Source organism: Lepisma saccharinum, chromosome 11, assembly GCF_977018435.1.
Source record: "Lepisma saccharinum chromosome 11, izLepSacc3.1, whole genome shotgun sequence".
In the NCBI taxonomy this organism is placed as follows: domain Eukaryota; kingdom Metazoa; phylum Arthropoda; class Insecta; order Zygentoma; family Lepismatidae; genus Lepisma; species Lepisma saccharinum.
The window spans coordinates 78,493,118-79,069,833 of record NC_139239.1 but is presented as its reverse complement, the minus strand read 5'-3'; the positions used below and the strand labels follow the sequence as shown (position 1 = coordinate 79,069,833).

At 39.3% G+C, this 576,716-nt stretch overlaps 1 protein-coding gene and 1 non-coding gene across 2 annotated transcripts; one reads left to right on the top strand and one right to left on the bottom strand.

Moving 5' to 3' along the window:
• Positions 1-121,793: 121,793 nt before the first annotated feature.
• LOC145995094 (RYamide receptor-like) lies at positions 121,794-442,053 on the top strand. Its single transcript, XM_083131628.1, has 8 exons — positions 121,794-121,803; positions 122,212-122,413; positions 241,926-242,015; positions 284,094-284,207; positions 303,619-303,765; positions 341,881-342,085; positions 435,607-435,828; positions 441,811-442,053. The coding sequence occupies exons 1-8, from the start codon at positions 121,794-121,796 to the stop codon at positions 442,051-442,053; spliced, it is 1,233 nt and encodes a 410-aa protein (XP_082987754.1).
• Positions 283,554-283,628, bottom strand: TRNAT-UGU (transfer RNA threonine (anticodon UGU)). Its single transcript has one exon. It is a non-coding gene; the product is annotated as a tRNA-Thr (tRNA).
• Positions 442,054-576,716: the final 134,663 nt, after the last annotated feature.

The following is a 576,716-nucleotide window of genomic DNA, read 5'->3' as shown; positions in this document are numbered from 1 at the left end:
TTATCATTAAACTGTAAATAAACATGGAGGTTTATATTTTGCAAACTGTCATTAAAACATTGCCAAAATTCAGCTACAAAGACTATAAAAATATTTCAAGTTACAATTATAGAGTGCATGCAGAATGTTTTACTTCAACTGGAAGAAAAGTTACTGAAATTATTACAGTTTCATGAACACACTCAACCATCATTTCCATACTAGTTTCGTATAAACAGTATCAGAAACAGAAAAATTTATTCTTTTCTTGTCTTTAATAAACTTTTCAAATATTTTACAGTGCCGTTTGCTAGAAAAAACCTGCTACACACACACACACACACACACACACACACATTTATATATATATATATAAATAACTCTCTAGCCTTCATAAACCCGAAGGTTCATGGCTGCAGCAACACAGGCCTTCCATCTGTCCCTATCTTGAGCAAGATCTGTATACTCTTTTCCATCCCTACCGATTTCCTTTAGGTCCATCTCAACGTTGTCCCTCCATCTTCGTCTTGGCCTTCATACAGGCCTCTTACCATCAGGTTTCTCAGCAAGAATCCTGTAAACTCCTCTTTCCTCTCCCATTCGTGCCACATGGCCTGCCCACCTAAGTCCTCTTGATTTAATTATAATAATAATATTTGGACACGAATACAAATTATGTAGTTCTAAATTATGTAACCTTCTCCCCTCACATGTCTCCTCAACCCTTTTAGGTCCAAATATTTTCCTAAGGATCTTATATTCAAATACTCTCAATTTATGTTCTTCTTTCAATGTAAGGGACCAAGTTTCTGTAAGATCCGCCCTGGATCGTTACTTGGTTGATGTGTCTATTGAGCCTCGGTTTCACGCTCAGTAACTCTTCGGGGCTTGAGTCTCCTCTGCTCAAGGTTCGGATTAATCCGGCTGCTTCAGTTCTCGATGAAAGGTCCGTCGTAATGACGGGTCAAAGGTTCTCAATCTGCTTATAGATCTTGAGCAAGATCATACAAGCAGTCGACAATACTTCTTCCCACTAGGTTCTGTCGATAACCAGTTAAGTACCCAACTTCCTATTCTCTCCCCAGCCTCTGATCAGAGAACCGAAGATTCTTCCGTGACCACAGAATAAGAAAAGGTGCACCCTGACCAGGGTTACAAACGTTGACTACCAACAGTCTATCGACCGATCCAGAATTCCGGCATATCTGAAGACAATTACAACTCTCTCAATTGTATCTCCTGACCAGGAGCATAGAACAGAGAGAATATACGCCTTCTGACCAGAAGAGCTAAGTAACTGTCCTAAGGAATCCCAGAATGAACTAATTCCTAAGATCGAAGTGGATGTAAAGGCAGAAGTTCGTGCGTTGAAAGAAAAGACGGTTATACGAGTTCCGCATTTATCAGATGTTCGAACACAAAAGTTGCTCCGCTGCTTATATAGGATTTCTCGGTGCCGTGATGGATTTACAAACTTTTATCTTAACACCAATATTGCATCACAATAAAATACAAATTAATTAAGTATCAATGAGAAACATAATTAGTTACATGTAAAAATTATTATTACAGCCCAATCTTTTGTCTTTTCCCTGTGACAACATTTTCATAAGATAGAGTCTGCCTGGCTTTTACACAATAGCTTTAGCTTTCCTGCATTATCACCGATAATAAACTTCCAGTTCAGTTTGCTGGCAGAAAGAAATAAACTCTTGGAACTTCTAACTAACACCAGGATCTAAATTTATATAAGAGGTATGTTCAACATTCCTAGGTAATTAACCATTAACATATAGAATTATAGTTAAAAAAATATTAAGTTTATATATTTTTGTAACGTGGACACTGCTACACGTTACATTTCACACCCATATAATACTACAGGAAAAATTACTGTTTTGTATATTTTAACTTTTAGTTTCTTAGATATTAAACGAGAAGACAAAAGTTTATGAATAGAGAAGTAACATGCATTTCCTGAATTAAGCCTACTTTTTATTTCCTCTTTAATATAATTTTCATTTGTTAATATTACTCCTAAGTATTTGAATTTGGAAACTGGTTCAAATGAGTTGTTATCAATAATTAGATATTGATTATTAACTAAGACTTGGTTTCGGCCTGTATGCATATATTTAGTTTTCTCTTTGCTAATTTCCAAACCTATCTGTTTAGCAGTTTTGAAATTTTTTTTAGCATTGTTCTTAATTGTATTTTTATCATCCCCTAATAAGTCTACATCATCTGCTTATGCTAACAACTGAGTCACACCGTTTAGTTTTAGTCCTTCGTTAGTTTATTTTATCTTCCTAGCAGCATATTCTAAGATAAAATTAAAGATAATGGAGAAAATGCATCTCCTTGTTTTAACCCATCATGAATTTTAAATTTGTCAGACACACTAATACCCACACGAATTTTACTTTCTGTTTCACAGGTGCATACTTTTATCATATTAACAAGCTTCTTAGGTATTCCAAACAACTCGACTAATTTATTATAAAATTTATCTCTTTTGAACGAATCATATGCTTTTTTTGAAATTAATGAATAGCTGATGGACATTTTGAATATATTCCCACTTTTTTTCAAGTGTCTGTCTGATGTGAAAAATTTGATCTGTAGTTGATCTGTTACGTTTAAATCCACATTGATAATCACCTATAATTTCATTAGCATATATGGGGTTAGTCTTGTTAAAAGAATGTTAGATAATATTTTATATGTTGTTGAGAGTAGAGAAATTCCACGGTAATTATTGCAGTTCATTTTATCACCTTTTTTAAACACAGGAACAATTATGGATTCTGTCCACTGTTGAGGGATTTCTTCTTTATTCCATATTAAACAAATTAATTTATGAATTTGACATATAAGAATTTCCAGCATATTTAATTAACTCAGCTGGTATTATATCAATGCCAGGTGCTTTGTTATTCTTTACCCATTTAATAACATCTTTACCTTCAGTCAAGTTAGATTCTGGAATTAAGGTTCTGTTGTGTGTACTTCATTTACTTCTGATTTATCTCCTACATGAACATTTAAAAGGTCATTAAAGTAGCTCTTCCATCTATTTAAAATATCACTTGGGTCAGCCAAAAAATCACCGTCTTTATCTTTTTCAAGTTTACTTTAGGTTGTCACCCCTTTCTATATTAATTTACACCTTTATCTCTGATATTTTTGTTTTTGCTGTTTGTTTCAATTTCGTTAATTTTGTAATTTCAAGTAATCTCTCTTTTTACTTCTAAACGTGCGGATAACTCCTCGCTTTATTCTATGATAATTGCTTAGATTTATATAATCAGAGTTATTTAAAGCCTAAGTCTCGCCTGATTTCTTATTTGTATTAAATTATGACATTCATTATCAAACCATGGCATACTTTTTCTTGGTTTATGGTATCCTATATATACTTTCTTCAGCTTCTGATTCTATTGCATTACGTACGTGCACCCAATTCTTATTTACGTCTGTTTTATACTATACAGTACATATATATATATGATGCAATGCTAAAACCATACAAGCAATTTTAATTGTGATTTTTTAAAGATGAAGAAATCCGACTTAAAATGTAAATAAAAAAAGATTATCAAAAATGATTTTTTAAATAAGAATCATGATTTGTATCCACCCTGTCTTCAGGTAAACAGTTTATTTTTGCTGGTGGTGAGGATTGAACCTACAAAGGACCTATAATTTTCTCCAAGTTCGGTGCCGTCGTAGTTTCCCGATACTGCGACTTCCGTAAGAAACAATGCTATTGTATGCATGTATTTTTTTCTGTTCATGCAGAGCCCATGTGTGCCTTGCAGTTTCTGATGTTTACTTTTGTATGCTGTCCCCTCCTTTGATTTTCTTATGATGAAATTATCTTAGCAAACCCAGCAGAAACGGACGTAAAATAGTCGCAGTCAGCTTGCAAATTAAGTTTTGCTTTGGGGGATGCGCACTCAGTGCCGCATTTCTGATTTCACTTCGGGGGGTGTAGGTTTTCCTAGGTATGCAAATTTTTGTATGTTACCAGTTAGTAAACTCTACTGTTGCCTTCTAGGTATAAGTATCTAGAACATTAAACCTTATGATAACATTTAGACGTAACTTAGAAACAGTATATTTACATTCTAATAAAACCCGTACACAAGAAGATCTATTGAACTATTAACACCAAGAATTGACCAAATGTCTATTGCGCAAGTGTTCTCGGATAACCTGGCTGGTTACCAGAGAACACGTGTTCGAATCATGTCGCCAGGAAGGCTACATCTATTGCATGTTCAACTCAATTACGGGTGCGACGAGAAATGTGATCTACGTACCTCCAACGAATAAAGCTCACGAAATCGGCTCTTCTGCCACGGTGGTAGTCTATGGTAATTTATTTGACAATGGAGAGAATAACGGCGTTATACAGAAAGCTTATTGTAAAACCGATGCACCCGAAGACAATAAATAAATAAATAATGAGCTATTTAAAAATAGAACTTCAGTTGCGAAGTAGGATGCTATTGTTTTAAGGGTAAATTGTTTTCCCGAATGATTTTTCAGTTAACAGTTAACAAATGGTACATTACGAGGGTGAATCAAATATAAACGGGAATTTCTTTCGTACGGCCAGTGAGAGTGTGGTACAGCCCTGTGGCCTTGAGGTGATGATGGTGGGGGTAGAGTCTGTTCTCTCCCTGTAGTCTTTGCCAACTCTCCACATCAGTTAGTAGCACAGTAGCACAATGAGTGAGCAAGAGGTACACCCGCCCGTTGCACAACGCATAATTATCAAATTTCTTACAAAAGAAGGAGTAAAATCAGCTGAAATTTTGACAAGACTTCGAGCTTAGTTTGGGGAGTCCACCCTTTCAAAGACTCGTGTTTATGAATGGTACAACATTTTTTGTTGGAAGGACTAGAAACTGTGGAAAGTGAAAGACGTCAATTGCGGCCAAGGACAAACGTCACTCAGGAAAACATTCAGACTGTTCAGTACGTTATGTAAGATGACCATCGTTTTATAGAGAGTGACATTTCTTCTGTAGTGGACATACGCTATAGTAGTGCTCAAGCGATCATTCATGATAACTTGGGATACCGAAAAATCGACTCCTGGAAAGTGCAACGGCTGCTTATCGGACCAATCGACGTGGCACACACACGAGAAATGTCCTGCTCCTTCATGACAACGCCAGACCTCACACAGCTGCTTCAACACGTGACAAACTGGAGGAAATTCTGGACACCACTTGAAGATCTTCCATACTGTCCACGCGTATCCCTTTGGGCCAGTGAAAGAACCACTGGCAGGTAAGCGTTTTGAGGATGATGCAGGAGTGGAGGAGCTCGTATGCAACTGGCTGCGCACATGCCTATCCGCTGCCAAAAGTGCATGGAACTATTTAGAAAAGTAATGCATTTGTTTTGTTTGTGTACTTTGTTTCAATAAATTATGAAAATAAATTCCCTTCATATTTGATTCACTCTCGTATATGACTTGTGCGACATGTACGTACATTTTGCGTGCAAGTGTCACAAGTAAAAAATGATTTTAGATTTGTGGCTAAAATGGACACATTTCAACAAACGCGATAGAACTGAAGTTGAACTTCAAGTTACTAAAAACTTAAGTAATGAAAAAGGTCTGACAATTCATACGTGGCACAAATAAAAAAAGGAGCGCAATTTGTAGTGATAAAAGAGAGAGAATGAGAATAGATGTATTCTTTAAGAAATCACACACAAAAAAAGGATTGTATCAAGAGACAGGTCTGTGCATGCGAGCATACCGGCAGTAATTTATTTCCAATTCTGGGGGATAATATTTTTGTGGGGGGGAAATTCCACCATCTCACACTGCTCGTAGTAACCACACAGGAGTTAAAACATTCACAAAATAATTATGTTGCCACTTAAGCGTGTAATGCTGATAGAAAAACAATTTCAACGGGGATTTGAAGATTTAACAATATTCTTCCTGTGCTCCAAATTATGGTATTTTGTTAGTAAAATATGAAGTCAGCAATATAGATGTTTAGTTATGCAATAAGGTACGATATATCATCGCATATTTGTCGAAGATTTTGTGCCACTTTTTAAAAATAATGTGATGTGCGACCATTATGCAAGGCTTAAAAAAAACATGTGCCGATTACTTAAAAATCATTCATTACTAGGTAAATTGTATTTTCTGGAAAGGATGCTCGTGAATATACATTAGAAATTGAATAGTCCAAAATCGACACACATCATTTCTTCTTGACAGTTTATCGAACATTTTTCCGGAATGGAAAAGTTATCAACTTAGTTGTTATTGTTTTGTGGATCATTGTCGAAATATTACACTTGACAAAATTTACTACATTGTTGCGAAGTACGTACTTACAAGATTTAATCTTCTGTGCCGAAGATTTTGCGCTACCTTAATTTGATTCATTATTGGAAGCGCCGATGCGACGGTTACGCGACGAAAGGTTGTAAAGCAATTTTTGGAGTGAACAGACAGGGTGCAACGATCATGCTGTGAAATACGATATTTGCAGATTTCGGTAAAAAAAAAAATTAGTAAGTAGACCTTAAGCTATAGAGGCATTTTTTTAAAAAAAAAATGATGCTCTGTGGTGCATTTCCCTCATGGAGATGTCACATAGAATCTGCAAGAGGCAGGTGCGTTTCATCTACGTCACAAACTGTTGCATTGTGGCTTCTAGCAGTCACGATTGAGGCCAGTTCTTGTAAGCATACAGAATTGAAGCGGGCGGGCAGAAGATACTAACACAGGATATTTTTGTGATTTAAAAAAACGTGCAGTTGGTGCAGGTGTAACGAACGCTATGTGATGGATATTTCCTTTAAAAAAAATGTCCGTCAAACATGACGGCTGTGAGCATCCTGACGTCACGTGAAACCCACCTATATCGCCCGAGAACGAATCCGTGAATGGAAACGTTTCACACTGCTGCGACTTCACACGCCGTATAAACCTGCAAGTGAAATCTCTCTTGCTTTACAGAAACTTCACTATATGCACATCAGAATAGACACTTTCCCCTCGTCTGTAGACGAGGTGTATGCGCGACCAACAGACATAGGCGACACAATGAACGCTTTAGGAAAAAAACGTCCCTGTTCGAGCTACTCGCAAGCGAAATGAAAACTTGAATTCATTTCTGAAGATTAGTTTCCAAGAGAAGCTTGTTCCTTGTAGCTTTTCGCATCGGTCTAAAAGGTTCCTTAGAAAGATAGTCTTCGAAAGTCTCTCTTCTTTGCCCAAATGTTTCCTTTAGGTGAAAGCTTCTCCATCGGGAAGAAGGGTCCTACAAAACTGACATCACATTTCCACAAGAATAATACATGTTCAACAGCGAAATATGGGTTCTAGTATTTTCTCTCCTCCAAACGCTTTCCCTGGATTATTTCCAAGCCAGAGAAAACGACATTGTCAGCTCATCTTTCTTCCTCAGAGAAAACGGTTCGATTCAGGTGACAGCCTCTTATTTAACGAATAGCAAATACGGCTTGAAGTTTTCAGTCAGTCTGTTCTGTTATGCGGGGATCTTATCACTTCGTTCAAAGGACCGTTGCGAGGGGTAGCAGCCTAAGGGGGCTGAAGACTAGGACGCTATGCACAGAGGGCGCCATTCAAAGTTGTTTTTATCTTTTTTAAAAAAAGAACATCAAATTCGCAATATGCGACGGAGAAATTTTCATTTGGCAGAAGTAAGGGGAGAAGGAAAGCATACAAGATCTTACCCGACCCTTGACCATTGTTGGCGATTTTGCTTCATTGGAAGCAAGAAAATATAATTTCTAATTATTTTCTTGCTAAGATATCGGTAGGGCTTCATAAATATTTTCTAAATTTTACTTAGAATATTGTGTAATGCATAGTTTATACTTAACGATGTTTATTTTTTTGAGTAGAGTTAAATAATTTTAATCTACATTTTTCTACTGAGAACATACTGTACCTTGTATTATATATCTTAGTTATTATTCTGCTCCTTTCTTCTTTTACTTGTAGGCTTATTGCCTGGTAAAACACTGCTGTTTTCTGTTTCCAAAAGTATTGGTAATAGTACGTTTTTAAAGATGTTTATCCAACATTAAGACATATCTAAAAAAAATCCTAAATATGGAAAGTTATTTTTAGTCAGAAATGCAAACTATGAATCTTTAAATATAACTTATATAATTTCAATGATTTTTTCTATGTTTCCTCATTTCAAAATTTATGGGATGTAAATATCACAAATCATGACATAAATAGAAAATATCTAAGGACACACATAAAATGTCGGTGCTTTGTATTGCGTGTGGGGGAATTTCGGCGCCATCGAGATTTTTGGGCGATTTTTTCTCTTCAAATAATATAAAACTCAACATTTATACGTATATATATTCAAAATATATGTAAAAATTATACACCTGAAATGCACCATATTTAATTCATTAGATGAAGAAAAGAAAGTGTTTAAGGGTATTATCAAAAGAAGGGTTGGGGGGAGAGAAATATACAACTATTAAATATTAGGCCTTAATTAACACGTGGGTTCTGGGTGGGATTCTGAATTAAACGTTGGGGGGGGGGGGGGCTGTATCACACACAAGGTTTTTTTCAGAGAGGGAGAGACGGGGAAGGGAGTAGATTATGGAGGGTATTTTAGTTATAGGGGAATTGAGCATTAAATTAAGGGAGGTATCCAATTCTTGTGTATTACTATTGTCTTAGACTGTTGCGGAAATTTTGGTGTGGAGACTGAGAATTACTTTTTTGGAGGAGGCAATATCCACTCTTCAATGTCAACAGTAAGTCTAAACTTGGCATGGAAATTTTGGTGGTAGGATTGAATATTACATTTAAGGGGGTATGTAGGAAGCTCTTGATAAAGTGTTAAATCTTAGATTGTCAATGGATTTCTGTAGTGGAGAGAGAGTTAGAACATTAAATTTTGGAGACTATATTTAGCGATATGGTATCTACACGTTTTCGACCCCGAACGTGCCCAAAAAAGGTGGAAAATACTAAGAAATGGATGCAAAAATCGTCTTGCTCGCTTCGCTCGCATTAATGTGTTGAGAGAATTCGTGTTTGGCTTTACTTATGTGAATGTCAAGTTTTCTACTACGTTGTACAGCTGCATTACAAGACATAAAGCTATATTGTCGATATTCATTAATAACATCGCTTCTTAGAGATATAATGGTTAGTGTTGATATACTGCTTAATTTAGAACAGGTGTAAATTTGGAACAAAAATATATCGAATCCGCATATTTAACTACTTGTCACAGGAAAATTTTACTGTAACAAGTTAAATTTGCACTGAAGATAAAATCCAAGTATAGATCCACCAAGCTTTCTGAAACCTCGGAAAATATGCGAACTAACCGGCCTCCCCCACCCCCTTCTTTCACCCCCGGTGTTTGCTCTGGCGCTGGTCGGGCAAGGACCTTCCCACTTCCGCTGACACAGTGTTGCTAATTTTACTCTCTTCAAGAGTGTTGTTGATGTGCGTAGACGTGTTTTTGAGTAAGTGTAAAATGTCGAAAGTTGTGCACAGCAGTGAGCGAAATTTGCTGCTATGAATCATCGAGAAGTGTGAAGAAGAGAAAAGAGACGGGTGGAATTATCCTCGCGATCAACCCCTAAAGAGAGCAGTATATCTAACGGGACGATCGGAGTCATTTCTTAAAAAACTGAAAAGAGAGGAAAAAGATTTACAAACCCCTGACCAGAAATTGTCAACTCCTGGTAAACGGAGACGTGCTTGACAGAACAAGATTGTCATTGACGACATGGATAAGTGTATATTGCGAAGAAAAATCTATGAAATGTACGTAGTGAAAAGAGAAGTTCCTACAATATTGAAACTTTTAGCTATTGCTAAGGAAGAAATTAATTATCAGGGGGGGCGAGAAACATTACGGAAAATTATGAAACAAATAGGCTTTAAATTTAAAAAATGTAGAAACTCTCGCTTAGCTCTGGTTGAACTAAGCAACATTGTGGTTTGGAGAGCAAGATATCTTCGTGCGATCAACAGATTCCGCAACGAAGGGAGGCCTGTTGTTTACATTGATGAAACTTGGATTCGTCCTAATTACAAAGTAAAAAAATGTTGGCGGAGTGAAGATCTGTCAGGTGTCTGCACAAACGACAGTTCGGGGCAGAGACTTATCATAAGTCACGCCGGGGTTCCATGGGGTTTGTTCCAAACGCACTTAATGTATTTCAGGCCAAAACAACTTCTGGCGATTACCATAACGAAATGAATTCCGAGAACTTCGAGAAGTGGTTGGAACAGAAACTTATTCCGAATCTCCCACCTAGATCTGTCATTGTTATGGATAATGCCTCCTACCACTCAATTCAAACCAATAAAGCCCCGAACACAAAAAGTAAGAAACTAGAGATTCAAGAATATCTATTAAAAAATAACATCACTTTCGATATCGAACAAACAAAGCCCGAATTGTTGCTGAAAGTAAAAAATAATCTTCCCGATCCGGTATATCGAGCTGACACAATTTTGAAAACCACGGCCACCACGTCCTTCGACTTCCACCATATCACTGCGACTTGAACCCGATCGAGTACATATGGAGCACCATAAAGCGTAGAGTTGCCTCACGAAACGTAAGTTCAAATTTGAGAGAAATAACGGCACTTACCGAAATTGCAATTGACAGTGTCAAAGTGCAGGAATGGGAATGTATGTGCCAACATGCCATCCGTTTGGAAAAAGAATACCAGAAGAATGATGGAATTCTCGAAGATGAAGTTCAAACTTTGATTATAAACCTGGAATCGGGTTCCGAAAGTAGCGATGTAAATAGCGACAGTGACAGCGAAAGTTCGAATTCGGACCTCTCCAGCATAGACACCTTATAATCTGCCTCCAGGCCAACCGGAGGCAAGAACCCAAAAGTAAGTTGCTTCTTTTTTTACATATTTTTTTTTTATAATTTACATAATTTAGAATATTAATTTTATGTGTTTAAATTGTTGATATCCTTCTGCGAGACAGCTGGAGTTTTTAACTTTAGCTTAAACGCCCCCCTCCCTCCTCTCTCTTATGATATGTTATTTGAATTACCACATCTAGAAACGAGACTTAACATTCGACCTGCATATTTGTTTACTTGCAAACCTTTCACGGCACACGCCCACTTCTAGATTTGGCAACACAGGGGGAAAACACGTGTTTCTACCATCCCTTCCCTTGCCAGAGTTCCCGAGCTCCTCTCCTAAACATTCGACACTAGCGCCACTTGTTTCTGGCCAGGGTTTCAAATAAGTTGGTGGATCTATAATTATTGTTATGTGTTACTAAAATAATTATATTTACCACAAGAAAACGGGGTGGGGGGGTGGGGGAGGAGTTTCTTGACTGAGGAAGCGCCCTGAGCTTAAGAATTTCTAGCTAGGATTCTATAACGTCTCGTGAAACAATAATTGAATCGGTCATACGGCTGGAGCATGGTATTTGGTTTGCAAAGATTGAATTTTCTATCTTTATCTTAAGTTGTGTAACAATTTGTGTTAAATAATACTAAATACTAAAATTGTGAGTTTTATAAACTCACTCACAAACACTATTTATATGGATCTTTACATAATTTAATTTACTACATTTAACCAATCAATGTGCTAGCTTTATGTTTTTTTTCGAAAATCAAACAATTAAAACATATATGGACAGTTTAACATGATATTTCATTCAAATAGACATAAATTATTATGTATTCATCCAAACTATTTTGGGGGGATTGTGATGAATGATTTTAGGGGCGGTCTTGAGTGATGGTACCCCTGTTTAGGGAGGAGGGGCATATCAAGTAGTCTTCAGTTAAGGTAAGTAAAAAGTTATTTTCGGTAGTAATCTTGTCGTAATTAAATACTTCTTGGGGATTACGATATGGTTTGAGGGTGCGAATGATATGATTTGGGGGGACGCATCATATGATTGGGGGGACGCATGGCATGATTCTGGAGGGGATGCGCCATTGACCTTGGGGGGAATGGGCACTCCTCGTAAGGAGTGACCTTTTGTGAAGGGACTCAAAAGATATAACTTCTTCAACGTGGGATAGCACCCTGGAAACTTCATATCCACCAGCTAACAAGGCTCTGCCGCCTGGACTCAGTACGTGAGGATTATGTTCGTGATCCATTTCATTTGATCATCTTTCATCCTCATATTCGCAATTAGCAAAAAAGAGGCAGGAAAATTACATAAAACGAAACAAATACAAATGCACGAAAGAAACTATGTGTTTCTGATAAGCAGTCATCAGTTTGTTCACAAGTTAAGTTCTATATAAGTCTAGACATCAGTTACTGTAATGGTAACGTGTTACGTTTAAAACAAAAAAAACGCTCTTACTTGAAAGTTATTTCACTCCCTTCACTTCTTGCTAATTTCATAACGGGCTAAATTTCTCAACGATAAAATCGAATTTCCTAGAAATGACGAGAAACCATTAGCATCGCGACTGACAATGATGTGAACATACGTCAAATGATTTGAATTATTTTACTTCGCTTTTCTGCCACTTTTGGCTAATCGCGAAAATAAGGATGAGTGATGATATGATAAAATTGATGAAGGGACAAAGAACACACATACCCAAGCCGAGATTCGAACCTGGGACCTTTTGGCGAAGAAAGGTGTTGTGCGATACACACTTGTGTGTGTTGGGGTGTAGTGTACATATGGTTCAGTTGAAATTCTGTCAAAATAACGCACTACTTTATGTGGAAAATAACGACGACAGGAAGTTACTTCTTAAAGAGAAGTTGGATGAAGTTCAACTTGCAATGCCTGAATTTTTCTGTAACTTCGAAATTTTGTCAATCACTGCCCGGTATTTTCGTTGATGAATAAACAGTAAAAAGAGTAAAATAAAGTGATCCCCTGTGCTTTGCACCACGCCATGAAGGCGTATAAGGGGGGTGGGGTTAGGGCCCCACACTTTCTTGATCTCGGCCGAGCTGAGGTTGATGTGATCAGCACCACGCCCCTGGCCGACTTTCTCAGGACATACAAACACCATGCCTTATCCGGGACTCGAACCCGGAACCCCTGGCGTTGTATAACGACTGAGCTACCGCGACTCTACCTTTTGGTTGATGAATGTAATATTTAATTTAGAAATTATAAATAGCGCTTCTCCAATAACAAACCAGCCTACACTCCATTATATACCACCGGGTACGTAAAAAAATATATACGAGTACACACTTTGAACTGTCATAGAAAATTTGTTTTTCAACCTACAATGTTTAATTTCTGGGAAATGAAAGGCTACAGTCCAGTTTGAAAAATAAGTGTACTTTCTGGTCAAACAGAATGTTCCAAATGGTGGTTAAAGTAAATGTTCAAAATGTTGGACTTCAGCTTCGATACATTTCTGAGTACGAGTCACGACTGATTCCGTACTTCACACCAAAGTGTCCAATGGGATTTCTGCTCACACCGCTTGAATCTCAACTCAAAGTGTGTCCAGGTTACGTAGTTTACGACGGTACACCTCATCTTTTACTGTACCCCATAAGAAAAAAATCGAGCGGCGTAAGGTCTGGAGAGCGTACAGGAAACTCGATTGGTCCCCTGCGTCCTATACACTGCGCTGGTACATTTTGATCCAGGTATGCTCGCACATCCCTATGATAGTGCGGCGGGGCGCCATCTTGTTGGTAATACAACCTGTCATTATCGCACATTGCACGAATGGCAGGGAAAATGGAATCAGCAAGAATTGTTAGGTACTTTTCTCCAGTTACAGTACCTTCAAAACAACACCACACATTTACACCATGCAAATTTACAGCCTTTTCAACAGTAATGTGGGAATTATCTTCAGCCAAGTACATACAATTATGCCTATTGACAGTTCCATTAAGTTTGAATTGTGCTTCATCCGACCAAACAATGCTACCCATAAATCCCGGTTCACTTGAAACCATCTCCTGAACCCATTCACAAAATTGTACCCTGCGATCTGGGTCGTCACTTAGCTGTTGCACCAGTCTTGGAATTTACACACGCAACTCACCTTTCTTCAGAATGCGTAGCACACTACTAACACTTATACCATTCTCACGTGACCCTTGCCTTGAAGATTTTTGTGGTGAACGTTGAAACAGTTCCTGCACCCTGATCGGCCTTTCTGCACATCACACACCGTTCCATGAACCTCGAATTTGTCTCGTAGACGTGCAATTGTTAACCTTGAAGGTGGATCAGTCCCACACTCACTCCTCCACTGTCTCTGAACCGCAGCAACATTCTCAAACTTCCAGTACCACTTAATAACCTGCTTTCCGCTCTTCAAAGCTCAAACGTACGTCCGCCATGTTGATGTTACTCTCTTGCCACTAACTGGGTTGCGCAGCTAGATCGACGATTCTGCTGCCACCTGTTGAAGAAACATAGAATTACTTTTCCCAGAAATTCAACCTTGTGGGTAGGAAAATATATTTTCTATGACAGTTCAAAGTGTGTATACATTTGTTGACGCACCCGGTATATTGAATAATATCATTATGCAATGTAACAACAGCTTTTGACATTCTAATCAAATTTCGTAGTCATTTATTTTTTTCAACTTTTATAGTATCCATTAAATGTTATAATGTTACGCTATGCTCTGTTCCGGCTATCTCTGGAGTAAGGTCGCGAATAGCGGCTGAGATATTGAGGAGGGAATCGAGTGCGCTAAGCGAAGCAGTACACGCTGCTGCGAAGGCTGGTAACGCCAGTCGCTCTTTCCACCTCCACGCAATCCCATTCCCTCTCACGTGTTCATTGGTGGAGCCGTCTCGCGCCACTACTTGTGATGAGACTTGTTTTCGTTCGCTTGCTCCAGAGATATAGGGGACAGAGTATATGTAAATACAGATAGAACAAAACAAGGAAGGTAAATGGCATAATAATTTCATTTATTTACTATTTAAATTGATGAAGGAGCGAGAAAAGTAGAGATTAGCTTAGTTTATTAAACTATCCAAGCTAGCAATTGCCTATTTTGGGGGTAGCAGGAAAAGTATATCTCCTTTTCTCATCCTCAACAAACGGATTGCCAGGTTCCTTGACCTATCTAGCGTTGATGGTTTCCCGGAGAATTCTGTTCGAAAGTATAAAATTGGAGTATTTATATGTGCATATATATATATATATGTGTGTGTGTGTCCGTAAAGTCATGGTGCACTTTTGACCGGTCACAGGAAAGCAACAAAACAAGGTAGAAATCTTCACCAAATAAAAGAAAACTCTCAAAGTTTCTTACCTATTCAGTGCAGTTCGATGTGGCCTTCATTTGTTGCCCGACCCACATCTAAACGATACTCAAGTTCTTCCCACACTGTTAAGGACGTCTGGTGTAACAGAGTGAATAACGTCTGTGATTCTCTGTTTTAAATTATTAATGTCGTTGATATGTTCACTGTACACATGTTGCTTCACGTAACCCCAGAAGTAAAAGTCTAAGGGCGTCAGATCTGCGGATCGTGGTGGCCATGGCTGGACAGAACCGCTGCCTATCCACAGCTGGGGGAATGTTGTATCCAGAAACTCACGAACAATGTTGGCGAAGTGTATAGGCACGCCGTCATGTTGAAAGATGACACCTTCTGGAAATTGTGGCACTGCATACATTTCCAACATGTCAAGGTAGTTGTTTGCCGTCACAGTCTGCCCCGCAAAGAAAAATGGGCCTATCACTTTATCATGCATCAGACCACACCATACGTTCACTTTAGGAGTGTTACGTTCGTACTCAACGTAGGCACGAGGATTTTCAGCAGCCCATATTCGGACGTCATGGCGATGAACATGTCCACATACATGGAATGTCGCCTCATTTCTAAACACAATCTTCTGCAGAAATCGTTCATCATTGTCGATCTTATGAAGCATATCTGTAGCAAACGCGAATCGTGTGGGTCTATCTGCGGTTTGATAGCGTGCAACAGCTGGAATTTGTAACCCGAAAAACGCAGACGTTTCTTTAACACCTTATGAACTGTAGTCTTGCTTAGGTGTAATTGTCGAGCACACGAACGCAAAGATTTTTTAGGGCTCCTTAGGTAGCTCTCCCGTATAGCCTCTACAGACTCGTCACTTACCGATGGCCTACCAGAACGGGGTTTGTCCAACAAACTGCCGGTATCCTTCAACTGCTTATCCCACCGATTAATGTTATTCCTATGTGGTGGCGCTTTGTTGTACACACGACGATAGTCACGTTGCACTTTGCTCACGGATTCGAACTTCGCAAGCCACAGAACACAGTGGACTTTCCTCTGTACTGTCCACATCTCGACTTCGTGGGCGAGGGCTGATCCGCTGCTGCGCAGTTCGTGGTGTTGCGTCATCACCTGTGTGCGCATACGCTTGCACATCATAGTACGGAAACTTGGAGAGTTTTCCTTTTATTTGGTGAAGATTTCACATTTCTATCTTGTTTTGTTGCTTTCCTGTGACCGGTCAAAAGTGCACCATGACTTTACGGACACACTGTGTATATATATTGATGCGTTCACTGGTATCAATTACTTAAACTACGGGGATCGTGACTGAACGTTTAAGGGGTCAGATGGAGAGCAAGGTTACGAGTAGTACAGGTGCACGGGTTCACAAACCGAAAATGGGGCTCGGTGGGGCTCGCCTTAATGGTTTGCTCTTGTAAGGCATGAGCCCCATTTTCTCGCAGTGTTGCCAACTCCTCACTCGAAAAAAAATCACCAAGGTTTTTTTTGGTCTAACCTAACCTAAAGCAAGGAGCTGGCAACCTTGCTTGAGGCTCCTTAATGGTTTGCTCTTGTAAGGCATAAGCCTCATTTTCTCGCAGTGTTGCCAACACCTTACTCGAAAAAAATCACCAAGGTTTTTTTTTCTTGGTCTAACCTAACCTAAAGCAAGGAGCTGGCAACCTTGCTTGAGGCTTGCCTTACAGTGCATAAAGCAAGGTTGCCAACCTACTGGTGCTTTTGCCATAGCTTTTTACAAAAAAGAGAGAGGAGAGAGAGAGAGGGAAGAGTTAAACAACAACCGACAGCCTACCTACAGCCTTTTTTTTCTTGGTCTAACCTAACCTAAAGCAAGGAGCTGGCAACTTTGCTTGAGGCTTGCCTTACAGTGCATAAAGCAATTTTTGCCAACCTACACACACTGGGCAAGGAGAGCCGGCAACAAACACGCACTGCCGTAAAAGAGAGAGAGATGGGTGGATGGCAACACTGCACGGGTTCAACGTCATCAAGTGAAGATTGCCTTAATGGTTTTCTCTTGTAAGGCATGAGATTTATTTTCTCGCAGTGTTGCCAACTCCTACCTACACTCTTTTTTTTACTTGGCAAGGGGCTAGAGAGAGAGAGAGACCTACGGCTGGCAACAGTGGTGAGCGAATGCGCCATATCGTAATTTTCCAACTCCGGCAATGTTTGTATATCGTGACCTTTGTAAACCTCTCTCGGGAACGATGTGCCACACACACACACACACAAACGCGCGCGCGCGCGCGCCTGTATTGTGACGCAAGCAAATAAACAAAATATTACGCTTTTGCCTGTGGATATCTAGAAAAACGACAATTTCGTTCCCTCTCTCTGCGTGTGCTATCAACGTTGACACAATGACACAAATTCAACAAATAGGTAGGCCACGATCTTCCTCCTAAATCGCATTATATACATGTGGAAAAAAAAACTTTGCCTGTTATTATAAAAAAAACTTTGACCGTATTCTTAAATAACTAACAAGGACAATGAATCTTTTTGGCTTCCGCAAACAGATCAACATGGAGACTGCACCGCCAAATTTCAATAACCTCTTACCTTCCGTGTTATCTAAACTCAATGGTTTACTGATTGTTCACCTCAACAGCATTTGGACGAAACTGAATGACGATGTGGGCAAGATGTTTTATGTTTTTAATAACAATTTACATTTCTACGAAATTCCGATCGACGGGAAACTTCAAATCACCGTGAATCCGGTGAACGCAGGCGAAATCAAAATTTCTACCGGCAAGAACATTTTTCGAATCAAGCACAAGATGCTTTCTAACATTACGTACGATGTTTCCGCTGGAGATTACCTGTACGTGGAACTCCTCGGAGATTACGACAAACTCATTCCTCTCTTCGTAGAATTACGAATCGTCTATCCTATTATAAATAACCATTAACCAAAAATGCCTAACGACATTTTCGGCAACACCAAGCGTGTAGACCATGCAGAAGAGATTCTCATGTTGGACGTTCGAGTTAAGAAGTTGAGGACCGATTTGATCGCTTTGCAGGAGACCTTAAACAAAAGTTTAGAGTCGGAAATCGCCACGCTCCAAACGCAATGTCTCGACCCCATTCTGAAAATCGATTCCGAACTGAAGACGCTGATAAAAAATTATGTCGACGTACCTTCTTACGACAGCGTTCAAAATATACAGTTGAGCGTGGATTCGCTTCAAAATGATTTGGCCAAATTACAGCAATTTCAATCGAAAAATGAAGATTTGGAAAAATTGAAACTCGAAATCGAAGAACGAACTTCCGCAATAGAAAAGAATTTCAGTAGTGCAAGTGTGCCGGTACCGCGCCCGAAAATGAGGCTCGGTGAGGCTCGCCTTAATGGATTTTTCTCGTAAGGCATGAGCCTCATTTTCTGGCAGTGTTGCCAGCTGCTTACTCGAAAAATCACCAAGGTTTTTTTTGGGGGTAAACCTAGCCTCAAGCAAGGAGCTGGCAATCTTGCTTGAGGCTCGCTTTAATGGTTTGTTTTTGTAAGGCATAAGTTTTATTTTCTCGCAGTGTTGCCAATATTTTACTCGAAAAAATCACCAAGGTTTTTTTTCGGTCTAACGTAGCCTAAAGCAAGGAGCTGGCAATTTTGCTTGAGGCTTGTGTTACAGGGCATAAAGCAAGGTTGCCAACCTGGTGGTTTTGCCATAGCTTTTTACAAAAAAAGAGAGAGGAGATAGAGAGAGGGAAGAGTTAAACAACCGACAGTTTACCTACAACTTTTTTTGGTGTAACCTAACCTCAAGCAAGGAGCTGGCTTATTGTCCTCTGTTTACATCTGGCAACACTACCGTAGATTGACAGTGTTGTTAACCTACTGGGTTTTTCACTGTAAATTTTCATCAAAGGACCTGAGGGACCTATGTATTTTTTATGTTTGGCAACACTGTTGGGGGCCTAGTGTTGGCGACACTGTGGGTTTTTACTGTAGCCTTTTATGAGGGGGGTCTATTCCCCTCTGTTTACATCTGGCAACACTACCACTATTCATACTTTTTCTCACATATAGGTGTACGTGATGAATCACCAAACAGATTTTTCCTAAGTCATGAATTGGAGGGTTCTATGACAACCTATATTAATTCTCGTAAGAGAACAGAAAACACACACACACAAAAAAAACAATACTGTGGTCACTACAACAAATAGTCTTCTTCAACCCCAATCCAACAACCCAAAAATCATCCTAACTAGAACCATGTAACTATCTGCCATCTGTTAGAGGTTTTGTGAACTTTGTGGTGTTTTGTTTGTGTGTAAAAAAAAAATGCAATGCTTTTTGCACTTGGTTATCATCACCTAACATGTTATTAATTGTTTTTTAAAATTAATTACAACTGAAAACTAATAATTAATATTATCTAAAGTTACTAATTAATATTATACAAATAATTGATATATTTTTTTTTGTTCTTGTTGCTAGTGTTGGGTAATTACAGTTGTTGCAAAATATTAGCTCTCGCGTATGGCAGTTTCTGAGTTTTGTTGGGTATATATAGACGAATCGAAATTTTACTTGTTATGTTAAATTGTATGTTAGGGTACATGGTAGGAGAAATCATTGTATATTAGAGCGCTCTTTTAATGATTTGCCTATAACTGCATACAGGCAGCCGTAAATTTAGCATAAAATATCCTGATCCTGTTTCTTCTAGCATGTGCGACGTTTGTTGTGGTGGGCTTCTTGGGGGAAATGTGATTCTCCCATGATGTCATCTGACTTACTAGTATATGCGATACGAAGAACAGGTGTGTATGTGGCTTACTAGGATTAGGCTCATGGTAATGAGGTCCTAGTAGCTGAAACGTTGTCGGGGTATTTTGCAAAAATTTTCCTTAAACAGTTAACAAATATAATATATATTTTTTTTAAATTCAGACATTAGATGGATTTTACAAATATATTTTTAAAAAAATAGGTTAGGTAATTGTGGCTTCTACAGCTCGCCAAGCAGGGTGCTCTTGCATAAGCTCTTATCAGTCTGTAAGTCAGCAACAAGCAACCTGCGCTAGAGGTAGATGCTCTTGACATCATGAAAAATGATAGCTTTTTCAATGTAAATTTTCATAAAAGGACCTGAGGGGTCCATGTATTTTTATGTCTGGCAATACTGTTGGGGGCCTAGTGTGGGCGACACTGTGGGGGCACTGTAGCTTTTTATGAGGGGGGGGTTTATTGCCCCCTTTTTATATTTGGCAATTTTATTGGATGTTCCTTTTTTTGAGGCTCGAAATTATTATTTGAGGCTTGAAATCATTATTTGATGCTCGTCGGTGTTGCCAACCCACTCTACAAAAATTCTACTATATGATCTTTCACTGGCTAACCTAACCTAACCTAACCTAACCTAACCTAACCTAACCTAACCTACTCTAACCTAACCTAACCTAACCTAACCTAACCTAACCTACTCTAACCTAACCTAACCTAACCTACTCTAACCTAACCTAACCTAACCTAACCTAACCTAACCTAACCTAACCTAACCTAACCTACTCTAACCTAACCTAACCTAACCTAACCTAACCTAACCTAACCTACTCAAACCTAACCTAACCTAACCTAACCTAACCTAACCTAACCTAACCTAACCCACCCTAACCTAACCTAGCCTCAAGCAAGGAGCTGGCAACCTTGCTTGAGGCTTGCCTTACAGTGCATAAAGCAAGGTTGCTAACCTACTGGTATTTTTGCCATAACTTTTTACAAAAAAGAGAGAGGAGAGAGAGAGATGGAAGAGTTAAACAACCGACAGCCCACCTACAGCTTTTTTTTGTCTAACCTAACCTAAAGCAAGGTTGCCAACCTACTGGTACTTTTGCCATGGCTTTTTACAAAAAAAGAGAGAGGAGAGAGAGAGGGAAGAGTTAAACAACCGACAGCCTACCTACAGCTTTTTACAAAAAAAAAGAGAGAGGAGAGAAAGAGAGGGAAGAGTTAAGCGTATTATCTGCTTTCATGTCAGATTTTACCAACCTGTGAGCTGTAGTGTTTAGGTGACAAGCGACCTGCTCAAATATGATACTGTTGACAATATTGTACGCCCGTGAAAATTATATATAAATAAGGCATAAGCGTATTATCTGCTTTCATGTTACATTTTACCAACCTGTGAGCTGTAGTGTTTAGGTGACAAGCGACCTGCTCAAATATAATACTGTTGACAATATTGTACGCCCCGTGAAAATTATATATAAATAAGGCATAAGCGTATTATCTGCTTTCATGTCAGATTTTCCCAACCTGTGAGCTGTAGTGTTTAGGTGACAAGCGACCTGCTCAAATATAATACTGTTGACAATATTGAACGCCCCGTGAAAATTATATATAAATAAGACTTAAGCGTATTATCTGCTTTCATGTCAGATTTTGCCAACCTGTGAGCTGTAGTGTTTAGGTGACAAACGACCTGCTCAAATATGATACTGTTGACAATATTGTACGTCCGTGAAAATTATATATAAATAAGACATAAGCGTATTATCTGCTTTCATGTCAGATTTTGCCAACCTGTGAGCTGTAGTGTTTAGGTGACAAGCGACCTGCTCAAATATGATACTGTTGACAATATTGTACGTATATTGTATTGTATAGGAGACTAAAAGCATATAATTTGGCGAAAAAAACAAAAAAACCCAAGTAAGGTCATAGAGAATAGTTAAAAAAAAAGTGAACAATTATATTTTGCATTGCACAGCATTGGATATTAAATAACATACCCCCAAAAAATCTCTGCATTATACGTTCTGTAAAAATTGCCTTACGTACCAAACTGCTGTGTCAAGTAAACATTTTCAAAGGCACTGTCGTACTTGTGTGCCGGGAAAGCGAATATGTGCGACCAAACTGTGCTCTAAGTGTGGGAAAAATATTTCTATTGCCAACTTCAAGCGACACCAGCTTACTTGCCACTTACACTTACTTGTAGCAAAAATAAGCACCACCCATATATAAATAAACCCCCCAAACTAACGCTAATTAGAATTAGCTTACAAAATTTTTCTCGTAAGGCATTTTGTAAACACTCTACCACCAACAGATCACATATAAATAAACATACCCCCAAAAAAATGCGCTCCATGAAAAATTGCCCTGTGTGCAAAATAAGCATATCAAGCAGAAATTTTGCAAGACATTGTCGTACCTGCGTGCCAGGCAAGCATTTGGCTGCCACCGAACTGTGTTCCGGATGCAATAAACGCTTCACAATTGCATATGCCAAGAAGCATAAGCTTACTTGTCCAAGCAAAAATACATCTGGGGCCCAGCCTTCGACCTCCACCAAGAGGAAGGCAGAAGCAGCCTCCATCAATACACCATCCGCCAAACGTGTCAAGCCTGTGGCGAAAGCTAACCAGTCTGCTTTCGAGCGTTTGTTAGAAGATTTTGTCATCACTTCGGAGGGCTTATGCGACGTTCGTAGCTTTTTAGAGGAGAAGCGAGCAGAGATAATTTCCATCCTCGGTGATGCGCTTGGAACGCACTCCACCAAATTCTACGCATCGCTACGTTGCCAGTACAAGAAGCCGTCCGATGAAATTTACAGCTTCTGCCACAACACCAAGGCGAAGACGCTGCATCTGGCGGATGTCGACAACCTCGAGGTCATCTACAACCAGTTTGCCGAGGAGCTGGCGGTTAAACAAGAAGAACATGAAGCTGAGGGCTCGGGGGGTTCGCTGTGTGGCGGGCCTCACGAACTGCGCGTCAAACTTTGCAAGTTTACGCCTCTCTCCGCCTCCAGCTACGTCCCCTTACCATCTTCCATCGTGGCAAAGAAGGCCGTCCTGAACATTCAAAACGGTGACGCCAAGTGCTTCGTATGGTGTGTGCTGGCAGCGTTGCACCCAGTTGAGCCAAAAAATAATCCAAAACGCGTTAACCACTACCTACCCTACGAGTCGGAACTGGAAGATGCTATGGCTGGGATCGACTACCCGGTGGCGCTTTCGGACATTCGCAAGTTCGAGGCCCGTACACACAACCCTCGGTTGGCTATCAACGTTTACGGCCTCACCGACAAAAATGTGGTGTACCCTATCCGGGTGAGCGATGTAGACGACGATGGTGCGCAGGAAATCCATCTCCTACTTATCAAGGACGAGACCCATCACCACTACACTCTTATTCGCTCGCTCTCTAGACTTGTTTCGAGCCAGCGGAGCAGTGATAGTCACCACGTCGAGGTGTGTCGCAGGTGCTTGTCAATGTTCGACGGACGGGATCAACACAATTACCAACATGTTCGAGGCTCCAACATCGCTGCAGAGAAGCTCGCTCGCCACAAATTTTATTGCAATGCCAACGAGCCGGGTGTGGCAGTCTTGCCCAAACCTGGCACCGTGGAGCGTTTCCACATGCACGGTGCCATGGTGGAGCACCCCGCTATCATCATCGCGGATTTCGAGGCCTTCCTCAAACCCCTGTCCACTTGCGATCCCGATCCCGAAGTTTCCTCCACCACCCCTTACCAACTCCACGAGGCATCCAGCTTCGCATACGTTGTGGTGCGACGTGACCAGCACATCGCCCCCGAGCCCTACGTGTATCGCGGTCCCGACGCAGTTAAACACTTCCTCGAGAGGATGGTTGTGGAAGCCAGCGAGATAGGGAAGGTACTGTTGACCCGCAAGCCTATGCTCCCACTGTCCCCCGACGATCAACGTAGACACGACGAGACCATCGCTTGCCCTGTCTGCGTCGAGGAGTACACTGCCAACAACCGTAAAGTCCAACACCACGATCACTTTAACGGTAGGTATGTTGGTCCTTGGTGCAACGGATGCAACCTAATGGCCCGGGACCCGCGCTTCATCCCTGTGTTTTTTCACAATGGCTCGGGATACGACTTCCACCATCTGGTGCTTCACTTGGGGTACGACGACATGCGAATCAACGTCCTGGCGCAGAACGAGGAGCGTTACATTAGCTTGAGCAAGTGGGTTCGAATCCCGGAATCACGCTCTACCGTCGAGCTTCGCTTCCTCGACTCCCTGAGGTTCCTCCCGGCCAGCCTCGATGCTCTCGCGGGGAAGCTCAGCGACGAGCAAACACTCATCACCTCTGCGAATTTTCCGAACTTGGACGCCGGTCTCTTCAGGCGTAAGGGGGTCTACCCCTACGAATACGTCACGGACCCTACCAAGTTCGCGGAGACGACGCTACCTCCTCGAGCAAACTTCTATAGCAAGCTGCGAGGCTCGGACATATCTGAGGATGACTATAACCATGCTCAGTCCATGTGGCGCGAGCTGGATTGCCAAAATCTCGGGGACTACCACGATGCGTACCTCAAACTTGATGTGACGCTCCTCGCCGACGTGTTCCAGGCGTTTCGTGCAACTGCGAAGACCATCTACAAGCTGGACCCTGCATACTTCTACAGTCTTCCCGGACTGGCTTGGTCGGCCATGCTTCTTCTTACGAAAATCAGGCTTGAGCTTCTTTCGGACGTGGACATGATGCTGTTCGTGGAACGTGCCGTGCGGGGTGGAATGGTCCAGGTGCCGCTGCGATACGCACGCGCCAACAATCACCACATGGCCACCGGTTACGACCCTTCGCAACCGTCCAGCTACATCATGCACACGGACGTCAACAACCTCTACGGATACTGCATGATGAAGCCACTCCCCTTTGGAGGCTTCGAGTGGGCCGATCCCTCCAACTTCGACGTTGAAGGTTTCCACGATTCGGAACGCGGATTTTTTGCCGAGGTGGACATCGAGTTCTCCGAGAAGGTGCAGGATTTGTTCTGCGATCTTCCGCCAGTCCCGGAATTCAAATGCCCACCCGGCTCGAACCAAGCAAAGCTCATCATGGACTTTGTGCCCAAAGAGCGTTATGTCCTGCACTACCAAAACCTCCGGTGGTTGATGAAGCGAGGGGTTACCGTCCGCACGGTACATCGAGTTTTGATGTTCGAGCATTCTCCATGGATGAGGCCATACATCGAGCTCAACACCAAACATCGCACAGTCGCCACTTCTGATTTCGATCGAGATTTCTTCAAGTTAATGAACAATGCGGTGTTCGGGAAAACTATGGAGAATGTGCGAAATCGTGTAGATGTGAGGTTAATATCAAACAAAGCACAATGTTGCAGGCTCGTAGCAAACCCGTTATTCAAATCAGGGACCATTTACAATGAGCAGCTGGCTCTGATTCACATGAATCGAGGTGAGGTGAGGCTCAACAAACCAATCTACGTTGGAGTCGCGGTTCTGGATCTGAGCAAGCTACACATGTTCGAGACGTACTACGACATATTACGTGCACACTACGGCCACAACATCTCGCTTCTCTACATAGACACGGACAGTTTAATATATCAGGTTCACACAGCCGACGCGTACAAGGATATGGCCACGGTTCCATCTTTGGTTGACCTCTTCGACAACTGCCTGGCGCCTGGCAAACTCAAAGACGAGAAGAAAGGTGATCTGGCGCTCGAGGATGCCGGTCTTCGCTCCAAAACCTATGCTATTCGGGCAGAAGGATCCATCACGAAAAAGGCTAAGGGTGTGGACAGGCGGGTCGTCCGAGAGTTACTCAAGTTCGCGGATTACGTCAAAGCCCTTATAAATAGGACGTCAATTGCAGGAGTGGAGCAGCGCATCCAGAGCGTCGACCATGTGTTGACAACCAACCAGGTGAGAAAGGTTGCCCTGGACGCACGCGACGACAAGATTTGCGTTCTGAAATGTGGGATTCACACGCTCCCATGGGGCCACTATCATCTAAAAATTAGCTTAGAATGTGGTAAATGGCATGTATGTATGTATGTATGAAAAAACAATTTATGTAACAGAAGTTCTAATTTAATATAGCCAAAATTTAAACAATATTTTGTTTATCTTCAAATGCGAAAAAAAAAACAGGTGGAGGTTTGGAATTTTTAGCGGGACTAACTCCCTGCCGCGCCCTACGGGGTGAATATGGGGCACACGCAGGGCCAAAGGGGAAGTTCCTTTGTGCGTTCAAGTGTGATTTATTATAAATGCATTAAAATTAATTTGTTTTTTTTTTATTATTTTTTATTCCAGATTATTCTCACAAATGTAAGAAGGTGTTCCTCGCAGTACATCCTAAACATTGCGTTGCAGGTTAATCTAATATTTGAACCTGCGGTCAGTATAATTTTTGAGAATTATGTGATTTTTTTTTACTTAAAACTGTTCGGTCACTCTTTCATTTTTGACATCATACACAAAAAACTTCTCTGCAATCAGGATGACGCTGCACAGAGTATCGGCAGGCAGCGCGTCGTGGAACTCGCACACGATCTTGATGTTGGTTCGATCGTTGACAACCACCTGCTTTCTCTTAGATGTGTTGATGACGAACATCGGCCTGCGTGTTTTGAATTCGCTGGGCGCGTAGTACACGTCCACGCTTCCCTCGGTCACGCGTTTGTAAGCCGTGTAAGCTTCGTAAAGTTTGAGGTAATCGTTTTTGGTCATGTCGAGGTTGTAATTCTCGCGCGGGAACACTTCGTTGCGTCCATTTTTGAGATAAACGTTCTTGATCTTGCAGTCGTCGAACTTGCTGGAATCTTTCTCCTGGTTGATATTGCGCCCGGTCTGAAAAAGCACTACGACGAAATCTGGCATGTCGAACTGTATGTTGTTGAACTCCGTCGTCACGTCGAATTCCATGTGACTTCCCGAGCCCATCTTCTGCACGCACTGGTAACCGTGAAAGTGAATCGGCACCTGCGGACTTTTCAAGATCTCCGCTTTGTACTTGAGGGCGTAGTTCGTTTCGTATTCCACCACCGGCATTCTCAATTCCATGCTCCGGATGACGCATTTCGCTGCTTCGGGTAAAGTGTTGGCTATCGGCGTGGTGCCGTCCGGACCCAAAGTAGCGTATCGCATCAGTGCGTCGTTGTCGTTGGCCGCTCTTCGAAACGTAACCCTCAGTCCTCCCTTCCACATGATCTCCTTGTAGTCCGAGAAGAAACCAGGCAGCAGACGCATGGGAAAGAGCACCGTGTGACTCCTCGTCGATATTTTGGTCCCGGCTTCGAATCCTCCGGCCTGATAGTACGCTGCGTCCGTTTTGGATAATTTCAAAGTTCCCACTGCCGTCGACGTGATGCCTGGATAATCTATTCTGTCGATGACGGTGTTGTGTTTCCTCACCTCCACCTGCGAGAACAGGTGAGGCACGAAGTTGTCCACGAGTATCAAGTTTGCTGCTGCGGGAAACGCGTCTCCGCTTTCTTTCTTCACCACGTCGAATTGAAGATAGAGGTCCGCTCTGTGAGGATGAACGAACCCATCCCCTACGTCCAGGTCGTATTCGATCTCCCTGTTCGCTTCGTTCAGATTGGCGAACGTGCGACGGTTGGGAGGGAAAGATTGCAATTCGTAACTTTCGATTTGCTCCATTTCACTATGTGTGTTATTTATTATACGTTGATCTCCACGATGGCCGTCGTAGTGGCACCTGCGAAATCCACCACGTCTCCTTTCTCGTTCGTCACCACCAACTCTATGTCGTCTATGCGGTTGCGACATACTGGAAAATAGATCGGCGAAGAGGGCGTGTAGATGATCGGTTCCATGAACTCGGAACTTGGTTTGAAAGTGGCTATGATTCCCGTCTGCTTGTGACTTCCTAACAATCCGTCCGAAGATTTTGTGATCATACCTTCGGCTACGTTACAGTGTACGTTCAGAGTCTCTATGGCCAAGAATTTAGGAATGTTGGTTGCCGTGTGCTTGATGCCAGCTTCGAGTTTGGTGTCGTTCTCGAAACCTAAAAGTTCTCCCATGGTGCCTAGGTCCACGGTCTCCGTCGCGGATAGGATTTCCACTCTGTGCGTGACCGAATTTTGAGAAAGGTATGTGCCTTTGGGTAATTGAGCTTGCAAAGTGGAAAGATTGTATTGGCCTGGCGTGACGACGATGTGTTCGCTTCCGACGCTAATTTTGTTGTTGTGCTGCGTGACGTTAGGTATGAGGTACATGCTGTAGAATGCACGCAGAGCCACGGATTTAGGATAGACGATGTCGTCGTGCAGCGTGAATTTCAAGATCGAAGATTCGCTCGTGAGATGGAACACGCCCATCCTAGTGATGCTGTTTGAGGTTCCACAATACTTTCTGGAAATCCTCGATCGTAGGGTTATTTATTTTAGAGAGAAACGCGAGCACGGAGAGGCAGAGATGGCCGCAGTTCACGTCTTCGAAATTTTGAATGCGTTCGTCGTTGTAGTATATAGAGGTTTTGTTCGTCTTCAGATAATAAATTAAATTTGTAGGTGGAACACCTCCGAAAGAATCGAAAACGAATGCTTTATTATTGTCGTTTTTGTGGTAACATATCCAATGCGTGCCTGGATTTTCTTGACCGTCCAAGTTGACTACTCCGCATTCTCTTCTTTTAACGCTTGAAGGTAACGAGTCGGACATGAAAACTCCTCTGAAGTGTTTGATTTGTAACGGTTCGATCAGAGATTCAATGTCTCGGTTGGTGAGTGCTTCTGTTTCTTTTTTTTAAACTTCTTCATCACGCCCTTCCCCTTCTTCTCCATGGCCAGGTTGTGACGTTTCTGTTCTTCCAATTCCGCCTTGTTCTTCTTCGAGTCGATGACGGTTTTCGCGATGGCGGCGCTACCGCCGGCTAAACTTCCAACGGCCCCCAATGCTGCCAGGATGGCCGGGATGCTGAATATGAAACCTCCGACCTTTTGCTGTTTCCGCGAACGCTGCAAGCGTCTCAATTGAGGTGTGCTGAGAAGTAATTTCATTCCGTGTCCTTTGCTCAAGCAAGAACGTTTCTTCTCGCGTTGTTTCTTGGTGAGTAACCCATCGAGGGCACCTAGATTTTTAAGATTGGAGTATGGTATCTGGTACACGACACCCTTGGGCTTCATGTTGATGCTCTATGTGTTATTTTTACGGTATGTTATTTATATATATATTCTGAAATTTTTCTTGTGTAGTTTTTTTACGGTATGTTATTTATATATAAATGTTCCGAGATATTTTTTTTACGGCCTCGCAGTCGTTACACAAATTCTATTACGTGCTTCGTTTTCTTGCCAAGAAGTTCCTTTGTCCCCTTGTACACGATTCGAGTTTTGTTCTCGATTAAAATAGATAGCTTCTCGTCGGATAACATGTTAGCGTATCGATCTGGTAAAAATAGACTGTATTGTGCGTTGAGCAACAGGCGTACCTTGGGACCATACTGGGTAGAAACGATTGAACCGGAAGTTATCGTGTAAGGTTTGTCGACTTCCAATTCCTGAATTTTTACATACTCGACTGACAAATTTAGCATTTGTTTTAATGCTTGGAGATCGCTCATTTTTTCAGTCGTCATATCAAAAAAATTTCAGAGTGTTAGAGAGAAATTTAATTGTTTTTCACTATGTGTGTTATTTAAATATACCAAAAATTATTTTTTTATGATGTGTGTTATTTATATATCAAGTTTTTTTTTACTGGATGTTATTTATATACCCCACCCCAATTTTTGTTTCGTGTTCATGGCGATGGTGGTACCCAGTGCGGCGACCCGTTCACCCAACGATGCGTCTCTGCTCACGAACCTTTCGAAAGCTGCATGCTCCAATTTTCTGTCTGCTTCGTGACGTGCGTCCAGATCCGTCTGCGTGGTGTTGTAGGCGATGTCGTGATCTTTGCATGCGGCGTCCAACGGATTCACACCCTTGTCTCCTCTCTCCAATCTTTTCTCGAGTTTGGTACCCGGTCCGCAGTACTGGTAGCCAGGTAGATGCATCTCGAAAGGTAACTTGTTGATGATGTCGTTCACGAGTCCCTTTCCTTCGGCCACGTTCCAAAATTTCGGAGGCAGCGTGTTGATGATTTTGATCAGGTAACCTATGCCCTTGTCGTCGTTCACGATGAAGTTGGAAAGTTTCGTGCTGATCATGTCCACGATGCCAACCTTCTCGTTGTAGAAATTACGGTTGCCTGCATTCTCTTCGCCGGCTATCACCAACAATCGGTCCACGAGTTTCCTAACGTCGTCCTCCCAAACGAATTCTTTGGGTAACGTGTTGTAGCGTTTGACGCCGCTGCCTGTTTTGACCTGGTTCCAAATCGGTTTGATGAGATTCCTGTACTTCTCGCCGCTGCTTGATTTCACCCTATTCTGCGAGGCGTCGTTGTTCTGGTACAAGGCATCCGTCATGATCAGAATTTCCTTGTAACTCTGGTAATCTTCGTCGGTGTAATCTTTCGGCTGCTTTTTGGCGACGAGTTCCCACAGTCCCACCGTACCCGGATACCTGTTCCAACTATCCTTGTCGCCTAAATTGACTTTAATGTCGTTGCCTTCGAAGGTCACCTTCGATTTCCCAATCTTCCACACCACACCGCCGCCTTCGCTGGTTTCCATGCTGGGATACAATCCGAACACTTCATCCTTGTCGAATTTCCCCGTACTCAGGTAGTCTCGTGCCAAAGGTCCCAACTCGATTTTATCCGAAGACGACGACGTGCTACCTATGGCTCGACGTCGTGCCGGTGCATCCTTCAGTTCGAACGGTGTCGAAGGAATGCTCGAAATGGGCGTGGGTACGGCGTAACTTTTAGCTGCGAGCGGTACGAGTTCGTTGATCAAATTTTTATTTTGTTCCGTGACACTTTTAATTTCTTTACCTAGACTGCTGATGGCATCGATCACGGGTTGATCCTGACGTTTCTTCTCTTCGTAGAATCCGCGATTCTCGGATTTCCAACCTTTGAAGCGTTTCGCGAGGTATTTTCGCAACTTGAGATTTTCGTCTTCGATTTTTCGTTTCGTCATGACGTTATTTATATACGTCGTTTCTCACAACGTTGCAACGTTTAGAAAGTCGTTGATTTTGTTTCTGTATTTTCCGTCGTTGGGTTTCCTCGTCATGTCGATCGTAGCGAATCCGAAATCGTCACCGTTCCAGCAAGTAGAGCAGCAGCGTTCCGAAAATTGATTGTAGTTCATGTCTCCGCCTACGTAGTCATCGTACGCGTGCTTGAGGTTGGTGTGATCTTGACGAAACAAACATATGAAATTAGCGTTGTCGCGTACTAACTGTTTTGGAATTTTGGAAAACGTTTGAGCTAGGTAAAAACAATCCATTCCTTTGTGACGACCTTGCGTGAAAAAGTTGCGAATTTCATTTTGATTTTCCAGGATGGCGTCGTCGAACACAACAACTGAATTTTCACGACAATCGTCGAGTGGTTTTATTTCCGAGGCGAACGTTGCGATGTCCAGACCATCGTACAGTTTCATCAGTTGCTGGTATTTGGATTGCTCCAAACTTTTCGAGAACACGTACAGGTGCCTGTTCTTCCAATCTAACCAATTCGGTGCGAGGAGAAAATTGTCCACGAGCAGTGTCGTTTTCCCACACCCCGAAGGACCTACGATCAGACAGCGGATGCTGTCGGGAAGCAACTCGCCGTTCTTTTTCTTCGTTTGACTTTCCGGATCCGGTAGACGCTTCACCACGTTCCACGTACTCACAAGATCACTTCGTCCGCGTCGATCCAACTCTTTTCCGGAAGTCCCAGCCATTTGACAAACAGTTTGTCACCTTTCCTACGCAATACTTTCTCGATGAGGTACGTGTCGGGGTGTTTTGTTTTAGAGAGTTCCTCTTCGTAAAATCTTCCTTTCAAAATCTCGCCGCTACTATCTTTTATTATATACGTGTGTCGGTTTCCGGGTAGAACTCGAACCACCGTAAAAAGTTCCGTGCTCCAATTTTTTGTGAATCCCTTCTCGAAGGTGCGTTTGAATTTGCTGATCCTCACCTGGTCTCCAATTTTGCATTTAGCTTTTTTTGTCGTGGGTGTGTACTTTGGACAGTAAACTGTGGAAATTAAATGCTGCTCGTCAGATTTCGTAACGCCAGCTGGCTTCATGCCTATCGTTCTGTGTACCGTATCATTATAGGTGTCGACGAGTTCCGGCAGGATGTCGACCCATTTGTAATTTCCCCGAAGCGTGAATCGTTTCCACATGTGTGTTTTCAAGGTTCGATTGAATCTTTCCACGATGCTGGCTTTGATGTGACTGAAGGTCGAATAATGTCGAATGCCATGTTTTTGAATAAACTTTTGGAATACGGCGTTGTAAAATTCTTTACCGTTATCCGTTTGCAGAAACCGAGGTCGTCTGCCGCCGCTTTCACGAAAAATTAATTTGAATGCTTCCGCGACGCACGATCCCGTTTTCGCCTTCAAAGGTAGAGCCCATGCGAATTTCGAAAACGTGTCTATGACGGTGAGAAGGTACTTGTTGCCCTTGTTCCATTTATGTACGTTTTTCAAATTGCCGCTACTCATCTCCACGAGGTCACTTTGCCAGAGGTCGTCGATGCCCTTGGTTACCACAGCCAAACGTTCGTAGTTACGGCGTGCAGGTTTATGCAATTCTTCAACGATGGCCTGCCTAGACATTTTTTGTTTAGAGATTACGTTTCAAGAGAAGCACCAGCGTGATGGGATTCAAAGATGGTGGCACTTCGCTCGTGTTTTGAATGATCAGCTTATCGCCAGCACTCTCGTCGAAAACGGTGAGATCTTCGTCTTCGTGTATTTCATATATGTTGCGCGTTTCGTTCCAACGTGCCAGAGGAATGTTTCCCGCTTTCTGGACACCACGATTCGATATCAAAGTCATGGTGGGAACGCTAGCTTTTCTACCGTGAGACCAGTACGAAAATTCGTTTATCTGGATTGTTCCATCGAGGAGAAACTTGTAGTACGGATGATAAGGATGTAACATGTACAGTTTGTTACCTTCGACGAACGTGGAGATTCTCTGTTGATTGGGTACGCTGTTGATTTCGATGGCTTGCAAGGTGAACAATTTGGCGAATTTAGTGTCGAAGGTGACGAGATTACTGTGAACTTGTCCGAGTTTATTTTCGATGGGCAGCAAATGCTCGATTATGGTATCCGTTACGGTAGAAAACGACGGTTTGATTTTCACTTCCACGTTCAACTGCTTGTAGTTTTCGTTGAGTTCTTGCAACTTGGCACCGAAAGAGGCCAGCGTCGATTCCTGCGTGGATTCCAGCACTCCAACTTGATCTCTGACGTTGACGACAATGTTCTGAAGGTTCTCGACTTGATTCAATTTCGAGCTCTTCTCGGTAAGATCGTTCACGATGCTTCGCATCTCGGTAAACTGCGCGTGGAGGTCGGCGACGCTCTGCGAAGTGGGCAGCGTCGACACCAGCGAACTAATTTCGTCTCGAATCTGTTCCACGTTCGTCGTTTCCGTTTCCAATCGTTTCAGCATTCGAGATATGTTCCTTTTCAAAGCGTGTAATTCTTTGGAGGTGGGGAGATTGGCCACCCTACTCTCGAGTTCGCTCAACGAACTTTTGACGTCGCTCGAATCGGATAGTGCCGTCACCGCCGTTTTCAATTTTTCCAAATCTTCGCTCGAAGGCACGCTCGTCCGTAACGATTCCAAGTCACCCTGTATGTTGTCGAGTACGTGATGAAAATGAGCGAGATTCGTTTCGACGTTCAAATTTTCTAAATATTCGATCTTCTGCTGAACCGTGCTCAACGTGTCTTGAATGCTCGTCAACGCGCTCGCTTCAGCGTGAATATTTTTAATTTCTTCGTTGATCAATTCCAGAGACGCCTGAAGCGTAGCGATGGTGGTTTGAATGTGTTCGAAATCTCGATACGCCTCCAATTGAATTTTTATGTTCGCGACGCTTTTACCGATGACCTGCAGTTCGTCCGACGATGGTAGGTTCGTCATGGTATCTTCCAAAGTCTGCAACTTGGATTTAATTTCTTCCAACGTGCCGGTGAATTCTTCTTGTAATTTGGAAACGACGACGTGCAAGCGTTCTGCGTCTATATCGTTCACGACGGTTTGAAGTTCAGAGAAATTCTTTTCTATTGCGGAAGTTCGTTCTTCGATTTCGAGTTTCAATTTTTCCAAATCTTCATTTTTCGATTGAAATTGCTGTAATTTGGCCAAATCATTTTGAAGCGAATCCACGCTCAATTGTATATTTTGAACGCTGTCGTAAGAAGGTACGTCGATATAATTTTTTATCAGCGTCTTCAGTTCGGAATCGATTTTCAGAATGGGGTCGAGACATTGCGTTTGGAGCGTAGCGATTTCCGACTCTAAACTTTTGTTTAAGGTTTCCTGCAAAGCGATCAAATCGGTCCTCAACTTCTTAACTCGAATGTCCAACATGAGAATCTCTTCTGCATGGTCTACACGCTTGGTGTTGCCGAAAATGTCGTTAGGCATTTTTGGTTAACGGTTATTTATAATAGGATAAACAATTCGTAATTCTACGAAGAGAGGAATAAGTTTGTCGTAATCTCCGAGGAGTTCCACGTACAGGTAATCTCCTGCGGAAACATCGTACGTAATGTTAGAAAGCATCTTGTCGTGCTTGATTCGAAAAATGTTCTTGCCGGTAGAAATTTTGATTTCGCCTGCGTTCACCGGATTCACGGTGATTTGAAGTTTCCCGTCGATCGGAATTTCGTAGAAATGTAAATTGTTATTAAAAACATAAAACATCTTGCCCACATCGTCATTCAGTTTCGTCCAAATGCTGTTGAGATGAACAATCAGTAAACCATTTAGTTTAGATAACACGGAAGGTAAGAGGTTATTGAAATTTGGCGGTGCAGTCTCCATGTTGATCTGTTTGCGGAAGCCAAAAAGATTCATTGTTCTTGTTAGTTATTTAAGAATACGGCGCGCGCGCGCGCGTGCGTGTGGCACATCGTTTCCCCGAGAGAGGTTTACAAAAGTCACGATATACGGAGTTGGAAAATTACGATATGGCGCATTCGCTTATTACTGTTGCCGGCCGTAAATCTTTCTCTCTCTTCATCTTACAGCAACGTTGGCATCTCTATTTTTTTAGTTGGAAGTAAATTGCCAACACACTCTAGTTAATAATGCTACATATTATACACACACACGCACACACGCACGCGCGCGCGCGTGTATTGTGTTGCCATCCACCCACCCACCTCTCTCTTTTACGGCAGTACCAACTCTCCTTGTTTAGTATATGTAGGTTGGCAAAAATTGCTTTATGCACTGTAAACCAACCCTCAAGCAAGTTGCCAGCTCCTTGCTTTAGGCTAGGTTAGGTTAGGTTAGGTTAGCTTAGAGTAGGTTGGGTTAGAGTAGGTTAGGTTAGAGTAGGTTAGGTTAGAGTAGGTTAGGTTAGAGTAGGTTAGGTTAGAGTAGGTTAGGTTAGGTTAGGTTAGAGTAGGTTAGGTTAGAGTAGGTTAGGTTAGGTTACGTTAGGTTAGAGTAGGTTAGGTTAGGTTAGGTTAGGTTAGGTTAGAATAGGTTAGGGTGGGTGTTGGCAGCTGTCGGTTGTTTAACTCTTCCCTCTCTCTCTCTCCTCTCTCTTTTTTTTGTAAAAAAGCTATGGTAAAACCACCAGGTTGGCAACCTTGTTTTATGTTCTGTAAACCAAGCCTCAAGCAAAATTGCCAGCTCCTTGCTTTAGGCTACGTTAGACCAAAAAAAAACCTTGGTGATTTTTTTCGAGTAAAATATTAGCAACACTGCAAGAAAATAAGGCTTATGCCTTACAAGAGAAATCCATTAAGGCGAGCCTCAAGCAAGATTGCCAGCTCCTTGTTTTAGGCTAGATTAGACCCCAAAAAAAACCTTGGTGATTTTTTCGAGTAAGCAGCTGGCAACACTGCGAGAAAATGAGGCTCATGCCTTACGAGACAAGTCCATTAAGGCGAGCCTCACCGAGCCTCATTTTCGGGCGCGGTACCGGCACACTTGCACTACTAATTTCTCTGAACTTCAAACCGTCGTGAACGATATAGACGCAGAACGCTTGCACGTCGTCGTTTCCAAATTACAAGAAGAATTCACCAGCACGTTGGAAGAAATTAAATCCAAGTTGCAGACTTTGGAAGATACAATGACGAACCTACCATCGTCGGACGAACTGCAGGTCATCGGTAAAAGCGTCGCGAACATAAAAATTCAATTGGAGGCGTATCGAAATTTCGAACACATTCAAACCACCATCGCTACGCTTCAGGCGTCCTTGGAATTGATCAACGAAGAAATTAAAAATATTCACGCTGAAGCAATAGCGTTGACGAGCTTTCAAGACACGTTAAGCACGGTTCAGCAGAAGATCGAATATTTAGAAAATTTGAACGTCGAAACGAATCTCGCTCATTTTCATCACGTACTGGACAACATAGAGGGTGACTTGGAATCGTTACGGACGAGCGTGCCTTCGAGCGAAGATTTGGAAAAATTGAAAACGGCGGTGACGGCACTATCCGATTCGAGCGACATCAAAAGTTCATTGAGCGATCTCGAGAGTAGGGTGGCCAATCTCCCTACCTCCAAAGAATTGCACGCTTTGAAAAGAAACATATCTCGAATGCTGAAACGACTGGAAACGGAAACGGCGAACGTGGAACAGATTCGAGACGAAATTAGTTCGCTGGTGTCGACGCTGCCCACTTCGCAGAGCGTCGCCGACCTTCACATGCAGTTTACAGAGATGCGAAGCATCGTGAACGATCTTACCGAGAAGAGCTCGAAATTGAATCAAGTCGAGAACCTTCAGAACATTGTCGTCAACGTCAGAGATCAAGTTGGAGTGCTGGAATCCACGCAGGAATCGACGCTGGCTTCTTTCGGCGCCAAGTTGCAAGAACTCAACGAAAACTACAAGCAGTTGAACGTGGAAGTGAAAATCAAACCGTCGTTTTCTACCGTAACGGATACCATAATCGAGCATTTGCTGCCTATCGAAAATAAACTCGGACACGTTCACAGTAATCTGCTCGGCGTCGACACTAAATTTGCCAAATTGTTCACCTTGCAAGCCATCGAAATCAACAGCGTACCCAATCAACAGAGAATCTCCACGTTCGTCGAAGGTAACAAACTGTACATGTTGCATCCTTATCATCCGTACTACAAGTTTCTCCTCGATGGCACGATTCAGATAAACGAATTTTCGTACTGGTCTCACGGCAGAAAAGCTAGCGTTCCCACCATGACCTTAATATCGAATCGTGGTGTCCAGAAAGCGGGAAACATTCCTCTGGCGCGTTGGAACGAAACGCGCAACATATATGAAATACACGAAGACGAAGATCTTACCGTTTTCGACGTGAGTGCCGGCGATAAGCTGATCATTCAAAACACGAGCGAGGTGCCGCCCTCTTTGAATCCCATCACGCTGGTGCTTCTTTTGAAACGTAATCTCTAAAAAAAATGTCTAGGCAAGCCATCGTCGAAGAATTGCATAAACCTGCACGCCGTAACTACGAACGTTTGGCTGTGGTAACCAAGGGCATCGACGACCTCTGGCAAAGTGACCTCGTGGAGATGAGCAGCGGCAATTTGAAAAATGTACATAAATTGAACAAGGGCAACAAGTACCTCCTCACCGTCATAGACACGTTTTCGAAATTCGCATGGGCTCTACCTTTGAAGGCGAAAACGGGAACATGCGTCACGGAAGCATTCAAGACAATTTTTCGCGAAAGCGGCGGCAGACGACCACGGTTTCTGCAAACGGACAACGGTAAAGAATTTTACAACGCTGTATTCCAAAAGTTTATTCAAAAACATGACATTCGACATTATTCGACCTTCAGTCACATCAAAGCCAGCATCGTGGAAAGATTCAATCGAACCTTGAAAACACACATGTGGAAACGATTCACGCTTCGGGGAAATTACAAATGGGTCGACATCCTGCCGGAACTCGTCGACACCTATAATGATATGGTACACAGAACGATAGGCATGAAGCCAGCTGACGTTACGAAATCTGACGAGCAGCGTTTAATTTCTACCGTTTACTGTCCAAAGTACACACCCGCGACAAAAAAAGCTAAATACAAAATTGGAGACCGAGTGAGGATCAGCAAATTCAAACGCACCTTCGAGAAGGGATTCACAAAAAATTGGAGCACGGAACTTTTTACCGTGGTTCGAGTTCTACCCGGAAACCGACACACGTATATAATAAAAGATAGTAGCAGCGAGATTTTGAAAGGAAGATTTTACGAAGAGGAACTCTCTAAAACGAAACACCCCGACACGTACCTCATCGAGAAAATATTGCGTAGGAAAGGTGACAAACTGTTTGTCAAATGGCTGGGACTTCCGGAAAAGAGTTGGATCGACGCGAACGAAGTGATCTTGTGAGTACGTGGAACGTGGTGAAGCGTCTACCGGATCCGGAAAGTCAAACGAGAAAAAAAAAGAACGGCGAGTTGCTTCCCGACAGCATCCGCTGTCTGATCGTAGGTCCTTCGGGGTGTGGGAAAACGACACTGCTCGTGGACAATTTTCTCCTCGCACCGAATTGGTTAGATTGGAAGAACAGGCACCTGTACGTGTTCTCGAAAAGTTTGGAGCAATCCAAATACCAGCAACTGATGAAACTGTACGATGGTCTGGACATTGCAACGTTCGCCTCGGAAATAAAACCACTCGACGATTGTCGTGAAAATTCAGTCGTTGTGTTCGTCGACGCCATCCTGGAAAATCAAAATGAAATTCGCAACTTTTTCACGCAAGGTCGTCACAAAGGAATGGATTGTTTTTACCTAGCTCAAACGTTTTCCAAAATTCCAAAACAGTTAGTACGCGACAACGCTAATTTCATATGTTTGTTTCGTCAAGATCACACCAACCTCAAGCACGCGTACGATGACTACGTAGGCGGAGACATGAAATACAATCAATTTTCGGAACGCTGCTGCTCTACTTGCTGGAACGGTGACGATTTCGGATTCGCGACGATCGACATGACGAGGAAACCCAACGACGGAAAATACAGAAACAAAATCAACGACTTTCTAAACGTTGCAACGTTGTGAGAAACGACGTATATAAATAAACGTCATGACGAAACGAAAAATCGAGGACGAAAATCTCAAGTTGCGAAAATACCTCGCGAAACGCTTCAAAGGTTGGAAATCCGAGAATCGCGGATTCTACGAAGAGAAGAAACGTCAGGATCAACCCGTGATCGATGCCATCAGCGGTCTAGGTAAAGAAATTAAAAGTGTCACGGAACAAAATAAAAATTTGATCAACGAACTCGTACCGCTCGCAGCTAAAAGTTACGCCGTACCCACGCCCATTTCGAGCATTCCTTCGACGCCGTTCGAACTGAAGGATGCACCGGCACGACGTCGAGCTATTGGTAGCACGTCGTCGTCTTCGGATAAAATCGAGTTGGGACCTTTGGCGCGAGACTACCTGAGTACGGGAAAATTCGACAAGGATGAAGTGTTCGGATTGTACCCCAGCATGGAAACCAACGAAGGCGGCGGTGTGGTGTGGAAGATTGGGAAATCGAAGGTGACCTTCGAAGGCAACGACATTAAAGTCAATTTAGGCGACAAGGATAGTTGGAACAGGTATCCGGGTACGGTGGGACTGTGGGAACTCGTCGCCAAAAAGCAGCCGAAAGATTACACCGACGAAGATTACCAGAGTTACAAGGAAATTCTGATCATGACGGATGCCTTGTACCAGAACAACGACGCCTCGCAGAATAGGGTGAAATCGAGCAGCGGCGAGAAGTACAGGAATCTCATCAAACCGATTTGGAACCAGGTCAAAACAGGCAGCGGCGTCAAACGCTACAACACGTTACCCAAAGAATTCGTTTGGGTGGATGATGTGAGGAAACTCGTGGACCGATTGTTGGTGATAGCCGGCGAAGAGAATGCAGGCAACCGTAATTTCTACAACGAGAAGGTTGGCATCGTGGACATGATCAGCACGAAACTTTCCAACTTCATCGTGAACGACGACAAGGGCATAGGTTACCTGATCAAAATCATCAACACGCTGCCTCCGAAATTTTGGAACGTGGCCGAAGGAAAGGGACTCGTGAACGACATCATCAACAAGTTACCTTTCGAGATGCATTTACCTGGCTACCAGTACTGCGGACCAGGTACCAAACTCGAGAAAAGATTGGAGAGAGGAGACAAGGGTGTGAATCCGTTGGACGCGGCATGCAAAGATCACGACATTGCTTACGACACCACGCAGACGGATCTGGATGCGCGTCACGAAGCAGACAGAAAGTTAGAGCACGCAGCTTTCGAAAGATTCGTCAGCAGAGACGCATCGCTGGGTGAACGGGTCGCCGCACTGGGTACCACCATCGCCATGAACACGAAACAAAAATTGGGGTGGGGTATATAAATAACATAGAGTAAAAAATAATAATAATAACAACATGTCTCGTATAACCGATTTGCCGCCCGAGCTACTATGTAAAATATTCAAACACGCAGTAAACGGAGATTGTGAGGATGTAGGGAAACTTGTAATCATAGCAAGAACGACGCCGGAATTTCGCATCCCTTGTGAAATGGTTCTCAAGGACCATCTTTGGGAGATCAGCGGTCTGAGGTGCGGTGATCTCAACATTCTGCTTTCGGCTGCAGGGGAAAAATTAAACGATAGGTTAGATGAATTGCACGAGGCAAGGCAGGGAAGAAGACGGTACACAGTAGATTGGCGCAAGTCTAAGCAGGAGACGGAAGATATCATTACGCACATCATCGCGTTTTCCGAAGCACGGACTTTCTTCCTCTGTTAAAAAATAATAATATATATACGCATAAAAAAAAACTTGATATATAAATAACACACATCATAAAAAAATAATCTTCGGTATATATAGTGAAAAACAATTAAATTTCTCTCTAACACTCTGAAATTTTTTTGATATGACGACTGAAAAAATGAGTGATCTCCAAGCATTAAAACAAATGCTAAATTTGTCAGTCGAGTATGTAAAAATTCAGGAATTGGAAGTCGACAAACCTTACACGATAACTTCCGGTTCAATCGTTTCTACCCAGTATGGTCCCAAGGTACGCCTGTTGCTCAACGCACAATACAGTTTATTTTTACCAGATCGATACGCTAACATGTTATCCGACGAGAAGCTATCTATTTTAATCGAGAACAAAACTCGAATCGTGTACAAGGGGACAAAGGAACTTCTTGGCAAGAAAACGAAGCACGTAATAGAATTTGTGTAACGACTGCGAGGCCTTGAAAATATATAAATAACATACCGTAAAAAAAACTACACAAGAAAAAATCTCACAATATATATATAAATAACATACCGTGAAAATAACACATAGAGCATCAACATGAAGCCCAAGGGTGTCGTGTACCAGATACCATACTCCAATCTTAAAAATCTAGGTGCCCTCGATGGGTTACTCACCAAGAAACAACGCGAGAAGAAACGTTCTTGCTTGACGAAAGGACACGGAATGAAATTACTTCTGAGCACACCTCAATTGAGACGCTTGCAGCGTTCGCGGAAACAGCAAAAGATCGGGGGTTTCATATTCAGCATCCAGGCCATCCTGGCAGCATTGGGGGCCGTTGGAAGTTTGGCCGGTGGAAGCGCCGCCATCGCAAAAACCGTCATCGACTCGAAGAAGAACAAGGCGGAATTGGAAGAACAGAAACGTCACAACCTGGCCATGGAGAAGAAAGGGGGCAAGGGGGTGGGCGTGATGAAAAAGTTTAAAAAAAAGAAACGGCACTCACCAACCGAGATATTGAATCTCTGATCGAACCGCTACAAATCAAACACTTCAGAGGAGTTTTCATGTCCGACTCGTTACCTTCAACCGTTAAAAAAAGAGAATGTGGCGTAGTCAACTTGGACAGTCAAGAAAATCCCGGCACGCATTGGATATGTTACCACAAAAACGATGACAATAACAAAGCATTCGTTTTCGATTCTTTCGGAGGCGTTCCACCTACAAATTTAGTCCATTATCTGAAAACGAACAAAACTTCTATATACTACAACGACGAACGCATTCAAAATTTCGGAGATGAGAACTGCGGTCATCTCTGTCTCTCCATGCTCGCGTTTCTCTCTAAAATAAATAAGCCTACGATCGAAGATTTCCAGAAAGCATTGTGGAATCTGAAACACGATGGGCGTGTTCCATCTCACGAGCGAATCTTCGATCTTGAAACTCACGTTGCACGACGACATCGTCTATCCTAAATCCGTAGCTCTGCGTGCATTCTACAGCATGTACCTCATACCTAACGTCACGCAGCACAACAACAAAATTAGCGTCGGAAGCGAACACATCGTCGTCACGCCAGGCCAATACAATCTTTCCACTTTGCAAGCTCAATTACCCAAAGGCACGTACCTTTCTCAAAATTCGGTCACGCATAGAGTGGAAATCCTATCGGCGACGGAGACCGTGGACCTGGGCACCATGGGAGAACTTTTAGGTTTCAAGAACAACACCAAACTCGAGGCTGGCATCAAGCACACGGCAGTCAATATTCCTAAATTTCTAGCCATCGAAACTCTGAACGTTCACTGCAACGTGGCGGAAGGCATGATCACGAAATCCTCGGACGGGGGGTTGGGAAGTCACAAGCAGACGGGAATCATCGCCACGTTCAAACCAAGTTCCGAGTTCATGGAACCGATCATCTACACGCCCTCTTCGCCGATCTATTTTCCAGTATGTCGCAACCGCATAGACGAAATAGAGTTGGTGGTGACGAACGAGAAAGGAGACGTGGTGGATTTCGCAGGTGCCACTACGACAGCCATCGTGGAGATCAACGTATAATAAATAACACACATAGTGAAAAAAAAATGGAGCAAATCGAAAGTTACGAATTGCAATCTTTCCCTCCCAACCGTCGCACGTTCGCCAATCTGAACGAAGCGAACAGGGAGATTGAATACGACGTGGACGTAGGCGACGGGTTCATTCATCCTCACAGAGCGGACCTCTACCTTCAATTCGACGTGGTGAAGAAGGAAAGCGGAGACGCGTTTCCTGCAGCAGCAAACTTGATACTCGTGGACAACTTCGTGCCTCACCTGTTCTCGCAGGTGGAGGTGAGGAAACACAACACTGTCATCGACAGAATAGATTATCCAGGCATCACGTCGACGGCAGTGGGAACATTGAAATTATCCAAAACGGACGCAGCGTACTACCAGGCCGGGGGATTCGAAGCGGGGGCCAAAATATCGACGAGAAGTCACACGGTGCTTTTTCCCATGCGTCTGCTGCCCGGTTTCTTCTCGGACTACAAGGAGATCATGTGGAAGGGAGGACTGCGCGTCACCTTTCGAAGAGCGGCCAACGACAACGACGCACTGATGCGATACGCTACTTTGGGTCCGGACGGCACCACGCCGCTGCCCAACACTTTACCCGAAGCGGCCAAGTGCGTCATCCGGAGCATGGAATTGAGAATGCCGATCGTGGAATACGAGACGAACTACGCCGTCAAGTACAAAGCGGAGATCTTGAAGAATCCGCAGGTGCCGATTCACTTTCACGGTTACCAGTGCGTGCAGAAAGTGGCGGCGGGAAGTCACATGGAATTCGACGTGACGACGCAGTTCAACAACATACAGTTCGACATGCCAGATTTCGTCGTGGTGCTCTTTCAGACCGGACGCGATAACGATCAGGAAAAAGATTCCAGCAAGTTCGACGACTGCAAGATCAAGAACGTTTATCTCAAGAACGGTAGGAACGAAGTGTTCCCGCGCGAGAATTACAACCTCGACGTGACAAAAAACGATTACCTCAAACTTTACGAAGCGTTCTCGGCTTACAAACGCGTGACCGAGGGAAGCGTGGACATGTACTACACCCCCAGCGAATTCAAAGCACAGAGACCCATGACTGTCATTAACACATCTAAGAGAAAGCAGGTTGTGGTCAACGATCGCACCAACATCAAGATCGTCTGCGAGTTCCACGATGCCTTGCCCGAGGACACCGTGTGTAGCGTCATCCTGATTGCAGAGAAGTCTTTCGCGTACGACGTGAAGAACGAGAGGGTCACAGAGCAGTTTTAAATATCCCCTTCGTCGAGCAAGAATGGCTTTTCTACAATCCCAATTACAAAATTTTTAATCTAAAAACGTCCAAAGCACTCCAATAGGATGCAGGAACAAAACTAGAATTTCGTAAAAAAAAAAAAAAAAAAAAAACTTGAGGGGGTACTTGCTTGTAGTTGAGTAGTTATCATCAAAACCTATCCAACAAACCCACAATCATCATCCTAGCTCAATTAGGAGCCGTGAAAATCCAGGACGAGACCGAAATAAAGAAGGCAAAGGGGGTGGGGCGTTCGAGCACAAACAAACTAACCGTAGAAGATTACAAGTCGTGCTTGTTCGACAAAAAAATCAAACGCATGACCGAACATCGGATCACGAGCACCATCGACCAATTGCGTACATCCACGATCAACAAAGTGGCGCTTGATCCCCACGACACCAAATTGAGGCTACTGGACTGCAACATCCACACCCGAGAATGGGGATACCATGACGAGGAAGAAACCTGCTCGCACCATTAGACTTCCGCATCAAAAAAGTACGTATTATTTCTTGAACCATTTTTTTTTAAAAAAAACAATCATTCAGACTAATTTTTGCATTCACATTTTTTTTATATTTTTGCATTCACACTTTTTTTATATTTTTCTATCGTTTTTTTTAAAAAAAAAACAATCATTCACACTAATTTTTGCATTCACACTTTTTTTTATATTTTTCTATCATATTATGTACACTATTTTGAGGATATTTTTTTTCTTTCAGATGCTGCACCCTACGGAAACTTTTTTAGTTTTTACACATTCCATTCTTAACCAAAAATTTTTCTTCTCTTCAATCATAAAACACACACATTACACACGGAGGTTCTCTGTAGGGAGTCATGGGGGGGGGTTAAAAAAAAGAACCCGTGAAACTCTACAGAGGCATGACTTTGTTAGCCGTGGCCATTAGAACTGTGTCGGGCACCACGCACCCTCGCGAGGTTATAGGGGCCAGGTATCCTAAAAAAACAACAATTATTATTTTGTTTGTTTGCTTGCGTCACAATACAGGCGCGCGCGCGCGTGTGTGTGGCACATCGTTCCCCCGAGAGAGGTTTACAAAGGTCACGATATACGGAGTTGGAAAATTACGATATGGCGCATTCGCTCACCACTGTTGCCAGCCATGGGTCTCTCTCTCTCTCTCTTCATCTTACACCAACGTTGGCATCTCTATTTTTTTTTAGTTGTAAGTGGGTCTCCAACACACTCTAGTTAATAATGCTACATATTATACACACACACGCACACACATACTGCGTTGCCATCCACCCATCTCTCTCTCTTTTACAGCAGTGCCGGCTCTCCTTGCCCAGTGTGTGCAGGTTGGCAAAAATTGCTTTATGCGCTGTAAGGCAAGCCTCAAGCAAAGTTGCCAGCTCCTTGCTTTAGGTTAGGTTAGACCAAAAAAAATCTTGGTGATTTTTTTTCGAGTGAGGAGTTGGCAACGCTGATCTCCACTTGAGGGCGGTCAACCGGGTTGATTGCACAAGCAAAATTGCCAGCTCCTTGCTTTAGGTTAGGTTAGACCAAAAAAAATCATGGTGATTTTTTTTCGAGTGAGGAGTTGGCAACGCTGATCTCCACTTGAGGGCGGTCAACCGGGTTGATTGCACAAGCAAAATTGCCAGCTCCTTGCTTTAGGTTAGGTTAGAGCAAAAAAGGCTGTGGGTAAGCTGTCGGTTGTTTAACTCTTCCCTTTCTCTTTTTTTTTTCTTGTAAAAGGCTATGGCAAAAGTACCAGTGGGTTGGCAACCTTGCTTTATGCACTGTAAGGCAAGCCTCAAGCAAGGTTGCCAGCTCCTTGCTTTAGGTTAGGTTAGACCCAAAAAAAACCTTGGTGATTTTTTCGAGTGAGGAGTTGGCAACACTGCGAGAAAATACCTCAAGCAAGGTTGCCAGCTCCTTGCTTTAGGTTAGGTTAGACCCAAAAACAAAAACCTTGGTGATTTTTTCGAGTGAGGAGCTGGCAACACTGCACGCGAAAAGTAGGTCAAAACACAGGTCTAGAATCGCCCATTCCACCTACTGTTACGTTTTATGGTCCCCATACAATCTCGCTGCACAGAGAACTCGAAATGCATCAAATCGAATTTGATGCACTTTTAGTGCATCAAATGACACACCTAAACGTGTAATCTTGAATTATTAGAAATTGTCTCGGGGTTTGATGCACTTTCACTGTATCAAATGGGATTTCGACTGTGGAGTGTGTCTTTTGATGCATCCTAGTGTGTCAATTACCCGTCCGATGGGATGTTATGCATCTAAATGCATATCTTTCAATTTACACACTTATATGCATAATTCTTTCTAAGCAACTGTTTGATGATTTTACTTACCTTATATGGAAAATAAATTTTGAAATCTTACGATAATATGAAAGGAATTTTGAATACAAATTGATTGTTTGATTGAATTGGTGTTTTAAGCCCACTTTATGCACAGTAAGGCTAATCGGGACTGGACCTAGAGTTTAAAATGGGATCCGAACCACTATGTGCCTCAACCGGGTATCGAACTCGGGACCCCTGGATTACAAGTCGACAACGCAGCTCACAAATAAACCGAAGTAAGAAAAATGTAAAGAATCAACAGACAAAGTAAATATATTTGCAGTAACTAAATTATTTTTTCTAATTAAAATGTCACATTACAATTGGTGCCACACATGCATGTACGTACAAGCCACTAATATTGTATTTTTGGTACATTGTTTGTACACTGTAAAAATAATACCCGTTTTGCACATTTTTGGTGAACTCTCTTCGATAAAAATGTTAGCGAACGTTAAGTGTAGCAGAGATGTACGACCCGATTTTTAAATTATTATATTAAGCACAGGATTTTAAGAGTAAGATTTAACCTATTGCCCTTCAGCCATAGAAAGTTAAAATTTCCGTGTTATTACTGTTGTTATCAATGTTCTATTATTGGGAAGAAAGGTTTCGGTACACTTCAAATCTGTTTGTTCTTGTTTTCATCGTAAGAACTATTCAAAATATTGCGGCATGTTTATAAATTTTAAAATATACCAGAAAAAGAGCGCTGGTTATTATTATTACCTTACAAACAATAAAATTGACATTGAATTGAATATACTTTGGAGTTGTTAACAAGTATAGACTTCCGTACGTTCATTAGATAGAAACTGGATTCGCCTCGCTTCTTTTATAGGTATATTATTGGCCCGAATATAAACCGCACATTTTATCCAAATTTCAATTTTGTTCCTAATAGTTATTTGTCTTTTTATTCTTTTTAACCATGTACAGATATGAAAGACCACAACGAGCTACGGTGGTACCACAATGTGGCCGCGGTGGCTCAGTCGGTAACGCGTCTGACTACCATGCTCAAGGTCCCGGGTTCGATCCCCGGCCGGTTCAAATCCGGGAAATTTTCTAACGGTGGAAGCGGCCCCGGCGCCCACCCAGCGTCGAATAACATGGGTACCTGGGGGAAACCCTGGGGGGTAAAGGCGGTCAGGGGCGTGATGCTGATCCCATCACCCCCACTCACGACCGGATCAAGAAAGTGTGCGGCGTTACCCCCACACCCCCTATACGCCTTCATGGCGTGGTGCTATGCACAGGGGAACACTTTACTTTTACTTTACCTTTACAACGAGCTACGACTAAAGTGGTCCCGAGATTGAATCCCGGACAGGAGATGGGTGCGTGTCTCTTCATCAATTTCATCACTCATCCTCATCGTCGCGATTAGCCAAAAGTGGAAGTGATACGAAGCTAAATAACAAAAATCAAATCAAAACAGGAAAGACTTTTGGTGCAGCCACACCCACAGAATAACCTACCTTCCTTAACATGATGTTAGCACAGATAAGTTACTGTCATGTTAGTAACATCCTCCTGAAATATTTCCCAGAGTCCCAACTTATGGTTATTTTGGTTCTAAGTTTAATCTTACTCTTCCACCTGCTCGCTACAGAAAAATTCTGGACAAACAACCTCTGATGACTCATCACCGTAACGGTACATCTTGAGAGGCGTGAGGGGTTGACGACAACTTTCGCAATCGCCGGAAGCATTTCGCTTGGTTGGCGTCTTCTCGCGACACGTGTTTCAGTAGTGCTTCGTTTCGCATTGTGTACTGTGTAGCAAAGAGAATAAGATTTGCTGTGTAGTGTAGTTCTGTGCAGATTCAGAAGAGAACGAACTACCCCCACAGATTTTCGGAGTAAGAAAAGTAAGTATTTATGCATGTTTTCTACAATTTCATTTTATATGTTTCTTTGTTCGCTGAAATTTTGATTTAACTGCCTAATTATAAACGCTCGAATAAAGGAAAGAACCTGGTCAGACCCAACGATTACACCAAAATGGCAGATTAGCTTCAGGGCTCATTATTTACCATACCATAATAGTTTCACATTAAGCTTCGTTGTTATCTAAATAGTTGCAAGAACTAAGTTATGTGTTAGGTGAGAGTTCAATGCTTCCTTGTTTTTGTTCTCTGCCTATTTAATTTATTTTTGTCATTGCGGACAATCCCACTGCCGTGAAGCAAATATACAGGCATATAAAATTTCAAAATGGCAGAAAGCACACTTTTCCTCTCTCGCGGTCACTTGACCCCTCATTTTCTTTTTGGAATAAAAAAACTGCCTTCTCATTCCTCTCTCCCTTTTGTTTGTAACGTTTTTGTCTATTTCTTTTCCGTTAAAGCTTCCCATCTTCATTTCTCATTTTAGTATCTCTTCCTTCCTGTTTATTTCCTCTGTTTTCGAGCATTTATTTCCCTATGTTCACCCTCACATTTTCGGCCTGTTTCTTCTTTATTCTCTCTCTCTCTCTCTGTTATTATTCCTCTGTCTTTTCTATTTCTGTTTGTTCTTTTCTACTTGCTCCTCTTTCTCTCTCTCTTTACTATCTCCACACACACACACACACACACACACACACAGATATATATATATATATATTGATGCGTTCACTGGTTTCAATTACTTAAACTACGGGGATTGTTACTGTGAACGCTTTAGGGGTCAGATGGTAGAGCTAGGTTACGTATATGGTCCACATACAATCTCACTGACATGCTTCTGGCAGGGAGTGGAATGATGTCAAGGGATGTAGACGACGTACATCTTACCTCTCGGCCAAGCGGTTGAGTGTGGACGTCAGGCGACAGAGCACGGAGTCCTGAGTTCGACGGCCCACGGTCTTCCTGCCCGTGGCTGGCGACGAAGCACACGCTGGTCTTGGAGTATCGGCCCTAGAAAAGGCGCCGGGACGATGGTCTGACCGACGGCTACAAGTTGCGGGCCGTGGTGCCGAAGATAGTCATCTCGCGAATGTACTGCGGTTGCCTTAGGTGAAAGCTTCGTCTCGGTTTCCTGAGCCGGGCTGAGACCTGGAAGGTGTCGAGGTCTTCGCCTGGGTTTCTTCTGGAGGTCCTTGAATTCTGAGACTTGACTGAGCCTTCACTAAGACGACTGAGACGACTGAGCCCACTGAGAGTCCAATTCTGGTGCTTAGGTCTTTTAAGCTGCTGGCAAATACTTCCTAGCTGCTTGGACAGCACTTCCGTATTTGCCAGCCGATGGCGCGCTTGAACCCGGTAGTATCGAAGAATGCCGTGTCTCCTGACGTCATGTGTTTCCGCTATTTATGGAATGTTACCTTGTGTTTGTAAATTGTCGCTTGACCGAGCACTGATGTCTGGCGAGAGATTTTACCTTTTTACATAGTCTCCCTTGAATCGTTCCACAATATATATATATATAAAATTCTCTCCAATTCTTGCTTCTCTATTTCGCTCGTTTTTCTATTGCTTTATCTCTCTTGTGTTTCTCTATTTCTCTCTCTTGGCCGTCTGTCTCTGACTCGGCCTCTTTCCTCTCTTGTCCTCGGTCTCCCTCCCGATGGCTGATTACGTCATTGGCTTGTAATCAAAGGATCTTGGGTTCGATACCTGCTGCAGACCAATTGCACAGTGGTTGGGATCACGCTTTAAACTATAGGTCCGTTCCGACCAACCTATTTGTACATAAAGTGGAGTTAAAACCAGGAGTTCTCCTCCTCCTGGTTGGGCTGGTTGAAATGTTTGCAGCGTATGCGGTTTAGAACCTTGTGGTTTCTTTGAGATCTGACAAGGGATGCAATGTCGAACGTTATCGTACACAAATTTCTTCATATTAGGGAAAAAGTAACGCATAAGCATTAAATTATATGTCTTTTGAGCACCTTTGTGACTTCCATTCAATTTGTGTGCATGAATAAGATCGAAAACTTGATTTCTTAATGCATGGGGGATACAAAGTCTATCCCGATGACCAGTTTTGATTTTATTAGTCCTGTATAAGACTCCATTTTTGAGTACATAAGAATACGAAAGTTTCTCTAGCTTTGGATTACTAGGTTTGTCTTTGTTTTCTAATACGTCAATAATGTCTCTAAAATAGGGGTCTTTACGTTGTTCTGAACTAATATCAAAATCTGCTGCTTGTGCATGAAATACTTGATGAAAGAATAAGTCATCATCATCTTTCTTGTCATGATTAGTCTTGTCAAGCGGTAAACTTGCACGGGAGAGTGCATCCGCAAGTTCATTTTTACTAGCGCTGACATGCCTTATTTCGAAATCAAAATTCTGAAAATAAAGGGCTCTTCTTCCTAAAATAGAACTATGGTGTTTAGTTGAACGAAGATAGGATAAGGCTTTGTTGTCTGTGAGAACCACAAAATGTTGATTCATAAGAAAAAATTTTAAAGTTTTCAAAACATAATATGCACCTGCAATTTAGAGTGAAAATGTGTCAGCTCTTTTCTCTGTGTCTGTTAAGGCTCGTGAACAATAGGCACATGGATGTAAATTTCCTTCTTCATCAGGCTGTAACAATGCTCCTCCAATGCCAATTCCGCTCGCATCAATGTATACATATGAGGGGCGTTTAGGGTCATAAGGGCGGAGGATAGGGGCGGAAGTGATCATTTCTTTCAGTGTTTCGAAGCTTTTCTGGTGTTCATCAGTCCATTGAAACTTAACATTCTTTTTAAGAAGCTTGAATAAACATTCTGTGGGTCCTGCAAATCCTTGCACAAATCGTCGAATGAAATTTACAAGTCCTAGAAAACTACGAAGCTTGCGTTTGGTGGTAGGGGTGGGATATTCCAAAATAGCTTTAAGAATATGTTCTGAAATCTTAACTCCCTTTTGAGATACCAAGTTACCGAGGACTTTTACTTCGGTAAAAGCTAGCCTACACTTAGAGGGTGATAATTTAAGGGATGCTTGTCTTAACTTTTGAAACACTCTGTCCAGAATGTTGATCATGTGTGGGAGATTTGAACTGTAAATAATAATGTCATCAGTGTAAACAGAAAGTTCTGAACTGTCTATTCCGCTAAGGGCAAGTTCGCTTACTCGGTTCATTACACCGGGGGATGTTTTCAATCCCTGGCATAATCTAGCATATCTAAAACTGCCAAGATCGTTAATAGAAAAGGCGGTAATGTCCTTAGAACGCTCTGTTAATGAAACCTGAAAGAATGCACTGGACATGTCTAAAATTGAGTAATATTTCTTTCCAGCCATCTCTGTCATGATGGTTTTTATGTCTGGGGATTGTAAGGAAATCGGAGCTATTACTTCATTAAGCGCTCTCATGTCGGAAATAAAACGATAAGTCCCATTGGGTTTCTTAACTAATAGGACTGGGTGTCGATAGGGACTCCCTTCACAGCGTTCTATAACATCTTGGTCTAGTAATTTCTGAACTTCCTGTTTCATGGGTTCTCGGTAATGAAAGGGGATAGGGTAGGTCTTGGCATACACTGGGGTGTCATCTGTCAGTTTGATGTCATATTCCAAAACATTGGTTTTAGTCAATTTATCCCCTGGCCAGAGAAAAAAATCTGCATACGTGTATGCGAGCTTTAGGATTTTTTCTCTTTCTTCTCGGGGAATATCAGGGTTAACTGTGAGGAGGGAGCGGTCAAATTTATTTTGACTTTCACTGATTTGTTGCTTTACTGTACTATTTTCATTACAAGAGTATGAAAATACGACATCTTCGCTTTTATGTTCCCAAACGGAAGTAACGTCACTTAAAATTTCACAGGTCGATATTTCACCTAATACTGTGTCACTTTCCAAAGTGATTATGGTTTCCGTAGGGTTGTGTATGTGAATGACAGGTGACTACGGGTTTACTGCAGCATTGGGAAGGACTACTGGATGCTGGCTCATAAGGGAAGCAGATGGTGTAAAAAGTACAGGCTTAGGGGTATTAGGTGTCGAAGTGGTGATGTTCAAATTGATATAAGTCTTGGATCGTGGACTTAACTGAACTGTGTTTAAAAGGGTAGCTTTTCCCTCATACACATTTACATTTTCGATCTGGCTAAATATGTCATGGGACACCTTGTGAGTCTTGTACTTTGATCTCACAATACTATAATTTGGAGTACGTCCTAAATGATAAAGAGTTATTGTGTTGTCTTTTAACGATATTTCGCACCTCTGCGTTCGTAAAAAGTCATTTCCTAAAAGGGGAGGGACGTTAGTTGAATCTACTATTCTAAACGGGTGCGAATATTTACGCTTTCCAATTATGATAGGAAGAACTACAATTTCAGACACACTCAGTTTCGATCCGGACACACCTTGGATTGTGGACTTTACCTTGTATGTTTTTCTTTCAGTAGGAAGGAGGTGGGAGGGATAAATTGAGATTTGGGAACCCACGTCAATAAGTAAATCTACTTGTTTCCCTTGTATGTTACTATTGATAAATTATAGGCCATTTCTCTCAATGATAGGAACTTTGTCTAATCTGGTATTATCTTCGATTTCGTTCCTGCAAGTCGAAGATGATTTTAGTTTAAACTACTCTCTCGTTGTGGCTTGTAAAAGCAGTTATCGCTCTCGTGATTATAACGACCACAGAACTTACAGGCTGTTGTATTTGCATCGTCGCGATTACCCTGATCTCGACGTTGAAACCTCTTGTTACTATTACCTCTGAATTGGCCTCGTGAGTTCGACCTAAAGTTACCTCTGTGATTAGCTCTATTATTATTATTATTCCTGTAGGAAGAGGAGTTATTATTCCTTTATCTCTCTCTCCCTCTCTGTGTCTCTCTCTGGATTTGTCATTTTTCTTCTCTCCAACACACACACATATGTATGAGAGTGTGTGTCTCATTTAGAGAGAGAGAAATATGTGTGTGTGTGTCATCTTCCCTTTCTCTCTTTCTCCTCTCCCTTTTTCTCTCACTGCATTTCTTCCATTTTTCTTCTCTCCTAGAGGGAGACAGACAGAGAAATATGTGTGTGAGACAGTCATCCTTTCTCTGAAGGAACAGAAGAAGTAAGAAAAGAGTAAAAATAGGATAGGAGAGTGATAGAGTGAGCCCTCCGTCTGCCTTTCTCTCTCCCTCTCAAATTTTCTATACTTTTGTGAGGGAAAGAGAGGTGGTGGGATGGAAAGGAGAAAAGAGTGAGAGGGGGAGGGAAGAGAAGAAAAGAGAGATAAGTCATGAAGGGTTTCCAATTGTAATTCATATACAAATTACATAATTCAAAACCATGCATTCTCTTCATCTGTTTTAGTCTCACATAAGTCCCTAATTATTATATTTTCAAAGCTCCAAGCAATGTTCCTCTGCGATAAAGTGTTGACTGTTTCGCATTCATATTATATGATATAAACAGGAAAAATTAGTCTTGTATTTTTTAAATCATTGATTGATTGATTTAGTTTATTTTACTTCGCGTTTTGTGCCTCTTGGCTAATTTGCGAAGATGGGGATGAATGATGAAATGATGAAATTGATGAATGGACATTCACAAACAACCAAGCCCGACCGGGATTCGAACCCGGGACCCTTGGCGTCGTAGCACGATGTGCTAACCACTCGGCCACAGGGTCGGGCCGTATTTTTAAATCAATTTTTTATGTATAGGATAAACGTTTATGTACAGAAAAGTAATATAAATGAACTAAATTGAGTATGCTATTTCTTTAATCACTTTGTTTTGGCTTATAAGTATATTTCAGAATCTGTCTCCTCTATAGTTTTACAAAGAATATTATTGCTATTATATTTACACCACCTGGGTATGGTAATATTATCCCAGTGCTAATTTAAATAAACCTTGAATGTTCTCTGTTTCATACCAGTAAATATGGTATTTGTTTTGTTTTACAGTAACTTCACATCAATATTTTCTTGGCCCTGTGCAAAGACATGCAACATAAAGGAGAAAGTGCTCTTGTGATGAGTTCCGGGTTCAAGTCTGGCCTGTATAGGAGTGTTTTTGTGTACCCGTCTTCATGCATCAAAGAATACAAAGCGCATACAAACTTTAATTGCTTTAGTTGAGGGGAGGAACAGTAAAAGTAATATACTAAAGGGGTAGAAGTTGACTTGTTGGATTCTAAATATTTTGTAGTCATTAGTAAAATAGAAGAGCTGAATTCTTGGTTACTGTTGTTATCTTTAATATGAGTGGTTCTTGGTTTGAACTCTTTGGAGTTCCAAAGTTCTGTATTAACCCAACATCATAACAGTTGGGGAGCTGCATGCAATAAATAAAATACTGTGAGCTTGAACACCAGTAAGAGTGCTGATGGTACACAATGCGTTAAGCACATATTATCCAATGAAAAGCTGTCTGTCTGGCAGGCCTTGACCCCTCAAAGGGATGTGGAGTCATGGAATTTAGTGTAGGTAAAAGGGAAGCAAATTGGTACAGGGATCTGCTTGAATGTCAAAGCATGGTGATGATTTGTGTTCTTTGGTCATGGCAGATATTAAATAAGTCAAATTTAATGTCAGTGTACAACAGTCATTTGAGGGCATTGTTCTACCATGTATTTTTTTCTTTTTTTGTGGGTTGATGCATAGTCAGGACATTAAGTCTCATTGCGAGAGAGAGATTGTTTTAATTGGATAATACTTGATCCGGAATAAATGTGATGTTTTGTAATTAAATTCAAGAAAAAAAATGATATTTATGCATGCTTCATTTATTTTCAGGAAGTATCACCATTTGGTAACAAAAGATTTTGAGAAAGAAGCACCATATCTGGCACTATTAGTGGAAGGAATGTTGTCCCGGTAGCTGCAGATGCTAGAAAGTCAGTGCGCCACTTTACGAACATTTATCTATGCACTTGTTGACATACAGGGTGATTCTAAAGGTATCGTACAAACGAAAACCACAGATACATCCCATGAAATAGAGACGAAAGTTCCCCTTCCACTTTGCCGAGAGATGCCTCCGTGAGGAGCTAGACTACGCCGAAAACGTGTGAAAATGAACTTCACACCTCTGTACAGCCAGTACCAGTGAAGATAGAAAGGCGGAACAAACGAAGTCAAAAGGAACACCAAAGTCGCCCATCCGAAAAACACTAGGCGGCAGCTGCGCAACGCATGCGCATGGGGTTCCACAAAGGAAATAGGAGTGTCCCGCAAGACAAGTGAAGGGAAAGGGTAGCGATCGACAACGCTAGGGAGAAAAGAAGCAATGAAGCATGAAGTAACAATTGCACAGCGGGAAACAAACACATGCAGCGCGTGGGGAGTCCCCAAACACAGTGGGGAGACACCGCAGCAAGAACAAAGCACGGTTCAACAAAAGAGAAAGAGGATCGGACGGGGAATGGTACCTGTCAAGGAGACAACAAATGCGGGACGAGGTATTCCCCGTAGCAGCACCGAGGGGATGTCACACAGAGGTCGTGCGCCAGCAGGACAAACACAGCAACTACGGGCACAGGAGGTTTATTGCCACGCAAAGGTGCACTTACAGATAGGAATAGTACGTAGTACATAGTCGTACCCCGGACTGACGTTGTTACAAAAGTTGCTCAAATTGACGACCACCACATTCAATGCAGGCATTGCAGCGTCGCAGGAAATTCTGGCGAACCCTATCAAAAATCCCTGGCATGATACACACCTCGGCCGATGCTGCAAGTATCCGCGCTACCAATGTTTCCTTGTCAGGCACCGGGGTCTCGTAGACGAGTGTTTTCACATGGCCCCACAAGAAGAAATCCATTGGTGGTAGGTCAGGCGAACGGGCGGGCCAGGGGACGGGGCCCTCTCTGCCGATCCAGCGCTGTGGGTAGGTATGGTGCAAAAGGGTTCGCACTGTGCCATCAAAATGTGCAGGCGCTCCATCCAATTGAAACCAAATACGATGTCGCACGTTGAGGGGTACATCTTCTAGCAGCTCTGGAAGGACTGATGCAAGAAAGGTGCGATAGAGGCGGCCATTTAAACGTGGTGGCAGCAGGTATGGACCGATAATCTGTTCATCGATGATACCTGCCCACATATTCACTGCAAACTGGGTCTGATGGTGGACCTCGACTGCTGCATGTGGATTTTCATAATCCCACACATGGCTGTTTCGGCAATTGAAGATTCCCTCACGGGTGAATGTTGCCTCGGTCGTGAAAAGCACATGGCGCAAAAAACGGGGATCGTCGGTACAAAACTGCAACAGTCGTTGACAGAATTCCACACATCGTGGGTAATCCCCAACCTGCAACGCGTGGACTCGCTGTGGATGATAGGGATACAGAAGATCATCATGAAGGACACGCCACACTGTCGACTGTGATACTCCCACTGCACGTGCAATGCTACGGGTGCTAGTGGACGGTGTGTCGTCCACGCGAGCAAGTACGTCCTCCTCGACCGCCGCGGTGCGCACATGTCTTGGGTGACCGACATGATGGCCTGCACGTAACACACCCGATTCACCAAGGGTACGGTGCACGTTCGAAAACAACCTGCTGTCGGGTTGTCGCCTCTCCGGATACCGTCCGCGATAAAGGCGTGCAGCTGCTCGGCCATTTGCTATCTACAAGGCCGTAGAAAAAATGCATGTCCCTCAGTTCTACAAATGTGTAGCGTTCCATGGTACGGTGAGGATAGTGCCAATTATGGAATACTGTACTGCAGTGCACAGGTGGCACACACACACACACACACTGGTCACAACGGCTTCGAAACGACGTACTCAATTGTCGTACGTCAAGCACACCACCACCGCACAGGCTCTTTCACTGACACGCTCCCTGACGCTGCACTTCCAATCAGCCCACACGTCCGCACGGCGCTGTGGTACAATCAGCTGACGTTCCTGAGCCACCCGTGCCTGTGCTCTTCACTACCTGACCACTGCCGTCAGGTGGGGCCATGTACTCTGGGGCCTTGTCATCGTGGAACACATGTAGCGTCCTTCATTCTTGCCCCATTCACCCACAATACGTACTTCGTCCGTCTTGCTCGAGCCGACGGGGAGCACTACGTACGATCGTGTGGTGTCTGTGTACACGAATGTGGGGTAACCCAGCAGTTGAACAGACGTGCATACCCCCACGTAGCTTCATTACACGATTGTCCCACGCAGTTTATCTGTCCAGCCTTGCTCGGCCCGGTCTCACACCCACGCGGCAGTGTGAGGCTGCGGTGGTGTGAGGCCACGCTTGGTTTCGGAGCGGAAGGCTGCGGCCGAGGAGGGACTCGAGTTGTTCGGCTGGGGTTGCGCTCGGAAGCAAGCAGGCGCGTCAGGTCTGGGAACGGTGGACCTGGTGATCGGGATGGAAACATTCCGACCTCGTCCCTTAGTGTTGTCCACCGTACGGAGTGGTGGGGTCCGTACGACACTCCAGCAGCCTTTCGCCCGCTCCCACCCAGCGATGTTCCTCCGGCTTCATTTCTAAGAGGCTGATTGGGGCCCATCACGACGTTTGTTACAACGTCAGTACGGGGTACGTGGTCCTATCTGTACGCGCACCTTTCATTAGCAATAACCTCCTGTGCCCGTAGTTGCTGTGTTTGTTCTGCTGGCGCACGGCCTCTGTGTGACATCCCCTCGGTGCTGCTACGGGGAATCGCTCATCCCGCATTTGCTGTCTCCTTGGCAGGTACCATTCCCCGTCCGGTCCTCTTTCTCTTTTGTTGCACCGTGCTTTGTTCTTGCTGCGGTGTCTCCCCACTGTGTTTTGGGGACTCCCCTTGCGCTGCACTGCCAGCGCCGTCATTTCTGCCCCGAACGGTGTACGCGTCTGTTGCCTGTCGAGTGTCACGGACCACTTTGCTTGCATTCTCGGTGTGTTTTTACATCCTACGTCGTCCTCCCGTGGTTCTGCAACCCCGCACTACTTTTCTCGACTGCACAGCTTCAGTCATGATGTTTGTTTCCCGTTGTGCAATTGTTACTTCATGCTTCATAGCTTCTTTTCTCCCTACCGTTGTCGATCGCTACCCTTTCCCTTCACTTGTCTTGCGGGACACTCCTATTTCCTTTGTGGAACCCCATGCGCATGCGTTGCGCAGCTGCCGCCTAGTGTTTTTCGGATGGGCGACTTTGGTGTTCCTTTTGACTTCGTTTGTTCCGCCATTCTATATTCACTGGTACTGGCTATACAGAGGTGTGAAGTTCATTTTCACACGTTTTCGGCGTTGTCTAGCTCCTCACGGAGGCATCTCTCGGCAAAGTGGAAGGTGAACTTTCGTATCTATTTCATGGGAGGTATCTGTGGTTTTCGTTTGTACTATACCTTTAGAATCACCCTGTATACTATAGTTTTGAATTAGACTACCCAAAAAGTTGTGCTACATGTATGGTATTAGTCCAGTATATGTATACTATTAGGCCATAAAGACAGACTGTCACCTCAAATCATCTAACTTATGTGAGAAGTTCAAGGATTGAAAGCAGACTATGCATTAAGCACCAGTGTATCTGTGACAAACAATAAATGTTCTGTATCAGGATCTTCTGTATCATTTGTTACTATGAATTGCACCTAAGTTTCTCTTATTGTTCATTAGCAACAATGGTGTGGTGATTGAAAATGGTATTCATAGTGTTTCTGAGTTTTATATTCATTTTAGGTTACAGGTTGTAGATTTTTTTCTGTTTAATGACAATGCTTCTTTACTCCTGCATCATTTATTTTTTGTTCATAATTGAATTTTTTTCCTATTTGGTTTACTCTGTGATTGTTAATCTGCATGTATACACGATAAGGCATAAACATGTAGATTAAATGAGAATGAAAATTTATTTACTTTCTTTTTTCAGCTATGATCTCTCATTTTGTGCAAAAGTTATTTTCAATATCTCCTGAAAGTGTCATTTCAGTTTCAATATTCAATTCAAAATGTGCACATATAACCAACCATGAACTCACAAGGCCATGCCACTTTGAAACAGAAAGGTGTGTTTATATATGTACAAATGTGAACAAGAAAAGCCCAATTTTTAAATTAAATGTAGCTTAGCACCCCCATTACCCTGCACTAGAGAAATTTACACTAAGCTCCCAGTAGTGTATATTGGTCGTTTCAACGCAGTACTTAGTAGGTATGCCTTTTTTTTATCAATCGAATATCATTTTTTGACATACTTTGACAATTTTTTGTCGATGTTTTAGCGTTTAGCGATGTTTTAGTACAAATTTTCACCATACTCATTTTTTTTCCACTCGTACTTGGTAGGTATATTATGATCTTACGTGATACAACTTAACCTATCCTTTTTTTACGATTATTTAATTTTTTTACGATCCTAAGTGATATAACTTAACCTATCATTTTTTTTATTTATGCACTGTTTGAACGTTATTATTTGAGGATCATATTTTGTAGGTATTTTTTTTTTTATCAATCGAATATAAGTTTTTGACATATTTTGACAATTTTTTGTCGATGTTTTAGCGTTTAGCGATGTTTTAGTACAAATTTTCACTGCACTCATTTTTTCCATTTATACTTGGTAGGTATATCACGATCTTACGTGATACAACTTAACCTATCTTTTTTTTACGATCCTAAGTGATATAACTTAACCTATCATTTTTTTATTTACGCACCGAACTAACCTACAAGGGGGACTCTGTTTGTTTTAATATTTCAGTATTATAAGGTTTTCACAAATTTTATATAACCTAAAATGTGTTGGATGTTGATTTTTAGTATGTGGCAATTTTTTATGAATTTTAAAACTGTTCCGTCACCCTCTCGTTCTTCACGTCGTGGACGAAGGACTTCTCTGCAATCAGGATGACGCTGCATAGAGTATCGGCAGGCAGCGCGTCGTGGAACTCGCAGACGACCTTGATGTTGGTGCGATCGTTGACCACCACTTGCTTCCTCTTAGATGTGTTGATGACGGTCATGGGTCTCCGTGCTTTGAATTCGCTGGGCGTGTAATACATGTCCACGCTTCCCTCGGTCACGCGTTTGTAAGCCGTGTAAGCTTCGTAAAGTTTGAGGTAATCGTTTTTGGTCACGTCGAGGTTGTAATTCTCGCGCGGGAACACTTCGTTCCTACCGTTCTTCAGATAAACGTTCTTGATCTTGCAGTCGTCGAACTTGCTGGAATCTTTTTCCTGATTCTTGTCCCTCCCGGTCTGAAAAAGCACCACGACGAAATCTGGCATGTCGAACTGTATGTTGTTGAACTGCGTCGTCACGTCGAATTCCATGTGACTTCCCGACGCCATCTTCTGCACGCACTGGTAACCGTGAAAGTGAATCGACACCTGCGGACTTTTCAAGATCTCCGCTTTGTACTTGAGGGCGTAGTTCGTTTCGTATTCCACCACCGGCATTCTCAATTCCATGCTTCGGATGACGCATTTCGCTGCTTCGGGTAAAGTGTTGGCTATCGGCGTGGTGCCGTCCGGACCCAAAGTAGCGTATCGCATCAGTGCGTCGTTGTCGTTGGCCGCTCTTCGAAACGTGATCCTCAGTCCTCCCTTCCACATGATCTCCTTGTAATCCGAGAAGAAACCAGGCAGCAGACGCATGGGAAAGAGCACCGTGTGACTTTTCGTCGATATTTTGGTTCCGGCTTCGAATCCCCCGGCCTGGTAGTACGCTGCGTCCGTTTTGGATAATTTCAACGTTCCCACTGCCGTCGACGTGATGCCTGGATAATCTATTCTGTCGATGACAGTGTTGTGTTTCCTCACCTCCACCTGCGAGAACAGGTGAGGCACGAAGTTGTCCACGAGTATCAAGTTTGCTGCTGCGGGAAACGCGTCTTCGCTTTCTTTCTTCACCACGTCGAATTGAAGGTAGAGGTCCGCTCTGTGAGGATGAATAAACCCGTCGCCTACGTCCACGTCGTATTCGATCTCCCTGTTTGCCTCGTTGAGATTGGCGAACGTGCGACGGTTGGGAGGGAAAGATTGCAATTCGTAACTTTCGATTTGCTCCATTTTTTTTTCACTATGTGTGTTATTTATTATATGTTGATCTCCACGATGGCCGTCGTAGTGGCACCTGCGAAATCCACCACGTCTTCTTTCTCGTTCGTCACCACCAACTCTATGTCGTCTATGCGGTTGCGACATACTGGAAAATAGATCGGCGAAGAGGGCGTGTAGATGATCGGTTCCATGAACTCGGAACTTGGTTTGAAAGTGGCTATGATTCCCGTCTGCTTGTGACTTCCTAACAATCCGTCCGAAGATTTCGTGATCATGCCTTCCGCCACGTTGCAGTGTACGTTCAGAGTCTCTATGGCCAAGAATTTAGGAATGTTGGTTGCTACGTGCTTGATGCCAGCTTCGAGTTTGGTGTTGTTCTCGAAACCTAAAAGTTCTCCCATGGTGCCCAGGTCCACGGTCTCCGTCGCGGATAGGATTTCCACTCTGTGCGTGACCGAATTTTGAGAAAGGTACGTGCCTTTGGGTAATTGAGCTTGCAAAGTGGAAAGATTGTATTGGCCTGGCGTGACGACGATGTGTTCGCTTCCGACGCTAATTTTGTTGTTGTGCTGCGTAACATTGGGTATGAGGTACATGCTGTAGAATGCACGCAGAGCCACGGATTTAGGATAGACGATGTCGTCGTGCAGCGTGAGTTTCAAGATTGAAGATTCGCTCGTGAGATGGAACACGCCCATCCTAGTGATGCTGTTTGAGGTTCCACAATGCTTTCTGGAAATCCTCGATCGTAGGGTTATTTATTTTAGAGAGAAACGCGAGCACGGAGAGGCAGAGATGACCGCAGTTCACGTCTCCGAAATTTTGAATGCGTTCGTCGTTGTAGTATATAGAGGTTTTGTTCGTTTTCAGATAATGAATTAAATTTGTAGGTGGAACACCTCCGAAAGAATCGAAAACGAATGCTTTATCATCGTCGTTTTTGTGGTAACATATCCAATGCGTGCCTGGATTTTCTTGACCGTCCAAGTTGACTACTCCGCATTCTTTTTTTTTCACGGTTGAAGGTAACGAGTCGGACATGAAAACTCCTCTGAAGTGTTTGATTTGTAACGGTTCGATCAGAGATTCAATGTCTCGGTTGGTGAGTGCTTCTGTTTCTTTTTTTTAAACTTTCTCATCACGCCCTTCCCTTTCTTCTCCATGGCCAGGTTGTGACGTTTCTGTTCTTCCAATTCCGCTTTGTTCTTCTTCGAGTCGATGACGGTTTTCGCGATGGCGGCGCTACCGCCGGCCAAACTTCCAACGGCCCCCAATGCTGCCAGGATGGCCGGGATGCTGAATATGAAACCTCCGACCTTTTGCTGTTTCCGCGAACGCTGCAATCTTTTCAATTGAGGTGTGCTGAGCAGCAATTTCATTCCGTGTCCTTTCGACAAGCAAGAACGTTTCTTCTCGCGTTGTTTCTTGGTGAGTAACCCATCGAGGGCACCTAGATTTTTCAGATTGGAGTATGGTATCTGGTACACGACACCCTTGGGCTTCATGTTGATGCTCTATGTGTTATTTTCACGGTATGTTATTTATATATATATTCTGAGATTTTTTCTTGTGTAGTTTTTTTACGGTATGTTATTTATATATTTTCAAGGCCTCGCAGTCGTTACACAAATTCTATTACGTGCTTCGTTTTCTTGCCAAGAAGTTCCTTTGTCCCCTTGTACACGATTCGAGTTTTGTTCTCGATTAAAATAGAGAGCTTCTCGTCGGATAACATGTTAGCGTATCGATCTGGTAAAAATAGACTGTATTGTGCGTTGAGCAACAGGCGTACCTTGGGACCATACTGGGTAGAAACGATTGAACCGGAAGTTATTGTGTAAGGTTTGTCGACTTCCAATTCCTGAATTTTTACATACTCGACTGACAAATTTAGCATTTGTTTTAATGCTTGGAGATCGCTCATTTTTTCAGTTGTCATATCAAAGAAAAATTTCAAAGTGTTAGAGAGAAATTTAATTGCTTTTTTTCACGATGTGTGTTATTTATATATACCGAAGATTATTTTTTTACGATGTGTGTTATTTATATATCAAGTTTTTTTTTACGGTATGTTATTTATATACCCCACCCCAATTTTTGTTTCGTGTTCATGGCGATGGTGGTACCCAGTGCGGCGACCCGTTCACCCAGCGATGCGTCTCTGCTCACGAACCTTTCGAAAGCTGCATGTTCCAATTTTTTGTCTGCTTCGTGACGTGCGTCCAGATCCGTCTGCGTGGTGTTGTAGGCGATGTCGTGATCTTTGCATGCCGCGTCCAACGGATTCACACCCTTGTCTCCTCTCTCCAATCTTTTATCGAGTTTGGTACCCGGTCCGCAGTACTGGTAGCCAGGTAGATGCATCTCGAAAGGTAACTTGTTGATGATGTCGTTCACGAGTCCCTTTCCTTCGGCCACGTTCCAGAATTTCGGAGGCAGCGTGTTGATGATTTTGATCAGGTAACCTATGCCCTTGTCGTCGTTCACGATGAAGTTGGAAAGTTTCGTGCTGATCATGTCCACGATGCCAACCTTCTGGTTGTAGAAATTACGGTTGCCTGCATTCTCTTCGCCGGCTATCACCAACAATCGGTCCACGAGTTTCCTAACGTCGTCCACCCAAACGAATTCTTTGGGTAACGTGTTGTAGCGTTTGACGCCGCTGCCTGTTTTGACCTGGTTCCAAATCGGTTTGATGAGATTCCTGTACTTCTCGCCGCTGCTCGATTTCACCCTATTCTGCGAGGCATCGTTGTTCTGGTACAAGGCATCCGTCATGATCAGAATTTCCTTGTAACTTTGGTAATCTTCGTCGGTGTAATCTTTCGGCTGCTTTTTGGCGACGAGTTCCCACAGTCCCACCGTACCCGGATACCTGTTCCAACTATCCTTGTCGCCTAAATTGACTTTAATGTCGTTGCCTTCGAAGGTCACCTTCGATTTCCCAATCTTCCACACCACACCGCCGCCTTCGCTGGTTTCCATGCTGGGATACAATCCGAACACTTCATCCTTGTCGAATTTCCCCGTGCTCAGGTAGTCTCGTGCCAAAGGTCCCAACTCGATTTTATCCGAAGACGTGCTGCCTATGGCTCGACGTCGTGCCGGTGCATCCTTCAGTTCGAACGGCGTCGAAGGAATGCTCGAAATAGGCGTGGGTACGGCGTAACTTTTAGCTGCGAGCGGTACGAGTTCGTTGATCAAATTTTTATTTTGTTCCGTGACACTTTTAATTTCTTTACCTAGACTGCTGATGGCATCGATCACGGGTTGATCCTGACGTTTCTTCTCTTCGTAGAATCCGCGATTCTCGGATTTCCAACCTTTGAAGCGTTTCGCGAGGTAATCGCGAAGCTTGAGATTTTCGTCTTCGATTTTTCGTTTCGTCATGACGTTATTTATACACGTCGTTTCTCACAACGTTGCAACGTTTAGAAAGTCGTTGATTTTGTTTCTGTATTTTCCGTCGTTGGGTTTCCTCGTCATGTCGATCGTCGCGAATCCGAAATCGTCACCGTTCCAGCAAGTTGAGCAGCAGCGTTCCGAAAATTGATTGTAGTTCATGTCTCCGCCTACGTAGTCATCGTACGCGTGCTTGAGGTTGGTGTGATCTTGACGAAACAAACATATGAAATTAGCGTTGTCGCGTACTAACTGTTTTGGAATTTTGGAAAACGTTTGAGCTAGGTAGAAGCAATCCATTCCTTTGTGACGACCTTGCGTGAAAAAGTTGCGAATTTCATTTTGATTTTCCAGGATGGCGTCGTCGAACACAACGACTGAATTTTCACGACAATCGTCGAGTGGTTTTATTTCCGAGGCAAACGTTGCAATGTCCAGACCATCGTACAGTTTCATCAGTTGCTGGTATTTGGATTGCTCCAAACTTTTCGAGAACACGTACAGGTGCCTGTTCTTCCAATCTAACCAATTCGGTGCGAGGAGAAAATTGTTCACGAGCAGTGTCGTTTTCCCACACCCCGAAGGACCTACGATCAGACAGCGGATGCTGTCGGGAAGCAACTCGCCGTTCTTTTTTTTTCTCGTTTGACTTTCCGGATCCGGTAGACGCTTCACCACGTTCCACGTACTCACAAGATCACTTCGTCCGCGTCGATCCAACTCTTTTCCGGAAGTCCCAGCCATTTGACAAAAAGTTTGTCACCTTTCCTACGCAATACTTTCTCGATGAGGTACGTGTCGGGGTGTTTTGTTTTAGAGAGTTCCTCTTCGTAAAATCTTCCTTTCAAAATCTCGCCGTTACTATCTTTTATTATATACGTGTGTCGGTTTCCAGGTAGAACTCGAACCACCGTAAAGAGTTCCGTGCTCCAATTTTTTGTGAATCCCTTCTCGAAGGTGCGTTTGAATTTGCTGATCCTCACCTGGTCTCCAATTTTGTATTTAGCTTTTTTTGTCGTGGGTGTGTACTTTGGACAGTAAACTGTAGAAATTAAACGCTGCTCGTCGGACTTGGTAACGTCGGCTGGCTTCATGCCTATCGTTCTGTGTACCGTATCATTATAGGTGTCGACGAGTTCCGGCAGGATGTCGACCCACTTGTAATTTCCCCGAAGCGTGAATCGTTTCCACATGTGTGTTTTCAACGTTCGATTGAATCTTTCCACGATGCTGGCTTTGATGTGACTGAAGCTCGAATAATGTCGAATCTTGTGTTTTTGAATAAATTTTTGGAATACGGCGTTGTAAAATTCTTTACCGTTGTCCGTTTGCAGAAACCGTGGTCGTCTGCCGCCGCTTTCGCGAAAAATTAATTTGAATGCTTCCGTGACGCACGTTCCCGTTTTCGCCTTCAAAGGTAGAGCCCATGCGAATTTCGAAAATGTGTCTATGACGGTGAGGAGGTACTTGTTGCCCTTGTTCAATTTATGTACGTTTTTCAAATTGCCGCTGCTCATCTCCACGAGGTCACTTTGCCAGAGGTCGTCGATGCCCTTGGTTACCACAGCCAAGCGTTCGTAGTTGCGGCGTGCAGGTTTATGCAATTCTTCGACGATGGCTTGCCTAGACATTTTTTTAGAGATTACGTTTCAAGAGAAGCACCAGCGTGATGGGATTCAAAGACGGCGGCACTTCGCTCGTGTTTTGAATGATCAGCTTATCGCCGGCACTCACGTCGAAAACGGTGAGATCTTCGTCTTCGTGTATTTCATATATGTTGCGCGTTTCGTTCCAACGTGCCAGAGGAATGTTTCCTGCTTTCTGGACACCACGATTCGATATCAAAGTCATGGTGGGAACGCTAGCTTTTCTACCGTGAGACCAGTACGAAAATTCGTTTATCTGAATCGTGCCATCGAGGAGAAACTTGTAGTACGGATGATAAGGATGCAACATGTACAGTTTGTTACCTTCGACGAACGTGGAGATTCTCTGTTGATTGGGTACGCTGTTGATTTCGATGGCTTGCAGAGAATGCAGTTTAGCGAATTTAGTGTCGACACCGAGCAGATTACTGTGAACTTGTCCGAGTTTATTTTCGATGGGCAGCAAATGCTCGACTATGGTATCCGTTACGGCAGAAAACGACGGTTTGATTTTCACTTCCACGTTCAACTGCTTGTAGTTTTCGTTGAGTTCTTGCAACTTGGCACCGAAAGAAGCCAGCGTCGATTCCTGCGTGGATTCCAGCACTCCAACTTGATCTCTGATGTTGACGACAATGTTCTGAAGGTTCTCGACTTGATTCAATTTCGAGCTCTTCTCGGTAAGATCGTTCACGATGCTTCGCATCTCTGTAAACTGCGTGTGAAGGTCGGCGACGCTCTGGGAAGTGGGCAGCGTCGACACCAGCGAACTAATTTCGTCTCGAATCTGTTCCACGTTCGCCGTTTCCGTTTCTAGTCGTTTCAGCATACGTGATATGTTTCTTTTCAAAGCGTGCAATTCTTTGGAGGTGGGGAGATTGGCCACTTTACTCTCGAGATCGCTTAATGAACTTTTGATGTCGTTCGAATCGGATAGTGCCGTCACCGCCGTTTTCAATTTTTCCAAATCTTCGCTCGAAGGCACGCTCGTCCGTAACGATTCCAAATCACCCTGTATGTTGTCGAGTACGTGATGAAAATGAGCGAGATTCGTTTCGACGTTCAAATTTTCTAAATATTCGATCTTCTGCTGAACCGTGCTTAACGTGTCTTGAATGCTCGTCAACGCTCTCGCTTCAGCGTGAATATTTTTAATTTCTTCGTTGATCAATTCCAAGGACGCCTGAAGCGTGGCGATGGTGGTTTGAATGTGTTCGAAATCTTGATAGGCCTCCAATTGAATTTTTATGTTCGCGACGCTTTTACCGATGACCTGCAGTTCGTCCGACGATGGTAGGTTCGTCATTGTATCTTCCAAAGTCTGCAACTTGGATTTAATTTCTTCCAACGTGCTGGTGAATTCTTCTTGTAATTTGGAAACGACGACATGCAAGCGTTCTGCATCTATATCGTTCACGACGGTTTGAAGTTCAGAGAAATTCTTTTCTATTGCGGAAGTTCGTTCTTCGATTTCGAGTTTCAGTTTTTCCAAATCTTCATTTTTCGATTGAAATTGCTGTAATTTGGCCAAATCATTTTGAAGCGAATCCACGCTCAACTGTATATTTTGAACGCTGTCGTAAGAAGGTACGTCGACATAATTTTTTATGAGCGTTTTCAGTTCGGAATCGATTTTCAGAATGGGGTCGAGACATTGCGTTTGGAGCGTAGCGATTTCCGACTCTAAACTTTTGTTTAAGGTCTCCTGCAAAGCGATCAAATCGGTCCTCAACTTCTTAACTCGAATGTCCAACATGAGAATCTCTTCTGCGTGGTCTACACGCTTGGTGTTGCCGAAAATGTCGTTAGGCATTTTTGGTTAACGGTTATTTATAATAGGATAGACGATTCGTAATTCTACAAAAAGAGGAATGAGTTTGTCGTAATCTCCGAGGAGTTCCACGTACAGGTAATCTCCTGCAGACACATCGTACGTAATGTTAGAAAGCATCTTGTCGTGCTTGATTCGAAAAATGTTCTTGCCGGTAGAAATTTTGATTTCGCCTGCGTTTTCCGGATTCACGGTGATTTGAAGTTTCCCGTCGATCGGAATTTCGTAGAAATGTAAATTGTTATTAAAAACATAAAACATCTTGCCCACATCGTCATTCAGTTTCGTCCAAATGCTGTTGAGGTGAATGATCAACAGACCGTTGAGTTTAGGTAACACGGAAGGTAAGACTTCATGATCTGGTATGGACGGTGCAGTTTCCATGAAGATCTGTTTTTTGAAACCGAACAAGTTCATAGGCATGCTGGTTATTTAAGGATACGGTCAAAGTTTTATTTTGTAATGACAGTCAAAGTGTTTTTGTTTTTTTTACTGAGTAACAAAATGTTTTTTTTTTTGAGTTAGTGAAAATTGTTGTGTGTGGTGGTGAGTGCTAATTATTTGCACTGTGTGCAATTCTTATTTATTTCTAAACGACGATGTCCCCAAGGCAATGTGTGAATACCACACTCGAGGACGCACCTCTTATCGTCATCGGGATCCAGCGCAATTTTTCTAACTTTGTTTGTGGTGATGATATGGTCGACGCTCTGGATTCTTTGTTCTATACTTAGTATCGTCGATTGTGAGTAAAGGCAATCGATGTAATCGTGGAAGGTGAGTTTGTTCTCCACCGTATTTTTGCCCACACCTTTTGCTTTCTTCGTGACGCTACTCTCTGTTCTCATGGCATACATCTTCGAACGCAAACCCGCGAATTCGACAATAATATCACCGTTACATTCATCTTTCAGTTTACCTAGGACTTTTTTGTTGAGGGATGGAAATCCAAATCTGTTGGGTGGAGGGTACGCAGAAGTATCGAAATACTCAAGCATGGAAGGATTTTTTATGTCTTCGTATAGGTTAGGTGTTTGTATGCTGTAAATGAAGCTGTCGGTGTCCGTGTACAAAAGTGATATTTTATCATTGTAGAAGGGTTTCATCACGTCATAATGAAATTCGAACATGTAAAGTTTCGACAAGTCGAGAACCGTTGCGCCAACGTAAATTGGTTTTCTGAATTTCATCAATTTTATATGTAGATTGAAAAGTGCTAAATTCTCGTTGTAAATTTTTCTCGACTTGAATCTAGGATCAACTATCCACTTCCGACATTTATTCTTATCGGAAATTAATTTTACGTCTACGTGCTTTCTAACATTCTCCATGGTCTTTCCGTACACCGCATTGTTCATTAATTTAAAAAAATCCTTGTCTAAATCGGAAGTGGCAGCTGTTCTATGTTGTGTGTTAGTTTCTATGTAAGGTCTTAACCACGTCGAATGTTTAAACTTTAGTATTCTTCTAACATTTACTATCTGAACACCCTTCCCAATCAAAAACCGGAGATTCTTGTAGTGGACGACGTATCTCTGTTTAGGGTCCAATGTTAACAAAAGCTTGTCTTGAACCGAGTCGGGTGGACATTTGATTTCGGGAGTCGGAGGCAAATGCGAAAACGTGTCGTGCAGGTGGTCGGAGAATTGGAGATCTACCTCTGCGAAGAAACCACACTCGCTATCGTCGAAATGAATAATGTCTATCGAAGTGGGATCTAACCATTCGAATCCCCCGTAAGGAAGTTTCTGAACCATGGCATGTCCGTAGAGATTATTAACGTCGGCGTAGAAGATGTAATTCGATGCTCGATTTGAATCGTAATCTTCTTTCATGTGTACGTTATTAGCTTTTGCATGTCTCTGTACGCATTGCACCATTCCACCTCGTATCCCTCTTTCGATAAATAGCAACATGTCAACGTCCGATATCAGTTCCAGCTTGACCTTTGTCTGGAATAACATTGCCGACCACGCTAATCCCGGTAGACTGTAGAAATACGCTGGATCTAATTTATAAATATTCGTTGCCGTTTTCCTGAACGCTTGAAAAACATCCGCGAGTATCGTCACGTCTAATTTTAAGTAGGCATCGTGGTAGTCTCCGAGTGTCCTACAATCTAATTTCTCCCACATGAGTTGCGCGTGTTGGTATTCTTCGTCCGTGATTCCTTTCTCTCTGAGTCTGCTGTAAAATTCTCTTGGAAGTGGAAGAGCGTCGTCGTTAAATTTAGAACCATCACTGACATATTCGTAAGGATAAACCCCTTTACGTCTAACGAGTTCTACGTCTACGTTGGGAAAACTAGCTCTAGTTATTTTAAATTGATCGTCGGTGAGTTTGTTCGCTAAAGCATCCAGACTTGCAGAGAGAAATCTATACGAATCCAGGAAGCGCATCTCGATTGTATTTTTCGTTCCCGGAATCGACACTTGCTTGCTGAGACTAATGTAGCGTTCTTCATTCTCGGCCAAGACACCTATACGTTTCGGATCGTAGCCAAGATGTCTCACTAGGTGGTGAAAATCATATCCGCTTCCGTTGTGAAAGAATATGGGGATGAATTTAGGTTTCTGGATTTTAAGATTGCACGTGTTGCAAATTCCACCTATGTAGTTTCCGCTGAAATGATCGTGGTGGAATATTTTTTTGTTCTCATCAGTGAAACTTTGATCACATACCGGACACACCTCAGTGGAATTGTAATTTTGAAGTTCATTTTCAGTTAAAGGTGCCATCGGTTTTGATGTAAGCAGTACGCTACCAATTACCTCAACCTCCTCCACCATTTTTTCCAGGAAGTGTTCGATTACATTTGGCCCGCGATATATATATGCTTCATTTATTTTATCACGTCGCACAACAACATAGCCGAAACTATTAGGTTGATGAAGCTGGTACGGCGTTGTGGAGGAAATTTCAGGATCCGGTTCGCAGTAGGAGAGTGGTTTCAGGAAAGACTCGAAATCTGCGACGATGATTGCGGGATGTTCCAACAATGCCTTGTGCATTTTGAATTCTTCGACTTCGTTCGTTTCGGGCATCAACATTCTAGCCGGTCTGTTGTCGCCGCAATAAATTTTATGTTCGGCAAGTTTCTCGATAGCAATTTGACGTCCGGTGTAATTTCGATAATCGAGTTGTTTTCGATCGTCGAACGTGGTTAGGCATCTCGGGCAAACTTCGATGCAATGTTCATGCTTGGTTGTTTGGCTTCTGACCAAACGTGATAGTGAACGAATTAGCGTGTAGTGATGAACATCCTCGTTTGAAATTAGAAGGAGATTTATTACACAGGCATCGTCATCGTCGATATCGCTTATCCTGACGGGATGCACGAGATATTTATCTGACGTGAAGGAATATACATTAATAGCGATGCGTTTTCCTGCACGATTTTCGAACTTTGTTATATCCGACAATGTCACCGGGTATTCAATGTCAGACATTACACTTTGAAAGTCGGTCTCGTATTGTTTGTAATTAGAAACCTGTTCTGGATGATTTGACCAATGAACAGGATGCAGTGCAGCCAATATACACCAAAGGAAACACTTTTTATCGCTGTTCTGTATATTTAACACAGCCCTCTTGTGTTGAATGTTCGGTGGAAGAGGAACGTAGCTGGAAGCGCGAAGAGGCGAGAATTGGTTCACGTAAACAGTTAACGTGTGAGGACTTCCACATAGAGACCATCCCGACCCTTTAGCCTCGAAATCGTCATGTTTCTTAACCAGCTCGTTGGAAACTTTATAATAGAAGTTGTCCAAATTTTCGACGTCCGCCAAATAAAGAGTCTGGTTTTTTGTACGATGATAAAAAATACTCGTTGTGCCATCAACTTTCTCGTATTCAGAAAACAGAACAACGTATACTTTTATAGAGTTGTTTTCAAGTTTATCTTTTAAAATATTTAGTACAGATGTTTTCGTTTCATCCAAGAAACTAAGGATGTCACGACCTGGTTCTGACTTAATTGAAAAATCCTGGAGTTGGTCGTTAAATGCAGATCTAATTGGTTTGCGTTCATTAGATAATTTAATTTGCTTGGAAGTGGAAGCTTCCGTTTCTGAATTATCGATTTTCCTTTTCGATGTTCCTTGTTCGGTCGATGGTTTGCAAATTTTGAAGTGTTTACTTAAATTTGTAATGCTGATCATCTTTCCGCATCGAGCACAGGGCTTAGAAGGTAACGAACGATTAATTCTCGAACCTGTTTCGCTACATCTTGCCCTGTGTACCGATAAATTGTTCCTTGAGATTAGCTTCCCACAAGTAACACATTCAATTTTATCATTTTTACGATTGAAACTGGTGGTGGATGCCATTGCTTTCTCCAAAATCACAGAAATCAAAAAGTCTAGTATATAGCGACACAATTTTCAGGTATGTTATTTTATATAGAATTTCTTGGAGTGATTACAAAACTCAAAAATTCAATCTACTGTAAATAGAATTTCAGGTATGTTATTTATATAGAATTTCTTGTGTGCGAATACAAAAACTCAAGAATTCAATCTACTGTAAATACAATTTTCAGGTATGTTATTTTATATAGAATTTCTTGGGGTAATTACAAAACTCAAAAAATGAATCTACTGTGAATATAATTTTTAGGTATGTTATTTTATATGGAATTTTCTCGGGGGCGAATACAAAACTCAAAATCCGAGACAGTCCAGTTTAACGTGTTCATATTTGAAAAAAAATTGCAAAATACCCCGACAACGTTTCAGCTACTAGGACCTCATTACCATGAGCCTAATCCTAGTAAGCCACATACACACCTGTTCTTCGTATCGCATATGCTAGTAAGTCAGATGACATATTGGGAGAATCACATTTCCCCCAATGATCCCACCACAACAAACGTCGCACATGCTAGAAGCGTCACATCAAGCTTCAGGTATGCATCGTGGTAATCACCGAAAATTCGGCAACCCAACTCGACCCACATAGACTGAGCATGCTTGTACTCCTCGTCGGTAATACCTGAACCTCTCAACTGGCTGTAGAACTTATCCTGGGGAGGCAGCAACTCTTCTTCGAACTTGGAAGGGTCTGTGACGTATTCGTAGGGGTAGACCCCTTTACGTCTGATGAGTGCGACATCTAAGTTCGGGAAACTTGATGTAGTAATGGCTAGTTGGTCGTCTCTGAGCTTCCCAGCAAGAGCATCGATGCTTGCCTGGAGGAACCTCAGAGAGTCGAGGAACCGAAGCTCGATGCTGTTGCTTGAGTTGGGGATCGGCACCCACTTGCTGATGCTAATATAACGCTCCTCGTTCTGCGCCAGGACATTGATTCTCGAATTGTCGTACCCTAGATGTGTAACCAAGTGATGGAAATCATATCCCGAGCCATTGTGAAAAAAGACCGGTATTTCATCAGACGGTTTCTTATACTTGCAGCATAGCACGGCATAGAATTTAGTGGAGTATGTAGCCAATGCATCGTTGAGGATGGATATTATCTTAGCTCGCTCGCTCTCCAGAAAACTACGCACATCGCAGAAGCTGTCTGATGTTATGTTAAAGTCTTCTAATAAATGCTCAAACGCAATTCGGTCTGCTTTCTTCGTCAGCTTGACGCATTTGGTAGGTGGCGATGCATCGAGGGAGGTTACTTCTACCTTTCGCTTGGAAGGTTGCGGTAGAGATGTTCCAGTGCTCTTGCAAGTAAGCTGGTGTCGCTTGAAGTAGTCAATAGAAAAATTGTTTCCACACTTAGAGCACAGTTTGGTCGCACATATTCGCTTTCCCGGCACACAAGTACGACAGTGCCTTTGAAAATTTTTACTTGACACAGTAATTTGGCACGTAGGGCAATTTTTTTCAGAACGCATAATGCAGAGATTTTTTGGGGGTATGTTATTTAATACCAAATGCTGTGCAATGCAAAATATAATTGCTCACTTTTTTTTTAACTATTTTCTATGACCTTACTTTGGGTTTTTTTTTTCGCCAAATTATATGCTTCTAGTCTCCTATACAATACAATATACGTACAATATATTGTCAACAGTATTATATTTGAGCGGGCCGCTTGTCGCCTAAACACTACAGCTCACAGGTCGGGAAAATCTGACATGAAAGCAGATAATACGCTTATGCCTTATTTATATGTAATTTTCACGGGGCGTTCAATATTGTCAACGGTATTATATTTGAGCGGGCCGCTTGTCGCCTAAACACTACAGCTCACAGGTCGGCAAAATCTGACATAAAAGCAGATAATACGCTTATGCCTTATTTATATATAATTTTCACGGGGCGTTCAATATTGTCAACGGTATTATATTTGAGTTCGTCGCTTGTCGCCTAAACACTACAGCTCACAGGTCGGCAAAATCTGACATGAAAGCAGATAATACGCTTATGCCTTATTTATATATAATTTTCACGGGGCGTTCAATATTGTCAACGGTATTATATTTGAGTGCGTCGCTTGTCGCCTAAACACTACAGCTCACAGGTCGGCAAAATCTGACATGAAAGCAGATAATACGCTTATGCCTTATTTATATATAATTTTCACGGGGCGTACAATATTGTCAACGGTATTATATTTGAGCGGGCCGCTTGTCACCTAAACACTACAGCTCACAGGTCGGGAAAATCTGACATGAAAGCAGATAATACGCTTATGCCTTATTTATATATAATTTTCACGGGGCGTTCAATATTGTCAACGGTATTATATTTGAGTGGGCCGCTTGTCACCTAAACACTACAACTCACCGGTCGGGAAAATCTGACATGAAAGCAGATAATACGTTTATGCCTTATTTATATATAATTTTCACGGGGCGTTCAATATTGTCAACGGTATTATATTTGAGTGGGCCGCTTGTCACCTAAACACTACAACTCACCGGTCGGCAAAATCTGACATGAAAGCAGATAATACGTTTATGCCTTATTTATATATAATTTTCACGGGGCGTACAATATTGTCGACAGTATCATATTTAAGCGCGTCGCTTGTCCCCTAAACACTACAGCTCACAGGTTGGGAAAATCTGACATGAAAGCAGATAATACGCTTATGCCTTATTTATATATAATTTTCACGGGGCGTACAATATTGTCGACAGTATTATATTTGAGCAGGTCGCTTGTCACCTAAACACTACAGCTCACAGGTCGGGAAAATCTGACATGAAAGCAGATAATACGCTTATGCCTTATTTATATGTAATTTTCACGGGGCGTTCAATATTGTTAAGAGCGTTAGTTTCCGTAGAGCTCTCTTTTTCCATCTTTCCTCTAAACAGTGAAGCTGTAGAAGACACAATTAGCTAACCTAGCATACGACATACCTTCCTAATTAATATGGATATTGTCACACATTCCTCTTATTTTATACTGTTGTAAATGGAAAAGATTATGTACGGTAAATATTTTGTACATTATAGGAAAAAAATGCAAAATATCCCCCAACTTTAATTCGAATCGAGTCGAATTTTTACATATTTCACGCCGGCACATATTGTCCTATTTGCTTCTTTTACTTGCCTTGCTTAATTAACTCTCGCTAATTAGCATTTTTTTGGAAGAAGTCAACTAGAACAACATATGGCGGTATGAGAAATATGCAAATCAAAGAACATTTTAGCAATATATGGGCCCTAGCAATTAGCTTTGTCGACTAAGAGTACTCTTTTAAACGTCTTTTGCTGATCGTATTACTAAGCGAGGACGTTTAAAATTTTTGGGTGTTGAAAAAGTTTGACCCTACTTTTTATTTCTATTGTTTGCTAATAGATGGCGCTAATAGTACCCCCTCCCCTCCCCTCTCCCCTCTTCTCCTCTGCTGTATGACAAATAGCACAAACATAAAAATCAAGATTTTGGAGAGCAAAACATAAAATTTGCATGCATCTGATGTCGAACCAGGAACTTTTATCTTTCGGGGCGTCAACATTATTTTTTACTCAGCCGTCATATAACATGAACACACGCAAATATTCACATGTGCTTTTATTATTTTGTGTTCGGTAAGTACAAGTATATTCTTACATAAATTATTGTTTAATTTAATAAATTGTAAAACTCGGAGCCTGCTATACTAAAACTCCTTCTGTCTATTGAAAGCGAATGTTGCGTGCATGCGGAAATAACACAGAAAAAAAAAGCGGATGGAAGCAATTTAAAATCAGTAGAGCAAGGTCAGTATTACGAGAGCGTAAAAACACGTGTTTTCATTCAACTTCGAAAAATAAGAATAAATGTGTGCATACAGAACACATATGCTTTCTTTTCACAGTTGTAAAAACATATAAATTGTACATGAGGTAAGTTACAGGAAGGCTCTCTCTTTTATGTCTGTGTATATGTTGTACAATTAGGTACAAGTTGTTGTACAATTAGGTACAAATTGTTGTACAATTATTTCCCCCAGTTGCCCAGTTGGAGTTGGGAGCATAACACTGGTACTATTTGTAATCACAGTGCTTACTCATGTATTTTGTTTAATATTTTATTTCAAATTCACTGTCAGAAACTAGTGTTGCCAGTTCCTGGATGTAGGTTTACCTACTCTGTTGGTTGTCACTGTCAAGTTTTTAGTATTCGTACAGCATAAAAAGCTATAACCCCCCTCTCAAAATATATACATTGTATACGCCAAGATGTCCAATAGCCTGGCAACACATCATGAAAAAACATGCCAAGAAGACCCAGTGGGTTTATAAGTCAGTGCTGCCAATTCCTATTTGTAGGTTAGCTTAGCCAGTGAAAGATCATATAGTAGAATTTTTGTAGAGTGGGTGTTTGCGAGTTCCACGATAGGTTAAGTTATATCACTTAGGATCGTAAAAAAAATTAAAAAATCGTAAAAAAAAAGATAGGTTAAGTTGTATCACGTAAGATCGTGATATACCTACCAAGTATAAATGGAAAAAATGAGTGCAGTGAAAATTTGTACTAAAACATCGCTAAACGCTAAAACATCGACAAAAAATTGTCAAAATATGTCAAAAACTTATATTCGATTGATAAAAAAAAAATACCTACAAAATATGATCCTCAAATAATAACGTTCAAACAGTGCATAAATAAAAAAAATGATAGGTTAAGTTATATCACTTAGGATCGTAAAAAAATTAAATAATCGTAAAAAAAGGATAGGTTAAGTTGTATCACGTAAGATCATAATATACCTACCAAGTACGAGTGGAAAAAAAATGAGTATGGTGAAAATTTGTACTAAAACATCGCTAAACGGTAAAACATCGACAAAAAATTGTCAAAATATGTCAAAAAATGATATTCGATTGATAAAAAAAAGGCATACCTACTAAGTACTGCGTTGAAACGACCAATATACACTACTGCTCCCTCCACCTAAAATATTACAGTACTGATAAATTATTTCGTTGTGTACGAAGAAGTGTTTTCAGCATGTTCTAAATGTGGGAAGTGTACTATAAATGATAAAATTATTTATAGAATGCACTTAACACACTTGCAGAATATATAATATTGACAATATTCCTTACCATCACTTTTTCAGCATATACAACGCTACTGAAGCACATTAAATGTGAAGTGCTTCAAAAGAGTGTTTGAAAAGTGAAATATTTTTTACAGTGGAGAAATGTATTTGAACTTTTCCCTTGCAGGTATGCAACCCGCATGAGCTAGAAAAAGAAAAAAATTGATGTATTTCAATGTGTCACTCTACACACTAAAGATGCATCAAATTTTTTGACTCCAACGACACGTTTAGGTGCATCAAACGAAATATCCAATTTAATGTGTAATTTGACACATTTATTTTGATGCATTTAGGTGCATCTTTCAGTTTGATGCATTTTAGTGAATCATTCGACACATTTATTTTGATGCATTTAGGTGCATCTTTCAGTTTGATGCATTTTTAATGTGTCATTGGAGTAAAAAAAATTACGCACTTTTGTGTGTCAATTGACACACTTTGAGTTTTGTGTGTGGCAGGCTTCTGGCAGAGAGAGGAAGGATTTCAAAGGATACCGACGATGTACGTACATCTTAATTCTCGACCAAGCGGTTGAGTGTAGACGTCAGGTGACAGAGCACGGAGTCCTGAGTTCGACGGCCCACGGTCTTCTTGCCCGTGGCTGGCGACGAAGCACATGCTGGTCTTGAAGAAGTAGTCCTTGAGAAGGCAATTCGAATAACGTTCTGACATACGGCTGCGACTTACAAGCCGTGGTACCGAAGATGGCCAACTCGCATGTGGGTTAGCGGTTGCCTTGGCTAGTATCGATCGGTTTCCCGATCCTGGCTTGAGACCTGATAGAGTGAATAGGTATACGCCTGGCAGCTGGTAGTTTACGTGAGGTGCTCCGGAATTCTCTAATTTGACTGTAACCAAGACTTCAAGTGCCTACCTCTTTTAAGCTGCTGGCAAATACTTCCTACCTGCCTACTCAGCTCTTCCGTATTTGCCAGCCGATGACGGGCTTGAACCCTGTAGTATCAAAGAATGCCGAGTCTCCTGACGTCATGTGTTTCCCCTATGTGTGGAATGTTACCTTGTGTTGTAAATTGTCGCTTGACCGAGCACTGATGTCTGACGATTGATTTTACGTTTTTACAGAGTCTCCCTTGAATCGTTCCACATTCCCCTGCTCGTTCCGAGTATCCACATTGTCATATGGTTACCCAGAGTCTTGAGAAAGATTATATGAGTTTTTTTTTCTTTGACCCAATTAAAAAAAATGTTACATAGAAGTATGAAGTAAGGTACCTGTTGACTGATGGATTACCTTCACCTGTTGAGAAAAAAATATATAGCTTAAGTATACCAAAGAAATTATTGCTTATGTTGCAGTGTTCATGCAATCATAATGCATTTCTTTGGTAGATAAGAAAGATACACCAAAGAAATTACTGTGGTTCTCTCTTGTTTTGTTTCTGTTTTTTCTGTGTGTTTTTGGCAGTGTCCATTCACTAGTAGTGTTCTTGACCTTGTGGCGCTGATTAAATTTGTGTTTTTGTTTTGTTGCATTTAGCTTATTATTAATAAATACCCGATTCCAATTGTTCACATCAGTTTTCCAGTATTATTTGTTTAAGATACTGTCAATTGTTCGAACTGCTTGATGCGAACTGAAAGTCGTTAAGCTTATAAATAATTTTTATATATATATAATACACACACACTGACTTCACTGTTTTACTCACATCGTTTGTACCTATCACACTGACTTCATTGTTTTACTCACATCGTTTGTACCTATCATAATAAAGTATGGTGAAGACGCTAGCTGTGCTAGCAATCTTTAAATACAACACCATATTTGATCTTCCCAGGCGCTTTCCTAAAAGCATCAATCTGCACAGAACTCGTTTAAATCGTACTTTATGCTTTGAAGCTTTACTCTAATAATAACAGTGAATATGCATTCTAAAAATGCACAAAATGTAATTTACAACTTTCATAATTCATTTATATTATACATTAGTACTATTATTTTCAATAATCGATTTCCATTAAAGATACTTTCTGTTCAGTATGATCAGTAACTAACATAAAGGATTAAATAACAGAGAATGTTAACAAAATTTTCATGATGTATCTACATGGTGGGTTACAAGTAACTAGGCATTTAAAATGTGCTGTAGCTTTTGTAAGATTTAAGCAATCGCAATGTTTTTTTAGGCTACATATACGTATATTATGGAATAGGTTTAGCTACATATGTAAATACGAATTTCACAGTATGATAACCGATAGGGTCGTAGGTCCATATTTTCTGCATGACACCATGAATGGCGAATAGTGTTGCCCACGAGACGAGACTTTGGCCTGTCTCGTCTCGTGGAAATGCTGTGAAATGCTATCTCGTCTCGAAAATATTCGTTTGTCTCAGGACACATGATCAATCTCGTCTCGTCTCGAATTTTTAAAAGCCTGTCCCGTCTCGTCCCGTGGGCAACACTGAATTGGCAAACGCTACCTGAAAATGTTGCAAGGGTACGTTTGGATCTGGTTGGACCACAATTTTCCGTTGGGACGTTGGCTTCGACAGAGAAGAACTCATGAATGACCTGCAAGAAGTCCAGACATCACGCCCTGTGACTTTTCCTGTGGGGCTGAGCAAAGGAGGAAGTGTACAAAACAAGACCCTATACTGTGAAACAATTGGAGGCACAAATTCGGGATGTTATTACAAATGTTCCGATGGAAAAAAAAAATATATATATATATACAGAAAATTTAATTGAGATTGCTTAAATATTACAAAAACTACAGCAAATTTTCAATACCTAATTACTTCTCACTAAACCTGAATATATCATATAATCAATCATGCTTGTGTATGTGTTTACTGATATGAAAAGTGGTGGTACTCATGCATAAATAAGTATGTATTTTGTGATGACAGATAAATATAAGAGAAATAGTTTGAAAAGCATCATGATTTCAACAAAAGAAATTTATAACATGTTAACATTTCTGAGTACTATATAATTACCTGGAATTGAATACCAAATTTAGTACATAAGTTTTGCAAATCGACTTAGTTACAGAAAACACATTTTATTTTCAACAGTGAATATGTGCTATATTTATTCTAAATGGCGTCAATCTAATGTTACATTAAACAGTCTATCAAGTTTACTAAATTATTTCTAAACAATTAGAATTCTATAATGACTAGTGGCCGCGGTGGCTCAGTCGGTAACGCGTCTGACTACCATGCTAAAGGTCCCGGGTTCGATCCCCGGCCGGTTCAAATCCGGGAAGTTTTCTAACGGTGGAAGCGGCCCCGGCGCCTACCCAGCGTCGAATAACATGGGTACCTGGGGGAAACCCTGGGGGGTAAAGGCGGTCAGGGGCGTGATGCTGATCACATCACCCCCACTCACGACCGGATCAAGAAAGTGTGGGGCGTTACCCCCACACCCCCTATACGCCTTCATGGCGTGGTGCTATGCACAGGGGAACACTTTACTTCTTTTCTTTTTCTAGTGGTTTAGCATATGTATGAACAAAATTAGTTGAATATAAATATTTAGGTACCTATCCATTTATTATCCATTTAAAGAAAAATTTGTTTACGGCTTGGTGTTTTTGGGGTTAAAACATATTTATAAATTTCCCATTCGTTGTTGCCCAACTTCTACAAGAATTCAATATGTATAAAGTTCTGGCAGAAGGAATACACAACAATTGGTTTCGCTGAAGTATTCCAAAGTTTGGAACTTTAAAAGAGGAAGAAAACCTAGACCAAGTAGCATCTAGAAAAATGCTAATTAGAAAGGGCATTTAATTAAACATTCCTGAATTAAATAAAGTGGTATTTTTTGAATCAACCTCAAATATAAAGATCTCTTCCCAAAGGAATACCGAAATGAATTGGTTCCTCTAATTAAATTCCCACTCGAATCGTTTCCTTTTGAAAACAAAGATGCTTAAGAAGGGCGGGTTTCTATTCCGAGGATAGCAATCTTTGGTGTCTCTAGAGTTTTCTGAACTGTTTGTATGTGTTTCCTTCCATACAACGGAAAAATTCGTTGTATTTATAATACAAGATCATTTCCATTTAATTTCACTTACATCACATATGAAGGGCCAGGGGGAAAAACGATGAATGTTCATTCGAGACAATTTGCCAGGAAATGAAAAACAAAGTATTTCTTTCCATAAGAACGTTAATATATGCCAAAATAATAATGCGTTTTTCAGGCACTTCTCATCGTTTCCCAACCAAGGCCGTTCTCATTCTTATAGTACAGCTTCTGAACTATCAGATGGCGTTGCGATCTCAAAATGGGCGAAAAATCGACATTCATCGTTTTTCCCCCTGGCCCTTCATATGGTCTCATGTTCTGCCTTAATTTAATTTCATTTAATTTAAATTACGAGCATAAGTGGGATGGGGTTTACATGAAGAGCAATTGCGAAATATTTAATTGAATGAGGGAAATTTACCACAATTGCCCTTCTTTTTCGAATTGCCAAGCATAGGAACAGATTGAAGACTGTGTTGCTGTAGCCATAAATCATCGGGTTTAAGAATGACACAGAGAGAGTTAGTTAAATTGAATGAGACATAGACAAATACCGTTATGGTCAGGCAATCCAACGTACACAGTAAATTGGTACATTGCAAAAAATTCAGATATACATAGTACGAGAGAGAACAGGGACACAGTTCTGTAGTCAGAGTCATAGATAGATGCTTAGCACCATGGGAGAGATTAGATTTTGCGCCCCACCGCCTGCTTGCGGTAAATACAAGGCTATTATGGTCCAGATTTAAACTATTTATGTAACATTATGTATCATATGGTATGCACATGTGCAAAAATAAGATGCAAGACGAAGTTTAAATTAATATCAATTTTATAATTGAAGGGTTCGGGTGTAAAACATTGCAACTGACATTTTGGATATTTCTGAGTTCATTAAGAAAAAAGTTATTAGAAGCTACACTGCAGATGAAATGTTTTCGTGTTGTATTTACCAATTTCAGAAGGCCTCACTGAGTCCAATGCAAATTGTATGACATGGCAATCTCACTCGAAAATTCAAGAATGGCACATTCAACTTTGTAACTCAATAATGACCAAAATGTCACCATGTTTTACACCGAGCCCTGCAATTGATATTAATCAGCATTAAGAACATGTTTTATGTCTGGAAATGAAAAATCATCTCTTGATATTCTGATTGAAAACGCCAGGCACGTATTTCTCCATTTCCATAACCTAGGGGCGGTTACTTTGACTAGGACAAGGGGCATGAGTACAAATTCAATGGGCAAGATATAGTGCGTAATGTCCGAAACAATGTCAGGTACACCATCTAAAAATCACATTTGTTCAAAAAAGAAAAGCCAAATACAGAAATAGAAAGAATGGATCTGAAAAATGTGAAACAGGCATTAGTCTGAGTTTTGAGTTAAGGTCTCTTCTACTTCCACAGCTACAGCTAAATCAATTAGCACTTAGACCCTTACTTCTGACTCTCTAGGGTATGGAGAATCGATTGATGAAGACCTTCTATGAGGTCTGTTATAGTTATTAGGTGACTGACCCATTTAATTGAGATAATTGCTAAGCGCGTACTCTTTGACTACATCAGTAGTACTCTTGCCCGAGAGTAAGCAAATGTCCCTTCTCCAAATTTTCATTTTTTATGACCTATTATATTATTTTGTTTAAATGTTTTCAGTTACAATCATTTCAAGGACAATATAACGAACACATTCCTGTGCTGTATATAAAAGCGTTATTAACTATGAGTACTGATTCTCGTTCTCCATTGTTACCATTTAAATTTGTATTTTTTGAAATTAACAATGAAATATTAGGGGCATCCAGAAAGTAAGTTTCCCTGGGGTTGAGCACAAAAAGGAAACATTATTTCGTACAATGATTTATTTCCACAGATACAACACTTGTCCAGTTACTTGTCAACATAATTCCCGCCGGAATTCAGGCACTTGTCATAGCGTGGGACCAACTTCTGTATAGCTGCGTCGTAGAAGTCCGCCACCTGGGCGCCGAGCCACTGTGTAACAGCCGTCTGAACCTCTTCGTCGCTATGAAAATGTTTACTTTTTCAGGAACTTTTTCAGGTGCAAGAACAGGTGGTAATCACTGGGAGCGAGATCCAGGCTGTATGATGGATGATCGAACAAATCCCAACCAAACCTGTCCAGAGAGGCTGCAGTGCGCTAGCCATGTACGGCTTCGCATTGTCGTGCATCATGTAACGACCCTGTGTGGTCGCCACATTAAACGACCCTCCGTGGTCGCCATATTATATTTTGTTAACAAGGTTTGGTTATAGAATGCATGCTAAATGTCCCTGCGAGGCAAACGCTTTGTTTAAATCCAACTTGTTCTTAAAAACGTTAATAATTGTCTTTTACATTGTTAAACACATTGTTAGTAATGCAGAGTTCTGCGCGACTCGTTATTAATTGTATTGTCTAAATGCACGCAGTTTTAGTTAACACGTGCATCTAGTGATATTTCCACTAGTGATTTCTCAATGTCAAACCATGATAATTTTCAGTACGGAGTTTGCAATATGTAATCAAAAAGTGAGTTGGTAAAGCGTATTAGTTAGGATTTTTTCCGCCCATACGCCACCGCGAGTATAAAGCCAGCGCAGCGAGGCCCGGAGCTCACACACGTCGTTCCAATGTCGGGGAGGAAACACCTCGTCCCTAGCTCTCTGCAGAGGTAGAAGAAAGAACGAAATTGTATTCGACTTTTTATGCCCAAGCGATGGAACAGGGAAAAAGAGGCCTAAAACTTCGACAAATTAGCGAAGAAGATGTTTCTACCAATAGCGAGTTCGACAACGCTGATTCTTCAGCGTCACGCCGAAATGGTACGACCCAAGGTGTTCAACCTGAAGAGACTCCAACTGAGAAGACATACAGACCACCCTGTATTTCCGTATTTGGTACGACAAGCTCTTTGATAGCTACTCAACTAGATGATATCCTCAAGGGCAGAGCTACTTTTACCTACAACAGAGGATGTTGCAGAGTTCACACGTGCGACCAGAGGGATTTCATGATTGTTCGTGAATACCTTCACAACAAGAAGCTACAATATGCTTAAGGCTCGTCCGCTGCAGCGAAGCTGAAAGTTATCATTCGTCAGATTCCGGTGGATGTTTCCACCGATGCCGTGTACAAAGTTTTGACAGCCCGCTATCGCTACCAAATCCATAGTGTGAGTCACCTTACTGTCCAAATTCGACAGCAGCAGCAACCGAACAATACGAACCAAGCTTCCTGGGGTACCACTTCGACCAGACGACTATTACCTCTATTGTTGGTCGTTCTGCCTAATTTACCGAAATCTCAACGCATTTACAGGCTTGATCATATCGGCATGTATTCGATTCGAGTTGAAAAGTATCGCTCGTCCCAAATCTTGCAATGCCATGCGTCAGTAGATCGGGCATGGACAAGACTACTGCTTCGCCCAGCCCAGGTTCGTCAAATGTGCAAGGGCCCATTTATTTTCTGACTGCCCAAAGAAGGACCAAGCTGTACCACCGACGTGTACTAATTGCACGCAACATCACTACGCCAGCTACAGAGGTTGCCCTCTATTCAAGAAGGTTAAAGAATAGCGACGTTTCCAACAGATCTATAAACGACGTGAACCTACACGGCCCATTCCACAGGATATTGCCATGACGTCATCCGTCAAGGAACCTCGAGCATCAGCTCAGATTAGACGGCTCAATCAGAAGCCAGCTCTTCGCCGGACAGATCTTCCACGACCTCCAGCAACACGTCAAGTCTCTCGCCCAGCGGCAGTTCCGACTACTCAACAAGCGTCATTGCTAGACATTCTTCAACAACTTTCCCAGCCAGACGTTCTCCCAGGGCTCATCACGCTTCTAAAGGGATTACAGCAGATCCGAGAGGCATCGGACTCCACACATAGGCAACAGGTGATTTTACACCTGGCTGACGCCTTGAAACCTTAATGTTTGTTGTGTTATTGTATTGTGAACTTTTTTACGTGAACACTAGCTATTTCCCTATTTGCGACAGTTGTAACAGGTCAATTATATCGCCTTGAGAGGTAGGGTAGGGAAAGCCTACTACCCAAATTCTCATATTATATTCTTTTGTTATGTTATGTAATAAACCATTATCGATGCAAGGCTGTAACTAAATGTTGATACTTCTTCAAAGCCGAGGTGGGTGAGTGAGTGAAAAAAAAGCCCGAAGCTCAGTTCAACAGAGGGATCAGTGATCGGTTAGTTCGTATGAACTTTCCAGCCTGATCATTACCAGTGCGTAGTTAGAGATCGGTTAGTTCATTGAACTCTCCAGTCTAATTATTGCTTATTTTTTTGGGAGCAGGAAAAGGTTTATTATCCATTTTGCCTTGACTCATCTCACTCAACAGGTCGCTAGGTGTCGTGGCTTGCCTCGAGTTGATAGCTTCCTGGAGACTAGGCCTTGCTCAAAGAAAAGGTTGCTCAGTTGGCTCCCTGATGTCAACGGGCAAACATGGGGCAAACATCCAGGTTAAACCGGCCTCCCAGCCTGAAGCCTAGCACCCATTCCAGAAGGAAGGAGGGAGAAGAAAGAAGAAGAAGAGCCGAGCAGCAACCTACCTACCTGGTCCAATCGCTTCGGCTGATAGGTGCTCAGGTTCTACCTGCCCAGATTGACTGGGAGTACCAAGACCCTTCCTTCCTAACCTGCCGTCTCTGCATAGAAAACACTGGTTGGTTTGGCAATTCCCAGCTAACGCTGGGGGTGTCGCGGCATCCTTTGATCCTACCACCCAAGCGTCCTGCTCGTCGGGGTTACGGCCAGTTACCGGCTGTGGTTGGGGTATCGCGTGCCTCCTACTTTCTCTTACAGGGGAGCCCGTGACGTCGGCAGCGATCAAAGCCCTAAATACAATTAGGTCCCTATACTCCCCCTGGCGCCTCACTGCGAGGAATAAATTGGATGTTCCCTGCCACCCTTATCTTTTCGAGACCAAAGGCGGTAGAGGTAAATGAACAGGCGTGGTGCAGGTAAAAGCACGTGTGTGGTACAAGTAAATGCACATAGGCGTTACAGGTATATATACGAGGGCTATCCAGAAAGTCACTCACGTTTCGGCGGGGTGCCACTAGGAGCGAAGCGAGCGTCGCATTTTGTGCAGGGACTTCAGCCTGTTCAATGCGCATCCAGATGTGGACGTGTGAAGTTCGTGTCGCTTCTGCTCTGTTCATAATACATTGTTAACATGAGTGATCCGATTGAAAATCCCGCTAGTTGTGAAGTGAGGTCGGTCATACGATTTTTGTTGGCGAAAGACACTAAACCGATTGACATTCATTGACAACTGTGTGAAGTTTGCGGTAAAGATGTGATGAGTGAAAGTGGAGTGAGGCGTTGGTGCTCATGTTTAAAGATGGCCGCACAATCTTTCACGATGAAGACCGAAGTGGGCGACCGAGAATTGTGACAGATGAACTGGTCGCAAAAATCAATGACAAGATTCGTGAAAATCGAACTCGGCGAACCTGACGCAGGAACTTTTTCAGGTCTTTCATTGGGAGGTTTTCGACCATCCGCCATATAGACAGGATCTCGCAACAAGTGACTACCATTTGTTTTCACACATGAAGACCTGGCTAGCAACGCAGCGCTTGGATGACGACCCAGACCTTCAGGCTGGTGTGCAGAAATTGGATTGATTTGGTGATTTAAGTCCACTTTATGCACAGTAAGGCTAATCGGGACTGGACCTACAGTTTAAAGTGGGATCCGAACCACTATGTACCTCCACCGGGTATCGAACCCGGGACCCCTTGATTACAAGGCTAGGACGCTACCACTGCGCCATCGGGGAGGCCATGTGTGTGCAGAAATGTTTGAAGTCTCAGGCGCCAACTTTTTAAGACAATGGACTTTGTAAGCTTGTTCATTGCTATGATAAGTGCCTAAACTTGTACGGCGACTATGTCGAAAAGTAGTGTAAGAGTGTCGCTTCAAAATGTATATAATAAAAAATGTCTATATTCACTTGTCTTCTTTTTATTCCAAAACGTGAGTGACTTTCTGGATAGCCCTCGTATATATAAAGCTGGTGTAACATTTCATTATCCCAGTTAGCCCTGAGATATTTGAGTCTATGTTCAACGACTGGAAAGAAGTTAGCACTTATGTGTTGACATTTGCCGTCCTCCTAATTGAAGTGTTTAGAGTGTGGTAATTGTGTGTAGGGGGTTCGGACGTTGCAAGCAAGATCACCCCGGCACTGAGCTTACCACGTCGCTTATTCTGAATGGCTCCTCGCAATGTCCCCAGTGTTTCACAGTAACGGTTAGAGTTCACAGTCTCAACTCTGGACACACAATCGATAAGCAGAATGCCTTGTCTGTCCCAGAACACCGTGGACATCACTTCTCGTGCCGACACAATCGGTTTGAACTTCGTCCTTCATGGAGATCTGCTGTGAAGCCAATGCATGGACTGCTGCTTGCTTTCTGGGGTGCTGTATGCAACCCACGTCTCATTCCCTGTGATGATCCGGTTGAGAAAATCATCATCATCATGGTAACTTACAGTGCCCACTTGCCCAGGCCGGGATTCGAACCCGAAACGATGCTGTGAGAGAAGCGCGTTTATTTCCAAAATGCGTACAAATGTAACCTCAACCAAAGACGTTCAGTAAAACCACTAACGACGTTATAGAATTGGCGAAATTTTTGTCTTCTAAGTAGCGTTGTCGAACGATCAAAAATCTTAATCGGTCAACCGGATGCATTTAATCAATTTATCAAACTTTAATGGCTTTTAAACCGAATTTATAACTTGGAATTGAAACCAACTAATGTAATTTTAAATTTTATTTTTTATACGTAATACAATGTATCCAGGAATTGCGACTGAAATTCATTTCAGTTCGAGTTCTGGTTCGGATCAGCCTGAATCACTTCTCACTTTATCAGTTCTGGTTCGGCGCTGCAGACCGAAATCGGATAGGTAATTCGGACTCGAACTGTAATTGAGGCTGGAAATTTCTATTCCGGCTAAGATGAACCGAAACACGAATCTCCTCGTGCTAAAGCATTCTGGTTCGCACCTCTTGAGAAACCAGTATCGGGAGAAAGAGTTCGACATATTGGTTAGAGATAACAGTCAACGCCACAGCGGAGGTGAGTTTTGGTGCGGAATAATGGTTCGAGCTCTACTGCAGAGAATTGGTTCGACCTTCGGAATGCCAGAAAGCTGTAAGGCGCGCAGAGGAAGAGTGATTCAATGTGTACAGAGGACAATAGACAAAGCAGTTTCATTCGAAAGACTTGCTGGTGCGATGATTGCCATTTTTTTTTTGCAAGTTAGAAACTTCAAAATCAATATGCTGGTTATATGAGCTACTTTGAATATACGTAGTTAAAGGGGAGAGTTTAAAGTAATTGGAAATGCAGGGTGCCAATTTTAACCTTTTGAAGACAGAAATTTTAAAATCGGAATACTACTTATTTATACTACCGTGAATACAGACAAGTAGGAAAGTTTATAATAATTGGAAATGCTGGGTTGTCATATCTAACCTTATTATTGAAACAAGTAAGAGTCATTCCATGCCAAATCAACACAGATATGTGCAATTTTTAACCTGACCATCTCCGATTTTCATGAAATTCGGGGAGTTGAAACTATGCATAGAACTTAGTAACTATGAAAATATTTAGTCTCGTGCGTCTTGTAATTGTTAAATTATTCAAGGTCAAAGTTTGCAGAAATTGCCCTTTTTGAGCCCGCTTAGCTATACTAAATCTGCTGTAACTCCGCCCCTATTTCGCCTAGGAAGCTCAAATAAAGCTTATTGTACACGGAACTGAATAAGCTTTCCAGTGATATATAAGAAGCCTACTTTTGGATAAAAATATAATTTTGTCACGTGACCTTGACTTTTGACCTTGAATATCTCAAAACATGTCATCACCAAAAATCGTGAAAAAAATATATTTGGTCCCTCATACCATACTCTAAAACATACCAAAAAATCATTCTGGGACTGCAATGGGATCAGAAGATACAAAATAATATGTGTAACTATGTGACTGATAAAAACCCCATTACATGAACTATGAAGAGTCAAATGTCCCTTAACAGCCCCTACAAAATGTGAAGGAGTTATCCTGGGTATAATTGGTCATGAAAGAAATAGGTTAGGCACAGGAAGATCCCTAGCCATGTGTGTCAAGCGCAGATCCGGCATATTGTTGACCGCCATATTCAATTCAACGCAAACATTTCAAATGAAAGGGGGTGATGTGATATATCAAATGAGGCTAGAATTTCACGAGAAATGAAGTGACGAAGGATTTTCCAACATATGTTTAACCAGCAAAAAATTATTACTGCATGCTTGTAACCATTTTCTCCTTTTCGAGGTGTTAAAAACAAAGCATTGGAATGCTCCTAACGTGTTAGGAACTCATCGAGATCACGCTGACATCTTGGGAGAAAAAGAAGTATACGCACCATTGCATATGATTTTAATCAGCTACCTTCACCAAATAGTTGAATAGTGAAGAATATTGGGAAAAGTATCTCAAACAATTACGTGACACTTCCTTTGGGATGAAAAATTCTTCAGTGATGAGACAAATTTTTATGTTCACGGTGAAGTTAATAAAAATAATATGCAATACCTATGATTTGCTCAGTCGAATGGTTGTTGCTGGTAAGCTAATTATGTGGTATAATGTATGGCGAACGGAAATGGTTGGTCCATATTCAACAACGGAACCTCAAATGGTGAGGGCTTCTTGGATTTGTTAAGTGAACAGGTTTTTCACCCTTGCTTACGGGATATGGCACTTTTCGAGAGTTTTGAAACAGGACAGAGTGTGACAACACTATGTAGACATTTTCGCAATTTCTTCATGGTAATTTTCTAGGTAGATTGATGGGCACACGGGGATCTATTAAAAGGCCAGCACATTCCCCAGATCTAACATCTTAGGAGGACTTTTACCTTCAGAAACATTTGAAGAGAATGGTGCATGCACTAAAAGTCCCTGATATTGACCATCTGAGAGAAGGCATAGTTGCTGCTTGCGATGTTGTTGCACATGCTACATTACCAAATGTTCTATGCGAGTGTGAGACACGTCAACGAGTGTGCTCACAGGAACATTGACAACATTATAATGTGCATATATCGTAAGTGAAAGATATGTGTGTAACTTTTTGCTGGCGTAAGATACGTTGTAAAATCCTTCGTCACTTAATTTCTCGTGAAATTCTAGCCTCATTTGATATATCACATCACCCCCTTTCATTTGAAATGTTTGCGTTGAATTGAATATGGCGGTCAACAATATGCCGGATCTGCGCTTGACACACACAGCTAGAGATCTTCCTGTGCCTAACCTATTTCTTTCATGACCAATTATACCCAGGATAACTCCTTCACATTTTGTAGGGGCTGTTAAGGGACATTTGACTCTTCATAGTTCATGTAATGGGGCTTTTATCAGTCACATAGTTACACATATTATTTTGTATCTTCTGATCCCATTGCAGTCCCAGAATGATTTTTTGGTATGTTTTAGAGTATGGTATGAGGGACCAAATATATTTTTTTCACGATTTTTGGTGATGACATGTTTTGAGATATTCAAGGTCAAAAGTCAAGGTCACGTGACAAAATTATATTTTTATCCAAAAGTAGGCTTCTTATATATCACTGGAAAGCTTATTCAGTTCCGTGTACAATAAGCTTTATTTGAGCTTCCTAGGCGAAATAGGGGCGGAGTTACAGCAGATTTAGTATAGCTAATCGGGCTCAAAAAGGGCAATTTCTGCAAACTTTGACCTTGAATAATTTAACAATTACAAGACGCACGAAACTAAAAATTTTCATAGTTACTAAGTTCCATGCATAGTTTCAATTCCCCAAATTTCATGAAAATCGGAGATGGTCAGGTCAAAGGCTGTGTTGATTTCGCATGGAATGACTCGTAAGTTGAAAATCTGTATGCTGGATATTAATGCTACCATAAATGCAGGGTTGTCAAATTTTGTTTTAATTTTTGATGGTATAAATTTGAAAAGCGGTGTGCTGGTTATAGGCCTATGTCCTGCTTTGAATACAGCTTATTTTGAAAAACGAAGCCGGGGAAACGATATGTCCGTTCTGCGAGGGGGAGGAGACGGATAAGCATATCCTACTGAACTGCCCTTCTACACGTGACCTAAGGGACAAATGGATGAAAAACTTAACAGGGAGGGAGGTGATAGAAGTGGTAGACCACAGAATAAAGATTAAAGGAAGCGGAGCAGCAAGTGGGGAAATACCTGGGAGAAGTAAGAGATCGGCGGGGGAAAGCTATTAGGGAAGGCAGCGAAATGAGTGATCATGCTGCAGACGAGCCATCTGTATAGTGTAAGTGTGTGTAAAGTAAAATGTATGCGTTTTTTGGTGAGAGTGCAGGAAAAGAGAAGTGGGGAGAGGAGGAAGGAAGAAAGACTGAAAGAAGAACTGTCGAGGGAGGGGAAGAATGTGTATATAGGGGACAAAGTAAGAGACAGCTTAAAAGAAAACTAAATGTAACAAAATAGTGTAGAAAAATCAAAAATATGTAGTGCGTACAGCCTATGGCTCGCACAAAAAGAAAATAAATCTATCTATCTATCAAAAAAAAAAATTAAATGATATATCATGTTATTTTTTATATATAAAAAAAAGGTAAAGTGTTCCCCTGTGCATAGCACCACGCCATGAAGGCGTATGGGGGGTGTGGGGGTAACGCCCCACACTTTCTTGATCCGGTCGTGAGTGGGGGTGATGTGATCAGCATCACGCCCCTGACCGCCTTTACCCCCCAGGGTTTCCCCCAGGTACCCATTTTTATTCGACGATTTTTTATATTTTTGAAGCTATGCAGCAAAATGAGTATTCAATGGTTATTTATGCTATTGCGGGAACGATTTATTTATTTGATTCATTGAATGTTATTATTTTACGTCGCTTTTCTGCTACTTGTGGCTAATCGCAACGATCAGGATGCGTAATTATATGTTGAAGGAACAATTACAAATAATATCCATGCCAGGCTAGGATTCGAACCCGGGACCCCTAATGTCGTAGCACACTGTGATATCCACTCCGCAACGGAGACCAATGTTACGAAATAGGGAAGCTAAAAATACAGAAATGTCGAGTTTCCATATTTAACATTTTAATTTTTGAAGCAGAAGCCTGGAAGTCTTTATGCTGCTTATTTATGGTAATGTGGTTTTAAGAAAATTGGGACAATTTGGGAAAGACAAATACAATGTTTAACTTTCTGAATCCAGGGAACTGGAAACGGTGTACTGCTTAGCTATAAGAAACCTAACCAAATTGTGAAATGTTAAAAGTGAAAATGGTATGATGGTTATGACTATCTTACTTGAAAAGTAGAAATCCGAATTATGCGTGCTGCGAGAAAATGGCGATAACGAAGTGGTAAGGTAATCAAAGGGTCACGGATTTGATACCCAGTCGAGGCACAGTGGATTGGATTCCACTTAAAACTGTAGGTCCAGTAATGATTAGCCTAGCTGTGCATAAAGTACACTTTTAACAAAAACTCAAACATGAACAGGAAAAGTGAAATGAAATGTATACTTATATGAACGGACAATTGATCAATGTTAATTACAATTACACGAAGAAATGAAATACTTGATTTTGTTTTACATATATTATTTGCAATTATTTTTTCTGTACTTCATTCTCTTCTTGATGAGGTTTAAATGTAAATGATTTCCTTCGTTTCATTATTTCTATTACAAGCCTTCCATGATTTCCAACGTTTTTGATACATGGAACTAACGATAAGGAGTTTATATACAAGTACTTGTATTTTTTGAAATAATACTAAACAGCTTGTATTTAAGATTAAGCGAGAGTGGTTCGAAATGATATCTCCATTCGTTTTCTTTTTTTCAAATCTTTGAATTCTCATATGTCACAGCTCACAAGCACGCACAATACGGATATACGGATGTATCTGTGTAAGAGAACACATATTTTAAAATGCTTCTTGTTATGAACGGAACAGCACGCATAAGTTTTAAAATGAACACCCTAGCCAGAGTTGGCTTACCATAATTTGAATGCAATTGGTAACACTGGATCTGATTGAAAATGCGACAATTTGCCTGTGCGGATGAGAGATCATGACGGGGTGTAATACACATTGCCACGCAGCTAACCTTGCTTGCGATTGCTGCGGTTTCCTCCACCTTCCCTCTTGCAAGCAGCACAACACCACTCTGGTATCCGATAGCACTGACTTCAATAACCTACAAGCAACAGATCACGAAACAAAACAGCGATCGTGTGGGGGTGGTGCACATTCTATTCCACACCGATCAAACACGAACTAAATGTGCTGTGTTTAATTACACGAAGACTGAAACTATAACATGAACCTAAACATTTCGGGACTCCCGAACTGAATCTTCTCAAAAATGTCATTTTAGTGAACTGTTAATGTGCCTCGCAGTAACCAGTACCCGTAGAAGCCAATTCCAGTTCGAACCGAAATTGAACCAAAATTCCGCCCTCACTTTCGCGAGACAGAAACTTGCCTCTGCCGTTTTAGTTCAGGTTCAGGAAAACTGAAAGTACGTCGGAATCAGTTATTATATTTCGGTTCGATTTCAGTGATGATCCCTGAATGTAACATGTTCCTCTATTATCTCCATAAACAATGAAGAGCAAAGAATACACACGGTCATTTATTTAAAATCCGAAACTTTCCTTAAGTTCTCCACGCAACGTTTCGTAAGTAATATTGGCAACTCTACAGTTCACGGATCTACAACTCTCAGATATCTGAACAGACAACTAATCACGCTCCAACAATCACTAAACTTGGCACTGGAAGCTGAGCTCTGACAGCTCCATTTTATGCCAAACAACTTATGCGTAGTCTGGTTCTTGGAGACTAAATATAACGTCTTCAATTCCAGGAAATACTTAACTATCAGTGACAGAAAGGTAATCCTTCTTGAAAGGTGAGAAGCGATTCAATCAAAGCATCCTGAATATTTAGTTCCCTTGGGAGCAGTGGAGTTATGGAAGAAGGCAAGAAGCACTACATCACGCTAATGGCCTGTCAATCATAGTTGAAGAGTCTACATCACAAAATGGAATACAGATTTTGCCCTATACAAGATTCAAAGAGCAATATTATTCCCTCCACCTCATTTTACATTTTAGTCACATCGATTAATCGATCAAGCACATCTTATCGGTTAATAGGTTTGATTAACCGATTAAATTAACAGTCCTACTTTTATAAAACGGTAGACTCTCGCTCATCCGATCAATTCTTGAACACAGGTGGACAGATACAGATTAGCGAGAGTACCACATTACTGAGTGTGCAAGAGACCTTAGATTAGTTCTTTATAATAGTTCATGTCACATGTCGCTGTAGACTCCCCGATGGCATGATGGTAACGTCGTCGCTTTGTAATCAAAGGGTCCCGGGTTCGATACTCGATGGAGACACATAGTGGTTGGGGTTTCACTTTAAACTGCAGGTCCAGTCATAATTAGGTTATATTATCTGTACATAAAAGTGGACTTGCAACTCAATCAACAGCATGTCACTTTAGTATCTAATGTATTTTTAATTGATCCGATTAGTACGTACAGTCACGGACACTGCTGGATTGTAACAAACCCATTGACTTCCAATGGTATAATTACAACCAGAAGTTTTCGTGACCGTACAATCTGATTTACTCATCTCAGTGGGGAATGTGACGTTTTCGAACCTGAAATCAATCTTGGTAATCACCCCTTCATTGACCATTGCCTGTTTAGCAATTTCACCACCTACCCTAACCAGTTTAAAAATAATAATTAATTTCACAAAAGCCTACATAAGAGTTATGTACAATAGATTATTATCTATATGTATCTCAAATTTAAGTAATAAACTGCAAAGCCGAAACATGTACTCCTCACACATCAGCCGACTTTGGATCGCATAAGGAGAATAACAAGTATGAGTTACATTATATGCACATATTCTCGGTTTGGTGATTCACAGGGTCTTCGACTACGGTTAGTTTAATAAAAAAAATATTTTCAAATGTTTAGTTTGTCACAGAATTTCTTTTCACTAAACGATTTTACCATCAGCAAGTATGTAACCACATAACTACAGTCATATCAGTTCATAATGACATGCATACATGGCCGAAAATATTGAATACAACACTGAAAGATTGCAGAAAAATCATTCTTCCACTTGCTTACACGGCAGGTTACAGTCACTTATTTCGTCGTGGCGCTGGCTAGCAGAGAGCAATCACCGATATCGTATCTGGCCGGAGCGGCAAGTGGTTTGCTTACGTGTCTTACCACGGCATCTGTTGGTATTATTGATTACTAAGCCCACAACAGTCCTCCTCCGAGAGCATGCGGTTTGAGGCGCTGTGCTTTGGGCCGATGGCAACCCATTATTGTGAGGAAATTGGGGAGCTACGAGTGAGTAGTGTAACCCAGTTACAGATATCTCCTATAATGAATGGAGGTTCGACGTGCTGACACACGTCACCCCATTACTGGTTGAAGATCTCCACACCTCTAGCTATGATTGTGGGAGGGAGACTGGCAGTCGGGAGATAGGCCAAGACCCTAACGGGCTGTAGAGTCACGGTTTATTCTTATTATAAGCCCACAACAAGCTAACCACGGCGATTAGCATTTTAATATGTTAAATGTTGCCCTGTGGGATAAATATAGCCTACCTGTGGGTATAATAGTATTTTTTATTTTTGTAAATATTGATTAAATTATTAAAGGCAAATCACACCCATGCGAAAAATGCATGGTATAAAATGTTTCACACACAGCCAGTGTACTGATACAGCAAAAACTTGTCTGAAAATATCCCTTCGCCCCCGCTTCTTGATGCTTTTTCGCTTGTGACGTCACTCCATTGTTTTTGCTTAGGAGGAAAACGAGGAGGCTTTACAAGGGAAACCTTATCCCGCCGCAGTGCGAGATAATTGAGATGGCCGTATTTAATGGGGGTTTCGGGAAAACACTCAACCCCTCCCCTCCTCCTGATATTTTAACGTATAATTAATGCAAGTTCAGAAACAAAATCGACAACTTATCTTCAATATTTATTAATGCTTTAAAAATATATATATAACAGAGAAACAATCGAGCAAAAATTTTCTATGGCCTCCCCGATGGCATGGACGACTTGTAATCAATGGGTCCCGGGTCCGATACCCGGTGGAGGCACACACCCGTTCGGATCCCACTCTAAACTGTAGGTTCAATCCCAATTAGCTTTTCTGTCCATAGTGCACTTTAAACAAAACTCAACCCAAAATATTCAAAGGTTTGGAATTCTTGTGCAAAACCGATTTTATTCTGGCGATCACAAATAACCTTGCATCCTTTTTCATTCACGTCTGGCCGTTCTGTTCCAGTTCTGTTCCTGGTTCAGACTGAAAGTTCAATTATGATTGCTTCAACTTTCCTATTTCCACCATTAAATTATTTGTGTTGTTGGATAAGGTATGTCAAATCCCTTCACAAGAGTTCGATCGTGGGACCTGTGGCTTTCTATAGTTCGTTACACTTAACCTCGCTTCCGTCGCGTTTGGCGTAATGTATAGATTTCTATCTGCCAAGTCGTAATATTCTAAGGAGAGCTAATTAAAGATTTGACTATGTGCACAGGGAAAACTAATTATTCGAACAAGTTGTGCCTCTGGCATTTGTATAGTGATCCCTCCCTCTCTAATATATACAGGAAAATTAATTAAAAAATATTACTAATGTTCAGGTATTGCAACGACGAATTTACCTTTTTACTCCAAAAGTAACTTTTCAGATGAGAGTAAAAAGGTTATTCCTAAATATTCAAACGTTTTTCAAAAACATAATGGTGAGAAATTAGTTATATTCTAGTTATTTCATATTCTGCATGAACTATGTTCATGTTAAAGTAAATAAGATGTAAAAGGTGCTCCAGAGTACAAAATAATACACATTGTTTCATCCATTACTATAAACCAATTATGTAAGAGTGTGAAGATTGGATCTTGAAATAATCTTTATTAGAAAATATTGACATGTGAGTCAGTTGAAAAAAGTAACCATGTTGTAGATAGTGTTGCAATATATAATCCCAGTCTAAACACAAAACGTTCATTTTAACATAACATACTACTAAATAACATACTACTGAATAATGAAAAGTATTTGTACTCATTGAGAGTAGATATCGCTTATTGACAACATGACTGTAAACAAATGGAAAAAAAGTATCTTATAATGAGAAACAATGTGAATAAAGTGGAAATTGACATGTGTGAAAGCGTACGAATGTGTGAATGACGGAGGATACTGCCGAATAGGGGTATTCCTTAATAAAAAAATAAGTGATTAGCACATCGCGCTGCGATGACAAGGGTCCCGGGTTCAAATCCAGCTCGGACTTGGTTGTTTGTGAATGTCCATTAATCAATTTCATCATTTCATCACTCATCCCCATCTTCGCAAATTAGTCAAGAGGCACAAAACGCGAAATAAAATAAACTAAATCAATCAATCAATCAAATCTTAATTTAATTGCTTCCTCTCTACATTGAAGCTTCCAATAGATGGAGACAGGAGATGAACGTTGTGCCATTTGTCTGGCAGTCACAAAGAATGGAAACAAAGCCGATAGAACTTCTTTACCCCAACTGAAAACCTCATTTGCAGACAGTACTTTTTACACGGTTGATTTCTACGAAACTAATATACTTCGAAGCATCATCTTTACGGAGTACAAAGAATGTAAACCAATGGTCTGCTTAAGGTCAGAAACTCATTTTCGCACAAAAGTGCAGATTGAACCTTTATACTTTAAAGTCACGATTTAACTTTTATTCGGTTTCATAAAAAGAATGTTTGTATAGTGTATACTGACTGTCTAATACCGTTAAGATTGGATTTATTTTGGATGAACCCTCCTCCCCTGAAAGTTTTATCTTCATTCTAAAAAAACATCGAACTGAGTTGCCACCAAAAGAGGTGTAACACCCAAATTGGTATAACACAACATCTAATCAAGTTTTAAAGACCTCCAAATTTGATGTGGTTGGACAGCAAATGATGTACTAGACACCCAAGTGGTGAAAAAGGAGTGTTCTGTTGTAATAGCCACTTAATTGCATATATGTTTAGTGTTTCTATGGCTATAGTCTTTGTAGTTTTAAATAGTAGAAAACAATAGGTTTCCAACGAACTCTGAGAAATTTTGCAATCTTAAGGGACAAATACATGCACCATGGCATCAGTGGAGTATTAAAAATGTTCTCTCGTGGGTGGCGGATCCCTTTGGGACACACTCTTCACTTTTGGCGCCCAGCACACAACCGCTCCCAAACTACGGCCCTGTAATACATGTCATAAAATCACTGCAGTAACTAAACCAGTAATCATCCTTTCTCAACCTATGGTGCGCGACCCACTAGTGGGTCCCAAGGGGGCCTTTGGTTGGTCCTGAAGTCGGGTTCGAAAATGTATTTATTCTGTCTTAAAAACCTATTACATTTATATTACTAAGATATATTGTTTTAACAATTCAAATTCAACCGTGTTGAACGTAGTCTAAACTCTACATTTATTCGAGCATTTCTCAAAGATCAGCATGTGTGTTTAGGTACATGTTAGACTAGATTAGTGCTTTAAATTACATATTTACTTTTCTAGAATGAAGTATGTGTAATTTGTTTAAACAAATGCAAAAGAGGGCATCTTAACAGGAGTGCCCATCCCCCTCCAGGGCCCATGACGCGCTCGCCCCCAAAAGGTAGAACATTTGTCCGCCCCCCCCCTCCCCGGTTATGCCGAAATAATTACTCAAATTATTTTGTCAGACAAAATTTACGGAAAATATAATACCAGAAGTGCAACCATGAATTTTTGTGTGGGGGTGGGGTGGGGGGGGAGAGTACCAGGATAAACGTACCAATAATAATAATAATAATAATAATAATAATAATAATAATAATGACATTATTATTACTAGTAGTAATAGTTATTATCCTCATAAATTACGATTAAAGGGGGTAGAAGTCTGTACTAAAGCATTTTTTTTAACAAACGATTTGAAATATTTTTTCAACACCGCTAATAATTTTTCACATTAGCTAATAATGGAAATCAAGCACACAAACTGTATTTTTGAATGGCAGAAAATGAATGATAAATGCATTCCGAAGATATATGTCTAACTTTCATGTACAACATATGTTTTACACATATGCAACATGGAGCAACATAAAATAAGAAAATACATATGCAACAAGCTAACACTAAATTGTATTCAAACGTAAAAGTATTCAAAGCTTATTCAATACAAATATACAACACATATTATTTAAATACATTACCATAGGCGTATCTACGGGGTGTGCCGGTTGTGCCTAGGCACACCCTAATGGGCTGCTTTATCAAAGAGAATTAAAGACAGATATTTCAATAAGAGAGAAAATAAGCGGCAGTTTGTAAGAAGTTGAAAATGTCATTACTTGGTACAAACGTGTGCATTATCGCTGATGAAACTAGTGTCTATAGTTCTTTTTTATTTTTTGATGTCTTTGGAGAAAGAAGATATTTACTGCATTCTACTCTGTACTGCAGCGCTTTTCTTCTATACCTGTCACAAGCTGCACGTGTGAGAGAGCTTTCTCCAAGCTTACCCAAGTTAAAACTAAATTAAGAGCAACTCAGAAGCAGGATAGATTCGAAGCCCTGCTCTTGCTATTTGTGGAACAGGAAAAAAACTTACTCTATTGATGTAAATGAAGTTATTGATGAGTTTAAGAACATTGCACCTTTCGACAGACGTCTCTTGTTATAGATGACGTGTATTTTGATGTATTTGTTTGTAACATTTATGAACATTTTGTGTGTGTGTAATTTCTATGCAATTTGATTTTTTCCTACTACATATATTCAGAAATTTCCAACACTGTCATTTAGTGAATTTATATTCCTTTACAAACATCAGTGCAGTTAAAGAGCAAAGGGATTGTGTTGCAAAATATGCTATTAAAAAGGTACAAGACTTCATTTTTTTTCTTTGTGCACACCCAAATATAAAGTTCTAGCTACACCTATGTACATTACATTACAGAAAACAAGTAGATTGGGATCGAAGCGAGGAAGAAAATTTTTAGATCCAATTTTTGCAATTGAAAACAATATCGATTTAATGGGGAGCAAATAATTTCACTTGATGCCATGGCATTCTCTCTTTTACAACTTACGACTCCCGCCGCCACTAGCTACAGCTCTGAACTTGACGAAAACAGGAAAGCAGATAATGCGAGCGAAGCAAGCAAGAAGATTTTACAAAATGTATTTTTATTTGCACTGCACGTGCCCTTGGCCATCAATGTTTGTCTCCCCCCTTGCCCCCCTAGAATTGACTTCCGTCAAAGTGTGTGGGGGGGTAATGACGCGCTTGTGGTTGCGTCACTCTATAATTCAGACATATTTAAGCAATATATATTTACTTTAGATACTTTAGGCGCACTTTAGTCAACCATATTAGTAAACCTCGGATTTTAGGTTTTTAACCTATTTTTTCTTTTGCAGGTAAATAAGAAATAACAAGTTATATCAGCGTTTCATTAAAAAACAAAGAACTGACGAAGTTTTATAGTGCCTAAAATAACCTATTTTAGGTTTATGTGCCTAAATTAAACCTTTTTTTAGGTTTTTATAATTTTTTTTAGGTTTTACTGGATTTTTATATCTCTCAGAGGTATTTTCTAGGTTTGGTGGAAATATAATTCAATGACTGGCGTGTTTGAAACATGTTTTTTGTCGATTTCCTTCCCTCCAAGTATATGATGTTTATCAAAGCTTTAAACAAAACAAAAATATCTGACGTCACTGTTACCTGCCGACAGAGGCGGCGAAAGGGGACAGTTCCCTCCTACTTTTTACCCCTGCACTATCTTTGCCTACTAAGATCAGGTAAACTGTCCTTGCCCTCCACCTCCCTATTCTCAGTTTTGGCACCCAATCGTCTCTACTGCCTGCACAGTCCCAAGTGCAAACTTCTGATCTGTGTTGCCTTGCTCACTTTTGCGTCAGTTTGGTCCTGTTTGGCATTCACGCCTTGCGAAGTAATATTTCAGCATTCAAATGAGCACTATTGACTATGTTTCTGTTGAAAGATAATTTTCAGCACATGAAATGATCCTCACAGACAAAAGGTGGAGTTTGAGTGTGGATAAAGCAAAAAGATTCATGGTGGTCACTAGGACCATGATAAAATTGAAGTATAATTGCTGGTTTTCAAGGTGAACTTTCCAAAATTCAAGGATTACAAGCAGATGTTTTCGCTATTCCAACCTTCGTATTAACGACTCTCACCCTCTTTTTCACACATAAAAATATTAACAATATAAAGGGTTCTTATGATTCCAATGTAACAGAAAATTTACCTAATCAACTTCAAGATATATTATTTTGTAATAATCTTCCGTTTGTCAAATACAGTAGATTCTTCTGTAAAAGACACTAACAAAGTAAAGGGATTGAGAAAATTTTATTTTATTTTCTGTGTAGCTTTCTTTTTCATGCTCAAAAAATGAATAAAATAAAAACTAAAATGAGAGAAACTTGCTTCAGGGCATTTATAAACATGTATTAATTTAACGGGATATGGATTAATAAGAGTTGCAATTTTTCACGTCTACGGATAAAAAAATGTAATAGAGAAAACATCCGCTTGTACGTTATTTCATGTCTTGCAAAAATTCATGAATAATTTCCAGAGCCAATAATTCATGAATAATTTCCAGAGCCAATAATTCAAGCATTATTTCCAGTGCCAATAATTCACGTGTAATTCCCGGAATTCCAAGTGAGTAGCCGCCCTGATATTTTGCAGCAAATTATACATACGTAATTAATTTTTCATATCAACAAGTACATTTTTCTAACAGCACAAGTACAGCATTATAATAATTTGTAGATAATTTTGAAAAGAAATGAAAGTTTGTTTAGAAAAATAATATTTGGTTATTACGGTTCTTGTGAAATTTGTTTTTAACGATTGTATCTAATCAGCATTTTTCAGGAATTTTGTACCGAAGTAAGTCTTTTTGCAACCTTTTTCAGGATTTTTTCGAGCCTAATTTAAGGTTTTTGAACCTAATTTCAGGTTTTTAGAACCTTTTTTAGGATTTTTAGAACCTGTTTTAGGATTTTTAGAGCCTATTTTAGGATCCTAAAAGCACACTTTTTAGAACCTAAAAATCCGATGTCTACACAGTTTGTCTGCTCGACTAACCTTGTATTAATGCGAAAACCAGTCCCCCCTCCATCCAAACCGATTCTAAAGGTATAAGAGGTGGTGTTTCATTTCAACCCTATCGCAGCGATCACCCACAGGTAGGTAGAAAAACTATACATAATAACCAAAATTAAAAATCAATACATAATAACCAAAATTAAAAATCAATAACAAGTCAATCAAACGATACGATCCCCCCATTTCTGTGTGAAGATATATAGAATTGGTATAAAATTCTGTCCCCCCAAAAAATACCCATGACACAGGGAACGTCATGAACCCCCCCCCCCCTCCTGTGTGCACCCCTGCTTCTTAAAGTACTCGATGCTTGAAAAAATATGATTATATGTCGGTACACACTCCTACAAGTAATTCTGACGGTACCCATGCCATGAAGTGTAATATCCTTCAAGGTGGGTCCCGGACTGAAAGAGGTTGAGAACCACTGCATTAGAGGCTTGAGTGCGCTTCATGATTTTGGATTTCAACTGGATATACAATCATATAGTAGTGTAATTGATGATATAACCAGGACCACTTACAAGTGTACAAATGATGAGCTCATTTGATTAAACAGCCTGATTTGCCTATACTTAAAATTATGCCAAGATGCCCTTATTCCCCAATTCTTCAAGTGTGATATGCTCTTAATTCTAAGAATTTTGAATCCTAGTGTACAAATGATGAGCCCCCTCAGATTGATTTGCCTACACTTATAAAAGGCACTTCTGTGAGATTGTTGTCCATAAATTTGTTAAAAATATGCCCCTCTTGATATTTTTTTTGCCCACACCTAAAACTAGGCCAAACGTATTAACACACACCCACACCCACCCACCCACATACACCCACACCCACACACACACACAAACACATAGACACACACACACACACACACACACACACACACACCTATACCCATACATACCCCCTCTCACACACACACACATGTAATGCAAGAGCTATTGCATCATGCTGTGCAACAAATTATTATCCAATATTATGCAACAAATTATGATGCAAGAGCTATTACATCATGCTGTGCAACAAATTATTATCCAATATTAAGCAATAAATTATTAGGCACGTATTGTTTTCTAATTGGTTAATTATGACATAATGTGATGATGTGTTATATTCTGATTGCTTTATTGTTTCAGATGTTTTAATCTGTGCTTAGGGTATATAAAGAGATTTTGCATTACTCCTCAGCCAGTATTGTGAGAGTGGCTGAGGAGTACAGATGTGTTGTTACAGTGCTTCTTATACTTACAGGCCTGTTTGGTTTAATTTTTATTATTCATATTAAATATATTTCTGGTATATTGAACAAAAGGGCTTATATTTTGTATAAAAATCTGATATTTGTTGCATCCAGCTTGTTTGTTGTAATCCACTCTTATTTAGAGTCAGGCTTATATCTGTCCCAGCCTGTTACACAAAAATCAATACATAACACTCAGCGCTAGGTCATTGCCTTTCTAGGACATGCATGTCTGTGCAGGCATTTGCGGAAGGTCAGTGTAGATCAATATTTATTCTCTTTTTCCACTTGTAGGCTATTAGCTTTACAACCTGTCATAATAAGCATAGAGTTTTGGTTTAAAACCCAAAAAATTTTATATAATAAACTGAGAATAAAAATTAATAATATTAACATATTAAATATACACAAGAAATAAACAAAGCACACAGCTGAACAAAATATATATATATATTAAGTACAAAATTTTGAATTGAACCCCAGGAAATCTTATATAATAAACCAACAACAAAAATGCCAAATCAAAAATATTGCAATCAGTGTAATAAGAATATATCCAGCCCCAATTGGGCCAGACACCAAAAGAATTGTAACCCAGGCAAATGCAGAACTCCCACTAAAATATGTCCTAAATGCAATAAAATATTTAGCAAGGCATATTTCAATAGACATGTGGGTTCTTGTTCTGCACAGTCATCAACATTGCCCCCACAACCATCTACATCTGGTCTGAAAAGGAAGCATGAAACACCTGTTAATGCTGGACCGGCAAAGCAGCCACGCTATGAACCCATCCATAGCAGTTTTAATGGCCAATTAAGGGATCACCGTTTTGTACCAGAGCCAAGATGTGACATTAAGAATTTTTTGAATAGTATAAATCCAGATGTGCAGGCAATTTTAAATGCACAAAATGGCTCTTATAAGCTGTCTCTCAAATTGTTTACACAATATAAGAAGCAAAATGGCACAAAATTTACACAGCCCCACATAACAGAAACTGTACCGGTATATTCAAATGCAAATTTAGACAAAATAATAAGCAGTTTGATAGATCAATTGAATATTAAACACTCTGAATTTGCTGGAAAAGAGTCAGGATGGAGCCTATGCGGATCTCCACACAAGTTATATGTTAATATTTCTGAATTCAGCCCATTACAAGGATCTACATATTTGCCATTACCCGCCAATATTAAAAACAAAAGAGGCGTGGTCAATATTGAAAATAATGATGAGAAATGCTTTTTGTGGTGTATTTTAGCTGCTTTTTTCCAGTTTTAAGGAATCCTCAGAGAATAACTTATTATAAACAATATGAACACATTTTTAATGAAGCAATGGAGGGCATAGAATATCCAATATCTGTTCAGAATATTGATAAATTTGAAAAAAAGCCAGGGATATCAATGGCAAACAATTATCTATTAATGTTTTTATTTGTTCTACTGGCCGTGGCAATTGCTTGATAGAACCTCTCAGAATCAGTACACTTGATGATGAATCTGCTATTCCGATTGATTTGCTCTTAATTGAAGGGGATGGCACATATCATTACACTCTGATACACAGTCTTGAAGCTTTAGTCAGAAAACAACAAGGCAAATCCAATAGAATATTCAAGTTGTGCAGAAGATGTTTGACTGTATTTGATGGTCAAAAAATAATAAATGGGGTTCGGGAAGTGAATGCAGAAATTGCTAAAAACAAGTTAATTGAGCATCTGAAATACTGTGGCAACCATAAACCTGTTCATATGGTGATGCCAATGCCAAGTGAAAATGCAAAATTCAAAAAGTTTGAAGCCTTGTTGGAACACCCAGCATATATAGTCTGTGATTTTGAATCAAACCTCAAACCTCTTGCATTCTGTAGCCCAGATCCTGATGAATCTTCAAGTACATCATACCAGTTACATGAACCTTCTAGTTTTTATTATGTGGTTGTACAGGATGGGGTTGTTAGTAAAGAAGATTTATACATGGGAGTAGATGCCATCAAAGAATTTGCACAAAGAATAGAAAATGAGTGCCATAACATAGCATCTAATGTCTTATTCAAATCAAAACCCATGATGCCTTTAACAGAGAAACAGATTGAAGATTTCAACAAAGCAGGAAAATGCCCGGTATGTGATTCTGAATTTTCAGATGCAAATATCAAGGTTCATCACCATTCTCATACAGATGGTAAATTCTTAATGGCCCTGTGTAATAGCTGTAATATTAAGATCCAGAGACCAAAATTTGTCCCCATATTTTGCCACGGTGCATCCAATTATGATTTTCATCATTTGATCAGGTACGAGGGGTTTGACAAGCAGAATTTAAATATTTTAGCTGAAAATGATGAAAAATATATTGCCATTAGCAAAATAATTAAAGTTAATGGTGTTCCTATTCATTTAAGATTTCTTGATTCATACAGAATTTTATCGGCTAGCCTGGCTACACTGGCCACTCAATTATCTGATGATCAATTCAAAATCACACGTGCTTTGTTTCCAAATCAGGACCTGAAATTAATTAGACGGAAGGGTGTATATCCATATGATTATGTTACAGATTTTTCTAAATTTGATGAGTGTTCTCTGCCACCACAACAAGAGTTTTACAGCAAAATCAGAGGATCTGGAATCACTGATGAAGATTATCACCATGCCCAATTGATGTGGAACAATTTAAAGTGCCAGACATTTGGTGATTATCACAAGGCTTAATTAAAACTTGATGTGACCCTCTTAGCTGATATACTGCAGGCATTCAGAAAATCTTCCATGCAAAATTATAAGCTGGATCCAATGTATTTTTACAGTGCTCCTGGCCTAGCATGGTCTTCAATGTTTTTGAACACTAAAATGCAATTGGATCTGATCCAAGATCAAGATATGTACTTGTTTAAGGAGCAATGTAAAGAGGAGGCATGGTGCAATGTTCTCAGAGATATGCCAGAGCAAATAACAAATATATTCCTGATTATGATCCAGTATTGCCATCAAATTATATACTGTATGTAGATGCAAACAGCCTCTATAGTTATGCTATGATGGATAAATTGCCATATGCAGGGCTTGAGTGGGTTGAAAATTTCAATATTGAAGATCTTAAAGATTTTGATGACAGTGACTATGGCCTCTTCTTAGAGGTTGATCTGACAATTCCAGATAATTTACACAACACATTTTCTGATCTGCCCCCAATTCCTGAGGTTGAGTGTTCACCTGGCTCTAAACAGAAGAAATTGATGATGACTCTAGAGCCGAAACAGGGCTATGTCATATATTACAAAAACCTCCAGTTCCTGATGCATCATGGTGTTCAGATGACCAAAGTTGGAAAAGTTTTGAGGTTCAGGCACTCAAGATGGTTGAAGCCATATATTGATACAAACACAGAGCTTCGAACATCTGCAATGAGCCAATTTGATAAGACCTTGTTTAAATTGATGGTCAATTCTGTGTATGGCAAAACAATAGAAAATGTCAGAAAACATATTGATGTTAAAATAATTACTGACCCCAGCCGGAGCAAACAATTGATAGCAAAGCCCAACTTCAATTACAGAAGAATTTATGATGAGAATATGGCACTTTTCAACATGAAAAAAACAAAGATTAAGTATGATAAGCCTATTTATGTAGGGGCTGTGATATTGGAATTGGCCAAATTACACATGTTAAAATTGTATTATAATGTGTTGAAACCTTTTTATGGTGATTGTGTAAAATTGATGTACATGGACACAGATAGTTTTGTTCTTGATATTCAAACAGAAGATGTTTATAAAGATATGTCACAGCCTGCATTGCTTGAATATTTTGATACCAGTGAACATACAGGGATTCAACCCCACAACAAAAAGGTGCCTGGCAAGTTAAAAGATGAGACACTTGGTGATGTTATTGTGGCATTTGCTGGGTTAAGGGCCAAGATGTACAGTTTTGAAACATGTAGTGGTGCTGTTGCCAAAAAGGCCAAGGGCATTGGCAGAGTGACTGTAGACAAAGAGCTTGAATTTGAAGATTACAAAAATTGCCTCAAATCATGTAGCACAATCAGAACATCAGAAAATAGAATTCAGAGTGTGGATCACTTATTGACTAGCAATATTGTAAGAAAAGTGGCTCTGGACCCACATGATGATAAGAGATGTATTTTATCATGTGGCATACATACTCTACCATGGGGTCATTGTGATTTGAAAAGTGGCAAACAATGCCCAATTACAGAGCATGATTTGAAATAAATAAACATGCCTATGAACTTATTTGGGTTCAAAAAACAGGCTATTATGGAGCTGCCAACACCATAACCCTCTTCTGATATAATATCTAAACTAAGTGCTTTGTTAATTATTCATCTGAACAGCATACTTACAGATGTTGATGATGAAACAGGTAAAACATTGTACATATTTAACAATAATTTAAATCATTACCAATTACCCTCAGGGGTTGTAATAAATTGCAATTTACCACCTACAGGCATTTAAAATTGTTCCACATCAACTGGGCATGGTGATAATCATCATCAGTGATTCCAGATCCTCTGATTTTGCTGTAAAACTCTTGTTGTGGTGGCAGAGAACACTCATCAAATTTAGAAAAATCTGTAACATAATCATATGGATATACACCCTTTCGCCTAATTAATTTCAGGTCCTGATTTGGAAACAAAGCACATGTGATTTTGAATTGTTCATCAGATAATTGAGTGGCCAGTGTAGCCAGGCTAGCCGATAAAATTCTGTATGAATCAAGAAATCTTAAGTGAATAGGAACACCATTAACTTTAATTATTTTGCTAATGGCAATATATTTCTCATCATTTTCTGCTAAAATATTTAAATTCTGCTTGTCAAACCCCTCGTACCTGATCAAATGATGAAAATCATAATTGGATGCACCGTGGCAAAATATAGGGACAAATTTTGGTCTCTGGATCTTAATATTACAGCTATTACACAGGGCCATTAAGAATTTACCATCTGTATGAGAATGGTGATGAACCTTGATATTTGCATCTGAAAATTCAGAATCACATACCGGGCATTTTCCTGCTTTGTTGAAATCTTCAATCTGTTTCTCTGTTAAAGGCATCATGGGTTTTGATTTGAATAAGACATTAGATGCTATGTTATGGCACTCATTTTCTATTCTTTGTGCAAATTCTTTGATGGCATCTGCTCCCATGTATAAATCTTCTTTACTAACAACCCCATCCTGTACAACCACATAATAAAAACTAGAAGGTTCATGTAACTGGTATGATGTACTTGAAGATTCATCAGGATCTGGGCTACAGAATGCAAGAGGTTTGAGATTTGATTCAAAATCACAGACTATATATGCTGGGTGTTCCAACAAGGCTTCAAACTTTTTGAATTTTGCATTTTCACTTGGCATTGGCATCACCATATGAACAGGTTTATGGTTACCACAGTATTTCAGATGCTCAATTAACTTGTTTTTAGCAATTTCTGCATTCTCTTCCCGAACCCCTTTCACCATTTTTTGACCATCAAATACAGACAAACATCTTCTGCACAACTTGAATATTCTATTGGATTTGTCTAGTTGTGTTCTGACTAAAGCTTCAAGATTATGTATCAGAGTGTAATGATTTGTGCCATCCTCTTCAATTAAGAGCAGATCAATCGGAATAGCAGATTCATCATCAAGTGTACTGATTCTGAGAGGATTTATCAAGCAATTGCCACGGCCAATAGAACAAGTAAATACATTAATAGATAATTGTTTGCCATTGATGTGCCTGGCCTTTTTTTTCAAATTTATCAATATTCTGAACAGACATTGGATATTCTAAACCCTCCATTGCTTCATTAAAAATATGTTCATGCTGTTTACAATAACTTATTCGCTCAGGATGATCTAAAACTGGAAACAAAGCAGCTAAAATACACCACAAAAAGCATTTCTGGTCATTATTTTTTATATTAACCACGGCTGTTTTGTTTTTAATATTGGCGGGTAATGGCACATAAGTGGAACCTTGTAATGGGTTGAATTCAGAAATATTAACATATAACTTGTGTGGAGATCCGCATAGGCTCCATCCAGACTCTTTTCCAGCAAATTCAGAGTGTTTAATATTCAATTGATCTATCAAACTGCTTATTATTTTGTCTGAATTTGCATTTGAATATACCGGTACAGTTTCTGTTATGTGGGGCTGAGTAAATATTGTGCCATTTGGCTTCTTATATTGTGTAAACAATTTGAGAGACAGCTTATAAGAGCCATTTTGTGCATTTAGAATTGCCTGTACATCTGGATTTATACTATTCAAAAAATTCTTAATGTCACATCTTGGCTCTGGTACAAAACGGTGATCCCTTAATAGGCCATTAAAACTGCTATGGATGGGTTCATAGCGTGGCTGCTTTGCCGGTCCAGCATTAACAGGTGTTTCATGCTTCCTTTTCAGACCAGATGTAGATGGTTGTGGGGGCAATGTTGATGACTGTGCAGAACAAGAACCCACATGTCTATTGAAATATGCCTTGCTAAATATTTTATTGCATTTAGGACATATTTTAGTGGGAGTTCTGCATTTGCCTGGGTTACAATTCTTTTGGTGTCTGGCCCAATTGGGGCTGGATATATTCTTATTACACTGATTGCAATATTTTTGATTTGGCATTTTTGTTGTTGGTTTATTATATAAGATTTCCTGGGGTTCAATTCAAAATTTTGTACTTAATATATATATATATTTTGTTCAGCTGTGTGCTTTGTTTATTTCTTGTGTATATTTAATATGTTAATATTATTAATTTTTATTCTCAGTTTATTATATAAAATTTTTTGGGTTTTAAACCAAAACTCTATGCTTATTATGACAGGTTGTAAAGCTAATAGCCTACAAGTGGAAAAAGAGAATAAATATTGATCTACACTGACCTTCCGCAAATGCCTGCACAGACATGCATGTCCTAGAAAGGCAATGACCTAGCGCTGAGTGTTATGTATTGATTTTTGTGTAACAGGCTGGGACAGATATAAGCCTGACTCTAAATAAGAGTGGATTACAACAAACAAGCTGGATGCAACAAATATCAGATTTTTTATACAAAATATAAGCCCTTTTGTTCAATATACCAGAAATATATTTAATATGAATAATAAAAATTAAACCAAACAGGCCTGTAAGTATAAGAAGCACTGTAACAACACATCTGTACTCCTCAGCCACTCTCACAATACTGGCTGAGGAGTAATGCAAAATCTCTTTATATACCCTAAGCACAGATTAAAACATCTGAAACAATAAAGCAATCAGAATATAACACATCATCACATTATGTCATAATTAACCAATTAGAAAACAATACGTGCCTAATAATTTATTGCTTAATATTGGATAATAATTTGTTGCACAGCATGATGTAATAGCTCTTGCATCATAATTTGTTGCATAATATTGGATAATAATTTGTTGCACAGCATGATGCAATAGCTCTTGCATTACATGTGTGTGTGTATGTGTGTGTGTGTGAGAGAGGGGGTATGTATGGGTATAGGTGTGTGTGTGTGTGTGTGTGTGTGTGTGTCTGTGTGTGTGTGTGTGTGTGTGGGTGTGGGTGTATGTGGGTGGGTGGGTGTGGGTGTGTGTTAATACGTTTGGCCTAGTTTTAGGTGTGGGCAAAAAAAATATCAAGAGGGGCATATTTTTAACAAATTTATGGACAACAATCTCACAGAAGTGCCTTTTATAAGTGTAGGCAAATCAATCTGAGGGGGCTCATCATTTGTACACTAGGATTCAAAATTCTTAGAATTAAGAGCATATCACACTTGAAGAATTGGGGAATAAGGGCATCTTGGCATAATTTTAAGTATAGGCAAATCAGGCTGTTTAATCAAATGAGCTCATCATTTGTACACTTGTAAGTGGTCCTGGTTATATCATCAATTACACTACTTCATATCATCCTAAATAAAATGAAAATTACTGGACAATATAAAACACGATAGCAGATTTTTTTCTTTGTTTAAATCTTCTTGCGTTCCAAAAAGGCATTCTTGTATTCATCCAGGCGGAAATTCCCAGACCATTTTACGCCAAACATTAGCAATAAATATTCAATTATCCAGAAATAAGTGTGTTACCGTTTCTTTTTACAGACGTCCAAAACTAGCTAGATTCATACAAAATGTGAACTAAACAAATTGTTTATGAGTATCTGAAAATAAGGCCTTCGGAGGAGGACAATCTCACCGTGCGCTCCCCACAAGGTCCACGAGGGAGGTCTGCCCACCCTACTCCGCAAGAATTTAATCCACCCTTGAAGCTACTTAATATAGGTTCTCTCCGACCGCGTAGAAAATATGCAAAGGAACATTTTAAAAAATCGCTCTTTCAAAAGCAAAAAGAGACATTGTCCTGTCCCTTGCATCCTCTCTTACGGGCTTACCAAGGGTGTCACAAGATGCCACAAAGTTTGACGTATTTCAACTATGGAATTTTAGCATTAACTTTAAAGAAAGGCCATGGAAAATATGATAGCCTCCAGCGCCATCACAAGATTCTCAGAAAAGAATGGTCGTCCCAGCAAGGCTTTAATCCGCTCTTGTAGAGAACCTCAATTTGTTTTATTGCATCTTTCGCATTCCGGGGCACATGCCACCTGCTCCCTTCCTAGCTACGGCCTTTCCAAAGTGACTGGGTATGAAAATATTGAGTGAGGAAGCAGAGGTGATGGGAATATTTTCTCGGATGACAGACCCATGTAATATAGTCCTAAGCAGGAAACAAAAATGCTTGTTTGAGGTGAAAGAGAACTTATTTTATGGTGTTCTCCCCACCCCCCTCAACCAATGTCATCACTGCTTTGCCACATGTGTTGGAAAATTTCCCCATATTTGTTTTATTTTTTTTCCAAACAGTGTAAATTATTTATCACTACCTGAAATGAGGCACTGGACGGTCGTCCCTCTCCCTGACACTCTCAAGGCCCACTGCGAAGGGTTGCTGCCTCTTGATTACTTTCATCCACCTGTGACCATATTGTCACATATTTCAAAATATAAAATGTAAAGGTGCATTTACCACCATTTTCTATTAATAATTAAGCATGATTTAATGCATAAGTATTTGGTTTAATAATTCGGAAAATTAAGTACCTAACTTATTTATTTTAATTTACATGCAGATCTTAGAAAGTGTAATGTAACCGAAATTAATTTAGCTAGTATGGCAAATTTAACTTACGAGCAGATTTTCTGTAATTTGATTCATGTTTATGTAAAATTAGACATTTGTATAAAATGTTGAATATTTCCGATTAATAACTCCACTTTTGGACAAGTAATACGGTTTGTCTGTGACATTGCCAGTATTGCTCATGTTGCAAACTGTCCATCGTCAAAGGTTCAGGTAATGGTCATGCAATATTGTACAAATTTTGTAAACAATAATTTAAAATATGTAAACTCAATTTTTATTATTCTTTGTTACAATACAAATCATTTACACACTTACATACATGTAAAACAAGAATATTGTCAGTGCATAAGTGTCTGGTCAATAACCATTGTATTCATCTAAAATAGGATCTGGCACCATTGCAGGGGAGAATGTAAACATGGCGGAAAACGGCAATAGGTGAAGCAATTTGATTGCTAGTTTTCAATGGCAGCCATATAAAATTTAACACATGCTTCATTATGAAATAGCATGTAAAAGCAGTAGAAGTGCATAATGGACATTTCTCAGTTGTTATTTAGTGCAATAATGTAGCTACCAACAGAACCGGTAAGAGTGTTTTTGTAAGCAACGGGTGAGTCGATTGATGATGGCGGTGTTCTCAATGGATGATGACATCGCAAATGTATCTTAAAATATCGACGAGGGTATGCTACTAAAGTCATATAATTGACTGAAACATTGTTTTTAAGAGCACAAACACACATATTTGTGACAATTTACTTGCAATAGTTGCTTTCTTATGCATGTATTTTACTTTGAAAAATTTGTGCATGTTTTTGGACATAAAACTGGAGCATGGTCTAGTTTTCTTCATACGTTTGATGGCTAATAACATTAAGAAGATGGATGTCATACAATTTCATCACAAGAGGAAGTGAATTTTAAGACTTTACATATAAGAATAATTTCATGCTAACATGGTATATACACTATGTGGAAGAAAGTCATTGGACACCCCGGTTTCAACTCTGAAACGAACTCCTCATGGAAAAGAGTGTATAGACGGGTATATATATATGGCAGCAGGAAGCTTCTCAGATCACTCACTGATAAAATGACGGACAGGAAAGAGCTCAGCATGTTTGAAAGAGGGATCATAATAGGCTGCTCTATAGGAGGCATGAGTATTCGTAGCATAACTGATGCCCGACAGGTCCCTAAATCAACTGTAGCCTTTGTCATGAAGAAGTGGAAGGAAAAGGGACGCTGCAGCAATACACCACGAAGTGGAAGACCCACGAAATTGGACATGAGAGTGCTGAGGAGGGAGATTCGGAAAAACAGGACCTGTCCGATGCATTCGATTGCAGAAGAGTTTCAAAGTGCGACCAATTTGACTGTTTCGACCAAGACACTTCGCAAGGAGGCCCATGCGCTCGGTTATCATGGTCGAGCCGCTGCCCACAAATCCCTGATAACAAAAAACAATAAAAAGCAGAGACTACCCTGGTGTAAAGAGCGGAGAAACTGGACCGTGGAGCAATGGCGGAACGTCCTATGGAGCGATGAATTAAACTTCACACTGTTTCGATCAGATGAGAGAGTGTGGGTATGGCGATTACCTGGAGAACGTCTGTTACCCGAGTGTGTAGTGCCCACAGTGAAATATGGTGGCGGCGGCATCATGTTCTGGGGTTTGTTTCAGCTGGCATGGTGTGCGTCCACTGGTACCGGTGTATGGCCACATTACGTCTGCGTCCTACCGAGTTATTCTCGACAAATCAATGCTCCACACGTTGTGGCGTTTCTATGGAAACCAAGGATCTGTGCTGCAGGACGATAATGTGACTTGTCATGTTTCCAGGGGTACCATGGAGTGGTATGCAAAAAATAATGTGACCCGACTGGATTGGCCTGCTCAGAGCCCTGACCTCAACCCTATTGATTGCAAGAAAACTGATGGTATCCGCTGACATGTGGTGTCCAAGGACTTTCTTCCACATAGTGTATTAATTGTATCGATGGGTTGTAAACATACTTCATTGTCAATTTACGAGAGATTGTTATTTTTACTGCTATAATAAATTATCTAGTTTTGTTAAATTTTACAGCATTTGTTTTTAGACTGAAATATCTGTATCAGCATACCTGAATTGACTACAATTTAACCTAAATTACATTTTCACTATATATGGTTGCTACTCGAAAGTCGTTCTTATTGCGTTAAAAAATTATATTTATCATGCGAGGCAACATAGACGTGTATATTAATACACACACAGACGGAGACTGTTATACACCCCAGCAATGATATACCTATTATTAACTTAAAGTTCACTTCACTCTTATCTTTCGTCCCCCTGAACTTTGGTCACTCTTATCTTTCGTCTGCCTGTATTTCTCGTCACCTCGTAACTTTCCTTACCTCCTACATTTCAAAGCCCCCTATCATAGTCCCTCACTTTTCTTTCCTTCTATTTTTGTTTGCCTCCCATCTTTTGTGCCCCCTTCCATATCATTCGTTGCCCCATTATCTTAGGTTCCCCTTATCATTCGTTGCTCTGTTCACTTCCGTCTCCTCCTATCTTTTCTTGTCCACTTGTCTTTCTACGCTTTCTATCTTTAATTGACCATTCATCTTTTATCGCCTTCTATCATTCGTGTCCCTTTATCTTTCGTCGTCTCCTAGTTTTGTCACACGTTAGCATTCGTCGCCCCCTTATCATTCGTCGTTACTTTTTTCGTCGCCTTCTATCATCAGCCCGAAATTTTTGACACACCATCGTGTCTCCCTAATCTTTCGTTGCTTCCTATGTTTCATTACCCAGTATTCTTGTCACTCTTTATCTTTCGTTGCCTCACCTTTCAACTTCCGTAGTAATGTCCTTTTCTCCCCTCCTACCTCCCCCGGAGCTACAGCTCTCTCGTGTGTTTCGTAAAATGTCACAGTATTTGTTGCTCTATTTCATTTCAGTCCTGCAAATTATTGAAGAAATCAATTAATGCCCTCGAGGGTCTGTTGGCCCCAGTACACACAGGACTTTTGGATTGGACAGCGTCTTCCGTCCCTCTTTAGCCAGCTCATGTATGTTCCTTTAAATATCACTCCCGTGTGGGTTATATTTCATTCCAACTGTATAAAATATTTATCAAGATACGTAAAAATAAAATAGGTTCTTGGCGGAAGTTCCCACTACGGACCGTCAGGGTCTCGCGGGAAATATCTCGCCCCTTTTAATCCCCCACTTGCAAGACATTAGACCACTTTGATAATTTGGGAAACGCTGTGAAGTTGAGAATACAGTGAGAGAAACTTTCAATTTTTTCAGGTTATCTTTCAATAAAACTTATTCATTAGCAAGCTGGAGGAAAAATGAAGAAGAAACGCATCATGTAATTTTAAATTCTCATTCTACGGGAAAGTTTATTTGTTTTTTAGCAAATTATTGACATATTTTTTATTTATTTAGAGACCTTCAACGTGTTGTAAGGGGTGACCCATTCAAAAAACAGCCAATAGTCAACCTCCTGTCAACGTAGTACACCATGGACTGAAGTTTGCAGACTAACCCGCTCTGTCGCGTGGACTCATGGCCAGTATAATCCTCGGTGTGACTCGTATTGTGTCATCCCTATGTCTCTGTGATCGACCTTTCATCCATTTAGCCAAAAGTGGCAGAAAAACGAATTAAAATAAAAACTAAATCAATCAGTCAAATATACATCTCCATTCGCGTCTTTCATGTTGAGAGAAAGCTGAATAGGTTAAAATTAACTCTAAGATTTTTTACAAGATGAAGATTTTAATAGATTGATCCTCAATATCTGAGTCGATGCTGCTCTTCTCATTTACTCTGAAATATGTATCACATTTCTTCAGGAAACTATAACTTGATCTGTTCGATTTGTTTTATTTTACTTCACTTTTCTGCCGCTTCTGAATAATAGCGAAGATAAGGATGAGTGATGATTAGATGCACCCTTAAAATGATTTAGTCAGACTGACTAAAATTAGTCACTTTTGAAAAAATCAAGTAGTCAGAAAAGAGTTACCATTTAGTCATTGAGTTCATTAGGAGAATTGTTCGTATTCATCCGCTACCACTACTAACGTATTATTGCTCGGTAAAAAAAATATTCCCGTTATTTCAACATTCGTTGCATGAACAACTGCCATTTTTATCAGTGGCGAATTGAGGAGAGGGCAATTACAAACGCACATGAACAGAATGGAACGCAAGCCCTGCAAATGATTATAGCTTACTGGTTGTCAGTCCAGGCTCTCGACTCACAGACTGGAAGAATGTTGTTCAGGGTGTACATTTGGATGCCTTAACAGGTCATCCCTCACACCGCTAATGAATAACATTACCGTTTGTGTTTGGAGGAGGTTCAATATAACCACAGACTAATAACTGAACAGCATGTGTCTGATAGCATATATCTAACTAATATGGTCGTCATTGTGATGCTATGTGGTGCTGCACTAATCATATCACCATGGTGAAATACACGAGTAGAATGGACTGAACGCGGGATAGATGCGAAACACAGGGAATTGAAATTAGTTAGATTTACATTATAACCTGTTTCTGGGAATAGGAAACCGGACATTTTGGTGCGTACATTTTGTTGCCAGGTCATGTTGGTGCTAGAACAGTTTGATGCCTTTCTCTTTATAGCCTTTCACCTCTGTCATTCACTTTCACTTTTCAGTGACTATAAATACTGAATGTTAGTTACTTCCTCATCACTTGAAAAATGTGTTCTGTAGTGAATAGTTCTCATGGTGTAAAGAAACTAATCCATGATGGATTTTCGTATTTAAAAGAAAAGGCGAGAAATGATAAAGTGTACTGGCAGTGCTCTCTGAAAAGGCTCGTAACGTTTCCATGTAAAATTGCTTGTATGAAGGGACACAATAAAGAGAGGTCTATTCGAAAGAAAAATTATTTTCTTTCTGTTGCACCAAAATGTCCTGGTACCAAAATCTTGTTAGTGTTAGTATTTTACCCAAGGTTTATTGTGAGAGTGAATTGAAGGGTTCGGGTGTAAAACATGATAAGTGACATTTTGGTCATTTTTGAGTTACAAAGTAAAATGTGCCATCCTTCAATTTTCAAGTGAAATTGTCATGTCATACAATTTACATTGGACTCAGTGAAGCCTTCTGAAATTGGTAAATACAACACGAATCTGCAGTGTAGCTTCTAATAACCATTTTTCTTAAAGAACTCTGAAATGACCAAAATGTCACTTGCCATGTTTTACATCCGAGCCCTTCAATTATGATTAAACGAAGTAGATGGAAGAATAAGGATAATGACGTAATTTAAGGGAAGGTATCGGCTGTGAGTTCTACCGCTAAAATAGTGCCGGACTCGAGCTGGAAGTCTTCAACGGCAAATAGAATACATTTGAGATTGCAGTATTTATACTAAGGTGCCTACAAGCGTCAGTCTAGATCTTTCCCGAAAGTTGTGTGCTATCCTTTATCCATTTGTGTACATACTTCCCGGGCTTAGTTTTATCAACGAAGTTATAATTTCGCTTTTCCCATGAATTAGATCATCACCCTAATGATTGATCCATAATTTGCTGATGTGCGGCAGCCGACCTTTGTGGCGCGCTACACCGCCAGAATTTCCGGGTTCGAATGGGCATGGGCGGTCTTTGTGTGTCCCTTCATTCATTTCATTATCATTCATCTTCATGTTCTCAATTAGCTAAAGTGGCAGAAATGCGAAGTAAAATAAACCAAATCAATCTATCAACCAACCAATCAATGTACAGTCACCAGCAATTAAAATGAGACACTTAGATCCTTAAAGACTGGCTACTCAGCAATGTGTTTGTTATGTGTGTTGCCTAAATCCTTGGCGATGGAGTTAGGCAACACATTTCATTGAGGTCAGTATTTCAGGATCTAGTAGTCCAATTTTTATTGTCGCTGAATGTACATTAATTGTCGTTTTGCTAAGTATTTCTGTCCCCGTATTAAGAGATGAGGATATGTATTGCCGCAGTTCTGACACATTCATTATGAAAAAAGAGCATTACAGGTTTCATAAGCTAACACCGTTTGGTGTTTCCACGTAACTGAAACCACATTATGTATGGTTTGCGATTAGTGTAAATGTGTGTAAATTTAGTAAGAAAGAAGAATGTCTTTACTAAAATCTAATGTTGTTTCCTCTGTAAAATTAAATCTCTTGGTGTGCTAAGTTAGGGAAGATAATTAATTTCCTTTGATAATTATCTTCCCTAACTTAGGAGAGTAAAGTGATTTAATTTTACAAAGGAAGCAACGTAATATCTTAGTAAAGACAATCTTTTTAATTATAATTTCATAGTATTCCAATTCGTCTCAGTAAATAAGATTAGCAAGTGTTCCAGACAAGTCTCTAGTTTCTGAAGTTTAAACTGAAACAGTTATTATCTCGCCTGAAGTTCTCTCGGAAAGAATTTTCAGCTGAAAACTTTAAATTTGTTGCCGCCTTGGAATTAACAATTACTGGCTTTGATTTGTGAAACTACAAATTTCGCTGGAAATTGAACAATGCCTTCGTCGCATTGTTAGCATAGCTTCCAGAGTTAAGAAACTAATGGAGACGTTACCCATTCGACGGAAAGTTTAACTTTCTGAACGGGATTATTTGAATGGTTGTATAACGAACGCTTCATACTAACAAGAATCAAAATACGACTAGGAACCAAATAGTACTGTTCGATTCTAGGGAGGGAATTCTGCGGCTGTAAACTTTGTTTCATATGTCCTTATACATAACACGGGCGACAGTGTAAGAAATGAACTTTCTGCTCTTGTGGGAAGAGAGCATACTTTGCTGGTTCAAGTGCATATAGGAAATTCATATATTTTAAATGGAACTATCTCTCCTCCTTTATGGAAAATAAATTTACATTTTATTACTATTATTATTAATAATAATAAATATGGCACAAAACACTAAAATAATAAAACACGACATTTTCTCACACAAATAAGTATATTTCCCAATAGTTCACTATATCACTGTTGTTCTAAATTGAATTTTTTGTAAAGAATTCTAATTGCATTTTAAAATTAGATATTGAATTTTGCAGCTAGTTCAGCCCTTATTATAGTACCAATATTTAAATTAATACTTGTTCAATCTTTGTAAATACCAACTTCTGAGGACAAAGTCCAGAGACGTAGCTAGGCTTATCTATTTTGGGCAGGGGGGAGGGCAAAACATAAGGATGACTTCTTTGAAACCCTTAAAAAGTAATAACATATTAATATACCTACATTATTTGTCTACATGTGTGTTTGTATACGTGTGTGTCTATGTGCACAGTGATCGAATTGTCCCGGTATGAGCCTGTATGGCATACCGGCTGTAAATATTTAAAATTGGCCATACATTGTGAGATAATATTAAAATATTAATCAATACTGAAAATATATACTTTTAGTCATCACTCGGAACCTTGCATCATATCATGAACAGACACCATACAATATGTTCGTCTAATAATAATAAGCTTTACAGCAAGACTAAGGTCGCGAACGAAGCAAGCGGGAAAATTTTTACATCTACAAGCATTTTTTTTCAAACTAACAATACTACTAATTTAAAAGGCACTAACAGTTTCACAGAGGTAAACATTTTGTCTGGATGATTTGCAGGACGCTATTAAAAAATATGACATATTTCGTTTCTTGGAGTAGCATCGCAGACCGCAGGACATAACCCTAAAAAAACAAAAAAAAACAAAGGACTGTCCTGTGTAGGAAATGTCATGCCCACATCTAATTTCATAAAATCAATCTTATTTTCATTTGCAAAACTGAATATATGATGGCACTGGATGTATAAAGATTCCCAATCATTACGCTCTCGCCTTTGTTACGAGAGGTTTCAGGTTCGATCCCTGGTGCTCCAACAAGTGGAGAGCTACTTGAAAGCAATACGGAAGTAAATTGCGCTCTCGAAACCAGATGGGACGTGATGACTTCGCCGCACCGAATGTAATAAAACTTCGCAGGCCAAGTCTCTCAAAGATCTGTTTCGCCTTGGAGATTTAATTGAATTTTATTATTTTTAATAGAGAACCGAAACACGGTTTTTTATGCACCGTACGATGTTGTTTCCTACTTAACAGATTTTCTTTCAAAGCATTCCATTCCCGCCGTGTGATTATGACCAGCTACAAAATCAGAAGACCTAGTTTCGGACCATGGTCAGGGGTATGTGTATCATGTATACGCCATTGCTATCTCTTCGAGTCATCATTGATCTTCATTGTTACATCATAGGCGTGCACACGGGGAGTAAGGGCGACAGTTTTCCCTAATATTTTTGCTTAGAAATTTAATGTAGAGATATGTATGTCGAAGCATACAACAAATGTACCTCAACCAATCAAATATCACCATTAAGAACAATATTATACTCTTAAAGAATTAATTATTTTATAGCCAATAAAAGTTCCAAAATAGTGCAGGGAACGGGGTGCATTATATCCTACGTAGTTGGACTATCTCAATTCGCTCTCTAGAAAATATATTGATATCAACACTCCCACACACTTTATTTGTTTGTTCCGTTTTAATGCTGGTTTATATAATGTTAAATTCTGTTTTTTTTTCTTTCAGATGTAATGATGGAGACAGTGAATTCATCATTTCCGTCGGGAGTGAATTTGAAGGGAAACGGAAGCCTTGCTTTGGATTACCCTTCATTGGAGGTCGTTGATCCACCGGTCCAGAACTTTCTCATTTTCATCTACACACTCGCTGCTTTTCTCAGCATTACAGGAAACTTCACCGTCATTGTTGTTCTCGCATTAGGAAAGAGGTAAGTTTGTGCTAATTTGCGCGTGCCATTGCATGTAATCTCATACGTAGATTTAATTGTGTTTGCATACAAGATACTTGAATTTTTATGTTCGTATTTCCATATGCGTTATTTTGCGTAGATCTCTTTCGACTTTTGAGATTAATAGCTATGATTAAATTGATGAAGAGCTACTCGCGAAGAACACCCAAGCCTAGGCAGAAACTCGAACCCGGGGACTTCGCTGTCGAGATAGTACATAACGCGCTCGGTTACCAACTTGGCTTGAATTTTTATGGAAAATCAACACAACTTTACAGGTATGCCATACAACGTCGACAAATTTTCACAGTGTACGAGGGTCATTCGGAAAGTAACTTCCGTTTGGGTATAAAAGAAACACCAGGACATTGTGATACTTTTTATTATATACAACTGAAAGAAACAACTCTAAGCTTTCTTGTACATAAGCACCGTTTTTGTTGAAACACTTACCATATCGGCGAGCAAGATTTACAATATCCATGTCAAAGAAATCTACCGCCTGTGCATTCAGCCATGCAGTAACACTGTCCTTGAGCTCATTGTTGAAGCGCTGTGCCCCTAGCCACTTCTTCATTTGTGGAAAGAGGTGATAATCGCTAGGGGCCACATCTGGGATGTAAGGAGGGTGGTCAAACAATTTATTCCCAATGAAAATGTTGGAAAACGTCGTTTGTTCGAGCAGCAGTATGCGGGCAAGCGTTATCATGCAAGAGAACAATGCCAGAACTCAACATGCCACGTCGACTGTTTTGAATTGCTCGTCGCAATTTCGTCAAGTTTTCGCAATACACTTGGGCGTTGATTCTTGTGCCTCGTTCCAGGAACTCTACCAACAGTATATAAAATGAACATCATGACGGGCAACTTTTCCAATTATATACGTTGTGCTTGTTGATTGATTGATTTGATTGATTTAGTTTATTTTACTTCTCGATTTGTGCCTCTTGGCTAATTTGCGAAGATGGGGATGAGTGATGAAATGATGAAATTGGTGAATGGACATTCACAAACAATCAAGCCCGAGCGGGATTCGAACCCGGGACCCTTGGCGTCGCAGCACGATGTGCTAACCACTCGACCACAGGGTCCGGCACGTTGTGCTTGTTGAGTATGTAGATAAGTGTACATATGTTCCCAGTGCTACATGTGTTATAATGTGTTGTGTGTGTGTGAGTACATTTCCATGTTATATATACTGTATTTTCTAAACGCAGTCTACACCTTCTGTAATTGGATGTTTAATCCTCTGTAGAAGTTCAAAGAATTAAAAGAGCAAATAAACAAGTAAACAAGTTCTCCTTTGGACTCTAAAAGACCTCGGAAAACGACACTTTCTACCTTGTACATATATAGCGATACACTACAGATTGTCGAATATTTTTAGTATGTACGTTGTTTCTATAAACAAGTAATGATATGTGTATGTTAGGTTGATGTAAAACAATTGCTGTTCATAACTCAGTTTAGAATAATCGAAATGAGAACCATTAAAATCTAGGCATTTTTGACAGCAAGAAATAAATATCTTTATTCCGGCGGCATGATTCTGGAGTACAGTGAGAACTGCTGCTTGGGTTGCAAAAACATTTTATTTCATGAAATTGTTGAAATGCTTGAAAAAGTGGAAGTCAGTGCCAGATATGTGTGCTCAGTAAGCTGGACGAGGTAGACCTTTGGATTGTGAATCACTATTCAGCATACCTCTCTGCTGCGTTTGGATTGTAATTAATCAGGATTCAAGTATTTGTAGTAGATGATTTCCATCACATAAAAAGGCAACTTTTTTATTTTTTATTTCATTTGGGGAAGTGTTTTTTTGCTTCACTTCTGTCTAGCCTTTGCACAGAACACCGCCAAATGTCATGTAGATGCAATTTGCATCACGCGATGAAGAAAAGTATCGTTTTTTGTTGCGCAAAAGAGATGCAGATCAGGCTTTATAAATTCACATGCCTCGTTCAGTTTGTGTGGCAATCTTTTTCAACCTTTTTTGATCTACAGTGCAAACGCCAAACAAGTATTGAAAAGTCAACGTTTAGTTCTCCTCCGTCCTCTAGAGTTGTTTGTGCCGGAGTGCTTCAATAATGAATGGCTCTGAATTGGTGTCGTCAATCGCAGAAGGGTATAAGCCATTGACAATTTTTCAAACATTCAACGTGGGTAGTTTCATGGTCTCCTGGCCAAATGATTCTTTGGTGTTCCGAGCATTTTCAGCTACATTACGTACGATTTTGAATTTGTACAATAAAATCGCTGGAATTTGCGTTATTTTCATCTTTCGTTTCAGAAACAACAAGAAAGAAGGATAAACTGTGAAACGAAAACCTTTAACATAAATAACTAACACTTCCAAATAGTAATTACAAGAAGATATTTAAGTAAATGTACAGTCTGATCCAAGTTTAAAATAATAAAAAAAAACATCAAATCCAAGTTGTAATATGTGTGAGAATACCCATCTAAAACTAAGGAAAATAAGCATCAAACGTCCCAGTACATGACATAGTACAGACCAAAACTATCTCAGTTGTGTTGCGAACTTGGTGGCCATCTTGAAATCCACTGACGATTTCAGGATTCGTAAACAAGGGGTACGATAAGCAAAACAGCCCCCCCCCCCCGTACTTATACAGAATGAAAATCGATTACACAGTTCACACCGTCTTTTATATATTGCAATACCTTTACCAATTGACGTGACTAATGTACAATTTACTGCAAAAGTGAAGTAAGTGCAAAAGCAAACGTATTTTTGCGTAACCTATTTTTGTTAACATTGAATTTCGATAAATTTTTTCAAGTTTCTTGCTTTTCCGTTGATCCATTGATGGTTTTGTACAATAAAATTTGCTTGTGGATTTATCTTCTAGTAGAATGTATTATACTATATTTTTTCTAGCATTTTATATGTAGTATCTGTATGACGATATTCTTATAAGTTTAATAATACAGTATAATTAACGTAAGAACTTTTTGGAATATACAGCATTAGTGAAAATGATCCCATATTATACAGCCATATTACTATATGCTTCTAACGAAACTATTAACATTTAATTATTAATAGTTAATAATTAAATAATATAATTAATGCTTCAATATTGTTAATTTTTTTGAATTGGTTATAATAAAACCTAGTACATGATACGAGGATTTTATCAATGTGTGTTCCGAAAGACGAAAGTATAAAGTTAACTTTTGATGGATAATTGATGTCTGTCCTCCTTTCCAAAATATTACCATCCACCTTACACTCTAGGCAGACGAAATCTACCTTTCTCTTGTGGCGCCGGTGCCGTAAGGTTTATTTAATTTTCTTCTATTTGTACTGAAATGTTTGTGCATGTTAAAAATACCAAGGTTAGTTAAGTTTACGAAAGAAGCCTACGAGGGCCGTACGATCTGAATCTATCAATGCAATGTGAAATATTAACACTTCTGCACATTTATTAAACCTTAAGTTATTGAGAGACAATCAAAACACATAACCTGTTGCCCCTGAGAAGAGAAGTTAAAGAAATGCATTAAAATTTTTGCAAACTTCTTACCCATTAGCTACAGTGTGAACCCTGAAAATTAAGATTTTTGGTCTAAGTATACATACCAACATTAAAGAAAACTAGAAGCCACAAAGAAGAAATCGGGAGCTTCAGAGTTCCGAACAGTATAATTACATGTCTAATCCAAATATTTGGTTTTGTTGGGGAGGACGATAAAAGAGAATTTGTTTCTTGATTTTAGATTCATCAAGACGACCGGAAGTATGAGAAATGGGTTAAATTATAGAATTAGGCACGACCACTTCACTCAAATACCGGCCAAAACGTATGATTCAGTTAACTTTTTTCTCAGGGGCGAAATGTTACGTGTTCTCATTGTCTCTCAATAACTAAACTTCATGGACGAAAGGTTGGTTAAATAACTTACGTTTCGTTTTGTTGTTGTTAGCCGCACCCAATACTATACGTAGTTTTACCAAGAAATGTCCAATTTTTGCAGCAATATTTTATTGTGATTTTAAAAGAAAAAGCCAGGAGAGAAGCAAAGGCAAAAACAACACTAAATTTGACATAACTAATGTTATCCAAAATTCAAGTCTCAATATCTCTAGTTTAGAAACTCGAATCGCAAAGAATATTTTCACTATGATACTGTTCGGGAAAAGTGTACAAAAATGATTCGCTAGAAGTAGACCGTTTTTCAATGATTTCAAACTCACCTGATTTCGAACGTTTCAGAAAATTTTTCATGAAAGTAGACTGACACAAGGTAGCCTTTTCCCGTTCTCTCTGCCTTTTCCTATTTTCTTCCCCTGACAGTTCTTTCTTTGCTGTACTAATTTTCATTCGATGAGAAAACGGAAAACGAGAAACAAAAATTCAGAAAAAATACGTTATTTTCCCCATCTTGTTTTGCAAGCGTGGAACTCACGGAAGAACCTTTTGCGTGATGTTTTGCAGTATATCACTTCTATAAAAATAAATATATCTTCTATAGAACTGGACTCGTTACATTTTTTTTAAAAAAAAAATTCATTTATGGTTCAATTGCTTTTATCATTGCATGCAGTTCTTTATATGAAATGGTATAGTGTCACCTGTGTGCAGGAGATATGTTTGGTCTGATCTCCAAAGAACATGTTGACTTTGTCCAATAGAGTTATTTAAGAATAAAACGCTAATCTAATCAAGGGGACTAGGTGGAGGCACATTATACGGTGGTTTTGGAGTCCATTTTAAACTGTAGGTCCAGTCTCGGTTAGCCTATTCATGTATAGTAGACTAAAACAAACAATTCAAACCACAATAACACGATCGGAAACGTTTTGGTCTCTGACCTAGTCAGATATGACGACTGAGCCGTGGTGCGCTCCATGAAGAGTTGTGGGGGATGGCAGAGAAGTGGATTTTTGGCATACCTAATCAAGGGATAAGCAAGGGCTTTCAGTTCTTGTGCCAGTGATTCTCATCTCACCTACCATACCCTGATTTTGATTCTAAAAAGTTAACAATTACAGGGAACAAGAGAACCAATCCTTCCGCTGCTCATGATGTTGGAATGTCTTCAATGCTGAGTATTTGGCAAATGTCAAGTTTGAACGAAATAAAAGACATAATCACTGGATCAGTCACTTCTGAAGTGAAAATCAGAGATGTATTGTATCCAGCTCATCCAGAATTTTTATTTAAAATAATATTTTACTTAAAAATCACATGACTTATTCATAGTTCAAATTTGTTCCGTACCCGTCTTAGCTGATAAGTTAGGGAGAATTCACACCATAGAAACACGCGACACGCAACACGAAACACGCAACACTTAGTAATCAATGCAACCTTTCGAACCGAAGAGACAGGGCAAGATGCACGTGTCGCGTGTTGCTTACGTGCCTCTCGGACTGTGCCGTTTTTTCAATACCCTGCATCGAGTTGCTTCAGTTTGTTGTTCGCGCATGCGCAGCGAATGCTTCATTCCAACGAGCTGTATTTAGACTCTAGAAGAGAGCCCAACCTGCATTATGTTTGATCCTCTAATTTGTTGATATAATAAAGTATCGATATGTACAATGTTTTAACAATGTTTTAAGATTTAAGCACAACGTTCATTTTCGCTTTATCAAGTTTTTTGATGCAGTTATCTATCGGCTGTAATTTGCCTTCAACATCGTGAAAAGAGGCCATGTTTTGGCCATTTACCTGACTGCTTTTATTTGAAAAAGTCAGCTTATTGAGGCACTTTAGTCCAAACTATATTAGTCAACATGGTAAAGTACTCTAGTGCATTGTTTATCAACCACCGGGCCGCGACCCGATACCGTGCCCTCGTATCAACTATACTGAGCTGTGAAATGTTCTGCTGAAACTGGTTGACAACTATCATAATCCCAATATTATATTTGAGTTGTGAGTTTTCGTTTTTTAAGTCCATTTTATGCACAAATAGACTAATCAGAACTGGATCTGTCCGGTGCCTCCCCGATTATCGAACCCGGGATCACTTAATTACAAGGAGACGACATTACCACTTTGTCTTCCATATTGTTATATTTGTCAACAATCCTACACACGTAATCAAACTATTATTACTCTTATGATTATGCTAGAATTTATTTATCAATATTTAATTTCATAGGTACATGTTAATTCATGCATGAAATCTTCAATACTGTAAAGATTTACGAGGAAAATTCTTCGGCTAAGGGCTTTGACTTAAAAAGAATACCGTGACATGGTTTCACGAAGGTTGAGAAGCAATTCTCTAGTGTTTAGGTAGAATTATTATCGGTCCTGAATTATGATACTCTAACGATAATTCTGTCCTGCTTTAAAGACATTGTTAAATATTAATGAAATAACTCTTTATATTTGTGGCAATTCAGGATATACTAATTTTACCCCTTTTCCCACTCGAGATCAATGCAAGGATACCTACGCAAATATCGAATGAAAAGTTTTCAACACGTGTAATTCTCCGTTAAATGTTTTCGCCGATTCGTTCTACCTTAGTTGTCTTTGTTACAAACACGTATTCCTTGCACATTACATGTAGGAGGATAGTTGCATCTACATTTCACATTGGTCAGCTCCTTCTACCTGTTATCGGTAGCGAAAACTTTTGGGTAGTGGTTATCGTTAAGGATTGGCAACCTGATGGTCGTAGGTACAAACTCCTCCGCTGGCAGAAAATTTTCGTAAGTTTTAGACATATCTTATTGCGTTCATTGTCCACCCTGTGTGAAACGGAATAATTCAGTTTGGAATTAACGATGGGGGGAGGGAAAATATTAAATTACAACATCCTCATTTCAATGAAACGAGAAATCGAGAAAAATTGGATAATTCTTATAAATATTAAAATTACATTCATGTTTTTAGTGGTATAATCGCAGGAAAAATCAATGATCTTACGTGAAAGATTTCATCTTGCTCTGAACTCAGCCAAAAGGCATATGGCACCGATCTAATACATTCTCCAATATATTTCAAACCGTTATCATATCGATAATTTGATCAATGCATCACTTCTTGACGCCGAGACGATATTTTCTCCAACTACCTCTTCTCTCCTTTCGTTTCCATTCTCTTCTATTTTCTCTTCTCCTTCTTATTCTTCTCTCCCCTCCTTCTCCTCTGCTTTTATCTCATATCACCTTCTCTATTTTTCTCGCATCTTGTATCATCCCACTCTTCTCCACTCCTCTTATCTCCTTTCCTGTCTAGATTTCCGACTCCACTTCACTCTTCTCCTCTTCTTTTCATTCTTCCCTTTTACTCTTTTTTACTCTACTCTCGTCTCCTCTCCTCCTATCCTTTCCTCTCGGTTTCCTCCTCTTTTCTTTGCTCCATTTTCCTCATCTCTCCTCGATTTTTCCTTTCTTCTCACTACTTCTACTCTCATCGTCTATTCTCTCTTTTTCTCTCCTCTACTTTTCCTCTTCTCCTTTCGCATGCTCTTTCTCCTCTCCTTTGTCGCCTTTCGTCTCCTCTAACCTGTTATCCTTTCCTTAGGCTCATCAGCGATGAAAAACTAGAAAACCTAGTTTTTTTCTCTTAGTAAGAATTTCGTCATTTGCGATATAATATTGATATTTTTAATAATTTTATACAATAATACTTATTTTCATTTCTTTCGCGTATTTCACAAATATCTATTGTGCATGTGGCAACCCTGAAATTCAGCCTAACTCTACACGCAACCCACCAACGCCTTGTGTAAATTGGGGTGCCTAGTTTAAAATGTCGTTGTCCTAAAACTTTTAAGAGACACTGTACATTTGAGTGGGGATCACAAATCGCACCCTGGGTAGTGTAACAAAGTACATTTTCTTATGCTGTGCTACCATCTTTTTTGTGACGGGTAAAAAAGTAAAGTAAAGTGTTCCCCTGTGCTTAGCACCACGCAATGAAGGCGTATAGGGGGTGCGGGGTGAACGCCCCACTTTTGTGACGGGTATGTTTATTTTATACTACGTCACTATCTTTTGTAATGGGAAGCGCGCTGTTGAATTTACTATCAAACTAATATAGTGCACTGGACGTGTCATTAAAGTCACGGGGTTCGAATCCGCTTTCTTTAGCCTTATATATAAGTATCAATGACCCAGATCCAAGTATGGTAATTCTGGAAGCTGCAAATAAAAGTCGAGTATTACATTGATATCAGCGTAACGTAGAAAAGTCAGTGCTCAATAAAAAGAAAGGTTCGAGGATACCTATATTTGTTTTAAAACGTGGTCCAGAAGAGAGTTCCTATGGTGGCTGATTCGGTTTATTTTTCTTCGCTTTTCTGGTAATTTTGTCTAATCATGACGATGAGAATGAGTAATAATGATGAAATCGATGAAGAGACCACGACTCAACCTGTGACACTTACCGACCTAAAATAAACAAAGCGGAGTTACCGACATCCCTGTGCTCAAGAAAACATATTTATTCATGTTTATTAACGTTTATACAATTTGCTAGAGAAAATCATTGTTCTCAAACTTTTAATTGTTGATATGCATTGTATAAAGTAACAACAAATAGTCGACCTTCGTGGAGGAGTGGGTAGGACAGCCGCTACGACGCCAGGGGTCACGGGTTCGAATTCAGGCCGGAGTGTGTGTCTCCGTCTGCCATTTCTTTTATCCCTGTTCCAAAGTTGACCCATATTTAACGGTTCTGTAATTCCCTTTTTTAAATAAAAGCTAAAAGCAATTTTACAAAATATCTATTTGATACACGTTGTTAATTAGGTTATAGGAGTTATTTCTTTTAATTTCAAAAATTTATTTCTCATTGCAGGTTTCTAAATTGTCCTACAAGCTTAACTATGGTAACCTTTGGTTCACCTTACTACAAATATACCTGTGATGTTACCGACCGTTCGACGCTAAATTGCAAAGATTTTGAAATCGTTTTAGGAAAATTCATGTAGAGTACTGTATTTAATATTCAAAGACGGAATTAATCTCAAGTACTGGCCATAGTAAAAATTAGTACATGAATAAAATCACACTCAGCAGATACAATACAGGTATTTATTATTAGTTGAAGTGCTACGTGGGTTATTTGATAATAATGACGAAAGCAACTACCGGTTGCAAAGAAGATAAAATTTGCTAACGTGGATGATAATATTTAAAAAAATATGTATTTTCTGAGCTTTTGTTCATGCAAATAGAGCTTTATTGTGTTAGATTTTAGATGTTCGCAGTAACATGTTGCAGGTGAACCATTCCTGCCTACGCAAGTAACACACAGAACTTTTGTTCGATTGTATTAAATAACTTCAGTTTCGATAAAAGTGAGTGTGTCTCCCCGAACGGAAAAAAAACATATTGCAACGACGATGGTGTTTGTCTCCTCGGATGTAAATAATGCACAAACTATTGTTAACCCAATAATAACTGTAGACTGGTATCAAGAAGAGAGTCAGTTCATAGCACAGCACAATTGACATTTTCTGTTCAATTCAAGGGACAAAATTGAATTCCAATTTTATTAGGGCTGCAAAGTATGTTTTGTCTTTTACAGTAAAACGTAATGGTAATACTTTTTATACTCTCTCTCTACTTTCAAATCCAAGCGAAAGCTACAGGCCATAATCTACACAAGGATTTCAAACCGAAGTGATGACACGGCCCCCTTTAGTCACTGTACAGTCATGGAAAAAAGTTCTTCCCCATAAGGCTTTAATAGGAGCAAGTAATGCAGGAGGGTAGGCAACACATATTGCACCCTTCGATGATCGGGTGATTTTGCCTGTCTTAACACCGAGAAATGTGTTCCACGCGAAGGTCAACATGACAGGAAAGCAAAGAGGGTCACGTGACTATTGGTTACGTGGAGTGTTGTGTTTCTCCACGTCCCCAGTTCTTGATCCACATTGCAGAAAAAGTAGAGCTGCATGCAATATATGAAAATAGGTTGTTTTCAACTACACGCTTAATTATGATTTTCCCAATTGTAAATCTATCAGACGTGTCTCCCGATTTAGTCGGGACAGTCTTTTACTTTGAATTCCTGTTTGTCATAGGCGTAACTTGACGGGAGCAGAAAGGGCATTTGTAACCCCCCCCCCCAAATCAGGTTTCTTAAAGCTGCTAAAACAGGAATTAAATACTATCATTTGACGCGTCCAAAAAAAGTATTATATTGAAAGATTGTTCCCAAATACGTAGATAGCAATTTAATACTTTGAAAGTGTCTCAGATTTGTTTATTATGTCACATCTTAGTGTGGCACAGGTCTACTACAAAAGTGGAATTTCGTAACAGAAATATGAACCCACTCCTTTTATTTCGTAGCCGATTTCATCTTGAAACTGAAATTAAGAATATTAGTTAACAATGTCATTGGTAAACAATAAAAAAATGTGTTAGACCCAATTCTTTAATACCTTATCATAATCTTTATCGTAAGTTTAAATTTTGTTGTAAGTCCACTTTATGCAAAAAATAAAAGGTAAAGTTCTCACCTGTGCTTAGCGCTATGCCATGAAGGCGTATAAAGGGGTGTGGGGGTAACGCCCCACACTTTCTTGATTCGTTCGTGAGTGGGGGTGATGTGATCAGCATCACGCCCCTGACCGCCTTTACCCCCAGGGTTTCCCCCAGGTACCCATGTCATTCGACGCTTGGTGGGTGCCGGGGCCGCTTCCAACGTTAGAAAAGTTCCCGGGCTTGAACCGGCCGGGGATCGAACCCGGGGCCTATAGCATCGTAGTCAGACGCATTACCGACTGAGTCACCGGCACAGATAGACTAATCTGAACTGCATACAGTTTAAAGTGGGATCCGAACCACTATGTGCGATCACCTGGTATCGTACCCGAGACCCCTTGATTATAAGGCCTTACACTACGCCATCAGTGAGGAGCACACAATCTTTGTATTTTGACCTTTTGAAACCTATATGTATCATATAAGAGGTTGTTTAACGTTGCTATGCCTCTATGGATTATATTTAGCCAGTATTCGAGCACATAGCGTCAGGTTTCGTAGAATATAAGCTTCTCTTCCATGTTTATGGTTTTCTGTCTGCAGTAGAAAAACTGGCAGGTTCCCATAGCTTTTCTTTCAATAGTCTTCCAATGGTTGCATATCATATCACTCAAATTTGATTCATTCGTTTTGAACACAATCCCCGATGGCGCAGTGGGATTGTGGGCGCCTTGTAATTAAGGGATCCCGGGTTCGATACTCGGTGGAGGAACATAGTGGTTCGGATCCCCCTTTAAACTGTAGGTCCATTCACGATTACCCTAACAGGACATAAAGTGGACTTAAGACACCAAATCAAGCAACCAACACAATCCCGTTATTGTCCAGATTATCGAATCCAGAACCTTCGTCGCGAATAACATAAGCAGGAAGACAACGTGAAATAACCGAACACAAACAGAACCTAAAACCTACATCGGATAGATTGGATTAAGTCGACGATACAGCACGGGTTCTGAAATGAAAAAGAATACGAAAGTTGAAGGACCTCTATACGCACCCACTTTTCCTCCACTCAATGGGGAAGATATCCTTCTAGCTGAGAAACCTTTACGTAGGAGTGCCCCGAGGGAACTTCAAGGCCACGACGATAAAGTGTTCTACCTGCAATGACGGGACCAAAATATACGTCAGATAGCTGTGTTCCTCCTTATTTCGTACGCCATTGATAACTGGAACACGTGACCTCGTCTTTAATGGAGCAGACACCTGCTTGCTTGCCACCATCCTTTACTTCAGTGACCTTCACCCGTAGTCAGCAAGAGTGAATGACTCACCAGATACTTGTTGTCTGTGAGGCTACACAAGAATAGATATTTCGTTAGTGGCTGTAAGTATTGTTTCATCTGCAGTTATATCAGTTACCATTTCAATAGTTTCCTTCCTAATGGTTACGTTAGTGATAAACATGTAAATTAGTTCTCGAGAGTGAACGTTTTATCTATTTGAACGGGGGATTTTTATACAGCCTGCATGTATTATTTTTTCCTGAAACAAGAAGAAATTCGTTCACGCAAAAAGAGTCGTATAAGAGTAGTTAACAAAAGGAAAAAAGAAGAAGAAAACGAAAATGTAAATGCTGAAATAAATTATGGTAGAGATCGAGTGCATAACATTTTGTCACGGAGCCTCCTCAATGGCGTAGTGATAACGTCGTCGCCTTGTAATCAGTGGATCCCGGGTTTGATACACGGTGGATGCACATAGTGGTTAGTATCCCACTTTAAACTGAAGGTCCAGTCCAGATTAGCTTATCTGTGCACCAAACCAAAACTAAGAAAGAAATTGTCACAGTGTAAGAAAATTTAATGTTCAACCAGATACGAAACAAAAGGGAATAATATATTGCAGTTTGGAGTTCACATCTGTAGCATCTAACCAGCACAATTATGAATCGCAACATATCGTATCATATCCATTTTTATTATACATGTATGATAATATAAGAGAAGTAGAGGAAAGAGAAAACCAAGCGAAACACGGACGCCTTCTCCAGAATTTCAAATCTCGTTACATAAGGTTCTGGGTTGGAGTCCCGAACAGGCATGACTTTCTTGTTCTTGCCCTTTTATCTGCTTCATTTCATCATAATTCATCGTTATGTTTTACCTGCAGGGGAAGAATAATGACAATAATTGCCAATACAAAGCTAATGACAAACAGAACAACTCGATTACGGAGGTGCCAAGAAGAAACGAGACTTGACAGTGTCTCCGTCTCTCGGTTTGTCCAATTGAAAATTGCTCTCCCGTTCTCGGTCTCGATTAGTTAAATATAGAAATCGAAAATGTATGTGAATGAATATACATGTATTTTATATATTCCGGTTTTGTAGGAGATTTCGTGAGAGATGAAATAAGTACTCTTCCATCGTATTTATTTTTATAATTTTTATTCCCTGTTCGATGATCGCGACGATAAGGACGAGTGACCAGTACATGAAATTGATGACGAAATAGTCAAACACCCCCGACAAGGACGGTACTCAAACCCGGGATCTTTGGCGACGATATCGAATGTCAATCACTTAATGAACTTGACCATCGAGCCTGCTTAATGTTGTTTCTGTCAGGTAATTCGTAATAACTATAATTTGCTTCATAATTTATCTTATTGTTGTGATTAACCTGAATTCAAGGAATTAGTTGAAAGGCAAAAATGCAAGATTGAATGTCTCTGATGTTACTTCGTGCCGAATAATATGACGTGGTATTATGATATGAATTTATTAATCATATAATATGCCTATTCATTCGATTGATTGATCCCAATTGAGCACACAAAATATGCTATAATGTCCACTCCATGGAGGAGTGGTTAGCACAGCGCGCTACGATGCCATGGGTCCTTGGTTAGAATCTCGACTTGGGCGTGGGTGTCCTTGGTAAGTGTCCCTTCATCAATTTCATCGTAGCATCACTCATCTTCATCGTCGCTATTTGCCAAAAGTGAAAGAATAGCAAATCTAAATAACAAACATCCAATCAAATCGAACATCTCCACCGATTTAATTCTATACGGTACCGAATTCCCACTTTATTACTGCATAAGTCATTTTACAGCATCTCAATTGTTTTCCGATTCGAAAACATTTGGAATGTTGTTTTGTGCAGTTGATTGTGCATTGTTTCGTTGTTTGGATTGTTTAATTAACGTCGCATTAATTAGTTTTAGACCATTTCGTGACGGGGCAAGCAAGAGCACAAAGAAAGCGAAAAAGACAAGGAAGAGACCACGGCTTTCTTTAAAGATGGCATCGCGTGAATACAACTCAAGTGACTGCAGAATATTATGAATAAAATTTATTTCGCTTTTTCCTTTTATTTCTGTTTCAGTTATTTTACTTCGCTTTTCTTCTACCAATCGCGTTACTCGTGTCGGTGAGGAAGAATTATATACTCGTGAAATGGACGATGGTACAAAAAAATATATGCCTCTCCCACGGTTCGAAACTGTCAGTACAAAATATTGTCTTATTTTTAAAATTTACGGGCAAATATGGTTTGTCACGTAGCAATTTTCGCTTATCTCTTTCTCAAGGGGTTCCATTGCCTCTCTGATGTCGTAGTGGTAACGTCTTCGCCATGGTATGAAAGGCTTCCGAATTCAATACCAAATAGAGTGGCATTTGGTTCGGATCCCGTTTTAATCTGTAGGTCCAGTGCATGAACTGGACTTAAACAACTAACGTGTGGCATGTGGTCTGTGATGAGAACCATCATTTCAGCGAACCTTCTTGACAATGACTCTAATATCACTTGAAAGAATAGTATTTCCTTAGGAGTAGCTCTTGTCAAGAAACCAGTTCCTGGAATTTTCTTCTGGAGGCATCGTAGCACCCAGCTGTTTGTTGTGGCTGGGGCACGAGTCATGTGACTCATGCTATCAAAGCTCAATCCTTCCCGAGAACTCAGAATCACCAGGCAAACTTAAGCGAATATTTTGTTATTTGGGTTGCATAAACAACAGGCTTTAAGACGTTACGAAATTCTACGTCCCGTGGCCCAGGTATTTTTTTCTAAGACTGTACACTGAGACACTGTACAACTTGAAATGATCTCGCAGGATAGTTGCATGCCACGCAGCCCCATCTAGTGAGTCAGGTGCATGGTTCTCAGTACCTTCCTATCTCCTCTCCCTCCAAGTGTTAAAGGCTCTGTGCTGTTATGGTCTGGGATACATCTGTAGCCCGAGCACCTATTCGTGTCATGGAGGGAGAAGCATACGAACCATCACTTCCAGGGATAAACAATGTATTCTGCAATGACTTGACGACAGTTCGGAAAGTGAAGACGTTATCGAAGATGATAGTAATAATGGAGAAGAAGTTGACGTAATTGAGGAGGTTCACCACTCGGACATAGAACATATTTTGGAGGTTAATGGAGTAGATATGGATAAAAGCAATCAGATGCTATCCACTGATAAAAATGTAGCCGACTTGGGTAGATAATTTCTTTTCAAAGACAACTTTAAATGAAAAGAAGACATCCCTGGAAACTCCAACGTCGTCCGTACACAATCACACAGCCCCTTGCCTGGGCCAAAATGGGAACCATGAAAAACCCTCTCAAAACTGGAGTGTTTTCAACATTTCCTCGACAGTAACACTTTTAAAATTATCACCGCTTGTATTAATATTTACATTGATCTAGTGAAAGAAAGGTTTTCTCATAGTAGGTGAAACCCAACGTTCTAGGCACGTCCTTTGACCTACTTTTCTCACCTTAATGGATTTCTCTCGTAAGGCATGAGCAGTGTTGCCAACTCCTCACTCGAAAAATCACCAAGGTTTTTGTTTTTGGCTATAACCTAACCTACAATGAGAGAAAAAATGGATAGAAAAAGCTCTGGCATCACTTTTTAAGCTATTTTTTATGCTAAACTCGTTTTTTGACTTACATTTGAAATGACTTACGATATTTTCCTATAAGGCCGCTTTTTTTACTGTAAGGCCCCCCCCCTCTTTTTTTCTTCTCTCAGTGTAATCTACTACGACCTGCTAATAGGCTTCTACTCTTAGCGTAATCCGTTTTACGGGGTAAACTAACCTACAATAAAAGAAAATTAGGCAGAAGAAAAGCTCTGGCATCAGTTTTTAAACTATTTTTTTTATCTTCTCCAAATTTTGCTCTTATGCTACCTCGCCTTTTGACCTACATTTGAAATAACTTACGACATTTTCCTATAAGGCCGCCTCTTTTTTACTGTAAGACCCCCCCCTCTCAGTGTAATCTACTACAACCTGCTAATAGGCTTTTTGCTCTCGGCGTAATCCGTTTTACAGGGTAAACTAACCTACAATAAAAGAAAATTAGGCAGAAGAAAAGCTCCGCCATCACTTTTTTAAGCTATTTTTTTACCTTCTGCAAATTTTGCTAACATCGTTCTTTGACCTATATTTGAAATGACTTACGATATTTTCCTATAAGGCTGTCTCCTCTTACTGTAAGGTCTCTCAGTGTAATCTACCACGACCTTGCACTCTCAGCGTAATCTGCCACAATGTTTTGTTATTAAAACTCTCAGGTGTGATCTTCTACAATGTGTGTGTGTGTGAGATAATCAAAATTTTATTTTTTTGTTAAGGAAATCCCTACTACAACCTAACAAACTACAACCTAACAAAACTTCTCCTATAATATTTTAAGCCCCTGTTATGATATTTTTCTCCTCATGATGTAAAAATTGGTATTGTAGCGATATTTGAAATCGAGTGTGCTGCGTGAAGGGGGAAGGATGAATATATTTTATTGCAATTTTCCAAGTCCCGGTCAAGTCTGTCAAATGACGGACGGATGTTGAACAAAAGAGTGTTCACTCAAATATGGAGTAGGTTATGAGAATGAGCAGGAAATTGCATTGTGTTGGTTTCGAAATAGCATCCTCTTATCTCTAATGAAATTCTAAAGCCTTTTTATTACATTGAAATATCTGTAATGCGAAAGGAATTTCCCCGTGCTATAAACATTGACGCAATAACGCAAATTCAACAATATGTAGACCTTGGGATGACGGAAGTGTATATAGTGACGTCAGTTAGCAGCATAGATACCAGTGATGCAAGTCCTCTTATCTCTAATGAAATTTTAAAGCTTATTTATTACATTGAAATACCTGTAATGCGAAAGGGGATTTCGCGTGCTATCAACATTGACGCAATAACACAAAATTCAACAATATGTAGGCCTTGGGATGACGGAAGTATATATAGTGACGTCAGTTAGCAGCATAGATACCAGTAATGCAATGCGATGTATTATTCAAAATGATGTGGCTGAAATGTAGGGGAAGAATCTTCTAGAGGGGATTGTCTCGGATTTCTATTGGTCCACGTTGCGTTGGCTAACATTTCACTTTTGACCTTATTAGAAAACCGTATAAAACTTAAAGCACTGGTGTAGAAAGTTCTGTTTTTATTTTAAACGATAGTGAAGAGCATTTCTGCAGTATTTTCCAAAAGTAAGTAACTTTGTTTCTTAGCTTGCATGAGTTGGCTTTGATTTATAAGTATAATTTTGCTTTTGTGAGTTGATTTTTGAAAGTGGACCTACAGTTTCAAGAACCACTTGTACCTCCACCGGGTATCGAACTCTTGATTACAAGACAACGACGTTATCGCTGCGCCATCGCAGAGGCTAGTGGAAGTACTGATTGATTTGATGTTTTAAGTCCATTTTATGCACAGTAAGACGAATCGGGGGTGGACCTACAGTTTTAAGAACTACTTGTGGGGGTATCGAAGCCTTGATTACAAGGCAACGACGCTACCGCTGCGCCATCGCAAAGTCTAGTGAAAGTCCATAGTTATTCGAATCTTATTTATTTAAAATATTTAGTTTTTATGCACGCTTATTGATATTAAACCTCAAATTAAATAAAATCTGACAACTATATCCAATTATACTTATGGCTACAGAACGAGCATTCGCAAAAAAGTGGCTTGAGATTTTTTTTACCACGTAAAGAAAATGGCCGACATGCCAAATATGAACAGGCTATATAGATTTGAGAGAGAGAGAGATGGATAGGAAAAAAATTAATTAAAATTTAATTTCATGATTGCAACACACGGAACTTAATGATTGATTTATTGATTTAGTTTATTTTACTTTGCGTTTTGTATTTTTTGGCTAATTTGCGAAGATTGGGGATGAGTGATGAAATGGATGAATAGACATTCACAAACAACCAAGCCCGACCGGGATTTGAACCCGGGGGACTCTTGGCGTTGCAGTGCGATGTGCTAACCAGTCGGCCACAGGGTCGGGGCAAACACGGACATACATAAAAATTAAATGTTTGGTGCTGATCACATCACACATTACCAACTATGTATTGGACTTCCCATATGCACAGATATGAATTTATTTTTGCTTGTTGTAGTGCAAATATGCCGTCTGGGGGGGCCTTCTCCATGGCGCAGTGGTAGGTAGGTTTGTATTCAAGGGTTCGATACTCGCTGGAGGCACAAGTGGTTCGGATAACACTTTAAAACTCTGTAGGTCTAGTCGCGATTAGCTTTATTGCACATAAAGTGGACTTAAAAAAAAATACCAACTCAAATGTTGTCCGGTTCGGGTGACCTAGACCTACAGTCCAAAATATTATTTTTCTCCTCCTCTCTCTCTGGCCAAGATTGCAAATAATTGCAGGAATAATATTTTGTTTCAATATCGAGCTTATATTTAAATTTATACATGTGCGCATGCGCGCAGGGGGTAAATTTTATTTTTTGATCGGGTGGGTTGTAAGGTGAGTGAACATGTAGGAAAAGTAGTGGTATATTAATTGATTTATTGATTTAGTTTATTTTACTTCGCGTTTTGTATTTTTTGGCTAATTTGCGAAGATTGGGGATGAGTGATGAAATGGATGAATAGATATTCACAAACAACCATGCTCGACCGGGATTCGAACCCGGGGGACTCTTGGCGTCGCAGCGCGATGTGCTAACCACTCGGCCACAGGGTTGGGCAAGTACTGGTATATACATAGATCAAAGTTACATGGTTCTAGGCCCCATAGGAGCCGAGAAAATCAACGTCTTGGAAAACGTCTTAAGACAAATATCTTAATCTTTAAGAAAGTTGACTTCCGGTCTGTCAAGATGTTACTTCCGGTCTGTCAAGAAAATTTTCTTAAGACAATTATCTTAAGACGTTTTCTAAGATATTGATTTTCTCGGCTCCTAATTGAGCTAGGATGATGATTGTGGGTTTGTTGGATAGGTTTTGATGATAACTACTCAACTACAAGCAAGCCCCCCCTCAATTTGTTTAAGAAATTTGATTTGATCCTAAAAAACACTCTGCATCCTATTGGAGTGCTTTTGGATGTGTTTTTAGATTAAAAAATTTTGTAATTGGGAATGTAGAAAAGCGATTCTTGCTTGTTGGCGATATTTTTTAAAACTGCTCTGTGACCCTCTCGTTTTTCACGTCATACGCGAAGGACTTCTCTGCAATCAGGATGACGCTGCACAGAGTATCGGCAGGCAGCGCGTCGTGGAACTCGCAGACTATCTTGATGTTGGTTTGATCGTTGACCACCACCTGTTTTCTTTTTGTGGTGTTGATGACGAACATCGGCCTGCGGATTTTGAATTCGCTGGGGGTGTAGTACATGTCCACACTTCCCTCGGTCACGCGTTTGTAAGCTGTGTAAGCTTCGTAAAGTTTGAGGTAATCATCTTTGGTTATGTCCAGGTTGTAATTCTCGCGCGGGAACACTTCGTTGCGTCCATTCTTGAGATAAATGTTTTTGATCTTGCAGTCGTCGAATTTACTGGAATCTTTTTCCTGATCGTTATCGCGCCCGGTCTGAAAGAGCACCACGACGAAATCTGGCATGTCGAACTGTATGTTGTTGAACTGCGTCGTCACGTCGAATTCCATGTGACTTCCCGCCGCCATCTTCTGCACGCACTGGTAACCGTGAAAGTGAATCGGCACCTGCGGACTTTTCAAGATCTCCGCTTTGTACTTGAGGGCGTAGTTTGTCTCGTATTCCACCACCGGCATTCTCAATTCCATGCTCCGGATGACGAATTTCGCTGCTTCGGGTAATGTGTTGGCTATCGGCATGCCGTCGGCGTTCAAGTTGGTGTATCGCATCAGTGCGTTGTTGTCGTTGGCCGCTCTTCGAAACGTGACTCTCAGTCCCCCCTTCCACATGATCTCCTTGTAGTCCGAGAAGAAACCGGGCAGCAGACGCATGGGAAAGAGCACCGTGTGACTTCTCGTCGATATTTTGGTCCCCGCTTCGAATCCCCCGGCCTGGTAGTATGCCGCGTCTGTTTTGGATAATTTCAACGTTCCCACTGCCGTCGACGTGATGCCTGGATAATCTATTCTGTCGATGACGGTGTTGTGTTTCCTCACCTCCACCTGCGAGAACAGGTGAGGCACGAAGTTGTCCACGAGTATCAAGTTTGCTGCTGCGGGAAACGCGTCTCCGCTTTCCTTCTTCACCACGTCGAATTGAAGGTAGAGGTCCGCTCTGTGAGGATGAATGAACCCGTCGCCTACGTCCACGTCGTATTCGATCTCCCTGTTGGCCTCGTTGAGATTGGCGAACGTGCGACGGTTGGGGGGGAAAGATTGCAATTCGTAACTTTCGATTTGCTCCATTTTTTTTTCACTATGTGTGTTATTTATTATACGTTGATCTCCACGATGGCCGTCGTAGTGGCACCTGCGAAATCCACCACGTCTCCTTTCTCGTTCGTCACCACCAACTCTATGTCGTCTATGCGGTTGCGACATACTGGAAAATAGATCGGCGAAGAGGGCGTGTAGATGATCGGTTCCATGAACTCGGAACTTGGTTTGAAAGTGGCTATGATTCCCGTCTGCTTGTGACTTCCTAACAATCCGTCCGAGGATTTCGTGATCATGCCTTCCGCCACGTTGCAGTGTACGTTCAGAGTTTCTATGGCCAAGAATTTAGGAATGTTGGTTGCTACGTGCTTGATGCCGGCTTCGAGTTTGGTGTCGTTCTCGAAACCTAAAAGTTCTCCCATGGTGCCCAGGTCCACGGTCTCCGTCGCCGATAGGATTTCCACTCTATGCGTGACCGAATTTTGAGAAAGGTACGTGCCTTTGGGTAACTGAGCTTGCAAAGTGGAAAGATTGTATTGTCCTGGCGTGACGACGATGTGTTCGCTTCCGACGCTAATTTTGTTGTTGTGCTGCGTAACATTGGGTATGAGGTACATGCTGTAGAATGCACTCAGAGCCACGGATTTAGGATAGACGATGTCGTCGTGCAGCGCGAGTTTCAAGATTGAAGATTCGCTCGTGAGATGGAACACACCCATCCTAGTGATGCTGTTTGAGGTTCCACAATGCTTTCTGGAAATCCTCAATCGTAGGGTTATTTATTTTAGAGAGAAACGCGAGCATGGAGAGACAGAGATGACCGCAGTTCACGTCTCCGAAATTTTGAATGCGTTCGTCGTTGTAGTATATAGAAGTTTTGTTCGTTTTCAGATAATGAATTAAATTTGTAGGTGGAACACCTCCGAAAGAATCGAAAACGAATGCTTTATCATTGTCGTTTTTGTGGTAACATATCCAATGCGTGCCCGGATTTTCTTGACCGTCCAAGTTGACTACTCCGCATTCTCTTCTTTTAACGCTTGAAGGTAGCGAGTCGGACATGAAAACTCCTCTGAAGTATTTGATTTGTAACGGTTCGATCAGAGATTCAATGTCTCGGTTGGTGAGTGCTTCTGTTTCTTTTTTTTAAACTTTCTCATCACGCCTTTTCCTTTTTTCTTCTCCATGGCCAGGTTGTGACGTTTCTGTTCTTCCAAATCGGCTTTGTTCTTCTTCGAGTCGATGACGGTTTTCGCGATGGCGGCACTTCCGCCAGCCAAACTTCCAACAGCCCCCAATGCTGCCAGGATGGCCGGGATGCTGAATATGAAACCTCCGACCTTTTGCTGTTTCCGCGAACGCTGCAATCTTTTCAATTGAGGTGTGCTGAGAAGTAATTTCATTCCGTGTCCTTTCGACAAGCAAGAACGTTTCTTCTCGCGTTGTTTCTTGGTGAGTAACCCATCGAGGGCACCTAGATTTTTAAGATTGGAGTATGGTATCTGGTACACAACACCCTTGGGCTTCATGTTGATGCTCTATGTGTTATTTTCACGGTATGTTATTTATATATATATTCTGAGATTTTTTCTCGTGTAGTTTTTTTACGGTATGTTATTTATATATAAATATTCTGAGATTTTTTTTTCACGGCCCCACAGTCGCTACACAAATTCTATTACGTGCTTTGTTTTCTTGCCAAGAAGTTCTTTTGCCCCCTTGTACACGATTCGAGTTTTGTTCTCGATTAAAATAGATAGCTTCTCGTCCGATAACATGTTAGCGTATCGATCTGGTAAAAATAGACTGTATTGTGCGTTGAGCAACAGGCGTACCTTGGGACCATACTGGGTAGAAACGATTGAACCGGAAGTTATCGTGTAAGATTTGTCGACTTCCAATTCCCGAATTTTTACATACTCGAATGACAAATTTAGCATTTGTTTTAATGCTTGGAGCTCACTCATTTTTTCAGTTGTCATATCGAAGAGAAATTTTCAGTGTGTGTGTTAGAGAAATTTAATTTTTTTTCACGATGTGTGTTATTTATATATACCGAAGATTATTTTTTTTCACGATGTGTGTTATTTATATATTTTTTTTCATGATTTGTATCGAAGATTTTTTTAACAGAGGAAGAAAGTTCGTGCTTCGGAGAACGCGATGATTTGCGTGATGATTTCTTCAGTTTCCTGTTTGGACTTACGCCAATCATCAGTATATCGTCTTCTTCCCTGCCTCGCCTCGTGCAGTTCGTCCAACCTTTCGTTCAATTTCTCCCCCGCGGCCGACAGAAGAGTGTCGAGATCACCGCACCTCATTCCACTGATCTCCCGAAGATGGTCCTTGAGAAGTATTTCACATCCCATGCGAAATGCCGGCGTCGTTCTAGCTATGATCACAAGTTTATTAACATCTCCGTTAACTACCTTTTTGAATATTTTAGATAGTAGTTCGTGCGGCAAATCAGTTATGCAAGCCATGTTGTTTTTTTTTTTTACTGTATGTTATTTATATACCCCACCCCAATTTTTGTTTCGTGTTCATGGCGATGGTGGTACCCAGTGCGGCGACCCGTTCACCCAACGATGCGTCTCTGCTCACGAACCTTTCGAAAGCTACATGTTCCAACTTTCTGTCTGCTTTGTGCCGTGCGTCCAGATCCGTCTGCGTGGTGTTGTAAGCGATGTCGTGATCTTTGCATGCCGCGTCCAACGGATTCACACCCTTGTCTCCTCTCTCCAATCTTTTCTCGAGTTTGGTACCCGGTCCGCAGTACTGGTAGCCAGGTAGATGCATCTCGAAAGGTAACTTGTTGATGATGTCGTTCACGAGTCCCTTTCCTTCGGCCACGTTCCAGAATTTCGGAGGCAGCGTGTTGATGATTTTGATCAGGTAACCTATGCCCTTGTCGTCGTTCACGATGAAGTTGGAAAGTTTCGTGCTGATCATGTCCACGATGCCAACCTTCTCGTTGTAGAAATTACGGTTGCCTGCATTCTCTTCGCCGGCTATCACCAACAATCGGTCCACGAGCTTCCTAACGTCGTCCACCCAAACGAATTCTTTGGGTAACGTGTTGTAGCGTTTGACGCCGCTGCCTGTTTTGACCTGGTTCCAAATCGGTTTGATGAGATTCCTGTACTTCTCGCCGCTGCTCGATTTCACCCTATTCTGCGAGGCGTCGTTGTTCTGGTACAAGGCATCCGTCATGATCAGAATTTCCTTGTAACTTTGGTAATCTTCGTCGGTGTAATCTTTCGGCTGCTTTTTGGCGACGAGTTCCCACAGTCCCACCGTACCCGGATACCTGTTCCAACTATCCTTGTCGCCTAAATTGACTTTAATGTCGTTGCCTTCGAAGGTCACCTTCGATTTCCCAATCTTCCACACCACACCGCCGCCTTCGCTGGTTTCCATGCTGGGATACAATCCGAACACTTCATCCTTGTCGAATTTCCCCGTGCTCAGGTAGTCTCGTGCCAAAGGTCCCAACTCGATCTTATCCGAAGAGGACGTGCTGCCTATGGCTCGACGTCGTGCAGGTGCATCCTTCAGTTCGAACGGTGTCGAAGGAATGCTTGAAATGGGCGTGGGTACGGCGTAACTTTTAGCTGCGAGCGGTACGAGTTCATTAATCAAATTTTTATTTTGTTCCGTGACACTTTTAATTTCTTTACCTAGACTGCTGATGGCATCGATCACGGGTTGATCCTGACGTTTCTTCTCTTCGTAGAATCCGCGATTCTCGGATTTCCAACCTTTGAAGCGTTTCGCGAGGTAATCGCGAAGCTTGAGATTTTCGTCTTCGATTTTTCGTTTCGTCATGACGTTATTTATACACGTCGTTTCTCACGACGTTGCAACGTTTAGAAAGTCGTTGATTTTGTTTCTGTATTTTCCGTCGTTGGGTTTCCTCGTCATGTCGATCGTCGCGAATCCGAAATCGTCACCGTTCCAGCAAGTAGAGCAGCAGCCTTCCGAAAATTGATTGTAGTTCATGTCTCCGCCTACGTAGTCATCGTACGCGTGCTTGAGGTTGGTGTGATCTTGACGAAACAAACATATGAAATTAGCGTTGTCGCGCACTAACTGTTTTGGAATTTTGGAAAACGTTTGAGCTAGGTAAAAGCAATCCATTCCTTTGTGACGACCTTGCGTGAAAAAGTTGCGAATTTCATTTTGATTTTCCAGGATGGCGTCGTCGAACACAACGACTGAATTTTCACGACAATCGTCGAGTGGTTTTATTTCCGAGGCGAACGTTGCAATATCCAGACCATCGTACAGTTTCATCAGTTGCTGGTATTTGGATTGCTCCAAACTTTTCGAGAACACGTACAGGTGCCTGTTCTTCCAATCTAACCAATTCGGTGCGAGGAGAAAATTGTCCACGAGCAGTGTCGTTTTCCCACACCCCGAAGGACCTACGATCAGACAGCGGATGCTGTCGGGGAGCAACTTGCCGTTCTTTTTTTTTCTCGTTTGACTTTCCGGATCCGGTAGACGCTTCACCACGTTCCACGTACTCACAAGATCACTTCGTCCGCGTCGATCCAACTCTTTTCCGGAAGTCCCAGCCATTTGACAAACAGTTTGTCACCTTTCCTACGCAATATTTTCTCGATGAGGTACGTGTCGGGGTGTTTCGTTTTAGAGAGTTCCTCTTCGTAAAATCTTCCTTTCAAAATCTCGCCGCCACTATCTTTTATTATATACGTGTGTCGGTTTCCGGGTAGAACTCGAACCACCGTAAAGAGTTCCGTGCTCCAATTTTTTGTGAATCCCTTCTCGAAGGTGCGTTTGAATTTGCTGATCCTCACCTGGTCTCCAATTTTGTATTTAGCTTTTTTTGTCGTGGGTGTGTACTTTGGACAGTAAACTGTAGAAATTAAACGCTGCTCGTCGGACTTGGTAACGTCGGCTGGCTTCATGCCTATCGTTCTGTGTACCGTATCATTATAGGTGTCGACGAGTTCCGGCAGGATGTCGACCCATTTGTAATTTCCCCGAAGCGTGAATCGTTTCCACATGTGAGTTTTCAAGGTTCGATTGAATCTTTCCACGATGCTGGCTTTGATGTGACTGAAGGTCGAATAATGTCGAATGCCATGTTTTTGAATAAATTTTTGGAATACGGCGTTGTAAAATTCCTTCCCCTTGTCTGTTTGCAGAAACCGTGGTCGTCTGCCACCGCTTTCGCGAAAAATTGTCTTGAATGCTTCCGTGACGCATGTTCCCGTTTTCGCCTTCAAAGGTAGAGCCCATGCGAATTTCGAAAACGTGTCTATGACGGTGAGAAGATACTTGTTGCCCTTGTTCCATTTATGTACGTTTTTCAAATTGCCGCTACTCATCTCCACGAGATCGCTTTGCCAGAGGTCATCGATGCCCTTGGTTACCACAGCCAAACGTTCGTAGTTACGGCGTGCAGGTTTATGCAATTCTTCGACGATGGCCTGCCTAGACATTTTTTTTGTTTAGAGATTACGTTTCAAGAGAAGCACCAGCGTGATGGGATTCAAAGAGGGTGGCACTTCGCTCGTGTTTTGAATGATCAGCTTATCGCCGGCACTCACGTCGAAAACGGTAAGATCTTCGTCTTCGTGTATTTCATATATGTTGCGCGTTTCGTTCCAACGTGCCAGAGGAATGTTTCCCGCTTTCTGGACACCACGATTCGATATTAAGGTCATGGTGGGAACGCTAGCTTTTCTACCGTGAGACCAGTACGAAAATTCGTTTATCTGAATCGTGCCATCGAGGAGAAACTTGTAGTACGGATGATAAGGATGCAACATGTACAGTTTGTTACCTTCGACGAACGTGGAGATTCTCTGTTGATTGGGTACGCTGTTGATTTCGATGGCTTGCAGAGAATGCAGTTTAGCGAATTTAGTGTCGACGCCGAGCAGATTACTGTGAACTTGTCCGAGTTTATTTTCGATGGGCAGCAAATGCTCGACTATGGTATCCGTTACGGCAGAAAACGATGGTTTGATTTTCACTTCCACGTTCAACTGCTTGTAGTTTTCGTTGAGTTCTTGCAACTTGGCACCGAAAGAGGTCAGCGTCGATTCCTGCGTGGATTCCAGCACTCCAACTTGATCTCTGATGTTGACGACGATGTTCTGAAGGTTCTCGACTTGATTCAATTTCGAGCTCTTCTCGGTAAGATCGTTCACGATGCTTCGCATCTCTGTAAACTGCGTGTGAAGGTCGGCGACGCTCTGCGAAGTGGGCAGCGTCGACACCAGCGAACTAATTTCGTCTCGAATCTGTTCCACGTTCGCCGTTTCCGTTTCCAGTCGTTTCAGCATTCGAGATATGTTTCTTTTCAAAGCGTGCAATTCTTTGGAGGTGGGGAGATTGGCCACCCTACTCTCGAGATCGCTCAACGAACTTTTGATGTCGCTCGAATCGGATAGTGCCGTCACCGCCGTTTTCAATTTTTCCAAATCTTCGCTCGAAGGCACGCTCGTCCGTAACGATACCAAGTCACCCTGTATGTTGTCGAGTACGTGATGAAAATGAGCGAGATTCGTTTCGACGTTCAAATTTTCTAAATATTCGATCTTCTGCTGAACCGTGCTCAGCGTGTCTTGAATGCTCGTCAACGCTCTCGCTTCAGCGTGAATATTTTTAATTTCTTCGTTGATCAATTCCAGAGACGCCTGAAGCGTAGCGATGGTGGTTTGAATGTGTTCGAAATCTCGATACGCCTCCAATTGAATTTTTATGTTCGCGACGCTTTTACCGATGACCTGCAGTTCGTCCGACGATGGTAGGTTCGTCATGGTATCTTCCAAAGTCTGCAACTTGGATTTAATTTCTTCCAACGTGCTGGTGAATTCTTCTTGTAATTTGGAAACAACAACGTGCAAGCGTTCTACATCAATATCGTTCACGACGGTTTGAAGTTCGGAGAAATTCTTTTCGATTGCGGAAGTTCGTTCTTCGATTTCGAGTTTCAATTTTTCCAAATCTTCATTTTTCGATTGAAATTGCTGTAATTTGGCCAAATCATTTTGAAGCGAATCCACGCTCAACTGTATATTTTGAACGTTGTCGTAAGAAGGTACGTCGACATAATTTTTTATCAGCGCCTTCAGTTCGGAATCGATTTTCAGAATGGGGTCGAGACATTGCGTTTGGAGCGTAGCGATTTCCGACTCTAAACTTTTGTTTAAGGTCTCCTGCAAAGCAATCAAATCGGTCCTCAACTTCTTAACTCGAATGTCCAACATGAGAATCTCTTCTGCATGGTCTACACGCTTGGTGTTACCGAAAATGTTGTTAGGCATTTTTGGTTAATAGTTATTTATAATAGGATAGACGATTCGTAATTCTACAAAAAGAGGAATGAGTTTGTCGTAATCTCCGAGGAGTTCCACGTACAGGTAATCTCCGGCAGACACATCGTACGTAATGTTAGAAAGCATCTTGTCGTGCTTGATTCGAAAAATGTTCTTGCCGGTAGAAATTTTGATTTCGCCTGCGTTTTCCGGATTTACGGTGATTTAAAGTTTCCCGTCGATCGGAATTTCGTAGAAATGTAAATTGTTATTAAAAACATAAAACATCTTGCCCACGTCCTCATCCAATTTCGTCCAAATGCTGTTGAGGTGAATAATCAACAGACCGTTGAGTTTAGTTAACGCGGAAGGTAGAAATTCATGATCTGTCGTCGTGCGGTGTACAGTCTCCATTGTTTGCTTTCGGAAACCAAAAAGATTCATGTTGGTTATTTAAGAAAAAATTGAGGTCGTATGTAATATAAATAACACCACAAAAAAATGTGCAATTTTTAGTAACTTCATCTTTTTTTCTTAGCACAAAAAATGGAGAAGAAGGAAGCGAAACGTGCATGCGACCAATGTGGGAAATATATATCCATTTCTAACTTGAGTAGACATCGGAAGGATATGCATGGCGAAGGATCAAGTAAGAGAGAGCTCGATGTTGACGATCAAGCGCCACGAAAGAAGCAGAAAAGTGCCGGCGAAAATATTAAAAATATTTTAACCGAGGAGACTTTCCGATCTGAAGAAACATCTGATCTAAACAACTTTTTTCGCTCGGTCAAAAGCAAGTTAATTTCGTCTATCACCGAAGTTTTGTTGCAATGCTCGTTGAAAATCCACCTCATCGTTTCCGTCATTTACGAAAACATGAAAAAAGAGCGAGAAACTTTCCATCATTACACTGGTGTAAAGAGCCTCCACGCCGCCGACGTCGATGAGGTGGATGCCATTTGCAACCAGATGTTTGACGCTTTGTTGAACAAGCACGAGACTTTCCAAAAACGTGGATCGGGTTGGACACTTTGCGGTTCGCCTCACACTTTAACTTTGAAGGTGGCACGATACAACCCGATGGGAGCATCCAGCTACATCAATTTGCCTCGGGAAATAGCCGCTAAGAAAGCCATAATCAACATACAAAATGAGGATAACAGATGCTTTTTGTGGTGCATCATTGCCGATCATCACCCAGTCAATGATCACAAACATCGTTTATACCACTACAACAAGCCAGAATATCTCTCAGAATTTGAAAAACCTATGGCTGGCATTAATTACCCTGTAAATCTACGAGACATTAGTAAATTTGAGGCACAGTACAAGACAGATAAAAACGAAAGTATAGCAGTACACATCTTCGGATTAGACAAAATCAACACCATCTACGTTCTCAGACACAGCAACATTAAAAGTAATCGTGTCATCAGATTACTCCTCATCGAAGATGATGATAATTATCATTACTGTCTAATTCAGAATCTTCCAAAATTAATAAGAAGTCAAATTACCACAGATCACCATAAAATTCGAGTATGCGACAGATGCCTGAGTATATTCTACGGTCAAGGAAAAAAGAAGGCTGATGAAGAACTCCGAGATCATCATGAAATGTGTAGTAAACATCCGGCCGCGGCTATCAAAATGCCTTCTCAAGACATGACATTTTCCAACTACAAGGCATTACTCTGGCATCCCGTGGTGATATGCGCCGACTTTGAAAGTTTCCAAATTCCACTCGCCACATGCGAACCAAATCCCAGCGTATCGAGCACCACCGAAATTCTACATCACGAAGCCTGCGCTTTTGGATTGATGGTCAACAACACAGGCAATGTTATTTTACATCGTGGCAATGATGCTCCACAAAAATTCGTTCAAACCTTGAAACAGATGGCCATACAATTCGCTCCTCTACTAAGAGAAGACAAAGCAATGGAGCCTCTCACCCAGGAAGAGAAGGAAGCATACGACCATGCCTCTCAGTGTGGTGTGTGCGAAAGTAACTTCACCCTCGAAAATGTCAAAGTTCGCCACCACAATCATCACACGGGAAAATATGTGGCCGCCGTGTGTAACAACTGTAATCTTCAAATCAAAAAAACAAATTTTATTCCTGTATTCATTCACAATTTGGAGGGCTACGACGCCAAAATCTTCATAAAGGAGATGGGATGCGACGCTCAACCCATTAGCGTCATAGCTCGCACCAACGAGAAATTCATTTCATTCACCAAGAGGGTGGACGTTGGAAATCGCAATCACGTAGAAATTCGCTTCTTGGATTCCTACAACTTTCTGTCTTCGAGTTTGGCGACACTCGCGTCTCAACTCACCGACGATGATTTGGTCGCCACCAGGAAATGTTTCGGCGACCAACATTTAGCACTGTTGAGACGCAAGGGTGTTTACCCGTACGAATACATGACGGATGCTTCCAAATTCTCAGAAACATCGTTACCACCGAGAGAAGCATTCTACAGTCGCCTTAGCGACACCTGTTGCACCGAAGAGGACTACCATCATGCTCAGCTCGTCTGGTCTACATTCTCTTGTCAAACCATGGGCGACTATCACGATCTGTATCTGAAACTGGATGTTACGCTATTGAGCGACCGTTTTCATCTCCATCGCTCGAGAGGAATGGCAGCATATGGTTTGGACCCCGCTTTCAGCTACACCACACCGGGTTATTCTTGGCAGGCGATGTTAAAATCCACGAAGGTGGAGATAGAACTCATCAAGGACGTCAATCAACTTTTGTTTGTCGAAGAGGCAAAACGTGGTGGAATCGTCCAGTGTCCCCTTCGATACGTCAAGGCCAACAATCCATATGTTGCTGATTTTGATGCAAAAAAACCGACAAACTTCTTGGCATACTGGGACATGAACAACCTGTATGGTTATGCCATGTCCGAGCCTCTGCCCATCGGAGAATACGAATGGATGAGCGAGCAGGAACTTCAAGATTGTTTGGAATGGAGCGAAGATCATGAAAATGGTTGTTTTCTGAAAGTAGATTTGGAATATCCTGCATCGCTTCATCGAAAACACCATGGATTTGCGATGGCACCTGTGATGGAATCGGCTCCGGAGAAGAAGCTGATGCTCACCTTCAAGAGCAAAGAGAATTACGTGGTGCATTATCGTCTCCTACAATTCTACCTCCGGCATGGATTGGTTTTGAAGCGCGTGCACTCGGGATTGAAGTTTAGACAGACCAGGTGGCTAGCACCCTATATCGACGGCAACACTCAACGTCGAGCATCAGCTTCTTCTTCCGCAGACAAAGACCTATACAAATTGATGAACAACAGCATCTACGGCAAGAGCATGGAAGATGTGAGGAAAAAAATAAATATCAACTTGGTCTCCGACCCGAAGAAAATAAACAAGCGCGTCGCTCAGCCCACGTACAAAAACTTCACGATACTGAGCGACACGTTGGTATTGATCGAACGTGCTCCCCACCTCATAACATTCAACAAACCAATCGCAGCGGGAGTCGCGATCCTCGAGTTGTCGAAGCTGGCCATGTACAAGTTTCACTACGACATCATGAAACCACGCTATGGAGAGGCGATCGAGGTGGCGTACACCGACACGGACAGCTTCGTGTACAACATCCACACCGATGATCTATACGAAGATCTGAAAAACATGAGCCAGCATTTCGACTTCTCAAACTATCCAAAAGATCACGCTCTCTTCGACGACTGCCAGAAAATGACGATCGGGAAGATGAAGGATGAAGTCAACGGCCGCATCATCACAGAGTTTGCTGGTCTTCGAGCGAAAATGTATGCCATCAAAATTCAGGATGAGACCGAAATAAAAAATGCAAAAGGGGTGGGGCGTTCGAGCACAAACAAACTAACCGTAGAAGATTACAAGTCGTGCTTGTTCGACAAAAAAATCAAACGCATGACCGAACATCGGATCACGAGCACCATCGACCAATTGCGTACATCCACAATCAACAAAGTGGCGCTTGATCCCCACGACACCAAATTGAGGCTACTGGACTGCAACATCCACACCCGAGAATGGGGATACCATGACGAGGAAGAAATCTGCTCGCACCATTAGACTTCCGCATCAAAAAAGTACGTATTATTTCTTGCACCACTTTTTTTTTTTAAAAAAAAAAAACAATTATTCACACTTATTTTTGCATTCACATTTTTTTTTATATTTTTCTATTATTTTTTTAAAAAAAAAACAATTATTCACACTAATTTTTGCATTCACACTTTTTTTTTATATTTTTCTATCATATTATGTACACTATTTTTGAGGATATTTTTTTATTTCTTTCAGATGCTGCACCCCCTACGGAAACTTTTTTAGTTCTTACACATTCCATTCTTAACCAAAAAATTTTTCTTCTCTTCAATCATAAAACACACACATTACACACGGAGGTCCTCTGTAGGGGGTCATGGGGGGGTTTAAAAAAAAAAAACCCATGAAACTCTACAAAGGCATGGCTTTGTTAGCCGTGGCCATTAGAACTGTGTTGGGCACCACGCACCCCTGGCGGGATATTTTCTTTTTTGGGGGCCAGGGATTTCCTTAACAAAAAAATAAAATTTTGATTATCTCACACACACACATTGTAGAAGATCACACCTGAGAGTTTTAATAACAAAACATTGTGGCAGATTACGCTGAGAGTGCAAGGTCGTGGTAGATTACACTGAGAGACCTTACAGTAAGAGGAGACAGCCTTATAGGAAAATATCGTAAGTCATTTCAAATATAGGTCAAAGAACGATGTTAGCAAAATTTGCAGAAGGTAAAAAAATAGCTTAAAAAAGTGATGCCGGAGCTTTTCTTCTGCCTAATTTTCTTTTATTGTAGGTTAGTTTACCCTGTAAAACGGATTACGCCGAGAGCAAAAAGCCTATTAGCAGGTTGTAGTAGATTACACTGAGAGGGGGGGGGTCTTACAGTAAAAAAGAGGCGGCCTTATAGGAAAATGTCGTAAGTTATTTCAAATGTAGGTCAAAAGGCGAGGTAGCATAAGAGCAAAATTTGGAGAAGATAAAAAAAATAGTTTAAAAACTGATGCCAGAGCTTTTCTTCTGCCTAATTTTCTTTTATTGTAGGTTAGTTTACCCCGTAAAACGGATTACGCTAAGAGTAGAAGCCTATTAGCAGGTCGTAGTAGATTACACTGAGAGAAGAAAAAAAGAGGGGGGGGCCTTACAGTAAAAAAAGCGGCCTTATAGGAAAATATCGTAAGTCATTTCAAATGTAGGTCAAAAAACGAGTTTAGCATAAAAAATAGCTTAAAAAGTGATGCCAGAGCTTTTTCTATCCATTTTTTCTCTCATTGTAGGTTAGGTTATAGCCAAAAACAAAAACCTTGGTGATTTTTCGAGTGAGGAGTTGGCAACACTGCTCATGCCTTACGAGAGAAATCCATTAAGGTGAGAAAAGTAGGTCAAAGGACGTGCCTAGAACGTTGGGTTTCACCTACTTCTCATCATAGAGTTTCTGGCACGATTTTGTCACCTGTGTAATCGTGCTGGACATCAGTCCTACAGTCCCACAAGAAATTAAGACTTGACTTTGGACTGGTATACTGTTCTATATATGCAAATTTTATATTTCAAATTCCTTTATAAATTGTTATTTTGTTTGTTTTTGTATTTTCTTACAGAGCTTGAACTAAAATGTGATACATTTTACTACAAAAATGTCATTTTTAAACAATGGTTTTACATTAATTCCAATATCCAACTCGCTTAATATATCACATTACAATCTTTACATAATACTTGTGCTTTTATTATACATGTTTGTTCACAATTGTCTTTACTAAATATGATGCTAACAAAGTTCTGTAATAAATATGTGAAAACCGTAAAATATCTTTTAAAATATTTGATTGGATCCAAACTCTTTTTTAAAACAAAAAAGCAATTGACATCACCATAGGACCCTTTCAAAATAACCAAAAATTGTAAAGAAACTGTTTTTACTTTAAATTTGAAATTAGATATTTATTTTAAAAAAAAGTAAAATAATGGGCTGCATGTGTAGCCCACGCGACTAATAGTGTAACAAATACAAGGACACTGTTCTTGGGTTAAAGGGATTTCGACTTCATTTATTACACCACCCCCACCCTAGTCGATCTTCCTGGAAGATACTCATTTCACGTATAATGAGAAATTCGAAAGTACTGTTGTGCATACTTTTGGCTTTACTAGGAATATTTCTGCATTTTATTTACGTATTTTTCAATTTTAATTCAATATTTCTCAATTTTTAAGTCATAATTACTCGTACATAGACATTTTACAGTTTTATATACAATGTTCCGGAGCCCTAGTTATCATTACACAACATGATAGAAATGTGATCTTAGGGCCTCCCAGATGGCGCAGTGGTAGCATCGTTGCCTTGTAATCAAAAGGTCACGGATCCCATTATAACCTGTAAGTACAGTCCCAATTAGCCTTTCTGTGCATAAAGTGGACTTACAACACCAAATCAACAATTACCTGTTTTATGCACGATAAAGTATTCAAATTTAATTTTTTTAAAAAAGATTGCATTCGTTTTTGTAAATTAACAGCCAGACTGTTCAATTCTAATGGTAGAATATTTTAAACTTTACGGTAACTCCTAGGAATGCAACCAGGTCGGTCGAGTTATTTACGTTGGTAATGTCAACTAACATGTGCCAAATGGGCAGTTGCAAACTTCATGCAATATAGTTTTGGTAAATGCGAGGGTAACCCTAAACTGCTTTGAAGCATCTGCAAATTATATTTTTTTTATGGATACAGAGTGAAACCTACTCCAGGTGAAAACCAATATTTCGTTAAACCGCCCATTAGCAAGCGAGATCAGTTACCACATAATCTGCCGACGGTTTATGGCTGCAGCAAATACGAATCATGGTTCTGTGCAGTTGATGAAAGATAGGTCGTTAGGTCTTCTTCTGGCAGGAGCTCTTTCAACGGGATGTAATTATCTAAAGGTCTCAGAGGGCCTCCCCGATGGCGCAGTGGTGTCGACCTCCGTGGTGAAGTGGTTAACAGAGCGCGCTATAACGCCAGGGGTTCCGGGTACGAGTCCCGGTTAAGGCATGGGTATTTGTGTTTGTCCAAATGAGTCAAAATGAAAATTGAGAAAAACCGAGAAATGAAAAATTGAGAATAGAGTGAAAAACGGGGAATACTACCGCTTAAAAAAATTGGTAACGTCGTTGCCCTGTAATCAAGGGTTCCCGGGTTCGATACCCGGTGAAGACACATAGTGGTTCGAATTTAACTTTAAACTGTAGGTTCAGTCCCGATTAGCCTTACTGTGCATAAAGTGGACTTAAAACACCAAATCAATACAATCAATCCAATCTAAAGGACTCAGAAGAATGTGTTCACACGCAGCACCTAGAATCAAGCAGTTTCAATTTGTCTGCAAATATGTACACATTGCCCACAAATTAGCGTTCTACAAAGCATTTATTAGGCCGTTACTTGAATACTGTTCCTCTGTACTTTATGGGATTAATAGAAATAACACCACGAAACTAGAGAAAATGCAAATTTGGGCTATTCGTAGCATAAGAAATACAGCGCACACGACCTCACGTGCAAGCAGAGAAGAACTCCAATTACCCACGCTGGAATCCAGACGAAAATATGCATTTCTACTAAAAATTCACCAGGCAATTAACAAGCACCACCACTTCTTAAAGGACAAAGTAATGATATCTAGTAATATACATTATCCCAATCTGCGTTCCAACAACACCAACAGTATCCGAGTACCAAAATGTAACAAAGCAAGATACGGATCAAAATCCCTGTCATCACTGGCAAGTAAAGCGTGGAATCAACTACCTGTAAATTGCAGAAAAGAGAGAAATTTGGCCAAATTTAAACAACAGATTAGATCATTAATCTATGAATACTGACACTGTGCCTATTCCACCTCATTGCCTCCTTCATAAAACGTAGCTGCAAAAAATGTTTATTTTAGTCTATTTCTTATGTTTTTCAATTATATAAATTTATAATATTCCATTTTATGTATACTTATAAACAAATACCATAACTGTATATTAATTCATGTAGGGCAAAAAGTTGTTTTTGTAGTTCGGAATCAATGTAAAAAAAATGTAAGCTTAATTGTAACCCTACTTTAATAATAATAAATAATAATAAATAATAATAATAATAATAATAATAGATCAGACTTCATCCCACACTGGCAATCTTAAGGGTTATCCAAGAGTTAACAGGAGTCCGTGAACATTTGGTGAAAAATCGTTTGCTGAGCACAGTAAGATTTTACGTCATATTTGTTCATTGCTACCATTATGATGTTTTTTCCAATTGTTGGAAATAGATGGAAATTGTCATGACATGAACTATATGTATAAGCCATTTGTGCAAGTATCCTCAATACGTCGATCAATATATCTACAGGGTGTTCGAAAAGTCACCGTACCCCTACATTATATTACATAGTACGTATAGATATATATGATGCAATAAGTTATTATAATATGAATCTATTTATTTACGTTTTAACATACTTGCGAATTTTACATTACGTTACAGTAGGCGAGACCTGGGCCAATTGTAACATTTTTGCAAAATGGTGCTCTCTTTCACAAACTATTGACATTTGGAGCTTAACAATTAGCATGCAAACACTTCAATATGTTGTTATTTATATTATGAAGTTAGGATCACACTTACTTTATTGTGCTAAACATTATTAATATTGTAAATATATGTGAAAATGTTACAATTGACCCTTTCTCGGTGGCGAATGTAACACACTACATGGGCAAGTTGTAAAACGTGAAGTGTATCTAATTTTTACAGAAATACAACATATTTTTGTAACTATCGGCTACGCATGTCTTTACCTGTTGGTGCAAAATGAGAATTAATTCTTTCAACTTGTTTTCTTCCCTTTGTTGCGACTATCTTGTCAGGCTAAGTGCATGTTGATATCTCCGTTTCATCGATATTGTATATATATATATGTCTTGAGGTTCGATCTAGTTGCTCCAAAACCTTTTCAAAAACTGGTCATGGATATTCTTGAGTGTCCATTCATAAATTTCTTCATATAATCACTCATTCCCATCTTCGCGATTAGCTAAAACTGTCAGCTGTAAACAATGGCAACAGAATTTGACGATTTTCCAAGAACTCAGGAAACTTACAGTGATTTGGTTTTGCACATTGGTAAGCTATCTGACTTCTATTGGAGTAAGCCCATAAAATATCCAGAAAGTAAGTTTCCCTATTTTTTAAAAAAAACAACAACACAGTTTCAGGAAACCATTTATTGGCAACAGGTACAGCAAAGGTTCAGCTATTTTTCAACATAGCAACCACCAGAATTGAGACACTTGTCGTATCGTGGTATCAACTTTTGGATCCCACTGTCGTAGAACTCTGCCGCCTGTGAATGGAACCAGCGTGTGACAGACGTCTTCAGCTCTTCGTCGTTGCCAAAACGCTCACCGGAGGACAGGAATTTCTTGAGGTGCAAGAAAACGTGAAAATCGCTGGGAGCCAGATCAGGACTGTAAGGTGGATGATCAAACAACTCCCAGCCAAATTCCGTCAAAACAGCTGCTGTGCGCCGAGCCGTATGTGGACGAGCATTGTCATGGAGGAGCACAACACCTGCAGTAAGCATGCCACGCCTCTTGTTTTGAATGGCACGTCGCAATTTCCTTAGTGTTTCACAGTAATGGTCAGAGTTCACCGTTTCACCTCTGGGGAGGAAGTCAATGAGCAAAATGCCCTTCCTGTCCCAAAACACGGTGCACATCACTTTCTGTACCGACAGCGTCTGTTTGAATTTCTTCTTGACCGGAGATCCACTATGCCGCCAATGCATTGACTGCTGCTTGGTTTCCGGTGAACATAATGACATCAAATAACAGTAATCTCTTATCTTAATTTCCTATATGATTTTTCAATATGCTTATTGAGTTATTCAGCAGTAACTTCAATTAATTCTTGACAGCAATAAATCCAACTCTATATATACAGTGCGATCGAAAAGTCCCCGCACTCACTTTTTAAGAATTTATTGCGTAGAAAGTAATACACATGGGAACGAAAGGAATACATATATAAATGCTTTAGTCCTTGTACTACACAGAAAAATAAATGTAAACCAAAAGTGAGGTATACTGTAATGGCAACGGTCGGTAAAACACAAACAAGATGACATATAACTTTAAGCGCATGAGGAAAAAGTTTCCAAAACACAAACATAACGCAACACAAACAGAACATAATCACATAAACACACAATGGAGGTTATGTGCACTCTCCATGGACATTGCAAAGTAGTGTTTGGTTTCCAGTTCATAGGAAGTGTTGAAAATGGCCGCCATGTTCCTGTAAACATATGTCTACACGCTTACACATGTTCCGCGACACCTTCCTCAATGTTTCGGCTGGAATTGCAGCAATAGTGTCAGAAATTGCTTGTCGGAGTTCATCCAATGTGCGAGGGTTGTGTGTATATACTCTTTCTTTCAGGAACCCACAAAGAAAGAAATCGGGGGACGTGGGATCGGGGGAACGAGGGGGCCACAAACTTTTGGAGATGATGCGGTTCCCGAAAAACTCGCGCAACATAGCCATTGTGTCGTAGCAGTATGGCACGTTGCCCCATCTTGTTGGAACCAACGTTCACGCTCATCCTCTTCCAACATAGCCACGAATTGTTGCACCAAATCCCTGTACACACCGCCATCCACTGTGTCCTCAAAGAACAGGGGTCCAACAATCCTTCGTCGCGAAATGGCACACCAGACACCGACGTTTGCAGAATGTAGCGGTACTTCATGCAGGGCATGTGGGTTTACAGTTGCCCACATTCGGGTGTTTTGTGAGTTGATGTATCAACTGAGATGAAACCATGCTTCGTCGGTAAAAAAAAGTGTTATCGAGAATCGCCACATTGTTGAGTGTGAAAACACGGAACCACCTGCAGTACTTGATACGCTTATCTTTATCTAACGCTTTTTCAGCTCCTGGACGACTTTCACACGATATGGGTGAAACTTGGCTACTTTCAGTGCCTTCTGTGTGGATCCATATGATACTCCAACTTCTTATGACAAACGTCGTATAGATTTTCTTGGAGATTGCACCATTCGCTGACTCACGTTCTCTAGGAATTCGTGTGTGACGACCTTGGGTCTTCCATTTCGGTGTCGATCATGCACTCGCTTAAAAGGCATTGTCGACCGACTGCACAATAATGACTCACACCACTGACTATAAGAGCAGTGCAGCTCTCCCGGGACGTTATCGCATTCTTCAAGGTCATACCAGTCACTACTAACAACGTTGCCAACTCATGTTGCCTACTGACCTCGTAGCATATTTTTTCAAAGTATGAGTGCGGGGACTTTTCGATCGCACTGTATATATAACTAGCCACGCACCCGGTGGAGACACATAGTGGTTTGGATTCCACTTTAAACTGTAGGTCGTCTCTATTTGCTTTTCTGTGCATAAAGTTGACCTAAAAAGTAAACTGAAACAAATAAATAGCCACGATTTGGATTTGGCTCTAATCAAGGAAAATACCCCTGTTTGGTCCGAACTTGGGTTGCCAATACATTTATCATTATTATGTACGCAAAGACGGTTGCGAATATATGAGAAGGGTATAGCACTTCTTATGGACGCAAGGCTGAAGCGCACACCCATAGAGCCAGACCACCAGCCGCAACTGCAAGATATATGGTTTGGATATAAAATTAGATTGCAGTGGAATTCATCTCCCCTGGGTACTAATTTTCTCGTCAGAATAGTCCAATTGAATGGGCAATGTTTCCAATTTAACCAATTGTTCATTGGATGTTTTCCCACAATACAATTAGCATCCAGTTGAGTTGAATCTCCCTGCAGTCTCATTTTAATCCTTTTCAGGTGCGATTTACAAAATTTGAGCTCCTAGGCTATCATTTGTTTTCGGTCATTCTGACATCATAATAATAATTTTCATTATTATTAATATTAACAGTTTGGTTATCATGGTACTTCAATTCCACTGATTGTATATTATGTATTGTAACACTTGTGTAAACTTTCAAAATGTATACACATCTGATTAAACATTTTTCAATAAACTTCGATAAAACAATGCACTTATTTAACAATTAACTCACCTAATAATGTTTCCTAATAACGCACACGCACCAAAGGTAAAGAAATCGATACTAACAATACGGTTGCCGCGATCAGAAAAACAAAGATGTTGATTTCAAACGTCAATATCAATCCACTCGACTTGGCATCATAATGTTTTACATTCGTTTCTTCGCATTTCTTCGTGGCGGAGTGGTCAGTCTCTATTTGCCTGCAAATCGTGCAGGAAGCAGTTCGTAGCGAGCTCCGCTCTTCGCGTGAGAAGGCTTAGTGAGCGAACTGTCCGAGTTAGCTAGGGCCATAAACGGTTTGCTAGTGTTGTGTTAATTTTTTTTTTTTTTTTGCCCTTGGAGTGCAAGCGAGGTTTTGGCTACAATTACCGTGAGCCAGTGAGGATACGATGAAATAGTTCACGATGAATACACAAAGAGACAACACCTTGAAATTTGTTTTCATTGATGTCAAAACGCGACCTACGTCATTGGATTTTCATCGATGGTTTCATGATGTCTACCAAGTGCCTACGAACCAAGTGCTCAGTTTTGAAATAGATTACTTTCGTAAGTGTTTGTACGTGAAATTTGCGTCAAAACTGGTAGGAGAACGGTTACTAAATGATTTTGGTGCTGAGGTAATTTATAGTGACGTAGATGGTGACCATAAGGTTGAAGTAGAATGGGCCCACCAGCGACATGTAATTGTTAGAATCCATGTAGTCCCAACTGAATTAAGTGCAGAAGTGATAAGTCGTGTCATGAGGTCTTATGGGGAAGTGTTGAAAATCGAAGACGAGACATACTCTGCAGATCACATTTACCCCACTCGAACTGGACGAGTCTTGATCAAAATGGTACTACGTAAACCCATACCCTCATATGTAAACATGAATGGAGACTCCTATTGGGTAACATACCCTGGGCAGGTTCGTACCTGCATAGCGTGCTCCGAAGAGGGTCACGTAGTCGCACAGTGTCCTAAGCGTCGTTCTTCTGGAAACCAGCCCCGCAGGGGGTCGGTTAATATACCCGCTGACAATGTCCCAATGGTATATGAACCAAAAGGTGCTACCCGTACGGAATAAACCAAGAGATTCAGCTCCACCAGTTGCAGACGTCCCTGCGTCAGGAGATAACAATGGAGGGAACACGGATAGCCCCAGAATCACCGACGAGGAGACAGGTACCAGACAGGAAGTTAGTGTGAAGAATGCACCAACAGGAAGGGAAGAGATGGAGCAGCCAACATTGACCACTTCGGAGGAGATGCATCACATACCCCCGCCCCCACCCCCAAGTGCTTTGTTCGCGGAGGCAGAATTCCCCGTAGTTACCTCTCCTAGGAAATAACGGTCAAGATCTGTATCAAGGTTACGGTCAGTGGCGGAAGAGTCCATGGTGCTACGTAGAAACAAGAAGAAAAATAATGAATGCGTAAGTTCCACAATAGTTCATAACGAATTTAGAGTAGAACCTGGTACCCCAAAACAAGATGTTTCAAAGGTTAGTTTAACAAGTAATTCAGCAAATGTAACTAAAGAGAAACCTTCGACGAGTAACAAACTTACCCCAGATTTATTTAGTGGAAAACATAGTTAATGCATTCTAGGCAGAAATTAGAGTTTAGTAATGTTGAAGAAAGTAAGTAAGTTTAGTTTTCTTTTGTGGACAGTTATAATCATGCAAACATTTACCTTGGCATCTATAAATTTGAATCAAATGCGAAGTAAGACCAAACTAATTGCTCTCAATGACTTTCTCATTAAATCGTCTATTGATGTGGCCCTCTTACAAGAGGTAGCCATAGACGATTTTTCTGTACTGAGCATGTTTAAAGTATACAACAATTTTACTCCTTTTGCACAAGGGACTGCCATAGCATGTAGGCGACACTTGGATTTACGTAATGTAGTGCCCCATCCCACGGGCAGACAAATAAGTGCCAAATTAGCCTCAGTGTTTCTCTGTAATGTGTATGCTCCGTCAGGAAGCCAAAACAGACGGGAAAGAGAAGATTTTTTTTCAACAGTTGTAGGGCCCGAGTTGACATCCCACACACTAGACACTATTCTAGTGGGAAATTTTAACTGCGTAATTCGTTCACAAGATCAAAATCCAGGATACAACTTCTCACGTGCGCTCTATGAATTAACGCAGGGGTTACAACTGCGTGACGCTTGGGTACACACCAATGGCGAAAGTCAAGGTTACACACATATCACCTCCAATAGTGCGTCAAGGATTGATAGGTTTTATGTCGCACCCAGATTTCAGGAATATATAATTAGTGTTCAGAATTTTCCAGTATGCTTTAGTGACCATAGTGTTCCAATTCTCTAAATAAATTTAGATTTGATCAAACCCCGACAAGGTAGCGGATACTGGCTTTTAAATAGCACATTATTACGCAATGGCAGCTATGTCCAGCTAATCAGGGAAACGTGGAACGAACTCAAGGCCTCTCGGCCAGTGCAAGAGACCCTAATCGAGTGGTGGGAAACTCGAGTTAAGCCTAAATTTCGTCAGGTCAGTAAATTCTTCAGTGCAGAGGTTAGTAGAGATCAAAGAAACAAATATATTTTTTTGTATGCAGTCTTGAATGATCTCCATCGTTTAGCACTGCAAGGTAATTTCGATCGTCCCTGTGCAAATGAAATAAAAGCGCAATTACTTGCTATGCATAGGAAACGAACATCTGCAGCAATAATAAAGAGCAAGATTCTTCCTATAGACCCAGACGAGCAAGCCACACTAAGTCACATTCTTCAAGAACATAAACACGCCAGGAGTCATGTTATTCAAAAATTTACTTTAGATTCCGGTGAAGTTGTCACCAGCCCTCATAGTATACACGACAGGTTTTTTCAAGACTATAAAAATCTTCTTGGTCAAGCCTTTAATCCAACAGAAACGCAATGCAATTTTTTGAACTACCTCCCTGCGCCACTTACAGAAAACGAAATAACTGAGCTCACACAACCGTTTAGTAAAAAGGAGGTTCATAATGCAGTATTCAAAGCTCCGAGGAATAAAACTACAGCCGAAGATGGATTACCATCAGAATTCTATCAATGTTTCTGGTATCTAATAGGAGACGAATTAACGGAATGGGTCAACGAAGTGTTGACAACAGGAACAATAGGGAAGACCAGTAGCACGGGAGTTATAGTGTTAGTTCCCAAAAAGTCAAATCCAAATTTCGTCACAGATTTTAGGCCAATTTCCATATTGAGTAGTGACATCAAACTTATAAGTAGGTGCATAAATCAGCGTTTAAGAAAATATATGGTTAAACTTATTGGCAATTTACAGTTCGCTTGTAATACGTCTCAAAGTATACATTACTTGCTACAAACGATAAGAGACGTAATTATTACCAAACAAAATAAGAATGCATCAGAGGCAATTCTATCTTTAGACTTTTCACTAGCATATGACAGAGTGAGCCACGAATATCTGTACAATGTCTTAGAAGCATATGGCTTCGGAGACACTTTTCTTAATTGGATAAAAACATTATATAATCATATGCTGCTAAAACTCAAAATAAATGGTTTCTTGACAACAAGTTTTAAAATGCGACGGGGTGTACTGCAAGGTAGTCCCTTGAGTAGCACATTGTACGTTCTCACAATAGCCCCCTTTTTGTTTAGTGTCCAGCATCATTTACAGGGCATTTCTATGGCTTCCACCAAAATACAAGTTGGCAGTTTCATGGACGACGTCACGATTTTTCTCAAGGATGAAAGAGATCTGTACAGTGTTAAAAGCCAAATACATACAGATGGGGGACAAAATAATACGAACACCTGTGAATGTAGAGAAAATCTTTATTAATAGGGGGTTGGACCACCCTGTGACTGAAGTACACTTTGTATGCGACGTGGGATGGACGCATAGAGGTCATGCACAATGTTTAAGGGAATATGGAGCCATTCTTCCTCCAGAGCAGTCTCCAATTCCGAAAGTGTGGCTGGAGGCGGACTTCGAGCACGAAGTTTGGACTCCAAATATCCCCACAAATGTTCTATAATCTTCAGGTCAGGAGACTGTGGGGGCCATTCAAGATATCCTACTTCATCGTCCTGTTCTTCATACCATGTTTGGACAGACCCAGCAGTGTGGATAGGAGCGTTGTCGTCTTGAAAAAGCTGTCGGTCCCCAGGAAATAAAGTCTGGACAAAAGAATGGAGATGATCCCCCAGAATGCTGCGATAGTGACTGGCATTGATCTTCCCATGCAGAAAAACAAGTGGTCCCACACCATGCCAAGATATCGCGCCCCATACCATAATGGACCCACCTCCATGCTTCACAGTCGGCAAGAGGCAGTCAGGATGAAATGCATCTCGAGGCGTTCTCCACACATAAACGCGCCACGTGGTCTGAAATAACGTGAATGTTGATTCATCAGACCAGATGACTTGTTGCCACTGTTGTGGGGACCAACTTGGGTGAGCTCTGCACCATTGGCGTCGCTTGACAGCATTACGTGATGTCACCAATGGCTTACGAATTGCCACTCGGCCATGGATGTTTGCAGCATGGAGTTCCCTTTTGACAGTTTTGGTTGCCTGGAGATGCCTGTTAATTTCAGATGTTATCTCGGATAACGATTGCTTGTGCTTTAGGGCCACTATGCGCTTCAACACCCTCCTATCCCGAGCAGGAAGCTTTGTCTTTCGTCCACTGTTGTGCTTTGAAGACGCCATCTTACCTTGTGTTGTGTACGCTGTCATAACGGCTGATACTGTGTTCCTTGCACACCCAACAAGCTTTGAGGTTTCAGTCACCGTGGCTCCAGCTGAACGTGCTCCAACAATCATGCCTCTTTGGAACTCTGTCAGGTCTGACATTGCAGTGTATTGCATTGAGAGTGTATGATAGACGAATGCACCACCAATGACTGCTGTTGGCAAACTAATACCTTCCCCTTCACAGCCACTAGGTGGCAGACTTCAGTGCCAGGTGGTGCTGCTGTACTGCCGGTGTGAAATGTGGCATACTTTGTCACAGGTGTTCGTATTATTTTGTCCCCCATCTGTACTTTTGAGCTCACATCAGGAGCAAAACTAAACAATCGAAAGTCATTCCTGATGCCCCTTGGCAAGGAGAATCCTTTCACAAACAATACGGCGATCCCTGTAGACAAGAAAATAAAAGTTTTAGGTATAAACTTCTATGCAAATATCGATGAAACGATCGAAGCCAATAGTAAGCTTACGTGCGAGAGGGCAATCTACGTCCTCAGAGTGAACAAAATGCGCTCTCTGAGTTTAAAAGCACGAGTAAGATTTATCAACGTTTTTGCTCTCTCTAAACTTTGGTATGTAGCAAAATCCTGCCCTTCAAAACACAGCACTTAGCCAAGGTCAACAAAGCTGTTGGCTGCTTTTTGTGGCACGATACAATTTTCCGGGTGGCAATAAATGAGGTCACGATATCAGAGAAGACAGGTGGGTTGGCACTAATACACGTAAACACACAGGCAAGAGCATTGTTTGTACAGACTGGCCTTCAAACAGCGTTCTCACTGCACGAGTCAACGACCCAAGCATGTATACAGACGATAATACAAAACATTCCATTAGAAGCTCCCATCGATATCCAAAGTATCCCCAAAAGGTTTTTGTTTTATAAGGACATCGCTTTACAGGTATGCTACCAGTTATTACGACATGAGACAATTACACCATCTGTTAAAAAGTTACATAGTGAAATCAATAGTTTCAAGCACACAGTACCACGAATAGTCAAGAGTAGTGTAATTGGATTGTTTCAACGTAATACTTAGTAGGTATGCATTTGTAGCCTCTTTTTTTATCAATTGAATATCACTTTTTGACATATTTTGACAATTTTTTGTCGATGTTTTAGCGTTTAGCGATGTTTTAGTAAAATTTCCCTTTTTTCCCACTCATACTTGGTAGGTATGCATTTGTAGCCTCTTTTTTTATCAATTGAATATCAGTTTTTGACATATTTTGACAATTTTTTGTCGATGTTTTAGCGTTTAGCGATGTTTTAGTAAAATTTCCCTTTTTTTCCCACCTCACACTTGTAGGTATATCACGATCTTACGTGATATAACTTAAGATATCCTTCTTTTTTATTACGTGCTAAACTACACGAGAGCCTCTACATGCTTTGACCTACTTTAGAGTAGACCCAAATGGACAGTTCACAAACCGAAAATGGGGCTCGGTGGGGCTCGCCAAAACCTCAAAAACTCACTTTCTCTCCACGTTCTGCGCCTCATTTATTGCGCTGACGATGTTTCACAGCGAAGAAAACAGCACCAAAACCTCAAAAACTCAACCTCAAAAACTCACTTTCTCTCCACGTTCCGCGCCTCATTTATTGCGCTGACAATGTTTCACAGCTAAGAAAACAGCACCTGAGGCTCGAAGTGAGACTCGGTGAGGCTCGCCTTAATGGTTTTCTCTTGTAAGGCATAAGCCTCATTTTCTCGCAGTGTTGCCAACACCTCACTCGATCACGATCTTACGTGACATAACTTAACCTATCTTACGATTTTTTTTTACGATCTTCAGTGACCTATCATTTATTTTTTATTTGCACACCGAACTGTAGTAGACCCAAATGGAGAGAGACTTCATCAACCGAAAGTGGGGCTCGACTTAATGGTTTGCTCTTGTAAGACACAAGCCTTATTTTCTCGCAATGTTGCCAACATCTTACTCGATCACGATCTTACGTGATATAACTTAACCTATCTTACGATTATTTTTTTTTACGATCTTCAGTGACCTATCATTTTCTTTTATTTTGCACACCGAACTAACTTACATTATATTTTATATAACCGTGTTGATTTTTTTTAGTATGTGGCAATTTTTTTTAGGATTTTTTTTTTAAAACTGCTCCGTGACCCTCTCGTTCTTCACGTCGTAGGCGAAAGACTTCTCTGCGATCAGGATGACGCTACACACGGTGTCCTGGGGCAACGGACTGTTGAACTCGCAGACGACCTTGATGTTGGTGCGATCGTTGACCACCACCTGCTTCCTCTTCGTCGTGTTGATGACGGTCATGTGTCTGTGTGCTTTGAATTCGCTGGGCGTGTAGTACATGTCCACGCTTCCCTCGGTCACGCGTTTGTAAGCCGAGAACGCTTCGTAAAGTTTGAGGTAATCGTCTTTGGTCATGTCGAGGTTGTAATTCTCGCGCGGGAACACTTCGTTCCTACCGTTCTTGAGATAAACGTTTTTGATCTTGCAGTCGTCGAACTTGCTGGAATCTTTTTTATGATTGTTATCGCGCCCGGTCTGAAAGAGTACAATCACGAAATCTGGCATGTCGAACTGTATGTTGTTGAACTGCGTCGTCACGTCGAATTCCATGTGACTTCCCGACGCCAACTTTTGTACGCACTGGTAACCGTGAAAGTGAATCGGCACCTGCGGACTCTTCAAGATCTCCGCTTTGTACTTGAGGGCGTATTTCGATTCGTATTCCACGATCGGCATTCTCAACTCCATGCTCCGGATGACGCACTTGGCTGCTTCGGGTAATGTGTTGGCTATCGGCGTGCCGTCTGCGTTCAAGTTGGTGTATCGCATCAGTGCGTCGTTGTCGTTGGCCGCTCTTCGAAACGTGACTCTCAGTCCTCCCTTCCACATGATCTCCTTGTAGTCCGAGAAGAAACCGGGAAGCAGACGCATGGGAAAGAGCACCGTGTGACTTCTCGTCGATATTTTGGTCCCCGCTTCGAATCCTCCCGCTTGGTAGTATGCTGCGTCCGTTTTGGATAATTTCAATGTTCCCACTGCCGTCGACGTGATGCCTGGATAATCGATTCTGTCGATGACGGTGTTGTGTTTCCTCACCTCCACCTGCGAGAACAGGTGAGGCACGAAGTTGTCCACGAGTTTCAAATTTGCTGCTGCGGGAAACGCTTCTCTGCTTTCCTTCTTCACAACCTCGAATTGAAGGTAGAGGTCCGCTCTGTGAGGATGAACGAACCCATCCCCTACGTCCACGTCGTATTCGATCTCCCTGTTCGCTTCGTTGAGATTGGCGAACGTGCGACGGTTGGGAGGGAAAGATTGCAATTCGTAACTTTCGATTTGCTCCATTTTCACTATGTGTTATTTATTATATGTTGATCTCCACGATGTCAGTGGTCGTTGCACCTGCGAAATCCACCACGTCTCCTTTCTCGTTCGTGACCACCAACTCTATGTCGTCTATGCGGTTGCGACATAATGGAAAATAGATCGGCGAAGAGGGTGTGTAGATGATCGGTTCCATGAATTCGAAACTGGGTTTGAAAGTGGCTATGATTCCCGTCTGCTTGTGACTTCCCAGCAACCCCCAGACCGAGGATTTCGTGATCATGCCTTCCGCCACGTTGCAGTGAACGTTCAAAGTTTCGATGGCTAGAAATTTAGGAATGTTTGCTCCCGTGTGATTGAAGCCAGCTTCGAGTTTTGTGTCGTTCTCGAAAAGTAGTGGTGTTTACGGTAGGGACAGGACCACTTACAAGTGTAGAAAAGGCGAGGCTATTTGATTGAACAATCAGATTTGCTTACTCTTAAAACAATGCCAAGATGGGGCCTGTACCCCAATTCTTCAGGTGTGATATGCTCTGATTTTTAAGAAATTCTGAATTTCTAGTGTAGAAAAGGCGAGGGCTCAACAGATAGATTTACCCATACTTAAGACAATGGCAAGAGGGGCTTATACCCTAATTTTTCAGGTGTGGAGGTTTGGGTTTAAGTCCTCATAAAATATGAAGCCTCCCCTGATGGCAAAATGATAATATTGTTGTCTTGTAAACAAAAGGCTCGGGGTTCGAGTCCTGATAAAATATTTAAGATTGAAATACATGTGGCAAAATAATATGTCCACAAGTGAGATTTTGAGAATAATTACTGCTAGTTGATAGCCCCCAAATCTGAAACCCTGGTAAAAAAATGTTTTACAACAATATATTGTACAAAAAACTGAATTTCTCAATTTTCTTATTTTCTCATGTTTTATAACCACTTGCTCAATACAATAGGAGAAGAGCGGGTAAGCATAATTAATTGTTTGCATGCCTTGCCGGCACGCAAGAGATAAAATCTACACGCTAGAAGGGAACATTAATGATTTTTCTATTCACTGAAGGGGCCATTAATCTTTCTGTGCGACAGGGGAAAAAGTGTAACATGTCTGCAACATGTAAAAGTGTAACAAAGATTATTGAGATAAAAATACATATTTTCACACAGTGGCAATGAACTGACCCCCCTTCATTCTGAAAGCAATTCTATTCTGATAATATGAGCCTAGGCAAGGACTTAGAAAATATTATGGCAGTTCAAAATCCAATTTTGTCTGCATTAAGGTCTCAGAACCCAGTAAAATGTGGGCATATTCCATATTGAGAAGTGTTAATATTGTTGCATTGTAATCAGGGGCTTTGGGTTCGAGTCCTGATATAAGATTGAAATACATACAACTGCCCATACATAAGATATTCACTGCTAGCTGATAATACAGTTGAGGTTTCAAAGCTGGTAGAGTGTCTGGGGCCTCTCTGACAGCAAAGTGTTGGTATTATTGCTTTGTAATCAAAGGGCTTTTGTGTTTGAATCGGGCTTCTAGAATTGCTCCGTGACTCTCTCATTTCTTACATCATAAACATATGATTTTTCACCTATGAGAATGACAGTACATATGGTGTCATCGGGTAATGCCTCGTGGAATTCACAGATAATTTTAATGTTTGTCCTGTCATTAACCACAACTTGTTTCCTTTTTGAAGTGTTGATTACAAACATGGGTCTCTGTGTTTTGAATTCATCTGGTGTGTAATACATATCCGTATTGCCTGTAGTGACCCTTTTGAAAGCCGAAAAAGCCTCATATAATTTGAGGAAATCATCCTTGGAAATGTCTAAATTGTAATTTTCTCTAGGAAAAACCTCATTTCTGCCATTTTTAAGATATATGTTCTTGATGTTGCAGTTATCAAATTTACTTGAATTTTTTTCCTGATTATTGTGTTTTCCAGTCTGAAACAGCACCACCACAAAATCAGGCATGTCATATTGTATGCTGGAAAATGAATTTGTGGCATCAAATTCATAATAAGTACCAGTGGCAACCTTCTGTACGCATTGATATGTATAAAATTGCAGAGGAATGTGTGGATTTTTTAGGATATCAGCTTTGTATTTAAGAGCATAGCTGGCCTCATATTCAACAACAGGGATTCTTAGCTCCATAGTCTGAATAATGCATTTGCCTGCATCTGGTAGGGTATTGGGCAGAGCTTCCCCTGTAGGGTTTATTGCACTGTACCTCATCAAAGCATTATTATCATTTGCAGCTCTTCTAAATGTAATTCTTAACCCACCCTTCCACATAATTTCTTTGTAATCCGAGAAGAATCCTGGCAACAGGCGCATGGGGAACAGCACTGTGTGGCTCTTGGATAATATCTTATCACCAGCCTCAAATCCACCTATTTGATAGTATGAAGCCTCTGTTTTGGATAATTTTAATGTAGCCAAAGTTGTGGAGGTAATGCCGGGATAATCTATTCTGTTTATAACAACGCCATGCTTTCTGATCTCAATTTCAGAGAATAGATGCGGCACAAAATTGTCCACCAATCTTATATTCGAATTTGCCGGATAATCTGTTCCATCGAGCTTTACAACATCAAATTTGATGTATAGATCTGCTCTGTGGGGGTGTATAAATCCGTCCCCTACATCAAGATCAACCTCTATTTCTGTGTTGGGTTGATTTAAATTTGCAAATGTCCTCCTGTTTGGAGGGAATGATTGTAGCTCATAACTCTCAATATTTTCCATTGTATGTATTTTTATTTAAATGTTAATCTCTATGATAGCAGTTGTTGTGGCTCCAGCAAAATCAACTAATTCTTCTTTTTCATTAGTGACCATCAATTCAATATAATCTATTCTATTATGGCACACAGGAAAATATAATGTTCGGGATGGATTGTAGATGATTGGCTCCATGAATTCGGAATTAGGTTTGAATGTTGCAATGATGCCGGTTTGTTTGTGAGTGCCTATTCCATTTGATTTGGTAATCATACCCTCAGCCACATTACAGTGAATATTCAGAGTCTCTATGGCTAAGAATTTAGGTATATTCATAGCAGTGTGTTTGATGCCTGCTTCAAGTTTTGTGTTGTTCTCAAAGCCTAGCAGCTCTCCTATAGTACCCAGATCCACTGTTTCTGTAGCAGATACAATCTCTACTCTGTGAGTGACAGAATTTTGAGTTAACACTACACCTCTGGGTAATTGAGCATTTAGAGTGGACAGATTATATTGCCCTGGAGTGATGACAATATTTTGATCCCCAACTGCAATTTTGTTGTTGTGGTGCGTAATATTAGGTATCAAGTACATGCCGTAAAATGCTCTGAGAGCTATTGTTTTGGGATACACTATGTCATCATGCAATTTGAGTTTCAATATTGAATTTTGGCTGGTGAGATGGAATACCCCCATGATGTTTTAAATACCACAAGGCCTTTTGAAAATTTTCAATTGATGGTTTATTTATTTGAGACATATATCTGAGAACAGATAAACACAAATGTCCGCAATTAACATCTTTGAAGTTTTGAACACGGGCATTATTGTAATAAAGATTAGTTGATTTTAGATATTTTATTAAATTTTCAGGTGGAACACCTCCAAATGAATCAAACACAAATGCCTCATTGTTTAAATATTTAAGATAACAAATCCAGTGAGTGCCCTGATTTTTGTACTTATCCAAATTAACAATGCCACACTCTTTGTTGAGTGGATGTTCCGGTAAAGAATCAGACATGTACACACCTCTAAAATTTTTGATGCCCAGTGGCTTGATTAAAGCTTCAATATCTTGGTTTGTAAGTGGCTCTTGTTTTTTTTAAACTTATTCATGGCTCTCTTAACACCTTTGCCTTTTTTCTCCATGGCGAGGTTATGGCGCTTCTGCTCATCTAATTCTGCCCTATTCTTCTTGGCATCTATTACTGTTTTTGCTATGGCAGCTGATCCCCCAGCCAAGCTCCCAACAGCCCCGAGTGCTGCTAAGATGGCCGGGATGGTAAATATGAATCCCCCCACATGTGATTTTTTCCTTGATTGCTGTAATTTTTTTAATTGGGGGTACTAAGCAACAATTTCATACAATGCCCCTTTGCAAGACAAGAGCTTTTTTTCTTGCGCTGCTTTTTGGTTAAAAGACTGTCAATAGTTTTAAGAGATTTGAGACCTGCATAAGGTATTTGATACATAACACCCTTGGCCTTCATCCTATGTTTATTATATACATATTTACAGCCCCCACCCCAGTTTTTGTTTGGTGCTCATAGCTATGGTGGTTCCCAATGCTGCTATTTTTTCACTCAAAGAAGCATCTTTGCTTACAAATCTACCAAATGCAGCCTCTTCTAATTTCTTGTCTGCAACATGTCTTTTGTCAAGATCAGAATCTGTGTTGTATGCTATGTCATGGTCTCTACAAGCAGCATCTAGGGGATTTACACCAGGATCCCCTCTGTTTAATCTATGATCCAGTTTTGTGCCTGGACCACAATACTGATAGCCTGGAATATGTAGTTCAAATGGCAGCTTGTTTATAATGTCATTAACCAGGCCCCGACCCTCAGAAATATTCCAAAATTTAGGTGGTAGAGTATTAATAATTTTTATGAGATATCCAATCCCCTTAGTGTCATTCACTATAAAATTAGACAATTTAGTGCTTATCATGTCCATAATTCCAACCTTTTCATTGTAAAAATTGTGGTTCCCTGCATTTTCCTCCCCAGCTATCACCAATAACCTATCCACAAGTTTCCTGACATCATCAACCCACACAAATTCTTTAGGCAGGGTGTTGTATTGGTTGATCCCACTGCCAGTCTTGATCTGTGACCATATGGGCTTGATTAAATTGTTGTATTTTGCTCCACTGCTAGACTTGACTCTTTTTTGTGTGGGATCATTGTTCTGGTATAGAGCATCTGATTTTATTAATATTTCTTTGTAATAATCATAATCTTGATCTGTATAGCTGCCAGGCCTTTTCCTAGTCATCAGTTCCCACAATCCAGGTGTGCCGGGGTACTTAACAAAAGCACCTTTTTCTCCGAGACGAGATTCTGAATAAACAATCAGATCATCTCCCATAAAAGTTACTCTGAAATTGCCAATTCTATGTATGATGCTCCCATCAAGCTCTGTGTCAGCATATAAACCAAACACCTCATCTTTATTGTCTTTAGGTGTGGTTAAATATTTTTGAGCAAGAAGACCCAATTCAATAGGATCCTGAGTAGCTTCAATTCTTCTAGGAGCAACAGGACTAGGTGTATGAATACTGGAAAGTGGGGTGAATGGATAATCTAATATGTTCCTTGCAGCTACAAGCACAAGCTCTGTGATCAAATTTTGATTTTGCTCTGTAACAGTTTTGATATTCTTACCTAAATTATCAATAGCATCAATGACAGGCTGTTCTGTTTGTTTGTGTTTTTCATAAATTCCACGGTTCTCTGATTTCCATCCCTTAAATCTTTTTACAAGATAATCTCTTAATTTAAGATCATCAATGATTGGCCTTTTCATGGTTATTTATTTATGTCTCAACGTCTAGAAAATCGTTGATTTTATTTCTGTATTTGCCAGTGTTAGGTGTTCTTGTCATATCAATTGTGACAAACCCATAACTGTCCTGGTTCCAGCACCTGCTGCAAAACTTAGAAAAATCATTGTAGCTCAAGTCCCCACCTACATATTCATCATGTATGTGTTTGAGGTTGGTATGATCTTGATGAAACACACATATAAAATTGCTGTTGTCTCGGATCAGTTGCTTCGGTATTTTAGAAAAAGTCTGTGCAAGGTAGAAGCAATCAATGTTTTTGTGTCGGCCCTGTTTAAAGAAATTTCTAACCTTGTTTTGATTATCCAGTATAATGTCATCAAACACAACAACAGAATTATCGAGACAGTCATGAAGTGGCTTAACATCTGGTTCAAAAGTGGCAATATCCAATCCATCATATAGCTTCATCAGCTGCTGATATTTTAATTGTTCCAAGCTCTTAGAGAAGACATACAAGTGCCTGTTTTTCCAGCCTAACCAGTTGGGTGCCAATAAAAAATTATCAACCATTAGTGTAGTTTTACCACAAGCAGATGGCCCAACAATAAGACACGTAATATTATCAGGCAGCAAGTTGCCATTTCTCTTATTCTGTTGTTCAGGTTCTGGCAGCCTTTTTATAACATCCCAGGTGCTCATATTATCACTTTGTCTGCATCGATCCAGCTGTGTTCCGGAAGTCCTAGCCATTTGACAAATAACTTGTTGCCTTTTCTGCGGATGATTTTTTCTATGAGATATGTGTCAGGCTGTTTAGTTTTGCTGAGCTCTTGTTCATAGAATCGGCCTTTGAGAATTTCTCCTCGGTGATCTTTTATTATATATGTGTTAAGGGTCCCGGGTTTAACTTGAACCACTGTAAATAATTCGGTGCTCCAGTTTCTTGTAAAGCCTCTTTTGAATAAGTGCTTATATTTGCTGATTCTTACTTGATCACCCACCTTGTATTTGGCTTTTCTTGTTGTTGGCTGGTATCTAGGATAATAAACAGTGCTGATCAATTTTTGCTCATCAGATGAAGTTACTTCAGAGGGTTTCATGTTGATTGTGGAATGGACAGAATTGTTATATTTATGTAGAAGTTCTGGAAGAATATTAATCCATTTATAATTACCTTGGAGGGTAAATTGTTTATACATAAGATTTTTTAAGGTTCTGTTGAATCTCTCTACAATCGAGGCTTTGAGATCACTGTAACTCGAGTAATGTTTTATTGCCTGGCTTTTAATAAATTGTTGAAACACTGAATTATAAAATTCTTTGCCATTATCTGTTTGCAAATAGCGCGGAGATCTTCCACTCTGATTGATGATTGTCCTGATGGATTCTGTAACACATTTTCCAGTCTTGGATTTGAGTGGCATAGCCCAGGCAAATTTTGAAAATGTGTCTATTACAGTGAGTAGATACTTGTAGCCCTTGTTGATTTTGTCCAAGTTTTTCAACTGCCCACTTGCCATTTCAATCAAGTCGCTCTGCCATAAATCATCTATGCCTTTTGTGACTACTGGAAGTCTCTTATAATTATGTCGGGCCTGTCTGTGTAATTCATCAACAATAATTTGTCTAGACATAATATGTAAACAAGAATATTGCAACTATGGGGTGTTCAGCAGCTGATACTGCAGGATTTTCTAAATATAATTTGTCCCCTATTTGTATTTTAAATTCCAGAGTGCCATCATCTTCAGTATAGGCTGTTTCTAATGTATTGGGATCTGTAAAATCCTCTAACTCTACACTGGTGATTTTTGGTTTGTTGTCAGCATTTGTTATTGATAAGGTGGGGTAGTGGTGTGACTGTGGCTGATGCCAATATTTGATCTTGATTGGTCTCAATGTGCCCCCAACAAAAAACTGGTAATAAAATTGTGCAGGGGACAGCATATATATTTTGCCTCCTGGTGTAAATGGTGAATCATATTCTTTGTTGGGGATGCTGTACAATTCAAGAATTACTGTATGTTTTGGATTCTCGATTATGCCTGTTATTTCTTTTTCTGCTGTAAGCAATCTGCTTGTTACAGATTCAAGGTGCTCATTGATGGTCCTAACAACATCATCATGGCCTGGCTTGATCTATATGTCCACAGCAAGTCTCTTGTATTGTTGCACAATCTCTTGAAGCTGGGTGGCAAAAACAGACAGAGCATTTGCTTGATTGGATTCCATGGTCCCTAGCTGTTGCTTGATATTAGCTACAATTTGTTGCAAATTTTCAACAACTGCCAATTTTGAATTTTGAGCAGTGAGATCATGGACCTGTCTTCTGATATCCTCAAACAGGGCATGCAGTTCATTAATATGTTGATTGGTTGGAAGAGTGGCCACTGTCTGAGTGAGTTGTTTGATCTCTGCCTGGATATTCTTGATATCTTCTGATTTCAATATGCGATTCACTGCCCTTTTTATATTTTTAAGTTCCTGTGATGTCGGGAGATTTGATACAGTATTTTGCAAAAATTCAAGTGCCAATTTTATATTGTTTAATTCAGAAGCATCAGCCACATTTTGCATAGCATTTTGGAGCAGGGCTATATCTGCCTGAGAGGGTGTGGATTGTTGTAAAATTTCAAGTTTTGTTTGGATATCATCGATCAAGTGATGAAAATGAGATAGCTCAGATTCAGTGTTGAGGTTTTCAAGCTTTGTGATCTGTTGCTGGACACTAACAAGTGTATCTACAATCCCGGGCAGGCGAGATTCTAGTACATTTGCCAAATCACTTTGCACTGCTGCTATTGTACCTTCAAGATGGGTTATGGAACTTTGAATTTTTCCAAAATCTTCATATGTTTCAAGTTGCAGCTTGATGTTGGCAACACTCCGAGTTATTGCATTCAAAGCATCAGAAGATGGCAAATTGTTCATAAAATTTTCAAGTGTCTCAATTTTTTCTTTAACCTCGGCTATGGCATTGTTCAGAGGGTCCAGATTAGGTATTTGGAGTGATTGAATCTGTTCTTTTAGAGTGGAAATCACTAGATCAAAATCTTCTTGTGATTTTATGCTTTTGACAATTGTTTGGAGCTGTGCCTGGACATTATTTATCTGCTCTTCTAATTGCTGTTTCAATTGCTCAGAGTTGGTAGCCTGGGTCTTAAATTTGGCTTGAAGAGCTGCTACAGCTTCTTCTAAACTTTGAAAATTATCTAATGTTGCCAGGTCAGTATATTTCTGAAGCAACAATTTGAGTTCTGAGTCAATTTTAAGAAGAGGGTCCATGCATTGTGATTGTAAATTTGTAATTTCTAATTGAAGACTGGCATTGAGTGTGGTTTGTAAAGCTTGTAAATCACTTCTTAATTTCTTGACTCTGACATCAAGCATCAGAATCTCATCACTGTGATCTTCATGTCTTGTATGGCCAAATATATCATTAGGCATTTTTGTTTTAGTGGTTATTTATTATAGAGTATCTGATTCTTAATTCTATAAAAAAGGGTATAAGCTTGTCATAGGATCCAGGGACTTCAATATATAAGCAGTCACCAGCAGAAACAGTATATACAGTGCCAGAAATCATGTTTGAGTGCTTAATTCTATAAATATTTCTCCCTACTGAAATTTTGACATCACCCTCAGGGGTTGTAATAAATTGTAATTGACCACCTACAGGTAATTGGTAATGATTTAAATTATTGTTAAATATGTACAATATTTTGCCTGTTTCATCATCAACATCTGTAAGTATGCTGTTCAGATGAATAATTAACAAGCCACTCAGTTTAGACAGCATATCAGAAGAGGGTTGTGGTGTTGGCAGCTCCATAATAGCCTGTTTTTTGAACCCAAATAAGTTCATAGGCATGTTTATTTATTTCAAATCATGCTCTGTGTTTGGGCATTGTTTGCCATTTTTCAAATCACAATGCCCCCAAGGTAAAGTATGTATGCCACATGATAAAATGCATCTCTTATCATCATGTGGGTCCAGGGCCACTTTTCTTACAATATTTGAAGTCAACAAGTGATCCACACTCTGAATTCTGGATTCTGATGTTTTGATTGAATTCTGGGATTTGAGGCAATTTTCATAATCTTCAAATTGAAGATCTTTTTCAACAGTTACTTTGCCAATGCCCTTGGCCTTTTTGGCAGCAACACCACTACATGTTTTAAAACTATACACCTTGGCACTTAACCCAGCAAATTTCACAATAACATCACCACATGTCTCATCTTTTAACTTGCCAGGCACCTTTTTGTTGTGGGGTTGAATTCTTGTATGTTCACTGGTATCAAAGTATTGAAACAATTCAGACTGTAACATATCTTGATAAACATCTTCTGTTTGAATATCAAGAACAAAACTATCCGTGTCCATGTACATCAGTTTTACACGATCACCATAAAAAGGTTTCAACACCTCATAATACAATATTAACATATGTAATTTGGACAATTCCAATATCACAGCCCCTACATAAATAGGTTTATCAAATTTGATCTTTGTTTTCTTCATGTTGAAAAGTGCCATGTGCTCATCATAAATTCTTCTATAATTGAAATTAGGCTTTGCAACCAATTTTTTGCTCAGGCTGGGGTCAGTAATTATTTTAACATCGGTATGTTTTCTGACATTTTCAATAGTTTTGCCATATACAGAATTAACCATCAATTTAAACAAGCCCTTATCAAATTGGCTCTTTGCAGATGTTCGAAGCTCTGTGTTTGTATCAATGTATGGTTTCAACAATCTTGAGTGCCTGAACCTCAAAACTTTGCCAACTTTGGTCACTTGAACACCATGTTTCATCAGGAACTGGAGGTTTTTGTAATATATGACATAGCCTTGTTTCGGCTCCAGAGTCATCATGAGCTTCTTCTGTTTAGAGCCAGGTGAGCACTGAACCTCGGAAATTGGGGGCAGATCAGAAAATTTATTGTGCAAATCATCAGGAATTGTCAGATCAACCTCTAAGAATAGGCCATATTCACTGTCATCAAAGTCCTTAAGATCTTCAATATTGAAATCTTCAACCCACTCAAGCCCTGCATATGGCAGTTTTTGCATCATGGCATGACCATAGAGGCTGTTTGCATCTACATAGAGTATATAATTTGATGGCCGTGCTGGATCATAATCAGGCATATATTTGTTATTTGCTCTGGCATATCTCTGAGAACATTGCACCATCCCCCCTCTTATACATTGCTCCATAAACAGATACTTATCTTGATCGTGGATCAGATCCAATTGCATTTTAGTGTTCAAAAACGTTGCGGCCCATGCTAGGCCCGGAGCACTGTAAAAATATATTGGATCCAGTTTATAATTTTGCATGGAAGATTTTCTGAATGCCTGTATTATATCAGCTAAGAGGGTGACGTCAAGTTTCAAATATGCCATGTGATAATCACCAAATGTCTTGCATTTTAAATTGTTCCACATCAACTGGGCATGGTGATAATCTTCATCACTGATTCCAGATCCTCTGATTCTGCTGTAAAACGCTTCTTGTGGTGGCAGGGAACACTCATCAAATTTAGAAAAATCTGTAACATAGTCATATGGATATACACCCTTCCGCCTAATTAATTTCAGGTCCTGATTTGGAAACGAGGCACGTGTGATTTTAAATTGATCATCAGATATTTGATTTGCCAGTGTAGGCAGGCTAGCCGATAAAAATCTGTAAGAATCAAGAAATCTTATGTGAATAGGAACACCATCAACTTTAATTATCTTGCTAATAAATATATATTTCTCATCATTTTCAGCTAAAATATTTAAATTCTCCTTGTTAAACCCCTCGTACCTGATCAGATGATGAAAATCATAATTGGATGCTCCATGGCAAAATATGGGGATAAATCTTGGTCTCTTGATCTTAATATTGCAGCTTTTACACAGGGCCATTAAGAATTTACCATCTGTATGAGAATGGTGATGAACCTTGATATTTGTATCTGAAAATTCACAATCACATACCGGGCATTTTTCTGCATTGTTGAAATCTTCAATCTGTTCCTCTGTTAAAGGCAACATAGGCTTTGATATTAATAAGATGTTAGATTCTATGTCACGGCACACATTTTCTATTATATATGCAAATATTTTGATGGCATTTGGTCCCTTGTATGAATATTCTTTAATAACAACACCATCCCGTATAACCACACAACAAAAACTGGAAGGTTCATGTTGCTGGTATGGTGTACTTGAAGATTCTTCGGGATCTGGGCTACAGAATGCAAGAGGATTGAGGTTCGATTCAAAATCACAGACAATATATACTGGGTGTTCCAACGAGGCTTCAAACTTTTTGAATTTGCAATTTTCACTTGGATTGGGCATCACCATATGAACAGGTTTATGATTGCCGCAGTATTTCAGATGCTCAATTAACTTGTTTTTTGCAATTTCTGCACTCTCTTCCCGAAACCCCTTCACCATTTTTTGACCATCAAATACAGTTAAGCATCTTCTACACAACTTGAATATTGTATTGGATTTGTCTAGTTGTGTTCTCACTAAAGCTTCAAGATTATGTATCAGAGTATAATGATATGTGCTATCCCCTTCAATTAAGAGCAGATCAATCGGAATAGCAGATTCATCATCAAGTGTACTGATTCTGAGAGGTGCTATCGGGCAATTGCCAGTGGAACAAATAAATACATTAATAGATAATTGTTTGCCATTGATGTGCCTGGCCTTTTTTTCAAATTTATCAATATTCTGAACTAACATTGGATATTCTAAACCCTCCATTGCCTCGTCAAAATCATGTTCATGCTGTTTGTAATAAGTTATTCTCTCAGGATGCCTTGAAACTGGATACAGAGCAGCTAAAATACACCACAAAAAGCATTTCTGGTCATTATTTTTTATATTGACCACGGCTCTTTTGTTTTTGATATTAGCAGGTAATGGCAGATATGTAGAACCTTTTAATGGGCTGAATTCAGAAATATTAACATATAACTTGTGCGGAGAGCCGCATAGGCTCCATCCTGACTCTTTTGCCGCAAATTCAGAGTGTTTCATATTCAGTTGATCTATCAACCTGCTTATTATTCTGTCCGAATTTGTATTTGAATATACAGGTACAGTTTCTGTTAAGTGGGGATGTATAAATTTTGTGCCATTTGGTTTCTTATATTGAGTATACAATTTGAGGGACAGCTTATAAGAGCAATTTTGTGCATTAAGAATTGCCTGTATATCAGGTTTTTTACTGTTCAAAAAATTCTTAATGCCACATCTTGGCTCTGATACAAACCGATAATCCCTAAGTTGGGCATTAAAACTGCTACGGATGGGTTCATAGCGTGGCTGCTTTGCAGGTCCAGCATTAACAGGTGCTTCATGCTTCCTTTTCAGACCAGATGTGGATGGTTGTGAGGGCAATGCTGATGACTGTACATAAGAATTACACTTATGCCATTTGTAATATGCCTTGCTTAATATTTTATGGCATCTTGGACACATTTTTGTGGCTTTTCTGCATTTCTTAGAGTTACAAATACGGCAATGCCTAGCCCAATGAGAACTAGATATATTTTTATTACACCGATTGCAATATTTTTGTTTTGGCATTTTTTCTTGTTGTTTATTATATAAGATTTTCTGGGCTTCAATTCAAAACTTTATACTTAATAAAAAATATCAGTTGGGTTCAGCAGTTAGTGGCTGAGCTGGTGCTTTTATACCCAAACAACAGCAGTAACTAGGTTTTGGTGATAGTTTTGCTGATGTACAACACACTTCACCAGGTTTAAAACCTCATCTCTATATCAACTAAATACAATTCAAAATTGGATTTTGAACTGTGCAATAAATATTCTGTAAGTCTCACTTGTGTTTATATTAACAGAACAATACAAAACCAGAATTGTATTCAGGATTGCATGTTTTCATACAAAAAAGCCATATTTTTGACAAGTTTATAAACAACAATCACACAGATATAGCTTTTACACACATGGCCGAATCTGTCTGAGCAGAGGAGGGAGGGGGGTTTCAGATTTGGGGGCTATCAACTAGCAGTAATTATTCTCAAAATCTCACTTGTGGACATATTATTTTGCCACATGTATTTCAATCTTAAATATTTTATCAGGACTCGAACCCCGAGCCTTTTGTTTACAAGACAACAATATTATCATTTTGCCATCAGGGAAGGCTTCATATTTTATGAGGACTTAAACCCAAACCTCCACACCTGAAAAATTAGGGTATAAGCCCCTCTTGCCATTGTCTTAAGTATGGGTAAATCTATCTGTTGAGCCCTTGCCTTTTCTACACTAGAAATTCAGAATTTCTTAAAAATCAGAGCATATCACACCTGAAGAATTGGGGTACAGGCCCCATCTTGGCATTGTTTTAAGTGTAAGCAAATCTGATTGTTCAATCAAATAGCCTCGCCTTTTCTACACTTGTAAGTGGTCCTGTCCCTACCGTAAACACCACTACTTCGAAACCTAAAAGTTCTCCCATTGTGCCAAGGTCCACCGTCTCCGTCGCGGACACGATTTCCACTCTGTGCGTGGCCGAATTTTGAGAAAGGTACGTGCCTTTGTGTAATTGAGCTTGCAAAGTAGAAAGATTGTATTGGCCTGGCGTGACGACGATATGTTCGCTTCCGCCGCTAATTTTGTTGTTGTGCTGCGTGACGTTAGGTATGAGGTACATGCTGTAGAATGCACGCAGAGCTACGGATTTAGGATAGACGATGTCGTCGTGCAGCGTGAGTTTCAAGATCGAAGATTCGCTCGTGAGATGGAACACGCCCATCCTAGTAATGCTGTTTCAGGTTCCACAATGCTTTCTGGAAATCTTTGATCGTAGGCTTATTTATTTTAGAGAGAAACGCGAGCACGGAGAGACAGAGATGACCGTAGTTCTCGTCTCCGAAATTTTGAATGCGTTCGTCGTTGTAGTATATAGGATTGTTTGTTTTCAGATAATGAACTAAATTTGTAGGTGGAACGCCTCCGAAAGAATCGAAAACGAATGCTTTGTTGTCGTCGTTTTTGTGGTAACATATCCAATGAGTGCCTGGATTTTCTTGACTGTCCAAGTTGACTACTCCGCATTCTCTTCTTTTAACGGTTGAAGGTAACAAGTCAGACATGAAAACTCCTCTGAAGTGTTTGATTCGTAACGGTTTGATCAGAGATACAATGTTTCGGTTGGTGAGTGCTGTTGTTTTTTTAAACTTTTTCATTACGCCCTTCCCCCCTTTCTTCTCCATGGCCAGGTTGTGACGTTTCTGTTCTTCCAATTCCGCCTTGTTCTTCTTCGAGTCGATGACGGTTTTCGCGATGGCGGCGCTTCCGCCGGCCAAACTTCCAACGGCCCCCAATGCTGCCAGGATGGCCGGGATGCTGAATATAAAACCTCCGATCTTTTGCTGTTTCCGCGAACGCTGCAAGCGTCTCAATTGTGGAGTGCTGAGAAGTAATTTCATTCCGTGTCCTTTCGTCAAGCAAGAACGGTTCTTCTCGCGTTGTTTCTTGGTGAGTAACCCATCGAGGGCACCTAGATTTTTCAGATTGGAGTATGGTATCTGGTACACGACACCCTTGGGCTTCATGTTGATGCTCTATATGTTATTTGTTCACGGTATGTTATTTATATAAATGTTCTGCGATTTTTTTTTGTTTCCCTCTCTCGTGTAGTTTTTTTTTCACGGTATGTTATTTATATATAAATGTTCTGAGATATTTTTTTTTGTTTCCCTCTCTCGCGTAATTTTTTTTTCAAGGTATGTTATTTTATATACTCCGCGCAGCCCCGTTACATAAATTCTATTACGTGCTTTGTTTTCTTACCAAGAAGTTCCTTTGTCCCCTTGTACACGATTCGAGTTTTGTTCTCGATTAAAATAGATAGCTTCTCGTCGGATAACATGTTAGCGTATCGATCTGGTAAAAATAGACTGTATTGTCCGTCGAGCAACAGACGCACCTTGGGACCATACTGGGTAGAAACAATTGAACCGGAAGTTATCGTGTAAGGTTTGCCGACTTCCAATTCAGGAATTTTTACATACTCGACTGATGAATTTAGCATTTGTTTCAATGCTTGGAGGTCACTCATTTTTTTTCACTCATATCGAAGAGAAAAATGTCAGGGTGTTAGAGAAATTTTTTTTTTCACAATGTGTGTTATTTATATATACCGAAGATTATTTCTTTTTCACGATATGTGTTATTTATATATGAAGTTTTTTTTTGACTTGTACATTTTTTGACATGTATATTATTATTATTTTTTTTCACGGAGGAAGAAAGTCCGTGCTTCCGACAACGCGATGATGTGAGTAATAATATCTTCAGTCTCCTGTTTAGAATTGCGCCAATCATCCGTGTATCGTCTTCTCCCCTGTGAAGTTCGTCCATTCTCTCGTTTAATTTTTTCCCTGCGGCCGAAAGAAGAGTGTCGAGATCACCGCACCTCATTCCACTGATCTCCCGAAGATAATACTTGACAGCCATTTCACAAGGGATATGAAACTCCGGCGTTGTTTTTGCTATGATCAAAAGTTTCCCTATATCCTCACAATCTCCGTTTACTGCGTGTTTGAATATTTTACATAGCAGTTCGGGCGGTAAGTCGATTATACAAGACATGTTGTTATTATTTATTTATTTTTACTGTATGTTATTTATATACCCAACCCCAATTTTTGTTTCGTGTTCATGGCGATGGTGGTGCCCAATGCTGCAACTCTTTCACCAAGCGATGCGTCTCTGCTGACGAATCTTTCGAAAGCTGCGTGCTCTAACTTTCTGTCTGCTTCGTGACGTGGATCCAGATCCGTCTGCGTGTTGTTGTAAGCGATGTCGTGATCTTTGCATGCGGCGTCCAACAGATTCACACCCTTGTCTCCTCTCTCCAATCTTTTCTCGAGTTTGGTACCCGGTCCGCAGTACTGGTAGCCAGGTAAATGCATCTCGAAAGGTAACTTGTTGATGATGTCGTTCACGAGTCCCTTTCCTTCGGCCACGTTCCAGAATCTCGGAGGCAGCGTGTTGATAATTTTGATGAGGTAACCTATGCCCTTGTCGTCGTTCACGATGAAGTTGGAAAGTTTCGTGCTGATCATGTCCACGATGCCAACCTTCTCGTTGTAGAAATTACGATTGCCTGCATTCTCTTCGCTGGCTATCACCAACAATCGGTCCACGAGTTTCCTCACGTCGTCCACCCAAACGAATTCTTTGGGTAACGTGTTGTAGCGTTTGACGCCGCTTCCACTTTTCACCTCGTTCCAAATCGGTTTGATGAGATTCCTGTACTTCTCACCGCTGCTTGATTTCACCCTATTCTGCGAGGCGTCGTTGTTCTGGTACATGGCATCCGTCATGATCAGAATTTCCCTGTAACTCTGGTAATCTTCGTCGGTGTAATCTTTCGGCTGCTTTTTGGCAACGAGTTCCCACAGTCCCACCGTACCCGGATACCTGGTCCAACTATCCTTCTCGCCTAAATTAACTTTAATGTCGTTGCCCTCGAAGGTCACCTTAGATTTTCCAATCTTCCAAACCACACCGCCGCCTTCGTTGCTCTCCATGCTCGGATACAATCCGAACACTTCATCCTTGTCGAATTTCCCCGTGCTCAGGTAGTCTCGTGCCAAAGGTCCCAACTCGATTTTATCCAAAGACGTGCTGCCTATGGCTCGACGTCGTGCCGGTACTTCCTTCAGTTCGAACGGCGTCGAAGGAATGCTCGAAATGGGCGTGGGTACAGCGTAACTTTTAGCTGCGAGTGGTACGAGTTCGTTGATCAAATTTTTATTTTGTTCCGTTACACTTTTAATTTCTTTACCTAGACCGCTGATGGCATCGATCACAGGTTGATCCTGACGCTTCTTCTCTTCGTAGGATCCGCGATTCTCGGATTTCCAACCTTTGAAGCGCTTCACGAGGTATTCTCGCAACTTGAGATTTTCGTCTTCTTGAAATTTACGTTTTGACATTTTTCTATATACGTTGAAACGTTTTTGAAACGTCGAATTCTCAGCCTATACGTTCGGTTCTCCTAGTTTTCTGCTGTCACCCGCTTGAGACTATCCACTTTTCTAACACTCACTTTTTGTTGTAATGGTTATTTTATATATGCTTGTCAGACGTTTGAAAAAAAAAAAGAACGTTTTTTCAAATTTTATTTTTTAGATTCTCGATTTTTGATTTTTTTGGATTTTTTCTTCTTGTTGCAAATCTGAAATTGTCCTCTTGTTAGCCTTTGAGACGTCTAGATAAACGTTTATTTTATTTCTATATTTTCCATGGTTTACTTTTAGAGTCATGTCAATGGTCACGAATCCGAAATCACCTTGGTTCCAACAGTAGGAGCAGAATTTAGAAAATAGATTGTAATTTATGTCAGCCCCTACGTAATCATCGTGTGCGTGTTTTAAATTGGTGTGGTCTTGTCGAAACAAGCAAATAAAATTAGCATTATCGCGCAGCAGTTGTTTCGGAACCTTGGAAAAAGTTTGTGCCAGGTAGAAACAATCTAATCCTTTGTGACGTCCTCGAGTGAAAAAATTACGAATCTCGTTTTGATTTTCCAAGATCATGTCGTCGAACACCACAACGGAATTCTCGAGACAATCGTCCAGTGGAATGATTTCAGTTGCGAAAGTTGCAATGCCCAGTCCCTCGTACAGTTTCATAAGTTGCTGGTATTTCGGTTGTTCGAGACTTTTCGAGGTGTCTGTTTTCCCAGTCTAACAAATTGGGTGCAAGGATAAAATTATCAATGAGCAGTGTCGTCTTTCCGCACCCCGAAGGTCCTACGATCAGACATCGTATGCTGTCGGGGAGCAATTCGCCGTTCCTTTTCTTCGTTTGATTTTCCGAATCAGGTAGACGTTTCACGACATTCCACGTACTCATAGAATCACTTCGTTCGAATCGATCGAACTCGTGTCCGGAAGTCCCAGCCATTTCACCAAAAGTTTGTCACCTCTCTTGCGCAAAACTTTCTCGATGAGGTACGTGTCGGGGTATTTAGTTTTAGAGAGTTCCTCCTCGTAGAAGCGCCCCAATAAAATTTCACCGCCACTGTCCTTTATTATATACGTGTGACGGTTCCCGGGTAGAACTCGAACCACGGTAAAAAGTTCCGTGCTCCAGTTTCGTGTGAAACCCCTGTCGAACGTTCGCTTCAATTTACTGACCCTCACCTGGTCTCCAATTTTGTATTTAGCTTTTTTGTCGTGGGTGTGTACTTTGGACAGTAAACGCTAGAAATTAAACGTTGCTCGTCGGACTTGGTAACGTCAGCTGGCTTCATGCCTATCGTTCTGTGCCGTGTGTGATTATAGTCGTTAACGAGTTCCGGAAGAATGGTGACCCACTTGTAGCTTCCCTGAAGCGTGAAGCGTGACCACATGCGCGATTTCAGAGTGCGATTAAATCTTTCCACGATGCTGGCCTTGACGTCACTGAAGGTCGAGTAATGTCGAACGTCGTGTTTCCGAATAAACTTTTGGAATACGGCATTGTAAAATTCCTTCCCCTTCTCCGTGTGCAGAAACCGAGGTCGTCTGCCGCAGCTTTCGCGAAAAATTGTCTTGAATGCTTCCGTGACGCACGTTCCTGTTTTCGCCTTCAAAGGTAGAGCCCATGCGAATTTCGAAAATGTGTCTATGACGGTGAGAAGGTACTTGTTGCCCTTGTTCAATTTATGTACGTTTTTTAACTTGCCGCTACTCATCTCGACGAGGTCGCTTTCCCAGAGGTCATCGATGCCCTTGGTTACCACCGCCAAACGTTCGTAGTTGCGGCGTGCAGGTTTATGCAATTCTTGGACGATGGCTTACCTAGACATTTTTTTTTCTAGAGATTACGCTTGAAGAGAAGCACCAGCGTGATGGGATTCAAAGAGGGTGGCACCTCACTCGTGTTTTGAACGATCAGCTTATCGCCGGCACTCACGTCGAAAACGGTAAGGTCTTCGTGTATTTCATATATGTTGCGCGTTTCGTTCCAACGTGCCAGAGGAATGTTTCCTGCTTTCTGGACGCCACGATTCGATATCAACGTCATGGTGGGAACGCTAGCTTTTCTGCCGTGAGACCAGTACGAAAATTCGTTTATCTGAATCGTGCCATCGAGGAGAAACTTGTAGTACGGATGATAAGGATGTAACATGTACAGTTTGTTACCTTCGACGAACGTGGAGATTCTCTGTTGATTGGGTACGCTGTTGATTTCGAAGGCTTGCAAGGTGAACAATTTGGCGAATTTAGTGTCGACGCCGAGCAGATTACTGTGAACGTGTCCGAGTTTATTTTCGATGGGCAGCAAATGCTCGACTATGGTATCCGTTACGGCAGAAAACGACGGTTTGATTTTCACTTCCACGTTCAACTGCTTGTAGTTTTCGTTGAGTTCTTGCAACTTGGCACCGAAAGAGGCCAACGTCGATTCCTGCGTGGATTCCAGCACTCCAACTTGATCTCTGATGTTGACGACAATGTTCTGAAGGTTCTCGACTTGATTCAATTTCGAGCTCTTCTCGGTAAGATCGTTCACGATGCCTCGCATCTCTGTAAACTGCGTTTGAAGGTCGGCGACGCTCTGCGAAGTGGGCAACGTCGACACCAGCGAAGCAAGTTCGTCTCGAATCTGTTCCACGTTCGCCGTTTCCGTTTCCAGTCGTTTCAGCATACGTGATATGTTTCTTTTCAAAGCGTGTAATTCTTTGGAGGTGGGGAGATTGGCCACCCTACTCTCGAGATCGCTCAATGAACTTTTGACGTCGCTCGATTCGGATAGTGCCGTCACCGCCGTTTTCAATTTTTCCAAATCTTCGCTCGAAGGCACGCTCGTCCGTAAAGATTCCAAGTCACCCTGTATGTTGTCCAGTACGTGATGAAAATGAGCAAGATTGGATTCGACGTTCAAATTTTCTAAATATTCGATCTTCTGCTGAACCGTGCTTAACGTGTCCTGAATGCTCGTCAACGCGCTCGCTTCAGCGTGAATATTTTTAATTTCTTCGTTTATCAACTCCAGAGACGCCTGAAGCGTAGCGATGGTGGTTTGAATGTGTTCGAAATCTTGATAAGCCTCCAATTGAATTTTTATGTTCGCGACGCTTTTACCGATGACCTGCAGTTCGTCTGACGATGGTAGGTTCGTCATGGTATCTTCCAAAGTCTGCAACTTGGATTTAATTTCTTCCAACGTGCCGGTGAAATCTTCTTGTAATTTGGAAACGACGACGTGCAAGCGTTCTACGTCGATATCGTTCACGACGGTTTGAAGTTCAGAGAAATTCTATTCGACTGCGGAAGTTCGTTCTTCGATTTCGAGTTTCAATTTTTCCAAATCTTCATTTTTCGATTGAAATTGCTGTAATTTGGCCAAATCATTTTGAAGCGAATCCACGCTCAACTGTATATTTTGAACGTTGTCCTAAGAAGGTACGTCGACATAATTTTTTATGAGCGTTTTCAGTTCGGAATCGATTTTCAGAATGGGGTCGAGACATTGCGTTTGGAGCGTAGCGATCTCCGACTCTAAACTTTTGTTTAAGGTCTCCTGCAAAGCGATCAAATCGCTCCTCAACTTCTTAACACGAATATCCAACATGAGAATCTCTTCTGCGTGGTCTACACGCTTGGTGTTGCCGAAAATATCGTTAGGCATTTTTGGTTAACGGTTATTTATAATAGGATAGACGATTCGTAATTCTACGAAGAGAGGAACGAGTTTGTCGTAATCTCCTAGGAGTTCCACGTATAGGCAATCTCCTGCAGACACATCGTACGACATGTTAGAAAGTACCTTGTCGTGCTTCATTCGAAAAATATTTTTGCCGGTAGAAATTTTGATTTCGCCTGCGTTCTCCGGATTCACGGTGATTTGAAGTTTCCCACCGATCGGAATTCCGTAACAATGTAAATTGTTGTTGAAGATGTAAAAAGTTTTGCCGACGTCTTCATCCAATTTCGTCCAAATGCTGTTGAGGTGAATGATCAACAGACAGTTGAGTTTAGGTAACACGGAAGGTAAGACTTCATGATCTGGTATGGTTTCCATGATGATCTGTTTTTTGAAACCGAACAAGTTCATAGGCATGCTGATTATTTAAGAATACGGTCAAAGTTTTTTTTGTAATGACAGTCAAAGTGTTTTTTTTACTGAGTAACAAAATGTTTTTTTTTTTTGTGTTAGTGAAAATTGTTATGTGTGGTGGTGAGTGCTAATTATTTGCACTGTGCGCAATTCTTATTTATTTCTAAACGACGATGTCCCCAAGGCAATGTGTGAATACCACACTCGAGGACGCACCTCTTATCGTCATCGGGATCCAGCGCATTTTTTCTAACTTTGTTTGTGGTGATGATATGGTCGACGCTCTGGATTCTTTGTTCTATACTTAGTATCGTCGATTGTGAGTAAAGGCAATCGATGTAATCGTGGAAGGTGAGTTTGTTCTCCACCGTATTCTTGCCCACACCTTTTGCTTTCTTCGTGACGCTACTTTCTGTTCTCATGGCATACATCTTCGAACGCAAACCCGCGAACTCGACAATAATATCACCGTTACATTCATCTTTCAGTTTACCTAGTACTTTCTTGTTGAGGGAAGGAATCCCAAATCTGTTGGGTTGAGGATACGCAGAAGTATCGAAATACTCGAGCATGGAAGGATTTTATATGTCTTCGTATAGGTTAGGTGTTTGTATGCTGTAAATAAAGCTGTCGGTGTCCGTGTACAAAAGTGATATCTTATCATTGTAGAAGGGTTTCATCACGTCATAATGAAATTCGAACATGTAAAGTTTCGACAAGTCGAGAACCGTTGCGCCAACGTAAATTGGTTTTCTGAATTTCATCAATTTTATATCTAGATTGAAAAGTGCCAAATTCTCGTTGTAAATTTTTCTCGACTTGAATCTAGGATCGGCTATCCACTTCCGACATTTATTCTTATCGGAAATTAATTTCACGTCTACGTGCTTTCTAACATTCTCCATGGTCTTTCCGTACACCGCATTGTTCATTAATTTAAAGAAGTCCTTGTCTAAATCGGAAGTGGCAGCTGTTCTATGTTGTGTGTTAGTTTCTATGTAAGGTCTTAACCACGTGGAATGTTTAAACTTTAGTATTCTTCTAACATTTACTATCTGAACACCCTTCCCAATCAAAAACCGGAGATTCTTGTAGTGGACGACGTATCTCTGTTTAGGGTCCAATGTTAACAAAAGCTTGTCTTGAACCGAGTCGGGTGGACATTTGATTTCGTGAGTCGGAGGCAAATCCGAAAACGTGTCGTACAGGTGGTCGGAGAATTGGAATTCTACCTCTGCGAAGAAACCACACTCGCTATCGTCGAAATGAATATTGTCTATCGAAGTGGGATCTAACCATTCGAATCCCCCGTAATGAAGTTTCTGAACCATGGAATGTCCGTAGAGATTATTAACGTCGGCGTAGAAGATGTAATTCGATGCTCGATTTGAATCGTAATCTTCTTTCATGTGTACGTTATTAGCTTTTGCATGTCTCTGTACGCATTGCACCATTCCACCTCGTATCCCTCTTTCGATAAATAGCAACATGTCAACGTCCGATATCAGTTCCAGCTTGACCTTTGTCTGGAATAACATTGCCGACCACGCTAATCCCGGTAGGCTGTAGAAATACGCTGGATCTAATTTATAAATATTCGTTGCCGTTTTCCTGAACGCTTGAAAAACATCCGCGAGTATCGTCACGTCTAATTTTAAGTATGCGTCGTGGTAGTCTCCGAGTGTCCTACATTCTAATTTCTCCCACATGAGTTGCGCGTGTTGGTATTCTTCGTCCGTGATTCCTTTCTCTCTGAGTCTGCTGTAAAATTCTCTTGGAGGTGGGAGAGCGTCGTCGTTAAATTTAGAACCATCACTAACGTACTCGTAAGGATAAACCCCTTTACGTCTAACGAATTCTATGTCTACGTTGGGAAAACTAGCTCTAGTTATTTTAAATTGATCGTCGGTGAGTTTGTTCGCTAAAGCATCCAGACTTGCAGAGAGAAATCTATACGAATCCAGGAAGCGCATCTCGATTGTATTTTTCGTTCCCGGAATCGACACTTGCTTGCTGAGACTAATGTAGCGTTCTTCATTCTCGGCCAAGACACCTATACGTTTCGGATCGTAGCCAAGATGTCTCACCAGGTGGTGAAAATCATATCCGCTTCCGTTGTGAAAGAATATGGGGATGAATTTAGGTTTCTGGATTTTAAGATTGCACGTGTTGAAATTCCACCTATGTAGTTTCCGCTGAAATGATCGTGGTGGAATATTTTTTTGTTCTCATCAGTGAAACTTTGATCACATACCGGACACACCTCAGTGGAATTGTAATTTTGAAGTTCATTTTCAGTTAAAGGTGCCATCGGTTTTGATGTAAGCAGTACGCTACCAATTACCTCAACCTCCTCCACCATTTTTTCCAGGAAGTGTTCGATTACATTTGGCCCGCGGTATATATATGCTTCATTTATTTTATCACGTCGCACAACAACATAGCCAAAACTATTAGGTTGATGAAGCTGGTAAGGCGTTGTGGAGGAAATTTCAGGATCCGGTTCGCAGTAGGAGAGTGGTTTCAGGAAAGACTCGAAATCTGCGACGATGATTGCGGGATGTTCCAACAATGCCTTGTGCATTTTGAATTCTTCGACTTCGTTCGTTTCGGGCATCAAAATTCTAGCCGGTCTGTTGTCACCGCAATAAATTTTATGTTCGGCAAGTTTATCGATAGCAATTTGACGACTATGAAGATTTTGATGATCACGTCGGTCACGATCGTCGAACGTGGTTAGGCATCTCGGGCAAACTTCGATGTTGTTTGCATACTTGGTAGTTTGACTTCTGACCAAACGTGATAGTGAACGAATTAGCGTGTAATGATAGACATCCTCGTTGGAAATGAGGAGATTTATTACACAAGCATCGTCATCGTCGATATCGCTTATCCTGACTGGATGCACGAAATATTTATCTGACATGAAGGAATATACATTAATAGCGATGCGTTTTCCTGCACGATTTTCGAACTTTGTTATACCCGACAATGTCACCGGGTATTCGATGCCAGACATTACACTTTCAAACTCGGACTCGTATTGTTTGTAATGTCCAACCCACTTTGGATTATTTTTGCAATAAACAGGATGCAGTGCAGCCAATATACACCAAAGGAAACATTTTTTATCGCTGTTCTGTATATTTAACACAGCCCTCTTGTGTTGAATGTTCGGTAGAAGAGGAACGTAGCTGGAAGCGCGAAGAGGCGAGAATTGGTTCACGTAAACGGTTAACGTGTGAGGACTTCCACACAGAGACCATCCCGACCCTTTAGCCTCGAAATCGTCATGTTTCTTAACCAGCTCGTTGGAAACTTTATAATAGAAGTTGTCCAAATTAATTGAAAAATCCTGGAGTTGGTCGTTGAATGCAGATCTAATTGGTTTGCGTTCATTAGATAATTTACTTAGCTTGGAAGTGGAAGCTGCCGTATCTGCATTATCGATTTTCCTTTTCGATGCTTGTCCGGTCGATGATTTGCAAATTTTGAGGTGTTTACTTAAATTTGAAATGCTGATCATTTTTCCGCATCGAGCACAGGGCTTAGAAGGTAACGAACGATTAATTCTCGAACCTGTTTCGTTACATCTTGCCCTGTGCACCGATAAATTGTTCCTTGAGATTAGCTTCCCACAAGTAACACATTCAGTTTTATCATTTTTACGATTGAAACTGGTGGTGTATGCCATTGCTTTTTCGAAAATCACAGAAATCAAAAAGTCTAGTATATAGCGATACAATTTTCAGGTATGTTATTTATATAGAATTTCTTGGGGTGAATACAAAACTCAAAAATTCGATCTACTGTGAATACAATTATCAAGTATGTTATTTATATATTTATTTTATTTATTTATTTATTTCGTCTTCTTTTACATGGCGAAGTTAAGGCTGTGGAGCCTTTTCTTCCACTTGACCATGTTTACAAAAAAATTGAATATGAAATAATTAAAATTTTGAAAAAAAAGGAAGAAAAAAAATATATAAAAAAATTACAGAGAAATAAAAAATACAAAGAGAAATTACATATAAGAAAGGTAATCTAACCTATAGATACGGACACACACACTCACACACACACATACATATCTTTGCCCTTACACACGTACAAGCAAATACATAACACTACACTTACTTAAGCACAGTCCAATATTACACATACTTAAAACACAGTCCAATACGGTATACTTTGATGATAATTCATCTTAACTATTACTCTAATTCATTTTAGTGCCTTACGTCCTTCTATCATTCTCTGCACCCGCCATATTAATAGGGAAATCAAACATTTAATTTTCATTGTATAATATGTGTAACTTTAACAATTTTTTGAACGTCACAATTGAGGAAGAGACATGAATTTCAGGTGGCAACTTGTTCCAAAGGCCTGCTGAGGTAACAGTAAAAGAATTTGCATAAAAGTTGGATTTGTGGAGTGGAATGGACAGCAGAGACCTTTCGCGCGATCTGGTGTTGTGGCTGTGAAAGTCGGAAAGATGTTGAAATCGGTTATAGAGATATTGCGGGTCTTTTATTTGAAGGATTTTGTACAGTAAAATTAACTTATGAAAATTACGTTTATCTCTTAATTTAAGCCACTCGACCTTCGCAAAGTACGATGTCAAATGGTCTGAATATTTTAGGTCGAAAACGAAACGAATGCAGGCATTTTGAATTCGCTGCAGTCGTTTAGCTTGCTCGTGATTGACATCCAAGAAAGCAATGTCGCAATAGTCAACAATGGGAAATACAAGAGACTGGACCAGTTTAATTTTTATGCGTTCAGGGAGGAAGTTTTTGAGCCGATAGAGTGAATGCAATGCACCGAAAGCTCTTCTAGATATAGAGTTAACATGCTCTGCCCAGGTGAGATGTTGGTTGAGTATCACACCCAGATTCTTAACAGTAGTGGAGAAGGGCAGATGAATGTCATTTATGTTGAGTCTAGGGAGGCTAGATTTATCTATTTTGCTCAAAATTCTAGGGGAACCTACAAGAATACACTGGGTTTTAGTCGGGTTTAGATGTAAGCCATGGTGTGCAGACCAAGTACTTATTTGTTTAAGGTCATTGTTCACAATTTCTATTGCATGCAGTATTTCTTGCGGGGGGAAAGAGAAATATAACTGAAAATCGTCGGCATAGATATGGTATTTACAGCCGTTAAGCACCGTCGGGAGGTCGTTTATATACAGAGCAAATAAGAGGGGGCTGAGTACAGTGCCTTGAGGGACACCACATGGAATGTTTTTCCACGACGATTTTCCATATAGGTCAACGACACATTGTCGACGTTCTTGTAGATAGGAGCAGAACCAATTAACCGCGGAGTCGGAAAAATTGAAAATCGATGATAATTTAGCGAGTAGAATTTCATGATCAATTGTCTGAAAAGCTTTTGTAAAGTCTAGAAGTACCAGAATCGTAAGTTGTTTATTGTCCATGGCTAGCCTCATGTCATCGGTTACGTTGACAAGAGCCGTGCATGTGCTGTGGTTACTTCGAAAGCCAGACTGAAGAGGATCTATTAAATTATTCCGCGTTAGAAAGTCCCGGGTTTGATCGCTAACGAGATGCTCTAGGGCTTTAGACAAGGCTGGGAGGATGCTGATTGGTCGGTAATCGTTGACGTTTATTATGTTGTTTGTTTTAGGTATAGGGCGTACCAGGGCGAGTTTCCAAGACGAGGGAAATGCGCCGGTAATTATAGAAAAATTAAAAATATGAGTGATAGGAGCAAGTACGTGGTAGAGAATTTTTTTAATCATGAGGATAGAAATTTCATCCACTCCTACGGCCGATGACTTTATCTTCTGTAACGATTTTCTGACCTGTTCCGGCGAAAAATAAGAAAAACAAAATTTTGGAGCAGTTGTGGAGCGTGTTTCAATGTTACGAATCGTTTCGTGTTTCACATTATCATCGACGATCGGAAGATCACAAAAGTGATCGTTCAATACTTCCGGTGGAAATTTATTCACGGATTCGTGGTTTCTCCGTTTCCCAACTCCCAGTATTTTCAATTTTTTCCAGAGGACGTCAGGTTTGCTTTCGTATGTTAGTAGTTCAGACGCGAATCGACGCTTTGATTTTCGCACTTCCTGGGTGCAACGGTTCCTCAGAATTCTGTAATTTTCAAAGATGGATGTGTTATAATCACCGACCTTGATCGCCTTCCTATATTTGGTGTACGCTTTGTCACGCATCGCCATAAGCTGGTGCAACTCGTCCGTCAGCCAGGGAGCAGGGGGACGCGAAACACGCTTCTTCCTGACTGGAGCATGTTTATCGTACAATTGGAGGATAAAGGTATTTAACAATAAGACTTGCTCATCCACTGTAGGTAACGTACTGATTAAATGCCATGGTACAAGGGCAGCGTCTTCATTTAGGCGGGCTTCGTTAATGTTTTTGAGGTCTCTATATGAAACTTGTTTTGCTTTGTATTTAGGAATGCGAAGATAATAGGACACGTAAATTAAATCGTGGTAGGAAATTCCAGGCACTGGTATTTGGTCATGGCGCGTTACACGATTTTCGTCAGAAACCAAGATGACGTCAAGCCACGAGTCGGAAGTGGCCGTGTGGTGGGTTGGATTTAAATGGCAAATGGAAAGATTTAAAGCAGAGAACGTATCACGAAATTCTATAACCTTTTCTTTTTTGCTACATAGGTCGGTATTCATATCTCCCAGAATGATCGTGTGTGAATATTTTGGTAGAAAGTTTGCAACGTCGTTCTCGAAGTTATCAAGGCGAGTGCAAGGTGGACGATAGACTACCGCCAGGAGGAGTTTTTGTTGACAGATACTGATTTCGAGGATTATATATTCCGATGAACCTTCATAGGCATCGGGCGACTTTGAGAGAATTTTGGCAGGGACGTCCTCGCGCAAATAAATTGCCACTCCCCCTCCCCTCTTTCCGATTCTGTCTTTCCTAAATAAACGAAATCCCGGAAGATGCACCAGATCGTCCGAAAGACTCTCCTTCAACCATGTTTCCGAGACCAGTAAGGCATGTACGTCTTTGTTTATTTGAATTATATTTTCTACTTCTAGGAAATGAGCGAGAATACTTTGCGCGTTGATATGAATTGCGTTAAAGCTGCCGGGTGTAAGATTCAGCTGCGGCCCAGAATATGGATAAACCGTTTCCGTTTGTAGCGCTGCAGTTGAGTAGGAAAGGCCATTGTTGCTGTTTGTTGGAGAGGTACAAATGTTGCAAAGTTGGTTGAAAAAGTTTGACGTCGGCGTTGCCGAATTTACAGTACACAAATCGTCTCTATCAGCCATAATATTTCTTACGGTTTTTAAAAGTGCTGACAAATGGATGGAAAGCACTCATTTTAAACGGGATTACATATATAATTAGTTTAAAAAAGATTTGACTTACCATAAAAGTAGCGTTGATGAAAGGCAGGTGCAGTGAACACAGAAATAACACACTTCCATTAGATTTAAATTTAAAGACACTCAAATGGACGGAACGTATGCACAAGGAAGAAAAATTGATACGCAAAGAAAAATTAGTTTCACGCGCTTGTACACAATAAAAACACATAACACACAACACACACACAATTGCATTATTTAAACATACACTCATGAATCCTTATTGCAAATTTACTTTTCATCCCGCATTTATTTCATGTTGTCAAGTGCCGCTAGTGTTGTGACGGATACTTTTCGGCCAGTCGGTAAGAGGATGATAATTCTTCCATCTTGGGTCCACACGTTCCGTTGGCCGTGGCGGTCTTTTGCCCTCCGCAACACATCTTGTCGCACGGACGTCAGGGATTCGGTAATGAGCAGCTTCGTCCCTTTCAGAGATTTCTTCCGCCTCCAAACTTCCTCCCTGGTGCGGTAGCTGGTCAGACGAAAGATGATAGGCCTCCTTCCTTCACGGACGGCATCGGCGGCGGTTCTTCTTTGAGGGCCAAGGCGGTGAGATCTTTCGATGTGCTCCAGGGTGATGTGTTGTAGGTTTAGATTCCGGTGGAAAACGTCAAGTACCAGGGAGTCTGTATTTTCGTTTGATCTTTCAGGAATTCCATGCAGGAGGAGGCAGTTTCTCCGAGAGTACATTTCGAGGTCGTCGATTCTGATGGCATTTTCTGCCGCTTCCTTCCTTAAAATCTGCAGGTCGGACCTCACAACTTTGAATGTGTCTTCAACCTCCTCCTTGAATTTCTTGAAGGAAGCGCAGAGATCTTGCAACGGTGTAACGGCGCTGCTGTCCACGCTGTTAGGGGCTGGCTGCTGCTCGACGATCTCTTGCAGGCGGCTCTCGAAGTCCCGTAGCATCGACTCCACACCGTCTACCCGAGTTGAAACTGTATTGATAGATGGCTTCGACATTGTAATCTTTGATTATTCAATTCCTGGTATCACAACACTTCACGACGCTTATGCAAATAGTTGCAAGTTGCCGGCGAGTGGAATATATAAAGTTCTAGATATAAATATCTCAATGAGCCAGGCTAAATTCGGGAGAAATTGCGGAGCTCCAACTACGCGTAGACCATACGGGCCGCCATCTTGACCTCCATTCTGAGAATTTTCTCGGGGTTCATACGTCCCTCTACCCGAGCGGGCCTCTCCCCCTTCAACGTAAACTTTTGGGAATGGCGCGAATTCCACACCGGAACGTCCGTTCCGCCGGGTACGGAAGTCGACGTTTATCGCGGCAACACGAATCCCCAACCGGCTGCATGGACGCGGATCTCCACGTGTATTTCTCGCCCGACACGCTCAACGCCACGTGCATCCGCAAGATCATGGCCTTGCGAAAAAAAATCAAGGAAGTTAAGAATTGCAAGGAGAAGACCTTGCCACCGGGCAAACTGCTTGAAATGGACGCGAAACAGAACACGGCGAAGTTGATGATGAACAGCATGTACGGTCAGATGTACTAGCTGAAAGACATACCCGAAGAGATTCGATCTCAGGTGAACCAATTTTACGTTCGAAGGCCGTACGGGAAAACGTGGGGTTCCTTCGTTTCCAAGAACCCCGCTTGCGCGTCCCTTGTCACTTTTTTGTCGCGAACCATCTTATTGAAATCGCGCGACGTGGTTGAAAATTTCCCCTCGAACCCCAGTGTCCGCGCATGATGTACATGGACACGGATTCGCTTTTCATCCTCATGGAGAAACGCCATCAGGCCAACTTGATCGATCACCTGCACGAGCGGTTGGTTCCCGAACTGCGGGTGAAGGTCGAATTCGTGTTGAAAAACTTTTTCGCGCTGACCAAGAAAAAATACGTCGTGCAGCTGGCCGACAGCGACGAGGTGCAATTTAAAGGGTTGAGGACCGCCATAGACGTGCGGGAGAGGAATTTTTTACTCACGATCTTGAAGAAAGCGTTGGGGGCGAATACTTCGACACGGGATATCGAACCACAGACTCGGTCGATCAGATCGTCACGAGCATCGTGTGGCCCACGGCGAAGGCTTACTTGGATTTCGTGGAAAGGCACGCGACTCAATTCGATCTGGGGAGGAAGCTCGATCTGTCAGCTCCGCTGGCTAGTTTCAAAAGCGACTGCATCAACGCTCTGGCTTGGCGTCACGTTTTCGAGAAGGTTTTCGGAAAGGATCCGGCCATGTACCTGCGAACGATTTTTCCGAACACCGTCTGCGACGGCCACGTTCTCAACGAATTCACGTGGACGACCCAGCATCGTTTCCACACGCATTACTTTCTCGGCTGGGGTCTGATCTATCGATTCTGCTGCATCATCCCGACGTTCTTCATCATACACTGCAACATCAATTACCTGGTGTTGCATTATACTGTTCTGGAAAACAAGTTGAACGTCCTGAAAGATTTGTACCAGGACGTGACCGAAACTGACGCGTTCAAAACTCAATTTCTGCGCCTCCTGAGGACGGAAAAAAGAATATCGACCCAGTACAAAACCTTCGAACGGACGATCTTGCCAGATAATTTTCGTTTCCACCAGATCGTGGAGGGCGGCAGCGAGCAGCAGCATCAGCACCACCAAGTGTGGTCGTGGGCCGCGTACATCGATTCTCTCAACCTGTACGCGAGCAAAGAACGCTATTTTCCCAAAAAGGATTCCGCGTTCGTTCGGGAGCGTATCGAGCGCGTGAACTGGGTGAAGGTCCCCGCACCGTGGGTCGAAGTTGTGCGAACGCTTTTTTCTTATTTTCACATGAAAGATCGCAATTTCGGAGCCAGGCAATTATTTGGAACCGAGGCGAACAACAACACCTTGAAAGCGGTCGTTTCTCCGAAGTTGGGATTCAGCTTGATCCTCGACCAGATCGACCCGCTGGAGAACGAAGCGTGCCTGCTCCATTTCATCCCGGGCAACATTCGCATCGAATTCTCCTGCTGCGACGTACCGGACTCGGGCTGCGAATTTTGCCACACGATGTGTTTCCTGCAAACGCTGACAAACACAAACCCGACGCTCATTTCTTCGGATTTGAAAGTTATACTCGTAGGCACCAAACCTTCCTCGTTGCAACCCATCACGAACAATTACAGAGTATGCCCAAAATGCCGCGCCTGGTTTAGGTCGTCGTCCGATGTCGATGCTGCAAATAAAAGAAAATGATAGGTCACTGAAGATCGTAAAAAAAAATTATCGTAAGATAGGTTAAGTTATATCACGTAAGATCGTGATCGAGTAAGATGTTGGCAACATTGCGAGAAAATAAGGCTTGTGCCTTACAAGAGCAAACCATTAAGTCGAGCCCCACTTTCGGTTGATGAACTCTCTCTCTCCATTTGGGTCTACTACAGTTCGGTGTGCAAATAAAAAAAAATGATAGGTCACTGAAGATCGTAAAAAAAAAAATCGTAAGATAGGTTAAGTTATGTCACGTAAGATCGTGATCGAGTGAGGTGTTGGCAACACTGCGAGAAAATGAGGCTTATGCCTTACAAGAGAAAACCATTAAGGCGAGCCTCACCGAGCCTCACTTCGAGCCTCAGGTGCTGTTTTCTTCGCTGTGAAACATTGTCAGCGCAATAAATGAGGCGCGGAACGTGGAGAGAAAGTGAGTTTTTGAGGTTGAGTTTTTGAGGTTTTGGTGCTGTTTTCTTCGCTGTGAAACATCGTCAGCGCAATAAATGAGGCGCGGAACGTGGAGAGAAAGTGAGTTTTTGAGGTTTTGGCGAGCCCCACCGAGCCCCATTTTCGGTTTGTGAACTGTCCATTTGGGTCTACTCTAAAGTAGGTCAAAGCATGTAGAGGCTCTCGTGTAGTTTAGCACGTAATAAAAAAGAAGGATATCTTAAGTTATATCACGTAACATCGTGATATACCTACAAGTGTGAGGTGGGAAAAAAAGGGAAATTTTACTAAAACATCGCTAAACGCTAAAACATCGACAAAAAATTGTCAAAATATGTCAAAAACTGATATTCAATTGATAAAAAAAGAGGCTACAAATGCATACCTACCAAGTATGAGTGGGAAAAAAGGGAAATTTTACTAAATTTTACTAAAACATCGCTAAACGCTAAAACATCGACAAAAAATTGTCAAAATATGTCAAAAAGTGATATTCAATTGATAAAAAAGAGGCTACAAATGCATACCTACTGAGTATTACGTTGAAACAATCCAATTACACTACTGTCAAGGATTTCAATACACATAATTGGCCACAAATATGGGAAAATGTCTCCGCCAAACACCTTTCAAAAGCTGGCCAATCAATATGGTACAAAGTGGTTCATCGTGTTACAGTGACAAGAGATAGGACATGCCAATATGGAATCAGTGACTCTCCTAACTGTATATCATGCAACGTGCCTGACTCTTTAGCCCACAGGATAACAAAGTGTCGCAACTCCTCCACGGCGTGGAACAAATTGCGAACAATGCTCAGTCGTATATGCCGCACCTCAGTAACAAAGTTGACGGATACAGATATAGTTTTTCCTGACTTCAATTTTTTTCCACCAACAAAACAACGAGCAGTACAATGGTTGATAACAGAATACTTATTATATATATTTCACAATGACGAGAGCAGTTTTCAGAAACAATTCAGTATCTTCTTGCAAGAACAATATGAAAAAATTCCTCTCCAAGCAAGGAAGAAATGGTATGCAAATTTCTTATTAGTGCTTTATACTTAATTTAGGTCAAACAAAAATGTAAAGGTTAACCAGATAGAAATACAAATTGTAATAGCAATAATACACTTATGTCAAAAACAATGTAATTCCATAAATTGTATATCAGAATGAGACAATAATAAAAAAGAGTGGTTAGCACATCGCGCTACAACGCAAGGGGTCCCGGGTTCGAATCCCGGCCTCTGCATGGATGTTTGTGTGTCCATTCAGACGACCCAACCACTACACCACCCCGGCTCAACATATTACAAGAAAGAAGGCATTTTTAAAATAGAGAAAAATATGAAACACGTATTTTAATCATTGCATTTAAATGTAGACTACAGTACTATTTTATAGGTTAGAGTACAGGATATTGTATTTTATTTTCTTCATGATATTGGTTTTTTTTTAACTTGTCAGTCTGTGTACTGTTAATAAATGGAACAGCACTGCTAATGATAGCACTGGATTTGATAACGAAGGGCAGATACCATTTTAACCAAGCCTCCCCGATAGCATAGTGGTTACGCCGTCACCTGGTTATCAAGAGGTGCCGGGTTTAATACCCGCTGAAGGCACATAGTGTTTCAAATTCCATTTTAGATTGCAGGTTGAGTCTCGATTAGCCTATGTGTGCATAAAGTGGACTTAAAACAGCAACTCAACAACAGCAGCTAGACTCATATTACTCAAGACGTGCACAAAAAGACCACCGTACACATTTTGCGTATTTCTGCATAATTATTAGTCTCCAGTGATGGATATTAAATGCTGACGCGCATCATGTAATATGACGAGATATTAAAGATTTCGCGTAGTAAGTTACTAGAAGTGAGTTTTGGATATGTACCATCAAGTTTAAATAGTAGATATCTGAGAAAAATATTTTTGAAGTTTCTCTAATTTTTCGATATTTTTCTTGAATTGTGGGTTCCTAACAAAAAAGGCATATTCGAGTTTAGGTCTGACGAAGGTATAATACAGCAATACAAATGTTTCCTTTCTATATCGTCGTATATCCTCGGCTACAGCCCTGCACCCACCAGAACAAGTGACCAATCTTTTAAAACCTCCAACAGAGGTAGAAATCGAAAAAAGCGCCTTCAGCCTTCACTAACCTGTGTGCTAAGTGCCATTCTTGGATTTTATAGGCTATATGGAAAGGGATTGTTGACCTGTCTTTTAATAATCACTGTAGTTATTAGATGCGTTTTACCTTAGTCTTAATGATTATATCATAATTTATGAAGGAATTATTGATTTTTAGTTCTTCCATGATTTTTAATTTGCTACTCACATGGCGTTCATTTTCATAACTTTTGCTCCTGTAATCAACACCGTAGCTAGATATTATGTTGCCCTCGGCAGGATTCTGGTTTGTCCTCTCCCCCCCCCCCCTCCGCGGTGCCAACCCTATCGGCTTTTTATGTGTCGTTCAATTTGTGGTTTGTAATATTTACGCCACACAAATTTTGAAATGAGGAAGCAAGGAAAACTAATTAAAAGTAGTATTGGTTGTAATTATAAATTCGTAGCTTTCTTTTCTGATTTAAAAAAGAACGTTTAGTATACCTACATTTAATAACAGTTCAGTTATATGTTAGTGTTTGCAGAAGTTTTTTTATATAATGATACTATTACTACTACTTTGGAAAACAGAAAATTCCAGCAGTGTGTTTCCATTAAATATTTTAATTGTGTTAATTTCTACATAGCATTTTCTGAATTTGTAGTCTTTTTTTAAAAAAAGAACTTTGAATGGTGCTTTCTGTAAATCACACCATAGGCTTCAGTGCCCCGGAGCTGATGTAGTAATTGTAATGTTCAATATTCGTTAGTTTAGCTATCGAAATAAGAGACACCAAAATGCAGCTGGTATATTAGAGTAAGTCGCAGTTTCGATGCGAGGCAAAATATTCCCATAATTAGTTTACATTATTATTTAATATAGTCTCGAATGAGACTAGCTTTTGTTACGAGAAGTCTCGAGGAGCCTCATCTTGATTTTTGAACGCTGATCTAAATCTCGTTTGATATTCTCATCTCAGAATGATATTTTTCTCGATACCATGTATCGTTTTACCAATGCAAGAAGCACAAATGTGCAAATTTTTACTTTTAAACCTAGTGCATTTTCTGATTGCTTATTGTTGATAGATTCCTATTTTAACCTACGTATATGACCTAATAAACAGCAATAAGTAGGTATATATTACACTATTAACAACATTTATCCAACATTTTCTATCAGGGGACATGAATTGTAAAATGCTTTCATCTGAAAAGTCAGATTTAACACATTCATAATGTTGCAACTGGTATGACGACATATGTAATGGTAGCGCAAAGAGCTAAGAGCATACACGTAACTTGGCTGGGAAAGGGAGGGACAACCCCCCCCCCCCAAATGTTTAGGTGTTAAGTGAAAGAGAGGCATTTTCCACCCATAAAATATTTCAGAACTCAATGTGTTGTCAGGAATGTGTAAAAATAAGACCACTGATTATGCGTTTCAACCCAGAACTTTCTTGTGTATGTATGCGAGGAACATCATTTACGAGAATATTTTCCAATTTTGAAATGAATTGTTCAAAACATTCTTGACAATCTCTGTGAGTCCAGGAAGCTGTGAGCGTTCTTTTTGCCCTCGAAGGCTCAGGACTAATACACTGTATACTCAACACTACTGGACATTAAATACTTCACCTTCTTGCTGTTCTGTATATTGAACAAACATGATGTTATTCAAGGTTGACCGGGACTTTTATTTCTGCAGAGGAAATAGGTAGCAGAAGAAACACCAAACTATGCCAGTTTTTCAAAGTATTCTCCGTGCGCGCCGAAGCACCGTTGCCATCGTTCTGGCAGCTACCGAATTCCTTTGGCGTAGAAAGAACTTGGTTGTTGTCGTAGCCACTAGAGGACATCGCTCCGCAGTGCTTCGTCTGTCGTGAATTTCTTCCCTCCCAGATGGTCTTTAAGGGGTGCAAACAAATGATAATCACTGGGGGCTAAATCCGGACTGTAGGGGGGGATGGGGCAGAACTTCCCAGCGCATGTCGGCCAGAGTTGTTGTTGTCACATTGGCCGTGTGAGGGCGGGCATTGTCATGGAGAAGAATTACATTTCCAGACAACATCCCAGGTCTTTTCTTGCGAATGGACTTTCGTACAGCACCACTCAACAATGTGGAGTAATACTGGGCATTAATCGTGCTCCTTTTGTCCAGAAAATCCACATGGATAACGCCCTTCATGTCCCAGAAGACACTTGCCATGATCTTTCCAACGGACGGCTGAGTTTTGCTTTTCTTGGGGGCGGGGAACCTTTATGCCGTCACTCCATGCTGCGTCTTTTGGCCTCTGGGGTTGAATTGTGCAACCATGTTTCATCACACGTGATGATGGATTGCAACAATTCATCATCTTCTGCTCGAAACCGATTCAGAAGCTGTTCACAGACCGTCCTGCGTGTCCACTTCTGATCGAATGTCAGCTGGCGGGGAACCCACCTTGCACAGATTTTGCGGAAGCGTAAGTGGTCGTGAATGATTGTCTCAACACTCCCGACACTAATATTCACCTCGGCAGCAATATCCCGCACTGTTACTCGCCGGTTCTCAAGAATAATTTGCTCAACACGTGCGATATTCACTGATGTGACTGCAGTCGGGCGAATGTGTCCATGCGCTTCATTTGTCACCAGCTCCCGTCCTTCGCGAAACTGCTCACACCATTCGTACACTCTTGTCCGCGACGTCGTTTGTTCACCATACTGTGCTTGCAATCGTCTGAAAATCTCAGCTGGTTTCACTTTCTCCTTCACGAGATATTTGATTACATACCGCTGCTCCACAGCCACAGACACACTGCTTGCCGCCATGTTCGCTGCAACTGCTGCGCGTGCGCGAAATACGTCATGCCGGGCGCTAGTTACTCGCGAAGGAATACATTACGTCACCCGCACGTTTCATCATGATCCGGCTATTCATGGATTTTTTACGTACGAAACTCCCGGTCAACCTTGAACGACCCATAAGCCCAAAATTATAAATGAATTTTACTCCGATGCAACTCTTCGAGAAAGAAGACTGAAACTTCATTAGAAGCAGAAGCTTCACTCATACTTGTGTCCTATACGTGGTATATGCGTATTAAGATCAAAATATGCATTAAAACTCCTAAGAAATTGTATTATAATCTATATTCGCTTTATGACCTTACGGATTCTCTTGGTGCATGCCACATCTAACATGATTCCAAATATTGAAGGAATTCCCGTCTAAAGGTCCACATTTCTAGCGTGGCTGGGGAATATAATTTCTCAACATAGAAAGCGGAAAACTACATCACTTGTGTTTTAAGAATAGAGATCGTTTACAGAGGATAAATTGATGAACAGTTGCTAGGCTTATTTAAAGTTTTCTTCTGAAATAACAGAACCATTATGCACTAGAGCTATTAACTGCTCGACATCAGTGACAAAAGTTTCTCCAAACAAATTGTAAAATAAATCAATAGAAATTTTACAGGCTGCCACAACGACCCACTCGCATACATTCAAGGGTGTGCGCGTATGTATTGATACTTACAATGACCAGAACGTCTTTTCCAAGGATTATCGGTTCCCCCGTTTTTATTTCCTCGTGACTTTATTTGGTTCATGGAATACATATATAGATACATTCCTGCAAGTTACAATGTAATCGGCAGGATCTGGTACCGGGGTTGTTCGGTAATACAGATTAAACCCGGTTTAAAAAAGTTTTTAATATGATACTTGTTTTGTGCTCGTTTTCTTAGGTATGTAGTGTACGTATTTCAGTACGTCTATTTGACTGATATAGTATTAGGAGTGCAAAATAAACGAAATTCATGCAAACAACCTCACAGAGTACTGCATACTTTGCATACCATGGCACAAAGTTTTCAAAGGCCTGCAATTTTGGCCAAAACATAAGACCAGTTGTCTTAAGAAATATTATTATTTAATGGGAATACAGGGACAAAAATGATAATTAAATTATTCAGAATACAAAGCACCCCCTCCCGCCCAACGTCCATTTTGGACGTCATCGAGGATAAATGGTTGAGCTCTGATTCCTTTTCTTTAAAAAATGACATAAATACAAAGAGCGAACTCCAGAACTCTGACAAAGAAGACTCCGAAATGTAGAAAAGAGAACTACATTGCTTAATTAAATGTTCAATCTATAGAGAAGTTATAGTCCATGTTTTCAGGGCTTTGGAAATACTGTGCGGTCCTTACGGAATGGAGGGAGTCCTGCGGTACACGGCCAATGGTAATGGTATGGAACCGTGGACGATATATGCATGTGAAAATCTCCCTAAAAATCCATAGTTCTTTCCAGCTCAAGTGCTGCGGCGTGCACAGTGGATGGCGAAAGTTTAATAAATCTGAAAAGTTTCATACTGTGTCACGCATAAATTATCTTGTTCAGTTGTTTTAAGTCCACTTTGTGCACAGATTGGCTAATTGGGACTCGACCTACAGTTTAAAGTGGGATCCAAATCACTATGGGCCTTCAGCGGCTTTCGAACCTGGGATTCCTTGATTACAATTTTAAGAATAGTGAGAACAATAGTGTGGGAAAATTTGCACGTGAATAACCAGATAGTACTTTAAATACCTAAAATATTAAATTGAATACTTAAATGCAAACAGTTTGCTTTATATTAAATAATTCCAGCATCAGCAAATATGCATGATCGTCATCTACTCACTGTTCAAACAGTTCAACCTTAACTCCTTCAAATTAAAAATTGCTGACATGTACCAATTAATATATATATATATATATATATATATATATATATATATATATATATATATATATATATATATTCGGCCCTGCCCCCCTCCCCCCAAGGTTAGGTCCCAAGTTACGCCCATGGGTAAGAGTATATCATACACATGAAACATTTTGATCAGTTTGATTGTGAGACATTGAGTGTAGTATCTACGTTATTCTGTATTGCTGATATCGAAATGTACCAAACATTTTGTGCAAGAGATGGAAACCTATTTTCATTAGGTATACATAAACAGAGTAATTGGAGTTCTGCTCAACAATAACCTCCACACCGAAGTTGAAAAAGATTACAAACGTTTCACAGTATAGCTGAGGAGATGTGATCTAGAATGTCTGAAGTAATTGTACAAACTTCGAGTACAAAATGCTTAAACTTATCGTTATAATAGCGTTTTTCTTTTGTTTTGAGTTTTGTAATGGAATTTGCATACACATTTTTCGAATTTTCATTAAAAGAAACAAGTATTGTTTACAATGTTTATTTTTACATACGCTTCAGTATGTATAAAGTTTATATTTATACAATATGCACATTATTTGCTTACTCCCTATAAAATATTTACATATATACAGCCTTTTTACAATTATTTACAGCTTTACAAAGTTCTTATTTACAATTATTTACATTTCACAAAACCTATTTACAGTTATTTACATTTCACAGAACCTGTTTATAGTTATTTACAAGAGTACAATGTCTATTTACAACTCAGCAGACAGCCAACGATGCCAAACTTGCTAGCACCACGATTTCCGTCGTGTTACAAGGCTCTTCGCAGGGCTGGATGAAGCTTCTGACGACCACCGGCGTTTGTATAGGCTCACGCCACGAGCCCTACCCCCTCGGACCTGCAGCCTCCAAGGGGTGAGTGGCGTCGTCGAAGAGACAGTGCCCGGTGCCGAACCCCGTTCCGGCGAGTAGAGTAACGTCATCTTCCCTCGCGCAGCGTCTAGTCAAGATGGTCGGGAGTCCGCCGGCGTGTTGCTTTGCGCGGGGATGCGGCTCTCGGAATCACCACGGCCCGTCGATCGTCTCCACGATCCTCAGACGTCGCGCTACCGCCTACGATGAAGTGCGGGGTCCAACCTTGAACAGACATTCCTCGCCTCCGGCGCTGACGAACGTAGTTGCAATATTTGGTACGTCAGCTGGCTGCTTTTACAATTTTCGCCATCTTGGCAAGACGTTTCTTAGCGACGAACACCGAATTTAATTATTAGAAAAAGCAATTATTGCAATCAAAACCATTTTGTATGTTTGTATGGTACCGGTACATGACGATATGAATATTGTGAATAAAGCCACCTGTCTCGTTTCCCAGTCTCGAAACATTTCAGTTGTCCATTTTGCTCAGTGCTTCGTCCTCAAACATTTCACAGGATATGCACTAAGTTTCGTTCAGCGTTAAGCGGAGACTATGTTTCCATGAAATTTAAATTTTGTTTCCATTAAATGTGGATGAAATTATTTTACTTCTACAAAAAGAGTAATTGATGGTAGAAAACTGATGACGATGATGATATATTCATTATTGGCATAAAAGAGACATCAAGAGGTCACCGGCAATTGTTGTGAGAAAGAACAACATGAACACTGAGGAGACATTCTAATACTCACATGGGCGAGTATTACAGTCAGTATGTAAAATAAATCTCATATACATAATAATAATATTTAGGTACAGCGCCCTCATTTTAGCAATCTATGGCATGATTTGTGTATATTTGGATATATAATGAACATTGGGATCCATGAGTATTACCGTGCAAATTGTCCATGACTATTTTCATTAATTTTTCTCTTACATCCCATGTGTTTTTAAGCAATGGATTTTTATGTATGCTGGTGCAGAAGTTGTCAACAGCTTGTTTTGAGTTTTCTTTTAAATCTTGAAGTTCTTATTGGATCAAATAAAGTGCACGAACATGGTGATGGACAATTTGCACGTTAATATTAAAGAATACCACAGTACAAGAATAAAATGATGCCTTCAACAAAATTGATTTTCTTAAAATAAATATTCCTAAACAAGTGCAATGTTGAGTGCTGGTGACTATGCTGAATGTAAGTACGCACAGTTTTATAATTATCGCTGGAAGTAGAAGAGAATTCGTATTTTAAAGTGTTATGTCATTTATTCTAAGTTGGAGAAAAAAGTGTTTCTAAAGAACCTAATTTAAGTTGAAATTAAAGTTTGAATTTCTTCAAAACCCTTGAAAGAATAAGTACAGGGTGGGAAATAACCTTTTGCTAGGGGTCTGCAGGAAAAAGTAACAACAATTAAGAAATTATGGTAATAAGTAGTATAATTGATGCTATAACCAGGACACTTATAGCATAGAAAAGAAGAGCTCATATGATTAAACAGCCCGATTTGCCTACACTTAAAACTATGCCAAGATGCTCTTATTCCCCATTTCTTCAAGTGTGATATGCTCTCAATCCCAAGAATCTTGAATCTTAGTGTAGAAAAGAAGAACCCTCAATAGACAGATTTGCCTACACTTAAAACAATGTCAAGATGCCCATATGCCCCAATCGGCCATGTGTGTACATATTTAAATCTAAAGGATTTTGAATTCTAGTGTAGAAAAGAAGAAGCCTCAACAGACAGATTTGCCCATGTGTGTAAAAGCTACATCTCTCAGTTTGTTGTCTATAAACTTGTCAAAAATATGCCCCCGTTGATATTGTTTTGACTATACTTAAAACTAGGGCAAAAATGCTTATAAGAGCTTTTGCTTACACAATAATATAAAGTAATATATGCTTAAATACTTGTTACCTGGAATAAGCTCAATATTTTAATTGGACACCAGCCTCAACTCATATATCTAGTACTAAGACAATGTAATATGCAGAGGCCTTCTAGAATTGTTCTGTGACTCTCTCATTTCTTACATCATAAACATATGATTTTTCACCTATGAGAATAACACTACATATGGTGTCATCAGGGAGTGTATCGTGGAATTCACAGATAATTTTAATGTTTGTCCTGTCATTAACCACAACTTGTTTTCTTTTTGAAGTGTTGATGACAAACATGGGTCTCTGTGCTTTGAATTCATCTGGTGTGTAATACATGTCAGTATTGCCAGTAGTGACCCTTTTGTACGCTGTAAATGCTTCATATAATTTGAGGAAATCAACCTTGGACATGTCTAAATTATAATTTTCTCTAGGAAATACCTCATTTCTGCCATTTTTAAGATATATGTTCTTCATGTTGCAGTTATCAAATTTACTTGAATTTTTTTCCTGATTATTGTGTCTTCCAGTCTGAAACAGTACCACCACAAAATCCGGCATGTCATATTGTATACTGGAGAATGAATTTGTAGCATCAAACTCATAATAAGTACCAGCGGCAGGCTTCTGTACACATTGATTTGTATAAAATTTTAAAGGAATCTGTGGATTTTTTATTATATCTGCTTTGTATTTAAGAGCATAACTGGCTTCATATTCAACAACCGGGATTCTTAGCTCCATAGTCTGAATAATGCACTTGCCCTCATCAGGTAGGGTATTAGGCAGAGCTTCCCCTGTAGAGTTTAATGTACTGTACCTCATGAAAGCATTATTATCACTGGCAGCTCTTCTAAATGTGATTCTTAAACCACCCTTCCACATAATATCTTTGTAATCTGAGAAGAATCCTGGCAACAGGCGCATAGGGAACAGCACTGTGTGGCTCTTAGATATAATTTTATCACCAGCCTCAAATCCACCTATTTTGTAGTAAGAAGCCTCGGTTTTGGATAATTTTAGTGTGGCCAAAGCTGTGGAGGTAATGCCGGGATAATCCACTCTGTTTATAGCAACACCATGCTTTCTGATCTCAATTTCAGAGAACAGATGCGGCACAAAATTGTCTACCAATCTTATATTTGAATTTGCCGGATAATCTGTTCCATCGAGCTTTACAACATCAAATTTGATGTATAGATCTGCTCTGTGGGGGTGTATAAAGCCATCCCCTACATCAAGATCAACCTCAATTTCTGTGTTGGCTTGATTTAAATTTGCAAATGTCCTCCTGTTTGGGGGGAATGATTGTAGCTCACAACTCTCAATATTTTCCATTTTTTTGTATGTATTTTTATTTAAATATTAATTTCTATGATAGCAGTTGTTGTGGCTCCAGCAAAATCAACTAATTCTTCTTTTTCATTAGTGACCATCAACTCAATATAATCTATTCTATTATGGCACACAGGAAAATATAATGTTGGGGATGGAGTGTAAATGATTGGCTCCATAAATTCAGAGTTAGGTTTGAATGTTGCAATGATGCCAGTTTGTTTGTGAGTGCCTATGCCATTTGATTTGGTGATCATACCCTCGGCCACATTACAGTGAATATTCAGAGTCTCTATGGCTAAGAATTTAGGTATATTAATAGCAGTGTGTTTGATGGCTGGTTCAAGTTTTGTGTTGTTCTCAAATCCTAACAGCTCTCCTATAGTACCCAGATCCACTGTTTCTGTAGCAGATGCAATCTCTACTCTGTGAGTGACAGAATTTTGAGTTAATACTATACCTCTGGGTAATTGAGCATTTAGAGTGGACAGATTATATTGCCCTGGAGTGATGACAATTTTTTGATCCCCTAATGCAATTTTGTTGTTGTGGTGTGTAATATTAGGGATCAAGTACATGCCATAAAATGCTCTGACAGCTATTGTTTTGGGATACACTATATCATCATGTAATTTGAGTTTCAATATTGAATTTTGGCTGGTGAGATGGAATACCCTCATGATGTTTTAAATACCACAGGGCCTTTTGAAAATTTTCAATTGATGGTTTATTTATTTGAGACATATATCTAAGAACAGATAAACACAAATGTCCACAATTAACATCTTTGAAATTTTGAACACGGGCATTATTGTAATAAAGATTAGTTGATTTTAGATATTTTATTAAATTTTCAGGTGGAACACCTCCAAATGAATCAAACACAAATGCCTCATTTTTTAAATATTTAAGATAACAAATCCAGTGAGTGCCCTGATTTTTGTACTTATCCAAATTAACAATGCCACACTCTTTGTTGAGTGGTTGTTCTGGTAAAGAATCAGACATGTACACACCTGTAAAATTTTTGATGCCCAGTGGCTTGATTAAAGCTTCAATATCTTGGTTTGTAAGCGGCTCTTGTCTTTTTTAAACTTATTCATGGCTCTCTTAACACCTTTGCCCTGTTTCTCCATGGCCAGGTTATGGCGCTTCAATTCATCTAATTCTGCCCTATTTTTCTTGGCATCTATTACTGTTTTTGCTATGGCAGCTGATCCCCCAGCCAAGCTCCCAACAGCCACAAGTGCTGCTAAGATGGCCGGGATAGTAAATATGAAACCCCCCACATGTGATATTTTCTAGATTGTCGTAATTTTTTTAATTGGGGGGTACTAAGTAACAATTTCATACCATGGCCCTTGGCAAGACAAGTTTTTTTTTCTTGCGCTGCTTTTTGGTTAAAAGACTATCAATAGTTTTAAGAGATTTAAGACCTGCATAAGGTATCTGATACATAACACCCTTGGCCTTCATCCTAGGTTTATTATATACATATTCACAACCCCCACCCCAGTTTTTGTTTGGTGTTCATAGCTATGGTGGTCCCCAATGCTGCTATTCTCTCACTTAAAGAAGCATCTTTGCTTACAAATCTACCAAATGCAGCCTCTTCTAATTTCTTGTCTGCAACATGTCTCTTGTCAAGATCAGAATGTGTGTTGTATGCTATGTCATGGTCTCTACAAGCAGCATCTAGGGGATTAACACCAGGATCCCCTCTGTTTAATCTATGGTCCAATTTTGTGCCTGGACCACAATACTGAGAGCCTGGAATGTGTAGTTCAAATGGCAGCTTGTTTATAATGTCATTAACCAACCCCCGACCCTCAGAAATATTCCAAAATTTAGGTGGTAGAGTATTAATAATTTTTATAAGATATCCAATCCACTTAGTGTCATTCACTATAAAATTAGACAATTTTGTGCTTATCATGTCCATAATTCCAAAATTTTCATTGTAAAAATTGTGGTTGCCAGCATTTTCCCCCCAGCTATCACCAATAACCTATCTACAAGTTTCCTGAAATCATCAACCCACACAAATTCTTTAGGCAGGGTGTTGTATTGTTTGATTCCACTGCCAGTCTTGATCTGTGACCATATGGGCTTGATTAAATTGTTGTATTTTGCTCCACTGCTAGACTTGACTCTTTTTTGTGTGGGATCATTGTTCTGGTATAGAGCATCTGATTTTATTAATATTTCTTTGTAGTGCTCATAATCTTGATCTGTATAGCTGCCAGGCCTTTTCCTAGTCATCAGTTCCCACAATCCAGGTGTGCCAGGATATTTAACAAAACCACCTTTTTCTCCAAGATGAGATTCTGAATATACAATTATATCATCTCCCATAAATGTTACTCTGAAATTGCCAATTCTATGTATGATGCTACCATCACGCTCTGTGTCAGCATATAAGCCAAAGACTTCATCTTTGTTGTCTTTAGGTGTGCTTAAATATTTTTGAGCAAGAAGACCCAATTCAATAGGATCCAGAGTAGCTTCAATTCTTCGAGGAGCAACAGGACTAGGTGTATGAATACTAGAAAGTGGGGTGATTGGATAATCTAATATGTTCCTAGCAGCTACAGGTACAAGCTATGTGATCAAATTTTGATTTTGCTCTGTAACAGTTTTGATATTTTTACTTAATTCACTAATAGCATCAACAATAGGCTGTTCTGTTTGTTTGTGTTGTTCATAAATTCCTCGGTTCTATGATTTCCATCCCTTAAATCTTTTTACAAGATAATCTTTTAATTTAAGATCATCAATAATTGGCCTTTTCATGGTTATTTATATATGTTTCAATGTCTAGAAAATTGTTAATTTTATTTCTGAATTTGCCACTATTGGGTTTCCTTGTCATATCAATTGTGACAAACCCATAGCTGTCCTGATTCCAGCACCTACTGCAAAACTTAGAAATATCATTGTAGCTCAAGTCACCACCTACATATTCATCATGTATGTGTTTGAGGTTGGTATGATCTTGATGAAACACACATATAAAATTGCTGTTGTCTCGGATCAGCTGCTTTGGTATTTTATAAATGTCTGTGTCAGGTAGAAGCAATCAATGTTTTTGTGTCGGCCCTGTGTAAAGAAATTTCTAACCTTGTTTTGATTATCAAGTATAATGTCATCAAACACAACAACAGAATTATCGAGACATTCATGGAGTGGCTTAACATCTGGTTCAAAAGTGGCAATATCCAGTCCATCATATAGCTTCATCAGCTGCTGATATTTTAATTGTTCTAAGCTCTTACAGAAAACATACAAGTGCCTGTTTTTCCAGTCTAACCAGTTGGGTGCCAATAAAAAATTATCAATCATTAGCGTAGTTTTACCACAAGCCGATGGCCCAACAATAAGACATCTAATATTATCAGGCAGCAACTTGCCATTTCTCTTAATCTGCTGTTCAGGTTCTGGCAGCCTCTTTATAACATCCCAGGTGTTCATAGTATCACTTTGTCTGCATCGATCCAGCTGTGTTCTGGGAGTCCTAGCCATTTGACAAGTAACTTGTTGCCTTTTCTGCGGATGATTTTTTCTATGAGATATGTGTCACGCTGCTTAGTTTTGCTGAGTTCTTCTTCATAGAATCTGCCTTTGAGAATTTCTCCTCGGTGATCTTTTATTATATATGTGTTAAGGGTCCCAGGTTTAACTTGAACCACTGTAAATAATTCAGTGCTCCAGTTTCTTGTAAAGCCTCTTTTGAATAAGTGCTTATATTTGCTGATTCTTACTTGATCACCCACCTTGTATTTGGCTTTTCTTGTTGTTGTTGGCTGGTATCTAGGATAATAAACAGTACTGATCAATTTTTGCTCATTAGATGAAGTTACTTCAGAGGGTTTCATGTTGATTGTGGAATGGACAGAGTTGTTATATTTATGTAGAAGTTCTGGAAGAATATTAAGCCATTTATAATTACCTTGAAGGGTGAATTGTTTATACATATGATTTTTTAGGGTTTTGTTGAATCTTTCTACAATTGAGGCCTTGAGATCACTGTAACTCGAATAATGTTGTATTGACTGGCTTTTAATAAATTGTTGGAACACAGAATTATAAAATTATTTGCCATTATCTGTTTGCAAATAGCGCGGTGATCTTCCACTCTGATTGATGATTGTCCTGAAGGCTTCTGTAACACATTTTCCAGTCTTGGATTTGAGTGGCACAGCCCAGGCAAATTTTGAAAATGTGTCTATTACAGTGAGTAGATACTTGTAGCCCTTGTTAATTTTGTCTAAGTTTTTCAGCTGTCCACTTGCCATCTCAATCAAGTCGCTCTGCCATAAATCATCTATGCCTCTTGTAACTACTGGCAGACTCTTATAATTATGTCTGTCTTGTCTGTGTAATTCATCAACAATAATTTGTCTAGACATAATATGTAAACAGGAATATTGCAACTATGGGGTGTTCAGCAGCTGATACTACAGGATTTTCTAAATATAATTTGTCTCCTATTTGTATATGAAATTCCAGAGAGCCATCATCTTCAGCATAAGATGTTTCTAATGTATTGGGATCTGTAAAATCCTCCAACTCTACACTGGTGATTTTTGGTTTGTTGTCAGCATTTGTTGTTGATATGGTGGGGTAGTGGTGTGCCTGTGGTTTTAGCCAATATTTGATCTTGATTGGTCTCAGTGTGCCCCCAACAAAAAACTGGTAATAAAATTGTGCAGGGGACAGCATATATATTTTGCCTCCTGGTGTAATTAGTGAATCATATTCTTTGTTGGGGATACTGTACAATTCAAGAATTACTGTATGTTTAGAATTCTCGATTAGGCCAGTTATTTCTTTTTCTGCTGTAAGCAATCTGCTTATTACAGATTCAAGGTGCTCATTGATGGTCCTAACAACATCATCATGGCCTGGCTTGATTTTTATGTCCACAACAAGTTTCTTGTATTGTTGCACAATCTCTTGAAGCTGGGTGGCAAAAACAGACAGAGCATTTGCTTGATTGGATTCCATGGTCCCTAGCTGTTGCTTGATATTAGCTACAATTTGCTGTAAATTTTCAACAACTGCCAATTTTGAATTTTGAGCTGTAAGATCATGGACCTGTCTTCTGATATCCTCAAACAGGGCATGCAGTTCATTAATATGTTGATTGGTTGGTAGAGTGGCCACTGTCTGAGTAAGTTGTTTGATCTCTGTCTGGATATTCTTGATATATTCTGACTTCAATATGCGATTCACAGCTCTCTTAATATTTTTAAGTTCCTGTGATGTAGGCAGATTTGATACAGTATTTTGCAAACATTCAAGTGCCAATGTCACATCATTGTAAAATTTCAAGTTTTGTTTGGATATCATCGATCAAGTGATGAAAATGAGATAGCTCAGATTCAGTGTTGAGGTTTTCAAGCTTTGTGATCTGTTGCTGGACACTGGCAAGGGTGTCTACAATACCAGGCAGGTGAGATTCTAGAGATTCTTGTACATTTGTCAAATCACTTTGCACTGCTGCTATTGTACCCTCAAGATGGGTTATGGTACTTTGAATTTTTCCAAAATCTTCATATGTTTCAAGTTGCAGCTTAATGTTGGCAACACTCCGAGTTATTGCACTCAAAGCATCAGAAGATGGCAAGTTGTTCATAAAATTTTCAAGTGTCTCAATTTTTTCTTTAACCTCGGCTATGGCATTGTTCAAGGGGTCCAGATTAGGTATCTGGAGTGATTGAATCTGTTCCTTTAGAGTGGAAATCACTAGATCAAAATCTTCTTGTGATTTTATGCTTTTGACAATTGTTTGGAGCTGTGTCTGGACATTATTTATCTGCTCTTCCAATTGCTGTTTCAATTGCTCAGAGTTGGTGGCCTGGGTCTTAAATTTGGCTTGAAGAGCTGCTACAGCTTCTTCTAAACTTTGAAAATTATCCAATGTGGCCAAGTCAGTATATTTTTGAAGCAGCAATTTGAGTTCAGAATCAATTTTAAGAAGAGGGTCCATGCATTGTGATTGCAAATTTGTAATTTCTAGTTAAAGACTGGCATTCAGTGTGGTTTGTAAAGCTTGCAAAAAACTTCTTAATTTCTTGACTCTGACATCAAGCATCAGAATCTCATCACTGTGATCTTCATGTCTTGTATGGCCAAATATATCATTAGGCATTTTGATTTAGTGGTTATTTATTATTGAATATCTAATTCTTAATTCTATTAAAAAAGGTATAAGCTTGTCATAGGATCCAGGGACCTCAATATATAAGCAGTCACCAGCAGAAACAGTATAAACAGTGCCAGAAATCATGTTTGAGTGCTTAATTCTATAAATATTTCTCCCTACTGAAATCTTGACATTACCCTCAGGGGTTGTAATAAATTGCAATTGACCACCTACAGGTAATTGGTAATGATTTAAATTATTGTTAAATATGTACAATGTTTTACCTGTTTCATCATCAACATCTGTAAGTATGCTGTTCAGATGAATAAATAACAAAGCACTTAGTTTAGTTATCATATCAGAAGAGGGTGCTGGTGTTGGCAGGTCCATAATAGCCTGTTTTTTGAACCCAAATAAGTTCATAGGCATGTTTATTTATTTCAAATCATGCTCTGTAATTGGGCATTGATTCCCACTTTTCAAACCACAATGACCCCATGGTAGAGTAAGTATGCCACATGATAAAATGCATCTCTTATCATCATGTGGATCCAGAGCCACTTTTCTTACAATATTTGTAGTCAACAAGTGATCCACACTCTGAATTCTGGATTCTGATGTTCTGATTGTGCTACATGATTTGAGACAATTTTTGTAATCTTCAAATTGGAGCTCTTTGTCAACAGTTACTTTGCCAATGCCCTTGGCCTTTTTGGCAACAACACCACTACATGTTTCAAAGCTGTACATCTTGGCCCTTAACCCAGCAAATGCCACAATAACATCACCAAGTGTCTCATCTTTTAACTTGCCAGGCACCTTTTTGTTGTGGTGTTTAATTTTTGAATGTTCAGTGGTATCAAAATATTTAAACAATTCAGGCTGTGCTATATCTTGATAAACATCTTCTGTTTGAATATCAAGAACAAAACTATCTGTGTCCATGTACATCAGTTTTACACGATCCTTATAAAAAGGCTTCAACACATTATAAAACAATTTTAACATGTGTAATTTGGCCAATTCCAATATCACAGCCCCTACATAAATAGGCTTATCAAACTTAATCTTTGTTTTTTTCATGTTGAAGAGTGCCATATTTTCATCATAAATTCTTCTGTAATTGAAGTTGGGCTTTGCTATCAATTTTTTGCTCCGGCTGGGGTCAGTAATTAATTTAACATCAGTATATTTTCTGACATTTTCTATTGTTTTGCCATACACAGAATTGACCATCAATTTAAACAAGGTCTTATCAAATTGGCTCATTGCAGATGCTCGAAGCTCTGTGTTTGTATCAATATATGGTTTCAACCATCTTGAGTGCCTGAACCTCAAAACTTTTCCAACTTTGGTCACTTGGACACCATGATTTATTAGGAACTGGAGGTTTTTGTAATATAAGACATAACCCTGTTTTGGCTCCAGAGTCATCATCAATTTCTTTTGTTTAGAGCCAGGTGAGCACTCAACCTCAGGAATTGGGGACAGATCCGAAAATGTGTTGTGTAAATCATCAGGAATTGTCAGATCATCCTCTAAGAACAGGCCATAGTTACTGTCATCAAAATCCTTAAGATCTTCAATATTGAAATCTTCAACCCACTCAAGCCCTGCATATGGCAATTTATCCATCATAGGATAACCATAGAGGCTGTTGGCATCTACATACCGTATATAATTTGATGGCAGTGCTGGATCATAATCAGGAATATATTTGTTATTTGCTCTGGCATATCTCTGAGAACATTACACCATGCCTCCTCTTATACATTGTTCCATAAACAGATACATATCTTGATCTTGGATCAGATCCAATTGCATTTTAGTGTTTAAAAACATTGCAGACCATGCTAGGCCTGGTGCACTGTAAAAATACATTGGATCCAGCTTATAATTTTGCATGGAAGATTTTCTAAATGCCTGAAGTATATCAGCTAAGAGGGTCACATCAAGTTTTAAATATGCCTTGTGATAATCACCAAATGTCTGGCATTTTAAATTGTTCCACATCAACTGGGCATGGTGATAATCATCATCAGTGATTCCAGATCCTCTGAGTTTGCTGTAGAACTGTTGTTGTGGTGGCAGAGAACACTCATCAAATTTAGAAAAATCTGTAACATAATCATATGGGCATACACCCTTCCGCCTAATTAATTTCAGGTCCTGATTTGGAAACAAAGCACATGTGATTTTGAATTGATCATCAGATAATTGACTGGCCAGTGTAGCCAGGCTAGCCGATAAAATTCTGTATGAATCAAGAAATCTTAAGTGAAAGGGAACACCATTAACTTTAACTTTCTTGCTAATAGCAATATATTTCTCATTATTTTCTGCTAAAATATTTAAATTCTCCTTGTCAAACCCCTCGTACCTGATCAAATGATGAAAATCATAATTGGATGCACCATGGCAAAATATGGGGACAAATTTTGGTCTCTGGATCTTAATATTTCAGCTATTACACAGGGCCATTAAGAATTTACCATCTGTATGAGAATGGTGATGAACCTTGATATTTGTATCTGAAAATTCAGAATCACATACCGGTCATTTTTCTGCATTGTTGAAATCTTTAATCTGTTTCTCTGTTAAAGGCAACATGGGTTTTGATTTTAATAAGATATTAGATGCTATATCATGGCACTCATTTTCTATTCTATGTGCAAATTCTTTGATGGCATCTGGTCCCATGTATAAATATTCTTTACCAACAACACCATCCTGTACAACAACATAATAAAAACTAGAAGGTTCATGTAACTGGTATGGTGTAATTGAAGATTCCTCAGGACCTGGGCTACAGAATGCAAGAGGTTTGAGATTTGATTCAAAATCACAGACTATATATGCTAGGTGTTCCAACAAGGCTTCAAATTTTTTGAATTTGGCATTTTCACTTCGATTAGGCATCACCATATGAACAGGTTTATGGTTGCCACAGTATTTCAGATGCTCAATTAACTTGTTTTTAGCAATTTCTGCATTTTTTTCACGAACCCCATTTACCATTTTTTGACCATCAAATACAGTCAAACATCTTCTGCACAACTTGAATATTCTATGAGTTTTGTCTAGTTGTTTTCTGACTAAAGCTTCAAGATTATGTATCAGAGTATAATGGTGTGTATTATCCCCTTCAATTAAGAGCAGATCAATCGGAACAGCAGAATCATCATCAAATGTACTGATTCTGAGAGGTGCTATCAAGCAATTGCCACGGCCAGTAGAACAAATAAATACATTAATATATAATAGTTTACCATTGATTTTCCTGGCCTTTTTTCAAATTTATCAATATTCTGAACAGACATTGGATATTCTAAACCCTCCATTGCTTCATCAAAATCATTTTCATGTTGTTTATAATAACTTATTCGCTCAGGATGCCTTGAAACTGGATACAAAGCAGCTAAAATACACCACAAAAAGCATTTCTCATCATTATTTTCTATGTTAACCACGGCTCTTTTGTTTTTAATATTGGCAGGTAATGGCAGATATGTAGATCCTTGTAATGGGCTGAATTCAGAAATATTAACATAGAGCTTGTGTGGAGTTCCACATAGGCTCCAACCCGATTCTTTTGCAGCAAATTCAGAGTGTTTAATATTCAATTGATCTATCAAACAGCTTATTATTTTGTCTGAATTTGTATTTGAATATATAGCTACAGTTTCTGTTATGTGGGGCTGTGTAAATTTTGTGCCATTTGGTTTCTTATATTGTGTAAACAATTTGAGGGACAGCTTATAAGAGCCATTTTGTGCATTTAGAATTGCCTGCACAACAGAATTTATACTGTTCAAAAAATTCTTAATGTCACATCTTGGCTCTGATACAAACCGGTGATCCCTAAGTTGGCCATTAAAACTGCTATGGATAGGTGGTGCATAGCGTGGCTGCTTTGCCGGTCCAGCATTAACAGGTGTTTCATGCTTCCTTTTCAGACCAGATGTAGATGGTTCTGGGGGCAATGTTGATGACTGTTTATAACAAATACACTTATGCCATTTGTAATAAGCCTTGCTTAATATTTTATGGCATCTTGGACACATTTTTGTGGCCTTTCTGCATTTCTTAGGGTCACAAATATGCCGGTGCCTAGACCAATTAGAACTAGATATATTTTTATTACACTGATTGCAATATTTTTGATTTGGCATTTTTGTTGTTTGTTTATATAAAATTTCTTGGTCCAAAAAACAGAACTATGGACAATATGCCAAAACAATTATAACAGCAGTTAGTGGCTGAGCTGGTGCTTTTATACCCAAACAACAGCAATAACTAGGCTCTGGTGATCCCCAATATAAAATAATTTTGTCCTATTATGCTGTTGTATAACACACTTTACCAGGTTTCAGATCTGGGAGCTATCAGTTGTTTATCAACTAGCAGTGAATATTCTCAAAATCTCACGTGTGGAGATATTTTTCTGCCACATGTATTTCAATCTTACACATTTTATCAGGCCTCAAACCCAGAGCTCTTGTTTACAAGGCAACAATATTAACACTTTGCCATCAGGGGAGGCCTCACATTTTACCAGGACTCAAACCCAGAGCTCTTGTTTACAAGGCAACAATATTAACACTTTGCAATCTGGGGAGGCCTCACATTTTACCAGGACTCAAACCCAGAGCTCTTGTTTACAAGGCAACAATATTAACACTTTGCAATCAGGGGAGGCCTCATATTTTACCAGGACTCAAACCCAGAGCTCTTCTTTACAAGGCAATAAGCCATGGGACTATGTCCACATTTTATTGAGTATCAGAACCCAGGAGTTATGAGCTCTATATCAGCTAAATACAATTCAAAGTTGGACTTTGAACTGTGCAATGAATATTCTGTAAGTCTCACTCGGGTATATATTATCAGAACAAGGCAAAACCTGAATCCAATTCAAGCATATATGACAACATGCAAGAGGCCAATGTTCTTTTTACTAAGAATTTCCCTTGGAGTCAATGACATGATGGCATGTATGGGGAATTTTCCCTGAAAGGGCACAGTGTAGATTTTATCTCATGCATGCAAGCATATAAAATCTCCCAGGTGTGCATAATTTATTGCTGGCCGGGACATGAAACTGATCAAAGATTAGAAAAAACATGAAACCAATTTGCTTGCCTGCCCTTGTCCTATTGTATTGATCTGTAAGTTGTAGAGGATGAGAATATAAGCATTTTTGCCCTAGTTTTAAGTATAGTCAAAACAATATCAAGAGGGGCATATTTTTGACAAGTTTATGGACAACAAACTGAGAGATTCAGCCTTTGCACACTTGGCCAAATCTGTCTGTTGAGGCTTCTTCTTTTCTACACTAGAATTCAAAATTCTTTAGATTTAAATATGTACACACATGGCCGATTGGGGCATATGGGCATCTTGACATTGTTTTAAGTGTGGGCAAATCTGTCTATTGAGGGTTCTTCTTTTCTACACTAGGATTCAAGATTCTTGGGATTGAGAGCATATCACACTTGAAGAAATGGGGAATAAGAGCATCTTGGCATAGTTTTAAGTGTAGGCAAATCGGGCTGTTTAATCAAATAACCTCTTCTTTTCTACGCTATAAGTGTCCTGGTTATAGCATCAATTATACTACTGTAATACCAAATATTTACTACGACAATTGTGGTTACAAAAACAAAATTAAAAGTTAGTTCACGACAAAGATCCTTGTTCCAAGGCAAATGCTAAAACCAAGACCTTCTTCGGCGAAGTGGCATTGACTTCTTCAGCAGTTCTGAATGGCCGGGTGCATCACCGGACCTGAATGCAGCGGAGCACTTTGGGGCTATTCTGAAGGACGCAGTTGAGTCCTTGATGATAGTGGAACGCGGATCGGACCGCTATTCCCGGCCAACACTCCTTGCACATCTGGAACAAGTCCTCCGTGACATGGAATGGAATACGGACTGTTTGCGAATCTTCTGAGCTCCTACCCTGATCGTCTTCTTGCTGTGAGAGAAGCAAACGGCGGACATACTAACTTTTAATTTTGTTTTTGTAACCACAATTGTCGTATAAACATTTCGTATTACCATAATTTCTTAATTGTTGTTACTTTTTACTGTGGACCCCTAGCAAAAGGTTATTTCCCACCCCGTACATAATTATAAAATATTCACTTGACCTTCTGTTGAAACAAGTATTTCTCTGAGATTTTCTTGATTAAACTTCTCCCGTTTTAGTTTTCGTTTCATAATCCTTTTCAATGCAAACGGTTGTGCTAATTATAAGCAAGTATTCATTTATATAATTAACTTTCTGTCACACGTAGTGAGATGTTGAAGAGGTGGGAGTTATTCTTATCCTCGCATTATATAAATCGGAATAATTGTCCAGGTTAATTACCCTATGAGTCGAGTGTTCAATTTGAAGCTTTACCTTCAATACTGTGTATGCTCAAATTGGATTTATACAACATCGTGCTTGAGATTTGCTATGTACTTTCGACTGTTTAAAATTCACTTACCGCCCTTTGTGTCGGAGATGTTAGCATAACGAGCATCATATGTTCGAATTAAGGTAAGGCATGTGGAATATATGTTTGACGACCCACAACAAATTTCATCATTTACCTATTGTTTGATTAAGATACTGAGGTAAAATATACGTACATTAATATCAATAGAACACCATTTTTGAGATAATCTGCTCATTCGAAAGGTTATTGTGTTTAATGCTGCTCAAAGTTTAGAGACAAAATTAAGTATGGTGCACTGTAATCAAGAGGTCCCGAGTTCGATAGACGGTGGAGACACGTAGTGGTTCGGATCCCACTTAAACTGTAGGTAAAGTCGCAATTAGTCTTTCTGTGCATAAAGTGGACTTAAAACAACAATTCAATCAATAAAAAACACTAAATTGCTGACCAAGGCATTTTATTAAGATAATAAAAAACTTAAGAGGTAACGTTTCAACCCATATCAGGGTGTTCCTCAGACAAAGAACTAAACTAAAATGATGAAATATACTTCACACAGAAATATTACATACACATAGCAGGGTCACTAGCCACACAACAACAAACCAAGTTGACAGTCCTTATCTAGAAAGATTTATCCAAAGGAATTAAACATATCACCTCTTGACAGTTGACTAATGGGTCTACTACACTGACAGGTGATTGACAGGTCAAGATTAGCAAGAGTGTGAAACCACCTGTTTACCACTCACCCACCCCTCCTGCTTTTTTGGATTCTTCTCTGTGGCATCTCCCATACTTCTTATACCAAACCATCTCTCTATTAATTTTTCTTCCTTCTCTTCGGGTCCTCTCTCTTTTATCTCTTTCCTTGTTCTGTTGATGTTGTGTCTGTCTTTCATTTCATAGTCATTCTCTTCCAGTTGTTCCCACAGGATATTAATCTTGGTTTCTTTTTCCCTTTTCTTTGTGTATATCTTCTTTATTCGGTCTTCCATGTTCCATATAAAATTACGTTTAGTTGCATCATCCACATAACTTCTTTTGTGGCAAAACACTCCTGCCGAACACGTCTTTTGATACCATGCAGCCACAATCCCCATTCCTCTCTTCTTTTTTGTCTCAATATCTAAGAAATTTAATGCTCCTTCCTGTTCCGTTTCGAGCTCAAGGAATATTCCTGCTCTCTCATCTTCTATATCTTTAACAAGCTTACTCAACTGCCTCTTCGTTCCCTTTCATGTCCCAAGACAATCATCCACATATCTACAAAACAGCCTTAACTTATCTCCTCGTTTCACTATCACTTCCTTCTCCCATTTATTCATAACTAATTCCGCCAGCACAAGGCTCAAGCAAGAGCCTATATTCAGACCTTCACTAATCTTGATGATTTTACTCCCCACTGTGCTGTAGCCATTGTCCCAAATGGTTCCCAGTGCTTGTACCACTTTCTTACTATCCCATTCCCCTATAATGTTTTTCCCCATTTTCTTCCTCACTACAACCATTACGTGTCCCCTTTGGATGCTCGGGAACATGCTTCTCACGTCTTGGCTAAACATTGCGGTTTTATCCCCAGACTCCTTCAGACCTTTTATAAGGTCCACCACCTGCTCACTGTTTTTCACGGCTGAAGGAGGAAGGATGAAGAAAAGGAATGAGGGAAAAATAAGAATGAACATGGAAGAAGGAAGAGAAGAGAAGACCAGAAGAGGAGATATTCATATACAAAAAGGCAGGAGGGATGGGTGAGTGGTACACAGGTGGTTCCAGACTCTTGCTAATCTTGACCTGTCAATCACCTGTCAGTGTAGTAGACCCATTAGTCAACTGTCAAGAGGTGGGTGATATGTTTAATTCCTTTGGAGAAATCTTTGTAGATAAGGACTGTCAAGTAGATTTGTTGTTGTGTGGCTAGTGACCCTGCTATGTGTATGTACTCTTTCTGTGTGAAGTATATTTCATCATTTTAGTTTAGTTCTTCGTCTGAGGAAGACCCTGATATGGGGTTGAAACGTTACCTGTTAAGTGTTTTTTATCTTAATAAACTGCCTTGGTCAGCAACTTAGTGTTTTAATATGGAAACAAGGCTTAATTATATTACAATCAATCAAGTATAAAAGAGGTAAATACGCTATGCAACGTGCCGTTAATTTTATTGATTACTGATTTGAACGATACGTGCTCTAGAGCACACAAGGAGGTGTTTATTGTCACATCCCAGTGGAAACTCCAACTTGAGTGTATTCGAAAAAGTACTTCGACAAATATATATTAGTATACCCAACTATAAATATTCTCGAATATCCAATTCACGAGTTATGACCATGTATTTTACTGGAATCATTAATTTTACTCCCATAGATGGCCACTTGTTTTCGAAAAAATTCAAATTCGCAATATCACTTTTTCAAAAAACAAAAAAACGGAAGTACGATTTTTTTTTCGAAAAACGAAAAACATAATTTTTTTTGAAAAACGAGAAACGAAAAATGGAAAACGGAAGGACGTTTCTTTTTTTTTTTTTTTTTTTCGAAGAACGAAAATGTTCTCCCTCAAGGAAAAACGAAAGTGGTTTTTGTTTTTTCGGAAAACGAAAAACTAATATTTTTTTTGAAAAACAAGAGACTAGCTAATTAATTTATCTCCCCCCCAAAAATAGAAAAGTTTACTTTCAAAGTTTCTCTATCTGGGGTTGAGATTTCCAAACCTTCCATCTTCAGGTATAATAAATAGTACTGCATTTCGCTGCCATATGACGGAACATCCTGAGGTAAATTGTAATATACTGCAATTTGGCTGCACTCCTCAGGTGATGTTTCAGTCGGATAGGATGTATAGCTTTTCGGAATTGTTCTTTCCATACGATTTGTACTCAATCGTGAATTAACCAAGTAAGTTGTTTGAAATGTGTGTAGTACGTGTGCGCTTCTAAATAGCTGCAAGGACAGGTCAAGTCAACAAGGAAAATAGTATTTTCAAAATACTAAGGTCAAGTTAACAAGACGACGGAAATTCCAAACAACTTGAAATTATTTCTACTTTGGCGGAGCTTTTGTATTCACATTTGATATAGCATGTCCCAAAATGATTTTCGGGATTTCAAGTAGTTGGTATATTGCAACAGACGAAAGCGAATGTCTACATCGTACATGTACGATAAGAAAGGTTGTGGAAGTTCGCTATGCTGAGCGCTTATCATTGTTTCCAATCAGTTACAGCGTCGTAGGTGTATTTCAAGATGGCGAATCCATGCTACTGTCCCCCAGTTCGGAAATTATGGTCTGTAATTTTCCAGTCTGTACTTAGAGGTCTGTGGCTGATTCAATGGATTCACGCATGCGCACATTGTTTTTTCGCAAGCTGCTCCTTGCGATACCAAATTCAAAATTCATCTTAAATCCACATTTCGTTTAATTTACTAACACTGAACATTTAACAAAATGAATAGCAATAGACGATAAAGCATTGAATGTATATTGGGGTATAGGTACTCATGCGTACCTTTGCCCCAAGAGCATTGCTTGCTTTTACCCCAAACGACATTTTTATCGCGTTTGACTGTTGCTTGCTTCTTGTGACACATCAGCCAACGGGAACCCAGTGACTTTAAAACTGAAGGAACCATTGTTTTTGAGATTACAACTACACGTTTTCTTAGACAGCATGGATAATATCAAAATCTATATATTGAAATGTGACTCAACTTATAATTAGGGAATCTTAGAGTCACAAGGGATGTAACTAATTATGCAATGTGAAAGGTTTCATTTTACAATGTTGATTGCCTTATTTGTCAAGGAGAAGAAAGAAGAGGATGACAGAGCTGATTTCTCTCCACACTTACCTAGATCCGACCGAGAAGTTATTAATCCATGTAATGTCCTTGGTTCGAGGTGCAACCTACTGAGGTGTCTCGCACCTTAAGTTATACGCGCCTCGAACTATTACAATCCTGCACTCACTTTACCTTACCTTACGTATTCTTAATGCCAACTGACCGTGAGTTTGACCTTGCAGGATGTTTTATACCCCTTTCCATAAGCTTTGTTTTACCTTTCGATGACAGGATAAAGCCTCTATCCTGAGCGGTAAATCCCCTGCAGGAAAAGAGGCTGGAATTACATACACAGCGGTATGCAGCTGAATCAATGAAGCTATTCTTTGTGGAATGCGACATTGTCCATTTACGGTCGGATCGTTGGTTAGAAGTGGAGAGCTGGAAAAGTATAACTTTACAGTTTCGGCTCTACATCTCTCTTCATTCCCCTCGCTAATTACCATCCATCTACCGATGGTTGTCTGTGGGCGGTCGAAAGGCTAACGGAACTTCTTTATTACATGAAGACGGTACACAAAATAATAATAAAAACAAAACGTTACCTAAAACCAAGTTCACCACAAATGAAATAAACCACCAATGAGTTGTTTAAGAATAAAAAATGAAGCCAAGCACCATGAAAAAAATTTGTGAAAGTTCCAAAATGTGCGTATAAATCAGGATATTATTAGCCACTCATCGGTGCTTGAGTAGTTAGATAAAATATGTGGGTCAAATCACAAGTCCGGATTGACCAATAGAAACTTCACAATAATAATAATAATAATAAACAATAATTTACTTTGTAGAAAGTTGCTTGTGTGTCAAGACAATATAAAAAACTTAAGGGGTAACACATATGCTAAGTCGGTGCATTTGTATGAGAGAAACACGGAAGTTTGTGTTGTACCTGCTTCGTCATACATGACGTACTGAGTTGTAGTAAGATCACTGCACTGTGGGGTCGTTGAATTCATGACCCATTAGAAAAACTGACGAAGCACTTGAAATCCCAATGGCTAATGACAACACACGAAGTTGAATCAAAACACAAGATGACGTAAGGAGGTTCGTACTGAAGCACTATGGGGGAACATCAGGATGAAATGTTAAATCACTTCGTAGTGATCCAAAAAAGGGGAGGGGTCGCAGAACACTAGGGTGGCAATAGCAAAGGGGTACGATTCTGGTCCGGCGATAACTAGAACCATACACTCAGATGTTGGCTTTAGAGTGGCTAGCCGAGGTTCCGCTGAGGACTGTACTCGGTAGTTCGGATGTTGATTGTGCACTGTAGTATTGATGTTAACTGTTCAGCTGTAATTTTGCAGAGGACTGCACACTGGATTTCCGATGTGAACGGTACAGCCGTAGTTCTGAAGGTGACTGTACAACTGCAGTTGTGATGGTAACAGTACAACTGTATGTTTGCCGGGGAACCGCAGGTCAGTACAGTCGGGACCAAAACTTGTGATGAAGGGGGATCCAAAGACAGGGACCACTGAAGATAGCATGACGAGTGGCTATGGATCGATGCACAGTAATGTACATGACTGTACTTATCCAAAATGCTGCGCGGGGGTGTGGGACACTAGCTGCCACTTGAAGAATCGCCATTGGAAAGTGCAGGGGGCCACCGAATTTGAAGTCCACTGAGTCGAACTGTCGGCGTGTATCCAAAGAATAGAGATGAACTGGATACATTTGGAACCGTCGAAGGTAAGACTCTCCATCTTGGTGTGTGACGAGCGAACACGATGATGTTCCTCGAAATGTTCTTACGCGATGTACAGTGTCTCTCACAAGTTTTAGGACAACGATATTTTAAATTAGGCAACCCAATTTACACGAGGCGTTGGTGGGTTGCGTGTAGAGTTAGGCTCAATTTCAGGGTTGCCACATGCACAATAGATATTTATAAAATACGCGAAAGAAATAAAAACAAGTAATATTGTATAAAATTATTAAAAATATCACTATTATATCGCAAGTGACAAAATTCTTTCTGAAAGAAAAAAATAGGTTTTCTAGTATTTCATCGCTGATGAGTCTACAGAAAGGAAAGGAGGTGAGACATAACGAAAGATGACAAAGGAGAGGAGAAAGAGGAAGTGAAAAGAGAAGAGGAAAGGTAGAGGAGAGAAGAAAGATAGGATAGACGAGGAGAGGAGATGTAGTGAGGAGAATGGAAAAAGATTCTAGGAGAGATGAGGAAAATGTAGCATAGAAGAGAGAAGAGGAGACGAGAAGAGGGGAGTGGAGAGTAAAGTAAAGGAGAGAAAAAGAGAAGAACGAAAAGACGAGGAGAAGGGTGCAGTGGAGTCGGAAATCTAAGACAGGAGATACGAAGAGTGGAGATGAGTGCGATGGAGATAAGATGCAAGAAAAGTAGGGAAAGCGATATGAGATAAAAACAGAGCGAGCAGAAGGAGGGGAGAGAAGAAGGAGAAGGAGAAGAGAAGAACAGAAGGGACTGAAGAGAAGAGGTAGTTGCAGAAAATATCGTCTCAGCGTCAAGAATTGATGCATTGGTCAAATTATCGACATGAAACATTCAATAACATTTTGAAATGTATTGGAGAATGTATTAGGTCGGTCCGAAATGCCTTTTGGCTTAGTTCAGAGTAAGGTAAAAATCTTCCATGTAAGATCTTTGATTTTACCTGCGATTATACCACTAAAACATGAATGTAATTTGAATATTTATAAGAATTATCCAATTTTTGTCCACTTCTCGGTTCGTTGAAATGGAGATTTTGTATTTAATATTTCCCCTTCCCCCATCGTTAATTCCAAACTGAATCATTCCGTTTTACACTGCGTGGACAATGAACACAATGGGATAGGTCTAAAACGTACGAAAAGTTTCTGCCACCGGAAGGGTTTCAACCTACGACCATCAGATTGCCAGTCCTGAACGGCAAACAATACCCTACAAGCTTTCGCTCCTGAAATTAAGTAGAAGGAGCTGCCCAATGTGAAATGTAGATGCAACTCTCCTCCTACATGTAATGTGCAAACAATACTTGTTTGTAACAAAGAAAACGAAGGTAGTACGACTCGGCGAAAATATTTAATGGAGCATTGCACATGATGAAAGCTTTTCATTCGATATTTGCGGAGGTATCCTTGCATTGAACTCGAGTAGGAAAAGGGGTAAAATTAGTATGTCCTGAATTGCCACAAATATAAGTAGTTATTTCATTAATATTTGTCAATGTCTTTGAAGCAGTACACAATTATCGTTAGAGTATCATAATTCACGGTCTTATACATGAAAATATCCCTTTGAATGTGTGTCAATTCATTTATTTGTTTATTTTTTTATATAAATTCCATATGCAGAACAATGTAGCCACTATACACTGCTATGACAAATAATGTTACCATTCTCTTGTTTATAATGAAAGGAGAATTAAAAAAAGAACACCTAGTATGGAGGATCGAACCTGGGACCGCAATCAATGCTTTCAAGAACTCTAACCAATACACTACGCCCTTTGTTTCCCTTGGAGCAACAGTTCTTAATTATTCTGTCGAGTGAATATTGTAAACGTTATCCTCCAAAAATAAGTTCAATACTCTGACTCTGATAGAGCTCTGTACTTCTAGAATTACTCTATACACATGCATTTGAAATTTAACTCTGAATTTATTTCTTCGTTGTTCGTCTATCTAAACATGTGAATATACTTTATTTGTAATTTTATAACGGTTACATGAACATCTACGAAATAGTTCCTTATAATAACCTCCGGTTGACCAAGTTGCCAATATAAACAAATGGAATACAGATTGTCTTCGAGCTTACATTGTTAAAAAGGAGCGGATACACGTATTACTATCCCAATACTTATTCAATAAGATTTCTTGTTTGTCAGAAATTATGACTTAAACTATTGCATGTTGAGCTAGTGCCCACCTAGCCGACTCTGATGAAATCTATCATTCTTCAGATTCTCTTTCAAATTCGACTCTGGCCACTTGAAACTTGCTGGGTGTAGACACTGTGCATCGACGCACAGTGTTTTGCGATAAGAAGCGGCCTTGAATAGCGTGAGTGGGTCACTTTGAACGCCAGCAAGCTACGCTACCAAGCCTTTGAAAACCAAGTCATTTTTTTCACCGTTTCCGAACGCGATTGCTATTGTAGAAGTATATATTTTCTCAAAAGAGCACGAAAGGAAATTTGACCAATATTCTCCCTTTGTTTAAAACCAAATAAGTTATTATCTATTAAAAGAAAAGTTTACGATTGTCAATAAACCTATCTGAGCATAAGGTGGATGTAAAGAATAAATTTAATAGAAAGATTCTCCAAAATTTCTCTCCCACTGTCTACGTCAAGCCAGTACCCAGGGGGGGCATGGGGGCCATGCCCCCCTCGAACCCTGAAAAAATATTTAAATGAGAACCTATGAATAACTAAGAAAATAACATCGTCGATTTTAGAAATGTGTAAAAATTTCAATTTTGTTCTTACATAAATGAATCTTTCTTGCGCAAAAGTCTTCAGGCTGCAATTTTGGGTAGTTTTAGTTTTATAATCATTGATGCAAGACTACCAGACGTCCGATTCAGCGATATTGTCAGGACAGTACGTTACTTTCAATCCCTGTCCCGACTTTTTTGAACTGCAATCGTGATGCGAGAATGTCTCTTTATTATTGCTTTTTCTTAACTCACAATTAGACATGTTATTTATTGTAATAATAATTCCTAGTACGCAATATTTAATTTATAAAGATATTATTTCTAAACATAGAATTATCATGACTTTTCAATGGCGCTCGCACTATTTGAACTATTTTGAAATATCTCTCTCTCTTATATATATATATATATATATATATATATATATATATAATTTTGGTTCTGGCCCCTTCCTCAAAGAAATCCTGGGTACGTGCCTGATCTACGTCAATGACAGAAATGTAAGCAATATTTCCATTTAGTTTTAACCCAATTGAAGGAACGTGTAAGAATTTAAAAGAAATTATAAAGAGCGGAACTACTGTTGCTCTATCTTAAAAATTGTTGTTCTTCGAGGAAGAAAAATAAGAAGCATTTAGTCCATCACCTTAACACAGTGTCCCACTAGTATCTCTTGACAGACACTGTCAAATTTCATGAATAAAATTTTCCGCCTGTCTACGTATAACGTTTCTCACATTTGGCAGTTCGCAAACATTTTTGCAAACGGTGTAATTATTTCGTGTTACCTTGCGCAACAGCAAATACATTTCATAAGACTGTTCTGGACACGAGACTTGCATTTCAGTAAACAAGCATTTCGTCTGTTACAGTATCACAGGAAGAGAGCATCGCTCTGCAATGTTCAAGCCTCTAGATATTTCGCATTCCCATTCATAATATCTAATCACAATAATAAGTTAGAAGAAATAACTCGTATTTTCACAACTACTAATTTTCTCTTTTTTCATCATCACATCAAATTATTTCTCGAAGATAGCTGCTATTGATAGATTGATTTAGTGTTTTAAGTCCACTTTATGCGCAGTAAGGCTAATCGAGACTGGACCTACAGTTTAAAGTGGGATCCAAACCACTATGTGACTCCACCGGGAATCGAACCCGAGACACCTTGATTACAAGGCAACGCGGAAAGAATTTACAATATCGACCCTTCTGTAATTTCTATGCTACGTCTTATACTCACGAAATAATTAGTCGCGATGATTTATCTCAGGTCAACCTGTTGGAGTGATGTGAAGAAATTGTTAATTAACGTGTAGAAGTTGTAAAATAAGCATTTCAATTCTCGCAATGATTCTCCATATACAAGTATGGGAGCCATATTTTTTGATATGAACAACTGACGTTGGCATTTTATTACGCTGTCTAAAGCGTTGGCACACTGTTGATTTCATACTTGGAGAGGATGGAAATGCGTCGAGGATGACGAAGAGGACGACAGTGACAGTGACAATCACGATGTAGAAGAACATGTGGAATGTGGACTGATTTGATTACAAGTAAGTTTGGCAACAGTGCATCGATCGTAAAATTGCAGGATACGAAAATGGCGTCTTCGATGATGAACGTTTACGTTAAAGTGCTACGAAAATAAGATTTTTTATCGGTTCGTTTTCACAATTAGCGCAAAACCAATCACGGATAGCCCCACTGACCATTCTCGGTAAGGTTAGATTAGTCAAACATAGTTATAATTAGGGGTCGTAAAACCATCCAAGGGTAGACCCACATACCATTGACTGATAGCCCCACGAACCATTCACGGTGGTTAGGTTAGGTTAGGCAAGGCAAGCATAATTAAAATTTGGGGTCGTAGTAATATCAGGAATGTATATTTCTTATTTTTTAAGTATTGGAAACACAAAATTTTCCGGTAAATAGTGAGCAATCCTGCCGATCGCACACCACTCAATGTCGCTTATTTTGCAATTTCTACACGTGACCCCCAAAATTTTTACTTCAAATTCGTGATTAGGAGGCCTCAATTAGTGAGAATGCGAAATATTACAAAAATCGGGGTGGGGTGCGGTATTGTAAATTCGTTCCAACGACGCTACCACTGCACCATCGGGGAGGCTGATAGCTGCTATACTACAAGAACGCAATTCAAAATTAAAGTAAAAGTTTAACTACATGTATACCCAACGATATATATACAATATTGGAAGGACAGAATACTTAAAAATTGATGTTTCAACGGAAGGTAAAAGCGTGGTGTAGTGGCTAGTGTTCTTGATTGGGCTACTAGCGGTCCTAGGATCGATCCTCCTTACGAAGTGTTCTCTTTTTTAGATTCTAATTTCAATAAACAACTGCATGGTGGCATTATTTAAAATAGCAGTGTATACTGGCTACATTGTTCTGCTTATGGAATTTATAAAAAAAAATTTAAAAAATGAGTTGACAAACGTTCAAAGGGATATTTTCATTTATAAGATCATGAATTATGATACTCTAACGATAATTCTGTACTTCTTTAAAGACATTGACAAATATTAATGAAATAACTCTTTATATTTCTTCGTTAAATGTTTTCGCCGACTCGTTCTACCTTCGTTTTCTTTGTTACAAGCCAGTATTCTTCGCACATTACATGTAGGAAGAGAGTTGTATCTACATTTCACATCGGTCAGCTCCTTCTACCTGTTTTTGAGAGCGAAAGCTTGTGGGATAGTGGTTATGTTTACGGATTGTCAACCTGATGGTCGTAGGTTCAAACTCTTCCGGTGGCAGAAAATTTTCGTAAGTTTTAGACATATCCCATTGTGTTCACTGTCCACACTGTGTGAAACGGAATGATTCAGTTTGGAATTAACGATGGGGGAGGGGAAATATTAAATTACAACATCTTCATTTCAACGAACCGAGAAGTCGAGAAAAATTTGATAATTCTTATAAATATTAAAATTACATTCATGTTTTTAGTGGTATAATCGCAGGTAAAATCAATGATCTTACGTGAAAAATTTCATCTTGCTCTGAACTCAGCCAAAAGGCATATGGCACCGATCTAATACATTCTCCAACATATTTCAAAACGTTATTGAGTGTTTCATGTCGATAATTTGATCAATGCATTAATTCTTGACGCCGAGACGATATTTTCTCCAAATACCTCTTCTCTCCTTTCGTCTCCATTCTATTCTATTTTCTCTTCTCCTTCTGATTCTTCTCTCCCCTCCTTCTCCTCTGCTTTTATCTCATATCACCTTCTCTATTTTTCTCGCATCTTGTCTCCATCCCATTCCACTCTTCTCCACTCCTCTTACCTCGTTTCCTGTCTTAGATTACCGACTCCACTGCACTCCTCTCCTCTTCTTTTCATTCTTCCCTTTTACTCTCTTTTACTCTACTCTCCACTCCTCTCTTCTCGTCTCCTCCCCTCCTCTCCTCGCCTCTTGGTTTCCTCCTCTCTTCTTTGCTCCATTTTCCTCATCTCTCCTCAATTTTCTTCCTTTCTTCTCACCACTTCTCCTCTCCTCGTCTATCCTCTCCTTCTTCTCTCCTCTACTTTTCCTCTTCTCCTTTCGCTACTCTACTTTGTCACCTTTCGTTTCATCTAACCACTTATCCGTTCCGTACGCTCATCAGCGATGAAATACTAGAAAACCTAGTTTCTTTTCATTTAGAAAGAATTTCGTCATTTGCAATATAATATTGATATTTTTAATAATTTTATACAATAATACTTATTTTCATTTCTTTCGCGTATTTCACAAATATATATTGTGCATGTGGCAACCCTGAAATTGAGCCTAACTCTACACGCAACCCACCAACGCCTTTTGTAAATTGGGTTGCCTAGTTTAAAATGTCGTTGTCCTAAAACTTTTGAGAGACACTGTACATTGTTACCGACTGTACAGGCGACGTGACCGTCAAGACGTGGTGTCGGTGTCGCGACGACATATCGACGAGTGTGGAAAGAGAGAAGAGGAAAGAGAGGGAAAGTGATGGGAGGGGGGTATACGGAGAAGATGATTGTTACTTATGTAGGCAATGGAAAAATAGCTTTGATCTAACGATGATGGAAGGTGATGGAACGATGATGGAAGGTGATGGGGACACAATAATCATCATTAGTGACATACCACTGATGGTCGGACGCTGGGAGAAATTAACTTGAGACTGCTTTGACTTGGAACAACGTGGAGTGTTCGATACCCGGTGGAGGCACATGGCACAGTGGTTCGGATCCCACTTTAAACTGTAGGTCCAGTCCCGATTAGCCTTTCTGTGCATAAAGTGGACTTAAAACAACAATTCAATCAATCAATCAATCAACAACGTGGAGTGAAACAGCAGCATAATATAAGAATGGCCGAACGGAATTGCTGTTGGGCAGATTAATATGACATTGAACTGAGACGAAGCGTCCATTGCGTTTTCCGTGTCTGTAATCATAAGAGAAAAGGGGGGAATAAGTAAAAATAAGATTGAATTGAGTATGGGGGTACTAGACATTTCCTTCTAGTAATACGTGAAAATTAAAAAAAATGCATGTATGGAAAAATTGTATATGTATGCGTGCAATTGTGCAAGGGGTTATGCGCCCTTGTCTCACCCTAACAAGAACGGAACTCTAAGGGTGTAGTGTTGTAATTCGAGGTAAAATATTGGGATTTTTTTTAACTCTTTGATATGAGAATTGGAGGTGGTTAGTTGGGATCATTCTCTGGTGGAAAGTGGGAATACATGAATGTAAAAGTTCAAATGCAGAATGCATAATTCATTAGTGTAAATTTGTAGAAAGGGACAAGGGGGAGAATGGGGAGAAATAAAATAATAACAACATTGCTTTGCTGAAGGTATGAACCTGTCTGAGGTTTGTTTGGTTTCAATGTTTTTGAGGTTTGTTTTTTCTTATCTTCAGTCCAGTTCAAGACTGTCGCTATCGTTGTAAGTTTAGCAAGAAAGTTGTCTACGTTACTAGGATTTTGACCACTGAAGGGACTGGGATAAAGGGCTTGTGGGATGTTAACAGAGATTGTAGGGCTGGGGTTAATGTGTCTTACTTCCGGAGTACTTGTGAAAGGGGTGAGTGGTTTACGGGATCTTGTAAGACTTGCAAGTTCTTGTAAAAATTTGGGGTGTGCAAGTTGTGCTACTCGTGAACGAGTTACACGCGGTGAAAATTCCCGGGGGAGGCTGGGGGTTGGGTGGGGGTTCAGTAAAAGCGGAAGCTAGTTATAATAAGCGATCTAGGGATTGGTCTAGGTTGTCATGTAAACTGAGTTGCGAACTATTCATGTAGGTTGATTTCTTGCGTTTTCAATTTCAAACCACAAAGGAGAGAAAGAAAAAAAATATGGGGGGGGGTGTTAATACAAAGAAAAATACTTGCGTCAAACAAACTTCAGACTATTTACTTTAGTTGCAGCATTTTATAATCACCATGAAGTGATGGTGTGGTGGTGGGGGGTTTTGTTAATTAAAACAGTAAAAAGTCGTTTAGAGAGGAACGTTTAAATCTGAGTATTATGTACGGGAGGGTACAAAAGCTACATTAACTACACGCATTTTCATCTTGAAGTGGCGGTTGGGGGACTAAAATTTTAAACAAACGATGAAGTGTAGGGTATTATTTTGAACCTTTTGACATATAGTGGGGCGGGAGGGATTAAAATTTTGGTAACCTAAGCTGTAATCGCATCTCTGTTTTGAAATGTTTGTTGGGGGGGTTGAAATTTGTAGGTATTTAGTACTACCGGAGTGTACTAAATTTCGATATAGCCCAAAACATCTCCACCATGAAGTGTGACTCAATTTACATATAACTAGGGAATCTTAAAGTCACAAGGGGTGTAACTAATTATGTAATGCGAAAGGTTTCATTATACAATGTTATTGTCATGGAGAAGAAAGAAAAACATGACAGAGCTGATTTCTCTCCACACTTACCTAGATCCGACCAAGATGTTATTAATCCATGTAATGTCCTTGGCTCGAGGTGCAACCTACTGAGGTGTCTCACACCTTAAGTTTGCAGCTGAAACAATGAAGCTATTCTCTGTGGAATGCAACAGAGATTATGTATTATGTATGACTTACAATCTGGAAATAATTACTGGGTGGGTTAGACACCCCTGGCACCCTTAGGGGTGGGGATGGGAAAGAGGGTGACATGTAGAAATTATCGAAAACAACTGATATTAGTGTGGAATCCATAGCTTTCGGAGTCGCTAAGATGAATAGCGACACTCCCAATGCCGTTCAATTTATTAATTCTTGCTCCTGGAGGTGAAACTAAAAATGTTGTTTAGAATCAAGTCTTGAGTTAAATTCATAAATTCGTAAAAGATTTTACTTTATAATTTGTATACTGTACTTATAATTTTAAAAAACCTGTAAATAAAATTAGTTACATTTTACACTATAGTTAGGATCCATTATTTTCCTGTCTAATATAAGATTGGGATAAATATATACCCGGGCAATCAGCTAGTTAAATATATTAAAAAGGTAAAATAACATCAGGAAGAAAAAAATACTTACCTCATTCTGTAAACAAGATTTAACTAGACAAAACAAAACTCCTGCAGCTTATGCACCATGACACCTCTGCAAAGAACGCTCAGGGAACCACACGATATGTACTGAACCAGAGAAATTGCTAATAGGAGTGTCACATTGTTTTATAAGTTTTATGCATTTAGGAAGTATGTTTATGTATATGAAGTTTAATTAAACTTTAAAAAGTTTAAAGGACAGTAAATATTAGGTATATATTATACGAATAAAATCAAACATGGTAACATTACAAAATTCTGTCTTTTGTTTACTGAATTAAGTACTAGGTATGTTCTGTGGTTGGGGGGTCCTCGGACATGCATGCTATATGCTTAGGGGGGCCTCAGACACAAAACGTTTGGGAAACCCAGCCCTATACTGTTTCTAAATTATGTGTACATGTTATCATAATGGATTGATTGATTTGGTGTTTTAAGTCCACTTTATGCACAGTAAGGCTAATCGGGACCGGACCTACAGTTTAAAGTGGGATCCGAACCACTTGTGCCTCCACCACATGTTATCATAAGATTTAATGACTTCCGATAGAACCAAATGTAGTAAGGTATACTTTGAACAGCAAGGCAAGAGTTTTTAGTTCATTGACTGTCAACATATACAATTTTCCATGTACGTACAAGAATCCTACCTCTTGAAATGAAATCTCAAATACGTCACTGAGTGTGTATCCCCCCCCCAAGCAAAAAGCTTAATTCGCACATTGGAAACTACTGTTGGAGAAATAATAAATCATGACTCAATTTATCTATTTCCAGGTCTTCCAGTGATTTGCGTGCTTATCTCATCAATCTTGCAGTCTCTGACGTCACGATGGCTGTATTCTCTATTCCATTTACCTACACGATGTAAGTTGGCAAATTTTTCTTCTCATGTGTGTGTGTGTGCTTCGACGTGTGCATATCGATCATGTCTTTGGTTTGCTTATTAAGCTATAGTATTGATTACATTTCTGTCATTTACCGTCGCTTTTCTTCTACTTTGGGCTAATCGCGACGATAAAGATTAGTGCTGATATGATGAAGTTGATGAAGGGACACTCACAAAGAACAGTCATGACAATGTCAGGATTCGAAACTGGGACCCTGGGCATCGTAGCGCGCTATGCTAACAACCTATAGAGCGCCTACATGCGTCTATATGTAGATGTATGTATGCGGTCTTATGTCCTACTTACTACTGCTCAGGTCAAGATTCGAACCTGGAATTCTCATTAGTGAGATCGAGTACCTATCAGGCACTAGGTCATCAAGGTCGGGAAATGAAATGTGACATTTTGAGTACCCATTGGTGAAGAGTACAGGTAACCCGAACATTTTAAATCAGTAAGAGGGTTGTGAACCAGTTTTTTCGTTAGGTCTCTCAATTATAAATATTTTTTGTAAAAAAACATATTTTGACGTGGCTATGATTTTTTTTAAGGTGTAACAAAACCAGCTGTAAGACTTCATTAAATCTCTCACCTATTTAACATATCGATACAATTTCTATATTACTAATTTATAAAATGAGCTTACATATGGTATTTGAAAGGTTAACGGTGTGCTCTTTCGGGGGACTGGAGTGGAGAAGCAGCTCGATAATATTAGTTCAGAAAACGTACCAAAGGGAATTATAAATGCTTATATTATAAAGCTATAAATTATGTATTATTCCTGTGAAATATTTCTATTTTAAGTAGATTAGTTTACAGGGTAATTATGTAAAGGGGAAATTCCTGTTTGACTTAAAGTGGCGTTCACCTGTCAAATTTCATTATCTTGTGCTGATAAACTATTATATAAGACGAAATTTGTCTGTGTGTGTGTTGTTGTGTGTATGTAAAGAACAGTCTAGTATTATTTACGCTCTCAGTACGGGAATATTTGTAACAAACCTGTCAAACATTTGTTTGTCACCGTTTGTTTTAAGTGCATTTTACACTCAGGTAAGCCAGTTGAGACTGGACATACAGTTTAAAGTGGAATCGAAACCACTGTGAATGTGCTTCTACTGAGGATTCTTACGCCCAGTGTGATACAATAATTCGACGTATACAATGTTAAATATAAAGGCAATTTTTTCACATTATGACGTTTGTTTTGCTTTGATACAATTCTGTAATTCAGGCGAATGGTTATTGACCAGGTTAAATTGTCATAAAACAGGTGTTTTTTTTTAAAAAAATGAAAAAATCACTGGTTTGAATATCACTAAATAAATAATTTATAGAATAATGTACATAAGGATTTTGTAGATATCAGAAACACTTTTGGTGAAAGTACATTACTCTCGTAATCATTTAATGGTGATTATTAGGTTCTAAGATAGGAAAATAAAGGAAATAAAGTATATGTACTGGTGGTGTGAAGCTCATATGAAAGGAAATGTAAACACAGGATTTCTCTTGATTTAAAATTCAATAATTTTATGGGCAAAAATGGCAAACATTTTGTTTAGAAAAATATACAAAATACTAATCATGTTAAACCATAAATAATGTCAATATCATTAAACTGTAAATAAACATGGCATCTGATATTTTTCGAACTATCATTAAAAAAAAATCCAAAATTCAGGTACAAATACTATAAAAATATTTAAGTTAACATTTTAAGTTACAATTATAGAGTGCATGCAGAATGTTATATCGGGTGGGCTGAAAAGTTCGTAGGCTGACTCATAGATGGCGTTACTAGAATTAAATCCATGTGATTTTTACTTAGTACTAACCTTCAAAAGATACGTGTATAAATTTCACAGCTGCCGGATAATTAGTTCGTGAGATATAGCATTGTGAGTGAAGCAGCTTTTGTTATTGTGAAAAAATGGATAAAAAAGAATTTCGTGTGTTAATAAAGCATTGCTTTTTGGCGAAAAAAAATACTGTTGAAGCCAAGGCTTGGCTTGATAAACATTATTCGGACTCTGCACCAGGAAAATCAACCGTTGAGAAGTAGTTTGCTAAATTTAAACGAGACGAAATGAGCATCGAAGACGATGCACGCAGTGGACGCCCCAAAGAGGCTGTTACCGACGAAAACATCAAAAAAGTCCACAAAATAATTTTAAATGATCGTAAAGTGAAGTTGATCGAGATAGCTGAGACTTTAAAAATATCAAAGGAACGTGTTGGACATATTGTGCATGAATATTTGAACATGCGAAAGCTGTGTGCAAAATGGGTGCCGCGCGTGCTCACAATCGATCAAAAGCAACAACGGTTTGATGATTCGGAGCAATGTTTAGCGATATTCAACCGTAATAAACACGAATTTTTCCGTCGATATATTACAATGGATGAAACATGGCTCCATAACTACACTCCAGAGTCCAATCGACAGTCAGCCGAGTGGACTGCACGTGATGAACCGAATCCAAAGCGTGGAAAGACGCAACAGTCGGCTGGCAAGGTTATGGCATCAGTTTTTTGGGATGCTCATGGTATTATATTCTTCGATTACCTCAAAAAGGGCCAGACCATCAACAGCGATTATTACATAGCGTTGTTGGAGCGTTTAAAGGATGAAATCACGAAAAAACGGCCCCATTTGAAGAAGAAAAAAGTGCTGTTTCATCAAGACAATGCACCGTGTCACAAATCAATGAAAACGATGGCAAAATTATATGAATTAGACTACGAATTGCTTCCCCATCCACCATATTCTCCAGATCTGGCCCCCAGTGACTTTTTCCTGTTTGCAGACCTTAAAAGAATGCTCGCTGGAAAGAAATTTAGCACTGATGAAGAGGTAATCGCCGAAACTGAGGCCTATTTTGAGGCTAAAGAGAAATCGTAGTATAAAAATGGCATCGAAAAATTGTATGACCGCTATAATCGTGGTATCGCCCTCGAAGGCAACTATATTGAATAATAAAATCGAATTTTGTCAAAAAAATATTTTGTACTATGTTAGCCTACGAACTTTTCAGCCCAACTGTTAGTTTCACTGGAAGAAAAGTTACTGAAATTATTATTAGTTTCATTAACAAACTCAACAAACATTTCCATAGTAGTTAGAGTATCAGAAACAGAAACATGTATGTTTACGTATATTTTTTTATGTGCTTTAATCAAACTGTTCAAATATTTTACAGTTACATTTACTAGGAAATAGCTTTTCTATAAAAATCATGTATCCATGTGCATTGTGCAAAAAATCATGCAAGCAATTTTAAGCATGTTTTCTTTTTAATTTAAAAATCGATTGAAATGAAAAAGTCCGATTTAAATAAGAAAATCAACAAAAAATATTTTTATAAATAAAAATCTTGATTTTTATCCACCCTGTTATTGACTAACCTAAAAGTTTTCTTTTCGTGTTGCTGGGAGAAGTCAGTTGTTTATAAGGGTGGATGATGTAAGCTGTAAGGTTTCGGTATTGTAATTGACGAAAGGCCCCGAGAACACTAATGCAATTGCATCTTGCCCAAGTATAGATGGAGAAAGGCTCGAGTCTCAATTTCTCCCTGATGACTCTGCTCAGCCTCTGCTATCTTCATCCTTCATGACTCCCAGACGGATGCTACATCTTGGTTAATCTTCTCGAATTGACTTCGCCTCCAAGGAAGACGGTTATATCCTTGGGCTTCCCAGAGGCTGTTTCACGCCTAAATGAACTTGAGCGACTGTAACTCCAAGATGTGAAACAACAGGCCCTCTAAAACCGTTCGATCTAGATCCACATCTTGATAGGGATTAGTCCCGGCTGGTCCATTTCTATCGCTCTATCTTATTTCAGATCTATGTCTGCTTGGCTAATGCGGCTTAGTATCTTATCCTCAACAGCTCTTAAATTCTTGTCGGATGACGTAAAAGTCCACCCTTCTGTGTGCTTTGCTCCTGGATTCTACTTCTTACCCTCAGAAATACTGACTGAAATATTAACAGTTCACCTTTTAATAATAAGCAATCACTTTTATTTCCGGCAAGGATACATTTCACTGGTGCAACCGGTGATGTATCTCTTCAGAATTTCAAAACTAAATAAATGAAACATGGGAAGATATAGACTCAAACTATGTACATAAAAAGCAAGAAATATATAGTACGTTATGAAATATGTATTTTGGTATATGTTTCCTGTGAACATTATGCAGTATAGAGTTTGTAAAATTGCAGGTGCAATGCAATACAAGAATAAGCATCCACGCAGCAACCGAAAAACGTGGAACAGTAATAGCCCTAAAACGATCGTGAATACTGCGTGGAGATAAATAGCTATATATATATTGATGCGTTCACTCATTCTTCAGCGGTTACGCTGTCGGACTCAGATGATAGAGCTAGAGGTTTCATTCTATGTTCCACCTAGAATATCCCTCATCAACCCCTCGGCCGAAGAGTGGAACAAGGGATGTCATGCGTCGACCAACTCACCTCTCGATCAGGTAGTCCGGCGCAGACGTCAGATATTAAGCTCTTGTTATTCTCCGTTATCCGTGAAGTCCACAGTCTTTCGGTTCTGTGGCGATGCAGGGCGCCTGGGTACTGGCGACTGGACTTCCCATGATCGGCTAGCGACGCGTTAGGAACCGCGGGCGGCAGCACTCGGCCCCGGCGACGGATGGCTGCGTAGACCCTGGCTGTCTGGGCACTGGGAAAGGGTTCCCTTCGGGATTCGCGGCGATGTAGATGACGAGCGTCGGTCTCGTAGTGTGGAGCAGGAGACGGCTATCCGCGTCAGCCCAAAGAGCAAGGCTGGCTGCCGTCTGAGAGTAGGGGTTACCCTAGAGTCTCCATCGACGCTCGTCGCAGTGTCCTCAGCTGTTAGACTCTTGTGGAGCTCTTATTCTCGCAGATAGCTTTTGCGATCAACTGCCTCTATTCCAAATTTACTGGCCTATTTAACGTCATTGCTAAATCGTTTCGGGTTATGTGTGTTGTGATGAATCTGTTACAGCACAAAACCCGGTAGCGCTCGTAGAAAAATATTGCATGCCCTCACGTCATTGCTTGGGAATGGAATGTGACTGCTGACCTTCTGACCAAGTGTCGGTGAATGGTTAAGAAAATTGAGATTTTTATGATGGCTCCCTTGTTTCATTCAACAATACTGGGTGATTTTTTTAACCTGAATTATTTGAATATCTTGAAAAAAATCATCCTACAAAAAATGTTCCAAATAAAAAGTTGATAGTTTGGAGGGGGAAGTTTAGTGGTGCAACAAAAGAACACCTCCTCTCCCTCTTGTAGGTGGGGCGGGGGAAACTTTGAAATTTCAAATAGAAACCCCTATTTTTTATTACAGATTCGGATTTTACGGAAAGAAATACATAAGTTTTGTCTGAAACGTTTTTTTTCGATTCGTGATAGATGGCGCTACTATAATCGACAAATTTCTATTTCTTGAATGTTTACATTTTAAAACCAATGTATTTCATTTCGCAATTCATTTAAATTTAAAAAAAATAAAAGATTCTCGTGCATGAACTTTGTACTAATTCTTGACAAATCTTTTGAGATTTCATTAAGCTGGTAAGTCGGCTATTTACAACATTTAGAAGTTAGATTCGATATTTGTTTAATTTTTTTATTGTTGTGTCAAAGATGGTTAACAAAGCTACAACAAAAAATAAAAAAAAAAAAATAAAACAATGTCAAGAAACAGTTCCTTTTTAGACTTTTCCTGTTAAATCATTGTTTGTTTATCATTGTTCGTTTTTCATTGTTTTTTAGATCACAAGAATGCTCCGAGCGATTAATTTGACTAAGCTGTTGATACTTTTTAATATCAATGAATGTATTAACTGTAGAAGAGAAAATTGAAATGGTTCTTGTGTATGGAGAATCTGGCAGGAATCTCCGTCAAGCTGTCGTTGTTTATGCTCAGCGTTTTCCAGACAGGGTGCGTTCTTTCGCTTCGTTTCAACGTACAGTCAATCAATTTACTACTGAAGGAAGTGTTAAACCTAAACAAAGGACCCGTCGAAGAACAGTTACTGGAGAAGAAAATGAAATTAATGTGTTAGCTGCTGTGGCCCATGATCCTTATGTCAGCTCCCGAGAAGTGGCTCGAAATTCTGGATTGTCCCAGAGCAGTGTTTTGAAGATTTTACAGCGTCATAAATATCATCCATATCATGTGTCATTGCATCAAGAACTTCATGGCGATGATTTTCAAAATCGAGTGACGTTTTGTCAGTGGGCACGTGAACAAATACAAATAAACCCAAATTTCTTTCGTCTGGTATTGTTCTCTGATAAGTCATCTTTTACAAACCACGGAACGGTCAATCGGCATAATATGCATTACTGGAGTGTCGAAAATCCGCACTGGCTGCGCCAAGTTGAGCATCAGCGTCCATGGACTGTAAACGTGTGGTGTGGAATTATTAATGACAAACTCATCGGTCCCTACTTCATTGATGGCAAAATGAACTGCCAATATTACTTGAAGATCTTAACCTGGAACTGAGACAGAACATGTGGTTTTAGCAGGATGGATGTCCAGCGCACTATTCGAGAGCAGCACGTGAAGTACTCGACCGTGACTTCAATGGCCGATGGATCGGCAGAGCTGTCCTGTAAATTGGCCTGCCAGATCACCAGATCTTACTTCACCAGATTTCCTCTTGTGGGCTACCTAAAAGATAAAGTGTATCGAGAATTGCCAACTACTCATGAAAATATGATAGAGCGAATCCAAAACGCTTGTGCCATAATTGAACCAGAGGTACTTTTGAGTTGTGTACATTCATTCGAAGCGCGGATCAATAAATGTATTGAAGTTGAAGGTCACCATTTTTAACACTTAATGTGATTGAGAAGTGAATGTAGTTTACTAGGCATCGAGATATCTGGAGCTAAGAATTGTCGAGTAATTTTGTATTTTCAAAATAAATGTATTTGTTTTACAACAATTTCAAGTCTTGGAACATAAATGTTTTATTTTTTGAATTTAAATGAATTGCGAAATGAAATACATTGGTTTTAAAGTGTAAATATTCAAGAAATGAAAATTTGTCGATTATAGAGCCATCTATCACGAATCGAAAAAAATGTTTCAGACAAAACTTATGTTTTGTTTTTTTCGTAAAATCCGAATCTGTAATACAAAATAGGGGTTTATATTTCAAATTTCAAAGTTGCCCCCCGCAAATTAGGCACGTGGTTATGTAGTACGCCAACTCCTACAATGGCATGGCATCAAAATTTCAATTTTCACCAAAAATGGACATTGATAGTTTTTTTCTCTGTATCCTTCGTAATGATTGTTCAACAGTATCAAATTCATTTAGTAATCGTGCACATTTGCTTAGATTTACCAAAAAATGTAGTCAAAATTACTAAATTTAGGGAAGGCTACCAAATTTTGTGTTTACTGTAAACAAAATGTTCAACCAAACGTGTTTTGTCAATTCAAATAGATCCGTTTTTTTCTGTGCATGCACGATAGATTATGAGATTTGAATTTGAGTGAAGTTGGTTACTAACACCCTGTTAACTTCTCATTCTAGGCCTGAATGCGCCTGCGATCACGAAATAAATTGTTAAGTTTCGTTTCTGCCAATAGATACCCTGTTAAATTTTAACAGAGGAATATTTTAATTTTGTGGTAACCTCTAATGTCCGTTTGCACACCATCGTTGCACAACCTCGTGCTCATTACTATCATTACGTGCTAGCCCTCGAAAATAAATCATCAGAAAAATAGGTCTGCTTGATTGAACCTTCGTTCACAAAAACATACGCAACTATACAGCAAGTATAAAATTTACCCAATTTCTCGAACGGGGATAATTGCAACAAGCCCCTCTCGTCCTTTCAAAACAATCACAGCTCTGCTACGTGATGCAATACTTAATTCGGCTCCAGCTTCCGGACTACTTCAATTAACCATCGGCGCGAGCAAACATTACATTGCCACTCTACAACAGAGAAAACCTCACCTACAAGAGGGGGAGGGGTGTTCTTTTGTTGCACCACAAAACTTCCCCCTCCAAACTATTAACTTTTTATTTGGAACATTTTTTTGTAGGATTATTTTGTTTCAAGATATTCAAATAATTCAGGTTAAAAAAATCACCCAGTATATACATTGAGTACTTACTGAATTGGGACCACCCCTCCAAACAACAAGGAACGGCCCAGCAGCTGCTCTGACCACATCACCAGCCGCACTGGAAGTATCGTGGTGAATGCATAGACACAACGCTACATGTTAGTCGAACAGCACACGTAAAAATGGGAGGTGGTCAGGACGTCGTTCCAAAAGGGCATGATTGTGGGTGCCCGAGCATCAGGTTCGTCAATAACCCAGGCAGCGACACTGGTCGGATGTGCCAGTTTCAGACAAGGTGTACAGAGAGTGGCAACGGGGCAACGACCACCAAGAGGCAGAATTGCAAGGACGTGCGGAAGGTGACACCGTGGGAAGAAAGTCGAGTCAAACGGCTCATGACAGCAGAACGGACAATCAGCGTCCGGTAATTAAGGGACCAATACAACAGTGGATGCACAACAGCCATATTCCACGCAACTGTGTGGCGCGCACTTCCACACATGAAGTTCCGCAGCAGATGACCCACTCGTCACCCACTCCTCACGAAGCGTCACCGCCAACTTCGTTTTGCTTGGACCCACGAGCACGCTGATTGGGAAAGGGTATGTTGGTCCAATGAATTACTTGATTTGCTACACCACTGGGACGTGCGTGTGCGTGTGTGGCGCCAACAGCACGAGTGATTGATTGAGTTGATGTGTTAAGTCCACTTTATACACAGTAAGGCTAATCGATACTGGACATAGAGTTAAAAGTGGGATCCGAAATACTTGTGCCTTCACCGGGTACCGAACCCGGGATACTTTGATTACAAGGCACTGCGCCATGAGGGAGGCCCCCACTCCAACAACACGAGGCTATGGACCCTTCCTGCATGGTGAGTGCTGTATAGGCGGATGGAGGCGGCTGTATAGTATGGAGTTACTTCTGTTGGCATGGACTGGGACCATTGGTGTGTATGGACCGTCGTGTATCGGAAGGTACTGTATTAGGCAACCGACCACTAACACCCCGCAATGCAACACTTCTTCCCCAACGGGGACGACATTTTCCAGGACGACATTGCACTGTGTCACCAAGACGAGACTGTACTTTCTTGGCTGGAGGATCATTCCACTGAGATGCAGCATATGAATTGGCCCCCTAATAACCCCGATCTTAATCCCATAGAGCATCTGTGGGATGTTGTGGAACGAGCTGTTCGAACCATGCATTCTGCACAGAAGTCAGTCGGCTCGTTATGGGATGCCATCAGGAATACATATATGGTGTCAGATTCCCGTGGAGACATATCAGCAGCTCTTGATCCATGACACGTCGTGTCCATCCCGTTCGGCGAGCCAAAGGTGGACCAACAAAGTATTAGTTAGCTGGTTGCAATTCAGTGAGCACTCAGTGTATATATCGAAATGTACACTGTAAAACTACTTACTATTATTGCACGTAAATAGTTTTCCTCGCCTTTATAAAGTGCTTCAAATTTTCTCGGGTAGTCGCTCGTCACTGTTTACAGCAGGTAACAATGTCCCGTTAACTCGATCCTTTCTCTTTTCTTCTATCATTCAGCCACACTGAGTAGAACCACTCCTTCTCGAAAGAGGTAACCAATCACGTACTTCCGTCTTTATGACGTTTAGGCACTGCTTTGAGGCTAGCTACTATCCTAGAAAAAAACGGGGTTTAGTGATTCGCCTTTCGTATTGGTGCAGTGGAAAATGATCCTGAGTCGAGGCCGAGTGTTACCTTTACCCTTGGATTTTCAAACTCCCGAGGAGCAGAAAGATTAACGAACTAATTCAAGTTCATGTTAAAGAAAAAAAGAAAGGGTACGTAGATTAAATATGAGCCTTGTATGTGTACTTTCATGTTGAAAATTACCATGAGAATGAATGAGTGAGAGAATGAACGAATGAGTGAGAGAATGAACGAATGAGTCAGGGGAACCTGTAAGGTGTTTGTTGTATAAATATTTTGCTTCCAATATATACATATTTTTTTCCGTTTGTACGAGTTATCATTTGATGTTACAGGTACCAGGTGTATCAGGTACAATGGTATTTGCTGTTTTTTTAGTGCCGATAGATGTCAGGTAAAAATGAAGGTGATATATTTCTAGGTATTATATCCCCATTCTCGCATTCAAAAGGTAGCATTACCGTTCAAAACACGAACTCAACCTGGATCGTTTGCCATTGCATAATTGGCACTTCCTGCCATTTTGTGCGCTGGTATCAAAATGTTATTGGTTACTTTTCATGTCGATAACTTGATAAATGCATCTTGACGCCGAGACGATATTTTCTGCAACTACCTCTTCTCTCCTCTCGTCTCCAGTTATTTCTGTTCTTCTCTTCTCCTTCTCCTCCTTCTCTCCAATCCTTCTCCTCTGCTTTTATCTCATATTATCTTCCTTACTTTTCTCGCATCTTGTCTCCATCCCACTCTTCTCCACTCCTCCTATCTCCTCTCCTGTCTTCGATTTACGACTCCACTGCACTCTTCTCCTCTTCTTTTCACTCCTCTCTTTTTCTTTCTTTTACTCTACTCTCCACTCCCCTCTTCTTGTCTCCTCCTCTCCTCTACTCTCCAAACTCCTCTTCTCCTCTTCTCTCATCTCGTTTTCCTCCTCTTGCTCTATTTTCCTCATCTTTCCTCCTTTCTCCTCTTTACTTCTCTATCCACTTCTGTCCTCTATTTTCTTCCCTTTTTACCATTCCTCTTCCCCTTTCTCTCTTCTCCTCTCTTTTGTCCCCTCCCGTTTCCTCTCTCATCTTTTCTTTGTGTAGACTCATCAGCAATGAAGTACTATAAAATCGATTTTCTTTCTTTCAGAAAGTATTTCTCATTTGCAACAAATGTAATACTGATATTTTTTTCTAGTTTTACACAACAATACTTAGATTTATTTATTTCGCGTATTTCATAAATATCTACTGTGCAAGTAGCAACCCTGAAATTGAGCCTAACTCTACAAGCAACCCACCAACGCCTTGTATAAATTCCTAGTTTAAAATGTTGTTGTCCTGAAACTTTTGAGAGACATTGTACAGTGGTTTGGGTCCCACTGAATACAGCAAAGCCTGTCCAAATAACCTATCTGGGCATAAAAGAATTAAAAAATAATAATAATAAAAAAAATCAAAATTATTACGTAGACACGATGGCTGAAAACTCATGGTCCCGAATACTTTGCAGCAATAAGTTTCTTAGTTTTATAATGTCATTAGAAAAGTGTTTACACCATAAAATACTGACTGGATAAATTATGGTCTAAGACTGTCAAATTATACTGCCATCCAACTACCATCACCATTTTTACAAGTATTAACGACTATTGCATATTTAACACACGTAAAATAAATTTAATGGTTCCGTTCTAAAATATGTATTTATGGTGCACACAACTACAATTCATATCAGTATCTATTCTGATTTTTCAGAGAGTGTATTGAGAAAAGACTATCTTGAGGTTCAGACCACTGCGCTCAGTCAAGACGTCATCATCTGGAGGCGATCGTCGTAACGCTGTAAACCCCTTGTCGTATTTTTATCATAGAGAATTAAGCTATATTTATTTCTTTTATGAAGTTAAATTTTGACATTTACCTTCCCGACGAATATAGTTAGAAGAGAAAAGTAGAATATTGAATATTTATACCAAAATTTTCATTCAGGAAGTCACTATGGCCACCACAAGAATTCCTAGCATAGCACAAAGAACGGGTTGAAAACCGTTAGAAACTTCCTGGCGGAAAAATTTAAACATTGTATATATACAGTGTGTAAGTAAAGTCATGGTGCACTTTTGACTGGTCACAGGAAAGCAACAAAACAAGATAGAAATGTGAAATCTTCACCAAATAAAAGGAAAACTCTCCAAGTTTCAGTACTATGATGCGCAAGCGTGCGCACACAGGTGATGACGCAACACCACGAACTGCGCAGCAGTGGATATGCTTCATAAGATCGACAATGATGAACGATTTCTGCAGAAGATTGTGTTTAGCGATGAGGCGACATTCCATGTCTGGGGACATGTTCATCGCCATAACGTCCGAATATGGGTTGCTGAAAATCCTCGTGCCTACGTTGAGTACGAACGTAACACCCCTAAAGTGAACGTGTGGTGTGGCCTGATGCATGATAAAGTGATAGGCCCATTTTTCTTTGCGGAGCAGACTGTGACGGCAAACAACTACCTTGACATGTTGGAAATGTATGCAGTGCCACAATTTCCAGAAAGTGTCATCTTTCAACATGACGGCGCGCCTCCACACTACGCCAACAATTTTTGTGAGTTTCTGGATACAACATTCCCCCAGCTGTGGCCAGCATGATCCCCAGATCTGATGCCCTTAGACTTTTACTTGTGGGGTTATGTGAAGCAACATGTGTACAGTGAACATATCAACGACATTAATAATTTAAAACAGAGAATCACAGACGTTATTCACTCTGTTACACCAGACGTCCTTAACCGTGTGTGGGAAGAACTTGAGTATCGTTTAGATGTGTGTTGGGCAACAAATGGAGGCCACATCGAACTGCACTGAATAGGTATTAAACTTGGAGAGTTTTCCTTTTATTTGGTGAAGATTTCACATTTCTATCTTGTTTTGTTGCTTTCCTGTGACCAGTCAAAAGTGCACCATGACTTTACGGACACACTATATTTGAAAAATATTATTGGGAATATTTGTCAGCTACAGTAAAACTCGTAACCCCTTTTGTATGAACTCTTGTATGTAAAAATCAATTGATTAAATCAAAACCCCGCATGTTAGGTTGACCGCAAACTTTCCAAGTTACCTAATGAATTAAATTGTCTTTAACGTTACCAAATTAATCAACCAGATAATGCAGATATTCTGTGTAGCTATACAATCTCAATACAAAAACTTAATTTCTATATCCTTGCAGCAAAAGCGAAAGTTATTGGTACAAGGGCAATGTTACATTTCTGTGTATAAAGACTAAACGTAAATCATTTGTCACATTGTAATTTCGACCCTATTGACTTATTGAACGAACGATAATAAACAAATTGAATTTTTTCATTGTAGTTAGTAAGATCTGTGACAATAACTAGAGTTTCCAACATTTTCATTGAAAAGAAAAAGCAGATTAATATTTCGATCTTAGCGTTCACTTGGGAAATAAACATTTGGAATATTTCTTCACACTGTCTTTACTCCGTTAATAAAATCGTGAAGAATGTTAAAAAATTATGAAACAATAAACATTATCAATGATTTAATAATCAAAGTTACGAACATCGAAGCTTCACAAATACAAAAAATAAAAAGCAGTTCATATGAAACAGTTTTATTACGCGTAAATTTAATACATTTGTAGTTCATATTAACATAGCTAGGTAACAAAATGCTTTCTGTGTGAAAACATTTGTGTTTGAAACATAAGTAATATATTCTTAGATAATTTTACACACGAATATTTCATCGAAGTTCTTGTTACACATCGCACCCTCGTATTTGAATGCAGCACATATCTTCCATTAGCCTGCGATTAGCCTAAAGAAGCATAACGTGAGCTAAAATAAGCTAAATGTACACATGTATCAACTTTGCCCTGTCGTATAGCTTTATTTCATTAAGCATATTTCGAAACTGAAAATTTGTGCAAATAATATGAACATGTTATCGAATGCTTGCATAAAAGTTACACTAACAAACTGCTTGTAGACACGAACGTATATTTTCAACGTTGACTAAATCTTGACATTAATTTGCAATCATAAGCAACAACGCATCTTAACGTCAACCAACGTTTGTAATTCAGGGTAAATTTTAAAAAATTGTTGACAAGAGATAAAACATGAACACATTTAAGAGTATATTGCATGCCTATTCCGGACACATGAAATGTTTACCCATCATGAAGTATTACTCTTATTTATTTACGAGTATAAAATCTCTGTTACTTAACTTGCATCTTTTCGTAGGGACCGAATGGCATGGAATTGCCCTAAATATTTCTCATTTTCAACAACATCTTGAAGAAATGTGAACGTTGCTCTTACCTTTTTCATCATAAGTGCCTCTGCAATTGAGTACACAACACTTATACACCAGACCTCTTGCACATTTAAGCATATTTACACGTCATGTAAACTCAATTACAGTTCTTAAATTTGCATTACAATCCCATATTCACTAAAAAGGTTCAACATTGATTCCGAAGAAGCAAATCAAACATGGCGGCTATCTCCCCTCCAGTTGATGACGCTTAGTTTGGATTGATTTGTTGTTTTAAGTCCACTTTATGCACAGTAAGGCTAATCGGGACTGGACCTACAGTTTAAAGTGGGATCCGAACAACTATGTGCCTCCACCGGGAATCGAACCCGAACCCCTTGATTACAAGGCGGCGACGCTACCACTGCGCCATCTGGATGTGCGATGACGCTTAGTCATGTGACCGGAGCAAGCCATTAGGCTTTCAGATAGAGAAGGTAATGTTTGAGCACAATTGGCAGAATTTAAAGCACTTTTTATGTAAAAAAAACAAAAAACAATGCAATTTTACCTCGTTACTTCATTTGTTTATGTACGGATTTTTTATTCATTATTGTCCATCCGCTCTCTCTCTCTCTCTCTCTCTCTCTCTCCCTCTCTCTTTCTCGTGGGAATTGATAACTTTACACAGAGAAAAAGTGTGTTTGGATTAACCAAAAAATAGCTTTTCTTAACCACATATTTATTTTAATAGGCGAGAAACAAATGAAGCCGGAAAGCAATTAAATTCCACTTTTAAACTTTTTACAGGAAATTAATTTGAAGTTTGAAAATACTTAAGAATGAAGCAGAAAAACAAATTTTCGATGCTGATTTCTGAGGACTACAAGGTGTTTTCCTAAAAATTAGGCACGTGGTTATGTAGTACGCCAACTCCTACAATGGCATGGCATCAAAATTTCAATTTTCACCAAAAATGGACATTGATAGTTTTTTTCTCTGTATCCTTCGTAATGATTGTTCAACAGTATCAAATTCATTTAGTAATCGTGCACATTTGCTTAGATTTACCAAAAAATGTAGTCAAAATTACTAAATTTAGGGAAGGCTACCAAATTTTGTGTTTACTGTAAACAAAATGTTCAACCAAACGTGTTTTGTCAATTCAAATAGATCCGTTTTTTTCTGTGCATGCACGATAGATTATGAGATTTGAATTTGAGTGAAGTTGGTTACTAACACCCTGTTAACTTCTCATTCTAGGCCTGAATGCGCCTGCGATCACGAAATAAATTGTTGAGTTTCGTTTCTGCCAATAGATACCCTGTTAAATTTTAACAGAGGAATATTTTAATTTTGTGGTAACCTCTAATGTCCGTTTGCACACCATCGTTGCACAACCTCATGCTCATTACTATCATTACGTGCTAGCCCTCGAAAATCAATCATCAGAAAAATAGGTCTGCTTGATTGAACCTTCGTTCACAAAAACATACGCAACTATACAGCAAGTATAAAATTTACCCAATTTCTCGAACGGGGATAATTGCAACAAGCCCCTCTCGTCCTTTCAAAACAATCACAGCTCTGCTACGTGATGCAATACTTAATTCGGCTCCAGCTTCCGGACTACTTCAATTAACCATCGGCGCGAGCAAACATTACATTGCCACTCTACAACAGAGAAAACCTCACTTGCTTGACCTGGGCAATTTAACATATACATTACTCACAAATAAAAGACTTAACAGTCAACCTTCGATGAGTTATTTAAACGACTGGGGCGGCTGATTACATTACAATGAAGCACACATTGACAAGTTACAATGGGATTTAACGCAATAAAGGAGCTTTACCATCAGGTTGACAATACACAATGGCAACCACTACCCTAAAAGCTTTCGCTCCTGAAAGCAGGTAAAAGCATCTGACCAATGTGAAATGTAGATGCAACTCTCCTTCTACATGAAATGTGCAAAGAATATTTGTTTTTAACAAAGAAAACGAAGGTAGTATGAATCGGCGAAAACATTTAATGGAGAATTGCACATGATGATAACTTTTCAGTCGATATTTGTGGAGGTATTTTTGCATTGAACTCAAGTGGGAATATGGGTAGAATTAGTATGTCCTGAATTGCCACAAATATAAATAGTTATTTCATTAATATTTGCCAATGTCTTTGAAGTAGTACACAATTATCGTTAGAGTATCAGAATTCACGATCTTATACATTAAAATATCCATTTGAACGTGTGGCAATTCATTTTTCTATATATTTCTTTATAAATTCTAGATGCTGAACAATATAACCACTTTACTCTGCTATTACAAAAAATGTCACCATGCTCTTCATTAATTCATTAATAAAAGGAGAAAAAAAATAGGGAACACTTCGTAAGGAAAATCGAACCTGGGACCGCTAGCAGCCAAACCGAGTTCTCTAACCACTACACCACGCCCTTACCTTCCGTTGTAACAACATTTTTTAAATATTCTGTCCCTCCAATATTGTAAATGTCGTTGAGTATACATATAGTTGAACTGTTACTTTAGTTTTGAATTGCTTTCTTGTAGTATAACAACTATATTCGAGAAATAATTTCCGAAGTGATGTAGAAAAACGAGAATATTGGTAGTAGTAAAAATGCGAGTTATTTCTTCTAACTTATTATTGTGATTAGACATTATTAATAGAAAATATCTAGAGGCTTGAACATTGCAGGACGATGTTCCCTTCCTGTGATATTGGACCTCCCCCATGGCGCAGTGGTAGCGTCATTGCCTTGTAATCAAGGGGTCCCGGGTTCGATACCCGGTGGAGGCACAAGTGGTTCGGATCCCACTTTAAACTGTAGGTCCAGTCCCGATTAGCCTTACAGTGCATAAAGTGGACTTAAAACACCAACTCAAACCCTTCCTGTGATACTGTAACAGACGAAATGCTTGTAATGTGCACGTTTGCTGTGCGATTCCATGCACAAGTGTGCGGCCGATGGAATAAGTGAGACTTTCGGTACAGCGACTTGAATAACGTAGTGTGGAAAACGACCCAAGAAACTAGTTCCCCAGACGGATGACAAACATAGATGGCAGTGCAATCAGACCAGGTGCTAATTTTGTTTTGAAAGTAATGCGGCTTAATTAGTTTTTGGAATATATTGTATAGATTTGTTTGTCTAGAAAGGCGGTAAGTGAATTGATGAAAACAGTTATATTTGTGGAGTGATTTGCAGTCACGAAATGGCATTAATTAGGAAAGAAAAGTAAAATAAAATGAATAAATAAATAGCATGCGTGCGTAACACAATTAGAAACATCGCAATGTGATTCCGGACGTCAGGTCTTGGACTGTGTATTAGAGTTTATTTTTCTGTTATTATAGAATATAAATAGTATCGTGAGAGACCACAAGTGTCGCTTGAAAGCGAGCAGTCGGAAATCAATGCAGCCTTTCGAACCGTAGGGGCACAAGCTCTGACTGCACCGTTTCCGCAAGGAGATTTTAGACCAAAGCGACACGCGACAAACGATACGAGGATTTCACACCAAACTGACACGGGTCATTCGGTCCAAGGCAACTTTCATACCGAAGCGACACATGTTGCTTGGAAAGGAGCCCATCAAGAGCAACATTTCACTTCGTAGCGGCATGACGGGAAGCACAGACCAGCGTTCGGTTGGTGAAATCCTCAAGCGATAAGTGTCGCGTGCCGCTTGTCGCTTTGGTGCGCAATCTCACTAAAGCAAGACACTCATTGCATCGCGTATGCGCGAACAACAAACCACGGCAACATGTTGCAAGCTATTGAGGAAATGGCTCAGTTTGAGCGACGCACAAGCGACAAAGCGACACGTGTGGCTTATCGTGTCGCCTAGATCTGTTGTTGTAATGTGCGGTTTATAGTGTCGTCTATCTGTTGTTCGTAAGCAACGCTTGCTAATAGACTGAAGGCACCATGTCGCTTGTCACTTAGTTGGGAACTCCCCCTGTAGCGCGTCGCTTCGGTCTGAGCACCCTTCCTTTAAGGAGCTCTCCGACCGAAGTAACAAGTAGCACGCGAATACTCCATATGAACGTGTCGTTTGCTGTTTGTACCCTCATGTGCAATGAATGCTATTTTACAGTCTGGAAGTGTGTGTCACTAGTGTGACAGTGTGAACATCCCGTGTCGCTTGTCCCATTGGTTTGAAAGTTTCCTTACACTCATGTCGATGGCACTAAGAATGTTTTGTGGGGTTCCCCTTGTCGTTTCATGCAATCTTCATTATCATCATCGCCGCGATTAGTTTAAAGCGGAAGAAAAGAGACAGTAAATATCAAAAATACAAATGCTTCAGTGTGTATATCTTTAAAAGAAATGATGATGATGATAATAATAATGAACCTAATTCATACACAAAAATTTAGTTGCCAAGAGCATTCCACGCGTATTTTTTTCTCCCGTATTATTAACGAAAGGATGACAATAACAGGACGTGGTCGACTGTCTAGAATGATCGTTAATATCTTCGCGACCACTGTACCAAATATCATAGCAATTATCTCATTCATAGAAATGCTTCATGTAAAAGAATCAGACGTTGCAGCGAAAACTCCATTTACTTCCATTATAAGCAGACGAATACCAAGCACCGGGTTCAACACCAGCGCCTCTAACGGATCATTTTCGAGTGGAACCAGCCAGAGAGCGCAGAACCGTGCCGTTTTCTACACTACGTTATTCAAGGCGCTATACTTTCGGAAACAACTTATGCAGCCTAATCTTTTGGAAAGTTCGCACAAAGGTAGTAAAATTGTTGCTTTTGCTTCGTTTTAGCTACAACACTGTGCACATTCAACAATTTAAAAAGCATCCAATATTGGAATTGTTGTTCAGGGCTGTAATCCGTTCAATTTCAACAAAAGGTTTATTAAAGCGGGTTTCGTTCAGTGGGAAATTAGCCTTTTTTCTTTGCTCGGTTTGCGCGGCTGCATTATGCGGGAGGGGGGAAGAAGAGAAAAAATGAGTGCAGCGAAAACTACACAAAATAATACGCTTTCTGGCGAGTGATTATTAAATGGTTCGAGTTAATCATAAAGAAATATTTACTTTGACCACAGGGTAGATCCTTAACACATGTAATTGTATTGAAAAGTGATGGTCGGTTCGGTTATTAAAAAGGTAAAATTTTGGTAGTGGGGGTAAAAAGAATGGAGGTAAAAGGAAGCTCTTGATATTGGATCCGGTTGTGAATGATTGTTGTTAAAAGTCGGAGATAATTGCTAGGGACTGTGCATCATTTTTGGATTCGTACGTTGCTGTTAGCCAGTGTGTTTTAACCAGCATTCTCTAAAGATTGAATTTATGAGTTTGTGCCCATGGAGGTGAAGGGAAGTACAGGTTCCCCAGTGAAAAGTTCGACCCCCTGTTGTCTCATCAGTAGGCCAACATGGCTGTCTACAGATAAACGAGGATCGAATTCTGCACATGGTAATGTTTCTACTTACGATCGCAAGTGTTTCAATTTGGCTTCGCGTGTTCACCACACAAAGTTTTCCTCAACTTGGATAAGTAACATTGTCTAGCAATATTTCATCATAAACAACTATGTACGTGGCACACTTGAGTGAATAACAGTGGGCGGAAATTAGTACAAGAATAGTAATCTGTACAGAGATCTGTGTATGTGTGCATATATCTGCCGATGCGTCTTTATGGTAATTTTATCATTCTGAGCGGAATAATTTAACCAATAACATCATGCAAATCATTTCCACGTAGTTAACAACACGCATGCTTCTTGCTGTATGAATGAAGGAAACGTTTGTTTCTCCATGGAAGTGGTGGAATAAATTTCGGGGATAAATTTTCCAATCTGGAACATATTTTCCTTAACATTCTGAAAATATTGATTACACAAAAAGGTGTGAAGAGAGTGATCAAGAATAAAAGGTGTTAATGCTTATTTGCTTGTACAGTCATTCGAACCTGTAGCTACGCTGTCGTTACGCACTAAAATAACTTCAACAATATACGTATAGTTTCTGTTATAAACTCTTTATTTTATCTTTTTCTATCTCCATTCGTTTTTTCTCTTATCTCTTTTCTTCCCTCTTCTCATTTCTTCTCTCTTATCTCTTTCCCTCCTTTCTTCTCATTTTCTCTTATTTCTTTCCTTCTTTTCTTTCCTCTTTCTCTATATTTCCTTTCTTCTTCTCTTCTCTCTTATTTCGTTCCTCTGTCCCATGTCTTTCTTTCTATTATCTCTTTCTCTTCATATATTTTATTTCCCCTTCTCTCCATTCTTCCCTCTTATCTCTTTCCTTACTCTCTTTTATTTCATTTGTTCTTCCCTTGTCTACTTTGCTTACTTATTTTCTTTCTCCCTTTCCTTTATCTCTGTATTCTTCACTTCCTTCTTTCTGTCATTCTCTCTCAATCTCCCTCTCTCTCTCTGTCTATCTGCCTCTCTCTCACACACATTTTCTAGCTGTTTTGATATTATTTCTCTGTTGTATCCTTCCTTTTTCCTATTTATTTCTACCTCTGTATATTTACTTATCTCTTCACTCCACTGCTTCTCATTCTTTCTATCTATTTTTCTGTTTCTTTACATTTTGTTTTCTCTTCCTCTATTTCCTGCTCTCTTAATATGTATTTCAAATGTTTTCTGTCTCTTTGTATCTCTACATTGCAGTATATTTCCTTCTCTCTCTCTCTCTCTCTCTCTCTCTCTCTCTCTCTCTGTCTCTATCTCTCTCTGTGTGTGCGTGTGACTCTCTCTTTCTGTCTGCTATAAATTATTCTGGAAATTTCTCGTATAATAGTTGGGTAAACACCATGTCACACACTGACTCAACTTTATTTTATTTTTGATCTCCTAATAGGGACACACACGCAGTTTACTGATACTGCTGATTGACAAGAGAACAACAAATGCTAATGCGCATCGGACGTGAGAGAGACATTAGAGAGGAATATCTGATCAATTTCCAACCAACAAGAACCACACGAGAAGAAGAAAAATCAATGAGACGTCGATGTGGAAGACGCCTTTCTCCCGTAGGCGTACAGCATCCTTTCAAAAGGCCTTCCGTAGCGAATACAATCACCAACAAAGAGACTGATAAACATCAACTTGTTTTCGCCAGAACTTGCATTCTCGTTTTAATAAAATAGCTTTGGGGTGACACGTCTAAATAAAAAATGCCAATAATCCTCGTTCGAGAACTGTTCTGTACATCATGGAGATTAGTTCACATTTTTGCAAGAAACCACAGACGTTTTGCGTAATAAAGTTTTAAAACATATTGCTGTAACTTTGTAATCCAGAAGATGTTGCGGAATTTTCCAGTGGGTTGGAAATGTTATCCTTTTCTCTTTTTTTGCAATAAATCTGTCCTGTTTAATGCCATTTGTTTTTTTAACATTCGTGGTAAAGTTTTTAAACTCGATCTTGTGTGAGATATAATTTCAGATCAAATAAGTTATATTATATCAGTTAATTTTCGCGCAGTAAATATGTCACAAAATCTGCAGATGAACAAAGTGTACGAAATTGTAATTTCTTGAATTTTGAAACTAGAATCATTGTGCTCGAATAAGATCGTTTTTTCTTAACTTCAGCTTGTTTCATTCGTTTTCTTACTCAACGATAAATGTTAAAGTGAAAACGTATGTAAGAGACACAAACTTGAGTTCCGGCGTACTGAAAATTCCAAGTTTGATAAAATCCGATTACAAAGATTATTTATTTAAAATAAATGCCTGAAACTAACAGGAAGTGGAGAATGATGAAAATAATTTAATTATTTTAGTTTATAAGATTGGAAACATATAATTATGTAGTTAGCAAGCAATGAAACGTTAAGATCATTGAAGACACACTCTTTCAAGATTTTTAATGGACTTCTGAGAAGAAATAATCCAATATTCCTGTATTCAGGCGACTATAACCTATAATGACCAATTCATATCTTTACTTTTAAGATAATAAATAAATAAATATATGAAGGAGTCAGTGGAGATAGTTCTAAGCCACACTTACACAGTTTTAAGATACAGCTGATGAATGTTTCTGGTTCACATATAACTCAGTACCGTAATTTATGGACGATGGAATGAGACGAATATACAGGGTGATTCTAAAGGTATAGTACAAACGAAAACCACATATACCTCCCATGAAATAGAGACGAAAGTTCCCCTTCCACTTTGCCGAGAGATGCCTCCGTGAGGAGCTAGACAACGCCGAAAACGTGTGAAAATGAACTTCACACCTCTGTACAGCCAGTACCAGTGAAGATAGAAAGGCGGAACAAACGAAGTCAAAAGGAACACCAAAGTCGCCCATCCGAAAAACACTAGGCGGCAGCTTCGCAACGCATGCGCATGGGGTTCCACAAAGGAAATAGGAGTGTCCCGCAAGACAAGTGAAGGGAAAGGGTAGCGATCGACAACGGTAGGGAGAAAAGAAGCTATGAAGCATGAAGTAACAATTGCACAGCGGGAAACAAACACCATGACTGATCAGTGCAGTCGAGAAAAGTAGTGCGGGGTTGCAGAACCACGGGAGGACGACGTAGGATGTAAAAACACACCGAGAATGCAAGCAAAGTGGTCCGTGACACTCGACAGGCAACAGACGCGTACATGGTTCGGGGCAGAAATGGCGGCGCTGGCGGTGCAGCGTAAGGGGAGTCCCCAAAACACAGTGGGGAGACACCGCAGCAAGAACAAAGCACGGTGCAACAAAAGAGAAAGAGGACCGGACGGGGAATGGTACCTGCCAAGGAGACAACAAATGCGGGACGAGGGATTCCCAGTAGCAGCACCGAGGGGATGTCACACAGAGGTCGTGCGCCAGCAGGACAAACACAGCAACTACGGGCACAGGAGGTTATTGCTAATGAAAGGTGCACGTACAGATAGGACCACGTACCCCGTACTGACGTTGTAACAAACGTCGTGATGGGGCCCAATCAGTCTCTTAGAAATGAAGCCGGATGCACATCGCTGGGTGGGAGCGGGCGAAAGGCTGCTGTAGTGTCGTACGGACCCCACCACTCCGTACGGTGGACGACACTAATGGACGAGGTCGGAATGTTTCCATCCCGATCACCAGGTCCACCGTTCCCAGACCTGACGCGGCTGCTTGCTTCCGAGCGCAACCGCAGCCGAACAACTCGAGTCCCTCCTCGGCCGCAGCCTTCCGCTCCGAAACCAAGCGTGGCCTCACACCACCGCAGCCGCACACTGCCGCGTGGGTGTCAGACCGGGCCGAGCAAGGCTAGACAGATAAACTGCGTGGGACAATCGTGTAATGAAGCTACGTGGGGGTATGCACGTCTGTTCAACTGCTGGGTTACCCCACATTGGTGTACACAAACACCACACGATCGTACGTAGTGCTCCCCGTCGGCTCGAGCAAGACGGACGAAGTACGTGTTGTGGGTGAATGGGGCAAGAATGAAGGACGCTACATGTGTTCCACGATGACAAGGCCCCAGAGTACATGGCCCCACCTGACGGCAGTGGTCAGGTAGTGAAGAGCACAGGCACGGGTGGCTCAGGAACGTCAGCTGATTGTACCACAGCGCCGTGCGGACGTGTGGACTGATTGGAAGTGCAGCGTCAGGGAACGTGTCAGTGAAAGAGCAGGTGCGGTGGTGGTGTGCTTGACGTACGACAATTGAGTACGTTGTTTCGAAGCCGTTGTGACCAGTGTGTGTGTGTGTGCCACCTGTGCACTGCAGTACAGTATTCCATAATTGGCACTATCCTCACCGTACCATGGAACGTTACACATTTGTAGAACTGAGGGACATGCATTTTGTCTACGGCCTTGCAGATGGCAATTGCCGAGCAGCTGCACGCCTTTGTCGCGGACGGTATCCGGAGAGGCGACATCCCGACAGCAGGTTGTTTTCGAACGTGCACCGTACCCTTGGTGAATCGGGTGTGTTACGTGTAGGCCATCATGTCGGTCACCCAAGACATGTGCGCACCGCGGCGGTCGAGGAGGACGTACTTGCTCGCGTGGACGACACACCGTCCATTAGCACACGTAGCATTGCACGTGCAGTGGGAGTATCACAGTCGACAGTGTGGCGTGTCCTTCATGATGATCTGCTGTATCCCTATCATCCACAGCGAGTTCACGCGTTGCAGGCTGGGGATTACCCACGACGTGTGGAATTCTGTCAACGACTGTTGCAGTTTTGTACCGACGATCCCCGTTTTTTGCGCCATGTGCTTTTCACGGACGAGGCAACATTCACTCGTGAGGGCATCTTCAATTGCCGAAACAGCCATGTGTGGGATTATGAAAATCCACATGCAGCAGTCGAGGTGCACCATCAGACCCAGTTTGCAGTGAATATCTAGGCAGGTATCATCGATGAACAGATGATCGGTCCATACCTGCTGCCACCACGTTTAAATGGCCGCCTCTATCGCACCTTTCTTGCACCAGTCCTTAGAGATGCTAGAAGATGTACCCCTCAACGTGCGACATCGTATGTGGTTTCAATTGGATGGAGCGCCTGCACATTTTGATAGCACAGTGCAATCCCTTTTGCACCATACCTACCCACAGCGCTGGATCGGCAGAGAGGGCCTCGTCCCCTGGCCCGCCCGTTCGCCTGACCTCACACCAATGGATTTCTTCTTGTGGGGCCATGTGAAAACACTCGTCTACGAGACCCCGGTGCCTGACAAGGAAACATTGGTAGCGGAGATACTTGCAGCATCGGCCGAGGTGTGTACCATGCCAGGGATTTTTGATAGGGTTCGCCAGAATTTCCTGCGACGCTGTAATGCCTGCATTGAATGTGGTGGTCGTCAATTTGAGCAACTTTTGTAACAACGTCAGTCCGGGGTACGACTACGTACTACGTACTATTCCTATCTGTAAGTGCACCTTTGCGTGGCAATAAACCTCCTGTGCCCGTAGTTGCTGTGTTTGTCCTGCTGGCGCACGACCTCTGTGTGACATCCCCTCGGTGCTGCTACTGGGAATCCCTCGTCCCGCATTTGTTGTCTCCTTGACAGGTACCATTCCCCGTCCGGTCCTCTTTCTCTTTTGTTGCACCGTGCTTTGTTCTTGCTGCGGTGTCTCCCCACTGTGTTTGGGGACTCCCCACGCGCTGCATGTGTTTGTTTCCCGCTGTGCAATTGTTACTTCATGCTTCATTGCTTCTTTTGTCCCTACCGTTGTCGATCGCTACCCATTCCCTTCACTTGTCTTGCGGGACACTCCTATTTCCTTTGTGGAACCCCATGCGCATGCGTTGCGAAGCTGCCGCCTAGTGTTTTTCGGATGGGCGACTTTGGTGTTCCTTTTGACTTCGTTTGTTCCGCCTTTCTATCTTCACTGGTACTGGCTATACAGAGGTGTGAAGTTCATTTTCACAATTTTCGGCGTTGTCTAGCTCCTCACGGAGGCATCTCTCGGCAAAGTGGAAGGCGAACTTTCGTCTCTATTTCATGGGAGGTATCTGTGGTTTTCGTTTGTACTATACCTTTAGAATCACCCTGTATACCGTAATATGTTGTTCATCATGTGTAAAATCAGTAAACCTGAATGTCCATGTATTCGTGTAGTTTTTAACCTAATATCTTGCAGAAAACACGAATGTGACTAATGAATATATCCGACTGAAAAGGTTTGCGATATGTTAAGAACGTGATATGGAGGTTCTGTACATTAAAAGCACCATGGACTTTCTCGAAACAGAGTATGTTGGCACATGTATTATTTACTTGTTGTTGTTTATGTCTAATACATAAAGCAACTTACGAACATTACACATAGATCTAGCCTGTTGCAAACTTCTTTTTCAAAGGAGTTCCACGAAAGTCAATCCACAGTCATGTATGCCGTAGGTTTTAGGTAAAAAAAATATTTTAAAAGATGGAGGACCAGCAGTAGATTTTGGAATGGAAAATGCATAATGAATATATATTGCTATTACGTGATACTCTTGTGAATTGTTCGTTGCCAAATTGATGGAATCCGTCAGCTGCCATCCTTTCTCAAATGTAATTCGTGTACAGTGTCTATCAAAAGTTTTAGGACAACGACATTTTAAACATTTTAAACGACATTTACACAAGCCGTTGGTGGGTTGCGTGTAGAGTTAGGCTCAATTTCAGGGTTGCCACATGCACAACAAATATTTATAAAATACGCGAAAGAAATATAAACAAGTATTATTGTATAAAATTATTAAAAATATCACTATTATATAGCAAATGACAAACTTCTTTCTGAAAGAAAAAAATAGGTTTTCCAGTATTTCATCGCTGATGAGTCTACAGTAAGGAAAAGAGGTGAGAGGAAACGAAAGGTTACAAAGGAGAGGAGAAAGAGAAAGCGAAAGGAGAAGAGGAAAAGTAGAGGAGAGAAGAAAGATAGGATAGACGAGGAGAGGAGATGTAGTGAGGAGAATGGAAAAAGATTCTAGGAGAGATTAGGAAATAAGAACAAAGAAGAGAAAAGATTAGGAAAACGAGAGGAGAGGAGAGGAGAGGAGGAGACGAGAAGAGGGAAGTGGAGAGTAGAGTAAAGGAGACAAAAAGAGAAGAACGAACAAAGAGAGAATAGTGCAGTGGAGTCGGAAATCTAAGACAGGAAAGGAGATAAGAGGAGTGGAGAAGAGTGGGATGGAGATAAGATGCGAGAAAATTTGGGAAGGCGATATGAGATAAAAGCAGAACGGAAAGAGGGGAGAGAAGACGGAGAAGGAACTGGAGAGAAGAGGTAGTTGCAGAAAATATCATCTGAGCGTGAAGAATTGATGCATTGGTCAAATTATCGACATCAAACGTTCAATAACATTTTGAAATGTATTGGAGAATGTATTAAATCGGTGCGAAATGCCTTTTGGCTTAGTTCAGAGCAAGGGATAATCTTCCATGTAAGATCTTTGATTTTACCTGCGATTATACCACTAAAAATATGAATGTAATTTTAATAAGAATTATCCTATTTTTGTCTTTTTCTCGGTTCGTTGAAATGGAGATTTTGTAATTTAATATTTCCCGTCACCCCATCGTTAATTTTAAACTGAATCACTCCGTTTCACACGGGGTGAACAATGAACACAATGGACTAGTTCTAAAACTTACGAAAATTTTCTGCCTCCGGAAGGGTTTGAACCTACGACCATCAGATTGACAATCCTGAACGGTAGCCACTACCCTACAAGCTTTAGCTCCTTAAACCAGGTAGAAGAACCACTACACCACGCCTTTACCTTCGATTGAAACAACAATTTTTAAGTATTCTGTCCCTCCAATATTGTAAATGTCGTTTGGTATACGTGTAGTTGATTTGCTTTCTTGTAGTATAACCTATATCTTCGAGAAATAATTTTCGAAGTGATTAAAAACGAGAATACCAAATCTGTGCAACGTTATACGTAAACAGTAAACAGGCGGAAAATTTTATTCATAAAATCACTTCACATTTGACAGTGTTAGTCAAGAGAGACTCGTGGGACACTGTGTTAAGGTGCTGGACTAAATCCTTCTAATTTTTCTTCCTCGAAGAACAACAATTTCTAAGGAAGAGGAACATGATGATCTTTCATATTTCTTTTAAATGCTTACACTTTCCTTTAATTGGGTTAAAAATAAATAAGAATATTGCTTGCATTTCTGTCATTGACGTAGACCAGAGAGAGACAGACAGACAGACAGATATTACAAAATAGTTCAAATAGTGCGAGCGCCATTAAAAAGTCATGATAATTCTATGTTGCGTACTTAGAATTATTCATAAAATAAAGAACATGTCTAATTGTGAGTTAACAAAAAAAGAAACAATAATGAAGAGACATTTTCGCATCACGATTGCAGTTCGAAAACGTCGGGACAGGGATTGAAAGTAACGCACTGTCCTGACTAAATCGGTGAATCGGACGTCTGGTAGCCTTGCATCAATGATTATAAAACTAAAACCACCCAATATTGCAGCTTGAAGACTTTTGCGCAAGAAACTGATTCATTTATACAAGAGCAAAATTGAAATTTTTAAACATTTCAAAAATCGAAGATGTTATTTTCGTACTTATTCATTTATATGTTCACATTTCGAGGGGGAAGCATTGCCCACATGGCCCCTCCCCTGGGTACTGACCTTACGTAGGCAGTGGAAGATAATGGGCCTCCCCGATGGCGCAGTGGTAGCGCCATCGCCTTGTAATCAAGGGGTCCCGGGTTCGATACCCGGTGGAGGCACAAGTGGTTCGGATCCCACATTAAACTGTAGGTCCAGTCCCGATTAGCCTTACTGTGCATAAAGTGGACTTAAAACAACAAATCAATCAATCAATCAAGCAGTGGAAGATAAATTTTGGAGAACGTTTCTATTAAATTTAGTATTTACATTCACCTTATGCTCAGATAGGTTAAACCGTTTATTGACAATCGTGAACTTTTCGTTTAATAGATAATATTTGGTTTTAAACGACGGGAGAACATTGGTCGAATTTCGTTTCTTGCTCGTTTGAGAGAATATATACTTCTACAATAGCAATTGCGTTCGGAAACCGTGAAAAAAATGACTTGGTTTTCAAAGGCAGACAAGCTTGGTAGTCTAGTTTGCTCGCGATCAAAGTGACTCACTTACGCTATTCAAGGCCGCTTCTTATCGCAAAACACTGTGCTTCGATGCACAGTGTCTGCACCCAGCACGTTACAAGTGACCAGAGTCTAATTTTAAAGAGAATCTGAAGAATGGTAGATTTCATCAGAGGCGGCTAGGTGGGCACCAGCTCAACATGCAATAGTTTAAGTGATAATTCCTGACAAACAAAGAACCGTATTGAATAATTATTGGGATAGTAATACGTGTATCCGCTCCTTTTTATCAATGTAAGCTCGAAGACAATCTGTATTCCATTTATTTATATTGGCAACTTGGTCAACCGGAGGTTATTTTATCGACTTCGATAATCGAATTGTCTGATCGATTATTTATTGTTTACCCAGGAACATGCCCCATAGGAGATTTCCGAGACCGGGTTACGCTACTCACTCGTAGCTCCCCAATTTCTTCACGATGGTGGGTTGCCACCGGTCCCATACACAGGCCGAGAACCTATAGAGTGAGCATAGGCGGACTCGAATCCATGCCGTCCTGCAGTCGGAGGTCACGGAGGAGGACTTTTCTTATTTTACCTTTGGCTAATCGCGACGATGAGGATGAATAATGAATAGAAAAATAAAGAACGTCACGCACAAAGTAGAGGACGATCTTCAACCTCTTAGGTGACGAGTTCAAGCCCTAAATATGAGGATTTCAACCTTAGACGACTTCAATTTCAAAATTATAAACAAAATGCCTACTTACACTAAACTTCTCATCAAGGCCAAAATAGTTTGTAACTGTGAAACTACCCATGAATACAAATTGACATTGTGAGTAAGAATTAAATGTGTGGCATACAGACATAGATGATACCTTTTAAGAAACAATTAACTGTACAATGTCCCAGCATCTCTGGAGCAAAGCCGCGCATAGCGGAAGAGAAGTGGAGAGAGGGGAGAGGGGATCGAGTGGACAGAGCGAATCAGTGCACGCTGTGGGGAAGGCTGGTAACTGCAGTGGCTTTCCTCCCTCCACGCAATCCCATTCCTCTCACGTGTTCATCGCTGCTCAGATACTTGTTTTCGTTCACCTGCTCCAGAGATAAGTGGGACAGAGTGTAGTTCGCATACATGTAGCAAGTAAAGAAACTTATCCCAGAATGAAAATTCCACATAGTTTTAAAACGTTTGTTTAAGCAATGAATAACTGGAAACGGATCACACATAATTCCCTTGCCAAAATCTGGTGGTCGAAAATTAATTTCAAGACATTTCATATCTATTCACCATATTCCAAGTTATAAGGAACTATTTCATAGATGTTCATGAAACCGTTATAAAATTACAAATAAAATATATTCACAAGCTCAGATATACTAATACGAAGAAAGAAATCCAGAGTTAAATTTCAAATGCATTTGTATAAAGTAATTCTAGAAGTACAGAGCTATATCTGAGTATTTAACTTCTTTTTTGCAGATAACGTTTACAATATTTAGGCGACAGAATAATTAGGAACAGTAGCTTCAAAAAAAACAAAGGGCGTAGTGTATTGGTTAGAGTTCTTGAAAGCATTACGGTCCCACGTTCGATCCTCCATACTAGATGTTCCTTAAAAAAGAATCCCTTCCATTAAACAAGAGCATTGTAACATTATTTGTAATAGCAGTATATAGTGGCTACATTGGTCTGCATATGGAATTTATAAAAAAAATAAACAAATAAATGAATTGACACACGTTTAACGGGATATTTTTATATATAAGACCATGAATTATGATACTCTAACGATAATTGTGTACTGCTTCAAAGACATTGACAAATATTAATGAAATAACTATTTATATGTGTGGCAATTCAGGACATGCTAATTTTACCCCTTTTCCCACTTGAGTTCAATGCAAGGATGTGTAAAAATTTCAATTTTGCTCTTGTATAAATGAATCTGTTTCTTGCACAAAAGTCTTCAAGCTGCAATATTGGGTGGTTTTAGTTTTATAATCATTGATGCAAGGCTACCAGACGTCCGATTCACCGATTTAGTCAGGACAGTGCGTTACTTTCAATCCCTGTCCCGACGTTTTCGAACTGCAATCGTGATGCGAAAATGTCTCTTCATTATTGTTTCTTTTTTGTTAACTCACAATTAGACATGTTCTTTATTGTATGAATAATTCTAAGTACGCAACATAGAATTATCATGACTTTTTAATGGCGCTCGCACTATTTGAACTATTTTGTAATATCTGTCTGTCTGTCTGTCTCTCTCTCTGGTCTACGTCAATGACAGAAATGCAAGCAATATTCTTATTTATTTTTAACCCAATTAAAGGAAAGTGTAAGCATTTAAAAGAAATAAGAAAGATCATCATGTTCCTCTTCCTTAGAAATTGTTCTTCGAGGAAGAAAAATTAGAAGGATTTAGTCCAGCACCTTAACACAGTGTCCCACGAGTCTCTCTTGACTAACACTGTCAAATGTGAAGTGATTTTATGAATAAAATTTTCCGCCTGTTTACTGTTTACGTATAACGTTGCACAGATTTGGTATTCTCGTTTTTAATCACTTCGAAAATTATTTCTCGAAGATATCGGTTATACTACAAGAAAGCAAATCAACTACACGTATACCAAACGACATTTACAATATTGGAGGGACAGAATACTTAAAAATTGTTGTTTCAATCGAAGGTAAAGGCGTGGTGTAGTGGTTCTTCTACCTGGTTTAAGGAGCTAAAGCTTGTAGGGTAGTGGCTACCGTTCAGGATTGTCAATCTGATGGTCGTAGGTTCAAACCCTTCCGGAGGCAGAAAATTTTCGTAAGTTTTAGAACTAGTCCATTGTGTTCATTGTTCACCCCGTGTGAAACGGAGTGATTCAGTTTAAAATTAACGATGGGGTGACGGGAAATATTAAATTACAAAATCTCCATTTCAACGAACCGAGAAAAAGACAAAAATAGGATAATTCTTATTAAAATTACATTCATATTTTTAGTGGTATAATCGCAGGTAAAATCAAAGATCTTACATGGAAGATTATCCCTTGCTCTGAACTAAGCCAAAAGGCATTTCGCACCGATTTAATACATTCTCCAATACATTTCAAAATGTTATTGAACGTTTGATGTCGATAATTTGACCAATGCATCAATTCTTCACGCTCAGATGATATTTTCTGCAACTACCTCTTCTCTCCAGTTCCTTCTCCGTCTTCTCTCCCCTCTTTCCGTTCTGCTTTTATCTCATATCGCCTTCCCAAATTTTCTCGCATCTTATCTCCATCCCACTCTTCTCCACTCCTCTTATCTCCTTTCCTGTCTTAGATTTCCGACTCCACTGCACTATTCTCTCTTTGTTCGTTCTTCTCTTTTTGTCTCCTTTACTCTACTCTCCACTTCCCTCTTCTCGTCTCCTCCTCTCCTCTCCTCTCCTCTCGTTTTCCTAATCTTTTCTCTTCTTTGTTCTTATTTCCTAATCTCTCCTAGAATCTTTTTCCATTCTCCTCACTACATCTCCTCTCCTCGTCTATCCTATCTTTCTTCTCTCCTCTACTTTTCCTCTTCTCCTTTCGCTTTCTCTTTCTCCTCTCCTTTGTAACCTTTCGTTTCCTCTCACCTCTTTTCCTTACTGTAGACTCATCAGCGATGAAATACTGGAAAACCTATTTTTTTCTTTCAGAAAGAAGTTTGTCATTTGCTATATAATAGTGATATTTTTAATAATTTTATACAATAATACTTGTTTATATTTCTTTCGCGTATTTTATAAATATTTGTTGTGCATGTTGCAACCCTGAAATTGAGCCTAACTCTACACGCAACCCACCAAGGCCTAGTGTAAATTGGGTTGCCTAGTTTAAAATGTCGTTGTCCTAAAACTTTTGAGAGACGCTGTACATGTTTCTTTTCACGTAGATTGCACGTTGTCTGATATTTATGTGGATTACTATCATGTTTACTCTCCCTTTCTATTGTGGTATTGCTAAACAATCCTATATTTTCTGTTGGAACTATCTCATTCTTATTGTATGGGCAGTTAAAAGAAAATGCAGATTGAAATGTTAACTCCATGAACTTACTACGAAAAGGTTAGTGATCTTGTTGACTGCTCTTCATCTTTTTCGGATATTCCTTTTACTTTGGCATTATTTTCATGCCAGCCATAAGTGTAGAATTGTGGCCATTAACATCTCCCAGATCTCAAACTTGTTGAAATATTTTTTCCCCTATCTTAGCAGTTTGTCGAACATTTCTACTCAACAAGCAGAAAGGTCCTTCGGAAGCAGTCTGCACCGTCTTCTATGTTTTATCTCACACGTAATTGCGTCCGGCATTATGTACTCATTTTGTTTTCTCTCCGTTCTACCGTTCAGATGCCTTTTCCTTCAAAATTTAAATATTTGTGGTTATATTTTAGCTGGTCGGCCCAATTGTGGGTGCAAGAGTGGGAAAATGCAGCAAGAACAGGTGACAGGAGAGATAGTCACAGGTTACAACAAATAAATATTAAATATTGCTAATCAAGAGGTCCCGGATTCGATACACGGTGGAGGAACATCGTGGTTCGGATTCCCACTTTAAACTGTAGGTGCAGTAACGATTAGCCTTACATTGCACAAAGTGGACTTATAAAAACCAAATCAATTAAATATCAATCAAACATAAATAAAGAAAAACAACTGGCCTAAAACCGTTCCTATATGAAATAGATATAAAATGAATATTGTACTGAAGTCATACAATGATATTTTTTTCTGTTCCTTTCCTAGACGCCAGTAACTGAGAAACAACAATGCAAGAATGCTGACAGTGTGTAAAATATAAGGGACATTCATCACTTTTTACTGTAATTTCATTTTGTAATATGATATAAGAATCATTATGCATTCTCCAGATTCACATTAACTAGAACGGTGGGAGGGGTCAAGATGACCTATACCTTCACCATTTCTTTAATAACTATTCCGTTTTTATTATTTTCTAAATTTTGTGACTTTTCATAATTCCTTGTCCTTTTTAAGATGGTATATTTAAAATGTACTAAATATTATTTCTTTCTGTGAAATTTCATGTTATACCCATAGAACTGCGGGAGGGCTCAATTTGACCCCTGTAAAGTTTAATTTATGCGTGCTGCATTATTAGCGTTAGGTTGCGGTTTCTGTGTCAACCTGTCTTTAGCATGTTCCTACTTGTCACAATTTACATGCCGTCATGTAAAGGACGTATCCAAACATGTCGCTTCAAGTAGGGGTTTCTTGTGGTGAAATGTTGTGCACGGTATTCTGGTGTGTTCAGTTGTTGATGATTATAATTTGTATTTGTAATATAATGTATCATAAACCACCTAAACACTTTGATTATAATACATAAAGCACAGTAAATAATATAAATTAAAAACATGTTCCCATTCTAAAGTAATTAGAATTATAACTTCATTTCTTATGAATGGTAAAATGACCCTTTCCCGTTGTTTTAAGGGGGTATCGGATCCTTCGCCATTCTAGAGTGCGCGTCAAATCTCCTGCATATGGAGATAGCCAACAGCAGCGTACTGCAGTGGTGCCATGTCGAAATGTCACACGGAAAAGAGACAGCGTGGTTGAGTGAAACGCCTTGTAACGGAGAGCACGGCAACGCCGCACGTCTGTGATTCGCTTGTGCTCTTCAGTCGTTCAAGGCCATATGCAGGAGATTTGACGCGCACTCTAGTGTTAAATACCATAATTTTAGCAGATTTTAAAAGGAAAATTAGCTATTTTATTTCTTGGGTAGACTGTTCTGTAGAAATGACGGAATACATTCTTTATTCTGTGCGCCCACTGGGACGGAGTGGAGCGTCGGTGCAAGCAGCATTTACAGAAATACATGTGGTCATAGGGTTAAGCGAGAGTATGGACAAGATTGCACTTGATGACAGTTTGCTAGGGGCCGCGTGGCGCGAAGCGAAGCAGAGCGACAGATGTAAAGGATGAAAACTGCAACGTTCGTAAAGACACGAACCAACGGCAACCTGGTGCAGGCGAACGGTGCGCCAATGGCCGACGCTGTTGCATTACCCATTATTGCTACTCACATTTGTCGGGAGTATGAGAACTCTTATACACACTCAGGGCTTGCTGGGTGAAAATATGGGAAACTCGATTACTAAATATTGCATAACTATTTATTTAAATAAAGGCCCGTTGAACATACTTTAGTCAAAACTTGCTTACAATTATTATAATTTACAAAGTCCAATTTACAATAAAAATTCCTTTGCATAAAACTACACTCGTTTACAATGGCAGAATGAGAAAAACTTGCATATACCAAAATTAATACAATTCTTAAACAATTTAATATTATTAAAATTTTCCCTTGTTAATTCTAAAGTTCCTTTAGCTTGGCGCTATTAACTTTTAATCGGGTGCCAATGACATTGATACTAAAATTTACTTATCCTGATTATAGTCATGGCCTTCGTTAAATAATATATCTCTCTCAGAGCGAGGAGTAAGGGGGTGGGGATATATATATATATATACCAAAAAAAGAAACGTTCTGGCACTTTTACTTTCAGTATATACATACTGGTACGAACTTACGTTCGGGTGCCTTCCCACGGTACGCGATGCAACACCGGGGGTCGAACCAGTCGGTATGACAAGAGACTCCTCACAGCACGAAGCCGGGATCGAATCTGGTTCGATTACCTACCGCTCAGTTAAAGACTTAGGGACGAGCCAACTAAGGCTCGGGTACCTTGTTCCTCAGCACGAGGCTGGGGTCGAACCAAGGTTCGGATACCTCTCCACAGTCTTAACCGGGTTCAGACCAGGCTGTTGGGGCTGGAGGTGGACCTCTCAGCCTAAGCTGAGGAGCCAGCCCTCGATGTGCTCCAGTCAGTGTCCACAAACCAACTGATACTAAGGCCACAATCAGGCTTCTTTTATAGCATTGGGAGTCCCGATCGCAGCGTAAGCATGTGGCGATTCTAAGAACTACTTAGATTTACTATGGTTGCGCTGAACAGCTGCGCACAGTAATAACTACTACCGAGGCGCCTCTAGTGGCATACATATGAACTCGGTGCTTAAGGTATATTGAATACAGCCAAAGTTACCAACTTAGGGTATTAATTAACATACAGATCAGAAGTGCCATTACAAAATCAACTAATGAAAATACAACCTTGATAACTTATAAACGTACAAACCAGGCTGACAGCCGGGGACGTTACAACACTCCCCTCCTTTTGGGGAAAAATCTTTTGAATTAAAAATGAACCATTCCTTGAGGCAAAAGATTTTTTTATCTGTCTCTCGTTTCTTTTCTCGTTGAAATTATTTCAAAACCTGCAACAACCAACATACTGAATCCCTAAAGTTGCATGTTATACCCCAATTACATTATTATTTTCCTACAGCTAAGTCACAGGAACACTTTATCAAGAATCTAAATTACACTTTTACCTTCTGGTAAAAACTCCATTTACATAGCTCTTTCTTACATAAACAACTCAGAAAGAGAACAGTTAAGTACATAGGCAGGTTGAATACAGTTTCATCTAGTACAATAACATTATCTTATGCCCCTTTAGTACACGCTCAAGTTTATTCCTGGGGTTACTATACCATGGCAGCATTCCTAGCTTGCCGTAACACGGAGCCTCTAGCTCCTGCACGCCCTTTATCGGCCCTTGTGCATACGTGGGAGGTATCTTAACCTTTAATTACACTAACTCAAGCTTCATTTAAGGACATTCTATATATTTGCACTTAATACTGCTCCACTAGCCCTTCTTCGGCTTCTTAATTTATTCGTACTTAACATATTTTTTTTTAGCAGCTAAAGGAGTTTATATGACAGTAGAACTTGCGCCATTCATATAATTACAACTCTGACAATCCACACTGTTACTCTTTAAAGTTTCCCTACTTGCATGGAAAGGGGAATTTTAGCATAATCAACCTTATTTACTCTGCATGCTATACTTCTTACAAGCTTCTATTACAATTTCAACTTTTCCTTTTTAAACTCATACTTACTAAATGTTAAGAAAAATTCTTTCAGCATATGATTATAACAATAATAGGACAGTCTTTTCAAAAACAAAGCACTATTATAGTGTTTACATCAAAAACTCTTTTTTCAACGAACTAACTTCTTCTCTCGGAGGAATTTCATTAATTGGAAAGATCTTGGCACTCTCACTCTGTTCTTCCGAAGGAATTTTCCCACATCCCGAAATTTGACGTCCTTATTTCGGAACAATTCTATCAGTCTTTGTTCTATCTTAGCTCTTCTTTCTTCTTTTATTTCTGGCTGAAGTTTCACATTCCCTCAAGCTCTCTGTCGGCTCACAGGCACGGGGGTTCCCTTTCAAGTCACTCAGTTCCTGCTGCAGTTTTCTGTTTTGATCTTCCAGTATGCGCAGTCGCTCAAACAGCACTTTCTTTTCATCTACTTCTTGAGAAATGGCAACCTTCCTTGATTTAGTCTTCGTTTTAATTCCACTAGTAGCCATGGGTCGCACTACCATAGAAGCTACTCCAAATGGTTTAATAGTTGGCCGAGAACTCGCCTTCCGAAGTGTAGGGTTTCTGATGGGTACGTCAGGATCACTATCTCCAAACTGGGATGTTATAGGGTTACTATGGACTCCAGGTAAATGGCACGTCTCGCGTCGGTCTTCCAGGAAGGGAAGGCTGATAGATGACTCGCGACATAAGTCGATTATCTCTTCTTCTATGGGATCGCGTGCAAGAAGGATTGGTTCACTTGGTACTCGTAAGGTATTAGTCACTGTAGTGGTACTATCAGGAAGTCTGGAACAAACATCAGATGTTCCAGAGGGCGAATCATCCATCCAACTGTAGTCCAGTTCCGGGTGGGTTGGAGAGTATCCAGGGACTTCATCTTCCTTTGTCTTCTTTCCTTTTAAACGATCCACCAACTTCTTCCATTGGTTCTTCGACTTCTTAGATTTTTTCCTCATCTTGTATTCCCGCTGTTCCGGATCGCAGGGAGGAGGCGGAATCTCCCGTATCCTTCCTGAATTTCTCTTCGGGACTGGCCTCATCAAAGCAGCCCAATTTTTGAGATGGAAGGCCAAGCCTTCTTTTCTGCAACTGTACATCAGCTGGGATGCGAACGGTAGACATCTTCTGTCATACAACCACACGCGTCGATATTCTGACAAGTAATAAGTTCTTTGTACCAACGTTCTGCTTCTTATTCTTACTTGCGCGATGTCGATAATACAGCTGATACGAGCAACAATGGGTTAAATAAGATAGGCAACACAAGCGTTATCACTAATAAAAGGATAAAATTTCCACTGAAACTTCTTGACAGATAATATCACATTCTTGCACACTGTTCAACAAGGTTCATAGTTTTATACATCTTTAAATCCTGCAAATATTTCCTTTCTATTTCTCGCCATGTAAACTTCGCAAGTTGTACGTTTTTAAAAGCCTTCCTGTTCATCGAGTCCTCATGTTGCAAACCAAATAAACTTTAAAACACACCACAGTTTCTATAAACAAGATTTATGCATCAGCTTCATGTTATGCAAAAACGAGCTTTATATTAAGCAAATCGAGCCAAATGTTATGCAAATCGAGCCAAATGTTATGCAAATCGAGCACTACGTTATGCAAATCGAGCCCCTCGTTATTCAAATCGAGCCCCGCGTTATGGCGCCAAATAATGCAACGTTCGTAAAGACACGAACCAACGGCAACCTGGTGCAGGCGAACGGTGCGCCAATGGCCGACGCTGTTGCATTACCCATTATTGCTACTCACATTTGTCGGGAGTATGAGAACTCTTATACACACTCAGGGCTTGCTGGGTGAAAATATGGGAAACTCGATTACTAAATATTGCATAACTGTTTATTTAAATAAAGGCCCGTTGAACATACTTTAGTCAAAACTTGCTTACAATTATTATAATTTACAAAGTCCAATTTACAATAAAAATTCCTTTGCATAAAACTACACTCGTTTACAATGGCATAATGAGAAAAATTTGCATATACCAAAATTAATACAATTCTTAAACAATTTAATATTATTAAAATTTTCCCTTGTTAATTCTAAAGTTCCTTTAGCTTGGCGCTATTAACTTTTAATCGGGTGCCAATGACATTGATACTAAAATTTACTTATCCTGATTATAGTCATGGCCTTCGTTAAAGAATATATCTCTCTCAGAGCGAGGAGTAAGGGGGTGGGGATATATATATATATACCAAAAAAAGAAACGTTCTGGCACTTTTACTTTCAGTATATACATACTGGTACGAACTTACGTTCGGGTGCCTTCCCACGGTACGCGATGCAACACCGGGGGTCGAACCAGTCGGTATGACAAGAGACTCCTCACAGCACGAAGCCGGGATCGAATCTGGTTCGATTACCTACCGCTCAGTTAAAGACTTAGGGACGAGCCAACTAAGGCTCGGGTACCTTGTTCCTCAGCACGAGGCTGGGGTCGAACCAAGGTTCGGATACCTCTCCACAGTCTTAACCGGGTTCAGACCAGGCTGTTGGGGCTGGAGGTGGACCTCTCAGCCTAAGCTGAGGAGCCAGCCCTCGATGTGCTCCAGTCAGTGTCCACAAACCAACTGATACTAAGGCCACAATCAGGCTTCTTTTATAGCATTGGGAGCCCCGATCGCAGCGTAAGCATGTGGCGATTCTAAGAACTACTTAGATTTACTATGGTTGCGCTGAACAGCTGCGCACAGTAATAACTACTACCGAGGCGCCTCTAGTGGCATACATATGAACTCGGTGCTTAAGGTATATTGAATACAGCCAAAGTTACCAACTTAGGGTATTAATTAACATACAGATCAGAAGTGCCATTACAAAATCAACTAATGAAAATACAACCTTGATAACTTATAAAGGTACAAATCAGGCTGACAGCCGGGGACGTTACAAAACTATATGTAATCAAATGCAAGATCACATCTCTGGAGAAGTTTTTAGAAATTTTGTGGAGAAAGTTATCTACAGTTCGCATCCGCTCCAATTGGCATGGGGTGAGGAAGAAAGCAGCGTGATTTTATAAATCCCTCACACTTTCGTTTCGCGTATCTTCGGGAGGACTTGTGTAGGGTTGAAGTGAGTCTCAGCAGGAATTGAAACCAAGATTGATTGATTGATTTGGTTTATTTTACTTCGGTTTTTGACTCTTTTGGCTAATCTCGAAGATGAGGATGAGTGACGATGGAATCAAATTGATGAAGGGCACTCAGAAACAACATCCATACCCAGGCCGGTATTCGAAACAGGGATCTCTGGCGTCGTAGCGCTCTGTGCTAACCATTCCGCGACGGATCTCGGCGTGAAACCAAAACCTTTCCTCGGATGTAGTTACGAACGACGAGCTGAAAAGGTAAAGTGATCAAATGCAACCTATTCCATCACATTCTTTCATATCGTTCAATAATTTTAAAAAATGCATACTTTTCCAGGAGGATATGAAGATATCCTTTGACATTCGAATAGTGTCTTCTTCATTTATGATAAAACGATAAGGTCTACCTTTATCCATAAAATATTATCAATCCAGAAAATAGTTATTTTCGCTTCGCACTGCTCCGTCCATAGTGAGCAAACTTAGACTTGATTGATTCTGGTGTTTTTCTTCCGCTCGTCTCTTCCAATCCATTCCGGTTCCAGGGACACAAGAGCCCTTAGATTCAACATAAGTTTTGGGCTTACCAAGAATATTACATCCTAAATATTTATTGCCTTCTTATCTATAGTTGAAGGGTAGGGGAATAAAACAGGTAAGTCAACGTTCGTCAAACTCCAGCGAAATGACATTTTAATTGGAAAATGTTACTGGACATGTAAGAGAAAAGGTAGAAAGACATTGGCTTGAAGAATGGAAGTGTCAAATGTATGAAACGATGCCTCAGTGATGGCCTCTCTTCTTCTTCGATGGAATGACACCACTACCTCGCTTACGACAGAAGAATGATTTTCTCTCATCCCCTGAACTTTCAGCAATGGCGCAACCACAGAGGGCAGGGGAGGCATTGCCCCCACTCCAACCTTGGACCGAAATCGATTCAAGGGGAGGTAGGGGGATTAAACATTGACAGCCAGAGGCACATGCAGGGTGCACAAAGGGGCAACCGCCCTCTAGATTTCAAATGTGATGCAAGTAAAAATACATTTCGTGAAATGTTCTTGCTCGCTTCGCTCGCAATGCTTCCTTTTTTTAGTCTTATCAAGTTTTGAGCCGTAGCTAGGGCCTGGGAGCCGTATCTAGAGTCTGGGAGCCGACCGATCTAAATGAAAAAAGTTGTAAAACAGAATGCCATGGTGCCCCGTGAAATTATTTGCGCCATATTAAATCAACATTGTTTTCAGTTTGCAAGAAATTGGATCTAAAATTTTCTTGCTCGCTTCGCTCGCAGCGCATGATTATTTTCTGTCATACATTGTAAATTATCAGAGAGAGAAATGACACTTCTCTTATTTGGGTTTTGTCTTAAGTATTTTAAGGGAAAGAAGCTGCACAATTTATATATTTTTTTGCTCATGGTTTATTATAAGGTGGACGAATTGATTATGTAATGTATTTAAATAATCTTTATTAAAGAAGCTTTAAATGCGTACATAATTAGTGTTAGAATATTACACATTTATTTTCTTATTTTACGTCCCTCCATGTTGCAAGTTATACATGTTTTGTGTAAAGACAGAATTTTGTTCGGAATGCATTTATCATGCATTTTCTGTCTTTCGTTTGAGTTGCTGTTTTAAGTCCACTTTATGCACAGTAAGGCTAATCGGGACTGGACCTACAGTTTAAAGTGGGTTCCGAACCACTTGTGCCTCCACCGGGTATCGAACCCGGGACCCCTTGATTACAAGGCAAGGACGCTACCACTGCGCCATGGGGGAGGCCCCATTTTCTGTCTTTCATTTTCTGTGTTTGATACTACTACTGCTCCTACATCTACATTAACAAGAATAATAATAATAATAATGTTGTTGTTGTTGTTATTATTATTATTATTATTATTGATACGTTTATCCTGGTACTCGTCTCCCCCAAAATAAATTCTTGGTTTCACCTCTGCCCTTCAGTTGAGTTTTAGATTTTAATTATATTTGGAATTTTTCTATTTTCTTGTAGCTTTTTATATGTTTAGGCTAATCGTGACGATGTTGATGGACAATGTTTATATGACATTTATACAAGAACGCTTAAAAAGGGGCATCTGTGCTTAAACCAGGACTCGCACTACAACCTTCGTTGGCGAGATCTTGGTTCATCACTGGATGGCCTCAGCCACCGAGGTGGCTGAATTTGTTGTTCGCATCATCCGTATAAAAGCTTGTTGACATGTTTCTGTCCCTCCCTTTTAGGTTCATGCTGGGCCGATGGATTTTCTATCCAGGATTTTGTCCGATAGTGATTCTAATGCAACACGTATCGGTGATTGTAAGCGTATACACCCTCACAGCAATTGGAATTGACAGGTAAATACCCTTCATTTCTAAATGTTACATGTTCTGCATTGTTACTCTTTCCGTTTTAAATTATTGTACTTTTTAGTCCTCGAGGATTAACTTTTGTTATGTTGTCTGTAAATTTGTGCGTGCGCGTGCTTGAGTATTGTGCTTTTATTTACATTTCTAGTACATTTTGAATAGTTCATAATTTTTTAAAAATATTTAATTAATGACATCAATATGATATGCAATTAACTAAAAATAAAGTGAACCAACAGAGGGGAAAATATCATCCCAAATCAAGAGATGATAGCCTTCCAAATGGCGCAGTGGTGGCGTAGTCGCCTTGTAATCTAAGGGTCCCGGGTTCGAATCCCGGTGGATGCACATAGTGGTTCGGATCTCACTTTAAACTGTAGGTCCAGTTCATATTAGACTTATTGTGCATAAAGTGGACTTAAAATACCAACTCAGACAATCAAGAAGTGTTCATTCGAAATGTATTGTGTGTAAATATTGGATATAAACTTCCAAATTTTCTTGACATTTTTTTAAGAATGAAGAAAATTAACATTTTTAATATGTGGGTTCAAAGCTGAACCTGAACTTTTGGCATCTGGGATTAAATTACAAAAATTCTCCGTTGTGTATAAGTGACTTGAACCCAAATGTATATTCCATTTGTATTTAAAATAGCATGTAGCCTTGTTTTCACCATCAACCAATTGTTGTTTTGTAAAGACACAAGGATTTATCTTTACTTTGGCACTCTGCGTACCTTTAGACTGAGACTAAGTACACAAATATTCACATCACACTGCTGTTGACAACGGATTTAATGGCACCTGCAAAAAATATATCAATAGTTACTATAAAAAAATCGTAACATCACTGCATTTATTTTAAAGTGCTGTTGGAGAGTTTCATTTGTTGCTTCCAATGCAGCTTCACACATTTTGTACAAAACTTTGCCGTTTGAAAGTTAACACCCGCCCTCTAATTACAATTACTTGCTGAAGTTGCTGCCTGTCATTCGAAACGGTGATTGTTATACGCTCTTACGGTACTTGTTACAGCGCAAACATTTTAGAGACTTTTCACATAATTAATGTTTCTATCTATACAACACTACATTTACCAAATAGCATCTCATAAACGTAACATGCGAAATAAATGCAATTACTCAAAATTCATGGCATTGTAGTGAAATATGCTTGAAATGTGTGTACTGCATAACATACAGTGCAAACTAATATTACAAATGACTGATTTTATTTTTGTTATTTAACGTCACGTTTCTGCTACTTTTGGCTAATCGAAACTATGAGGATGCGTGATATGATGAAATTGATGAAGGGAAACTCAGAAATAATGCCTAGGCCAAAATTCAAACCCGGCTACCCCTGGCGTTTTGTCTAACCACTCCACCACGAAGGTCGGTTCAAATTATTCGTAGATACCCTTTTATAGCTATCCGAGATCATACTAGTCAGTCTCTGTGGTAGCCTAAAACGATGCAACACTAGGTTGATGGACGGATAAATGTGCTTGCCCTGTCGTGTAACTGCTTCTTCATCGTTATCCCATGATCGAAAGATCGAAACGGCATAAACAAGTTACGTAAAAGTTGAAATAGCAAATACAGAATCCTGTAAAAATTAAGATTGATGGGCTAGTTTGAAGACATCGACGGATGTAGGGACTGCGATATCGAGAAGAGGCAGACTTTAACCTCAAAGTTTCAGGTAAACATTCTCTTGCACAAGTTTCCCCTATGTCACGTCTCACCAGTGGCCTCAGCTGAAGCGCGTCGTAAAAGTCATCTTTACGATTTCATGAAATGAGGCGAGGAATAGAACGAGACACGACACAAGACGTCTGGACATTTTCTTTGCCGTTCTCCTATCAGAGACAACGGGCCAGGAGGTGGTGCTGGATTACTTTTTCTCCCTCTAGAAGGATCAACACCTGCTTTGGGATTCAATTAAGACATTCATTGGAGCTTTCTAGGAAAACAAGATAAGAAGTCTTAGACCACGACGAAAATGATTTAGAAAATTTGTTCTGAAACTCTTTATGTAATTTAAGTAGAACTGAGGCGATATCGATACCGCTGTATTGGTATAGGCCAATATCAATGGTATCCGAATCCGTAAGTATCGGTTAAATTTTTACACCGATACCATTGCATTTAAGTCGCTAGAACCGCGGCCAAGAGCAACATTTGTCCTTCTCCAAACTTCGTTCACTGTTCCTTGTGACAGGTTGGAAGGCCAGCACAATAAGTTCCGCATGTAGTTTCTCCGAGAAATGATGAACAAACCCCGACACTCCTGGGAAGCGGATAACTGACAAGACCAAAGGTATGGGCAAAGAGAAAGCCACGACCCAACATATTGAAGGCATTTAACTAACTACCTGCTCGCAAACTCGGGATCCTTTGATTACATGGTAGCACAGATAAACGTATACGTTTGAGAATTAATTGTCACAAGTTTCTGCAGTTGCATATCCTCTATTTTTCCTTATTATTTTTCATCATTTCAAGTCGCTTTTCTATATTTTAGGCTGATGGCGACGATGAGGATGAATGGTCTTTCTTTGTTCTCACGTTCTGACGTTATTTGACCTTGACCGCACATCTCCCAAATTCCTTTCTCGTCTACCCTCAGCGCAGACTTGAGATTCGGAGACAGTATTCTGTCTAGCGTGTGAAACCACCGTCTTTCATAACATAATGAAATTATTGCATAGTACTAATTAATAACGTTACATATCGCGGGTTCGAGTACCGGGACCGTCCCAAATCGTAATTGGACCTGTACCTACAGCCATTACCACCGTTCATAGCGGTTCATAAACCATAAAAACTTATTTTCAATATTATAAACATTAATATTATCGATTTATACATTACATACTTTGCAGTAATGAATATAAAACCATATGCATAGCGTTTAGTACCTCTAATTACCTTCTATATACATATTTTTTCATAAAATAAATAATTATATATTCATAAAAGTTATAAATAAGCAAATACATAAATGTAAAGTATTATAAATACGTGAAAATTAGTTCTAAGTACATGCAAATTAATTAAAACCCGTGCAAATTAGTTATAAGTACGTGCAAATTAATTAAAACCCGTGCAAATAAGTTCTAAGTACATGCAAATTAATTGCGAATATTAAATAGCGACAGACACTGGCGGGGTCCTCAACTACTCTTCCAGATAACTTTGTGGTGAAGACTGTTCCATTGTAATCAAGAGTTACCGGCTTTCATTTCAGGTAAAGAGATACAGCTTGGTTCAGATCCGACATTAGACACTGGTTCCAATCACGATTTGTGCATAAAGTAGGCTGATGAAATTTATGGTATTCGGGTTAGATGTATACAAAAATATATGCTTTTAATGGAAAAATTACTCCTAGCATTTTGTAATACGCTCAAACTAAATGTGTAAGGTACTTTAACAAAACTAGGATCTCCTAAACTATCGTAATAATAGATCAAATAATACTCAGCCCCGACCTGTACCATTTCAATAATGTTACAGTTCTAAATGTCCTATCTGAAGCAATGGAGCAATTCCATGTGTGTAATGCTTGGCCCTTTCTGAAGACGCTCACGTAGTGCAGACTAAGGGGGTTCTGGCGCTTGGACATGCATCCTGTATGGGACTTACGTGTGATGTGTCGTCCTTATGTGTTTGTGATTCTCGTGTTTCGTCTATCTCTTCACTGTTTATCCTCATCTTCTCGTTTAGCCAAATGTGGCAGAAAAGCGAAGTAAAATAAATCAAATCAATGGATCAAAGGCAATTCCATTAAATGAATTGGGGCCTCCCCGATAGCACAGTGGTAGCGTCGTCGCCTTGTAATAAAGAGGTTCCGGGTTCGATACCCGGTGGAGGCACGTAGTGGTTCGGATCCCACTTTAAACTGTAGGTCCAGTCCCAATCAATCAACCAATCATTAAATGAATTGACCATTAAAATTACCTAGTCTATGAAGTTCACTACTCAAACTAGTGTTGCCCACGAGACGAGACGAGACGAGACTTTGGTCTGTCTCGTCCCGTCTCGTGAAATTCCCGTCTCGTCTCGTGTCTCGTCTCGAAAATATACGTTTGTCTCGTCCTGTGTCTCGTCTCGAAAATATACGTTTGTCTCGTCCCGTGTCTCGTCTCGAATGGTTCTGTCCCGTCTCGTCTCGTCCCGTCTCGTTTTGTCTCGTCTCGTCTCTTAAAAGTAATGCAGGATATTATGCCAACAAATGTTAAAACTCGAAGACATCACAAAATATTATTCCGAAAGTGGATAAAAACTTAAAATATTTTGTTCACTGTATAGTGAGAATAAATAATGTTCGTTAACCATAAGGACATTAATCTAATATATAAAAATGTATGTGTGTGTGTGTGTGTGTGTGTGTGTGTATGTTTGATCCGGTATAACTCTCGAACGCCTGGAGCGATTTCAACCAACCTTGGTACGCGTATCACTTTAAATCTCGAAAGAAATATGGTGGGGGGTAAGACAGCCCTGGAGGTGGGGGAGGGGAGGGGTGACATGTAAAATTACACTCCCAATGCCGTTCAACTCCAAGACACCTCTGGTACACCTAGGGAAGGGGGTGAAATGTAAAACAACCGATATTAGCCAGGAATCCATAGTTTTCGGGGTCTCTAAGATGAATAGCGATACTCCTAATGCCGTTCAACTCCAAATTCATTAAATTGTAAAAACTTACCATGATTAGTGTCAAATCCATAGTTTCCGGAGTAGCTAAGCTAATTGGTGACATTAACGATGACCAAACTTCGAAATACTGTGGGGGTAAGACAGCCCTGGAACCCCTAGGGTCGGGGCGGGAAGGGGCTACATTTAAAAATAATCGAAAACGACCGATATTAGCCTGGAATCCATAGTTTCCGGGGTCGCTAAGATGAATAGTGACACTCCCAATGCCGTTCAACTCCAAGACACCTCTGGCACACCTAGGGAAGGGGGTGAAATGTAAAATGACCGATATTAGCCAGGAATCAATAGTTTCCGGGGTCGCTAAGATGAATAGTGAAACTCCCAATGCCGTTCAACTCCAAGACACCTCTGGCACACCTAGGAAAGGGGGTGAAATGTAAAACGACTAATATTAGTGTGGAATCAATAGTTTTCGGTGTCGCTAAGATGAATATAGACACTCCCAATGCCGTTCAACTCCAAGACACCTCTGGCACACCTAGGGAAGGGGGTGAAATGTAAAACAACCGATATTAGTGTGGAATCAATAGTGTTCGGGGTCGCTAAGATGAATATAGACACTCCCAATGCCGTTCAACTCCGAGACACCTCTGGCACACCTAGGAAAGTGGGAGAAATGTAAAACGACCGATATTAGTGTGGAATCAATAGTTTTCGGGATCGCTAAGATGAATATAGACACTCCCAATGCCGTTCAACTCCAAGACACCTCTGGCACACCTAGAGAAGGGGGTGAAATGTAAAACGACCGATATTAGTGTGGAATCAATAGTTTTCGGGGTTGCTAAGATGAATAGTGACACTCCCAATGCCGTTCAACTCCAAGACACCTCTGGTACACCTAGGGAAGGGGGTGAAATGTAAAACGACCGATATTAGTTTGGAATCAATAGTTTTCGGGGTCGCTAAGATGAATATAGACACTCCCAATGCCGTTCAACTCCAAGACACCTCTGGCACACCTAGGGAAGGGGGTGAAATGTAAAACGACCCATATTAGTGTGAATCAATAGTTTTCGGGATCGCTAAGATGAATAGTGACACTCCCAATGCCGTTCAACTCCAAGACACCTCTGGTACACCTAGGGAAGGGGGTAAAATGTAAAACGACCGATATTAGTTTGGAATCAATAGTTTTCGGGGTCGCTAAGATGAATATAGACACTCCCAATGCCGTTCAACTCCAAGACACCTCTGGCACACCTAGGGAATGGGGTGAAATGTAAAACGACCGATATTAGTGTGGAATCAATAGTTTTCGGGGTCGCTAAGATGAATATAGACACTCCAAATGCCGTTCAACTCCAAGACACCTCTGGCACACCAAGGGAAGGGGGTGAAATGTAAAACGACCGATATTAGTGTGGAATCAATAGTTTTCGGGATCGCTAAGATGAATTGTGACACTCCCAATGCCGTTCAACTCCAAGACACCTCTGGCACACCTATGGAAGGGGGTGAAATGTAAAACGACCGATATTAGTTTGGAATCAATAGTTTTCGGGGTCGCTAAGATGAATAGTGACACTCCCAATGCCGTTCAACTCCAAGTTCATTTTACACTATAGTTAGAATTCAATGTTTTCCTGTTCAATAGAAGATTGGGATAAATAAATACCCGAGCAACGACGGGCAATCAGCTAGTATTTAATATAATGTTTCTTAATTACCAATAAGTAGAGAATGAAATTTACTTTGTTTTATTTCTGCCTTCAATCAACTCTTTTATCCATTGTACACTAAGGGAGCTTTCAGACCAAAGCAACAAGCGACAGGCAACAAGCCGCATGGGGAGTTTTCACCGAAGTTACGATCAACACGAACCCCTTCCGTATATAGGCAAATATTCACCCCATAATATGCACTTCCAACTAACAGACCGAGGCTACACTATGCACGATATTAAGTTTCAGCGATAAAGGACACTTGTCGTGTTACTTCGGTTCGGGAGGTCACTTTTACTGAGTGTTCGATTCCAAGCGGTTGCTTATCGCTTCTCGTCTGTTGCGTGTCGATTTGGTGTGCAAGCTCCCTTGAGGTAGCGTTCAGAACGAAGTGACAAGCGACATGGTAGTTCACACGTAACACAGGCAACTTCAGTTTATTAACAAGCATTCACAGTCCGAGGCAACATGACGCACGGTATTCAGAAAACGGTCGAATCCGTTCAACACGCAAGCGACAATCGACCCCGAACAGTTTGTTGCGTCGCTTGGGTTGCAAAGTTTCATTTAAGGGAGAGTTCAAACCGAAGCGAAACGGGACACATGCTGCTTGGGAACTAGCCCATCAACAGCAGTATTGCACACCGTGGCGGCATGAGACGCCGTTCAAGCCTGCGTTCGATCGGTGGAATATCCAAGCGACACAAGGGTTTCGCACCGAAGTTACAAGCGACACAAGCTCCTTTAGTTTCTAAGCAGGCTTTCCCTACCCACGCGCTACCAACGGACAGAGGCGACACGATGCACTACATTAGAAAACGGTCAAGTCCGAGCGACACGAAAGCGACAAGCGACACGTCCCGCTCGTCATGTCGCTTCGGTTCTGAAGGTTATATTTATTACTGAGGGTTCATTTCCAAGTGGCAGGCTTCGCTTCTTGCCTCTTGCATGTCGCTTTATACTTCTTTGACTTCAGGCAATATAGATTCTTTACATCAACGCAGAGTATCTAACTAAAATGTATTGGCCTATTACCAGGTTTTTGGTGCGAAATCTTTAGAGTTTGCAACCAGTACTGAGGATGGAGCTGTTGATTTTGAGAAGAGGGGTCGCAATGAATGAACTGTTTGTGCTGGCGAGAATTTTATGACGATTGTCCCCAATATGGCTGGAAGAGGACCTACACTAAACAATGGCAGTGGCTACCTCCACATCGTTTGGCGCAAGGATGTTGGGGTAGCAGTTGTTGAGGAAATTTCAGGATTTTTCAACTGGGCAAATTCGTAACGGGCATCGTGTAGCGAATTACGTTTTGCGAGGGGGAATCTTACAGAAATATCTCGAAAGAGGCTAAAGAATCGAAGAAATGTTGGAACATCTAGAACTGTGGAAAAATAAGAGAATGCTTAACCGACGCAAGAAATTAATTACAAATGAGATGTTGATATGGGCAGTGAAAAAAAAACAACCTTTTCCCAGCGACACGTGCAGCTGGTCGTGCTACTTAGGTTCGGAAATTGACATAGGTTGTTACTTTGGTCTGGTCACTTCTTACTTCGGTCTTACCAATGCGACAAACAACACACGACAGGCGAAAAGCTACAAGTAGAAGTGTCGCTTGCGAACGAACCAACAGTAATAAACGCAATTCTTCGTGCCGAAGCGCCGCGACAAACAGGAGAGAATAACGATAAATCAGGGAAGTTATGCCACAAATTGATTACATTTCTTCACAGAATTCAGGTGTTTTCTTGCTCCAATTTTAGTTTTCATGTCTTCCCTTTTTGCCGAATCCCGTTTCGCCCAATTACCCAGAGGCGCATTATATCATATTTCCCATCCAAGTAAAAATTTCGGCGAAAGCGGAATTCCCGTTTATTATTTTGAAGGGAGGGAATTCTCCCTCCGCTGGGAAATGTCATGTTTATACAGACAGAATGCTTAATAAAAAGTTAAGAGGTGAGAGTTACCTAGAGAATATGATTACTGACCGCGAGGGGGTTTGGATGGGGAAATATTACAATTAGCAAGGGAGGTTACATGTCAAAAATCACATCACTTACTTCAATGAGAAGACTACAAAAAATTGCTTTAGGTCCGTTTCTTAGATGGCACAATTTTATGTGGATTATTCCTTATTCCTTGTACGGGAATAATCGTGTTGTGAAGATAACAACTATTGTATGTCTCACTTAACTGTTCAGTGTGGTATTTAAGAAATTTCCAGTGGGGGGAAATTCTACTGACTGTCTAGTGACAGCATGAGATAATGACATTTTGCCATATAACATTTACCGCCCATGGATAAAATTTATCAAGCAGAGAGGGATACACGTACCCAGAGGGGGGAAATCCCCCCATCCCCCCTACAAATACCACCCTGCGCGTTATAGGAGTAGTTTTTACTTTAAAGGCGTTAAATATATTTAAGCTGTTGTAAGGATAAACAAATAATAAATGTCGTTACTATGGAAAAGCAAACAAAGCCAGCAATTTTCGTAATTTTCGTAAGGTTTACAATATTTTTCATAAATTTTTCATTCAAAGAAATTATCGAAAATACTTCTCTCACACATTATTTTTATACAAATAGATATCTGAATCGGTATTTTAGCAAAGTACTTCTATCTGGAGTACTATTACAGCTTAAAATTACTAAGCTTGAATACATTGAAAAATGGAAGTAATACTGGATTTCGGAAGAGTATAAAAACTAAATAAGATTGCCTTTTTATGTAATAGAAGCTGATTTGGCTTTCCAAAGAATATCCTTTACTCCGAGTAAATACATTTTCGCAACTGATTAATTATTTTGTTTGTATTTTTTTCGAGACTTTCGAGACGAGACGAGATTTTTCACGAGCCGTCTCGTCCCGTCCCGTGACAGGTGGTCAGTCTCATCTGGTCTCGAATTTTGAAACGCTTGTCCCGTCTCGTGTCTCGTCTCGTTTTCGAGACGGGACACGAGACGAGACGATACATGTCTCGTCTCGTGGACAACACTAACTCAAACCCAGAGGCTGTATTTGGGAGGGGAGTTTAAGAAGAAGAGGGACTGATCCCCCCCCCCCTAACAAAATTACCGATAAATGGCAGAAAAGATTACCGATACTGTTGTATTTATAGTAAGTTATAACTTCGAAATAACACACACACATTATTGAAAAAAGCTTTGCACCAAGCCATGCAGGCTTATAGGGGTTGTTCCTGATTACGGCCGAAGTTGAGGGTGATATGATCAGCACTACACCCCTGGCCGCCTTTACCTACCAGAGTATCCTCCAGGTACCCACTTTGTACGACGTTGTATGGGCGCTGGAGCCGCTTGAATAGGTGGGAAAAAATCACGGTTCTCCTCCGCCGTGGATCGAACCCGGGTCTCACGCATGGTAGTCATACACAAAATGTTGTTTATTACGAGGGTCACTATTTATATTTTGAGCCTAACAATGAAAAAAACAGGAATTTGGCATTGAAAACTGCTTTATTGTTTTTCGAAGTATTCTTTTTTATGGTCAATACACTTTTGCATTCGTTCGAACCATTTGTCAAAGCAGTTTTTCCAATCTTCTTGAGACACCTCCATAATATGGTTTTTGAACGCATCAACGGCGTCTTCCGCCGACGAAAATCGTTGTCCACGCAATTTATTCTTGACATTCGGGAACAAGAAGAAGTCATTGGGTGCCAAATCAGGACTGTACGGCGGATGACCCACCCATCAATTCGATTTTTTGACTGTTCATAAAGTCGGTTGTTAGACGAGATGTGTGACAGCTGGCATTGTCTTGATGAAGAATGATCCGACGGCGTTTGTTTGTTTTCCGTATTTGACCGAAGACCTCTGGCAAACAAATTGTTGTGTACCATTCAGAGTTGACCGTTCTGCGTTCCTCTAAAGGCACAGTTGCCACATGACCAGTTTTCCCGAAAAAACAGGCGACCATTTGTTTCGATGTGCTTCGAGCGCGAACAACTTTTGTTGGATTGGGTTCATCTTGAAACACCCATACAGTCGACTGCTGTTTACGTTCGGGCTCATATGCATTTATCCATGATTCGTCACCTGTTACAATCTTATATACGTCTTTTGAAGCACCACGATTGTATTTATTGAGCATTTGTTTGCACCAATTGACGCGAGCATCTTTTTGAGTTTTTGTCAAATTGTGTGGGATCCAACGAGAACATACCTTTCTCACAGCTAAATGATCATGTAATATTTTATATATGCTGGTGGAACTAATGCCTATGGTTGCCTCAATCTCACAGTATGTCACATGACGATCTTGCAGTATTAGGTTTTGCACAGAATCAATGTTTTCTTGAACAACGGGGTCTAAGGGGCGGCCTTCTTCTAAGGCGTCCAAAAGTCAACCTCACTTCCACGTAGTGCACCCTGGACTAAAGACTAACGAGGCTCTGGCGACTGGCACTATGGCCAGTATAATTTTGTGTGTGTTGTCCTGTTTTTTGTCCTTGTGTGTGCTGAGTGCCCGTTTACAGCCTCAGCTTTTAACAAAAGTCAGAAGATTTTAAGATTTTTAGTTAAGCAACGTTAGAGTTGTTATTTGTAATGATAAGGGGCTGGCCCCCATATAATGTGAAGGGAGCAAAATAGCCTAAGTGCTGACGTTCCCAAAATTTTAAATTCAAATTCAAAAAATTCAATTCTTGAACAACAACTGATTTTGGACGACCTTCGCCAATCTCGTCGGTGAGCGAATGGCGGCCACGATTAAATTCGTTATACCAGCGTTTCACAGTGGCAAAGGATGGGGCTTCATCGCCAAATGTGGAAGTAAGTTGATCGATGCACTCTTGTCTTGATAATCCACGTCGAAAATCGTAAAAAATCATCGCACGAAAATGTTCACGAGTTAATTCCATTTTATTGTTGTCGCGCAATCTCCAAGGCAGCATAAACAACACAAATGAAGCTATTGACAAAACATTTGAAGTACGTTATGGTCAATAATGCCAGACGATTCCGTGCAAACGTCAAATCGCGCCTAACTTCAATCAGTGTTGCCAAGGCTCAAAATATAAATAGTGACCCTCGTATTATTGCTTAATTATTTATTCTTTCTTAATCGTAAACCCCAAGTGCATTCACAAGTTATTTAAAAGAAGGTACATTGATAACATAATGATGATGGCTAATTAGGTACCCAAACTTGAATGTAAATTGGTTGTGGTTTGAGAATTTTCGGGAATTTTGTGTGTTGTTGTTTTGACGACCACACAGACTGCAAAAAGTAAAATTATAGATTTTTCCAAATTCAACGTATGTGTAGGTATACTTGAGTAATTAATGATTTAATTATAATGGTTTTATTTATCAGAATCGACATAGCCTATGTTCTGATTAGTATTATTGGAGCATTTAGCGGTTGCACGGCAAACGCAACTATAAGTTATTTATATGTGATTCCGACCATTATTTGTCCAATACTGTTGGCCCCCACAATGTACTTGGATCCAACATGGCGGCCAAGACATTTTTCTTTATATTTGCTAAGTAGGTGTTGGCAACACTTGTCTTCGATTGCGCAGAAAGTATAGCTGCATGACGTCGTTTTGTGTCTACAGTTTTATCTCTAGTCATCTGTGTGACAGGGAATGTGTAATGTATGTAAACATATGTGTATGTCATTAAACATGTAGTTTACGTAAGGTGAGTGTCCTTTGCAAATTCACCTACCCAGCCACCGAAAGTTTTTGGATACAAATCGGAACGGGGCTCGCTCTCCGATAAATACCCTGCATCAAACTAGGGCAAACCCTAATATAATTGATGAGAGTAATGGTCTCAGGAGTTCATTAAAACATTTCTAACAAAGAGGATCGGTCAACAATTCAAACAACAATTGTTAATTGGCTCTTAACGTGCCCTCGTGAAAAGATTAACCAACTGTTTCCTTTGAACAGGCGTGGATTCGGATATATTTTTTTAATGTATCCATACATTAAAAAAAAATTATATGTTGATTCTATCTGCTGTTATAAGTGAACTGAAACCCATTGTCATTCCCTTTATCCTGTGTCACATACAATGTATGCGATCGATGGTTGATTAATCTTCTCTACCTAATTGGGAAACGTTTCTTCCAGTGACATTCAACTGTCATTCGAAACCCCATTTGACTTAATTTTCGTGAGGAAAACGGGCCAAAATAATTATTTTCCTCCATTCTGCAACACTGTGCAGATAAACTTGAAGAGAGTTTCATCATTGAAGGAAATAGAATGGAATTAACTCAATTCTCGTGAGAGCTATATATTTGTACGCTCTTGACACAAGGTATATTTAGTTATCTTAAAAAGCAAATTGATTCAGCAACATGGAAAACCTTGGGGGGCTGCTAGTTTTGTGCCGTACAGAAAAGTTTAGTGGGGTATTTACGATTTAATTTCTGAAAAGGTTAATTTCCATATTATTTTCTAGGAGAGGAAATTTAACAAATCTCCACTATTGCATGGCAGTTGTATTTTGGTATAGGCAAGCTTAAAAGTATGTGGATTGTCTTCCATTAAGAGATACTGGGTGGGAAACACCAGATTCAAAGTGTGCAGAGCGAAGAAGGGGGGGGGGGGGAGTTGATGCAAAAACAAAACAAAACAAATACAACCATTACTAGACTACAATAATTGTTAGATTTCATGTGCTAGCATAGAAGCATCAATATTTACTTTAAAATATCAATAGTCTCATATTTATTTTTATTTGTTTCTTACCGTCGTTAGGGTAATTATTACTGTGGGGATAATTGACTATTATTGAACTTTCTGTGAACTTACACATACTGTGGTCATTGGTTGCGAGCTTACGTGCAATGCTGTCATCCTTAGTTCCTAATGGTTATCGTAGGAACGTCCGAATCTAGGGGGCCATAGCCGAATCATAGATATCTCATTTTTTTATATTCTCACAAATGTCATTTAACCTAGCAATGAAAAAAACTTGTCTCTTTCGTTTCTTTCGCAAATCTTAATATAGAGTAGTTACTAGATCTTTCAACTATTTAATGCTACACAAACTATACAAATGCTGAAGAGATTTTCCTTTCACGGCGTCGAACGAAGAACTGCATGAGGACATAGCATACTATGTTCCGCAATTGTTGAAAAGATTCTCTCGGGCTATCGACCAGGTGTGTTGTGGAAAAGATTCCAAGCTAAACCCTGTACCAGCTAACTGTAGACCAGGCGAACGAGAGCAAGTCTCTGCGCAAGTAGTGACGCGAGACGGCTCCACCAATGAACAGTGAGAGAAACGGGATTGCGTAATGGACGACTGGAGTTACCCGCTTTCCCTTCTTCGCTCTGTCAGTGTTGCAAACTTTTGAAAAGGATAATACGAACGCACATGGCAAACTGATCGTATTTTTGTCTCCAGGTCCGTACGCTTGGGTTAAGAATTTCTTTGGGAAATATTAGGGATAAAACAACAAGTGTAAATTTTGAGAAGCCGTACATTTAGCGTACGGCCTAAGGTGTAGGCCGTAGGTCCGTACATGCCATAACATGTCTGTACATGTATGATCAGGACCGTACGGTTGGCCCCGCTGCGATTTCACCACTCGATTAACCTCCTCCTCCTCTGCCGCTATGCGCGGCCTTGCTCCACAGTTAGCTGGGACAGGGTATACCTAGAGCTAACGTCACTCACATCTTCAGGGTACAAGTACTTCTACCCCGTCTACCCTGAAGATGAGAGTAACGTTAGTTCTATAAAGCTTGGAATCTTTTCCACAACTCACCTGGTCGACAGCCCGAGAGAATCTTTTCAACAAATGAGGAACATAGTATGCTATGACCTCATGCAGTTGTTCGTTCGACGTGGTGAAAGGAAAATCTCTTCAGCATTTGTATAGTTTGTGTAGCATTAAATAGTTGAAAGATGACATGTAAAAATAATCGAAATCGACCGATATAAGTGTGGAATCCATAGTTTTCGGGGTCACTAAGATGAATAGTGACACTCCTAATGCCGTTCAACACAAAGTTCATCACCTATCTGCATGGGGTGTGAGAGGGGGTGAAAAATAAAATGTAAAAAATGACCTACATTAGTGTCGAATCCATACTTTTCGGAGTCGCTAAGCTAATTGGTGACATACACGATTACATTTACCTGTAAATAAAATTAGTTACATTGGCACCCATAGGAGTGGGGGTGGGAAGGGGGATATGTAAAAATAATCGAAAACGACCGATATTAGTGTGGAATCCATAGTTTTCGGGGTAGCTAAAATGAATGAATAGTGACACTCCCAATGCCGTTCAACTGCAAAACACCCCTGACATCCATAGGGGTAGGGGTCGGAAGGGGGTGACATGTAAAACGACCGATATTAGTGTGGAATCCATAGTTTTCGGGGTCGTTAAGATGAATAGTGAAACTCCCAATGCCATTCAACTCCAAGACACTCCTGGAACCCTTAAGGATGGGGGTGGAAAGTGGGTGACAGGTAAAACGACCGATACTAGTGTGGAATCCATAGTTTTCGGGGTCGCTAAGATGAATAGTGATACTCCCAATGACATTCAACTCTATGACACCCCTGGCACCCCTAAGGGTGGGAGTGGAAAGGGGCGTGACATGTAAAACAACCGATATATGTGTGGAATCCATAGTTTTCGGTGTTGCTAAGATGAATAGTAACACTCCCAATGCCGTTCAACTCCAAGTTCATTTTACACTATAGTTAGTTCATTATTTTCCATAGAAGATTGGGATAAATAAATGCCCGGGCAACGCTGGGCAATCAGCTAGTATATCATAAATGACAAAACGTACACAGACTGCAGTCATAATAATAATAATAATAAATTTTCTTTATTCAGCGGGCGAGGTTCAGCCAAGGGCTGCTCTGCCACCTAACCCTTGTCAATATGATAATACATATGAGATTATTATAAACTTATGGAGCAGTAAGCTAAACGTAAAAAAATAATAATAATAATAATAAAAAAATTAAAAAAAATAAACAAATAAAAAATGAAGAAAGGAAAAAATACATAGGAATTAGTTGCATACAAAAAAAAGTGTAACTAGAAATACAAAAGACAATAGTAATAATAATACAATAATACAATTCCTTTTAGTGAGTGACTTAATACCTTCAGTATGTGCCCCGACTCTGCCATTGTTCCATTAACAGCAGATCTTTTATTTTACCTTTGAAATATAATGGGTTGTTTACACTAGCTATATTCCGCATGCTAATATGGCAAAGAGTTGGTACGAATATAGAGACTAGTTTACAGTTCTGATGAAAATGCTGTCAGCAGTGACGTGTTTACGATTTCCTCATGGACGGGGAGATGGGGATCTACGTCTATTCTATCTCAGTACCATTTCTTTCCGGGCCCGAGATCCAGAAAATTTGTTTTCGTGGAGTCACAATCAATCTTGTAACTTTTCCATAGAAGTACTGAAACAGAAACTAAAATTAGAGTCTCGAGAATTGGATTGATCACTTGGATCGCACAGCGACATCCATTGGGTCTCTTCTAATAACACCAGGAAACAAATTAAGACTTTTTCTTTCCTCCACAGCGAAATTATCAGCCTTCAAACTTAATTTTAAAGAGCCAGTGAACAAAAAGTACCTAGAGAAACCTTAGAAATCTCTACATTTGTTTGCGGAATGGAACGAAGGAAAAAAAAGCATTCTACAGTATAGGGGGGTTTCACGTGACGTCAGGATGTGCACAGACGCCATATTTACGGACAATTTTACAAGTAAATATCTACCATGCAGCGTTCGTTACATCTGCATCAACTGCACGTTTGTTTGAGTCACTAAGCCCCGCGACAGGTTAAGTTTGCAGCAGATTTTATGTATCAATCCACTCGAGAACGGCACTCAGCATCTACCGTGCCAGTCTCGCCCTAGCCGCCGAGCTGTTCATATCACAGACAGTGAGAAAATCCGCAGTATTGCAGCGGAACTATATTCTACGCGCACGTTTGTGTCTATGTATGCGAAAAGTTGCTGCAAAGTTAACCGGTCGCGGGACTCAGTGTCTCCCTCCTGCCCGCATAAATTCCATAGGCTTACAAGAACTGGCCTCAATCATGGCTGCTGGAAGCCACAATGCAACAGTTTCTGACGTAGGTGAGACACACCTATAGTGATTGCGCATGAAATAATAGGTTTCTCTGTATTGGAAAACTTTACGCAATGCTTCTCCTAGTAAGTCATTGGAAATAGAATAATGGAATTTTGCATGTTTATCGATCAATAACTGGGTTATTTTTCAAACATGTTTTCCCATTATAACCATTTCCTCTAATACGTATCCTGCTCTATACTTATCTTCCTCAGTAGCACTGGATTCGAATCATGAATAGACACTGATATTATGGATATTTGGGTTTGACCTGTTGAAGATTAAAAAGTAGAAAGTTAATAAAGAAACAAGGAAATGAAAGCTAGATAAAAAATAGTTTAAGGAAGAATTCGCGTCTAGTGGTAGACTTTCGATCTCGCCGTAAAAATTCGTGGTTTTGATTGATTGATTTGCTTTATTTTACTTCGCTTTTTGTGCCAATTTTAGCTAATTTGCGAAGATGGCGATGAGTGATGATATGATGAAAATGAAGAATGGACAGTCACAAATATCCATACCCAGGCCGGGTTTCGAACCCAGAACCCCTGGTCGTGGGTTTGAGTTCTGACCAGGCCACAGGTGTATTTTATGAGTGTCCCTTTATTGATTTCTATGAACACTTATTCTCATTTCACAATTAGCCAAAGGGTGCGGAAAAGAGACGTAAAATTACAAAAATACAAACACGACATTAACTCTATCGATGTATTCATGTACTCAAAGGGTTCCAGGTTCGATTCGCGGTTTGGGAACAATTCAGTGTCCCACTTTAAGCTTTGGAGTTGTTCACTTCATTTACTTGAGTTTGAGGTGTAGTCAAGTACAGGGATGCCCAACCCTCCCAAGACCCATGACGCACTCCCCCCAAAAGGTAGAACACCCCCCTCATTTATGGCGAATTAATTACTCAATTTTTTTTTGTCAGACAAAATTTGCGGAAAAATATAATACCAGATGTGAAGCTACGATTTTTTTTCTGAGCGGGTAAGTACCAGGATAAACGTACCAATAATAATAATTAATGATTGCTTTATTATTTTTATTATTATTATTATTATTACTACTATTACTACCAGTACTAGTAGTTAGTGTTGCCCACGGGACGAGACGGGACAGGCTTTTAAATATTCGAGACGAGACGAGATTGATCATGTGTCCCTTTGACAAACGATTATTTTCGAGACGAGACAGCATTTCACAGCATTTCCACGAGACGAGACAGGCCAAAGTCTCGTCTCGTGGGCAACACTACCAGTAGTTTTATCAAAGACTTTATTATCGTCATTAATTACGCAAAAAAGGGGGTAGATCTGTGCTAAAGCATTTGTTTGGAACAAACTATTTGAAATATTTTTTCAACACCGTCAACTTCACATTAGCTAATAATGAAAATTAAGCATACAAACTGTATTTTTGAATGGCAAAAAATGAATGATAAATTCATTCCAAAGATACATGTGTAGCTTCCATGTACAACGTATGTTTTATGCAACATGGAGCGACATAAAATAGAAAATACATATGCAACAAGCTAACACTAAATTGTGTAAATATACAAAGCTTATTCAATACAAATATAAAACACATATTATTTACATACATTACATTATAGCAAACAAGCAGATTGCAAGCAAAGCGAGCAATAAAATTTTTTGATCCAATTTTTGCAATTGAAAACAATATTAATTTAATAGAGCGCAAATAATTTCAATGGACGCCAAGGCATTCTCTTTGTTTTACAACTTTTTTTCATTTAGATCATTTGGCGCCCATGGCCAACTCCCGCCGCCCCTAGCTACAGCTCTGAACTTGACGAAAACGAGAAAAGCAGATAATACGAGCGAAGCAAGCAAGAAGATTTTGCAAAATGAATTTTTATTTGCATAAAATTTGAAATCGAAGGTGTTATTGCTCCTTTGTGCCCCCCCCCCCTTGCAGGTGCCCTTACCCGTCAATGTTTGTCCCCCCTTGCTACCCTAGAATTGACTTCCGTCGAAGGTTTGGGGGGAGGGGCAATGACCCCTGCCTTCCCTGTGGTTGCGTCACTGTATAATACAGATATATTTAAGCAATATATGTTTACTTTAGATACTTTAGGCTGACTGCCATTGTTAGTCAACCTTATTCTGCACAGTTTGTCTGCTCGACTAACCTTGTATAAATGCGAATACCACGACCCCTCTCCATCCAAACCGATTCTAAAGGCATAAGAGGTGGTGTTTCATTTCAACCCTATCGCCGCGATCACCCACAGGTAGGTAGAAAAACTATACATAATAACCAAAACTAAAAATCAATAATAAGTCAACCAAACGGTACGATCCCCCTCCATTTTTGTGTAAAGATATATACATGGTATAAAATTTGTCTCCCCCCCGAAACCCCCCTGTGGGAACCCCTGGTCAAGTAAAAAGTGTTGTCTCCTCTTGCATAAAATTGTACGTTTAAATCCAGTTGAAAGAGAAACTGAGGTACTTGTAACTTAATATAGAGCCAGCTAGTATGAATTTTAAATGTCGCGGGGAAAACTCGGGGTTCGATTCCCGTGGAGGGTGGGAAATTTTCTAGCAATGTCCCCTCGTAGAGGGTCTCTGGGGGTTCGCCCAGTCTCATTAAATGGGTACCTGGGGGGGGGGGGTTAGACTGTCTGAGGATGGTGCTGATCACATCACTTCCACTAATGAGTATGTGAACATGTGGGGGTTCCTATACATTCGCTGCACGTTGCAATGTGCATTAGCTTTATCTCTTCACTAATTTATTTGCTGTTCTTTGCATTATTCCTGTATAAATATTTGTGATTCAAAGTTGTAGAATTTTTTCTAGAACATTTGACGGTATCCTATTACAGTACACAGAAGATATTCCTTCATAACTCTTTCAGATACAATGCCATAATCCATCCACTAGAGCGACGCTTCAACGTATCTCGGACGAAGTATGTCATTGGAGGAATCTGGTTGGTGGCTGCAGCTATCTCCGGTGTCCAATTACACGTGGCCAGGGCAGATCGGTTTTTCTACGCTGGAGAGTAAGTGTACTAATACTCTTATTCTACCTTCAGTTGCAAATTTTAATATTTACTACTGATCGGCTTATGTTAACTTTAAGGACATTGGTTATATTCCTCCCATCATTTGTACTATCTCGTCAAATGTATTAACTAAGTCTTCCTCTGGCTTCAAAACGTTATACTTTTTACTATTTCTAATAGTTCGTTTGTATCAGTGTTTGGAAGTAACAGTTATGTTTTAGGAAGAGTAACTGTAATTACTTTCGAGTAACTAGAAACGAAATTACTTCTCATAAATGGGTACCTTGGGCACAATCTGGAGATAAAGGCTGCTGAAGCGTGGTGTTGATAACATCACTTCCACAAATAAAACTTGGGAGTTTTGTGTTATCCCTCCAATTACGAAAATGTGATTTTGATGAGTGCTTTGGTTAATATTCTTTAGTTCAATATTCTTTGCATAAATTGAAAATGCTTTTACTATTTAGAAACCAATTCTTAACTCTACGATTTAAATTTAATTTAGCTTTTAAAAACAGAAGTAATGAATGAGAACTATTGCTAATGGAGTAACAAAATAGCGAAACTATGGTAGATAGGGAAAATACGAGACACAAAAGATGGGTACTTGAATAAAAGCTGTATCCAAAATTTCGAACCTGAGGCTAAAGCTATCCCCGCCCCTCCACAACCCTTCCCACTGGGAGGGTTCGAAATTTGGTGATTCGGGGGATATTTCAGGTAAACAGAGATGCAATACTAGAACCAAAGGACCTAGGAAAATAAGAATAATGTTCGAGTTAGAGCTATTGTTATGCCACCATAGACTCTCAAAAACTGAGACTGCAAAATGGCTGGAGAGGCAGAGAAAATCTGAACTGTTGGAGTCTGGTAGAATGGGAGTGTGCTCCGGATTGACCCATGAGTGTATACAGAGGATACCCAAATATAAAAAAAATCCGTCCGTGTAGAACCGTTAAAATTTGATATCTTTGTAATTTTTTTTTGACAAGGTGAGAAATGGGGAAAAATACCAGAAGTCATTGGAAAAACAGATTCTAGGCTACTACACAGGGTGATGCAAAAGTAGGTTGACAGTAGTATTGTTATTTTGTTATAGTGTTGAGAATTTCTCTCCACTTCTGGCGCACCGTTTGTGCATTTTCATATTTCCAGTAATTCGTCAGGATCCACTTTTTGTCCTGTACTGTCAGGTTGCCGCTATTACGAATAATCAATCTGTAAAATACAAAAGAAAGACTGCCACCGTACTTTTGCACCACCCCGTACTATATCCCAGGAATGTCTGGAGGAAGGCCACGCATAATAGCAGAACAGGGGAGAAAGCGAGTGGGAGAACCAAGCAGTATACCCTGTTGGAAAGGTTGGGAACTGCAGTCGCTTTCCAGCCCTCCACACAATCCCGTTCCGTCGCATTTGTTCATTGGTCGATCACCCTAGAGTCACTACTTGCGCAGAGACTTGATTTCGTTCGCTTGCTCCAGAGATTCCTGGCACGAACAACAAGTAGTATTTCTGTTTTTTCTGCTGCAAAATGGAATTTCAACTTTTGATTTTTTTCTCACTCGGCAGATTGATTTGCCGAATTTTGGACCATCCTAGCATAGTGGTTTGCAGGTATCAGTTATAGACTAGGTTCGATATGTACTCATGTCTTTATCTTAAAAAAAAACCTTGCCAAAACTTAAGAAACTGTTCAAAGTGGGGCCATGATCAGGGACTTGTTTGAGAAATTTTCGAACATAAAGATCTAGAAAATGTACACAACCAGAGACATCTGACATATGCGACTGACATAGTCACCAAGTGGTAACCTAGGACTAGAAGAATAACTTACACAGACTCCTCCCCTTTTCTAGTTCCTTACAGGACCCTTGAAATGCACACTTGGTATTACGTGTACAGCCATGTTGAGGAAGAAATAACACTATTCATACAGTAGGTTGTAGTCGACCGGATATTTGTTACCTGATGCTATATCTCTTTAATTTCCTCTAATATGTACCCGGATTCGCATCCTGGGTAAACACACGGATGTTTGGGTTTGACCTGTTGAACATTGAAGAGTAGGTAGTAGTAGTAATAAAAATACAACAAAATAAAAATCATGATAGAAAATAGTTTAAAAGAACAATGCGTGTTTAGAGATCGACTTTGGGTCTCACCGCCGAAATTTCCGGGTTCGAGTCCCAACCAGGACATAGGTGTCCTTCATGAATGGTCTTTCGTCGATTTCATATAATCAAGACTCATCTTCATCGTCACAATTAGCGAAAAGGGGCAGAAAATAGACGTAAAATAGCAAAATTGGCAATACAACACTAATTCTCTATCGACATCTTCTTACTCAAAGGGTTCCAATTTTGATTGGTGGTTAGGTCACAACTTATTGTCCCACTATAAACTAGTCCAGTTCGTTAAATGAAGCTTGAGATGGATTCAGAAGAAACTTTACCAACTCTAACACTAGCTTTGCTAGAACCAAGCGTCGTAAAATATAAGTAAAAAATAAAAATTGTATGTTGCATTGGAAAAGTATTGTTACCCAGTAACTTTTAAAATGACCAACTTCACAATTGGAACCGTTCTAGTATCTTCTTCATTTTCGAAATAAACATATGAAAGCTCTGCCATCGAAGTCTAACAGAGTGATATAAAGGGAAGCACTAACTGCAATTATGGAGTTGATACGCTTGTAGGAAAATTACCGGGAATCAATATTTTATAAAGGCACTTCAGAAAGACAGTAGTAGGATTATATGAAATCAATATTTAATAACTTTCTCTTTTGTGTTTCATGACGAGGTATTGTTCTTCGTGCTTCCATTTCAGTTAGTTCTGAAAACAGTGCTTGGAAATAAGAGTTACTTCTTTCAGAAATTCAAACTGTAACTAGAGGGTGTATCAGAAGTCCCTTACTACCCCTTGTAATATCCGCAGTGATGTATTTTCATGGAATTTGATATGGGAAATACATAATAGGCCTAGGGGGACACCTTGTGGAGTATGTCACACGAACGACCGCCATCTTGGTTCCGCCATCTTCAATTCAACTTTTTAATTTAAAATGATACAGTATGTGAGTCATGTGATACATGGCGGCCGTCTTTGTAACTTACTCCCCCTAGGCCTATTATGTATCGCCCATATCAAATTCCATGAAAATACATCACTGCAGATTTTACAAGGGGTGGTGGGTGGTAAGGGACTTCTGATACACACTGTAGTTACTTTTAAAAGTAAACAATGGTAACAAAGTTTTTTTTTTTTTTTTTTTTTTGCAATCGTTACTAACAGTTGCATTTACAGTTACTTTACGACGTAAAATGTTAGTGTGAACACTAACGTGAAGGAAGAGCGAAACTTGTCAACTCTGTTTTAAACTATGCGTCTTCTCTGGATGATAAGGTGAAAGGATTTTAATTATTGTGGTACAAAAGTATACTTGTTGGTTTACATAAGTGCTTTCCTCCTGAGGAGTACCCCTGTTCAACTTAATTTTCCAAAACTTAACGGGGTGTAATGAGAGCCTTTCTGTAGACACCCCCCTGGACTGCATTTGCAGACTATTTAGCAGGGAACAGATTTATATGTAAATACATATATTCATACAATGCTAAAATCATGTTGTTGTGTATATCTTGGCGAATCATGGTATGTAAGCTCCAAAAATGCTGTTTTTTTATCTAAATTTAGACATATATTAGGTTAACAGTTACGATATTAAAGAACGAAAAGGTAAGCAATTATCGTTGATAGTAAAGAATGGAGTAGTTAAAAGCATCTAGTTAGTCATTGTTGAGGTAGTATCATCACTAATGATAACGTTTTTGCCTTAATGTTAACATAGACGAATAGCAAGGGTTGTATGTTCTTTGTTAATAAATTATTGTGCTGTTCCATCAATTGGAGAAAGACATTGTTAACGTGGTATTAATTCAAGTGTCTTGGAAAAATGCATCTGCTTGGGATTATTCATCTTTGTAATTTTTATATTACTCACACACAGCGTGCTATACATTTCAAACATTTTGGAAAATAAACTATGTGTTAAGTGGGGTAGTATTTACAAAGAAAACTATAACCTTCCGCTGGAATCGAACTCAAGTTGACCGCATGATAGTCTGACGCAATAACCAACACACCAACTAGTTAACATGGAGGGCCCTCGCAAGTAACCGATCTAAAACAAAGTTTTCTTCAAAGAGTTGTGACGGTTGATATACATATATAAATATCATCCCGCCACAGTCACTCTCTTCTCTTTATTTACGAGAGTGAGATATGTCATGCGCCGAAACAATTCATGGATCGTTACGTAATGTATTAAGTTGCGCAGTTTTTCGACAGAGGCCGTTTGCTGCCTCGAGTCGTCACTCGCGCATGCGTAATAGACTCGTCGTTTGACCAGCGGTCGGAGCTGGGAGAGCGAACAGTCACGATAGAGATCTCTTACACGCGTTGCCCAGGACAGACCAGGATTACTCGCCAGCCGGAGCGGAGAGACGAACAGGTATATACAGTAGTTCGCGAAACAGGAGCCCGACCTTTTCTTCCCCTTTGTGGCGTATATGGCATGGCATTGTAGCTAACGTTATACGTTTGAGCAGTCCATTTCGTCCTAGTCATCAGGACTTTTTGCCATTACGTAACTGGGAAGGAAGAAGGTCGATATGGGGCTTTTGTCAAATTCATTGTATTAACATGCATTCGCGAATTGTGTAGTAACCGATTAATCCTTCTAAATTGTTGAGCCACTTATTTTTGAATTGGTTATTACAAAGAAATCAAGTAGTATCAAATCATATTTTTTTTTTGTGTGTGTCTCTCCACTCCGTAACCGGCTGGAACATTGCGAGCACCCCCTTTTATTTGATAACCTGATCAATGACTTGTTTCGGCAATATCTCGAATACTTTTTCCACAATTGTTGAGACGTATTTCATGACATTTGATGAAGATTTGGGAAGGGATTGAATGCATATATATATATATATACAAACTAAATTTTGGGGAGAGATCATTGTTATTTATTATAAGTTGTTTAAATTGGAACTATAAATAAGAAAGGATAAAGTAGGGAATAAGCGAAGGTGAAAGTAGTACTTGGAGGTTCGTTTAATTCCAATTTGTAAACATTTATAGACTCAGGGAATTTTCATTGAACTGTTACATTTTGCATAATTTAAAATATTAAAAATATTGTTCTGATAAAGTCACTGTTACCCTTTTTACAAAAACTAATCTGTCTATGAATAAAAGTTTGTTTAAATGGAATATTAATTTTGATCAATTCAAAAAATAGACTAAGTGATTATTCTTTTGCAAAAGGACTAGACGTAGCGTAATGTAGTGGATTGGAGAGAATTTATCTGGGTTGTTTAGGGGCGTACGTAATTTTCATGAGAAGGGGAACTAGACGATTCCCCCACTTCTCAAGAAGTTTACGTTAACCTAGATTGCATGCACTCGGCGATTTAAGTTGTTTTTGTGTCCTGGAGGAAATCAAAAAACGAATCGATCCACGAAGTTCAGGGTCCTACACTGGGCCGGGCGAATTAACAATTTACAGTAGTCGTTTCTACAACGTTGTACGTTTCAATATTGCCTTTTTGAAAATTTTGGGTATCGGGTAGCCACGGTACGTGCAAAAATTGAAGCGTAATTAAATAAATAAATAGTATTCGCCACAAAAAGATGGTAGCAGGCATGGAGAACTTTAAACTGCCGAGTGTTTCTAGATTTTTCTAATTTATCAAAAATTTGTATTTTTTTTTGAATTCTTTGTTATATATTTTTTTTGGCAACGTGATGGCACATATGTTGGAAACTAGTACCTTTAGTCTTGAATTGCCGACTACTTTGATTTCTTCACGTTTCCGTAGCAAATCATTGGAGACCATACCTCAAAGTCCTGACCCACAAACACCACGTTCTGTACTTAATCCTCCGCAACAAAACGCTTCACCTTTGCAAGCGTCTCCACAGTTATTAAGGGATAATGTAAGCCCCTTTTTGGGATTTCTTAGGAAACCGTTTCCTTCGCCAGATTTATCAGAAGTTCAGTTACAGCTACGTTATAACACTGTTGCATATTTGTTAAAGGATTTGTTAGTCACAGATGGGTCAAATTTTCATCTTTTGTATAAATTTCTATTGATGGTACAACGAGTAATTAAATTACAAATTTTGGACACTGAATCCATTCTTCTGGAATGTATACCAAAGACAAGCGGCCCTTTACGTCTTTGTTGGCTTGATTTTCTACATAATAAGCTTCCCTGGCCAATGTTTAAATGTGCTCTTTGGCAGCGTTTTGTGTCACGCCAAGCTCTTAGTGACTTGATTTCTGCTTATGTCACTCGTAATCAGGAGAAGGCGGAGAGTCTGTACTTTTATTTGCTGGAAATTATTGATGCCTCCAGAGTTTTGGAACTAGCATGGGCTGATAATCGTTTGCTTCGTGAAATATTAAACAATTTATCAATGGATACGCGTATCAGATTAATTGGACAGCATACACCTTCTACCTTACAAGAATTCTTAGATATTTCTAGAAATATTTGGACTATCGAATTACAAGACGGGATTCCATTTCACTCCATAAAGAAGCACCTTGTTTCAAAACGTCGACTAAATCGTCATACAGGGCGTTCCCATCAGACCTCCTTAACTTCACCCTTATGCGTTAATGTTCAGGACATTTCAACGAAGCATATTTCTTCTGGCCCTGCGGTGTTAGAGGATGAAACGAAATTGTCATGTGATACTGTTGTACAACCTGCGATTTCAGATGGGGACACTCAACCTCGCAATACACAAATTTCATATAATTCACCGCTTACTTCAGATCCTTTGATACCCTTTTGTCCCGTACTATTTGCAACTGTGGGCGACCGTTCCGTTCGAACACTTCTCGATACAGGAAGTTCTGTTTCGTTGTTGTCTCGCACGTTATTTAATTCTCTTCGTGATGTATTACCGCCCCCTCAACCTAGTCACATAATTTTAAATGATGTCCACAATAAGACTCTGTCTTTAACGGAAAAAGTCCTAATACCTATCAAACTGGAATTTTTGTCTTGGAAATGGAACGTTTGGGTGGTGGATGATTTACCATTTCCCTTGATATTGGGAAGTGATTTTTTAGTCTCACATAGAGTTACAATATCTTTTCCGGATAATTTAATTTCCTTCCCTTACTGGCCGGAGGGTGTTGCATTATGTACGTCGGAGGTTTCTGAACACGGCATTGAGGATGCAAGTGCTAAGGTGGACGGGTGCATCCTGGATTCCCACGTAGTACAACTGAACAAACTTTTTTCAATGTATGACGATGTTGTAACTGAAAGGGTGGGAAAGTGTCGTCTTGGCCCTTTTAATATCCCCCTTAAGACAGATATTCCGGTTCGTTCTCGCCCTTATCAATTGAATCCAATTCAATTACAGGAAATGCGTGACAATGTGGATAGCCTTATTAAGGACGACATCGTGGAGAAATGCCGTTCGGCCTACTCAAGTCCTTGTTTCCTTGTTGATAAACCTGACGGTTCTAAGCGTCTGGTGTGCAATTACAAATCTATAAATACCTTGATTTCTTATGATGCATTTCCTCTCCCCCGGATTGATTTACTCTTACAGCACTTACAGGGTGCCTCTGTTTTTTCGGTCTTAGATCTCAATAAGTCGTTTCATCAGTTGCCCTTAGATGAACGCAGCAGAGACCTTACAGCCTTTTGTACCCCGTGGGGTCTATATAGATATAAAAGGGTCCCATTCGGGATAAATTTGGGAACGCAATTATTGGGTAGAGCCTTAGAGGAAATACTGGGGGAATTTAAGTACAAGTTTTTAGTCAACTATGCAGACGACGTCCTTATCTTCTCCCCGGATAAGGATACACATTTAAAACACTTACAATTGGTGCTGCAAACGTTCCGAGAGGCGGGTCTCACGGTTAATCCTTCCAAAAGTGTTTGGATGTCTCCCCGTATTAAGTACCTCGGATATATTATTCAAGAAGGACAATTACTTTTGGATCCAGACAGGGTTAACAGTATTCAAAATATCCCTGCTCCAAAGTCACATCTTGGAGTAATGAAGGTTCTTGGCATGCTTGGGTATTATTCCAAATTTTTACCTAATTATTCGGCATTAACTACCTTCCTCACTGATAAACGCAAGAAGGATGTTCCCTTCGTTTGGACTGACGAAGATGAGAAAAAGTTTAAAACCTTAAAGGAAGCATTTATTAATCATACCGTTTTAGCTTTGCCAGACTTTACAAAACAATTTGTTTTACAATGTGATGCTTCTGGGTTAGCTTTAGGCACTTCTTTGAATCAATTGGAACCAGATGGATCTTTGCGTCCTATTGCATTTGCTTCTAGAAAACGAACTCCGTTGGAGCGTAAGCAATCCATTTATGAAGCCGAATGTAGTGCCATAGTGTTTGGATTTAAAAAATTCGAAACGTATCTAACCTGTAAACCTTTTCTCCTCCAAACAGATAATCAGGCTTTATCTTGGTTGCTTCAGCATCCCGAGCAATATGGAAAATTTGGTCGCTGGATTTTGTATTTATCTCGTTTTTCTTATCATACACAGCATATTACTTCTAAACAAAATCCAGTGGCGGATTGTTTATCTCGGATGTATTCTCCTGTTGATTTTCAATTATCTTCTTCACAGATTCAATCTACTCCCATGGTATGTTTAGCACCCAAATTAGCGTTAATTCCTTTTTCAGCCTCGGATATTCGTCACATACAATTACAGGATAAAACATTACAGGAAATTCGACGTCAAATTCAGACAGGACAACAGGTAAAGCATTATTCCTTGTATAAGGATCTCCTTGTTTGGAAACCACCTAGATCTACTACAACCTGTATTGTTTTACCTAAGATTCTACAAAACATAATATGTAGGTATTATCATGATTTTCCCTTAGGCGGTGCACATTTGGGGATTGCAAAGACACTACGCAAAATCATGTCACTCTTTTGGTGGGAAGGTGCACATAAAGATATCAAAGAATATGTTAAGTCATGTGACTTGTGCCAAAGGGCTAAATTGACTGTGGGGAAGCCACCTGGATTTCTTTCTTCGGAAATCATTCGACATCCGTGGAGACGTCTTTATATTGATTTGGTAGGACCCCTGGTACGCTCTGCAAAAGGAAATGTATATATACTTGTGGTCGTGGACGCATTTTCTAAATGGGTCTCACTGTTTCCCCTTCGAGCAGCCACTTCCTCCCAAATAGTTGATAAACTACGTTCCTTGTTCCTTTCTTTTGGAAGCCCATGTGAGTTGGTGTCAGATAACGCATCATATTTTCGTTCAGCTATTTTTAATACATTCCTTTTTGAAAATTCTGTCAAACATATTTACACTAGTGTACATTATCCTAACCCCTCTCTAGCTGAACGCTTTATTCGTAATTTAAAATCAGCTTTAATATGTTACCATTCAAATGATCACCGTAAATGGGATGTTACCTTACAACAAATTGCCTTCGCCTTCAATAATGCGTATCATGAGGCTACCAAATCATCTCCCGCAAAGATTCTATTTGGTAGAGATCTTCAGGGTCCCTTGGGTTTTTTTTGGGAATTACAGGGTGAACAGGACCTAGGTGCCGATCCTACTCAGGATCGTGCTGTTCTTTGGGGGGAGGTTTTTCAGAATGTAGTAAAAGCATGGAATAAACGTCAGAGCCTATATGATCCGCATCGCCAAGCAGTTAAACTAAAGGCTGGGGATCTAGTACTCTATAAGGTCTTTCCAAAAAGTAATGCTTTGAACCATGTGGCTGCAAAACTAATGGAACGTTGGGCGGGACCTGCAAAAATATTGAAGTTGGTAGGCCCAGTTACCGCTCTTCTGGTTGACCCGGAAACTGAATGCCACCTTCGTAAGATGCATGTTATGCATCTTAAACCTTACCATGTTCGAGATACGTCAGATATTAATATTTTAAATGATCTAGATGATACAGTTTCAGAAGATAACATTGATCTCGGGGCTTGCTTAATTAATCTTCTTGACTCCAGTCAGGAAATTTCCCCATTGGAGCGGAATTTTTCACGCGCTCCTGTAAATGATGAAAGGATGGATTATGCGAATCATAGGTTGATGGCGACAACTTCAAATCAGGTCACAGGCAATATACCTACTTCTAGTGTTTCTAGACTTAATAAGCAATGCTATAGATGTTTAAAATGGGGCCATGTTAAGGCTACCTGCCGTGTTAAATTACCGGCCAATGTACGGTCCGGAGGCAAATTTAATCAGAATATTAATAATGATCGTAGACAATCGGAATATAATGTAAACAACTAATAACTTTATGCATTACACGTATAATGTCACCTTCTGGTAGAAATGTACATCTGTATATGTTAATCATATGGTATTCTTCTTCTTCTTCTTTCCTATAATTCTTGTTTTTCCTTCTTTTCTCTTCTTATTAGTAATTTTTGGTTTGTATTTATTTTCATATTATCATTTCGTGGAGAATTGTACCGTGATGACCTACTACACCTATTGAACATATCAACATCTTCATCGAAGTGCCCTGCTATCAGATTCTGCCTTTTTGCCTGCAGTCATACGTCACAGTCGTCTATCTGGAGATCTTCGCTCATCAACTGCACTAGAAAAAATGGATTTAAATTTTCTTCTACATAGATCGTCACCTCTGCATCTCTTTGACCCCTGATGGATAAGGATTCTAGTACGGATACTTGGGATTAGTACCGATTGACTCTGGTGTTCCTCAGGTATGTTTTGCAGATACTGTTTTACGACGAAGAAGAAATTACGATACGTAAGAGGCACATTGTGACACACAAAAAAAAAATTTCAGAAAATATACCGCATCGTGACCTTAGTGTACTGCCTGAAATGCCTCTAGTGATGATACTTCCCTTGATGAACATGTATTGAGCTATCTCAATTGTTACAAAAAGAAATTACCTTGTTCAACAAGATGGAATAGTTTAAGGATTCCTTGGGATTGGATTATATACACGTCTTGCCTTGTAAATGTATGAACTGTATAGGATGTTCCCGATTACAGGATTAAACATCCCCTTTTCTTATGTGGAAAATTTCGTCGAGTTTTTTTCTCTTCTTTGTGTACCTTGTGCAGGAAGCATAGGGATTCTTAGAAGATGATTGTATATATATATGAACATTTATTGGGATTTCTGTCACCAGGAACTTGTATTGTGCGAAATCATACAATATATTGGTAAAATGTATTTCAACACTATGGAATTAATGGGATTTTATAAACTTGAAATATATTTGTAGTGCAGAAACTTTGTTAAAAAGCAGGACACCTTCTTTAATATTTTTTCAGTGATATAATGAAATTGTGTGGTGCTATATAGGTGTTCCTCATTGAAATATATAAGTGGTATATATATGTATGTATAAATATAGGCTCATAATGCCTCATATTATTGCCAGTCTTTCATCATAAGTGTATTATAATATATTCATTGTCATTTATATCTTGGGATACATTCTCCAATATTTATTCAGATTAACCATATGATATTATTTTAGTCTTGTCTTATAGACTTTTAGACATATTTATTAAAATGAGTTACTTGCTATATTTGCGGAGTGGATCTCCTCTAATGCATTGTTGATTGCTTACCACAAGGATGTGTATATTTTTGTATTCTTAGTGGTTTATATCTAATCATGATTTGGATCTCAATTATATATATAATTAATTCAATAGTTATGGTTATAAAAAGATTTTTCTTGAGTATTGTAATTCATTATGGGAGTAATTAGAGAAAATTTGCAAAAAACCAAACAAAAAAAAACAAAAAACAAAAAGAGTATATCCAAATATATAAAAAATTTAATTGCTGCAATTTTAAGAATATGTATTTAATCATTTTAGGGGTGTGATTTTATGTTGTCTATTGTTAAATTTATGCCTGTGTGACCTGGATTTTTCGGAGCAGAGGGAGGTTGTGACGGTTGATATACATATATAAATATCATCCCGCCACAGTCACTCTCTTCTCTTTATTTACGAGAGTGAGATATGTCATGCGCCGAAACAATTCATGGATCGTTACGTAATGTATTAAGTTGCGCAGTTTTTCGACAGAGGCCGTTTGCTGCCTCGAGTCGTCACTCGCGCATGCGTAATAGACTCGTCGTTTGACCAGCGGTCGGAGCTGGGAGAGCGAACAGTCACGATAGAGATCTCTTACACGCGTTGCCCAGGACAGACCAGGATTACTCGCCAGCCGGAGCGGAGAGACGAACAGGTATATACAGTAGTTCGCGAAACAGGAGCCCGACCTTTTCTTCCCCTTTGTGGCGTATATGGCATGGCATTGTAGCTAACGTTATACGTTTGAGCAGTCCATTTCGTCCTAGTCATCAGGACTTTTTGCCATTACGTAACTGGGAAGGAAGAAGGTCGATATGGGGCTTTTGTCAAATTCATTGTATTAACATGCATTCGCGAATTGTGTAGTAACCGATTAATCCTTCTAAATTGTTGAGCCACTTATTTTTGAATTGGTTATTACAAAGAAATCAAGTAGTATCAAATCATATTTTTTTTTGTGTGTGTCTCTCCACTCCGTAACCGGCTGGAACATTGCGAGCACCCCCTTTTATTTGATAACCTGATCAATGACTTGTTTCGGCAATATCTCGAATACTTTTTCCACAATTGTTGAGACGTATTTCATGACATTTGATGAAGATTTGGGAAGGGATTGAATGCATATATATATATATATACAAACTAAATTTTGGGGAGAGATCATTGTTATTTATTATAAGTTGTTTAAATTGGAACTATAAATAAGAAAGGATAAAGTAGGGAATAAGCGAAGGTGAAAGTAGTACTTGGAGGTTCGTTTAATTCCAATTTGTAAACATTTATAGACTCAGGGAATTTTCATTGAACTGTTACATTTTGCATAATTTAAAATATTAAAAATATTGTTCTGATAAAGTCACTGTTACCCTTTTTACAAAAACTAATCTGTCTATGAATAAAAGTTTGTTTAAATGGAATATTAATTTTGATCAATTCAAAAAATAGACTAAGTGATTATTCTTTTGCAAAAGGACTAGACGTAGCGTAATGTAGTGGATTGGAGAGAATTTATCTGGGTTGTTTAGGGGCGTACGTAATTTTCATGAGAAGGGGAACTAGACGATTCCCCCACTTCTCAAGAAGTTTACGTTAACCTAGATTGCATGCACTCGGCGATTTAAGTTGTTTTTGTGTCCTGGAGGAAATCAAAAAACGAATCGATCCACGAAGTTCAGGGTCCTACACTGGGCCGGGCGAATTAACAATTTACAGTAGTCGTTTCTACAACGTTGTACGTTTCAATATTGCCTTTTTGAAAATTTTGGGTATCGGGTAGCCACGGTACGTGCAAAAATTGAAGCGTAATTAAATAAATAAATAGTATTCGCCACAGAGTCTAATGTGTTGTGATGTTTATGTCCTCATGTTGGATTCTCTCTCTTTCCCCATGTCTGTCTGTCCGTCTAACAATCTATCGTGAATGTAATCTTTCTTTGCAGTCTGTTATTGCTATTGTTGGTAATTCCCACGATATGACGTAATGTGGATGGGTACGTTTCTCTTTCATTTCCAGCAATTTTTTGAGTCACTTTGGTGTCTTCTTAGGCTAATCGCGACGGTGTTGATGAATGCTGTTTAGACGAATGTGCTGAAGGGATGCTCGAAAATAAACGCCCACGGACGAAAGCCAGAACTCGGGCTTGGGACCTTCAATGTGATGCATGTTCCAGAGAGATTACGTTACCCTTTGCGTGTTGTGACGTCTTGCTCGCTTTCGGTGTTGTTTGGAACAATCCGTCACAAGCCATTATTTAATTTTTTGGAAGTACGTGCTTTTTTTGCCTGGCAATCTCCCTATAAAACAAAGAAATAACACACCCTCCACAAAAGAATATACTTATAAATATATATATATATTAAGTTTTTTTAACCTCGGGTGGCTTCGATGCTGTAGGGAGAAAACCAAAAGGTAACCATCAAAATGGGCACATGTCAATTTTACTAATCCCAGTTTTTACCCCTTTTTTTTTTTTTTTTTTGGTGTTAAGTAATGCGTCGCTCCAATATCTTCCATATACCGCCAGCTGGTCGGGAGTTTTATAGCGGGCTCGTCTAGTCCCACTCCCGACGAACTGACATGTATATGAGCAATCAAAAAAAAATACGACTCCCCCCCCCCCTTTTTATGACCCTTTGCCAAAAGAAAATATAATAAATCTGCTACACAAGAAGTTATGTTGAAAGAGAGGTGGACTTATCTTAAAAAGCGCCCCGCGCTTTGCGTAATTACGTGAAAGTAAAGTTAGATAATTTCTCAACAAATACCTTTTATTTTTGCTTAACAAGTGGCACAGATATTTGATTACTTACAACAGTATTAACTATATATTTTCATTTAAAAACTAGTTTCTCTCCAAAAAGAACAGTTACCAATTATCCCCCCTTTTCTTAACAGATTTTTAAAACTCCTTTTTTTTTTTTTTACAATGACGATCCACGTCATAGATTCTTTTTTTTTTTTTTGTATTGCCACTATCATTTGCATCCTTCTTTTGACTACATTTTACCTTGGAGGAATTAGACTCGGGGCAATTATTAAAAAAAAAAATGAAGTTAGAATGTTTTCGCCAAAAAAAAGAACTTTAAATAAAAAGATGAATGATTCAAAAAAAAAAATGTCTATTAAAGTAACCCGATAACTAAACCATTCTTGTAATAATACTTAACTCCGTGTTGCAAGGATTCCACGTCCTAGTCAAAGCTCTCAGGTGTATCGGAAGATAAGAGCTGAGTCACGCCACTTTGACCCAGCCTGCTATCACGTCGTGGAACACCGTTGCTGGAGTTGTTGTTATCGGAATCGGCCCGGAGAGAACACTGGTCCGCTCAACAAGGAAAACTTGAACTACGAGAAGCTCGCTAGGTGGCAGTCTAGTCGCCGCCATGCGAGTTTCTTTGAAAACAAACGAAGTTTCTCTGCGAACTGACAATCTCGCGCTTCGGTCTAATTCCTCTATACAGGGTGGGCCGAAGAATGTGGCGAAACGGGATATTCAAGTCCCGATTCACCACAACCTCCCCCACCTTCGAAAAAGAAAAACTCAGGCACCAAGTAGCAAACAATACACTTGTACCAAAGCCAAAAAAAAGGCGTATAAACCATAGCCATATAGCATATATCTTCAAAAAACTCTTTGTTCAATGTTTTTTTTTTGTTTTGCTTTTTTTGTTTCCAATATTTTGTTAAATCCCGATTAGCCCAATTAAAAAATTAATATGAAACAAGATATAAGGAATAATGGAATATATATCCAATAAATATGAAAATAGGCATAAGTGGAACCATTAATATAAAGTAGTTGCGACCAAAAAATACCAAGGCAGAAATATAACTAATGAGCACAAAAATATGCCAATAAATAGGATAAATGCAAATGAAGCAAGGGCCTTGCGAACACATAATGAAACTGAAAACTGACACTTGGACGAAAACATGATGATAGTAACAAAGATTACATGCATAATATATACTCTGATTAAAATATCGTCCTGGAGCAATAACAAAAGTAAGAACTCCAAAGGAGAACAACAAATTGTGGCAAAAAATACCTAGGTTCACACACACACACACATATATATATATATATATATATATATATATATATATATATATATATATATATATATATATATATATATATATATATATATATATATATATATTATATCATCAAAGTAGCTCGATCCACCTGAAAAGGAAAAGAAGTGTCCAGTGCACCGTAAAGTTTCTGCATGAATGACATCTCCGAACTATCCAGCGGTGACCACCAAAACACACCCACAGGGTCGGCATTCAAGTCCCAAAAATTCCACACCATGGTGAATCCATTGAAGGATGAATAATTTATCAGTCGATCTGGTTTTCCATCATCTTCGCGCATCCCGCAGCAAAGGTAAATAAATATGGAAGTCCAGCGTCATCTTGCGAACAAAACAACGTAGAGCAACGCTCAAACGAAGAACATAAAGGGTGCTGGAAATCTAGTCAAGCTTCGACCAAACCATGTCGAAGGAAACAAGACAATAATACACTTTCCAAAACACCATACTGAAGATCGCAACGACGAAGATGCGAAAATTCTTCTCAAGAACCAGGGCAAAAATTTATATAAGTAGCACTGCCCAAAAACACAGGAGAAGGTGGATCACCACCACGATCGAAGCACTAAATATTCACGTGTGTGACTCCAAGGAGAGTACGAGCCAAAATTCACACATAAAAACCACAGGCGTTCCTTCAGACATACCTGAATTCCCAAAAAATTCATCGGTTTGGTGCAATCCATGAACACCAAAATACCGTTCCAGGCGGAGATCCAAAAATCCAGTCCAGATCCAAACATGCAATATCCATGCAGTATACCAGGAATCAGGGGCGTACAGATGTACGGAAGGAAAATCCATAACAGCGACGAGAAGGCGGTGGAAAACAGAAGGCGCAGCGTAGCATGCAGAATCTAGTGGCACTGGTCACTGACAACCGGTTGGTAAGCCACATTATCAACAATCAACATTCTCCAGGAAATGTACATGCAAAAAAGAAAATAACCAAAATTACTAATTAGAAAAGGGAAGAAGGAAGAAAAGATATAGAACAGATAGAGAAAAAATATACACTCTGGAAAACAATATTGAACAGATAGAAATGACAAGATTCTACAGAGCAAGACATACAAGTTAACAAAACTGCTCTTATCGTCGAACATTTTGGGGTGGTTCATTAGGCATACGAACTCTACAAGTAGCCTGTACATGTCCCCATTTCGAACAGCGACGGCATTGAACATTACGCCTAGACATACCACTTACATTATAATTACCATCTCTAAAATTGGTGCCTGAAGCCAATTGATTTGAAGTCGTCGCGATTAACCCATGTGTGTTTGTATTCATTTTCCTTTCATCCGATGGCGTAGCGCTATAAAATTTTCGCTCCATGGGAGAAATATCCCGTGCAAATTTGAGCAATTCAGCTAAATTCTTTGGTTTGGTTTGAAATAAAAGAAAACCCCGTGTATTCGGGTGTAAATTTTGAAAAATTTCATCAATCAAAAGTGTGTCTTCCCAGACTAAATTCAAGGCATTGGCACAATCAATGACCGAAGAAACGTAAGCAGATAATGATTCTGTAGCGTGTTGTACTCTGCAAACATGAGAATTAATAAGTAAAGCTACAGTATTTGATGGAACCAGGGTTGACCATATGTGACATTTTAGAGCAAACCAAGAGGCGGAGGCGGCAAGTGCCTCACGCCAAAGCGTCTTCAAAAGTCCAGTAGTTTTTCTAATAACATTACGGAGAACAAGTTGGTCAGGATATATATTGAAACTGAAAAGTAATTGCAAACGTAAAACAAAGTCAAACAAAAAATCAACATTTTCCCCATCACATGAAGGCAATTCATCAATTTCTGCATCAAGGTTGCGTAAGGTAACTTTATCTGATGAAGAAGGAGGTTGAGAAACAGATTGCTCCGTTTTGCCGTCCGTTGTAGGTTCTCCTCCGCTTTCGGGGCTAACAAACAAGACCTTAGGCACCTTGACATAATCCACCCGTTTAGGTGTAGTGGACGGGTCCAATTGGACATTTCCTCGAAGTTGTGACATAATGAAAAAATTTACAGAAGGTCAAACTTTAAGGAATTAATGGGAATCTGAACTGAAATTTAAACAATTTTAAACCCTGAAAAAAAAATATATATTAATACTCAAATATAGTGGGTGTAGGAAAATTCTGCAATTCGGCAAGGCAATAGATTAAGTTAGCAACAAATCACTAATAAAGTCAATTCCCCCAAAAAATTTCACTGCAAACCTGTTTAACAGAACGAAACGCAGTTGGTCAAAGGCGGAAGTCCAACACTGGAGCGAAAGCACCTCGGGAAACGTGGCCGTGCCTGCTACCATATAGATTGTGACGTCTTGCTCGCTTTCGGTGTTGTTTGGAACAATCCGTCACAAGCCATTATTTAATTTTTTGGAAGTACGTGCTTTTTTTGCCTGGCAATCTCCCTATAAAACAAAGAAATAACACACCCTCCACAAAAGAATATACTTACAAATATATATATATATATTAAGTTTTTTTAACCTCGGGTGGCTTCGATGCTGTAGGGAGAAAACCAAAAGGTAACCATCAAAATGGGCACATGTCAATTTTACTAATCCCAGTTTTTACCCTTTTTTTTTTTTTTTTTTTTGGTGTTAAGTAATGCGTCGCTCCAATATCTTCCATATACCGCCAGCTGGTCGGGAGTTTATAGCGGGCTCGTCTAGTCCCACTCCCGACGAACTGACATGTATATGAGCAATCAAAAAAAAATACGACTCCCCCCCTTTTTATGACCCTTTGCCAAAAGAAAATATAATAAATCTGCTACACAAGAAGTTATGTTGAAAGAGAGGTGGACTTATCTTAAAAAGCGCCCCGCGCTTTGCGTAATTACATGAAAGTAAAGTTAGATAATTTCTCAACAAATACCTTTTATTTTTGCTTAACAAGTGGCACAGATATTTGATTACTTACAACAGTATTAACTATATATTTTCATTTAAAAACTCGTTTCTCTCCAAAAAGAACAGTTACCAATTATCCCCCCTTTTCTTAACAGATTTTTACAACTCCTTTTTTTTTTTTTTTACAATGACAATCCACGTCATAGATTCTTTTTTTTTTTTTTGGATTGCCACTATCATTTGCATCCTTCTTTTGACTACATTTTACCTTGGAGGAATTAGACTCGGGGCAATTATTAAAAAAAAATGAAGTTAGAATGTTTTCGCCAAAAAAAAGAACTTTAAATAAAAAGATGAATGATTCAAAAAAAAAATATCTATTAAAGTAACCCGATAACTAAACCATTCTTGTAATAATACTTAACTCCGTGTTGCAAGGATTCCACGTCCTAGTCAAAGCTCTCAGGTGTATCGGAAGATAAGAGCTGAGTCACGCCACTTTGACCCAGCCTGCTATCACGTCGTGGAACACCGTTGCTGGAGTTGTTGTTATCGGAATCGGCCCGGAGAGAACACTGGTCCGCTCAACAAGGAAAACTTGAACTACGAGAAGCTCGCTAGGTGGCAGTCTAGTCGCCGCCATGCGAGTTTCTTTGAAAACAAACGAAGTTTCTCCGCGAACTGACAATCTCGCGCTTCGGTCTAATTCCTCTATACAGGGTGGGCCGAAGAATGTGGCGAAACGGGATATACAAGTCCCGATTCACCACAGTGTGTGTTTTCGTTTGATTCATGGTGTTTCTTTAGTTGGTTTGAACAGACAAAGCAAGTAAACCAGACAGGTGGAAGTGAGTAGAGGATTGTAGCTACGGGACCTTCTCGATATGATATCCTTCGCTTCGTTACTAGAGAACCTCTATATCCTGTTGTGGTAGAAGTCCTATGAGAAGAATGCCAGGAAATCGATATTACACACGTCTTCACTGATATAAAAGAAGAAAAAAAATCCTTGGTCGAGATCAAATGTACGTCTCGCAGAGGAAAGTTCTTTACGCTATCCAACACTCTAGCAATAACACTACATTCGCTTTTTTCCCAGTCAGTCGGTTTACTTCCTCAACATCTGAAGAACAAAACGTATTTTCATATCTTTCATAATTGTTTCATTGCATTCTTACTGTGAAAAATCCCATGTTTCATATATTGTGCTTTCCGTTTACTGTTCTTGGGACATTTTTTTGGAAGTTAAAACTTAGATTTGTGTGTTTGTTTTTACGTGCATGTGTGTGAGAATTTTGGTGTGCACGTGTGTTTGATGTTATTGTAGGTATTATTTTCGTTTAATGTATTTATATAATTGCAAAATCTAGAATTTGAATAATGGAAACAATAAAAATATAAAGCAAGTCCGTCAAGTTCGTTCCAAAACAACATTATATAATGAAACATGACGTGGACCGAGTATTATTCCATGCCGAGAACACGAGACATTACGTCCGCCAATCTTCATCTCGTATTTCTGTTTGGCATCACTGCTCAATTTACTTAGATGTATACCCTTGACTGGTATACAGGCAGCAGAATTGCAACGTTGGTTGGGTTGTCTATATGCAAGGTGCTTTCTGGTCAGACATCAAGGGCTTACTTCAACGTTCTTTGATAGGATCGTTAGAACGCAGAACTGTCCAAGACTGTACATCACGGATGAGGAACCACTTTCAGAAGCGGTCTTAATAAAGGTAAAAAAGTAAAAGGTAAAGTGTTCCCCTGTGCATAGCACCACGCCATGAAGGCGTATAGGGGGTGTGGGGTAACGCCCCACACTTTCTTGATCCGGTCGTGAGTGGGGGTGATGTGATCAGCATCACGCCCCTAACCGCCTTTACCCCCCAGGGTTTCCCCCAGGTACCCATGTTATTCGACGCTGGGTGGGCGCCGGGGCCGCTTTCACCGTTAGAAAAGTTCCCGGATTTGAACCGGCCGGGGATCGAACCCGGGACCTTGAGCATGGTAGTCAGACGCGTTACCGACTGAGCCACCGCGGCCTTAATTGATTTCAGAATAAATTACCTAACTTCAGCCATTGGGGTTACGAAGTTTCTTGCCAGCCTTGCTCTGTCTTAAGGAGAGATTTATGACTAACTTCATGATTCGAAGAACGTAAGTACCGTACAAGGAGTTCACTGGAATGTGTGCCTACTTGGATCAATTACTTAAGGAAGAATTCTAATTTAGTTTTACTAAACAGCACAACAAATTATGGAACTTAAAGTATCTTTGACTTTAACAAGTCTATGTTTTCGTTTATTAAACTATAGTCCTTAGACTTGCGCAGACCGGGTTAGTGGCTCCAATTTCACCTTTTCCTTGCGTAGGAGGAAGTTGAGAAAACTTACACTCTGTCCCAGCTATATGTGGAGGAGGGGAACGAAAACGGGTCTCTGCGCAAGCAGTGATGCTAGGCGGCTCCACCAATGAACACGTTGCACCAACGTTATAAATACTCGGGAGTAAAAAGTTCCGTGTGTCACGGTAATCCTAGAGTAACGGTCATCTTCTGTTGCACCAACGTGTAAGCTGCGATGGACATAGCGAATCATGAAACTCTGGATTAGCCCTAGGAGAGAACCTAGCCTCAAACCAAGAGCCTAAACGTCATACAGATGAAAGTACTCCTTTCGAGAAGGCGTGGTTGGCGGGTTCTACACGTGGCGTGAAAGGAGACAAGGAAAGGATAGAAGAAGTAAAGGTACCTGGACATTGGTATCCTAAACAGTGACAAGCAACGGGCATGAAGAAATTTCAAGCACGGAATAAAGATGGGGAAAACATATTTAGTGTTAAGTAGTAAGTAATGTTACAGTTATATTTGTAGTAGATTTTTATATATATGCATCTATGTCCACGTAGCATTCACGATCGTTTTGCTAATGTTTACATCGCTACGGGTTTCTGGGTGTATGTTTATGCTTGTATTGCACGGGCAATTTTGCAAACGATGTACTGCAGAATATGTACAGTAAACATCTCCCAAAGTATATACATAGTAACATACTGTATATTTCTCGCTTTTGAGATGCACAGTTTGAATCTATGACTTCCTATTTAACATTTATTTAGTTTTGAAATTCTAAAGTGATACATTGCCGGTTGCGGATGCAGCCATTACTCCGCTGCGCGTGGGTTAACCCCGCTATTACTCGCCGATCTCGGAGGGTAAAGTTACCCTCCTTTTACTCCCAGCTTACTCGCCGTTTCTGTTGGTGCAACAGATAATCAGCCGATTCGTGGGTTAACTCTGAGTTTACTCTTACTCGCGAGTAAATCGACGTTGGTGCACACGGGCATGAGAGGAACGGAATTGCCTAATGAAAAGGGGAGGCGACTGGAGTTACCAGCCTTCCCACCAGTTTGTACTGCTTCGCTCACTCGATTTTCTTCCCTCTTCTCTGCCGCTATGCGCTATCCTGCTCCACAAGTAGCTGGGACAGGGCACATAAAATATATGTATATGCCTATGTATACATACAGGGTGTTGCTGTAGAACACGGAATCACTTTCACAACGTATAGAGGACACCCGTAAAAAGGAGAAGACCTTCCCACGGACTATTATTTTTTTTCCTTTTAATGGAAAGGGCTGCCTCCACTTCTATTCTGCTTCTTAATGACAAGGGTTTAAGGTGCAAAAGTATGGTAGGGAATGGAAAAAGAAAGGTTCTGAAAGGTTTTTTATAAAAGGTGCAAGAAAACATACTTATAAAATGCCTTTATTCAATGCTATCTTTTTATGTGCCTTTTGTATATAATGCACGCGGACCTCATAGAGAACTGCGTTTCTGCCGAATAGGTTTTGTTGAAGTTTGAGTTTTCTCTCGCGGGTTTTGCTACATTATCTTGGGAACTATTGGAGCTGCAATATTATACCATTCTATAGCTCTCATTCTGCTGTACAAAATGAGACTGTAGGATTTTATGTATCTGCTCAAGAAGAGTGAAAATAAATTATTTTTCTGTCCATTTTTTTTAATAAAACATGAAAGAATAGGAAGGAGAAAAGTGTTGAAGCATCAAAGAGGGGGTGAAAGGGGAATAAATGTGCTAATCTCACGAAAAGGTGTTCATTTTACTTGATTTCATGTCTTCAAATGCATATCTCAAACGATCGTATGAAAACAGCTATATTTTTGGGAAGTGCTGCACCATAAAACCTGTTACCTATTAATGACCTTGAAGTGCAGCGTTCAGGAGAAAAGCTCTCAGCGCTCCCTATAGTCTCCACAGTGCAAGTGATTGATTGATATGGTTCATTTTACTTCGCTTTCCAGACACGTTTCGCTAATGCTGACCACTCCACCTCGGAGGTCGGCCCAAGTTCAATTGACATGTTCAAGCCTGTGTTCGACTCTCAACTCCAATGATCATGAGTTCAATGCTGTGGAAGATATTGATATACAGGATGCCTACAAAAGGCGTGACAGATTTTAATTGGGAATAATACAAGGCAACTAATAGCATGGAAATAGATAAACTCAAAATGTTTTATTTCCTTCATTAGCTCTCTTCTGTTTTTTTTTTCGACTAAAATATGTCATACCTCTCGTAGACATACTGTATACAATAATATGCAGGTTGCCAGAAGTGTGGAACACTCCATATAAAAGAAAAACGGGCTGACACACACCAATCCAATGTCACGACACATGACGTAGGTGAGGGCGGAAACTATCTAGAGGTCATGCTACGAAGATGGCCGTCATCTTGGAAGCCGCCATCTTTGAGTCAGCCTCATTTTTTGACACTCAAATGTGGTCAATGTGATATATCAAAATGGGGTAGAATTTGCCGAGAAATAAGACACTGTATTCAGTTCTATCAGTGCCCCTTATTCAGGTAGCTTATACATTTGCAATGAAGTTTGTCATTTATGGTTTTAGTATTTGGTTTTTGATATTAAGGTAGAGTACATGTTTATTTTTTAAAAAAGTCGCTGATATGTGTGAAGATATAATTTGTTTCTAGCCTACAGCGGCAGCGTCACAACTAATCATCTAGGTGTGCTGAGGGGGTGCGAAACGAAGTTTAGGGGGTGCGATTTTGAAAAATAAAGAAAACATGAAATATGCATGCATGCTTGAGTCACTCCATAAAATAACAACCAACTTTTAGTAGACTTCGATGAAAATATGCCAATGAAACTGAAGAGTTGACTAATCGCGAAGATGACTATGATTAGATGTCATTGATAAAGCTACAGTCACAAAGAATAATCTTGCCCAGAGAGGGGATTGATAACAGAATACTTGTTATATATATTTCACAATGACGAGAGCAGTTTTCAGAAATAATTCAGCATCTTCTTGCAAGAACAATACGAAAAAATTCCTCTCCAAGCAAGGAAGAAATGGTATGCAAATTTCTTATTAGTGCTTTATACCTAATTGAGGTCAAACAAAAATGTAAAGGTTAACCAGAAAGAAATACAAATTGTAATAGCAGTAAAAAAAAGAGTGGTTAGCACATCGCGCTACGACGATAGGGGTCCTGGGTTCGAATCCTGGCCTGGGCATGGATGTTTCTGAGTGTCCATTCATCAATTTCATCATATCATCCCTCATTCCCATCTTCGCAAATTAGCCAAAAGTGGCACAAAGAAAGAAGTAAAATAAAGCAAATCAAATCAAAATCAAAATTTGTGTATCCCTTGTGTATTTGTTTTCATTTTTTTTTCTTAGTGTGTAGACGAACCTTTGTTCTCAATTTTGTATTTGTTCCTTTTGTGTGTTCTTTATGATTCTTTCTTTCTTCTTTGATTGTTATTGTACAAACATTTAGTATGTATATGTATCCAACGGGGTTAGATGGTAGAACAGCGCAGGCTGAACCTCGTTATTTTAAAAGGAAGTTGAATTGAATTGAATTGAACTGAACCCCGGAACTTCCGGGAAGAGATCGGATGTCGCACTTACAGGAACTCGGCCACAAAACCGGAGCTTCATTTTTGCTTGCTTTTGCAGCATTTTGCATTTTCATATCACGTATCAAGCTATTTGGTACACAGGTGTATTACAAAACATAGAAAGTTCTTTAATAATGGTGAAATAGGTTTCCCGAGATATTCTCCATGGCAGGCAGCTTAGATTTGGAACGCATTCAGCTCAACTTAATTGATTTTGAACAACGCAGAGCCAAGGAATGACAGGAACATCTTAGAAATTTCAGAAGTTGATTGAAAAAGGAGTATTCGAGCCGTGCCGCTTTGGATTTAATATTTCCAGGAGGTAACCAAGCATGTTAAATGTGATTTGATAAAAGTAATCGATTCTTTTTATTGAAACTCTGACGTAAGAATATTTCAGCGATAATTCTAAAATATAACTAAGGATGTGCTAACATATCTCCATTTATATTTATGTGTTTCACAAAGTTCTATAAATCCGGAACCACGACACAGACAATAAGGAGAGCGGGAATCGTACAGCACAATTTTCGAAAGGTTTAAAATCGTATAAACGGGACCTTCATTAAAAGTTAATAAATGCTCTAGCATCTTCACTCGTTGTCACTTATTTGAATTAATTCAGTACATTACTCACTCAAATTTTCTCTTCAAATGTTTTGTCATTTTCTGGAACTTGCACGTCACCGTCCCTACTCAGGGTAGCAAACCTTTAAGAGAATTACTTTTTCATTTTGGACGTTCCTGATTACCCACACTCGTTTTTCTTAACAAGCGGCCCGCTTCTTCAAGATTTGTAACCAGGAAGTGCAACTACTGACGGATGATACATATTTTTTAATTCTCTTAAAGGCAGAGATGTAACATTTCACACACGCAGTGACACCTAATATCACCTGTTGATTCTAAAATATTAAAAATTTATGCCAGAAATATTGGAAACGCCTAACCATAGCTCTGTGAAAGTGGTTCCTTAGAATCCTGAACATGTCTGAAAAATCTATATTTCTCCCAAGGCACGTTTGTCATGTTTGTAGGAATCAATCTATTGGAAAAAAAAACAAAGGTAAGATTTTTTCGTTTTCGACTTCTACTTGATAAATGAAAATTGTTTTCTTTCGACTATAACCTTATAGCATCTGTACTGAAGAAAACGATGTATAATTTGTAAATCTATAATTAATAATTTTTAAGATACAAAAGAGAATAGGGAATTTTTAAATTTCCAGCAAAAAAGCACGGCTTTTACAATAATATTTTTCCCTTCGAAAGAGTCAGCAGCATGGACACAATTCTTGCGACAGGACTGGAACATATATCAGTCAATATGCAGGTAATGTGTTGAACACTCAGGTCCCGGCGTTGCTTACGTGAGTGGCCGAAGGATTTCAAATTTCGGAAAAAAATATTTTCTTTCACTTTTGTCGTCTTTTTCCACATGTTAAATGGAACTTATTTAATTTCTTTGAACCATATTCTTGTAGCCTAGACTGTACTAAAGAAACGAACTACAATTTGTTATTGTAGCATTCGTAGGTATCGAGGTATAAAATTGTATTAAAAAACTTCCAGAATTTAAATTTCCATCCGAAAATAAAAAAAGGTTTTTAAATATGAAAATAGTTTTTTTCTCGGAAAGTATCATTAGCAAGTGTACAATTCTTGCGACGAGACTGGAACATACATCCGTCAATATGCAGGTAATGTTTGGAAACCTCACGTCCCGGCGTTGCTTACGTTCCGGACGCACGGATTTCAATTTTCGTTAAAAAATGTTTTTTTTTGTTTTTTTTTACTTCGTCGTATTGTTCTAAATATGGTACATGAACTTATTTAGTTTCCTTGTGCCATAGGCTTGTAGCCTAGACTGTACTAAAGAAACTAACTATAATTTGTTACTCTAGCATTTGTGGTTATCGAGGTATAACATTTTATCGAAAACCTTGCAGAAATTTAAATACATGACTTTTACGTTAGGAAACATTTCTTCTCCTAAAGTATCAGCAAGAAGTGCACAAATTTTGCGACGAGAATGAAACATATCGGACAATACGCAGGTACTGTTTCAAACCCTCATGTTGTGGCGTTGCCTACGCGGGGGACCGATAAAGTTGAATATTCGTAAGAAAAGTATTTAATTCTTTTTAATTTCTTATTTTTCTTTTCTAAATGGTAAATGAAAAATGTGTTTCTTTCGACCATAGGCTTGTAGCCTAGACTGTACTGAAAAAACGAGCTAGAATTTGGAACTCTAGCATTCGTAGTTACCGAGATATAAATTTAAATTTAAATCATTGTGCAATATTAAACTTCCCGCTCAAGACGCCCTCGGCGTTCAGCCTCTAGTCTGGGTGTCTGAGGGATCGGTGTCTGAGGGATCAGGAATAACTTGATATTAAGATTTATATTGAACGTTTCTGTTCTGTTTCATTTATAACGCATTCTCTTTAGCGTTTGACCTCTTGAGGCTCTCATTGTTTTCAAGGTAGACTTACAAAGACAGCATCGCTGCACCGAACGAAACTGTATGTATGTAGTGTGAGGATGTGGGTCTGCACACACATACACACATCACACCACATACTCACACACACACATACACATGTGCGTGCCTTTGGTAGCCAGACTCACGCTAGTTGAATTGCAATTCTCTGGTGATTGGTAAAGTGAGTACTAACCAAAGTTTACGTCATTCCGCCAAACAAGACAAAAATCAACCCCAGCGGCGGAAGGACACATTCTATTGTTTGTGTCCAGGCTTTTATTACGTCATGCATGGCCATGAAACTGGCGGAATGCTGTAAAGGAGGACATCGTTTGCAGGGGAAGTACCCGTACATTACAGACCCAAGCACCGACCCCGGCTTTGTGTTCCTTGCTCGGGATGTAGAATACGTGGCCATAAAACCTCGAATCCTTTGCGCGTCTCTGTCTATATCGAAGCTATTTTCTGCTAAAATATTCACGCCAGAATTCTCACATGAATTACATCGTAGATCTTTCCTTACTTTACGTCACTTTTCCGCCACTTGTGGCTCACAGCGATGATGAGGATGAATGGTGATTAGCTGAAGTTGGATAGACACTCACAAAGGAACGCTAAAGCCATGGCAGGAAGAACTGTCCATTTCAGTGACTGGGGAGTGTTGCCTTTCCGTACAAAAACTAAAAGTATGCGCAAATAAAAGGAAATGTAAGATATCCTCACAAATTCTGTTGCGGCACTGTCACACGCAAATTATTCTTCACAAATTTACGTCTTTCATCAGAAGAGAAGAGTAATTCTATGAAAAACCAAATAATTTAATTTTAATATAAATGTTCTACAGTTACTAGTTTCGAGAACCACTGCCAAATTCACAAATTACATTTATTTCTTATTTGTGTCATAGAACTTTAAGAAAATGATACGTGGAATATGTGTACTTTGTGTGTTTTGTTCGAGCGGGAGTTATTATAAACACCTATGCGTCACTTCACAAACTTCTCCATCAAATTTTGTTACTTGCTACGCTTCTTCTGAACTTCCTTTTTAATTGAAACTACTTTCGTCCTAGGTGCTTCTTCCATCACTAGAAAAATGTCGTGAATACTATTATGTGGGAAGTAATGTTGATCACTGTAAGGCTTATGAAAGGATTGAACTCCATTTGCTGTTTTTCTGCACCCAAATCTTATCCGGTATCACAGCAATGTTATCTAATGACTTTTTCTTACAATTTCAAAGTGAGTAAAAACTCCCTTAACACCCTCTATAAAATGTAAAGGAGTTATGCTAGGAACAATTGGTCATAATAGAAAGAGGTTAGGTCCAGGGGGAGCCATAGTTATAAATGTGTCAAGAAGAGTTTGCCATATTGTTGGCTGCGATATTGAATTCAACTCAAAAATTATAAACTGAAAGGGGGTGATGCGACATATGATATCAGGTTAGAATTTCACAAGAAATGCAGTGATTGCGGTTTTTTCAACGTATTTTGAGCCAGTTAAAAGTTATCATGCATGTATTCCAGTTATGAAATCTACTCAGTATGTTATCGGTGATCCTTTGATATGATCCTCCCGAACTATATCAAAGATTCGGTCATATTTAATATTATTCTTAATTATTTTACTTTTTATATTCACTATAAAAACGTTATGAAAGATGAGATATTTAATAGTTGAACTAATGACCTAATTCTCTCATTCGAGAAGTTTAGAATTTGTTATTTGCAAGCTTCTTGAAAGCAAAATCTTTCATTGTTGACAATTAGTCAAAAATATGTGTTCTCAGTTTTAGAATCAAACTATTATGAAAGCCATAAGAGCTAAATTTCAGTTGGAGTTATTAGTAATATAAGCCTTATGGACATTGGGAAGAAGTTTTTAAGAATGTGACAACTTTATAGTAGAGAATATTATAGAAACTTTAAGGATCATAATTGTTGTTTTAGACATAGAAAAAATGAACCTTATGGAACATACTGTTTAATTTTTAGAATATTGCCATTGTTCACAAATTAGTTCTGCATATCACAGCTGTAGCTATGTTTATCTTTTGTGTCACGGGAGGCGCTCTGCTTGACATGCGGGGGTATAAATACAGCTTCGGAACCTAATTCGGGGGCATTTTCATCACCGACTCCGATGGATTAACATCTTAAATACTCAGCTCCCTTTATGGGAGGGTTCAAGAACTCAGTCTTGGTTCCCAAATTAGCTTAGAGACATAGTTATTCTGTCGTATGGGTAGGTTCGCCCTGTGGACATGCTAACATGTCACCATACGAAAGAATAAGTTCATTTCAACTTTATTTTGAAGTTTTCTGAAATTTTAAATAAAATCTTCACAAAATAATGTTAAATTTCGACTCAGAACTTACTGTTATTCTGACGCATGGGTAGGTTCGCCCTGTGGACATGTTAACATGTCACCATGCGTGAGAATAAGTTAATTTACGATTGCTCACAACTTTGTGACAATTCAGTTTGATTTCTTCGAAACATATACGTAATATATTTTCAATTTATGCATAAAGCAACAACACTTAATGTTATTCTGCCGTATGAGTAGGTTCGCCATGTGGGCATGCTAACATGCCATCATACGGAAGAATAAGTTCAGATTATTTCTTCTCCATGATTCTTATTTATTGATATCTGGCATGATTAGGTTTCGCCCTGTGAACATGCTAACATGTTGCCATACCCGATATCAAGTCGATGTCTCTAATATTTTACGAATTATAGCAGTTTGTATTTCTGCAGATATCTTGAAGCCAGACCATAATGTCCAATTTATATTAAAATCGGAGTCAATACTTAAAACCTTCGCCAGTCACGTCAAAGTTATGCTTCATTATGTCAAGGAACATTCATAAAGTTCCAAGCAAGCGCCTGGTCGTCTTCATATAACTGATATGACCGCTTGGTCCATATTATGTAAATAAACTGCAAAAGTCGCGTAGATTTAATTATAAGAAGGAAATCTGTTCTGTCCTTTATTTATGGAGATCTGTAACTAAGATGTAAATTTATAAAAGTATCTAGAAAATAAACCATCTTCAGGAAAATAATTGCCCATAAAGAAGCCTCCTTCATTTATAAAATCTCCCTTTTCCATAGCCTATCAAATGACTTAGTACATAACAGTTGAAGCTTCATATCCCACGTATTTCTACTACTATACCCGTACCTGAGAGGGGTCATAGTATCCCATTAGCCCACTGAATTAGCCGAGGTAAAGAAACAGATGAAATAGGATATTGAAAGGTGATTGAAGGAAATAGGAAGGTAAAGATGAGGATGGACGATTTGTCTTCGTGATTTTTTTAATGTAATGGCTGCGATTGCATGGGTTTTCGAAGGCGATTTATGCTCGAGGACGCTGACGACAGAGGGTGGCCTAAAGGTTCGAGAGAGGAACCGCCACAAAGCCTAGTTCAGCATGAGAGCAGCCTAAAGTGTCGCGATGGATGTTTCCGTTCACTTTCTTTGTCTCCTTTGAAGTTTATAGCTGGCGATCGAGCGCAGGTCTCTCCCCAGCCATGCAGCTAAGCAATGATGATTTCAAAAGGATGGTATTTGTTTTATTTTGATTTTGAGCGTTTTCTCTCATCAGTTGTTATGTTGTAAAATTGTGACAAGATGAAGTGACAGATTATGGACCGGACTCGGGTTGAATTTTTGTTTGAAGTCCACTTTATGCACAGAAAGGCTAATTGGGGCTGGACCTAAAGTTTAAAGTGGGATCGGAACCACTATATGCCTCCACCGGGTATCGAATCCGGGACCCTGTGTGCGACTCGAATCAGACCTCGTGGCATTCCCTGCAAAGCAGTTGAGAACTGACAGGAGGAAACGGATTTACAGAAATCCAGAAGGCAACGTTGCTGTTTTCTATATACTTGTGTTCCACTTACAACTTAGTAATGCAAGAATATACCAGAGTTTTGATGAAGGGTAGTGAGCAACACAATGAAATGCAAGAAAGTAGACAAACGGAAGACCATAACTTTATTTAAAAAGGAATAGAACGACTGGAATCCATACCCCCCATTCCATTTTGACTCAAATTTCTGCATCACTAGTACAGCAGTTAATTTTTGTGAACTACATTGGTACGGATATCAGATTCAAAATAATTGAGAAAGATTGTTCTCAAATATTCTGCCAAAAGATTGACAAAGTGAAAATCATGGGATTTTCTGCTGCTGCTGCGTTGTGGGCCCTGTCGGATACGATATACAAGTAGATGCAGCACTCTTTCAGAGAATTACTATCTGCTTCGTGCATATCCTCGTGCATTATTCGAATGGTAAAGTATGTTGAGAGCAGCCCAGAATTCTCAGTTAGGTCATGCAATAACTTTCGAATGGAAGTTGAAGAAATTGCAATATCCCTTGTGTAGATTTCACTCTGAAAACAGATGAAAGGGCTATCGTTTTTGATGATGGCTACATAGGCTTTCCTACGAACAAGGGCTTAATTCTCAGGAGATTCTGCATGAAGACTACGAATGATAATTTCAGCACCGGCAAGAAAGAACACTCCAGGCTAATTAAGAAAACAATCAAGCATTTTTTCCCCTTTCAGGTGAGATGTTGTAGAAGCACCGGTGTGCTGTGTACAACGCAGATGAGGATACTCGTGCGGGCATCTTTCCTGCTTTCGCGTCATTACAAAATGCAAGTATTTGGACAACAGTAATAGAGGGAAAAGGCCGAATTGCTTCTGTACCGTGCCAAGGACAATTGTTTTAAGTCGTAATATTGCAGTGACATAAGACAGGGACCATCTCCCAATACTGTGTACTACAATATCCTCGAAAGTCAATCATTGTTGGGTCGACACATCCGCAAGATGCTACTCTTTCTGTATGTTTTCACTGGCTGTAATACCACACCCAGAATTTATCTGGCCTCCCCGATGGCGTAGTGCCGTCGCCTTGTATTTAGTGGGCTCACCTGGTGGAGGCACGTAGTGATTAGGATCTCTCTCACCTTAAACTGCATGTCCAGTACTGATTAGCGTATGTGTGAATAAAGCGGACCTGAAACAGAAACTCGAAACCACATCCACAATGTGCTCAATTGGGAAATCCTCAGCATTGGACAAACTGATGAACGTAACTGAACTTCGATCAGCTGCAAATTCATTTTGATTCCATTCCTGTCAATATTCAGATATTGAAGCCGTTGCTCCTGTTGTATGACTGCGAGTCGTCGGAATCCACGAACGAACTATGTCGTCGAATGTTAATTGACAACATTAGCTGCAGATATATCGTTTGTTACACATGAGTGAGTGCTTGTCACCTACCGATTCGTCCACAAAGTACCTTAAATTTCACACACACTTTCAAATAAGAATCTGGAAGTAGTGAGAAGAGACGATCGAGCTAGAAGGAAGGTGTTGGTATGTAAGGAATAATTCCTGCTATGCCGTACACCCACTAAATGTAAATTTCCTCCTTAAGATGGTTTGCTGTTCTTGCACGTCGAACCTTGATGATACTTCACGATGTGAATGTAAGCGAAACCGATTGTCTTCTCCTACAGCTCGTGGCGAGTAGTTGCAATAATAATATAATGACAGTTACTATCGTACGCAGGATTAATTTTATTGGGAGGAGGGGGGTGGGGCTGGAATTGTAAAAATGGAAATTACCTATGTTCTACTGATTTCGTATATTTGGAACTTTCACTCAAAATTGAAAGCTAAGGATTAATTAAAGAGGGACTTACACTTTCGTTATTCCCAAGTTATTTGCTGCTTCCATTTAAAAATTTTGATTTCTCTCAAAATTTTGAGAGGGACTGTAGCCTCCCATGTGTAAGCCAGTGTTTACGGGGATGAAGACAATTGATTAAACTTTGTCCATCCATAGAAGTTGACTTTATAATTAAGAGAACTTAAAATAATTTTATTTCATGTAATTGTTATTTTCTCAGTGTCTAACTTCTATAAATAACTTTTAGTATCAAAATTGCATAAGAAATGGTATATTTTTGAAAGATAGGTTTAGTCGAAGTATTATTAAATGTAAATAAAAGTATTACCACTCTCTAAAATGCGTAAATTACTATATTTTTCCTTTAGTAGAAAACAGCCAGTCCGCCATTTTGAAATCCGTTTTTGGGGGTTTTCCCGTGGTTCGATTTTGTCTGGTTTTGAATATGTTATTCAGCAATAATTTCTGAGCTAGAAACGGTTTAAGAACCTTCCGAAGCAATTTTGCCCAGGTCAAAGTGAAATTGCCTGGACTATAACGCATTTATCTGAATGTGTCCTATTTGAGGAAAAAAAAGTTTATTTTTTTAGATAATTATCACTGGACCCCGGAATTTTATGTAATACTATCAAAGTAAAAAAATATATAGATAAATATGTAACAATATATGATAAAATATGAACCTAAATGTGTATTATCAAAAGGATATGTAACATTAATAATAATCGAGTATCCAAGCAATTTTAAGAATTCTGCTATTTATTTATTTTATTTGAACATGTTCAACATATTTTTAAGATAATACCTTGTTCAAATTAAAATTTGTATCAAATTTATGAACTCAAAGAAGCACAGAAACGCGTACAAATTTAAGAAGTCGATTTTGTCAACTATTAATTACTTTTCACATCGCAAAATTACTGTAGAATATGTATATATGTAAGAAAGCTCTTTGTAACTTTCGAAACAAATTGTAAAAAAAAAGCGTCTGCTGAAGAACAATCGAATGAAAATACATAGGTACTTTTTTTTACTTTTTGTACATATTGTGTAACTCGCTACATACAGAAAACGGTGTTTTACGCGAAGAAAAATAGCCCGCAAAGCATACTTCTGGGTTTGGCACCAAAGACATTCAACTTTGGGAAAACTCTCTCATGCTCATTGACTGAAGAAGGTTGTTCAGAATCCAAAATCTGAACGTTAAGTCTGTTCACACTACCACTGATATGGAAGATAGCTTCGTCTCTGAAAACGATCCTTTCCCTGAAATCATCATTTTGAAGCAAATCGTGCACGTTTACGATGAAGAACGAGTGAAGTGTTTTCGTCTTCTGGTTCAGTGAGTGCCTGCACAAGTTGCGCCTTCAAAGCCTTTAATTAGAAACGCCTATGAAGTGCATCCAATACCATAGAACGGGGCTCTTCCAACTCACAGCTCACCTTTCGAACAAACTTCCTGGGGTTGACCTGGGAGGTTTTGTCAATCTCTATCCACTGCCGAAACCTAAGATGACAATCGACCAATGCTTTTTCCTTTGCACAGGCAAACTTTCTCCAGGATTTGTGTAAGCCAACGCTTTATGAAGTTATCAGGTGGATCAAACCTAAACAGATGCCGAAAACTATGTTGAACTGTGATCCCAGATGTTTTCACATACTCTACAATACGAAAAGTTTTCTGTTGTTTTACTCGCCACCATTTTGGACAAACAATTCACTTACGCACGGTGAGAATTTCAAGTGAAACTTATGAAGTCTAGTTGTAATCAGTACTTGTTACAGATCTCTCCGCACACCGGTCACGAAGAACGAAAGAGAAGAAATAGGTACAATCTTTTCGGACACCATGTATTGTGAAAAATGAAATTAATTAATTTCTAATTTGTATTTTTCTTTGTATTAACTGTCTTACAACGTTCTCCTCTACTTTTTATTAGAATAAAATCAGATATTAATTTAGGAAACTGTAAAAATCTACTTACATTTTTAAAATATTATGAAAAATGATTATTATTTATTAATTTACACAAATGAATAATATACTACGTAATAATGGAGGTTATAAGGTTTCCAAAGGTGTCCTAATGACTAACATCGGTACATTAGTTCTCGAGATATTAATGATTAATCACACCTAATGTAAACTATGTAGTTAGACAAAATGGCGCATTGACGTCATAGCCAGAAATGCTCAATGATGCCAGAGTGGCAACATTCGGATTTTAATTCAGTACATTATAGTTAATGAAAATATGCAATAAAAAACCATATACCTACCATACTTGACGGTGTCACAATTTTTAACATTGTCGACGACCCGACTGTAAGGATGGTAACTCTGATTACTTAAAATCAACGCGAGACCTCCTGTAACTAGTTGAGTAGCCTCGATTCATTGCTTATATCACATTTCTTCCTTCATCTCTTATATTTTTATCCTTTCCTGCTTATTTCCTAATCATTTGTAAACTTTTTGTCTGAAATTTGTTCTCATTCTGTTTGATTTAAGCAGCTTACAAGAACTTGTCTTAATGGTGCTGCCATATATCATAGTTTATTTAAGTTGGATTCTCTTGTGGCTTGTAACAAGACAAAACATGACAGGAGTGCCCATCCCCCCAAGGCTAATGGCGCAATCTCCCCCCCAAATCATGTCATGCGTTCCCCCCTCAAATCATATAATTCGCGCCCTCAAACCATATCGTAATTCCCACAAACTATTAAATTACGACATCTTGTCTACCGAAAGTAACTTTTTCCTTAGCTTTACTGAACTCTTTACTTGGTCTGCCCCTCCTCCCTAAACAGTGGTCCCCATCACTCAAGACAGCTCCTAAAATCGTTCATCATAATCTCCCAAAAAGAGTTTGGATGAATACGTAATAATAGAGGTCTATTTGAATGAAATACCATGTTAAACTGTCCTAATTTTTTAATTGTTCGATTCTTGAAAAAAAAACTTAAAGCTTTGATAAGTTAAATGTAGTAAATTAAATTATGTAAATGTGCATATAAATAGTGTTTGTGAGTGAGTTTATAAAACTCGAAATTTGATTATTTAACACAAATTGTTACACAACTTAAGATAAAGATAGAAAACTCAACCTTGGCAAACCAAATAATATGCTCCAGCTGTATGACCGATTGAATTATTGTTTCAAGAGATATTGCAGAACCATGGCTAGAAATTCTTAAGGTCAGGGCGATAATATAACACGATTTCTCTTTCAAAGAAGTCATCCCTCCTCCGTTTTCTTGGGGTAAATATAATTATTTTAGTAACCCATAACAATAATTACGTGGATTTTATCTTCAGTGCAAATTTAACTTGATAAAGTTAAATTTTCCTGTAACAAGAAGTTAGAAATGCGGATTCGTTATATTTATGTTCCAAATGAAGCACCTGCTTAAATTAAGCTGTATACCAACACTAAGCATTATATTTGTAAGCAGTGATGTTATTTATGAATATCTACAATATTGCTTATGTCTTGTAATGCAACTGTAGTATGAAACTTCAAATTCACCTCAGTAAAGTGCCACCCACCACTCTGGCAAGACATCAATGCGAGCGAAGCGAGCAAGAAAATTTATAATCCATTGCCTTGCAGGCTTTCAAGAATATTAATTTGATGCGGTGTCAATACTTCCTTAGGATCCCGAGATATTTACTCTTTTCCAGCATCTCTTTTGGCACGTTCGGGGTCAAACACGTGTGGTACCATATCGCTAAGTACAGTCTCCAAAATTTAATGTTCCAACTGTCTCCACTACAAAAATCCCTTGACAATGTAACATTTAATGAACACTTTATCTAGAGCTTCCTATCTCCCTGTTTAAATTTAATACTCAATCCTACCACCAAAATTTCCATGCCCATTTTAGACTTACTGTTGGAGTGAATATTATAACAAGTCCATTCAGATGCACTGTTATATGGGCATTAATTATGTTAAGATTGGAAATTTAAATCTTCATCCAAATTAGCGTACATCATGTACAAAAAACTGAATAGTTGTTCTTGAACAACAGTGACATCATTTTATACTCAGGAATCTACATAGCAGAAGTGGTGAAGTATAAGTGATCTTTATACTTAGAAACCGGACATATATGTTTTTAAAAGAAGGGAGGCTGGAATCTTCTGGTAACATACTATATACTTTAACAAAGCAAAGAACAAGTTTGATATGAAGATGGAACTTTTCGAAACTACAAATATGGCCATCTATGCGTGCCAACAATATTATCAACTCTTATAATATTGGTACATTTGTTACGTACTTGTAATAGCATTGTAAAATTACACGTAGGCATGGCCATGCATTCCAAATATATATTAGATAATTTGTGAAGAATATAATTTTGTTCAAAAGTTTCATTACTGTCTTATTTGTTAATGCATAATTTATGAAGTATTGTTTGTTTGTATATATATTGACTGATTAATTTTTCTTTTAAGAAATTGCAAGCTGGATAGATTTGGGTACATGTTTCAATATTAAGTTTCCGTTCGCAACACACTTTGACATTGAGGTCGCAATCTGCTAGTTATTGCGCAAAATTTTATCAAAAACTGAGGCGAGGAATACATTTTGGTAAGGATTTAATACTTGTTTATCCTACCAACCTCATTCATCACAGGGGTTTCCCTTGCGGTGGTTGTGTTCCGTTATAATATTACCTACTCAAAAGAAAAAAAATCTCAGTCACCACAGCAGAATTTCCGCAAGAGCCTAAGACAATAGTAATATACAAAAATTTGATACCCCCTCAATTTAATGCTCAATCCCTCTAACTAAAACATCCGCCATAATCTAAGACCTAGAGTTGAATACTGTCCCCCCAACGTTTAATTTAGAATCCCCCCCCCCAAGGACCCACGTGTCAATTAAGGCCTAAAATGTAAGAGTTGGATATTTATCCCCCCCCCCTTTCGATAATACCTTTAAACACTTTCTTCTGTTCACGGGTATAAAAACATCAATTGCAGGGATAAAATAATTTTATCTTGCTGGGGATAAAATGTTTTGTGTGTGGGGAATCCCCGACACCCCGTGCTAATTCGCACACCGGAGAACACTGTGTCTTAGTTTTAACTTCATCGCGTAAAAAGTATTCCCTGTAGACCAATGCAAATGTTCTTATATGTGGAGAAAGGACTCTATTCGTTGTGCACGGCGGATCGTTTCAAATCGTGAGTATTATCAGGGTGAATGTTGTCAGTATGACGTCCACCAAATTTCTATCTCGACGCAATTTTTCGAAAACTTCCTTCGCTTTCTTAGCGTCTAAAACTGTTCGCTTATAACGTCCCTTTTGTTTTCAGATACCACTGGGATTGCGGAGAATACTGGGAGGAGCCTCTTCACGGCCAGGTGTACACGGTTTTTATCTTCATCTCAACGTTTGCCTTTCCTCTCCTCAGCTTGGCCTTCACGTACTCGTCCATAGCGTGGAGAATGTGGAGGAGGTCGTCCCCGGGGAATGCGGACAAAGGCCGAGACCAAGTGCAGCTGAAGAGCAAGAAGAAGGTATGTGGACTTCTGACAAGCAGTGTCAATTTCTTTAATCATATAGCGGAGTGTTTAACCACACCACATTCCAGCACAAGCCTCCCCGAAGGCATAGTGATAACGCTGTAGCCTCACGGGGTCCACTTCAAACTGTAGGTCCGTGATGTAAGGCGCGACCTTGTCCTAAATTTTGTTTTACACCCTGTCTTATTTATCTCTGAAGCAAGGCCGCGCATAGCGTCAGAGAAGGGGAGGAAATCGAGTGGACAGAGCGAAGCAGTGCTGCGAAGGCTGGTAACTGCAGTAGCTCCCACCCTCCCTTCTACGCAACCGAGTTCTCTCTCACGTGTTCATACGACCTCGCGTTACTACCTGCGCAGAGACTTGTTTTCGTTCGCCTGCTCGCCGACCCACGTGGCAGAGGGGTTATCATATCGCGCTACGACGTTAGGGGTCCCGGGTTCGAATCCTGGCCTGGGTATGGGTGTGAGTGTCCATTCATCATTTCATCACATCATCGCTCATCCTCATCTTCGCAAATTAGCTAAAAAGTGGCACAAAAAGCGAAGTAAAATAAAGCAGTTCAATTCAATTCAATTCAATTCGTTCGCCTGCTCCAGAGATAACTAAGACAGAGTGTAGCGTTATGTGCTGATATGCCCATAACATAAAAAAACAGTCAATCAAACTGTAGGCCCAATCCCGATTAGCCTATATGTGAATAAACTGTAGCAAACCTTCATGTTCCACCATATTACGATCTGATTACCTCATGAGAAGAAGTAGAAATGCAATTAATTTCAAGTTAATGATTCTGTTGTATTCACACAAAACGCTGCTTAATAGATCTTCATGTATAAACTCTTTACCGCATGTCTCTTGAAACAAACAGCAGTCTAATAAATGAACTAATTTTACATTTTGTCTATGGATATACCCAGGAGAGCTCTGGGTTATGTACGCACCAGTTTTGAATTTAGAGTATGAGAACACTCGGACATTGGAAATCTGGAATATTATACAACTCCAGCTCTGAAACTCTCTGTACTCGCTGAAGTACTAAGGTCTAAATCACCATCCCTGAGACCTTCTGTAAACAAACGGTCTCACCGATTCGATGTATCACTCCGCGTCAGCTGATCCATGACCGCAATCATCTGCTGTTACACTCATAGTTCGCCGCACCTATTCATTTTATATAAGAACCTCTGAATGTGAGAACCCGTTCTCAAAACATCAGACGAATATGCAGCCGCATACATTGTTACTTTCCCGGTCATTCTCTCTTTCATAACCCTTAAAACTGCAGACACTGACACACCACTGCACTGGGATACCAACTTAACCACTTAATTTACTGGTTTCTCAGGATACTACTGACAGAACGTTGCATAAATATTGTGATAATCTGTTTCTCACCCATTTTCAAAGGCTGCCCTTGCTGGTGTTTTGAAAACAAGCTCGGAGAACACGGAGACTTTCCCTCACGCATAGAACTCGGCATGTTATTTTTCTAAGGCTAAGTCAGGAAATATTACTAAGTTGCACTACTTTCTTGCTGTTCACATGATTATTTTTAGAAAATAACCAATGTTATAAAACATCATTATGTACACAAATCTCTAAGCTCATTGAAAGTTATATTACTACAAAATGTTCACACTTATCTTGCCTTGCCATGTCACCAAGTTATTTTACGAAGTGCACTATATTTGGCGGAACAAAAATCGTTATTAGGATGTTTGTCAAAGTTTCCAACCGCAATAAATTTACGAACTTTTTGTCTTGTTTTGATCATCATCAATATATTTATTGGACTTATAGCAATGCATATGGCTGTTTATGCCCATTATATATTTTATTTACATAAGATACAATTTACATAAAATGTACAAACAAATTTCAAATACACTCCTATCTATATCATCCTTAGAAATATACATTACCATGTTATATCATTTTGTCTAAAAAATGCAAGTAAAATATATTCAAAAAAAGAAGCCAAATTTATGGGAAATGATTACTGGTGCAAAGAGTTAACCATAAAGGTGAAGCAATAAGTAAAAAAAGAAAGAGCATTGGGTTTAAAGTGGGACGTCATTTGCGGCAGCGTATCCCATACTACAAATTTGCCATTGTTTTACCTTACGTAATGAATCCTGTAACAACGCTGGATTTTCGTGTGGATTATTTTACTTCTATGAGTTTGCAATGCTATCTGCATGCAGGTGGTTTTGTTTACAGAAGGTGTCAGGGTTTGTGATTTGATATATAGACGTCTCCATTCTCGTTGAGTTATAACTCCGAGGCACTGGAGTTAGATATACTTAAACTACGCGTAGGTATGCAGGAAGTCGCTGGAGTTTTTCCCATGCACTCTGAGTTCATATCACTCAAGGGCCTACCCTATGGGGTAGTTGTAAGGTTGTCACCATTTAATCAAGGGGGTCCGGGGTCGATGTCCGGTGGGGACACATAGTAATTCGGATTCCACTGTAAACTATAGGTGAAGTTCCGCTTAGCTTTTCTATGGACATAAAACATAAAACTCGTTCGTGAACGAGTCATTGCAATGGAACGACTCCCTCTTAGGAACTGTGAATTGATTGCTCTCTCGAAGTGATCTTCTCTGTGGTTCCACTGTGGTAGTTCCTAGTTTCAGTAGTAGTGAGCTTTGCATGTACAGTCACCAGAAATAGAAATGGGACACCTATATCCTGAAATGCTCGCTTCCCTGCAAATCGTTGTGTGTGTTGCCTAAGTGGATTTGAATAGCAATTTTTCAAAGGCAACTTCTACTATCGTCGTAGAGTTAGGTAACACACACAACATCTTGCAGGGAAGCAAGTATTTCAGAATCTAGGTGTCCCATTTTTATTTTCCGTGACTGTACGTATGTTGCCAACCGCAATTTTTGACTTAAGTGCTTTTCACTGAATAGCCTAGAATTACCTTATTACATTTATTAATAAGTTGAATATTATTAAATGTGAAGGAAATATAAGATAGAATTACCGTATATTTATGTATATACAGGGTGTCATTTTAATGGCGCCCACGGACCACAGATTCGTGTAGAGGACATCAAAACAAACAACTTTTCTGAGTAACATTTTTCACGTTGGTGCGTCAATTCGACGCTACAGCCGTTCAAAAAAGACCGTTTTGCCGCCTGGATGCTGGCAACCCAACACAACATTTGATCGTATCTGTGACGTCATTTCCTGCGGCGAAACATCGCACGGTAGGGTTGCAAGGAACACACAAATTTTGTGAAAAATGACAAACTACCAACCACATTATTAGCTGTAAAACGAAGCGAGAAACGCGTCCAGAAGACCGAACATCATAGCCTACCAGCCAGAAAATGAGCAGTCATCTCAGGGGAAGGGGGAAATGAATCAACGATATGAGAAATTGTAAAAACGTATTCAAGATGAAGTGTCAATATCGGATTTTATCTCAGCCTACATGTCAAATATCAACAACAATAAATTTTATTGGACTTACAACTTACATGTGGCTGTTTACGCCCAGCTACATGACAATTATATTTGCAAATCTCATTGCAAGGTTGATATCTACAGGTTTGTGTCCAGATGCCTTGTGGTACTTTGTGCTGATAACGGAAGTATCTGAGGTTCACGTTGTTACATTACGGCTAAAACACGTACAACCACAGTAACAATCTAATGATGAATCAGTAGCGAATATACTGCCGTGTTCAGAGTTGCAAACTATTACATGTGTATCCTTTGCGTAGATAAACACAGTCGTCGGAGAGTTTTTTTACTACTACTTATATCCCTGTATTTTCAACCATTTTTGCCACTTGCCTCATAATGCCCTGAATATACATTATATTATGTGTTGCTTACCTTTGGAATTTTGAGTTGTTTCATTTCTATTTTGTCATCTGTTCAGTGCGTCACAGACAACTAGTATCAGAAGGACGAAGTGGATAGACTAAATTGTAGATGCCAACTTGGTAACTAGATTTGCAAATATTTGACATGCAAGCTGATACAAAATTCGATATGACCACTTCCACTTGAATTCTATTTTCTTTCTACCATTTTTCGTATCGTTTGTTTACTTCCTGTTAGGTTACAGAACGTGTTTTCTCGTTTTGTTTTACGGTACATAATGTGGCTGATTGTAGCTATATCATTTTTCACAGAATATGTGTGTTCCTGGCAACCCTGTAACGCATCGCTTCACGACGGGATATGACGTCACAAATGCAATCAAATGTTGTGTGTGGTTGCCAGCATTCAGGCGGCAAAACGGGCTTTTTTGAACGACTGTAGCGCCGAAACAACGCTCCAACGAGAAAAATGTTACGGAAAAAAGTTGTTTGTTTTGATGTCCTCTATACGTTTCCGTGGTCCGTGGGCGCCATTAAAATGACACCCTGTATATTATATATGTACATATACAGGGTGTTTCTAAAGGTCGTTTACAACGCTTGGGAGGTGATTCCTCACACGAAAACAAGCAAAAAGTCTAAGTTCCATTTTTACGACTGAGGCTTCGTTTCCGAGATAGGAGCCTCGCAAAAGGTGACAAAGTGAACGTCACACCTGACTTGGACGAATACTATAACAGATAGAGAGGCGGTTCCAAGGGAATCATAAAGGAATCGTATGTGCTCAGTCCGGAAGTCACTATGAAAAGTTCACTGCACGCATGCGCAATGGAGTCCTCAAAGGAATTGGGGATTTCCAGCAAGAAAAATACATGGAAAGGGTATGTAACGCAGCAAGAAGGACCGTGACAATGAGAAATGCGTTAAAGACAACACATCCCGACGTCAAACATCAAAACATGAGCACCGAACACAAAATCCGAAAAGTTGAGCACGGTTGCATACCCCAGTTACACGCGAGGAATGAACGAATCATGTCATGTGGCATACGAGAGACACATTACTCCACCAGGAGGAGGGAAAGAAAAACACATTATCAGGTGATTGCGACAACGTGTATTTTTACACGCGACAACTACGTAATATCCCCCCCACACACACACAACAAACAACAAATGCTACAATATCTTACGCACAGACAGTCCGTGTCACTGTTCACCAACTGAAGATGTCACTTTCACCACACAAAGGGGGTGGGGAGCAATACCAAGAGTGTTTTCACTGAGATTTGCCGAGGGCAATAATCACAGACGGTTTTCAAAATGTCTGCCATTCACTTCTACGCAGAGATGACAGCGACATTTCAAGGATTGTCGAGTACGAGCAAACAAGCCAGATGTATCTGCTTCCGTCGCGGCGGCGAAGTTGATGCGACAACGAGGTCCTCAGCTGATGTGACAGGTGTGTCGTATACGAGGGTTTTCATTTCTCCCCAGAAGAAAAAATCGAGAGGGTTGAGGTCTGGCGACCTCGGTGGCCAAGGCACAGGCTCATCACTACCAATGAACCTATTGCGAAACACGTCATGCAGGAAATGTCGTACATTACAATCGATATGAGCTGGTGCACCATCGTGTTGGTACCATATTTCTTGCCGCAGTGCCAAAGGTACGGTCTCCAACAGTTCAGGCAGAACGTCACTAAGAAATGCATGATACGTGCGACCATTCAGGCGAACAGGGAGAATGTATGGTCCAATTAAATGATCATGTACTATCCCGCACAACACATTCACTGAAAACCTGTGCTGGTGATGGGCCACAAAAAGTGCATGTGGGTTGTCAAAGTCCCATACATGACTGTTTCTACTATTGAAGACATCAATCCTGGTGAAAATGGCTTCATCTGTCCACAATACGTTTGCCCCGAAGTGAGGGTTTTTGTCCAGATGATGCAACAACCATTGGCAAAACTCCATACGAGGGCGAAAGTCACGAGGTAACAGTTCTTGTACTTTCTGCAGTTGAAAAGGGTGCATTCCTTCCTCTGACAACACTCGCCAAACATTCACATGAGACGTGTTTCGTGCCCGAGCGAGCACGCGCGTACTATACCGCGTTTGGTAGAACCTGTCCCGCTTCCCGCGCTAGGGAGCGCTCAACAGTTTCGGTGTCAATGAGAAACGAGGAAAAAATCGTCTGCTGGGCAGCGAGGAGCGAATGAAAGCCAGAAGAGAGGCGTTTACGTAGACGCTGTTGCGACGTTGCGTATTTTAATTGGCTGCCTGGCTTTGACTTTCCCCAGCACGGAAACTGTTGAGCGCTCCCTAGCGCGGGAAGCGGGACAGGTTCTACCAAACGCGGTATAGTTCCAGGATGTTCTGCGACCGCTGTTAACACATCTTCTGCAAACTGATGTGTGCGTACACTTCGGGGTCTTCCAACTTCTTGCCGCGGTGGTAACACTGACCCTGTTTCACGCAGTCGATTGTCCACTACCTGAAAGAAGGTGTGAGACGGTAAAGGTCTATGTGGAAAGCGTTCTCCATAAAGACGCCTTGCCTCGCGGCTATTACCACGTGCCTCCCCATACATGAGATGCATGTCTGCTAGCTGCTGGGTCGTATACGCAGCCATCTGTGTAATAGGGAGCTGGAACTGCAAAGTATTGTTTTTGTTTAACACTGGCACACTGCACAAATTGGCCGTATCACCGTACGAACACCACAGACCAATTGTTGCGATACTTCACTTGTCCACTCCACCACGTCAACTTCTTTCAATACAACATACTAGTACTCTTCAATGCGTATGACAACCTAGAGCGAACTGCTGATCATATCCCAGCACCTGCAACACGACTGGAACGACTGCCGGAGAGAACCAACCCTTCGAGCTCCTCTCGCGGGAACAGCAGTCATGAAGGTCAAACGTAGACTACGAGAGCCAGACTTGCCTGTGCAGCGCTTCCAAAACTGGTCTCTTTTACGTCACAATGATCGCGTGCGAACACTTTTGGTATTGCTCCCCACCCCCTTTGTGTGGTGAAAATGACATCTTCAGTTGGTGTACAGTGACACGCACTGTCTGTGCATAAGGCATTGTAGCATTTGTTGTTTGTTGTGTGTGTGTGTCGGGGGGGGGGGATATTACGTAGTTGTCGCGTGTAAAAATACACGTTGTCGCAATCACCTGATAATGTGTTTTTCTTTCCCTCCTCCTGGTGGAGTAATGTGTCTCTCGTATGCCACATGACATGATTCGTTCATTCCTCGCGTGTAACTGGGGTATGCAACCGTGCTCAACTTTTCGGATTTTGTGTTCGGTGCTCATGTTTTGATGTTTGACGTCGGGATGTGTTGTCTTTAACGCATTTCTCATTGTCACGGTCCTTCTTGCTGCGTTACATACCCTTTCCATGTATTTTTCTTGCTGGAAATCCCCAATTCCTTTGAGGACTCCATTGCGCATGCGTGCAGTGAACTTTTCATAGTGACTTCCGGACTGAGCACATACGATTCCTTTATGATTCCCTTGGAACCGCCTCTCTATCTGTTATAGTATTCGTCCAAGTCAGGTGTGACGTTCACTTTGTCACCTTTTGCGAGGCTCCTATCTCGGAAACGAAGCCTCAGTCGTAAAAATGGAACTTAGACTTTTTGCTTGTTTTCGTGTGAGGAATCACCTCCCAAGCGTTGTAAACGACCTTTAGAAACACCCTGTATACATGTAAGTTTATATGTAGAAACTCGATAATCATGCACAAGAATATTCATTTTGTATATGTATTTCTAGATTCCACCTCTTCTTTTCAATAATCATCCAGACAAATGTATGTGGAGACAGAAACAGGTCCGCTCTAATAGAGACGATTTGACTATTATTATTATTATTAAACTGCAAGAAAATCCACTATGAACTAAACAGGTCACTTTTATTTCTTCAGCCTTACAAATTTAGCAAAAACCATAGACACGAACGCAACACTTTACTGACCTCTTGCGAATATTTCGCTTCCCTTCTACGACTCTTTGCCATTTCGATGGAACACAGGAAATCGATTTTCAACGCAACTTCCGCTGCAACGAGGCAATTTTCCAGCTGAGTTTACAGTCGCTTCACAGCAGCATTGTTTGTGATGCTCTTTTCTGAGACAGTGGTAGCACTTCACAGATCTTTTTTTTTCGGGCAAGCCGCAGATGTTCTAAGAGTTGTGCAATATTCTTGCGAAAGTGGTTCTGACAGTCATTACGTTTCAAGCAGACTTCCCCTTCGGTTCAGAAGTATTGCAGCTGGAACATAAAATGGAAAATCCATTTGTCTTGTTTGTGTACTCTTTTCCAACTTCCTTTACGGTCCGAGTGGATCCAAATCTAAATCAACATACTCGATGAATCTCGGAATCTGAGCTTCTAGGAAACGTCTGTGGAATCTGCTTCAAGTCTATTGTTTGCATATATATGTTCATCACCCCTGGAGCAGCAAGTATAAAGTAAGATTCAGACCACTGAAATGTACCAGCACAAGAATAAAACTCAGGATGAATTTACGCAACGTTATTTCAGTTCCTATATTGTTGTGTGTAGTCAATTGTATCAGAAATAACAGTTACTGACTGTTGAGGTATAAGGGATGAACTTTTCTTGAGACACACCTTACTTCCACGTAGTACACCCTGGACTGCATTTTCCAAACTAACGAGGCTCTGGCGTCTGTAACCATGACCAGTATAATCCTCTATGGGGCTTTGTTGTGCGTATTTCAACTTCTCACCATTCATCATCATCTTCGCAATTAGCCACTGGCATAAAAGCGAAGTAAAATAAACTAAATGGATCAAGTTACTGACTATTAATTCCCATTCTTATTTGTGCTTTACTTTGAAGATAATTTCGAAGGAGAAAGTAATTTGGTCGGTTGTTACCAATGGTTGTGAATGCCACTTTATGATCAATAATAGCATTAAGGCTGGGCCACACGTTTGAGTGCAGGAAATTATATTCGATTTTCTGATCGAAGGAGCGTACTGACCGTTAGGGTAAAAGGCACTTTCTCCTCCTCGCAATGATATATTGGACCCCCTTGAACTCGATATTATTATAATAATACTAATAGAAAAAGGGAATACCACATTCAAGTATTAAATTATAATCGTGAGACTTAGCAGAAGATGCAACACGTAATAACTTTTTCCAGAAATTAGAAATCAAGTTTAAAATATGTTTTGTTTAAATTAGGAGCACAAGTAATCAACGGTTTAGTGAAAAAAAATTGAATAGTATTCTGAAAGTAGCGTAATTGTAATGTAAACGAAAATACGTATCCACATGATTGAAATGTCAGATTGTTAATGCATTTTCTGAGATGAATCTAGGATATACGAATAGGTGAGGAAAAATAAGACACTGAAAATAAAATATGGAATTATACGACCCCCATCCTCAAGATGAAATAAAATCTATGTTTCAAGATGTATATTGGAGGTCTTCGCTCAATTAGTTAATACCGTATTTAGGTTCAGGCCCCGCTTGCCATTCTGCCCGAGTCCCAGTAAGTGCGCCAGCACGCCCCTGCCTGATCGAGTCCGAATATAAAGCAAGTGGCTACACTATTACTGATCACGATGTGTATTTTCGCAAACATTTCTCACTGGAAATGATAGTAATCATACGAATAATAACACAACTCCCTCGACCAAATTTCGAGAATTTAATTGTTAGTTAAGGCTCCAAATATATCACTTTATGATTAAATAGATATGCCGTAGGTAGCCTATGTAATTACATTCCCTCATCTCACTCGAATCGAAATAGAGGGGCCACAGTCCCGGATCACTGAAGCCACGAATGATTTTTTTTTTTGCTCAAGATACGTATATTTTCGAAGATATTTATAGTTAACAATAACATTTGTGTTGCATTCAAAACATAATTGAATATTTCAATTTACTAAATAGCACTAGCGTCCCACCTAAGAATAATAGGAATAATACAGGGTGGGCCAAAAGTCAGGTTACATAGAGCAAAATGAAAGTTACAGTATGTGTTCAATTTGATCACCGGATGCTTGATAGCATGCTTCAATTCGATTCTCCCAGTTCCGTAAGACGTCCGTACGGTGGGAGTGATTTGTTAAATGGCTTCTGTGATCCTTTCTTTCAGGTGGTCCATGTTGTTAATCTTCTCGGCGTACACCGTGGCCCCACAGGTGTTAGCTCTGGTGACTGTGCTGGCCATTCAACAGGGCCTTGACGACCTATCCACCTTAATGGGAACTGTTCGTTCAACCACGTACGAGCAACGATATCGTAATGCAGTTGGGCACCGTCATGTTGGAACATGTCGGGAAAGCTCCCTTGTTCATTCAGGATGCTCGGGAAGACACTCTCTTGAAGCACTTCCTTGTACCCTTCGGCACTGAGATTACCTTCGGATTCGATGAAAAAAGGCCCGGCGACTGTTCTTCTCCACATGCCACACCAAACCATCAACTTTCTTGCCCCTTGCATTTTGTACGGATCAATCCAATTGGGGTTCGTATCACTCCAGTACCGCCAATATTGCTTACTGACTTCGCCATTAATGAAAAAATTGGCTTCATCACTGAACATAATGGACATATATCGGTAGCTACGCTCGCCCGCCAGTAAAACCACTTCCACTCTTCGTCTTTCGTAAACATCTCAGAAACCTGCAAAAAAAGAAAAACGACTACATTTTACCAATGTAAACTGACTTTTGGTCCACCCTGTACATTGCAAAGTCATGTAGTGATTAATAATGAAACAGGAGTATTGCCAGGATTTTTTTCATACGGGTCATTGCTACAAAATTAATTACGTAATATTTTTATCAAAAATAATGTACCGAGTGTACACAAAAGATTATCGGAGTTATAAGTAGTTCGTATAGCCATGCAAGCAGGCTAACTCACGCATTAGCTGTTTCTCACCCCGCCGCGTCGGTCAATCAGACGCGAAGTTGGAAATGATTTCCCATCGGTCAACATAGCTCCACACGACAGAACGACTGTATTAAAGTTAAGAGTACGGGACGACCGCGTGTGACGAGACACTGGAAACAGTCAGAGCATTTATAGTGTGAAGTCGTTAAAACTCAGTAGGACGTGAACTAGCTATGTCGCCAATGACAGTGTGAAATCTGAAAATATTTTTATTATTCGTCACTGTTCTACCACTTTTGGATAATCACGACGATGAACATGAGTGATGAAATTGTTGGACAAATATTCACAAAGATCACCCATGCCTAGACCTGGAATCTAACCAGTGGGTCCTGGCACCTCACAGTGAGGTCAACTGCAAGCTGCTAAGAAAGCGATTGCACATGATTCCGTTCCGGCTGGAGCTTTTGCTGTAGCTAAAGCCTGGAGATCATGTGGTATGCATAAACTGTCGTCAACGACATTCTGAGAGAGCACTGACTGATAAAGGTTTACTTACTCGTGATATGTTTAGTGCCGAAGCAACATTTCACCTTAATGGCAAAGTGAACACACGAAACGTCCGTATCTGGAGGATGGAGAATCCACATGTTACAAGACTCCCCAAAAGTTCCAATTGGGGAGTTTGTGAACCGTTCCTTTCCAAAAAGCAACTCTAACAGGGCATGTCTATTTTTATACGCTCCAGATTAGCTTCTCCCCCAGTTGCAGGATGGGCTACAGAACATCGTTTGACAACAAGACGATGCTTCCCCTTTTTGGACGGGAAATTTGGGAATGATTGATTGAAGTTGTTTTTTTCCGTGGCCGGATCGGTTGTCACGGCCCGACGGGCATGGCTATGCTCTGGTGGCCTCCAAGGTCCCCTGACATCATCCAGTGTGATTTTCTTCCCCTTGGGGATATGTAAAAGCTCTTGTTTATGTTACACCACTAGTTTACTTGAGACGCTGTATTATAGAGATTGTTGCATCCATTATACCAGAGACACTGATCAGAATGTGTACATTAACTACTGAATAGGTTTATACACTTTACTCACTACTCTTCGAACTAACTCATTTTTTTAAACTTAGTTGTTTTGCAGGAATACTAATTAACTGATATTTTAATAATTTATCTAACATCATCAACATGAGGTTTCTGCTTTTTCATAATTCAAATCAATGATGCCGGTTACTGCAGATCACGACATGTCCGTGCCTAGATAAGATGATATGAATATTTACAAAAGTGGCGTGTAGGCACTTCAGTCCAAATCACACAGAATGTTAAAAACTTAACTGCGTGTTCCGATTTTATATAAATAAATAAATGAAAAATGCAATAGGTATACTATGTTAAACTTGAAAAATTGCTTGCAATTTCACACTTATCTTAAAAAAATATCATCTCTCACTCGATTGTTTCTATTGAATGCGCTTGTCAACAACTCCAGGTTCGACCTGCACTGAAAAAAAAGGGGGTGTTCCGTATAGGACACCGAATTTGAATCTAGTGCTATTGTTTTGTTTCGAGGGTGGAAGATCTGTTCTTACCAATGTTGACATCTGTTGTCATGCAGATTAATGTAGCCTCAATTGTTTCGACTCGTTTGTTGTGGTTTCCTTCCGAAAATCCTCGAATAATCCAGGAGCGTGAAATCCATCCATCCGCTGAGAACGACTGTGTGGTGTGGTTTTTGGGAGGTGGAGTGTGATCTTCCACCCTGTAACGACCCTGCTTGGTCGCCATTTAATTATTATTAGACCTTGCGTGGTCACTATATTCTTTTTAATCTCATGAAAGAGTTAAGCGGAATGTCCCTGCGAGGCGTACGCTTTTAGTTTAAATGTAAACGTTAACGGTTCCACCTCTATGTTTAATAGCTTCACTCATTATTAGACCCTGCGTAGTCGCTATATTCTCTTTAATGTGATCAATTATTGTCATTGTTTAACGTGTTGTTTAGAATAGCAGAGTCCTGCGAGGCTCATTATTAATTGTATTGTCTGAATGCACACAGTTTTAGTTTATATTGTCACGTGCATCTAGTGATTTTCCCACTAGTGATTTCTCAATGTCAAGACCTCGATATTCCTCAGTACGAAGTTTGCAATATGTAAAAAAATGAGTTAGCAACGCGTACTTGTAGTTAAAATTTTCACCACCCATGCGCCACCGCAAGTATAAAACCCAGCGCAGCGAGGCCGGAGCTCAGTTGGCTCCCGGATGTCAACTGGCAAACATCCTGGGAAAAACCGGCCATCCAGCCAGAAGCCTAGCAGCCATCCCAGAAGGAAGGAAGGAGGAAGAAAGAAGAAGAAGAGCCTAGCAGCAACCTAACTACCCGGTCTAGGTGCCAGGTTCTACCTGCCTGGCTTGTCTAGGAGTACCTAGACCTCCTTCCTAACCTGCCGCCTTTTTACAGGAGACACCGGTCGGCTTGCCGATTCCTAGCTAACGCCGGGGGTGTCGCGGCATCCTTAAATCCTTTACCCTGCGCCCGCTTGTCGGAGGTGCCGGCTGGCTTCGGCCAGTTCCTAGCTGTGGTTGGGGGTACCGCGCACATACTACTTTCTCTTACAGGGGAGCCCGTGACGTCAGCAGAGAACAGCGCCCTAAATAAAATTAGGTCCCTATACTCCCCCTGGCGCCTCACTGCGAGGAATAAATTGAATGGTCCCTTCCCCCCTTTTGAATCCAGAAGTGGTGAATGCACGTGTACGGTAAATGTAAATGCATTTAAGTGATAAAGGTTAAAGACTAGTGTGCTAACAGACTTTCTTACGATAAGTTTATAATAAACAAATATATATATAAAGCTGTTGTTCACGTTTTACCCAGCAAGCCCTGAGATATCTAGAATCTGTGTTCAACGACTGGTAAGAAGTTAGCATTTATGGGTAGACTTTTGCCGTCCTCCTAATTGAAGTGTTTAGAGTGTGGTGGGGCGTTGCAAAAGAATTTGACGCCATAACGTGGGGCCCGACATAACAGTGCAATTAAGTGAAGCCAACCGAACCGTGCATTAAAAGGACTGTCCAGTGAAAGTGAAAGTGTGGACTGTATTAAACATGGACCAAGAATTTACTGGTATGAACCTGAGAAGTAGAGGGAGGAAGACCATGGATTCAGAGACTGGATATGGTTGCTGTGAAGAACTGGGAGAAGAGGCAGCACATTTCCAGTGTTGCCAGTGCCAGCGCCAAATTCACTGGAGCTGTGATGGAAAAGATGTGGCTACCTTCCCCGCTGTAGGAGTTAAATGCCAGACGTGTGAATCTGCTCCGCAGACTCAAGTAGCGGAGACCGCAATACAAGAACCAAGTCCGCTGACCAACCCTCCATCAGACCATTGGTTATTGGAATGGCTGACGAAAGATAGGGAAGACAGAAAGAAGGAGAGACTTGAAGAAGAAATACGCCGAGAGAAAGAGAGACTTGAAGACGAAGAGCGCAGAAAGAAAGAGAAACAGGAGGAAGAGAAAGTGCGCAAAAGAGAGGCAGTTCAGGCTGAAAAGCTGAGAAAAAAGGAACTGATAGAACTTAGATCCCTAATAGAGTTTCATGAAGAGAAAAGGGAGCTTGAGAAACGAGAGATTGAAGAGAAAAGGGAGCTTGAGAAACGAGAGATTGAAGAGAAGAGAGAGCTAGAAAGAAGAGAAATTGAGAAGAAAAGGGAAAAAGACTTTGAAACTCTCCGAGCTTTAATTGAGAGCCTAGAGGAAATAAGAAAGAAAGAAGAAGAGGAAGAAGAAGAGAAGCGTAGGAATGAACTGCAAGCCCTCTTAGCCCAGCAGAGGACTGACATAGAAGGTCTTAAGGCCGGAGTAGAAAGTATTCAAATTACTTCTCAGCAAGAGATAGCAAAGCTTGAGGAGAGAGTAAAAGAGGTACTTCAGGAAAGACTGGAACCATTATCTCAGTGGCATGGACAAGTAGAGATTACAGTGGAGTCCATTGAGAAAGCTGTCCAAAACTTGGGTGACAAGACCGAATCCATCGAGAAAGTCGTGCAGGAACAGAAGGAAGTGATAGAGTCAATGACCTCAACTCTGCGGAAGGACGTAGAGCAGGCAGCTGAAGAGAAGGTGAATTCTCTTAGGGTAGAGACAAGGAAGCTTGAAGTATCTCTGCGAAGAGAAATGCAAGATCAGACAGGAACATTTGTTCAGAGGGTAAGCGAACTTCAGGTTCAGTTCCAAAGATTGAATGTTCAGCCAGAACCCACTCCAGATGTTCATCCCAGCCCTTTTACTCCGGATAGAGATCTGAATCCGGATGCTACTCCTTATGAGCCGTCCAGGTTAGCTGACAAACCTCTATTCGCTGCCAACAGAATGAAGGCTGACGGAAGAAAGAGGCCTCGGTACGATGATACTTCAGATGGATCGCCACCTAGAAGAAGGCCAGATTTTAAGATGCCTAGAATGGCGGATATCGCCCACATTCCTAAATTTAAAGGCGACATTGAAGCTCAGTCAGCTGAAAAATATCTTCGGGAGCTCAACGTCAGCTTTGAACTTATGCAGGTACCCGAACATTATAGGCTAGAGTTGCTTCCTAGAGTCTTCACTGATAAAGCTGAACACTGGCTGGCAGGAAATATTGATAGTTTCGTAAATTATGCTGACTTTTGCGCCAGGTTCAAAGAAGAATTCGCTTCTGAGAAGGCTAGACAACGGCAGCTAACAGCTGTGAGGAACAGGAGATATTCCAGACTTGTCCACGAAAGTATGGAGAGCTTTGCCTGGAGCGTTTATGCGGCCTATAGAAACCTGAGTGATAACTTTAATGAGGGAGAAGTACTTAATTTGATCATCGGACAACTTCCTTATAGAATGCGAAACCTTTGTTTAGCACATGCGCCCAGAACAGTAGATGACCTAACTCATTTCCTCAAGGATTTTGAAATCTACGATGAGCCAGATGCATGGAGGAACAAAGATGAACCAAAGGGAAAAGAACAGAATCCCTCAAGGAACTATAAAATCCGGAACATAGAAACGAGGTCAGAAGGTAATTATCAGCGGCCTCAACGTTTCACTAATGAAAGAGGAGGCAGGCGTGATTTTAGAAGAAACTCTTTCCGACCTTACCAAAACCAAAGACGTAGATCTCCTGACCCAAGAAGGATCCGTGAGGGTAGAAGTAGCCCTAGTCCTCCGAGACGACGATTTACGGGTGAGCAGAATGTGATTCGCGGACCTCCCTCTCCTAGACAAAACAATACATCGGAGCAGGAGGAGGCCGTAGAAACAGCGCGGGTGTTTCATCAAAATCAAAGGTCCCAGTCTAGCCAGACAAACTAGGACCTTGTCTAAATGCTTCGTTCCTCTTTAGGCAAGGGACTTCGATGGAGCGGCCCAAATCAATAGATAAAGATGTCCAAGAGTTACTAGTAAATTTCCAGTTAACAGAAACTGAAGAGACCAATTTACAAAAGGAATTGAAGTCTGCAAGGGAATCCAAAATTAGATACAGATCTCCAGTAGTGCAAGCTAAATTAATGGACTTTACAGTGACCTGTGTGATTGATACTGGAAGTGAATGCTCGATCCTTAATTATTCAATCTGGACTAAGTTAGTTGATAAGATACCAGGCATACAGATCCAGAAAGTTCCAGAGGTGCGATTGGTAGATTTCTCTGGAAGTCATAAGAAGCGTGTCATCGGAAGTAGACGTGTGGGACTGGAGATCGGAATTGTGAAATATATAGATCTTCTTTTAGTCAAGAAATTCATCGAGCAGCACGATGTAGAGATGCGATTCAGAAGAAGCTCAGTGAAGTTATTTTTCGGGAGAACTCCTGATCATGAGGAAGGGAATCCTCTGAATATTGAAGCAGTGCGGTACATCCACATGGCCCAGGAAGAGGATGTTGAGATGTATAAATCCGCGGACCTACGACGGAAAGTAGAGTCAGTAGATATTTTGACTGGTTCCCAAACACAGGAGTCGAGAAGTGTGCTGGACTGTACTCTGAAGAGAATCCCTGAGAAGCTCGTGCCAGTGAAGGAAGATAAGTGTGAGATGTTGCAGTGCACCGAAACAGTTCTTTACCCGCCGTATTCTGTGCCACTTTTCCTGATGGAAGTTCTGGAGAATGAACTATATCTGTGGAAGACTTGGAACATCATCCGACCATCACGGTATCTATTTGTGAGTGTATTGGTTATCAACTGGCTAGTTACTTTGATCTACATTCTGTGTCAGATATTACAATGTATTATTCTTGAGTCATTCAACAGACCCGTTCCTAACGAAGTCCTTGATCATTTCAACTGGCCTATCAACGAAGTAGACCCGCAAATCTCCAACTGGAACCAAAAGCTATTTCTAGCCAAGTCCAAAGAGCGCACTAGAAATATGAAACGAAAATTTAAGACTAAAGGCCATGCGCTCGAGCTGCACGAAGACGACTTGGTTCTTGTTCGAAATCATAAGCTTAGTTCGAGGAAGAATAGAACAATAGCTAAGTTCTTCGAAGTGTACATTGGACCTTATTTAGCCACTGATCTTCGGAACAACACAGCAATGTTAGTTCACCCCAGGACCAGGCAACCCGTCGACCGAGTCAACTTCGACAACCTTCGCCTCTACAGGTGTTCATCGGAGCGAAGAAGAGAAGTGGTAGGGAAAGAAGATGACCTAGTGACTAATGTGTAGAAGAAATAGACTCTTATTAAAGTCATATTTTCTATTGAATTTTAAATTAAAGTTTCATGAAAATTTTTCATAAATTATAAGATTTAAATTTCTTCAAAATTTTCGCCCGAGGAAGGGGCATATGTAACGACCCTGCTTGGTCGCCATTTAATTATTATTAGACCTTGCGTGGTCACTATATTCTTTTTAATCTCATGAAAGAGTTAAGCGGAATGTCCCTGCGAGGCGTACGCTTTTAGTTTAAATGTAAACGATAAAGGTTCCACCTCTATGTTTAATAGCTTCACTCATTATTAGACCCTGCGTGGTCGCTATATTCTCTTTAATGTGATCAATTATTGTCATTGTTTAACGTGTTGTTTAGAATAGCAGAGTCCTGCGAGGCTCATTATTAATTGTATTGTCTGAATGCACACAGTTTTAGTTTATATTGTCACGTGCATCTAGTGATTTTCCCACTAGTGATTTCTCAATGTCAAGACCTCGATATTCCTCAGTACGAAGTTTGCAATATGTAAAAAAATGAGTTAGCAACGCGTACTTGTAGTTAAAATTTTCACCACCCATGCGCCACCGCAAGTATAAAACCCAGCGCAGCGAGGCCGGAGCTCAGTTGGCTCCCGGATGTCAACTGGCAAACATCCTGGGAAAAACCGGCCATCCAGCCAGAAGCCTAGCAGCCATCCCAGAAGGAAGGAAGGAGGAAGAAAGAAGAAGAAGAGCCTAGCAGCAACCTAACTACCAGGTCTAGGTGCCAGGTTCTACCTGCCTGGCTTGTCTAGGAGTACCAAGACCTCCTTCCTAACCTGCCGCCCTTTTACAGGAGACACCGGTCGGCTTGCCGATTCCTAGCTAACGCCGGGGGTGTCGCGGCATCCTTAAATCCTTTACCCTGCGCCCGCTTGTCGGAGGTGCCGGCTGGCTTCGGCCAGTTCCTAGCTGTGGTTGGGGGTACCGCGCACATACTACTTTCTCTTACAGGGGAGCCCGTGACGTCAGCAGAGAACAGCGCCCTAAATAAAATTAGGTCCCTATACTCCCCCTGGCGCCTCACTGCGAGGAATAAATTGAATGGTCCCTTCCCCCCTTTTGAATCCAGAAGTGGTGAATGCACGTGTACGGTAAATGTAAATGCACTTAAGTGATAAAGGTTAAAGACTAGTGTGCTAACAGACTTTCTTACGATAAGTTTATAATAAACAAATATATATATAAAGCTGTTGTTCACGTTTTACCCAGCAAGCCCTGAGATATCTAGAATCTGTGTTCAACGACTGGTAAGAAGTTAGCATTTATGGGTAGACTTTTGCCGTCCTCCTAATTGAAGTGTTTAGAGTGTGGTGGGGCGTTGCAACCCTGTGATTTCTTCTTATGGGGGTTGCTGAAATCACAGGTGTACGCCAACAAACCACGAACCCTTTTAGAACTGAAGGCGGAAATCATACGGGTGATTGGAGGCATCGGGACAGACATCTGCGAGAGGGTTATAAATAATTTTATGGAGCGTATAAATGCATACAGACTCAATACGGGTGGACATATGCCTGACATTGTCTTTCATACGTAAATGGGAGATGTTACTGCATACATATATGTGAAATATAACTACTTTCATGATATTTTCCCTATTTTTATTTAACTTTCTAATTCGGCGTCCTATACGGAACACCCTATATTTTCGTCTATCCCGGCGATGATTCCCGTCCCTGCTCTGTACACGTAACAAAAATATTTTGACAAGCGCATTCATTTCTGTTGTAAAACTCACGATCAGTGCGAATTGAAAGACATTCGTACCTGAACCTTCACCAAACGAGGATCAACATTTCCACCATAATTTCGCTCCTTTCTATTTGATTGTCAATACAAGCGTTCTTTACTTTTTACTTGCTTGTGTTTAGCTATTGCACACGAAATTAATCACGTAACTATATTTCCATAATCATAATAAATTGACACTCACACATAGACTCACCCTCCGCACATATATATATATATATATATATATGCGGAGGGTGAGTCTATGCGTGAGTGTCAATTTATTATGATTACATACAGTGTGTCCGAGAAAAATATATAAATAAAGAATTTAAATAACTCAACAATCGTTAACGATAGAAATGTCAAATAACGTTTATTTGGAAGAGGGAAGAAAGGATTTTTTTTTACCACCAGAAGGGAAAAAATCGTAACATAATTAAGCGCATGCGCGGCTTTGTTCGTGAGTAGTCTGTACAATGGCGACGTTTACTGTTCGTCAGAGAGTTGAATGCTGCTTTTGGTTTGCAGAATTGAAGTCTCCTGTAACGGTACAAAGAAGATTCCGGCAACAATATGGACAGGAAGCACCAGAACGTCATTACATTGTTAAATGGCATAAACAATTGCTGGAAACAGGGTCTTTGTTGAGGAAGAAAAGTAGTAGTCGGAAGCGTGTGAGCGAGGATAAAGTGGTTGCAGTTCAGGAAGCTTTCCAGAGAAGCCCGCGTAAATCTGCGAGACGTGCTAGTTCTCAACTTCAAATTCCACGTTCTACTGTGCATGATATCATACATAAAAGGTTAAGGCTTAGAGCCTACAAGTTACAGCTTGTTCAGAAACTAAAGTGCAGTGACAAACCTGCTAGGTTTGATAATGCTAGTGAAATGCTATCACGCATTGATGATGACAATAAATTCCTGACACACGTAACATTTTCAGATGAGGCTACCTTCCACATTTCCGGAAAAGTGCATAGGCATAACTGTAGAATATGGGGTGAGCAAAATCTCCATGCAGTTGTTGAACATGAACGCGACAGCCCAAAGTTGAATGTGTGATGTGGTTTGACACGAGATTCTGTAATTTTGCCCTTTTTCTTTGAGGAAGCTACAGTTACAGGTGCAAGTTACCTGCAAATGTTGCAACAGTATGCTGTACCTCGTATACCTCATGGGTACATGTTTCAGCAGGATGGAGCCCCCAACATTATGCCCGTTGTGTTACTAACTTCCTTAATAACAATTTCGCTGGTAATTGGATTGGGAGGGGTGGTGGCCATTTAATTGGTTTCTTCTTCCCAAGATTAATAGCCTGTGGGAACAACTAGAAGAGAATGGCTACGAAAAGAAAGACAGACACAACATCATCAGAAGAAGGAAAGAGATAAAAGAGAGAGGACTGGAAGAGAAGGAAGAAAAAGAGAGATGGTTTTGTATAAGAAGTATGGGCGATGCCACAGAGAAGATATGCAAAGTGCTGAGGAAAGTGGGTATAAGAACTTACAGGAAGGGAGGACGCACTATTTTAAGTATAGCCAGCAAGAAGAAGGAAGAAGAGAGGAAGAAGAGGAAGGGGTTATCTGCGAGGTGAAGTGCAGAGGATGTGAAAGTGTATATATAAGGGAAACGAAGAAGAGACTTAAAGACAGGTTAAAGCAACACATGGATGATGTGAGATTGAAGAGAGACAGGAATGCCATATTCAAACACACTAGAGAAACAGGACATGAAGTTGAATGGGATTCGGCTAGGCGAATAGGAAAAGAGAAGAGAGAAGTAGTGAGAAAATGGAAGTAGGCAAAAGAAATAGAAAAGAAAGGAGAAGACATCATGAATTGGAATGGAGAGCTCAAGATAAACAAGGAATGGAAGAGTGTGTTAGAGAAAGTTGAAAGGATGAAGAAAAGGAATGAAGAAAAAAGAAGTATGAATAAGGAAGAAAGAAGAGAAAAGAAGAAGACCAGAGGAGGAGGTATTCATCCATAACCAAAAAGGCAGGAGGGGTGGGGGAGTGGTAAGCGGGTGATTCTAGACTCTTGCTAATCTTGACCTGTCAATCACCTGTCAGTGGAGTAGACCCATTAGTCAACAACTGTCGGGAGGTGATATGTTTAATTCCTTTGGAGAAATCTTCCTAGATAAGGACTGTCAACTTGATTTGTTGTTGTATGGCTAGTGACCCTGCTACATGTATGTAATCTTTCTGTGTGTAGTATATTTCATCATTTTAGTTTAGTTCCTCGCCTGAGGAAGACCCTGATACAGGGTCGAAACGTTACGTGTTAAGTGTTTTTATCTTAATAAACTGTCTTGGTCAGCAACTTATTGGTTTTAATATGGAAACAAGGCTTAATTATATTACAATACATTAATGTATCAGCAACACGAGACTCTTTAATGTTGTGCAAATGACACCTCTCAGAGCACGAGAAAACAAGATTTGCAGTCAAAACAAAACTCAGAACATACGTTTGACATATAGTAGATTCAGGGATCTCTTTATTTCGATTATGCAGTTAATAAAAAAAAAGTACATCAGTGTTCAATGGCAAAATGATGTCCACAAAATATATCAACTCAAACTGCTCGTCAATCAAAATAGACGTACAATGACAAAATAAAGTTAAACATGTAGGCAATATCACACAACGACACAGCGGTCTCAACAAGCGTTTAGGTTGTTTTTTAGATCAACATTTTATTTATTTATTTATTTATTTATTTATTAAACACTACAGGCAAATGCCCAGTTACAGTGTTTTGAGGTTAACTGAGTTCAGTTTACATACATATTGACAAAACAAGTAATTAAGAATTGGAAAGAGAAAACAACAAAGACAAGGATCAGAAGACGGAACAGAATAATCATTACATAACAACAATATATAATACAAGGATGGTATATCATAAAGTATACAACATATTTGGTTACAATGCTATTATATACAGGGTTCACATAATAAGTTTGCTTTTAGGTCTAAATAGATCAATGTCAGGGGTATTATTGTACAACGCGCACATCCTCCTCATGGGATCCGTTTCAGCCATCCTGGTTCTTCCGCGCGAAATTTTAAAAAGGTCATTTCTGGGTCTTAATTTTGAGTATGGACATAAAAGTTTATTTTTGCGAGAAGTGCGGAGGAGTCTATTTTCCCATCGACAAGTTTCGAAAGGAATGTTAACTGGTGCATCTGTCTTCTTTTTTCAAGGGACGGGACACTCAGCATGTTGGGTAAGATGTCACCCGAAGAGAATTTTGGATAAATGCCATCTAACTTATATACTAAATACCTTAAGAATTTATTTTGGAGTTTCTCTATTTTTTCGATTTCCTTTATAAATAACGGGTCCCAAACGACTGAGGCATATTCAAGTTTTTATCTGACAAATGTATAGTAAAGTAGGAAAAAGGTTTCTTTTTTCTTAAACTGGCTACCCATTCTCATCACAAATCCTAGGTTCCTGTGCGCTTCACTGAGGATGCGCGCAGTGTGTGTCTGGAAATTTAAAACGTTGTCAAATGTGACTCCAAGATCAGTTACGGTATTCTCTCTTAGGATTTCTACGTCGGAAATGTTATACGAGTATTGGATGGGATGTTTGTTACGTGTGAACGACACTACTTTGCATTTCTTGAGATTGAGATTAACCTTGTTGTTCTTGCACCAATCAAGTACTTCGTTAAGTTCGTCTTGTAATTTCGTGCAGTCGTGATCACTTTTAATTTGTTTGAAAATTTTGACATCGTCAGCAAAGATTAATTTTTTGGAGTTTTTTAGTGCGTCTGGTAAATCGTTAATGAAAATCAAGTACAGCAGGGGGCCTAGGTTCGAACCTTGGGGGACACCGGAGCTCGCTATGTAATAGGAGGACCTTAGTCCTTGGTGCATGACATATTGTCGTCTATTCTGTAAATATGAAGCAAGATTAGAATAAGTTGAGCGGGAGAATGGGACGCATTCATCAAATATAAAAGTAGTTTTATAAGTTGCGGGGAGAGTTTCTGAATTAAAGTATCGTGGTGTACCGTGTCGAAGGCCTTTGAAAAGTCCGTGTATATTACATCGACTTGTCCTTTATCGTCAATAGTTGACGCAACATAATTTTTTAATTCGACGAGATTAGTCACAGTTGAACGGTTTTATACAAATCCATGCTGGTGTGGAGAAAGGATAGGTTTGACATGCGAGTAAATATGATTATAAATTATTTGCTCAATGAGTTTAGCTGGAGCTGACAGTTTCGCGATTGGTCTGAGTTTACTTATGGCTGTCTATCTGCTGCTTTGGGGATTGGACAAATCTCCGTCGTTTTCCAATTTGCAGGGAATTTTCCTGTTTTCAAGATTAAATTAAAGAGGGTGTGGAGAGGGAACTTGAGCGCCTCTGAGCAACCTTTAATAACGTAGGGGAGGGGGGAATTAGGTCCGGTCCAGCTGCTCTTTGTGGTTTGAGTTTCTTGATGGCTTTTTCGATTTATTTTAGGGAGATTTCTGGGATGCTTGAGAGACTAAGTTGGAATTTCGGGAGCGCGTTCGTACGTGTGGTTTCGTAAGAGGACGGTTCCGCGGAAAAGACAGATTCGAAATATGTAGCATAAACATTCTGGATGTTATTGTTATCAATAGGTTCACCATTGAGTTTGGTTGGTTGGGCTGGTGGATTCTTCCTTTGATTCTTAACTATAGACCAAAATAGATTTGGGTCGCGAATCAGATTAGCTTCGCAGCTGTTAAGGTAGTTTTGGTAAACTTTGTTTATTTCCGCTTTTAATTTCGTTCTTAGGGCTTTAAAGTTAGCTTCATGATACCCTACATTCCCTTGTTTTTGTTTCCATTTTTTATGATGGTGTGACTTGATCTTTATACCTTTTGTAATATCTAGCGTGAACCAACATGGGTACTGATTAGAATAAGTTAAGCGGGAGAATGGGACGCATTCATCAAATATACACTTAATAATTTCATAAAATTTGTCCACTGCAAGATCGACATCGTTGTATTTATGTAATTGTTCCCAGTTAGCTGATTTAAATTTGTGAAACATACTGACGAAATCAGCTTTCTTAAAATTGTATCGCTTGATAATCGACTTTGAAGTTTTACGCTTAGGTTTGGGGCGTGGTATATTTATTCCTAGGGGTGGGTGGTGAGTATCTTCCGGCACCAGTGCATCCTGCCGGAGTATCGTTACATTATCTATATTTGTTTGGACTAAATGTAGGGTTTTACCGTTGGCATTTTGTATAGTATTTAAATTTTTGAGATCATTAAAATCAATAAAGTATTTCAATTCACGACAGTGGGAACCTAACGTGAGGAGGTCCAAACCCGACAACAAAAAATCAAACAAATTTGTCCGCACAAAGACCCTCAACAAGTACCAGGGCGAAAACGAGTTGTGTATAGCAAGAGGGCCGTAAGGTGTATTGCACCCTACACAGGTCCCCCACATGAACCACACCCCAAAGAGCCCCAAGGAGAATCTAAACAAAGCACATTGGACATATATACACTTGAAAGAGTAAATGAAAAAAATGGTTCAGAATCTGGGCGACTGGCCCGTATTTATACTCTTTTTGTCGTCACGGACGACTAGTATCAGAACGAAAATTATACATGCAAAAAACGTGAAAAAAACATTAATATATAATAACCAATTGCACAAAAGACACAGTAACAGTACAAAATTATGTATTAAATTTAGCAATTAAAATATTCTTTACTTAATGCAAAACTTTATCAGAAAACTATAAAAACTAATAACATGACGTCAGCAACAAGATTTAAAATACAAGGCTGGACTGTGTACTTCACCAGGCTGACATCACTCAAAGATTTTGAAAGTAAATAAAACATAGAAATGATTTGAAATCTGTAGCACAAACAGAACGTAAAGCACACAAAAACACTAGCAAACATTATCGCGTGCTTAAAACTTCACGGGATATGTTCTTTCGTTTCCACCGAAAACCTGAACACGATTCCACGGCGAAACACCAAACACGTCACAAGAACTTCTGATGTCAACTTTACATATTCAGTTATGGTTCGTGTTAATTACATCCAAATACGGCACCAACACAACAGTTCGGCAAGATCACAATGTGCAACAAAGGCAAACTTCCTTCACTATTAGAAACAAGTGTGAAAAAGCAAGTGTGAATTGTAAATTCCAAGGCCCAACCACATGAGGGTCCAAGGAAGGACTGAGAAACAAAATCGACTACGACTCGTGGAAGCACTCACAGTCTGGGAGATTTGGATTCAACCTCCTCAAATTTTCCTCCTCATCTTTGGAGAACAATTTAAAATCTTTAAATTGTTGAAGTTCACCTTGCACACTTCCTTGCGAGTTTTTGTGTCCAATAACACTGCCGTGTTAAATTTCAATTGGGTAGCTATGAAGGGTCTTGTACATAGATAAAACATCTTGGAAATCGTCCTGTTAACTGCAGAACTGGGACGGTGGCTTCTTAACAGCACAAGGTCCTCCTCCTTCAACTGCAAGGCATGGTACTTCTGCTTCAGTTTCCGCCGCTGCACAGCATACCGCTCTCGTAACTGGACTTGCATAACCTTACTCTGCCAATCTTTCTTCTCACCATCTTCGAATTCGAGCTGGAAATTTGATACAAACTGGGATAGAATTGCACGTACAAAAACAATTTGTAACTTCATAAACTTAGTTATTAACCAATGAGACAATGTTGAAGAACATTTTGGACAATATCAGATAGACACACTGGCAATACACGTGATGAAAACGTAGGAATTTCTGTAACTCAATCTCTATACTTTTCGTTTTTGATAAAGCAACTGGATACAGTCTTTGACTCACTGGACAGATGACTGTCACAAAAGTAGTGTAAAATACAATATTATAAACTCGAGAAAGTATGAGCCCCCCTCTGGCAGATTTGCCTACACTTAAAACTAGCTCAACATGCCCATATGAGCTTTTTGCTCAAGTGTGGAACCCTGTCTAATCCAAGATTTTTGTAAAAATGCCCTCGGGAATTTCCTGAGAAAGTATGAGCCCCCTCAGATTGATTTGCCTACACTTATAAAAGGCACTTCTGTGAGATTGTTGTCCATAATTCTGTCAAAAATATGTTTTTTTTGATATTGTATGATATCTTAAGTATAGTAACTGCTATAGTGCCCTAGCATGTATAGATTTCAAAATATTAATAAAATTGTTAATATTGCACTTTTCAGAAAATTAGGCATTTAGAGCTTAAATATTGCATATATCAGGAAAAGTATAGAGACGAAAAATGTAGAGAATCATGCCTAGAATATGCCTACAAAATTTCAAGTCTCCAGTACTGATAGTTTTTGTAAAATCTCAAATTCAAAAAATTATCGATTTTACAGTAGATGGAAAATAGCGGAGCTGACTCATCCGGAAGATTTATAGCCTTTTATGCTGTATATTTTAAGGTACCTTCACGATAAAGAGATTTTGCATTACATATCAGCTAGTATTGTGAGAGTGGCTGAAAAGTGTGGGTATGTTGTTGTAGTGCTCCTCATATTTTTTTTAAAAAAACACAAAAATATAGCAGATTTGCATAAATTGAATTATAGGTTTGTTTGATTTAATATACAGAATTTTTTAATATTCATATCAAACATATTTACATACACACACACACACACACACACACACACACACACACACACACAAAGCACATTGTTGAACCCAACTGATTTTTTTTATTAAGTATAGAGTTTTGATTTGAACCCCAAGAAATTTTATATAAATACCAAAGCCAAAAAATATTAACACACATACACACACACACACTAAATATACAAAACACACTGCTGAACCCAACTGATATTTTTTATTAAGCATAGAATTTTGATTTGAATCCCAAGAAATTGTATATAATAAACAACAAAAATGCCAAATCAAAAATATTGTAATCAATGCAATAAGAATATATCCAGCCCCAATTGGGCTAAGCATCAAAGATTTGTAATCCAGACAAATGCAGAACTCCCACAAAAATTTGCCCTAAATGCCATAGAAAATATAATCTGGAATATTTCACATATAAACATAAAGGTACTTGCTCTGCACAGTCATCAACATTGCCCCCACAACCATCTACATCTGGTCTGAAAAGGAAGCATGAAACACCTGTTAATGCTGGACCAGCAAAGCAGCCACGCTATGAACCCATCCATAGCAGTTTTAACAGCCAATTAAGGGATTACCTGTTTGTATCAGAGCAAAAATGTGGTATTAAGAATTTTTTGAACAGTATAAATCCTGATGTGAAGGCAATTCTAAATGCACAAAATGGGTCTTATAAGCTGTCCCTCAAATTGTTTACACAATATAAGAAACCAAATGGCACAAAATTTACACAGCCCCACATAACAGAAACTGTACCTGTATACTCAAATACAAATTCAGACAAAATAATAAGCAATTTGATAGATCAATTGAATATTAAACACTCTGAATTTGCTGCAAAAGAATCAGGATGGAGCCTATGCGGATCTCCACACAAGCTATATGTTAATATTTCTGAATTCAACCCATTACAAGGATCTACATATCTGCCTTTACCTGCCAATATTAAAAACAAAAGAGCCGTGGTTAATATTGAAAATAATGATGAGAAATGCTTTTTGTGGTGTATTTTAGCTGCTTTGTTTCCAGTTTCAAGGAATCCTCAGAGAATAAATTATTACAAACAACATGAACATGATTTTGATGATGCAATGGAGGGTTTAGAATATCCAATATCTGTCCAGAATATTGACAAATTTGAAAAAAAGGCCAGGAATATCAATGATAAACAATTATCTATTAATGTATTTATTTGTTCCACTGGCCGTGGCAATTGCTTGATAGCACCTCTCAGAATCAGTATATTTGATGATGATTCTGCTGTTCCGATTGATATGCTCTTAATTGAAGGGGATGGCACAAATCATTACACTCTGATACATAATCTTGAAGCTTTAGTGAGAACACAATTAGACAAATCCAATACAATATTCAAGTTGTGTAGAAGATGTTTAAGTGTATTTGATGGTCAAAAAATAATAAATGGGGTTCGGGAAGTGAGTGCAGAAATTGCTAAAAACAAGTTAATTGAGCATCTGAAATACTGTGGCAATTATAAACCTGTTCATATGGTGATGCCTAATCCAAGTGAAAATGCCAAATTCAAAAAGTTTGAAGCCTTGTTGGAACACCCAGCATATATAGTCTGTGATTTTGAATCAAACCTCAAACCTCTTGCATTCTGCAATCCAGATCCTGAAGAATCTTCAATTACACCATACCAGCTACATGAACCTTCCAGCTTTTATTATGTGATTGTACAGGATGGTGTTGTTACTAAAAAAGATTTATACATGGGAGCAGATGCCATCAAAGAATTTGCACAAAAAATAGAAAATGAGTGCCATAACATAGCATCTAATGTTTTATTAAAATCAAAACCCATGTTGCCTTTAACAGAGAAACAGATTGAGGATTTCAACAATGCAGAAAAATGCCCGGTATGTGATTCTGAATTTTCAGATACAAATATCAAGGTGAAACACTATTCTCATACAGATGGTAAATTCTTAATGGCCCTGTGTAATAGCTGTAATATTAAGATCAAGAGACCAAAATTTATCCCTATATTTTGCCATGGAGCATCCAATTATGATTTCCATCATCTGATCAGGTACGAGGGGTTTGAGAAGCATAATTTAAATATTTTAGCTGAAAATGATGAAAAATATATATCTTTTAACAAAATAATTAAAGTTAATGGTGTTCCAATTCACATAAGATTTCTTGATTCTTACAGAATTTTATCGGCTAGCCTGGCTACACTGGCCACTCAATTATCTGATGATCAATTCAAAATCACATGTGATTTGTTTCCAAATCAGGAGCTGAAATTAATTAGGCGGAAGGGTGTATATCCATATGACTATGTTACAGATTTTTCTAAATTTGATGAGTGTGCTCTGCCACCACAACAAGAGTTTTACAGCAAAATCAGAGGATCTGGAATCACTGATGAAGATTATTACCATGCCCAGTTGATGTGGAACAATTTAAAATGCCAGACATTTGGTGATTATCACAGGGCATATTTAAAACTTGATGTCACTCTCTTAGCTGATATACTGCAGGCATTCAGAAAATCTTCCATGCAAAATTATGAACTAGATCCAATATATTTTTACAGTGCCCCGGGCCTAGCATGGTCTGCAATGTTTTTAAACACTAAAATGCAATTGGATCTGATCCAAGATCAAGATATGTATCTGTTTATGGAACAATGTATAAGAGGAGGCATGGTGCAATGTTCTCAGAGATATGCCAGAGCAAATAACAAATATATTCCTGATTATGATCCAGCACTGCCATCAAATTATATACTGTATGTAGATGCAAACAGCCTCTATGGTTATGCCATGATGGATAAACTGCCATATGCAGGGCTTGAATGGGTCGAAGATTTTAATATTGAGAATCTTAAGGATTTTGATGACAGAGATTATGGCCTCTTCTTAAAGGTTGATCTGACAATTCCAGATAATTTACACAACAAATTTTCTGATCTGCCCCCAATTCCCGAGGTTCAGTGCTCACCTGGCTCTAAACAGAAGAAGCTCATGATGACATTGGAGCCAAAACAGGGTTATGTTATATATTACAAAAACCTCCAGTTCCTGATGCATCATGGTGTTCAAGTGACCAAAGTTGGAAAAGTTTTGAGGTTCAGGCACTTAAAATGGTTGAAGCCATATATTGATACAAACACAGAGCTTCGAACATCTGCATTGAGCCAATTTGATAAATCTTTGTTTAAATTGATGGTCAATTCTGTATATCGCAAAACTATTGAAAATGTCAGAAAACATACCGATGTTAAAATAATTACTGACCCCAGCCTGAGCAAAAAATTGGTTGCAAAGCCTAATTTCAATTATAGAAGAATTTATGATAAAAATATGGCACTTTTCAACATGAAAAAAACAAAAATTAAGTTTGATAAACCTATTTATGTAGGGGCTGTAATATTGGAATTGGCCAAATTACACATGTTAAAATTGTATTATGATGTGTTGAAACCTTTTTATGGTGATTGTGTAAAATTGATGTACATGGATACAGATAGTTTTGTTCTTGATATTAAAACAGAAGATGTTTATAAAGATATGGCACAGCCTGAATTGCTTGAATATTTTGATACCAGTGAACATACAAGAATTCAACCCCACAACAAAAAGGTGCCTGGCAAGTTAAAAGATGAAACAATTGGTGATGTTATTGTGGCATTTGCTGGGTTAAGGGCCAAGATGTACAGTTTTGAAACATGTAGTGGTGTTGTTGCCAAAAAGGCCAAGGGCATTGGCAAAGTAACTGTTGACAAAGAGCTCCAATTTAAAGATTATAAAAATTGCCTCAAGACCCAGAATTTAATAAGAACATCAGAATCCAGAATTCAGAGTGTGGATCACTTATTGACTAGCAATAATGTAAGAAAAGTGGCTCTGGACCCACATGATGATAAGAGATGCATTTTATCATGTGGCATACATACTCTACCATGGGGGCATTGTGATTTGAAAAATGGCAATCAATGCCCAATTACAGAGCATGATTTGAAATAAATAAAAACATGCCTATGAACTTATTTGGGTTTAAAAAACAAGGTATTATGGACCTGCCGACACCACAACCCTCTTCTGATATGATATCTAAACTGAGTGGTTTGTTAATTATTCATCTGAACAGCATACTTACAGATGTTGATGATGAAACAAGCAAAATATTGTACATATTTAACAATAATTTAAATCATTACCAATTACCTGTAGGTGGGCAATTGCAATTTATTACAACCCCTGAGGGTAATGTCAAGATTTCAATAGGGAGAAATATTTATAGAATTAAGCACTCAAACATGATTTCTGGCACTGTATATACTGTTTCTGCTGGTGACTGCTTAAATATTGAGGTCCCTGGATCATATGACAAGCTTATACCTTTTTTATAGAATTAAGAATTAGATATTCAATAATAAATAACCACTAAAACAAAAATGCCTAATGATATATTTGGCCATACAAGGCATGAAGATCACAGTGATGAGATTCTGATGCTTGATGCCAGAGTCAAGAAATTAAGAAGTGATTTACAAGCTTTACAAACCACACTCAATGCCAGTCTTCAATTAGAAATTACAAATTTACAATCACAATGCATGGACCCTCTTCTTAAAATTGATTCTGAACTCAAATTGTTGCTTCAAAAATATACTGATTTGGCAACATTGGATAATTTTCAAAGTTTAGAAGAAGCTGTAGCAGCTCTTCAAGCCAAATTTAAGACCCAGGCCACCAACTCTGAGCAATTGAAACAGCAATTGGAAGAGCAGATAAATAATGTCCAGACACAGCTCCAAACAATTGTCAAAAGCATAAAATAACAAGAAGATTTTGATCTAGTGATTTCCACTCTAAAAGAACAGATTCAATCACTCCAAATACCTAATCTGGATCCTCTGCACAATGCCATAGCCGAGGTTAAAGAAAAAATTGAGACACTTGAAAATTTTATGAACAATTTGCCATCTTCTGATGCTTTGAGTGCAATAACTCGGAGTGTAGCAAATATTAAGCTGCAACTTGAAACATATGAAGATTTTGGAAAAATTCAAAGTACCATAACCCATCTTGAAGGTACAATAGCAGCAGTGCAAAGTGATTTGGCAAATGTACAAGAAACTCTAGAATCTCGCCTGCCCGGTATTGTAGATACTCTTGTTAGTGTCCAGCACCAAATCACAAAGCTTGAAAACCTCAACACTGAATCTGAACTATCTCATTTTCATCATTTGATTGATGATATTCAAACAAAACTTGAAATTTTACAACAATCCACACCCACTCAGGCAGATATAGCCCTGCTCCAAAATGCTATGCAAAATGTGGCTGATGCTTCTGAATTAAACAATGTAAAATTGGCACTTGAATTTTTGCAAAATACAGTATCAAATCTTCCTACATCACAGGAACTTAAAAATATTAAGAGGGCAGTGAATAGGATATTGAAATCAGACGATATCAAGAATATCCAAGCAGAGATCAAACATCTCACTCAGACAGTGGGCACTCTACCAACCAATCAACATATTAATGAACTGCATGCCCTGTTTGAGGATATCAGAAGACAGGTCTATGATCTTACTGCTCAAAATTCAAAATTGGCAGTTGTTGAAAATTTGCAACAAATTGTAGCTAATATCAAGCAACAGCTAGGGACCATGGAATCTAATCAAGCAAATGCTCTGTCTGTTTTTGCCACCCAGCTTCAAGAAATTGTGCAACAATACAAGAAACTTATTGTGGACATAAAAATCAAGCCAGGCCATGATGATGTTGTTAGGACCATCAATGAGCACCTTGAATCTGTAACAAGCAGATTGCTTACAGCAGAAAAGGAAATAACAGGCATAATCGAGAATCCAAAACAAACAGTAATTCTTGAATTGTACAGCATCCCCAACAAAGAATATGATTCACCATTTACACCAGGTGGCAAAATATATATGCTGTCCCCTGCACAATTTTATTACCAGTTTTTTGTTGGGGGCACATTGAGACCAATCAAGATCAAATATTGGCTACAACCACAGGCACACCACTACCCCACCTTATCAATAACAAATGCTGATAACAAAGCAAAAATCACCAGTGTAGAATTGGAGGATTTTACAGATCACAATACATTAGAAACAGCATATGTTGAAGATGATGGCTCTCTGGAATTTAAAATACAAATAGGAGACAAATTATATTTAGAAAATCCTGTAGTATCAGCTGCTGAACACCCCATAGTTGCAATATTCTTGTTTTCATATTATGTCTAGACAAATTATTGTTGATGAATTACACAGACAAGCCAGACATAATTTTAAGAGACTCCCAGTAGTTACAAAAGGCATAGATGATTTATGGCAGAGCGACTTGATTGAAATGGCAAGTGGACAGCTGAAAAACTTAGACAAAATCAACAAGGGCTACAAGTATCTGCTCACTGTAATAGACACATTTTCAAAATTTGCCTGGGCTGTGCCACTCAAATCCAAGACTGGAAAATGTGTTACAGAAGCCATTAGGACAATCATCAATCAGAGTGGAAGATCTCCGCGCTATTTGCAAACAGATAATGGCAAAGAATTTTATAATTCTGTGTTCCAACAATTTATTAAAAGCCAGTCAATAAAACATTATTCGAGTTACAATGATCTCAAAGCCTCAATTGTAGAGAGATTCAATAAAACTCTAAAAAATCTTATGTATAAACAATTTACACTTCAAGGTAATTATAAATGGATTAATATTCTTCCAGAACTTCTACATAAATATAACAACTCGGTCCATTTCACAATCAACATGAAACCCTCTGAAGTAACTTCATCTGATGAGCAAAAATTGATCAGGACTGTTTATTATCCTAGATACCAGCCAACAACAAGAAAGGCCAAATACAAGTTGGGTGATCAAGTAAGAATCAGCAAATATAAGCACTTATTCAAAAGAGGCTTTACAAGAAACTGGAGCACTGAATTATTTACAGTGGTTCAAGTTAAACCTGGGACCCTTAACACATATATAATAAAAGACCACCGAGGAGAAATTCTCAAAGGCCGGTTCTATGAAGAAGAACTCAACAAAACTAAACAGCCTGACACATATCTCATAGAAAAAATCATCCGCAGAAAAGGCAACAAGTTATTTGTCAAATGGCTAGGACTTCCAGAACACAGCTGGATCGATGCAGACAAAGTGATAATATGAACACCTGGGATGTTATAAAAAGGCTGCCAGAACCTGAACAGCAGATTAAGAGAAATGGCAAGTTGCTGCCTGAAAATATTAGATGTCTTATTGTTGGGCCATCGGCTTGTGGTAAAACTACACTAATGATTGATAATTTTTTATTGGCACCCAACTGGTTAGACTGGAAAAACAGGCACTTGTATGTTTTCTCTAAGAGCTTGGAACAATTAAAATATCAGCAGCTGATGAAGCTATATGATGGACTGGATATTGCCACTTTTGAACCAGATGTTAAGCCACTTCATGAATGTCTCGATAATTCTGTTGTTGTGTTTGATGACATTATACTGGATAATCAAAACAAGGTTAGAAATTTCTTTACACAGGGCCGACACAAAAACATTGATTGCTTCTACCTTGCACAGACTTTTTCAAAAATACCCAAGCAGCTGATCCGAGACAACAGCAATTTTATATGTGTGTTTCATCAAGATCATACCAACCTCAAACACATACATGATGAATATGTAGGTGGGGACTTGAGCTACAATGATTTTTCCAAGTTTTGCAGTAGGTGCTGGAACCAGGACAGTTATGGGTTTGTCACAATTGATATGACAAGAAAACCCAATAGTGGCAAATACAGAAATAAAATCAACAATTTTCTAGACATTGAAACATATATAAATAACCATGAAGAGGCCAATCATTGATGATCTTAAATTAAGAGATTATCTTGTAAAAAGATTTAAGGGATGGAAATCACAGAACCGAGGAATTTATGAACAACACAAACAAACAGAACAGCCTATTATTGATGCTATTAGTGAATTAGGTAAAAATATCAAAACTGTTACAGAGCAAAATCAAAATTTGATTACAGAGCTTGTACCTGTAGCTGCCAGGAACATACTAGATTATCCATTTACCCCACTTTCCAGCATTCATACACCTAGTCCTGTTGCTCCTCGAAGAATTGAAGCTAGTCAGGATCCTATTGAATTGGGTCTTCTTGCTCAAAAATATTTAAGCACACCTAAAGACAACAAAGATGAGGTCTTTGGCTTATATGCTGACACAGAGCGTGATGGTAGCATCATACATAGAAATGGCAATTTCAGAGTAACATTTATGGGAGATGATATAATTGTATATTCAGAATCTCATCTTGGACAAAGAGGTGGTTTTGTTAAATATCCCGGAACACCTGGATTGTGGGAACTGATGACTAGGAAGAGACCTGGCAGCTATACAGATCAAGATTATGAATATTACAAAGAAATATTAATAAAATCAGATGCTCTATACCAGAACAATGATCCCACACAAAAAAGAGTCAAGTCAAGCAGTGGGGCAAAATACAATAATTTAATCAAGCCCATATGGTCACAGATCAAGACTGGCAGTGGAATCAAACAATACAACACCCTGCCTAAAGAATTTGTGTGGGTTGATGATGTCAGGAAACTTGTAGATAGGTTATTGGTGATAGCTGGGGAGGAAAATGCTGGGAACCACAATTTTTACAATGAAAAGGTTGGAATTATGGACATGATAAGCACCAAATTATCTAATTTTATAGTGAATGACACTAAGAGGATTGGATATCTCATAAAAATTATTAATACTCTACCACCTAAATTTTGGAATATTTCTGAGGGTCGGGGGCATGGTTAATGACATTATAAACAAGCTGCCATTTGAACTACATATTCCAGGCTATCAGTATTGTGGTCCCGGTACAAAATTGGACCATAGATTAAACAGAGGGGATCCTGGTGTTAATCCCCTAGATGCTGCTTGTAGAGACCATGACATAGCATACAACACACATTCTGATCTTGACAAGAGACATGTTGCAGACAAAAAATTAGAAGAGGCTGCATTTCGCAGATTTGTAAGCAAAGATGCTTCTTTAAGTGAAAAAATAGCAGCATTGGGAACCACCATAGCTATGAACACCAAACAAAAACTGGGGTGGGGGTTGTGATTATGTATATAATAAACCTACAATGAAGGCCAAGGGTGTTATGTATCAAATACCTTATGCAGGTCTCAAATCTCTTGGGCCTATTGATAGCCTTTTGACCAAAAAGCAGCGCAAGAAAAAAATTCTTGTATTGCCAAGGGCCATGGTATGAAATTGTTGCTTAGTACCCCCCAATTAAAAAAATTACAACAATCAAGAAAAAAATCACATGTGGGGGGTTTCATATTTACTATCCCGGCCATCTTAGCAGCACTTGGGGCTGTTGGGAGCTTGGCTGGGGGATCAGCTGCCATAGCAAAAACAGTAATAGATGCCAAGAAAAATAAAGCAGAATTAGATGAGCAGAGGCGCCATAACCTGGCCATGGAGAAAAAAGGCAAAAGTGTTAAGAGAGCCATGAATAAGTTTAAAAAAAACAAGAGCCGCTTACAAACCAAGATATTGAAGCTTTAATCAAGCCACTGGGCATCAAAAATTTTAGAGGCGTGTACATGTCTGATTCTTTACCAGAACAACCACTCAACAAAGAGTGTGGCATTGTTAATTTGGATAAATACAAAAATCAGGGCACTCACTGGATTTGTTATCTTAAATATTTAAAAAATGAGGCATTTGTGTTTGATTCATTTGGAGGTGTTCCACCTGAAAATTTAATAAAATATTTAAAATCAGCTAATCTTTATTACAATAATGCCCGTGTACAAAATTTCAAAGATGTTAATTGTGGACATTTGTGTTTATCTGTTCTTAGATATATGTCTCAAATAAATAAACCATCAATTGAAAATTTTCAAAAAGCCTTGTGGTATTTAAAACATCATGGGGGTATTCCATCTCACCAGCCAAAATTCAATATTGAAACTCAAATTGCATGATGACATAGTGTATCCCAAAACAATAGCTCTCAGAGCATTTTATGGCATGTACTTAATCCCTAATATTACACACCACAACAACAAAATTGCAGTTGGTGATCAAAAAATTGTCATCACTCCAGGGCAGTATAATCTGTCCACTCTAAATGCTCAATTACCCAGAGGTGTAGTATTAACTCAAAATTCTGTCACTCACAGAGTAGAGATTGTATCTGCTACAGAAACAGTGGATCTGGGTACTATAGGAGAGCTGTTAGGCTTTGAGAACAACACAAAACTTGAAGCGGCCATCAAACACACTGCTATTAATATACCTAAATTCTTAGCCATAGAGACTCTGAATATTCACTGTAATGTGGCTGAGGGTATGATCACCAAATCAAATGGCATAGGCACTCACAAACAAACTGGCATCATTGCAACATTCAAACCTAATTCTGAATTTATGGAGCCAATCATCTACACTCCATCCCCAACATTATATTTTCCTGTGTGCCATAATAGAATAGATAATATTGAGTTGATGGTCACTAATGAAAAAGAAGAATTGGTTGATTTTGCTGGAGCCACAACAACTGCTATCATAGAAATTAATATTTAAATAAAAATACATACAAGAAAAAATGGAAAATATTGAGAGTTATGAGCTACAATCATTCCCCCCAAACAGGAGGACATTTGCAAATTTAAATCAACCCAACACAGAGATTGAGGTTGATCTTGATGTAGGGGATGGCTTTATACACCCCGACAGAGCAGATCTATACATCAAATTTGATGTTGTAAAGCTCGATGGAACAGATTATCCGGCAAATTCAAATATAAGATTGGTGGATAATTTTGTGCCGCATCTGTTCTCTGAAATTGAGATCAGAAAGCATGGTGTTGTTATAAACAGAGTGGATTATCCCGGCATTACCTCCACAGCTTTGGCCACATTAAAATTATCCAAAACCGAGGCTTCTTACTACAAAATAGGTGGATTTGAGGCTGGTGATAAAATATTATCAAAGAGCCACACAGTGCTGTTCCCTATGCGCCTGTTGCCAGGATTCTTCTCAGATTACAAAGATATTATGTGGAAGGGTGGTTTAAGAATCACATTTAGAAGAGCTGCCAATGATAATAATGCCTTGATGAGGTACAGTGCAATAAACTCCACAGGGGAAGCTCTGCCTAATACCCTACCTGATGAGGGCAAGTGCATTATTCAGACTATGGAGCTAAGAATCCCGGTTGTTGAGTATGAAGCCAGTTATGCTCTTAAATACAAAGCAGATATAATAAAAAGTCCACAAGTACCTTTACAATTTTATACATATCAATGTGTACAGAAGCCCGCAACTGGTACTTATTATGAGTTTGATGCTACAAATTCATTCTCCAGTATACAATATGACATGCCGGATTTTGTGGTGGTTCTGTTTCAGACTGGAAGACACAATAATCAGGAAAAAAATTCAAGTAGATTTGATAACTGCAACATCAAGAACATATATCTTAAAAATGGCAGAAATGAGGTATTCCCTAGAGAAAATTATAATTTAGACATTTCCAAGGATGATTTCCTTAAATTATATGAAGCATTTACAGCATACAAAAGGGTCACTACTGGCAATACTGACATGTATTACACAACAGATGAATTCAAAACACAGAGACCCATGTTTGTCATCAACACTTCAAAAAGGAAACAAGTTGTGGTTAATGACAGGACAAACATTAAAATTATCTGTGAATTCCATGAGGCATTACCTGATGACACCATATGTAGTGTTATTCTCATAGGTGAAAAATCATATGTTTATGATGTAAGAAATGAGAGAGTCACAGAGCAATTCTAGAAAAATTATATTATCTTAATACTAGATATACAAGTTGAGCCTGGTGCCCAATTGAGCTTAAACCGGAAGTAAATATGTATATATATGTGTGTGTGTGTGTGTGTGTGTGTGTGTGTGTGTGTGTGTGTGTGTGTGTGTGTGTGTGTGGGTGTGTGTGTATGTAAATATGTTTGATATGAATATTAAAAAATTCTGTATATTAAATCAAACAAACCTATAATTCAATTTATGCAAATCTGCTATATTTTTGTGTTTTTTTAAAAAAAATATGAGGAGCACTACAACAACATACCCACACTTTTCAGCCACTCTCACAATACTAGCTGATATGTAATGCAAAATCTCTTTATCGTGAAGGTACCTTAAAATATACAGCATAAAAGGCTATAAATCTTCCGGATGAGTCAGCTCCGCTATTTTCCATCTACTGTAAAATCGATAATTTTTTGAATTTGAGATTTTACAAAAACTATCAGTACTGGAGACTTGAAATTTTGTAGGCATATTCTAGGCATGATTCTCTACATTTTTTGTCTCTATAATTTTCCTGATATATGCAATATTTAAGCTCTAAATGCCTAATTTTCTGAAAAGTGCAATATTAACAATTTTGTTAATATTTTGAAATCTATACATGCTAGGGCACTATAGCAGTTACTATACTTAAGATATCATACAATATCAAAAAAAACATATTTTTGACAGAATTATGGACAACAATCTCACAGAAGTGCCTTTTATAAGTGTAGGCAAATCAATCTGAGGGGGCTCATACTTTCTCAGGAAATTCCCGAGGGCATTTTTACAAAAATCTTGGATTAGACAGGGTTCCACACTTGAGCAAAAAGCTCATATGGGCATGTTGAGCTAGTTTTAAGTGTAGGCAAATCTGCCAGAGGGGGGCTCATACTTTCTCGAGTTTATAATATTGTATTTTACACTAAGTCCTTTGCAGTGGCAGGCCTCTCTGAAAACACCTTACAATGTGCAATAAATATCTTAAATAATTCGGCTTGTTCCTTAGTCAATAATTCACTGGAGTCAACTTTCTCCCTTATATCCTCTGGCGCTGTAGCCCATTTATCGTAGCTAGCTTCAATTCTCCGGGCGCTCATCTGCCTGGAAATGGAGTCATCATCATCTAGCCTTTGCTAAATTGGCTCTCCATCCTCCATTAAATACAACTTTTTGTGCTTGATCTCTACTTCATATTTTTGCAGGAACGAATAACCTAATAATGTGAAGGCAAGTCCTTCACAACAAAAATTTCTAATGGTATTGTTTTACTTCTTTTCCTTCTGTTAGACAGTAACCTGCCTTCTCTCTACCAGTTACTTGTTCCGATACTGCCACAGGCGAATAAGATGCAAAAACATAAAAAAACACTCACAATACGGTTCATTCGAAAAAAACCTTCTTATAATAACTACCATACAGTTTCTTGTTTATATTCTGTACCATGGATATAGGGGAAACTCAGTTCTTCTCTCATTTCCCTTTAAAGGATAGTCCAGACGTTCCGTTAAATATATATGAACACTATTGATTTCTTGTTGAAATATGTACAGATGAATTACAAAGGCAACGCCCTTTACATGATCCAAATTAGGTGAAATGCGGTATTTTATATATATATATATATATATATATATATATATATATATATATATACATATACATACATACATACATACATATATATATATATATATATATATATAAACGAGATTTGTAAGTTGGGCTAGACCATTTTCTTCCAAATATCAAGGGTCATAACAGATATTTCAGCTGCAGTGTCCACTGTACAGGTGATATCAACATTTGCTACACGTGCCTTGAACTCAGACGCTCTTCCAAGGTTTTTAGACCCGCTAGCATGACACAAAGTGTAAAGAAATTCACTCTCGTCATGATTAATAACAAACACTAGCTTCAAATCTTTATTTGCAGAGTGCGAAATATTTTCTATAGCCCCCAGTTCTATCCGAGACCGCCCAAGATCAGAAGGGGACGTTTCTATGCCAGGCGTGGGGTAAAATCCTTCACCTGGTCGAGATTTGGTCCATTCTCCCAGCAAAAGTTCCTGGTCAGCTTGACGCTCTGTTGCGGCTCGTTACTATAGGGTATGACCCCGCAGCATCGGTTTGTACGCCACTACTTGCCACTTGCAATCGTGGAGGGCTACGATCTTCCCTCGAAGGTTCAATGTGCCCCGGTGAAGATAAACGGTTCTCAGTTCGTGGCTTCTCATAAGTTTCATATCTGGCAGCAGTATACTCACGTCTCTGCCTATCTTGGCGTTGTTGACAATAACGATTGCCGTTTTTATATGGACCTGCAGAGCGATTTCGATTGTAATTATTCTGCCTCTGAACTATACGAACCCTCGGGTTTCTGTTTACCGTGTTGCCTGGAATATCTGGGTTTTCTGGTTAGTTGTATTTTCCTTCCTCCACGCAGTTCTCCAAGCATCCTGCTCCTCTGCTTGCTCGTATGTCTTAACAAAATCTGCAAGCAAGTCAACAGTTGCGGGAGCATGGGCCATACACAATTGTTTCACCCTATAAGGCAGCTGGCCTATTATGAGGTTTACCACCTCCTGCTCTGTGTAGTGGCTACTCAGGTTTCTGTAAGCAGAGTATACAGACCAAACATACTCTTCCAAACTATTGTCATTGTTTCTGTTGTACCGTTTTGCCCTTACAGATGCCAACTCCTTTTCTTTTGCCTCTGAAGAAGCAAAACGCCTCTTGAACTTCCTACAGAAGTCTGAATACGTGTGGAAATCATTTTTATGGGAGTAGAACCAATCATAAGCCATGACCGTTAGCAAACGAGGAATAATCTCAAGCCTGTATCTATGCGGGATCTGAAAGATCTCAAGGTTGGTGTCTAATTCCTTCAGATAAATCTCAGCTGAAGTAGCTATAATATTTCCGTCGAAATTCCGCATGGAATTCAGGTCTGCCAACCTGGGAGTCATACCACCCCTCATAGTATTGCTTCTAGGCTTTCTATCTTTTCTCTTTTTCGAAGAGGTCGACTCGCTGCCTGAAGAACTGGAAACGTTCCCTCTGTGGCGTCTCTTTTTAACATGTGTGCGGTTGCGCTGCCCCGAAGAGACCTCAAAACGACTAGGAGACAGCAACCTCCGAAAAGGCGCTCTAGTTCTAGTTTCTAGATTACTAGCATTTTCTGTAATTCATTCCTGGTTTCTAGTTTCTAGATTACTAGAATTTTCTGCCATTTTAGCTTCCAGGTTGCTAGAATTTTCTTTCACTTTAGCTTCCAGTTTGCTTCTTTGTTCTTTCATTTATCGATATTAGTCCCCTTCCTGTTCACCCTTTCAACTACAGATTTGCAACAATTCATAAAATTCTTCACTCCACATTTTTACGCAGATGATACCCAGTTATACTTCTCAGGTCATTACGCTTCATTGGAACATAAGCTTCAGTCACTGAACTCTGACTTGAACATCGTCAGTAACTGGTGTGTATCTAACGGCCATAAAATAAATCCAGAAAAATCCACTTTCACGATTATTGGCTCTAATTATTCAAGACCGTTATCTCTGTTTCATCGGCCGTATACTGACAGAAGGTAAACCGCATTACCTGTTCGACAAAATGCATTCCCGTAGGGAAATATATCAATATGTTACCCTTAAGCGGAACGATATCGATTTACACCATCATTCTACCACGGCCTACAAAACATATTTCTCTTTTTCGGCTCTCAAAGCATATAACGTATTGCATGCGAACATCGCAAGTAAGAAACAACCCCTTAAATTTCAAAGGTAAAGTAAAAGCTCTGCTGTTAATGGAACATTGGCAGAGTCGGGACACACACTGAAGGTATAAAGTCACTCACTATATGGAATTGTATTATTGTATTATTATTACTATTGTCTTATCTGTAGTTCGTCCTCGCCTTGTAATCAAGGGGTCCCGGGTTCGAGACCCGGTGGAGGCACATAGTGGTTCGGATTCCACTTATACTGTAGGTCCAGTCTCGATTAGCCTTTCTGTGCATAAAGTGGAGTTAAAACAACAATTCAATCAATCAATTGTATCTGTAGTTACACTTGTTCTTGTATGCATCTATTTTTTGTGTATTTTTTGTATCTGTGTGAGTATTTTTTTGCATGTAGCCTACTGCTCCACATGCAGTTCATCATGTATTATGTAACATTATATTGACAAGGGTTAGGTGTCACAACAGCCCTAGGCTGAAACTCGCCCGCTTAAAAAATAAATATTATTATTATTGTTATCATTATATCTAACATAGAAGTAACAATGAAAATTCATAATATGTAATTAGAGAAGAAGGAACCTAACCACATGTCAAATTGTAAGTATTTATAATATTGACAATACATGTGTTTTTTATTTGATTTTCCATAACATTATCTTGCACATCTGACAGTAAAACTACGTGTTTTCTAAAACAAAATCTGTAAACGTGTCTAGATTTTCCTTAAACAAAATGAGATAGCTATTCGCTTCTACAGGAAACACAAATTTGTAGACTACAAGAAACATTTAGTTTCTAACTCTACACTAAACTTTAATTATACAGCAACTTAAATACAAAAAAGTGTAGAGATTTATCCCTTTGCTTTGAGTGATTAAATTCAACCTGTCTGCTTTGAGACTTTTTTTTTTACAGGATAGTATGTAATTAACACAAGATTAAGCTAGTACACGATACTCAAAGTCAACAATTTATGTAAAGCTTTTAGCGTAGTATTTCAAAACACCCGAGAACTCCGTACTAGAAATGAGGATTTTCTCTCAAAGCGTTTTAACCAACAACTATGTTGCAGTGGCTGTAGTCGAAAGATGGCTGGTACCTGGTATCAGGGATAGTGAACTGTTTGATAGCAGATATGGTGTAGCCAGATGTGATCGGAAATTAAAAACTTTGAGGGACAGAATGGAGGGGGGGCTCTGTTGGGAATGCAAAACAAATTCAGATCAACCACCATAAAATTACCTGACCTACTAATTGAATGTGTTCTCGTAAAAACTGTAATTAACAATATTATGTCTCTGTTTATACGCGTAGTATATTTCCCACCATTGTGTACTATTTCAATTTATGAAGCGGTTTATGAAGTGATCTATTCTGTATGCCTTTCCAGTTCACGCATACTCCTCGTAGGTGATTTTAACTTGCCTTAAGTAACAGGTTCTAATTATGATTTCAGCAAATGCTCGCAAAAATCTAAACCTCTCTCCAACTTTATGTCTTACTATAATTTAAGTAGTGTAAACAATGTATTAAACACCAACAACAAGACACTAGATTTAGTTCTGACTAACATCCAAAACGTGTCGGTCTGTGAAGAAACTGAAACGTTAGTACCGGAGGATGAACATTACCCCCAACTTAGCATCGAATTCTTTGTTTCAAAACACGTTAAAACAAATAAAGATAAAACAATTAGCATTCATAATTTCCAAAAAGCAAACTTTGAAGTAATGTACCGTGAAATTGCTACCATCAACTGGGAAGAAATATCCAATCAAAAGAATGTAATTGACGCGCTTGATATTTTTTACGAAAATCTTGATAAAGTTTTCGACGCCACCGACCCGTACAAAAACAAACCTATAAGGTCACGCTACCCTAGTTGGTTCACCAGTGGCATAATTAAAAACATTAAAGGCAAGTCCCACCACCATGCAATGCCCCACGTTGCGGCTACACAAATGCAACGCAACGTGCCACCACTCGTAAGTAACTCCAGGGTATGGAGTTGCGAATTGGCAACACACCGCTCCTTGCTCCGGCTGGTCAGTTGGGAGCACCAGTTCTCACCCAGGGATCGGGATTGAGACGATCCACCCTTCCTCCAGGAAGGAAACCACCGAATTGCGACACGTGACAGTAAATAAAATTCCAAATACTTTATAATTAAAATGTCCAAAATCTTTAATCACGAATCGCGCGCGTACATACTGATTCGCACATGTTAAAAATTGCATTTTGTTGGGTCTTCCACGCTCGCAGGCAGTGATAAACAACTTAATTAACAAGAGAGTCCGCGCACCGCCTTCACAGTTAATAGCTTACCTCAATAGCTCAACTGCTTACCTCAAGCGCGAGGCGCAGCATAACAGATTGTTCTAACTTACAATACAAACTCATAACAAAATAACACAAGAAAAACTGGTAATTTATACAACACATCAATGTTAATTAGCGATAGTAAGCTAAAGTTCAGGTTGGCAACAATTAAAAATGCCAACGTGGAAGTTTTTACATCGCCAAGAACACGAAGCGTGGTTCCCCCACTCCTAACATAAGTAGCCAATAGGAATACGATATTTTATTGAAAACGAGGGAGAAAACTTTGCTATAATATTACAATATTAAACTATATAGAAATAACTAAATTGATTTTATCAAATAAATCATATTTGCTCTTGCACATAAAAATGATTAAATAAAGATTTAGTTTATAACGAAGATAAATTACTTCAATCTTGTACATTGTTGAACAAAAATCGATATTAAGAAAAAATGTATTTAACTTGTGCTTAAACAATGAAAACGTTGCATATATTATTTGGGATAATTATTAGCCTATGAATTCTGAATAAATGTTACAAAAATACGCTAATAATATTATAACATAAGATAAATCGTGAATATATACATGAATTATAAAAACAATTAAGTATAAATAATTTAATCAAAGTTCTTAACTTGAAAGTATACGAATAACATAAATGCCAATATACAACTGAAATCTGCCTAACATGGCGGTCGTTACAACCATAAGAAATGGAAACGCGGAATTGGTGATGTCAACTTTCATCGTGTACAGTTTGAAACTCTCCGCAAAATAACCAAAAAGCAAATTGAAGGAAGTTACAGAAATTACATATCAGAATCGGAAAATTCTATAAAACTCGATTTTAGGCACTTCTGGTCCTTCGTCCAAAATAAAGGAAGGAGAAATACGTCCATACCACCCAAATACAATGAGACTACACTATACGATGACGAGGCAATTGCGAACGCCTTTGTTCAACATTTTTATTCCACTTATAAGAGCACGCCCACAAATTACGACTGCAATTTATTAGAAGCCCACGAAAAGGTACACGTAAGTGAAGCATTTGTACTAAACGGAGTCAGTATTGAAGATGTTGAAAAGGCAATAAAAAAATTAAAACCAAATAAATCCTGTGACCTTGACGGCATTCCATCCTACGTGTTAAAAGGTTGTGCAAGCTTTATTCAATCTTTCCCTAGCTACATCTGTATTTCCCACGAAATGGAAAACATGTACAGTGCGTCCCGGACCCAAAAATAGTGGCACCGGTACCATGGACAAAAAGCACACGCATAAAATAGAAATGCTGCAGTCTAAATTCGTAAGGTACGCCACTTATAAAAAAAAACAGACATATATCACCGATACGAATCATACACTTCCCTCTGTAAACATCACAACCTGCTTTCTCTCAGCAAGAGAAGAAAGATGCAATTGCCCTGTTTTTTATACAAAATCATGAACAATAAATAATATTCAAGTGCAACATCTACTAGAACAAATACGCATACGTGTTCCTATCTGCAAGACACGATTCAAAGGGGGCCTCTTTTACCGTAGTAACAGAAGATCGATATTATAAATGAACCATCTATCGGAAGAATGTGTGAACTGTACAACAGACGTTCTGAAAGAAAACCAAAATTAGATATATTTCACATGCATATCGAGACCTTCAAAAAAGCTATTCAAAGTATGGAAGAATAAATTTCAACAATGTAAACATGAACGCAATTTCTGTAAATCTATATTTCTTTAGTAGTTTATGCTATAACGTTTAGTAGTTTATATTAGGATTATGCAGAACACTGTAATTGGACATTCGCCTGTTGTGTTCAATAAATCGTATCGTGCCGTAAGGGTTTTTGTACGAAATAAATAAATAAATATACCTACGTAGAGCACAAATACCCAATTCCTAGTTTCTTCTATATTACGCTTGTCAAAAGGCGTAACATATTTTACACATCACAGGATTCAATCACATAACCAAACAATCACGTTTTTCTCCCTAAGATGACACCATCGAATCCTTCGTCTCCGTGAGTTTTGTCACAAGTTAGTCAACATCTAACTTTTACAGAAATTATATGCACCACAAATGCACCCGTGACCGTCTTAATGTTCAAGATAGCAGGGCTCAATATGGACCGAAGCGGACCAGATCGACTCTTCCGTCTCGTCAGAAACAGCAGGGGACCGTTCCGGTTCATTAGGATTTTTTATAGATATTTCACTACATTTTCCCTTTTAGTGTGAACTAAATTGTTAATACTCTTTAATAGTAAACATTCACATAAACTTTCTTTCTACGTGTATATGAGTTGTTACATATACTCCTCTTATTCCACCTAATCAATATCATAAAAACTAATGAAAAATACAAGTTTTTAAAATAATATTGGGTATAACATATTACGTATATTACTGTTCATACTTGCTCAGTGTAAGACAAGTCCTTTATATTTATTTAGCCCAAATATAGCAATGAACACTTAGATCACCTATTGATTTATTGATTTAATTGGTGTTTTAAGTCCACTTAATGCACAGTAAGGCTAATCGGGACTGGACCTACAGTTTGAAGTGGCATCCGAACCACTATGTGTCTCCACCGGATATCAAACCCGGGACCCCTTGATACAAGGCGACGACGCTACCGCTGCGCCATTCGGGGAAGCCCAGATCACCTATTGATACCATCCGAAAAATATACAGGGTGTATCATAAGTAATAGCGCACACTGACACAGTTGAAAGTACACGATAATGGAAGCAAAAAAGTCTGAGTAAACATGGGTCCGCAAACGAGCCGTTTTTGAGATAATTGCGAATTTGTGGATACAAGCCGCCACTGACTTCATGTTTACTGTGACTTTTTGGCTTCTATTATCGTGTACTTTCAAGTGTCAGTTTGCGCTATTACTTATGATACACCCTGTATAGTCACGACCCACTGCTTGGTCCCGAGGGAGTGTTTGCTGGGTTGCGAAGTAGGTCTCGAAATATTGCATTTAAATTGCTAAGGTATATTGTTTTCATCATTTAAATTCAACCCATGTTGCACGTAGTGTAAACTGCAATTTCTGTTATTCGAGCTCTACCATTGCACATTACCCACATTAGTTCGTCGATTAAAAAAAAAAAAGTTGTTTTCAATTTCAGCATGTATGTTTAGTTAAATGTTAGACTAGAGTAAATTAGTAATTCAAATTACATATTTACTTTTCTAGAATGAAGTACGTGTAATTTGTTTAAGCAAGCGTAAAAGAGGGCCTCTTAAAGTAATCCATGTTAGCAAAAATATGATTATTTATTTGTTTATCTATTTATTTCGTCTTCTTTTACATGGCGAAGTTAAGGCTGTGGAGCCTTTTCTTCCACTTGACCATGTTTACAAAAAAAATTGAATGTGAAATAATTAAAATATTGAAAAAAGAAAGAAAAAAATATAAAAATTACAGAGAAACAAAAAATACAAAAAAAATTACATATAAGAAAGGTAATCTAACCTATAGATACGGGCACACACACTCACACACACACATACATATTTTTGCCCTTACACACGTACAAGCAAATACATAACACTACACTTTCTTAAGCACAGTCCAATATTACATATACTTAAAACACAGTCCAAAACGATATATTTTGACGATAATTCATCTTAACTATTACGCAAAATAATTTTTGTGCCTTACGTCCTTCTATCATTCTCTGCACCCGCCATATTATAAACTGAGTGCACACCCTTACAAGTAATTCTGCAGGCGCCCGTATTTATAGGTCCCATGAAGTGTACCTATGCTTCAAGGTGGGTCCCGGACTGAAAAAAGTTGAGACACACTGCTCTAAACAGATGAACAAGAAATGAAACGTCGGTAGTTATCAGGATTGTCCTTTGAATAAAATCTCAAAAAACATAACATTTTGCAAGAAGTTTTCAGTCGAATCAACTATACTTGAATCCTGACAGCTTGCATGATTACATTTCTGTGCATGGTGCAAGTCAGTTATGGAAAAAGTAGTTACTTTTGTGCATTCGATTCCTTTCGATCCGTTCACGTAAATGAATCGATTCGTCCATCTCCTCCCTTTCGTTCCAATGGAAACATTATGAAAACGAGAAATTTGTTTTTCATCATCGGTCGACATCTACAAGCAATGTCACACAAACATTTTTCATTTGGAAGGGCGGGGAAGGCTACAGTGTCTGAAACGCAAGGAGATTCGGTTTCTCAGTTCGTAGTTAGGTTGAAACAGCAAGCTTTAAAATGCATGTACATATAATCAATACCTTGAGGAAGCTCTTGTAGAACAAGTTATCGTAGGATTGCAGTCTGATATGACACGCAAAAGATTATTATCAGAAAGTGAGTTAACTTTTGCGAAGTGCCAAGAATTAGCTTTACAGCTTGAAATGCTAGAACGCGAGGTGAGATTATTCTCAGATCCTAAACATACAAATTCATATTACATGAAGTCCAGCTCTACTTCTCATGATAAGCCTGATAATTCATCATATACTAAAGAATCATCCTATTCTCAAGATTCGTGTACGTTAAAGAAACGTGGACAAGTTACACAGGAAATATCTTACATTAGTCAGTGCGACAATTGTACTAAATCTCATGTATAGTTGTCGTCCTCATTCCAACCTCACTTTACTTCAAAGAAAGTTCCGAAAGATCAGTTTTCCCCCTAACAACCACATGTCAGGTCCACGTGCAGTGCAATAAATCGTCCCCTGAAACCTTTCCCACCAATAGCGTTCGTCCAAGAAATGACAGCTCTCGTCAAGTCCACGTGGACTAAATGAGATGTTGCTAATTCAGTTTCTTTAGAGATTTCTAAACGCGAGGTTGCGGTTCTCTATCTTTGCTAGGTTGTGTTATTGTGTTTTGCTATTTTTTTATGCAATGTAAAGACCTTTGGAGTAAAACGTCACAGTGAATGAATGGACGATGTCCAGCTTCGAATTCTATCTGAAATTACGGCAAATCTCAAGGACATTGGAGTAGTAAATGCAGAAAGAAACAAAAGATTATAGGTAATAAATCTGTGAAGAAGGCATCCAGAGTGCACCTACGTTATGGAAATACTGATGAGGAGCTTCCAGATAATCTAACAGCTCTCACGCTAACTCATCTAAAGGCAGAAGCGCTCAGTCAACATTCTGTATTAGCTGGTTCAACTGAACGTTCGTTAACTTGTTGATTACTCTTGTAATCAACAACAGACTATCGAACATATTTGTTGTTCTTCTTCGTAGTTACATGATTAAACATACTATAATGCTCAATCACAACAGTGTCCAACTAGAACTTGAACCAAGATCTAGTTATCAGGGCCTCCCCGATGGCGTAGTGTTATTGTCTTCGCCTTGTAATCAAGGTGTCCCGGGTTCGATACCCGGTGGAGGCACAAGTGGTTCGGATCCCACTTTAAACTATAAGTCCAGTCCCGATTAGCCTTACTGTACATAAAGTGGACTTAAAACAAAAAATCAAATCAATATAGTTATCAAGTTTACGGTGGTTTGTTTTTCTTTGGGTAGACAAATAATATACACATTTTTTTTTACTTTTTTCTATTTCTTTTCATTTTTTCTTTTTTCCTTTTAGTACCTAAAAGTGAGATTCTTAGAATGACGACATTTTTTGTCAAATTATTTGGGTGGAGGATTTAGGGATCACTGTACCACTACCTGTACTACTGCTCACAAACAGTGTTTTTCTTCGGAAATAAGAATAAAAATAAGAATTTTAATCCTAATTCATTACACAAAATTGCAGCTTTGTATTATATATTCTTTTTAAATTAAATTTTCATCCACAACATGGGTATTCAACTTTTATTAGACAAGAGTTTGTATTCAATAAATATTGAAAGGGGCTCCCTAATCTTCATTCTATTCAAATTCATAAAGATTTATTATTATTATTATTTGTGCCAGTTTCGGCTACTTAGTGGTAGAGTTGCGCATCTATCACTTATTTCCTAACATAAATATGTAATTTTCAATCTTAGAGAATTGGAAAATTATTTATTGATTCCTCTCTCTTGTTTTCCTACTAGCCACAACCAAAACATCTTTTTTTTCCGCTAGCCTCCCTGATGGGGGTAGCGTTAACGTCGTTGTCGTCTTGTAATCAAGGGGTGCCGTGTTCGACACCTGATAGAGGCACATAGCAGTTAGGGTCCACTTGTGGGATACAGTTAGACGTTACTTATCTTTGGAATTTCGAGATCATTCATTTCTTATTGTGTCAACTGTTTAGTGTGCCACAGACATTATCAGAAGGACAAATGGATAGACTAACCCTTAGGTGTTAACCAGGCAACGAGATTTGCAAATGAATGACACGTTGGCTGAGATAATATCCTATAGCTATAACTACTGCCTTTTGAATACGTTGCTCAAATTTATAATATTGAGTTCCTACAGTTCAGTTTATTTTATCATCTTTCTCACCTTTACTACAGGTCACGGATGGAAGTGCTGATTTTGCAATTGACCATTTACTATCTATGTTCATCATCACTAAGTTGATTTGAATTTATAGACGCATTAGTTTGGAAGACGTTTGTCGGTTTATACTTGATTCTTGACGGCTTCCAAGACGACATTGTTGAATATGAACACAGTTCAGCAGCAAATATATCTTAAAATTTGTTATTTCATCGCTAGTCGACAAGTATAAGCAGTGTTGCAAATCGGTTAGTTCATCGAACTCTCCAACCGAACTATTGCCTATTTTGGGGAGAGCAGGAAAAGGTTGATAAAGTTTCCTTGACTAATTGTCACTCAACAAGGCCGATAGGTACGAGGGCTTGCCCGAAGATGAGGTCAGTTCGAGAGAAAGGATTTATCAAGGAACTTTTTGAATTTACGGTTACAGTGTTGTACAGTGGGATCCATGAGTATTACCGTGCAAATTGTCCATGACTATTTTCATTAATTTTTCTCTTACATCCCATGTGTTTTTAAGCAATGGATTTTTATGTATGCTGGTGTAGAAGTTGTCAACAGCTTGTTTTGAGTTTTCTTTTAATTCTTGAAGCTCTTATTGGGTCAAATAAAGTACACGAACATGGTGGTGGACAATTTGCACGGTAATACTCATGGATCCCACTCTACTAGAACCGGAACTAGTTAATACGTTTTCGGTTGTTTGAATTATTTTGGATAGGGAGACAATGAAGACGAATATATTTTATTTTACCTTTTACTACTTCAACTGTCATTCTTTGAACGGCTGCATTCTGTGTCCGTTAAATTATTTGAGGGAAGGTTGAACTGGGATCATATATTTTAGGTGTCAGTTCCTAGTGTCGGAGAGCTTGGACATTTTACATTATCCTCAGTTATTTATTACTCCGCTTCACAGCAAATTATACAGTAATATACCTAGGTATATAGTTCAAAATCAAAACACCGTTCCCGGTGAGTATACTTATTATTTGCACTAAATAAATACATTAACTTATGTTCGATTTTATGTGATTCGAACTACACACAAAACGTTCTTGTTCTCTCTCGTCATTTATTTTCAACAAGTTGTTGCTAAGCAACAAAACACCACACGAATCCATTTATTTCTATTTCTACTCATAGAATTAATTATATGTTTCACAATTTGAAATTAATCAGAACATTATCTCTCCTTCGGAGAAAAATTTTGAAACATTGGTTTTAAAATATTTGAAAACAGCATTGAAAAGAAAACTAACTTTCATATGACATACATATTGTAATTAATTAATGTAGAAAGTACTGAAAAAACATAAAAATTATTTGAAACGAATTAACATTAGTTAATATAAAGATTTGTAGAAATCCTTTTAAGCACAAAAGTTTACATAATTCATTCTTTCATTCCTGACTACAATTGAATTTCTATACATTGGATACATTATGTGTTTGCACGGTTCCCTTTCCATCTAAGGATAAGAGTTCACAACAGTTACCTTGATTTCTTTAACTAAATATGGACCAAACCATAAGTCCATTAATTTGTGTATTCCTTTGTATTCCGAACTGCTTTCTTCATTGTTTTTTGATCGACATCTTTGAATATCTGTTAGTCATTACATAAAGAGTGAAAATTATCACGTTTTTGTGAATCACCTTTATGTTCATAATCAAATACTCTACTTAAATAACCCTCTGGGAAGACATATAATTCGCTTCAATATCTAACATACGTACAGTGGTGGAAAAAAGTTCTTCCCCATAAGACTTTAATGGCAGTAAATAATGCAGAAGGGTAGGCAACACACATTGCACCTTTAGGTGATCGGGTGATTCTGTCTGTCTCAAGGAGCAACTCGTCTTTCATGCAATAGCCAACAGACACAAGAAATGTAGGAAGGTCACGTGACATCAGGTGGAATGTTGTTCGTCATAAAATCGCCTTTGCTCAAGCCAGGTCGCAGAACCGACAAGAGTTATAGCCTATGTCCGAAAATGATTCCCCTAAAACCGTTGAACGAAACGCTAAAATAATTCTTGCCTTAATTACAAAGGCTACTATACTACATGTGCCGCGGTAGCTCGGTCGTTAGGGATTTTGATTACCATGAGAGAGATCTGAGTTCGATCTCCGACTGGGGAGAATTGGAATTTTGTCCACCTGTTCAAGTGGCTCCGGCGCCCACCCAGCGTCGTATAAAGTGGGTACCTGTAGGAAACTTGGGGGGGATAAAGGCGGCCAGGGGCGTGGTGCTAATCACATTATCCCCACCTTCGGCCGTAACAAGAAAGTGTGGGACCCTAACTCCGCACCCCCTACACGCCTTCATGGCTTGGTGCAAAGCACAAGGTAGCACTCTAATTTCTATGTGGACTTTCTTCCAAGTTCCGTAGGGATGTGAATAGGCTCCAGTTTTTCTTGACACAATTCATCCATCTAATATTTCGTTATAAAAACCACGGCCGATATCCTGTGTGTGTGTGTAGGGGGGTGGGGCTATAATTCAAAGATGTGAGGTTATACTTTTCTCACTACTCCATTCTCCGATTCTTCGTATCAGAAATAAATCTTAATTCCACACACTGAAAATGTAGCATTTCCTACATCTTAGCATGCAAATATCTAGCAGCAAAGTAATGTGTCGGCACATAGTGGTTCAGATACCACTTTAAACTGTAGGTGCATTCCCGATTAGTCTTACTGTGCATAAAGTGGACTTAAGACACCAAATCAACCAACCAACACAATCACATTATCGTTCAGATTATCAAAACCAGAAGCTTCGTCGCGAATAACATAAGCAGGATGACAATGTGAAATTACCGAACAGAAACAGAACCTAGAACCTAGAACGGATTAAATCGACGATACATCACGCATTCTGAAATGAAGAAGAATACGAAAGTTGAAGGACCTCGATACACACACACACTTTTCCTCCCCTCAAGGGTAAGATATCTTTCTTGCAGAGAAGCCTTTACCTAGGCCTTCAAGGCCACGACAAGAAAGTGTTTTACATGCAATGACGGGACCAAAACACAGGTACGTCATTGATAACAGGAACACGGGCCTCGATTGCTAACCCTAGTTTCGTAGAACAGACGCCTGTTCGCCACCCTTTGGTTCAGTGACCTTCGCTCGTAGTTATCAAGAGTGAATGACTCACCACATACCTGTTGCCTGTGAGCTTATACAAGAATAGATATTTCGTTAGCGTCTGTAAGTATTGTTTCATCTTCAGTTATTATCAGATAACCTTCGAATTGTTTCCTAATGGTTACGTTATTTATAAATTAGTTCTCGAGAGTGAGCTTTCTATCTATTTGTATGGGGGGGGGGTATACAGTCTGCATGTATTATTTTTTTCCTGAAACAAGAAGAAATTCCAAGACAAAAAAAGAGTCGTAGAAGAGTAGTGAACAAAAAAAAAAGAGGAAAACGAAAATGTAAATGTTTAAATAAATTATTGTATAGATCGAGTGAATAATATTTTCTCACGGGGCCTCCTCGATGTCGTCACCTTATAATCAAGGGATCCCGGGTTCGATACACGGTGGATGCCCGTAGTAGTTCGTATGCCATTTTAAACTGAAGGTCCAGTCCAGATTAGCTTAACTGTGCAGAAAAACTAAAAAAGAAATTGTCACAGTGTAAGAAAATTTCACATTCAACCACATACAAAAGGGAATAATTTATTCCATGTTGGAGTTCACATTTACAGCATCTAACCAACACAATTATGGATCGCAACGTATTTTCTCAGATCCATTGTAATTATACGTGCATGATAAAATAACAGAAGTTGAGGAAAGAGAAAGCCAAGCGAAACACAGATGCCTTCTCCAGAATTTCAAATCTCGTTACGTAAGGTTCTGGGTTGAAGTCCCGGGCAGGCATGACTTTCTTGTTCTTGCCCTTTTATCTGCTTTATTTAATCATAAATCGTCGTTATGGTTTACCTACAGGGGAAGAATGATGACAATAATTGCCAATACAAAGCCAATAACGAACAGAACAACAACTCAATTAGGGAGATGTCAAGAAAGAAACAAAAATTGACAGTGTCTCCGTCTCTCGGTTTCTCGAATTGAAAATTGCTCTCCCGTTCTCGATCTCGGCTAGTTAAATATAGAAATCGAAAAAGTATGTGAAGATACATATATTTCATATATCCCGTTTTTATAGGAGATTTCGTGAGAGATGAAATAAGTACTCTTCGATCATGTTTATTTTTATTAGTTTTGTTACGTAACATCACTTTTCTTCCTAGTCGCGGACGAGTGACCATTACATGAAATTAATGACGAAATACTCAAACACCTGTGACAAGGACGGTACTCAAATCCGGGAACTTTGGTGACGAGATCGAAGTTGACCACTTAATGAGCTTGCCCACCGAGTCTGCTTAATGTTGCTTGTGTCAGGTAATTCGAAATAACTGTCAATATCCCACATTCATTATCATTTGTTTCATAATTTATCTTATTGATGTTATTAACCCGAAGTCGAAGAAATAGTTGAAAGGCAATCATGCAAGATTGAATGTCTATGATGTTACTTCGTGCCGAATAATATGACGTGATATTATGATATGAATATATTAATAATATAATGTGCCCAATCATTCCATTGATGAATCCCAATTGCGCACACAAAATATGGTATAATGTCCACTCCTAACCAACCTCCGTGGCGGAGTGGTTAGCACAGCGCGCTACGACAGCATGGGCCCCTGGTTCGAATCTCGGCTTGGCCATGGGTGTTCTTGGTGAGTGTCCGTTAATCAATGTCATCATATCATCACTCATTACTCATCTTCATCGTCGCTATTTGCCAAAAGTGAAAGAATAGCGACACTAAATAACAAATCCAATCAAATGGAACATCTTCACCGATTTAATTCTATACCGTACCAAATTCCCAGTTTATTACTGCTTCTTGCTTCATTTTACAGCATCTCAATTGTTTTCCGGTTCGAAAACAAATGGAATGTTGTTTTGTGCAGTTGATTGTGCATTGTTTCGTTGTTTGGATTGTTTAATTAACGTCGCATTAATTAGTTTCAGACCAATCGTGACAGAGGGAATCGAGAGCACAAAGGAAGGGGAAAAGACAAGTTAGAGACCACGCCTCTCTTTAAAGGTAGAATTACGTGAACACGACTGAAGTGACTGCAGAATATTATGGATAAAATTTGTTTCGCTTCTTCCTTTTATTTCTGTTTCAGTTATTTTACTTCGCTTTTCTTCTCCCACTGGCGTTAATCGTGTCGGTGAGGAAGAATTATAAACTCGTGAAATGGACGACGGGACAAAAAATATATATGCCTCTCCCACGGTTCGAAACTGTGACCACAAAATATTGTCTTATTTTTAAAATTTACGCCAAATATGGTTTGACTCGTCTCTTTCTCAAGGCGTTCCATTGCCTCTCCGATGGCGTAGTGGTAACGTCTTCGACATGTAATCAAAGGCTTCCGAATTCAATACCAGATAGAGGAACATTTGGTTCGGATCCCACTTTAATCTGTAGGTCCAGTGCATAAACTGGACTTAAACCATTAGCGTGTGGCATGTGGCCTGTGATGAGAACCATCATTTCAGTTAATCTTCTTGACAATGACTAGTATCACTCGAAAAATATTTTCTTACGAGTAGATCTTGTTAAGAAACCCAGTTGCTGAAATGTTCTTCTTGAGGCCACGTAGCACCCAGCTGTTGTTTGTTGTTGCTGGGGCATGAGTCATGTGATTCATGCTATCAATGATCAATCCTTCCCGAGAACTCAGATCCACCAGACAAACTTAAGCGAATAATTTGTTATTTGGGTTGCATAAACAACAGGCTTTAAGACGTTACGAAATTCTAGGTCCCGTGGCCCAGGTAATTCTTTCTCTGACTGTACATCTGTGTTCCTGATGAAGTTATTAAACTTGTATTCTGATTCCTAAAATCTACAATTGCTTTACACTTTCGTAAGAAAGGAGCGCCTAAAAAAATGTCCGCATTAAGTTATTTCAAAATGAAAAATTCCATCGGAAAGTAAAGGGTCCCGGGTTCGAATCCCGGTCGGGCTTGGTTGTTTGTGAATGTCCACTCATCAATTTCATCATTTCATCACTCATTCCCATCTTCGCAAATTAGCCAAGAGGCAAAAAACGCGAAGTAAAATAAACTAAATCAAATCAAATCAAATCCATCGGAAAGTATTCTCTGTCAATCTGAATATTTATGGTCTGACAACCGACAGTTTTGCACTTCTTATTGCCAGCAAATACAGATAATCGGATATCACCCACCTTGTCCAGCCTAAGATTACCAATACATGATGTTATCTTACCCTAACTTCATAATACATAACATGTATTTGGCTACCGCAATCTATTATACAAATGATAGGCAATTGACATATAATTCCATGTACAATTATAGCTTCTGTTAAAGGTACAGGAATATCTTCATCGTTAATAACCCAGTCAGGTTCTTCCTCTAACCATTCTAACAAGAAATTAAACTGTAAGTTACTTAGTGCATTTTCATTCGATGCATAGCATCACAAACATTAAGTAAATCGATCGACTCTTCCTGAAGTCTCTTGCAGGTAGTACAGAGGGAAAGAGGCTTTTCCGATTGCCATTTTAATTTAAAGTAGACTGTCTTTCCTACTGCTGTGGCCTTGCATCATTACATTGTAGTGTTGCCCACGAGACGAGACGAGACGAGACGAGACTTTGGTCGTCTCGTAATAGTAATGCAGGATATTATGCCAAGAAAAGTTAAAACTGGGAGACATCACATAATATTATTCTCGAAAATGGGTTAAAACTTAAATCATTTTGCACAATTTATAGTGAGAATACATATGATTCCTTAATCATAATAACATGATTATATCAAATAAAGTTTTTGATTATCAATATCTAGATAGTGTATAGAATCTGCCTTGCTTTTCTGGCTCCCATCCACTCTGTATCCATCGTACACGCAGGGAGCTTTTAAACAGAAGTAACACGTAACAGGCGACAGTGATACTATTGTTTACACTGAAGTGACAAGCGACAGCATCTCCTTTCGTTCTGTCTATGATAAAAGTATTCATCGCACGGGCAGTACCTTCTCTTCTGTGGCTTGTTGAATGTGACAAGCGACACGGAAGTTTCACACTGAAGCGACGAACGACAGGGACATTTCAGTTTATAAGCAAGCATTCACCGCGCATGCGCGGATAACAAACCTCGCGACGATACACGTTATCCAGAAAACGGCCTAAGGAGAACAACATGCAAGTGACAAGCTAGATGTGCAGCTTCTTGTGTCGCTTCGGTTCGAAAAGTTTCCTGTGAGGAAGATTTCCCACCAAAGTTACAGGTGAGAAGCGATTCGAATCGCTTGGAAGCGAACTTTCAGTAGTAAATGCAACCTTTCGAACACGAAAAGCTGTACAGTGGTGGAAAAAAGTTCTTCCCCATAAGACTTTAATGGCAGTAAATAATGCCGGAAAGGTAGGCAACACACATTGCACCTTTAGGTGATCGGGTGATTCTGTCTGTCTCAAGGACCAACTCGTCTTTTATGCAATAGCCAACAGACACAGGAAATGTAGGAAAGTCACGTGACATCAGGTGGAATGTTGTTCGTCATAAAATCGCCTTTTCTCAAGCCAGGTCGCAGAACCGACAAGAGTTATAGCCTATGTCCGAAAATGATTCCCCTAAAACCGTTGAACGAAACGCTAAAATAATTCTTGCCTTAATTACAAAGGCTACTATACTATATGTGCCGCGGTAGCTCGGTCGTTTGGGAGTTTGATTACCATGCGAGAGATCTGAGTTCGATCTCCGACTGGGGAGAATTGGAATTTTGTCCACCTGTTCAAGTGGCTCCGGCGCCCACCCAGCGTCGTATAAAGTGGGTACCTCTAGGAAACTTGTGGGGGAAGGGGTAAAGGCGGCCAGGGGTGTGGTGCTGATCACATTATCCCCACCTTCGGCCGTAACAAGAAAGTGTGGGACCCTAACTCCGCACCCCCTACACGCCTTCATGGCTTGGTGCAAAGCACAAGGTAGCACTTTGCTCTTTCATTTACTAAACGTCCCGATTTTGTCGGAACAGAACTTTCTAATTTCTATGTGGACTTCTTCCAAGTTCCGTAGGGATGTGAATAGGCTCCAGTTTTTCTTGACACAATTCATTCATGTTATATTTCGTTATAAAAACCACGGCCGATGTCCTGTGTGTGTGTGTGTGGGGGGGGGGGCTATAATTCAAACATGTGAGGTGATACTTTTCTCACTACTCAATTCTCCAATTCTTCGTATCCGAAATAACTCTCAATTCCACACACTGAAAATGTAGCATTTCCTAGATCTTAGCATGCAAATATCTAGCAACAAAGTAATGTGTAGGCACATAGTGGTTCGGATACCACTTTAAACTGTAGGTGCATTCCCGATTAGTCTTACTGTGCATAAAGTGGACTTAAGACACCAAATCAACCAACCAACACAATCCCGTTATCGTCCAGATAATTGAAACCAGAAGCTCCGTCGCGAATAACATAAGCAGGAAGACAATGTGAAATTACCCAACAGAAACAGAACCTACAACGGCTAGATTGGATTAAATCGACGATACAGCACGCGTTCTGAAATGAAGAAGAATACGAAAGTTGAAGGACCTCGATACACACACACACACACTTTTCCTCCCCTCAATGGTAAGATTTCTTTCTTGCAGAGAAGCCTTTAGGTAGGGAATCAAGGCCACGACGAAAAAGTGTTTACATGCAATGACGGGACCAAAACAAGGGTCTAGTTTGATATGAAAGCTGTGTTCCTCCTTATTTCGTACGTCATTGATAACAGGAACACGGGCCTCGACTGCTAACCGTAGTTTCGTAGAGCAGACGCCTGTTTGCCACCCTTTGGTTCCGTGACCTTCGCTCGTAGTTAGCAAGAGTGAATGACTCACCAGATACCTGTTGTCTGTGAGCTTATACAAGAATAGATATTTCGTTAGCGTTTGGAAGTATTGTTTCATCTGCAGTTATATCAGTTAACGTTCGAATTGTTTCCTAATGGTTACGTTATTTATAAATTAGTTCTCGAGAGTGAGCTTTCTATCTATTTGTATAGGGGGGGTATACAGCCTGCATGTATTATTTTTTTTCCTGAAACAAGAAAAAATTCCAAGACAAAAAAAGAGTCGTAGAAGAGTAGTTAACAAAAAAGAAAGAAGAAAACGAAAATGTAAATGTTTATATAAATTATTGTATAGATCGAGTAAATAATATTTTCTCACGGTGCCTCCTCGATGGCGTAATGATAACGTCGTCACCTTATAATCAAGGGATCCCAGGTTCGATACACGGTGGATGCACGTAGTAGTTCGTATGTCATTTTAAACTGAAGGTCCAGTCCAGATTAACTTATCTGTGCAGAAAAAGTAAAAAAAAAGAAATTGTCACAGTGTAAGAAAATTTCATGTTCAACCACATACAAAAGGAATAATTTATTCCATGTTGGAGTTCACATTTATAGCATCTAACCAACACAATTATGGATCGCAACGTATTTTCTCAGATCCATTTTAATTATATATATATATATATATATACGTGCATGATAAAATAACAGAAGTTGAGGAAAGAGAAAGCCAAGCAAAACACAGATGCCTTCTCCAGAATTTCAAATCTCGTTACTTAAGGTTCTGGGTTGAAGTCCCGGGCACGCATGACTCTCTTGTTCTTGCCCTTTTATCTGCTTTAATGTATTTAATCATAAATCGTCGTTATGGTTTACCTCCAGGGGAGGAATAATGACAATAATTGCCAATACAAAGCCAATAACGAACAGAACAACAACTCAATTAGGGAGATGTCAAGAAAGAAACAAGACTTTACAATGTCTCCGTCTCTCTGTTTCTCGAATTGAAAATTGCTCTCCCGTTCTCGGTCTCGGCTAGTTACATATAGAAATCGAAAAAGTATACATATATTTCATATATCCCGGTTTTATAGGAGATTTCGTGAGATATGAAATAAGTACTCTTCGATCATGTTTATTTTTATTAGTTTTGTTACGTAACATCACTTTTCTTCCCAGCCGTGGACGACTGACCATTACATGAAATTAATGACGAAATACTCAAACACCTGTGACAAGGACGGTACTCAAATCCGGGAAGTTTGGTGACGAGATCGAATGTCGACCACTTAATTAGCTTGCCCACCGAGTCTGCTTAATGTTGCTTGTGTCAGGTAATTCGAAATAACTGTCAATATCCCACATTCATTATCATTTGTTTCATAATTTATCTTATTGATGTTATTAACCCGAAGTCGAAGAAATAGTTGAAAGGCAATAATGCAAGATTGAATGTCTATGATGTTACTTCGTGCCGAATAATATGACGTGATATTATGATATGAATATATTAATAATATAATATGCCTAGTCATTCGATTGATTGATCCCAATTGCGCACACAAAATATGGTATAATGTCCACTCCTAACCAACCTCCGTGGCGGAGTGGTTAGGACAGCGAGCTACGACAGCATGGGCCCCTGGTTCGAATCTCGGCTTGGCCATGGGTGTTCTTGGTGAGTGTCCGTTAATCAATGTCATCATATCATCACTCATTACTCATCTTCATCGTCGCTATTTGCCAAAAGTGAAAGAATAGCGACACTAAATAACAAATCCAATCAAATGGAACATCTTCACCGATTTAATTCTATACCGTACCAAATTCCCAGTTTATTACTGCTTCTTGCTTCATTTTACAGCATCTCAATTGTTTTCCGGTTCGAAAACAAATGGAATGTTGTTTTGTGCAGTTGATTGTGCATTGTTTCGTTGTTTGGATTGTTTAATTAACGTCGCATTAATTAGTTTTAGACCAATCGTGACAGAGGGAATCGAGAGCCAAAGGAAGGGGAAAAGACAAGTTAGAGACAACGGCTCTCTTTAAAGGTAGGATTCCTTGAACACTACTGAAGTGACTGCTGAATATTATGGATAAAATTTGTTTCGCTTTTTCCTTTTATTTCTGTTTCAGTTATTTTACTTCGCTTTTCTTCTCCCACTGACGTTAATCGTGTCGGTGAGGAAGAATTATAAACTCGTGAAATGGACGATGGGACAAAATAATATATATGCCTCTCCCACGGTTCGAAACTGTAGCCACAAAATATTGTCTTATTTTTAAAATTTACGTCAAATATGGTTTCACTCGTCTCTTTCTCAAGGCGTTCCATTGCCTCTCTGATGGCGTAGTGGTAACGTCTTCGACATGTAATCAAAGGCTTCCGAATTCAATACCAGATAGAGGAACATTTGGTTCGGATCCCACTTTAATCTGTAGGTCCAGTGCATAAACTGGACTTAAACCATTAGCGTGTGGCATGTGGCCTGTGATGAGAACCATCATTTCAGTGGACCTTCTTGACAATGACTAGTATCACTCGAAAAATATTTTCTTACGAGTAGATCTTGTTAAGAAACCAGTTGCTGAAATGTTCTTCTTGAGGCCACGTAGCACCCAGCTGTTGTTTGTTGTTGCTGGGGCATGAGTCATGTGACTCATGCTATCAATGCTCAATCCTTCCCGAGAACTCAGATCCACCAGACAAACTTAAGCGAATAATTTTTAATTTGGGTTAAATAAACAACAGGCTTTAAGACGTTACGAAATTCTAGGTACCGTGGCCCAGGTAATTCTTTCTCCGACTGTACGTGTCTCTTGTCGCCTCGGTCTGTTGTTCACGGATGCGGGGTGAATGTTTTCCTTCAAACTGAAGGGGATTGTGTCGCTTGGGTGTGAATTATGCGTGTCGCTTGTCGCATCGGTGTGAAATTTCTCCAAGATAGCTTTCAGGTTGAAGTGAAAGGCGACACAGGGTTTTCGCACCAAAGCGACAAGCGACACGCTCCTTTAAGAAGTTTTCAGACCGAAGGGACAAGCTATACGCGACACATGGAACAAGCCAATTAACAACAACGTTTCACGGCGTAGGGCCATGGCAGGCCGTACAAACCTGCGTTCGACGGGTGGAATCCCTAAGCTACGTGTTACGGGTCGCATGTCGCTTCGATGAGAAATCTCCCTTAGTCTATAAGCAAGCTTTAACTGTGAATTCACTACCAGTAGTATAAAAGTATATAGGACTGGGACGAGAAAGTATGAACCCCCCTCAGGCAGATTTGGCTACACTTAAAACTAGCTCAACATGCCCATATGAGCTTTTTGCTCAAGTGTGGAACCCTGTCTGATCCAAGATTTTTGTAAAAATGCCCTCGGGAATTTCCCGTGAAAGTATGACCCCCCTCAGATTGATTTGCCTACACTTACAAAAGCTGCATCTGTGAGATTGTTGTCCATAAGCTTGTCAAAAAATGCCCCTCTTGATATTGTTTTTGCTACACTTAAAACTAAGCCAAAAATGCTCATAAGAGCCACCCACACCCACCCACACCCACCCACACATATTTACTTCTGGTTTAAGTTCAATTGAACACCAGCCTCAACTTGCATATCTAGTACTAAGACAATGTAATATGCAGAGGCCTTCTAGAATTGCTCCGTGACTCTCTCATTTCTTACATCATAAACATATGATTTTTCACCTATGAGAATAACACTACATATGGTGTCATCAGGGAGTGTATCGTGGAATTCACAGATAATTTTAATGTTTGTCCTGTCATTAACCACAACTTGTTTCCTTTTTGAAGTGTTGATGACAAACATGGGTCTCTGTGCTTTAAATTCATCTGGTGTGTAATACATGTCAGTATTGCCAGTAGTGACCCTTTTGTATGCTGTAAATGCTTCATATAATTTAAGGAAATCATCCTTGGACATGTCTAAATTATAATTTTCTCTAGGAAATACCTCATTTCTGCCATTTTTAAGATATATGTTCTTGATGTTGCAGTTATCAAATTTACATGAATTTTTTTCCTGATTATTGTGTCTTCCAGTCTGAAACAGTACAACCACAAAATCTGGCATGTCATATTGTATACTGGAGAATGAATTTGTAGCATCAAACTCATAATAGGTACCAGTGGCAGGCTTCTGTACACATTGATATGTATAAAATTGTAAAGGCACCTGTGGATTTTTTAGGATATCAGCTTTGTATTTAAGAGCATAACTGGCTTCATATTCAACAACTGGCATTCTTAGCTCCATAGTTTGAATAAGGCACTTGCCTTCATCAGGTAGGGTATTAGGCAGAGCTTCCCCTGTAGAGTTTAATGTACTGTACCTCATCAAAGCATTATTATCATTTGCAGCTCTTCTAAATGTGATTCTTAAACCACCCTTCCACATAATATCTTTGTAATCTGAGAAGAATCCTGGCAACAGGCGCATGGGAAATAGTACAGTGTGGCTCTTGGATAATATTTTATCACCAGCCCCAAATCCACCTATTTTGTAGTAAGAAGCCTCGGTTTTGGATAATTTTAGTGTGGCCAAAACTGTAGAGGTAATGCCGGGGTAATCTACTCTGTTTATAACAACACCATGTTTTCTGATCTCAATTTCAGAGAACAGAAGTAGTATAAAATACCCTATAACCAGTGCCGGAAAGTATGAACCCCCCTCATGCAGATTTGGCTACACTTAAAACAAGCTCAACATGCCCATATGAGCTTTTTGCTCAAGTGTGGAACCCCGTCTAATCCAAGATTTTTGTAAAAATGCCCTCGGGAATTTCCTGAGAAAGTATGACCCCCCTCAGATTGATTTGCCTACACTTATAAAAGGCACTTCTGTGAGATTGTTGTCCATAAACCTGTCAAAAACATGCCCCTCTTGATATTTTTTTTTGCCCACACCTAAAACTACGCCAAACGTATTAACACCCACACACACACACACACACACACACACACACACACACATAAACACACATACACACATATTTACTTCCGGTTTAAGTTCAATTGGGCACCAGGCTCAACTTGCATATCTAGTATTAAGATAATGTAATTCTTCTAGAATTGTTCTGTGACTCTCTCATTTCTTACATCATAAAGATAAGATTTTTCCCCTATGAGAATAACACTACATATGGTGTCATCAGGTAATGCCTCATGGAATTCACAGATAATTTTAATGTTTGTCCTGTCATTAACCACAACTTGTTTCCTTTTTGAAGTGTTGATGACAAACATGGGTCTCTGTGCTTTGAATTCATCTGGTGTGTAATACATGTCAGTATTGCCAGTAGTGGCCCTTTTGTATGCTGTAAATGCTTCATATAATTTAAGGAAATCATCCTTGGACATGTCTAAATTATAATTTTCTCTAGGAAATACCTCATTTCTGCCATTTTTAAGATATATGTTCTTGATGTTGCAGTTATCAAATCTACTTGAATTTTTTTCCTGATTATTGTGTCTTCCAGTCTGAAACAATACCACCACAAAATCCGGCATGTCATATTGTATACTGGAGAATGAATTTGTAGCATCAAACTCATAATAAGTACCAGATGCGGGCTTCTGTACACATTGATATGTATAAAATTGTAGAGGAATCTGTGGATTTTTTATTATATCTGCTTTGTATTTAAGAGCATAACTGGCTTCATATTCAACAACTAGGATTCTTAGCTCCATAGTCTGAATAATGCATTTGCCTTCATCAGGTAGGGTATTAGCCAGAGCTTCCCCTGTAGAGTTTAATGTACTGTACCTCATCAAAGCATTATTATCATTGGCAGCTCTTCTAAATGTGATTCTTAAACCACCCTTCCACATAATATCTTTATAATCTGAAAAGAATCCTGGCAACAGGCGCATAGGGAACAGCACTGTGTGGTTCTTGGATAATATTTTATCACCAGCCTCAAATCCACCTATTTTGTAGTAAGAAGCCTCGGTTTTGGATAATTTTAGTGTGGCCAAAGCTGTGGAGGTAATGCCGGGATAATCCACTCTGTTTATAACAACACCATGCTTTCTGATCTCAATTTCAGAGAACAGATGCGGCACAAAATTATCCACCAATCTTATATTTGAATTTGCCGGATAATCTGTTCCATCGAGCTTTACAACATCAAATTTGATGTATAGACCTGCTCTGTGGGGGTGTATAAAGCCATCCCCTACATCAAGATCAACCTCAATCTCTGTGTTGGGTTGATTTAAATTTGCAAATGTCCTCCTGTTTGGGGGGAATGATTGTAGCTCATAACTCTCAATATTTTCCATTTTTTCTTGTATGTATTTTTATTTAAATATTAATTTCTATGATAGCAGTTGTTGTGGCTCCAGCAAAATCAACTAATTCTTCTTTTTCATTAGTGACCATCAACTCAATATTATCTATTCTATTATGGCACACAGGAAAATATAATGTTGGGGATGGAGTGTAGATGATTGGCTCCATAAATTCAGAATTAGGTTTGAATGTTGCAATGATGCCAGTTTGTTTGTGAGTGCCTATGCCATTTGATTTGGTGATCATACCCTCAGCCACATTACAGTGAATATTCAGAGTTTCTATGGCTAAGAATTTAGGTATATTAATAGCAGTGTGTTTGATGGCCGCTTCAAGTTTTGTGTTGTTCTCAAAGCCTAACAACTCTCCTATAGTACCCAAATACACTGTTTCTGTAGCAGATACAATCTCTACTCTGTGAGTGACAGAATTTTGACTTAACACTATACCTCTGGGTAATTGAGCATTTAAAGTGGAGAGATTATACTGCCCTGGAGTGATGACAATTTTTTGATCCCCTACTGCAATTTTGTTGTTGTGGTGTGTAATATTAGGGATCAAGTACATGCCATAAAATACTCTGAGAGCTATTGTTTTGGGATATACTATGTCATCATGTAATTTGAGTTTCAATATTGAATTTTGGCTGGTGAGATGGAATACCCCCGTGATGTTTCAGATACCACAAGGCTTTTTGAAAATTTTCAATTGATGGTTTATTTATTTGAGACATATATCTAAGAACAGATAAACACAAATGTCCACAATTAACATCTTTGAAGTTTTGAACACGGGCATTATTGTAATAAAGATTAGGTGATTTTAGATATTTTATTAAATTTTCAGGTGGAACACCTCCAAATGAATCAAACACAAATGCCTCATTGTTTAAATATTTAAGATAACAAATCCAGTGAGTGCCCTGATTTTTGTACTTATCCAAATTAACAATGCCACACTCTTTGTTAAGTGGTTGTTCTGGTAAAGAATCAGACATGTACACGCCCAGTGGCTTGATTAAAGCTTCAATATCTTGGTTTGTAAGCGGCTCTTGTTTTTTTTAAACTTATTCATGGCTCTCTTAACACCTTTGCCTTGTTTCTCCATGGCCAGGTTATGGCGCTTCAATTCATCTAATTCTGCCCTATTTTTCTTGGCATCTATTACTGTTTTTGCTATGGCAGCTGATCCCCCAGCCAAGCTCCCAACAGCCCCAAGTGCTGCTAAGATGGCCGGGATAGTAAATATGAAACCCCCCACATGTGATTTTTTTCTAGATTGTTGTAATTTTTTAATTGGGGGGTACTAAGCAACAATTTCATACCATGACCCTTGTCAATACAAGAATTTTTTTTCTTGCGCTGCTTTTTGGTTAAAAGACTATCAATAGGCCCAAGAGATTTAAGACCTGCATAAGGTATTTGATACATAACACCCTTGGCCTTCATTGTAGGTTTATTATATACATATTTACAGCCCCCACCCCAGTTTTTGTTTGGTGTTCATAGCTATGGTGGTTCCCAATGCTGCTATTTTTTCACTTAAAGAAGCATCTTTGCTTACAAATCTACCAAATGCAGCCTCTTCTAATTTCTTGTCTGCAACATGTCTCTTGTCAAGATCAGAATGTGTGTTGTATGCTATGTCATGGTCTCTACAAGCAGCATCTAGGGGATTAACACCAGGATCCCCTCTGTTTAATCTATGGTCCAATTTTGTGTCTGGACCACAATACTGATAGCCTGGAATGTGTAGTTCAAATGGCAGCTTGTTTATAATGTCATTAACCAACCCCCGGCCCTCAGAAATATTCCAAAATTTAGGTGGTAGAGTATTAATAATTTTTATAAGATATCCAATCCCCTTAGTGTCATTCACTATAAAATTAGACAATTTTGTGCTTATCATGTCCATAATTCCAACCTTTTCATTGTAAAAATTGTGGTTGCCAGCATTTTCCTCCCCAGCTATCACCAATAACCTATCTACAAGTTTCCTGACATCATCAACCCAGACAAATTCTTTAGGCAGGGTGTTGTATTGTTTGATTCCACTGCCAGTCTTAATTTGTGACCATATGGGCTTGATTAAATTATTGTATTTTATTCCACTGCTAGACTTGACTCTTTTTTGTGTGGGATCATTGTTCTGGTATAGAGCATCTGATTTTATTAATATTTCTTTGTAGTGTTCATAATCTTGATCTGTATAGCTGCCAGGCCTTTTCCTAGTCATCAGTTCCCACAACCCAGGTGTGCCGGGATATTTAACAAAACCACCTCTTTCTCCAAGTTGAGATTCTGAATATACAATTATATCATCTCCCATAAATGTTACTCTGAAATTGCCAATTCTATGTATGATGCTACCATCACGCTCTGTGTCAGCATATAAGCCAAAAACCTCATCTTTGTTGTCTTTAGGTGTGCTTAAATATTTTTGAGCAAGAAGACCCAATTCAATAGGATCCTGAGTAGCTTCAATTCTACGAGGAGCAATAGGACTAGGTGTATGAATACTGGAAAGTGGGGTGATTGGATAATCTAATATGTTCCTTGCAGCTACAGGTACAAGCTCTGTGATCAAATTTTGATTTTGCTCTGTAACAGTTTTGATATTTTTACCTAATTCACTAATAGCATCAATAATAGGCTGTTCTGTTTGTTTGTGTTGTTCATAAATACCTCGGTTCTGTGATTTCCATCCCTTAAATCTTTTTACAAGATAATATCTTAATTTAAGATCATCAATGATTGGCCTTTTCATGGTTATTTATATATGTTTCAATGTCTAGAAAAGTGTTGATTTTATTTCTGTATTTGCCACTATTGGGTTTTCTTGTCATATCAATTGTGACAAACCCATAACTGTCCTGGTTCCAGCACCTACTACAAAACTTGGAAAAATCCTTGTAGCTCAAGTCCCCACCTACATATTCATCATGTATGTGTTTGAGGTTGGTATGATCTTGATGAAATACACATATAAAATTGCTGTTGTCTCGGATCAGCTGCTTCGGTATTTTTGAAAAAGTCTGTGCAAGGTAGAAGCAATCAATGTTTTTGTGCCGCCCCTGTGTAAAGAAATTTCTAACCTTGTTTTGATTACCCAGTATAATGTCATCAAACACAACAATAGAATTATCGAGACATTCATGGAGTGGCGTAACATCTGATTCAAAAGTGGCAATATCCAATCCATCATATAGCTTCATCAGCTGCTGATATTTTAATTGTTCCAAGCTCTTAGAGAAGACATACAAGTGCCTGTTTTTCCAGTCTAACCAGTTGGATTATCAATCATTAGTGTAGTTTTACCACAAGCCGATGGCCCAACAATAAGACATCTAATATTTTCAGGCAGCAACTTGCCATTTCTCTTAATCTGCTGTTCAGGTTCTGGCAGCCTTTTCATAACATCCCAGGTGCTCATATTATCACTTTGTCTGCATCGATCCAGCTGTGTTCTGGAAGTCCTAGCCATTTGACAAATAACTTGTTGCCTTTTCTGCGGATGATTTTTTCTATGAGATATGTGTCAGGCTGTTTAGTTTTGCTGAGTTCTTCTTCATAGAATCTGCCTTTGAGAATTTCTCCTCGGTGGTCTTTTATTATATATGTGTTAAGGGCCCCAGGTTTAATTTGAACCACTGTAAATAATTCAGTGCTCCAGTTTCTTGTAAAGCCTCTTTTGAATAAGTGCTTATATTTGCTGATTCTTACTTGATCACCCACCTTGTATTTGATCTTTCTTGTTGTTGGCTGGTATCTAGGATAATAAACAGTCCTGATCAATTTTTGCTCATCAGATGAAGTTACTTCAGAGGGTTTCATGTTGATTGTAGAATGGACCGAGTTGTTATATTTATGTAGAAGTTCTGGAAGAATATTAATCCATTTATAATTACCTTGAAGTGTAAATTGTTTATACATAAGATTTTTTAGGGTTTTGTTGAATCTCTCTACAATTGAGGCTTTGAGATCACTGTAACTCGAATAATGTTTTATTGACTGGCTTTTAATAAATTGTTGGAACACAGAATTATAAAATTCTTTGCCATTATCTGTTTGCAAATAGCGCGGTGATCTTCCACTCTGATTGATGATTGTCCTGATGGCTTCTGTAACACATTTTCCAGTCTTGGATTTGAGTGGCACAGCCCAGGCAAATTTTGAAAATGTGTCTATGACAGTGAGTAGATACTTGTAGCCCTTGTTGATTTTGTCTAAGTTTTTCAGCTGTCCACTTGCCATCTCAATCAAGTCGCTCTGCCATAAATCATCTATGCCTTTTGTGACTACTGGCAGTCTCTTATAATTATGTCTGGCTTGTCTGTGTAATTCATCAACAATAATTTGTCTAGACATAATATGAAAACAAGAATATTGCAACTATGGGGTGTTCAGCAGCTGATACTACAGGATTTTCTAAATATAATTTGTCCCCTATTTGTATTTTAAATTCCAGAGAGCCATCATCTTCAGCATAGGCTGTTTCTAATGTATTGGGATCTGTAAAATCCTCTAATTCTACACTGGTGATTTTTGCTTTGTTATCAGCATTTGTTATTGATAAGGTGGGGTAGTGGTGTGCCTGTGGTTGAAGCCAATATTTGATCTTGATTGGTCTCAATGTGCCCCCAACAAAAAATTGGTAATAAAATTGTGCAGGGGACAGCATATATATTTTGCCACCTGGTGTAAATGGTGAATCATATTCTTTGTTGGGGATGCTGTACAATTCAAGAATTACTGTATGTTTTGGATTCTCGATTATGCCTGTTATTTCCTTTTCTGCTGTAAACAATCTGCTTGTTACAGATTCAAGGTGCTCATTAATAGTCCTAACAACATCATCATGGCCTGGCTTGATCTTTATGTCCACAACAAGTTTCTTGTATTGTTGCACAATCACTTGTAGCTGGGTGGCAAAAACAGACAGAGCATTTGCTTGATTGGATTCCATGGTCCCTAGCTGTTGCTTGATAATAGCTACAATTTGCTGTAAATTTTCAGCAACTGCCAATTTTGAATTTTGAGCAGTAAGATCATGGACTTGTCTTCTGATATCCTCAAACAGGGCATGCAGTTCATTAATATGTTGATTAGTTGGTAGAGTGGCCACTGTCTGAGTAAGTTGTTTGATCTCTGTCTGGATATTCTTGATATCTTCTGATTTCAATATGCGATTCACAGCTCTCTTAATATTTTTAAGTTCCTGTGATGTAGGCAGATTTGATACAGTATTCTGCAAAGATTCAAGTGCCAATTTCACATCATTTAATTCAGAAGCATCAACCACACCACGCATAGCATTTTGGAGCAGGGCTATATCTGCCTGAGTGGGTGTTGATTGTTGTAAAATTTCAAGTTTTGTTTGGATATCATCGATCAAGTGATGAAAATGAGATAGCTCAGATTCAGTATTGAGGTATTCAAGCTTTGTGATCTGTTGCTGGACACTGACAAGGGTGTCTACAATACCAGGCAAGCGGGATTCTAGAGATTCTTGTACATTTGTCAGATCACTTTGCACTGCTGCTATTGTACCCTCAAGATGGGTTATGGTACTTTGAATTTTTCCAAAATCTTCATATGTTTCAAGTTGCAGCTTGATGTTGGCAACACTCCGAGTTATTGCACTCAAGGCATCAGAAGATGGCAAGTTGTTCATAAAATTTTCAAGTCTCTCAATTTTTTCTTTAACCTCGGCTATGGCATTGTTCAGAGGGTCCAGATTAGGTATCTGGAGTGATTGAATCTGTTCCTTTAGAGTGGAAATCACTAGATCAAAATCTTCTTGTGATTTTATGCTTTTGACAATTGTTTGGAGCTGTGTCTGGGCATTATTTATCTGCTCTTCCAATTGTTGTTTCAATTGCTCAGAGTTGGTGGCCTGGGTCTGAAATTTGGCTTGAAGAGCTGTTACAGCCTTCTCTAAACTTTGAAAATTATCCAATGTGCCAAGTCAGTATATTTCTGAAGCAGCACTTTGAGTTCTGAGTCAATTTTAAGAAGAGGGTCCATGCATTGTGATTGTAAATTTGTAATTTCTAGTTGAAGACTGGCATTGAATGTGGTTTGTAAAGCTTGTAAATCACTTCTTAATTTCTTGACTCTGACATCAAGCATCAGAATCTCATCACTGTGATCTTCATGTCTAGTATGGCCAAATATATCATTAGGCATTTTGATTTAGTGGTTATTTATTATTGAAATTTTAATTCTTAATTCTATAAAAAAAGGTATAAGCTTGTCATAGGATCCCGGGACCTCAATATATAAGCAGTCACCAGCAGAAACAGTATATACAGTGCCAGAAATCATGTTTGAGTGCTTTATCCTGTAAATATTTTTGCCTATTGAAATCTTGACATTACCCTCGGGGGTTGTAATAAATTGTAATTGACCACCTACAGGTAATTGGTAATGATTTAAATTATTGTTAAATATGTACAATGTTTTACCTGTTTCATCATCAACATCTGTAAGTATGCTGTTCAGATGAATAATTAACAAAGCACTTAGTTTAGATATTATATCAGAAGAGGGTGCTGGTGTTGGCAGGTCCATAATAGCCTGTTTTTTGAACCCAAATAAGTTCATAGGCATGTTTATTTATTTCAAATCATGCTCTGTAATTGGGCATTGTTTGCCCCTTTTCAAATCACAATGACCCCATGGTAGAGTATGTATGCCACATGATAAAATGCATCTCTTATCATCATGTTTTGGCTCCAGAATCATTATCAGTTTCTTCTGTTTAGAGCCAGGTGAACACTCGACCTCAGGAATGGGGGCAGATCAGAAAATGTCTTGTGTAAATTATCAGGAATTGTCAGATCAACCTCTAAGAACAGGCCATAGTTACTGTCATCAAAATCCTTAAGATCTTCAATATTGTAATCTTCAACCCACTCAAGCCCTGCATATGGCAGTTTATCCATCATAGCATAACCATTCAGGCTGTTGGCATCCACATAAAGTATATAATTTGATGGCAGTGCTGGATCATAATCAGGAATATACTTGTTATTTGCTCTGGCATATCTCTGAGAACATTGCACCATGCCTCATCTTATACATTGTTCCATAAACAAATACATATCTTGATCTTGGATCAGATCCAACTGCATTTTAGTGTTCAAAAACATTGCAGACCATGCTAGGCCTGGTGCACTGTAAAAATACATTGGATCCAGCTTATAATTTTCCATGGAAGATTTTCTGAATGCCTGAAGTATATCAGCTAAGAGAGTGACATCAAGTTTTAAATATGCCTTGTGATAATCACCAAATGTCTGGCATTTTAAATTGTTCCACATCAACTGGGCATGGTGATAATCATCATCAGTGATTCCAGATCCTCTGAGTTTGCTGTAGAACTGTTGTTGTGGTGGCAGAGAACACTCATCAAATTTAGAAAAATCTGTAATATAATCATATGGGTAGACACCCTTCCGCCTAATTAATTTCAGGTTCTGATTTGGAAACAAAGCACATGTGATTTTAAATTGATCATCAGATAATTGACTGGCCAGTGTAGCCAGGCTAGCAGACAGAATTCTGTAAGAATCAAGAAATCTTAAGTGAATGGGAACACCATTAACTTTAATTATTTTGCTAATAGCTATATATTTCTCATTATTTTCTGCTAAAATATTTAAATTCTGCTTGTTAAACCCCTCGTACCTGATCAGATGTTGGAAATCATATTTGGATGCACCGTTGCAAAATATAGGGATAAATGTTGGTCTCTGGATCTTAATATTACAGCTATTACACAGGGCCATTAAGAATTTACCATCTGTATGAGAATGGTGTTTCACCTTGATATTTGTATCTGAAAATTCAGAATCACATACCGGGCATTTTTCTGCATTGTTGAAATCTTCAATCTGTTTCTCTGTTAAAGGCATCATAGGTTTTGATTTTAATAAGATATTAGATGCTATGTCATGGCACTCATTTTCTATTCTATGTGCAAATTTTTTGATGGCATCTGGTCCCATGTATATATATTCTTCACTAACAACATCATCCTGTACAACAACATAATAAAAACTAGAAGGTTCATGTAACTGGTATGATGTAATTGAAGATTCATCAGGATCTGGGCTGCAGAATGCAAGGGGTTTGAGGTTTGATTCAAAATCACAGACTATATATGCTGGGTGTTCCAACAAGGCTTCAAATTTTTTGAATTTGCCATTTTCACTTGGACTGGGCATCACCATATGAACAGGTTTATGGTTGCCACAATATTTTAAAAGTTCAACTAACTTATTTCTAGCAATTTCTGCATTCACTTCACTAATCCCATTTATTATTTTTTTACCATCAAATACAGTTAAACATCTTCTACACAACTTGAATATTGTATTAGATTTGTCTAGTTGTTTTCTGACTAAAGCTTCAAGACTGTGTATCAAAGTGTAATGATATGTGCCATCCTTTTCAATTAAGAGCAGATCAATCGGAACAGCAGAATCATCATCAAGTGTACTGATTCTGAGAGGATCTATCAAACAATTGCCACGGCCAGTAGATCAAATAAATACATTAATAGATAATTGTTTACCATTGATATCCCTGGCCTTTTTTTTCAAATTTATCAATATTCTGAACTGACATTGGATATTCTAAGCCCTCCATTGCATCATCAAAATTGTGTTCATATTGTTTATAATAACTTATTCTCTCTGGATGATCTAAAACTGGAAACAAAGCAGCTAAAATACACCACAGAAAGCATTTCTCATCATTATTTTTTATGTTAACCAGAGCTTTTTTGTTTTTGATATTGTCAGGTAAAGACACATATGTAGATCCTCGTAGTGGGCTGAATTCAGAAATATTAATATATAACTTGTGTGGAGATCCGCATAGGCTCCATCCTGATTCTTTTGCTGCAAATTCAGAGTGTTTAATATTCAATTGCTCTATCAAACTGCTTATTATTTTGTCTGAATTTGCATTTGAATATATAGCTACAGTTTCTGTTATGTGGGGCTGTGTAAATTTTGTGCCATTTGATTTCTTATATTGTGTAAACAATTTGAGGGACAGCTTATAAGAGCCATTTTGTGCATTTAGAATTGCCTGCACATCAGAATTTATACTGTTCAAAAAATTCTTAATGTCACATTTTTGCTCTGATACAAACCGGTAATCCCTAAGTTGGCCATTAAAACTGCTATGGATGGGTTCATAGCGTGGCTGCTTTGCTGCTCTAGCATTAACAGGTGCTTCATGCTTCCTTTTCAGACCAGATGTAGATGGTTGTGGGGGCAATGTTGATGACTGTGCAGAACAAGTACCCATATGTTTATATGTGAAATATTCCATGCTATATTTTCTATGGCATTTTGGGCATATTTTTGTGGGAGTTCTGCATTTGTCTGGATTACAATTCTTTTGATGCTTAGCCCAATTGGGGCTGGATATATTCTTATTGCATTGATTACAATATTTTTGATTTGGCATTTTTGTTGTTGGTTTATTATATAAAATTTCTTGGGGTTTCAAATCAAAATTCTATGCTTAATAAAAAATATCAGTTGGGTTCAGCAGTGTGCTTTGTATATTTAGTGTGTGTGTGTGTATGTGTGTTAATATTTTTGGCTTTGGTATTTATATAAAATTTCTTGGGGTTCAAATCAAAACTCTATGCTTAATAAACCTATGACAGGTTGTATAAAGCTGATAGCCTACATGCACAAAGATAGAATAAGTACAGAAGCACTGCCCTAGCACAAATGCATGTCTACACAGGCATGTCCTAGAAAAACAATGACCTAATACCATGTGTCATGTATAACAAACTGGGGCAGATATAAACCTGACTCTAAATATGAGTGGATTACAACAAACAATCAAAATGTGTCAAATATGAGACCTGTATGAGGAGCAATGCAACAACACATCTGTACTCCTCAGCCACTCTCACAATACTAACTGATGTGTAATGCAAAAGCTCTTGCATCATAATTTGTTGCACAACATAATGCAAAAGCTCTTGCATCATAATTTGTTGCACAACATAATGCAAAAGCTCTTGCATCATAATTTGTTGCATAATATTGGGTAATAATTTGTTGTACAACATGATGCAATAGAAATAAACCAGAAGTAAACATGTGTGTGTGTGTGTGTGTGTGTGTGTGTGTGTGGGTGTGTGGGTGTGTGTGTGTGTGTGTGTGTGGGTGGGTGTGGGTGGCTTTTTGGCTTAGTTTTAAGTGTATCCAAAACAATATCAAGAGGGGCATATTTTTGACAAGCTTATGGACAAAAATCTGGCAGATGCAGCTTTTGTAAGTGTAGGGAAATCAATCTGAGGGGGTCAAACTTTCACGGGAAATTCCCGAGGGCATTTTTACAAAAATCTTGGATTAGACAGGGTTCCACACTTGAGCAAAAAGCTCATATGGGCATGTTGAGCTAGTTTTAAGTGTAGCCAAATCTGCCTGAGGGGGGTTCATACTTTCTCGTCCCAGTCCTATATACTTTTATACTACTACTACCAATAGACAGAGGCGACACCATGCACGCTATTAGAGAACGGCCCAGTCCGAACAACACGCAAGCGACAAAGCAACACAGCAGCTCCGGGGCTCACCAGCCTCATATCAATGGGTGCATGGGGGCAATCCTGGAGGAGAAAAGTGATCGGAGTGTGGTGCTGATCAGTTTTCATAAGCAGAGGGAAACAAAGATCTGTTATTAAAATAACCGTTCCTAGAAAATCTCTAGTTAGGCTGCCTAGAATTATTGAGACCATTTGCTTCTCTAGAATTCTCATTCTGGATATTTCTATTATTATTACGGTAAAACCTGCCAGTATTGATCAAATTCCTAGGAAACATCTGATTTCTATTTCTTCGCAATTACAAATTTAAGAGCATTATTTGTATCTCGAACTGAAAGATTGATTTATATTGCCTGAACAATTTACAACAGACATACCCAAATTATGAAAAACCACAGTTTGAGTAGCAGAAGTACTAACTAGTATTTTTTATTTGTCGAATATTTACTTGCCGTACATTTAACCTTTGTTCACTCGTTTTAAGACATTAATTAGACTTATCGCAATCGAAATCTTCAGGTAAATAAATAAGACCCTTCCTATTAGTTCTAATAACATCTAACTTACGAACCATATTTGTAAGCTGATCCATCGTCTGAACATCATGGCAAGTGATATTGTTAGCATCATTATCTGTCAACTGGCTCATTAGCTGTATAACATCTACATCATTCAGATATTCCACTAAATTACAATATGTGGAATGTGTTTTTTATTGCAAATGTTTCTAAACTTCCTTTCGCATTTTGGTTATATTTTTGACTCCTTGAAACAACTAACTGTGATTGTAACATTTCCGGTGAAGAAGCAAAATGTTGAATAAATTTATTTATTTATTTATTTACCAGAGAATAATCAGAATAGGAATAGACATATATTTTGTGTGTCCTAAACCAATAAGCTGCTCTATTTGTGAAGCAATTCTGAATTTTTGCAATCGTTTATCAACAGGCACTCCTATCAGATCTAACGTTGAATTTAGCTGCTCCAAGTATTCTCTTGCAGATTGTGTTTCAATTCTACCTGAGAATTTTGACAACAAAGCGAATTCATTTAACGTCATTTAACCTCATGCACAAGGGCATAGTATCAGAATCCGGTCTTACATTACAATCTTCTTTTAAATTATATAGGTTCGTGGAGGGGGAATCCCGGTGAAGATGGCGGACCAATCGGGTGGCGCGTCTACTGGGTGCACGCTTCTGGTTAACTAATGCTAACCAAACTGGATCTAGTTCGATCCCCGTGTCGCGATTAAGATTATATTTTTCCTCATTATCAAGGAAGCAATAGCCATTCATGAGGAAAAAGAAGTGGACCCAGCTCGAACTTGAACCAGCTTGGTTAGCGTTGACCAAGCTCTCGAAAGCTTGGAATGTTTTCCGCACCTCACCTGGTACACTTAAAAACATCTGACCGCCCTGAAAATTTTCAAAGTCCGGAATTCGTAAATTTGGCAGCATAGCGCTTCAGAGCCAACTAAGAGTAGCCAACTTTGCAAACATTTCTTCTTCCTGAATGAAAACGCTCTTGTGATTTTTTGTTCATTCTTTCACATTCCATAAAGTAAAGATACCCTAAAGCGTAATAAAATATATCAGTAGACAAAAAAATGTTAAGTAGAAATACGAATGTTGAAAATATTTCAAGATTCTTCGTTCTGAATTTGAAAATAGGAAAATGTATGTGCATTGTGAAACACTGAACAGGTTCTCATCCACCTGGAAAGAATTGCGGTCACATTCGAATGCAAGAAGGCAAATTTATGATGATTTTATGCTAAATGTTTAGTAAAGATACCTTGCACAACACCAAACGATTCTGCAAAGTGTGTCTTTTCCTTGGTTCTTGGCGAAAAATGGTTCGAAACTCCGGCACAACGTTGCTTCAACTGAGATTAACGTGTTTTACTGAGCTTTCTGTTAGCAATCTCCTGGAGTAGTTGGTTAGATGACGGCACTTTTGTTTTTTACTGTTTTCGTCAAGATCGAAACCTCGTAGGTTCAAATCCCACCCTTTCTTCATTATTTTTTCTTTTTATTTACCGAGTACGAACTGTTCTAATAACTTAATATAATATTATATGATATTACTGTAAATATTTATGCGGCGATTGGGTTTCAAAACTGATGGGGCAAGGTGGGGGAGGGGGAGGGCAAAGACAGTTTCTTTCCCTTGGTAGGTAATGTTTAGCATAGTGCTGGGTCATCTGCGCCTCCACACTCCATAATCATCGCCACTGGGCATGCCTCAAGTAATGCTTCTACTAATGTTTTTAATCTTTCAGTGATTGGCAGGATTTTAGGAAATACTTTTTCTCTCATTCAGCTGTTATAATATGAGCGAATTCACTGTGATAGGCTTGTCCCACATTCATCCATTCATCCCTATTTACATTCCAGAATTGTCCCTAACTTCCCACAGTATATCAAACCAACAAACCCGTCTTCATTCGCCTAACCTGTAGCATAGGTAGCAATGGTAAGTGCCACGGTCGAATCTTCTTCCGAATTTTAATTAGATTTACCAAAAATTACTCCGAACCGCTCTCATTACTTGATGATGACTCGCATAGATTTTTCGTTACCTTAAATGACCAGTGAGAACTAGAATCCCCCCCCCTTTCTGGAAGGGAAGACAGTCATTAGTACACAACATACAAAATATACACTGGAAAAATACCTTTAGGTGGAATACCACACCGCGATTCAAAAATACCAGTTTATTGACAAAAAGAGTATTATTCACTTTTAGATACACAGACGTTGACCCCCAATGTTACAGACTTTCCGTCATTGTTCATGTAAATGTTCCACATAAGCAACTGCTCAATAACTTACAGATTTTCAGAAGGCACACATGCACCTATATATATAACAAGCGTATCTGAATAATCACTCAAGTTGGAATGTTCGTACAACTGCCACCCAACATTGACTTCCTTAAAAAAAAATTAGACGGATTTCAAGATAAACTATTACACGAAAACATGCCATCAAACAATTTGTCTTACATTTCAAAGTTGTCATTAACTATGAGAGGTTCCATGCCTCTACTAATACTTGTTTTAACGCTCGAGAAAAGTCACATGACCTAGAGCGAAATTCAACATTATTTATTTTAACATACAGATATAAAAAATATCAACTTCTTCTCTACATGAGTCCAAATGTTACTCCTTTCCAGTGATTTATAGTTCATCCAATCTTGAATTAGCAGCGTTTCAAAGAAATAAACAGCTCAATGCCCTTTGTTATGTTTCAAGATTTTACGCGGAAAGTACGCGAAATATGGCCATAGTCGCACCAAACATATGCCGGCATGCGTAGAACACCAGGACGTGGATTTTTCAAAGTTCCAAATACAACCCTCCAATTGACATTCAGATATAAGCAGTATTTTGTACTCACATGTCTTCATACAATACAAACCATGTGACTACTGTCGCCCGTTGAAAATTCCGTTCATCTTCCGATCTGTTGGACGTTCGCCTTAATATAAGTACATGTACTTGATTCTCAAAGTATAGTGATTAAAAGGCGATAGGCTTAAGAATTGGCACTATCGTTGCATTCCCGATAAATTTCGATTCCTGTACCATCATCTTCTTTGACAGCCTTCCACTTCTGTTTACTTTTTCCGGAAGTGCCCACCTCCAGTTCCGGTTCCCGTCTATCCTTTTTCTTCTTCTTCTATTTTCAAGGGATTTTATGCTCACTCTTCTCCCTCATGTCAATCACTTTTCTTTCAAATTTAAGTTCGCAAAAACGACGTAAAACCTTAAATTTATCACATAACTATTGCCGCAGCAATCATCACACCGACCATCAATAAAATGTTGTAATAATTCGTTTAAATACCTCTACCTGCTCTCTATGCACGCAGACATAGCAAGAGCCATCTATTGAGTAAAATCACATTATTTGTGACAGTGCCACAAACTGCTGCCACCTAGTGAGGAAATTCTGAACTGCTTCAATATACCGATGTACAGTTTACATCAAAATCTCTGTTTTTAATCTACTCCTTTTTAACCTGGATTTTAAAATAAAAATAAAACACATCATTAAAATAAATACAGTACACAATTAAAGGTATTAACAACAGTGTTCGTTATAATAAGTTAACACATATTAAGAACTTACATGTCAACTTTCTGCATCCGGAAATGCTGGACATAAATCGCATAAATATCAACGGAAATATCCAAGAAACGTAGATAAACATTCTCGTCCAAAGCCGTTTACTTCCCGAAGTAGATTTTGCAAAGAAGTAGGTTTGAACCCATGACCTTCCATTCCATTAGCAAACGATCCCCCTACACCACACGGTTCAACGTTATTGTATGCACTCGGTTCATATCCCACTTTAAACTGTAGGTCCAGTCTATATATCTAATATCTATAAATCTAAATATGTAAGTTTTACTAGTAAATGCATTTAAAATGTGCACAAAACAACAGGGGAGGAGAAAAATAAACCTCAAAAAATAAGTAAAAATGCAACAAAAACTGTTAAAAATACTGACAAATAAACTAAAAGCCAAAAAAGGCCGAAAAATGCAAAAAAAAAAAAAATGTAAAATAGAAAGTGTTTTCCGGCTATAACTGAAGGGAAACTGACATGATATCAGGTTTAGCATTGTTTTTAAGGGCCAGAAAAAAGTTGATTTTTCATGAACTTCCGGACCCTAATTAGTAATTATGACCATTGAAAATGTTGGAGGTAGCTTACTTAAAATTTTCTTGCTGAGGGATCGTATCGTCCCATATCTCCACTTCATAATATAGAAAAACATCAAGTTCATATTTCGAAAATGACTTGGAGTTTTCCACCACGAAAATATGTATTTCATAGTTTGAAGTTCGTTAGTATTATCTTTCAAGGTTTCCATTGTTTTAATTTCATAACAGAACCCCACAGCACCTTGGCTTACCTACCAACTGCTGGTCTCCCTCCCACACTGTTCCGCCGTCACCTGTTATAGCGTGGAGGTCTCAGACCAGTGTTGGGGTGACGGGTGATCAGCCCGACGATCCCCCAGCCGTTGTTGTAGGTCTTCTCGACCGGGTTACGCTCACTCACTCGGAGCTTCCCAATTTCCTCACGATGGTGGGTTGCCACCGGCCCTATACGTAGGCCGAATAAATTCCGACCAGAGCCGGATTCGAACCTACGCCGTCCCGGAGCGAACGATCTCAAGACGAGTGAACGCCTTAACCCGCTCGACTACGGAGGAGGACGTTTTAATTTCACACATATTTTATATTTCATACGTTCCTCGCTCTTTTCATACAGTCTTTGGAAAAAAGCTGAAGTTTCTTGTCTAACGGGGTCTGGTTCAAATGACTCATTTTCGCTCTCCTGTTCCTACTTTAAACAAACAACAAAATACTTCTCAAAACACGGAATTTTTACACAATTTACAAAATTTGACAAAACGAAAATAGACATGTTCATCATTTTTCCCTTTCAGAGTTTCTCGATTTTATCTGAATTCATTTCCTCATGAAAATTGCCATGAGGAAATTATAGATATGACATTATGTGTGAATTTGTTTCTTCAAACTGGTAGCTAATTTAACATGAGCTACCTGGACCAGAGGACAAAGTCCGTGCTTGGCCACGGGAGAGGCAGGTCGAAGCTAAGCAGTCGTGCGGGCTTAGATAACGCGTGACGTGGAAAACCGAGTGCGAGTGTTGAGCCAAGTGGAAAATAGGACTCTGATCGGTAATAGTATTTGACAATAGTTAATAAGAACAAAAAGGATAGAAATGGAACGTGAAAATACCATTTTGATAAATTTCGCATATGGAGCAGCAAAACCCAGTGCAATGGACGTGCATGAGTTCATTTACAGTAAGTTTAAACTTAGTATTGATGAAATTTTAGCAATACAAATACCGACAACTGCGCGTGGTGTTTATTTGAAATTAGTGCGACAACGTACTATGTTAAAATTGCTAGAACAGTACCCAGGTGAATTAGAATTTAAGTATGATAATGGGAACGTAGTGAAAGTAAAAATTAGCGACGCAAGTCGAATAGTGAAATACGTACGTGTATTTAATTTACCTATGGAAGTTGAATTAAGACAAGTGCACGGGAAATTCAGTGAATATGGAACAGTGGATGAAGTGACAGAAGAAATGTGGAGTGAAAAGTTTCGTTACCCTGTGCCCAGTGGCGTACGTACAGTAAAAATGTCATTAAAGAAGCCAATACCATCATTTGTAACTATTGGTAAATATAAGGCACACGTGATATATACGGGACAAACTCCAACGTGTGAGTTCTGTGGTTCGGATGAACATTTAAGATACAGTTGTAACCAGCGGCAAATGACTACCCTACGGGTCCCACCGAAAGTCAAGGCAACCTACAGTAAGGCAGCTTTGCCCAATGAGACCGACATAGTAAGCTCAGAGGGTTTAGCTAGTGCATCAAATCAGCAGAAAAATGAGGTTACCTCACAAATGAAGCCAACCGGTAATAATGAGATGGGAAAACAAATAGGAAGAACACAAGAGGAGGGAGCAAATAAAAAAACGTCAGAACCTCAAGATAAAAAACACTCGAAGGAAGAAAAAGAATCAAGAGAATCAATGAAGAGTGAGAAGAAAAAGGAAGAATTCATGGACACATCCCTCCCCCCCCCCACTACCTTATCACCAGAGGAAACTGCATCCGCCACTAAATCACTGAGTGACAAACAAGAATCAGAAGAAGACAGTGATCTCATTTCCACTTGTGGGAGTGAGAATAGTAATCAAATGAAGGTAAGTGAAACTAAGCTTAAACGAAAAACAAAAACAAAAAACTCTATAGCAAAACGGCGTTCTACCAGACGATTAGGAAATAACTTTTCAAATAGTGCTCCAATTATTGGATTAAATTCTCCAGTAGTGAAGATGGGGACTGGTAATCGAAGTAAAGAAAGCGAAAAGGCAGCTCAAGAACATAGTACATAGAGTAATTTATTTATATGGAAAATATGTATTATACAAAAGTGTGGATTATTTTAATACTATTAATAGTATTATATAGGAATATGGAAACATCAGTAATACGAGTTGCAAATATAAATATAAATAATATACAAAATGAAACAAAGTTAAAATCACTACGTAGTTTCTTGCATCAAAAAAGTATAGATGTTGCGATGTTGCAAGAAGTAGGCCGAAATTCGCTAGAATGTAATCAAAATTACATAGAATATAATAATTATAATTCAAGTGGTACAGGAACTGCAATTTTAGTTCGTAAACGACTATCATTTATCCAAGTACAAAAAGAATCCAGTGGAAGGCTAATCATGGGGAAATTGGGAACCTTGACATTAATTAACGTTTATGCACCGTCGGGATCAAGATACCGGAACGAAAGAAGTAATTTTTATACATATACAGTACCACAATACATTGCAGGTAGTGCAGGTTCAATGTATTTAGCAGGAGATTTTAATTGCGTATTATGTAATGTGGACCAAACACCGGGTTATAATTTTTCAAATGCTTTGCAAAAATTGGTGCACAACTTGCAGTTAAAGGACGTGTGGCAAGAAAAAAGAGGCAATGAACTCGGATACACATACGTCACTGCAACTAGTGCCTCGAGAATAGATAGGGGATATGTTTCAAGTGAACTAAAATCAAACATTACCTCTGTTCATATGGAACCGGTGGTTTTTAGTGATCACCATGCTGTAATTACAACAATGACATCACCGGTAAGGTTAACTAGAATAGGGAGGGGAACTTGGAAAATGAATACATCACATTTAATTGAAGAAGATTTTAGATTTGGCTTTGACAAACAGTGGGAAAAATGGACTAAGAGATCATTATATGAACAAAATATTAATAGATGGTGGACAGAAATTTTTAAGCCACATTTCCAAAGATATTGTAAACAATACTCCTGGGAAAAACAACACGAATGGTATAATAAATTTAATTTCCTTTATGCAGTATTACACGACCTATATAAGAAAAAGAAAAACGACAGGGACACGCAAACGAAAATTAAAAAAGTAAAAGCACAACTACTGCGCCTACAGGCAACAAAAGTAGAAGGAATACGTATACACAGTGCGCTCCCCAATATAGATATTGAAGAAGAAATCAATTTAGTTCACGTAACAAATATATATCAGCGACAAAAACAGAGTCTGATAACAGAAATGCAGGATAATCATGGAGTAGGCCATAATGAGGGGAACCAAATACAACAAATAGTGTATAAATATTTGGAAAATAAATATTCAAACGCATATCAAAATAATGAGAAGGCTAGTCAATTTTTAGACAAATACATACCAATCCTGAAATCAGAAGAAATGGTTGGATTAAACCAACCATACACAAATGAAGAAGTGTATAAAGCAATAGTACAGGGGGTACGGGGAACAGCACCTGGGGAAGATGGAATAGCGACTAATGCATATAACGTTTTATGGTCAACAATGGTTAATACTTTAACAAAATGGGTTAATACAGTATTAAACAAAAATAATTTAGTAAATTACGAGACAACAGGAATAATAATTTTAATACCAAAAAATAGTCAACCCAAGGAGATGAAAGATTACAGACCAATAACTTTATTTAACACAGACTATAAAATACTGACTAGATGTGTAGCAAATCGATTAAAGTTGATTTTGACAAAACTGGCTACACCATATCAATATGGAGTAGTTGGAGAAAAAAAAATATACCATTTATTGACACTATTACGAGATGAAATAATAAAATCTCAAGACTCCCAACAAAATAAATACCTCGTAGCGATTGATTATTCACAGGCATTTGATAGAGTGGGACATAGTTTTTTGTTAAAAACAATACAAAAGATGGGTATTCATGGACAAATGTATGAAAATATTAAAACATTAGTGACAAATATAAGCTTAAAGGCAAAAATCAATGGGTTTTTAACTAATAAATGCATAGTCAAAAGAGGACTTCCGCAAGGAAGCCCATTAAGCTTACCCCTTTTTGTAATGGCCTTGGCACCTTTCCTTCAACACTGTCGCACGACCGTAAATGATAACATTACAGGAACAGAATTTACGATTGGAGCTTATATCGACGATGTCACAGTCATATGTAAAAATCAGGCAGCGATTAAGAACTTAATGGAATGTATACGACAATATGAAATAGAATCTGGTGCCTTAGTAAATAAGACTAAAACGTGTTACTTAACATTGGGAAAACAACATGAACAGCTAGCTACCTGACGTGACGTTTAAAAAAGTGGATCAAGTTAAAATCCTAGGAGTGTTTTTTACAAATGACACTACAAAAAGCATAAAACTTAGTTATGATAATATATATCAGAATATTAATTATACCATACACAAATTTATACAACGACCCTTCACTTTATGTACGCGAGTCAAAATAGCAAATGTATATATTTTATCAAAACTGTGGTATGGAGCCCAAATTTGGCCATGTGATAATCGTAACTTAGCACGAATAAAGAAAAGTTTAAACCGGTTCCTTTGGGCAGGAAAAGTTTTCCGAGTGAATCAGCAGACACTTAGCTTACAAAAACAGCAAGGAGGAATGAGTTTGGTGGACGTTGGTAAAAAAACAAAAGCTTTGTTTACTCATCGATATTTTTCAATGATTCAATCTAAAGAAAATGTCGAGGACATTCCAGGGTATACATATATAAGAGATATTCCATTAGAAGCACCAGTGAATGAGATCAAAATTCCCACTTCCCAAAAAGTATATCAAGAAGCTATAATGGAATATTTATATGGACTTATAAAGAAAATAGACTATAATCAGCTAACAGTGAAAGATTTGTATAATCAATACCTTACTCAAAATATGGATACGCCGCACATAGTGAAGAAACACCCACAATATAATTGGAACAGAATTTTTACCAATATCTCGGCAAAACATTTATCCAATAGACAATGCAGTCAATGGTACCAAGTTGTTCACGAACTAATTGATAATGAAGCAAAACGACATCGGTTGGGGTTTAGTTTAGACCCTAATTGTGAGCAGTGTTTATTAGAAGATACAATAGCACACAGGATGACGTACTGTGGAAAGGCAAAACAAGACTGGCCGGTACTCCAAAAAATGATAGCACATATAAGTCGATCATCAGTTCAGTGTATTACTCCGAAAGTAATAATTTTTCCGGAATTTAATTTTTTCCCTGCTACAAAGCATCGAGCGATACAGTGGATTATAGGTACGTACATGATATATATTTTTTTCAATGGACAAACAGGAAACAATATGAGGGATTATTACCGAAGTGAATATGGGAAAATTTTACCTAGTAAAAAAAAAAGGTTATATGCAAAATATATTCAACACACACTGTATGACTCAACAATAATGTAACATTTGTGAATGTAACCACAAATGAAGTATGGTTAAACCTTGTTAAAAAAGTAGTAGAATGTAATAGTTATATTGTAAATAAAAAAAAAAGTGGTTATAAAAGAAAAAAAAAAGAGGTAGCGTGCTTGATTCTTACGAGGGAGGTCGTAGGTTCGATTCTCCACCTAGGAGGGTTTTTTTCAGGAGTATATCGTTGGGTGTAAAGTTTATCCACCGTGCTAAGAAGTTAACATTGGTCTCTGTATTTCACGAGGTGAAAGGAAATAGTAAGAGAAAGTTATTTCGATGATAGGAGGAAGTCACATGCCAAGTGGAATGCGCAGAATCAAGTTACATAGAGCTAAGTCTGTAATGGTGGTTTCGAATATTGCAAAGTTAGTGGGGAAAGTTTGTTATATCTGATACTCGTACTTTCTGTTTAAAGAAGACAAACATTTTAGATACAAAGCAGTGAGGAATTAACGATCATTATGAGGTTCTGAATTTTTTGTTTGTCACTCACTATATAAATACTTATTAGTAGTTTCTTATCGAGTCGGCCTTCGTCGCAATAACAATTTATTTATGTTAATTAGTATTGACAACAGTCATTACGAAGGAACGGACATAAAATTACCAATCTTAGCAATTTGAACTCATTAATCGCTCTCCTTCGTTACAGTACTGCACTACATCACTACTTAACATAACTGTATATGTTTGTTTTAGTATATCGAAATCAAATAATCAATATTTTAGGTGTCAGTAAAGAACAAACAATACATAACTTAAATAACATTACATTTTGCATCCTGAATACATATATGTGATTTGTGAATTAATCATGATGTGTGTGTTAACACAACATATGAACAATAACAAAAAAAAAGTTTTAACTTTAAATCCTGGAAATCTCCAACTTCTAAGGGGAAATATGCGCAGAAGGGACGTCCCTCAAGTGTGCATCGGATTCATTTTTTAAATATTATAATAAGAACGGTATCTATTCAGCAAACAAAAAAAGGAAAGAGGAGAGGTTTGGATTTGAACCGGCGACCTTTCACGCTTGATGAAAAATAAGGATAGCAGCGCCTAACCAACTGCTCTACGTTAACTTAATGACGTTATACCCTTAAAAATATGTTGACGTTTATGAAGACTCCCACCTTCCTGTGTTTCAAGCACATTTTTCTACAAGTCGTGCAAAATATATGTTTTTGAGAACTGTTGGATATTATGCAAGGTATTGTAAATAAAATGTCGCATAAACTCGTCACAAATTTGCTTCTTTCTGCACAAACGTGATGGCAATTTCCTCCACGTCGAGAAAAACTCTATTCAGTGTTTCAAACCCCCCAAATTTCAAGTCGAGCAAGCACAATCTTAAATATCCTTCAAGGTTCTTTTTCCAATTTATTATTTCTGTTTGATTGTGTATTATAATAGCTGTTTATAGTTTCTAAGTTCATGGAAAGTGTTAAATTGAAAACCTATCACCGCAGCGTTTTTCGTCTAGTGGAAGGACTTACTCAAAGTTGGCTACTCTCACCTGGAGCTGAAGTGCAATGTTGCTAAGTTTACGATTTCGGGACTTAGAATTCTTTCGGGGCGGTCAAATAAGATGTTGCGAAGTGTCCCACCGGGTATCGAACCCGGGACCCCTAGATTACAAGGCAACGACGCTACCACTGCACCATCGGGGAGGCCATTTCTAGATACGTGCTTGACACAAAACGTTCTTCTTATATCTCGTCATTTGTTTTCAACAACTGGTTGCAAAGCAACAAACGGCATAGTCTACTATTACATTTCTTATTTTTTACCTTTTTCTTTTTGCACATACGAATTGATTATACGTTTCGCAATTTGAAATTAGTTACTCACCGTATCCCTCCTAAAATGTATTCCTTTACGAGCGACGTAGAGGCCACCCGTCAACGTTCTCAATGTGCTATTTAAATTTTGTATAATTCCATAAACTCAACAGATAGTGCCATTTGTTTGGAAAAAAAATGTCGCTTGAATGTGTGATTGTGAAAAAACGTGATCCGCGTCGACAACAACGACAGATTTCGAGTTGAAAATTGTTTGCGGCGATCACTTAATTGTTTTCTGTTGATCGACTTAGAAGACGTGAACAATTGCACTTTGGCGCCTGCCACACGTAAGTGTGTTTGAGTTCACGTTTATATGTGTGTATATATGTATAGGTGGACCATTTGCTTTCCGGTAAGACGTCGGCTGCATGTCTCGATGTCTTGCCCCAGGCTGGCAATTGCAAAGGGGCTCTCTGGGAAAAGGTGCTTCGAAACGGGGAACAAAATGAAAGAAATAAGTTACTTCAAATGTGGTAAAAATATAAATAATATATAATCTGATATAACTAGGCAGTTGCCCTCCCCCCCCCCTCCTTCCTTCACTTTTGTAACTTTTGCTCCCACACTATGTTAAACCTTATATACCAAAGGAAAGTAAACTGTCCTTGCCCCAATCCCATCCCCAAGCTTTGGAAACCAATCGCCGCCAATGACTGGAATTGTATATTAAGGGCCTTCCAGAGCCTCCACATATACAAATCCGGACATGATGCCAGCGATAAATTGTGTATTCTACAACTCTTGCCTTCCCATTTCGCCTTTTTCCATTTCGAGTTACGCCTTATATTTATATCAGCTCATAAAAACAGGTTTGTCTACAGTGGCCAATTTAAGGCGAAAAGGGTAGTGCAATGAATGTATACACATTGTATACATGTATACATCACATACAATCTATACATTTGCCTTTTCCAGTTTTGTCTTAAAACCGGAGAGAGGGAAATGATTCACGGGACGTATATTCTGGCGATGATTTGCCACTGAATCAAGCAGCAGGTAGTATCAAATCTAAATATCAATATACACCTAGTTATAGAATCGGTTATACAATTGTTCATGCATTTGGTAACACACACATATAGTACGCAGTTAATTACAAGGAATTACATATCTCCGAGATGAATACAATAGGACACACATCATTGTAATCGACAAATAGGTCATCCCATTCATTTCTAAGGGCCGCTTTAGGCGAGATCATTTCTTTAACATTTTTGCTAGCATAAATGCTACGTAAATGCTTACACGGAAGCATTTCATGTAATATTTCGGTAAGCTCTTGCGATTACAATGTATAACATATACAGCACGAAAGGCACGTCGAGTTACACCATCTATGTTGTTTTGAAACAAACTAAAATATTCTTCCATACATGTACAGTAAACGCTACAAAGCATGTATTTAAGCAACGCCATTGATTTGTACCCAAAAGCATTTAATAGGAAACCTTATTCCTCTCGATTGAATAATTATCCTGTTTTAAAAATATGAAGTGATACATTGTTTACATCTCACGCGGCCGCCATTACATCTGCACTCGTAACCTAGAGGTTGCTTCTGATTGGTTAAGCTACGAAAAATGCTACGGAAATAGGTCTGACCCTATCCTTGAGAAATGCCATGAAATATGCCATGGCATCTGAAATGCTATAAGATTTTTAACTTTACATGGTACCATTTTGGTTATGTCGTAAATGTTAAGAAAAATTCTGAGGAAAATGCTTTCTTCTAAAGCAGGCTTAAATCTCTCCTTCAAAACTGAAAGTCGTTCGTTCAGGAGCTTCCATTCCAAGTGTTCATTGGAAATTTGATTTCCAGCTTCCAACATCTTCATGGAAGTTTAATTTTCCCTTTGCTCAGTGAAACTAAATACGATAGCGTAATCCTTCGTAGATATTCCATTTAATTTTCAATGCAAGTCTTCCACGTGCATTGTTGTTTGTCCTTTCTCTTTCGTTATCAAGGCAATTCTACAGGTTCCTGAAAAAATGAAAATTTATACACTGTGTTTCACTCTTCCAAATGTTACTTCATTTCTTAACTGTCTTCTGGCGACCTCCTGCCTATGTGCATTAAAAAATAAAACCTTTACACGAAGTACAGTAATCACTAAACAATATTAACATTTCAGTGTTGAAATTAGTAAGAGTACTTTTTCAGATAGAAGAGCAATGAACTATACATTTCTATCTTGCATAAATACTTTTGAAATGTAAACCAATTGCTGTGCGTTTCTTCATTTAGCCCATTACTCCTTCGGTTACAATTGATACATTCTGTCGTTTATGTGTATACATTTCCGACACTTTTCCCACTTCTTGCACAGCACATCCTCCGGCAACGTAGTAACTCTAGGCGCCACCGCTGTTGACTGGTTGCTCTGCGGCGTATTCTCCGCTCCCCACTTCCGTCGTGAGCAAGTAGGTCGCCCGACAAGAGCTATAGTTGTAGCCGACCTCCGTGGCTGAGTGGTTACTGCAGCGTGCTACGACGCTAAATGGCCCCGGGTTATTCCCGGCCTGTGCATTGGTGTTCTTTGTGAGTGTTCATGCATCAATTTAATCATATCATCACTCATCCTCATCGTCGCGATTAGCCAAGAGTGGTAAAAAAGCTACAATAAAAAAAATCATCAACAATAAAACACTAGCTGTAAGCAACCGTTTTTTGCATTCTCTCAGATGGATCGATATGTTTAGAAACGAACATGTCCCTCGCGGAAATTATTATCCGCTACCTGTTTTTAAGGCGAAAGAGAACTTTACATTCCGCCTTAAAGAAAAAAATGTAGACCGACCGGTTTCTATCTTCCCATAAGGCATACGGTGAAACTGAAAAAGGCGAAACGGGCATGAGCCCTGCAAATACTCTGACGCAAAGGGTATCATGTATAAGTGAGTTCTCAAGAGCCACTAAAATTTCAATGAACTCTGTGTTCGTGTCATAACAGCGAAGGGTTAAGTATCTCCAAGCAGCTCTTCAATGAGTGACACGTGATCAGGAAATCAAGCCCACCGTCAGTCTCCCCCTCCCCTTTTCCTCTCCTCTGAAGACTGAAGTCTGCAACTGATACATTCTAGTAGACACAGGATGTTGGTTGTCAACACCGACAATTTGGCTCTACCGCAGCTCTAAAGTAAACGGTAATATCTCCAATTTTCAATTTTCTCTTACATGTCGAGATTTATACCATCTTGATGAATTCCCAGAAGCTACTTACATACAGATAACAAAAAGTACGTTGGAAGTTAGAGTGGAACATATTTTGGGGGCATCTGTTAATTTCATTCTTTATGTAAATGATGCTACGGAATTAGTAAGTTTGTAATGACTCAATCATTTAATACGTTTTACAATATAGCTATAACTAACGAATCTTCTTACGCTAATTAATGCGTTTACTTTTCAGATCATAGAAACACGCCAAGGCAAAATCAGGTGTAATTGAATTCCGATTTTTTTTTTTTACTAACAATCAAAGTTAAGAATATATAACTTCTCTTCTGTATAAAGATTATATAGGACATAAAAATAAACAACTTTTCTCGGTAACAGTTTTGTCGTTGGTGCGTCGATTTGGCCCTATGAACGTCAAAAAATACCGTTTTGTCACCTGAATGCTAGCAACCCAGCGTAACAATTAATCCCATTTGTGACATCTCTTCCTATTGTGAAGGAGCGTGTGGCAGTGTTGCAAGGAGCACACATATTCTGCGAAAAATGTTACACTATCAACCACATTACATGTTGTAAAATGTAGCAGGGAACACGTCCAGTAAGCTAATGAGAAATAAAGCAACGATATGTAAAACGATGATGAAAAGGTTCTCTCGGGCTATCGCCGAGGTGAGTTGCCGAAAGAACCTTTCCATCATTGGTCGCCAAGAAAGCTTCAAGATGTAAAACATATAACGTACGTAAATGGAAGTGATGGAATTTGGAGTAGAAGGGGAAGAAACTTGTCTCAAGCATGTCCAAGGGCGGAACCAGAAATTGTTATTCGAGGAGGGGGACGCCTACGAGGGTCAAGGATTTTTCTTCTTAGCGTTTTTTCTTGCGCGCCTAAAAATTGGTTATTTCGAATTTCATATTTTAACCTACATGTTATTTATTTTTAGATCCTCAATGTTTGATAAATATTTTTTCAGGTCATCAAGATGTTAGTGACCATCGTAGTTCTCTTCGCCCTCTGCTGGTTGCCTCTGCAAGTGTTCCTCATGCTGTATTACTTCCTTCCTGGGTTCGAGTCCTACGTCCAGGACAGCGACAGGCGGATGTACGCCATTGCCTACTTCACGTGCCACTGGCTGGCCAATGCCAACAGCTTCGTTAATCCCCTCGTGTATTGCTTCATGAGCGAAAACTTCAGAGTGAGTACATATATTCATATCCTTCTCTATTACTAAATTCCATCATGGTCTCTGTCACATCAATAATTTTGACGTAAAAGCATAAAATACCAAAATGGAAACGTACTATTAGGTCAGGGAAGTACAGTGTAGAATCCAAAAAATTAGAATTAAGTTGCCACCAGAAAGTGGTGAAACACAAAACCTATTTGACTGTTAAAGGTCTCTATGATTGGTATTAGCCAAAGGTGTAAGAAGACACGATAGATGGTGCTCAAGAACGCCATGTCTGCATTAACACCAGCGGGAGTGTTACACCAAGTCTGAGTGTATGTAAGACCTTACTTGATTACTTTGTGTAGTCGAGAAAAAATTACTATTGTGTGATAAGGCTATTGAAATAAACCCAAAATTCTTATTATGTGTGTCCCTTTATTGACCATAAACGAAGTAAATGTAACTATAAAAATCCTTTTCTAGAGTTTTTAAATAAATCCATATATTTTCTATTTTTTCCCTGAAGGTACAATTACCTTTTGTAGACACTTCCTCAAGCCAAACCAAATCATTCTATTTACTAAGGCAACCAATTTTTTACACTCACTCTACTGTTTCTGCCTGCCTCCGTGGCATGGTGGTTAGCAGCAACGCAAGAGGTCCAGGTTTGAATCCCGGCATGGGCATGAGTATTTGTGAGTGTCACTTCATCAATTTCATCATATCATCACTCATCCTCATCTTCGCGATTAGCCAAAAAAAAAGTGGCAGAGTAGGGAAGTAAAATTAACTAAATCAATCAATGAATCAATCCACTGTTTCTGTTTACAAATCAGGAACAGTCGTAACACGCATGTACTCTTCAAATTGTAAAAAATAAATTTTCAATTTGCAAATTCAAATTAAAAAACATAACAATGACAAGCAGCAAAATGTTGCATTGAAATAAATTCAATTTGACACAATCCCTTTTGTATTAGGTATATACTATTTACTTTCATATGTTCATATTACATTGTATATTAATAAGAAGTTGTGTGTTAAATATACCGCAAGTACAATCTTCTAAATTATTTGACAAGAATCTATCAACTCTTCGGTTGTGAAGTGGAAACTTATATTTCAGTAACCACAAGCCATTCTGTGATTGGTAGAATCGGCGTCAGTGGTAGAAGGCCCTGACGTTTGGTAAAGATAAGATTTTGTAGGCTTTTGCTTAGGTCCTCGCAGACCATATGGTTCAAGGTTAGAGAGGGGGTTAAATGGGGTGTCCAATAAACGTTTGGTTTCGCACCATAATAATTCCATAATAATTAAGGAAAATTTGTTCCATTAATGTAAACATTAAATTACGCGTATGATGCAATTCCAACTATGTACACAATATTTTGAGGAATGATCTACGGTCTATAGTGGTGCAAGAGTCACCCTTCTACAGAAAATCAGGTTCGAGATAGAGGTATTGTCATGCATCTACGTTTCACTGTAAACACAAAGGAAATTTCAAGTTTACGATTTGTATAGCATTCTTTACAGTGTAGGTAAAATGTAACCATATTTTAATTAATTACTTTTTAAAAATGTCTTGCATATTAATGGGGTCGTGCAACTGTTGTTAGTTTTTTGTTTACTGATCTAGCATACTGCAAATTATGGAGGAGATGTTATGGAACTAAATTGATAAAATCTTTAGTTTCCCCCTAATTCAGTTCTGTAGGTGCCTCATAATCGGTAGCTGTTGTGTATTTATTAACTGTATTATCCTATTATTAGCCTACACTAAATATTTCCACGTTAGTAGGCGTGCGCAAACTAATTTAATTAGGTGTGCCTTAAGTGGAGTTTCAATTGTCTATTTAAACAATGTTAAATGTCGTTACTTCATGTTCTTCTTTCACAGAAACTATTTGGTATAGTTTAAAGTTTAACATTAGCATCTCCGAGTATTCGTTATCACGTTAGCACAGGTCATTGTTTTACATTATTTAAATAATGCAAGTAATCTATTAAAAATCAATATTCTTACAGAATAACAAATTCTAACAAATGCAATACAATACAATGATATAAAATTACAGGTAGCTAAAATCAGCTGAGTCCCTGTCATTAAATAAATATGTACGTTCATTTTTCCACGTTTTCTAATATGCATTACTTCTTAAAATATAATACTTTTGCTGGTCACTCGATAGTTAATGCTATTATGTCTTATATGTTTGTACCATTTTAAACGGTGGAGTTCTATCAGATGAAAAAAATCTGAAAATTTATGTTTTAAATATATTTTAGACATCGGAAACCCATTAAGGCAGTTATTACAGGGATTGTTTTGCGATTTACAAATTTACGTTACACAGCCTCATGGGACACAGTCCTTCGTCTTTCATAAATGAGCAAATATTTCACAATAAAACCATTACAATTGAGAATAGTTACTTTTTTCCTTACAACACATTCCAATCTAAACAAATGTATCTGAACTAGTTACAATTAAGCTGCATTAGTGTCTTGGAATTACAAACGTTCAGGACCGTATGTAAGATTTTTTCATACTTTTCTTTAAACATATATTAATTGCCTTTCAGAGATTAATTTTACCTGAAGATTTAGAATAATCTGAATTAGTCACCGACAGTGGTTAAATTATATAAAACAAATATCAATTTTCAGATTGTATTATTATCCACTTGGGACTTCAGTGTTCCGCTGTAAGAGTGGTCCAATGTAAGATAAGTCGCCAAAACAAATCGTTGTCCACCTTCCTGGACAAAGCAACTTCTCATAATTACTATTTGTCGTTATTAAATCGCTCTATGTATTATTATCAGTTTATAAATTGCACAGAGCTCCTCTATAATTCAAGTTGCATTTCTTTTTCTTGAGGGTGCAGTTTTGATTGAAGCTGCAATCGTTAATGTAAAAATATAAAATAACTGAGAGCTGAAGAAGGTTTCATTAGCAATAGAGGCTGTGCTCGGAGAGAGACTAGAGAAGGCCAATTGGAAGAGTTGTGTGCAATTTATAAAGTGAAAAACATCTTCATTACAGTGATTTGGGGAATGAGAGAGAGCGAGGTATCTTAAGTGAAGCGAAATTCCTTTCTTTTTAAAACAGGGATATTATTTAATTACATTTCTAAATTTTCTAATTATTGATGAGACATTAGAGGGTGCCCAGGTATCTCTGCCACCCTTCGTATGCACACCTATGTCCAGGATTCGATTTTGGTAGCGGCAAATTTTAATGTGCAGTAGAACCATTACAGATTTGAATACATAGGCCAAATACCATACCAATTTTTTTATTATTTATCGGCAGTCTGGGAAAGCATTTTATTGAATGATATTAAAATAATTTGCTCGAACTTTTTTCTGTTCTTGGGGGTATAACAATATTATCCCTTTTATAATATTTAAGCATCTATTTTGAGTGCGCAGATGGCCCCTTGCTCCTCTAAATACGCCAACGTTCAGGCAAATCTAACATTCAAGAAACAATTTATTTTAAAAAAAATATCAAATATATTCATTATACCATCAATCATTTCGCAAATACATGTAAGTAATGTTTATAATAATTACGAACGTGATATTTTCATATTTTTTATGAAACATTTGTATAAGATAACTAATATTCAAATATGCATTTCACACACACATCAAGTATTATAATAATATCATAAATACTTTTTAAAGTAGTAAATACCAGTAGTAGAGGAATACGCCAAGGACTGTTGCTGTTTAATATTCATAATTCATTTGCATGCATTTGGAAATTATTTGCATGTGTTTAGAATAAATTTGCATATCATTAGAAAAATTTACATTTATATATCTGCATATTTATAACTTTAATGAATTTTTAATTATTTATTTTATCAAAAATAGGTAAATAGAAGGTAATTAGTGTTCATAAATGTTATGCATATGATTTTATGTTTATTACTGTAAAGTATGTAATGTATAAAACTATAATAATTAATGTTTATATTGAAAATAAGATTTCAAAGTTTATGAAACGCTATGAATTGTGGTAATGGGAAATGGTGAAGGTCTATTTATGATTTTGGATGGTTCCGGTACTCGAACCCACGATATGTAACGGTATTTATTATACTGTACTAAGGAATAATGTTATATGGTATGATAGAAGTTGATCCGAGACGCTAGACGAAAGACGGTGAACTGAATGCAGGGAGAAGAGAAAGAAATTTGGAGAATGTGAGGTCAAGGTCAAATGACGTCAGAACGCCAGAACAAAGAAAGAACCCGATTTAACAATTAGGAAACGCGTCGGTACATTCTGAGAACCGGTTTTTTCCAAGCTCAACTAGAACGCAAAAACAGGCGATAGGTATGCAACACTGTAGCACAGGACAAGGGAGGGATTGATCCAGGGGGTGCTCGTTCGGCGGCGCAGATCGTATGCGCAGTTGTCCGTGGATACATGACGTCATCATCGAGAAGCTCGGCGCGGAAAAGGCTGGTTCCTTATGCAAATATTGAGATATTTGACAACGAATATCTTCTAAAATATAGTAGCAGGGGAAAAGTTACAACTTTTACTGTTAAGATTCATCCTTTCTAATCAATTTATCACAAAGTTGATTCAGATGTGTAAAATAGTTTTCAAGAAATCGTGTTACGAAGGAACCCCTGTTTTGTTCTCTCCAGGCTTCCAATATAAGGGAGTTTTAACTTAAGCGCGTTGGATTTCTTTTTGCTCTATGTTTTGAAATACGATTATTTTGTTCTTGTCAACTGAATTCATGCCTAAATGATATGGAAAGTTGTGAAAACTATTATCAGAAAACTAACGGAAGAAATCTAAAATATCTCAGCCTTTCCAGTCGGTAATTGCGTAAGTAAACGAAAAGACAAGATTGTTATAAAAAATGCGGGATTGCCCATTTTTGTGAAAAAGGCATTGTGCGAGATCTAAAAGCAGAACATTTTAATATTGTATGTAAATGTAAGGGTGTAATAAACGTGACTACTTCCCGTAAAATATCACTGCACTCTCCACGTTTCTCTTCTGTCTTTTCTTTGGCGGCGTCAATAGCTTCAACACGTTGTTTTTTATATATATTTGTCACATATTTGTTTTAATTAGTATTCTGCTCGTTCCGCCACCTGCACGCAGCAGCTAGGGCTCAAAGGGCAGTGCAGTTACACCGGAAGAAGGCTCGGAAATGGCAGGCTTCAGAAGTTAACTCATCCAAATTAAATTAAATAGGTATGTGCTCTCTCTAAATTTAAACATAGTTCACAAATAATTTGATTAAAAGTTTTAAAAGTATCTGTTTTATTTAATAACTTATTAATTGGTGCAATCTTCTCCAGCATAGCTATAGACAGTGACCACACTACAAGGGGGGGGGCAGGAGAATTTCTCTCTCTCTCTCTCTCTCTCTCTCTCTCTCTCTCTCATCTGCCCCCAGTATAACGACAAAAATAAATAAATGAATGAATGCTCTTTTAGCCAAAATATGCATTTTTGTGTCGTATGTAACGGAATAATAAACATGATTGCCCCGGGAAAATATGATTTACCCCTCCATCTTTTCTATTGCGCAGTCACTAGCTACAACATATTTTGATTTCTATTGTTCCCACATATTTATTTTAATTTTAGTATTGTGAATCATATTCCACTGTGTTACCTCACGTAGCCACCCCCCCCCCACACACACACACACGCGTATGTACGATTTCAGTTGTAAGTTTTAGACTAAGCTTGTCAAATGTCCACTTATATCTTTGTATTCTTGAGCCATTTAAAAAGAATAATTTCGCCCCTTCTTCTGGACGATGTTTTCCCACTGGAAGCCCCTTTGCAGTTCGAGATCCGAGGCTATAGCCTTCCCAAGCCACAGTCTCCTCCAAATACTGTCCTGGCCTCATGAAAGAAAAATATATGTATTGATACGAAATATTAACATAACAGCACTACGACATGGCGAGAAAGTGCCGCCATTAAATAAGCACTGCCCCTACTGCCTTGCAGGGAGGAGAGGGATCTCCAAAGGCTAGGGGAAGGTCACCCCAACAGAAAACCAAAGGGTGGAAGGAACTCTTAGGCATAGAGAAGCCGATCCTTCTAAGGGGAGTAAACCCCTATCAGAAAATCCCAGGTCCTCCAAGGAAGTGGAGGTTGGAGCATAGAGCCCACAAAAGAAAAAGGGGAGAAACATCCAAACCCCATTGCTTGCATAGCAGCAACAAGAAGGCAGCCCCTTCACTATGCTAGGAAGCTGCAGGCCAATCACCTACACTTCTTAAATAAAGATGATTAAAAGAAAAGACAGAGAGTTGGCCGGACGGATCTATAGGAAAGATAATTGGCGAGGACTAAGGTATACGACTTTTGGAACTTGGAACATCAGAGGCCTTAATGGAAAAGAAGTTGAAATAGTAAAAGAAATGAAGAACACCAAAGTAAAATATTTAGCCCTAACTGAAACCAAGAAAAAAGGAAATGGAGAAATTGAGTTAGATGACGGATATGTACTGATATATAGTGGAGTATCGAGAATGGAAAGAGCTAGAGGAGGGGTGGCACTTCTGATCCACAAAGAAAAGAAAAACAATATAATAGATTGGGAATTCATAAGTGAGAGAATAATGATTGTTAACATTAAATAATAAGAAGAAAATATAGCAATGATAATAGTTTACGGTCCAAATGAAGATGATACAGTAGAGAATAAAAACATGTTCTATGATTCACTACAGAAAAGCATAGATGAAAGAAAGGAAGAAGTATTGATAGTAGGAGTTCTAAATGGAAGAGTAGGAAATAATACGGAAGAATGGAGACAGGTAATAGGACAACATGGAGAAGGGACATTAAATGATAATGGGACACGAATCTTAGAACTATGTGTAACAAATGACATGGTAGTGGTAAATACTAAATTTCCACAGAAAGAAATCCATAAATACACTAGGGAAGAACCAACAAGAAGGGAAAAATCTATAATTGACTATTTCATAGTAGAGAGAAATACGATGAGAAAGATAAGAGATGCCAGAGTCAAAAGAGGGGCGGAAATTGGGAGTGACCATAAACTATTAATAATGGAAAGAGTAGTACAAAGAAGTAGAGTGCTAAAAACTAAAGGAAAAAGAAGACAGGAAAAACAAAATAAAATAAGAATAAAGGCATATAAATTAAAAGATACAAAAGTTAAAGAAAAATATCAGCAACTAATGGAAGCAAAGATACAAGAGAAACATGAAAAGGAAGAAAGAGATGTAGATAAATTGTGGGATGAATTTAAGAAGATTTTGCTACAGTCTGCAGAGGAATGTTGCGGGACAACATACATCGGAAACAAAATGAAAAGAACGGCATGGTGGACAGATGAGCTGAAAGAAGAAGTCGCGCACAAGAAAATACTATGAAAAACTAAATATGCTGACCAAGGCAGTAATTTATTTTATTAAAAAACATTAACGTAACGTTTCAACCTTCTAGCAAGGTCTTCTTCAGACTCTGTATCAAGTACAAAAGTAACCAGATACAGCAAGAAGGGTAATATATATACACAAACATTACTCCCTCCAGACTATTTAGAAAGTTGTTTGGAACTTTCTAGCAGATGACTTTCACTTTCCAACTTTACTTTCACCTAAAAGGCTAAACACTTCCATATAGAATGTGGTTGGACTTTTTAATCTCACGCTCTTTTCCCTTCATTTTTCTTCCTTCTCCTCTCCTCTTTTTCTCTTGTCCTTTCCACTCTTTCCAACATCTTCTTCCATTCTTTGTTTAACTTCAGTCCCCCATTCCAGTTCATTGTGTCTTCTTCGCCTTTCTTCTCTATTTCCTTGGCTTCCTTCCATTTTCTCACTAGCATTCTCTTCTCCCTTCCTATCTGCTTAGCCTCATCCCACTCTATGTCATGTCCTGTTTCTCTCGTGTGTTTAAATATTGCATTTCTCTCTCTCTTAAGTCGTACATCATCCCTATGTTGTTTCAACCTGTCTTTCAGCCTTTTTTTCGTTTCTCCTATGTACACACTCTGACATTCTTTACATTTTACTTCGTAGATAATCCCTTCTTCTTCCTCTTCTCTGTTTTCCTTTTTCTTGTTAGCATTCCTCGCTATTCCTAAGATGCTTCTTCCTCCCTTCCTGTAAGTTTTAATTCCTGCTTTCCTAAGCACTTTGCATATCTTTTCTGTGGTCTTCCCCATACTCCTTATTCCAAACCTTCTCTCCTCTTTTTCTTTCTCTTCCAATTCTCCCCTGCCCGTTTTCTTACTTCTTCTGTTTATGTCCAGTCTATCCTGCTTCTCATAGCCATTCTTTTCCAGCTGTTTCCATAGGCTATTTATTTTGCCTTCTTTTTCACATTCTTTCATGCATATTTTCTTGATTCTGTCCTCCATATTCTTTATAAAATTTATTTTTGTCACCTCACTTACATCACTTCTTTTGTGGCAGAATACCCCTGCTGCACACTTCTTCTGATGCCAAGTGGTTTCAATTTCTTGTCCTCTTTTCCTTTTCATCAATATATCTAGATAGCTTAACTTGTCTTCTTCTTCTATTTCAAGTTCCAATAATATCCCTCTTTCTTCATCTTGAATTTCTTTGGCAAAAATGTCAAGCTGCCTCTTCGTTCCCTTCCATAAGCCAAAAAAAGCAATATTTAAACACACGAGAGAAACAGGACATGACATAGAGTGGGATGAGGCTAAGCAGATAGGAAGGGAGAAGAGAATGCTAGTGAGAAAATGGAAGGAAGCCAAGGAAATAGAGAAGAAAGGCGAAGAAGACACAATGAACTGGAATGGGGGACTGAAGTTAAACAAAGAATGGAAGAAGATGTTGGAAAGAGTGGAAAGGACAAGAGAAAAAGAGGAGAGGAGAAGGAAGAAAAATGAAGGGAAAAGAGCGTGAGATTAAAAAGTCCAACCACATTCTATATGGAAGTGTTTAGCCTTTTAGGTGAAAGTAAAGTTGGAAAGTGAAAGTCATCTGCTAGAAAGTTCCAAACAACTTTCTAAATAGTCTGGAGGGAGTAATGTTTGTGTATATATATTACCCTTCTTGCTGTATCTGGTTACTTTTGTACTTGATACAGAGTCTGAAGAAGACCTTGCTAGAAGGTTGAAACGTTACGTTAGTTTATGTTTTTTAATAAAATAAATTACTGCCTTGGTCAGCATATTTAGTTTTTCATAATCATGGAAACAAGGCTTAATGGAGTTATAAGAAAATACTGTGGAAAAAGTACCTATCAGTTAATGATTTAGAAAGCTTCGAAGAGTATAGGAGGCAAAGGGATATAGTCAAAAAGAAAGTGTTAGAGGCTAAAAAGAACTCGTGGAGAAAATTTGGGGAAAGTATGGAAGAGAACAGCCGAGAAAATCAAAAACTATTCTACAAAGTTTTAAAGACTATGAGAAAAGATAAAGAAAGCTCATTAAAATACATAAAAGGAAAAGATGGTAAACTAAGAACAAAACCAGAAGAAATGATGCAAAGATGGAAGGAATACTTCGAAGAATTGCTGAAGGATTAAACACAAACTAACAGGACGGAGGTTCAAACAGGAAACGAAAGAACAGAAGATACAGAAATGGAGGATGAAGAAGAGGAAATAAATTATATCAAAGTAGAAGAATTAAAAGCAGCATTAAAGAAAATGAAGTTAGGTAAGGCTAGTGGACATGATGGTTTAACACCAGAAATGCTTAAATACATGGGAAATGCTGGAGAGCAACTGTTTTTGAACCTATTGAATGCTATATGGGAAAAGAAAACTGTACCGAAGGAATGGGAGATATCAGTAATAATCCCAATCTTCAAGAAAGGGGATAATAGAGAATGCAGAAACCATCGGGGAATCTCATTGCTCAGTGTGCCAGGGAAGATATATTCAAGAATCCTGGAGAACAGACTCAGAAAATATGTCGAAGAGCAATTAGAAGAAAGTCAAGCAGACTTTAGACCAGCAAGAAGTGTACAAGACCATATTTTCACCCTCAAACAAATAACAGACAAGACAATAGAATACAATAAAAAGGCACATGTATGTTTTATAGATCTACAAAAGACTTTTGATAGAGTTCCTTGGAATGAGATATGGAAATCTTTAGAGAAGAAAGGAGTGGATAAAAACCTAATAAAAGCAATTCAAAGTTGGTACAAAGGATGCAGATGCTACGTGAGGACGAGAAACCACCAGTCAGAGGAATTTGAAATAACAACAGGAGTTAAACAGGGAGATATACTATCACCATATCTATTTATAATCCTATTAGATGAAGTAATAAAGGAATGCCATATAAAAATGAAACAATTTCATGTAGGATACTGGAATATGAAATCAATTAAACTAACAGAGCTCATATACGCTGATGATATTATACTAATATCTAATACACAGGCTAGTTTACAATATAACCTAAATATTCTTAATGAAGAATTAAAGAAAAAGAATATGGAAATAAATACAGAGAAAACTAAAACAATGATAATTAGCAGAGAAAAGACAAACCATAAGTTAAAACTGAATAACAAACCTTTAGAACAAGTGACAAATTTCAAGTATCTTGGAGTAATTATAAACAGTCAAGGAAAAGAAGAGGAAGAAATAAGAGATAGAATCATGAAGACAGGAAAGCTATATCAAATGATAAACCGAGAATTTATAGGCAAAAAAGAAATATCTACCCAAACAAAATTCACTGTATATAAAACAATTTATATACCAACACTTACATATAGCAGTGAAAATTGGACAATGACTGGAAAACACCTGCAAAATGTACAAACAATGGAAATGAGGTACCTTCGAAGAATAAGTGGGAAAACCAGGAAAGATCGGATAAGGAATCAAACCATCCTGCAATCTTTAAATGCTCAGCCACTACAAGAAACAGTTGAACGTAATCAACTCAGATGGTTCGGCCATTTGAGCAGAATGAGTGAGACGAGACTGCCAAAGACGTCCACAAGGAACAAGACTAAAAGGAAGACCAAAAAAGACATGGAATATGAGTGTCAAAGAGATTTTGGAGAAACGAAGCATAAGATGGAAAGAGGCGATGGACAGAAACGTCTGGAGAACTCTCTGTAACCCCTCGACACCGGCAGGTATAAGAGGACGCGACTAAGTAAGTAATTAATTGGTGCAATCTTCTCCAGCATAGCTATAGACAGTGACCACACTACAAGGGGGGGGGGGCAGGAGAATTTCTCTCTCTCTCTCTCTCTCTCTCATCTGCCCCCAGTATAACGACAAAAATAAATAAATGAATGAATGCTCTTTTAGCCAAAATATGCATTTTTGTGTCGTATGTAACGGAATAATAAACATGATTGCCCCGGGAAAATATGATTTACCCCTCCATCTTTTCTATTGCGCAGTCACTAGCTACAACATATTTTGATTTCTATTGTTCCCACATATTTATTTTAATTTTAGTATTGTGAATCATATTCCACTGTGTTACCTCACGTAGCCACCCCCCCCCCCCCACACACACACACGCGTATGTACGATTTCAGTTGTAAGTTTTAGACTAAGCTTGTCAAATGTCCACTTATATCTTTGTATTCTTGAGCCATTTAAAAAGAATAATTTCGCCCCTTCTTCTGGACGATGTTTTCCCACTGGAAGCCCCTTTGCAGTTCGAGATCCGAGGCTATAGCCTTCCCAAGCCACAGTCTCCTCCAAATACTGTCCTGGCCTCATGAAAGAAAAATATATGTATTGATACGAAATATTAATTTGACTTGGCAGTTTCTTTTTTCGAACAGGAATAAGTTTTAAATTTTAATAGCTTATAAATTTACACTAGCAATTTTGAGTAAAGGTTTTACGTAACCCTAAAAGTACATTTAGAGACTGCAAGGTGAACTCTCGATATTTCAGATATATTAATAATTTTCATCACAACGTCTAGTAATAATTATTTGTTACTTCAATAACCTCCTCGCAAATGTTTCTCGCATATTAAAACGTAGATGCCATATGATTGTCATTTTCTGTTTATTTCCTTGTAATGCTGACCTCCGTGGCGAAGTGGTTAGCACAACACTTTACGATGCCAAGGGCCCCCAGGTTCGAATCCCCGCCCGGGCATGGGTCTACTTTCCTTTCTTCAATTTCATCATATCATCACGCATCCTCATCTTTGCGATTAGCCACATGTGACAGATAAGCGAAGTAAAATAAACTAAGTCATTTAATCAATTATTTTTTAAAACTCTTTCATTCTTCTTTAGCATGTCACGTTTTTGTTAAAATTATATTACGATTTGTAAAATGAAAATTCTGAAGGAGAACATGCAACTTTCTTTGTAGCGCATCGGTCAGAAAGTTTCAGGAATATGGATTTTCAAAATACATTTTATCACATGTAATTTGTCCCCTTTTAAAAGTAGCGCGTTTTCAATTATGTTACTAATCATTAAAAGGATGCTTCAATACCATCTTGGAGGATGACAATTAATAATTTTCCCCTCCTAAAAGTAATAATATACTTTCGCTCTCTGAATCTCCCATATAAATGCTAGGGGCCGTCTGCTTGAGCCGAGCTCACTCCCTCTCTGGTGACGTCACGCGTTCGTGCAAGATCGGCAATCTTCGGATGGCTTTACCTAATCTCTATCTACCTTGGGATTGATCGCGACAACAAAGGATGCGGGGTCAAGGTCAAATCTTTGAAACTGCGCGTCGCTCGTAGAACCGGTTTCCGCATCCAATTAATATTCCGCTCAGGGTTGCCCCCAGAGCACTGGATGCTGAAGCATGGAGGTAAGGGTAGAACGCTTGCATGTTAGAACAGGTTTCTGTCAAAGTAGCCCATGGTTACCCAGCAAACAAGAAAGAAGGATTTTGGGATACTCAGTTAGATTGGAACGAGAATTTTACCCTGAACAAGGAGAACGAAGCATAAGGGTTTTATCCGAACTTGAAAAAAGAAATGCTATCTGGGACGGGACCTAAAGTTTTCACTATTGGCCATTATCACGGTGGCCGCGGTGGCTCAGTCGGAAACGCATCTGACTACCATGCTAAAGGTCCCGGGTTCGAATCCCGGCCGGTTCAAATCCGGGAACTTTTCTAACGATGGAAGCAGCCCCAGCGCCCACCCAGCGTCGAATAACATGGGTACCTGGGGGAAACCCTGGGGGGGTAAAGACGGTCAGTGGCGTGATGCTGATCACATTACCCCCACTCGCAAACGGATCAAGAAAGTGTGGGGCGTTACCCCCACACCCCTATACGCCTTCATCGCGTGGTGATATGCACAGGGGAGCCCTTTACCTTTATCACGGGGTATCGAACCTCGTACCCTTTGATTATTGATTTAGCTAGTACCTCTATGTTACTGCTTGCATAACCTACAAAAACCTACAACAAATTATCAGAAATCCTACTTTTCCTACCCTTTCTTGAATTGCAAAAACTGCAATCTTCATACTAAAATATTGAAAAAAATGCATATCTATGTACGTAAAAGTGTGTATATCTAAGAGAGTATGAGTTTTTATTTTAAAAAATGCTGTTTTTACCTAACTTTGTGAATTAAATACTAGTAGATTTTGTCAAATTATACTATACATTTGTACTATAGTCAACAAAAATGATACTAAAACTTGACTAGTAGTTGGTGAGTTCACAGTAAATCTGAGAGTTTTAGCTTTATTTGTCCGTAACTGGATATAAGTGTAACTTGTTAAGCTCGTCAAAAATCATCTTTACCTCAATTTTGAAAGCTAACTGAACTCTAGCGTTTCGAATTACATATAGATAGGCCTCTATAGTGGTAAAATACATCCAGTCTGTAAAATTTTGGAAATAGTGTCTCGTTCTATGGCGATCTTGACCAAAAGTGATCTCAAATGATTCATTATATTTCTTAACATAACTAACTTTTCAAGAAAAGAATACCTTGTGCCCAGATAGTTTAGTTGGTATAGCGTTAGGCTTTTAACCTATTGGTCCAGGGTTCGAGTCCCTGTCTGGGCGGTTACCATTTTTAATTTTGTCATCGGATCTTGTGCAGACTAAATATACAATATGTTTACAGTCTAAGAGATTATAATTTTTCTTCAAATTTAATTAGTTATAAGCAATGTAAGTTAATTTTTGTGAGTTGACCAAATTGGTCCTAGCACCTATGACCCTACTTGGGTTCATCCGCCAAGCCATCCATCTGCTTCGAGTCTCCGATGCCTTGGTGGAGCCCGTTCAGGTTCTACCGCCCACAAGTGCGTTCCTTCGCCAATCCAGCGAAGGTGAGAATTATGGAGAGCGACCCTCTATATAATAATCTCAGATCACTAATGGTCACTCCCTTGAACTAGTTATTTTCATAAAATCACCTATAGTTTAGAACTACGTTTAGTGGATTTTGCCTTCTTTCTGTTTGATCTGTTAAATAATCCAGTCAATATAAATATGCTTACATAGAAAAATCTGCTTTTGTATAAGTTTAAAATATAATGCTAATATAGTTGGATTCTCAGAAATATAGACAATCCAAGTTCTTGCTACATTTAGCACCTGATATAATTTGAATTTTAGGTGTGTTCCAGGAATTGTCTATAATTCCCGTTCTTTTTGTAGTATTTGGTGCATATTTTTTAAAAAATTGTAGTTATACCAAACAAAAACACTGTAAGCAATACAGTCTATCAGAGGCACCCATCATCGATGACAACATGGATATCATTATTCGAGATACTTTCACAGACACTGAATTGATTTTGAAACATCAAAAAAATTACATTGCCCTAAATAGAGAAGAGTACCCATCATGTGTCTACAGATCAGATGAGATCTTCGACACTTACAAGAACAGATTCTCCACACGAAAAGACAGTTTCACATATATAAACATTATAGGAGAACTTTACTTCACCTTCGAGGGCAGTGGAGAAAACATAAAATTGGAAATTACCAACATCTCTTGTTGGAGTCAACCTCAACTTTGAACAGTGGCGAAAACTTTTCTCTCACCACAAATCCCTGATGGAAGAATTTCAGCAGCGGCTAAATCGTAATGCCTATGTGACTTTTGCTCTTTGCTAGAGTACTTTTCATATATGTAAAACTGATATATTCTATATTTGTATATTAAATAAAAATGAACTTAAAAAACTTAACTCGAGTGTTTTATTTGAATCCAAAATATATATGTAATCTAATGAAAATTATTTAAACTTTTTAAATATTATTGCTAAACAGTCACCAGTCAACAAAGTTGTTCTTGCAGGCTCATAAGGCTCTGGCGTGTGGTCCTATGTCTCCTAAACTCCTCTGTAAAGTTCGTGTTTTTCTATAAATTGTCGATATACATGCTAAGTGTCTAATTGCAGTCTCAGCTTTTAGCTTCAATTAGTCGATTTTAGTACTCAGATAGCGATTGTAGCCTCTTGGAATAAAGTAAATGCAAATAACCCAAGTGTTGACGCAACCAAGAACACCAGTAATACTTGAAAATACCTTGAATAAAGGCATTAAGACTAAATAACAACATAGAAAACTTTTCTTTTTCACATATCTTCATTATTTGCACTGAAATACATTACACATTAGTATTTTTATTATTGTACCATCATATAAGTCTTTGAACATTTCTGAATGCGCAACCTTTGTTCAGCTGGGGAAGAAGTATCAGAGTGATACTTGCACAATCCTCCTTGAAACATATATAAATTCTTAAGAGATGGACAGTTTGCAGTTTGTAAATCAACATTTTTATCAATATTAAACAATTCTTTGATAATTTGGGATTTTCCTTTGCAGAAAAATGTATTACCTTGACAGTTCAAGTTCCTAATTGCCCTCCAGACATAGTACATTTCACATCCACGCGAAATAGCATACTTTAATGCATGGAGATTGTTTTAATGCACCGAGATTATTTGTTATCTTTGAAATATTCGAGAACATTCACAAGCGCATAATACACAGTGTCCAAATTTGTAGAACTCACCCAAATCTCACGCAACATAAATTTACTGTTATAAATAAATCAATAACGTATTCCACCATTTTCGCTGTCATTGGCCAGAGTCTCTTTATTCAACTCTCACAAAAATCCTGTGCTACCATAAGTAAGCTCTACCGTGCGTATAGGATCTATAAGACTCCTCACTAGTTCAATATCGTTTGAAATTTCACATAACACACTATAAAAAACTTTGTATTCCGTTTGTACCTCATGTGGCGTCAAAGCATCCGCAACATCCTCATGGTTAGTAAGGTAAAAATAAAAAATAAAAATTGTGTTATCCAAGTCCTGCAAATAATACTGGATTCTCTCACACATCCACATAACCCATCGTTGGCATTCATTCAAACAGCGTTCTCCTTGGCAAGTAAAATAGCGTTCAGAGAGTAAAACTTCATCTTTACAGCTTACGCACTTAAACACTCGTAAAAGTGGTTAACAACACAATCGTTGTCTAGTTGCTTGCCTTGATTAGAATAACATCGCCAGCACATAATATACTTGCCAGGTGTATACCTCTTCAAAGTCTCCAACACACAATCCTTATGGATATAATCGGAGAAACAGCAACATGATCAAATTATTTGACTCATGTCCTTGTCGGTTACTTCGTTGGCGTCATTTCCAGTAAGAGATCCTTCCACTCACAAATAAGAGCAACTGAAAAATAGAAACATAGTTGTAGAACTTGAACATTACGAATATTATTTTTTGTTTGCATTGACTTTTTCTTCGTTTCAATATTTGTATTTACATATTATTTAAAAACACACTACATAATACAAATCACTTACCTTAATTACAGCTTCTCTTGAGTTCTTTGTCTTCAACTCTCAGACAATTATACTAGCATCTGCTAGTTTTACCCGCTTTTTATACCTCACAAACAAAAATGAAGCTTTCTCTGATTGGTTGAAATAAAACCAACGCTTTCTCTAATTGTTTGAAATAAAACCGACGCGTTTTCTGATTGGTTGAAATATAAACTGACGCTTTTTATAATTGAATGAAATATTTTTAACATTAGTTCATCCAAAAAATTAATAGTTATCATCCAAATGCATTAACAAATACACCCTGAAAATACTTTGAAATATTATACGCACCTTAAAAATTTATAATATTTTAATAAATATAGAAATACAAAACTAAAAGTAGAGTAGTGGAAATCTAAAAAGCGTAAACTATAAAAAAACTTTTGGTTAAAAACCTTTTTCCTCTAGTGTTTTTTTTTAAATTAAATATATTTAAAAACTGTGTATAAACTTGGAAATGAAAGGGTAAATCTTAGGAAAAGTACTTGTGTGGTCAAATTAAAATAAAAACACGTTCAACCTGTTATATAAGTAAAAATACAAAATGATTCTAAGTCCTGAATTCGTAAACTTAGCAACATTGCACTTCAGTGCCAGCTGAGAGTATCCAACTTTGAGTCGGTCTTTCAACTAGATGAAAAACGCTGTGGTGAAAGCTTTCCAATTTCGCACATTCCATGAATTTATAAACTATAAATCACTAATATAATTCACAATCAAACAGAAAGAGTAAATAGAAATATGAATAAGAATAAGAATCTTGCGGAATTGTAACAATTTTGCGTGCTCGACTTGAAATCACATAGGTTTGAAACACTGAACAGAGGTTTTCTCCACCTGGAGAAAATCTCCATCAAGTTTGAGTAGAGAGAGGCAACATTTTATTTACAATACCCTGCACAATATCGAAGAGTTGTCACAAAATCATATCTTTCACGACTTGTGGAGAAAACGTGCTGGAACACAGGAAGGTCGATTTTATCATAAACCTCAACGTGTTTTTAAGGGGATGTTGTCAGTAAGTTAATGTAGAGCAGTTGGTTAGAATCTGGTATTCTTATTTTTCAACACGCTTGAAAGGTCGGGGGTTCAAATCCCACCCTCTCTTTTTTTGTTAGCTGAACAGAGACAGTTGATATTTCAACACTGTAAAAATATCCGATGCACGCTTCGAGGGATGTCTCTTCTGCACATTTTTTCCCTATGAAGGTTAATGCTTACTCAGTTGCTTGACCAGATTTAAGGTTAAAACTTTTTGTATTTTAGCTATTCTTCATAAGCTGAGTTAACACACCTTATGACTAATTTACATATCATATATATGCATTCAGGATGCTGTAGGTAATGGTATTTAATTCTGGGTTCGAATTCTGGTCAATCATGGGTGTTCTTTGTAAGTGTTCCTTCATAAATTTCAACATACCATCTCCCATTCTTATCTTAGCGATTAACCAAAATTGTCACAAAGGCAAAGTAAATTGAACCAAATCATCAATCAAGTAATGGAATTTAAGATAAGTATTGTGTATGCTCTTCACTGCACACCTAAAGCATTAATTATTTCGAAATACTAACACACAAATATACACTACATTGATGTAGTGAATTTTTGTAACGAACGAGAGAGTTTAATGTGTTCAATTCGCTAAGATTGGTTATGTTATGTCCGTTTCTTTAGTAATGACTCTTCTTCTTCCCCTCACTTCCATCTTCCAATGCATCTAAAACTAATAATAAATCACCAATTGAAGTAAGTAAATGGCTATTGCAACCGAGGCCGATGCGATAAAATCTACTAATAACTATTTATATATTACGTGACATCTACAAAATGCAATACTTGAGTTGGTGTTTTAAGTCCACTTTATGCACAGTAAGGCTAATCGGGACTGGACCTACAGTTTAAAGTGGGATCCGAACCACTTGTGCCTCCACCGGGTATCGAACCCGGGACCCCTTGATTACAAGGCAATGACGCTACCACTGCGCCATGGAGGAGGCCCCTGCAATACTTGAGAATGATCATTAATTCGCCACTGCTTTATGTCCAAAATACTTGTCTAATTTCAACAAAATATTTGTGTTATTTCAACAGAAAGTATATCTACCGAACTTTCCACCAAATTCGCAATATTCAAAACAACCACCCTCAGACTTTCCTATACTTTACGTCTGATGCCATACTCCTTTTGAAAATAAAATTCTGCAGCATGAGCAATCGAAGTTACGACCACGCTTACCAGGAACAAGCACGTTATCAGTCATCACTTCAATCCCTGAAGATAAAAGAGCTCTCGAAACCTCGGAAGCCTATCCGGTTTGGTTTGGTTTGATTTGCTGTTTTAAGTCCACTTTATGCACAGTAAGGCTAATCGGGACTGGACCTACAGTTTAAAGTGGGATCCGAACCACTTGTGCCTCCACCGGGTATCGAACCCGGGACCACTTGATTACAAGGCAATGACGCTACCACTGCGCCTTGGGGAGGCCCCGGAAGCCTATCCGGAAATAACCTGGTTGATATCCCGGTAAATCCTCTTCATCAAAGTTCGCATAAGTTTAAGCAAAATTTGAACTAAAATACACTGCACAATACCGGTCACTTCTGTAGAGAGCAACTTATCCGCAATCTGTGGCAAATAAAGGTTTGGAACACTGGCAGGTGGTTGTTGCCGAAACCATGTTAGGAAACCTTTCGTCCATTCCTTGTAGAACAGTTGGTAAGAGGCGTAAATGGTTTTTTTTATAAAATCTAAATTGAAAGATCACAGGTTCAAATTCCAGCCGCTCCATTCCTTTTCTGTAGAAGCGAACACAGAAGTACGATATTTACTGAATACAAGAACTTTGAAATAATTTAACCTTGATTATAACAGATTACTCTGCAAAAAACAAATCGCAAGATTACAACTCTAGAGTTTCAAGAGTAATCCTTACGAATACTTTCATTCGACTTCTTATGCATATTTCTATAATAACATGAGTAAAAAAAAAGGTAAAAAGGTAAAGTGCTCCCCTGTGCATAGCACCACGCCATGAAGGCGTATAGGGGGTGTGAGGGTAACGCCCCACACTTTCTTGATCCGGTCGTGAGTGGGGGTGATGTGATCAGCATCACGCCCCTGACCGCCTTTACCCCCAGGGTTTCCCCCAGGTACCCATGTTATTCGACGCTGGGTAGGCGCCAGGGTCGCTTCCACCGTTAGAAAAGTTCCCGGATTTGAACCGGCCGGGGATCGAACCCGGGACCTTGAGCATGGTAGTCAGACGCGTTACCGACTGAGCCACCGCGGCCATAAGGTTGCATATAAAGCATTGTGTCCCCAAAACTGTTTATAGTTCAATTTCCAACATGAACATTGAAACATTAATGTATTGGTGATGTTGCATTGAGAGCCAAAGGAAGGATTTTTGTGAGTGGAATAGATTTTTATGTGAATATATATGATGTTTCAATCCTTGTCTTGGGGAAAAGATCGTTTAATTATTGCTTTTCTTGTTTGTTGTGGACGAAAAAATTGTGACAAGAAATTTACATTAGGTATGTAAAAGTGGAGTCCTCCTCCGTAGCCGAGCGGGTTAAGGCGTTCACTCGTCTTGAGATCGTTCGCTGCGGGACGGCGTAGGTTCGAATCCGGCTCTGGTCGGAATTTATTCGGCCTACGTATAGGGCCGGTGGCAACCCACCATCGTGAGGAAATTGGGGAGCTCCGAGTGAGTGAGCGTAATCCGGTCACGGAGACCTACTATAACGGCTGGGGATACGTCGGGCTGACCACCCGACTATTCCAATACTGGTTGAAGATCTCCACGCTTAGAGGTGACGAAGGAAAGCGTGGGAGGGAGACCGGCAGTCGGTAGGTACGCCTAGGCCCTTCATGGGCTGTTGCGCAACGGATTATTATTATTTATGTAAAAGTTGAAGCTGACCCGAGATTGAACCAACGTAAGAAGAGGTATGATCGTCTGACACGTTACCACTACGCTTCAGATGTTCTGAGCGTGTGTGAGTGTTTAGTAATACCAAATACTTTTATACATGGACGTAAAGAGAACTACTCGTTGTAGCACATTTGTCATAATTATTCTTTATTTTTTCATTAAATTAAACTAATGTAATTGTAAATAATGGTTAATATATTTTATTATTCTTGACATCTTTTTCTGGTATGAATTCGTACGAAACTTTTCATGGTTGAATGTTATTGGATGTTGTCTTTGAACCAAGATCAACATAACGTGATTAACAATACCAATAGAGGACCTTATTTCCCTTGAACCACGCTCTAAACAGAGGCACGCAACATTTCTTTCTTCAACCTCGAAAAGAATGGAGCTCTACGACAAATCCACAAGAGAAAAGGTGATCGGTTTAATCGAGGGAGCTGGATTGTCACCTCGTTTAGCTGTATTGATCGAGTTTGTAATAGAGTAATCTTCTCAGACGAGAAAGTATTTTCTATTGCAAATGATGGTCCGGTTCTGGTCTACCGGCGTCAAGGACAACGATTTGATCCCCGTTTTGTTGCTAACTCACGTCACGTGAGCGTGCGTGTCTTTGGTTGGATATCTCTCGGTGGCGGATATGACCTACACCACATAGGACGTCTCAACGGGATACGGTATGTGCACATTTTGGAGTATGTTATGGTTCCTGGCGTGCGAGCTTTGTATCCCGAAGTAACTATTGACTTCCAGCAAGACCACTCCCCCATCCATGATTCAGCCATTGTTCAGCCTTGGTTTTCTGAACGAAACGACATAAATCTAATTGACTGGCCACCCATGTGATGTGATATCAACCACATTGAAAATATGTGGGCCGAAGTCGTTCGGTGTTTGAAGGAAAACTGGCCTGATCCACCACCTCGAAGAAGTGAAGAACTATTTGACCACGTCAACAATGCCTGGAATGACGTGTGCACTTCACACAGGTATATTCGACATCTTGTGCAATCCGTTCCTCGATGCCTGTGACATGTCATAGATGCAAGTGGCTACTGGACAATATATTAAATAAATGTTAAATTTTCCCAAACATTCCTTTTCAGTACTAACAAATTAAAGAAAAATACACCCATGTAAGAAATATTTCGGGACCTCTCATATTATTGTCTTATAGGCCTTAATATAAATGAAAATATCCAGATGAAGTGAGGGTCGAATCCTTATCACAGACACAAGTGGAACTGGAAATGCCACAAAGCTACAACAGAGTGAACTCCACAGCTAATACGATATCTTACTTTTTGTTTGCTATTCAAGCATACACCTATTCCATCTGGAAAACTGTTTTCTTTTAAAGATTTAGATCGAAAGAGTTTCGTTCACTAATTTTAACCATAAAGATCGTAAAGCACAGTCATTCATTAGTTATTTCCTTGCTTTGTTGGGGATTTTCCTGTAACGAAAGCACTGATTTGCAGCTAAAATCGAGCCTCCCTTACCTGCTTCTCCTACCGACTTTAACACGTGTTCGTTTATCGTCTGTGCAATTGCCTTGTTAAATTATATTACATTGCACCTCTGGGAGAGAGAGAGAAAGAGAGAGTAAGAAGTTGTGTAGCTTGTGGAAAGCAGACTAGAAATATATTCAACACTTCATAGAAATATACGTTAACATCTGGAAAGTATGGAACGATGTTTTCGCGAAAGAAAAACTGATGTAAGAGGAAAGTGAACATACATATAGAGTTGTTTTTTTTAATCACAAGACCGAGTTGGACACAGCAACGACGTTACAAGAAAACAACCCCTATTTACCTTCAGTCCAGAAACGTCTTGTCAATTTCTTAACTTATTATTATTGACTCATAATGTGTGTTAACATAACTTATGACGCATAGCTGAATGCAATAACAAGTTTCTTGCCTAAAATATTATCAATCAACCGCATTTGATTGAATTTCTGACGAGTATTGAGTCAGAAAATCGAACTGAGCTAAAGGAACCTTCCTCGAAGTATAGCTATATATAATAACCCATGGCGTGACATCCCTGGAAGGGATTTGGCCTATCTCCCAAATGCCGGTCTCCCTCCCACAATTCTACCTAGTGGTGTGGAGTTCTTCAAACGGTAATGAGGTGACGTGGGGTCAGCACGTCGAACCCTCAGCTGTCATAGGAGATTTTTATGACCGGGTTACGCTACTCACTCGTAACTTCCTAACCGCACGTTGGTGTGTTGCCATATACACAGACCGAATACACAGAGACTGATCCCAGGCGAACTCAAACCCATGTGTGAAATTAAAACAATGCAAAATCTTCCGTTCTCCCACCTACAATTTTCCACTTTACTCTACACCTCTGCAGGAATAGCTATGTCTTCATCTCTCGAACAGAGTACTTAAAATAGCGTGATCATGTCGGTGTGGTGTAGGAGGATCGTGTTTGATTGTGGAATCAAAGGTCGTTGATTCAAACATCTTGCTTCTTTGCGGAGTCTTTTTCAGGAAGTAAACGGCCTTGGACGAGAATACTTATCTACATTTCTGAGAAATTTCCGTTTATATTTATACAATTTACTTCCAGAATTTCCTAAAGACATTTAAATCGTAGTAAGCAAGATGCAGCGTGGAATGAGAAGAAACATGTGATTATAACTCCATTAAGCCTTGTTTCCATGATTATGAAAAACTAAATATGCTGACCAAGGCAGTAATTTATTTTATTAAAAACATAAACTAACGTAACGTTTCAACCTTCTAGCAAGGTCTTCTTCAGACTCTGTATCAAGTACAAAAGTAACCAGATACAACAAGAAGGGTAATATATATACACAAACATTACTCCCTCCAGACTATTTAGAAAGTTGTTTGGAACTTTCTAGCAGATGACTTTCACTTTCCAACTTTACTTTCACCTAAAAGGCTAAACACAATTACTTCCATATAGAATGTGGTTGGACTTTTTAATCTCACGCTCTTTTCCCTTCATTTTTCTTCCTTCTCCTCTCCTCTTTTTCTCTTGTCCTTTCCACTCTTTCCAACATCTTCTTCCATTCTTTGTTTAACTTCAGTCCCCCATTCCAGTTCATTGTGTCTTCTTCGCCTTTCTTCTCTATTTCCTTGGCTTCCTTCCATTTTCTCACTAGCATTCTCTTCTCCCTTCCTATTTGCTTAGCCTCATCCCACTCTATGTCATGTCCTGTTTCTCTCGTGTGTTTAAATATTGCATTTCTCTCTCTCTTAAGTCGTACATCATCCCTATGTTGTTTCAACCTGTCTTTCAGCCTCTTTTTCGTTTCCCCTATGTACACACTCTGACATTCTTTACATTTTACTTCGTAGATAATCCCTTCTTCTTCCTCTTCTCTGTTTTCCTTTTTCTTGTTAGCATTCCTCGCTATTCCTAAGATGCTTCTCCCTCCCTTCCTGTAAGTTTTAATTCCTGCTTTCCTAAGCACTTTGCATATCTTTTCTGTGGTCTTCCCCATACTCCTTATTCCAAACCTTCTCTCCTCTTTTTCTTTCTCTTCCAATTCTCCCCTGCCCGTTTTCTTACTTCTTCTGTTTATGTCCAGTCTATCCTGCTTCTCATAGCCATTCTTTTCCAGCTGTTTCCATAGGCTATTTATTTTGCCTTCTTTTTCACATTCTTTCATGCATATTTTCTTGATTCTGTCCTCCATATTCTTTATAAAATTTATTTTTGTCACCTCACTTACATCACTTCTTTTGTGGCAGAATACCCCTGCTGCACACTTCTTCTGATGCCAAGTGGTTTCAATTTCTTGTCCTCTTTTCCTTTTCATCAATATATCTAGATAGCTTAACTTGTCTTCTTCTTCTATTTCAAGTTCCAATAATATCCCTCTTTCTTCATCTTGAATTTCTTTGGCAAAAATGTCAAGCTGCCTCTTCGTTCCCTTCCATATGCCAAAACAGTCGTCCACATATCTGCAAAACAGAATCATTTTGTCACCTCCCTTTTCTATCACTTTCTTTTCCCATTCATTCATAACCAATTCAGCCAATGCTGGGCTTAGACTGGAACCTATATTTAGTCCTTCACTCATTAACATTATTTTATCTCCCATTATACTGTAACCGTTATTCCAAATGGTTTCCAGCGCCTTCACTACCCTTTCACTATCCCATTCTCCTATAATTTCTTGTCCCATTCTCTTTTTAATAATGTCCAAAACGTGTCCCCTCTTGATGCTCGGGAACATACTTTTCACGTCTAAGCTAAACATTGTCGTCTTCATCTCATTTAACTTAAGTCCTTTTATGAGGTCTACTACTTGTTCACTGTTCTTAACTGCTCTGCTTTCTTGCTGTGTTACTAACACGTCAATGACTTTCTTTAATTTATTTTCTAAGGGTTCCAAAATATTGTTTCTGCAGTTCATTACTGGTCTTAACTTTATCTCCTCTTTGTGTATCTTTGGAAAGCCTTTCCAACTTGGTAGTCTTCCTGTCTCCTTTATGCATTTCTTGAATCCACTCCTCCTACAGTCTTTAATGATTCTTTATTTTATAGTTTGTTCTTCACCTGTTCCACAAATCTCCTCATATCCATTTTCTTTTAGGTCTTCAAACTTCCTCTCGTACCATTCTCTTTCCATCACCACAATTCCTCCACCTTTATCTGCCTGCTCTAACACCACATCATTTCTTGTTTTGATTTTCTTCATCCCTTCCCTTTCTTTTTGACTCAAATTATCTACTTTTCCTTGTTTTCCCATTTTTTCTTCAGTATGGCTGCTGTTCTTCTTCTAATCTTGTCTCTTTCTGGTTCTTCTTTTATATGGAGCACTGCTTCTTCAATGTCATATATAACTTCCTCATAATCTACATTTCTTTCTTTAACTTTGAAACCTCTGCCTAGTTTTAAAAATGTTTCCTCTTCTTTTGTTAGATCTACATTCCCTATTACCACAACTCTTCTTCTGGTATCCTCTTCTTCTTCCTCTTCTCCTCTTTCTTCTTTCCATCCTAGTCCCTCTCCTTTCTTCTTCAATTTTATTTTCATTTTCTCTCTAAATTTCTCCTGCCAGATTTTCATTTCATGAAATGTATATTCTCTCGTAAAAATGGTGAGACCATCTTCAATAGCTTTTTCAATTCTTGTCAGGTTCTCCTTTAATATCTTTATCTCCTTTCTTCATGCCCTTATTTCATTCCATATAAGTTTTTTTTCCATTTTCTGAACCAATATCCTCCATGTCCTGGTGTTGCAAACCACTCCCTTCTTACTTATTTTTAATCTTTTAGGCGCTGTGCCTCTCTCCAAACATTTTCTCAGAAACTTCTCTTGTTCGTCTTTGTGTATTTCTTTCCTCTTCAAGTCTTTCCAGTTGTTAATTTTCCTCATCAGCCTTGGAAAATGTCCAATTATAACTCCATTAAGCCTTGTTTCCATGATTATGAAAAACTAAATATGCTGACCAAGGCAGTAATTTATTTTATTAAAAACATAAACTAACGTAACGTTTCAACCTTCTAGCAAGGTCTTCTTCAGACTCTGTATCAAGTACAAAAGTAACCAGATACAACAAGAAGGGTAATATATATACACAAACATTACTCCCTCCAGACTATTTAGAAAGTTGTTTGGAACTTTCTAGCAGATGACTTTCACTTTCCAACTTTACTTTCACCTAAAAGGCTAAACACAATTACTTCCATATAGAATGTGGTTGGACTTTTTAATCTCACGCTCTTTTCCCTTCATTTTTCTTCCTTCTCCTCTCCTCTTTTTCTCTTGTCCTTTCCACTCTTTCCAACATCTTCTTCCATTCTTTGTTTAACTTCAGTCCCCCATTCCAGTTCATTGTGTCTTCTTCGCCTTTCTTCTCTATTTCCTTGGCTTCCTTCCATTTTCTCACTAGCATTCTCTTCTCCCTTCCTATTTGCTTAGCCTCATCCCACTCTATGTCATGTCCTGTTTCTCTCGTGTGTTTAAATATTGCATTTCTCTCTCTCTTAAGTCGTACATCATCCCTATGTTGTTTCAACCTGTCTTTCAGCCTCTTTTTCGTTTCCCCTATGTACACACTCTGACATTCTTTACATTTTACTTCGTAGATAATCCCTTCTTCTTCCTCTTCTCTGTTTTCCTTTTTCTTGTTAGCATTCCTCGCTATTCCTAAGATGCTTCTCCCTCCCTTCCTGTAAGTTTTAATTCCTGCTTTCCTAAGCACTTTGCATATCTTTTCTGTGGTCTTCCCCATACTCCTTATTCCAAACCTTCTCTCCTCTTTTTCTTTCTCTTCCAATTCTCCCCTGCCCGTTTTCTTACTTCTTCTGTTTATGTCCAGTCTATCCTGCTTCTCATAGCCATTCTTTTCCAGCTGTTTCCATAGGCTATTTATTTTGCCTTCTTTTTCACATTCTTTCATGCATATTTTCTTGATTCTGTCCTCCATATTCTTTATAAAATTTATTTTTGTCACCTCACTTACATCACTTCTTTTGTGGCAGAATACCCCTGCTGCACACTTCTTCTGATGCCAAGTGGTTTCAATTTCTTGTCCTCTTTTCCTTTTCATCAATATATCTAGATAGCTTAACTTGTCTTCTTCTTCTATTTCAAGTTCCAATAATATCCCTCTTTCTTCATCTTGAATTTCTTTGGCAAAAATGTCAAGCTGCCTCTTCGTTCCCTTCCATATGCCAAAACAGTCGTCCACATATCTGCAAAACAGAATCATTTTGTCACCTCCCTTTTCTATCACTTTCTTTTCCCATTCATTCATAACCAATTCAGCCAATGCTGGGCTTAGACTGGAACCTATATTTAGTCCTTCACTCATTAACATTATTTTATCTCCCATTATACTGTAACCGTTATTCCAAATGGTTTCCAGCGCCTTCACTACCCTTTCACTATCCCATTCTCCTATAATTTCTTGTCCCATTCTCTTTTTAATAATGTCCAAAACGTGTCCCCTCTTGATGCTCGGGAACATACTTTTCACGTCTAAGCTAAACATTGTCGTCTTCATCTCATTTAACTTAAGTCCTTTTATGAGGTCTACTACTTGTTCACTGTTCTTAACTGCTCTGCTTTCTTGCTGTGTTACTAACACGTCAATAACTTTCTTTAATTTATTTTCTAAGGGTTCCAAAATATTGTTTCTGCAGTTCATTACTGGTCTTAACTTTATCTCCTCTTTGTGTATCTTTGGAAAGCCTTTCCAACTTGGTAGTCTTCCTGTCTCCTTTATGCATTTCTTGAATCCACTCCTCCTACAGTCTTTAATGATTCTTTCTTTTATAGTTTGTTCTTCACCTGTTCCACAAATCTCCTCATATCCATTTTCTTTTAGGTCTTCAAACTTCCTCTCGTACCATTCTCTTTCCATCACCACAATTCCTCCACCTTTATCTGCCTGCTCTAACACCACATCATTTCTTGTTTTGATTTTCTTCATCCCTTCCCTTTCTTTTTGACTCAAATTATCTACTTTTCCTTGTTTTCCCATTTTTTCTTCAGTATGGCTGCTGTTCTTCTTCTAATCTTGTCTCTTTCTGGTTCTTCTTTTATATGGAGCACTGCTTCTTCAATGTCATATATAACTTCCTCATAATCTACATTTCTTTCTTTAACTTTGAAACCTCTGCCTAGTTTTAAAAATGTTTCCTCTTCTTTTGTTAGATCTACATTCCCTATTACCACAACTCTTCTTCTGGTATCCTCTTCTTCTTCCTCTTTTCCTCTTTCTTCTTTCCATCCTAGTCCCTCTCCTTTCTTCTTCAATTTTATTTTCATTTTCTCTCTAAATTTCTCCTGCCAGATTTTCATTTCATGAAATGTATATTCTCTCGTAAAAATGGTGAGACCATCTTCAATAGCTTTTTCAATTCTTGTCAGGTTCTCCTTTAATATCTTTATCTCCTTTCTTCTTGCCCTTATTTCATTCCATATCAGTTTTTTTTCCATTTTCTGAACCAATATCCTCCATGTCCTGGTGTTGCAAACCACTCCCTTCTTACTTATTTTTAATCTTTTAGGCGCTGTGCCTCTCTCCAAACATTTTCTCAGAAACTTCTCTTGTTCGTCTTTGTCTATTTCTTTCCTCTTCAAGTCTTTCCAGTTGTTAATTTTCCTCATCAGCCTTGGAAAATGTCCAATTATAACTCCATTAAGCCTTGTTTCCATGATTATGAAAAACTAAATATGCTGACCAAGGCAGTAATTTATTTTATTAAAAACATAAACTAACGTAACGTTTCAACCTTCTAGCAAGGTCTTCTTCAGACTCTGTATCAAGTACAAAAGTAACCAGATACAACAAGAAGGGTAATATATATACACAAACATTACTCCCTCCAGACTATTTAGAAAGTTGTTTGGAACTTTCTAGCAGATGACTTTCACTTTCCAACTTTACTTTCACCTAAAAGGCTAAACACAATTACTTCCATATAGAATGTGGTTGGACTTTTTAATCTCACGCTCTTTTCCCTTCATTTTTCTTCCTTCTCCTCTCCTCTTTTTCTCTTGTCCTTTCCACTCTTTCCAACATCTTCTTCCATTCTTTGTTTAACTTCAGTCCCCCATTCCAGTTCATTGTGTCTTCTTCGCCTTTCTTCTCTATTTCCTTGGCTTCCTTCCATTTTCTCACTAGCATTCTCTTCTCCCTTCCTATTTGCTTAGCCTCATCCCACTCTATGTCATGTCCTGTTTCTCTCGTGTGTTTAAATATTGCATTTCTCTCTCTCTTAAGTCGTACATCATCCCTATGTTGTTTCAACCTGTCTTTCAGCCTCTTTTTCGTTTCCCCTATGTACACACTCTGACATTCTTTACATTTTACTTCGTAGATAATCCCTTCTTCTTCCTCTTCTCTGTTTTCCTTTTTCTTGTTAGCATTCCTCGCTATTCCTAAGATGCTTCTCCCTCCCTTCCTGTAAGTTTTAATTCCTGCTTTCCTAAGCACTTTGCATATCTTTTCTGTGGTCTTCCCCATACTCCTTATTCCAAACCTTCTCTCCTCTTTTTCTTTCTCTTCCAATTCTCCCCTGCCCGTTTTCTTACTTCTTCTGTTTATGTCCAGTCTATCCTGCTTCTCATAGCCATTCTTTTCCAGCTGTTTCCATAGGCTATTTATTTTGCCTTCTTTTTCACATTCTTTCATGCATATTTTCTTGATTCTGTCCTCCATATTCTTTATAAAATTTATTTTTGTCACCTCACTTACATCACTTCTTTTGTGGCAGAATACCCCTGCTGCACACTTCTTCTGATGCCAAGTGGTTTCAATTTCTTGTCCTCTTTTCCTTTTCATCAATATATCTAGATAGCTTAACTTGTCTTCTTCTTCTATTTCAAGTTCCAATAATATCCCTCTTTCTTCATCTTGAATTTCTTTGGCAAAAATGTCAAGCTGCCTCTTCGTTCCCTTCCATATGCCAAAACAGTCGTCCACATATCTGCAAAACAGAATCATTTTGTCACCTCCCTTTTCTATCACTTTCTTTTCCCATTCATTCATAACCAATTCAGCCAATGCTGGGCTTAGACTGGAACCTATATTTAGTCCTTCACTCATTAACATTATTTTATCTCCCATTATACTGTAACCGTTATTCCAAATGGTTTCCAGCGCCTTCACTACCCTTTCACTATCCCATTCTCCTATAATTTCTTGTCCCATTCTCTTTTTAATAATGTCCAAAACGTGTCCCCTCTTGATGCTCGGGAACATACTTTTCACGTCTAAGCTAAACATTGTCGTCTTCATCTCATTTAACTTAAGTCCTTTTATGAGGTCTACTACTTGTTCACTGTTCTTAACTGCTCTGCTTTCTTGCTGTGTTACTAACACGTCAATGACTTTCTTTAATTTATTTTCTAAGGGTTCCAAAATATTGTTTCTGCAGTTCATTACTGGTCTTAACTTTATCTCCTCTTTGTGTATCTTTGGAAAGCCTTTCAAACTTGGTAGTCTTCCTGTCTCCTTTATGCATTTCTTGAATCCACTCCTCCTACAGTCTTTAATGATTCTTTATTTTATAGTTTGTTCTTCACCTGTTCCACAAATCTCCTCATATCCATTTTCTTTTAGGTCTTCAAACTTCCTCTCGTACCATTCTCTTTCCATCACCACAATTCCTCCACCTTTATCTGCCTGCTCTAACACCACATCATTTCTTGTTTTGATTTTCTTCATCCCTTCCCTTTCTTTTTGACTCAAATTATCTACTTTTCCTTGTTTTCCCATTTTTTCTTCAGTATGGCTGCTGTTCTTCTTCTAATCTTGTCTCTTTCTGGTTCTTCTTTTATATGGAGCACTGCTTCTTCAATGTCATATATAACTTCCTCATAATCTACATTTCTTTCTTTAACTTTGAAACCTCTGCCTAGTTTTAAAAATGTTTCCTCTTCTTTTGTTAGATCTACATTCCATATTACCACAACTCTTCTTCTGGTATCCTCTTCTTCTTCCTCTTCTCCTCTTTCTTCTTTCCATCCTAGTCCCTCTCCTTTCTTCTTCAATTTTATTTTCATTTTCTCTCTAAATTTCTCCTGCCAGATTTTCATTTCATGAAATGTATATTCTCTCGTAAAAATGGTGAGACCATCTTCAATAGCTTTTTCAATTCTTGTCAGGTTCTCCTTTATTATCTTTATCTCCTTTCTTCTTGCCCTTATTTCATTCCATATCAGTTCTTTTTCCATTTTCTGAACCAATAACCTCCATCTCCTGGTGTTGCAAACCACTCCCTTCTTACTTATTTTTAATCCTTTAGGCGCTGTGCCTCTCTCCAAACATTTTCTCAGAAATGGAAGGGATGAAGGGATAAAGAAAATCAAAACAAGAAATGATGTGGTGTTAGAGTAGGCAGATAAAAGTGGAGCAATTGTGTTGATGGAAAGAGAATGGTACGAGAGGAAGTTTGAAGACCTAAAAGAAAATGGATATGAGGAGATTTGTGGAACAGGTGAAGAACAAACTATAAAATAAAGAATCATTAAAGACTGTAGGAGGAGTGGATTCAAGAAATGCATAAAGGAGACAGGAAGACTACCAAGTTGGAAAGGCTTTCCAAAGATACACAAAGAGGAGATAAAGTTAAGACCAGTAATGAACTGCAGAAACAATATTTTGGAACCCTTAGAAAATAAATTAAAGAAAGTTATTGACGTGTTAGTAACACAGCAAGAAAGCAGAGCAGTTAAGAACAGTGAACAAGTAGTAGACCTCATAAAAGGACTTAAGTTAAATGAGATGAAGACGACAATGTTTAGCTTAGACGTGAAAAGTATGTTCCCGAGCATCAAGAGGGGACACGTTTTGGACATTATTAAAAAGAGAATGGGACAAGAAATTATAGGAGAATGGGATAGTGAAAGGGTAGTGAAGGCGCTGGAAACCATTTGGAATAACGGTTACAGTATAATGGGAGATAAAATAATGTTAATGAGTGAAGGACTAAATATAGGTTCCAGTCTAAGCCCAGCATTGGCTGAATTGGTTATGAATGAATGGGAAAAGAAAGTGATAGAAAAGGGAGGTGACAAAATGATTCTGTTTTGCAGATATGTGGACGACTGTTTTGGCATATGGAAGGGAACGAAGAGGCAGCTTGACATTTTTGCCAAAGAAATTCAAGATGAAGAAAGAGGGATATTATTGGAACTTGAAATAGAAGAAGAAGACAAGTTAAGCTATCTAGATATATTGATGAAAAGGAAAAGAGGACAAGAAATTGAAACCACTTGGCATCAGAAGAAGTGTGCAGCAGGGGTATTCTGCCACAAAAGAAGTGATGTAAGTGAGGTGACAAAAATAAATTTTATAAAGAATATGGAGGACAGAATCAAGAAAATATGCATGAAAGAATGTGAAAAAGAAGGCAAAATAAATAGCCTATGGAAACAGCTGGAAAAGAATGGCTATGAGAAGCAGGATAGACTGGACATAAACAGAAGAAGTAAGAAAACGGGCAGGGGAGAATTGGAAGAGAAAGAAAAAGAGGAGAGAAGGTTTGGAATAAGGAGTATGGGGAAGACCACAGAAAAGATATGCAAAGTGCTTAGGAAAGCAGGAATTAAAACTTACAGGAAGGGAGGGAGAAGCATCTTAGGAATAGCGAGGAATGCTAACAAGAAAAAGGAAAACAGAGAAGAGGAAGAAGAAGGGATTATCTACGAAGTAAAATGTAAAGAATGTCAGAGTGTGTACATAGGGGAAACGAAAAAGAGGCTGAAAGACAGGTTGAAACAACATAGGGATGATGTACGACTTAAGAGAGAGAGAAATGCAATATTTAAACACACGAGAGAAACAGGACATGACATAGAGTGGGATGAGGCTAAGCAAATAGGAAGGGAGAAGAGAATGCTAGTGAGAAAATGGAAGGAAGCCAAGGAAATAGAGAAGAAAGGCGAAGAAGACACAATGAACTGGAATGGGGGACTGAAGTTAAACAAAGAATGGAAGAAGATGTTGGAAAGAGTGGAAAGGACAAGAGAAAAAGAGGAGAGGAGAAGGAAGAAAAATGAAGGGAAAAGAGCGTGAGATTAAAAAGTCCAACCACATTCTATATGGAAGTAATTGTGTTTAGCCTTTTAGGTGAAAGTAAAGTTGGAAAGTGAAAGTCATCTGCTAGAAAGTTCCAAACAACTTTCTAAATAGTCTGGAGGGAGTAATGTTTGTGTATATATATTACCCTTCTTGTTGTATCTGGTTACTTTTGTACTTGATACAGAGTCTGAAGAAGACCTTGCTAGAAGGTTGAAACGTTACGTTAGTTTATGTTTTTAATAAAATAAATTACTGCCTTGGTCAGCATATTTAGTTTTTCATAAACATGTGATGTTAATTCTGAGGTGGGGTAGTCTCAAACGTAAAATATAGCATAAAATTTGAGGTTGTATCATGGAAAACAAATTGAAGAGCGCAAGCAAACAACATTCTATTCGTATATATATTTGTATTGTTTTATTAAAACTACTTTATGCACATACAGACTTATCGGGACTCAACCTACATTATAAACTGGAATCCGAACCAATGTGTAATGTGACTCCACCGGGTGTTGAACCCGGAACTCATTGATTACAACATCCTGTAAGAACAGATGTTAATGACATGTAAGTTCTTAATATGTGTTAACTTATGACAGCTGAATGAAAGGAAAAGTTTTTCCTTAAATCCGGCCAAACACTGAAAGATTAAGAACATTAGTAGAAACATTACTTGAGGCATGCACAGTGGCGACGATTAGGGAGGTGTGGAGGGGCAGTTATCCCCGCACTATGCTAAACCTTATCTACCAAGGGAAGAAAGTAAACCGTCCTTGCCCCCCACCACTTTTGGCACCTTTCCCCATCAGTTTATGAACTCAATCGCCGCCACTGAGCATGAATCGAATAAATATTTACAGTAATATCATATAATCTTATATTACGTTATTACAACACTTCGTACTCGGTAAATAAAATGGAAAAAAATAATAAGGAAAGGGTGGGATTTGAACCTACGATGTTTCGATCTTGACGAAAACAGTAAAAAAAAGAAGATGCTGTCATATAACCAACTACTCCAGAAGATTACAAACGGAAAACTCAGTAAAGCACGTTGATCTCAGTTGAAGCAACCTTGTGCCGGAGTTTCGAACCATTTTTCGCCAAGAACTAAGGAAAATACACACTTTGCAGAATCGTTTTGTGTTGTGCAAGGTATCTTTACTACAGATTTCGTATAAATCATCAGAAATTTGCCCCTTTGCATTCAAATGTGACGGCAATTCTTGCCAGGTGGATGAGAACCTGTTTACTGTTTCAAAATGCACATAAATTTCCTTATTTTCAAATTCAGAGCAAAGAATCGTAAAATATTTTTCACCATTTGTATTTCTACTTAAGAAACACATAGAACTTCCGACTTATATATGTGACCTCAGTAATACTGACTTGATAGAGATTTGATTCATATAAATTCTTATTCCTAATTATTGCATTACAACACTTTTCTGTTATATTCCTTGAGCAGGCAGACGCGCAGGACCTGTTTTTTCCAACTTTTTGGAGTAGAAGAAGAAGAAGAAGAAGAAGAAGCAGTTTTAATTCTCGAAGAACTGAAAGCTGGAGAAGCTCCTCCACCAAAACAGTTTGCGTTCAACAGAGGTGGTCGGGTACGTAGCTAATTGTCGTACAGAGATTTGTTTGAATTCAATCTCATACATTTTAGATGTATTTAGATCCGAGTTACATATTACACAATTTTGTGGTGAGTATAAAAATGAAATTTAATATTCAACAATTTTGTGTGTAGGTATAATTTCTGGAACGTTACACAGTTGTTGAGCAACAATTTGTATGTATAGGTCTTCGTTATAATGTCGGACGTTCCTACAATTTTTCAACTTGGAAGATGACCGACTATTTTAATCTGATTAGTTCTGCACTATACTTGAATTGAAATTGTTGGTTAAATATTATTGGCTTCAAATATTAACCAGTAATCAAATTATTGTTCTCGAATCAATTTTCCTAGAAGCATTTGACTTCAAAAATTGACCTAAAACAAATTATTATCTTCAAATATACGAGAATATGCACATGTACTTTTTCATAGTTATACCCAACTTGAGGAAAGGAAACTTCACAAGTCCTTGGCTATTCCCTTGTTTAGCTATTCATAACAAACTGTCTGTTACGGTTCTTCTTCCATGGACAGTAATTCAACACATGATTTATTTCTACCATCCGTAGGTAATTGTATAATTGCTACCATTTGTAATGATCCTGCGAGATCATCACAATTATTTAGTTTCTGAATGTTATTATTTCATGTTAATTGCTAATTCTGTCAATGTTATTTGTTTAACCATTCATTGTAAATGGTGTTATGATCTATTGATAATGAGGTCAGGTGCTCTGTGTTAGCATATATTATGTTGAGTTGTGTGGTGCTTGTTTATAGCAACTATCATTTTAAAGCTCCACCACATTCTCCTCGTTGAATTCACGAGGACTTTTGCGTCACAGTGTACCAGACGCTCGGGTCTCGACGTCGGGCAGGTAAAACTGGCAACGCTGCTTCCCCTAGCGGGAGAACATTGTAACTCAACGGAGAAAGCCACGGCTGCGGGCGAGGTTTTCTTCAGAGAAAAGCCGTAGCAGTTGTGGCATACTTACGAAACCAGCTCTCTTCTCCTTGTTCGCACACTGGCGAAGGTGATCCGATCCTGATCTACACATGGATTTGACTGTGCCGTTTTGACTGCTGGTTTCGACATGGAATAATTAAGTATATTTATATAATTCATTTTTGGTTTGTGTTAATGACCGGTCTGTTTTAGTTTACTATGATTTTCTGGAATAGTTTGAATTATTCATTTTTGTGCAACGAGACTTAATTTATTTATTCCATGCAACCACAGTACAGTCTAAATTCAATAGTTTGATTCTAGAATATCTACGACAAAAGAACATCAGGGTTTCCGATCACCTAAACCCGTGCCATGCCAGAAATCTATTTAATATGTGGGCTTATTTTCGTATTGTTTTAAGGGTACGTATGGGAAAATGAATTATTTATTACGCATGTGTGTTTTACTATTTTCTACGTACAGTTATATTTGTGAAGACGTCTGTCAGTTATTGGGGAAAGTTACGAATTGTACGGGGAGTAGATTGTTATAATAAATTGCCACAAAACTGAAGTTCCGACGTTTTCTAACTGTTCTTATTTGTTGATCAATCATTCCATCTATCTATTTTTTTTTACATATATCTTACTGATGTAATAATGAGGGAAAAGCGCTACGTTACGTATTGGATTAAGATAAAATCGTAACTATAAACATTCTTGTTTTCTGCATGTTTAGATTGGATCAGTTTTCGTGGCTAGACGACCACGAATACGGAAACCGATAGATAATCGTGACTGCTAAAGAAAAGGAGAAGGATACTGTGTGTTTCAGCGGCGTGCATTCTGGGTACGCAAGGTACTCGCTGCGTACCCACAACACCGTAAGAAAAAATAATAATTTTCCCCACCTTCTCGGAGCATGAAAATTCAACTATCGTCTCTCCGAAACCCCCTTCCACTGCCAGAAATTCTATCTTCCGTCCGAGAACGCTGCTGCCTTGCGCGAGTAGCCTGGCCCTCCAAGCAGTCCCGAACGTCTGCCCGAATGATCCCGATTGTGCCTTCGGTGTTGCCCGCACACACCCCATCCACCGTGGCTTCTGCCGATTTCCACGAGCAAAAGCTGCTGCCTCTGTTGGGTACCCTAGAAATTCGGAGGGCAATCCCCATTGGCTCCGATCAGCCCCCACCATATTATGTTTGGGTCTTTCCGCTCTCATCCCACGCTGCATTTTCCTGTTCAAAGCACATGGTTCTAAGAAGCCAGGGTACCCAAGATTTTGGCAGCGTCTGCAGTGTTGGTAGTAGTCAACATATATTTTTTCTCGAATGTTTAGTTTACTAACATTGGACAGACACGCTTAGATAAATTAATCCCTGTGATTTGGTTGCAATAAAAATGCGTTATAAAAATTGATTACTGACATACAAATCGGAGCGGAAGGCAAGAAAATGTTTATCGGGAGGTGAGGGAAATGGAGTGATCGACTGAGTATTGCGTTTAACCTGAAACACTTTTCGGCGTCGTCATGTCAATGTGTCAGAGGGAAATTATGTGGACAATTTGCATGTTTCACACCATTCTCAGTATCTGTCTTTCTCATTCTAGAGATCAAAATTGTATTCGTGTCACTTTGCATTTCAGCTTATGATAAGGATGGGTGTTGACTGTTGACCCGACGATATAAATGAACGAAAGAAAAAACATAAACACAATGCTTACTATGGGATTCGAATATACCCCCGCTCCCTTACGTTGCAAAGTTATGTAAATGGACGTTACATTGTGCCCCACATAAGGGTGCAACATCATATTGGTGGTGGTGGGGTGGGGAGATATCTCAATCTACACACACGCGCGCATATATTACATATACACATAATATAATTATGATATACATATTTATAATGTCATTCCATATTAAAAATAATGAATTTCTAAATATTTAAAAATGCATTATTAATAAATACATAGAAAGAAATCAATTTGTTACTTTTATATACATGAGATATTTATAAAGTAGCAAACAAATTCATTTACTAACGGGTTAAAGAATAAATTAATTACAATTAATTCAATAAATTACAAAAATAGTTGGAATCGTTTTATTATGCAATAGTTTTTCTATTAACATCATATTTATATTTGTCTTGCATTCTTCTCCCCCCCCCCGGGGAAATTTTGGTGTGGGGATTTTTGTGGCCAATATTATTGGTGGGGGGAAATCCCTCCATTCCCCTCAGGACTTCGAACCCTGCCCAACGTTTATTTGAGCTTTTTAAGTGTGTTGGGATTAATACCATTCTATTCTGATGCATTTTCTACGAGAGTCCGTAATTTCTTCATTCTACAAAATATCTCGTCGACTGACAACCCTGATCCATTCATCTACAAATGTGAGTGGGAGGAAGGAGACACTTGTTACCGCGAGAGATTGACGTTTCTTGTTTCTTCCGTCTTGCGTGTGAAATTTGCAGTGTTTCGTTCTTATTATTGTTTTGTCATTGCGGTGAAGAGGTGAAATAGAAATAATATGGAATCGGGAGTTGTCGATGACGTTCTGGAGAGGGGTTTTTCGTCATATAGTTATGAAAAGAAAGTGGAAATAATCCGAAATGGGAGGCCTGTTCCTGAATTGGAGGACTTGTCTCAGGCTGGAGTTACGAAGGATGGTAAGCAGTATGTTAGGCATTTTCAGGAAAAAACTTACTTATGTGTTTATTTCTTCCTCAACCCTTAATTAAGATATTACTTATTTAAACATTTGTCTGTTCTTTCGTTCCCGTTCAATGTGCATCGCGCTGCATGAAGAAACTAATCAAGGTTGAATTGTTGGGCTGCACGTTTTTTGAGAATATATTTGCGAAGCAAGAATATAAAATATCATACAAATGTTTTATCGTGTTACATCTGAATCTCTCCGGTAGCATTTTAAGGTTATGTCTTTATATTAAAAAATCCTGAATTAGATCCCATTTCAATTCAACTAACTTCAATCAGCTTTAGTGTGCATAAAGGAAGCTTAAATTCTGCTTCCTTTAACATAACAAAAAATGCGGCAGAAATATTTTTTTCTTTTTGTGTGCATATGAATGCATTTGATACAGCCACTAGTTTTGTTTTCAAAGTTTGGTAAATTATCCACTAAGGATTTCACTTACGTATTTCTCTTGCGTACCCTAGTCTAAACGTCACCGCACGCCACTGGTGTGTTTGGAATAGGGTGCTCGAGATCCACGATATTTTGCGAGTCAGCTAAGGAGGCCAAAACTTGATATCTCTGTGGTTATAGCTGGATATTATATCTCGGATGAATGATGATTTTGCCACAGAGGTAATAAATGGTGGTTTTGAGTAAAAAGAGAGAAGGGTTTCGGGTTTGTGTATTTTCTTACAGGTCTAGCTTTGACATAAACCTTTTTTTTCTTTTGCTCTAAGTTTGGCCAGTGCTGATGTGAAGTGGTCATGGGCTTAGTGGTTTAAGAAAACCTACGTTGTATTTTTTTTGTTTTTTTTGCTTCCAAAATTTTAACACTTTGTTTGAATGCCGCGACCACGTCACAGTTATAATGTTAAAAAGGGCCTGCGTGGTCGCAAAAAATATGTAATATTTATCTTATAATTGTATATTAACGTTTAGCACGCGGTTAATATTATGTGTATTTATCGTTTGTGCCCTGAGCACGTAGTTCAATCTACTGAGTAGTGGTATTTGTGGTGGGGACAGCGCCACTTACAAGTGTAGAAAAGGCGAGGCTATTTGATTGAACAATCAGATTTGATTACACTTAAAACAATGCCAAGATGGGGCCTGTACCCCAATTCTTCAGGTGTGATATGCTCTGATTTTTTAAGAAATTCTGAATTTCTAGTGTAGAAAAGGCGAGGGCTCAACAGATAGATTTACCCATACTTAAGACAATGGCAAGAGGGGCTTATACCCTAATTTTTCAGGTGTGGAGGTTTGGGTTTAAGTCCTCATAAAATATGAAGCCTCCCCTGATGGCAAAATGATAATATTGTTGTCTTGTAAACAAAAAGGCTCGGGGTTCGAGTCCTGATAAAATATTTAAGATTGAGATACATGTGGCAAAATAATATGTCCACAAGTGAGATTTTGAGAATAATTACTGCTAGTTGATAGCCCCCAAATCTGAAACCTGGTAAAAAATGTTTTACAACAATATATTGTATAAAAACTGAATTTCTCAGTTTTCTTATTTTTTCATGTTTTATAACCACCTGCTCAGCCATACAATAGGAGAAGAGCGGGCAAACATAATTAATTGTTTGCATGTCTTGCCGGCACGCAAGAGATAAAATCTATATAGCTAGAAGGGAGCATTAATGATTTTTCTGTACGATTCACTGAAGGGGCCATTAATCTTTCTGTGCGACAGGGGGAAAAAGTGTAACGTGTCTGCAACATGTAAAAGTGTAACAAAGATTATTGAGATAAAAATACATATTTTCACACAGTGGCAATGAACTGACCCCCCTTCATGCTAAAAGCAATTCTATTCTGATAATATGAGCCTAGGCAAAGACTTAGAAAATATTATGGCAGTTCAAAATCCAATTTTGTCTGCATTAAGGTCTCAGAACCCAGTAAAATGTGGGCATATTCCATATTGAGAAGTGTTAATAGTGTTGCATTGTAATCAGGGGCTTTGGGTTTGAGTCCTGATAAAAGATTGAAATATATACAACTGCCCACACATAAGATATTCACTGCTAGCTGATAATACAGTTGAGGTTTCAAAGCTGGTAGAGTGTCTGGGGCCTCTCTGACAGCAGAGTGTTGGTATTATTGCTTTGTAATCAAGGGCCTCTGTGTTTGAATCGGGCTTCTAGAATTGCTCCGTGACTCTCTCATTTCTTACATCATAAACATATGATTTTTCTCCTATGAGAATAACACTACATATGGTGTCATCTGGTAAAGCCTCGTGGAATTCACAGATAATTTTAATGTTTGTCCTGTCATTAACCACAACTTGTTTTCTTTTTGAAGTGTTAATTACAAACATGGGTCTCCGTGCTTTGAATTCATCTGGTGAGTAATACATATCAGTACTGCCAGTAGTGACACGTTTGAAAGCCGAAAAAGCCTCATATAATTTAAGAAAATCATCCTTGGACATGTCTAAATTATAATTTTCTCTAGGAAATACCTCATTTCTGCCATTTTTAAGATATATGTTCTTGATGTTGCAGTTATCAAATTTACTTGAATTTTTTTCCTGATTATTGTGTCTTCCAGTCTGAAACAGTACCACCACAAAATCAGGCATGTCGTATTGAATACTGGAGAATGAATTTGTAGCATCAAACTCATAATAGGTACCAGTGGCGGGCTTCTGTACACATTGATATGTATAAAATTGCAGAGGAACCTGTGGATTTTTTAGGATATCTGCTTTGTATTTAAGAGCATAACTGGCTTCATATTCAACAACCGGGATTCTTAACTCCATAGTCTGAATAATGCATTTGCCTTCATCAGGTAGGGTATTAGGCAGAGCTTCCCCTGTAGGGTTTATGGCACTGTACCTCATCAAAGCATTATTATCATTGGCAGCTCTTCTAAATGTAATTCTTAACCCACCCTTCCACATAATTTCTTTGTAATCTGAGAAGAATCCTGGCAACAGGCGCATGGGGAACAGCACTGTGTGGCTCTTGGATAATATCTTATCACCAGCCTCAAATCCACCTATTTGATAGTATGAAGCCTCTGTTTTGGATAATTTTAATGTGGCCAAAGCTGTGGAGGTAATGCCGGGGTAATCTACTCTGTTTATAACAACACCATGCTTTCTGATCTCAATTTCAGAGAACAGATGCGGCACAAAATTGTCTACAAGTCTTATATTTGAATTTGCCGGATAATCTGTTCCATCGAGTTTTACAACATCAAATTTGATGTATAGATCTGCTCTGTGGGGGTGTATAAAGCCGTCCCCTACATCAAGATCAACCTCGATTTCTGTGTTGGGTTGATTTAAATTTGCAAATGTCCTCCTGTTTGGGGGGAATGATTGTAGCTCATAACTCTCAATATTTTCCATTGTATGTATTTTTATTTAAATGTTAATCTCTATGATAGCAGTTGTTGTGGCTCCAGCAAAATCAACTAATTCTTCTTTTTCATTAGTGACCATCAATTCAATGTAATCTATTCTGTTATGACACACGGGAAAATATAATGTTGGGGATGGATTGTAGATGATCGGCTCCATAAATTCGGAATTAGGTTTGAATGTTGCAATGATGCCAGTTTGTTTGTGAGTGCCTATGCCATTTGATTTGGTGATCATACCCTCAGCCACATTACAGTGAATATTCAGAGTCTCTATGGCTAAGAATTTAGGTATATTCATAGCAGTGTGTTTGATGGCCGGTTCAAGTTTTGTGTTGTTCTCAAAGCCTAACAGCTCTCCTATAGTACCCAGATGCACTGTTTCTGTAGCAGATACAATCTCTACTCTGTGAGTGACAGAATTTTGACTTAATACTACACCTCTGGGTAATTGAGCATTTAGAGTGGATAGATTATACTGCCCTGGAGTGATGACAATTTTTTGATCCCCTACTGCAATTGTGTTGTTGTGGTGCGTAATATTTGGGATCAGGTACATGCCGTAAAATGCTCTGAGAGCTATTGTTTTGGGATACACTATGTCATCATGCAATTTGAGTTTCAATATTGAATTTTGGCTGGTGAGATGGAATACCCCCATGATGTTTCAGATACCACAAGGCTTTTTGAAAATTTTCAATTGATGGTTTATTTATTTGAGACATATATCTAAGAACTGATAAACACAAATGTCCACAATTAACATCTTTGAAGTTTTGAACACGGGCATTATTGTAATAAAGATTAGGTGATTTTAGATATTTTACTAAATTTTCAGGTGGAACACCTCCAAATGAATCAAACACAAATGCCTCATCGTTTAAATATTTAAGATAACAGATCCAGTGAGTGCCCTGATTTTTGTACTTATCCAAATTAACAATGCCACACTCTTTGTTGAGTGGTTGTTCGGGTAAAGAATCAGACATGTACACACCTCTAAAATGTTTGATGCCCAGTGGCTTGATTAAAGCTTCAATATCTTGGTTTGAAAGCGGCTCTTGTTTTTTTTAAACTTATTCATGGCTCTCTTAACACCTTTGCCTTGTTTCTCCATGGCCAGGTTATGGCGCCTCTGCTCATCTAATTCTGTCTTATTTTTCTTGGCATCTATTACTGTTTTTGCTATGGCAGCTGATCCCCCAGCCAAGCTCCCAACAGCCCCGAGTGCAGCTAAGATGGCAGGGATGGTAAATATAAATCCCCCTACATGTGATTTTTTTCTTGATTGCTGTAATTTTTTTAATTGGGGGGTACTAAGCAACAATTTCATACCATGGCCCTTGGCAAGACAAGAGCTTTTTTTCTTGCGCTGCTTTTTGGTCAAAAGGCTATCAAGAGGCCCAAGAGATTTGAGACCTGCATAAGGTATTTGATACATAACACCCTTTGCCTTCATTGTAGGTTTATTATATACATATTCACAACCCCCACCCCAGTTTTTGTTTAGTGCTCATAGCTATGGTGGTTCCCAATGCTGCTATTTTTTCACTCAAAGAAGCATCTTTGCTTACAAATCTACCAAATGCAGCCTCTTCTAATTTCTTGTCTGCGACATGTCTCTTGTCAAGGTCGGTATGTGTGTTGTATGCTATGTCATGGTCTCTACAAGCAGCATCTAGGGGATTTACACCAGGATCACCCCTGTTTAATCGATGCTCCAATTTTGTGCCTGGACCACAATACTGATAGCCTGGAATGTGTAGTTCAAATGGCAGCTTGTTTATAATGTCATTAACCAGGCCCCGACCCTCAGAAATATTCCAAAATTTAGGTGGTAGAGTATTAATAATTTTTATGAGATATCCAATCCCCTTAGGGTCATTCACTATAAAATTAGACAATTTTGTGCTTATCATGTCCATAATTCCAACCTTTTCATTGTAAAAATTGTGGTTGCCAGCATTTTCCTCCCCAGCTATCACCAATAACCTATCTACAAGTTTCCTGACATCATCAACCCAGACAAATTCTTTAGGCAGGGTGTTGTATTGTTTGATTCCACTGCCAGTCTTGATTTGTGACCATATGGGCTTGATTAAATTATTGTATTTTGCCCCACTGCTAGACTTGACTCTTTTTTGTGTGGGATCATTGTTCTGGTATAGAGCATCTGATTTTATTAATATTTCTTTGTAATGTTCATAATCTTGATCTGTATAGCTGCCAGGCCTTTTCCTAGTCATCAGTTCCCACAATCCAGGTGTTCCGGGATATTTAACAAAACCACCTTTTTCTCCGAGACGAGATTCTGAATAAACAATCAGATCATACCCCATAAAAGTTACTCTGAAATTGCCGATTCTGTGTATGATGCTGCCATCAAGCTCTGTGTCGGCATATAAACCAAACACCTCATCTTTGTTGTCTTTAGGTGTGGTTAAATATTTTTGAGCAAGAAGACCCAATTCAATAGGATCCTGAGTAGCTTCGATTCTTCTAGGAGCAATAGGACTAGGTGTATGAATACTGGAAAGTGGGGTGAATGGATAATCTAATATGTTTCTTGCAGCTACAGGTACAAGCTCTGTGATCAAATTTTGATTTTGCTCTGTAACAGTTTTGATATTCTTACCTAAATTATTAATAGCATCAATTACAGGCTGTTCTGTTTGTTTGTGTTTTTCATAAATTCCCCGGTTCTCTGATTTCCATCCCTTAAATCTTTTTACAAGATAATCTCTTAACTTAAGATCATCAATAATTGGTCGTTTCATGGTTATTTATATATGTTTCAACGTCTAGAAAATCGTTGATTTTATTTCTGTATTTGCCACTATTGGGTTTTCTTGTCATATCAATTGTGACAAACCCATAACTGTCCTGGTTCCAGCACCTGCTGCAAAACTTGGAAAAATTATTGTAGCTCAAGTCCCCACCTACATATTCATCATGTATGTGTTTGAGGTTGGTATGATCCTGATGAAACACACATATAAAATTGCTGTTGTCTCGGATCAGTTGCTTCGGTATTTTGGAAAAAGTCTGCGCCAGGTAGAAGCAATCAATATTTTTGTGCCGGCCCTGTGTAAAGAAATTTCTAACTTTGTTTTGATTATCCAGTATAATATCATCAAACACAACAACAGAATTATCGAGACATTCATCAAGTGGCTTAACATCTGGTTCAAATGTGGCTATATCCAATCCATCATATAGCTTCATCAGCTGCTGATATTTTAATTGTTCCAAGCTCTTAGAGAAGACATACAAGTGCCTGTTTTTCCAGTCTAACCAGTTGGGTGCCAATAAAAAATTATCAACCATTAGTGTAGTTTTACCACAAGCAGATGGCCCAACAATAAGACATCTAATATTATCAGGTAGCAAGTTGCCATTTCTCTTATTCTGTTGTTCAGGTTCTGGCAGCCTTTTTATAACATCCCAGGTGCTCATATTATCACTTTGTCTGCATCGATCCAGCTGTTTTCCGGATGACCCAGCCATTTGACAAGTATCTTGTTGCCTTTTCTGCGGATGATTTTTTCTATGAGATATGTGTCAGGCTGTTTAGTTTTGCTGAGTTCTTGTTCATAGAATCGGCCTTTGAGAATTTCTCCTCGGTGATCTTTTATTATATATGTGTTAAGGGTCCCAGGTTTAACTTGAACCACTGTAAATAATTCAGTGCTCCAGTTTCTCGTAAAGCCTCTTTTGAATAAGTGCTTATATTTGCTGATTCTTACTTGATCCCCCACCCTGTATTTGGCCTTTCTTGTTGTTGGCTGGTATCTAGGATAATAAACAGTCCTGATCAATTTTTGCTCATCAGATGAAGTTACTTCAGAGGGTTTCATGTTGATTGTGGAATGGACAGAATTGTTATATTTATGTAGAAGTTCTGGAAGAATATTAAGCCATTTATAATTACCTTGAAGTGTAAATTGTTTATACATAAGATTTTTTAAGGTTCTGTTGAATCTCTCTACAATCGAGGCCTTGAGATCACTGTAACTCGAGTAATGTTTTATTGCCTGGCTTTTAATAAATTGTTGAAACACTGAATTATAAAATTCTTTGCCATTATCTGTTTGCAAATAGCGCGGTGATCTTCCTGAATGATTGATGATTGTCCTGATGGCTTCTGTAACACATTTTCCAGTCTTGGATTTGAGTGGCACAGCCCAGGCAAATTTTGAAAATGTGTCTATCACAGTGAGTAGATACTTGTAGCCCTTGTTGATTTTGTCTAAGTTTTTCAACTGCCCACTTGCCAACTCAATCAAGTCGCTCTGCCATAAATCATCTATGCCTTTTGTGACTACTGGAAGTCTCTTAAAATTATGTCTGGCTTGTCTGTGTAATTCATCAACAACTAGACATAATATGAAAACAAGAATATTGCAACTATGGGGTGTTCAGCAGCTGAGACTGCAGGATTTTCTAAATATAATTTGTCCCCTATTTGTATTTTAAATTCCAAAGAGCCATCATCTTCAGCATAGGCTGTTTCTAATGTATTGGGGTCTGTAAAATCCTCTAACTCTACCCTGGTGATTTTTACTTTGTTATCAGCATTGGTTATTGATAAGGTAGGGTAGTGGTGTGCCTGTGGCTGATGCCAATATTTGATCTTGATTGGTCTCAGTGTGCCCCCAACAAAAAACTGGTAATAAAATTGTGCAGGGGACAGCATATATATTTTGCCACCTGGTGTAAATGGTGAATCATATTCTTTGTTGGGGATGCTGTACAATTCAAGAATTACTGTATGTTTTGGATTCTCGATTATGCCTGTTATTTCCTTTTCTGCTGTGAGCAATCTGCTTGTTACAGATTCAAGGTGCTCATTGATGGTCCTAACAACATCATCATGGCCTGGCTTGATTTTTATGTCCACAACAAGTTTCTTGTATTGTTGCACAATCTCTTGAAGCTGGGTGGCAAAAACAGACAGAGCATTTGCTTGATTGGATTCCATGGTCCCTAGCTGTTGCTTGATATTAGCTACAATTTGCTGTAAATTTTCAACAACTGCCAATTTTGAATTTTGAGCAGTAAGATCATGGACCTGTCTTCTGATATCCTCAAACAGGGCATGCAGTTCATTAATATGTTGATTAGTTGGTAGAGTGGCCACTGTCTGAGTAAGTTGTTTGATCTCTGTCTGGATATTCTTGATATCTTCTGATTTCAATATGCGATTCACTGCCCTCTTTATATTTTTAAGTTCCTGTGATGTAGGGAGATTTGTTACAGTATTTTGCAAAGATTCAAGTGCCAATTTCACATTGTTTAATTCAGAAGCATCAGCCACATTTTGCATTGCATTTTGGAGCAGGGCTATATCTGCCTGAGTGGGTGTTGATTGCTGTAAAATTTCAAGCTTTGTTTGGATATCATCGATCAAGTGATGAAAATGAGATAGCTCAGATTCAGTGTTGAGGTTTTCAAGCTTTGTGATCTGTTGTTGGACACTGACAAGTGTATCTACAATCCCGGGCAGGCGAGATTCTAGTACATTTACCAAATCACTTTGCACTGCTGCTATTGTACCTTCAAGATGGGTTATGGTACTTTGAATTTTTCCAAAATCTTCATATGTTTCAAGTTGCAGCTTGATGTTTGCAACACTCCGAGTTATTGCACTCAAAGCATCAGAAGATGGCAAATTGTTCATAAAATTTTCAAGTGTCTCAATTTTTTCTTTAACCTCGGCTATGGCATTGTGCAGAGGATCCAGATTAGGTATCTGGAGTGACTGAATCTGTTCTTTTAGAGTGGAAATGACTAGATCAAAATCTTCCTGTGATTTTATGCTTTTGACAATTGTTTGGAGTTGTGTCTGGACATTATTTATCTGCTCTTCCAATTGCTGTTTCAATTGCTCGGAGTTGGTGGCCTGGGTCTTAAATTTTGCTTGAAGAGCTGCTACAGCTTCTTCTAAACTTTGAAAATTATCTAATGTGGCCAGGTCAGTATATTTCTGAAGCAGCACTTTGAGTTCAGAATCAATTTTAAGAAGAGGGTCCATGCATTGTGATTGCAAATTTGTAATTTCTAATTGAAGACTGGCATTGAGTGTGGTCTGTAAAGCTTGTAAATCACTTCTTAATTTCTTGACTCTGACATCAAGCATCAGAATCTCATCACTGTGATCTTCATGTCTTGTATGGCCAAATATATCATTAGGCATTTTTGATTTAGTGGTTATTTATTATAGAGTATCTGATTCTTAATTCTATAAAAAAAGGTATAAGCTTGTCATATGATCCCGGGACCTCAATATATAAGCAGTCACCAGCAGAAACAGTATATACAGTGCCAGAAATCATGTTTGAATGCTTAATTCTATAAATATTTCTCCCTATTGAAATCTTGACATCGCCCTCAGGGGTTGTAATAAATTGCAATTGCCCACCTACAGGTAATTGGTAATGATTTAAATTATTGTTAAATATGTACAATGTTTTGCCTGTTTCATCATCATTATCTGTAAATATGCTGTTCAGATGAATAATTAACAAGCCACTCAGTTTAGACAGCATATCAGAAGAGGGTTGTGGTGTTGGTAGCTCCATAATACCTTGTTTCTTGAACCCAAATAAGTTCATAGGCATGTTTATTTATTTCAAATCATGCTCTGTAATTGGGCATTGTTTCCCACTTTTCAAATCACAATGCCCCCATGGTAGAGTATGCATGCCGCATGATAAAATGCATCTCTTATCATCATGTGGGTCCAGGGCCACTTTTCTTACAATATTTGAAGTCAGCAAGTGATCCTCACTCTGAATTCTATTTTCTGATGTTCTGATTGAACTCTGGGATTTGAGGCAATTTTTATAATCTTCAAATTGGAGATCTTTTTCCACAGTTACTTTGCCAATGCCCTTGGCTTTTTTGACAACAGCACTACATGTTTTAAAACTATACACCTTGGCACTTAACCCAGCAAATGCCACAATAACATCACCAAGTGTCTCATCTTTTAACTTGCCAGGCACCTTTTTGTTGTGGTGTTTAATTATTGTATGTTCACTGGTATCAAAGTATTGAAACAATTCAGGCTGTGACATATCTTGATAAACATCTTCTGTTTTAATATCAAGAACAAAACTATCCGTATCCATGTACATCAATTTTACACGATCACCATAAAAAGGTTTCAGCACATCATAATAGAGCTTTAACATATGTAATTTGGCCAATTCCAATATCACAGCCCCTACATAAATAGGTTTATCAAACTTGATTTTTGTTTTCATCATGTTGAAAAGTGCCATGTGCTCATCATAAATTCTTCTATAATTGAAATTAGGCTTTGCAACCAATTTTTTGCTCCGGCTGGGGTCAGTAATTATTTTAACATCGGTATGTTTTCTGACATTTTCAATAGTTTTGCCATATACAGAATTCACCATCAATTTAAACAAGGCCTTATCAAATTGGCTCTTTGCAGATGTTCGAAGCTTTGTATTTGTATCAATGTATGGTTTCAACCATCTTGAGTGCCTGAACCTCAAAACTTTTCCAACTTTGGTCACTTGAACACCATGTTTCATCAGGAACTGGAGGTTTTTGTAATATGTGACATAACCCTGTTTCGGCTCTAGAGTCATCATGAGCTTCTTCTGTTTAGAGCCAGGTGAGCACTGAACCTCGGAAATTGGGGGCAGATCAGAAAATTTATTGTGCAAATCATCAGGAATTGTCAGATCAACCTCTAAGAAGAGGCCATAGTCACTGTCATCAAAGTCCTTAAGATCCTCAATGTTGAAATTTTCAACCCATTCAAGCCCTGCATATGGCAGTTTTTGCATCATAGCGTGACCATAGAGGTTGTTGGCATCTACATACAGTATATAATTTGATGGCCGTGCTGGATCATAATCAGGCAGCATAATATGCTTGTTATTTGCTCTGGCATATCTCTGGGAACATTGCACCATCCCCCCTCTTATACATTTCTCCATAAACAGATACATATCTTGATCGTGGATCAGATCCAATTGCATTTTAGTGTTCAAAAACGTTGCGGCCCATGCTAGACCCGGGGCACTGAAAAAATACACTGGGTCCAGTTTATAATTTTGCATGGAAGATTTTCTGAATGCTTGCAATATATCAGCTAAGAGAGTGACATCAAGTTTCAAATATGCCATGTGATAATTACCAAATGTCTTGCATTTTAAATCGTTCCACATCAACTGAGCATGGTCATAATCTTCATCAGTGATTCCAGATCCTCTAATTCTGCTGTAAAACTCTTCTTGTGGTGGCAGGGAACACTCATCAAATTTAGAAAAATCTGTGACATAGTCATATGGATATACACCCTTCCGCCTAATTAATTTCAGGTCCAGATTTGGAAACAATGCACGTGTAATTTTGAATTGATCATCAGATAATTGAGTGGCCAGTGTATCCAGGCTAGCTGATAAAAATCTGTAAGAATCAAGAAATCTTATGTGAATAGGAACACCATCAACTTTAATTATCTTGCTAATAGATATATATTTCTCATCATTTTCAGCTAAAATATTTAAATTCTGCTTCTCAAACCCCTCGTATCTGATCAGATGATGAAAATCATAATTGGATGCTCCATGGCAAAATATGGGGACAAATCTTGGTCTCTTGATCTTAATATTACAGCTATTACACAGGGCCATTAAGAATTTACCATCTGTATGAGAATGGTGATGAACCTTAATATTTGTATCTGAAAATTCACAATCACATACCGGGCATTTTTCTGAATTGTTGAAATCTTCAATCTGTTTCTCTGTTAAAGGCAACATAGGCTTTGATATTAATAAGATGTTAGATGCTATGTCACGGCACACATTTTCTATTATATATGCAAATATTTTGATGGCATTTGGTCCCTTGTATGAATATTCTTTAATAACAACACCATCCCGTATAACCATAAAACAAAAGCTGGAAGGTTCATGTTGCTGGTATGGTGTACTTGAAGATTCTTCGGGATCTGGATTGCAGAATGCAAAAGGATTGAGGTTCGATTCAAAATCACAGACAATATATACTGGGTGTTCCAAGAAGGCTTCAAACTTTTTGAATTTGCAATTCTCACTTGGATTAGGCATCACCATATGAACAGGTTTATGGTTCCCACAGTATTTCAGATGCTCAATTAACTTGTTTTTTGCAATTTCTACACTCTCTTCACAAACACCATTCACCATTTTTCTACCATCAAAAACAGTTAAACATCTTCTGCACAACTTGAATATTTTTTTATATTTGTCTAGTTGTGTTCTCACTAAAGCTTCAAGATTATGTATCAGAGTATAATGATATGTGCTATCCCCTTCAATTAAGAGCAAATCAATCGGAATTGCAGATTCATCATCAAGTGTACTGATTCTGAGAGGTGCTATCGGGCAATTGCCAGTGGAACAAATAAATACATTAATAGATAATTGTTTGCCATTGATGTGCCTGGCCTTTTTTTCAAATTTATCAATATTCTGAACAGACATTGGATATTCCAAACCCTCCATTGCATCGTCAAAAAGATGTTCATGTTGCTTGTAATAAGTTATTCTCTGAGGATCCCTTGAAACTGGATACAGAGCAGCTAAAATACACCACAAAAAGCATTTCTGGTCGGCATTTTTTATATTGACCACGGCTCTTTTGTTTTTGATATTGGCAGGTAATGGCACATAAGTGGAACCTTGTAATGGGCTGAATTCAGAAATATTAACATATAACTTGTGTGGAGAACCGCATAGGGTCCATCCAGACTCTTTTGCTGCAAATTCAGAGTGTTTCATATTCAATTGATCTATCAACCTGCTTATTATTCTGTCCGAATTTGTATTTGAATATACCGGTACAGTTTCTGTTAAGTGGGGATGTATAAATTTTGTGCCGTTTGGCTTCTTATATTGAGTATACAATTTGAGGGACAGCTTATAAGAGCCATTTTGTGCATTTAGAATTGCCTGTATATCAGGTTTTTTACTGTTCAAAAAATTCTTAATGCCGCATCTTGGCTCCGATACAAACCGATAATCCCTAAGTTGGGCATTAAAACTGCTACGGATGGGTGCATAGCGTGGCTGCTTTGCCGGTCCAGCATTAAGAGGTGTTTCATGCTTCCTTTTCAGACCAGATGTGGATGGTTGTGAGGGCAATATTGATGACTGTACATAAGAATTACACTTATGCCATTTGTAATATGCCTTGCTTAATATTTTATGGCATCTTGGACAAATTTTTGTGGCTTTTCTGCATTTCTTAGAGTTACAAATACGGCAATGCCTAGCCCAATGAGAACTAGATATATTTTTATTACACCGATTGCAATATTTTTGTTTTGGCATTTTTTCTTGTTGTTTATTATATAAGATTTTCTGGGCTTCAATTCAAAACTTTATACTTAATAAAAAATATCAGTTGGGTTCAGCAGTTAGTGGCTGAGCTGGTGCTTTTATACCCAAACAACAGCAGTAACTAGGTTTTGGTGATAGTTTTGCTGATGTACAACACACTTCACCAGGTTTAAAACCTCATCTCTATATCAACTAAATACAATTCAAAATTGGATTTTGAACTGTGCAATAAATATTCTGTAAGTCTCACTTGTGTTTATATTAACAGAACAAGACAAAACCAGAATTGTATTCAGGATTGCATGTTTTCATACAAAAAAGCCATATTTTTGACAAGTTTATAAACAACAATCATACAGATATAGCTTTTACACACATGGCCGAATCTGTCTGAGCAGAGGAGAAAGGAGGTTTTCAGATCTGGGGGCTATCAACGAGCAGTAATTATTCTCAAAATCTCACTTGTAGAGATATTATTTTGCAACATGTATTTCAATCTTATACAGGACTCGAACCCAAAGCCCCTGATTACAATGCCACAATATTAGCACGTCTCCAAATGGAATATGCCCACATTTTACCGGCTTCTGAAGACCTTGATACAGACAAAATTGGATTTTGAACTGCCATAATATTTTCTAAGTCTTTGCCTAGGCTCATATTATCAGAATAGAATTGCTTTCAACATGAAGAGGAGGCAGTTCATTGCCACTGGGTCAGAAAATATGTATCTTTGTCTCAATCTTTGTTACATTTTCCTTGTTACAGACATGTTACACGCACAGAAAGATTAATGGCCCCTTCAGTGAATAGAAAAATCATTAATGTTCCCTTCTAGCTATATAGATTTTATCTCTTGCGTGCCGGCAAGGCATGCAAACAATTAATTATGCTTACCCGCTCTTCTCCTATTGTATAGCTGAGCGGGTGGTTATAAAACATGAGAAAATAAGAAAATTGAGAAATTCAGTTTTTGTACAATATATTGTTGTAAAACACTTTTTACCAGGTTTCAGATTTGGGGGCTATCAACTAGCAGTAATTATTCAAAATCTCACTTGTGGACATATTATTTTGCCACATGTATTTCAATCTTAAATATTTTATCAGGACTCGAACCCCGAGCCTTTTGTTTACAAGACAACAATATTATCATTTTGCCATCAGGGGAGGCTTCATATTTTATGAGGACTTAAACCCAAACCTCCACACCTGAAAAATTAGGGTATAAGTCCCTCTTGCCATTGTCTTAAGTATGGGTAAATCTATCTGTTGAGCCCTCGCCTTTTCTACACTAGAAATTCAGAATTTCTTAAAAAATCAGAGCATATCACACCTGAAGAATTGGGGTACAGGCCCCATCTTGGCATTGTTTTAAGTGTAATCAAATCTGATTGTTCAATCAAATAGCCTCGCCTTTTCTACACTTGTAAGTGGCGCTGTCCCCACCACAAATACCACTACTCTACTGCCGTAGAGATGGCCTTGCCTGATCTCGCACGGTTCCACGTAGTTCGCGTGAACGGCGCTAGAGGCGCTACTCTAAACCGAGGCAATATAGCAATGCCCAGAGAAGCAGCCTAACTATTGCATATTTTTGTGGGAGTAGGAAAAGGTTTTATTATCCATTGGACTTGACTCATCTCACCCAACAGGTCGCTAGGTGCCAGGGCTTGCCCCGAGTTGATAGCTTCCTGGAGATGAGGTCTGCTCGAAGAAAAGGTTTTATTATCCAGACGAGTTGTCTCCAACGGACCGACATCCCAAACAACGACTTCCTCCTCCTTACACGCAGAAGTCTTTGGCGGTAAATTCCGATGCGGCTCTTTTTTGGCCAGACTTCAAAATTATTTTTTCGTTGATTTATCAAACAAGGTTGTAAGTCGGAATGCGTAAGTCCTACTAACATATAGATTTCCAGATAGCCGTCAGGCTTTACCTACCTGCCTCAAAATCCCGATTGCATTTTCCCCGTAAGGATAGGCACCAATAGGGTGTGCTTTTACCCCCCCTCCCTTTCCACGTGTTTTTTTTCGCACACCAGAATATAGCTGAAGCTAATGTATTCAAGACACAGCCGAGGTTTTGTCTGCTCACAGAATTGTATCCTCTGAAGAATCCCTTCCTTATCTCTTTCTTGTTTTCTGTAGTTTTTTCCGTCTATCTAATTTTTCGACCATTGGTAAAAATCTTATTTCCATAAGATTGAAACCAGGCAGATTAAGAACCGATGTCCTGCGTTGATAGAGTTGCATACTAGTGCATGCGTGCATGGAAAATGGAGGCTTCCCCAAAGGAGAAATCCGTCTTGACTGGATCTATTCTGAGGGGAATATCACGCCTAGGCAAAAGACCAGACATGGGCTATAAAGTACTTCGGGAGTACATTAGCGTCTCAGGCGAGGTCTGCGCCTTTTGGTCTGGTTGCCGGTTGACTTAGGTCGGGCGCCACTCACCCCCGCGAGCCCATTGGGGGCGGCGATTTTTCTTTTCTTTCTTTTTTTTTATTTTCTTCAGTTGGCTTTCAGGTCTGCTCACGATAAGATCTCTTTTAAGAACTGACCTAGAAGAAAGGTGCTCTCCTCTAGGGATGGCCAGATCCGGATCCTGTCGGATCCGGTTGGTTCCGGATCCTTGGGATCCGGATCCGGATCCGGGGATCCGGAATTTTCAGATCCGGATCCGGTACTTTTGGATCCCGATCCAGAACTTTCGGATCCGGATCCAGAACTTTCGGATCCGGATCCGTTTTGCCATCCCACATGCGCTTCTTTGGAAGGTAAGAATGTGCTTAAAACATATTGTTACCCGCTAATATATATATATATATATATAATATACATACATACACACACACACACATATATATATATATAGTGTGTGTGTGCGTGTAATTAATTAATACACTTACAAGGGAGGTCTAAGCCTCCCCCTCCGATTTGCATGAAACTTGGCAGGTGTATAGAGGTCCCCCCTCAAATGTCAAGACGGCCTCCCCGATGGCGCAGTTGTAGCGTCGTCGCCTTGTAATCAAGGGGTCCCGGGTTCGATACCCGGTGGAGGCACAAGTGGTTCGGATCCCACTTTAAACTGTAGGTCCAGTCCCAATTAGCCTTACTGTGCATAAAGTGGACTTAAAACAACAAATCAACCAACCAAATCAAATGTCAAGATGAGGAGAAATTGAAGTGGGGATCTGACCCCGAAACCACCCTAAATATGGCATAGGAATAAACAGGGGGCATAGGGCCTCTCTATACACCTGTCAAATTTCATGGAAATCGGATGGGGACACAGGGGTCAGATGATCCCCACGTCAATTTGTCCTCATCTTGAAATTTGAGACGGGTTTTGCCCCCTAAAAAGTTTTTTAGCCGAAACAAAAAAAAACACGTATTTCTTCCTTTGGGCCCCTCTATACACCTGCGAAGTTTCTTGAAAATCGGAGGGGGACACAGGGGTCAGATCCCCTCTTCAATTTGTCCTCATCTTGACAATTGAGTGGGTTTTGCCCTGTAAAACCGTTTTTTTTTAGCTGAAACAAAAAAACACGTATTTCTTCCTTTGGGCCCCACTATACACCTGCCAAGTTTCATGGAAATCGGAGGGGGACACATAGGTCAAATGCACACTTAAATTTGTCCTCATATTGACATTTGAGGGTTTTTTTTAGCCGAAACAAAACAAACACGTATTTCTTCATTTGGGCCCGTTTATACACACACCTGCCAAGTATAATGGAAATTGGAGGGGGACACAGGGGTCAGATCCTCACTTCAATTTGTCCTCATCTTGACATTTGAGGGGGTTTTGCCTCCTAAAAGTATCATGGAAATTGGAGGGGCACAATGGTCAGATCCTCACTTCAATTTGTCCTCATCTTGACATTTGAGGGGGTTTTGCCCCCTAAAACCGTTTTTAGCTGAAACGAAAAGACACGTATTTCTTCCGTTGGGCCCCACTATACACCTGCCAAGTTTCATGGAAATCGGAGGGACACAGGGGCCAGATCCTCACTTCAATTTGTTTTCATCTTGACATTTGAGGGGGTCTTGCCCCCTAAAAACGTTTTTTAGCTGAAACAAAAAAAACACGTATTTCTTCATTTGGGCCCCACTATACGCTTGCCAAGTTTCATTGAAATTGGAGGGGGACACTTAGATAACCTCGCTTGTTAGTCTTACACTTTGTTAATTATATAACACTGCATATATTATAATGTTCTATTTTAATTTGTAAAACTGTAACTGTAGAACAATTGTATAATTTTTGTATAATATTTCTATCTTGTTATATGTGTTAAAAGGTTTCATCCTGAAATGGAATGTCTCACATTTATGTGTGTTTTCATTTCCAATACATTGGAATGAATACATATTCGTTTCAATGGCGTTTACAAAATCACCTCTGACATTTTATGTTAAACAAGTAAGATTTTTTTGTGCAAGAGTGTGTTAGCCGATGCGTAGCAAAGTATTTTAGGAACAACACTTGAAAAAAATTCTTGTAGGACTAACTAATGAAAAATTTATTTGTAATCGAAGATCATAATACCTTTTAAGGTGTGGTAATATTATAATGAGATTGAGATATGAAACTCTCGGATCCGGATCCGGATTTTCGGATCCGGATCCAGATCCGAAACTTTCAGACCCGGATCCGGATCCGAAATTTTTGGATCCGGAACTCTCGGATCCGGATCCAGATCCGGAACTTTCGGATCCGGATCCAGATCCGGAACTTTTGGATCCGGATCCGAATGGATCCGGATTTTTCGGATCCGGATCCGTTTGGCCATCCCTACTCTCCTCTCTTGCGAGAGGCCAAGCACCCTTACGAGCGAGAAAGATCCCACTCCACTTATTGGCGAGAGAAACAAACTCCACTTATTGGCGAGAGAAACAAACTCCACTTTAGGGTGAGAGGACCCACTCCGCTTGCTGCGAGAGTTTCCTCCACTATTAAGGCGAGAAGGGAAAATTACGCACTAGTTGTGCATTTATTTCAATATCGTCGGATTGGGCACTGCTGTTTTAAAAAGGGTTTAGTATGCAAGAGAGTATGAATTTCTCTCCATGTTGCAAGTGAAAATTGTTTTTCAAGTTGATTAGTAAGCTAGACACGATGTTTGTAACATATGATTAATAAGTATTTACAGAATCCCATGTATTCCTTACGGGAAATCAACTTCAACTTCAAATTACGGCTAATCAAATGGGAGTTCGACTTTTCCTTCTACTATGACATAGTTCAACGTGTCCTTTTTCCGTCCATGTAATTTTCTACGTCATTGGATGTTTGATATTCCCGAGAGAACGAATAAAATAATGGTCCCATAAACCTAATGCATTTATCCTTGCCTCATACGGCCATCCTCGCAGTGTACACAAACCTGTTGTGCATAAAAGAGCTACATTTCACCATTAATAGAGCTAAAGATGACTTTCAAGGAGCAGGGTAGTTTTAGGTGTCAGAGGGGTGGGCGCACTGCTATTACCGTTAGCTTTAAAGTGGTTGCAATTTATTCTTAGTTTTCACCGCCTAGATTTGGCGGCATCGCCCATCTCAATAATTCAATAATGTTCATATATAAAAATACCTGGGTAGGAAAGAGGGGGTGGGTGACGCAGCTTATATATGAATATCACGTCACGTGCAAAATGTACACTCATGGCAAAGGTAGGTCTTTATGGGCCGGAGCCAGTGGTGGCATCATAGTGGGGCAGAGGACGGGTGCCACAGTTCAGTCAAACGAGTGCACGAAAGAGCCAGATCTGGCTCCAACAGAGCGAAGTTGGCAACAGTGATCGACAGCTGCTCCAGCGAGAAAGACCTAGGGGAAATTGTCCCTCCTCGCCTTAACCAGCGGTACCCCGCCTGGGGATGGAGGCGTTAGGTTACTAGGCAACCGCTCATAAGGTTTGCCGTTGTGTACCCCGTTATCGTTAACGCTGGGCGGAAACTGAACGGTTTTGTAAGTACAGGCATTGTTGTTTACTGCTTAAACCCCACCGAAAGGTGATGGGCCTTATTAGGCCGTATACGACAAGGGCTGGGGTGTAGCTTTGACTGTAAAATTACAGGTTAGATAAATAGTAGGGCGACTTTTCCTCAAAAATGTGCCTAGGAATGAACTTCGTAGGAACGTCACCGCCACAAGCGACAACAATACTTTTCTGACAGAGGTCATCATGGAGAGTTAAAAAAGTGATGTTGCCAACTTCGCAACCTGCGACAGTGGCCGCCATATTGGATTGAAAATGGCGGCAGGTCAAATACACTTAGCTTGCTGTTTATCATAATAGAAACGTTACTATGCTACACAGACTTGCAAAACTGGTGTCATTCGAAAGAGAATACCCCAACAAAGTATAAAATTACCATTAATCTTAAGTTTTATTGTTACCCGTTGAATATAGAAACAAAAACTTTCAAAGATAAATATTTTTCTTGCTCTTGAATTTGTATTTTGTTTCATAACATGGTAAATATCAATCAGATCGAAAATGTTGTGTTGCAAGATGTTTGAGGAAGTTATCTCTCTCAGTTCCAAAGTTACGAATCAAAACATATTTGTCGGCGTTGTATTATAACGCAGATATTAAACCTGGCATTTCAGACCCTCCAGTTTAGTTTACGAAGATATAACGAAGAAGACACATAACCTTCATGTACATTTGAATACACGTTTTATTCGTATAGATTTACAGTTTTTGAGATGATATTATTTTAAAATGATGTTCGAGGGGTTGTCAAAAGTCAAGTTACCAATTCGGTCGTTCATTATAAGAACAACACACGTAATAAGTTCTTGGTTTTAGATACCTCCTATAAACATTTCGTAAGATACTAAAGGTCCGTTTTACGATTATGTATGAGAAGTGTCTACTAAATAGACAAAGAAATAAAATTGAAATCTATTTTTCTCTCTGAATGGAATAACTACCTCTGCAAACCGTCATTGGAAATTCAATTTTACTCAAATAACACTTGCCTAGTTCTTACAATAATCAGAGTACCGAGAAAAGGCCGAAAATTAACAAATATCATGCTATAGCATATTCTTGGCCGTAATGCTGATACTAGTTTACGATGACAAAATACCAAACTTTAACCCAAAGACTGTCGGGGATATAAAGTCAACAGATTTGTTTTTGAAGTCTGATGGATCACTCCTGTTTGGTTACAAATCATCTCTTTCATATATACTTATTGGACAACATATTCTTCACTGCAAAACTACTGATAATTTTCAGTTCTGGATGATGTGTCTCTTGTCCAAAGGATTGGACCAAAAAGCAGCACAATGTTTACGAGAACTAGCAGACTCTTCATAGAGAAAGTGTTATTTTTACCCGTCATGTAACGGAGTTGGTGTTTTCGCTCAGTATGTTTCACCATCAATAAAGTCATGCAGCAGAGCTACACCTATTCGCAGAATTATCAGCAGCAGGCCAACTCTTCTTCCTTAATCCTGGTCCAATTTCATGGCACTTGCCACTTTCGGCCTGTTTACGGGATCAATGGTCTAGCAAATTTCTGAGCTGAGGAAACTATCGAAATATCATGAAAATGACTCAGAAGCGACCAAAAAGTAACGGTTGTTTGGTTTTCAGTAGGAAAGGCTGAAAACTCCCCCAAGAAGTGAGCATTGATGGACTTCATTTGTAACATTAAAACGCAGACACAAGAAGAATACCCCATGGGAAGCATGCACTTGATCATAGTTGCACTTCGCTTGTTTTTTCTTGTGACATTACCGATGTCTTGAGTGATATTCTCATGTATAATCTAGCTCTTGGAGTATGGTTGAAAAGGAGCAATACTAAAGTATAATACCAATTCGTAAGATTGCAGCAGATATGTCTGACAATTTGGATTCTGTCCCGCACAGTGGCCGTGCGGTCTAAGGCGTCATGATTTGGACTCCGGCTACGAGATACGTGCATGTGCGATTCTTCTGGGAGAAGCGGAACAACTTTTCTCTTGAGATTTCGGCCTGTATATGGGATCGGTGGCCACCTAACATGGTAAGAAAATTGGGGAGCTACGAATGAGTAGTGTAACATGGTCATGGAAACCTACAACAACGACTGGGGTTCGTCGTGTTCACCACAATGCACCCCGTATCTGGTTAGGTGATCTCCCACCTCGGCAGGTCGAAGTGCGGTCGACAGTCTGTGGATAGGCCCTGGCACTCACAGGATGTTGTGCCACGGGTTATGTTATTATTAGGATTCCATAGCATCTTGATTGATTGTGTGATGATGTACGTCATATTAGAGGACATACAAAAAGTGTGGGAAGTTTTTATGGGACAACTTCTTCCTACCCAAGATGTTCTTCGACTTCGACAGCACATAACACGAGCCAGTTATCAAGCTCTTATTTGGAGAAATACATTTCATACCAATCCAATTTTTTTCTTCGCCAGAAGGTGGATGCAAACTTTAAGATAACATAATTATGTATGCCGATCATGACAACTCGTAAATCATTTTCCAATGAATTACTGAGCATAACATGTTGCAAATGCACTAAATGATTATGATGCTCTTGCACATCGGCAAAGCTCCAGTAGTTATTCACCCCCGTTGAGGTCGATAAATCAATTGATTGGAAAAGATCGATCAAAGATCAATTGATGACCAAGCAGTGGGCAAGCAAGGGTGGGGGTTTTGAGTGATGACGTCAAAATGGGTGGGGTTTATTTTGTTAGGAGGGATTTGATTGGTGTGACGTCATTGAATGGGTTGTGTTTTTTTTGTGAGGAGTGTTTTGATTGGTTGTTGGGGGGAGGAGGAAAAGTCGGTGGCGGTTGGGGAATTTGATAAGACTGTTTCCTGTTGTTAAAGATGAGGTGACGGTTTTCTGGGAATGTTGATATGGGTTGGGGTTTCCTGTTGTTAATGAGGAAGTGACTACGGTTGGTTTTCTGGGAATGATGATATGGGTTTCCGTTTCGGTTGGAATAAAGGGGCGTAAATGACTGTTGAAGTTGATAAGAGTGGACTGTTGAGAAGATAAAGGAGTTGGAAAGGAAATGTGTTGGGATGTTGAATCGATATGGAGAGATTGTGGAACACGTGTTGGGACATGTCGGGTGTTTCTTGGAATGGGCGTGTAGAAGTGTGTGGGAACGTTGATAAGGTATGACTGTGTGCAGGATACGTTAGTAGGCGGCGGAATGGAGAGCGGGCAAAAAGGAAAAGAGCGGATGTGTCTAATTGGTTTTTAGGGGCGTTGGTTATCAGTTTAGTTGAGATAAATGCTATTTTGTGTAGGAACATGTGCTGATTGCGGTTGGGACTGTAAATGCAAAGATAGAGAAAATGTGATACTGTTTTTGCTGGATGGAGAACGGAAGGAAAGAAAAGAAAAAAGTACGTTTCTCCGAAGAGGTGGATGTGTATGCGATACCGGGGGAGGAGGATCGACGAGGTACGTGGGCACTCGACGCTCTGCGCGAGAGGATGCGCAAGGAACTTCAGGGAGAAGTTATCAGCGAGGAAGAGGAGGGGTAGGTAGGTATATAAAAAGTTCCGTTGTGTTTGAATTTCACTATTCACCAGACATCTTCAGCTGTGTACATGATTGGAGATAGTTGTTACCGGAGGAAGCGATAGAACCGCTATTCGAAGGTAAGTATGATGGGTTTGGTGTCCTGGGTGTTGACGTTTTTCGGTGGGGTGATTGGAAAATTATCCCCAGCTGAACCAGTTTCGGATTGTAGTAGTGACGTACCTGCTCCTGAAAGTTTACCGGAATCATCGATACGTCCAGGTGGGAGTACGGAAGAGAAATGGTATGAGGGTAGTTGTATTAGCGAAGCAGAATTTCGACGTAGTTGGGAGGAAAAAAATGCTGCCCATCATGTATACGAGAAACTAAAACGCTGTAGAGGAAAACGTATCGATGATGACGGTAAACATTCAAGGAGGAGGAAACAGAATATTCTGAAGAATGTTGTGTCTAACCCCTTATATGGCTATACGGAGTACTCTCCATGTAAAACAATGTGTCTGGCATACCCTGCTACGATTTCTGGTCTAGGGAAAGTGAAGTCGTCGGTCAAACCAAAATTGTCTGGTGGGAAGAATTGTGAGTTGCTGATTATAGATGCACCTGTAAGATTCCGAGAATCTCTTCTGGTCACATATTACAGCAGGAATGTATCGCGTGAAAGATCTTTGGAATTGAACAATGATGGATTTGCGATCAGTATGTTCTATTCCCGACATCGTACGCACCGATTATGCGAGACACATTTTGTTACAGAAAGAGCTCCCGTGTACAGCCACTTACCGTACTGTGTGTGGTCGGAGAAAGTAGCATATGATATAGCTGCACACGGGTACCAGGCAGGGTCGTTCATTGTAGTTACGGGGGTTACCTCATCTAACTGTATATGCCAGGAAACAGAGACGGAGTTAAATTCCGAGCATATAAATGTAGATTACCTGCATGTTCCTCCTCAAGGTGTTGCCACAAAATATCTGATGCGAGCCGGCGAGAACTTGAGACATTCTGTTTCAGGCATCGAGATGGTTCGCTATGAGAATTTGGAGGAGCTAGTTAGTGAGGAAATCCCACGTGTCTACCGAGTAGGGTGCCACAAGTCCTACATGATAGTTGATTACTGTGACGTTTCAACGTTAATGCAGATGTTTCGAAAAAGTTACCGAGACTCTGTATTAACGTTGAACGAGATTTTCAAATGGTTCCACACCGGTATAATGTTAAACAACTCGATAGGCACGGTAATGGGTGTGAACGGCCATGTTTTGGATCCTGCGGAATTACTGGAGTACGGTAACGATCCGACAATAAGTGGACTAAAAAGAATATTCATTTTTCTTTCCAGCATATACAAAGTGGAGGAACAGTTTTCCGGAAGTAGAACCCCACCGACACGGCGGTACCCAGATATCATAGAAGAGACGGACACCTCAGAAATTGACGAAGAGTGAACGGTGAGAAAGCATTTTGTTTTTCTGTATTCCGGAGTAGGGTATAATTTCCGAAACTGAGGGTAAAATAAAAAAGATCGATATTTAAAAATAGTAATAAACGTGTACATATATATTTAAAATAAGCTATGAATACAAAGTTAGAAGCGATAGAATATAAAAAACAGAAAACTCACCGGAGATTCGGTACTTATACCTGTTGAGCTTCTTCTTCTTCTTCTCCGGAAAGTATCTCCACTATCTCCGGTTGGGGGTTATTTCCACCCGAAGATAGTGAAGTAGTAGACTTACCAGCATTCGGTATCAGAGGGGAGGACAGGCGTGCGAAAAATAGAGCAGAACTCGGAGGGGGAATTTGTGGAAGAGCTGCAGGTTCGAGAGGCACGGGTTCTGTAGCAAGAGTGTGAGTAGTAGAGGTAGAAGGTTTGGAACGGTCGAAAGGTGACGGAGACGTAGGTATTCGGGACAGAGGGGGTTGGGGGTTTACTGTTGTGGAAGATGAAGAAGTTTGTTTTCGTCTTAAACTCTTCCCTGATACTAGATGCTGGTAACGTCTTACATGTCTTTTTCGGAGAGTATCGAACCTGTAAATAGATAGAAATATTTTGTGAGAAAATGCATATAAATATATAGAACGAATTAGTAATGATGAAAATGTTTAAATTTAGAAGAACGTTTGTAAGTATAGGAAAATATGTTTCTATGTGTGAATCGGGAATTATCAGATACTTTAATCGAAAAATTGTAAATATGCGTGTATAAGAAATTATAATTTGAGAATTCCAGAAAAAATGTATTCAGATATAATAGACGTGTCAAAAATATTGTATTATAAAATATGGTATTTACCCTGTGTGGTGGGTACGGCACTCGTCCAGAATCTGGTTCTGCATATCATGAGTACCGAATCTCCGGTCCAGCTCCTCTTCCATCTGGTCCAACTGTCCCCTCATGGCGTCTATTTTTTGCTTGAAGAAAGTTCTGTTTTGCTGATTTATCCTGTCATATTTCGCCGATATATTCCTTATCTTTCTGAGAAACGTCTCTTCCGTACCCGTCATCACACCGAATATCTGCTTTAATATGAACTGTGTTTTCATCATGTTGCCTATGGTGAAAAACTTTTGCTGAAAACAAAAAACATATGTTTTACTTTTTGTTTCTTATTTCCAGATGGCATCCCTACCGTTCGAATTTGACCTCCTACACGCGAATGTGAAAAATGAAGCTGAACGTGGAGGTGAGAGAAGGAATCTATGGAGCAAGACCCATGCGAAGCAGGCTGAGAAGCAGATTGCGTGCTTTGTAGATTTTTGCGAGGAGAATGGTTTAACTGGAGAGTTGTTGGAAAATCTGGAAGATGTGTGCAAGGATATGGAGGTTAGGCTCGACAACTTCGTCAAGCTGTTCACGTACATATTCGACAAGAAACAAACAAGTCAGGTGTTCGAGGGGTTTATTGAAAATATAAAAAAAGCTACCTATGTACCATCCCACTTCAGCATGAAAGTGTGTTTTGAACTGATGGAAGTTTACAAAGGTGTGCGGAAGCAGAGAGGTATAGATAAAATGGGGGGTACAGAAGGTGAAATGGAGAAGAGGATGCTAGAGATTTTGAAAAAACGAAAATTGGATAAATAAAAACTAACAATGCTAACACACTAATCATCTTATTCAATTTTCGTTATTTCTATATATGTAATGTATATAACTTGACATGTGTGCAGAGTAACACTGTTTTTTCTGATCCATATATGTATTTTGAATAAATGGAAATAATAAACATATATTGAATATATATAAAAAATGATTATGTTAATTATTTACTTGGAATACTTACAAAGTTCTCTCTCTCCATATTCTTGATGGCTTCTATAAGATTTCAGAACAAACACTGTCAGTGTATTCGACAAGTTTCATTTTCCATTCGCAATATCAAAAGGAAATGGGTGGATCTTGATATCTCTGTAAGGAAATGGGTGGATGTTGATATCTCTGTACGGAAGTGGGTGGATAGCGGTATCATATTCTGCTAACAAGAATGACAAACCATTCGCAGTATGTCACAGAACCTGCTAACACACACAACTCATGGTTAAAGTGTAAAACCGTATACCTTTGTAACGGTAAGTTAATGACCGCTAATAACAGTATATATATATCACACACACACAAACACACACACACACATATGTCAGAGTATATATATATATATTTTACATATACATCTTGACCTTGGCCTTGACCTTGGCCTTGACACTTGACCTTGAGATGACCTTGGCATTGGCATTGACCTTGACCTTGACCTTGAGATGGCCTTGATCTTGAGATGACCTTGACCTTGACCTTGAGATGACCTTGACCTTTGACCTTTGAGTTTGACCATCGAATTTCTCGGCTCCTAATTTAGCTAGAAGGATGATTGATAGCTTGTTGGACTCGGAGTAAAGTCCCCCTAGGTCTAGCGGTTTCCTAGTTTCTTTATTTCCAGTCGGAGACCTTTGATGTTACATTCACATGAAATGTCTTGTCGTGCAGATTCGGAATCTGTAATCACTTTTTCTCTAGTTCAATTAGGAGCCGAGCTATTTCCTTATCTACGTCCTTCTTCCTTTGTCGATAAACAAACATTTCAGACGTTCCTTCGTTAAGCATTTATCTACATCCTGTATCCCGCGTTTTAAGATAAACAGAAAAACCGTTACATAGTGATATCAAAGAGGAAAACATGTGGTGAAGCCTGTTAACCATTTCCGGGATAATTACATAGGGTCAGTAAAACCGTTAGGATCGGAGATAACTGTTGCGTCATGCTTGCATATATAAAGAACGGCGTTCTCTCCACAAGACAGTCTTTGTGAAATAATCATTGTACGATCATGGACGTACAGTTATCCGCTGACGATCTGTTAGTGCTATATCGTGACGGATATTACACAACATCTGCACAATTACGGGAAGTGTTGGCGATCATTGCGCAGAAAATCATCGCGTGAGAAGTATCTCTTTGGTCGAGGAGTATGACCACTTACTACGGACAGTGACAAAATCCGCACCCGATCTTTCAGGAGGAGGATGGACAGGTATTCCCGAAGAGTCCCCAGGCCCCCCGTCGACACCTGATTCTGTATCCCGAGTCACCAAGGAGAAGCAGGCATCCGACACAGGAACTTCTACAAACGCTGCATCCAGATCACACCCGGAGCCTTTGCCAGGACCGTCATGGAGACCGGACCCGCCAGCAGAACAGCCATCAAATGGAAAAGGTAAGAAAAGGAAACGTGCTTCAGTGTCTCGTGAACAGATAGCTTAACATTCAAGAACGTGAATATCCTAAATTCCGTTCCAAGGGACGGCGTGTTGAATTCAGTTTCTCACACCCACCAGAAAATGTCGATCCTCACACTTGGATTCGCGAAGGTGTTGAAAATCTTCTCACCTACGTTAAAAAAGACAGCAAGGATGAAGACAAAATAGGTTTAACTTTGTCTAACATATCTGACCCAACTGTGAAGGATATTTACATCGGGTGGCATAGATGTGATCAGTTGCATAGTGATATGGTGTGGAACATTATGTACAAAATACTACAAAGTGCGAGAACCTACACTGCTACAGATCGCTTAATTTTACGAGCAGACCATGTCAATATACCTGTTGGAGGTGGGGGTAATCGAACATATTGTTTACCTAATTATATGTTAAGCACTCAAAAAAGAAGTATCGTCGGTGTGCCGAATAGAAAAAAACCACTCTGTTTAGCTCAAGCGCTGGTCATAGGGAAAGCCTATGCTGATAACGATCCTTCCTATACTCAATACAGAAGAAACAGAAATCTTCTCAAACCTGTTTTTGAAATTATGCGGAAAGCAGATGTAGATCTGACAGACAATACATGTGCCGGAAGTGGAACTCCTGAACTGAGAAAATTTCAGCAAGTTCTCCCAGAATATAAAGTTATTGTATACAACAATCTTCGTGACGTTAAAGATGTTTTGTTTGAAGGACTGGTTGAAAACGCTTCCAAATTTATATATCTTCTCTACGATAACCTGAGACAGCATTATGATGTGATAGTGAACCGTGTTGGAGCATTTGCGGCAAAACAAGAATGTCGCGGGTGTAACGAACTCATATTTCAGAAAGCTCATAACCATCTGTGTAAACAGTTATGTTCTATGTGCCGTTCAACTCCACCGTGTGTGCCTGAACAGGGTGTTCGTAGAATATGTCAAACATGTAACAGAATTTTCAAAAATGAGAACTGCTTCACAAATCATGTTTCTACACCGTTCCGAAACGGTACTGTCTGCAGCGAAATCCAACAGTGTCCCCGATGTTTCAGAATTATTCTCACGAACAATAGATATGAGAAAGTACATAGATGCAACATGAAATATTGTACGGTATGTAATTGTGTGAAACCTGTAAATCATTTCTGTTACATGTCTATACCGAAACCTAAACAGAACTCAAAATTTCTATTTGTGTTTTACGACTTTGAATGCTACACTGACATTCCTTATCTTGAGGAAAGAAAAAACTTTTCTTCACGTTCCGAATCTTATTGTGGTGCAGACGGCCTGTCACGCATGTTACAAAAAAGAGGATTTAACAGTTTCGTGTTCTGTTTGTGGAACAAGAGAGTTTATATTCTGGGATGACCCTGTAGACACATTCCTGTCCTATTTGGAATTGCAGCATAAGTTTTCCGACATAACCATCTGTGCACATAATGCACGAGGTTACGATTGTACATTTTTATTACGGAGAATGTTGGAGAGAGAAATGAAACCTCGTGTCATCTTAGATGGTACCAAAATCATCAGCATGACATACCAAAATCTTCATTTTGTGGACAGCCTCAACTACGTTCAGACAAATCTTGCAGGCTTTTCGAAACTTTTCGGTTTGCCTGTTCAGAAAGGATATTATCCGCATTTGTGGAACACCTACAAGAACAGAAATTACATTTTACCGATGCCTCCTCCTTCTGCATACGGTTATGAATACATGAAAACAGTTGAAGATCAACACCGTTTCATGTCTTGGTATGACGCCGAATGCATGCGAAACATACCTTTCAACAACAGAAACCAACTTCTCCAATACTGCATCAAGGATGTTACCCTGTTGAGACAAGGATGTCTGAAGCTGAGACAGAATTTCCTAGACATATGCAAAATAGACATTTTCAAGGATTGCCTCACAATAGCATCTGCCTGTTCACTAATTTACAGACAGAAATTTATGCCTGCTAACACTATAGGAATAATTCCTAAAGGAGGTTACCATCATGCAGATCAGATGTCGAAGTTTGCATTGAAATGGCTAACCTACGTTGAAGAACAGAATAATGTAATACTTCTTCACGGCGGACGTACTCGTGAAAAATATGTCATAGGAGGACGTTACAGAGTGGACGGTTATCACGAGGAGACGAGGACAGTGTATGAGGCCCTGGGCTGTTACTGGCATGGTTGTCAACGTTGCATATCCGTTAACAGAGATATGTATCCGAAAGATGACGATGAAACCGATCAGGATAGTAACAGTCAGAAACACAGTGACATGTTGAACACTGCAGCCTTCAGATACGAGACAACATGTCGTAAACTTGCAGCTTTACGTTCTGAAGGATACCATGTCGTCACTATGTGGGAATGCGATTTCAACAAAATATTGAAAGCAGATCCTGAATTGAATAGATATCTATCGACACATCCTATTGTCTGCTGCATTCCTTTAAATCCACGAGACGCCTTATATGGAGGAAGAGTTGAAACAGTCAGGACTTATTACAAGATCAAGGAAAACGAGAAATTGCAGTACAACGATTTTACAAGTTTGTACCCTTATGTCAACAAATATTGTGCCTATCCTGTCGGACATCCTACAATATTTCTAGGAAATTCTATTCCTCCGGTAAATGAGGTTTTGAACATGGAGGGACTCATCAAATGTACTATTCTGCCACCGAAAACCCTTTTACATCCTGTTTTACCTACAAAAATGCACGGAAAACTGATGTTTGTATTGTGCAAGGAATGTGCTTTTAGATTAAAATGTGAAGGTACATGCAGCCATTCCGATGATCAACGTGTACTTTCAGGAACTTGGGTCATAGCCGAGGTGCGTAAAGCTTGCAGTTTAGGCTACAAAGTACTGTCAGTGTCGGAAGTGTGGAAGTATGAAACATCGATGTACGACCCTGTCACAAAGACTGGAGGATTTTTTTCTGGTTATGTCAACACCTTCTTGAAAATAAAACAGGAAGCGAGCGGGTGGCCTTCATGGTGTCAGAACGACGAGGATAAGCAGAAATACATACAGGAATATTTCGATAAGGAGGGTATTCTGTTGGAAGAAAACAGTATCGAAGTCTATCCCGGGAAACGTACTCTGGCTAAACTCTGCCTTAATTCTTTATGGGGCAAGTTCTGCCAACGGGACAATCTTTCCCAGACAACCATCATCAAGGAATCGAAGGATTTCCTCGATAAAATGACTGACCCAAATATCATAATCGGAGGAGTCGTATTCATCAATCAGGACACCGTTTTAGTGAACTGGAAATATGTTGAAGAGGCAGTCAGTCAGAACAAAAAAGTAAACGTTTCTATCACTGCCTTCACAACATGTCATGCTCGTCTGAAACTTTATGAACTTCTAGAAAAATTGGGTGACAGGGTATGTTATTGTGATACAGATTCAGTAATTTACATAGATAGTGCTGAAATTGAATACCATCCCCAGACAGGTGACGCACTAGGAGAACTCACCGATGAATTGGCAGATTTCGGCACCGATGCGGTTTGTGAACAGTTTGTTTCAACGGGACCGAAAAGTTACAGCATGAAAATAACAAAACCGTTCTCCGAAGCACAGTATATCTGTCAAGTGAAAGGGATTACATTGAATACCTCCACATCAGAATTGATTAATTTCGATACCATGTGCGACATGATAAACAATGAGAAACCTGAAGTTATGGTCGAAAATATTTTCAGAATCAGAAGAACAAAACAGTTCCAAGTCATCACTACAAATGAAAAAAAGCTGTTTCAGCCAGTATTGTTGAAACGACAATTCGACCATGAACATTTATCGTTTCCTTTCGGATAGTGTGCACACTAAAATATGTCTGTAACGGTCCAGAGTTCGAACCCTTCGGGGCTGATATAAAACGTGTTTGCAGACTGACAGACCTTCATTTTTCTTCAGAATCTGTAAGACGTTTCTTCAGCATGATTCCTAAACTTTCTCATCCTTTCACCGTGATGGTTTGCGGAGCATCAGGAAGCGGAAAAACTACTTTTGTGACAAACATGGTCGATTCCATCGTTCATCCGTCAAGAAAATCATATGGTGTTACGATCAGGAGAACAGTATTCCACAAAGTCTTCGAGATGTGCAATATCATAAAGGTATCGTCGATTGGCAGTCGTGGAACGGAAAAACTCCTACACTCATAATCCTGGATGATCTTATGATGGTTGCACAAGGGGAAAAAGTCGCCGACCTTTTGACAAAAGGCAGCCATCACAAAAACATTTCGGTGGTGTTCATAACACAGAATCTTTTCCACCAAGGAAAAAATTGCAGGGACATTTCGTTGAACGTGAAGCACTTTATTTTTAAAAATCCTCGAGATATGAACCAATTCACTGTTTTTGCACGACAACTTCATCCTCATCGCATGAAGGAACTCGGAAAAGTATATATAGATGCTACCACGCAACCTTACAGTTATTTGTATATCGATCTCTCACAGTCAACACCGGATCCTTTACGTTATCAAGCAGACGTTTTCAACCAGAATTACTCAACTGTATATCTTCCTCAGGAATGTTTAAAACATCGAGATGAGGAAAACGAGGACGACACGTACAAACTCACGTTCTAACAGGAATAGACATTCCACTTCTTTCAAGAAACATTCACCTTTCTTGCACGTGTTGAAAAATTCGCCGCCCAAAATCCGTAAATCATTATTGAAAAGTGCTCCGAAAAAAACCGTTTCATCAGCGAATGCTGCCTGAACGTTTTAAAAGGAAACGTGAAAATTAAACCGTCCGCAAAACGTCGTCTGACACCTTACAAGTCGGTCATACGCAATCTAGTGAAACCGAAAGTGAACATCGAGAAACGCAGAAAGCTTCTTGTTCAGAAAGGAGGATTTCTACCTTTACTTCTAGGCTCCTTGTTATCAGGTCTTCTCGGTACTCTCATTCCTCATTGAGAAATGACATCTTCTTACAAAAAAATGATCGTCCTTTCACCGGAACAGTTAGCACGTATTCGTGGTTCCGAATTGTCTGTGACTCAAAAATTATCCGTTCTAGATAAGAAGATGAATGATATTCTAAAAATGAAAAATATATCAGACGATCGAAAATGGCGTCTTTACAGAAAGGAACTGGACGAGTATTTATGGCTGAGTCGAAAATCCAAAGAACCATTACAGATTCCTATTGTTCAAGATAACGACGGTTCTTCTACTATTTCACTAGAATCGACGTATTTTCCTCAGAATCTGGCAGAGACATTACCCCGTAATACACGTCATCAGTTACAGAATATCATCGATGAGTACCAATCCACGGCACAACATTTGATAGACGAACGTCAGGAAAAAACACTTCCGGATCCGAAAACATTGAACTTCTCATCGTCGCCAACGGAAAGCCCTGGACCGTCTCATCGACAGAAGAAGAAGAAGAAAGTGACCGTCCGTGTTTCCAGGAAAACTACACCTTTTCTGAGAACACCTGACGCTTACAAACTGGTTCCTCTGAGAAAAAGCCGTAGACAGAGAGATCGGTCATGGGAGTCTCTAAGTTGAAACACAATAAAATTCTCACCAAAATATATTACGATCCCCGACACCATGCTTCATTCTCATCTGTAGATCGTCTGTGGAAAGCGGTACGGGATAAAAATATATCCCGCGATACGGTGAAAAAATGGTTGATGCATCAGGAAACCTACACTCTCCACAAACCTGCGAGAAAAAGGTTTCCTCGAAATCATTACAATGTATGGAACATAGACATGCTTTGGGAAGCCGATCTCAACGACATGACATCGATACAAAAACGTAACGACGGATACAAATATCTTCTGACAGTGATCGACGTATTTTCAAAATATGCCTTTGCATTACCGCTAAAAAATAAAACAAGCAATTCGGTAACCGAAGCTTTCAAAACTATTTTCGAAGAAAACAGACGGAAACCTGTTACACTACAGACCGACCAAGGAACGGAATTTACAAATTCTACATTCCAGAAATTTTTAAAAAATGAACATGTACAGTTCTCGACAGCAACAAATTATCCTGTGAAAGCGAGTGTAGTGGAACGTTTCAACAGAACATTAAAAGAACGGATGTGGAAATATTTCACCTCAAAACAGACAAGACGTTATGTAGATATTTTACCGCAACTTCTCGAAGGTTACAATACAGCAATCCACAGTTCCATAGGAATGGCCCCTCGAGATGTCAACGAAACAAACGTTTACATTGTGTGGAAACGTCTTAACAAACCTGACAAACATGTTTCACAACCGTCTTCAGATCTTAATGTAGGTGATATTGTACGGATTTCTGTCGTCAAAGGACATTTTGAGAAAGGATACGAACAAACGTGGTCACGACAACTTTTCAAAATCCATTCCCTTGTTCAGCGAACACCTGTACCTGTATACATATTAGACGACTTAAATGAAGAACCAGTAAAAGGTACATTTTACAAACATGAACTGCAGAAAGTTTATTCGGATCCTGACGAAGAGTATAAAATTGATAAAATTTTGAACACCCGGGGAAAAGGAAAAAAATTGGAATACCTGGTTCGTTGGCTCGGATATCCGCCTAGTTTCGATTCATGGATCAAGGCATCTTCCGTAAAACAGTTATCGGGAAAATAATTTCCAAAACATATTTATATCAAAATATAACGGTACTGCGATCCAGTGAGTCTTCTGTGTTCGGCGAGAATGGATGATAATTTCTACGTTTACCTCCTATCATCTGCATCGGAGGAATATTTTCCAGACAACACACTCACCCATTTCACCGTAAAACTTGCTAAACGGATCGATCTGTCTCCAGAATTGTGGGAAGTCGGATTGGCAGAACTACATTTTTCAACTCTATACGACAATGTTTTGGAAACTGATTCTGGAATGTTAACTCTTCCTGTTCGGACATATGCAAGTGCTGAGGACCTAGTCTTTACCATCATCGAATCTCTCCCCGACGACCTGGAAATAAGGAGATCCGTTCTCGAGAAATTCTGGCATTTTTTGACGGAACCGCAATGGGGAATATTTGGATCTACTACCTGTACGGATAACACACTCTATATTAACGAACAACCATTTTATTTTCCTGCAACAACATATACGATAGAGGATCTGATTTATTTCCTGAAAACAGACCCTGCTAATGTAGCTGTTCCTACTCATCTCAGGTTTTTCTTCAAACAGGCCGTGTACAAACATCTATCCGTGATAGGGGTTCCGAAGCCTGAACCTGACGATGCTCCAACAAATACCGTTACACCCATAAACGAAACTGATGACTATGCTAAATTTCGATATGACATATTGAAATCTATTTATTCTACGCACGCGATGTCCAATAGTGTTGTGGATAAAAACCCATATATATTTATTTACTCCGATCTGGTGAAACAACAATTGGTCGGGGGAGAAATGGTACGTCTCTTGCGTCTTACCGAAAACAGTGTTCGGACACAAATACGTCTTGCTCAGTACCCGTAGCCCATCAAACATTCGACCCGATTCATTACGTTCCTCTGGATAAAGCCTCTTTCGAAACAATAGAAATTGCTTTGTACGATAGAAAAGGAAATTTCTTACCTTTGATTACTGGGTCCGTACCCACAATCGCTGTTTTACATTTTCGTAGAAAAGCAAAGTCCTTTTAAAAAACAGTAGACAGCTATTTCTCTCAGTCTTTGTCGAAAAGCGAATGAATCACCATGAATTCGCAGACCGAATATTATAGTAACCAAATCCGTGGAGGAATTGGGCCCATCTACCGTTCAACTAGAAATCAAAAAGGGAGAGGATGGGGGCCACTTTTCGCAGGACTGTTTAGAATGGTGAAACCTCTACTCTGGAGTGGTGCAAAGGTAATCGGAAGAGAAGCTTTAAGAACAGGCGCTAACATTATCACCGACATTGCAACAAGCCAACAAACTCCGAAAACTATTTGTTCGTCAACGGGTACGTGAAGCAGGTCAAAATCTTCAAAGTAAAGCACAACGGAAAATCGACTCTCTGGTAGGTTCCGGTTTAAGAACAAAACCTGCAACAAGAATTGCTCAGTTGATGTTAAAACGTTCAGCCACCCGTATTAGAACATCTACGATCCGTAAAAAACGAGCATCCAAAAAACGAAGGAAAACATCCGCAAAATCTAGGAGAACACGTAAAAGAAAAATCAAACAGAAGGTCTCAGGGAAAGATATTTTTGGATAATGATGGAGGATAACGTGTGCATGATCTCGCAGTTCGACCTCTTCCGGAAAAAACCTATTCAGCAAAATGTGGAAAAAACGTACACAGCCACCTACAAACCTATCGCTTCCATCGATAATCAGAATATAATTCAGTTTGTCATACCGGGGGCAGGAACTGATTTTCCCGATCTTCCATCTGCCTATCTTCGTCTGCAAACGCAAATGGTTAAACAGGATGGAAGTCCCATGAGTGCTTCCGAAACCGAAAATGCCCTCACAAAAAACTGCGGGGTCGTGAATTATCTTCTCCATTCACTTTTTTCCCAATGTACAGCGACTCTCAACGGCATTGCTGTAACAGCCGCCGATAACAATTATTACGCATATAGCACAACGGAAAATCGACTCTCTGGTAGGTTCTGGTATAAGAACGAAACCTGCAACAAGAATTGCTCAGTTGATGTTAAAACGTTCAGCCACCCGTATTAGAACATCTACGATCCGTAAAAAACGAGCATCCAAAAAACGAAGGAAAACATCCGCAAAATCTAGGAGAACACGTAAAAGAAAAATCAAACAGAAGGTCTCAGGGAAAGATATTTTTGGATAATGATGGAGGATAACATGTGCATGATCTCGCAGTTCGACCTCTTCCGGAAAAAACCTATTCAGCAAAATGTGGAAAAAACGTACACAGCCACCTACAAACCTATCGCTTCCATCGATAATCAGAATATAATTCAGTTTGTCATACCGGGGGCAGGAACTGATTTTCCCGATCTTCCATCTGCCTATCTTCGTCTGCAAACGCAAATGGTTAAACAGGATGGAAGTCCCATGAGTGCTTCCGAAACCGAAAATGCCCTCACAAAAAACTGCGGGGTCGTGAATTATCTTCTCCATTCACTTTTTTCCCAATGTACAGCGACTCTCAACGGCATTGCTGTAACAGCCGCCGATAACAATTATTACGCATATAGCACAACGGAAAATCGACTCTCTGGTAGGTTCTGGTATAAGAACGAAACCTGCAACAAGAATTGCTCAGTTGATGTTAAAACGTTCAGCCACCCGTATTAGAACATCTACGATCCGTAAAAAACGAGCATCCAAAAAACGAAGGAAAACATCCGCAAAATCTAGGAGAACACGTAAAAGAAAAATCAAACAGAAGGTCTCAGGGAAAGATATTTTTGGATAATGATGGAGGATAACATGTGCATGATCTCGCAGTTCGACCTCTTCCGGAAAAAACCTATTCAGCAAAATGTGGAAAAACGTACACAGCCACCTACAAACCTATCGCTTCCATCGATAATCAGAATATAATTCAGTTTGTCATACCGGGGGCAGGAACTGATTTTCTCGATCTTACATCTGCCTATCTTCGTCTGCAAACGCAAATTGTTAAACAGGATTGAAGTCCCATGAGTGCTTCCGAAACCGAAAATGCCCTCACAAAAAACTGCGGGGTCGTGAATTATCTTCTCCATTCACTCTTTTCCCAATGTACAGTGACTCTCAACGGCATTGCTGTAACAACCGCCCATAACAATTACGCATATAAAGCGATCTTCGAAGCAGCTATCAATTACGGAAGCGATGCCGCAAACACGCATCTCACGAATGCCCTATGGTATTTGGACACACCTGAACATCAAGATGAAATCACTGCCGACAACACAGGTTTCACCACAAGAAAAAAATTTCCAGTATGTTCCGACGATCGGAAATCCTACGGAAGTGACAGCCGTGGTCGACCTTATGGGAAAACTTCACATAGATTTTTTCCACCAGTCTAAATACCTGCTCAACGGTGTTGAAGTACGCATCGATCTAGCTAGATCACGTGACGCTTTTTACATCTGGGGAGACCAGACATCACCTACAGTCAGAATAAAAATTTTAAAGGCTGTTCTCGACATAAATCACATCATTCCTACTCCTACAACCAGTTTGGTTATAGACAGAACACTCACTTACGCTCCTGCCCATTATCCGTTTACCAGAAGCGTCATCAAAGCTTATTCTTACGTCGCCGGAACGCAGCAGATTTCGATCGATAATGCTTTTCAAGGTCCTTTTCCGAATGTTGTTCTTTTTGCTATGGTATCCACCGCCAGCTTTCTCGGAGACAGTAAGAAAAATCCGTTCGACTTTACACGTTTTAACCTATCTTCTTTCCATCTTGTGAAAAATGGAGAACTTGTACCTTCCGAACCTTTACGCATCACCACAGGAGGAAACAGCGGATTGATAACACGTGCCTATCAAACTCTATTTTCCGATACAGGCATTCACCACGCCACTTACGGACACCAGATCACACGGAAAATGTTCGAGAACGGATTCTTTTTTCTGATTTACGACATAACGCCAGACTCTTCAGGAAACGATACGCACACCAGTCTCCAGGAACAAGGCGTCATCGGAGCCGAGATGCAGTTTTCTCCTCAGCTGTTGGAAAATATAACATGCCTTTTGTATGCTGAATTTGAATCTGCAGTAGATATACCTAAAGATAGAAGTGTCATCCTCCATCAGTGAGACCGAATTTTCCATAAATATGTCTGCCTGTGTTTCTGACTCACAGTGTTATCGAAACAGCTCCGATGTAAACATTATACTGCTTGTGATGGAAAAACCCACCAAAGTGAAAACCCGTACTATTAAGCATAGTAGTGTTTCTTCGAAAGTGACAACTTCAAAACCTGTGAACATACAATTGTTTCCCGAACTACTTGACAACAGCCCTGGAAGCATAGAAATGACCAAAGACAGACACATTATTATACATTATTGAAAACATAAGCAGCATGAACACGTCGCAGATCAGACAGATTCTATCTCGTAACTGTTCCACCAAAAACATTTTTTACGGTGTTTACCCGAGAGATCTTTTACCTCGGACGTTTCCTAAGCCAGCCTTGGTCATCGCAAACACTGACAAGTCCGACTCCCGGGGTACACACTGGGTGGCCTTCTATTTCGACAAAAACAATGTGGCCGAGTATTTCGATTCATACGGATTTCATCCTTTCTATCAAGAATTCGTAACTTTCCTGAACAGTCATTCCTCGGTCTGGACTTACAACAGCATTCCCTTACAGGGGATATTGGCCACAACATGCGGTCATTACTGTTGCGTGTATGCTTATTACAAAGCACGTCACGTTACAACCAAGGATTTCATCCAGACATTTCCACCAGGTATCCATAAATATACCTGGTCTTCTCCAGATGGTAAAACTCATAATCAGATAGATCATATTCTCATTGATAAGAGAAGACATACTAGTATAATTGACGTTCGTACACATAGAGGTGCGGACTGTGCCAGTGACCATTATTTAGTAATTGCTAAATTAAGAGAAAGACTCTCAGTGTTAAATCATAAGCAACAAAATCTAAAAGTTCTAAAATTTGATACAGGAAAGTTTACTGATCAAAGAATTAAGAAAGATTACCAAATTAAACTGTCAAATAGATTTGATATTTTGCAGGATTTAAATGATGATGAAAATATAAATGAAATAGACGTAAATAAGAATTGGGAGCACATACGTAATGCAATAGAAACAGCAGCTAAAGAAAGTATAGGATACCATAAACCGAGAAAAAGTAAGCCATGGTTTGATAATGAATGTCATAATCTAATAGAAATAAGAAATGAGGCTAGACTTAGGTGGTTAAATAACTCTGATGATACAAATCTAAACAATTATAATAGAATAAAGCGAGAAGTTAACCGAACGTTTAGAAGTAAAAAAAGAGATTACTTGAAAAGCAAAATTAACGAAATTGAAACAAACAGCAAAAATAAAAATATCAGAGATTTATATAAAGGTGTAAATGAGTTTAGAAAGGGGTGGCAACCTAAAGTAAACTTGATAAAAGATAAAGACGGTGATTTTCTTGCTGACCCAAGCGATATTCTAAATAGATGGAAGAACTACTTTAATGACCTTTTAAATGTCCATGTAGGAGATAAATCAGTAGTGAATGAAGTACACACAGCAGAACCTTTAGTTCCAGAACCTAACTTAACTGAAGTTAAAGATGCTATTAAAAGGCTAAAGAATAACAAAGCACCTGGCATTGATTTAATACCAGCTGAGTTAATTAAATATGGTGGAAATTCATTAATATGTCAAATTCATAAATTAATTTGTTTAATATGGAATAAAGAAGAAATCCCTCAACAGTGGAAAGAATCCATAATTGTCCCTGTGTTTAAAAAAGGTGATAAAATGAACTGCAATAATTACCGTGGAATTTCTCTACTCTCAACAACATATAAAATATTATCTAACATTCTTTTAACAAGACTAACCCCATATGCTAATGAAATTATAGGTGATTATCAATGTGGATTTAAACGTAACAGATCAACTACAGATCAAATTTTTCACATCAGACAGACACTTGAAAAAAAGTGGGAATATAATCAAAATGTCCATCAACTATTCATTGATTTCAAAAAAGCATATGATTCGGTCAAAAGAGATAAATTATATAATATATTAGTAGAGTTTGGAATACCTAAGAAGCTTGTTAGTATGATAAAAATATGCACCAGTGAAACAGAAAGTAAAATTCGTGTGGGTATTAATATGTCTGACAAATTTACAATTCATGATGGGTTAAAACAAGGAGATGCATTATCTCCATTGCTCTTTAATTTTGCCTTAGAATATGCTGTTAGGAAGGTAAAAGAAACTAAAGAAGGACTAAAATTAAATGGTGTGACTCAGTTGTTAGCATATGCAGATGATGTAGACTTACTGGGGGATGATGTGAATACAATTAAGAATAATGCTAAAATATTTTTCAAAACTGCTAAAGAGATAGGTTTGGAAGTTAACAAAGAGAAAACTAAATATATGCTTACAGGCCGAAACCAAGTGTTAGGTAATAATCAAAATCTAATTATTGATAACAACTCGTTTGAACCAGTTTCCAAATTCAAATACTTAGGAGTAATATTAACAAATGAAAATTATATTAAAGAGGAAATAAAAAGTAGGCTTAATTCAGGAAATGCATGTTACTTCTCTCTTCATAAACTTTTGTCTTCTCGTTCAATATCTAAGAAACTAAAAGTTAAAATATACAAAACAGTAATTTTGTCTGTATTATTATATGGATGTGAAACTTGGTCCCTTACATTGAAAGAGGAACATAAATTGAGAGTATTTGAGAATAAAATCCTTAGGAAAATCTTTGGACCTAAAAGGGATGAGGAGACAGGTGAGTGGAGAAGGTTACATAATTTAGAACTACATAATTTGTATTCATGTCCAGATATTATTAGAATAATTAAATCAAGAAGACTTAGGTGGGCAGGCCATGTGGCACGAATGGGAGAGGAAAGAGGAGTATACAGGATTCTTGTTGGGAAACCTGATGGTAAGAGACCTGTAGGAAGGCCAAGACGAAGATGGAGGGACAACGTTGAGATGGACCTAAGGGAAATCGGTAGGGATGGAAAAGAGTATATAGATCTTGCTCAAGATAGGGAAAGATGGAAGGCCTGTGTTGCTGCAGCCATGAACCTTCGGGTTTAAGAAGGCTAGAGAGTTAGTTAGTTAGTTAGTTAGTTCATTTCCACCAGGTATCAGTAAAGATGGATATATCCTACACCGTTTTCGTCAGATCTTCAAATGTTTACCACATTCCAAGTGTCCCAGAGGGGAACAAACGTGTTGTTCTATCCACACGATCCGGGCTCGTGTCATGAAGAAATCTATTTAAAATGTGTGCTGCGTATCTTTCTCTCAGCGCCATCGAGACAGTTCTAGTGAACACATCATGGAACCTCCTGCTGTTTCTATAATGGAGAAACACGACAAACTTGTGACATGCATGACCCATCAGGATGATGTTTCCAAACGTAAACCTCGAAAACGTGTGCAACCCATTAAATTAGAAACCGTTACTATCAAGAACGAGGCGGCTGACGAAGGAATGGATGTGACTACGGACTGTGATTTCATAAAGAGACGTAGGGAAATTGGTTTTTCCACAGAAAAAATCGAGTGTCCTAAACTACATGACGTAGATGCATGTTTAGATCTCTATCTTGCAAACACATATTTTCTGAACAAGGAAAAAAACAAGTACGTAGCCATAGGATTCGAAAAGGAATCCCCTTTCAATTTGGTGTGGGAGTTTTCGCAACAGGGGAGATCACCCGTACGCATCGATTCTAAACAGATTGGAGAACTGTGTGCTTTAAAATCTGACTTACTGAATTACGTCGACACTGGTCGACGATTCAATTATTTGGTTACTGGAAATATCACCGTTAGCGGTGTAAATTTTTTCGGGAAACGTTGCATCTCGATGTATCAACATCATTCACCGGATGCTTTTATTTTCACAGCCTCTGAACTACATTTATTTTTGTGTAATCTTTTCAGACCTCTGCAAAAATTAATGAACGAACGTTATCATAAATTACAACCCGAAATGGAGGCTTTTGTATATTGTATAAAAAAGAATATGGTTTCAGAAAAAAAAGAAGTACCCGATGTATTGAACTATTTTTATGTACTTTGGTACAACGAACTGATGATTGGAATATATCTTGAGAACAATCTTGGACACACATTGGTATTGTAAATAAAATCTGTTATATATTTGCTGTTGTAAACTATCCATTGTATTTCATATTGTAAATAAACCATTGTTACTTTTATGTATTCTGTAAAATTACCATTATCGATGTCCATATGTAAATATATTTCACATTGTGATCGAATTATATTGTTAACCTATATCTACAATTATAAATAAAACATTTGTAAATGTTAAAAAAAATCTTTTATTTCTCGTACTTATTACAATAGAAACTGTACATCTTCCAGACATTTTCAACTGCACAATTTTTTTTCACGTTCTCACATTTACTATGTTCTCTGCATTTTCCTGCAGTCTTTTTCACACTATCCAACTTTGGACATTCAAGTTCTTCGATGTTGCGCACAGATATTTTACCCATACGTTTTTCTCCAAGTAATTTTTCCAACCATTTAATTTTCTCCATACCTTTGACGTACACTTCCTGATTCACAAGCATAAAATATAAAACGTCTCCTAATTTCTCATACGGTAGCCACCCATCTCCCCAGTTCAGACCGTGTTTGTTGGTACGGAGCCAGTAATTCACCCGGGGATACTTTTCACTCGACAAGTGAAAACCATATGGAGATTTCACTAAACAGTCAAATGCGCTGTCGAAAGGAAATTTTAAAATCCCCACTTCTTTCCACACAAATTCTCCTCCTGCTCCGCGAAGACCTTGAACGTCCAAAAAACAAGCTTCCATTTTGTTCAACAGGTGAAAACAGTTAAGGTATCTTCAATGCTGCCCCGGCATACGGCACACTTGTTCAATTGGGAAACACAGAATCCACAGGAAACAAAATGTCGACACGGAAGAATTACCACACTGCAAGAGTTTTCAAAACATATTTTACAGAGTAGCACAGAATCCACACTCTGATTATCGGATGTTTTTTCAGTAGTTTCCACACTGTCGCAATATTTGCAACTTTTCGAATCACTGTGTAACGCTGCAACACTCTGTATGTATGTACAGTCATGGAAAATAGTTCTTGGGCCACGAGACCTACGATATCGTAACATCTTAAAGCCTGATGTCTATGCAACCCAAATAACAAAATTGTCGCTTGGGTTTGCCTGGCGGACCTGGATTCTCGGGAATGATTGAGTATTGACAGCAGCGTGAGTCATACCCCCAAGCCCAGCCATAACAAACAACAGCTGGGTGCCGTGAGTTTCAGGAATTGGTTTCTTAACAACAGCTATTCGTAAGAAAATGTTCTCTTTACTGATATTAGAGTCATTTTCAAGAAAGTTAACTGAAATGGTGGTTTTTGTCGAATCATCATCGCGCAACACACATGCTGTCAACCCAGAAGTCCTTGAAAAAGATTGGAGTTAAAAACAACTACTTGACAAATGATAAGACGAATCGATATTCATTAGTCCCAACTTAGAATTTTGTGTAAGACATGGATCATCATGTCCTATCATCCATTTCATAACTTCATTAATCATCCTCATCGCCTTTGTTGACGCCAAGTGCTAGAAAAGCAATATAAAATAAGCAAAATTAATAAATTAATAAATTACATTTTCAGCGATTTCACGCAGCGACTCAGTTGCATGTAGACAAAGTTTCATTAATCGGGAACCAAGGGGCCCCTCGTTGTGCTTCATTGTCATTTTCCCTCCACTTTGCCTGCCGCGATTAACCTGATGTTGATTAATGCACAATCCACGAAGTGTAATAAAATGTGAATTTTGGGGGCTTCAGTTAAGTGGTTGCACATCCATTACGTAATCGCGATATCATCAAATTGTACGAAGCGTGTCTACACCTACGTAAAGTGTCAGTCCTCGTCATAGGCGTGCTCAGACCCTCTGATTAGGGGGGGATAGCCTTGATGATATTTCAGGCCGGAAAAGAATAACGTAATTTCATCTCACTTGTTTAAATTTTATTGCATTGATGGGTGTGTTTATATATACACCCCTCCCCCCGCCCCACACACACATATAAATATTAAATACATACATACATATATATATACAACACACACACACACACACATATATATATACATATATACCAACAGTAAAAATCATATACATTGTCTCTCAAATCTGCGCGTTCCTTTTCCTCCAAACAATTGTTCATGCACTTAAGAGAAAACCTTTTAGAAGCAGTACTTCTCTCCTCGGTAATTTAAAATGCATTACAGAAAACAAATTGCGAGCGAAGCGACCAATAAATTTTCAGATCCATTTTTTTGCAAAATGAAAACAATGTCGATTTAATATGGGGAAAAAAAATTCATGGAGCGCCATATTATTCTCTTTTACAATTTTTTTTTATTTAGATCGTTTGGCGTCCAGGGTTAACTCCCGCCGACCCCTAGCTACGGCTCTTAACTTGACTAGACTGCAAGAAAAGCAGACATTGCGAGCGAAGCGTGCAAGAACATTTTACAAAAGGTATTTATATTTGTATAAAATTTGAAATCAAGGGGGAAATTGCAGCTCTGTCCCTCCCCCCCCCCCCCGCGCAAGTGCTCTTGGCAGTCTGGAAGAAATAATGCAAGAAAGACGTGAAAACAAAATCCATCTTGAGTATCCTTTTGTCCTGATACTCTTACATTCTGCTACTCTTCCTTTCCTTTACTTCCATGTTTGCCCCCCTAAAATTGATTTCCGTTCAAGGTTGTGGGGGTGAGGGGGGTGGTTTCGCCACTACACCCCTTCCCCCGTAGTTGCTTTGAACTTTCATCGGCTTGAAAATACTTAATTTTCTTTAATAGTATAATATAGTTTAATAACGGCGATAGGATTCATCTATCCTAAATTTCTAGGTGAAAATATAATAATATAGGGGCATAGATGTCTGGAAGGGGGGCAAGGATTGCCACATCTTCCCCTTAGAAAACGAATGTCAACAAAAAAGTACGTTTTCCCATGTATAATTTGATTTCAGTCATAATAATTTACATTAATTATTATATTGAGGATGCAGGAATGCGATAATGCAACACTATTATCGGGGTAATATGCCCCATGGAAAAATACCTTGTCTCTTCGTGGAAAAAATCTGCAGACGTCCATGATTAGGGGAGTATCTGCCCACCCCCGGCCCCCTGGGCGCACGCCTATGATCCCCGTGATGGAATATGTAGCTCAAAGCCAGGGCTTTAAGATCAAATTTGTTTTGTTATTGTTTTTATTAGTAATTACCTCAGTTTTCTTCCTCTGAAGTTAAATTATTCATGACGACGATTTATGATTACATTAAAGACATGAATGAACATACACAATGAACCCATTTTGGTCGGAACTCGAACTCGGAACCTTGTTTGGCAAGAAATACAAATATCCATAAGGCATGAGTGTTTCATTGGAGATGTTCCTCTACTTCCGTCATTTTATCACTAATATATTTCTTTAATATACAATAATAAATCACAACTACCTAAAAATAAATATTATTTTGCATTTTCACATGCATATGTTTTTTACGGTTAGAGTGTGAACTGGCACCTGTTTATTTAGATTGTTCTTTATGTTTCGTGTATAGTTAAAGATAGGACAAATGCTTGAGGAACGATTAGGGCTATAAGAATTCCGTCCGTGACAGAGTGGTTAGCACAGTGCGCTACGATGTCTGATGTCCTGGGTTCGAATCCCGTCCTGCGTATGGGTGTTCTTTGTGAGTGCCCCTTCATCAATTTCATCATATCACTCATCCTCGTTGTCGCGATTAGCAAGAGGTGAAAGAAAAACGACGCTAAATAAGAAAATAAAAAGACTTATAAGAATCATTCTTATTTCCAGACGTGTCCTACATTTCATAGTTATATCTGGCCTCCGGAAGGAATTTGAAAGAAATCTTATACGTATTTTGGGCATCACGTAACGTCAAATTAGATGGAGAAACAGAAAATCTGAGGGGAGTCTGAGATAACGTGGTTCCTTGGAGAAGTATGCTTAAATCAAAGAGTGTGCATGGTTGCTACTGGATATTCGGAAAAGCAATTACAATCCCAGCTCACAAATTACTTCACGATTTTCTAGATCCGGAAAAGTCCGGATATATGTATAAAAGTGCTTACTTTGTGAAGTTTTATCGATATAACTGTCGGTAATTTGTTCGAAGTAACAAGTAATTATTCTCCTTATTGGAGAAATAAGGCACACAATTCTGTTTTTTCCCAGTGTATAGTAGTTTTTTACATATTAATAAACAAGAACTTCCAGACTTTATTTACGAAATTGTGAATTTTCTCCTTCCCGAATTCATGGATTGTTTTCACTTCCTGGCCCCATGTCGACGAAAAACGTTCTGTCTTACATACACAAGTTGAAATCACATACAGCCGTGCTATTAGTTAGCAGTTGAGGAATTTTGAACTCAACCCTTCACTTCAACATTAATTTTTCAGCTGAAGATGTGTCATATTCTCGTTATATGCTAAGATGTCCTAGTAACCTATTATAGTTACTGCAAATACGATCGTGTCCAACATTTTGAGACAATTTGTCCTACTTTCCGCTGAAGAGTGATCTGATAGCCCTATGTGTGATGGAAACTGTTTTTACTCAATTTCTGATATAATTTATTCCAACATTTCCTTCAACTTCTATTACCTTGTTATTACCTCCAATGCTTACACGACTTTTCCTTCGTGCTCGACCTTTGGGTTCAGAAATGTTTACAACACTCCCATCTCCCGCGTGTAAATAGCAGGCAACAACACTCTGGAAGACCATAATGTATAAAACTTGTTTACTACATATTTTACGAAAATATTAGAATGTTAGCTTGATATAACTGTGGATTGTAAGGAACGAAATTAAATACCTGTTTTATACGCACACTGGAATGAGCGCAGGCCTGCTGTGAGTCACTCTGGCAGTGAAGGTCACTGATCGAAGTAGTTAGTGCTTGCTTGCTTGCTACAAGCAGGCGCCTTATCTTTCCTCAAGGAAACACGGAAATCTTCGTTACCTTTTATCGCCAGACTAATGGTGAACATTTACAGGAACTTAAGGAGTAGTATCGTATTCTATTGGAATTAGATTTCGTGGTGTTTAAAAGATATCATAACAATATGTAAATCTCTTTTGTGATCTACACTGAACTTCTTCCTTACGATTTCTAAACAACCGAAGAGCGTAGTGAACGTGAAACTACTTATTGTTCGCCACAATGGTATGTATTATACAAATGGTCTCTTATCAAAAACCCTATTGTATCACAGGATGTGATATTTAAAACAATTCTACCACGTATCCAATGTAACCAATATTCAGATTGATTCCCAGCTTCTGTTTGGGTTATTTTGTGTCGCATTTTTACCTCTTGCGATAATCGCGACGATGAAGATGTTGGGTAATGATTAGGGACAATGATTTATGGTAAATAATATTAATGAATTTCGCATTTAAAAAGTTACAATTTCGGTATATAAAAGCGGTGAAAAAAGATCATTTCGTTGGAAAAGCGGAAAATAAAATTCAAAGTTAAGTAGTCTGCACCTACCTTCTTTAAGTGCTAGCAGCATATTAATTAAATTCAAAGTTACACCTGACTCCTTCACATCCCTCTTTACCATATCCTGAAAAGCTTTGTACCCTCTCAAAAAATTTAATTGTGAACATGTTTTTAGAATAGGCACATTCTTGCAAATGTCGTACATGTCTTCATTGACAATATTTCTTGAATACTGAATAAAACTAACATTTTCAAAAAAAAATTCTTTACTGGATCTTCGCGGAGCCAGTCATTTAATTTTGTACAAGCCTTGTTGCCTTGAACTCTCGAGCACGTTCAAATACTGAAATAACTTTGGGCATTGTAATTCGCCAAAGAAACTATGAGCAAGCCCCCAAGAAGCACGGACACGAAAATCCTTGAACCTCGTATTTTTGTGTGGCACGTAATGGAGACACAGACTACACACGATCTTCTGTAGGCCTCTGATTGGAACTTTTTGGACCGCAAACTTTGGCTGAAAAAAAATAGTCCTACTAAAACATTTGCGTTTTAGCTACAAAAACATAACATTAACAGCAGAAAACTAATTTCCATATTTTCTGCATGACATCAACGTATTTACGCATTACGTTGGAGCGAGATAGCCTGAGTTGCAGGAATGGAGAAATGAACGAACGGAGAAGAAAGCGGCTAAATACTTATCACTGACACCGTTTGCACTGTGCGGCATTGCGCTTCTGATGATGTAAAACTACTTTACGCAGTCATTGTCACCTGTAATGAAATGTTGAACTTTCACGAGCAAAATAACAGTCCAATGTTATGAAAGAAGATAAATTAATGTGTTTTTTTTGTTTTGACAACTGAATTTCGGTGTTATTTCGTGAACTTCGACACTTTTCGTTTCATTTCGCATTTTGATATGTATTTCGCAGAACTTCGTGAATAAATTGGAGCCGAACATGGTCATAACTCCTATCCACTTCTCTCGAAACAAAATTATACAAACTTGAAAATAATTTCGCGTTTAAAGCGTTCGCGAAATTTCAGTGTCCCTAGTAATGATACAAATGCAATGCTACATCTAAACCTCAACAGGTTTCAAAAATGGATCCTCTGGCTTTGTAGAGAGTTACGGTGATTTTAATTTTTATTTTCATTTGGTATTTTAAGTCCACTTTATGCACACAAAGGCTAATCGAGACTGCGTCTATAGTTTAAATTGGGATCCTAACCACTGTGTCTCCACCGGGTATCGAACCGGGGACTCCTTGATTACAAGGCGACTCCTCTACTACAGCGCCATCGGGAAGGATAGAGAGAGAGAGAGAGAGAGAGAGAATTACGGTGACTACGATAATGAAGAATTGAAAGTAGCAGAACGACTAAGACATTCTTTTGTCAATATTGGGATTGTTAATGAATGTTATGAATGTCAGTTCAAATTGGAAAAAAAAATAAACTAAAAAATTTCCAGAGTGCCGTTCCAAATCGTTAATTTTTCTGTTTCCACACATTACTTTGCTACTATGTAGATATTTGCATGCTAAGACGTAGAAAGTGCTTCATTTTCAGTGTGTGGAATTGCGATTTATTTCTGAGAATGGAGTGGGTAGTGGATTATACCCCCTTCCCCTACACACACGCACACAAAATATATCGTCTGTTGTTCTTATAAGGAAATATAACATGTATGAATTGTGTCAAGAAATATTGGAGCCTATTCACATCCCTACGGAACTTGGAAGAAAGCTTGAAAGAGATTGGGAAGTTTTGTTACGACAAAATTGGGATGTATAGTAAATTAAAAAGCAAAGTCCTAGCTTTGCACCAAGCCTTGAAGGTGTATAGGGGGTGTGGAGTTAGTAGAGTTAGGGCTCCACGCTTTCTTCATCAGGCCGAAGGTGGGAATGATGTGATCAGCACCACGCCCCTGGCCGCCTTACCCCCCCCCTTCCCCAGAGTTTCCTCCAGGTACCCACTTTATACGACGCTGGGTGGGCACCAAAGCAGCTTGAACAGGTGGACAAAATCCCGATTATCCCCCGTCGGGGATCGAACCCAGATCTCTCGCATGGTAATAAAACGCCCTAACCACTGTGCTACTGCGGCACATACAGTAATTAAGGCAAGAATTGTTTTAGCGTTTCGTTCAACGTTTTTAGGCGAATCATTTTCGGAGATATAACGTGTAGCTCTTGTCGGTTCTGCGACCTGGCTTGAGAAAAGGCGATTTTCTGACGAACAACATTCCACCTGACAAGTCACGTGACTTTCCTACATTTCCTGTGCCTGTTGGCTTTTGCACGAAAGACGAGTTGCTCTTGAGACAGACAGAATCACCCGATCACCTAATGGTGCAATGTGTGTTGCCTACCCTTCCGGCATTATTTACTGCCGTTAAAGTCTTATGGGGAAGGACTTTTTTCCACCACTGTACAGGCTGGTATTGCCTGGTAATGTTCTAGAATCGGGCAATCTTCGGATGTCCAATCACACGCTCCGTACCCACAATGGAAACATATTACCCTATCACTGAATCCCGAATAATAAAAACCTGCAGTGACTAATTCTTCAGCAGTCTGACGTAATCCTATTGGCCACTTTCTGTAAGTTTTGTATCTCGCATTCACCGACATATAATCGGTGGTAAAAGGACCGCCTGCTATCAGATGAGTATGGTAAGTATACACTCTCATATGTCGAACAAAGAAAACTCGTCTGATACTGTAGGTGACGGTGTTGTAGCTATCGGCGATAAATGTTCAATCTGGTTATCCTCACCATCAACAGGAAACAGTGATCTGCGAACACCGGAAGAAAACACAGGGAAACAGGGATGTCCTTCTAATTTACGTAACAAAGGACGGTCGCAGGCTGAACACCACACGGAACTTCTGTTCTCCAGCAAAACAAGCCACTCTTTCACTCTCTTCTTCAAAGCTTCGCCCAACTCTTCCTTCCTGCGACGTAGTTCGCAGATACACCCGTGACTCGGAAATCCTGTTCTCTCGTCACCTCTTCTTTTCCTCTCTTCTATCTCCTTCAAAGTCTCGCAGCGACGGTGAAGTCTTTTTCCTGAGCCGTTGACCACGTGACATCCACACCAGGGAGATTCAGGTATCGCTACATACATAAACGGGAAATAACTCAGCAACCGATCCAGGGCCGTTCGATCGCTGTCCAGATCGCCGCAAGACCGAACAAGTTCCAAGAACTCTTCGTAGCTGATCTCGTAGAAATTCACACCATTATCAGACAAACGTGTACCGCTTACATCCATCCTCACATGATACTATTATCCTCTATCCTTTCTATTTATACCCTTTTCCCTCCTACGTCACCATTTCCGTTAAACAAACTTCAAACTACAAGGCTACGCCCAAAACATGTTCGGGCATGTTCACACAGAACCGTTACACCACCCAGAAATTGCAAATTCATCTAAACCTACGCCCAAAACATGTTCGGACATGTTCTATTCAGACAGAAAACCGTTACACCCATTTTCAGGAATCTCAGATTCATCAACGGTCTCAAACGGGAAACGCCCCCAAAAAATAGCCACCCATCAACACCGGAAACCCTTATCAAGTCCTCATTAACAACAGGAAACACTTCCCGCAATCTCAAACTTATCAAAGACCCCAAACCGAAAACGCCCCCTGTCAATCAACTCCAGACCGGAAACACTTATCAAGCTCCTCATTAACAACAGGAAGTCCATATCATTAAGCCCCGCCCACTTTTTCCCAACAGCCAATCAAAACGCTCAAAAACCCCACCCTTGCTTGCCCACACTGCTTGGTCATCAATTGATCTTTGATCGATCTTTTCCAATCAATTGATTTATCGACCTCAACGAGGGTGAATAACTACTGCTCCCCTAATGTCCAGGCTGTGAATGTTATGCAGAAGAGTACTACAATGAGCATACACAGCTACTGCTGGGGTGTCAGAGTGGCCCTTCTCAAGACACCCACATATCAACCTCACTTCCACGTAATACATTCTGGACTGCATTTTGCAGACTAGTAAGGATCTGGCGTCTGGGCCCATGGCCGGTATAATCCTCTATGGGACTTATCTTATGAACTGTCCATTTGTGTTTGTGATTGTCCCTTCTTCTATTTCTTCTTATCACCCTTTATTGTCATCTTCTCGATTAACCAAAAAATGGCAGAAACGCGAAGTAAAATAAACCAAATCAATAGATCAATCAACGGGCAAGTATTTTAATTTATTTTTCTATGTGAAAACTTTTTGTCTGCAACAAAGTTTACGGAAGATATTGAAGTAAACACTTCGTTATGTTGTCATTTCAATTTTGCGGTTAATAATTTATATGAAAATCCTCCCACCCCCCAAAAAAATATGTACACACTTAAATTTTATTGAAAGTAGTACTTCTTCATTCCATTTGATTAGTTGGTTGATTTGATGTTTTGAGTCTACTTTATGCACCGTAAGACTAAACGGGACTGGGCCTACATTTTTAAGTGGAATGAGAACTACTATGTGCTTCCACCGGGTATCGATCGGGTATTGTTTTATAAGGCGACGAAGCTACCACTGTGCCATCGGGAATCCCCCCATTTGAAATATATACTTGTATTTAGAAGCAATAGCTATACGAGATTACTTTTCCTGCAGTTTAATAACTATATTTTTATTTCCAATAAGCATGGATTGATTGCAACATCTTTCATGATAAACGTTCTAGAACATCTGCTTTCAAAGTGTTATTACTGTCCGCTATATTTATTTCAACAGAGTAGTAATATCAGAATATATCCTGGGTGTTGTGCATATTCCAGATCCACTTGCTGTGGCTACATGGTACCTTGCTTAACTTCGCAAAAAAATATAGGTAACTTTACTTTTTGAACACCCCTCGCACATCAATTTAAAGTAATATCATCTCAAATACTCTAAATCTTTACGAATGAAACATGTATTCAAATGTACATGAAGGTTATGTGTCTTCTTCGTTATATCTTGGTAAACTGAACTGAAGAGTCTGAAATGCCAGGTTTAATATCTGCGTTATAATACAACGCCGACAAATATGTTTTGATTCATAACTTCGGAACTAAAAGAGATAACTTCCTCAAACAACTTCCAACATAATCATGAAAAACTCTAATTTACTTTTTATCATAATCATATTTTCGATCTGATTGATATTTACCATGTTATGAAACAAAATACAATTTCGAGAGCAAGAAAAATATTTATCTCTGAAAGTTTTTTGTTTCTATATTCAACGGGTAACAATAAAACTTAAGATTAATGTTAATTTTAAACTTCGTTTGAGTTTTCTCTTTGGAATGACACCAGTTTAGCAAGTCTATGTAGCATAGTAACGTTTCTATCATGATAAACAGCAAGCTAAGTGTATTTGTCCTGCCACCATTTTCAATCCAATATGGCGGACACTATCCCAGGTTGTGAAGTTGGCAACATCACTTTTTTAACTCTCCATGATGACGTCTGTCAAAAGAATATTGTTGCCGCTTGTGGCGGTGACGTTCCTACGAAGTGACAAGTTTTGGCCAGTTTGTCGCCCTACTAAAAGTAAGTAGGTCCCGGGTGGCTCAGTCGGTCAGTCCGTGCTTGAGCACGGGAGAGGCAGGTCGAAGCTAAGCAGTCGTGGGGGCTTAGATAACGCGTGACGCGTAAAACGGAGTGCGAGTGTTGGGCCAAGTGGAAAATAGGACTCTGATAGGTAACAGTATTGACAATAGTTAATAAGAACCAAGAGATTACCAATGGATCGTGAAAATACCATTTTGATAAATTTCGCATATGGAGCAGGAAAACCTATATTTAAATTGCTAGAACAGTACCCAGGTGAATTAGATTTTAAGTATGTTAATGTGAACGTAGTGAAAGTAAAAATTAGCGACGCAAGTCGAACAGTGAAATACGTACGTGTATTTAATTTACCTATGGAAGTTGAATTAAGACAAGTGCACGGGAAATTTAGTGAATATGGAACAGTGGACGAAGTGATAGAAGAAATGTGGAGTGAAAAGTTTCGTTACCCTGTGCCTAGTGGCGTACGTATGGTAAAAATGTCATTAAAGAAGCCAATACCATCATTCGTAACTATTGGCAAATATAAGGCCCACGTGATATATACAGGACAAACTCCAACGTGTGAGTTTTGTGGATCGGATGAACATTTAAGATACAGTTGTAACCATCGGCAAATTACTACCCTACGGGTCCCACCGAAAGTAAAGGTAACCTACAGTAAGGCAGTATTGCAAAATGAGACCGACATAGTAAGATCAGAGGGATCAGCAAGTGCATCATATCAGCAGAAAAATGAGGTTACCTCACAAATGAAGCCAACCTGTAATAATGAGATGGATAAACAAATAGGAAGATTACCAGAGGTGGGAGCAAATAACAAAATGACAGAACCTCAAGAAAAAAAACACTCGAAGGAAGAAAAAGAATCAAGCGAATTATTGAAGAGTGAGGAGAAAAAGGAATAATTTATGGACACATCCCTCCCCCCCACTACCTTATCACCAGAGGCAACTGCATCCACCACTAAATCACTGAGTGACAAACAAGAATAAGAAGAAGATAGTGATCTCATTTCCACTTGTGGGAGTGAGAATAATAATCAAATGAAGGTAAGTGAAACTAAGCTTAAAAGAAAAACAAAAACAAAAACTCTATAGCAAAACGGCGTTCTACCAGACGATTGGAAATAAATTTTCAAATAGTGCTCCAATTATCGGATTAAATGTTTCAGCAGGGAAGATGTGGAATGGTAATAGAAGTAAAGAAAGTGAAAAGGAAGCTCAAGAAAATAGTATTTAGAATAACTTATTTATATGGAAAATATGTATTATACAAAAGTGTGGATTATTTTAATACTATTAATAGCATTATATAGAAATATGGAAACATCAGTAATACGAGTAGCAGATATAAATAATATACAAAATGAAACAAAGTTAAAATCATTACGTAGTTTCTTACATTAAAAAAAAGTATAGATGTTGCGATGTTACAAGAAGTAGGTCAAAATTCGCTAGAATGTAATAAAAATTACATAGAATATAATAATTATAATTCAAGTGGTACAGGAACTGCAATTTTAGTTCGTAAAAGACTATCATTTATTCAAGTACAAAAAGAATCCAGTGGAAGATTAATCATAGGGAAATTGGGAAATTTGACATTAATTAACGATTATGCCTCGTCGGGATCAAGATACCGGAATGAAAGAAGTATTTTTTATACATATACAGTACCACAATACATTGCACGTAGTGCAGGTTCAATGTATTTAGCAGGGGATTTTAATTGTGTATTATGTAATGTGGATCAAACACCGGGTTATAATTTTTCAAATGCTTCGCAAAAATTGGTTCACAATTTGCAGTTAAAGGATGTGTGGCAAGAAAAAAGAGGCAATGAACTGAGATACACATACGTTACTGCAACTAATGCCTCGAGAATAGATAGTGGATTTGTTTCCAAGTGAATTAAAATCAAATATTACTTCTGTACACATGGAACCGGTGGTTTATAGTGATCACCATGCTGTAATTACAACAATGAAATCACCGGTAAGGTTAACTAGAATAGGGAGAAGATTGAAGAAGATTTTAGATTTGGCTTTGAAAAACAGTGGGAAAAATGGACTAAGAAACAGAGTCTGATAACAGAACTGCAAGATAACTATGGAGTATGAGTATGAGGGGAACCAAATACAACAAATAGTGTATAAATATTTGGAAAATAAATATTCAAACGCATATCAAAATAATGAGAAGGCTAGTCAATTTTTAAACCAAATTTCCAAGATATTGTAAACAATACTCCTGAGAAAAACAACATGAATGGTATAATAAATTTAATTTCCATTACGCCGTCTTACACGATCTATATAAGAAAAAGAAAAACGACAGTGACACGCAAACGAAAATTAATAAAGTAAAAGCACAACTACTGCGCCTACAGGCAACAAAAGTAGAAGGAATACGTATACACAGTGCGCTCCCCAACATAGATATTGAAGAAGAAATAAATTTAGTTCACGCAACAAATATATATCAGCGACAAAAACAGAGTCTAATAACAGAACTGCACGATAACTATGGAGTAGGCCATAGTGAGGGGAACCAAATACAACAAATAGTGTATAAATATTTGGAAAATAAATATTCAAACGCATATCAAAATAATGAGAAGGCTAGTCAATATTTAGACAAATACATACCAATCCTCCAATCAGAAGAAATGGTGGGATTAAACCAAACCATATACAAATGAAGAAGTGAATAAAGGAATAGTACAGGGAGTACGGGGAACAGCACCTGGGGAAGATGGAATAGCGACTAATGCATATAAAGTTTTATGGTCAACAATGGTTAATACTTTAACAAAATGGGTTAATACAGTATTAAACAAATATAATTTAGTAAATTATGAGACAACAGGAATAATAATTTTAATACCAAAAAATAGTCAACCCAAGGAAATGAAAGATAATACACCAATCACATTATTTAATACAGACTACAAAATAATGAATAGATTTATTTATTTATTTATTTATTTATTCCTTGTTTTGGATGGCGAAGTTAAGGCACAAGCCTTTTCTTCCACTTAACCATCTCTACATTACATTTTATAAATTGATTTTTATAGCTAACTGTACAGGGTGATTCTTTATGTAGTTTACAACTTAAATAATTTATAATTATTTATTGGAACCACATACAGACTTGGTTTATATGTCATTATGCAGCAAAAAACTTCAAGTTTTTTATTAGAAATCTGTTATGGTTCAATATGTGCATCGTTGGTCATCCTGGACACATCCCAACGAAAGTCAATTTCCTGCCAAACATTAACCAGCATTTCAGGGGTAACATTAGCGATGGCTGTTGTCATGCGATCTTGAAGTTCATGAAGGTTATGAGGCAGGGGAGGGGTGTACACCCTATCTTTCACAAACCCCCACAAAAAAAGTCGAGTGGAGTGTAATCTGTAATCTGGAGACCGTGGCACTTAGCTCTTTCCGCACCAGTGAAAGTCGCCATTTTCAACGATAGACCGGTGGCGCCGCATGTGATCAACTCCGCAACTACACACTACGTGAGTCAAAACTTGAATTGTTTTGCTGCATAATGACATATAAACCAAGTCTGTATGTGGTTCCAATAAATAATTATAATTTATTGAAGTTGTAAACTACATAAAGAATCACCCTGTGTGTTAAATATATAAAAAAACTAAATATTTAAGATACCAAGAAATGAAATCTATAAAAAACTAAGAACATTGAGATACCAAAAAAAGAAAAACACAAGAAAAAATAAAAGAGAAAGACGCAAAAAACATAAAAAATAAAGACAAAATACATACACACTAAGTAAAAAAAATACACGTAAAACATAAACACACACGCAACAAATATAGTCAAATTACAGAAAAAGTTGGTGGGTGTTGGTCCTACCAGTTTACACGAAGGTTTAATTTTATTTCCGTTTTCAGTTCTGGTAAGTTGACTCCAGAAGATGATTTGTTAATTTTGATTTGAATTGGAGAAGAGAAGAAGAGTTTCTTATGTCGTTGGGGAGGTCGTTCCACGCTCTGGTAGCAGTGACCGTTCAGGAATTTCCATGTGTATCAAATCGATTAAAGTTGATTTTGACAAAACTGGCTACACCATATCAATATGGAGTAGTTGGAGAAAAAAAAATACCATTTATTGACACTATTACGAGATGAAATAATAAAATCTCAAGTCTCCCAACCAAATAAATACCTCGTAGGAATTGATTATTCACAGGCATTTGATAGAGTAGGACATAGGTTTTTGCTAAAAACAATACAAAAGATGGGTATTCATGGACAAATGTACGAAAATATCAAAACATTAGTGACAAATATAAGTTTAAATGCAAAAATCAATGGGTTTTTAACTAATACATACATAGTCAACAGAGGTCTTCCGCAAAGCAGCCCATTAAGCTTACCATTTTCTGTAATGGCCTTGGCACCATTCCTTCAACATTGTCGCACGACTGTAAATGATAACAATAGAGGAACGGAATTTACGATTGGAGCTTATATCGACGATGTCACAGTCATATGCCAACATCAGGCAGCGATTAAGAACTTAATGAAATGTATACGAAAATATGAAATAGAATCTGGTGCCTTAGTGAATATGACTAAAACGTGTTACTTAACATTAGGAAAACAACATGAACAGTTACCTGACGTGATATTTAAAAAAGTGGATAAAGTTAAAATCCTAGGAGTGTTTTTTACAAATGACACTACAAAAAGCATACAACTTAGTTATGATAATATATATCAGAATATTAATTATATCATACACAAATTTATATAACAACCCTTCACTTTATGTACGCGAGTCAAAATAGCAAATGTATATATCTTATCAAAATTGTGGTATGGAGCTCAAATTTGGCCATGTGATAATCGTAACTTAGCACGAATAAAGAAAAGTTTAAACCGGTTCCTTTGGGCAGGAAATGTTTTCCGAGTGAATCAGCAGCCACTTAGCTCACAAAACAGCAAGGAAGAATGTGTTTGGTGGTAGAAAAACAAAAGCTTTGTTTAATCATCGGTATTTTTCAATGATTCAATCCAAAGAAAATGTCCAGGACATTCCAGGATATACATACATAAGAGATATTCCATTAGAAGCACCAGTGAATGAGATAAAAATTCCCACTTCCCAAAAAGTATATCAAAAAGCTATAATGGAATATTTATATGGACTTATAAAGAAAATAGACTACAATCAGCTAACAGTGAAATATTTGTATAATCAATACCTTACTCAAAATAAGGATACGCCGCATATAGTGAAGAAACACCCTCAATATAATTGGAAAAGAATTTTTACCAATATTTCGGCAAAATATTTATCTAATAGACAATGCAGTCAATGGTACAGTCATGTTCAAAAAATCTGTCGCATGGATTTTTTCTAAGTCCAACGTTTAACGAAATTATGTTGGTAGCTCTGAAACAAGGAAGTGTTGTGTAATATACGATCCTCCAATCAGAGTGAAGTTCGATTCGGAGGAGCAGGAGGCGTGACTCACGGTCTTGTCGACAGGAAGTTCAACCAATGCAGCATTTCCAAAAATTAGATAACGTCCCCATTGGTTAAATATTGTTTCAATATTGAGAATCGGCAGAAAGATTGCGCAAAAGTTTACTTTGTCGTTTTCATTGCCTTTAATCGTTTCAAATTAGTATTAAATTGTCCCAATTACAGTTCACGAGCTTAATATAATGTATTCATGTATGTGTTTGACAATCATATATCATTCATTAGAACAATTTTCACATTGTTTTCACTACGTGAGATGACATTTCATTTACATTTACAATAAAATAGTGGTTTGGGTGTAATAACAGTTTTCATTAATTAATTTAGAGATGCATTTTTATTTGTTGAGTTAATGATTAGGTTATTTCGTTATTTCTCGTGAAAAGAGGGCACCACAGCTGAAAGAAAATACACAACTTGTATTATTGAGGTCAAGAGTTCGTTTTAACATCACTTTTTGCACACATAGGCTAATCACGACTCGGGATACATTTAATTAAATTCGAATCTGAAACATTATGCGACCTGACTGGAACTCGGAAAAGTACATTCTGATTACAAGACGTCGATACATTACCACTTGGTCTGGCGAACGCCAATAATAATGAGGGGTTGTGGGAGTGGGAGAGGGGTGACGGAAAGTAGATAATAAATAGTATTTTTGGGGGGTATTTAATGTTATATTTATACACATACAAACCTAAGAAAATATTTATTTTGACACATGTGTGTGGGGGTGGGGAAGGGGGAAAAATGATGGACAGAAAGATATTGCGAGAGATGAGACGAAGAGGTGATTGTGGAAAATGTTTTATTTGACGTTCAGTAATAAAAACAATCAAATCAATGATGATTATCTTATAAATACCATATTTAATGTAAATTTGTTTTAAAAATGGGGACGGGGAGCTGTTTGTTTTACGTTCACTGCAGGATAACAAGTGGAGACACATAGTGGTTCGTATCTCACTTTAAACTGTAGGTCCAGGCCCCATTAGCCTATCTGTGTATAATGTGGATTTAGAATTCAGTAGAAAATAACGTCGATCTACGTAGTATTTTGCATTTTAGATGCGTTGAGACCACTAAAATTTGCAATTCTTGTAATAAGAAACCTGTCCTCATATTACCATTTTGAAAGAGAGAGAGTTAATTGTATAATCTTTCGTTCTTAATTTCAAAGAAGACTAATTCAAATAGTAACAATGGGAACGAATAAAGCTTACGAAAATTTTTTGCCACCGTGGGGATTTGAACCTACGACAATTAGAGTGACAACCCAGTGCGATAACCACTACCCCACGAGATCGTTCCTTCTTACGGCATGATTGTGAGTTAAGACCAATTCGTTCTATATGCATTAGAAATATAATCCCCACCCGCCTCTTGATAAACAACACACCCAAACGCTCCTTTGTAGCAAATGAAATAAAGGTGGTATGAATGTCACAAAACATTTAAGCAAAATCTACTATAGTTACGACGTAATCGTTTTACATGGAGAGGCTACAGCTTCGAGAATTGAGGTTGTGGTTTGACTGTAATTGTATTATACCCCATAGGTATCGATAAGCCAAGGCTCTAGTGTGCACTAGATTGGTTCATTTGTGGTGACGTGCTCAGGAATTTGTAAAGAGTTATGTGAATATAAAAATGTGTTAATGCCTTTTTTTAAACAGTGAACTCATAATTTAATATCTCTCTGTCCATCTCATTATCTCACTTAGGAACTAATTAGTATTGCAAGAGTCACACTGAAAAGAAATCTCACGTGACAATGACGAGAAATTAGATTTACGGAAGGAATAGTTTTCACATTTTAAAACCTCGAAGGGCCATGGGATATCTCCCTTCCACAATCCTACCTAGAGTTATCTTCAACTGGCAACGAGGTGACGTTGGTCAGCACGTCGAACCTTCAGCCGTTATAGAAGATATCTGAAACCAGGTTACACCAGTCACTCGTAGCTCCCCAACTTCCTCACGATGGTGGGTTGCCACCGGTCCTATACAGATAACAGGCCGAGAACCCAGGACGACTCGAATCTATGCCGTCCCGCTGCAGTCGGAGTCCAAAGCACAGAGTCTTAAACCGCACCGTTACGGAGGAGGAGAGTTTTCATATTTTGTTTCTTATAAATGTCGACAATACATTAAATATATTACGCACCAAAAATTAGTGTAAAAAATAGCCGGTTGTATAAGAGATTCGAACCTTCGATCTTCACTCAACTAGGCCGCTATTTTTAACAATTTCCCATTTTATCACTCAATAACCTTCGTTGAACGTTTGTCTTAAGAGTCGTTAGCAATCTTGTAAACCGTATTAACCTATCTGCTGTCTATCACAAATGTATTTTACAACCTGGAGTAGATTTTGATGTCTGCAATTTAGACCTTGACTTTCGTGGTAAGTAATTCTCTACCGTCTACTATAATAAATAAATCAAAGTTTACATATCTCATATTTTGTAAATTCGAAATGTCATTGTTAAATGTTACAAACTATTTCTTATTCCACCGTTTGTTCCAGATTTAGCCACAGCATTCTGGAAACCAGCGTGAAACGTGTTTCCCACACTTCCATGGTCAGGTGAACCCTTATCAGTTGTATTGAATGCCTGTGAACATGTTACTTCATACGTCATGGTATTGTGGTGGATTTCTTCCTCTTCCTCTTTTACCTTGAACGGTAGTAATCCCCGACACGGCACGACGAATCAATCACAGAAAAGCAGACTGTCTACTAAATCGCATGCCATGTATTATTTCGAGCTCCTAGGTTTTGGAAAGTGAAATAAAATGAAGTATGTAACATTAATTCATAATGGTTGATTTCTTTGGGTATTATTTCATGACTCTTTTCTACTTACTCCAATGAAACTTTTGTCTACTGTTTTCAGTAGATCAATAGGTGTTTTGAAACATCTACTGTGTTCAGATTTTCAAAAAGATATAAATACAAAAATAATAATAAGGAGTTATGAAATTAATATTTACAGCCAAAATATTAAACTTACCATATTATACACTACCTATACTGAATAAATTAATTTCACTTGCAGTTTCTCTACTGTACTGGTTTCAGTAGATCAATAGGTGTTTTGAAACATCTATGTTAAGATTTTTTAAAATTAAAATTTGAATTACAATTTGTGTGCCTGAAAACTTAGGTATTTTACACCCGTCACGCTATACGGGGTCCAGCCCCTTATCATGACAAAAATAAAAGCGTGTCTGAAAACTAAAATATCCTTACCTGAGTTAAAAGCTGAGCCTGTAAAGCGACAGACAGTCAGCACAAACAAGGACAACACACACACAGTCCTTCAAAGATTATACTAACAGTAGGTCCAGTCACCAGAGCCTCGTTAGTCTGCAAAATGCAGTTCAGAGTGTACTACATGGAAGTGAGGTTGGTTTAAATTTTAAATAGATATAAAAACAAATTGTTAGTGAGGAGGAATAAAAAGTTATATTTACAGCTAACATGCTGAGCTAAACACACTACAAGGGTGTGAGGGATGACCTATTGTTGCTTCCACGTAGTACACCCGGGACTTCAGTTTGCAGACGAACGAGGTTCTGGCGACTGGCCCCATGGCCAGTATAATTTTCTGTGTTGTCCTGTGTTTGGTCCTTGTGAGTGCTGAGTGCCTCTTTACAGCCTCAGCTTTTAACCGAATTCAGAATATTTTAATATTTTAGTTACAACACGACGTTACTGTTATGTTATTTTAGTTCTGGTAAGGGGCTGGACCCCCGTATAAAGTGACAGGTATAAAATAGCCTAAGTGCTCACGCACCCAAAATTTTAAATTCAAATTCATATTCAAACACACTACATGCAATATTACATGTAGTACTGAAGAGAATATTTCACTTGTAGTTCCTCAACTGTAATTACACATTAGGCCTACTGAAAGTGTTCAGTAGGAAATCATTGATTTTGAGTAGATTTCCGAGAGACACAGTAGAGTACTACAATAGATAACAGTAGATTCTGTATACTGTAAACAGTAGAAATTACGTAGGTTTATAACGACAATGAGAATGAAACAGAGGTAAAAACAATGATAATGAAATGCAGAAGCGACCTGGAGCAAACAGGAACGTAGAATGTCTGGCAACGAGACGCAAGAGTTGATCAAGCGATTGTAGCGTCAAATTAAGCTTAGAGCTCATAATTGATATTTCTACATGAGCTCAACATTCAAGTTACATACAATGAGAGAATTGAATTGAGTTTACATCTCACGTGACATGAGTCGAAACTATTGTTGCACATTCGATTAATTAGTGAATGGTGATATGCTGAGATTTTGTAACTAGATGTGCCAAATGGCTGACACTAAAATAACTTAAGGACACATTGATTTAATATATTTGAACAATCTTATAACGTGCGATTTTGCACGAAATTTTATTACTTGATTATACATCACTTCATTTCAAAGGCTTCAAGGCATTTTATGGGTTGTAAAATTCTGTGTTCGATTCACCGTTCGGTTAACTCTGGGACTTCTATTTCTTATTAAACCGAAAAATTATTTATTGCATTTTCATTATTACGAAAATTCGTATATTATTTTCTTTGCGAAATGTAGAGATTATATTGTTTTTCATGCTTTTTACAAGAATACAACTATGCATGGTGAACAAAAAATAATGTAAAATAAATACTATTCACAAAAGGATGTCAATAGTATTTATTTGTTTTGTTTCTTGATAATTTTCCCTAAAATAAAAATGTATAACTTTCGCTGTACATGACATTTCGTCGAATATGACACATGGATAATTTTTATGCAAATCCTAGTAAAATGATGAGAAATTCAAAAACATATTCTGAAAAATTATTTTCAAAAATAACATTGAAAAATCATTAGAAAGGAGTGTTATTTTTTAAAAAATATATATAAACATTTTTATTTCTTTAAAATATTAATTAAATACAATACTTAGTTGCTATATATAATAATAATAGGGGTAATCGAACAAAAGTCAAACCTATAATCTTCGGCGTGTAATACTGATAGCCTACCACCGAACCACTTTACCATCATAAAAAAAATTGAAGTCTTTTTCTCAGAAATTACTGGCTAGTGCACGCTGGAACCTTGCCATACGAATATCCACCCTACCACTACAAGAAACCACGTCACAACCTCAATTTTCGAAGCAGTAGCCTCTCCATGTAAAACGATTACGTCGTAACTATAGTAGATTTTGCTTAAATGTTTTGTGACATTCATACCACCTTTATTTCATTTGCTACAAAGGAGCGTTTGGGTGTGTTGTTTATCAAGTGGCGGGTGGGGATTATATTTCTAATGCATATAGAACGAATTGGTCTTAACTCACAATCATGCCGTAAGAAGGAACGATCTCGTGGGGTAGTGGTTATCGCACTGGGTTGTCACTCTAATTGTCGTAGCTTCAAATCCCCACGGTGGCAAAAACTTCTCGTAAGCTTTATTCGTTCCCATTGTTACTATTTGAATTAGTCTTCTTTGAAATTAAGAACGAAAGATTATACAATTAACTCTCTCTCTTTCAAAATGGTAATATGAGGACAGGTTTCTTATTACAAGAATTGCAAATTTTAGTGGTCTCAACGCATCTAAAATCCAAAATACTACGTAGATCGACGTTATTTTTTACTGAATTCTAAATCCACGTTATACACAGATAGGCTAATGGGGCCTGGACCTACAGTTTAAAGTGAGATACGAACCACTATGTGTCTCCACTTGTTATCCTGCAGTGAACGTAAAACAAACAGCTCCCCGTCCCCATTTTTAAAACAAATTTACATTAAATATGGTATTTATAAGATAATCATCATTGATTTGATTGTTTTTATTACTGAACGTTAAATAAAACATTTTCCACAATCACTTCCTCGTCCCATCTCTCGCAATATCTTTCTGTCCCTCTCTTTTCCCCCTTCCCCACCCCCACACACATGTGTCAAAATAAATATTTTCTTAGGTTTGTATGTGTATAAATATAACATTAAATACCCCCCAAAAATACTATTTATTATCTACTTTCCGTCACCCCTCTCCCACTCCCACAACCCCTCATTATTATTGGCGTTCGCCAGACCAAGTGGTAATGTATCGACGTCTTGTAATCAGAATGTACTTTTCCGAGTTCCAGTCAGGTCGCATAATGTTTCAGATTCGAATTTAATTAAATGTATCCCGAGTCGTGATTAGCCTATGTGTGCAAAAAGTGATGTTAAAACGAACTCTTGACCTCAATAATACAAGTTGTGTATTTTCTTTCAGCTGTGGTGCCCTCTTTTCGCGAGAAATAACGAAATAACCTAATCATTAACTCAACAAATAAAAATGCATCTCTAAATTAATTAATGAAAACTGTTATTACACCCAAACCACTATTTTATTATAAATGTAAATGAAATGTCATCTCACGTAGTGAAAACAATGTGAAAATTGTTCTAATGAGTGATATATGATTGTCAAACACATACATGAATATATTATATTGAGCTCGTGAACTATAATTGGGACAATTTAATACTAATTTGAAACGATTAAAGGCAATTAAAACGAAAAAGTAAACTTTTGCGCAATCTTTCTGCCGATTCGCAATATTGAAACAATATTTAACCAATGGGGACGTTATCTAATTTTTGGAAATGCTGCATTGGTTGAACTTCCTGTGGACAAGACCGTGAGTCACGCCTCCTGCTCATTCGAATCGAACTTCACTCTGATTGGAGGATCGTATATTTCACAACACTTCCTTGTTTCAGAGCTACCAACATAATTTCGTAAGACGTTGGACTTAGAAAAAATCCATGCGACAGATTTTTTGAACATGACTGTACCAAGTTGTTCACGAAGTAATTGATAATAAAGCAAAACAAAAAAGATACAATAGCACACAGGATGACGCACTGTGTAAAGGCAAAACAAGATTGGCCGGTACTTCAAAAAATGATAGCACATATAAGTCGATCATCATTTCAGTGTATTACTCCGAAATTAATAATTTTTCTGGAATTTAATTTTTTCCCTGCTACAAGGCATCATGCGATACAATGGATTATAGGTACGTACATGATATATATTTTTTTCAAAGGATTGTAGTATGTTAAATCCTGTTTTAAAAAAAAAAGTCGGTAACGCGTTTGACTACCATGCTAAAGGCCCCGGGTTCGGTCCCCGGCCGGTTCAAATCCGGGAAGTTTTCAAACGTTGGAAGCGGCCCCGGCCCCACCCAGCGTCGAATAACATAGGTACCTGGGGGAAACCCTGGGGGGTAAAGGCGGTCAGGGGCGTGATGCTGATCACATCCCTCCACTCACGACCGGATCAAGAAAGTGTGGGGCGTTACCCCCACACCCCCTATACTCCTTCATGGCGTTGTGCTAAGCACAGGGGAACACTTTACCTTTTTTACCTTTACTAAATGTACGTCGGTTATCGTGAGAGTGACCTTAATAGATGTCTTTATTCCCCAAAAGCGAACAGTTCCCTGTAAAAAGCCTGCATCTACAGAAGTCGGCGCAAGTAAAGGACTGCACTTTCATGACGTTTGTTGGAGCTAAGGTCACGGCTCCAGAGGGCAGCTTCAGCAGTGTTCCTTTTCAAGTTTATGGCAGTGTTGCTATTAAAAGAAGCCAATCTCTCCCATTGTGTGGGGGCGTGTGTTAAACTTATACCGTTTACAGTTGCTATTTCATAAGTGTATCCAGCTACGGTCATTAAGCTTTCTCTAAACTTTAGACTGTGTACTTTTTCCGGAACCCTAAGTGAAATAGAGTCTCATGTCACGACTGGAGAAAAAGTTAGCATGATGGATAAGGCTTTGCACTGTGTTTGGTGCTACTGATCGATTGTTGCCAAGCTACTTCGTTTGCACCTCCGCAGACGTACTCGTGTAGGTGTAGGTGTAGTAAGCCCACCTTGGAGAACGTTGCAAAGTTTAATATAATAAAGAAATATATTCATTCAATTCCGCGCTTGAATTTTTATTTGGGAAATTTATTGTGCTATCCTTTTAGTTTCTTTAATGTTTTTTATACATTTTAAATCTTTCTTACATGCATGATTTAACCTGTAACAATTTAATATACACAATTTACACAATTTCTATGTAATGAAAGAGCAAATTATTTATTTATATGTGTTACACATATTTTATTACGCTAAAAATATTTATTATATTTCTAGGTTCTTGCGAGAGTACACCTACGAAAAAGAATATTAGAATATCTTCCCTGAATGGCCAAGCTGCAACCGAGACAGTCCTGGAGAATACTCTCGTGCTTGACCATTCTTACTGTAGCATGAATTCATGGCGACAGGACAACCATATTGAAATGGCGGAAATTGACTCGCACTGAATTATTTAACACAGAAGGAAAATACTTGAGGTGTGCTTGCGATGATTTTTTTTGTATTTTTTTTCAATTAATGATGCAACTTCTCTTCACTAACAACTGCAAATTAAATCTATAAAACAACACCTTTTTCCTAAGGTATCCTACACATTGAATGTATTGCACATGTTTGTACTGAGTGAGGAATATTGTATTTATAATTTGGCGAATTCGCTAGTCAATTATACTATTCTGAGTTTTCTGTAAACGTTTTATAAAAAAAATTAATTGCTTATATCGGTAATGTATTTTTCATGTATTTTTAATGTATTTTTAATTTGTACAATTTTTTGTAAGATTTTAATGTTCTACCTCATGCCACATTTCATTGTATTAAATAATATAAACAGTAAATTAGTGTTTATTGAATGGTGGGTAATTATTAAATAATCTGTGAAGAAAGAAATGTAACATTTCTGTCACTTACTGTAAAACGACGGTTACTTTTTATATTTAAAAGTAATTTTATTATTTAAAATTGTTTCGTGAAAATGCGGAACAATACTTGCTTTTTGAACATGTGTAGATTTGAACTGTAATGAAAATGTATTTGAGTTACAAATGTTTTTATTATTTGTGGGAGTGGTAAAATGATCCTGGGAGGGGTGTTGCCATGTTTACTTGGGTGTGTTGGGAAATACTCCTCTAACACCCCTCTTCCCGCGCCTTTAATTTGCACCCTCTCCTAAGTTTGTTCACTACGATGGAAATTGAAGATTACTAAATTTTGAAAGAAAACGGGGAAAAGTCAGAAAGGAACTCCCATGTTTCTTTTCAGCTTTCGAACCCACATTTATTCATATTGCATGGACACCATAAAAATTTGGAAGTTTGAAAGTTTATCTTTTCTTTCAAGAAGCCTAAGGTTTGATTTCCGTTGGAAGTAAGTTGCACAGTGCTGCAAGTTCCAATTTATTGTGTAGGCTATATCCTGTCCCGATTAGCCTGTCCGTGCATAAATTGTAGGTTTAGCCCTGGTTAGACTTAGTACATGAAGAATATGGCGGCTTGCGTGTACAGGGGCGTACCCTGAGGGTAAACGTACTGAATACGTGATTTGAAATGAGTAACTCTAAACAAATAAGGAGCACAGAGAAGATAAGTCCTAGGTTCGATTAGCAATGAAAGTAAATTGCACGATGGTTGGTTTTCAATGCGAAGTGTAAAATCAATTTCGATTGCCACCAGCCTTCCAATTTTGGTGTAGGCTTTGTACAGTGGGATCCATGAGTATTATCGTGCAAATTGTCCATGACTATTTTCATTAATTTTTATCTTACATCCTATGAGTTTTAAGCGGTGGACTTTTATGTATTTTAGTGCAGAAGTTGTCAACAGCTTGTTTTGAGTTTTGTTTTAATACTTGAACCTCTTATTGGATCAAATAAAGTGCATAAACATGGTGATGGACAATTTGCACGGTAATACTCATGGATCCCACTGTATCAATTAGCCTTATTGGATAAAGAAGCAGTGGCAGCGATTAGGGGGCCGAGGGGGAAGTTGCCCCCCACCAACTTTTTGCCACTTTTGCCCCCGTACTATGCTAAACTTTATCTACCAAATTAAAGTACAGTAAGCTGTCCTTGCCCTACACCCCAGATTTGTCACCTTCCCCACCCAATCGCCGCGACTGAGAAGAATTAAAACAAGCAAGCAAGTTTGCTAATAGTGTTGCTTTTAATCAACACGTTCCTGGCTCGACTCTTGGTGGAGGTAATTTGAACAGTCCCTCGGGTCCCAAATCTAACTGTATATTTAGTCCTGATTAAGCTATCTGAGCAAGAAATGGAAATGTATCCGTGGGTACATAGTCCCATTTTAACCCGGACAGTCTCGTTTCAGAGGCGTCCATGTTATTAAAAACTACGATTTGTCCCGTTTTATGAAAATTAGCTTGAGAGCCAAATCTAAATTTGAGATATATTTCATGCTAAAAGAAATGTTTGAATTTTTCAACTGGCGTCTTGGCAATACTGGCAAAACAACTGGACTGCGTTTCAAGCACTTATAACAATTAAAACGTTTCATTGGCGTCGAGAATGTTCGAGCAGACAGCAGTTTACTTTTTAAGTTAGCTGCGTCACTAGTTGTATTGCTTTGTGAATGAAGGGTTGACATCATTTTCCTCTTCTAAAGATGTGACTAAATCGGAACCCTTTGATTAACTTACGCCCAAAAATAGTTACTGTGAGCAGTATGACTGTTAGTACAGTGAAAGTAGGCTGAAATGGCAAAATAATGAATAATACCTTTTCCCTGCATTGGCAAGGTATTACGTGAATAATTCCGGTTTAGGGTATTAGTACTTTCCAATATGTTTTTCTATTAAGAACATGCGACTACTCCCAAAGTCTTTCTGAAAATGCTACTTTTCTCGTTTGTGCAGTTCCATCAGCCCAGCCCCTCTTGTAGTCTTGCAATCAAGGAGTCCTGGGTTCGATACCCGTTTGAGACACATAGTGGTTCGGATTCCACTTTTCAACTGTAGGTTAACTATTAGCTTTTTTTGTGAATAAAGTGGACTTAAAAACAAATTCACAACCACTCTTGCCAATTTAGCTCTTTTCGAGCCAGCCTCTTTCATACACTTGTTTGACTCCTGAAATTTGGAAATGCTCCAAGGGGGTTTTGTCATCATTTACCCACGAGCATGGGCGTATTTAAGGGGGTGTTCAAAGGATTCAACCCCCCCTCTTTTGGTTCAGTAAAATTACACAGATTACCTGTTCTATCCACTTGTTCATAAAAAAAAATGGAAATTATTTTTATAGGACCGGATACGGATGGGGTAGGAAATTACGTAATTCCACACACCAGATGGGACAACAGACCAAATGTCTGAAATTTCCTGATAGTTTCGGAATTTCTGCGATAAGAAACTTCATTGGGACTGTCAAATCAATTATAATTTATTTCCCTCGAGTTTTATTAAATGAATTTGGTTTTTTAAAAATGCAGTGCAAGAAAGCAGGGAAACACCGTAAAATTCTCAATTTGTTTGACACAAGATGAACAGAAAAGTATCAATACTGTAGACGGTAGGGCAAGAGTGACGTATGCAAGACCCTTGCTTAGCATAATATACGTGTGTTCCAACTTGGCAGGAGCATTGCGTCAACTCGGAGGTCACACACCTCCGAGTATAAAATAGCGAGACGCAACGTCTCAGCCTTCTCATTGCTTCTCATTGTTCTATCGCTACCATGGACTGTCAATCGTAAAGTGTAGAAGTGGACTGTATCGATCTGGAGTCGACACGACGGAGTTTACGGCTGAGCTAGGTGAATGAGTGGTAATTGCTTTACCGAATACAATCCCTTCGAATATCCTTCCTAGAATTAAATGTGTGGAACGAGGCAACGGTATTTTATTAAGCATCTACCAATCTCCCGGTGCCGTCTCCATCACCCCGAGATAATATGTGTGAGCGAAGCTGGAGGCTAGAAGCGAACACGTTCTCTACGCCTTTAGCCAGCGACTGTATCTCGGGGGGACGAGAGACTAAAATGCTAAGTAGCCTGACTTGTGGAATTGTATTCACTAATTGTAGAAACTTTACAGACTACAATTTACTAGTAGAAGATAAATATTTCAGCAAGAAGCTCTTCAGTTTCTTCACTCTGTAGTCTGTGGAGAGTTTGAAAGATATGCACTTGTTCTAACCTAATTGTTTTCATGCAGTGCACCTCAAAAGGTGGACTGTTCAGTACTGTGAACATGTCAGCATTCTAATAGAGATATTTAAAAAACAAACAACAACTAAGAGTTCTGAGAAATTTAAATAAATTTATTCAAAAGCAGAGAAATTACTTGGAGACTATGGCGGAGAAATTAAGAGAACTAGAACACCCAGCCATCAAATCTGAGGGAATAACGCACCAGCTGAGAACACAAAATAATATTACAAGGTAAACTCTCGTTGTTCATTTTTGGACCATTTGGTAGTAGAATAAAACTCACGTTTCTCTGAACACAGTCAACACATTGCAAATTTGCAACAACTTATTCCAAAAATGGGAAATGGCTATCCCTCATTCATTGGAACAGTGTGTCAAAATGTTGGATGTCCTGGTTGATAGATTGGATTTTGATAGCCTGATCATACCTAGGCCTGCTATACGTCCCGGATTTTTCGGAACAATTCCCGAATGATATAATTTGTCCTGGTGTCCCGAACAGTTTTCTCGGGTTGCACAAATGTCCTGGAATCTGAGGAAGAAGAAATGATAAAGACTATACTTTCCTCAACTTTATTTACATGTAAATGCGTAATATCAAAATGCTCATTTTACTAAACAAACTAACTGTACATTGAACCTCTCCCTCTCGATAATACAAATACAAAGAAATTTGACTTCATGATAGCGCCGCCGTCTGCTAGGATCACTGAATTTCAGTTACAAATCTCTTCCATTGCGTAGTAAGCTGTTTACTGTAAAGAGCCAGTGCTTGGGTGCCCACACTGTTCAGTCCGGAGTTCTCAAATAAAGTTTCGACATTGTGAGATAGCAGCTTATTTCATATGGCACCGAAAAGGAATTGCTAGATAACTGATATATTTTGAAGTGGATTTCTGTTCTTATTTTTTTAGAAATGTAGAGAACATGATAATGGATATGTACATACACACAACTTTGTCGGGTGCAGCACACCCCCTTCTCCAACAAAAACTCCGGTCAGCAAGGTCGTGGTTTTTCACTTATGAAATATAGCAACCCTAATCATACCAAAACTTGACCCCCCCCGCCCTTACGTGAACTAAATATACACCCATGACTGTATGCGTACATACTCCTATGATTTACGAGGTGAAACTGGTCTTACTAATATTCCAACACAGCAGAGCTAGAAAAATCCCGACGATATGACGAAATTACTATTCACTTGTTGATTGGTTGTAATGATCCCAATGAAATTCAATGGGGTTTTTGCAACCCAGAACCTGTACAGCCAGCTCAGAAAGAACTCCTGCATCTAATCTGATAAAGCCGTGCTACGCAAGGCAGTCCTGGTTAGTAAGAAAACATGTCGGAGGCCTCATTTCCATCCACACTGCCCACCTGCTTATCGCTTGAACACGATTCAAACAAGACCTTGAACGAACTCGATAGACACAACCTACAGGAGGAAAAGGGGGTGTTTAGATTTGCTGATATTCACTGAGAAGCGTGGATTTCCCTTCGACAGCCGAAGGCAGTACAGTTGTCACAATCAGATTTACCGTCGTCATTATTATTATTATTACTCTAACAATTACCCGTAAAAACTGTGTTGAATCAAAGTGTTGAGTGTCTTAATTTGTAAGAATATATATTTGATTTGCAAGCCGACGGGAGAATGAAAGGAAGTCCCGAGACTGACGGGCGAGCACCTGAAAGGTCACGTTATGCGTCTAAAGCTTAGGAAATTCGACCGTAATGACAACCATTTAAATATCTCGGGTTCCGGCGGCCAGATTTGTGTGGAATTTTTACCAGCGCAGCAACATGTGTGCAAGGACGGATGTGTGGAGTTCCGTCGCGATCAAGCAAGAATTACGGATGCCAGATCGAATTGGTTGTAATCGATCAGTTTATGGGCACAGATTGCAGTTGAGCTCTGGGCGCCACAGAGACGGAAACTTAATCCTTAGTAACCAAACATCTAACACGATCCTGTTCAGCCTAGGAGACAATAGAGCGAAGTGGAATGACCTCTCCGGAAGCGTCCCTTCAACGAGCGCCGAGCGTCCTTTTTCGAAATCGGGATAAAACGAAGGACATGCTTTTTCGACACACAGTTTTACCGCGATTCTCATAGCGAGAGCACCTACGCGCTACCTCTTCGTATACCGTGGACTTTGCTTTGTTTTGCGAACATCAGTGTGTGATAGGCAGTAAGTCGTTACGAGAGCGCTTACCTCAATCGCTGGAGGAAGTCGAAGCGAGACTGTGTTTCCGTGCTAATCTTACGCCGTTTATTGTTTTTGTGAAACGAGGAACATCGAAAATCATGGCGGGCTAAGGGAAGAAGAGAGATGAAAGCGTTACCCTCGATTCGCCCGATGCCAGACGAGACACCGACCATTGCCTACAACATGCCCAGAAACGACGAGCTACGCCGCCTGATGCCTACCAGCCGCCACACGGAGAGAGAGAGAGAGAGAGAGAGAGAGAGAGAGAGAGAGAGAGATGCCGAACGCTGCGCTGTTGACGTCCTGACGCTTGAGATCGTCCGACGGTCATGGAGAAGACGCTGACGAGCCAAGAACGACCGCCCGCCGTCCAGATGCGACGTCCGAACCGCGCCTGACCGCGGATATGTTACCGATCCCGAGAGGGAGAGAAGCCGAGGAACCAGATGTATGAACGCTCTTCGCATCTTCGTCGCCACGTTCAAGGAAGAATAGGAAAACCTTTCGTGTGAATACTATGTGATTTCAATCGCCCATAAAGACGCCAGGATGCACCTTGGCAGCTGAGAGATGGTAATGTATTCATCTGTATTAATGTCAACACGAGACGGCTCGATTGATTTAGAGAACGCCCTTGAAATTCGTCAACATTTTGAAAACGCCCACACCACTCGGAACTTCATACCAAACTCCCGTCGCGCTTGTCATTTGTAATTTATTTGTCTCAGGTCAATTTTACTTGTTTCTCGTGATTTTTTTTAATGATCTTAAATTCGTTGTTGTTTGTGCTCCTTTGTATTTGTATAAAGTGCGTACTATTAGAGTAAAGCGCCGCCCGCTTAATTGTTTAATCTACTTGAGGTTTGTTCATTTTTATGTGTCAGCGCTGTGTCGCTGCTAGCTACGTCAGGTCGCGTATGTGAATATTTGTTAAAGTATTTGCCTGGTAATATGAATTGCTCGTCGCGGCGAAGTGTTGAAGTCCCGCCTGCTTCAGAGTATATGTTGCGTCACTCAACGGAGGTTATTGTTATGTTTGGAACCACGTGAGGTCATGTAAAAGGAAAACGTCCGCCCACGTGAGCGTAATTGCTGTTGAGACGCCTTTGTTTACGCTGGACAAATAATGTATTGTCAGCGCACCGACCTAGGTTTTTTTAAAAAAGGTGAACTTAAGTAAGGGCTGGCTAGGATTTGAGTAGCACTGGAGCAAAATCACAAATGACCTGATTAGACAAAAATTCAAGGTAAATTTAAATATGAATGCAATATTTAGGGCTTGTCGTCATAAAAACCTGTACATGTCATGTATCATTTTGTGTTGATGACCCCGTAAAGAGAGAATCTGTGAGAGAATGTGTGAGTGAAAGAGGGGGAGATGTAACTAATGATTTTTGTTTTGTTATGAATAGAATATACTTTTTATTTTTTCATGTTAATTTTTGGGCTATATCATTTCGTACGCATGTCGCTACCCGTGATTTTCAGTTATGCAGCTAGCCGCTTCCCTGCTACAGGTAAAGAGGTGGTAATAGAAAGTATGTTTTCTTTTTGTTTGTTCGATATGGCTAATCGCTATGCACTGTTGGTCACCGGTCCCTACACACGAACTCAACCTGGACCGTAACGCTATTTGGCTTGTCCGAGGGAGATTTTGCCGCCTCTATCTAGGTAGTGGTAGCATTTGTTTTCCCGGGCAAGGGAGGGCGTTCCACACGTACATACTTGATTTTCGATCTTGCCACAGAAGTTCCCGGGTTCGATTCATGGCCTGCACATAGTTGTTTTTTGTGAAGTTCCCTTCGTCAATTTCATTTAATTATTATCCATCCCGATCGTTGCGTTAGCCAGAAGTGGTAGAAAAGTTACTCTATATAACCATACTCTATATACATTAGTGATGCGATTGCAGATATGTTCCACATATATAAATATCAGCTTGCGTGTGCCCACCAGTAAATGTGCTCTGATTTTATTCATGTGTGCCGGCAACAATACATCAAGTACAACACTATCCCCCCCCTGAAAACAACTTCATTCGATCTACTAATTGCGACAGTAGAGTATTTTTGTGACTCCCACCGCAACTTTGATTTCTTGACCAAACGACCACAAAAAGTTAAAAAACTCACTTTCTCTTCCTGTTCCGCGCCCCATTTATTGCGCTGACGACGTTTCGCGGGGGCAAAAAGGCAGTGATGAGTGAAAGATGAGCTCTCGTTCTCTCATCCTCCTCATCTTTCTCATCTTTCTCGTTGTTCTCTCATTCTCTTTTTATTCTCCTCTCATCCTCTTATATTTTTTTTTATTCTCTCATTTTTTTATTCTCTTATTTTCTTATTTTTTGAAAGATGAGTGCACCTTATCGTAATTTTCCAAGTCTGGGACCAAATGTTTATATATCGTGACCTACGTAAACCTCTCCTCTCATTCTCTCATTCTCTCATTCTCTTATTTTTTGAAAGATGAGTGCACTTTATCGTAATTTTCCAAGTTTGGGACCAAATGTTTATATATTGTGACCTACGTAAACCTCTTCTCTTATCCTCTTATTCTCTCAATCTCTCAATCTCTCAATCTCTCATTCTCTCATTCTCTCATTCTCTCTACCTTTAGAATATTGTCGTCAACATTTTAGAGAGATGAAGTTGGAGTGCTGGAATCAACGGGGCCAAATGTTTATATATATCGTGATCTTCGTAAACCTCTTCTCTCATCCTCTTATTCTCTCAATCTCTCAATCTCTCATTCTCTCATTCTCTCTACCTTTAGAATATTGTCGTCAACATTTTAGAGAGATGAAGTTGGAGTGCTGGAATGAACGGGGCCAAATGTTTATATATATCGTGATCTTCGTAAACCTCTTCTCTCGGGGAGGGAACGATGTACCACACACACACACACACACACACACACACACACACACACACACGCACACACACACGCACGCGCGCGTATGCCTCTTATTATTTTCCGTATTGTAACGCAAACAAACAAACAAAATAATAATTGTTGTTTTTAGAATACCTGGCCCCTAACCCGCCAGGGTGCGTGGTGCCCAACCAAAAATGTAAAAGTTTTCTAATGGCTGCGGTTATAGATTACCGCACCTCTGTAGAGTTTCACGTGTTTTTTTTTTTCCCCCAAACTTCCATGAAACCCTACAGAGGACCTCCGTAATGCATGCAACGTGTACTAACGACTCTAGTGTTATTTGATGTTGTGATATTTTTGGATATAGAGTTTTATTGTGAGATATAGATAAAAATAATTATGTTTATTATAATATTTTCTTGATGAAGATGGAGAATGTATGTGTGCGTGTTACAAATAAAGTTGCATGCTTTTTTCTAGTGTGTGTGTATGTGTTTTTGACGTTTCGACAGCATCTGAAATAATAAAAAAGAAATTTTATTGTTAATTTTCATGTGTAAAAAAAAAAAAACAAATTTTTTTGTGCAAATTTTCTGATTGTCTCGTGCTATAGTGCAAAAAGACATTGTAACTAATCTGAACTAGTGAAATTCGTATTGTGCCATTGTAACTGATTGTGCTAGTGCAGAAAATTTCTTATTGTGCAAGAAAATAGATGTTAAAAACTTGTTAAAACTGCTCTGTGACCCTCTCATTCTTCACGTCGTAGGCGAAGGACTTCTCTGCAATCAGGATGACACTGCATAGGGTATCCTCGGGCAAGGCATCGTGGAACTCGCAGACGACCTTGATGTTGGTTCGATCGTTGACCACAACCTGCTTTCTCTTAGATGTGTTGATGACGGTCATGGGTCTCCGGGCTTTGAACTCGCTGGGCGTGTAGTACATGTCCACACTTCCCTCGGTCACGCGCTTGTAAGCCGAAAACGCTTCGTAAAGTTTGAGGTAATCGTTTTTGGTCACGTCGAGGTTGTAATTCTCGCGCGGGAACACTTCGTTGCGTCCATTTTTGAGATAAACATTCTTGATCTTGCAGTCGTCGAATTTGCTGGAATCTTTCTCCTGATTTTTGTCCCTCCCGGTCTGAAAGAGCACTACGACGAAATCTGGCATGTCGAACTGTATGTTGTTGAACTGCGTCGTCACGTCGAATTCCATGTGACTTCCCGATGCTACCTTCTGCACGCACTGGTAACCGTGAAAGTGAATCGGCACCTGCGGACTTTTCAAGATCTCCGCTTTGTACTTGAGGGCGTAGTTTGTTTCGTATTCCACCACCGGCATTCTCAATTCCATGCTCCGAATGATGCACTTGGCTGCTTCGGGTAGAGTGTTGGCTATCGGCGTGGTGCCGTCCGGACCCAAAGTAGCGTATCGCATCAGTGCATCGTTGTCGTTGGCTGCTCTTCGAAACGTGACTTTCAGTCCTCCCTTCCACATGATCTCCTTGTAGTCTGAGAAGAAACCAGGCAGCAGACGCATGGGAAAGAGCACCGTGTGACTTTTCGTCGATATTTTGGTCCCTGCTTCGAATCCTCCCGCCTGGTAGTACGCTGCGTCCGTTTTGGATAATTTTAACGTTCCCACTGCCGTCGACGTGATGCCTGGATAATCTATTCTGTCGATGACGGTGTTATGTTTCCTCACCTCCACCTGCGAGAACAGGTGAGGCACGAAGTTGTCCACGAGTATCAAGTTTGCTGCTGCGGGAAACGCGTCTTCGCTTTCTTTCTTCACCACGTCGAATTGAAGGTAGAGGTCTGCTCTGTGAGGATGAATAAACCCATCGCCTACGTCAACGTCGTATTCGATCTCCCTGTTCGCTTCGTTCAGATTGGCGAACGTGCGACGGTTGGGAGGGAAAGATTGCAATTCGTAACTTTCGATTTGCTCCATTTCACTATGTGTGTTATTTATTATACGTTGATCTCCACGATGGCCGTCGTAGTGGCACCTGCGAAATCCACCACGTCTCCTTTCTCGTTCGTCACCACCAACTCTATGTCGTCTATGCGGTTGCGACATACTGGAAAATAGATCGGCGAAGAGGGCGTGTAGATGATCGGTTCCATGAACTCGGAACTTGGTTTGAAAGTGGCTATGATTCCTGTCTGCTTGTGACTTCCTAACAATCCGTCCGAAGATTTCGTGATCATACCTTCCGCCACGTTACAGTGTACGTTCAGAGTCTCTATGGCCAAGAATTTAGGAATGTTTGTTGCCACGTGCTTGATGCCAGCTTCGAGTTTTGTGTTGTTCTCGAAACCTAAAAGTTCTCCTATGGTGCCCAGGTCCACAGTCTCCGTCGCGGATAGGATTTCCACTCTGTGCGTGACCGAATTTTGAGAAAGGTACGTGCCTTTGGGTAATTGAGCTTGCAAAGTGGAAAGATTGTATTGGCCTGGTGTGACGACGATGTGTTCGCTTCCGACGCTAATTTTGTTGTTGTGCTGCGTAACATTAGGTATGAGGTACATGCTGTAGAATGCACGCAGAGCCACGGATTTAGGATAGACAATGTCGTCGTGCAGTGTGAGTTTCAAGATTGAAGATTCACTCGTGAGATGGAACACGCCCATCCTAGTGATGCTGTTTGAGGTTCCACAATGCTTTCTGGAAATCCTCGATCGTAGGGTTATTTATTTTAGAGAGAAACGCGAGCACGGAGAGGCAGAGATGACCGCAGTTCACGTCTCCGAAATCTTGAATGCGTTCGTCGTTGTAGTATATAGAGGTTTTGTTTGTTTTCAGATAATGAACTAAATTTGTAGGTAGAACACCTCCGAAAGAATCGAAAACGAATGCTTTATCATTGTCGTTTTTGTGGTAACATATCCAATGCGTGCCTGGATTTTCTTGACCGTCCAAGTTGACTACTCCGCATTCTCTTCTTTTAACGCTTGAAGGTAACGAGTCGGACATGAAAACTCCTCTGAAGTATTTGATTCGTAGCGGTTCGATCAGAGATTCAATGTCTCGGTTGGTGAGTGCTTCTGTTTCTTTTTTTTAAACTTTCTCATCACGCCCTTCCCCTTCTTCTCCATGGCCAGGTTGTGACGTTTCTGTTCTTCCAATTCCGCTTTGTTCTTCTTCGAGTCGATGACGGTTTTCGCGATGGCGGCACTTCCGCCAGCCAAACTTCCAACGGCCCCCAATGCTGCTAGGATGGCCGGGATGCTGAATATGAAACCTCCGATCTTTTGCTGTTTCCGCGAACGCTGCAATCTTTTCAATTGAGGTGTGCTGAGCAGCAATTTCATTCCATGTCCTTTCGACAAGCAAGAACGTTTCTTCTCGCGTTGTTTCTTGGTGAGTAACCCATCGAGGGCACCTAGATTTTTAAGATTGGAGTATGGTATCTGGTACACGACACCCTTGGGCTTCATGTTGATGCTCTATGCGTTATTTTCGCAGTATGTTATTTATATATATTCTGAGATTTTTTCTTGTGTAGTTTTTTACGGTATGTTATTTATATATTTTCAAGGCCTCGCAGTCGCTACACAAATTCTATTACGTGCTTTGTTTTCTTGCCAAGAAGTTCCTTTGTCCCCTTGTACACGATTTTTGTTTTGTTCTCGATTAAAATAGATAGCTTCTCGTCCGATAACATGTTAGCGTATCGATCTGGTAAAAATAAACTGTATTGTGCGTTGAGCAACAGGCGTACCTTGGGACCATACTGGGTAGAAACGATTGAACCGGAAGTTATCGTGTAAGATTTGTCGACTTCCAATTCCCGAATTTTTACATACTCAAATGACAAATTTAGCATTTGTTTTAATGCTTGGAGCTCACTTATTTTTTCGGTCGTCATATCAAAGAAAAATTTCAAAGTGTTAGAGAGAAATTTAATTGTTTTTCACGATGTGTGTTATTTATATATACCGAAGATTATATTTTTCACGATGTGTGTTATTTATATATCAAGTTTTTTTTTTTTGACACGTATATATTATTATTTTTTAACAGAGGAAGAAAGTTCGTGCTTCGGAAAACGCGAGGATGTGCGTAGTGATATCTTTCCTCTCCTGCATAGACTTGTACCAATCATCAGTATACTGTCTTCTTCCCTGCATCGCCTCGTACAGTTCGTCCGACCTATCGTCCAATTTTTGCCCTGCAGCCAAAAGCAGAATGTCGAGATCACCGCACCTCAGGCCGCTGATCTCCCGAAGAAGGTCCTTGAGAACCATTTCACAAGGGATGCGAAATTCCGGCATTGTTCTTGCTATGTTTACAAGTTTATTAACATCTCCCTTAACTACCTTTTTGAATATTTTAGATAGTAGCTCGGGTGGCAAATTAGTTATGCAATCCATGTTGTTTTTTTACTGTATGTTATTTATATACCCCACCCCAATTTTTGTTTCGTGTTCATGGCGATGGTGGTGCCTAGTGCGGCGACCCGTTCACCCAACGATGCGTCTCTGCTCACAAACCTTTCGAAAGCTGCGTGCTCTAACTTTCTGTCTGCTTCGTGACGTGCATCCAGATCCGTCTGCGTGGTGTTGTAGGCGATGTCGTGATCTTTGCATGCGGCGTCCAATAGATTCACACCCTTGTCTCCTCTGTCCAATCTTTTCTCGAGTTTGGTACCCGGTCCGCAGTACTGGTAGCCAGGTAGATGCATCTCGAAAGGTAACTTGTTGATGATGTCGTTTACGAGTCCCTTTCCTTCGGCCACGTTCCAGAATTTCGGAGGCAGCGTGTTGATGATTTTGATGAGGTAACCTATGCCCTTGTCGTCGTTCACGATGAAGTTGGAAAGTTTCGTGCTGATCATGTCCACGATGCCAACCTTCTCGTTGTAGAAATTACGGTTGCCTGCATTCTCTTCGCCGGCTATCACCAACAATCGGTCCACGAGTTTCCTCACATCGTCCACCCAAACGAATTCTTTGGGTAACGTGTTGTAGCGTTTGACCCCGCTGCCTGTTTTGACCTGGTTCCAAATCGGTTTGATGAGATTCCTGTACTTCTCGCCGCTGCTCGATTTCACCCTATTCTGCGAGGCGTCGTTGTTTTGGTACAAGGCATCCGTCATGATTAGAATTTCCTTGTAACTCTGGTAATCTTCGTCGGTGTAATCTTTCGGCTGCTTTTTGGCAACGAGTTCCCACAGTCCCACCGTACCCGGATACCTGTTCCAACTATCCTTGTCGCCTAAATTGACTTTAATGTCGTTGCCTTCGAAGGTCACCTTCGATTTCCCAATCTTCCACACCACACCGCCGCCTTCGCTGGTTTCCATACTGGGATACAATCCGAACACTTCATCCTTGTCGAATTTCCCCGTACTCAGGTAGTCTCGTGCCAAAGGCCCCAACTCAATTTTATCCGAAGACGAGGACGTGCTACCAATAGCTCGACGTCGTGCCGGTGCATCCTTCAGTTCGAACGGCGTCGAAGGAATGCTCGAAATGGGCGTGGGTACGGCGTAACTTTTAGCTGCGAGCGGTACGAGTTCGTTGATCAAATTTTTATTTTGTTCCGTGACACTTTTAATTTCTTTACCTAGACCGCTGATGGCATCGATCACAGGTTGATCCTGACGTTTCTTCTCTTCGTAGAATCCGCGATTTTCGGATTTCCAACCTTTGAAGCGTTTTGCGAGGTAATCGCGAAGCTTAAGATTTTCGTCTTCGATTTTTCGTTTCGTCATGACGTTATTTATATATGTCGTTTCTCACAACGTTGCAACGTTTAGAAAGTCGTTGATTTTGTTTCTGTATTTTCCGTCGTTGGGTTTCCTCGTCATGTCGATCGTAGCGAATCCGAAATCGTCACCGTTCCAGCAAGTAGAGCAGCAGCCTTCCGAAAATTGATTGTAGTTCATGTCTCCGCCTACGTAGTCATCGTACGCATGCTTGAGGTTGGTGTGATCTTGACGAAACAAACATATGAAATTAGCGTTGTCGCGTACTAACTGTTTTGGAATTTTGGAAAACGTTTGAGCTAGGTAGAAGCAATCCATTCCTTTGTGACGACCTTGCGTGAAAAAGTTGCGAATTTCATTTTGATTTTCCAGGATGGCATCGTCGAACACAACAACTGAATTTTCACGACAATCGTCGAGTGGTTTTATTTCCGAAGCAAACGTTGCAATGTCCAGACCATCGTACAGTTTCATCAGTTGCTGGTATTTGGATTGCTCTAAACTTTTCGAGAACACGTACAGGTGCCTGTTCTTCCAATCTAACCAATTTGGTGCGAGGAGAAAATTGTCCACGAGCAGTGTCGTTTTTCCACACCCCGAAGGTCCTACGATCAGACAGCGGATGCTGTCGGGGAGCAATTCACCGTTTTTTTTCTTCCTTCCACTTTCCGAATCAGGTAGACGCTTTACCACGTTCCACGTACTCATAGAATCACTTCGTTTGAATCGATCCAACTTGTTTCCGGAAGTCCCAGCCATTTCACCAAAAGTTTGTTGCCTCTCTTGCGCAAAACTTTTTCGATAAGGTACGTGTCAGGGTATTTAGTTTTAGAGAGTTCCTCCTCGTAGAAGCGCCCCAATAAAATTTCACCGCCACTGTCTTTTATTATATACGTGTGACGGTTCCCGGGTAGAACTCGAACCACGGTAAAAAGTTCAGTACTCCAGTTTCGTGTGAAACCCCTGTCAAACGTTCGCTTCAATTTACTAACCCTCACCCGTTCTCCAATTTTGTATTTAGCTTTTTTTGTCGTGGGCATGTACTTTGGACAGTAAACGCTAGAAATTAAACGTTGCTCGTCAGACCTGGTAACGTCAGCTGGCTTCATGCCTATCGTTGCGTGCCGTGTGTGATTATAGTCGTTAACAAGTTCCGGGAGAATAGTGACCCACTTGTAGCTTCCCTGAAGCGTGAAACGTGACCACATGCGCGATTTCAGAGTGCGATTGAATCTTTCCACGATGCTGGCCTTGACGTCACTGAAGGTCGAGTAATGATGAACGTTGTGTTTCCGAATAAACTTTTGGAATACGGCATTGTAAAATTCCTTCCCTTTGTCCGTGTGCAGAAACCGAGGTCGTCTGCCGCCGCTTTCGCGAAAAATTGTCTTGAATGCTTCCGTGACGCACGTTCCTGTTTTCGCCTTCAAAGGTAGAGCCCATGCGAATTTCGAAAATGTGTCTATGACGGTGAGGAGGTACTTGTTGCCATTGTTCAATTTATGCACGTTTTTTAACTTGCCGCTACTCATTTCGACGAGGTCGCTTTCCCAGAGGTCATCGATTCCCTTGGTTACCACAGCCAAACGTTCGTAGTTGCGGCGTGCAGGTTTATGCAATTCTTGGACGATGGCTTGCCTAGACATTTTTTATTATTTTTAGAGATTACGTTTCAAAAGAAGCACAAGCGTGATGGGATTCAAAGAGGGTGGCACTTCGCTCGTGTTTTGAATGATCAGCTTATCGCCGGCACTCACGTCGAAAACAGTAAGATCTTCGTCTTCGTGTATTTCATATATGTTGCGCGTTTCGTTCCAACGCGCCAGAGGAATGTTTCCTGCTTTCTGGACACCACGATTCGATATCAAAGTCATGGTGGGAACGCTAGCTTTTCTGCCGTGAGACCAGTACGAAAATTCGTTTATCTGAATCGTGCCATCGAGGAGGAACTTGTAGTACGGATGATAAGGATGTAGCATGTACAGTTTGTTACCTTCGACGAAGGTGGAGATTCTCTGTTGATTGGGAACGCTGTTGATTTCGATGGCTTGCAGAGAATGCAGTTTAGCGAATTTAGTATCGATGCTAACGAGGTTGCTGTGAAGCTGACCCAGTGTGTTTTGTACGGGCACCAAATGCTCGACTATGGTATCCGTTACGGTAGAAAATGACGGTTTGATTTTCACTTCCACGTTCAACTGCTTGTAGCTTTCGTTGAGTTCTTGCAACTTGGCACCGAAAGAGGCCAGCGTTGATTCCTGCGTTGATTCCAGCACTCCAACTTGATCTCTGATGTTGACGACAATGTTCTGAAGGTTCTCGATTTGATTCAATTTCGAGCTCTTCTCGGTAAGATCGTTCACGATGATTCGCATCTCTGTAAACTGCGTGTGAAGGTCGGCGACGCTCTGCGAAGTGGGCAGCGTCGACACCAGCGAAGCAAGTTCGTCTCGAATCTGTTCCACGTTCGCTGTTTCCGTTTCCAGTCGTTTCAGCATACGTGATATGTTCCTTTTCAAAGCGTGTAATTCTTTGGAGGTGGGGAGATTGGCCACTTTACTCTCGAGATCGCTCAATGAATTTTTGATGTCACTCGAATCGGATAGTGCCGTCACCGCCGTTTTCAATTTTTCCAAATCTTCACTTGAAGGCACGCTCGTTCGTAACGATTCCAAGTCACCCTGTATGTTGTCCAGTACGTGATGAAAATGAGCGAGATTCGTTTCGACGTTCAAATTTTCTAAATATTCGATCTTCTGCTGAACCGTGCTCAACGTGTCTTGAATGCTCGTCAACACACTTGCTTCAGCGTGAATATTTTTAATTTCTTCGTTGATCAATTCCAAGGACGCCTGAAGCGTAGCGATGGTGGTTTGAATGTGTTCGAAATCTTGATAGGCCTCCAATTGAATTTTTATGTTCGCGACGCTTTTACCGATGACCTGCAGTTCGTCCGACGATGGTAGGTTCGTCATTGTATCTTCCAAAGTCTGCAACTTGGATTTGATTTCTTCCAACGTGTCGGTGAATTCTTCTTGTAATTTAGAAACAACGACCTGCAAGCGTTCTATATCAATATCATTCACGACGGTTTGAAGTTCAGAGAAATTCTTTTCTATTGCGGAAGTTCGCTCTTCGATTTCGAGTTTCAATTTTTCCAAATCTTCATTTTTCGATTGAAATTGCTGTAATTTGGCCAAATCATTTTGAAGCGAATCCATGCTCAACTGTATATTTTGAATGTTGTCGTAAGAAGGTACGTCAACATAATTTTTTATCAGTGTTTTCAGTTCGGAATCGATTTTCAGAATGGGATCGAGACATTGCGTTTGGAGCGTAGCGATCTCAGACTCTAAACTTTTGTTTAAGGTCTCCTGCAAAGCGATCAAATCGGTCCTCAACTTCTTAACTCGAACGTCTAGCATGAGAATCTCTTCTGCATGGTCTACACGCTTAGTGTTGCCGAAAATGTCGTTAGGCATTTTGGTTAACGGTTATTTATAATAGGATAGACGATTCGTAATTCTACGAAGAGAGGAATAAGTTTGTCGTAATCTCCTAGGAGTTCCACGTAAAGATAATCTCCTGCAGACACATCGTACGACATGTTAGAAAGTATCTTGTCGTGCTTCATTCGAAAAATGTTCTTGCCGGTAGAAATTTTGATTTCGCCTGCGTTCTCCGGATTCACGGTGATTTGAAGTTTCCCGTCGATCGGAATTTCATAGAAATGTAAATTGTTATTAAAAACATAAAACATCTTGCCCACATCGTTATTTATTTCCGTCCAAATGCTGTTGAGGTGAATGATTAACAAACCGCTGAGTTTAGATAACACGGAAGGTAAGAGGTTATTGGAATTTGGCGCCGCAGTGTCCATGTTGCTTTGTTTGCGAAAACCAAAGAGATTCATTGTTCTTGTTAGTTATTTAACACATCGTGCTTTTTTGCTATTCTTCAAAACATACGCAGGAAGAGAATGAAAGAGGGAGCCCTCGGGCGATGAAAAGTTGCAACCTGTTATTATGTTGTTAAGCCCGCTCAAACCGAGGCTCATTAAATTCAACTCTTATTTTTCATCGCCCGAGGGCTCCCTCTTTCATTCTCTTCCTCCGTCTGCCATTCTTCTTCAAAAACACAGCGGACTTCATGACTATGGGGTTACGGTTAACACACGTCACATTTATCGCTTTTATTGTAGTGCCCCCACTCTCGCGTGTGGATTTGACAATCGAGAACGCGTAACTTGTTGTCTCTGCCATCCAATGCGACCTTGGTTACGCGCGTCGTGTACAAATCATGCAATTTACTTGCAATACGATGATCGGTGCTAAGTTGCCTTTTACCATGAAAAAGGCATTCTTTGTAGTTTTGCATGCTAAATTTGCTGGTACTTATTTTTCCTACCCCCTTCGCCTTCTTGATCTCTTTTTCTTCTGTAATCTTTACACAGTACATTTTGGCACGAAGCCCCGCAAATTCCCTGCTGTAATTACCAGCCGCTTCATCTTTGAACTTTCCAATCGTCATTTTGTTTTCTGCCGAATGTAAGTGATGGCCTGATGGTAAGTTGCTAAAATCAAACAGATGCTTCATCTTAGTCAGATCATGTTCGAGGCTTGGTGTTTGGATTAGAAAAATGAAGCTATCCGTGTCAATGTAACATATTTGGATGTTATCTCCATAAAAAGGTTGAAACTGACCGTAGTACGATTGGTACATGTGCAATTTTGATAGTTCAAGGACGGTGGCACCTATGGCAATCGGCTTGTTGAGCATCACTTGCTTCTTGTTCCTCTCAACAAATACTAGATTCTCGTCGAAAATAGTGAAGTTTTTGAAGTAGGGTGACGCGACGATCTTCTCAAATTTCTTTTCGTCCGTGACCAACGTTGCGTCGATGTAATTACGCACGTTCTCCATCGTCTTGCCGTAGATGGCGTTATTGAACAGTTTGTACAGATCCTTGTCTGCAGGCGATGTCGATTGCGCTCTGCGGCGCGTGTTCTCGGCTATGTAGGGTTCCAGCCACTTGCTCTGTCGGAACTTCAATCCTCTATGAACTTTCTTCAACTGCAAGCCGTGACTCAGGTAAAATTGGAGGAGTCGGTAGTGCAGAACGTAATTCCGCTTGTTCTCCATGCTTAGTATGAGTTTTGGCTCCGATCCTCCAGGTGGCTTCTCCTTGGTGGGGGCCAGGGCCAATCCGTGATGTTTCTCGTGAAGCGTTTCGGGATAATCGAGATCCACTTCCAAGAAACAGCCCCATTCATTATCTTCCCTCCAGTTGAGAAAATCTTCGCAGGAGAGTTCCTCTTCGGTCATCCACGCGTAGTCGCTGATGGGAAGACACTGGGACATGGAGTGGCCGTACAGGTTGTTGACATCCCAGTAGACAATATAGGTGTTGGGTTTCGATGCATCGTAACCAGGCGTATGAGGATTGTTTGCTTGAGCATGGCGTCGGGGACATTGGACGATGCCACCCCGTATCGCACTCTCCATGAAAGCATACTGTTCCTTCTCTGCGATGAGGCCCAGTTCCACGTTGGTGTATTTCATCATCGATTCCCAAGTCAATCCCGGCGTGGTGAAGAAATACGCAGGATCCAACTTGTATATCGCGATGCATCTCTTACGAAACGATTCGAAAATATCCATCAGAAGTGTCACATCCAATTTCAGATAAAGATCGTGATAATCGCGAAAAGTTTGGCAATTGAATGCCGTCCACACACTACGAGCGTGTTCGTAGTCCTCTTCGGAACAGACGTCCTCCGTGAGAGAAGAATAAAATACCTCCCGGGGTGGAAGTTCCGTCTCGTCAAATTTGTCGAAATTGTTGACGTACTCGTAGGGGTAGACACCCTTGCGACGCAACAGATTCAAATTCTCATCTCTCCCCGAAAAACATTTTTGCTTGGTGGCCACAAGATCTTCGTCGCCAAGTTGAGATGCAAGGCTTGCGAGGCTGGAGGACAGGAAATTGTAAGAGTCCAGGATTCGCACTTCCACGCTTCCTCCTTCTTGGAGAGGGATCCACACTCTCACCACAATATATTTCTCGCTCGTTCTCGGGATGATGCTGATTCGAGAAGTTATGTTGTGGAGCTCTTTGACGAAGAGATGTGTGTCGTACTTCTCCGTGTAGTGCAGAAACACGGCAACAAAATGCGACTCCTTAATTTTGAGATTGCACGAATTACAGATGGTGCTTAGAAATAATCCATTCTGGTGGTTATGGTGGACGACCTTGTAATTTTCGGCGGTGAAAGCCTGGTTACACTCCTCGCATCTTGTCGCCGCGTCATGTCTCTGTTGTTGTTCTGTTGTGAGAGCAGGTGGAGAAACGTAAGAGCCTTTCAGGCTGGGTGCAAGTTCTCTCGCGCATTCCGCTATCTTCTCAACAAAATGTTTTGCCGCATCAGGTCCGCAATACAAGATGACATCATTCAATTTTTCTCCGTAGATGGAGAAACTGCAAGGCTCGTGGTGAAAAATTTGGGTCGTGCTTGAGGTAGAGGGATCAGGGTTGCAAGACGTCATGGGAACTTGGAAGCTTTCAAAGTCGGCATAAAGGACGACGGGATGGTGGAGAAGAGCCTGGTGTTTCTGAAATTTCATCTTGGTTCCGGGTTCCGGCATGACATCTTCGGGTTCTGCATTCACGGAGCCAAAACACTTGTGCTGTTCTCTCATCTTCTTACCCCCGCGAAAAATTCTCAAACACCGATCGCAAATTTCAATCTTATCGCGATTCTTGCTGATCTGTCTTCCTACTAATCCTGAGAAATTCCGTATCAAACTGTAACGGCCATCTACAAGCAAGAGTCGAATTACATTATTCTGGCTTCTCGCAGGTCTTAACACACGAATATTGTCGCAATCGTCAACCCCAAACACAGAAATATTGATATCTTTTCCTTTTTCCTCTCTATAGTTTTTTTCAAATTGATTGATCTTATTCAAGGGCACAGGATAGGAAATTCCTCTCATCATATTCTCGTATCTTCCCTCGTATCCTCTGTAATTGGACAGACGTTGGGGGTCATTATTATTTGCTGGGTGTAATGCAGCGATGACAGACCATAAGAAACTCTTCTGATCATTACTTTGTATGTTCAATACTGCATTTTGCTTTTTTTGTTTTTTTGTTTTTTTTTGAGTGCTGCGTAATGGTTTGAAATTGCAGACTCGAAGTTCTAACATGTGGCTGCGACCGCAAAGAGTCCACCCACTTCCTCTACCTTCAAACTCTTCTTGTTTTTGTGTCAAGTGCTCAAATAGTCGTGTCACTATCTCGTCAAGATCCTCGTTATTGTCATCGTGTAAGCTCTCACACCCTACGTAAAAGCTGAAAGTGCTTGACTCGGACGAGACAACTTTCTCATACAGCAGGGTCAAGACGAGATGAATTTTAATTGCAACATTGACGAGGCAATCACGTAATTTATCGACTACCAGAGATTTCACATTGTTGAGGAAGATGCTCGAGTCACATTTTTCATCGCTTCCAGATTTATAAGTCATGATGCGTGCACTTTTATTCAAAGCACCCTCCTCATGCTCATCAGTGCGAGATTTCTTTGCCGGCGAGACTACGTCATCATGATCCGGTAAACGACATTTTTTCAAATGCCTAGCAATATTAGGTTTAGAAATCAACTTTCCACAGTTGCAACATGCCACTTTCTCGCCAAGACCGGAGGGACCTGGTTGCGGTTCCATTTTTTCTCTCTGTTATTTATATATATATATATATATACAGAGAAATTTTTTTGGGGGGGTTGTGGTGATGGTAGTGGAAAGCGCACTGAAACAGAAGGAAAAAAAAGTTGAAAAATGCTAGATATTTTTTCCTTCCACATATATATTAGACGCGAACAGTATGTATGTATGTATGTATGTGTGTGTGCACTGTTGTAGGAGGTTAAAAATATGGGACATGTAAGTGTGTGTCAATTTTTTATGGCTCCTCTGAATATGTGTATGTCAGACGCAAAACAAAAATATTAATATATCATGAAAATAAAAACTTACCTTTCAACAGAGATGGAGAGAAACTTCAAAATAAAAACTTGTAGCTCACTAAAACTTCCACGATGATATATATATATATATATACTGCCAGACAAACAATTAAGAATACTGAACTGCCACGATTGACGTTCACCTTTCAAGAGAGATAGAGAGACTTCAAAATAAAACTTGTAGCTCACTAAAACTTCCACGATGATATATATGTATACTGCCAGATAAACAAATTAAAAAATACTGAACTGCCACGATTGACGTTCACTATGATAATGATGTACAAAAGAAGAAACTTGTACGTTATATAGGAACTCCTCTTTTTTTTCTCCTTCTCTCCTCCCTACTCCACGCGACTCTCTTTGGTGAAAACACAATAAGGGCTATGGTCAATATCCTAGCAAATAAAACCCTTGTTGACTGATTTATTCATGCTATATTTTTTCAACAAAAACTTTTGTGATATGCACAATATCCTGTGGGGGACAAATAACAATAAACGGGACGTTGATAGTTCTACCCATGTATGTATTGTCGATCATTTCCCCCTCGGCCTCTATTCCACGCCCCGTCAGGGTGTGGTGTGTGAAACAAACGATTCCCAGTATAAAACTCAAAAAGCGGAAGATGCTGCTGTGTTTGCTTCCGTCACATCCCCCTCTGATTCTATTGTTATCGGGGATGTGATGGATTCTTCATTCAGAACCGTGGGAAAGCTGAAAAAAATAGAATCTCTTCGGGCGAAAAAGGATGCAAGATGAATGGGTTCGGGGAGGGGTTGCTGTGGATAGTTTGGTTCGTGATGAAAATGTTACATTGAGCGACGAAACACAATTTCTCCACAGGGACAGGAAAAATTCTACCGGGCGTCGCTATCCACGCAAACATTAGAAATTGCCTGAATGCCTTGGGGGGGCTTGGCATAGGATTATCGATTTTCGTTTTTAGAGAATAATCTATGTAAGATTCTAGCATCAAGAATAAACAACATTGATTAAATTTTTGACAACATTCGCAGTACAAATCTAAACTCGTGATGATTTCGCCGTTACCATGTATCCCTGGCGAGGTTAGGGGCCAGGCATCCTAAAAACAACAATTATTATTTTGTTTGTTTGTTTGCGTTACAATACGGAAATAATAAGAGGCATACGCGCATATGTGTATATGTGTATATGTGTGTGTGTGTGTGTGTGTGTGTGTGTGTGTGTGTGTGTGTGTGTGTGTGGTACATCGTTCCCTCCCCGAGAGAAGAGGTTTACGAAGATCACGATATATATAAACATTTGGCCCCGTTCATTCCAGCACTCCAACTTCATCTCTCTAAAATGTTGACGACAATATTCTAAAGGTAGAGAGAATGAGAGAATGAGAGATTGAGAGATTGAGAGAATAAGAGGATGAGAGAAGAGGTTTACGAAGATCACGATATATATAAACATTTGGCCCCGTTGATTCCAGCACTCCAACTTCATCTCTCTAAAATGTTGACGACAATATTCTAAAGGTAGAGAGAATGAGAGAATGAGAGAATGAGAGATTGAGAGATTGAGAGATTGAGAGAATAAGAGGATAAGAGAAGAGGTTTACGTAGGTCACAATATATAAACATTTTGGTCCCAAACTTGGAAAATTACGATAAAGTGCACTCATCTTTCAAAAAATAAGAAAATAAGAGAATAAAAAAATGAGAGAATAAAAAAAAATATAAGAGGATGAGAGGAGAATAAAAAGAGAATGAGAGAACAACGAGAAAGATGAGAAAGATGAGGAGGATGAGAGAACGAGAGCTCATCTTTCACTCATCACTGCCTTTTTGCCCCCGCGAAACGTCGTCAGCGCAATAAATGGGGCGCGAAACAGGAAGAGAAAGTGAGTTTTTTAACTTTTTGTGGTCGTTTGGTCAAGAAATCAAAGTTGCGGTGGGAGTCACAAAAATACTCTACTTGCGACTTATATACAGATAATTACAGGATCATTTCACTGTAATGTCACCATACTAGGAAAAGAAGTGCGGCTTCACAAATGCAACACGGGAATGAATCTACGTGTATCTGTGGGAGTTAGGATTTATATATGATAGTGACAATTTGTGTCTCTCTGCTGTTTTGTGTGCGTGTGCGTAATCTCTTACATGAATTGTGTCAGTTCAAAAAACAATACTTGACATTTTGATCTTGTTACAAAAAATGTTTATTACAACTAATGTAGGGGAATTAGAGCCAAACAAAGACATTTGAAAACAAATGTACAACGTAATGCGTTGCGAAGGTCAAAGGTCCCAGGTTCAAACCCTGGTCAGTCATGAATGTTTTGTGCATCGTCATTTCATCAATTCATCCTTTCTCATCGTCGATATTAACATGAGAGATAGAAAAGCGACGATAAAATAACAAAAACCTTTGCTGCCTTAGTTGTCTCTTCACGATCTCGTCGTCAAAGGTTCCGAGTTTGAGTCTCAGCTTGGAAATAGGCATGTCCATTGGGAGTGTCCTTTCACAAATCTCACCCAACAATAGTTCATTTTTATTCTTGCGACTGGGCAAGAGCGGCGGAGAGAAGCGACGTTAAATAAGAAAAATGCCAGTTTCTAGAGAGATAGAAGGCATCTCAAAGCCTGGTCAAGGGTAAATAGTAGTAGTGTGTGTCATTGTAAATTTTAAATATATACCTAGGTAACCAATCAAACGGAAAACGAATTCAAAACAAAATGTTAGAAGTTTTAACATATTCCATGGCTCTACAGCCCTGGAAGGGCTTTGGTCTATCTTCTGACTGCTAGTCTCCTTCCCACAATCCTACCTAGAAGTGTGGAGAACTTCAACCGGTAATGGGGTGACGTGGAGTCGGCACGTCGAACCCTCAGCCGTTAGAGGATATTTTTATGTTACACTATTCACTCTTAGCTCCTCAATTTCATCACGATGGTAGGTTGCCACCGGTCCTATACATCGGCCGAGAACTCAGAGACTGAACCTAGGCGGACTCGAAAACATGCTGTCACGCAGCTCCTTAGATAGCACGTTCACGGAGGACTGTTGGAAATATTAGGCTCTTTTTTTTTCAGAAATATAAGAAGGAATTCACTGGTTAATCTTGATTTAGTTTATTTTATGCTAAATAACGAAATCAAATCAAAATTAGTTTTTTATTTTTATTTTGAGTTGCATTATATTCCATTATTACCTTTACTTCGTTTATAAGTTATGAAATTTTAAAATGTTCTTAATTGCAATTTTAACCACATATTAATTTTAATAATTACAGCACCTAAATTCGTTTGTTTGGATGTTGTTTAAGTCTACTTCTTATGCTGACAGACTAATCGGGGCTGCACCTACAGGTTAAAGTGGGAACCGAATCACTATGTGCCTCCACATATCGAAACCGAACTCCTTGTTTACGAGGGACGATATTACAACTGCAACATCGGAGAGGCCTGCATGTTAGTTGCTTGATAAACCTTTTTGACAAATTTTTCGTCATGAACCGAATGTAATTGGGAAATCATTAGTGCTTTCTTCCTAGTCGGACCCTGTGGCCGAGTGGGCAGTCGAAGGTCAGCCTTCGAAGGAGCAACATCGCTTGCGAGCTCCTGTGTGTTGCGTGAACTGGTGCTCGGCCACGGTAGCTTTACGAGAGAAATCGAATAGATAGTGTCGCACCATGGAAACTGAGCGAGTGAATACTTTGAAATTGTGTTTTACGACTGTATCTCGTGTACCGGCATCTATGAACATTCATAGTTTCATTAGTGACAAGCTATTATCGACTCCTGATCAAGTGCTAAGTATTAAGATTGATTACTTTCGGAAAAGTGTGTATATAAAACTGATTTCGCGAATTCTTGGCGAACAGTTATTAGCTAAATGTGGTGCCACTCTGACATATAGTGATGAAGAGGGTTCTCATGAACTGAAAATTGATTGGGCGGATAAAACCACTGTGATGGTTCGATTACATGTAGTGCCTATGGAACTTTCGGACGATGCGATTCGGGCTGTGTTGACATCGTATGGTGAAATCAAATCTATCCATGATGAAGTTTATTCAGGTGAACATATATACCCTGTTCGTACTGGGAGGAAGCTAGTTCAAATGTCACTCAAGAAACCAATACCGTCTTATATGACAATTCTTGGTAGTCGTGAATGGACAACTTATCCTGGTCAACAGCCTACTTGTGGACTGTGTGGGGAAGTGACCCATACAGTTATAATGTACCTTAAAAGACGTTCAGTAGTTGGGGGAGCTCGCCTTCCCGCAACGATTTCTGACAGTTTTTCCCATTCAACAGCGACTAATGCACAAAGTGTGCTTCGTTCTCCGATCCAGCTGCACCTTGCGGAGGACACAATGGAATATCTATCGACTGAATTACAATCTTCTGTTCACTTCACGATAGGAGACGTGCCTAAAGAGCCAGTGATACGTAAGGATGAACCAGTGTGTGTACAAACAAATTCGCCACAAGAGGAAAATATCTCCGAAATCCGGCAGGATGAGAAGTTCACGAAGAGTATTTCTTCGTGGATAAAGGAAGTTGAAGATAGTGAAATGGGTTAAGTCTGATGTCTGATAATACCGAGACAATCACGTAGAATGTTCCCTCCTCTTTTCAGCTGAACGGAGGTGATAGGACTTGTATGGTATTTGATCCGACTGGTGTTATGGAATTATCCAGTACAAAGCAATTACAGAACCCATTGCCTGAAAACATCCCCAATTGTTCAGGCAAAGAATGAGGTAACTTCACTTTCTGCAAAGAAGCCTGAATATCGACCTTCTCCGTATCCATCACCGGCACGTATAACTAAATCCCAGAGTAATCAAAATACCAATGTTCTTGCTACTGAAACTGACAAAAATTAGAAGTTTTCAGTATGATGAATTTGTTCTGGTTATTTTTTCGTGTTAGTATATGGTGTGTTTTTGTGTGGTGCGATAGGTTTGTCCAGGATGATGTGCGACTTGCTGTATTCTTGGTAAGTTACATTATTAATTTTGTTATGATGGACACACACATTAAAATTGCAACCACTAATATCAATAAAATGCAGAACCAATGTAAGCCAAATGCCATTGGTGATTTTATCTTGCAATCATCTATTGATATTGCATTGGTTCAAGAAGTGTCGGTTCTCCAATTTGACATACAATTTTCCCTTCGAGTATATAATAATGCTACTTACCAGGCACAAGGAACAGCCATAATAGTAAAGGACAATATCCCGATAACGGACGTTATCATGCATCCAAGTGGACGGATCATAAGTTTGTCTATGTTTTTGTTTTGTACGACCTTGAATCCTTTTTTACAGGAACTGCAACACAAGTTACAAGGTCTCACCTTGCATTATGTAACCTTAAAATTACTAGGATATGCTGACGATGTAACTCTATGTATAAAGTTGCCTCAGGATTTGACGATATTATATAAATTACTAGAGCGATATGAATCAGCATCAGGTTTACATATTAATTATAATAAAACTCAATATTTGTCACATAGCGACACACAATTGACTTCTATGTTATTCCATTCAGAGAAGTTACGTCTCCTAAAATCCTTGGTATTCATTTATCTACTTCCTTCAATGAGATGATACAACGTATCTATGCTCCGTGTATAAATTCGCTGAAAGCTATTTTGTGGCAACACAAATCTCGTGATCTAAGTCTCAAGTCTCGTGTTGCGTTCGTAAACATGTATGCTTGCTCGAAACTATGGTATCTTCCGAAGTTACTTCCAATGACGAAAATGGACTACACAAAGATAAGAAGAGCGATAAATTGGTTTGTGTGGGCAAAGCACATATTCAGGGTCAGCCACGAGATGCTTTGTTTACCTCTGCAACAAGGAGGATTAACCTTGACCAATATTGAGCGGAAGAGTCAAGCTCTTCGAATACGCAACGACATTGCAACACTAGTGAATCACCCTACTTGTATAACTGCTATCATTATGAAGGAAATGCTTAATGATATCGAACTGAGGTCGCCTATTTGTGTTGAACGTATACCTAAAAAATATGAACATTTGCGAGACTCGATCGTGGAAATTTGTTATCAATTACTCGCTTCGAAGGATTTTGTAGTACCTACAGTGGCAGCTCTTTATAAGCGTTTCTGCAGTGCTACTGCGCTGTTGACAAATTAACTGCTAGCGCAAGGGAAGGACAGAAAACTCGTGATGTGTCCATTATTTTGATAATGCACAGTACATATGAGTCCAGTGAAATAATATAGTGAATATTTCTACACAGGATTATAATATCACTGTAGCATATACGAGAAACCCATACCTGAAAGAAGCTTGAAGGTATTTATTTATTAATCACCGCTCTCGTCGTCTTCCTCGGTCTCCGTGTCACTGATTTCACTCATTTCCGAGTCACTCTCCTGGAGGTTAATGATTAGATTTTGCACCCTTGGTGCCTGTACTACTGGTGCTAGGTTTCGAGAGTGACATTATTTAATATAAAAAGAACACACGGAACACACACTACTGCACGAAAGGGCTGTATTTAATCTTCTCACAACTGTTCTTTGTGGTGCACGAGTGAACGATAAGCGAATAATTTTACACCGGTCTTGCTACGAAAACGCAGAACTCAAACTGACCAAGACTTTTAATGTTCGAGAACACCCAGAACAATGAAGGGTCATTGCTTATATGGAGGCGAATTTAACACCCACAGTTTTCCCTAGACACAACAACTCAGCTGCATCAACACGGTGGCAACGAAAAAAACAGGCGGAAGGAAATGAAAGATGATGTTTCCGTGTTTCTTCAAGGAACGATAAATGCGGCTGTAGGCGACGGAAATTCATGAGACTTGGATAGTCAGGTTCAAAATATATTTCCCCATCTTAAGATGAACAGTAAAGTGGCGAGTTTTATGAAAACTTCTTGCGCGCAAGAAAAATACAGAACTTTTAACTTCCGCGCCGCAGTCTCCGAAGTGTACAACGTTGCACTCCTGCCATTGGCTGATCGCCACGCACACCCTCTGCGTGGCCCACCCGATATCGCTTCTAAAAGCGTGCGTCGTATAGTACGATAACGTGTAAAGTCCCTCTCCGAAACCCAACAGCAGACTGGGGTCAAATTTGGAAAGATGTCCATGCAAAACATATGCCTTCTTATGTTATGCCTGTGTGGTATAGTGTTGTACATGATCTTGCGGTTACTGAGACGAAATTATGTAAAATTCGGTTATCCGACGATAACTTATGTATTCATTGTAAATGTGAGGGGACGATGCAACATTCGTTAAGTGAATGTATAAGAACAGTAGATGGTATCCGAGATCTGACCTAACAATAGACCCTTTAATTGACATTAATGGTTTTTTTATTCATTTTCGAGAGGTGACGCTATTGTTAATTAATCTAGCGCCACGTGTCGGGGGTGGAGGAGGAGATGAGTCATCGATGACTCATGCACACGTGTGAGTTTGAAATTCATGGTTTTCCATTAGTGCACAAAAGATACTATTGTGTATTCCGTTTTTTACCCTAACCTAACCCTATTGTTGTATTTTATATATGCGTTTCTGCCGGATATGAGTCATAGATGATTTATACAGTCGTGGGAACTTGGAATTAATGTTTTTTCCATTAATGTACAAAATACACTATTATGGAGTTCGTTTTTTACTCTAACCTAACACTATTGTTGTACTTTATATATGAGTTTCAGCCGGATATGAGTCACAGATGATTTATACAGACGTGGGAACTTGGAATTAATGGTTTTTCCATTAATGTACAAAAGACACTATTATGGAGTTCGTTTTCGGCCTATTCTAACACTATTGTTGTACTTTATATATGTGTTTCATCCGGATATGAGTCACGGATGATTTATACAGTCGGGGTACTTGAAGTTAATGGTTTTTCCATTAATGTATGAGCCATTTGATGGCGTCAGGCAAGGTTTCCAGGCGTCGATGATGTCATGTGGTGACGGTGCTGGATTATATTAGCTATAATTAAGGCTCTGGATTTACCCGAATTCAACCGGTGCCGATGAGATCGGAGGTAGAAGATATTATAACACAATATATGGCGTTATTCTATGTTCGCTTTAAAGGCGAAGAAATTGAACGATGTAGCCTATATGAAAACGAAGTATTCGGGAAGAATGCATGTTATTAATAATAATTGCTTTTAAAAAAGGGAACAATACTGCAAGAACCTGTTCTGTGGTTGCATTCATCGTCACCCCTAAACCGCGCGCGATCATTGACGCGCGAGGGGGAAGAAAGGTTCTCCATTGTTATGTCCCCCATCGGTCTTCTTCCGGAGCTGTATGGTAGGCAGACAGGTGCCGCCAATATTTTTACACGCGGGTATTGATTTACTTTGAGGTTCCCAATTTTATTTTGTGGAAGTAATTTACGCGTTCTTTTTTCTTCCGCCTTTCGTAACATTGCAAAGACTATTTAACCTAAGGCGTAAGGAATTTGGCTGAACTAGGAACAATCACTTCCAGTATCTTCAGCTTAAAGTGGATGCGCTCCACTATTTGCCCTTATTTCTAGGTTGCGAACCACGGACCCTTTGATTATTGCCTTATAAACATCAGGATTTACGTAAAATTGACCAGATTTTTTTACTGTTAGGGCCAATATTTCACATTTTTTGTGTACTTTTACTCAGAAAACGCTATTTGAACGATTCAAGCAAGAGTTCGCATGGCAATTTAGACACACAAACTGTGTTTCTTCAACTTTAGCTGAAGTTTAGGTTTATTTGTTACTCTAATATCACAATTTCATCTATTCAGGCAACAGTTTTTTATTAAATTTTGGACTCACAAAGACATTTTTTCAACTTTTAACTTGCTATTTTAAAAGTTTATTTCCATTTTTTACTCTAATATCACAATTTCATCTATTCTGGCAGGAGTGTTTATTCCAATTTAGACTTGCAAAGGTAATTTTTTCAACTTCTTTTATTAATTTTTCTATTTATTGCCTTTTGTATCTTATATTTTTTAATTCTTAACTTTGAGTTTTGTTCTTTATTTAAAAAAATTCTCTAATCACTAAGGAAGAAATACTTTTAAATAAAACTGTACCCACAAACTTTATTATTATTATTATTATTATTATTATTGTTGTTTTTGTTTTGATGCAGTTGTTGAATTTTGTTGTTGTTGTTAGGGTTTATTGACTTCCACTACGCTATTTTTGGTTTGCTTCGTAGGAAAGTTTGTTTATTTTAGAGTTTCCTCGGTATTTTCTTACTGCTAGGGTAGGTAAAGTTTCCTAAATATATGAGTAGGCTTCCATATATTCTTGTTCTTGCATGTTTTTCATATGATGTGATCACCACAACTCTCCAAGTGCTTTTACTGCATGTTTCCATTTTATTCAGGCTTAGTGATTCCTAGAGCCACTTTATGCATGAGAGAAAGCTTGAAAATTTCGATCTCAGATAACCGTCAACCTTATGTCAGAGTATTTTCGAGTATATTTTAGACTTATTATGGGCCACTAGAATATCACGGCTTGCTTAATTTTTAAGTATGTTGCGCAGTTATTGTATTATTTCTTTTGCTTTCTAGATAAACTGTATGAAATGTTTAATATTTGTACTTTTTTGCACTTATAAGAGGCCAAACGTTTACTGTAACTAAATTTATTATGTCTCTAAGCACTGAAACCCCTTTACCAAGAGTACTATAACTGCATGTTTATTAATATTGTTGCTTTCATCCCTTATATATAACAATTTAACAATATAATGACAAATCACAGTACAAGTCGATGTTAGCAGATGACTGCGTGGCTCTTAAGTCCACCTGCCAAACTTTTCTTACGATGCTATTTACCCTTATAGTCTTTTATTCGGGGTACGTTTCAAGTACTATTGACTTTTTTGGGTGTTTGATTAATACCAGGGGTTATTTGTATCTGTTATGCTGTATTATTCGAGGCTTCTATTTTTTATTCTACAATCACTATATGTCCCTGAGAACTAAATTCCACTGACTGAAGCTTAAAGCTTAGGCTCTACAGCAAGTTGAATGTTTAAGCACTGGTCAATATGAATTTTACAGAGGCTAGTAGGAGGCATAGGAACACACGCCGGAGCCTTATTAGCGTGCAAGAAGCACTTTCAGGGAGTACTACGAGGAAACGAAGTTGTTTTTTTTTTAAGCTTTTTCTAGTTACACAGCCAATATTTGCTATTTCAAGTAACTACATGTACCAGAACATTTTACAGCCCAACACTAATTAGACTTCAATTTATACTTTATTAGGTGGTAAATGTAGAACGAACACTGATTGTACATACTTTGAGAATCCAACTATATCAGGATTTTCCTATGCAAGTATATTCTTTATTGATTACTAACTTTAACAGACCAATCAGGAAGACGACAAAATTCACTAAACTTAGTACTATAGTGTAGGTGATTGCATGAAAAGTAGAAATTATAACAACCACAAGATTTCGCTTTTTTTGCTTTTGTGACTAATCGTGACGCTAAGGATGAATGGATGGCCAAAAATCTTAAGGACTGGATGTATTTTACCACTACAGACGCCTATGTAGAAACACTAGAGTACTGTTAGCTTTCAAAATTGAGGTTATACTGTACTGTTTCTTAAATATTTTGTATTAGGCACGTTACACTTATATCCATTTCAGAACAAATATTGCTAAAACTCTCAAATTTACTGTGTAAAAGTTGATATTTCTGCTATCAGAGGAATTAACAACCCTATTTTACAAACAAATGGTATTGTTTACACTTTATTTACTTCAATCTGAGACTAATATTTTATTGATTTGTTGTTTTAAGTCCACTTTGTGCACAGTAAGGCTAATCGGGACTGGACCTACAGTTTAAAGTGGGATCCGAACCACTTGTGCCTCCACCGGGTATCGAACCCGGGACCCCTTGATTACAAGGCGGCGACGCTACCACTGCGCCATCGGGGAGGCCCTCTAATATTTTACAGTAATTGAATCATTCACCCATAGTCAATACTTTACTGCATCAGAAAGTTTGTTATTAATCTAATAAGTATGCTATTTTGTGCTATTCTAACGCAAACGTTGTTTAATTCACTGGTTATAATGCAAACTTTTGCACAAATTCGATATATTCACTACCTTCAAACCAAACAATTGTACTTATTTAGCGCATTTCATTTATATTTCTTGTAATTAACTTATGTTTCTTATAATTAACAAACTAAACTAATTACTTTGGCATGTTAAAAACCTTATTTTTTACTATTTCCTATTCTATCAGGTTCTATATTGCTGTTTTTATCTATTTATGTAAGACCACACTTTGGTAAATACAAATATATTCTCTTTTATACACACGCACGACACACACACACACATTTACACACTTATACGAACATACATCTGACGTTTTTTCAATATTTTGCTATGAAGTTTGCATCCACGCTATTCAAACAAGGGCAGGCAATGTAGTATTTATGAGTATTAGTAATCCCGAAGTGCTGTTTTTTTGGTGTCCAAGTTCAGATGAGAGTCTGCTATGTGCCTTTTGCAGGGGATTGCATGTGAAGTGTAGGCATGTTGAGCATTATTGAGTGTGTATGCTTCCAAGTTTTGCTGTTATTTTCCTATAATTCTCCGAGACTGTAGAGAGTTCTCTCTTTTCAAGCAGTTTTCTTTCACTGATTGGATACTTTTTGGAAACTTAGCAGTTTTTTTATGTTATGAAGCAGATTGTTGTAGAATATTTTGCATGGTCTTTTGTGATATTGAGTGGCTGCTGTAACGGTAGTAAGTATCTTTCCTTCTTGTGTTTCCTATTTTCGGTCAAGTTGCAGTACTTAGAATAATCGCTATTGTCTTATTGATCTACGAAGCTCCTTTGAATAATCATTTGCATGTGGCCCTATACTCCACGTTGTACTTTGTTCGGGGAGCTATCTTTTGAAGCCTTAGCATTCTGCTAGTACAGTATTATTAACGTAGAGGTAAATTAGTTCGTGAAAATACGTAGAACAT

Excerpts from the sequence above, each read along its gene's own strand:
- LOC145995094 (XM_083131628.1), top strand. Across the intron at positions 242,016-284,093 it reads ATTCCATTTACCTACACGAT|GTTCATGCTGGGCCGATGGA; the intron begins GTAAGTTGGCAA and ends CCTCCCTTTTAG. Across the intron at positions 303,766-341,880 it reads CGGTTTTTCTACGCTGGAGA|ATACCACTGGGATTGCGGAG; the intron begins GTAAGTGTACTA and ends TTTTGTTTTCAG.